The following is a 576,716-nucleotide window of genomic DNA, read 5'->3' as shown; positions in this document are numbered from 1 at the left end:
TCATATTGTCACCTGTGATCATAAGATGTTTACAATCAAGTAAAATACAGAACCAATTGCATTTGTCCTTTTTATGAGGAAAGTGAAAGTTTTTCTTTTTTTCCCAGAATACACCTATAAGTATTATCTTAACTCTCATTGGACAGAACCTTGAAACGTGACATACTTAGCTGCAAGAATACATGAGAAATCTAATATGGGGCAGACATAGTGTTTTCAGGATTGGTATAATATAATGGATAAATTAGGTTATGCTGAATTAGCATACAACCCCAAACTCTCAATGGCTTGATATAACATAAGTTTATTTGTTGCTTACACAAAATTTGTGGGTCCATATGATTACTCAGTGTAGCTCTCTTCCATGTGGTGACTTCATAATCCAGGTTGGTCTGATTTTATGGCTAATGGCCAGAGGGTAACGCTCTAGTGTGCTTATGCTCTCCTGCTCTCCGTAGCTGCTTCGTGTGCTCACCAAAGTCAGTGTGTTTGTATGCAAATCTGTTTACATCACTTATATTTTATGTATCTGGTAATTTAGTTAAAATTCTATGTAAAATAATAATATTTTTAAGAAGGGTTGTTTACTGAAACTTGATTGAATGCTTTTGGAAGAAGTGATAAGGGGGAATCACTAAAAATTACTCTAAGTTAGGTATAAGAAACCAAAGAAATCTAGAAGGATTCTGAACTCAGATTGTTTCACAAGTGTCTTTACTTTGTTGCTCCACTTTAAAGAACTGAAATTTGAAATTATAGATAATATATTGTGGGAGTAAACTACTCAAGAAAGACACATCAACATGGATCTCCAATCAGAGAAATTAAGCTTAAGGAAATGCTGTGGGCTTATATCTAAAGACAAGAGGACCTCTATTTTATTTGTCAAATATTCATCACAATTCAATTCATGCTTTTTAACCTTTCTAATGGAATATTTTCTCTGTTTTTCAGTCTTTGCATTGATTTTGGTTGGTTTCATAATGGAGTGGAATAGAAATAGTTTTTCCCCACCACTTTTAACTGGATCTCTTGCTGCATTTTAAAGGGATTAAAAAAAAAAAAACAGAAGTCAAACTGACTCTGATACCTGACTTGCTTTCCTCTGAGAGGCAGAAAATTAGAAAGAGAATTGAGGTTGAAATCAATTATTGCAGAAATTGGTTATAAAGAAAATATTATAAAGAAAATTATAATATATAAATTGTGGCTGCCATTTTCTAATATTGTGATTTTTTTCCTTTTTAGCTCTTTGTTCACTTTATTCAATATGTTATCTGAATATTCCAGGCCTTGACTTTTTACCTACAGTCTTAAATTCTTCTGGTCTCTTGGCTATTCTATGACATTTTCAGAATCATTTTGAATTCTATGTATGATCCTCTGAATGTCTATTTCAAGAAAGCTTGCCTTAGGGAATACATAATCAAAACATTGAGATAGATATTAACTGTAAGAATAAACACTTCAAGCTCCTTAATTATTGCATAGAATACCTTTCTAGGTCAAATACTGTATAGTTGTTTTCTCTCTGCCTGTTTTGTTCACAAATGTGTGCTGTGTTTCTTTGATACCTGCCCTATGCTGCAAGTTCATATTTCTTCATATTTCTCAGCTTTCGATGAGATTGCTTTCTTCAGATATCTCTCACACTAACATTTATCCTTGTTCTATCAAAATTCAATTTGTCAAGTTTTTTTTCAAATGCTCTTGTTTTCCTATAATCAGACCTCTATTGACTCATTCATTCATTCCTATAGATATCTCAGTGTTCCATGTGAGATCAGGGGATGCTTTAAGACTGGCTTTGAGATAGATGTTTATGGTTCATATCATATACATTTTTTTCCAGCTTGCAAACACTCTCACATAAACATTTCATTTACTCTTCACAAGGGGTATTATTATTCCTGGTTTTTTTTTCCCCATGGGAAACTGAAGACAAGAAAGTAGCAGTCATTTACTCAATGACATGAAGAGTAAGCAGCAGAATTGGTACTATAAGCTATTCTCCTGGCACCTCCACATTGTCACACCCAAACACCAGACTAACAAGTCTCTAAAGCCCTGAAGATATTGGGGATGGGGGCACTCATGCACAAGAGGGATAAAGCAAAACTCATCCCAGTGATGCAATTTGGGTCCTCATGGCCAACTGCTTGGCCCACTATATGTTGGATACTCTACTTTTTTTCCCTTAGGGACCACTCCCTCTTATTAAAAGACTCTCCCCTCTTGGTTAATATAGCACAATTTCTCTTGCATCTCTTTCTATATTTTTGTTTTCTATTTTCACTTATTTCCTTCTCTGGCCATTCTTTCCAAGGTTTACCCTTGGTATTATTTTAGGACTTTGCTCACTCTATGCATTTACCTTGGGGAATTGCAAGCTTTCGTATATTAATCAATCTTCAAACCCAGATAACAGAAACACTCTAATTTCTTCAGGTGGAAAGAAATGTATTCCAGGGAATTCATTGCTTACAAAATCATTGGATGGTCTGGAGCTGTGCTGTCCAACATGGTAACCATTAACTGCACGTGGCTATTTAAGTTTAAATTTAAATTAACTATAATTAAATAAAAGCAGTAATTTAGATACTTAGTTGCACTAACCATATTTCAGGTGATCACTAGTCACCTGTGACTAGGGGCTACCATGTTTGACAACACAGATTTATAGAACAGTTTCCTCATGACAGAATATTCTATTGGTCTAGATGGTCAAGTTATAGGTTGAACTTGTAGGAATGACTCTCAGAACAGCATGACAGAACTGGTCCATCAAGGGTTACTACATTTGCCAAGATTAGCAAGCAAGGAAAACAGGAAACCAGTACTACAGATGGTGACTACAGAGTCACGTGGTCTCTGCATAATCTTTGCCAGTGTAATGGATGTCCCATGCCCTAACTCTTGACACACATTAAGCTAAGGACTAGAAACTGGGACTTCTGCTATAATTGCAACGCAAAAACCAAATATACCCCAAATTGGGCTTGCCAAGAAACAGCAAAAGTGTATCTTCCCCTCATAAGGCTGAATTCTGCTTCCAGACCTTTTGAGGATGCATTTGTTCAGCAGAATCTAGGTCATGTGTTGAAACTAAGCTGCAAAGGGATCCATGAAATGTCTTCAGATTTCTAGCCTCTAGCTTAAGGTACACTGCAAGGGTGGTGAATTTAAATTGAATGAGCCAATATTGATCATCTGCTACAATTTCCAGGTCCTCTTATTTGCTGATACAGAATTTTTATTTTTAGCCCTTTTCTCTCTTATTGACAATAGACACATGTATTTAACTGCCACCTTTATGTCTTCCCCAGGAGATACTACAGGCACCTCATACTCACATGACTCCTCTCTGTCATATGCTATATCTCAGTGAATGATCAAGTATTCAAGCCTGATCCTGGGTTTCAACTTTCCTTTTGCCCTGTCCCTTTCCTTCATACTCCTCGTCTAGTCAGTCAACAGGTCCTGTTGACTCTATCTCCCGAGTCCCAGTAGATCCTTCCACATATATTCATCATCATTGCCCCTGCTCCTGCTGATTCATCATCTCCAGTCTCCTCTATTGATTACCTATAATGCACTTGGAATCATTTTAGGTTCTCATAATACACTTCGCCATTTATTCTTCATTGACAGATCAGTGTTCTTATTCCCCTTTTCAAATGGGGAGTCTGACACTTAAAGAGAATAATAAATTGTTGTAGGTGACACTACTCAATTGTAAAACAGAATTTAAGCCTTAATCTCATTGGTTTCTAGTCCTATGCTTTAGGTGATGGTTCACAGGTGAGAGAAGTGGGTCAATCCCTGCTGATATGCTCCCTGAATCATCCGGAGCATTTAAAAATACAGATTCATAGGTTCCACCACAGACACTCTGAATCAGAATGTCTGGTGTTCCTTTCCCAGGGATTAATCTCAACAGGAGATCCATTGTGTAGAGTCCATACTCAGCCTAGTGGTAATAGAGCTGGTGAAGAAGAGCTGGAGAATCAAAGAATGTTTAGAACAGTGAACAACCAAAGGCTATTGAAAAGGGTATCAATATGTTCTCATCTATAAGACAAGAAGGTGAGTGGCAGGGAACTAAAACCACAAAACTATAAGGAAGCTCTGGCCAAAGGCAGGGTAGAAAAGATATTTTGAAGTGATATCTTAATAGAACTTGGAAACCTATTTTATTAACAAAATAATTGGGCCAGAATTAAAATTCTGCAAATCTATATATCTGCAATTCTGTTACCCAATTTTCTGTGTTCTGTGATTCAGATTTCACAATCAGAAGATTGTACTCTCTCATAAACTTATTCCTTCTGTAGCTTCAGTAAATTCTTGATGAAATTTGAATATTAAGTTAATGAAAACCTTACAAAATACATACAACTAAAAATCATCTAGGTCTCTAGCAATGGATATTAAAAATTTCTGATTAGGTTTTGTATATGAAGTAGAAAGTTTGTAGAGTTATGTCAAAACCTCCCAGGCACAACTTTGGAAACTGAAACTGACTTATGTAAGCAGATCATATTAACTGATGATTCAAACCAGACAATTCCCTTGGAATATAAAAATTCACATAATGAAGAGAAGTGCTCTGGCCATACTTGGCAATAAGTTTCTCATTTTCAATATTTTTTTGTTAGTTGACTTAAGAAGCAAAGTGAATTCCTCTGGGAATTGTAGTAAGATTTCCTGATTAAGGACTCTTGTTGGTCTTCTCAACATTTCCAGATTGAGAATCTTTCAAGATTCACTTCCCATACTATTCTATAACTGAAGAAGTTGCTGAAGGTGTGATCAGTTTAGAGCTCCCATTTACTTACAGGCACCCTGAATAAATGGGATTGGAAAGAGAGCAACAGTTATTTGTGGGGAAAAGAAGGGGGGCTCTCAGTAGTTTCTTGTTAATGTTGTGTTCAAAAATGGTTTTTGGTCTTTTTAAAAAAATCTAGTCTACGGCAATCCATTTCTTCTAGTATTTCAGGCCAATTAGGCCCTACTCTTTCCCTCTTACGTCGAATTCCTCAGCAAATCCTGTAGGCTCAACCTCCAAAACATCCAGAATCTGACCATTTCTCACCACTTCCACTGCTACCACCTTGGCCACCATCAAATCTCGTATGTATCATTGCAATAGCCTCTTCTGTGGCAGGCTGCCCCTTCTGCCTATTCCTAGCTCAGCAGGCAGAGTGTAAAATACGAGTCAAACCATGTCCTCGTCCAGTCTTTTAATGGCTTATAAGGTTTACAGGTGCTGGCCTATGCTCTCAGTTTATCTTCTGTCATTCTCCCCTTCCTCATTCCATTCAAGCCTCATTGGCCTAGCTGTTCCCTCTTTGAGATACTTACACGCACCCAGAGCACCTTTTCCATACCTCTGCGCTTGGCTGGCTCCCTCATCTCCTGCAGTTCTCAGATGTAGCCATCTCAACGAGGCTTTCCTTGACCATTCAATTCAGAACTGCAATCCCTTCCCCAGCACTCTCTTTGCTTTTACTTTCTCCATAGTACTTATCAGCATCTAACATAATGCAGATTTTCTGTGGATATTTATTTATTGGTTTACTGTCTGTTTTCACAACTAGAATGTAAGCTGTGAGAGTAAGAGTTTTTTCACTTTCATGGTTTTGTTTACTCTTTTATGCCCCAGAACTTACACCAGTTCCTGTAGAATAGTGAGCACCCAAAACAAACTGAAAAAGACAAAAGCTTTGCTGAATACATTCAAGAAATATAAAAATATAATAAAGATATACTTATTTAGTGGCATTATGGAATATTTTAAGTGAATGAAAAAATATTAAAAGCAAACACACATATAGGAATGAAATATCTTCTATTATCTTCCTTCCTCCCTTCCTTCCTTCATCTACCACCTACCTACGTGAGGCCCATGGTATAACTGGAAGTAGATGGTACTGAAGATACAAACCAGATCCTGTACTCCTTTGACACTCTGAATCACCAGGCCATGAACAGTGATGATAATTCAGCTTGGCAGAGTATTGATTTTTTAAAAAATGTGCCCTGCCCTTAACTGTGACTGTAAAGAGGTGGCTGAGTGTCTTTCTTTGGGCTGCGACTTACTAGACATTTTATGAATGTTAGGGCATCTGGTAGATTAGTCAAGTTCTTAACCTATGATCTGATTAATCTATTGATACTATGACCCTTATATGTATTTTATACTTTATTAAACTTTGGATATATAATCTTTGCTACCATTTTCATTGAATATTAAAATTGAATATTAAAACATACATACTAATGATATGATTTCCCATAGCTTTACCATTTCCCATAGCTTTCCCATTCTAATTATATGATTTCCCATAGCTTTACCATGTACCGTGAAACATACATACTAATGATATGATTTCCCATAGCTTTCCCATAGCTTGTTTGTATAGAGTTTGTTTCCATTAAAATCTGTGTTCTAAGTAGTTAGTAGTAAATACTGTAACTGTAAATATAGTTAGGGGTTATTTTTGTCTTGTCTACAAAATATAGTAGGAAAAAAGTGAATCTCCATTTCTAAGGGGTATCTGACTACTGTCTGTTCTTATTCATGTTACTTGTATCTTTGAAGTCACCAGAAGTTTATGCATTTGTAACTTTGTTCCTTTGACCTTACAGTACTCATAATTCGCTTGTAAACTTATTAGTAAGTTTTCAATACCATATAATTTTTATCCTAAACTTCTCTGGAACTCAATCTGATAGGAAAGATGTTCTAAATTTTCCTGTATTTTTTATTGCTATTGATTTATCTCTTAGGTCTATGAATGTACTCTCTATATCTATCTGAACTTATTTTAGAACAGTTTTTGATTTACAAAAAATTGTGAAGAGAGTACAGAATTCCCATATACCCCACACCCATTTTCCTCTATTATTAACATCTTACATTAATTTCACCATTTTAAATTTGTTACTTTGTCTTATGTCCTGTTTATAGTCAATTTTTAGAAAAGTTCCTTTTATAGTTGAAAAGAATGTATATTCTTCAGCTCTTGATGAAATTATATGTATACATATAATGTTAATAAATCATATTTCAAAAATCTTGTTATTAAAGCCTATTCTAACAACTGTCAATAACTGAAAAGGGTTTGTTAAAATCTCCCCAGTTTAATTATAGATTTATTTATTTCTCCTTGCATTCTGTGATTCTGATTTTTTGTCAGTTTTTATAAAATTTTCCACGACTTATTTAGAATAAGTTTGATTAGATGCATACAAATTTAAAATAGTTAAATATTCGTGGTCTATAAAATGATTTATCTGTATTAACCATCTTTATCTCTAGTAATACCTTTTGCCTTCAAGACTATTTTGTTTGATATTAATAGAAAATACTAGCATTCTCTCAGACAATATTTGCTTGATTAATCATTTTTCTTTTTTCAAATTTTCTGTTCTGTTTTAGATGTTTCTTATTAATAGCATACAGTTTTAACAAATCCAATTTAACAATTTTAACTTTTAATTTGAGTACATATAATTTACATTTATTGTAATTATTGATACATTGGGATTTCAATATAGTTTCAAATTTTGTTTTTTCTTATCCTAACTTTTCTATTTCTTCTTCATCTCCTTTATACATATTACTGTTTATCAATTTTTTTCACTACTATTTTGGACATTATGCACTCTTTCTATTTGTTACAGGCTAACCTAGAAATTCTAAAGTAAATCCTTTACTTGTCAAAAATCTAATATTAATACTTTTACTCTATTAAAGAATGAAGGAATCATAGCATATTTAATTCCATTTATTCCTCTACTGACTTGCATAATTATTTTTGACTTGTATTTTATTTCAGTGTATTTTATAAACCTCCAAATATGTTATCATTATTATTGTTTACAGTCGGTGTCCTTTGAAATTAGCCACATATACCACCATGTTGGATGCTTTTTATTACTTCCTGCATCTCAGACTTTCCAGTTGGCATTTTTTTCTCTTGCTTGTAGAACCCTCTAGAAGTTACTCTAGACTGTGTTTGCTGGTGGAAATCCAAATTTTGTTAGAAAAAGTCTTTATTTTACTTAACTATTAAAGGATTTTTTTTTTTTTAGCTATGCATATAATTCTAGGTTGGTAGTTATTTTGTTGCAGCAAATTTGGTGATATAATTTCACTGTTTTCTGGTTTCTTTTGTTATTGTTGGAAAGTCGATTGCAATCTGTCACATTTTTAAAATTAACTTTTCCTTTATCTTTGCAGCTTTTTCTTTTTCTTCATCTTTTGTTTTCTGTAGTTTCACTGTGATGTTTCTATGTTTAAATTTCTTGTTATTTATGTTGTGAGTTCTAGAATCCTGTATTGACATCTTTCATCATTCTAAAAAATTCTCAAAATTGCTATCTCCAAATATGTTCTATTTTCTTTCTTCTTTTTTTTTCTAGCATTCAAACTAAAGCATTATAGACCTTCAATTTAATTTTATGTCTCTTACACAGTTTTCTGCATTTTATTTTCTATTTTTCTAGTTCTTAATTTCAGGTTCACTAACCCTTTTCAGTTGTCAAGCCTTGCATTGAGTAATTAATTTCAATCATATTTCTCAGTCCTACAATTTATATTATTTTTCTTAATATTTGTCACTTTAAAAAAAATTGAAGTATAGTTGATTTACAATATTGTGTTCGTTTCAGCTGTAAAGCTAAGTGATTCAGTTATATATATTTTTTCAGATTATTTTCCATTATAGGTAATTACAAGATATTGAATACAGTTCCCTGTGCTATACAGTAAATCCTTGCAGCTTATCTAGTTTATCTACAGTAGCTTTTATCTGTTGATACCATATTCCTAATTTATCCCTCCTCACCTCCCTTTTCCCTTTGGTAACCGTAAATTTGTTTTCTATGTCTGTGTGTCTGTTTCTGTTTTGTAAATAAGTTCATTTGTATCATTTTTTAGATTCTACATGTAATGATATATAATATTTGTCTTTCTCTGACATATTTCACTTAGTATGATATTCTCTAGGTCCATCCATGTTGCTGCAAATGGCAATATTTCACTGTTTTTATTGGCTGATAATATTCCATTTTGTGTGTATATATGTGTGTGTGTGTATACACATTTTCTTTATCCATTCATCTGTTGATGGACACTTAGGTTGCTTCTATGTCTTGGCTATTATAAAATAATGCTGCTATAAACACTGGGATGCATGTATCTTTTTGAATTATTGTTTTCACTTTTTCTAGACCCAGGAGTGGAATTGCTGGATCATATGGTAGTTCTATTTTTAGGTTTTTAAGGAACCTCCATACTGTTTTCCATAGTGACTGTACCAATTTACATTCCCACCAACAGTGTATGAGGGTTCCCTTTTCTCCACATCCTCTCCAGCATTTATTATTCTCACAGGTGTGAGGTGGTATCTCATTGTAATTTTGATTTGCATTTCTCTAATAATTAGTGATGTTGGAGTATCTTTTCTTGTGCCTATTGGGCATCTGTATGTCTTCTTTGGAGAAATGTCAATTTAGGTCTTCTGCCCATTTTTTGATTGGGTTCTTTGTTTTTGAGATTGAGTTGTTTGTTTTTGAGATTGAGTTGCATGAGCTGTTTGTACATTAACTGCTTGTCAGTTGCATCATTTGCAAATATTTTCTCTCATTCTGTACATTCTTTTTTCATTTTGTTGATGGTTTCCTTTGCTGTGCAAAAGCTTTTAAGCTTGATTAGGTCCCATTTGTTTATTTTTGCTATTCTTTTGCCTTGGAAGTCTGAGTAAGAATATAATGCTATAATTTATGTCCAAGAATGTTTTGCCTTTGTTCTCTTGTAGGAGTTTTATGGTGTCATGTGTTATATTTAGGCCTTTAAACCATCTTGAGTTTATTTTTGTATACGGTGTGAGGGAGTACTCTAATTTCATTGATTTACATGTTGCTGTCCAGCTTTTCCAACACCACTTGCTGAAGAGACTGTCTTTTCTCCATTGCATATTCTTGCTTCCTTTGTTGAAGATTAATTGACCATAGGTGTTTGGGTTTATTTCTGGGCTCTCTATTCTGTTCCATTGATCAGTATGTCTGTTTCTATACTAGTACCACTAATTCTCTTCAGTTGTTAAAACTTGCATTGAGTAATTAATTTAATCACTGTAGTCCTCAGTCCTATAATTTGTATTATTTTTCTTAATATTTATGTCATTTTTTATATTTTCTAATTTCCTGCTGAACTTTTATATCTCTGGTTTCTTTTCTGATGTCTATGCTTTTATTTTCTTATCATGTCATGTTTCCTTGCATTCCAATACGTCTCTGTGTGTTAAACCTTATATTTTTTGAAAAAATGTAAAAATAATTTAAAGCCTAGGATTTTTAATTGGCTATTGACAGGTACTGGAGATGCTATATATCCATAGCCACCATATCTACTTTAAATAACATTGTAGGCTTGAGGTTCCTTGGACCACTTAATCATTACAAGTGGGCTGAAAGTCCTTTAGAGGCTGTTTTACTTTCAGTTCATCATCACCCTCTGGGATTCAGAGTCCTGGCTAAAATGGCTGGTGGTTTATCAAAATTTCCTCTTTAAGTTGACACTGGACTTTGATGGATTCCCTGATCCTTCACAAAAATGTAGCTCAGTTTCTTCTGTATATGCAAATGAAGCTTCGAGCCATGTTTACCTCTCTGAATATATTTTCTCCTAGATTTTAGCCTGTTAATTGTTTACAATCTTCTTAACAATTGGAGAGGAAGCATTTCTTATACCATTCAGCAGAAAAGGAGTCTAAATTATCTGGTCTTTAATTCATAGAGGCAGAAACTCCTATTATTTTCTCTTTATCTCTGTTCTAACAGCTCTAGTTATGTGTCCTATCTCAATTGAAATATTTTTTCTTGATCAGTTTTTCTAAATGTTTGCCAATTTTATTAATGTTTTAATTTTTTTGTGTGTTTATTGAATATCTTCACTGCATCTTTGTTTTCTGTTGCAACAATTTCTGCTCTTATCCATAGTTTCTTTATTCATGTATTTTAGAGATTTATTTTCAAATTATTTTGCTTTCCTTTTCTAATTTATGAATAAAAAGTAATAATTTGTTCCTTAGGTGCTTTCAGCCATCCTATTAATTTATAAATGATGTATTCTTATCATTCAGTTCTAAAAATTTGTAGTTCTCTTAAGATTTATTTAGTGGTATTATCTTTCCAACATGCATGAAATAGAAGAATAGTATAATGAATCTCCATGGACCGTCTCTCAGATTCAATAATTATCAACTTTGTCAATGACATTTCAAATACCACTACTCATTATTTCCCTTCCACTCGATTATTTTGAAGCAAATCTAAGATTTCAAATTATTTCACTCTTAAATATTTAAGTATGAAGTTCAAAAGATAGACTTTTAAAATAACGTAATCACAATATCATTATCATAGCTAAAAGTTTAACCGAAGTACCTTAATATTATCAAATAGTCAGTGCTCAAATCTTTCCTATTGTCTCACATTTTTCCTTATCAAGTGCCTTGCTTGAATCAAGCTTGAATCAATATTCAAACATAGTTCACATGTTGATGTGACACATATCTCTTAACCTATACGTTCCCTCCCCTTTTTCTTCCTTTCAACTTATTTGTAATGAAGAAACTAGTCATTTGTCCAGTGTAATTTCCCATGTTATGGATTTTGCTGATTGCATGTTGCTCTGTGTCTGGTATTTCCTGTAAACTGATAATTAGATCTTGAGGCTTTATAAGGTTTGATTTTCTTCAGAGTATATCAACTATGGTGGTGTGTATTTCATATTTCATCATATCAGGAGGTGTATAATGTATGATTATCTTTTTTTAAAATGTTAAAATTGATCAGAGAATTCAGGTATTTTCAGTGTGATCTGTTATTATAAAGTCTGCTCTTCTGTGTTTTTAGCACCCACTAACCATCATTACGTAGGTCCTCTATTTTGTTAGACCTTACAAAGTGATAATACTCTAATTCTAGCAATTCTTTTAGCACTTTCTAGCACTTCTAGCACTTCTTTTTCTAGCCTTCTAGCACTTTTAATATTCTAATTCTATAGCTTCTTATTAGCTGGGATATTTCTATGAAGATGAACTTTCTGTCATTAACTATTTGGTTATGGTATACTTTGTGTAGGAAAGGCAGCATAAATGCTTAATATTTTCCTTTTATATATCAGTTTCAGAATAATAATTTGATTCTTTAGCATCCTTAAATGTGAACAATAAACTTAAAAATAAGTTTCATTATGAATTTTTGAATTTTAACATATCTGATATGCTACAATTCACTGCAGTTATTCTGTTTTTTTCCTAGTTGATTTTGGTGAAAGTGCTGCTCTGTTGCTAGCTATTTCAAGTCACCTAGTAGTGAAAGTTATGATTCTTTTCTAATGTCAATTTTACATTGAAAAATAACATATGTATATAAGTCTACAAATTATCAGTACACAATTCAGTAACTTCAAGCAGTACCTCTTACATTCAGTAGTGTTCCAAGGGCAACCAGTACTTATTTCTCCATAGCTTACTGTTGGCCATTTTAATAAAAGTGGCTTCATATTGTATGTACTCTTTTGTACTTGTTTTCCTTCATTACACATTAATTTTGTGAAGTTCATCTCTGTTGCTCCATGTGGCAAGTTTGTTCATTCTCATTTCTGTATAATATTCCATGTACGGATATGCCACTCTTTATCCATTCTATGTTGATGAGTATTGGGTCATCCTCAGGTTTAGGCTGTAAGAATAGTGCTGCTATGGACATTCTTGTACATGTCTTTGGATGAACATATGTACTCATTGGAGACATACCTAGGAGTGGAATTTATGAGTTATAGGGTATATATAGTGTAGTATAGTGGATATATATATGTGTGTATATACATATATGTGTGTGTATATTTATATTTCAGTCATACTACATATTGCTAAACAGTTTTCCAAAGTATTCATACCAGTATTATTCTTTTTGATATTTAAATTGCCTCATCTTTGGCCAAGAGAATCTCCTCTCTTGGAACACATACACAAACACACACATGCACACAAAATATTTTCAGATTAACAGTACAAGTATTGTTTTTAACAATATGATTATCAAACACAACTTAAGATTTTCTTGCAGATCTCCTCGTCCTCAAGGTATGTCACACTGGAGATATACAGTTTTAAACTAACTTGAGATATTTTTCTCTGTGATTATGCTACCAACTAGATACACAGGTCCATTTGTTTCATTTTTCTTCCAAATTCACTTTTTAAATTTTGATTTAAATTTATTTTATATTTTATAAGAATATTTTCAAAATTTCTGCATCTATGGCTTTTAAAGTCATTGTTTTGTTCGTGATTTTTAAAATAAATTGCAGTTGAGCAGAAAATGAGTTGTATGTAACATTTAAAAACTTGGCCATTTAGAAAACATTTCCTGTGTTTTTAAAAATACTACATATAGTCTGATTCTTTGGAGTAGTGTTTTACAGATGTTCATTAGACCAAACTTATAAATGGTATTAGTCAAATTTTCCAAGACTGATTTCCTTCAGCTAGCCTACTGGAGGAGGATTATACCTCCTGCAAGGTTCCTCATAAACCAAATAAAGCCAGCTGCTTAAGGCAACAGATCCTAGCTAACCACAAAACATGGGCCCCAGCTCCCTGATAGTGCCAAGAGGAAGGAGGCTCATGCATACCTGGCCGTGAACACCAGTGTGGTGAATCCTGCAACTTGTTTCCATCACGTGTGGCAGTATCGCTAGTCTTGGATGCTAGCCTCTGATCACACCAGAGGTGGGTTGATTATCCTTCCAACCTCTTATGTGGGGATGTCAGGAGGAAGAGCTGGATCCACATTCTCTCACATTGTATTGCTGTTGTATCACAACCCATGATAATACCAGAGGAATGATTACAACTTTTTTAATGAGCCAGCTTGAAGCCCCATGGCCCAATCATCAGGTTCTCTCTGATGTCTGGCCCTGCCAGATTGCTCTGGGCTGCCATCTTGTGACAGGCAATGGGGGCCATGCAAGCCTGCTACTGATCCTGTCTTTTTGAGTTTCCCCCAATGAATGCCAGTCTAGTAAGCCTTACGTACCTGCCATCTGGTCATTTGCCCTTGTTTGTGTGACATTACTAATTTATTGCTTCTTGAGCAATCAATCAACTAAAAATATTAAATAAAATATCCTACTAGGATATTGATTAGTAAGCTCCCCTTTATAAGATACAACCAGGCCAAATAATCATTGCTTAGAGTTCTGGCTTTGTGGGAATTTGGGGCTCTGACAGATGTATGAGACAGCAGGTGATTTGGCTTAGTTCCTAGAAGGGAGATTGTTGTCTGCCTATCTAGCCCCAGCTAGTAGGCACAGAGATTTGCAGAGATTTTTCAGTCTTCTTTGACATGTCTTGGGGCTTGCTAGCTCCAGCTTCAAGCAGTGATCTTGCCTTGGGGCCACCATTTCCTACTGTAAAACTTTGGTCCCCTTTACCCTCTAAGAGACAAATTCCTACTGCCTGCTTCTGTACTAACACTCTAGTAAACCCACAGATGAACTCCTGCCAAGCTATGTTGCTATGGTTTTCTTTTTTATCTCATTTAGCCAACATTGTTTTCTGTTTGGAACAGGTTTTTGAAGCAAAACCCCAATATTCCACATTGATCTCTGCAAATTTTAGGCATAGGTATTTTAAAGTCCTTCTTGTTTTCTATTACTTTAAATTTGTCAGCACCGATTGTTTTTTTGCCTTGACATCGGATTTCTTTACATGATTTAGAATTGTAGTTTGGTCTTGAGTGGGAGGTTGTCTGCTTGTCTATTTGACTTTATGTTCACCCTTCCCTGTCTGGCAGTTCTGTGGCTGTTTTCACAAGGCCTCTGAGGCTCCAGTCTAGACACAGGTCTTACATAAGTGGCTCAGCACTTCCATTCCAGTTATTTTCTAGATCCAGCAAGTGAGTCAGCTGGCATTTATGCCCAGTTCTGATTGAAGTTATCTTTGTTTCCTCCTGGCAGATGATATACAATTCAGCCCTGAGTAGGTATCAAACATTTTCCACTTATTACATGAGTCAGGAAATTCTGCCACAACCCTTACATTCATGGAGTGACACTTAATTTGACCTCTGTGATAGTCTCATATTATACAAACTCACATCTGCCTCTACTGGTTTTATGGTCTAGGTCTATCAAGGCTTTGACATCAGCCTCAATTGATTGGTCTGTATTTCTAGTCCAAAGAGGTGTTTAGCTTGATTTGAATGTAGTGATTTTTCAAAAAAAATTACACATATCTGTCATTGTTATGTATTTGGAATATTTTGTGCCACAAAATAAACAAGTGCTCAAAAACCAGGGACTTTTAAATAGGACAGAGGAGGCAGCTTGAAGAGGCTCACACTGGCCAAAGCTAGGACAATTTAAGCTTTGAAATAAAGAAATGCTAGTAATGGATTAAAATCCATTGAATAAATAAAAAAAGTCATGAGTTTATACTTATATCAATCAATAAATGAACAAATAAAGGAATGATGGAATGTGAAAATTACCATAATGGAAAGACAGAATGAAAGTAAATACAGTAAATGTTAACAACTGTGGAATTTGGGTGATGTTCTTTGTATTATCCTTGAACATTGTGTTTATTTCAAAATGAGAGTATAAAAACAGCAACATATTGAAATTGAAAATGTTGATTCAAGGAATGAAAAAAGTTCAAAATTAGGAAACATAAGAAAATACCTATAAATCAAAGAAATATATTTAAAGGAGAAAAAATATATTTAAACATCTCAATAGATCCTTTTAAGAATGTTAGGCAACATTCAACATCCATTTGTTTAAAAAAACCTTAGTTATGTGGAATAGAAGTGACATACTTTATTTATATGATAAAAGTACCATCTCAAAGCAAAATTTAGCCTTATGAATATATTAAAATAAAAAAAGATCTTCCCATTAAAGTTAATAAAAAGACTTGAGTGTCTGCTTTCATCATAAGTTTTTATACTTTGGAAATATTGTCTCTTCAATATTACAAGAAAAATAATTTCACAGCATATGATTATCTAGAGAAGCAAATATAGGCAAATAGGGAAACTATTCAAGTTTTTAAGGTAGTCATTTGTTAAGTACCTATATAAAAATCAGTGCTATTCTATATATCCATGTAATCATTTTGAAAACACATTGAAAAATAACCCACGTTAAAAATGGGATTAAATCCTTTGAGTTACGGAAGGATTTTTTTTTTTTTTTAAAAGAAATTCACGGTCTTTTATTTATTTATTTATTTATTTATGACTGTGTTGAGTCCTCGTTTCTGTGCGAGGGCCTTCCCCAGCCGCGGCAAGTGGGGACCACTCCTCATCGCGGTGCGCGGGCCTCTCACCATTGCGGCCTCTCTTGTTGCGGAGCACAGGCTCCAGACGCGCAGGCTCAGCAATTGTGGCTCACGGGCCCAGTTGCTCCGTGGCATGTGGGATCTTCCCAGACCAGGGCTCGAACCCATGTCCCCTGCATTGGCAGGCAGACTCTCAACCACTGCGCCACCAGGGAAGCCCTACGGAAGGATTTTAGCCAATTTATGAAAGGTGGAAAATATGAATATTCCACAAATTAGATAGACTGAGTTGAGGAAGCCACAGATATGAATACATATAGAAGTACAATGGAATTTGTCTTCAGTCTGCCTGAAAGAACCTTTGAGACCGACAGCTCAGAGTGGGTAGAAAGGAAGTGAGAAAGAGTGCTAAAATTGCAGGGATTAGGGGAAGATGTTACAGTGAGCTCTCCTCCTGGAGAGGAGGTCTTTATCATGGAGAAGGCTCAGGGTGTATTTAAAAATGATTACCTTTCTTCTCCCCTTGCCAGACACATAAGATTATCTTGTCTATTCACTGTGAGAACCTGGTGGGATTTCTGAAGGTAAAAACCATCAAAATATGTCCCTCTCCCAAGATTGTGGAAGGCAGAGTTTTTCATTTGCATGCTAATCCACACTCTGCATGCATCTAACTATTAATTAACATTACCACTTAAGTGTTCCTATGTTATGGCTCCAGTGGCTTCTGTTCTAGATAAGCTGATCTCACCTGTGAACTTCTGACTTCCCCTTTCTATATTCTGGGGTGGCAGTTGCTAAGCACCTTCAACTTTGTGACAGGTCCAAGAAAAGTTGTTGTTGTTCAGTATTGTTGTAAAGACAAGAATGACAACTTTTAACTCTTAACCTGTCAAAGCTGAAAACTGAAGTCCAGTGAATTGATTTAAAAAACTTATTAAAGATAATTTTTTAGAGCAGTTTTAGGCTTAGAATGTAATGGAGAGGAAGGGACAGAGATTTCTAATGTACCCCCAACCACCTCATATGCTTAGCCTCCCCCATAATCAACATCACTTACCAGAATGGTACACTCGTTACCAAGGCTAAATCTACACTGACACATCATAATCACCCAAAGTTCATAGTATGTCTTAGGGTTCACTCTTGGTGTTGTACATTCTATGGGTTTGGACAAATGTATAATGACATGTATCTATTATGATAATATAAAACAGAGTGTTCTCACAGCCTTAAAATTCCTCTGTGTTCTTCCTATTCGTGCTTCCCACCCACTCCCACACCTGGCAAACACTGATCTTTTTATTGTCTCCATAGTTTTACCATTTTCAGAATTTCATAGAGTTGGAACCATTCAGTGTATGGTCTTTTCAGACTGGCTTCTTTCACTCAGTAATATGCACTTAAGGTACCTCCATGTCTTTTCATAACTGGATAGCTCCTTTCTTCAGCACTGAATAACATTCTGTTGTCTGAATGTACCACAGCTTATTTATCCATTCACCTACTGATGGATATTCTTGTTACCTGCAAGTTTTGGCAATTATGAATAAATCTGCTATAAATATTCATGTTCAGGGTTTTGAGTGTATATAAGTTTTCAACTCCTTGAGTAATACTTAGGAGTGTGATTGTTGGATTATATGGTGAGAATATGTTTAGTTTTGTAAGAAACCACCAAACTGTCAGAGTGGCTGTGCCATTGTTGCATTTTCCCCAGCAATGAATGAGAGTTCCTGTTGCTCCACATCCTTGTTAGCATTTGGTGTTATCAATGTTCTGAATTTCAGCCATTCTAGTAAGTGTATAGTGGTATCTCATTGGTGTATTAATTTACATTTCCCTGATCACATGTTATGTGGACCATATCTTCTTTGGAGAGTTGTCCTTAAGGTTTTTGACTCTTTAAAAAAAATTTGGATTCTTTTTTCTTCTTATTGTTGTGTTTTAAGAGTTCTTTGTATATTTTGTGTAACAGTCCTTTATTAGATATATCTTTTGCAAATATTATCTCCCAGTATGTGGCTTGTCTTCTCATTGTCTTGACATTGTCTTTCACAGAGTAGAAATTTTAGATTTTAATGAAGTCTAGCTTACCAATTATTTCTTTCATGGATTGTGTCTTTGGTGTTGTATCTAAAAAGCATCACCATACCCACATTTTACCCTCATAAGCAGATCACTTAAAGTAGGCAACACTCAGTCAAATAAGACATAAAATTTTTTTCTGGTTAAATTAAAGCATAGATGGTCACTTTACCCTACTCCCCAACAATCCACTCTAAACTACCAAAATTTATGCCTTGAAAATCTCGCAAATCAAAGTCAGTGCAAAATGAGCAAGCAAGAAAAAATATCTCCAGTATTTTATGTTCACCATTTTTCATATTGCCAAATGATGAGTTGAAAATGCAGAATTTAGGTCGGGTCTTTCAAATACCTGACATTTGGCATCATGAGTTTAGAATATCAAACTGTTAACTAAAATTTTCAGTTTGACTCTCTCATTTAGCATTCTCTTATAGTTTCACAAAAATAAAATTTATTTATTATGTTACGTATTATACTTTTTTAAAGTTGTTTTGGTGTGGACCATTTTTAAAGTCTTTATTTAATTTGTTACAATATTGCTTCTGTTTTATGTTTTGGTTTTTTGGCTGCAAGGCATGTGGGGTCTTAGCTTCCCAACCAGGGATCGAACCTGCACTCCCTGGATTGGAAGGTGAAGTCTTAACCACTGGACCACCAGGGAAGTCCCTTACATATTGTATTAATCAAGGTTCTTTATCCAACAGAATTAAATAAATTTAAAAGTTAACACCCACACACACCTCCACACACTGTAAGGAATTGGCTCATGCAATTACAGAGGCTGAGAAGGTCCAAGATCTGCAGTTGGCCAACTGGAGACCCAGGAGATTCAATATGTAGTTCCAGTCTGAATCCTAAGGCCCGAGAATCAAGAGAACCAATGGTTTAAGTTCCAATAAAAAACCTGCAGACTCAAATACCAAGAAAAGCCAATATCTCACTCTGGGACTAATAGCTGGAAAAGAGCAATGTCCCAGCTCAACCAATCAGGGAGGAGTTCCCTCTTACTCAACCTTTTTGTTCTATTTAAGTCTTGAATCGATTGGATGATAAAAAGTACCATCTGTTTTACTGAGTCTAATAATTCAAATGTTAATCTCAACCTGAATCACCCTTACAGATATATCCAGAATAATGTTTGGCCAAATATCTGGGCACCTTGTGGTCCAGTCAAATTGACACATAAAATTAACCATTCCTTCTATCCATATTTTGTAACAGTAAGATTATCCCTTAATAACACTATAATACAGGTCTATCTTTTACCTCAGTTTTTGTGACCCTTCCCCCAGACTTCAAGTACATTCTCCTTGCTTATTACAATCCTGTCATTTAGCAAAATCTCATTCTTTGGAAATAACACTTGAGTGTAAGGAAAAAGGGGAAGTTTAATGTTTTACCATTCTGCTAAGACAATATTTGCTTTGAGACAAGGCATGAGAAACAGATGTTTTAAGCTACAATATTGATCCTAAGAATCTACTGAGGTTTTTGCAGGAACCAAGATGGCGGAGTAGAAGGACGTGCTGTCACTCCCTCTTGCGAGAACACCAGAATCACAACTAGCTGCTGGACAATCATCAACAGGAAGACACTGGAACTCACCAAAAAAGATACCCCACATCCAAAGACAAAGGAGAAACCACAATGAGACAGTAGGAAGGGTGCAATCAGAGTAAAATCAAATCCCATAACTGCTGAGTGGGTGACTCACAAACTGGAGAACACTTATACCACAGAAGTCCACCCACTGGACTGAAGGTTCTGAGCCCCACGTCAGGCTTCCCAACCTGGGGGTCCGGCAACAGGAGGAGGAATTCATAGAGAATCAGACTTTGAAGCCTAGTGGGAGAATTGATTGCAGGACTTTGACAGGACTCGGGAAACAGAGACCCCACTCTTGGAGGGCGCACACAAAATAGTGTGTGCATCGGGACCCAGGGGAAGGAGCAGTGACCCTGGGGGAGACTGAACCAGACCTACCTGCTAGTGTTGGAAGGTCTCCTGCAGAGGCAGGGGGTGGCTCTGTTTCACCGTGGGGGCAAGGACACTGGCAGCAGAAGTTCTGGGAAGTGCTCCTTGGCATGAGCCCTCCCAGAGTCTGTCATTAGCCCCACCAGAGAGCCCAGGTAGGCTCCAGTGTTGGGTTGCCTCAGGCAAAACAACCAACAGGGAAGGAACCCAGCCCCACCCATCAACTATCAAGTGGATTAAAGTTTTACTGAGCTCTGCCCACCACAGCAACAGTCAGCTCTACCCACCACCAGAGCCTCCCATCAAACCTCTTAGATAGCCTCAACCACCGGCAGCAAGAAAAACTACAATCCTGCAGCCTGTGGAAGAAAAACAACATTCACAGAAAGACAGACAAGATGAAAAGGCAGAGGGCTATGTACCAGATGAAGGAACAAGATAGAGCCCCAGAAAAACAACTAAATGAAGTGGAGATAAGCAACCTTCCAGAAAAAGAATTCAGAATAATGATAGTGAAGATGATCCAGGACCTCGGAATAAGAATGGAGGCACAGATCGAGAAGATGCAAGAAATGTTTAACAAAGACCTAGAAGAATTAAAGAACAAACAAACAGAGATGAACAATACAACAACTGAAATGAAAACTACACTAGAAGGAATCATTAGCAGAATAACTGAGGCAGAAGAACGGATAAGTGACCTGGAAGACAGAATGGTGGAATTCACGGCTGCAGAACAGACTAAAGAAAACAGAATGAAAAGAAATGAAGACAGCCTAAGAGACCTCTGGGACAACATTAAACCCAACAACATTCGCATTATAGGGGTCTCAGAAGGAGAAGAGAGAGAGAAAGGACCAGAGAAAATATTTGAAGAAATTATAGTCGAAAACTTCACTAACATGGGAAAGGAAATACCCACCCAAGTCCAGGAAGCGCAGTGAGTCCCATACAGGATAAACCCAAGGAGAAATACGGCGAGACACATAGTAATCAAATTGGCAAAAATTAAAGACAAAGAAAAATTATTGAAAGCAGCAAGGGAAAAACAAGAAATAACATACAAGGGAACTCCCATAAGGTTAACAGCTGATTTCTCAGCAGAAACTCTACAAGCCAGAAGGGAGTGGCATGATATACTTAAAGTGATGAAAGTGAAGAACCTACAACCAAGATTACTCTACCCAGCAAGGATCTCATTTAGATTTGATGGAGAAATCAAAAGCTTTACAGACAAGCAAAAGCTAAGAGAATTCAGCACCACCAAACCAGCTCTACAACAAATGCTAAAGGAACTTCTCTAAGTGGGAAACACAAGAGAAGAAAAGGACCTACAAAAACAAACCGAAAACAATTAAGAAAATGGTCATAGGAACATACATATCAATAATTACCTTAAACGTGAATGGATTAAATGTTCCAACCAAAAGACACAGGCTTGCTGAATGGATACAAAGACAAGACCCATATATATGCTGTCTACAAGAGACCCACTTCAGACCTAGGGACACATACAGACTGAAAGTGAGGGGATGGAAAAAGATATTCCATGCAAATGGAAATCAAAAGAAAACTGGAGTAGCTATACTCATATCAGATAAAATAGACTTTAAAATAAAGAATGTTACAGAGACAAGGCAGGACACTACATAACAATCAAGGGATCAATCCAAGGAGAAGATATAACAATTATAAATAGATATGCACCCAACATAGGAGCACCTCAATACATAAGGCAACTGCTAAGAGCTATAAAAGAGGAAATTGATAAGCCATTAGCCAGACTCATCAAGAAAAAGAGGGAGAGGACTCAAATCAATAAAATTAGAAATGAAAAAGGAGAAGTTACAACAGACACCACAGAAATACAAAGCATCCTGAGACTACTACAAGCAACTCTATGCCAATAAACTGGACAGCCTGGAAGAAAAAGAAAATATGAACAGACCAATCACAAGTAATGAAATTGAAACTGTGATTAAAAATCTTCCAACAGGGGCTTCCCTGGTGGCTCGGTGGTTGAGAGTCTGCCTGCCCATGCAGGGGACACGGGTTCGAGCCCTGGTCTGGGAGGATCCCATATGCCGCGGAGCAACTAGGCCTGTGAGCCACAGCTACTGAGCCTGCGCGTCTGGAGCCTGTGCTCCGCAATGAGAGGCCGCGATAGTGAGAGGCCCACGCACCGCGATGAAGAGTGGCCCCGACTCGCCACAACTAGAGAAAGCCCTCGCACAGAGGCGAGGACCCAACACAGCCATAAATAAATAAATAAATAATTAAAAAAAAAAAATCTTCCAAGAAACAAAAGTCCAGGACCAGAGGGCTTCACAGGTGAATTCTATCAAACATTTAGAGAAGAGCTAACACCCATCCTTCTCAAACTCTTCCAAAAAATTGCAGAGGAAGGAACACTCCCAAACTCATTCTATGTGGCCACCATCACCATGATACCAAAACCAGACAAAGATACTACAAAAAAAAGAAAATTACAGACCAATATCACTGATGAATATAGATGCAGAAATCCTTAACGAAATACTAGCAAACAGAACCCAACAACACATTAAAAGGATCATACACCATGATCAAGTGGGATTTAGCTCTGAGAAGCAAGGATTCTTCAATATACACAAATCAATCCATGTGATACACCATATTAAATTGAAGAATAAAAACCATATGATCATGTCAATAGATGCAGAAAAAGCTTTTGACAAAATTCAACACCCATTTATGATAAAAACTCTCCAGAAAGTGGGCATAGAGGGAACCTACCTCAACATAATAAAGGCCATATATGACAAACCCACAGCAACCATCATTCTCAATGGTGAAAAACTGAAAGCATTTCCTCTAAGATCAGGAACGAGACAAGGATGTCCACTCTCACCACTATTATTCAACATAGTTTTGGAAGTCCTAGCCATGGCAATCAGAGAAGAAAACGAAATAAAAGGAATACAAATTGGAAAAGAAGAAGTAAAACTGTCACTGTTTGCAGATGACATGATACTATACATAGAGAATCCTAAAACTGCCACCAGAAAACTGCTAGAGCTAATTAATGAATTTGGTAAAGTTGCAGGACACAAAATTAATGCACAGAAATCTCTTGCATTCCTATACACTAATGATGAAACATCTGAAAGAGAAATTATGGAAACACTCCCATTTACCATTGCAACAAAAAGAATAAAATACCTAGGAATAAACCTACCTAGGGAGACAAAAGACCAGTATGCAGAAAACTCTAAGACACTGATGAAAGGAATTAAAGATGATACCAACAGATGGAGAGATATACCATGTTCTTGGATTGGAAGAATCAATATTGTGAAAATGACTATACTACCCAAAGCAATCTACAGATTCAATGCAATCCCTATCAAGTTACCAATGGCATTTTTTTATGGAACAAGAACAAAAAATCTTAAAATTTGTATGGAGACACAAAAGACCCCGAATAGCCAAAGCAGTCTTGAGGGAAAAAAACAGAGCTGGAGGAATCAGACTCCCTGACTTCAGACTATACTACAAAGCTACAGTAATCAAGACAGTATAGTACTGGCACAAAAACAGAAACATAGATGAATGGAACAAGATAGAAAGCCCAGAGATAAACCCACGCACCTATGGTCAACTAATCTATGACAAAGGAGGCAAAGATATACAATGGAGAAAAGACAGTCTCTTCAATAAGTGGTGCTGGGAAAACTGGACAGCTACATGTACAAGAATGAAATTAGAATACTCTCTAACACCATACACAAAAATAAACTCAAAATGGATTTGAGACCTAAATGTAAGACTGGACAGTATAAAACTCTTAGAGGAAAACATAGGAAGAACACTCTTTGACATAAATCACAGCAAGATTTTTTTGATCCACCTCCTAGAGTAATGGAAATAAAAACAAACAAATGGGACCTAATGAAACTTCAAAGCTTTTGCACAGCAAAGGAAACCCTAAAGAAGACGAAAAGACAACCCTCAGAATGGGAGGAAATATTTGCAAACAAATCAACGGACAAAGGATTAATCTTTAAAATATATAAACAGCTCATTCAGCTCAATATTAAAGAAACAAACAACCCAATCCAAAAATGGGCAGAAGACCTAAATAGACATTTCTCCAAAGAAGACGTACAGATGGCCAAGAAGCACATGAAAATATGCTCAACATCACTAATTATTAGAGAAATGCAAATCAAAACTACAATGAGGTATCACCTCACACCAGTTAGAATGGGCATCATCAGAAAATCTACAAACAACAAATGCTGGAAAGGGTGTGGAGAAAAGGGAACCCTCTTGCACTCTTGGTGGGAATGTAAATTGATACAGCTACTATGGAAAACAGTATGGAGGTTCCTTAAAGAACTAAAAACAGAATTACCATACAACCCAGCAATCCCACTACTGGGCATATACCCAGAGAAAACTGTAATTCAAAAAGACACATGCACCCCAATGTTCACTGCAGCAGTATTTACAATAGCCAGGTCATGGAAGCAACCTAAATGCCCATCGACAGACGAATGGATAAAGAAGATGTGGTACATATATACAATGGAATATTACTCAGCCATAAAAAGGAACAAAATTGAATCATTTGTTGAGACGTGGATGGATCTAGAGACTGTCATACAGAGTGAAGTAAGTCAGAAAGAGAAAAACAAATATCGTATATTAACGCCTGTATGTGGAACCTAGAAAAATGGTACAGATGAACTAGTTTGCAGGGCAGAAGTTGAGACACAGATGTAGAGAACAAACGTATGGACATGAAGGGGGGAAAACCGCAGTGGGGTGGGGATGGTGGTGTGCTGAATTGGGTATTGGGATTGACATGTATACACTGATGTGTATAAAATTGATGACTGATTAAAAAAAAATAAAGAATCTACTGAGGAATGAAGGGAACTGTTGATATATGTGATATTGACTGTTTCTGGTTTTGGCAGTATAATAATTGTGGAAAGGGCACTAGACAAGGGGTCAAAGCTTTTAGTTGGGTTACTAAATTAGAAAAATTTAGATTTGCCAAATTAGAAAAATCACTGGAACTACTTTGGGATTTTGTTCATTCATTTATACTTTATATTAGTAGAGTTATCGCATAAAATTTTGTCTAGTTATTAGCCCCTGAAGGAATGCTTCACATCTTCCCTGTTAAGTACTTACCAAGTCAAAACCAGAAAACCTCATAACATTGAAAAGTAAAGCGTGATTAGGTTGTTGATATTTAGATGACCTTTCAAAGAAATTTTTCTTTCATATAAATATTTAATGATCTAATGACATTGCAGTTTCTTAGCGCTGCATTTAACCTTCACTCCATTTTGATCCACTTAAATTTCAGGAGCTGATATTTTGTTGACTTACATATCCATTTGAATTAGGTTGCTTTCTTAAAAAGTCTAGTGAATATATATATATCTTAAAAAGGTGTATATGTATGATTTTAGGCATTTACATGTCCTTTAAGCCTGTGGATATTATCAGGTACGTTATCTAAATAACAGGATATACTCAACTTTCAATAACAAAATGATATGTGTGTCCCAATTTATCCTAATGTTTATCTAATTCTAGGCTTATGGATAAGAAATGTTTTAGAGTTTCTTTGCATTATCCTCTGAAGCAAAGCAACCAAAGTTAGACTTAATAAATGGGAATTTTACTCTGTACTGTAACTTGAGTGCATTTAGACATAAGTGATTCTGAGGAAACATTAAATATTAATACATTATTAAAAGTTCACTGGATTTCTCTTTCCAACCAAGTAAAATAACTGGAATGGAAATTATTCTCCCATGTAAAAAAACTAAAAACCTGGACAAAATACATGAAACAATTATTTCCAGATATTGGCCATCAAGTAGTGCAAGACTATAATCACTGAAAGAAGGGGAATGAAGGAGATGAGTTTTATACTTACTGGCTAAAGGCAATTTCTGGTCTGTAGCAGAGGGAATAAGGAAGGTGCTGCAGCTAGAGAATAACTATACTCTCCACAGAAAGTGCTATCCTGAAAATAGATGTTAGTGGACACCTCCATGACTACCACAGTCCCTATCTTGCACAGCATAATTCCACTTTTCCACATGGAGCAGCTCTTCATGGGCCTTTCTTCTTGAGGGAAAACTTTTAGAAGAGAGGGCTTAGTGATCTAACTGTGGATACTGTCATTGATGTTATATTGGGGCCTGATACCAGTATTTCTTCCACTAGCATCTGATTCGAAATCTTCTTCATCCTTAGCTTTTATCTCTGCAGGTCTTGTTAGATTACCTAGTGGTGTAACCTAAACTGTCATTCCTGAAGAGTCTGAGCCCTTGGAAACCATACATTTTTTAGGCATGTGTTTATTTGCAGTTATAATTGGGACAGGGAATACTAAGAGAACCCTAACTGTATCACCTGATTTTTACATATTCTCCCACTTTGATAAAAGCAACCCCGTGTCCTTTAAGTGATCAGGGTAAATTATCCCTGCCTAGATATTGACTCCTCACTTGCTGGTTTCCAGACAGCCATACTTTATATAGTTCCAAAAGACCTTCACTATGTCTTGTGGCAAGGGTGCACCCCATGTTGGGGATTAGAACCTCTATTCCTATAGAACCTAGAGTTTCAGGGATGAGAAGCACAAATTTCCCTAGTGAGTCACTGGGAATGATGGGCATTGGGACTACTTACCTATGGAAAATTCCCAACCATGTGACTATAGATAGGAGCAAAGTGCAGGACCCTGGTGAAACTCTAGGGGGCAAAACAGAGTCTGTGCTGTCTGCTCCTGCAGTTCGCTCCTCTACTGCTGCTTAAAGTCAATCTCAGATGTACACTTGACCTTTAAACAACACGGTTTGAACTGCACAGGTCCACTTACGTACAGATTTTCAATAAATATACTATCTGTCCTCCTTATTCATGGGTTTTGCATTAAGTGACCCTGAATTTTGGTAAACATGGGAGCTCTTGGAACCAACTCCCCATGGTTGGCATTGTAGGAGTCCCAAAAGTAGAAAACTAACCTGAGAAAAGAAACAGACATCCAAGTTCAGGAAGCACAGAGAGTCCCAAACAGGATTAACCCAAAGAGGACTACACCAAGATACACCATAATTAAAATGGCAAAAAATAAACATAAAGAGAGAATATTGAAAGCGTCAAGGGAAGAGCAACAAGTTACATACAAGGGAACTTCCACAGGGCAGTCAGCTGACTTTGCAGCAGAAACTCTGCAAGCCAGAAGGGAGTGGCATTTTAAAGTGATGACAGGGAAAAACCTACAGCCAAGAATACCTGGCAAGTCTTTCATTCACATTTGATGGAGAGATCAAAAGTATTACAGACAAGCAAAAGCTAAAAGAGTTAAGCACCACAATGTCAGCTTTACAAGAAATGTTAAAGGGACTTCTCCAAGTGGAAAAGTGAAGGCCACAACTAGAAACATGAAAATTACAGAAGGAAAAATCTCATTGGTAAAGGCAAATATACAGTAAATGTAGTAAACCATGTACAAAGGTTAAAAGAAAAAAGTAGTAAAATCATCTATATCTGCAATAAGCAGTTAAGGGATACACAAAACAAAGTGATGTAAGGTACATCAAAAATGGTAGAAAACAATAGAAAAGATCAATGTAACTAAGAGCAGATTCTTTGAAAAGATAAACAAAAGTGAAAAGGAGGGCCCAAATCAATAAATCAGAGATGAAAAAGGAGAAATTACAACTGACACCACAGAAATACAAAGGATCATAAGAGATTACTCTGAAAAACTATATGCCAACAAGATGGACAACCTAGAAGAAATGGACACATTCCTAGAAATGGACAATCTCTCAAGACTAAACTAGGAAGAAAAGAAAATATGAAGAGACCAATTACCAGTAATGAAATTGAATCAGTAAACAAACGAACAAAAACTCCCAACAAAGTGCAGAACCAGGTGGCTTCACAGGTGAATTCTACCAAACATCTAGAGTAGAGTTAACACCTATCCTTCTCAAACTATTGCAAAATATTTCAGAGGTAGGAGCACTTACAAACTGATTCTACAAGGCCAGCATCACCTTGATACCAAAACCAGACAAAGACATCACACACACACACACACACACACACACACACACAAAATTACAGGACAATGTCACAGATGAACATAAATGTGAAAATCCTCAACAAACATTAGCAAACCAAATCCAATAATACATTAAAAGGATCATACTCAATGGTCATGTGGGATTTGTCCCAGGGATACAAGGATAGTTCAATATATGCAAATCAATCAATGTGATACACTACATTAAAAAATTGAAGAATAAAAATTACATGATCATTTCAATAGATGGAGAAAAAGCCTTTGACAAATTCAACATCCATTTCTGATAAAAATTATCCACAAAGTGAGCACAGAGGGAACATACCTTAACATAATAAAGGCCACATATATGATAAGCCCACAGCTAACATCATACTCAATGGTGAAAAGCTGAAAGCATTTCCTCTAAGATCAGGAACAAGACAAGGATGCCCACTCTTGCCACTTCTATTTAATATAGTATTGGAAGTCCTAGCCACAGTAAAGACAAGAAAAAGAAATGAAAGGAATCCAAATTGGAAAGGAAGAAGTTGTCATTGTTTACAAATGGCATGATACTATACATAGAAAATCCTAAAGATACCAGCAAAAAACTACTAGAGCTATCAATGAATTTGGTGAAGTTGCAGGATACAAAATTAACATACAGAAATCTGTTGTGTCTCTATATACTAACAACAAACTATCAGAAAGAAATTAAGGAAACAATCCCATTTACAATTGCATAAAAAAATACCTAGGAATAAATATAGCTAATCAGGTAAAAGACCTGTACTTGGAAAGCTATGAGACACTGATGAAATAAATTGAAGACACAAACAGTTGGAAAGATATACTGTGTTCATGACTGGAAGAATTGATATTGTTAAAATGACCTTACTACCCAAGGCAATCTACAGATTCAATGAAATCCTTTTAAAAAGACCAAGTGCACTTTTCACAGAACTAGAACAAATTTAAAATTTGTATGGAAACACAAAAGACCCTGAATAGGCAAAACAATCTTGAGAAAGGAGAACAGAGCAGGAGGAATCATGCTCCCTGACTTCAGACTGTACTACAAAGCTACAGTAATCAAAACAGTATGGTATTGGCACAAAAACAGACACATAGATCAATGGTATAGAATAGAGAGCCCAGAAATAAACCCACACATTTATGGTCAATTAATCTATGACAAAGGAGGCAAGTATATAAAACAGAGAAAAGACAGTTTCTTCAATAAGTAATGCTGGGAAAACTGGACAGCTACATGTAAAAAATGAGATTAGAACATTTCCTCACACCATAAACAAAAATGAACTCGAACTGGATTAAAGACCTAAATGTAAGACCAGAAACTATAAAACTCCTGGAAGAAAACATAAGTAGAACATGTTTTGACATAAATCGTAGCCACATTTTTTTGGATCTGATTCCTAAGGCAAAGGAAACAAAAGCAAAAATAAACAAATGGGATCTAATTAAACTTAAAAACTTTTGCACAGCAAAGGAGTCCATCAAAAAAACAAAAAGACAACCTACTAAATGAGAGAAAATGTTTGCAAATTATATGACTGATAAGGGGTTAATATCCAGAATATACAAGCAGCTTATACAATTCATTATAAAAACAAAACAATTGGATAACTAATGAGAACCTGCTGTATAAAAAATAATAATAAAATTCAAAAATTCAAAAAAAAAAAACCAAAACCAAACCAAATCAAAACTAAAAACGATTAAAGAATGGGCAGAAGATCTAAATAGGCATTTTTCCAAAGAAGACATACAGGTGGCCAATAGACACATGAAAAGATGCTCAACATTGCTAACCATTAGAGAAATGCAAATCAAAACCACAATGAGCTATCACCTCACACCTGTCAGAATGGCTATCGTCAAAAAGACCACAAATAACAAATGTTGGCAAGGATGTGGAGAAAAGGGAACGCTTATATAATATTGGTGGGAATGTAAATTGGTGCAGCCACTGTGGAGAACACTATGGAGTTTCCTCAAAAAATAAACATAGAACTACCACATGACCCAGCCATACCAAAATTCCTGGGTATATATTCAAAGAAAACAAAAACACTAAACAAGTATTGAAAAGATATTTGCACCCCAATGTTCATAGCAGCATTATTTACAATAGCCAAGATGGAAGCAACCTAAGTGACCATCAACAGATGAATGAATAAAGAAGTAGTGGTATATATACACAATGGAATACTACTTGGCCATTAAAAAAGAATAAAATTTTGCTATTTGCAAGATCATGGATGGACCATGGAGGGTATTATACTTAGTGAAATCAGCCAGACAGAGAAAGGCAAATACTGTATGGTATCACTTATATGTGGAATCTAAAAAGTAAAATGAATGAATATAAGAAAACAGAAATAGACTCACAGAGAACAAACTAGCGGTAACCAGTGGAGAGTGTGAAGGGGGAGGGGTAATATAATGGTAAGGGATTAAACTTAGATGTTTACATAGAGGTACAAACTACTATGTATAAAATAAATAGACTATAAGGATGTATTGTACAGCACAGGGAATATAGCCAATATTTCATAATAACTTTAAATAAAAAATTTTGCATCACTATGTTGTACACCTGAAACTAATTTAATATTGTAAGCTATACCTCAATTTAAAAAAAACCCAATTGACCATAAACATGTATGCCTATTTCTGTACTCTATTCTGTCCCATTGTCACCTTGGCTATCTTTCTGCCAATGTCACACTATCTTAAAATTTAAAGTTTTATAATTTTTCACGAAGAAAACTTCAGGCCCATATTCTACCAAACTCTTAAGAAAGAGAGAATACCAGTCTCACACAAATACTTAAAAAATAAAAAAGAAAGAGTATGTTCTAACTCATTTTATAAAATGGCATAATTCTATTATTAAAACCTTACAGAGGCATTACAAAAAAATTAAAAATTAAATTACAGACAATATCCCACATGAACAAACATGTAAAACAAATAAAATTTAAATTAAAACAAATTAAATTAAATTCACCAATATAATCTAGGTTAACTATTTTGGTTTTTGCTTTTCTTTTGTTTTTAGCACTTAAAAATGCCATTTTATGGTCTTCAAGCTCAGCAGTCCCCGACTCTTTTGGCACCAGGGACTAGTTTCATGGAAGACAGTTTTTCCATGGTGGGGGGTGTGGTTCAGGTGGTAATGCGAGCGATGGGGAGCGGCAGATGAAGCTTCACTCACTCGCCCACTGCTCACCTCCTGCTATGCAGCTGGTTCCTAACAGGCTGTGGACCAGTACCTTTCCATGGCCCAGGGGTTGGGGACCCCTGGTCTTGCTTATATTGTTTCTGATGAGAAGTCTGCAAGCATTCTTTTGTTTTTTTCTGTAAGTAATGATTCTTTTACTAAGATTTTTATCCTGGTTGTTGCCTAATCATGGTTTTAATCAGTTTGATTTTGATGTGATTTGGTCGTGTCTTCTCTGTGTTTATGTAGCTTAGGGTTCATTAAACTTTTTAAACCTGTGAGTTTATAGTTTTCATCAAATTTAGAAATTTTGGGCCACAATTTCTTCAAATATTTTCATGCCCCTTTGTCACTTTTTAATCTAGAATGTTCACTAAAGGTATATTAGACTACTTGATTTTACCTGACAGGTCAATGAGGTTTCATTCTTTTTTTTTCTACTTTTTTTGTTTTGGTCTTCTCTATGCTTTAATTAGGACAGATTTTATTATCAGGTGCTCAAGTTCACTGGTAATTTTTTTCTATATTTTCTCATTCATTGTTACTTCCATCTGAGTGTGTTTCTCATTTCCAATATTGTATTTTTCACCTCTAGAATTTCCATTTGGGTCTATTAGACATCTTTTTTATATCTTCCATTTCTTACCTCATTATGTTCAAATTTTCTTTTAAATTCTTGAGCATATGCATGATACTGGTTTTAAAGTCCTTGTCCATTAATTCTATTATGCCTCTTGTTTCTGTCTTTCTACTGAATAATGTTGCTTTGGGTTATATATATCACATTTTGCTGTCACTCTTATGTCTTATAACTTTTGATTAGATATCAGACATTATAAATGTGACCTTTGCAAATGTTGGATTTTTTTTCTGTCGTCTTTTTAAGAGTCTTGAAGTTTGAAAAGGAGTTTATTTTTTTGTCTCTTTGAGGCTTTTTTAAGGGCTTGTTATGATAATTCTAACATAGCCTTTACTTTCAGACTAGTTTAACCTTATTACAGAGGCATTTTAGGTTTCAGTATTGAATTTCTGTGTGTTCAGCGAGGTCCCTCTGATGTGGAATTTTAATGGCTCCCAGCAATGTGTGAGGTCAGAATTTTTCAGATTATAGTTATCTTGAAATTTTTCTCTGCTTGGTATAGAGTTTACCCCTAATCAGATTTGTGTCAAGTCAAAGACTTATTGGGACCCCTATTCAGATTTTTGGCAAACTTACTTTAAAGTTTCCTCCTTTCTGGTACTTTGTCCACAAATTTCATATGTCTTGCCCTCCACAACTCTAATCTCTGTCTCTTAAGTAAGTCAGATGTCCACATTGTTCATGGCATTCCCCTCTCTGCACCAGGATTCAGAAAGTACCTTCAGGCAGAAAGCCAGGGTAAATGAAGGACTCACCTTTTCTGTTTGCTTTCTCTAATGTATGTCTTACAATCCCTGTTATCCAATGTTAAAAAACAGTTGTTATATTTATTTTTCTGTTTTCTAACTGTAAGTAGTTAGAGAGTAAGTCAGGTCTCAGATATTCCATTTTGGCCTGAAGTGGGATGGCTTTTGCACTCAGTTCTGAAGTGTTCTCTGTGGGATTTGGTTCAGCCACCAAAAACAGAAGGGCTGGAGTTGCTTGATAAGATTATAGATTACCAGGGTTTATCCAACACCTGAATAAACCACAATGTTGCAATTTTAATAAGTTTATCAGCTGATTCTTGCACATTAAAGGTGGAAAACCTACATATCCCTGAAACAGTCTATCTGAATCATTACTATACTTCAGAATGTCTCAGGGAGCATTTAAGTTCATTCATACCTGGACCCCTCTTTGGAATACAGCAAGCATTTTAAAATATCACATGAATAAAATAATTAATGTATGAATGATTATACCCATAAGAGTAAGGAATTTCAATTATTTTTTAATTAACTCTCAACAAATATAGTCAGATTTCATGAGTCAAATTTTTAGAGAATATAGATTAAATATTTGCTGGATATTATTATTATATTTTTCTATAATAATACTTTTAAATAAAGAAAATATATATATATAATTTGAAAATTCTAAATTCTGTCAGCTCACTTCCATTGTTGTAGCCTAGTACATGAGTTGACCTGTTGTACTTGAATTCCTAAATTCACTTGTTTTCAATTATAGTGATGCTCTGCTCAAGAGTACGTTTATGCTTTTGTTTACTCTATATTTTCTCCTAGAATTCTCTCTTCTCTAGTTTTGTCCAAATAACGATTAATGATGCTCTTTAATACTCTTTGTTAATACTTCCCAAGTGCTCAGCAGAGTAGGTACTCAATAAACTCTTGTCAAATAACTGTTTCTTAAAACTGCATTCAGAAGTCTGTTAACCATTTTCTGGATGTCTCTTTTTTTAGGAGTAGTTTTTTCCCCCTGGAATATCTGGGAAATTAGAAAAGCTATTTCTCCAGCTGTAGTATAAGCCCACTTATTACTGTGGAAGGTAAAAATGTTTTCATTTTGTATAGATATAATGATGGGTATCATGTGGTACCATTCTTTCAAAATAACAATTTCAGTAGAGTATTATTGAGTTTAATTAATGTATAAATTATCTGGTCTTCTCAGAAGCACATTTGAGATAATCATTATCCTAAGCTTGAAAAATACCTACTCTATTTTAAGATGACAGTGTTCATGTATTTGGTTGCACTCTAATGGTTCCCTAGGGCTGAGAACATATTGAACATTTAAAAACATTTTACCTTTCTAACCTGTAAACAAATAAAAAATGTTCAGTTCCCTAGGGAGACATTTTGTTTGTGATGTTTCATGAACCTCTGTTTTCTCCTCAACGCCAACAGCATTTAAGTGGCTAGTGTTCTGTAATATATAATGTGGGGAAATTACTAGATAAGGAGATTCAAAGTAATTATTCGCCCAATCATTACACACACACACACACACCCAGAAAGTTTCAACACTCTGCCTGGTATTGAAAGTACATACATCGACCTTGCTTTCTGGGAGCTTACAATTTGTAACAGATGAGAGACATTTCATTAATAAGATCAAAACTAGGGATTTAAATCACATATGACTGATACAAAAATTCCATGGTCATATAGAGCTGTGATTATTTCTAGCTTAATTTATCACTGAAGGTTTAATGAAAGAGGTGGCTGGCTCTTGGGAACTGGATAAAATGTCCATAAGTGTAGTGAAAAAGAAAACTCCTCCCAGAGCTTGAACTGCAGCAAGAAAGGCATGGCATGGTAAAGAGGCACTTTAATGATATGTAACTAGTAACAGATTGTAGTAGCAGACACAACTGTTGTGACAAATAAAGAGAGAGAGCAGCAGCAATAGAAATAGAAATGAGGGACTGAGTTAGAGTCTACAGTTAGAATTTACAATTTAACAGATATGACTGTTGACAGGCAGGTAGAGTTACAGCAACAGATTGAATCTTGAGTACCTGGGAGTGTGGTTATACTATCAGCAGAAAACATAATCAGGGAACATAGACTGGGAAATAAGATGAATCCAAATATACCAAATTTCTGCAGGGAGAACATCTCAGAGACAGGAGTAAAGGAGAAGTGAAGATTCTGACAGTTCTGAGGTAAACAGGAGGGAATGGGGTGGAGTTTAGATCAGATGAATTCGGTCTTGTTGGTAAGATTATAGCAAGATCATCTGAGAGTGCGTGGAGACATAAAGGTTAAACCCAGGATCAGTATTACTGATTTTTCCATTTGCCCCAGGTTCCAACATAGCTTGACATGGCACTTATACTGATCCTGTCTGTATTTAAATGTTGATACTTTGTTCCTCATGGATTTTTATTTTTAAAAAGATAATGCATTAAAATATTATTTATCTTGACTATTGAGTTTTTTGTCACCTCCTTAAAATTGCGTTTGAGGTACTCCCCTTACCATAGTCCCAGGCTGGATAAAAAGCATAATTTCAGTGTTGGAAAACTGCACAGAAACTCATGCTAATAGACCAGTATTTTATAATGAACACAAGTTCCAAATGAACTAAAAATATAACAGTGAGTAAAATTTACCATCTTAACCATTTATAAGTGTCCAGTTCAGAAGTGTTGAGTGTATTCACATTGTTGTACAACAGATCTCCAGAGCTTTTCTCTCTCATCTTGCAAAACTGTAACTCTATACCCATTAAACAATGATTCCCCATTTCCCTCCTCTTGGTCCCTGGTGACTACCACTCTACTTTTTGTTTCTATGAATTTGAGTACTTTAGATACCTCATATAAGTGGAATCATACAGTATTTCTTTTTGTCACTGACTTATTTCACTTAGCATAATGCCCTCAAGTTCATGTATGTTGTAGCATATGGAAAGGTTTTAATTTCTTTTAAGACTAAACAATATTCCACAGTAGGTATATACTAAATTCTTTTATCCATTCATTTTGCAATGAACATTTGGGTTGCTTGCACTTCTTGGCTATTGTGAATAATGCTGCTGTGAACATGGTGTGCAAATATCTGAGACTCTGCTTTCAATTCTTTTGGATATATGTGTAGAAGTGGGACTGCTGGATCATATGGCAGTTCTACTTTTAATTTTTTGAGGAACTTCTATACTGTTTTCCATAGAACTTTCACCATTTTACAAACCCACTAAAAGTTCACAAAGGTTCCAATTTCTCCACATCCTCACCAGCACTGGTGACATTTCATTGTTGTTTTTATTGGAGTATAGTTGCTTTACAATGTTGTGTTAGTTTCTGCTGTACAGCAAAGTGAATCAGCTATATGTATACATCTATCCCTTTTAGGATTTCTTTCCCATTTAGGTCACCACAGAGCACTGAGTAGAGCTCCCTGTGCTACACAGTAGGTTCTCATTAGTTATCTTTTTTATACATAGTAGTGTATATATGTCAATCCTCATCTCCCATTTCACCCCCTCCTCACCCCCCACCCGGTATCCATACACCTGTTCTCTACGTCTGTGTCTCTATTTTTGCTTTGCAAATAAGTTCATCTCTATCATTTTTCTAGATTCCATATATAAGTGATATTATATGATTTTTTTTTTCTCTGACTTGCTTCACTCTGTATGACAGTCTCTAGGTCCATCCACGTCTCTGCAAATTGCACAGTTTCATTCCTTTTTATGGCTGAGTAATATTTCATTGTATATATGTACCACATCTTCTTTATCCATTCTTCTGTTGATGGATATTTAGGTTGCTTCCTGTGTAATTCTGACATTTTAAACAATACTAAGTCTTCCAATCCATGATCATGGGATGACTTTACATTTATTTGTGTCTTAACTTCTTTCGTCAGTGAGTGTACAAATCTTTCACCTTCTTGGTTAAGTTTATTCCTAAGTATTTGATTCTTTTTAATGTTACACTAAATGGCATTGTTTTCTTAATTTTCTTTTTGGTTTGTTTATTACTAGTGTATAGAAACTCAACTAATCTTTATGTTGATTTTTTTAAAGTTTAACTTTGCTGAATTCATTTATTAGTGTAACAGGGTTTTTAAAAGTTAATATTTTGGCTCAGAGAACGATGAGAATAGTCCTATTGAACTCTTCACTGGTCAGAATACATATGAAGAATTACATCCAGTTACGTTTGCAATTTAAGAGGGACTCTGAGAAACTAAATCATGTCCTGGAATACTAGGATTAGATTATTTGCTTTTATAAAAAGGCAGATTGTTTTGTGATAGTCAAAGCAGATTTAACATCTGTTACTGTAGATGACGGGGACAAGCCACTAAGTGGATGTTTACCAGAAGCAGTTTCTACTTAAGGAATTTTATCATTATAAGAATTGTCAGAGAATGCAATGACCTGAGTGGAAAAACTAGCAAGCATTTCATTCCTATAAGCTTTCAAACAGAGATCATAAAACCATATAATATTAGAATGTCACCGAGCCATTGAAATATTTTTTTATCAATAATAATGGATATAAGCATATCAGTAAAACTTAAATTAGATATCTGTTTAGCATATATTAGATAAATTCATGTTTATTTTGGATCCCAAAGTAATTCTCTAAGGGGTTCATTCCTAAAATGAATATGAATACAAATTTATATGTACATATGAAATAGAATATTAAAAAACAGCTATCTGGGGGAACCAAGATGGCGGAGTAGAAGGACGTGCTCTCACTCCCTCTTGCGAGAACACCAGAATCACAACTACCTGCTGGACAATCATCGACCAGAAGACATTGGAACTCACCAAAAAAGATACCCCACATCCAAAGACAAAGGAGAAACCACAATGAGAAGGTAAAAGGGGCACAATCACAGTAAAATCAAACCCCATAACTGCTGTGTGGGTGACTCACAGACTGGAGAACACTTATACCATAGAAATCCACCCACTGGAGTGAAGGTTCTGAACCCAATGTCAGGCTTCTCAACCTGGGGGTCTGGCAACAGGAGGAGGAATTCCTAGAGAATCAGACTTTGAAGCCTAGTGGGAATTGATTGCAGGACTTCAACAGGACTGGGGGAAGCAGAGACTCCACTCTTGGAGGGCACACACAAAGTAGTGTGTGCATCAGGACACAGGGGAAGGAGCAGTGACCCCATAGGAGACTGAACCAGACCTACCTGCTAGTGTTGGAGGGTCTCCTGCAGAGGTGGGGGGTGGCTCTGTCTCACCATGAGGACAAGGACACTGGCAGCAGAAGTTCTGGAAAGTACTCCTTGGCATGAGCCCTCCCAAAGTCTGTCATTAGCCCCACCAAAGAGCCCAGGTAGGCTCCAGTGTTGGGTTACCTCAGGCAAAACAACAAACACGGAGGGAACCCAGCCCCACCCATCAACAGTCAAGCGGATTAAAGTTTTACTGAGCTCTGCCCACCAGAGCAACAGTCAGCTCTACCCACCACCAGTCCCTCCCATCAGGAAACTTACAGAAGCCTCTTAGATAGCCTCATCCACCAGAGGGCAGACAGCAGAAGCAATAAGATCTACAATCCTGCAGCCTGTGGAACAAAAATCACATTCACAGAAAGATAGACAAGACGAAAAGGCAGAGGGCTATGTACCAGATGAAGGAACAAGATAAAACCCCAGAAAAACAACTACATGAAGTGGAGATAGGCACCCTTCCAGAAAAAGAATTCAGAATAATGATAGTGAAAATGATCCAGGACCTCGGAAAAATAATGAAGGCAAAGATCGAGAAGATGGAAGAAATGTTTAACAAAGACTTAGAAGAATTAAAGAACAAACAAAGAGATGAACAATACAATAACTGAAATGAAAACTACACTAGAAGGAATCAATAGCAGAATAACTGAGGCAGAAGAACGGATAAGTGACCTGGAAGACAGAATGGTGGAATTCATGGCTGCGGAACAGAATAAAGAAAAAAGAATGAAAAATGAAGACAGCCTAAGAGACCTCAGGGACAACATTAAATGCAACAACATTCGCATTATAGGGGTCCCAGAAGGAGAAGAGAGAGAGAAAGGACCAGAGAAAATATTTGAAGAGATTATAGTCGAAAACTTCCCTAACATGGGAAAGGAAATAGCCACCCAAGTCCAGGAAGCGCAGCAATCCCATACAGGATAAACCCAAGGAGAAACACGGCGAGACACATAGTAATCAAATTGGCAAAAATTAAAGGCAAGGGAAAAACGACAAATAACATACAAGGGAACTCCCATAAGGTTAACAGCTGCTTTCTCAGCAGAAACTCTACAAGCCAGAAGGGAGTGGCATGACATACTTAAAGTGACGAAAGGGAAGAGACTACAACCAAGATTACTCTACCCAGGAAGGATCTCATTCAGATTCAATGGAGAAGTCAAAAGCTTTACAGACAAGCAAAAGCTAAAAGAATTCAGCACCACCAAACCAGCTCTACAACAAATGTTAAAGGAACTTCTCTAAGTGGGAAACACAAAAGAAGAAAAGGATCTACAAAAACAAACCCAAAACAATTAAGAAAATGGTCATAGGAACATACATATCAATAATTACCTTAAACGTGAATGGATTAAATGCTCCAACCAAAAGACACAGGCTTGCTGAATGGATACAAAAACAAGACCCATATATAGGCTGTCTACAAGAGACCCACTTCAGACCTAGGGACACATACAGACTGAAAGTGAGGGGATGGAAAAAGGTATTACATGCAAATGGAAATCAAAAGAAAGCTGGAGTAGCTATACTCATATCAGATAAAATAGACTTTAAAATAAAGAATGTTACAAGAGACAAGGAAGGACACTACATAATGATCAAGGGATCAATCCAAGAAGAAGATATAACAATTATAAATATATATGCACCCAACATAGGAGCACATCAATACATAAGGCAACTGCTAACAGCTATAAAAGAGGAAATTCACAGTAACACAATAATAGTGGGGGACTTTAACACCTCACTTACACCAATGGACAGATCATCCAAAAAGAAAATAAATAAGGAAACAGAAGCTTTAAATGACCCAATAGACCAGATAGATTTAATTGATATTTATAGGACATTCCATCCAAAAACAGCAGATTACACTTTCTTCTCAAGTGCACACAGGACATTCTCCAGGAAAGTTCACATCTTGGGTCACAAACCAAGCCTCAGTAAATTTAAGAAAATTGAAATCATATCAAGCATCTTTTCCGACCACAATGTTATGAGATTAGAAATCAATTACAGGGAAAAAAATGTAAAAAACACAAACACATGGAGGCTAAACAATACGTTACTAAATAACCAAGAGATCACTGAAGAAATCAAAGAGGAAATCAAAAAATACCTAGAGACAAATGACAATGAAAACACAACGATCCAAAACCTATGGGATGCAGCAAAAGCAGTTCTAAGAGGGAAGTTTATAGCTATACAAGCCTACCTCAAGAAACAAGAAAAATCTCAAGTAAACAATCTAACCTTACAGCTGAAGGAACTAGAGAAAGAAGAACAAACAAAACCCAAAGTTAGCAGAAGGAAAGAAATCATAAAGATCAGAGCAGAAATAAATGAAATAGAAACAAAGAAAACAATAGCAAAGATCAATAAAACTAAAAGCTGGTTCTTTGAGAAGATAAACAAAATTGATAAAGAATTAGCCAGACTCATCAAGAAAAAGAGGGAGAGGACTCAAATCAATAAAATTAGAAATGAAAAAGGAGAAGTTACAACAGACACCACAGAAATACAAAGCATCCTAAGAGACTACTACAAGCAACTCTATGCCAATAGAATGGACAACCTGGAAGAAATGGACAAATTCTTAGAAAGGTATAACCTTCCAAGACTGAACCAGGAAGAAACAGAAAATATGAACAGACCAATCACAAGTAATGAAATTGAAACTGTGATTAAAAATCTTCCAATAAACAAAAGTCCAGGACCAGATGGCTTCACAGGTGTATTCTATCAAATGTTTAGAGAAGGGCTAACACCCATCCTTCTCAAACTCTTCCAAAAAGTTGCAGAGGAAGGAACACTCCCAAACTCATTCTATGTGGCCACCATCACCCTGATACCAAAACCAGGCAAAGATACTACAAGAAAAGAAAATTACAGACCAATATCACTGATGAATATAGATGCAAAAGTCCTCAACAAAATACTAGCAAACAGAACCCAACAACACATTAAAAGGATCATACACCATGATCAAGTGGGGTTTATCCCTGGGATGCAAGGATCCTTCAATATATGCAAATCAATGTGATACACCATATTAACAAATTGAAGAATAAAAACCATATGATCATGTCAATAGATGCAGAAAAAGCTTTTGACAAAATTCAACACCCATTTATGATAAAAACTCTCCAGAAAGTGGGCATAGAGGGAACCTACCTCAACATAATAAAGGCCATATATGACAAACCCACAGCAAACATCATTCTCAATGGTGAAAAACTGAAAGCATTTCCTCTAAGATCAGGAACAAGACAAGGATGTCCACTCTCACCACTATTATTCAACATAGTTCTGGAAGTCCTAGCCACAGAAATCAGAGAAGAAAAAGAAATAAAAGGAATACAAATTGGAAAAGAAGAAGTAAAACTGTCACTGTTTGCAGATGACATGATACTATACATAGAGAATCCTAAAAATGCCACCAGAAAACTACTAGAGCTAATCAATGAATTTGGTAAAGTTGCAGGATACAAAATTAATGCACAGAAATCTCTTGCATTCCTATACACTAATGATGAAACATCTGAAAGAGAAATTATGGAAACACTCCCATTTACCATTGCAACAAAAAGAATAAAATACCTAGGAATAAACCTACCTAGGGAGACAAAAGACCAGTATGCAGAAAACTCTAAGACACTGATGAAAGGAATTAAAGATGATACCAACAGATGGAGAGATATACCATGTTCTTGGATTGGAAGAATCAATATTGTGAAAATGACTATACTACCCAAAGCAATCTACAGATTCAATGCAATCCCTATCAAGTTACCAATGGCATTTTTTTATGGAACAAGAACAAAAAATCTTAAAATTTGTATGCAGACACAAAAGACCCCGAATAGCCAAAGCAGTCTTGAGGGAAAAAAACAGAGCTGGAGGAATCAGACTCCCTGACTTCAGACTATACTACAAAGCTACAGTAATCAAGACAGTATAGTACTGGCACAAAAACAGAAACATAGATGAATGGAACAAGATAGAAAGCCCAGAGATAAACCCACGCACCTATGGTCAACTAATCTATGACAAAGATGGCAAAAATATACAGTGGAGAAAAGACAGTCTCTTTAATAAGTGGTGCTGGGAAAACTGGACAGGCACATGTAAAAGAATGAAATTAGAACACTCCCTAACACCATACACAAAAATAAACTCAAAATGGATTTGAGACCTAAATGTAAGACTGGACAGTATAAAACTCTTAGAGGAAAACATAGGAAGAACACTCTTTGACATAAATCACAGTGAGATCTTTTTTGATCCACCTCTTAGAGTAATGGAAATAAAAACAAAAATAAACAAATGGGACTTAATGAAACTTCAAAGCTTTTGCACAGCAAAGGAAACCATAAACAAGATGAAAAGACAACCCTCAGAATGGGAGGAAATATTTGCAAATGAATCAACGGAAAAAGGATTGATCTCCAAGATATATAAACAGCTCATGCAGCTCAATATTAAAGAAACAAACAACCCAATCCCAAAATGGGCAGAAGACCTAAATAGACATTTCTCCAAAGAAGACATACAGATGGCCAAGAAGCACATGCAAAGCTGCTCAACATCACTAATTATTAGAGAAATGCAAATCAAAACTACAACGAGGTATCACCTCACACCAGTTAGAATGGGCATCATCAGAAAATCTCAAACAACAAATGCTGGAGAGGGTGTGGAGAAAAGGGAACCCTCTTGCACTGTTGGTGGGAATGTAAATTGATACAGCCACTATGGAGAACAGTATGGAAGTTCCTTAAAAAAGTAAAAATAGAATTACCATATGACCCAGCAATCCCACTACCGGGCATATACCCAGAGAAAACCACAATTCAAAAAGACACATGCACCCCAATGTTCACTGCAGCACTATTTACAATAGCCAGGTCATGGAAGCAACCTAAATGCCCATCGACAGACGAATGGATAAAGAAGATGTGGTACATATATAGAATGGAATATTACTCAGCCATAAAAAGGAACGAAATTGAGTCATTTGTTGAGACGTTTTTGGACCTAGAGACTGTCATACAGAGTGAAGTAAGTCAGAAAGAGAAAAACAAATATCACATATTAACGCATGTATGTGGAACCTAGAAATATGGTACAGATGAACCGGTTTGCAGGGCAGAAGTTGAGACACAGATGTAGAGAACAAACGTATGGACACCAAGGGGGGAAAACTGCGATGGGGTGGGGATGGTGGTGTGCTGAATTGGGCGATTGGGATTGACATTTATACAGTGATGTGTATAAAATTGATGACTAATAAGAACCTGCAGTATAAAAAAACAAAGGAAAAAAAAAACAGCTATCTGCAAATTGTGCTTAAATAAGAAAATGAAGGTTCCTAATCTCTTAATAGCCAAAACCTATAATAAGTTTTATTTATTTTCAGACTGGTTAGAAAACAATCAGATTTTATTTGTTTTTGGCATTACATAAATTTTCAAAAGACTTTCAAATTATCAACTAAAAGTTATATATTCATTTGGGTAGTAATCTGTTCTGAAAATGAAAAAGCCACACATTTAAAAGTAAAAGATAAAGGGAGACAGCTCATGTGGCAATTGCTGTGTGCTATCACTATGACAACAGACTATGGATTTATCACAATCACAGTTTGGAGTTATTTAGCTTGCAAAATGTAGGTGTTCCCTTCTGCATGGCAGATGAGTAATGATGTATAATGAAATCCTGAGCCACTACAACGTTTTCATTCCTTCCACTATTTCTGGTTAAAATAATATGTTATGGCTTACTGAGTCTGCCTGTAGAGCGTTTACTTTCCTTCTAACTGTATTTTCTGTTCCTTGGCATCATGACAACAACTATGTTGCATTTTTAGTTGGTGATTTTAAGTATGTGCTAATGAGAACTTATAAATGAGACATTCCCTGTTCAACCTTGGCAGATATCTAGGCTCTGTGCCTAGTGAATTTATACTCAATGTAGGGACATAGCTCATCAAGAAGCTAAGTTTGTATTACAAATTTAACAGTTCCAGAGGAAAAAAACATCTGCATACTCCTTTCTTTCAAAGAATAGCATCTGCTTTATTGACGTTTAGACATTCAATTGCGGCTGCCCCAGTCACCAGATCTTATTTGAAACGCCTTTTTTCCTGTTGCTTTTCCACTTCCCCATTGAGTTCCAAGCTTCTGGCAGCCTGCTGTGATGCTGAGAGTGGGCTCCACTGGTCACAGAGTCTGCACTGTCTTTGTGAGCATTTTGTGTCCCCCGACACAGTGGCACAATGGGATCCTCTTGCTGCATAATAGCTTACCTGTGAAAACCGCTCCCTTGAGAAGACATCCTCTCCAATCCCATATTTCTCCAAACTGGAGATCTTCCCAAACCTCACCTGAATCCTGAACTACAGCTCCATTGAAGAGTCTGGGGACCAATAACTCTGCCATTTTGTTCTCACAACACTGTTTCTGGATGCTTTTATACTCCAGGTCTTGAGCTGCATTTCTTTGTGATACACATTTTCTGCACTGGTTTACTCAAGTTTTTTTATTTGTTTCCTTCTGCTGTTTCCCCATCACTTGTGAGAAGGCCCAGTTGAGTTCTTAATACTTTGACATGCTTCTTAATTTGGTCTCTTTCTTTTTCTAATACTACTAGAGATGGATATTTGTGTCTTTTTCAAGTTTTGGGCTATTAGCGATGCTATGGATATTCTTACACATTTTTTTGTACACATTTTTTGTTGGTTACACACCTAGGAGTGGAACTGCTAGGTCGAAGATATTTTATGTTTTGTAGATATTGGTAAAACATTTAATGAATTTGTTTCACAAACTTACACTTCCTCCTACATATGTATGAGAGTTACAGTAGTAGTTGGAGGGTTTTGAGCAAACGATGTTCTGCTTTGAAAGTTACACTCTGGCTAATCTACTGAGGATGAATAATGTGGATGTAAAGGTGGAAACAGGGAGAGGAGTGAGGGAACAACAACTGTAGTCATCTAAGCTATAACCAGAATGGCCACAGTGGAGGTGGAAGCAGTTAGATTCCAGACACATTTCTAAGGGCATAGTCAATAGGTCCCGCTGACAGACTGGACATGGGGTGTAAAAGAAAGAGCTAAGTCTGAATCTCATGAGTTTGCCTCATCAACTACAGCAATGAAGACTGAGGATAGGATCATAGGTGTGGGTATGATCAGATGTTCTGTTTAGGACTTGTTAAATTTGGGGGTGCCTATTTGACATCAAGGGGAAATGTAAGCAGTTCATTTAATATGAATCCAGATTTCAAGGAAGAGATCCAGAGTAAACATATAAATTCTACTTACAATGACTGAATTACCTTGAAAACTTATCTAATAATATTTTGAGAATGTTATGCTGGTATTCTTTGTCTTCCCCTAACAAATTTGCCTGATGTTTTGTAACCACTTGTTGTAACTGCCTCAGTTCTTGAAGGGTGGTTTCCCCACGAAAAATTTGCTATGAGCTCTACTTGTTACTTCAAGAGGGCACTTTCCATTCCAGTTCTTGATTTTAACTGTAGCTGGGAGAGATGTTCCAGGCTGCTGCTCTTAGAGATTTTGTTTCTTTTCTTCTGTTAGATTTATTTAGTCCTCAAATTCATTACTGATCAAGAACTAGGAAGAAATATTCTCCTTTTCTAAAAGCTTCTTCTTCTTCTTTTTTTTTTTATACAGCAGGTTCTTATTAGTTATCCATTTTATACTTATTAGTGTATACATGTCAATCCCAATCTCCCAATTCATCACACCATCACCCCGCCCCCCCCCCCAGCCACTTTCCCCCCTTGGTGTCCATACATTTGTTCTCTACGTGTGTGTCTCTATTTCTGCCCTGCAAACCGGTTCATCTGTACCATTTTTCTAGGTTCCACATATATGCGTTAATATACGATATTTGTTTTTCTCTTTCTGACTTACTTCACTCTGTAAAAAAGCTTCTTTAACACCAGTTTTTTCTAGTGCATTTCCTCTTCCCTGTTACATTTTCCTGTCAGGTCTCTCCTGGCATTCCACAATCTCATTGCCATTGGTCTTATTTGTTCCCTAAGATTTCTACCTTTCTCCTAAAGATTTTCTTCCTCCTTTATTTTTTTTCAATTTTCTTATCCTATTGTTCTGATCGTAAAACAAAAGCATATTTTTAAAAACCATCAAAGAGAAGGCATTTTAAGCAGAAGTTTTATAAACTGCCCTCTTATCCTCTCTATTTACAACAAGGAAATGACATTTTCAAAACAAGTGACTTCATTCTCAGAATCCTAGAGTCATGTTCAGAGATTTTATAATTAATAAATCAAGAGCCAATCTGAAGTCATATAGATTCCAGTGATTTAATACCCCTTAAATCTCCACTGGAATCTATATGGTTAGACATTCTACTGTCTCCTCCTTCAGACCAGAATATAGTTTCGAAATATTTACAAAGAGATAGAATTTTAGCAGGCTGTCTGCACCTCCTGCCGAGCTATGGCCGTCATAGTCCGCATACTAAGGCTCATATTTACTGAAGTTTCAGCAGACCTGCTATTTTTCAAAGACTAGCATGTTCAGTTATGACTCTAGGAAAACAGTTGTTGGTGGGCTATTTAAAGCTTCCTGATCAGGAGACAACAGATAAAAGCCAGGGCCACACCTGTGAAAAACAGGCACCAGAAACAATACAAGCCTCTGCAAACAGCTGAAGTGAAAATGTCCCTCTTGTTAAACCACTACAAAAACATCAGGGCCCTTCCGGGAATCCCAATCTGTTATTTTTCTCCAATGCCATTCCTCGCTTATCTCTTAATTTTACTGATCAAGACAGCAGATGTTGGGGCTTGAAGGGGCCCAATAAAGAGCCAAACTTATCCCACAGGAACTCTGAACTAACTGAGATATAGGACATGGAATAAGATAGATCAAAAGTGAAATATCCCCTTTATTACTGAATGGCTAGATTGGCATATGGTGCTTAGGTATGCAGACAGACATGCTTCCCTGTTCAGAATCTCAAAATTGGATGTACAGACCTAAGGCAGTGCTAGAAAATCAGTCTTCCTAGAGGGCAGGAATGGAGGAGCAGATCATCAGGGATGTATTTGATAGGAACCTGACCCTCAAGAGGACTAGAAGGGAAACATCTGAGCCACAATGGGCAGTTATTCTTCCAAAGTCACCAATGAAATGAACTCTATCCATTTTGGGGTAAGTGAGTACCACAGTATAGCCCATGAGCTCAAGGATGACTTGGAATAATTCTTCTATTGATACATGGCAACCAGAGGAGTAATAAATAAATCTTTCTTCCACTGAAGTGCCCCCATGAAATGGCATGGCCTGCACAGGATTCAAATTTTAGAGTGACCACTCTGAGTATAGCATGAAGAATCTGCTAGAGGCAGAGAAACCAGTTAGGAGGCTGTTTCCATGATCCAGATAAAAGGTGATGGTGGTTTCCCCACATCTTGGGTATGTAGAGAAGAGGAACTAGCAACAAGTATGTCGTATCTAGGAGAAAGAATCCACAGGATCAGATTGGATGTTGGTGGTAAGAGAATGAATTAGAGGCCTCCCGCAGGTTGCTGGCTTATACAACAGGAAATAGTAAAGTCCTTCATTCAGGAAATAAAGAAGGAATTGCTGTTCCTGGATGAGACTAATAAGCTCAAATTTGTACATACCACGCTTGAGATTCTATGGGACACCCAAAGAATCACGAGGCTGCTAGAAATAACAATAATATGGTACATTAGGAGAAAAGGTGATATACCCTGAAAATACATCCTTGAGATTCAATATAATTAAGATGGACATTGAAGCTTTGGGGGTTATGAAATCATTCAGGAGGCTGTGCATATTGACCAGAGGGCAGAAAAGAGATCACTGAGGAACAGGTAAATGAGAGTGGCAAGCAGGGGAAAAGAAGTCCAGGAAGTAGCCTGAGAGGTGGAGTGAAAGTCAAGGGTATTGAGGGTGCCAAGGAAAAAGGGTCTTTCAAGAAGAGGAATGCTTTTGATATATCAAATGAAATAAAGCTGGTAATATAAACTGGCTGTAGTGACAGGACACGAGAGTCCTCATGACCTTCTCAGGAACCACGTCCATGTTACACAGAAGAGATGGTGAAACAGAGATGGACAAGGTTGAGAGTGATTAGTGAGAAAAAAAGACTTCTCTTTAAGAAGTGATGACATAAAAGAGAAATATTGTGGCTAGAATTTTTTTATATCCACAAATTCTTTATTGATGAATTCAAATAATTCAAATAATAATAATAATTGAATACATTAAAAAAAATACAGGTCTACTAATGAGAAGAGTTAAATTCTTTTTTTGTGTGTGGGGGGATAACATTTTGTTCAGTTAGGATTCAAAGTTATAACCAGAATAGGCAAGTTCACAGAGACAAAAAGTAGATTAGTGATTGAGAGGGGCTGGTAGGAAGGGGGAATAGAGAGTAACTGCTTAATGGGTATGAGGTTTCCACTAGGGTGATGAAAAAGCTCTGGAACTAGATAGCGGTGATAGTTGTAAAACACTGTGAATATATACTCAGTGCCACTGAACTGCATACTTTAAAATGATAAAACTGTAAACTTTGTTATGTATATGTATTTTAGTACACACACCAAAAAACCCTCTATCTGCATCCTTTCCCCCTACCTCCTCTATGGAACAAAAAGCCTCAATCTGTGTCTTTCCCAATTTTGGGCTTACTTTAAAAAAGAGTCTTATTGTACTATTTATATGTGTAATTACTGTCATTTAATACCTACCAAAAACTCAACTGAGAAATAATATTTATGGTTAAATGTCAAAAACAAAAACAAAAAAACATAAAAACAAAGTTAGTACTCCCTTTCATCAAAATCAATTGCAAATATTTACCTGTTAGTGCTGATCTATAATGAGATTTTACATGTTTCATCTTTGAAAATGCCTTTTCACACAGATAGATATTACCAAATAATGATCTTAGTCTGTGAGCACGTAATTTTAATCGAAAATATGCATCGTTCGGAAAGGAGCATTTAAGAATTCTATTGCTTCTTCTCTGTACATTTGCCTTTTAATATATTATTACAAAGCAGACCAATCACTGCCAATTAAGGTTAGGTGAAAGCTCTTTGATTGTACAGTTAAATGGATTTTAAAAAACATTTATTTTACGCTTAATTTTATAGTAGTTTTAGTTTTACAGCAAAACTGAGTGGGAAGAACAGAGTTCTATAAACTTCCTGTTCCCCCACATACACCACCCTGCCCACCCGCCACTGTCAACATCCTACATCAGAGCACTACATTTGTTATCATCTGTAAACCTACACTGACACATTGTTGTTACACAAAGTCCATAGTTCACATTAGGGCTCTATCTTAGTATTGTATATTCTATGGGTTTGGACAAACGTATAATGACATGTATCCATCATTATAGTTACATACGGAATAATTTCACTGCCCTAAAAATCCTCTATGCCTGGCCAATTCTTCCTCCCTCCCCACTAATGCCTGGAAACCACTGATCTTTTTAGTGCCTCCATGGTTTTGCCTTTTCCAGAATGTTATGTAGTTAGAATCATGTAGTATATAGCCTTTTCATATTGGCTTCTTTCACTTAATAATATGCATGTAAGGTTCCTTCGTGACCTGATAGCTCATTTCTTTTTAGTGCTTAATAACATCCCATTGTCTGGATATACTACAGTTTATTTATCCATTCGTCTACTGAAGGACATCTTGATTGCTTCCAAGTTTTGGCAATTATGAATAAAGCCGCTATAAACATCCCTGTGCAGGTTTTTGTGTAAATATAAGTTTTTAACTCCTTTGGGTAAAAACCAAGGAGCATGATTGCTGGTTCATATGCTAAGAGTATGTTTAGTTTTGTAAGAAAGTACCAAGCTATCTTCCAAAATGGCTGTATCATTTTGCCATTCCACTAGCAATGAATAGAGTTCCTATTGCTCTACATCCTCACCAGTATTTTGTGTCAGCGTTTTGGATTTTGGCCATTCTAATAGGTGTGCAATGGTATCTAATTCTTGTTTTAATTTGCAATTCCCTAATGATATATGACATGGAGCATCTTTTTATATGCTGATTTGCCATCTGTATATCTTCTTTGGTGGGTTATCCTTAAGGTTTTTGACCCTTTTTAAAAAAATTGGGTTGTTTGTTTTCTTGCTAAGTTTTAAGCATTCTTCATATATTTTGGTTAAGTCTTTTATCAAATAGGTCTTTTGCAAATATTTTCCCCCAGTATGTGTGTTATCTTATTATTCTCTTGACATTGTCTTTTGCAGAGCAACATGTTTTTAATTTTAATAAAGTACAGCTTATCAATTATTTCTTTCACAATTGTGCCTTTGATATTGTGTCTATAAAGTCATCACCATACCTAAGCTCTTCTAGATGTTTTCTTATGTTACTTTCTAGAAGATTTATAGTTTTGCATTTTACATTTAGGTCTGTGATCTATTTTGAGTTAATTTTTGTGAAGGCTTTAACATCTGTGTCTAGATTCGTTTTTTCTTTTTTGCATGCAGATGTCCAGTTGTTCCAGCACCACTTGTTGAATGGACTCTATTTTCCTCATTGTCTTGCCTTTCCTCCTTTGTCAAGGATGAGTGGACTGTATTTATGTGGGTCTGTTTCCGGGTTCTCTATTCTGTCCCATTGATGTATTTGTCTATTCTTCACCAACACTCTGTTTTGATTACTGTAGCTTTGGAGTAAATCTTGAAGTTGGGTAGTGTCAGTCTTCCAACTTTGTTCTTCTTCAATATTGCGTTGGGAAAGAGTTTTTAGACATGGGAAAAGACTAGAGCATTCCTATATGATGAGGAGAACTTATCAATATACAAGTTAAGTTGAGCAGAGGAGGAAAAACTTTAAATCATCTTTTTGTCAAAAGAAAATAGGCTCCAGTATACATTTCCAGATAATATCCCTCTCACCATTAATATTAGACCTAATTGAGTTTTGTATTAGAAATTTAATATTTTAATGTTGATTTTAAGAAATTTTTAATAATAGAGATACTTAATATATGTTAAAATATATGTTTAAAGTATGAAATCTCTAATTGCTTTACCCAAATTTAATGGGAAATAAAACTAAAAATTGTTATCAAAAATAAATTCCATTCTTGGTCATATTCTCATTATAATTCATAGCCTTGTTGCTCCCTTCCTGTTATTACAAAAGCCAACTCAATGGTCAAATTTTTCATGACTTGATTTATTATATGTGGGGAGAAGTGATAAAGAGGTGACCCAGCAATACTTTCTGCCTCCATTTCCAGGAGGAGTTGGAGAGAATGCAAGAGACAACAGTTAGCTTATAGTCTCACAAATAAAGAATATAAAATATCTATAGCTTTTTCCTTTCCTTCCTGCAGAAAGAGTAAGAATCATTTGCAGTGTTTTAAAAAATATGATAAAAGGAAACTCCACTTATGTAGGCTATATAAAACAAGTATAAGTATATATTTTTTTATTTAGATATTAAATTTCACTGGTATATAGAGTGAGATTTATTATAGTAGCAATGTATACCTATTTAAAAATGAGGTTCCAGGAAATCCAAATTGTATAATTCTGATTATGAAGCATTTTGGTGCATTCTACCATGAACCTGAGCACACAGACACACACACACACGCACATGAGGTATATGATGACTACTATATTCTGTGAGGTTGACTAAATTGAAATTTTTATAAGTACTATCATAAGCATAAGAGCCAGGAATAGAAAAATACAATATCATAACAAAATTATAAATGAATTCAGTGACATAGCACAATTTGAGGCAAAAAGAATCATTAATAATCATCTCCTTCTACCTCTTCTCCCCAAAGATAATACATTTTCTTAAAATGTAAGTAATATTAAGCAATAATTAGCAATCATTTGCTAAGGGAATTTTTTCTTTTATTAAAAAAGTAAAAGGAAAAATTCAATTATTATGCTTTTGGCTATTCTCATGAGTAATATTAGTTTAAGATGCTCTGCATTGCTAGTCAGAAATTTTGCTAAATTCTACTGCTATTACTATGTCCTGCTACAGTCATCAAAACCACTGTTGCGGGCTTCCCTGGTGGCGCAGTGGTTGAGAATCTGCCTGCCAATGCAGGGGACACGGGTTCGAGCCCTGGTCTGGGAAGATCACACATGCCGCGGAGCAACTGGGCCCGTGAGCCACAACTACTGAGCCTGCGAGTCTGGAGCCTGTGCTCCGCAACAAGAGAGGCCGCGATAGTGAGAGGCCCGCGCACCGCGATGAAGAGTGGCCCCCGCTTGCCGCAACTAGAGAAAGCCCTCACACAGAGACGAAGACCCAACACGCCAAAAATAAATAAATAAATTTATAAAAAAAAAAAAAACACTGTTGCTATGAAGTTATTACTGAGTTCCAAATCCAGGCAAGTTGCTAATATCACAGCATGAAAGTAGAAAAAAATAAATATTTGTGAAGAAATATGAGTGAGTACATGAACTTTTAGTGGGTGTTTACTATGAGGCAAGCACCATGCTGAATGCTCTTACGTGCCACCAAGCTACCTCATTGAATTCTTATACATTGTCTTTAACCTTATCATAATTTACCCCATTTTACAGATGAGTAAACTGAGATACAGATAATTTAACTATCAATGCCATTCACCAGACATTTGAACCCAACTCTTCTGATTTAAAAACATAATCAACATACTCTTCATTCCACTGTGGCTAATTTAAGCATGTTAATTATTTTGTCACAAATAACCCGTTTACCTTTACACAGTAAAGGCAGTGGAAAAATTAATAGCGAGTTGATCATTTTCTTCTTGAAGTCATTGTACTGACAGTAATTCAATTTCTATAAACAGTTTAGAGTTTTTTTGGAAGTAGAAAATTTTACATCATTTTTTACCCAAGTAAAGATGTTGGCTTTGTGCAGCTTTTAGAAAAGGATTGATTGTGCTTAGGTCTGAAATACACTTAGGTTTTCCACGGTGCTTAATCTCCCCTGAAGTAGTATCAGGTTATGTTGCTGCTAAAGTAAACAAATTTCCTGCTGCGAGCAGAATTTTTTTTTTTTTAAGATTTCCATACCTGACATTTTTCTCCTGAACCAGCAACAGGAAAAGAAGAAAGAGAAGATATTCACTGTGGTAAGAACTCAAAGGCAACTTCCAGACACAAAATATCTTTAAAGTTGTTACACTTCTTTTTTATACAGTTAGAGATTTAGAGAGTTAAGAGGAAAAATAGGCATGGCATTTACTGTATTCATTAAATTAATTAATCAGAGCCTTTTAAGGCCAATTTAAGTCAATTGTAATTCAAGTGGATGCTCGTGATATGTATTTCTTCTTCTTTTCCCCTAAATGTCTCTAAAATAGTGATTATTGGGATACTCTTGATAGACAATAAGCTGAGAAGAAAGTCTTAGGAACAAAAGGAATTAGACAGTTCTCAGAGTTAGTGAAATACACAATATCATCTCAAATATTTCCTGGCAAGTTAGGACTGGGGTGTAACCTCATTGACAGTACCATCATATCTGGATAAAAGACAAAGTAAGAAGAAGGTTTGGTCAGTGATGAAAGCATTAGAAAATGGAGGAACAAGAACTATATTTCTGTTGATGCAGAAGAAGGGTGTGTCTGCTGCTTATCAACTCACCATGTCATTATGAGGCTTCCCACGTAGTATGTGTCGGCTGTGAAACAGTTCCATCTGCCTGAAAATTCAGCTTCTCCCTGCAATGGGATAAGTTTTGTTTTGTTTTTTTTTTAATGTCTGAAACATTTATATTAACATATTTCCATACAAATAACCCAAAGACAGTTTAGTATTAGTTGTTTTTGTTTGTTTGTTTGTTTGTATTGCAGGTTCTTATCAGTCATCACTTTTATACACATCAGTGTATACATGTCAATCCCAATTGCCCAATTCAGCACACCACCATCCCCACCCCACCGCGGTTGTTTCTGGACCCACCTCCTCGAGTAATGAAAATAAAAACAAAAATAAAAAAATGGGACCTAATAAAACTTAAAAGCTTTTGCCCAGCAAAGGAAACCATAAACAAAATGAAAAGACAAGCCACAGAATGGGAGAAAATATTTGCAAACAAAGTGACCGACAAAGGATTAATCTACAAAATATACAAACAGCTCAACCAGCTCAATGTCAAAAAAACAAACAACCCAATAAAAAATGGCCAGAAGATCTAAATAGACATTTCCTCAAAGAGGACATACAGATGGCCAAAATCACATGAAAAGATGCTCAACATTGCTAATTATTAGAGAAATGCAAATCCAAACTACAATGAGGTATCACCTCACACTGGTCAGAATGGCCATCATCAAAAAATCTGCAAACAATAAACGCTGGAGAGGGTGTGGAGAAAAGGGAACCCTCCTACACTGCTGGTAGGAATGTACATTGATACAACCACTATGGAGAACAGTATGGAGGTTCCTTTAAAAACTCAAAATAGAGCCACCATATGAACCAGCAATCCCATTCCTGGGCATACATCTGGAGAAAACCATAATTCGAAGAAATACATGCACCCCAATGTTCCCTGCAGCACTATTTACAATAGCCAAGACATGCAGGAAACCTAAGTGTCCACTGACAGAAGAATTGGTAAAGAAGATGTGGTATGTATATGCAATGGAATATTACTCAGCCATAAAAAGAATGAAATAATGCCATTTGCAGCAACATGATGGGCCTAGAGATTATCATACTAAGTGAATAAGTCAGATAGAGAAAGACAAGTAACATATGATATCACTTATATGTGGAATATAAAAAATGATACAAATGAACTTATTTACAAAACAGACACAGACACAGAAAACAAACTTATGGTTACCAAAGGGGAAAGGTGGTGGGAAGGATAAATTAGGAGTTTGGAATTAACATATACACACTACTATATATAAAATAATCAACAAGGACCTACTGTATAACACAGGGAACTCTATTAGATATTCTGTAATAATCTATATGGGAAAAGAATCTGAAAAAGAATCGATACACGTATAACTGAATCATACTCCTGAAATGAACACAACATTGTAAATCAACTATACTCTAATATAAAATAAAAATTTATTTATACTCTAACATAAAATAAAAATCAAATTAAAAAAGATTAAAATTTTAATATGTAATTAAGACTACTAAAGATAAGGGGAACCTTTATGGAAATACATTTTGTTAAGTGGAAAGAATGATTTTATCCTAGAGCTGTTTATTTCTGGATGGGAAAATAAGGGACAAACTAATATGAATACAGAACGTTGTGGAAGGTTTGTAAAAAGCAAAACCTGAAAAAGAATTTTGTACATGGTCAGGCTTGAATTATATAGATTAAATTTAACTAGGTAAATGGATTTTTTAAAAATTAAAAGTAGGCTGGTGCAAGACTGGATGTGGTTCTTCTCTCTGTTAAGAGAAGAAAGTATTCTTGAAATACTGCTTGTGACAATAGATTGTGTGAATTTCTTTGCCTTTAAGTGATCAATAACTGTTTTTGAAATCTTCTATGACTTTGGTTAAGTGAATAAGTGTTTCACAGTGACCTATGATCCTATTTGACCAAGTGTTTTGAAATTTTTTTGATATTTTTGACAAACTTCCCAAATGTCAAATTCTAACTTAAGTTCTTTTGACCTGCAGCTAACTCTGGGGTGTTTCAAAGAAATCCCTAGAGATCTCAGAGAGGAGATTAGGCTTATTTGGTATGTAAAATTACTTGAGAAGCATTGTCAAGTGATTGAAGATAAATCTTAGGTTATATTGTATGGGTAAATTTCATTAATATATATTCCAAAGTTTATGTGGAATTCCTAAAAATCTGGTATGCCCTGGTATAAATGTTAGTCATAATTCCAGGTATTCTTAAAATGTTGTATGTCACAGAAATATCAAGTTTCTTGTCAATTGCATTTTTTTGAAATTTATTTTTTATACAGCAGGTTCTTATTAGTTATCTATTTTATACATATTCGTGTATATATGTCAATCCCAATCTCCCAATTCATCCCACCACCACCTCCCCACCGCCCCCCCCCCCCGTCAGTTGCATTGTAATCAGATTTTTAACCATACAATTTTAAGTCTTGTCATTTATAGATAATCATTGTTTTATTCTGATGTTTTTATGAAATGCAGGTCTTCAAGAAGATTCATAAAAAGGACTTTTTGGCAAATTAAGTTTCTGATAACTTTTAGATCATACCACTGAACTGGGTAAGAAAGTACAGAACTCTAATGAAAAGCCTGATGACCACATTCAGATTAACAAGAATTAATTACATTGGACTGAATGAACTGATAAATATAACTTTATGACTTTAAAAGCCAGTATATATATTAAAAAAATTTTGTTTTCCAGAAAAACCCTTCCTCTTATGCTATGACCTACAACAAGTTGATAAAGTGTACCTTTGTAAACAAAGATGAAATATTTATCTTTTTCTCTCTATCTGATCCTTCCAGAATTTGGCTTCTCTAGCTGGCTCCGCTGTGGACTTAATGGCTTATTGCAACCAGATTACAACTATTTATATTAGTGATTGTTGTAATTTGTTCTCTTTGTTTTCAAGTTATTTATGCTTTGTGTCTCTCTCTGCTGTACCATGACCTTATTAATGTTACTAGCTATATTACTTATCCTATTTTATAAGATTGTCTCTTGCATTAACCAGTGTGTAACCAGGCCTCCGACAAAATTAATGACGGCTAAAATCTTGAAGCAGTTGATCATATATATATAACTCTACATAGAATAATTAGTGCAACTCTAGATATGGGAAGAAGCAACAAGGGAAAACATTTCCTGGATCATAATATACTAGTATGACAGGTGACCCAGAGAATTTTAGATTATCAACAGGGCCTAATCCAAAAATTAACACATTTAGTGACCTATCAACAGAATCTTTGATCAGAATCCTGATCTAGGAGTGAGTCTTCTTTTCACCGTGGGACAAAATTGGTCATGAAATCCCTCCCAAACATTGGTTAAATTTATGACCAAGAGGAGGCACAGTGGAGGAAGAAAGTCACTTGCCGTATCAGTAAACAAAGGATGTTGCAGCCCTCAAGCCAACAGCCCCTGCAGCCACCTCTGACTGTGCACCCTGAGGGGATTCAGGATGGAAAAAAGCAGGATACTGGCTCTAGATAGATAAGGGGTATATCAATGAGCCCAGACTCTTGCATCTTCCCATACATAGAAAAGTGCTAAATTCATTAACTTGAGATGCTTGGTTTTTCTGTAATTAACAGTAATCTTTTGATGTCCTGAGTACCTGGAATTTTGCTGCAAATAGTCCTACTACATCCTGGCTCCTCCCTTCCCTCTTCAGAACAGTCCCTCAGAGCTACTGAGAGCCTGTCTCCTGGGCTGTAATCCTCAGCAAGTCTGCCAAATAAAATATAATTCTCAACTTTTAGATTGTGCAGGGGTTTTTTTTAGTTTACAATATTGAATTTCAAACATGGGATATCATGCATTTTTATATGTTCTACATTTTGACTTTTAAATATTATTTCAGTAGGTTCTCAAAACAAATTAGAATGTTAAGAGAATAATTTTCAGTCTTCCAGCTGCTATGTTATAATAGATTTTCTTAACGTTAATTTTCACACACAATTGCCTCTGTCATTTCAAAACAATATTTTAAAGATGAAAAATAAAATAAATGCCAAAGCAAAGATGTTGTCTTTGAGTAAGCACTATAGTTAAAAGAAAACATCTTTTTTTTTAAGAAAAGATGTATTATTGGCAGTATAACACTTTGAGGGTATATATTCAGTTCCTCACTATTACCTAAAATGAGGAAATAAATAAAAGGAATCTATGCACAGATAAGCTAGAAAACATGCATACATAGAGAAGTCACTCATCATGCCAATGTTAGAAAGAAAAACTGCCCCTGACAGCCAGTAGCTGGCCTGGTACTCAGCTAGTTCTTGGTGTTCTTTTGTTGGACATGCACCATTTCCCAGAGAGCTGACAGCAGACATGGCAAAAACAAGATTGTTGTGTAATCATGTCTAAAAACAGACAAAAACATAACTATTGTACAAACTATAAGAAATACCAAATATCCCCATATTCCAGTAAATATGAGTGACTGCTGCTTCTTTATTAAAGTCTTTAGCTTCATTTCATTCTTCCTACCTTCTAGATAAGGTTTATTAAGATATCCAATCATAGAATTTTTCTCCACTTCCTGACAGCATCCAAGCCAGAGCAAAACCCTGCATTTATAAACCCCCCCCCCCAAAGCACCTAACACAAAGCCCAGATCCTAAAATAAGTCTTTCTCACACCCTCTTACTAAGCTGCCCCAGGGTTTGCCATGGGTGGGTCCTCCCTCACAGCAACAGCAATAAAATTGAGATTTGTTTCCCTGGTGGTGTTTGGCTGGAGGGCGCTGACAAATGTCACTGGTTCTTTGAATGGGCAAATTTGTCTCATTATTGTAATTATACTCAATTCTTTCTGCAAAACATTTTTTCTATGACTTATCTGAGTACATGGATTTAGTCTCTCCAATATCTAAACTGCCTAATTTCTGTTGTATAAGTCAACATTTTTTAAAAATGAACTTCTACTTCAATGTTATAACAATATGCTTTAAGTCCACTATCTTTACCCTTTGCCATATTATTTTAAATTATTTCAATTTCTTTAATGTTTATACAAATTATGTACACAAATTTCAGTTTCTACACTTCCCTTTCATGTTTCAGGATGTAACAATAAACAGAATACTACAGAAAAGAGTAAAACATCTAAATTTAGGGAGGGTAAGTTTGAGCTTGGCTCCTAGTCTACATGGTTGACTATTTTTCCTGTAGCACTGTGATTTTTTAATACATTCCTTCAGCTGCTTAGTCTATAAACATATGAGTTATCCTTAGTTCCTTTCTTTCTCTTACTACTGATCACTTTCTTCTTCCACTTCCCTCTCCCCTAGGCTGCACTACAGCCCAATTCCAATTTAACAGTAAATCCTTTACAGTATATGATGACCTGATAATTTATCTTCATCTCCATGTGCACTACCCCAGGTCAAATAATGTCCGTCTCTAACCTGCACTCTCACAGATGCCTCCTAATTTATTTTTCTGTTTCCAGAATTTCTGCTTCCCCAATGCACATTTTCTACCCAGTAGCTGGGATGAACTTTTATTTATTTATTTATTTTTGGCCATGATGTACGGCTTCTGGGATCTTAGTTTCCTGACCAGGGATTGAAGTTGGGCCCCGGCAGAGGACGCGCCGAGCCCTAACCACTGCACTGCCAGGGAATTCCCTGGGATGAACTTTTGAAAACATAAATCACATCATGTCACTTCTCTTTTTAAAACTTTCCAATGGTCTTTCAGTAAACTTTAAATTCAAACTCCTTATAATGGTGTACATGGTCTAGCCCTGTCTGTCTCCTCTGACTCATTTCCTAATCTTTTCATTTTGTCACTACTGGCTCCTCTTTAGAGCCCTGTTAATACATCTCCTCTTCAAAAAACTCTTTCCTACCCCTTACCTAAAAGTCTGTCTCCTCCTAATCACTTTCAAATCTCTTATACTATTTTTTTTCATACCTTCTGTCACTAACTGATATTACACCATTTATTTCTTTACTTGGCTAGTTCATCTTCCCAACCCATCAAATCTGAGGATAATGGAAAGAAACACTAAAAGACAAAAAACCTAGGCACAGAGGTGACCAGAGTTATTAATGCTAAAACTATGAATTCCCAACAGTGCAAACTCCAAGGCAATTCTGTTAAATAGAACACAATTTATAAGAAATATTAGGAAACACTGGGAACCAACTCCTACTCCTTTTCCTAAGCAGTCAATCTGCTGTTGCAGAAAGTGATGGACATTCTAATACATTTCACCAAGATCCTTTCATGTAGATGGACAAAGACAGAGGCATGGGAGAATGACCTAGGGGGATTTGCCACCAAAAATTGAGGTGATTCTCCTCTCTTCACCACAGCCAAAATAACAAGTTATTTAAAAATAAAATAGTAATAAACTCAGAATCAGTATGCTTTTTCAGTCAAATCCCTTTATTTTCTAAGTAATAATTAGATATTACCTGCACTATTTCCTTTATGGTGAGGTCTGTCTCCTTAATGGTGACACTCTTTCAAATTTCTAGCAGAGATCTGAGACCTTCTCTAAACTACTCACCCCATCCTAGTTTTATGAGGGGCAGAGAAAAAGATGCTACTGCATTTAAAGTGTCCTGGTCTAATCACTACTTCTCCCTCTACAGATACCCTGCTTTCCTCTTTTTATAAGGTCATTCATCACCATGGATTCCAAATTCAAATTGTCCTTTCTCATTTTGAGCATAGAGAGGCCAAGATTCATCTATTCTCTAACAGAGCTCTTACAAAATGATAAGATGAAAAAGAATTATCACAACGTAAGCCATAAAACCAAAGAACATAGTATGCTTTTACTCCTTGCCCTTGTCAAAACTTATCTAAATTAATCTAGAGGGACCAGAATAACATGGCCTTGCTGATTCATGCTGTTCAAGTAGCCAGTCCATCAGGTTCATATGTTCCTCAAAAAATACACATTATCACCCAGAAATTGGCCGAAGAGCCCAACTAGTTTGCTAAGGTAGGATTATCTAAGGTTCTTCGGCAAAGTGGATATTGGAAGTGAAGAGAATTGAAACATACTTAGAGTCCCTTTCCCTGAACAACCTGGGGTTGTGAAAGGAAAATGTTAATTTTCCATTGTTTACCAACAAGGTCTGTGGTAAAATAGGCTTGCTGTGAGTGAAATAGGCTCACTTCCATGAGGGGGAACCACCCTTACACTGAAGGGAAAGTCTGGAGGCCACCCAAGCCAAAAGAAGCCATGGGGACTGATGCACTTGAAGGCAATTTACAAATACTGACCAATAGTCAAAGGGCAAGTGGATGTTAGTGTGCAACACACATAAACACTCAAACAGAAAGCCATAGGCATGAGGACACTGCTCTAATTCAGCTCCTCCGTTCCATTCCAAAGCAGAGCACCTGGAGTACAACCTGTTAATGGAAGAGTTTAACTCATCCACAAGGCAGATGGAAAACAAGGGTAGAAAGATATGGTGTATTGTATACTTGAAGAACAGCTGAGCAGAGAGAGAGAGTTGATTACAGGGCAGCACTCTAACATGTATGGAGAAAAAGTCAAAAATGCCTAAAATGACCTATCTCTCTTCATACCTTCAGGCTCAATGGATGACTGCCAGGGTAATGAAAACATTATTAATCAGGCCTTCATCCTAAATTCTAAAGATGACATTTTATTTCTTATTTTTTAATACATATTTAGTGGAGAATGATTGCTTTACAATGTTGTGTTAGTTTCTGTGTACAACAAAGTGAATCAGCTATATGAATACATATATCCCCGTATCTCCTCCATCTTGAGCCTCCCTCCCATCCTCTGTATCCCACCCCTCTAGGTCAACACAAAGCATCGAGCTGGTCTCCCTGTGCTATGAGGCTGCTTCCAACTAGCCATCCATTTCCCATTTGGTAGTGTATATATGTCAATGCTACTCTCTCACTTCATCCCAGCTTCCCTCCACCCCCCCACCCCCGTGTCCTCAAGTCCATTCTCTACATCTGCATCTTTATTCCTGCCCTGCCACTAGGTTCATCAGCACCGTTTTTTAGATTCCATATATGTGCATTAGCATACGGTATTTGTTTTTCCCTTTCTGACTTACTTCACTCTGTATGACAGATTCTAAATCCACCCACCTCATTACAAATAACTCAATTTCGTTCCTTTTTATGGCTGAGTAATATTTAAGGATGACATTTTAACCTTGTTCAGTAAACTTGAATTTACCCTTGGACCATCCACCCTGAATACGTTAAGACAAATAGCAGTACTAGATAAACGTAATCACATTAAAGGTCAAAGGGAGAGAGAAAGCAAGGGAGGAAGGAAGGAAGAAATGAAAAAATAAAGAACATGCACCTTTTGTACCTATGCAAAATTTCTGCAAAAGGAAAAAAAAGGATTAGCTTAACTTTCAAAAGATTATTTTAAAGAGCATTCCTTGGCAGAAAACCCCACATTCTTATTATTAAAATAACTAGTTATAAAAGCTAGTATTAAAAGAAGAATGTTTGGAATGAAGTAACATCACCAAAAATTTCAAAGATTCACTAGGTTTTGATGAAGAGAAATTAACAGTGATTCACATAGCTATTTAAGTTGCTTAATGAATAGATTCAGAATTAAAATTGGATTAGTTAAGTTCCATTAAATATCATCTATTTCTATTCTAACAGAAGTTGGAGCTCATTGCTTAGATGTTTATCAAAATATTAAAAGTAAAAATTCTAGGTCACTGGGTAATACAGAATTTTCCATCCCTTTGATTTTATTATCTGTGCCTTAGGTGCAAACAGGACTATTTATTATCAAGGTGGGAAATCTCACAGGGTGATCAAATTGAAGACTTTCCCTAAAGTATTGTTTACATTATATCATCTAGATGTATCTCTTCCAACCTTAGTTTTTTGATTACTTCTGTTCTTCTAAATTTGACTCATTTACTACTGTATTCACATATTTTCCAATTTTTACAATTTTTTTACTCTGCCTTAAGGGAATAGAGTTCTTTCCACTTTTAAGCTCATTTCTAAACAATAGCTATTGATTTTATGCAAAAATTAAAAGCAAACTAAATATTCCTAATCAATAGTTTCAAGCTATTTTGGTAGGCATTTCTTTCTTTCATTTATTAATAAATTTTGTCTTTCGAGCAGTTGTAGGTTCACAGCAATGTTGAACTGAAAGTAGAGTTCCAATATACTCCTTTTGCTCACACACACAGCCGCCTCCCCTATCAACATCCTGCCCCAGAACGGTACATTTGTTACATTCAGTGAACCTACACTGCCACAACATTATTACTGTATAATATTTTTAACTGAAATTTTTCTAAGAATTTCAGTGTTAATCTGTTTCTTCAGGCAGTTTAAATGGTGCTGTTTGAGAGAGAATAGATATGGTTTTAGAAGCTCTGAAAATACCTCTGATTCAGTGAGGCACAGTTTGCAAACCAGGGTTTTAAATACTACCAGCTGGAAGTTTTAAAGCACTACTTATTGTATCAATTGGTCATCAGATAGTAAGAACTCAACAAGACAATTTCGTGGACTATTTTTTCTTTATGCATTCCATTTTTAAATTTTTTAAAGAATTCTTAAGAAATTAAGTTTGACAGATGAAAAGATGCTCAACATTGCTAAATTATCAGAGAAATGAAAATCAAAGCTACAATGAGGTATCACCTCACACCAGTCAGAATGGCCATCATCAAAAAGTCTACAGATAATAAATGCTAGAGACGGTGTGGAGAAGAAGGGACCCTCCTACACTGTCAGTGGGAAAGTAAATTGGTACAGTCACTATGGAGGGCAGTATGGAGGGTCCCTAAAAAAATAAAAATAGAGCTACCAGATGATCCAGCAATCCCATTGCTGGGCATATATCCGGAGAAAAATCTAATTTGAAAAAATGCATGCACCCCAACGTCCACTGCAGCACTATTTACAATGGCCAAGACATGGAAGCAACCTAAGTGTCCATCAACAGATGAACTGATAAAGAATGTGTGGTGTTTATATATATATGTGTGTGTGTGTGTGTATATACACACACACGTACATACACACACAATGGAATACTCAGCCATAAAAAAGGATGAAATAATGCCATTTGCAGCAACATGGATGGACCGAGAGATTATCATACTAAGTGAAGTAAGGCAGAGAAAGACAAATGGCCTATGATATCACTTATATGTGCAATCTAAAAAAAAAAAAATAAAGATACAAATGAACATATTTCCAAAATAGAAAGAGACTCACAGACATAGAAAACAAACTTATGGTTACCAAAGAGTAAAGGGGGGTGGGGGGAGATAAATTAGGAGTTTGGGATTAACATATACACACTGCTATATATAAAATAGACAACCAACAAGGACTTACTATATAGCACAGGGAACTATACTTAATATTTTGTTATAACCTATAGGGGAAAAGAATCTGAAAAAGAAGATATATACAACTGAATCACTGTGCTATACACCTGAAACTAACACAATATTGTAAGTCAACTATACTTCAATAAAAAAATTAAAAATTTAAGAAAAGTTTGAATTATTGCCATACAGTGCACACTTAATAAATTACACCTCTATATCTGTATAAGTGGTGTTTCTGTCTTGTATTTGCATAGTACTCTTGTTTTCAAAGCACAATGTTACTTCATCTGTTAAGCATGAGTACATTTATTGCACTGTAAAATGACCTTCATTATCACAGCCCTGAAACTCCTTGGCATCCTAAATAATCAAAGAAAGCCCAATTATAATTGGTCTACTATACCTTCAAGTCTAGAGGAGTGTAGATTTTTTTACGGATCATGTAATGGTTTGAAAAAAACAATGCTGGCAGCAGCAACAACAAAATAACCACATGTCCTGGTTGTTATTATTTATGCAGACACTGCAATTACATTAAAATTTTTCATATGCCCGTTAAACTAATATTTTACTGTTCAAAATGTACTACTTTATTATAGAATTCTCCATTTATTCTTTATATCTTTTAAATTTCTGTTTGCAAAATCATAATACGTAGCTTAGAGATTAAAGGCTTCAAGATATAGAGCAAAAATTAATTATTGACTAGGTTGGGGGACTAAGGATTAACCTAAAGCCTTTGGCAACAATATAACTCTTTAACACTCCCTAAATATGAAGTGGTTGCAACTATAACTTCACCTTAGTAATTCCATTAATAAAGGCTTTATATTAGTGCATGGGTTTTAGATAAATACAGAGAGACTGAGAACACACTGTAATTAATATAAATACCCAAATCCAAGGAAGGAACCCTGCCCAATAAAGATGACATAGAACACAGGACAATGGATCAGGAAACTTTGAACAGTGCAAAGATGACATTCCTTAACCTCATCTGGTAGCGTCTAGATACTAACTAGTCAGGAAAGATGGGAGGTTATCACCAGACAACTTTGGTTTGTACACTATTTTACCTTATTGTCTCTATGTTCATGGTTATGTTACTATCGTAGTAGTCAGGTGATATTTTAGCCAAGTATCTCTACATAACAAGACCTTAGGCTAGAATGAAAGTGCTATGCCTTATTTTGGACTCCACAGACCCAAGGCAGCAAAATGGGAAAAAGTGAAAATGAGACAAAGAAAAATGAGAAGCATTAGGAAGTGATACTTGACCATGCTGGCTGCTATTTCATCATGAGCCACGAAGAGACACAACATATTTCTGGAGAGTACATGTGCTTGGCCTAGGAGACTTTTCTCAATGGCTGCAAGGAAAAACCACGCATCAGAGCATGAGCTGCCTAGCGCCCTCCTGTCTCCTATGCCCCATTGGTCAATCACCTTCAACTTCTGGGTTTCATTTCATCATTTGGTCCCGTCTTTGGTTGTCTGGAAACAACCTTGAGAGGAGAAATGACTTTGATCAAAGGACACAGGCAGCCTGAGGCAACCCCACAGAGAGACAGAAACAGGGAAATAAACTGAACTCATCATCTTCTCTCTGTGGACTTTCTTGCTGGGACTCCCCATGAGCTGGATCCAAGCAGAACCACACCAGGGACCCTCGGATGCAGCCCCTACAAGTCATCTTCCCCTTCCTGGGGCACAGAGCAGGGTGGGAAAGGGTGGAGATTGGATAGAAAGGATAAATAAAAGCTACCCAGCACACCTTTTTAGTAAATAGAACTTGTTATTTTGTAATGTGGAATTTATTAAAATGAAATTTCAATTTTTCTTAAAAAAGAAATTCCCAAGGAAGGCTTTCTTCTGTTTTTTTTTTTTTTTTTTTATACTTCACCCTATCTCCTGCTTTTAAACTAGCCTTACCTGCTAGCTCAGTGGTTCTCAAATTTTTGTGAGCATCAGAACCACCTGGAGGGCTTGTTACAACACAGACCACTGGGTCCCGCTACCGGAGGCCCAGTTTCTGATTGAGTAGGCCTGAGGTGGGCCCGAGAATTCACGTGTCTGACAAGTCCCAGGTGAGCCCATTGCTGGTGGCGTGGGGACGCACTTGGAGAACCACTCCACTGGCCGTGAAAAGGCAAGTCTCCAATACACACGTTGTCTGAGGCATTACTCAGACTCCTCTTTTCCCTTCACCATTTGGTGCCCAACCATCTGCTGCCCACCATACCTGCTGCTCTGTCCACCTCTTCCCCACACCCCCCAACACACACAGAGTTTTGACCCTTTATTTATTTTTGCTTGAGATGGCTGTGAACTCATGGCTTTAATGAACTGACTTTAATCCTTGCCTCCTGCTCTTTCTGGACTAGCCATTGGCCACTGACCAGCCTCTTGACCATTTCCCTTCCTTTGGATTATCACCCCTCTATCCCGTTTCTGGTTTAGCCCCTGCAAGGCTCTGCATCTCCTGTTCTTTCAGTTACTAACCCCTTGCTCCTGGTTCTCAGGTGGATTCCAGTTCCCAGACTTTCAGAACCCCGTTCTTGCTCATTCCCTTCCACAGTGTCCACCCAGGGCTCCTTTTCCCACCTCTGGGACAGGTAGTTATGGATAACTGAACAGTTTGGGCCCTAACCCCAATCAATAAACACAATCACAATCCTAGTTTCCAGAATAAGAAGATAAAAATTTAACATATGCTCCATATGATACAGATTGAAAGGATTTTTTTTTCTCCTCTAAGTCTGGGTGCTTTACACAGTAGGTAGTTTTTGTTTGCTTGCTTTTTTAGGTAGATTAAGCTGGAATCAGTGTGTGAGATGGATGGGAAAACTGAAGAGACCAAAGGCTCTTTAGAGGTTTAGAAAAAAAGAAATATCTTCCAGCTAGAACATTTACTATAACTTTAGTTTGTGTGATGACATAACTCATTGGAATTGGGGGAACACAGGGAGGAAAATTCATGACTTTGTGTCCTAAGAAGATTAAGTTTTCTATTGGACAGAGCTTTCAGGCTACATATCAATCTTACAAATGGCTAATATTGGAGAGACGAAGGTCTCATCAACAGTGAGCAGTTTTAAGACATCTGTCCTGCTTTCCTTCTCACAGCTCTGCTACTGTGTGTACCCTTCCTCTTAATCTTACCCACGCAAGTTTGGTCATTGCTGTCCTGGTAAAGTGCATTTATTTTCTTATGCACACCATTCTGCTTAAATCATGTTGTTAAACTTGCATATTTCAAAGTAATGATGACCTCCCTGGTGATGCTGGGATTCGTTCTGAAAACGGAGTCTGGGAGTCAGCATGTTTTCCTCACTGCCATAATTACAGTCTCCTGGGTAAGAAAACATACCCTAAAATTTGTGTTTCACCTCATGGATATCTAACATAATAATCTCTAAATATCTGATATATTAATATATAATTATATATAATATATAGTCTTTGAATATATAAATGTATATATTTATGTATATAATATATTAAGTGTATATACACAAACACAATACAGACAGTGCCATTCAACTCCCTTTTAGATTGAAAGGCTGCCTATTTTTGAATACTTTAAACCTGTAATTTGGTTATCAGTGTTGATTTTGTTTTTCTTTACCTTCCATTTTCTTGGGCATAAGGAGTTCCTACTATTGAGAGAATGCCAACTAAGGGCTTCCAAAAAAGAATTCTGGAAAGGTAATGATGCCATCATACACTGCAGGATGGAAGTTCTTCTTCCCAGTGTCTTGTCTTGGTTTAGATATGGCAGATCACAACATGCCTTAGTCTCTCAACTGGAAGCCTGAGCTAGAGAATCCATGGATGGTAGTGAAATTTCCTCAATCTCAGTGAAAGTTTAAAATTTGGCAAAACTGGAATACCTGATACCTTTATTTTACACAAGCCTCAAAGAAACATTATGCATAGTGTTTTTCCTGAAGTGTCCCACCCATTGAAACCACTGACATACTCCCTTTTGCAATTCTGCTTAATCCCAGACACTCAATATGTTTGGCCATACTGGAAAATTCATAATATTCAACTGGTCTCTGACTCACTAAGAGTTCCTCTACTTTTCTCTATTTCAATGAAATAGCAAAAAATAAAGTTTTTTCAAAACTTTTCTTTCAAGATGTTCACAAATCTTTTGACATTATCTTCCACAATGAGATGACATGGCTCTTTTGAGTAAAACTAATTTGAAACTAATTAGAAAGTTTCACAGTTGACTCAAGAAGATATAGTGTTTGGAGTAAAACTGCTTGTGAGGACAAATGCTAATTCTGAATAATAAGAGAGAAAACATATTACATTTTTACAGAATAAGAGTAAGAAGTGAGAAAGGAGGGAGCAAAAATGACAGCAATTACGAAACACTAAAGTCCCCTAGAAGCAAATAAATACGGTTTTTTCCTCCTCACATAGAGCAGAAGAAACAAAGATTATGGATTTTTTAAATAGTCTTCTCATTTTCAGTATAACATATAAAGATGTGATTAAAAGAAAGATTGTAGCATTTGTTAGAGGCCTCTTTGCTCTCGTTTTTGCCCTTCTCCTCCTCTGTTCTCGATCTCAAATAACCACATTCCTCTGGCTTCCATGTCCTCCTGGCTTCTAGTTGGTTAGGTCATTGAGAGTCACTGGCAGAAGACTAGAAAGTGGAAGGAGAGAAGCAGCAGAAAATGTCTTCTCTTTTCTTTCTGTCACTGGTGGCCTTTTCTGTACCATCTGCACCCCTTCACAGCTCTAGCTGTCCACTAGACCATCCCTCCCTCTGTGGTCCCAGCTCCCCCTGGACAGGCTCCCTGTTGCTCCAGCTTCTTTGGGATGAAGAAGGCTCCTGAGTCTGCTAATGCCACCCCTTGCCTCTCCAGCACTTGGAGTGGCAGCAGCTTCCAGCTCTTTTCTATTGGGTTTCTTAGCTTTTCCATCACTTGTGTAACCAGTTCTTGATATTAAATTTTTCTATTTGAAATACATCTCAAGAAGTTTCAGTTATCTTGATTTCTATAGTGAGTGATTTCTCTCTACTGATTTTTTTTTTTAATGATTTTTTTTAAAATTTATTTATTTCTATTTATGGCTGTGTTGGGTCTTCGTTTCTCTGCGAGGGCTTTCTCTAGTTGTGGCAAGCGGGGGCCACTCTTCATCACGGTGCGCGGGCCTCTCACTATCGCGGCATCTCTTGTTGCGGAGCACAGGCTCCAGACGCGCAGGCTCAGCAGTTGTGGCTCACGGGCCCAGTTGCTCCGCGGCATGTGGGAATCCTCCCAGACCAGGGCTTGAACCCGTGTCCCCTGCATTGGCAGGCAGATTCTCAACCACTGCGCCACCAGGGAAGCCCATCTCTACTGATTTTTAAAATAAATTTTATCTTTTAGAACAGTTACAGATTTACAGAAAATTTGTGAAGATAGGTCAGAGAGTTCTCATATACTCTGCACCCAGTTTTCCCTATTATTAACATCTTACATTATTAGGTACATTTGTAACAATTAATGAACATATTAGAATTGACAAAAGTCTATACTTCATTCAGATTTCCTTAGTTTTTACTGGATATCTTTTCCTGCTCCAGGCTCCCATCCAGGATACATTATATTCACTTATCTTCTGAGACGCCTCTTGGCTATGAAAAGTTTCTTAAACTTTGCTTGCTTTGGATAACCTTGACAGTTTTGAGAAGTACTGGTCAGGTATTTTGTAGAATTGTACTTCTATCGGAATTTAACTGATGTTTTTCTCATGATCTGACTGAGTTTGGGGGAGGAAGACTGGAAAGGTAAAATGTCATTTTCATCATCTCATATCAAGGGTACATACTATCAGCATGATTGATCTCTATTGCTGTTGATCTTAGTCACCTGGTAGAGGTGTTGTCAGATTTCTCCATTGTAAATTTCCTCTCCCCCCCCCCCCTCTTCTTTTCACATTGTATTCTTTGGAAGGAATTCACTATGTGCAGCTCACATTTAAGTAGTTTGGGTATTCTATTGATTTTTAAGCTTATATCTTGTAATTTTGTAGGATTAAAGGTAGTGCTACTTTATTGTGCAACAGAATGGCTGGCCCCAGTCTAATCTAAAGAATTATTTGTGCCCATCTTGGCTGTGAGTGATTTTTCTTACTTAATATAAATAAATTATAGTATGTCTGTGGCTTATACCAAAATACCTTTGCACTAAAAGGCATTACTTCTTTCTCTAATTCAAATTAAAAATCTTAAATCAGTCAAAGCTCTTTTATCTTATTCCTGCAAATTAGAAATAGGCATCATACTCCACAGCTTGAAGTGGGATATCAGAGCCATGCAATGTTTAAAACTTCAAAGATTTCCCTTCCCTGGAAGGGAACTAAAAGAACAATTAGGTATTCATTTGGTAGAATTGTCCCATTATCCTCAAATACCTAGGTGATAAAAAGAAAACAAACTGAGTAGCACCAGAATAAGAGGCTCAGATGAAACAGTTGTGTCAGATCCATTGATCACACAATTAGCAATAAGGGCTAAGTTCTTAGCTGTTTTTACTGTTAAAAAAAAAAAAAAAAAAAAAAATAGTGGAACTACAGCCTAAGATTACACCATCTAGTCTTCTATAATTAGAGAGAGTGGTGACATGGTCTTTAGCTTCTTTCAACAAGACTGTCAGTTAAAGCAAGTATAGTATAGTTCTGCCACATTGAGCTTACTACTCCTCATTTATCCCTAATGAGTAACAAACATTTCACAGGTTGGCACTTGTCCACGGACCACACAGACTATAGTGGCACTGATCTAGGGGACAATACATAATGGCTTAGTAGCTGTCCACACTTTAGTGTTGCCCTTGGAATATAACTGCAACAGAGCTGTATGACTTCAATTATTCTAAAAATCTGCTTAGAGCACTTCCTTGCTATTATTCTAGGCATATTTTTTTTTAATCTAAAATCAAGAAGAAGTGTAATCTCAGAGATGAGAAAAGGACAGAATCATTCAGGAATCATGCAACGGATTAGATTGTGAAGTCAGGAAATCACATCCACATAACATTGTAAAGTCTAGAAAAATGGAAGAAAGGACTTCATTGGGAATGCAGAACATTTTTTTTTTAAGGAGACATCAAATTTATGTGAATTCATCTCTTTTCCTCATCTCTGATAGGCATTATATTCAATCCCCTAAATTGTTCTTTAATCTGTTCTGGCCTCTCCATTCCCATTGCCTCTGCTAAGTACAAGATTCTTATTTTTCCTGTACAATCAGTCATAGCCTCATTCTTTTTTGTTCACGTTTTGGGTACCCTGCTTTATTTCCTTGAACACTTGTAACACATATTTTATATTGAGTTGCCAATAATTTCAATATCAGAAGTACTGAAGTATCGAATTATTTGACAGTTGAATTTGTATGTATATGGATAGATTGATGGATAGATTTAAGTGGATATTGCTGCAATAGTCCATTGAAATACAACATTAAGATACAGATTATTGTCTGGTCTAGCAGACTCTTTTGCTGTCCCCAAAAGAAAGTGATATTTTTTTTTTATGAGACAGGCCTCATGACTGGACAACTGCCTGTTTTTTTGTTTTTGGTAATGATAATATTTATAATCATCCAATATTAGAAACATCCATCTGAAAAGTCTAGTACTTTGAGATGTGCTCAATGGGTCCTTTTTCTATTTTTTAAAAAAAAAATTTTTTTTTCTTTTGGCCACACTGTGCAGCATGCAGGATCTTAGTTCCCCGACCAGGGATCGAACCCGCCGCCCCCTGCAGTGGAAGTGGGGAGTCTTAACCACTGGACTGCCAGGGAAGTTCCCATGGATCTCTTTTTTAGACAGAAGTATTTAAACTTTGTTTCTTCTCCAAATTAAGAATATTTACAAATACCTAATTTCTTAGAACTTTTGAGAATTGATTTGTTATTGAGAATAAAAGAGTATAAATAGATTTGTCAACTAATCTTCTATTTTCCTGTTTATGTAGTCAAGATGGGTCAGTATGTTATTTTTCAATAATTAGTACTTATATTTCACTAAAAATGTCAAAATAATGAGTACATCCAATAAGTGATAAAACGTTCAACTCTAAGATACAGAGTAGAATATTTTTTTATTTAAAAGGCAATAATGGATAATTTGGAGTGGGGTCAATATTTTAATAGAACATCTTGATTTATTACTGCATCGGGCTGGATTTTACTAAATGAATTTGTTGTCAGGAGGCGCCCTCTACAGAATCATATGTTAAGTTGGTTATGAAAAAAATCACTTCTCTAAAGAACATATTAAAACCTTAAGCTGATTATAATTACATTAAAATTTCTTAACTTTCTATTCTTTTTTTTTTAATTAATTAATTAATTTATTTATTTATTTATTTATGGCTGTGTTGGGTCTTTGTTTCTGTGCTAGGGCTTTTTTTTTCTAGTTGCGGCAAGTGGGGGCCACTCTTCATCGCGGTGCGCGGGCCTCTTATTATCGCAGCCTCTCTTGTTGCAGAGCACAGGCTCCAGACGCGCAGGCTCAGTAATTGTGGCTCACGGGCCTAGTTGCTCCGCGGCATGTGGGATCCTCCCAGACCAGGGCTCGAACCCGTGTTCCCTGCATTGGCAGGCAGATTCTCAACCACTGCGCCACGAGGGAAGCCCTAACTTTCTATTCTTATAGTCCACATCCATTGTTAGAAACATGCAAAAAAAGAGAAATATTAGCTACTTTTTTTAAAGTCTTTTTAAATGTCTAATTTCTTCATTTGCATACTATTGGGAAATCTTCATAGGTATGACAAGTAACACTAAACATAAATCCCATCTTCTTTAATTATAAAAAAATTAACATAACACATGTAATCAATGTCTTTTAAAAACGGTATAGGGGCTTCCCTGGTGGCACAGTGGTTGAGAATCTGCCTGCCAATGCAGGGGACACGGGTTCGAGCCCTGGTCTGGGAAGATCCCACATGCCGCGGAGCAACTAGGCCCGTGAGCCACAACTACTGAGCCTGCGCGTCTGGAGCCTGTGCTCCGCAACAAGAGAGGCCGCGATACTGAGAGGCCCGCGCACCGCGATAAAGAGTGGCCCCCGCTCGCCACAACTAGAGAGAGCCCTCGCGCAGAAACGAAGACCCAACACAGCCAAAAAATAAATTAATTAATTAATTAATTTTAAAAAAAAGCAACTGAGTTGCCACGCCCTCTAGAGGAATAAATTGTTTTAAAAAATGGTATAAACCTTATTTAAGTCTGCCGATAAATTTGATCTTTGGTGATTAGTAGGAAAATACTTTGAGAAAGCAAGAATTCAAAAAACACTTTGAAAGAAACCCAGATCTGTTCACTACCTTGTGTTTTTTATTGTGTAGTTGATTCAAGTATCTCTCGCTTCAATACATTTTAAAATGAGGGATCCCTAAATATAGGGATATATTTATCAGCCAGCTGTCTGGTAGGCTACTATGAAGACTAAATAGATGCTGTTTATACTGTAATGACAACCATTTCATCTAAATGAAAGCCTAAATTCTACTTCCCTCGGAGCTGGGTGGTGAAGAACATTACTCATTGTTAAGCGTAGAACTTTTTTTTTCTCTCTTAGATCCTAAGAAAAGGGAGACTTAATCTTGCGGGAGAGAGAGAGAGAAAGTGAAACTTGTGACTAATATCTACCACATGACTAAAATCCATCATGATCAATCAGGAAATTAGTAGCTAATGTTTAAATTCTCTAATGCATGAGACACTGTTGTACTTTATACAACCTAACTTATTTAATGGTTACAAATATCTTATGAGTAGATAATACTATTATTCCCATTTTATAGGTAAGAAAACCAAATAACAGAGAGGTTAAGTAATATGTCCAACATCCACAAAGCTAACAGTTATGGAACTAAGATTCAAATCCAGGTAGTCTTGCCCCAGATTCATGCCCTTAACTATGATGCTCAATTGTTTTTATAACAAATATTATTTTTATCAAAGTAACTGTGTACTGATGTCTTTACAACCATCTCTCTAGTCCTGACTTCCTAAAGCATTTATTAGCTCAACAAACATGCTCAGCACCTGCTATAGGACAATAATAATTCTAAGTGCTAGGTATTCAAAATTGATTAAATCAGGACCCACTTACTCGGGGCTTTACATTTAATGAAGGAGGCAGACATAATAACAATGAGATGTGATGAATTTTAATAGATGGATGCTTGAAGTACTAAAAGGGCACAAGAGGGGGGCCTTCTCTCTAAGGGAAGTCCAAGAAGATAGAGCAGCATATGCAAATACTCAGTCTTTAAAGAGCAAGGCTTGTTTAGAGAAGCACAAGGATAGAGCTCAGAATGGCTGGAGCATAAAGGTCAAAGGCAGACTGATGAGAAATAGAAATGGAAAAGAGGTAGGGGATAAATCAGAAAGCATATTGTATCCAATTGTCTATGTGATATTTTTCACTTTAAAAACGGCATGCTTTAAACAGAACTCATTTGAACAAACTAGTGGTTACCAGTAGGAAGGGGGTTGGGAGGAGGGGAAAGACAGGGGTAGGGGATTAAGAGGTACAAACTACTATGTATAAAATAAGTAAGATACAAGGGTATATTGTACAGCACAGAGAATATAGCCAATATCTTTTAGTAACTTAATTTTTTAATTGGAGTATAGTTGCTTTACAATGTTGTGTTAGTTTCTGCTGTACAGCAAAGTGAATCAGCTATACGTATACATATATCCCCTCTTTTTTGGATTTCCTTCCCATTTAGGTCACTGCAGAGCAATGAGTAGAGTTCCCTGTGCTATACAGTAGGTTCTCATTAGTTATTTTCTACATAGTAGTGTATATATGTCAATCCCTATCTCCCAATTCATCCCACTCCCCCCGCCCCCTTGGTATCCATACATTTGCTCTGTACATCTGTGTCTCTATTTCTGCTTTGCAAATAAGATCATCTATACCATTTTTTAAGATTCCACATATATGTGTTAGTACACAATATTTGTTTTTCTCTTTCTGACTTACTTCACTCTGTATGACAGTGTCTAGATCCATCCACGTCTCTACAAATGACCCAGTTTCATTCCTTTTAATGGCTGAGTAATATTCCATTGTATATATGTACCACATATTCTTTATCCATTCCTCTGTTGATGGACATTTAGGTTGCTTCCATGTCCTGGCTATATAATAACTTTAAATGGAGTATAATCTACAAAAACATTGAATCACTATGTTGTACACTTGAAAGTAATGTAATATTATAAATCAACTATACTGTAATAATAATAATAACAGAGCTTAATTTCTTCTGGTGACATGTGGTCCTTTTGTGGAGTTTCTCATTTGGGTCAACAGCACCCCAAACTACCCAATTAACCAAAGCGGAAATATCTGAGGCATCTTCAAAGCTTCTTATTTACACATACTTTACATCTAATGAGTCTCCAAGTTCTACTGATTCTCTCCCCATATATCCCAAATCTCCATAGTCTTCCATTCATCTCTCAATCTAGGCTGCTACCTCTTTACTTCAGTTCTTATTCTGTTTGTCAGCATGTTTTGAGGCAATCTCCTATGTTTCTTCTCTCCAATGTACTCCACGTGTTATAGGAAGCAATCATTCTAAAATACAAATCCAATCATGTCACTATTCTGCTTAAATCTTCAGTGGCTCCCTATTACCCTCAGGAAAAAAAATCTCCAGATCCTTAGAACACTCAGCTCTTTACCATCTGCCCTAATCTATCTTTCCAGTAGCTTCTTCTGTACTACTTAATGTACACATACTGGAATTCAGCTATGCTGAACTACTTATCATTATTCTAATGCAAATGTAGAATAGCTTAGTGGTTAAGCATGTGGCCTACCTGCTCAATCTGACTAGATTTCAAATCCCATCAATCCAATTGTTATCTGTGTGGTTTTAAGAAAGTGATTCAAATTCTCTGAGACTGAATATTCTCAGTTACAAAAGAAAGAATACAGAGAATTGTTGGTTGTGAGGAGCAAATGAGACAATGCACTTTGCAAAATGCCTGGCCTTTATTTACATTTAATAAATACTAACTTTGTGTCTTTTAAAAAAAATTCTCTGTACCTGCAAATTTGCTATTCTGTCCTCTTGGAATATTCTCTTTCTACACAAGTGTTTGTCTGACAACTTCTTATTCACACTTCAGTATTATTTGATGTGGTAAATACTCTAATAGCAAATAGCCAAAATGTCATCTCTCCCAGGGCGTCTTGCCTGGACTCCTAAAGGAAGATTTAGAGAATCTTGTTAAATCCTCCAATAGTGCATCTATTATAGTAGCTATCACAGGAATATAATTATTCATTTTCCTGCACCTGAGGGACACTCTTTGTGCTTGCTGTGCTCTGAAATATGGCAAATGCACAATAAATACTTATTGAATGAATGATATTGACCAGTTCAAGAAGATGGTTTGTTGTCTTGACTGTTATCACCTTACCGATTTCTGTTATCTTCTCAAGAAAATTTTAAGACTAGTAAAAATCAGATGTCTTTGCACCCTTACTTATTTGTTAAATATTCATTGGGATTCTATGCTATGACATTTTGGTAGATTCAGGGGAAAAAGCAACAACAATATCAAAACAGATACTTAGTACACACGATTGATATTTAAAACCAAGATTTGATGTGCTCATAACCCCTTTTCTTCAAATAATGCTATGATCATCAGTTAAAATAACAAGCCACCTGGTTAAGAATGAATTGATCAACCTTTTAAAAATATATTAATCTGCAAATCCCTGCACAATCACTCTTCTTTATTCTCACATACACATTCTTGAAATACACACAGTATTACTGATATAGAGACTGAGTTTACTGAGATAACACAGTAAATATCTTTTGCATGGCTTTGTATATCAGATCAGCCTAAGCTTAGCAGATAACTTCTGAAACTGGAAATACTTGATAAGTCTACACACGCATCCACAGGTTGGAGTGGGGACATCCCAGGTATAGTTATACAGATGTACACATACAGGTGAGATTCTTAGCCTTAGGTCATAGGATATTGATTTTGAGTAAAACACTTAAATGCTTTCTCCCTTACTCTTCTCACTTGGAAAAAGAGAAAACTGATGATTTGATCACTTCAATCTCTTCACGATTCTCCACAATCTATGTTTGCCTCAGTTCATCCAGCTCTGACCCACAGCTCCATGTCCCTGCGCCCTACCCCTTGTCACCTAAGTCTTCTAGTGGCCTTGTCTCTGTGCTCTTTCTCTTGACTTCTCCAGGCACTGATGTTAGTATGTCCTTTTTGAAACTTCTCCTGCTTTAATTTTCATGAAACACTTCACATTCTTTTCATACCTCTCTAATTTATCCTCATTTATTGTCCAGGACTGTCTTCCTTTTCTTACCTTCTAGGCATCCCTTAAAGCTCTTTACACAAGTTTCTTCACTTTCCAGTTTTTCACTTACTGAGTCATCTCATACCTACAGCTTCAACTATCACTTTTATGTGGATGGCTCCCCAAATCTAAGTTGGAAATGTAATCTCTCTGGCACACTCCAATTCCATATTTCAGCTGCTTCCGTGGTATCACCATTTGGCTCTCCTGAATTCACTTGAAATTCAACATGTCTAAAACTTAGTTGGTACTGTCTCCAGGGTGCATGTCTTTCTTTGGACTTTGTTGTTTTACCCTGATGGTATTAGCATCCTCGAGTCACTGAAATTCTAAATCTAGTACCGTCTTCAGTTGCCATCTTGGCCTCAATGGCCAGTTCCTGCAATATGTACCTATATCAGGTATCCTACCCCACCCCTTCTTTTCCATTTTCACTGCCTCTTCTTTAATACGGTTCTCTCACCAAGGCTACAGAAATTTCCTTGCCCACCCTTTTTTCCCCAGTCGATCCTGCTTACTGCTACTCTCAACTTTGCTTTTCTCCTTAGGCTTTGGTGTACTGTAAGTTTAGGTAAATCTCCTTCTCCTCAGTTAGTTTAGACCATAGGGACCCATACATGCCCACTCTACCTACCCTTCACCCCAGGTTCCCAGCCATGGTCCTCAAACCATGGGAGGAAAGACGACACAGATCATCTCAAGTAATAGATAACCCAATGTGTGTTATACATCATAGAGATGCCAGGAGTAATTAATAGGTTATTCAAGATACAGTCCATTTGTAGAGGTTAATTTTTTTTCTATTCATTTTAGCACTTCAAGAAATTTCTCAAATCAACTGCAATCAAATCAAATACATACAAATAACATATTGATTATTGATAGCACCATTGATTACATTATCTTTTCCTCTTCCCTATGTATATAGGTTTCTACTTTAGGAAGTGTGTCAAAGTAATAGCTTAGTTTAGGCAGCTCAAAATGTTAAGGGGGAAAGCCTTAGATCTGGGGTCAGAAAATGTATTCTATTTTCCTTTCCAAATCGTGGTTAGCTGTGTGAACTTGGTCAACTTTTTGAGTGTCTCTGTGATCCCGTTCTTTCACATTCATAAAATATGCAAATAATGCCTGTCCTTATTACCTCCAGAGTCACTGGAAGGACAGATGTAAAAAGATCTTCAGATGTTCCCAAACCTCTGAGAATTTGGCTAATCATCCAAATCACCGGAGAGAATTTCTAAGTCCCTGTCCCCAGTAATCTCATTTTTAAAGGCTCTCCAGGTGATCTGTCATTTGGAAACTACATTTTACAAATTTTAAAGTGAGAGTTATCATTGTAACACTGACTATTAGAATCTAACATTTGCCCTTCTAGGTCATTGGTCATCCTCATTTCTGAGTTTAATAGCATTTAGATTGCCTTTGGACTGCTTTTAGTTCTAGACTTTATATAAGTAATCATCCTAAGAAAAAAACTGAAAAACTTCTGATAACAAGTTTTGGCCTTTACCCTAAAGGAAACCTTGCCTTCTTGCAGAAGGCTGATAAATGGATTTAGTCAGTTTAGATGATTAGAGCATTTTATAGTCTAAATTGACAATGTAAATCCACTCTTACATGCAATGCATTAAGCTAAATTCTCAAAAGTTATGGGTACTTCAGAAAACCCAGAAACAGGTATTTTAGAGGTAACAAAATGTACTGAATGAAAAAATACTTCTCACTCTAATCCTTTTTTATAGTTCTGAATATCATCTTTCCAAGGACTCTAAGGTTTTGACTTCCTAAGCATTCACCATAACATCATGCTATGTTTTTCCAGAAGCAGTGGATTTAATTTTATCTGTCACATAACTGTTACTGGAGTTTTGGTAAACTATGATTTTTTTTTTTAAGGCAGTAAGCTTAGGTGTAAGAATGAGCTGCTGAAATAGAAACCAAGCATGCAATTAGAAATTATTTTGTAATTCTTTTCTAAGATTCAGTACACCACAAAAGAGAGATTAAGCAGGAAAGAAGTGTAATGAGATCATTCTTTGATTTATTAACATCATTTCATAGTATTCAGCAAAGCATTCATCGCATTGTGGTGACATACAAAAAAGGTCAAATAGATCTTATTTAGAAATTGCCTTGATTGACACTGTCTACCTTTCCTTTGTAAAAGAAAAGAAACTAGAGTGTTTAAGCCCCAATTTGCTGCAGGTGCTTAAGCTCCACATTGCTTTGACACGTTCCAACTCTAAGCACACCCAGGCATTCATGATCATACTATCCATCAAACGCCGCGCCCACCCCACCCCCGTGTTTTCACTATGTGAATGAATTTCAGTTTTCCTTATGTAGGTTAGCACAGCATAATGGATAATCACAAAAGCTTGGGGCTCAGGCAGATTTGCGGTCCAACACTGTTTCTATCGCGTATTAGGTGTGTAACATTAGTGAACTACTAATTGCTGTTAAGATCTTGCTACTCAAACTGTGGTCTGTGGACCAGCAGCATCTGCATCGCCTGGGAGCTTTTAAAAATGCAGATCTGGGCTTCCCTGGTGGCGCAGTGGTTGAGAGTCTGCCTGCCAATGCAGGGGACATGGGTTCGAGCCCTGGTCTGGGAAGATCCCACATGCCGCGGAGCGACTAGGCCCGTGAGCCACAATTGCTGAGCCTGCGCGTCTGGAGCCTGTGCTCCGCAACAAGAGAGGCCGCGATAGTGAGAGGCCCGCGCACCGCGATGAAGAGTGGCCCCCGCTTGCCGCAACTGGAGAAAGCCCTCGCACAGAAACGAAGACCCAACACAGCCAAAAATAAATAAATAAATAAGTAAATAAAGGAGTTCCTTTAAAAAAAAAAAAAAATGCAGATCTGCAGCCCCACCTCAGAACTACGGAGTCAGAATCTACACTTAAATTCTCCATTAAAATTGCCAGTGAGGTTGGGGGGAGGGGTGGAGAATCAAGACAACAGTTTTCACAGTGTGTTGTTTTATGAGATACAGCGAGTGACTTATAGTTTAATGATTATTACATGAGTTTTATATGTCTTTTAATTTGTAATAGAATTCTTGCAAGATAGACATTACCTTACTGTCTCATCAAAAGCTTTGCTATTATTCCTAATTCACTTTGATGATCTATTTTTCAGGGGGTAAGTGGGATTACATAGGGTGATGGTTCACAATTTTTTTTTGACACTTTAAGAATTTCAGATTAGATATAGAACGCCTTTCTCTTCTTAGCTTTATTTCCCTGAACTTTTTCTTCCAAGCCCTGCCTCCTATTAGTACCTGTTTATCTGTTTAATGTCCTTTTTTCCCTCTAAGGCTTTCTATGCCTTTGGGTGTGTTGATAAACTTCACAAGAGTGTGACCAGTATCTCTACCCTGAACTTGGTAAAGCTTTGGGTAAGATAGTCCTTTCTGGATCCTCAACATAGATATAATCCAGGTTTAAACACACACATGTATGAATCTACAACCTTAATCCAAGGCCAAAGAATTCTATCTTAAAAGATTTCTCCAAGCAGCTTTTTCTTGTATCCCACAATTTGCAGTGATTTAGGCAGAGATATGTAATAATAGTGAGAGAACTGAATTCAGCTTCTGGAGCCCACTTTGTCATTTAAAAGCTACCTCTGTGATATTGGACAAGCCACTGAATTTAGCGCCTTGGTGTGGACTGGAAATAATTGTACACTGTAGATTAACAAGTCTACCATGGTTTACCATAGCTCCTCCTGTTGTGAGGGTCAGACCTGATAACTTATGCAAAGGCCCTTCACAGGCTTTACCTACCTCTGATCCCCCATCCCTGTTACTCTCTTAAAGCACCATTATCCCTTTCTCATAATTGTATAAACCTCTAAGTTAATGTATAAACCTCTAAGTCAATGTATAAACGTCTAAATTAATTACATTTTAGGCATGATTTCTCTATTAGCGACTTCAACAAAGCACATTTTCTTGTTAGAATCACTGAGCTTTTCCTTCCGGTTCCCTCTTTCCCCCTTCTAATTACGATGTGAATTCACATTTCTAGAATTCCCGAAAGGATTTCTTGCAAGCTAAAAGGCCTTTGCAAGAACTCACAGATCACCGTCTCTTTGGAGAAGGGGAGGGTTGCCACAGTCTGCAGCCTGCAATGAACTCTTTATTCCTAAGAGAACGTTAAAACGATAACGTTTATTGAATGCTTAATATGTACCAGGCACCATCCCAGGCGTTTTGCACATACACACTCATTTAATCCTCAGATTACCCAGTGACTATTATCAACATCATCTGTAGTTTGCAAACAAGGAAACCCGAGGCACAGTGAAGCTAAATCCCTCGCCCAAGGTGTGGAAGCCAGGCAACCAATGACCCGATAACCAGTCACAGTGATGCTTTCTTTTCTTTGCTGCACACGGATTACTGAATTTCACAAGCAGGTATCCGGCTGTCCCTCGGCGGGATGTGAATAGCTTCTTTGGAAACCCAGCAGCTGGCTGCTGCCCCCTGAGGGTGACGTTACATCGGAGGGGAACGCGGAGGCAGAGAGCGAGCGCAGAGCCCCGAGCGCCCAGCCCGCGGGCAGGCGCCGGCCGATCCGAGCCGCCAGGCGGTGGCAGGTGGAGCCCGGGCAGGATCGGAACTTGTTGCTGAAGCCCAGCCGGGACGCTTCTGGTTCCCGACGCCTCGGGGGGCTCTGCCCTGGCGTGGTGTGCAGGTAGGGGAGCGGGTCAGGCCGGGCTGGGGTCCCCAGCGCCCGCCGCTGGCTTGGATGATTCGTGTTAGCGATTGGGGAGTGTTACCTTGGATTTTGCGACTTCACTCTTTCGACCTTTCCCAAATCCCTTCCTAGTTCCACAGGGCACCCTCTATGGAGTCACAGTCCGGGAAGGCGACGCTTTGGTCCCCAGCCTGACTTTTGGGGGCTTCTCTGCCCGGCCTCTTCGGACCACAGATGCACGTTCTCAGGCTCGCAGCGCTGGGATGGGGACAGCGACCGCGGAAAGTTGGGGTGGTGGCCTCTTTCTTAACCTTAAAATCCTCCAAAAACCCTCTCCAGAGCCGTATTGCTATAACTTTTGTGTCGAGTCTCCTTGAAGAGCATGCTTGATACTAGAGAGTTTTCTAAACTGCTCTCTTCATCCGTGATGATTTTGAGCCATGATCATTGCGTATCTGAGACTGCATCTTGTGTGTTTTTATTTGCCAGAAAGGCTAAAATGTGGTTTCTTATCCGGGTCCAGGACACCACAGAGCCCACAGTGAAGGCACTTGGAGAGATTTTTAGCTTTTTCTGGGGGTGAGATAGGGTTTCCAGACAATGCCAAGTTTAGCCTCTTTTTTGCCAAACCCCCAGGCATTTTCCGGAGGTTCAGCCCTTGGCCAAAGATAGGGCCTGGTGTGGGAAAACAGGAAAATTCTCTGCTCTGCACTGTGGTTTTTGTTAAAGACAGAACTTTAAACTAAGAAAAAAAGATACATTTGTTTACCCCTTCTTTTACCCTCAGCTAGACTGTAGAGTTTAAAAAGATTTATTTATTTTAAAGTCTTAAATATAAGATGACATAAGCTGTAAGAATATGATGGATTTTTTTTTCTGACCAAAGTATTAAGTTATTTTAACCATGTGTCTAAATTTCTCTTTCCATTATACATGCAAATCATTTTCAGTTGATAACAACTAATGAGGGGGAAGACAGGCAAATTGTGGTTTGTAACGTGTGGACACATTTCTGTTTCCTGCTTCAACCCTAATTACGTAAAACAAAATAGCTTGTGTAAAATCATCTTAATATTTTAAGTTATGATTGAATCTGCAAAATTGCTATGAAATGCTCAAAAACAGAACCATTATCAAGAGCAGAGAGTTGAGCGGCAACTGTATGCAGAGTTGGTTAGAGTCTTTCATCTGTTAAAAGCTGCTGTCACTTAAGAGAACAGGTCTTTACTATATACTGCATTATCTTTAAAGGTGTATATTAACGTTATTAAAAAGCAGATATTGTAATAACCTAAAACATACTTTCACTATTACTTATAATGCAATAACATGTTACTCATATGTTATTATCTTCTGCTTTTTTTTTTAAATCAACATAAATGTTTTTCTAAAATCCATATCATCAAAAAAGATCTTCCTAACAGCCATTTTTTCTTGATGTCTATAGGTATCTTCAGGAGAGTTTGAACCTCAAACTTATTTTTTTCTTAGCCTATCATCTATCTATCTACTTTATCTGACATTTTTATTCCTGAGAATTTTGTGAATACATTACGAAGTATTTAAAAGTATGTATTAGAAATGTGTTGTTTTATTTTTATGATGCTTTTACCTCAGAGCTCCTGTTAATCACGCTGCTCACTATAATTCTCTTTTACAGATGTCAAAGGCTGTAGAAGGTATAGAGATAAATTTACTATTAATCAGTGAATGATTTGCTCCTGCAAAATTGTTTATTTATTGTTCTTGGCTTTTATGTGTGTATGATTTTTGATTAAAAAAAACTCCTTGCAAATGCCTCTCTGATAAATATTCATGAATGTTTTCACTGTGGTGCACTGAAATGGATTTCCAGCTGTAATACAAACATAAAAGAGGAATAACTTTGTTCCTCAAAGCTTCATATATTTAAAAATAATCATTTTCTAAAATACTACCCTCCTGATTGTGGAGAGAGGGAGTCGATTTTAGGTGGACACTTGAAAACTGTCATACCTAGTAAAAGAAAGAGATAAATATAACCTCACTTATCCTAAGGTATATCTATCTAGTCTTTTAATAATCTTACCAAATAGTTCTCTTAAACACATGAATTTTACGCGTGCAATGAGTCTGCTGTTGACAGCTGATTTTTCTTTCCTTCCTAATTACCTTTAGTTTTAAGTTCTAGCTCTGGGGGATAAACTGGCTCTTAAATGAATTTTCCAATTGCCTTGAAACTGAACATTCGGGGTCTAGAGGGTCCCTTACTCTATCCAACCAAAGGCAGATGGAAAGATACTGCCCCAGCAGTGAGTTACAATGACACACAGACAGACAGCTGTTTTGAATGGGTCTCATGTCCTTCAAGTACCTCGTGGAATTTTGAGATAGAAGCCATAAAAGTGGAGAGATCAAGTTCTCTTCCTAGTCAGGCTTCTGACTGGCTCTGTGCCTGAGGCAAATCATTTAACTTCTCTAAGATTTCTCAAATATAAAAGGATGAGTTAGAATATGCTTTCTAAAATCTTTTCGCCCCTCTGGGGTTCCCTGTTCCTATGGTAGGAGGGCAGACCATCCAGGGTGAGAAGGCGCAGATATCCTTGATTGGCTACTTGAAAGCAGCCACCTTTAGGCAAGGCCCTGAAAATTCTATGAAATCAGTATCTCCTGTGTCAACTGGACTATTAGAAGGAATGAACGGGGTGTACGGGTGACTGTTCCGGATGTGGCCTCTGGCACATGGAAGATGCACAGTGGTGTTCTTTCAGCCACCCATCTCTGACAAATCTAAAGTTTTTTCTGTCTCCAGCAGGGGAGATGAGCAAAGTGCAGATAAGTTCCCTCTGCCTGTTCAGGTGGCCATTACCAGTAGTATAGCTCCTCCAGTATGGCACAGGGATCAGGAGACGGGAGGACCAGAGCCTCAAGCCTATGATGAATGCCTCTTTGATATCTCATCCACCCTCCCATCACACACGAAAAGATCAAAGTCGGGACAGCACAAAAATTAAATTTATCTCCACGCCACACAAGACTGAGAAGACAAGCCCTATTCCAGTTCCCTGTCAAGCTAGGTGCAACTCTGTTACAGCTAAACACACCAGACATTAATTACATCGGGGGAAGCAGAACAGTGGCATATCCCAAATCACACCAGGGCAGTAATTTAAAGAAAGAGAGAAGAAAACTACAAGCAAAATAACACCTGAAATGCCAAGAAATTGATTCTCTCTTAACTTTTTTGCCTCTGAAAATGTAACATTTCTAAATATTACCAAAGTTTATTTCTTACTTTATTTTCTTTTTGGGCAGTTGAGGGGTCTCATTTAAGTGCCTACATAAAATCTGGGTTCCATTGTGTCAATTGCAGACTAAGGCATCTTCTACTAGAACTAATGCATCTTTTTCTAGTCCCTCACAGAAATCTCAGTTGACCTTCGTTTTCAAAACTCTGGAGGGTCTACCAAGCATATGAGAATATTACAGTTCTGGTTGCTTTGGAAAACAGTTTCCCAAAGCCAAATGAGATGGTGCTGGCTAATCTTTAGTGAGCTCTCACTTCATGTGTATTATCTCACTTACTCCTCGTGATTTCAGAAATTGAGTACAACCACAATCCCTGTTTTGTTGATAAGGAAACTGAGGCTTGGAAATAATTTGCCCAAAGTAAACGTGTTTGCTAGACTGAAGAATTGGGATAATGAACTCATGCAGCCTTCAAGTCCATGTGCTTAAATTCTGTACTGCAGGACCCCCAAGTATGTAGTACTTAGTACTATGTACATAGCTTACGATCAAAGTACTGATTTCTGCATATGCCAAACCTTTCTGAACAAACAAAAAAGCTGCATTCTTAAGAAGAAATAAATATGATGAAGTTTGATGAAGTTTCTTATAAGCCGAAATAGGAAACAGCCATTACTTGTGAAGCTTTTTCAAATGCCTGTACCTGAGTCCCACCACTGGACACCAGTGGGTCTGGAGTTGGGTCTGGGTATATGTATTTTTATGATTCTGAGTGAAAAGAATCCACATGATTACTCTCAGTGGAAATAATTGGTCCCATCCCACATTGCTATTTGCAGCCATAGACAGAAGAAATGTAAGTATTATCTGGGAAAAGGGATATTTAGAGAAAACAGAACAAGAGGATAAACATTTTGTGAATCCAGTCTCCCCAGAACTCCAGCTAAATCAAATAGTTATCTGTATTAGAGTTTACTGCCTGCGAACATAAAACTCAATAAGGGAAAATTTCAGATCAAGAAGTTGCCCACGGCCTTAGAATTCTTGTATTCTTTAGGGAAGGAGGACAGCAGGGATCTGTCAGTTTTGCAAACTGCTTCCTCTTTCACAGAGTGTCATCTCAAACATCCTGCCTCCTTGTAAAACTGAGACATTTAGAGAGGTGTCACCTGTAATACCTAGAGTTTCTCTGAACTCTCCTACTTTCCTTTAAAGTAGGGGATCTCATTTAATGGCTTTACCTAAAGACGAATTAATTGAATTGAAAGTACCTATTTAAAGTTTCTAAATTTTCCTTTTCCATTACACCCCTGTCCCTGCAATCTTGGCACACTGGTACTAAAGTGAAGGTGGGCTCTCTAAGGACACAGCTTCCAACCCTTATAAGCAGGGTAACAGGCAACCTCTAGCAGAGTTTATAGCCTTACACCTCCCTTGGCCCCCTACTCACAATCTCCTGGTCTTCTCTCTGGAATTCCCCATCCTCAACAGGTTTACAAGGTCTTTTTTCCTTAGGTGGCCATTTATATCACAATGCTCCTTCAGGCTTGAAAGTCTTTGGCTAGAATCCTGCCACTTTGAAGACATTCCCTTTGTCTCCACTTCTTTCAGCTGGAAAAGCTACCTCAACTGATTTTTGACCCATAGCATGGGTTATGCTTCTTCCAAAACTAGCAGCCCTGGGGGCTCGCTGAAGACCGAGCGGAGCTTTCCTAAGTACCCTTATCCTGAGCATGCTTTTCGTGATATTTTGATTATCCAGGTTTTAGTAACTTCTAATTCAAGTTTTCCTACAGAAGTAGGCCCTTGAAGTGTCTGCAGTTTGCAAGCCTGGCAAATTCTCTCCAAGTTCATGCTTAGCTCTCACTCCTCTTGTCCTCATGTGGTCCCTCCAGCCTCAAACATTTCAAGCTTAGTCCTACTTCAAGCTTTTGCACGTACTCTTCTCCCTGCCTGGGTATCTAGCCCGTCAGAGTTGCACAAGCAGAGATTCTTTTTGCCATTTAAGTCTCAGGTCGGTGTGCCTCTCCACGCCACTTGTAATCACAGTATCATTTGATCTGTGCATGAACCCACTTGCTACTTGAGACCACCTCCATTTCCGTGTTTTCTTGTTTATGATCTTACTCTCCAGAAGGAGAACCTAAGCTCCATAAGAGATAAACTTAATGCTTTTGTATTAACTCCTGGCCTCAGTGCCTAGAACCAATGTGGCACATAGTAGAAACTCAGCAAATATTTGCTCAGTGAAAATTTCATTTCCATTACCCTATTAGTTTCTCCTGCCTCCTTTTGCAGGTCCAGTCAAGTTGCTAAAACTTTAACCTTAGGTCCCATTCTTCTTTTGTGCTTTTTTTTCTCCTTTCCACTGATCCTACCTTAACAAAAAGGCCAATCTCTACGTATTTTTTCATTTCATGTGGGAGAAAAAATTTTGAAAAAGCCACTTATTTACCATTGACTGCACTATTCTAAAATACATGCAGGTTCCATGGTATCTGTTCCATGGATACCACATATCCATGGTATATGTGGAGTTTTAAGAATAATCTGGGTCTGAGCACTAAGAAAGACTAAAATATGGTACAAAATGGTACATTTACTGTTTGGTAAAGTTAAATCCACCCATTCTGCTATTTTCATTGGCATGATAATTTTTCATCTTTAAAATATTTTATTTTTAAAATATATGCATATGTAATTTTATATAAGTGCCCGAATTATATCATTCTGTTGTGCTTAAATTCTTAATTCTTCAATTTCCTTTCTTAATTGCCTCTGCCCACTCTTTTCCTCCTGTTTCCAAACCACAAGTAACCCATGTTAGCAACTGAGTTCTATTATTGTAGATTTTCCTATGCTTTTATAACATGTATAAAAGCATGTATACGTATGCAAACATGCTTGTGTATACACATATGCACATCAATCTTTTTGTCACATTTTCAAAAATGTATATCTTGTTTTTCTTATTCATTAATACCTTGTGAAAAACCCTCCATTGCAACTATAATAGATAAAAATTAAAAATTTAAATGTCTGTATATTACATGATATGAATAATAAACAATGAATTTGACCGATCCCCCCCCCCTTTTAAACATTTACTCTGTTTCCAGTGGGTTTTAGTTATCCAGTTTTATGACAAAATGAGGCTATCATAAAAATAGTTTATGTTTTTATTTCTAAGTTCAAGAGGTAAAAATATTTTCCAATTTTAATGTATATTGTCATATTGCTTCTAAAGTGTTACAAATACATTTTCACCAGAAAATTATGAAACTACTCTTTACTCGTCCCCACAGCCATAGATGTTGTAACTCTTTAATTTTTAATTGTTACATTAACTTGAATTTCTTAACAACTTGTGAAATTGAATATCTTTTCATGTTTTTCAGATATTTGGACTTTCTCTTATGTAAATTGTTTAATCCATATCCTTGTTGATTTTTCTGCTGGGTTATTTGTCTTTTTCTCATGAATTTATAAGCGTTCCTTGAAAACTGTCAATATTAACTCGTATAATATTTTCCGTATTTTCTGTCTTAATACATAACTTATACTCTGCACATTTATTTTTATAATCAAAGTATTTAATTTTTATTATGTGAATTTTAAGATTTTGGTATTGAATAATATGACTTTCCCTATTCCTAGGTTAGGCATGTAGTCTTCTCGATTTTATTGAAAGATTCTCATTTTTTAATGTTAACATTTGTACTTAATTCAAGTGAATTTTTAAAATTCACTTAAAAACCCAGTATACTATAAGATAGTGGGCAAACTTTTCCTTCTTCTAAGTGGATTATTGAATGTTTCATTCTTCCCCACCAAACTGAAATATCACTTTCGTCGTATATTAAAATTTCATACATGTATTTCTATATTCCCAGAATATTTCTGTATTCTGTTTCACTGCTCGATTTTTCCACTTCTATGGCAATTCCAAATTGCTTTGTTTATGTTTGCCATGGAGTGTTTTTCTGATGTTTTAAAAAGCATGTCTTCTCACTATTCTTCCTCATAATTTTCCTGGTCTTCTAGGGCATTTATTCTTCCCTCTGAGCTTTTTATCATATTCCAAAACAAATTCTGGGATCTGCTTTGCAAATATTTTCTGCAAATGAACTTTTGTCTATACATGTTTTAAATGCAATTATATTCAAGCTATATATTAACTTGGGGACACTTGACATTTATTTAAATGATTAAAATTTTCCTTCCACAAATATGGTGTTTTACTCAATTTGTCAGATTAAAAAATCTTTTAGTAGGATTTTATTTTTTATGTAATTTATGTTTTATAGTCTATCTTTCCTGTTAAATGTATTTCTACATACTCTATATTTTGGTTACTGCTGTAAATTGGATTTTTTTTCATTTTAATTTCCAGGTGCTTATTGCTAATACTAAAGAAGGCTACTTTCTTTTTTAGTATAATATGTTTTGAGCCACCAGTTAACTAATTTCTTCAATTAATTATAGTAGCTATTTACTAGAGAGTATTGGGGGGGTTTTTTTGGAATAAAATAGTGTTATCAGCAACAAGGAGATGGTTTTGTCTCTTTTCAATGTTTTTACCTGATATACAATATTATTGTCATTGTACACTTATTATAATCCCCTGAAACAAAGTTGAACAATGATCAAAAATAATAATGTTATCAGGCATGATAATCAAATTTTTGCTTAAAATGAGAGTCTTACAACACTGTAGTTTAAAATAGTTTGCTTGGTTTGGGGTGCGTAGTTTTTTTTAGTACTTATTTTACTTCTATTCCTTTTGCATGTATTTTTTATTAGTAATGCTAAGTTTTAAAAAATTATCTATTAATATAATCACATAATTTATATTTCTTAATTTGTTGATGTAATAAATTATGTTGATGGATTTCCTGACATTTAATCATCCTTGTATCTCTAGAGTAAGTCCTTGCTGATTATTCTTTTTTCTTATTCAATCTGAGATTTATCTAGAAATGAGCTTGTTAGAAGTGTCTACAAGCATCTTTTAGTATATTACTATATTCTATTTGATAAGCTTTTCAAAATCTGCCTTTATAGTCTCTGAATCCATATAAATGAGATTGACGACGTGTTGGTAGTATAGTGATTAGCATAGCTGCCTTCCCTATAAATTACAGTAATATATTTATATTACTATCTATGTTATCAAGTTTTGGTATTATATTCATGCTTACTAATATGTATAAAATAGATAACTCATGAGAACCTGCTGTATAGCACAGGGAACTCTTAGTGCTCTGTGGTGACCTAAATGGGAAGGAAATCCAAAAAAGAGGGGATATATGTATACATATGGCTGATTCACTTCACTGTACAGTAGAAACTAATACAACATTGTAAAACAACTATACCCCAATAAAAAATAAAATAAAGGTGTGTGTACTACAAAAAGTAATTTGAGGAATTCTCTGTATTTTTCTATGGTCTAGATTTTAAATAATTTTGGAATTGTCTGTTCTTTAAAGGTTTAATAGAGTTCTTCTCTGAACCTTGTTATTTTACCATTTAATTATTTTTACATTTACTTCTGCTAGTCTAGTCAAGTTGATTATTTCTTTTTGGGAAAAATTTGGTTAAATTAAAGTGTTAAGAAATCATCCATCTAGGTATTTGCAATTGTTGCCATAGGTACAAATATTCTCCTATAAATTATTTTTCTGTAGTATAATATTTTTATTACATAAAATTTTTTATCTTGTTATTTTGTTCTTTTGCCTTTGTCTTTAATAAGGCTCAAGAGAAGTTTATATAATTTTGTTGAGTTTTTCAAAGATTCAGCTTTTTAAAATGTATTTTTTCTGTTTGACAAATTGTTTTTATTCATTCTATCTTCCTTATTGCTTTCCCTATTATTATTGATAATTGGTAATTTTGATAATTTTAACTGATATTATTGGTAACTTTTCTAATTTCTTCAGATAAATATTTCAAGTTTTTTTATTTTTGTAATTTCTACTAAAGTTAAGGCAATATATTATTTTAAAAACTATTTTTCATTGCTTTCTAGAGTTTTTTTCTATTTTTTAATATGTTATTTGAACTGAGCTTTATCTAGAAGTGTTTTTGTTAGTTTCCAAATGGTTAGGATGTGTTACTGACCTTTTAATTATTTATATCTAATTTTATTATAGCCAAAGAATATGGCAAGTATACATAGGTAACTCTGAAAATCAATACAGAGACCACAACCCAATAAAAAATAAGCAAGGAAAATGAATAGGTGAATGATACATGAACATGTAAAAGAAGGAGATGCTCCAACTCCCTAGTAATCAGAGCATTCAAATTAAAACAAGATAGAGTGACATTAGCACAATGGATGAATAAGACATCCCTTGCATATACGCTCCACTCAACAACAACAATTTGGCATTCATCTGTGGACAAAAGTTCCTTTGTGGTAACTGTGGGATCCAGCTAGCAGACTTGTAAACCCCAGTGCAGTCCAAGAAGGAAGAGAGTTGTTCTGAGAAGACAGGGACAGGCCTGTACTCAGGCATCTGCCTTGTGAACCCTGGTCCTGGCTGCATACCCAGAAACGACTTTGTACCCCTGAATGTCCAGCTACAGCCCTGTCTGGCTTTTGTTTGGTCAACACCATATACCAAGGGACCTGGGAGGAGTCTCACCCACTCGTGCATCAAGTTATAGACATACAGACCTCGGTGCCATCTCTGGATGCTGTGAACCTGGACGTGGCCTGTGAACTGGCTCCAGCCCCTCTGGGCCCTGAACCAGGAACATCTGAAGAACACTGATTCAGCCAATCACCCACATGTGAGAGATCCTTAAGGGAACTCCAGGAGTCCAGTGGTTCTAGCACACCATCGGGAAAATACCAGGTATTAGACACATTGAAGACAGTAAGAGGAACAGGTTGACTTTACGCATACCACCCTTCCCCTAGGAGGCACAGCTTAGTCCCAAGAGAGCCCTTCTTGGCCCATGTTTTCTGCTGTGGGGGAAAGTGAGAGCATGGGAGTGAGTGCCTGGCTTCCCCAGCTGCATGGGATGCTGCCAAAAAGGCTCATTCGTCCCTTGCCCCGTTCAGAGTACTGAGTCATGAACTGCATGACTCGAGGGCAATGAGCAGCTAGGAGAACTGCAGCCAGGCCTCAAAACAGTTGGGGATCCTACTTCCCACATCACAGACTCCATTGGGAGGCCTGCCTATAAACCACTGGGGAAGCTTCGCCTGTGGATCTCCCTAACTGTCCCACTGGCACCCCCAGTACTCCACATGCCTCACCCACACACACACACACACCACCCACCACATGGCCAGCTCCCTGTGTGAGTTCCAGGGACTGGAGAGAGATTTGCATAAGGTTAGTGGGCACATACAATAAGCTGGCCCAAACATGTAGACCTTGGAGAGACCATAAACTTGAGCACTTAGCACTGCCCTTGGGAAAACAAAAGGGAGACTGTCAGCACTCAGCCTGGCTTGGCAGGATCACAAGGTATATAAGCTGAAGGATTCTGCCACAAAAGGGAGCAAGAAGTGTGGAGAAAGTATATCCACAGAGGGCATGCAAAAGCCTCAAACCCTAGCAGGGCTGATGGAAGGTTGCATACTGAAGTGAGTCAACAAACACTGGAGATGACTGCTACTTCAAATGTGAAGATATCAACACAAGACTTTAAGGAACATGAAAAATTAAGGAAACATAACACCACCAAAGGAACACAATAATTTTCCAGTAACTGACCCAAAAGACATGGAGATCTGTGATTTACCCAATAAAGAATTCAAAATAGCTGTTTCAAAGAAATTCAATGAGCTACAAGAAAACACAGAAAGAGAATTCAATGAATTCAGGAAAATAATCATGTATAAAATGAGAAGTTTAACAAAGACAGAAATCATAAAAAAAGGAACTGAACAGAAACTCTGGAGCTGAAGAATACCTGAAATGAAGAGTGTAGTAGAGGGTTGCAGTAACAAAATTGATCAAGCAGAAGAGAAAATCTGTGAAGTAGAGGACAGGACTTCTGAAAGTATCCAGTCAGAAGAGAACAAAGAAAAATGTGTGAAAAGAGTGAAGAAAGCCTATGAGATATCACCTCACCTGTTAGAATGGAGAATCAAAAAGACAAGAGATGTGTTGGTGCGGATGTGGAGAAAAGGGAACTCTGTGCACTACTGTTGGAAATATAAATGGGTGCAGCCACTATGGAAAACAGTATGACGGTTCCTCAAAAAATTAAAATGAGACCTACCATATGATCCAGTAGTCCCATGTCTGTGTATATATTCTAAGGAAATTAAATCACTACCTCAAAGAGATATCTGCATCCCCATGCTCAATGCAGCATTATTCATAATGACCAACATATTGAAACAACTTAAGTGTCCATCCAAAGATGAATGGATCAAGAAGATATGGCAAATATATACATTGGAATGTTATTCAGCCATGAGAAAGAAGGAAATCCTGACATTTGCAACCACATGGATGGACCTTAAGGGCGTTATGTTCAGTGTAATAAGCCAGACAGAGAAAGACAAATATTGTATGATTTCACTTATATGTGCAATCTGAAAAAGCTGAACTCATAGTAAAAGAGAGTAGAATGGTGATTGCCAGTGGCTGGGGGTCGGGGAAAATGGGGAGATTTTGGTCAAAGCATACGAACTTCCAGTTGTAAGACTGATAAGTTGTGGGGATCTAATGTTCAGCATGGTGACTATAGTTAACAATATTGCTTTATATACTTAAAAGTTGTTAAGAAAGCAAATCTTATATGTTATATGTTCTCACCACCAAGAAAAAGGGTAACTATGTGAGGTGATGCAGGTGTTAACTAACCCTACTGTGGTAATCATTTTGCAATATATATGTACATCGAGTTATCAAGTTGTACACATTAAACTTACACAATGCTATATGTGAATTATCTTAATAAAGCCAGAAAAAAATAAATAAATAAATAAAATCAATGTAGAGACATTTGAACCCACCCTTAAAGAGGGACTGAGCTATATGGAATATTACACAGCTGATCCCCCCTTGAGCTCTCTGGCTTATATTTCTTTAAAATGTTATTTTGGATTTTAAAGGAAAAATGTATTTGTTCTTGAGTACCCAGGGAGACCCAATGCCATGTTTATATGTAACCGGAACCAGGATTAAGTGGAGGCCAAATCTGGGTGATTAGTAAAATTATAAAAATTTTAAATGAAGCTAGAAAAAAATTAAAACAAGGTATCTTTTTACAACCATCAGATTGAAAAATTTTAGAAAGTCTATCAAAGCCAAGTACTGATGAGGATCTGGAGCAATGGAGACTTATTTAGTTTGATCACTTTGGAAAGTGATCAGATTTGGTAAAATTAAAAATATACATGCTTGATGTATGTGTATAAGGAGACATGTATAAGTCTCACTGTCATACAATGTTAATTACAGTATTATCTGTAATTGAAAATGGAAACAACTTAAGTCAGTAGAAAATGGGTAAATATTCATATGATGAATACTACAACTAGGCCAAAGAGCAGCTGCCATGCCTTGGTTAATGGAGAGATTCTGGAAGGATTTGAGTCCTGCTCTGTCATAACTTTAGAGAGCTATTTGTCCTTTCTCTGTTGCAGCTCTGTAAAACACGGATAATAATACCTACCTCAAGAGTTAAGTATAGAACAAGTTAATCCATGTAAAGTATTTAGAACAGTGGCTGTTACACAGAAAGAATTCATTTAATGTTCATTATTATTATTATTCAGAGAGTAAAAAGAATGAACTAGATCTATCTATATGCACATGGAATAATCTTGAAAACACTATACTGAGTTCAAAAGAAAGAAGTTGCAGAATTAAATATACACTATGATAACTGGAAATCAGTAAGAAACCAAATCCCCACAAATCAATACATTTTAATGCTTGCAAATGTTTGTAGGGAGAATGTAAAAAACAAAATGAAATCATACATAATAAGAGCATCATAATGATTGCCTGAAACCAAAAGGACAAAGCACTAGGAGGCTTTACTTCATATTATGTTTCATTCATAAAATAACAGTCTTGCAACAAATAAGACAGATGTTAATACTTGTCAATACGTAAGTCTTACCTGTAATATTATGACCTTTATATTTAAAATGTTTCAAAACAATAAAAAGATAAAAATGTGGTAAAAATTTAAAGCTGAGAAACTTAAAATTGAAAAGCCAGACATATGTGGGAAAAGTTTTATAGAAATGTAAAAAGGATTAAATTATTATTTAATAAAGATCTCATGTAAATCAGTAAGAAAAACACTAAGATCTCATGTATTAATGGACAAGTTTCATGAAAAAGCAATTACAAAAGAGAAAATGTAAATGGCTTAAAATACATAAAAAGATTCTGCCATTTCACTAATAATTTTTAAAATGTTTGTTGAAGCAAAAATATACAATTTTATTGCTCTCATATAACCAAATTAAAAAAAAATTGTATTAGTGAAACAGTCACTGTATATGTTGCAGGTGTAGCACTGTAAATTTTTAGATAATATCAAAATAATTTAGTATAGATATAAAATAGTATTTAGTCACTGGGAAAAATTTTGATGTACAATTTAAATTTATACTTATTTCATTGCTAGTAAATCAAAAATGCTGAATAAAAAACTCCATAAACAATAACGTTTGGTTATGTCAGTATATATTTAACATCCATTGCCCTTAGGGTACCATCCAAGTTTTTATTACAGCCTAAAATATGCTTTTTGATTTGGTCCAAACCTATATATTATATAGAGCTTTCCTTGCACTATGCTACCTCTCCATCTCTAGGCTTTAGCCACAGTGAACTTCTGCCAGACTCTATTTCCTCTCGGTTTTGGTGAATATTGATTTCTGCAGTTCTTACTGACCTCCTCCCACCTGCCCATCCCCTGCCTAAATTTAATGACTCATCCTTCAGGTCTTGACTTAGTCTTTTTCCCACAGGAGACCTGTCAAGTCCAGGTTAGACAGATTTCTCTGATATGCTTGCCCTAGCGCTCAGGGTCCCCACTCATACAACTCATCACCCTTGTAGTTAATTTGTGTTTGTCTTTTATGCAGGACAATTAGCTTTATGTAGGCTGGTAAGTCTAAGTATTGTGTTTAGTTAATAGGAGAACATACTGAATGAATGCATGAATTAATGTATGAATGAATGAATAAAAATCATAGAAAAATGCTGACATGTTAATAGTGTGGGTTCTGTAAGGTTTTAAAATTAATAACTTCCTTTCTGCCCACCTGAGTTTGGAGCTATTTAGAGATACATGCAGAAGTAAGGTAAAGAGACATCAAAATATTAGCTTTTTACCCGCCTACACTGTTGGTGGGAATGTAAATTGGTGCAGCCACTATAGAAAACAGTATGGAGGTTCCTTAAAAAACTAAAAATAGAGCTACCATATAATCCAGCAATCCCACTACTGGGCATATATCCTGAAAAGATGAAAACTCTAATTCGAAAAGATACATGCACCCCCATGTTCACTGCAGCACTATTTACAACAGCCAAGACATGGAAGCAACCTAAATGTTCATCAACAGGTAAATGGATAAAGAAGATGTGGTACATATGTACAATGGACTATTACTCAGCCATAAAAAAGAAAGAATGTCATATGCAGCAACATGGATGGATCTAGAGATTATCATACTAAGTGAAGTAAGCCAGACAGTGAAAGACAAATATTATATGATACTACTTATATGTGGAATCTAAAAAATAATACAAATGAACATACTTACAAAATAGAAATAGAGTCCCAGACATAGAAAACAAAATTATAGTTACCAAAGGGGAAAGGGTAGGGGGAGGGATAAATGAGGAGCTTTTAATTAACAGATACATACTACTATACAGAAAACAGATAAACAATAAGGACCTACACTATAGCACAGGGAACTATATTCAACAACTTGTAATAACCTATAATGGAAAAGAATCTGAAAAACAATATCCCTATCTATCTATCTATCTATCTACCTACCTACCTATCTATCTATCTATCGGATTGGCCAAAAGTTTCATTCGGTTTTTTCCGTAAGATGTCTCTAGTAGCACTTAGTTGTCTTTAAGTTCATTAGAAACAATTTTGTTAGATTGCATGTGACAGCTGTCATATCATCGTGAATTTTTAAAAAGACATTAAAATTGGTGAATTTTTGTGTAACCATTTTAATATTGAAGAAGGAAGAAAAAAGCAACATTTTTGGCATATCATGCTTTATTATTTCAAGAAAGCTAAAAACACAACTAAAATGCAAAACAGATTTGTGCAGTGTATGGAGAAGGTGCTGTGACTGCTCGAATGTGTCAAAAGTGGTTTATGAAGTTTTGTGCTGGAGATTTCTCTCTGGACGATGCTCCACGGTTGCGTAGACCAGTTGAAGTTGATAGCGATCAAATTGAGACATTAACTGAGAACGATCAACGTTATACCACGCAGGAGATAGCTGACATACTCAAAATATCCAGATTAAGTGTTGAAAATCATTTGCACCAACTTGGTTACGTTAATCGCTTTGATGTTTGGGTTCCACATAAGCTAAAAAACCCTTCCTGACCGTATTTCCACATGCTATTCTCTACTGAAATGTAATGAAAATGTTCCATTTTTAAAACAGATTGTGACAGGCGATGAAAAGTGGATACTGTATAATAATGTGGAATGGAAGAGATTGTGGGGCAAGCGAAATGAACCACCACCAACCACAACAAAGGCCGGTCTTCATCCAAAGACAGTGATGTGTATATGGTGGGATTGGAAGGGAGTCCTCTATTATGAGCGCTTTCTGGAAAACCAAAAATTAATTCCAACAAGAACTGCTCCCAATTAGACCAACTGAAAGCAGCACTCGACAAAGAGCATCTGGAATTAGTCCAAAAAAATACATAATCTTCCGCCAGAATAACTCAAGACCACATGTTTCTTTGATAACCAGGCAAAAACTGTTACAACTTGGCTGGGAAGTTCTGATTCATCTGCCGTATTCACCAGACATTGCACTTTCAGATTTCCATTTATTTCAGTCTTTACAAAATTCTCTTAATGGAAAAAATTTCCATCCCCTGGAAGACTGTAAAAGGCACCTGGAACAGTTCTTTGCTCAAAAAGATAAAAAGTTTTGGGAAGATGGAATTATGAAGTTGCTGAAAAATGGCAGAATGTAGTGGAACAAAAGGGTGAATACATTGTTCAATAAAGTTCTTGGTGAAAATGAAAAATGTGTCTTTTATTTTTTACTTAAAAACTGAAGGTACTTTTTGGCCAACCCAGTATCTATCTATCTGGATCACTTTGCTGTACACCTGAAACTAACACAGTATTGTAAATCAACTATACTTCTATAAAAAGAATAGCTTCATTACTGATGAAACTGCTGATTGAGAATGTGGTGAGGCTGTGGGCAAGGGGATTTGCTGTAAAAGTTATTCCTAAATTAGACAGTTTTCCACTTAATTCCTCAAACACAGGGAGACAACCTAATTCATAAAATTTTTATGAACACAGAGCATATGATCCTTTATAGGCAGCAAGTTCCAAAAGAGAGTAATAAAAAGGCCAGAGATTCTTAAGTTCATTTTTTTCTCTCAAACTCTGAGTCTTATCAGAGGAGTGAGTGAAGACTTAGAAGGTTCATCTGAGAAAAGCTCTCTCCATGTGGAAACATCAGATGGAAGGAATGTTATCTCTAGCAATAGTAATTTGGGTTTTCCTTTTTTGTTTATATTTTCGGTATTTTCTAATTATCATGCATTCTTTTTAATTGGAAGAAATAACTCTTAAAACATAAGTTGCAACAGTTAATTTTTGTTTGCTACTTATTTTCTCACAAGTGTTAGTTGAACCAACCTGCAATATATCTATACCCATATAAAATTGTAGCTGTCATGTGCGAGAATGAAACAAGCACCTAATGGAAAAATAAACAAATTTCTTGGGAATATCTAAAAGAAAAATATCCATATTAATGATTTACAACTGCACAGGGATAGCCTTTTGTGTGAGAAAATTACGTTTTAAATGAAGTGATTGTTGCTTAGAGATATGAGTACTCTTTCTTTACAGTACTTTGGTAATGTGACCAAAATTTTTTTCCCTTATCTCCTTTTCCAATATTTTCACACTGTTTTTCCACTAGCAATCAGCAATCATGCATTTTATTGGCGCTAACGTGAACTTTATAGCTAGAAAGAACATTAGACATAATTTTGATTTTTCTTAATTTTATAGATTATCAAACTAAAATATATAAATATTAAGTCATATAATTTAAGGACAGCCAAGATGAGGAGTCAAATTTCTTATCCTCCACCTTGATGTCTTTTCTGCTTTAGAATACTGCCATCTACCGCAGTTCACAACTTTTGAGGATCTTAAAGGAAGAAATGCAGGGAAGTCCACAGCAATAAAGCTTTCAATAAAGAAAAGGAAGAAAGTTCCCATTCCCCTGAAAACTCTATGAGTAAAGCATTATGGGTAGTACTACTAGGTCAACTGACCTGTTCTCTGTGGAACATGTTATTCAAATTGAAAGTACTTATCTCTTATATTCAAATATTTTTAAAACCTACCTTTTAACCTTGTGTTTTATGGTTTTAGTGCTCTGTTGCACAGCATAATTGGGTATTTTTCTACACAAGTGAGTAATAAGGATAACACTTCAAAAATAAAACTAAACTTAGAGCACCTCCTCTTAAAATTGCTGTTTGGAAACAAGAGCCGTACTTTATTAGATAGAATCTGATAACACTCAGTTTCAAGGCTGGGTTGTTTTTTTGGTTAGCCTTTTGTTAGACCTAGAGAGCAGTTTTCAACTTTGTGTCCTCATAAAAGTTATCTGTGTGTTCCAATGCATTCAGTATGAACAAAATTTTAATTTAGCTTGCCAGCGAATAGTGCAATAATATTTTTGAGGGTGGTTATTTTGGTAAATATGGGCAAAAGGGCCTAGGAAATTATCTTTTAGCTAAAGCTACAGAAAACAGACTGCCATCGATCTTTAGAGTATGTTGTTTGGTGTTTATTTTAAACAGCTGGGAAATGTTTGGTGGGAGAATTTTTTAAATCTGTTGCAATTGTAGCCTTGAACATGATAGGGTTTGATAACTAAGAGATTAATCTTACAAAGCTGTGTGCCACAAGCTGTATTCTCTTGGGTATTATAAATTCATGTTTATATCAAGAATTCCAGATATCAATTATTAGATATTGCAGATCTTATATTAGACAAAGACAGATGCTAGCCTTTCAGGTGAAGTAGATACAGCTCAATATAGAATAAAACAATAGTCACACATTACTTAGTGGGCTTTATCTAAATAGAATACCAAAAAGTTGGGGGGAAAAGTCTTCAGCATTTTTGGTTTATTTTCAAGAGAACAATTATTTTATAGACGTATAATTAAAATTGTTCTCACATTAGCATCTCCTTAGCTGGAAAACCAATACCATAGTGATTTTTCTTTGTCCATCTATGCAAGACACTAATATATGCATAGAAGAGAAAACTGTTAAAATTTTCCTTTTTTTATATTACCATTATCAGTAAAGGTTGACCAAGTGTGAATGCAGTAATTGTAGAAGAAAAATTTGATATTATTAGTGATAAGTCTCATGACCATAAGTCAAGTTATAAGAGAAGGGACTTAATAGAGCACTAGTTTCAATTAAAATGCGTTATTCACTTGCACTGGAGTTATTTAAAAGATGATAACAAGTTTTTTTCTTCTTCCCACAACTATCCCATCTAGTGTGTTATTTCTGCACATCAATTATGAAGTTTAACCCTAGGTTAAAGCACATTTTTCCCTTTAGGAAGGCTGGTTTTTTTTAAAACAATATGTAGGCTATATCCAGGGTAGTCTGGTTAAGGGTTCTGTGTAAAAGTCTGAGTCTCCAAACTTTACAGACCAACAAGAACAAATAATATCACGTAGTATACCATTGCCATTAGCCAGAAGACAGAGACTGCTACAAACAAAATTATCTTTAAGCAGAAAACAACAGACACCGATTTCCAGTAGAGATGTTTCTCAAGGTTCCCCCCTCAACCCTTTGTGGAGAGCAAAGTGGATCTGGGGGAGGGGGGAAACAGCATGGAAAAGAGAACTGGAGAACAGGGAGCCTAAGATTGTACTAAAATTATCTCCAGAAAGAGAAATTTTGTCCTAGGAGTAAAAATACTTAAAATATCAATAGTACTAGTAATATTTATAAGAAAAGTATTCTTTAATATCAGTAAAAGTTTTACAGTTTTAAGTGTATGAGTTTTACACATCTTTTCTTATATTTATTCCTATATATTTTATTTTTTGATTCATTGAAAATCAAGCAGTTTTTTAAATTTTACTTTCTAGTTGTCCATTACCAATATATAGAAATAAGTTGATATTTGTACAATTGACCTTATATTCTAAGACTTGCTAAATTAGTTTTTTAGCTAAATTATTATTTATGGTGGATTTTCATAGATATGGGATTTCTCTCTCTTTTCACATGAAGAGATGTTCACAATCCTGAATCTTCATGAAAAAAGCAAGCTAAAAACTATAGACACCTCTATACCATGCACTCTCAATGGGGGCACTATCATCTCCAAGGGGGTAAAAAATTAGTCTTTGGGGGAGGTAAAAAAATATTTCTCTTTTTATGTATAAAACACAAATATACATACATAGATGTAAATCAAAGATATACACAGTACAAAACAGATGGTATTAAAATTTTATGGTGGGTGATTATGAAAATAACGTCTAAGATGGCTCTGGGTGGCGGGGTGGAATGACAAAAATGGTTGAGAAATACTGCTCTACTCCAATGTTCCAGTAAATGGAATTAAAAAGACTGACCAATAGTGTTGATGAGGATGTGTAGGAACTGGAACTCTCATGCATTACTGGTAGGAATGCACAATGGATCGGTCACTTGCAGAAACAGTTTGATATTATCTCGTTAAAATTAAACACACTTAGACTGTGACTCAACATTCCCATTCCTAGATATTTATGCAAGAGAAATGTAAATATATGAACACGCAAAGACTTGTTCACAAATGTTCATAGAAACATCATTCATAATAGCTAAAAAGTGGAAACAATTCAAATGTCCTTCAATTGGTGAATGTATAAACAAATCTGGTATATACATACTTTGGAATGCTAGTCATTAATAAGGAGTAACGGACTCTTGATACATGCAAAGCATCAATGAATCTCTAAAACATTATGCTAAGTGAAAAAAAGTCAAATCTTAAAACACATACTTTTTGATTTTATGTGAAATTTAAAAAAAAAAAAAAACTATAGTGGTAAATATCAGATCAGTAGTTTCTTGGCGCCAGGGTTTGGGAGAAGAGATTTACTGGAAAGAAGCACTAAAGAACTTTTTAGAATGACAAAAAAATATTCTATAACTTTACTATGGTGATAATTACATGACTATAAGAAATTGCCCAGTGCATTAAACTACACACTTAAAATGGGTGGATTTTATTGTATATAAATTATACCTAAATAATACTGTAAAAAAACCCACATTATAACTCATTGAATAATAGAAGAATCTGTAAGTGCATACAGAAATAAAAGTTCTTCCTTATAATAGATTGCTAATAAATATAGAAGAAATTGTGGAATTAAAAACACACCATTTGGGGCTTCCCTGGTGGTGCAGTGCCTGCCAATGCAGGGGACACAAGTTCGAGCCCTGGTCTGGGAAGATCCCACGTGCCGCGGAGCAACTGGGCCCGTGAGCCACAACTACTGAGCCTGCGCGTCTGGAGCCTGTGCTCCGCAACAAGAGAGGCCGCGATGGTGAGAGGTCCGCGCACCACGATGAAGAGTGGCCCCACTTGCCGCAACTGGAGAAAGCCCTCACACAGAAACGAAGACCCAACACAGCCATAAATAAATAAATAAAAATTAAAAAAAAAAACCAAAAACACACCATTTGGCAACCACCGTCATAATAACTGACTCAGACAGGAATCATCAATGAAGGTTAACACTAGTGGGTGAAGGTTTACTAACCGTATCAGTTTCCTAGTGCTGTTGTTAACATATTACCATGAATTTGGAAACTTAAAACAACAGAAATTGATTCTCTCACAGTTCGGGAGCCCTGAAGTCTGAAATCAAGGAGCAGGCAGGACCATGCTCCCTCTGAAAGTTCTAGGAGAGAACCCTTCCTTGTTTCTCTCAGTTTCCGGTGGCCCAAGCACTCTTGGCCTGTTGCGGCATAACTCCAATCTCTCTCTGGGTCTTCCCGTGGCCACCTTCTCTGTGTGCCTGAGTCTTCATCTGCCTTTCTCTTACGAGGCTGCCTGTCATTGGATTTAGGACCCATCCTAAATGTGGGATGATCTCATCTGTAGCTCCTTAACTTAATCAAAAGCTCTTTTTCCAAATAAGGTCACACTTACAGGTTCAATGAATCTTTGGGGAGCCACAATTCAACCCACTACAGCGAAAAATTGGATATTTACATTATCTCACAGTATCCCCCTCAATATATGTATTTTTTAACATCTTTATTGGAGTATAATTGCTTTACAATGTTGTGTTAGTTTCTGCTGTATAACAAGGTGAATCAGCTATATGTAGACATATATCCCCATATCCCCTCCCTCTTGCGTCTCCCTCCCACCCTCCCTATCCCACCCCTCTAGGTGGTCACAAAGCACCGAGCTGATCTCCCTGTGCTATGCAGCAGCTTCCCACTAGCTATCTATTTTACATTTGGTAGTGTATATATAAGTCCATGCCACTCTCTCACTTCATCCCAGCTTACCCTTCCCCCTCCCCGTGTCCTCAAGTCCATTCTCTAAGTCTGCATCTTTATTCCTGTCCTGCCCCTAGGTTCATCAGAACCATTTTTTTTTTAGATTCCATATATATCCCCACAATGTATTTTTAAGTGCAAAGAGAAAAAAGAAACCCCACAATGGAGAATCCTGGTAAATGAAGGTCAAAATCATCTGTAATAGTACAAATCTATAGTGTGTGCCTCCTTATGTGAGGCCCTAGGGAGAGTACAAGGTCAGTTCTGAGGTACTTATGCAAAAAATGCAGAATGTGAATCTAATCCTGAGGAAACATTAGACAATGGAGTGACATTCTGCAATATTTTTCAGAAAGTCAAGGTTATGAAAGATAGGAAGGGAGGATGGAAAGACACAGCCAGAGAAAAATTTCTTTAGCTCTAAAGGACAGTGTTGGGAGGTGGTACTATCTGAGTAAGACTTATAAGATATAGTGTTTTATCAGTGATAATTTCCTGATTTTATTGTTTTGTGGTTGTGTAGTAGAGTGAAGTATTTGGGGCATAGGGGCCTTATATCGATATCTTACTGCCAAAGAGTTCAGAAAATACTATGTATATATAGAAAGATAATGATAGAATAAATATGGCAAAACGTTAGTATTTGGGGAATCTGAGTGAAAACTATATGGAAGTTATTTTTATTATTGTTGTAACTTTTCTGTAAGTCTGGAATCACTTAAAAATAAAAAGTTAAAAAATTTAAAACTTTGAAAATATATTTCTATACTTGAGAGGAGTCTGGTCCCAGAATGTCAGTCTGGCTGGAACACTGATGTTATATATGCCCTGTTTTATGCTGGAACACTGATGTTATATATGCCCTGTTTTATGCATACTGGCCTTTGGCAACAGATCTAGCAACCTGACTGGTTTTCTAAAGTATCAGTTGTTAGTTAGAGAATAATCACTGTACTTCCTCGTCAACCTGTGAACAGGCTTAGGAAAAATAAAATTTCCAGACTGTTAATGATTTACTTTGAATTATTTCACGGAGTTTTCTATTTAGAGTTTCATCTGTTTTTGATAAAGACTAACTCTGCTGTGGAATTAAACCAAATCAGAGTTCAAGGACCAGTTCATCAGAACATGCCATTTGTTTTCCTGCAACATGCGTCAAAGAGTGCTGCCATCAGGGCTTCCCTGGTGGCGCAGTTGTTGAGAGTCTGCCTGCCGATGCAGGGGACACGGGTTCGAGCCCTGGTCCGGGAAGATCCCACATGCCGCGGAGCAACTGGGCCCGTGAGACACAACTACTGAGCCTGCGCGTCTGGAGCCTGTGCTCCGCAACAAGAGAGGCCCGCGCACCGCGATGAAGAGGGGCCCCCGCTTGCCGCAACTAGAGAAAGCCCTCGCACAGAAACGAAGACCCGACACAGCCAAAAAAAAATTAAAAAAAAAAAAAAAAAAAAAAAAGAGTGCTGCCATCATGTCCTGGTGTCCCAATATTAGATTGTGTCTTTATCTAGACATGTGGGTTTTCTTGTATCATCTTAATTGCTGTTAAAGAAAATTTGTGTGATAGTGGTGTTATGTGCACTTAATGATTAGAAAAAGAGATGATGGCTAGGTTGCTGACTGGTGAAAGAACTTTGTTACAGTTGGATATGTGTTTCTATGTTCCTTGTTATTTTATGGCAGTGAGCGGTGTCATAAACAGCTAGTATTCTGGCATGATCTAAGGTTTTCATAAGTATGCTTTGGTTAGAATGCAGTTGCCAGATTAAATTAGGGAAAATGTTGAGTGGAACTTCTGGGAAAGGAAAGCTGAACTTGTATATGATAAAACTAAGAGAACTAATAAAGTCTTGGCAGTAGGAGGTATTAGTATTAGTTGCTTACTAAAAGGCACTAAGGTTCTGGAAGAGAGACGGGATGCTTTAAGGGCTCAAAATCTGTTTTTCCTATTTGTCGTAGCCCTCATACATTTTAGAACAATAAGTTAAGTTTTCAAATCAGTTTAAAAATGTGCTGTCACAAAGCTGATCCATTTGTTTAATTTTTTAAAATTCTATTTTTTCTTCCCACTGCTGGTACATTCTGCAGGTAATGATAAAGTTGTTGCACAACAAAATTTACCGATTTATTTTCTTCTTAACCAGTGAAAGACTTCTCTTTGTCATTGACAATGTTAAAAGGTCAACCTAATATGGGAAGGAAGGCTATCATTTTTTTTAAACTGTAATTGAATCAGTTCTTCTGCAAAGACAGTCATCCATTCTTTCACATAATGAATGTACAACTACCAAACAATAATTACAGCCACTTACCAGGAAGTAGAACAAAATGAATTTTTTGGGTTTAAGAAAGGAACGAAGGGATTAGTCTCACTGCCACAATTGATGAAAAGGTTTGCCTATGTTATAAGCTTGACATGATGTGAAGTAATAGCCCTAATATTTTTTGGTAAAATTAGAATAAGGCAATATTTCTTAGCCTGAATTATCCTCCCTCCTTTTCTCATATGAGATATAAGATATAAAAGTAAGACAGGGAAGAATATTTAGAGCCTATCAGATGATTCCTCAGGTTATTGGCATATAAAAAAAAACTTGTCTTTCTCCAATCCTTTTTTTCTGGGGCTGGATCTTGCAAAGTGGACATATTCTAAAGGACTTATTCCTTTTTTAATTAAAAATGCATTTAGTTGAAGGGAAGAAACAAAGTACGAAAGGTTGCTACCTAAATTTCAAAAAAAAGATCATGTGATTTCTTTCCACACTACATTAGTATTTTTATTTTTAGTCTCAATATCTGGAATGAATTATACTGCAATGGGTCTAAATATCTGGAATTACATATACTGTATACGGGTTCCTCTTACTATAAGCAAACAATATCTTATTACAAAAGAGAAAAAAATGCTTACGTTGTCTCAAAAAGAATGCTAGCAAATAGCAAAGCATAGAAGACTATTAGATCAACTGTTACCTTAGATGGAATTTACACAATTACTAGACAACAACAATGCAAAGGACACAACAGACTAATACAAAACTCTGAATTTTTTGTTTTCATGGTCACTATTGTCATAAGTAGCTTTTGTTTTTAACTTAAAAAACACTTACACAGAAATATCGGCTGTTTAAAATAATATTAGTTCAACTTTTGTGGATCACTTCAAGATTTGAGAAAATTAAGCCAAATTAACATCAAAAAGCAACAGAGACTTTACAATATGACTCAAAAATTTAAAAGAAATAATTTTTGTAGGTCAACATTTTCAGGATTCCACAAGCAACAATTTTGAAATATACTAGAATATTTTAATTTACCCTTTTTTGTTGTTATTGCAGTTTTAAAATGTGTGAAGATATATCTTTTTTTCTATTTTTGTTTAATCCCTAGAAATTTTATAGTTAAGTTTGAACTACATAAATTATCCCCACAAATATCCAAACTTTCATATGAATTAAAATATGCCATTTATCTTTCTGTAGCAACTGAATGATCAATATGGAAGAGAAATATAACTGATTTTGAGGAAGGTTACTTAGTAGAAAAGCTTATATTGAAGAAGCAGTGTCGCCTATGGGTATTGTGTCGGTAAGGTTCCAGTTAGAAAACCAGAGACCTATTTTAGCAAGAAGAAATTTGATACAGATTATTAGGTGCTTGCAAAATTGTTGGGAGAACTGGAGGAATGAAAGTCGAGGAAAACTGCTGCTAGATCTCAGGTTGACTCCAAGCTTTCAGAGCATCAGGACACATGAGAAACTGCCACCAGTGATCGCAGCTCCCTGTCACAGAAGGTGCCCGACTTGCAAGAATGCCCTGAGTCTGCCAAAGTCCATGCTACTTCTTTTTGCTGCCAGAGGAGTAATAGTATCACTTTTATGTCTCTTCTGCCTTCCAAACATCATCTGAGTAGCTCTTGTCAGGGTCTAATGTGGAACTCTGCTGGCAGGGTTAGATACAAAGAAGTGCTCTGAAGGGTTTGGAAACGCTGTTGAGTTGGGAACAGCCATATGGGATAGTCTTCCCTTTGGCTATTCAGCGTTCTTACACATCTTTCTATGCATATTGGACTTCCAAATTACAAGATTAACAATGTAAGTCTTCTGTCTAAAATAGTGAGAATCTCTCTCATGGAAATGAAGATGTGCTTACCCCCTCCCGAAATATAGGAAACCTGTCAATCACTACATCCATTACTGTGTGTCGCTCATTCCTCTTTGAATTGCCACAATTTCCCTTTGATATCCAGTAATCTGAAGACTAATTCTAAATTTAACCACTACCACCACACATTACATAATATTACTTGTGCAAAAGGGAGAAGGTTAAAATAGTATATGTATATAAACAAACATATACGTACACACACACACAAATATATTTCCTAAAAAAGCAAGAAGAAAGTATTCATAGTTAATACAGCCTTCATTTATGCACCTGGTCATTAGACCAGAAATGGTATTTATAACTTTGTTCACTACTTATTCACTGTTGGTTTGATCTCAGTAGGGATGTTTACAGGCTGTGTTCTTTACCAAGCTGACTGACACAAACCTTCATTCTTGGTGTCCTTGTTGTGTAGGTTCCACTCAGTTTTACCACTGAACATGGAAGTATTAAGAAAATCCTCTAGGATCTAGACATACTTTCATTGTATAACAACAACCCTACTCCCCCCTTGATAATCTGATAAACTACTTAAACTGGTACAGTAATCTCCTTCTTTGCCTCTTGGTTCAGTGACACTCTGATCCCAAAGTAGTTAAGTGGGATCTCAACCACCTGTTCATGGGAGCCATTTCTGTGTCCCCTGGTAGTGGCACTTTTCTTTAAGAACCAAAAAGTTAAACCAAAAGAGCCTAAAGATGGAGGGCTGGAATGGAAAATTTTGCAATTGGATTATTATGAGTATTAAAGAAAAGAGTCACTGCTACTTTTACCCTCTGGTATAAGAGCTTGTGTATTCTGTTGTGGGAAAAAACAGCATCTAATGGTTGTGTTTCAGAGAAAATAGACTAATCTGTAGGACTGGCATCATTCTGAAAGTTGTTATTTCTCAAGGAGACAGTCTACTTTTTAATAAAGCCCATTATTTCTGAATGATAGATTCCATGGAAAGACCAGTGAAGCCATCAGGCACCATATGATTGCTTTCCTCCTTCTCCTATATTTCTGGAGCAGAAGTGTAATGGGTAACGTACTATGAAAATGAATAATATATCCAGTATTTAGATAATAGTGCTGACAAAAGTATTTCAACAAGAAAAGGCAAATCCATATCCATAGTAAGAGTCTATTTTTGTAAGAAAGGAAACTTACTGCAATGGTGTTAGCCAGATTAGTCTCAAAGAAGGGAGATTTATGCTATTGAACCCAGACATAATATCCATGGATACTTTGATGATAAACCAATTAACTAACCACAGGGTAGCTTGGGAAAGAGGCTGAGTGACTAACTGGAATAGGTCATATTATATACCTGAGTACTGAGAGCCTCCTTTTGGTGGGCACCTGCGTGAGATATAACCTTACAATCTGTGCTCATTTAAATTGCTTGATCTGTATACTTCTTCCCCAGACCCAGTACAGTCCTCCAATATTGGTCCATAAACCATTGACAATTAATCATTATGTATCCATATCTTTGGTAATCTCTCAAGACAGACAAACTACACAACGTGATGCACTAATCAATTTGCTACCACTGGGAAGATTTCCTTCTCCTGATGCCCCTCAGAGCCACTCCTGTCTTCTTTTGGTTGGTGTCATCACATCCCATGGAACTATTTAGCTTGTCATGAGGAATTGTTCAAAAGGCCTTAGGTGTGGCTAGAGGGAGAGGTGGTGAGACAGCAAGAACAGATGTGATAGGAGATGAACTTTATTTGTATAACTTACGTATAATTTCAGGACCTAGTCAAGTCTGATCATATATATACCAATTTCACTATAAAGTTTGGTGGATCAGATAATACCTAGAGCACAACAGACAAATCAGGTCACGTGGTCATTTATTTTTCCACTGTCAGCAATTCTGTCTCAACCTAAGCACAGTAGTGAGCTAGAAACTGTTTTTGAAAAGGCAGCTTGCCATTTTCATAAGAGAATATGGATTTTCTGTAAAACTCTTAGGTGTGGCTCTGTTTTTCTCACCCTAGAGTTGAGAGGACTTCCATTCGTTATCCGTCTGTCACAAATCTTTTAAGCACAATTGGATCTATACAATCTTAAGAGCCAGGTGGCAGGGTAGCTCGGGACCCACAGCCTGAATCTGTTGTAAAACCTCTTGCTCTGGGCTCCTCTAAAATTTAGCAATATTAAGGGTTATTTAGCAAATACATCAGTTATCTATTAGTAAATATTGTTTGTGAAAGTCACATGAGCCCATCAAGTGCTATGCTTCTCAGTTGTTGAACGTACAAGATACAGCAACTGGTTTTCCCTTCTGAGTGAATAACCATTCATGCCTTGGACCATTATTCTCCCAGAAACTTCATTAAGATGGCAGGTTCCTGAATTTTCATGGGGATTATCTCCTACCCTCTCGTACTCCTGTGTCTTATCAAGGCATCTACTGTATTAGCCAATTTCTGCTCTCCAGGTCTGATTAATATGATTTTATCATTTTAGTAAACCACTAACAGGAATGTGAACATACATAGTTCTAGTTCTAGTTTACATAGTTCCATGTAAACTAGATTATAAAACAGAGCTGAAGAATTGACATAGGTTGACATGGCCCTGAGGTATGTCATGAGTGAATATATGCTACTGTCTCGGCACATAAAAGCAAACTATTTCTTGTAGTCTTTGACGGTTTACATGGAAAAAGATATTTTTTAGACAAAGAGCTGCAGCCCAGGTTCCAAGGGCTCTGCTGATTTATTTCTGCAGAAGAAGTACTTCTGGAATAGCAGAGGCAATGGAATCAATATCTGATTTAAATTTACAAAAAGACCTTGCCATTCTCCAAAATCTGTCATTTTTTTTCCCACTTAAAAATTTTTTTAATTTGTATTTTAACAGCTTTATTGATTTATGTGTAACTGATATTCAGAGAACTGCACATATTCAATGTGTACAATTTAGTGAGTGTGGACACATGTAAACACCTGTGATGCCATCACCACAATCAAGGTAATAGATAAATCCAACACTTCCCAGTTTCCTTCTGTCTCTTTGTTTTTGTTTTATTTTGTTTTTAGTAATAACACAACATGAGATCTACCCTCTTAACACATTTTGAAGTGCACAATACCATAAGGTTAACTGTAGGCACTATGTTGCACAGCAGATCTCTAGAATTTATTCATCTAGCATAACTGAAACTTTATAACCATTAAATAACAACCCCCCATTTCCCCCACTCCCTAGTCCTTGGCAACCGATATTGCATTCTCTGCCTCTAAGAGTCTGACTATTTTAGATACTTCATAGAAGTGGAATCATGCAGTATTTATTTTTCTATAACTGGCTTATTTCACTTAGCTTAATATCCTCTAGGTCCATGCATGTTGTCACAAATGATAGGATTTCCTTCCTTTTTTAAGGCTGAGTAATATTCCATCATGTGTGTGTGTGTGTGTGTGTGTGTTTGTGTAAGCTAGAGGCTAGTGAAAGACTTTATATCTGCTGAAGCCCATATATCTGCCCATCTGCCCACCACAGCTGGAGGAGTACAGTACGATTCCTAGCTCTCCTCCACCTTCCAAATCTCATGTATTGAATAACTGCCTTTCACTGCTGATCTAACCCAGAGCAAAATAAGTTTTTCGATTTCCAGCCTTTGTGATCAGGGAGCATATAGACAAGGGTGAGAATGGTGCTAATCTATTACCAGGTAATCTGACATAGTGGGTAAGAGTATGAGCCATACTACTTGGGTTCAGATTCTGGCTCCACCACCTCCACCTGCCAGTTGTGTGATGTTTAGCAGGCCACCTAACTTCTCTGTGACTCGGCTGTGCTAGCTATGAAATGTAGATAATCTCCCTACCTCAAAGAAATTGAGAATTAATGCACATAGACTGTGTATAACATGCCTGGCATAGAGTAAAGCTCAATGAGTTAAGGAATTATTATTATTAAAGTCTAAATGTAGAATATGGTTTTGCCAAAATCCAAATAAAATGATCTGACATCAAATAATCTATTTGTAACTGTGTGGTACCTGAGTTCTTTTTTTTTTTAGGTATTCCTTCCCACATGAGTCATAATAATTTAACATCTCCCGGTGCATCGATACTTTATGTTTAAGGCAACATATTCTAGCAGCTAGTTTAGGTCTAATTAGCATTGTTCTTGGGTAAGGGAGGCATTGCTATCTGAAGACTCAGGCTAATACACTTTAATCATTATTTATTATTTTTTCATGAAGGCCAAGGAAATTTTTTTAATGTTTTTAGCACTTAGCTCTTTCCTTATCTAGGTAGGATCACAAATGTGTTTTTTAAAAATGTCCATTTTAGGAATCTTTAAATAATAAAAATATCTCCAAAGGTTTACTTATTACCCATAAAGTAATAAAACCAAAACTTATGATCTTACAATTTAAATTTCTCTAGAATGTTTCTCCAGAAACATTGATTGCAATGTAATCAATTAAATATTTCACAAGCTGAGTTTATAGTTTCTTTATATTTTAAATTCTTTCAAAAGTAAATATATGGTAACAGATTGATTACAAAAAAATGGTTGCAATTCTTCATCCCTCCTTGTATCTATACCCTTCCAATGTGAACTTGTAGATTCTCTCATGAAAAGATGGAGACTTTCTCTACCCCTTGAATCTAGGCTGTGCTCGTGACTTTTTGCCAACAGGAGGTGATGGTATTCAGGACTTGAGCCTTTGTGACTTTGACTCTCTCTTGCTCCTCTGTCTTTATCACAACAACATGCCCATGCCACAGCTAGCCTACTGGAGGATGAGACTTGTAGAGACAACTGAGGCAGAGCTGACTCAGCCTAGTTGTCCCAATCAGAGCCTCAGACACCTGAGAAAGCCCAGTCAATAAGAGCAAAGCCAACCTATAGTTGTTCAAAGGTGTGTGGGTGAACCCCACTGTGCCCAGTTCAGATTAACATAATTTCCAATAGCCTTTAGAAGGAAAACAAAATTATAGGCCTCTAAGTTTGTATGGTTGTTTGTTACACAGCATTTTTATAGCAATAGATAAGTATGCATGACACAAATTAGCCGTATGTATACTTAAATTCAAAAAGTATTTTTGTTTAGCAAAGTCAGAAAAGCAGCATTCCCCTGCCTTTGATTTTTTTTCTAAATATGTAAAGATTTCAAAAACACAATTCAGGGAAAATTTGGAATATTTGCTTTCATAACCAAAAGCAGGCTTGTATTTCTTATTCTCAAAGAATCTGTAGGCAATACATACAAGTCAGAGGAACTTACTCGTTCTTAACATTTTATATTCTACATATACTTGCTGCCTATGTTGAAATAAACAAGGCAATTTGAAGAAATGAATGGTTTCTCTTTAGTATTGCTGGGCAGCAGGGAAGTCAGCCTCTGAAGAAATAGCTTTGAAGCAACTAAGGTGGAAAAAAACTTTTGTAAGTATTTTGGGGGTGTGGAGATGATCTGAAGAAAAGTAAGAGAAAAATATAGTGTTATAGTGTTAAGCAATACAGTTTCAAACATTCAACATGAAAGTTTTCAAAACAAAATATTAGTTGGCATAAATAAAAATAAAATCATCTACAGTATTGCTTGAGAAGACAAGAGTGGTTATTTCTCAGTAACTCCACTTTAACTCTGGACCAAGTGAAGTTTTCCAGCTGGGGGGAAATAGGACATGGAAAAAACTATGAGAAGAGGGGGTTCAAGTTAGTGCAGGAAAATCCAGTCTTTCACCTATAATGTGCCAGTCACCCTACTAGGTGCTGAGGATACAGTTTTGGCCAAAGGAAATATCTGTTAATCCATATGAAAAGCAGAATAAAAGCATATATAAGATATGAGTCATAAAATTTGCCTACATGATCAGAGAATGAATCACAGAGGATGAAGTCAGTGACTGGGTCTCAATTTATGTTTATAGTTGACCAGTTAGAGAAAAAAAAAAGGGGTGACAGAAGTAAAAAGAAATTGTGTATACAAAGGCATGGAGATGTGTATAAGTGACTCAAAATGGGAAAACTCCATCTACCAGGAGCATAGGTGCTCTGGGACAGAAGAGGATGGAGATAAAATATGATAACAATGATGGTATGTTAGTTACCTACTGCAGAAGACAAATTATCTCAAAACTTAGTTGCTTAAAACAACAACATTTATCTTACAGTTTCTGTGGGTCAGGAACCAACCGGGTATGGTTCAGCTGTGTCCTCTGACTCCCAATCTCTCACAAAACTGCAGTAAAGATAAACACCTGAGTTGTGGCTTCATCTGGTGGCACAGCAGGGGAAGGGTCTGCTTCTAACCTCACTCACATGGTAGTTAGAAAGATCCAGTTTCTTGTGGGCTATTGGCCTGAGGTCCCCCTCAATTCCTTGCTGCTCCCTCTAAGCAGCTTATAACTTGTCAGTTGCTTCATCAGAATAAGCAAGAAGAGCCAGAGAAAGAGTGTAAGCAAGATGGAAGTCACAGTCCTTTGTAACCTAACCTCAGAAGTGACTTGCATGACTTCTGTCATATTCTACCCATTAAAAGCAAGTCCCTAGGTCCAGCACCCATTCAAGGAAGAGAGCACGGAGGTTACACAAGGGCACAGATAACAGGAGGCAGAGATCATTGCAGCTATTTTAGAAACAGCCTCCAAATACGGTAAAAGCAATTTCAGCCATCAGGAGTACTGGTACTCTGGAAGAGATGGATGATGAGGAAAAATGAAATTGATGATGTATGCAAGAGACAAATTGTGGAGGACACTTTAGCAGCCCAGTGGAATGACAGGCAAGTTTGCATAGGAGGGATATATTGATCCCTGTGCTTGAGACTAAGAAATACTAATGCTTATCACCAGAGAGATCTAGGAGCAAAAGAATTTCAAGTGCCTCAGCAAAGGCTTACAGCTTACAGATGAGCACAGCACTAGCCCACAGTGCTGGGGATTCTTGTTCCCTACTCCTACCCCACAGGTGTGCTGCTGCAGCAGAGATGCTCACAGCCTCACCTGTTTGCCAAACATGAGCAGGGACATGAGTAGGCAAATGTCAATTCATCTAAGGGGCCCAGTGGTCAGCGAGAGAAATCTGAAACAAAACACCTACACAGGCAGCTCGGAGAAAAACAAAAGTACTGAACATGCCAGAGATAGTTTGCACAAAAACGGTATCAATAACATTTAAAAAAATTAACACAGAGCATTAAAAGACTGAAAATAAAAACCATTATTTTGGAATCCAATCATTCTGTAGGCAAGTGGAAAGAGATAATGTTAATAACTGAGAATTGAATCAGTGACCTGGAATATCAAGTTAAAGAAATTGCTCTTTGAAAAAAATTGAAGCGATAAAACACAATGATATGGAAATAATGGATACCTAAAATGCAAATAATATTAATTCTAGAAGGAGAAAACGGAATGGAGAAATAATAAGCAAATATGGAATAAATGAGAGAAAAGTCCTTGGTCTGAAGAAAACTTTCTTTCTCAAGAAATTGAAAGAGAAATAAGATCCAATATTAAAGGTCAGAGGGGTGATCATACCCACTCCCCTTAATAATAGCTGACATTTATCAAGCACTGATTACATACTAAGCACTTTTCTCATGCTCCACTTATTCTTCATAACAAGTATATGACTTAGGTACTATTATATTATTATTATCATTCCCATTTTACACCTGGTTAATCTGAGGAACATGGAGTTTTAGTAATTTGCTCAAAGCCACAGAGTTAAAAAGTTGCAAAGCTAGAATTTGAACCCAAACAGCCTGGCTCCAGAGATTGTGGCTTTAACCACTATGCCAAACTTCCTCATTGCTGTCAGCAGTATAGGTAAAGGGCCCTTCTATTACTCATTGAAATGGGAATTATAGACTCTTTAGAGAGTAAGCACACACTACCTATTGAGATGAAAATGATACGTATTCTTTGACTTTCTTCTCAAGATCTTATGGAACATTCTCCAGTACAGATCACATCTTGGGTCACAAATCAAGCCTTGGTAAATTTAAGAAAACTGAAATCATATCAAGTATTTTTTCTGACCATAACGCTATGAGACTATATATCAATTACAAGAAAAAAATCTGTAAAAAAATACAAACACATGGAGGCTAAACAGTACACTACTAAATAACAAAGAGATCAATGAAGAAATCAAACAGGAAATAAAAACATACCTACAAACAAATGGCAATGAAAACACAATAACCCAAAACCTATGGGATGCAGCAAAAGCAGTTCTAAGAGGGAAGTTTATAGCAATACAATCCTACCTCAAGGAAAAAGAAACATCTCAAATAAACAACTTAACCTTACAACTAAAGCAATTAGAGAAAGAACGACAAAAAAACCCCAAAGTTAGCAACAGGAAAGAAATCATAAAGATCAGATCAGAAATAAATGAAAAAGAAATGAAGGAAACAATAGCAAAGATCAATAAAACTAAAAGCTGGTTCTTTGAGAAGATAAACAAAATTGATAAACCATTAGCCAGGCTCATCAAGAAAAAAGGGAGAAGACTCAAATCAACAGAATTAGAAATGAAAAAGAAGTAACAACTGACATAGCAGAAGTACAAAGGATCATGAGAGATTACTACAAGCAACTATATGCCAATAAAATGGACAACCTGGAAGAAATGGACAAATTCTTAGAAAAGAGCAATCTTCCCAGACTGAACCAGGAAGAAATAGAAAATATGAACAGACCAATCACAAGCACTAAATTGAAACTGTGATTAAAAATCTTCCAACAAACAAAAGCCCAGGACCAGATGGCTTCACAGGCAAATTCTATCAAATGTTTACAGAAGAGCAACACCTATCTTTCTCATACTCTTCCAAAATATAGCAGAGGGAGGAACACTCCCAAACTCATTCTATGAGGCCACCATCACCCTGATACCAAAACCAAAGATGTCACAAAAAAGACAACTACAGGCCAATATCACTGATGAACATAGATGCAAAAATCCTCAACAAAATACTAGCAAACAGAATCCAACAGCACATTGAAAGGACCATGAACCGTGATCAAGTGGGGTTTATCCCAGGCATGCAAGGATTCTTCAATATATGCAAATTAATCAATGTGGTACACCATATTAACAAACTGAAGCATAAAAACCATATGATAATCTCAATAGATGCAGAAAAATCTTGACAAAATTCAACACCCAGTTATGAAGAACACTCTCCAGAAAGTTGGTATAGAGGGAACCTACCTCAACATAATATAGGCCATATATGACAAACCCACAGCCAACATTGTTCTCAGTAGTGAAAAACTGAAACCACTTCCTCTAAGGATCAGGAACAAGACAAGGTTTCCCACTCTCACTGCTATTATTCAACATAGTTTTGGAAGTTTTAGCCACAACAATCAGAGAAGAAAAATAAAAGGTATCCAAATCGGAAAAGTAAAACTGTCACTGTTTGCAGATGACATGATACTATACATAGAGAATCCTAAAGATGCTACCAGAAAACTACTAGAGCTAATCAATGAATTTGGTAAAGTAGCAGGATACAAAATTAATCCACAGGAATCACTTGCATTCCTATACACTAATGACAAAATATCTGAAAGAAAAATTAAGGAAACACTCCCATTTACCACTGCAAAAAAAAGAATAAAATACCTAGGAATAAACCTACCTAAGGAGACAAAATACCTGTATGCAGAAAACTATAAGACATTGATGAAAGAAACTAAAGATGATACAAACAGATGGAGAGATATACCATGTTCTTGGATTGGAAGAATCAACACTGTGAAAATGACTATAATACCCAAAGCAATCTACAGATTCAATGCAATCCTACTGAGCTACCAATGACATTTCTCACAGAACTAGAAAAAAAAATTTCACAATTTGTGTGGAAACACAAAAGACCCCAAATAGCCAAAGCAATCTTGAGAAAGAAAAATGGAGCTGGAGGAATCAGGCTCCATCTTCAGACTATACTACAAAGCTAGAGTAATCAAGACAGCATGGTACTGGCACAAAAACAGAAATATAGATCAATGGAACAGGATAGAAAGCCCAGAGATAAACCCACACACATATGGTCACCTAATTTTTGATAAAGGAGGCAAAAATATACAATGGAGAAAAGACAGCCTCTTCAATAAGTGGTGCTGGGAAAACTGGACAGCTACATGTAAAAGAATGAAGTTAGAACACTTCTAACACCATACACAAAAATAAACTCAAAATGGATTAAAGACCTACATGTAAGGTCAGACACTATCAAACTCTTAGAGGAAAACATAGGCAGAACACTCTATGACATAAATCACAGCAAGATCCTTTTTGACCCACCTCCTAGAGAAATGGAAAGAAAAACAAAAATAAACAAATGGGACCTAATGAAACTTAAAAGCTTTTGCACAGCAAAGGAAACCACAAACAAGACAAAAAGACAACCCTCAGAATGGGAAAAAACATTTCAAATGAAGCAACTGACAAAGGATTAGTCTCCAAAATATATAAGCAGCTCATGCAGCTCAATATCAAAAAAACAAACAACCCAATCCAAAAATGGGCAGAATACCTAGACATTTCTCCAAAGAAGATATACAGATTGGCAACAAACACATGAAAGGATTTTCAACATCACTAATCATTATAGAAATGCAAATCAAAAAACGACAATGAGGTATCACCTCACACTGGTCAGAATGGCCATCATCAAAAAATCTGCAAACAATAAATGCTGGAGAGCAGGTGGAGAAAAGGGAGGGAACCCTCTCGCACTCTTGCGGGGAATGTAAATTGATATAGCCACTATGGAGAACAGTATAGAGGTTCCTTAAAAAACTAAAAATAGAACTACCATATGACCCAGCAATCCCACTACTGGGCATATACCCTGAGAAAACCATAATTCAAAAAGAGCCATGCACCTCAGTGTTCACTGCAGCACTATTTACAATAGCCAGGACATGGAAGCAACCTAAGTGTCCATCAACAGATGAGTGGTAAAGAAGATGTGGCACATATATACAATGGAATATTACTGAGCCATAAAAAGAAACAAAACTGAGTTATTTGTAGCGAGGTGGGTGGACCTAGAGTCTGTCATACAGAGCAAAGCAAGTCAGAAAGAGAAAAAAAATACCATATGCCAACACATATATATGAAATCTAAAAATAAACAAACAAAAATGGTTCTGATGTACCTAGGGGCAGGACAGGAATAAAGATGCAGATGTAGAGAATGGACTTGTGGACACGGGGAAGGGAAAGGGTAAGCTGGGACAAAGTGAGAGAGTGGCATGGACATATATACACTACCAAATGTAAAATAGCTAGCTAGTGGGAAGCAGCTGCATAACACAGGGTGATCAGCTTGGTGCTTTGTGATCACCTAGAGGGGTGGGATAGGGAGGGTGGCAGGGAGACTCAAGGGGGAGGGGATATGGGGATATATGTATACATATAGCTGATTCACTTTGTTATGCTGTAGAAGCTAACACAACATTGTAAAGCAATTATACTCCAATAAAGATGTTAAAAAAAAATGATGTATTCTTTGGCTCCACATTTCACTCCAAGGAATCCATTCCCTAGGGAAAAACAGCACAGGAATGTAAGGATAGTTGTATGAGACTGTGGATTACAACATGGAGTACTAAGAAATAGAGGTAAAGTGGATGCGTAACAGTAGAATAATGATTGAAAAACCTGTTGCGTACTTGTAATGGACCTTGTAATTGCTTCCTTAATATCCATTTCCTTTTTCTTAGAAACAACCTTATTTTTATTTGGCAGTTTTTCCTATATACACCCCTTTTAACCCATGCCAACAGTCCATGCTGTCTGAAAGATGGTGACAGCTAACTGTATCCTCGTTTTAAGCTTGAGATATATAAATGAGGCCATATTAGTGTTATGAAATAGAACTTTCTGCATTGATGGAAACGTGCAATATAGTAGCCAGAAGCCAGTAAGCTACTGAGTACTCAAAATGTGGCAGTGTGACTATGAAAATTAAATTATTTAACTGTAATTTAAATTTAAATAGTAACACGTAGCTAGTGTTTACCATATAAGTGCAACCTCAGCTAATCAGCTAATCAGCTAATCAACCTCAATATCATCACCTGACCACAATAATTAGTTCAAGGATGGTGATACTGCTTCAAATCAATGAGACTAATTGAGTTTTCCTGGGGTCTTCTGAGAAAGAAGTTTTCTGCCTCTTTTTAGAAGATGCTTCTGACAAATTCTTTCTTCCTGGATGCGGATGAGGATTATGTGGTCTCGGGAGTAACTGAGAACCACGCTGGAAACATGAAAGGTAGTCATCTTTAGAATAAGTAAACATGATGGAAGACAAGTGTAGACAGACAGAAACAAACCAGTTTCATCTTGATGCTAAACTACTGAATAAAACTAACTCTGTAGTTGATCCTACATTTTCTAGTTACATATGCCATAGATCACTCATTATTAAGCACATCTCAGGGGGATCTCCTCTTGAATTGGAGTATATCTGTAACATGAAAGAGGTTGTATCAAAATACAATTTAGAACTAATTTCAGTTCAACCGAAATAGTTTTAAGAAATATTTTAAAGGCAAAAAAAGCTAGCTGCAAAAAAAGATTACGATGTTACATTTAAATGAATGATTCAAAAATACTTAGAAGTAAGAGATTACAGAGAAACAAGGGGAGAAGGCTGCAATGTTGCATATGGTAATGGATTAGAGCCGGAGATACCAGTATGAACTCACATTTACGTTAATATAGATAAACACGGTTACATATGGAAATATTCGTAGATGTGTGTGTATATACAGGAGTTAGTGTACATATCTATATTTCCTTGCTCTGTCAGCTAAGAGAGCTCAGAAGCAATGATCTGTTCTTTCTCTTTCCCCAATAGCAATGAACACACCTGGACCTAGATCTTAGTTTCTAAAACCATTCTCCAATGACCAGGGCTCCTTAGAGAAAAGGCTGATCATGGGATTGGGGCAAGGAATTCACAAGGTGAAACTGAAGCATCTCATGGTGGCAGAAAGTAAGTAAATGTCCTCTCCCCCCACCCCAGGAAAAAAGGTCAGGGTGTATGTTAAAGGAAACAACTTCAAGAGCTCCCAATAACCAAAGCTGAAACAATCTGAGCAACAAAATAAACGAGCAAGTACTGAATGATAACCCAAAGTATAAGATAGATATTCATGAGTCCATCTTGATATAAACAAACAACTGAATAAAGAAATGGTAAAGAAGAGACAACACTCTCACGAAGAATTCCAAATAATTTATATAGCTGGCTACTTTATCTTCAAGGAGCTGGAGCCCTATTATGCATAGTGTGGGCTATGCACAGTAACTTCCTTCCAAAGAATACGATACGGAATAGTGGGGGGAAAATAACTCTATGGTGGAGAAACCTGACAAACACCTCAGTCAGGAGATTAAAGTCAATGTCAAAACTGATAGTCATACTAATAATAGATACCCTTGATTGGATGTGAATGACACTTTGTTTCTGTGGTCCCTCCATGTAATCATGAGAAAAACATGAGATAAATGTCATTTTGAGGGACATTCTACAAAATACATGACCAATACTCTTCAAAACTGTCAAGGTTATAAAAAACGAGAGTGTGAAAAACTGTCACATCCAAGAGGAGTCTAAGGACGTGTGACAGCTAAATGTATTGTGGTAATGAGAATGGGATTCTGGAACAGAAAAGGACACTAGGTAAAAACTAAGGAAATGTGAATTAGTTAATAATAATGCATTAGTATTGGTTCAGTAATTTTAACAAATGTACCATACTAATATAAAATATTAATACTAGGGAAAACTGAGTTTGGAGTATAAGGGAACTCTCTGTACTATCCTCTAAATTTTTTCTGTAAATCTAAAACTATTCTAAAATATTTATTTTAAAAAAATACATATGTTACGACAGAATCGAAGATGGAGAATGGTGTGGAATGAGGCATAGTAGTCTTATATCGATACATCATGTAATAATGATTGAGGGAGTGAGAAATGGGAAGGGCGAATTAAAGGAGAAAAGACTGTAGCAACATGGAAAATATCCAAGTCATAAATCAATCAGAGCATGGTATATAAAACATATCAGTGATATCGTAAACATATAATAATTAAATATGCTTGTGAACAAAAATTAAAATATTTCAGGAATAAATGAGAATACTGATGAATCTTAGGGTGCATCGGAAAGGTCTTCTTCCTTTATTTCTGTTATTTTATGCAGTACCTATAGTAAAATATCAGAAGCAAATAATGTTGAAACTCAATGAGGGGAAAACAATTCTGAACATCATCCACAGAAATTATGATTCAATAGACCTGAGGTTACTCTTCTAATAATTTGTATTTTTTTCAGCAACTCACCCCCTCAGGCCCTGGTGTTTCTCATACACTAACATGTTTAAGAAACAAACTTGAATGCAATGAATGTCAACACTGTTTGGTAATCTCACCCAGCAGAGGCTACAAGTTCATGGAGAAGAGTATAATTAACTGTAAAAATCAGAAGGACATGCAGGAACTGACATTTCATTGAATTTTGACAATTAAGTAGGATTTTGGGCTGTAAGAAAAAGAGTGTGGCCTGAAAAAGCAGATAGCACAGCCAAGGCAGGGAGGAATGAAGTACTTTATGTGTTTGGGAAAGAGCAAAAGGGTCACTGAGGCCAGAGGGCATAAGTGCTGGGCAGTAAGTCTAGAAAGATAGGTAAATGCCGAATGCAACAAGTCATCAAATGCTACTCTGCGGAGCCTTTTTCTTATAGTTTATCACTAATCCATTTTTGTGTTAAAGAATGAAATAACCTAATTTGGTCTATGTCATAGGAAAAAGTACTCTGAAAGGATTCATTGCAAGAGGAAAGAGAGTTGGGTGAGATATCATATTTTGTATTTTTGATATTTGGGAAAAGCTCATTATTTTCTTTCTTATAACTAAATTGTTATAGTCTAAAAAAATTGATTTTATGCATTCATTTATATCTCATCTTAAAAACCTGCATGCAAACTACTCCCCTAACAAACATGTACCCCCAAAATGAATATTAACCATCCAATGTGTTAGAATAGACAAGAGGTCAAGATTCAGACTGAAAGAAGGCATTGGCTTTGACCGTTAGGAGGTGACCTTAGCAAGTACAGTTTCATTGTAGAGTGGAGGTAGGCGCCACTATGGACTAAAGACAGTATTATTCTTCTTCAGGAAGAATGATGAGTGAGTGCTAGATAGATAGGCAGGCTTGTGAGTCATTTTGGCACAAATACAGCCTAATGTATCCAAGTAAGAGGGAGAGTCCATGAGAAAATCATCCCGAGAGAAAGATCACTCATCACTCACTTTTGCTGCACTCCTAGACCATAGATCTATAATGTAATCATAAAAGGTAACTGAAGAAGCAGTATGCACGGTCAACAAAACATATTTTAAATGCTTATTCAATGATGCTGCCTATAGCAAACAGAATTTCTAAGAAAGAGTAAAATATTGCCCTTTCAATTGCAAAGTAATAAATGATCTAAATGTAATCTTATATTTTCTTCAAAATGAGAAAATGTTCTCCCCACCCCCAAGTATCTAGTAATGACTTGCCCAGCTATGTAAAATAAAATGCTTTATTAAAATAATATCTTCTGTATATGTGCTAGGTTTCCATCTTCTACCCCTACATTTATCCTCATATTCAAGCTATTTAAAAATACTCCTTTCCTAAATCAACTATACTCCAGTAAAAATTTTTAAATAAAATAAAATAAAAATACTCCTTTCCTGAGTTCCTTTCTTCCAGGCTTTCACCACTGTAACCCATGTATGTGACATGATACATTTATTACATTTTTCTGTTTGCGGGCATAAACTACATTAGAAAAAAATTTTGTCCCTATACAACATATTGTGGGAATGCTTTGAGCGCTCCTACTACCTCTTCCAGGGGCTGTGATAGACCAGGCAAATGGAAAAGTAACTGCTAACGGTAATAAAATGTAGAATTAAATATAAAGAGAAGGAACGTTCAACCACTCTCCTACTCACCACGCTCACATAACTGAGGTCCCTTGCTTCTCTCTTTCCAGATTAATGAGGGGAACACAAAATTTATATTCCATCCAGGATTTTAGTCCTGGGGTAAATGAAGTTCTTTTAAAAAGAGGTAGAATATTAATTAGCATCCCTAAATGTTGTGCATTTTACCAGTTTTTAACACTAAAAATGCAAGTGTTACAGAGCTTACCAGACAGCCACTTAAAACCCTCACCTTAAGGAACTCACGGCTCAGATAAGAGCTTCATCTGGAACCATCAAATCTCTTAGCACAGATGTGTCTGATTTCTACGGCAAACCTTCCCTGAGGCTTTAATTTTCACTTCATTCCATTTGCCTGTTTGGCTATGACAGTTCTTTCACACAGTTTAGCTCTTAGGGAGCCAGTATTAACTGACGTATTCTTACAAAAAATAGATTTGCCGCAGAGGATATCTCACTCAGATGAAGTGGGTGTAAATTAGGTTTAGTTTTCCATCTCCATATAGAGATTTTAAAGGTCATTTATATTGTTTGTATGTGTGTTGGGGTGGTATCTTGGTGACATTTTCTCTTTTCTTTGATAGAACCATTCTTATATTAAAAATAAAAAGCACATATAAATTAGGAAAATAATGGTATCTGGTTCCTTATAATGTATAGTTGATGTGTTACCTCTTAATGTTTGTTCCATAAGACATGTCATAGTTTATCAGGCATAAATTATCATGTCTTAAATGTTTTGGAGTTCTTCAGTAATAGACTGTCTTATCCATGACTAAAATATAATTTTAAAAATCATGCTTTTTATTTCTTCATTGCAGCTAATTTGTAATGAAAGTTAATTATGTTGACTATCTGGCTACATGTTTTATTTTAGAGTGAGGATTTGCATGCATAATACCACTAACATTTTTAAAAGACTATCATCCAAACAGCAGTATTTGAAAGCATACAATATATTTTTTTCACTAGGATCTAAAGAAACAAAGGTAAGACCAAATCATTTCTCCTCCATCCTCTTTTTTTAAACATTTTAGTTTGAGATAACTGCAGATTCACATACAGTTGTAAGAAATAATACAGAGAGATCCCATGTACTATTGACCAAGTTTCCCAACATGGTAACATCTTACGTAACTATAGTATACTACTACAGCCAGGAGTTTGACATTGATACAATTCATCGACCTTACTCGGATTTTGCCAGTCTTATATACTCTTATGTGTGTTCGTCTTTAGTTCTGGGCAATTTTATACCATGTGCAGATTTGTTTGACCACCATGACAATCAAAATACAGAAGAGTTCCAGCCCAAGGATCCCTCGTGCTACCCTTTTATAGCAATAACCACCTCCTCTCTCCAACTTCCTTAAAGCCCTGGCAACCACTGATCTGTTCGCCATTTCTAGAATTTTGTGATCTCTATAATGTTACACAAATGAAATCATATAGTATAAAAAACTTCGAGATTGATCATTTCCACTCAGCATTATTGATTTGCTTTTGCACATTTGGCAAAAACAGTTGGGTATGTTTGTGTGGGTTTGCTTCTGGGTTCTCTATTTTGTTCCATTGATCTACATGTCTATCCCCAAATTGATCTATACATTTGCCTAATTTCTATTAAAATCCACACAAGATTTTTTTTGTGGACATAGGCAAGGTTATTCTAAACTTTATACAGAAAGGCACAGGGCCTTGAATGGCTAAAACAACTTTGAAAAGAAGAAAGTGGAAGGAATCACTCTACTTGATGCTAAGGCTTTCTATTGATATATAGCTACATTCATAAAGGCAATGTGGCATTGGTACAAAAATTAACTCAAGGGGGCTTCCCTGGTGGTGCAGTGGTTGAGAGTCTGTCTGCCAATGCAGGGGACGCGGGTTCGAGCCCTGGTCTGGGAAGATCCCACATGCCACGGAGCAACTGGGCCCGTGAGCCACAATTACTGAGCCTGCGCATCTGGAGCCTGTGCTCCGCAACAAGAGAGGCCGCGACAGTGAGAGGCCAGCGCACCGCGATGAAGAGTGGCCCCCGCTCGCCGCAACTAGAGAAAGCCCTCGCACAGAAACGAAGACCCAACACAGCCATAAATAAATAAATAAAATTTTAAAAAATAATAATAATAATAACTCAAAATGGATCAGAGGCCTAAATGTAAAACTTCAACAGTATAAAAACATCTAGAAGAAAACAGGAGGAAATATTTGTGATCTTGGTTAGGAAAAGATAAAATTCATAAACTGGACTTCATAAAAGCTAAGAACCTCAACTCTTCAAAAGCCTGACTGAACCTTTACTGATATACCACCTGACCAGGACATATAAAGGAGAAGGCTAATAATTGATTTAGTAATTGTTAGTTGACCTCCCACTACCCGCCTCTGAAAAAATTTAGAGAGGCCAAAAGTGCAGTGAACACTTGGAGAGGGTATTTTATTGGAGAAAATTGGTGAAGGACAGATTAGGAGAAAATATTTGCAAACCACACATCTGATAAATGACTTGTATATAGAATATATAAAACTCTCTCAAAATTCAATGTTAAGAAAACAAATAAACCCAGTGAAAGCTTGGCAAAAGATTTAAGCAAACACTCACTGACGATATACCAGACACAGGGAAATATGCTCACCACCATTACCATTAGGGAAATGGAAATTAAAACCACACTGATGTAGATAAGGCCAAAAGACAGCGGAGTAGAAAGACCCTCACAAGCACACCAAGATCACAACTATCTGCAGAACCACCATCTATGAAAAAGACCAAAATCTACCAGAAAACATCTACCACTAAACACAAAAGGAAGGAACCACAACGAGCCAGGCAGACTCGCAATACAATCAAGTCCCACACTCCCTGGTGGGGGACGCACAAACTGGAGAATAATTATATTGCAGAGGTTCTTCCGCAGGAGCGAGAGTTCTGAGCCCCAAGCTGGGCTCCCCAGCCCAGGGGTCCTACACCAGGAAGCCAAGCCCCCAGAGCGTTTGGCTTTGAAGGCCAGCGGGGCTTAATTTCAGGAGCCCCACAGGACCAGGGGAAAAAGAGACTCCACTCTTAAAGGATGCACGCGAAACCTCACACGCACCTCACCAGGACTAAAGCACTAATTTGATAGGAGCCTTGGCCAGACCTACCTGCTGGTCTTGGAGTCTCCTGGAGAGGCTGGGGGTGGCTGTAGCTCACGCTGGGGACACAGACTCGAGCCTCCTTCTACCCTGTGGAAGCCGGAAGACGCTGCTTTAAGGCGCCTGGTGAGATCCGCCCTCTGGCTCATTAGCACTAACACCTGGTCCCACCCAACAGCCTGCAGGTGTCAGTGCTGGGACGCCTCAGGCCAAATAACTGACTAGGCAAGGACACAGCCCCATCCATCAGCAGACTGGCTGCCTAAAGACTTTCTGAGCCCACAGAATTCTCTAGACAAGCCTCTACACAAGGCCCTGCACACCAGAGTGCCAAGACACAGCTCCACCCACCAGTGGGCAGGCACCCATCCTGCCCTCCCGGAGGCCTGCAAGAGCCTCTTAACCAGCTTCACCCACCAGGAGGCAGACACCAGGCCCAAGAAAAACACAATCCTGCAGTCTCTGGACCTAGCCTGCCCACAGCAGGCCAGACCCTACCCTAGGACCACCTGGGACCCAGCCATGCCCACTAGCAGGCCAACAGAAGCCTCAGGACACCCCGGACCCCAAACCCAATTGTGTCAGGAACTACCCCACCCCCCAGCCCTAGCAATGTGACACCAGATCTGGGATCCCTGGGCCCTGCAGCCAGACTCCAGGACTCGGCTCTACCTACCAGTAGTCTGGCACTAACCCCAGGATCTGGCTTCACCCACTAGTGGTGGTGGCGGGCAACAGCCCCAGAGTCTTCTGGACCCTGACTCTGCCCACCAGCGAGCCAGCACTAGCCCTGGGGCCCACTGGGGTTCTGTAGTCAGCTGCTTCATGACCAGGCCCCGCTAATAAGAAGCCAGCATCTGTACAAGGCAGGACCTGGCAACCAACCAGGCTAGGGACCAACCAAGCCGTCCAGGCTGCCCACATAGTCGGACGGCCATGACAGAAGGACCCAAGAAGCCCTCTTAGGGGGAACCCCTAGAGCATATAGTTTGGGTGACGAGAGGGGAGTACAGTGCTGGGATGCATAAAACGCCTCCTACAGAAGGCCACTTCTCCAAGGTCGAGAAATGTAACTAACCTACCACACACATAAAAATACCAATAGCGACTTAGACAAAATGATGCAGCAGAGGAACATGTTCCAGACGAAGGAACAAGATAACACCCTAGAAGAAGAACTAAGTGAAGTGGAGATAGGCAATCTACCTGAGAAAGAGTTCAGAGTAAAATGATCGTAAAGATGATGAAAGAACTCAGGAGAATGGATGCACAGAGCAGAAGTTTTAAACAAAGAGTTAGAAAATATAAAGAGCAACCGGAGATGAAGAATACAATAATTGAAATGAAAAATACACTAGAAGGAGTCAAGAGCAGACAGCAGGGATGGGCAAACTACAGCTCCACTGCCTGTTTGTTTTTTTAAAAAAGATAAAGTTCTATTAGAACATAGCTATGCTTATTTGTTAATGTATCGCGTACAGCTGTTTTGTACTATACAACGGAGTTGAGTAGTTTATTACAGAGAACTTTTGGCACACAAAGCCAAAAATATTTACTCTCTGGTTTTTTACAAAAAGTTAGTTGACCTCTGGTGTAAAGTATAATTCCTATAATAATCCCATGTCCCATATGGTTCTTCCTTCCTGGATGAACCCTTACTGATATACCACCTCACTAAGACATACAAAGGAGAAGGCTAATAATTGATTTAGTAATTCTTAGCTGACTTCCCACTACCCACCTCTGAAAAAATTTAGAGAGGCCAAGAGTTCTGTGAACACTTGGAGAGGGTATTTTGTTGGAGAAAATTAGAGAAGGACTATAGCACTTTCCCTTGCCTAAGTTTTCCCCAGACTACTACTATAACATACACACTTCATAAGCAGGAGGCAGGGATACTCCTACCAACATCCAGCCTAGTCAGGGAGTGGGATGGAGGTAAGAGGGAATTTAAGAAGTCCACCATGAGTTGGAGACTAAAGACGCAGACTTAGTGGGTGAGAGACTGGCTGACACTGTCTATGGTAGCAAATGGGTGGTTGTTTTCGGAAAAGAACTGTACTCCCAATACTACTTCAATAGGCTGGCCCTCAGCCAAACATAGAATTATTATTATTGTCTGCTCCCAGCTTTATTTATGTCATTGGTATCTCAAACTTCCAGGAAACTAAATAATCTTCAACTATGAAAGAGGAGGAAAGAAAGTCTATTGGGACAAAGGATCAATAACTTGGATTTTTGCTTTTTCATATTTTGCATTTCAAGATTTAGCCGTGAGGTTGTTTGGGTTTTTTTCCCAGCATTTTTTTTTTACTCTCCTCCCTTTCCCTTACATGCCCTAATCTATTTTTTTTTCTTTTGTTCAACTAAATATATGTCATGTTGAGATTATCACAGAATAAAATACGTTTCAATTTTAGATTTGTTTCTGCATATTTGCCTGGGCAAATGATGTTCTATTACATTTTTTCACTTTTTATTGACATAATTACTGATTAAGAAGAGCAACTGAATTATGTCAGGTTCAGTGAATTAGATCTGGGAGACAATTTAGATGTAAAGAGTTGTTAATTGCTATCTAATTAAAAATGAAAGCCTCTGAACCGCCCTACAATGACTACCCTTCCACCCCTCTCCATAGTACATGATGTCTTAGTAGAGAAAACTAAAATTTTGAAATGACATGAATGGGCAAAAATCAAATGACATTTTGGTAATTCCTGAGACTACCAGTTAAGACATATATGCATATTGTCATAGCAAGCCAAAATCTAAGAGAGGAAAGAATGGGGTAGAAGGATGGATTTCCTCATCTTATAAACAGGAAGAGGGCAGGAGCTGTGCCTGTCTTGCCTGATACGTACTAAGAAGATGCTCAATAATGACTGCTGGTCATCAGTGTGCCCCACAGGGTCCTTGTGAACATTCTTTTTCTTTTTTTAATAAATTTATTTATTTTTGGCTGAGTTGGGTCTTTGCTGCTGCGTGTGGGCCCTCCCCAGGTGCGGTGAGTGGGGGCCACTCCTCGCTGCAGTGCGTGGGCCCCTCATCACGGTGGCCTCTCCCCTTGCGGAGCACGGGCTCCAGGCGCTCCGGATCTAGAGCCCAGACTCAGCAGCTGTGGCGCTCAGGCTTAGCCGCTCCGTGGCACCCGGGATCCTCCCGGACCAGGGCTCGAACCTGCGTCCCCGCATTGGCAGGTGGACCCTCAACCACTGTGCCACGAGGGAAGCCCCCTTGTGAACATTCTTTATGTGAAATAATGCATAGAGAATTACTGAGTACCAAGACATAGTAAGTGTAAAATAAATGTCTTTTCCTTGGTATCACCTGTTACATGCTTAGTGATCAAAGTATCAATCATTGCTCTCTGCTGAAGGCTAAAAGTATTTTTTAAAATAGTCCATGAACTAGCTTAGACAGGATACAAAGATTTAGACCCCTTTTGTTTTGCAGTATGGAAAACGTTTCAGCTTTTTGAAGCCCTCAAAGTCTTCTAAGTAAATAGTTCTGATGGTTTGGAACACAGATGTCATTAACAGCTCTATTTCTGTCAGTCTGACTGTAGGCAGGCTACATTATTTTAAGCTATTCTTGCCACCTGTAATGTTCTACTGAGGCCTCTTAGCATGTGAGCTGATAAACTGACCATTAAAAAATAGATCTTAATTAGGTAAGGGTATTCTGGAAATTCAGATACAGAGAAGTAATCTACATATATCTACATGGGTTTTGTTCTGATTTTTTTCCTGATTATAAGAAAATAATCTTATGTCTATTTATTTGAACATTTTATTTTTTTTCATAGCTGAGATATATTTAATCTATTTTTTTATATATCTTTATTGGATACTTGAACATTTTTAACTATATAAAAGAAAAAATTTAAATTGATGGATTGTATTAGTTCTGTTTAGTATTCAAAATACTTTACAATCACATTACTCATACTGTATGCAATTCTTCAAAAATGGATCCTCTTAAAGAAAAACATTTTGAAAGAGTATTAACAATTTATTGCTAATGCAGAATAAAAAGCAAAATGATTATTGGTAGAGATTGAGTTGAATATAAACAGTGTAAGATGACACAGGACTTCAAAAAGTTATGTATCCTGTGGGAACAAAAAAATATATATTTTAAATGACTAAACTGTTGATGAACTTTGATATTCATATTTAAAGACAAGAATATTAGTAAATATTTTACAAGTCTATAATTTCCTTATAAACATTCTTAGAAATATTGGGAGAAAAAAGGAAACAAAACTTTTTTAAAAACAATGTAGCATTGATACAATGTTAGACTCCATCAGAAACACCTACTGCAGTTGAGAGGCTATTTCATGCTAATATTTCAGTGATGTACATGAGTATTTTGATGTGTGGGGTGTGCCCTGAAGATACATGACAGCTGGTAGTTCAATTTTTAACACTAACCTCTGAGCATTGAAAAATATGAGTTGTGGTCCACACAGCAGCTTGCTAGAAATATGTTTAAGACCCACTAGAGATTCTGTGAATTGCTTTACTAAAAGCCTTATTGTTTGCTGCTGTTGCTAATGCACTGGAAAGAAAAATTGAAACAAAATAACATTCAAAAAAATTTCCATGGCCCTTGGTGTTTCTCCTGGAAAGACAGCTAATATGATTTTCTACTACTTTCTACTTATAGAGATTGTTGCAGGAGCAGACAGACTTGGCTAAAAATATAATCTAGGAAAAGCAAACCAAAACTTGAAATTTTGCTGGTTATTTAGGTTGCTTGGATTTAAGCATTAGTAAATTATTCTCTTATTTAGGTAATCTTTATTCAGTTGTGACAGGTGAAACCCCTCTAAAGGATCTAGAAAAGTCAGAGAAATAAATTAACTTTCTGAATAACAAAAATTAACAAAAATTTGAGATTTTTCCCTAGGCTGAGGGTAAAAGGGCATTTGTTTGCTTTCTGGAAGCAGATGGCTAGGATTCCTGGAAGAAAGAAAATTGAAGGGAATGAATGGGGAGGGTAAGAGAAGTTCCCACCAGCTGAGGTTAAAATAAATTTCCCCAGCAAAACCTTTTATTATGGTAGGTATGGCTGGGGAATTTAATGAAAATGCTATCTAACATTCAATTTAAGGTTGTTTCCATTTCTGGCTCTGCTGCAATTCTCCAACATCATCCCAGATCAAATAGTCTAACATAAGTGTACTTTGAAAACTTAGAGGGGAGAGGCCAAGAAGGCAAAAAGGAACAGATAATTTAACGAGAGCCAGAATCTGGGATAAGAAGGAACCAGATGCCCCATTTCACCATTTCACTCCACATACCTGCACATGTAAATAAATGTTAGTAGTCCTAACACGGACCTAATGTCTGAATTTCCTTCAGAAATTCTGAAATATTTTGATCCCTAAAAATAATTTTAGGTTTTTTATGTTTAAATTCTAATTTCATACTTGATATTGTCAACCTTTGTTACAAAAAGGTAAGTAGTTTAGCCAGCAAAATCGAGTTTATTCAGGAATAGTAGAGGAATTGTAATTTGGGACAAACTCTGGCTAACCATAGGCCAGTCTGGAGCACAAAACGGGAGAGCGTTCTTTTGTAGAGGGAAGGAGGAAGTTGGGAGGGGTAGTTTGAATGAAAGTTCACTGGAGAAGAGCAAGAATTCGGGGTTGTGGCGGCTTCTCATTGGTTGAGTTGCAGCAGTTTCTCATTGGCTGGGTTGTTGCTAAGCCTCGAGAAACTCTTCCTTCTTGCTTCTGGGGTATATAAAGTAAGATTCTTCCTGCTGGGGTATGTAAAGTATGCTGCCACAGGTGGTACGAGTGGTGCATGTGTGGTACATGTGTGAGCACTCTTCCTTCAGGGCTTTCCTATTCCATTTTTTTTTTTCTTTTTTTTTTTCTTTTTTTCTTCCGATTCCATTTTGAATGGGGCTTTCCTTTATTCATTTCCACAGTACATAAATTTGATATCTAACTTAATATTTGATAATTCTACTGCTGCTCAGATAATGTATTTTCAATATTCAATATTCTGTGCTTCAAAAATTAATAGTTTCTCATTATCCATAAAATATTCACATTTTACAAGTGAGGAAATTGGTTACTTCACACTAAGATGAATCAGTAACTCAAGAACTGAGTTCATAACTTAAGAATTGATAATAAAACTGTATAGACTTTGCATTCAAACTTGAATTCAAATTTTGGCTTTGTTGCTTATTTTCTGTATGGTGATGAATAAGTTACTTAATCTTTTGAATTTTCAGTCTTTTCGTTTATGAAATAGGGATAATATACATGAATTTCAGAGTTGCTGGGACGATTAACTGAAATAATGAATGTAAAGCAGCTAATATGTGACTCAATAAAATTCTAGCTATTAGTAGAAAATTCCTGTCTCTATAATAATGATAATGATAACAATGATAATAGTAATGTTACAAAACCAATAATAATAGTAATAGTATCATTTTTTCCCCAATTCCTTTGTCATCTTTAAGCTCAGATAGGATAGGAAGGTTTGCTTGTTTTTTTTTTTTCCTTTGCATATCATTATTAGGATATTGACTTGTGGAAAGGAGGTTTCCTATTAATATAATTTCTTGAATTTGTTTGACAAGTGTAATAAAATATGGCATCTGAACAAAAAGGTAGGTATGCTGTAACTGAACACATCAAAGAGCAAAGAATGGGACGTGATGTAGACTTCAGAAATTTCCTAAGTGTTGTTAGAAAACTACTGGCAAGAAGATGGTTTACTTTAGGGCTGTTATTTTCACCAGTGTAGGCAGAACTCAGAGGTCTGAGAAGTATCTTTCTACGCATTCTATGCATTTTCCCTTTTCATAGCTTCATATTGAGATAAATGATTCCATTTTCTTGTCAATGACAGTATCCAGTTGCTAAAATATAATTATTTGAAAACAGTTTTTAAGAACTAGTTTTCTTTAGCGGAAAAAGAAATATCTGTTCTATTTCCACTTATCTATACATTAAATAATAAAGTTCCATTAAGAAAAATTAAATAAATACTTTGTCACAAAAATCTCTTTGTTCTGCACATTCCTTCATTTTAACAAATTTATTGAGATAATTCACATACCATGCAATTCACTGACTTCTGTACTTTAATTCTTGATAAAGATATACTTAGTCCCATGAAATCTAAGATTCCAAAGATAAAGTCAAAATAAACATATTTATGTTAAATACGCAATCTGTAAAAAGGACTAGAGGAGAATAGAGTAGGTCCTCAGGGGAGACAGATATTTATAATACATTTTTCCCTCAAGGCAATAACATTAAAATTAGAGGAATTGGATATAGGTACATAAGTAAGATATTTAAACAAGGCTATATATAAGTAAGATATTTAAACAACTTATATACAATATGATAGAAGAGATAGCATGATAGTCAAGGACTTACAATAATCAAATACATGGCATAAAATTAAAGTGATTTAGGGATTTGGGGGAAGAATATATATTTCACACTAGGTTAGTCAATGAAAATTTCCTAGATGAGATAAGATTTATGCTGTGAGTTTAAAGAAGACAGAGCAAAAGGGACATGTCCCTGGGTAAAGATTAAAAAATGGGTAAAAACATGTACAAAGGCAAAGATGTGGAAAACCCTAAGACACCCTCAAGGAACAATGTGTGGATAAAAAGTTAGCTGGAGTGGAATGTTCCTCTTGAGGAGAACTGCACATATATTCTCCAACTGGGATATTCATGAGTAAGGCTGTTAGCCAGGTGTTCCACAAAGCCACAAGACATGCAGCATACTTTCCTGAAATATTACATTTTTACAGGAGTAATTAATTGAAAGTATGATGTTTGTTTTTGAAAAATTCAGATATATTGTGAAGTGAAAACTTTTAAGTCATTTTTTAAGTGTTTAAGCTACTCCCACAAATTTAATGGGTATGGGTTCATTCTCCTTAGCTATTTGAGTCCGTTAGTTCCACTAGTGGAATAACCTGAGTATTGAGAATTGAAGATAAGGGTGATGAGATCCATTGGGCTTAGTTTGTGAAGAAACTTGAATGTCAGATTAATGAGTTTGGACTTCACTTGGTAGGAGTGAGAAGACTTTGAAGAATGCTAAAGAGTAGGAAAACACAAAAAATATACTATTTTAGGAAATTACTAAACTATATAATTACAACTTAATATACAGGATGGATGAACGAGGAGAGATTATAAGCTGAGACCAACATAGAAGATGCAAACACAAAGGATTTGTTAAGAGTTGCCTTGTTTTGAGAGCCAGTTCTATAATGTGATTCATAAAAACTGTTTAGGGAGACTTCTCGACTATTTTGAAAATTAAAAAGACCATTTCATTGAGCCCCTCAATTACTAATTTAAAATCTAAGAATTGTTTATAGTGAAAGAGAAATCTTATGAAGCCTTGACTTGAAGGAAATACAGAGACACTAAGTTATAGTGCCATGCCATTTCTAAACTGTACTAATAGAAAATATTACCCATTATTAATTTGTGTTGATTTGTCTTCATCAGAAAAAAATAAACTTTCCAAATGAATCTTATCAGAAGTCATTCAAGAAACACATCTCATTTAATATGAGAAATTAAAGCAGATCCAATCAAAAGCTACCCTAAATAGCAAATGTTGATGTGATCATGTGTTCTAAGAAAAATAGCAGTAATCTCAAAAGGTGATAATGTTTTTGAGGATTGGCATTGTTGGTGGAATATTTAATGAACAGTTTAACTGTGGCTCCCTGGCAACGAAGAGGTCTCGGAATGGTTAAAAACTATGATGGAGTAAATAGCAAAGTCTCGTTTCTGCTCAGCGGGATCTCTGCTTCAGCCACCTGAGCCTTCAGCTGCGTTTAATTCTCTCCATTTCTGTGGATGGTAAAACATTCCTACACAGGAAGTAGACAAGCTACCGGAAGAACAGAAGCTCTTAGTGCGCCCCATCAGTCCTAGGGTCCTCTTGATGATAAGTCTGTTATTTTTGGCTTTTTTTTCCCATTTTTTTCAGGCATGGGACCCTGTTTCATAATAAGTAGGAGGATCTCAATTTCTTGAAGCTTCCAGGATACCCATAGTACAGCTATCTCTTTTTCATAAAGGCTTACAAGGCTGTTTTTTTTTTATGGCTTTTACGTTTATTAACTGGGTCAACAGTACAAGTCTTTGAGTACATTTACTTAGTTTCAGGTTCTACATGGTTCCAGATGTAAAATGATATACGGTGAAATCCCTGGTTGAAAATGTAAAATGTTTTAATACATTTCTGAAGAGTGGTAAACTACCTAGTTTAAATACTCCTGTGCTCACTTTCCACTCAAATCATCCAAGATGGAAACCTCATAAACCCCAAAGCATATATAGCTGGGAGTGGAATAAAGTGGGCTGGGGATGCCTAGGGCCAATTGGAATTTCCATGTTAAGGTATGACTCCAAACTAGTTTCTCCCCTTCGTGCTTTAATTGTGCTTGTCTTTATTTGGTACTTCCAGAAGATATGGGTATCATTAACTCTTGGAAATCAGTTCTTTCTTCAAAATGATTGCAGGCATAAAACCAGAAGTGTGCTACTAACATCAAGGGGATATTCAAGATAAAGAAGGTTTTATATGCAATGAATACATTCATAGGGTATTGTTAGGTGCCACAAGAAATTGGGAAATCTGTTATCTTTTGTTGTTGTTATTGTTGCTCTAGTGTGTGTATGTTTGTTTCTATTTTATAAGTTCTGTTGTTACGGTTTGTTCTCTCCTCCTTCTTACTTATATTTTATTACATTTAAAAAAATTTTTATTGGAGTATAGTTGATTTACAATGTTGTGTTAGTTTCAGGTGTACAAGATAGTGATTCAGTGATACACATACATATAATCATTCTTTTTCATATTCTTGGGAAATCTGTTATCTTTCTGTAGTCTACATATTTAAGGATAAATGATTAGGAACATAGAATTTTAAACAATTGTAGTACAATGGCAAATTTTATGTTAGATTTTAGAAGTGTATGAAGTACTGACAATATATGTGGTATGATTTATATTTAATATTTTTAAGGGATGTATAATTGACATATCTGAAAAACTTTCACTTAATTTTCAACACAATATATATACTTTGACAAGTAAATTTAGGTGTTCAGAAAGTAAATAAAAAGCAGCCAGATTTCTGTGGGATACAATTGAGCACATGCATTTGAGTAATGCTAAGTCATAATATGAAGGAAATTTAGTTAAAACTCAGATGTGAGATAATACCATTTTCATTTTAAATGGATTTTTTAAATGAATAATATAGATGGAATATATAATTAAAATTATAAAGCATAAAAACTACTTTAAATAGTATAAAATATATGTGAATACATACATGTTTACAGAAAAAATTATTTTAGACAAAATACAAAGAAAAAATATGATCTATTACTACATAAACATATGTATTTTTATTTTTAACCTAAAAGCACTGTAAAAATTAAATTGCAAATTGCTAACTGGAAATAATATGTGAAACATATTTAACAAAGGATAAAATTCCTAGTAACAAAGATCTTATGAACCAAAAAATGAACACTTCAATATGAAAAAAGACAAAAGAAATAAACAATCACTTAAAAAAATAAAAATTCCAAATTCTGAAACAAAGTTCAACTTCATTAGTACTTAAAGTACTTAAATGTATATTTAAATAAGAAATTAACCATTTTAAAAAATGGTAACTTGGCAAAGATTAAAAAGAAGTGGTGGGAATTTTAGTGCCTACTACTGGTAAGATAGAACAAACAAGCATTTTTAAACACAGCCGGAATAAATGTGAATTAAGACCAACTTTCTAGTAGACAGTTATCAAAATCTATCAAGCAGAAAAATGATCATACCTTTTGATGTGTTAATTCCCATTCTAGGAGTATTCTAGAAAATGCTAATGAATAGAAGCAAAGATAAAATATCAAAATATTGCTTAAACACCAAAAAAGTTAGAAATTGTCTAATTGTCCAACACTAGGTGATAGGTTAAATAAATTTTAGTACATCTTGCAAAGATCCATAGTCATCAATGAAAAATCATGCTTGGAAAGAGTATTTCTTGACAGGAACAAATACAGTGTATCCTTTTATCCCCCTAGTTTTATTGGAAAATTATTGACATATATCACCATATAAGGCTTAGAGTGTACAAAATGATGGTTTGATTTACATATCTTGTGAAATAATTCCCATAGTAGATTTAACCTCCATCATCTCATAAAGATACAACAAAAAGAAAGAAAAAACTTCTTATAATGAGAACTCAGGATTTATTCTTTTAACTTTCCTATATATCAAAAAGAATACAAATATATCCTTTTAATACAATTCCAATTTTGAAACTTTTAAGTAACATGAGTGCCACTTGCTAGGATATTTGCAAATCCTCAGGCCTTTGGGGTTTATCCTTCTGATAATTACGTAACAGAATGTTAAAATGGAACTGTTCTGGTTTTAGTTTCAGCCAAAAATCCCAAAATGATTATATGGGAACCCCATGCAGACTTGTAAAGGAGGATCAGGAGGAACATTTATTCTCAGGTTGAGGAGATAAACGGGCCCAGAATTTGATATCAGAAGAGGATAGGGAGAGAGGTTTGTTGGGGTGTGTTGGGTCATCTACTTGCAGGATGGAGGAGTGGGGTTGCTTGCCCCTCAGTTCGTGCTTAGAAAAGGGACTAAAGGAGACACACAGAGAATTTAACAGATGCACCTAATGTTTCAGAGAAGACAGCGGACTTGAGTCTGCCTTACACCGGAGACTAGATCCAAAGTGCCAGGACCTGGCTGGCTGGTTGTTTTACTGATGGTGGAATGACAGAGTTGGTGGCATTGGCCAACTTCCACTTCTAGAGTCTTTCTGGACAAAAGATGCATGAGTGTTAACTGTGGGCTGAGGTGATTGACACACCTGAACCATGGTTCACTCTGATGCTCTACAGCAGGGTGAACTGTAGGATTTCTCAAGGCTGAGAAAAGAGCCAGCAGCCGCCAGAGATGAATTTCCTCACATGAAGAGAACTATCGATGAGAGATCCATGGCAATAGTTTGTGTCTCTGAAGAGCCCAAGAAAGTGCCCACAGAAGTAAGGGTCAGCTTTAAAACTTGGTCCAGTCCAAGGAACACCTCATGGCAACCCTAGATAGAAAAGTGAGACTTTTCCGGCTCCTTTCCATCTCCCTAAACTTGTCCACCTACAACTCTCAAGGATGGAAACTGAGATTGACAAGATGGAGGTGGAGATATGCTAGAGAAGGTCAGCAAAAAGAGCAGACAAGGAGGCATCCTTGGTGGAAATTTAAAAGTTTATTATACTTGTCTGGCTATATTAAGAACTATGCTGCTTTTTATCATCAGAAAATGATTAGAAAGTATTAAGACTTCTTCCAAATTTTACCCAGGGGCAATGGGGAAATTAGCCTCAAATAATAAAATTAAGGGGTCAGCAGAATACAAATACAGTTGCTTTTACATTGCATCTCACAAGTTATGCTTGTTCAATGTAGCTGTTATATTCAAATAAAATTGTCTCCATCCCATGTGCTTTGGAGATGCAGAATCCACCTGTATCCCCCTCCCAGTATCTCCAGGATTTCTCTGGATATATATGAAGCAATCCTGTTCCTATCTTTTCCTTTATAGCTGCTCTTTTCTCTCTGCCCTACACTAACCCAAACATTAGAACATTTCCCTCGATAATTGAAAAATATCTCCCGCAAAGGCAGTTATACTTAATAGACTCACTGACAATTTGGGGTTGTAGGCAGGGAGTAGTACAAAAGTTAGTTTAAAATTAAATATTAGACATGATAGATTCTAGAAGTTCCTTGGTCATATTCATCTCACTGAACTTTATTCTGGTCAGTTTCCAACTCTCAGGTGGCCCAACCCCTCAGCTATGTTGCTGACCCTCTACTTTTAGGAGACTCTCTCTATATGTTTCCCAACTTTCCCAGTTATTAGCTGTGGAACCTGGGTCAGGTTACTTAACATTTTCCTGTCTTACTCTCCTTATATATTAAATTGAGATATAGTTAGTAGCTACCTCATACTGGGAAGATTAAATGACACACATAAAGCAATTAGCATAGTTCCCAGCACAGAGGTGATATTAAAATACTCAAAGGTAATAAAGTACTTAAGGTAATAAAAAATGTAAGGATAATAAAGTACTTAACTCTATCTTGGGGTATTCTACTCAATGTCATTATGACCTAGAGGGTAAGGTTTTATTGGGACAGTCGCCTTCTCACACGAAGAGAACTCCTCCAAGTATTTTTCTAAGTGAAACAGTTCTCACCCCAGTAGAAGGTGTTACTGCCTTAAAAATAATATTATCATTCTCCCCAGGACATTTATGTAAAAATAGTATAAATGCCGGTAGGAGATAGACTGAAATATTAGATTGCACATTTCTAGATATAAGGCCCTGTAAGGTTATTCAATTCTCTGTGCATATTGTATTTTATAGCTAAAACCTGAATTACTTTTCTTGAAATCAGAGATCTTACTCATTTTCATGACTTACTAATAATTTCAAAGATATAAAACAATTAAAGGGACTAATCAAAGAAGGTCTGGGACACTGAAGGTGGCTCCTTAGGACCCCTCTTCCTGCATTAGATGCTCATTCTCTGGCCCAGAGTAAAAGATGAGGTCTCTAAGTTAGGTTTTGTGGTATCACCTATCACAGCAGAGTGCGTATTCAGTCCATGAAATATCTCCATTTTATATCTCAGCTTACATGACATTTTCTAGGGAGTCATACCTCTTCAAAGGCCATCATCTTAGAAGATAGCATTACTCTACCTGGAGGTCCAATTATTTCGTCCAGAAGAACATGAGTCTGAATCATCAGCCTTCTTTTCTTTCTCTGGGAGCTTTCTCCCAATGTTTTGGGAGAAAGTGGATTAACCAGCCAGCTTCTTCAACACCTTCAATCAGTTCACTCCCTGACCTCAGTTGCTATTTCTTTGCCGCAAAATTCTAAAGTTATTATTTGTCTGACTACATTTTTTAATAGTTTAAACAAAGAATAATGTTTCTAATACCTCGATGACCACCAAGATTTGAAATACCCAATGAGGAGTAGGAGTAAAGCATGTTCACAGTGACCATAACTCTTTCAAGCTCTTTTGATATCCTTTTGCCATCTCAGTTACTGATACCTTCAACTGTGCACAGTTATTTGAACCTTCTTATATGATCTAATGGAGACAGTTAATTGAATGTGCAATGTTTCTAAAGTCAAATTCACTTCCTCCTCTGGAAAATCCAGTTTAACACGTTTTATATCAATCAGAGGTTTCAACTCAGCTTCTTAAAGCATTTCTTTACCTCGGGGAGCATCATTTACATACATCTGATTTTCATTTAATTATATCCCTGAACTTACAAACTATTACACCATTTAGCTGTGACAGAGGTTTATGTAACATTTGACACACCGTACATTAGTGAAACTTACAGTATCACTCAGGGCAATGTGTCTTTTCTTTTTTAACAATACGGATTAATGAGAATCCAATCTTCTTTCTCCAGAGAAAAGAAGTTCAAGGGTTCTCTCCCAATATTGGCTATTAATCAGCACCAGATGGGAGGGTGACGCTGGCAAAGCTCCTCTCACCCTCTCTGATGCTTCCAAACTCTTTCTGATCCAAAGGAGTGCTGGAATCTCTCCTCAGCCTGGACTTCTACAAAAGCTCTCCCTTCTGTGGTGTCTTCCCATATCATCAGTCTGCACGTTTTCCCAGAGTGCGGCTGAGAAGAGCTGGAGCCGGTTCATGGGCTCCTGCTGCTTCCAAAGCCCCATATGAAGTCTGTCTGCCTATTAAGCAATGCACAGGGGGGCGAGACTTCTCCGGAATCCCTTGGCATTTGGTGCTGGATCCCACAGCTCCCACAGAGGCACTTTCGTTCATGAATGGATGCCAAATTTTAGTTGTTAAAAGGGGGTGGAAAAGGAGGGACATTTTATGCTTCCATGATGCTGGTGTCCTAGGGTGATATATTTGAAAGTGCTTTGAAAATTTAAAGATTAGGTGGTATTACTATATGTCTTGTAGTTATTGCCATTGATTCACCCCTAGTTTGAGCATGTGTGTTTACAACATTTTTGTTCTTGCTATTTTCTCTGTCTCTCCTCTTCGTTATTTTAGCAATCTAAATTGTCATAACTGCTTGCATTTAATTTACTCGGTTCAGAATTTAAATTAGTTACTTAATAACTGTAATACCTTTTAATGATAATCATCAGAGTTTAGATTAGATAACCCAACATAGATAGAAGTAAATACTGCCACCTTCCTGTCCTTAAATCCTTCCTTGTATAAATACATGGAAATTAAAAGGAAAACATGAAGAATACAGTAAATAATAATAGAGGCAATAGGAGAAAGCCCAAAGAGAGAAGGATGGCAAAAATGGAGAGTGCTAGCCATAGTTGGCTTTGGGGTGTCTGACAGTCTAAGTAGCCAATGCTTGATGACAATTGCCAACTTGGTCCCTTTAATGAGTCTTTGATACAAGAATAAAGAATATAGACTGTTCTTTCAGATGACCGATTCTTTCTATGATATGTGTAAGACAATATATTACAGTATATTTAAACCTAATAAATTAGAGTCTTTATGGATTCTTTCCTAATTGAAATTTGGAAGACATAACTATTTAGGGTAAAATAATATCATTTCTAGCCAGTATATGACCTATTACTATTGTGAACTTATAAGAAGAGCTTAAGCTATGTCATCTGGTTTTATTCTGTATAGTTGTATTCAGACAATAATATGGAAGCATTTTTTCCAGATTATAAAAAAAAAATCTGGAAACAGGAAAAAAGTTGAGAAATATATAAGCAAAAAAAAAAAAATGATAATATCCAACCATTCCATCTCCCAGAGTAATCTACTGTTAGTGTTTTGGCAAGTACAATTACCGGAAGAAAAAAATTTTGAATAACTTCTTCCCCTGACTTCTCTTCCTGAAGTCCTAGACTCTCTTCCTATAGATAGGAGTCTGAATAAGTTGTGGTAACTTGGGGTTCTAAATGGAGCTCATGAAGTTTGTCCTATTATATCTGTTTTCTCTCCAGAGTTGAAGATGAATGAATGGTAAAGAAATCTCACAAACAAGTATTTTATTTATCACATATTTTCCCATGTAGAAATAAAGAATATAAAACTAATTCATGGTAAAATGGCTTATGTTTACAATTTACTTACTTAACATGTAAATACTAACTTGTAAAATTCAGACTTTCTGTTATTAAAAGGACATCACACATTTTCAATGAAATATTCCAAAACTACTGAATCATCAGTATGGGTAGAGTGTAAATTTGCCTTCCTAAAACTGGTATACTCAATTTTCTTATTCCTTATATTATTTCATCTAGGAATGAATATGATTCACAGAGTACACTTTAAATAATTTTGGTTTTAAAGGTGTTCAACCAGGGGCACATTTTATTTAAAACTTTTTTTTTTTTTTTAAGGCAAACTTAAAGGACTGTCTTCTATTCTATATTGAACATCTGTGTCTTCTTTTTTTTTTAATTTTTATTTATTTATTTATTTATTTATTTATGGCTGTGTTGGGTCTTCATTTCTGTGCGAGGGCTTTCTCTAGTTGTGGCAAGCCGGGGCCACTCTTCATCGCGGTGCGCGGGCCTCTCACTATCGCGGCCTCTCTTTTTGTGGAGCACAGGCTCCAGACGCACAAGCTAAGTAATTGTGGCTCTCGGGCCCAGCCACTCCGCAGCATGTGGGATCTTCCCAGACCAGGGCTCGAACCCGTGTCCCCTGCATCGGCAGGCAGATTGTCAACCACTGCGCCACCAGGGAAGCCCTATATAAAACTTTTTAATCAACTGTATGGAACTTCTAAGTGCCCAGTGAGAAAGATGCCAGATGTATGAACAGCAAAGAGCAGTTGTCTTTGATGCATTACACTGAGATAAGTGAGTTTCCCTAGGATCAATCAGGACCTGACTTTTCTCTGCCTCACTATAGTAATACTATGGGTGATGATGTTGTCCCCAAAGTCACATTATTATAGGTCAATCTAATGGCCAACACTATGACCTCATGTACAAAAGTTTTATAATTGCATGTCAGGAGGAAATAACACTTAAATACGACAGATTCTTTGTTTGACTCTCTGTATTGCATTTTGCATACTGTCTTGCCAAATATAGTTAGCAAGCCAGTAATGGGAATAGTGAAACCCATGTTGGTCCCCGAAACAAAATACGATTTTAGATTCTCAAAAATCTATTGGAAGAAAAGAGACACTTCTCTTTCAAATGGCTGACATGGAGTTTAATTTAATACACCAGAAGATTCCATCTTAACCCTCCTAACGCTCTTATTGCAACAGATATACCATGGATGCATATCTGCTTTGGACACACATGGTTGCTTTCAGCCAGGTATAAGAAAAAAGAATGTGCAAATATAAAGCATTACGTCTTATGATATATTCTACCCATATGCTTGCCAGCTCTAATTGAATCCACAGATAGATGGTTTTTATTAGTAACTCAGCTACCTACATTTTTCTCATGCCTTTCTCATTTGTATTTAAAGTGCTTCCTTGTCTTAGGTACAAATATCTTTAAATATTTGTGTGAATGCTTCTCTTTTAGAGACTTTGACTGAAATGATTTTTCTCAAACTGGTAGGTATTCTCAGTGTGTCTCTAGACCCCAAAGACATTCTCATCTTGACTTTGTATAGCAGCCTACATCTGGTTCTACTCAAATTCCTTTCTTTTTCTCTTCTCCAAGCCCTCACCTCATCCCTTGCTCACTTTGCTTTTCACTTCTTGTTTTTATTTGGCCTTAGGAATATGAAATACAGAAAAACAAAGATGAATTTTAAAAATTTGAGGAAAGGGAAGAAATTAAATGGCAAAATAATGGGAACTGCTGGAGAATAATGATCCTCTTTGAGTTATTTTATATTAGTAACAAACTTGTTTACTCCACTGTCAAATTGATTTTCATTTAAGGACACATATAACCAACCTTCTGTCCAATTTACAGGGCATGCAAAAAAGAGTTAACAGGTAGGCCTGAGACTGCTGTCTTTAGAAAGGCCTGCTTGCAATTTGGGCCCTGGGTTAGAGTCTGGGAACTTAAATCCTAAACAGTTCCCTATATTGATATAAAGTTTCCTTACATGGTAGAGTGGCTCACTGTGCCTAGTTTGTTTGTACGACCACATAGTTCATGCTGCACGCTTACTTTCCATCTGGGAATCTGGAATTTTGATATATACTAAAAAGAAGTTGCCTATATGATCACTCTCTAATCAAAAACCTTGGGCATTGAGTAATGAGCTCCCCTCCTAGACAACATTTCATACATGTTGTCAAACTCAAACTTGTTGCTGGAGGAATTAAGCATGTCCACTGAGAGAGGACTCATGGAAGCCTGTGCCTGGTTTCCTGCAGATTTTACTCCATGTGCCTTTTTTTTTTTTTTTTTTTTTTAACTTTGGGTTTATTTATTTATTTCTTTTTATGGTTGTGTTGGGTCTTCGTTTCTGTGCGAGGGCTTTCTCTAGTTGCAGCAAGTGGGGGCCACTCTTCATCGCGGTGCGCGGGCCTCTCACTATCGCGGCCTCTCTTGTTGTGGAGCACAGGCTCCAGACGCGCAGGCTCAGTAGTTGTGGCTCACGGGCCCAGTTGCTCCGCGGCATGTGGGATCTTCCCAGACCAGGGCTCGAACCCATATCCTCTGCATTGGCAGGCGGATTCTCAACCACTGCGCCACCAGGGAAGCCCTCCATGTGCCTTTTTATTTGCTGATTTTGCTTTGGATCCCTTTGCTATAATAAATATTAGCAGTGAATATACTACATGCTGAGTCCTGTGAGTCCTTCTAATAAACCACCAAACCTGGGAGTGTTCTTGGGGACCTCTGACACACATTGATTGAAATGTCTTTCTTAAGATTTATAGATTTTAAATAAATATTTATTGAATACATATTATGTGAATTGAGTGATGCTATGTGAAACCAAGATAAGTAACCCAGACCTATTTTAAGAACTTCACAGTTTTGTGGCTATGTCAACATACAGAAGTGTATAAAAAGAATATCCAATTAACTGAGTCAAAGCAGAACAAGGAAAATACAAGAAGCTTATTTCAATGGAAATTCTGAAGATGTAGATACTTCATCTCGTTCAAATATCAGGAAAGCTCATGGCATGTGAGTTAGCATGTTAGTTAGCAGAACAAGTAGGTTTTGACAGGTTATGATATCTGAAGGCAGGAGGAGGAGGAGTTTTGGAGTGTTTCCCTTGAAACTTCACAAGTGGATAGAAGGTATAGTAAAGAAGTGAATAATATAGAGTATATCAAGGAAATACAATATAATAATAATTGTTACTTGTGGCACAAAGTGGAATTTTCAAATGCTCTTGATTAAAATCCTAATAATTTGAATGCCTTATTTATAACTCATTTTTATGCAAAATGTATGATTATAGAAGGCCCATCAATATATATACATATCGCTGATACACTTCATTGTACAGCAGAAACTAACACAACATTGTAAAGCAAGTATACTCCAATAAAAAAAATTCTGTAGCATTTTAAAAGCATCTCTCTTAAACTTAAGTTCTCCTGGTTTCTAATCATGTTTTTCTTTTCTGCCTCTTCTTTGTTCAGGTCCATCATGAGTGAAAACTGGGACTCAAACTCTTCAGAAAACTGGCATCACATTTGGAGTGTCAGTGACACAAAGCATGATCTGTATGCAGATAGCAATATCACCTATGTGAACTACTATCTTCACCAGCCTCAAGTGGCAGTGATTTTCATTATTTCCTACTTTCTGATCTTCTTCCTATGCATGGTGGGAAATACAGTGGTTTGCTTTATTGTAATGAGGAACAAACACATGCACACACTCACTAATCTCTTCATCTTGAACCTGGCCATAAGTGATTTACTAGTTGGCATATTCTGTATGCCTATCACGCTGCTGGACAATATTATAGCAGGTATGTTGATTTGCATGCAGCTCAAACATATTATGAGAAAATATTTGTCCCATATCCATGGCCATGGCAGCCTCATCCATTCATTCACAAATATTTATTGAGTTCTAAGAACTGCTCCAAGTAGCTGTCCTCATGGGGTCTACATGCTAAAGGAGAATAAAAACAACAAACAAATAGCTATATAAGTAATCAGAGAATAAAAAGAATTATGGAGAAAAATAGAACAAGTGACAGAGATGAAGTGTGGAAGCTGTTATTTTTATAGAGTGTTCACTGAAGGTCATCAGTGAATGGTGACACTTCTTACTGAAGACTTTGAATTTGCTTGACAGTTCAGGGCACATATAATATAGTAGAAATATTAAGAATATTATAGACTGTAAAGTTCAAAGAACGTGTGGTTTCAATTGATGCAATGTCTTCCATCTAATATAAATAGATATTTAAGCCCTCTTGTGGTTGGCTGAGAGATTTCCAACAGTTTTTGATGGAAGATGGAGTAACAGTACCAGTAATTTCTCACAAAGCAGTAGTTTCATTCATATAGTGGTAATTTACATGTGCAACATAAGTAATGGTTTGGGTATTACCCTAGAGTACTTCTGAGCCCATATTACCACTTCTTTAGCACCACGTTATACACTCCAGAAGTACAGGAACAGTGTATCTATACCTCCTCTACCTGCTTAATAAATATCTATTGTATTAACTAATGAACAGCACTCAATATATACATATTCCAAATCTGTATGAGAAAAAAATGAAACCAAAGCAGCATATCAAAAAATATTTAGATCAACATGAGCCATATCGTAGTTCTTTTCCTTTTGTGGCATTCAACATCGGTTTACTGAAGAATAAGAGGTTCTCTTTAGAACTTATTTCTGTTTCTTTCCTTTCTCTGGAGTGGGAGTCAGGGAGAGTTTAGATTGCCTATTCTATCATCAAGTACTACATAGATTCTGTGTTTTTGTGATGCTTGTAATTAAAAAACAATATTTATTAAGGATGTACATTTTCAAGATATTGTGCTAGACAAAAAGAGAGTGAAAGAATTGATAAAAATTTTTGTTGCTCTCAAGAAACTTACTTTACCAATAAGAAATGCTCTCAATATGTCCCCCCCTAAATATCTATAATTAAATTATTATTTAAGAGTTTTTCATATACAGTGCCCTTCCTTAGCCCTGATTCCCATTCCCAGGAGGCGGCCACATCCAGCATTTTTTGCCTTTATTTTTGGTAATTACTACCACATTTCTAAATAACATGTTTTCATTCTAATATATTATCAGACTGCAGAAAATGTAATTTAGTTCTCATTATCCTCTTCTACCCCAAGGGGTGGTTTCCCTCACCAAACTCCACTGAACTGACAGCACTAGGACAAAAGAACATAAATCCGTAGAAACTGAGTATCTGAACGTGAAATTGGAAAAACAACATGATTGGCTGAAACTTGGTACAAATGCAAGCAGATACATTTATGCAGAACCACAAATATACATTCACAGTCTTTACCTCCCTCATTCTCTCAATATGAGTATATCATAGTTTTTTGTTAAATCAATATTTAGAGTATACATTCCTATTATTATATGTATCTTACCCCCTGCTGAGCCATATAGAGTACTATGATACCAACTTTTTCTCTTATAAAATGTTTTTTTTGTTTTCCTGGCTTTAATAGGGGCATCATATTTTGATTTGCTTAGTGTTTTTGGAGTATACCTATCAATAATGTATGTTCAGATTCTCTTCCAGGAGAGTTAAATTTCTTGTCAATACCTTCAAACATATGGAAAACACATCCAAAAAAATGTAAATGGCATCTTTTTCCTGGAGATACCCCTCCAGGTACTCTCTATCCTCTTGTTCCTATCCAGACACATTGCTCTCCAGGTATGGAGCTCAGCTATTGCTCTGGGATGTTCCTTCACTGAGAAGCTAACAATTCTCTTCACCTCTCTTCATGCTCAGTCCCCTGTGCTCTGGATGCCATTTCTTTTTTCTTGGTTTATTCCCCTATTAACTTCTTGTGAAAGGGTGCACTGAGATAAAAAATGTTTGAGATGTTGTAGTGCAAATATCTTTATTCTGCCTTCACACTTCATTATAATTACCTGGATAAAGTATTCTAGGCTGGACTTTTTTTTTCCCTAAAAATATTTAAAGAGATTGCTCTGTTGTTAATGTTGAGAAATTTGGTGTTGCTGCTGATGCTATCTGACCCTTGCTTCTTTTATTTATGACTTGTATTTTGCTTTTCTTCCTAAAAGCTTTTAGAACTTCTCTTTACCTCAAGTGTTCTGAATTTCAGGCATTTAAGCCTTGATGTAAGTCTTTTTATTTTCCATTTTTTTTTGTGCTAGACACAAACGAGGTCTTTTCAATCAAAAAATGAATGCTTTCAGTCCCGGGAAATTTCCTTGCAGAGTTCTACATTTTCCATTCTTCAGCTCGTATTAATCAGATATTGGAGGTGCTGTGTTGCCATTCTTTAAAACTTTTTTTTCTTCCATTTTCTTCTCCTCATTATTCTACTTGCAAAGATCTTCTCAACTTCCTCTTCCAAACTTTTTGTTGACATAAAGTCAACAGCCATTTCTGTTATCATATTTTAAATTCTTTGAGCTATTTTTATATTCTTTGTGTTCCTTGTACTATCATGCACATATTTTTCATGGACAAAATGTATTTTATCTCTGAGGTTATGAGTAGTAATTTTCTTTGTTTTTTAATTTTTTGTCTACCTGTTCAGATTAGTTTTCTCCTGTTTCATTCTTCCTATTTGTTTTAGTTTCTTTCTTTTATGGTTGAGGTTTCCCTAATAGTCAACTACTATTTAGCTGCTTGTATTTCAGAGTGAGGTACTATGTGGCTGCCTTGAACCTCTGCAAAACTGGGGTTTGAGGTTAGGCCCACTCTCGGCTTCACTAGTCTGGGTCATTCCTTGGGAAATCCACAGCTATCAGAATCTGCCAGTGAAAATATGTCAGTGTTCCTGGAAGGATCACTTGCCCCAGAAGGAAATTCTCTTATCTACTGCCATAGGGATTATAAGTCTGGCAGCTGCATTCTGGAGCTGAGTGGGTCTCTGGACCAGCAGTAGGAGTACGTGCAGAGTGTATATGTACTTTTACTCTATCCTCCTGCATCATTGTGGCATAAAGCCATTCAAGCACCAATTTTAAGATGGTCTGGATAGATGACAAAATGTTCTTTTAAGTATGCTTGGTTTATTTAGGTTATTGGGAATATTTTTAATTAGATAAGAGTATTTTTAAAATAAGCTATAGGATATTTATTAAAAGATAAATTTAAAAAAATCTGAGCAATATGTAACATTCATCTCTTGGGAAACTAGAATATTTGCTAATGGAAGAATAGTGTTTCTTTCCTGTAATAGCAGAGCTGCGTATAGAATATCAAACTCTAAATTTGATTTGATTGATATTAAATATCAAATATAATAATCTTACCAATTTCTTTTATAAACATTCTAGTAACGAGTTCAGTTAGGAAGTTATTCAAACAGACTACTTTTGTTCGTATAAAGAACAAAGTGCTTTTTATTCTCCAAGTATGTCTTAGTCAGTTTAGGCTGTTATAACAAAATACCATAGACTGGGTGGCTTAAACAACAGACATTTAATTTCACAGTTCTGGAGGCTAGGAGTCCGAGATGAGGGTGCCAGCATGGTCGGGTTCTTGGTGAGGGTCCTTTTTCTGATTGGTAGATTGCTGTGTGTTCACATGGCCTTTACTCAGTGCTTGCACATGGGGAGAGGTCTCACGCTCTCTTCTTCTTCTTATAAGGGCACTAATCCCATCATGTGGCACAATCCCTATGGCCTCATCTACATCTAGTTACTTCCCAAAGGTCCCATCTTCAAATACCATCACATTGGGGGTTAAGGCTTCAATATATGAATTTGGGAGGGAACACATTCACTCCATAACAAAGTACCTCTGAAGTAAATCATGTCATTAGATTATATATAATTAAATATTAACTTTATTTGTTATACATGTGACTCCTGATTCCTCATAATTTATGGAATACATTTCCAAATTAGAGAAACAATATTCTTCCTGTTTTATTCATTTAAAGGGCATTATTGCATAAGGGTTAATGGCTTGGACTCTGGAACCATACTGCTGGGGTTTAAATTCTCAATATGCTTCTAACTAGCTGTGTGGCAAGGTATGTGATATCTGTGTGTTTGTTACATATTCTATATCATGAGGAGAATAATAAGGTCTTCAAAAGCCTGTTGTGGGGATTAGATATGTTAATAGATGCAAAACATGTATTACAGTGTATGGAATGTTGAAACTACTGTGTAAGTTTTGACCTTATTAGTATACTGAAAAACAGAGATCTGAATGTATTAATGAAAATAATGGGAAACACTGATTGTTCCCTGGATATCATTTAGGAAACAGTTGCACCTGTCTAATTTCATGTCTTTCTCTTCATAATTTCAGTGAAATTAAAAAATATATATATGATCTTTCCAAAGACTAACTGTCCCATTTCCCTTTCAGGATGGCCTTTTGGAAGTACAATGTGCAAGATCAGTGCCTTGGTCCAGGGAGTATCCGTTGCATCTTCAGTCTTTACTTTAGTTGCAATAGCAGTAGATAGGTAGGTCAGCACCAAACTCTGAATCCAGAAAATTGGGCATATCTTCAACTAATCCACCTAACCAGTGAAAAATGTATAATCTACTAAATTTGGGTATATCTGCTTAAAATTGTATCCATAATATGTACCCCTTTAAGAGCAAGGCTTATATATATATATATATATATATATATATATTTTATACACACACACTAAGGGTTCAGTAATAAAATAAAACTACTGAAGTTTACATATTTTAAGATTAAATAATTAGGGATGATGCATGTCTTAGTTTGGGCTGCTATTAACAAGATATCATAGACTATTTGTTGAATGAATAAATGAAAAAATAAAATTTGAAGTTTCAATAGCTGGTTTACAAAAAGAGCAAAATACCTAGAATTGCACCTTTGAAGTTACCCATAATTTAAGGGTGAGTAAATGGGAGAATTCACTGATTAGAAGACTAGATGAAAACTTGGAGTTTAAGACAGAAGAGCTTACACCTTCAGTGAAGGACAATGGAGCAGTCAAAGCTCAAGATAACTAGTCGTTATGTAAAGATAAGATAAATTTGTTTGGAGTTGCTGATGGGCCACTTAAAAGCTCTAAGTTTCCTTACCTGCAGATCTGGAAAGTAATAATTTTCAATTTTATAGAGTCATCACAAAAATTAAAGAAGATTCAATAGATGATAGTACTTTGAAAAATATAAAATGTTATACAGTTGCATAATAGTATGATTATCTTATAATGAACATAATGAATATCAATAATAACAAAATTAAGAATCACAATAACAAAACAGCAGTAAAATGAATCAGGCTTACTCTACATACTGATAACTGTCATGCTCAACAGAGGACACAGAACACTGGGAAGGTGCATAAACAGAACTCATCATGGAAACTCTCAGACTCATAGCTGTGAAACAAACCACCAAAACACTTAGTGGCTTAAAACAGTAATGCTTTAATATTTGTCACAACTGTGTGGATTGGCTGGGTGCCTCTGTGTCGTCCTCCTACTCTGTGTCTTGTAGCTGAAATCACTCACGCTTCTGCTTATGCCATGCTTGCTAATGTTCAACTAACTGGCCAAAGCAAGTTGCATGGCCAAGCACACAGATTATGTGTGAGGGGAGCACAGAAGGGCAAGAAGGGACATTTAAGAATATGGGCTCTGGAGCCAAAATACATGTGTAAAAATCATGTGTAATTATGGGCAAGATTTTTTACCTTTTCTAAGCCTTTTCCCCATCTTTTAAATAAGAAAGCTTACAGAGGCAATCCATGCAAACCAATGGAAAGGAGCCTGGGACAGAATATTAAATGCTCATGCTCAATGTTGACTAGTTACAATAGTACTTTGATTATTAATAGTGTCTGATATACTCCACTCATTAATTTTTTGAGTTGAAATTTATCTCATCTATTAATTACAGAAACTGGTAATGCATGCCTCCCTACTAATGGTAACTTTCTATATTTGAAGGGGAATATGTATGGAAGACTATAATTACTGAAATAAATTTAATTAATGACTTGGTCAGAAGTTATGAGGCAGTCCTTCACTGATATTTGCCTTTAATTACAGGTTCCGGTGTGTCGCCTACCCTTTTAAACCAAAGCTCACTATCAAGACAGCGTTTGTCATCATTATGATCATCTGGGTCCTGGCCATCACCATTATATCCCCATCTGCAATAGTGTTACATGTACAGGAAGAAAAATATTACCGAGTGAGACTCAATTCCCAGAATAAAACCAGCCCAGTCTACTGGTGCCGGGAAGACTGGCCAAATCGGGAAATGAGGAAGATCTATACCACTGTGCTGTTTGCTAACATCTACCTTGCTCCCCTGTCCCTCATTGTCATCACGTATGGAAGGATTGGAATTGCACTCTCCAAGACAACAGTGCCCCACTCAGGCAAACAGAACCAGGAACAGTGGCACGTGGTGTCCAAGAAGAAACAGAAGGTCCTTAAGATGCTCCTGACTGTGGCCCTGCTTTTCATTCTCTCCTGGCTGCCCCTGTGGCCTCTGATGATGCTCTCAGACTATGTTGACCTGTCTCTGAATGAACTGAGGGTCATCAACATCTACATCTACCCTTCTGCACACTGGCTGGCCTTTGGCAACAGCAGCGTCAACCCCATCATTTATGGTTTCTTCAATGAGAATTTTCGCCGTGGTTTCCAAGATGCTTTTCGCCTCCATCTCTGCCGAAAAAGAGAAAAGCCCAAGGAAGCCCACACCCTAAGAGCTAAAAACAATGTGGTCATCAACATATCTCATCTGTCAGCTCAGGAATCTACAATTAAAAACCCACATGAGGGCTTCCCTGGTGGCGCAGTGGTTAAGAATCCGCCTGCCAAGGCAGGGGACACGGGTTCGAGTCCTGGTCCGGGAAGATCCCACATGTCGCAGAGCAACTAAGCCCATGTGCCACAACTACTGAGCCTGTGCTCTAGAGCCCACGAGCCACAACTACTGAAGCCTGCGCGCCTAGAGCCCATGTTCTGCAGCAAGAGAAGTCACCGCAACGAGAAGCCCGCACACAGCGACGAAGATTAGCCTCCACTCAACACAACTAGAGAAAAGCCTGCACACAGCAACGAAGAATCAACGCAGCCAAAAATAAATAAATAAAATAAATAAATTTATTTAAAAAAAAAAACAAACACATGAGGATATTGTGCTTTGTAGGAAAAGTGCTGAAAAACCCATACAGGAATTAATGATCAAGAATTAGAACTTACCGATAGCAATGAGATGTAAAAGGAGCTGGTGTGATGATTTTAACTCTACTGTGTGTTATATAGTGAAATACTGTTGCTTTTTATGGCTTTGTACTTCAGTTCTTCTTAAGAATGTTAGAAGCTCTCTCTGGAGAGATTCAAATCTAAAAATCTCGGTAATGTTAATGGAAATAGAACTTTGTGTCTTCCCCAAATAGTTTTCATAGAAATCTGAGGATTACATCTTATTTAATGGAGCCAGGTACATATCCTTCTTGTGATAGGGATTTTGTCTCGGGAGATAAAACATATTGACAGCCCAAGCTACAGCTTCATTCCCACCCCTGGATATTGATACTATCCCTTTACAAACCACAGGACCTTAAGATGTATGCCCTCCACCACACAAACACCAAAAAAATTGTGACATTACAACTAGAAAACTGGAAATGAAGGCTCGTGCTGAGTAGGCACAAGTAATAAATGCACTTGACACATAGCGTTCACGTGTGTAACTTCATACTCAGTCTTTCTAGGATTATACTCCTTCAGTGGTAATGAAGATGGTAAATAATAATTTACCACGTAAAAATAGTACTTTGGGGTCTTATAGGCATTTGTCCACACATCATTCAGTATTCTTCCTGACCACTAAAGCAATGAGGATAAACTCAGAAGTCAGTTAATATTTTTAAGGGAAATATGAATGTGATTTTTCACATTTCCAGCAGTAATGATAGTGCTGACGCGTCTTCTGCCTTATGTAATGCCAGCAGACCTATGTACATGGGCCTACTTCCCTCTTTCCAGAGGATACTTATTTTGGGGGAGGAATTATTAGAAATTTTGGAAGAATGCTGACTAGAATGACAGTGACAAAAATCTAAATTGATAACCGATGGGCAAAGCAATCCAAACTGAAATGCTTTTGACTTTTCAGAGGGAGAAATTCTTTAGCAAACTATGCAGAATTCCTGTTGCCATTCCAAAGATTCCAACCCAACCAGTTTAGATAGTCTGAATCCCAGTAGGTAGTATATTTGAAGCAATTAATAAACTGTATTAGTTGAATTTTAGTCCGACGATGGTACTTAGGAAATACTATTCTGTGAGGGCTATTATCCAGTTAGAAAGAGTATTTTTTTATATGCTTGATAATGTATAACAGAAGACAGAAATTTCAAAGGATGCCACGTTGTTAATGTTGTTAGAAAATCTGAAAGGCCAGCCTGAGATAATGATAGTCACCTTGTATTAAGATCTTACTATGTGACAAGTACTTTACATTCACTACTGCATTTAATCCTCACTATGACTGCAAAGTATATACTACCCACATTTCACATGAAAAAATGAAGCCCAGAGAGGCCAAATAAGGTTACTCAACAAATAATTTTGAAACCAGTATTTAAATTCAGGAGTGTCAAATGTCAAAACCCATAAAAATAATCAATTTGTTTAAAAAACCCTTTTATGAATTCTTGTTTGCAGGTAAATATTAAGTAAAAATAGCACTGCTCATTCAAGGCACTTTGATGTAGATAAATAGCACAGACTGGAGTTTGAGGCATTGGAATTTTAACTCTGCAATTTGCTAACTACATAACTAGCAAGGAAATTTACTAAGGTATTCTAAGACTCACTTTCCTTATTGATGAAATAACGTATTTATCACATTATTTATAGGGAGTAATGCAGTATCAGGTACATATGGAAAAATGGCAAATAATTTCAGTGTAAATAGCAAATAATTTCAAGATATTTGATATCGTATGTGCATAAGACTGTAACAACTCATTATTTAAGCCCAGGGACCAGAGACAATAGTGCAAAGATAATCCATCAAGTTTATCAATATTTAAAAGTCTTAGGTAGACTTACTGGAACATAAGTAAATGTTTTTCAGTCTTAAGTACTTAAAATCAGTCATGTTCATCATCTCCTTCTTGTAACGTTCAAAGAAATGTTACATCTTTCTATTTATGAGATTTCAGTTCTTTAAAGGAAATGATGCTTTGTACGTTCAGATGAGTTGGACTGAGTGTATTGCATTCCATTGTCATGGTGTAGTTCATGAGCTATAGGAAGTAGGTAGTATATGTCATTAGATAAATATTCCAATGCACTCTTTATGAAGACAATTTTGAGGAAGGCTGGACAATTACAAGTCATCTCCATGAAGTTTTGTTGCTCTAGAAAACACACTGTTGTAAAAGCATTTTAAAATAAATTTTAAGTTATGGAAATAAAATGACATCAAACCATACAGAAATAAAATACACATAAATTATTCTAATTTTGTGATTTAAAATACTAAAAAACAAATACCTAGTCTGTCTAGGAGAAAAAATTGCATGGCCTAAGAAAATCTTTTCTAATTGTAAGGACATGCAATTTTTTCCTTCAAAGAGTCACAGAATATAGGAATCTACAGGAAGCACAGAGAGCAAGTATGTCCTTATAACTTCAAAAAAAATTTGACTTAGTGTCAAAAACATCCAAGGCTGCTGTAAAATAGTTTACAAACCTGAATCTGAGCTAATGCACCTATAACCTTTAGGGAAAAATAGTTTTTATTTTGAAGGAGAGTAAAGCAATGACAGAAAAAGATAAATTCTATAGATGAGGGAAGACAGGAAGAGGAAGAGGATGGTAGAAGCATTCCTTTAAGGAGAAATTTTAGAAAACTAAGGATTTCCTTGACCATAATTAAGGCTTTGCGGAGAGAGCACCTGCTCCCATAGTTAAAGAGTAACTCGCAAAGCAGATAGTCTTCAGCTGCACACTGGGCGGTCAATTCATCAGCACTGCATCTTCATTATTTCTGCATCTTTACCTTCTAGTCGCCCCTTTTATGGGGATAGAGCACTTCCTCAACTATGAGTTGTCTAGTCTGTAATGTTCTTACTAAAGCACTGCCCTGCCTTGAGGCTCACTGCCTGGAGGAAGTCTTCAGTGCTGGGAAAGACAGCAGGAGAACGGCTCGGTGCCATTGTCTAATTCTGGGCTGGAAATCCCACTCTCTTCTTTATTCCTATTGCTGAGAGCCCTTTTAAAAAATAATAAATAAATGGAGGTTGGTACTTAACGATATATACCAACACTGTGATTTCTTCCTTATCCTGTCATTAGTCAGCTGCCTAATGACCATGTTAATTACCTAAGTAAACACCTCAGATCATCTAATATGTGTGAGGAACTTACCAGATCCTGGGGATAAAAATAAATGACTCAGAGCTATCTCCAAGCAACTCAGAGTTTAGTGGAGGAGATAAACGTGCCAACAAATAGCTGTGGTGCAGTGGGGGAAGATGCATCTACAGTGAAGTAGACAAAGAATAACAACTCAGAGAGGGCAGAGTCCAGAATGTCCAACTCAGCCTGAAGGAGATACAGACATTTTCACGGAAAAGGTGACATTTAACTCAGATGCTAACGGCGGAACTGGCAGAGGCATAATCAGGTTGAAGGAGAAGCCATTCCAGGCTAAACAAGGAATTGGATGCAGGACTGCTGGAAAGGAACCTGGTACGTTTAGGCAAGAGAGAGAAAGACACTGTGGCAGGAACATGACAGGAAGAGGGAGAAATTTGTATGACAAAAGAAGTTGGAACCAGATTTGGATGGTCTTCTATAACATGCTAAGACATATAGGTCTTCCTACTATAGTCTTATGATTCTGTTCATTTTTCTTCTTATTTTCATACATAGCATCTTTGTTTCTCCTCTAACCTTCTTTCCTTTTCTTCTTGAAATCTTCTCAGAGAAAAGCACGGCTACATTTAATCACAGTATTTTGTTTGCTTTGACCCTTCTTACAGAATGGATTTGATTAAATAAAAGTAAAATTGCTGCCTTGGCATGGCCATTAGAGGTAAACCCCTTCTCAGCTGGAGTTTGTGATGTGTTTAGCTATATAGCTAATCACCATGGTCTGTACCAATTGACAACAGTTAAACAAAAACGAATACGTTTAATCAATGAGCTGGGCTCAAATTAAAGAAATCTTGTTTGTTTTCTCGTTGCCCTCCAGACTCGAATCTGTGGATCCATTCTCCTCTCGGCTCTGAGAGTGTCTCTAATAGGTCCCCCAGCCTTTCTGGTTATTCTCAGTTAATAAGTAATCTATTTTTCTGGGTATTAAAATTTTAGTCTAATCAAGTATAATTTTAAAACCATCTTAAATTAAACTGTTCCCCTTCCAGCTTACGTACACTCAAGGCAGAGAAACACAGGGGGCAGAGAAGCGTGATCAGCCTCTTAATTTCTCCTTTCATCTTCTTCACCCGCCGTTTGTGGCTCCTGCAGGGTCAGGCGTGGGGAAATTGACACATTAGGGATGGAGAGGAGGTGGGGAAGCAGGAAATTTCTTACTTGATGTGTGAAAAGTTCTTACTGTATTCTGGCTTCATGGGCCTTCTGTGTGACAGATGTGCAGTTAGAGGCTAACTCATTCTTACATGGAATATAGATGACGATTCCCTGGCTAAAATCTGGGCGCTTTTACTCTCAGTTTCTGCATTTGATCCTGCACACATAGCCTCTTTTATTCTGAGGTTGCCTTGCTACTGGGAGAAAGTCCTCTTGGCATGATGCCATTCAGTAGACAGTCGTTGAATCAGAATGAGACACATCGTTTGCTGTTATAAACCTATGTTTATGGACTAAAAGGATAAAAATATCCAGACTCTTGCCTTTGCCTTGGTCCCTTGCCTTTTAAGGAGAATTCTCTCAGTTACAGGTCTTACCTGGGAGATATCAAAACTGAATTCTATGTTTCATTACAACTATCCTAACCAGGGACTTCCCTGGTGGCACAGTGGTTAAGAATACGCCTGCCAATGCAGGGGACACAGGTTGGATCCCTGGTCTGGGAAAATCCCACATGCCGCAGAGCAACTAAGCCCGTGCACCACAACTACTGAGCCTGTGCTCTAGAGCTCACAAGCTACAACTACTGAGCCTGCGAGCCACAACTACTGAGGCCCATGCGCCTAGAGCCTGTGCTCCGCAACATGAGAAGCCACCACAATGAGAAGCCCGCACACCGCAAAGAGGAGTAGCCCACGCTCACCGCAACTAGAGAAAGCCCACGCGCAGCGGCAAAGACCCAATGCAGCCAAAAATCAATCAATCAATTAATTACAAAATAAAGTAGAGTAATAACATTTATTAAAACAAAAACCAAAAAACAAAAACCTATCCTAATCAACTAAAGTTACTAAAGAACTAGGACCTTGAGGGATCTTGGTATGTCGGCACCTTACTCGCCCTAATTAAATACTCCTTCCCCAAACAGTAATCTGGGGACCAATTTCCTCCTCTCCAAAGTGTTAGTTTTCAATCATTTATTGGCACATCAATCACGACAGTCCTGCAGCAGTGCCAGGATAATGAGCACTTGATACATATGAATAAATAAATAAACAATGTAAACCAAGTTCTCCTTCTACAAACAAATGTTAAATGTTTTTATGACAGGTTTAATTCACAGAACAAACTGGGAAAGAAATAATTTTGCTTTTAAAATCAATTGTAAAGCGTGTTTACATGTTTTTGACAGATTTTGTGGTGATGTATATATTCTCTCTGTGATACGCTTGTCATACAATAAACCAAAATCATTCAGTGTTGAAGATTTCAAAGGAATAGTACAAGAAACTGACTTTACTATTCTGTACATTTGGATGAAACGGAAAGGTACAAATTTGTGCTAAAACACTAAAAGAGAACTTTGTTTTAAAATATTGTGCCTAGCAGAGAATCTGTAACAGAACAAGCTGAGTTAATTATATCAATTTCATTGAACCCAGTTGATTCAAAATTACACACAGAGTGTTGTGTGTGTGTGTGTTTGTATTTGCATGCATTTTGTTGTTGTTGCTGTTGTTTGTAAAAATCCCAAATATTTACTGGTATCTTTGCTAGAAGAAAACATTTAGAACAAAATGGATTTATCACATCTTCCCAGGGAGAAAAAAAAAATCCATTGATTTTCACAATGTGAAAAGGCTTCAATGTGAGATTATCAAAGACAGTAAATCTGATTTGCTTTCTGATTTCCTTCCAAGCATCTTCTACAAATCCCTTTTGAAGACATATTTAATCAGGCTATTCCCCTGCTTAATGATTAATGATAATTCCCCATAATCTGCATAATGAAGCCCTAGTTCCGCACACATTCAAATGTAAAGGCAACTCTCATTCCATCACTGACCTACTTTCCAAAGATCACCTCTTGCTGTTTTCTGCCGTGTACCAGATTAGTCCTCCCCCAAAGTCTATAAACTTTTCTCTGAACAATCTTTCTTTTTTAAAAAAATTTTAATTTAATTTAATTTTTTTTATACAGCAGGTTCTTATTAGTTATCTATTTTATACATATTAGTGTATACATGTCAATCCCAATCTCCCAATTCATCACACCACCACCCCACCACTTCCCCCCTTGGTGTCCATACGTTTGTTCTCTACATCTGTGTCTCTATTTCTGCCTTGCAAACCAGTTCACCTGTACCATTTTTCTAGGTTCCACATATATGCATTAATATACGATAGTTGTTTTTCTCTTTCTGACTTACTTCACGCTGTATGACAGTCTCTAGATCCAACCACATCTCTACAAATAACCCAATTTCATTCCTTTTATTGGTTGAGTAATATTCCATTGTATATATTCTCTGAAAAGTCTTGAGCCCTTTCTCATCCCTGTATTTTTGCTCATGATGTGATTGCTGTTAACAAACAAGCAAACAGACAAGCAAGCAAAAAATGTTTAAGAAAAATAATAAAGTGGGTTTTTTAAAATATTAGAATACTTGAAGACTAGTAATTCTGCTACTAATCTTGCTTTTCATTTTACAGGCAAAATTGAGAGGGTGAGAAAATATCTTCCATTTGCAATAACCACAGAATTTACCAATTTTACTGCCATTTAGTGCTCCCCTATCTAAAGGCAAACTTCCCACTTGTGCACTGGTTGTCAGCCTTCTCATTTATTCAAGGGCTTTCCTCCCATGATTATGCATCATAAATTCCCTGCCTTATTCTTTACTGGATCATGTCTTGAGAATCAAAAATACTCTAGTATCTACAATCCTAAAAACAAACACAAAAACTTTCTCCTGAGCTCTCACCTCTTTCCAAATCCTTCTGCTTCACTTTACAGAAAAATTCTCAAGAGGTTTTTTAAAGTCAATGTCTCTATTTCCTTTAGTCAATCTCCATGGAGACCACTTCAATCAATCTCTTATCCCTCCCACTCCACCAAAAGTGCTCTGGTCAAGGTCACCATTGACCACCATGTTGCTATCCAATGGCTATGATCAGGCCTTATTTTACCAGACCTCTCAACAGTATCTTTGCCAACTGATCATTCATTCCTTCCTTCTGAAAACTTTCTTCACTTAGCTTTTGGATTATTACTCCCAAGGAGTTCATCTCCTACCTTACTTACAACATGTTCTCATTGTCCTTTCTGGGACCTTTCTCCTGTTACAGATCAGAAACTCAGATATTTCTGCTGAGACTAAAATTTCAGATGCCAAATGAAAGAAAATTTATTTGGTAGTTAACAGAGTGATATGGTAGACTCTGGAGATGATGTGATTAGAAGATGAAGATTATTTCAAGTTTATGTGAAAGTAACAGTAACGGACAAATGCTCAAGCCAGGAAAAAAAAAGGCATTCTAAATTGTTTTTGTGGGGACTGTTATTAAAATGGAGAAAGAAATAGTTGAAAGCTGACAGAAAAATCCATAATATTTGGAAATTGAAAGGCAGTGGGAGGAAAAAGAGAAAACAATTTGAAATATTTAAATTGTTATTTTGATAAACTAATCTGAGTATCTTTGCATGATTGGAATATTTTTAGAAAATGCTTTATTATGTTAAATACATAAAACAATGATCAGGGCAAATAATTTGTAAGAGAAAATCTCTTGGTCAAACAGGATCAAAGTAACAAATGCGCCTTGGCCTATTGTGGTTTGTGGAAGAAACGGATTGAAATATTTTTTGTGGAAGACACTGTTAATAAATTGGATTAAAAAGGAAAGATACATACTTTCATAGAAGCCCACATTGCCTTTTTAGGAAAACAGGTGCATTTGGTATTGCTACTACCACTGTCATTTTGTAAGCAGCTTTTGGCAGGAAAGAGTTCTCTGCAGGAGGCACCCTTTTGCCTTGTCACTAACCTTAACCCAGGACCCCCATGCTCTACTCATCTCCAGCCCTAGCACACCTGTCAAATCTTTTGATCACACAATACCTTGCCTAATCTGTTGGTTCTTTCTGTAGATCAAAGAAATAGAAGTGAAGAATAAGTAATTAACAGATGCCTAGATCTTTTCTCTAGCTTCCCCTTCTGTAATCTCCTGAACAGTGTGAACAAGATAGCATCTACAGAAAAATCACAAGAAGTCAACAAGCCTGCCCACAGTGAGGGATGGCCATGACTCTGACCCCCTATCTCAATGATTAACTGAGATTACTTACCTGTGTCTCTTTAAAAGCTTTCATGGCCGAGCCGAATCCTCAGAGGTCGTTTCTTGGGGACACTGCGTCCACCATCTCCCCAGACTGCCGGCATTCTGATTAAAAGCAGCTTTCCTTTCTACAAACATCTCTCTCTCTCTCACACTGATTTTCAGTTGGTGAGCACCTGAACCTGATTCAGTAAAAATTTTAAGCCTACAGTGAGTCCTGCAGGCGGTAAATGTACTCACTTTGTTATCTTGGTTATCTCCGACACTTTACAGAGCTTTAGGACAAGATGATAAAGAGCCTTAGCTGTTCTTTTATGTTTTCTGCAGGGAATTAATTAGGAGCTGTCTTGCACCAGTTCTCAATTTGAGGTGAATTGTGAAAGAGGTCATTCTGACAGAAAGTACTGTGCCATTGGCAAAAAAGAGAAAAATTTTGAAGGGCATTGTAAAAGTGGTAGTGTAGGCTTTCCATACAGAGTGAAAGTCAGGTTTGAGTTTTGAAGTACCATCTAATGTGACTACTGAGGGATTTTCTAAAATCACTACTCATTTATTTTACTGCACTTACAAAGCATGTTAAGCCTGACATCTATTGACGTCTCTGTTTCCAAGTTAGAGAATGCAGAAACAGGGCTGCCTTTTAACTGTTCCCTGTTGTTACCCAAGACAGCAGGTTTCCCAACACTATCCCTCCTTCATGTATCTATTATCTATTAGATTTCTGGTTCAGTCCTTAGTTCACTGTCCCTTTGCTTTCCTTCAAGCTTTGGTCCATGCAATGCCAGGCCACATATAGTAGCTCAGTTTAAATTGCGTATACACTGGCACATGTGTTTTAGATTCATGCTGACCCTTCTCAAGGCAGCCAAATCATATACTCCCCCTCAACACCCAGTTCAATATCAAGTCTTTCCTGGGAAACCCAAAGACAAACGATCCTTCCATTTTATGCATTCTTACAGCATGTATTGTATCAGATATATTAGAATCTAATCATATGCTCTCCTAAATTGTTTCCTAACCGTTCTATGAGTTTTTCTTCTTTTCCTTAGAGAAATTGTAAGCTTGTTGATTTAATGCTTATGGCATATACAGTTTGTGCAGCCCTATTCCTCCATCCCATGACCAGTATATAGCATGGAATCAAGATGCGCTGAATTGAATTATGCCTAACAGCTAATTTCAGAACTGAATCTGCAAAAATCAGAGAAATGCAAACTTCTCTGTGCATATCCTCTCTGGGGTGTTTTCAATGTAATAATATCCATTGTTGTGAAAGATGGAGAATGAGAATTAGGTTTCCTATGGAATGAAATTTTTAATTTTTCTAAGGTTAGGTTTAAATAAATGTCATAAAACCACAGGAGTTTATCAGGAGTCTGATTTCACATAAGGAAAACATTTGATGCATATGAAGAGCCTGGAAATTATGTGCTCAAGGTGGTCAAGTCAAAGTTGCTCAGGCTGGCAGGTCTAAGACAAGGCTGTAAGTAGCACTCAGTGTGAGGCATAAACAAGTAAAATGGGGCAATTAACGAGAGAGTTTGCCTGGGGCTTTCTGATCAAGGTCAGCGATTTAGAAACTACACCCCAAGAAAGATTATAGATGAGGAGTGAGATAATTGGGCTGCCTCTTGATCAGACCCAATGCTCAAAATGAAGAGTAATATATGTAAGCTGCTACTTGCTGGACTACTATTCATCCTCCAGAACTTTTTTTGTCCTTGAGAATCTAATAAACTACACGAACAGTAATGTCTTAAAGTTTTATGTCCTTCTGTCCTTATGACTTATGTCTACAGCATTTCCCCATTCATTTCAAGGGAGTAAAAACCTGAGTTTAAACTCTAAATAATTTTGTGATTAGTTTGCTGTTGTTTAATGCTCATGCTTGGGAAGCTGATGTAACATGTGACAAGAAACAAGGATGTGTAATACATTTTTTAAAAATTGAAAATATGTTAAGTGTTTAAAGTATTTGAAGGAACAAATCTGATTATTTCCCTTGTATCTCATATAACATTGAAATTTTAATACAAAACATGCAAAAAGCAATAAGTACATAACATTGCTGAGGACAGGAAGTGGTAATTAGCATATAAGGTATTTTTGCAAATATATAGAAGATGGGAAGTAGATAGAATCACATTGATGGATGAACCACAAAAGAATACAGAACATACATAGAGGAAGACTGAAGAGAAGTGAGAAATGTTTTTCCTGAAGAAGCAAGGTTTACAGGTCCTGCCAACCCACCCATCATATTTCGTATCCTCTCCTACCTCGAAATCCAGAAGCATTTGCCTATAAGCTAAACTCTAATTGCATTATGCTTTAGTTTTAAATGTGTTGAAATAAGATAATTTAAGATTAATGCCTTATAAATTCAAACATAAAATCTGATTTTTACAAGAAACATAAAATTGATGGAATTCCATAGCATGTGAAATGATAACATGGACCACAGAAGGTAGACACACCTGTGCCCACTCTGCCCTGGATTTGCTACTCCCTAGAAAGTCACGCATACATCTTCTGAAACCATGGTTCAAAATGAATTGTTCTAGGTGTCAGCAGATGGCGCTTGCTTCCCCTTTTCTCCAAACATGAATACGAGCAAAGCCTATGACCAGCATCAAGGAGGAGCATATACCAAATCTTCCCCTGCTAATACTGTGGTAGGTTTCCTTTGCTTATGGTATTTACTCAAGTATGGCATTTCTGGGTCCTGCCCAATGGCCATGCTGCATGATGCGCTCCACCACTACAGGGGGTAACTACAGAAAGATGACGACAAAGCCATCTCTTTGCCCCTACTGTGCAGTTCTATGTCTTATTTTTTTCCTCCCCTCCAAAAAGAAGAGAAAATCAAGGTTAATTATAAGTTTAAGAAAAATACCGTATACAGTAACATCTGATTACTATACAAGTAAGTTCTTAGAACAGCTGGGAGAAATAATGGGAAGGGAATGACAATATGTGCTCTGTTTTGTGCTCATTAGCTGAGCTGTTGGGTATTTGTAGATGATTTAGTCCTTTCATTCCCTGGTTTATTGCATTATCTGCTTTATGCCTGGAGCCATGCAAGTATTATTGTGAATTTATTCCATTGTATATTTGATGACTCACCTATGCATAAACACCAATGTGACATGCAATATTAATAGACATGAAAAGCAAAATTACCATTTATCCCATTTCACACTGTAAAGTTAACAGGTGCTATAACTTAGTGTTGCAAGTGATTTTTTTCATTCTCAGAAACTTCATGAATTTGTTATTGAATATTTAATGAACTTAAATACATAACTTACCATCTGTGCCTCAGGTTTTTCATCTTTGAAATGACAAAGTGAGTGGTTTTCCTTCTATTTTTTCAACTGAAATAACACATTGAAGATAAAACAAATCAAAAATAGTGGAATTTCCTCATTCAAATGGATACAAGACTTTCAGCCTCCTCTGCACCCACCCCCTTTCCCTCCACACTTCCCAAGTGTGTCTATCAGGCCTCCCAGCTCTGGAAGCATTTCTGAAACTACCAGACTAGATCTTCTCTAAGGTTCTTTTTGGCTCTAACATTCAGATGGAACAAAAACAGGAAGCCCAAAGTCGCAGCTCACAAGGGATTGCTGCTGTTTAACACGGAAGAGAGAAAAAAATATTGTCCATAACATTTGCACTTGATTAATACTGATTAATAAAGAAAAGACAGGTTCCAACGTGAGGTTAAAACCATTAAGAGGAAACCAAGAACTTCACCTTGCAGTTCAAAGTGTGGTCCCCAGAGCTGCACCAGCAGGAAATACAGGATCTCAGGCCCTGCCCCAAACATACTGAATCAGAATCTGAATTTTAACAAGAGGTACAGATGACCCATTTTATCTTAGTGTTTGAGGAGGACTCTGCTGAAGCAATGACTTTCAACTCTGGCTGCCCATTAGAATCGTCAGGAAAGTTTTAAAGAAACACTGATACTTGATCACCATCCCCATTCTCTTTTAATTGGCCTGTAGTGGGACATTGTTAGTTTTATAGCTTCCAGGTGATTTAAATATGCAGCTAGGGGTGAAAAACATCATTCTAAGTAAATAGTAGAACCCTACTCAAGAAACTAGGAAAATCTCCCAGGCATAACCAAACAGAAGACATGTTTCAATCCAGCCCCCAGGGGAAGAGCCACGCATTGCGATTAATGACTGAGACACTCCGCTGAAAAGGGTACATGTCACTTATCAGTGATCTGACAACCCTCAAAGGTATGTGTGCTGGCATTCCGAAGCAAGTATCTGAAGATGACAAACCTCACCTGACAAATGGATGGCTGAGTCTTGTGGAGACAGAGATATAAAAACATTAACTATGGAAAATGAAGATATAGATGGCTTATTAAGACAGTTTCAAAGGATTTTAATTTTTAGATCATAGATTATGAAAACAAATGTACTCACTGTTAGCCATAGATAAGTGCATAGATAAGTGCATAGTAAGTGCATAGTAAGTGAATAAATAGCACAGAGAATCCAGGGTGAAAAAGCAAATACTTCTAGACATTCTAAAATTGCAGCCTTAGACATTTAAGATAGTTTTCAGATATTATTGATCTTTACAGCTATGATCAGCTATTTAGGTTAGAGATTTTGACTAAATCAAGGACATGGTCCTTTCCTTGACTAAAATCAAATTCACAAGGACAGTAGAGGACCAAGGAGCTCATTTTATGGGGGCTAAAAAAACCGGAGTTAGTTTTATGGGAACAATAAAATTGTGATAATAGAAAGATCTGGGTTGGGATTTTGTGGGTTAGGAGTATAAAAAGTTGGGGAAGGACTCAAAGATATGAAAGAGTACCCAAGTTACTTTGCACTTATCATTCCTTCCTCCTGGAATGTTCTTTCCCAGAATTCTCTCACGTCCTTCAAGTCTTTCCTCTACTGTCACCTTCTAATGAGCTCTACAACCACCATCTTATTTCACTCCACAATATGCTCTTTTTTATCACCTTTTAACATATTATATAGCAAACCAATGTATTATGATTATTGTTTATTTTCTGTTTCCTCTGCTACAAAGTAAGCTCCCGTTAAAGGGCAGGGATTTTTACCAGTTTGCACACGACTGTATTCTAAGAACCTAGAGCAATGTCTGGCACACAATCAGAGCTCAATAGAAATTTGTTGCACCTGTAACCTTTGGGAAAGCTCTTTCTGTCACGTGCTTGGGCCAGAAGACAGGCTGCAGTGAATTCCACAGTGAATGCTGGTGAGCGATGGGAAGAGAAGAGGCAGTGAAGCTAAGCTACGCTCTTGAGAAGTTTGGTGGTGAAAAGAGAAAAGAGCAGACACTGGCTAATAAGGCAGAAACAGAGTCAAGCAGAAGTTTGAGCCTTCCTTGTATGATGAGGAAAACCTGAGCCTGCTTGTAGGCTTAGGGAGTCTGGAGAAGTAGGAGAACTGGATAAGATTCCAATTTAGAAGGGTGAATATGGAGGGAAGAAAACTACAGAACTGACTATGTAGTTAAAGAAACTGTTTGTCCAGACCATCCACATCACTCAAAAGCATTTCCAACAACCACGAAAATCCAAAGCAAAGGCGAAGTGAATCAGAGTGGCTATTTCTTCTGACAACTTGAGTTTCACGTTGAGAACATTATAAATATTAAAGCATTCAGCTAGAGGCTATGTTGCCGTCTCCAAGCAGCAGGCAACATCTGAGATGCGAAAATAAGAGTTGAGAAATCCAACAGAGTACGTCTCATCATGTAGATAGACCTTCTGGAAATTAGGCTAGAAAAATGTGACTCATGTCAGCAGCCAATATAGGCAAATGAAGATGTCCCACGCATATAGCTGGACGCATTCCTGTGTAGTCTAGAGGGTTGCAACGGGCTTATTTGCAAGTGTAATATACTTCACTAATAAGCCTTCAGATTTTCTCTCTCAAAATGCACACTTCTACTCACTTGTTTAGGTTGAGCACATAGACCCTTGCTTATCCAGAGTTAATGGCCTTCCTTTACACTGGAGCCCCTAATTTCTACAAGATAGAAGCATGATGACCAGGGAAGAAGGCAGTTGCAATACTAATTCCAATTCTAATCCCAGTTCTACTAAACTCGGAAGTGAGATCATGGAAAATTCACCTTTGGGCCTTAATGTTATCCTTGCAAAATGAAGAGTACTGGACTAGATCTAAAGGTCCTTTCCAGATCAACGTTAGCTAGTTCCCGATCCTGACAAATATGATAACAGAGAAAGGAAAAGGCTGAGAACAGAAGGGACACTATAGTCATAACACTAGGAAATCTGTGTTCTGCAGTAGAACCTTACAGACTGGAGCGTGTATTTAGGAAGTTTGTACAATGGCCAAAGCAGAGCGCTAGGTACTAATGAAGAATGCAAAAGAAATAGAAAATTTTGTTTGTTAATTGTAATTAAAGGTCATATGGAAAGGTCATATGGTCCTTATTAGTTATCTATTTTATATATAGTAGTGTGTATATGTCAATCCCCATCTTCTGATTTATCCCTCCCCTAGCCTTTTACTTTTTAATTTTCTTTATTTAGTATTTTTAAAAACAAGTAATGTCCTTTCTGGCTTATCTATGTTTTCATCATTTTTAATTGATTTTTTTCTCTTACATCTTATATTTAAGTGGGTTCATGGTAGGTACAGAGGAATGACTTGATATTTCTGCAAAGTGTATTAATGTAAGTACATGAGAAACGTTTTATTTGCTAATAATTTGGGGGCATTACTGAACCATTGACCATCTTTGCAGAAATACATAATTATCCTTTAGTCTCACTGTTTATTGTTTGCAAAGGTAGAGTGGGTATATTCTGCTAAAATTCTTCAAAATCAATGACTGGAGATCATTTGTAGTGAGTCTGTCCTTCCTATTAATTTTTAAAGCTAAATTGTTTGTCTTTAGATCCTGAAACTATGTTCTTTACCGCCATTAATGAGATATAGTGATCATGAGTCAAACTAGCTGTAGACCCTAAAGGAAAGCTGTGGTTTTGTTACATAATGAAGGTGATGAGGAGGAGGCTTGGGAAATTACAAGGACAAAGATGATACTTAATATTTTAGTGAATAACTATGTGTGAAGCCCTGCCCTAACAGCTTTACTTATCTCATTTCTCACAGCAGTCACACAATGATGTTTGACAGTTCTGCCTCCTATTTTACAGATGAGGAAACTGAAATCCAGTGAGATAACCCACGATCATTCTGGTATGAGGTGGTAGGTGGAGTTCAAACCTGAATCAGTCTGTCTTTGCAGTTTAGACTGGGAACTGTGGCAAGACAGTGTCTCCCTGTTACAGAAAGAAACACCCTCTTCTGGGATGTCCTGTTCTTCCCACACTCCTGAGTCGTGGGGTGATGTGCTCGCACCAATCCTCAGGGTTCAAACCTGAGGGTTGCTTTTCTAAAAACCACTCTGGGATGACACATTTTAAAAACAGAAGTGCCCCTTTTCCTTCTCATACCCCTAGCATTATTGCCACTTTCTGTCTCTTCAAGTTCTGTGGGATGGACTTAGGCAAAAAGCCACTCCCATAACCTCTTATTTTCTTTTTTAAAAATGTTATTTAAAAAATATTATGATACAACCTGATGTGAGAAGAGGAGACACAGTCACTTAGTTTGAGCCTCTTTAGAGAAAGTCCAAGTAGCAAATGAACTTGATACTATTTCACTTTGTAGGAGGAAATAACATGTTTCCATTACTCAGTGATGAATCTAATGATAAAATCTCCATTGAGCCAGGTCTATATTTTGTTAACATTTTTATTGCTACGTGCTCCCAATACAACAAACAGCATCAGTAGTGTACACTTTGATAAAAAGGAATTTTTAGCTTAGTAGAAAAGGAAGCTCAAAGATCAGGAGTATAATGAATATATACATCTTTATGGGAGGTGTATGTGTGTGACCAGCTTTCTCTGTGTTCCCCTGTGGACCAGATGCATGCACACGCAAGCAAACTAGAGGAGAATTTCATGCTGGGGAAATTTTTAGGGGAAAAAAATGACTTCTATTTGAGGTTCAGGGATTGTTTTACAATCTGGAATTCACCTAATTCATTTGACTTTCAAAAGTCTTGCACCAAGTAGCAGCGATTCTTTAGAGGTATAGAGTCAATAGGTGAAGCTGTTATTTTTACCATGGTTAAAATGCAAACATTCTTGCACATTCTGTGCTTTGAGAAGTTAACATATCTATATTTTAGTTTGCAGAATGTATTTTTGGACAGTTCAGGAACTGACCTCAAAATCATTATGCTGTCAACACTTCTCTTTCTTTTTTCTTTTAAGTGTAATTCATGAAGTATTTATCTCCTTCACATACTTCTTTTTTGGTGTTTCTAATTCCCTATTTCATTAAACAGCTAGCTATCTGAGCCCATACTACTTTATGTTTCATTGAAGGGGGAAAAGTTACCAACTTTGCATCAACTACTCTAAAAATGCAAAATTTGCATAACATCAATTTTGTTCAATTTTAGCTCTTTGATTTGGCTGCTGTAGTTTGCTTAAATTTCTCCTCTATGTACAGAACAAAGCATGCATCTCTAATTATGTCTCTCTAGTTTACCAAAATATGTCATTGATATTAGCGTAAATATTTAGTACATAAAAATACTATCAAGAAAAAAAATCAACTTTTAATAAATATCTTCAGTTCTGAATTCTATATACAAGTACTTTACATCTACTCCCTGGAGAGAGCATTTCTGGCTTCACTGTGAGTAAGGTGATCACTGACATAAATTACTAGCACATTATTGCAGTCAGATGCATTGTGGTTGTGAACATTTGGATATGAACCATGCGGAAAATAAATATTGCAACCATTGACAAATGCTTTCTTGAAGCTGCTTCCAGAGCCCTAAAGCCCTGCTATACTTGATTGTTATTTCTAGTTCAACGATGCTTTTCTCAGCTACTGACATACAAACAAATGATCTCAGTACATTTTTCCTTTGTTAGTAATTAATTACAGTACATTGAGTATACTTGTTTGTATATGTCAACAATGGGACAATTAAAAACAACACAGGAAAGCAGGACAATTCAATGGTGTCTATTGAGGCCCTGGTAAAAGGGTTTCCATTTTGTGCTGCACAGGCTCATTTACTGGTCTCTGTTCCCTGTGACTACAAGTATACTAAGACACCAAACTTATTCTTTTTTATTTAAAGGATGGAAGGTAATAGGTAAGCTGAAATCTCTATATCTGCAGCTTATCTGTTTTTTTCTCTTTTTCTGTAATTTAGGCGTCACATTGTTGATCAAACAAAGCCACACAACAAAACCCCTTGTATTGTCAGTAACGGTGTTTCTAACTTCTTTGTAATATTCTGCTTTGAAAATCAACTCATAGAACGTCAAATAAGGCAATACTCAATGACAGGCACCTAGAATATCCAGAAATGTAATATAGTAAACAATCATTTGAGAACACATCTCTTAAAATAATACTGATTTCTGCAATATACAGTATTTACACAACAGCTGCAAATTTGCTCATACAATATTTCTAATATAGATAAATAGGAATACAAGTCTAAGAATTCTTTGCTCCATTTTCAAAACCTTTTGTTAAAATGTAAACCATTGGCACCTCTTTTTTATTTTTACTGTAACTTTTTTAAAACAACAACCAGAAAATCAGCTGGTATGCACAATTGATTCCAGTCCCTTTTCTGCTTTAGAAAATGACCAACACACTTAGCAACTTACTTTCCTTCGGTTAATAATCTTTGGTGCTTTCTTCCAATGAATTCTGGTAAATGAGTCAATGCAGAACAAAAGGAGGATGAAAGCAACTAGAAAGTGAACCAGCACTTTTTTGTTCTTCCACGTACAGATAAAATGAGTTGATGATTTATGGAGATTTCCACTTTAAACAAGCTGTATGCACCACGGGGAGAGGGAGCTTGTCCAGATTTTCCATTGATGTCTAGCCTTTTGGCTTCACTTTCTCATCTTTCCAATGTGGATGACCTTAGCGGACGTCTCTTGTCAATAATCTTTTCATCTTTCTTTGAGGTTCTTGCCTGAGAAGAAGCACCTGTGGAATCACTGGCTGCAAGGAAGGGGGCAGCAGCCATTTGTGGAGATGAACTGAGGTGGCCACTCTTGGTGGGTGGGGAGGCCAGTCTCAGAGTCTTATTTTCTGCTGGCTGAGCTCTCCTCTGGGGTAGGTTAGCACCACTGGATTTACTGTTTGGCCTGAAAGCAGCATGTGCATTTGGACCTCCTACAGAAGAGATCTTGCTCAAAGATTTCTTCTTCTCAGCAGGAGTCTCTGAATAGTAAGGAACCAAAGATGTAGGCATCATTAGCGATTCGGGGAGGTCACTGGAGTTAAAGATAGCATCATCGTGAGTTTCAGCAGCTTCTGGAAGGTACGGCGGTGGCAGGGTGCTGCTGCGCTTGCTACATGACTCACAACATAACTTGTTATAACCTGGTATGGAGCAGTATCGCGCCAGCACCTCCATTTGACAGAATATGGATTTATCTCCCAAACATGGCTCATCTGCAAAGATTAAAAGACAACAAAATGAGACATACATCCAAACATGAAAGGAGGGCAACATGGATGGAGCTAGAGGGCATTAAGCTAAGTGAAATAAGTCAGACAGAGAAAGATAAATATTGTATGATCTCACTTATATGTGGAATCTAAAAAACAAAACAAACAAAACAAAAAACAGAATCATAGATTCTGAACAGAGAACAAATGGGCGATTGCTGAGGGAGGGGCAAAACAGGTGAAGGGGATTAAGAGGTACAAACCTCCAGTTGTGAAATAAATAAGCCATAGGGATGTGACATACAGCATAAGGAATATGGCCAGTCACGTGGTAATAACTTTCTATGGGGACAGACTTATCGTGGTGATCATTTCATAATGTATGCAAATACATTATGCATAGTGTATGCAAAATCACTAGGTAGTACATCTGAAACTAACATAATACTGTATTTCAACTACATTTCATTTTAACTATAAAAATAAATATAACTAAAAATGAATAAAAGGAGGGAAGAAATTTAAATCGTGTATGAATATAAAAAATTTTAAGTAAAATCTAACATTTATGGGAGTTGTCCACATGAGGCTTTGCATTAAAAATATGAATATTAGGATGAATTTACTAAAATAAGTATTCTCTATGTGCAAAGCACTTGAATTGACCAGTACTTTCACATCTCCATCAAGAGTCTTCAGATCAAGGGTAATTTTTTCTTCCTAGTAGAAATACATATCTGATTTTAGAATGAGAAAATAGAATTAGTTTTACCATATTTTTAAGATATAGAGGGCACTGTTTTTTTAAATTTTATGATGGTTCTGTCTTTATAATAGAGTGGCCTCTCTATTAAATTTAAATTTAAAATCAAAATAAATACTAAAGACCTGTTGGAACATATTAAATCTTAAAACTATATGACCAAAAGAAAAATCAAGATACTATTTTGATTTGGAGACCACTCTCCAGAGTGAAGGCAACAGTTTCATGTTTACCATTGAATGTTCTCAGGTTATTTGTTATTTGAAAGCACAAATCTGGGTAAAGGGTACCAACTTTCTTTTGAATAATTCGTGGTTCTTTAATTTCATTGAACTGATAGTACTTTAAAGAGTACTAAAGTAACGCTCACAAAACACTTGGTAGGTGTGTGTGTACAGACTATTTCTATTATTTTTTAATTTTATTGATCATAGGTTATAAGAATTAGATTTCAAAAAATCCAAACATTGAGCTCATGAAAATGTTAGTTTGTACTTCTTTTCAGCCATTCCAGAGCATATCCTATGCAGAGCCTATGCACACAGTCTAACACAGAATACTAATCCCATATCCAATTAATAAATGCAAAGAATTGTAAATTGTGGCATTTATGTAATATAATCACTTAAAATTACAATGTAATATTGGGTGATTCTACATTGCTAGGTAAGAAACCCGCTATATAACTTGCCAAAGAAATTAAATCCCTTTTCTAAAGTTCGAGGGGAAAAAAAGAGGGTCAGTTGTCAGGGCCAAAACAGGCTAAACTTACCACCTTTGTTAGTGTTATAATTCCATGCCCACTTCCCAAGTTGTGGAATGACTTGTATTTCCCTGACATTTACACATCTATGATACAGTATGATGTGTTTGAATATTTCATATTAGCTAAGATAATCATCTAATTAGGTTGTAAATGCCTGAGAATCACATTAATGGGTTTCACCTCAAGTATCAATCCCTTTTCCTATCTGAATTATTTTTTCTATGCCTATAGCTTTCTATGCCTATAACATTTTCTTTTGGCTTAAGGAAAAGTATCAAGCAAATTCTTGCTGACAGTTGGGCATATTTGCAGAAATATATACCTCTACCAGTTATTAAGATCAATAAAGCTTACTCAAAAAGTGTTTAACCTCCTGACAGTAATGTCTATGTAAGAGTAAAATACTATGGTGACGGGAAATGTTATAGCTTCTAAGTAGGTAAATTCGTTCTTTTGGCTTTGACTTGTGTTTTGAAGTTTCAAATATACTTTCCAGAGAAAAAATGATTAAATATGTAAGTCCTTTGTCTCCCCCTCATGGTCATACTTGTTCATGCCACCCCACATTTCAAAGGAAAATGTACAAAGAAATATTTTATAAGGTTTCTTTGGAAGAGTAGACAGGCAGTGGGAGGACAGGAAGAGAGAGAGGGAGAGAGAGACAGGCACAGAGAACCAGAGGGGAAGGGACACGGGGGCTGGGAAAGAGAGAAGGCAGGGAAGGCAAGAGACACGGGGAGATGGAGAGACAGACGCAGAGTGGCAGAGACAGGGAGGTGGGCAGGGAGGGTGAGGAAGGACAGAGAAAAGTGGAGGAGAAAGGGAGACACTGACAGACACATGTGCCAGAAAAGGGGGAAGGAGGAGTGTTAGAAAAAGAGGGAAACAGAGAAGAAGGAGAGAGTCAGGAAGAGATGAGAAGAGGAAAGGGAGAGAGCAGGAGAAAGAGAGAAAAGAGGTAGAGGTAGGGAGACTAGGAGGGAGAGAGAGAGAGAGAGAGAGAATGAGAAGAAAGAGTGAGGTGGAAAAAGCACGAGTGATATACACAGAAAGTGAGCAACATACAGACAGCAAGTGACAGCAAGTCAGAGACAGAGTGCGAAACCCACAGAGGAAAAGAGAGGAGAGAAAAGTGGAGATACAAAATGAGACACAAAGGACACAGACAGATGCAGAGAGAGACAGAAAAGGAGGAAGAAGGAGACAGTGATAGAAACTGAAACCATCCAATATATGCTATTTGTTTTACAATAGCAAATTGAAATTATACAGATGTCCCCTGACTTATGACGGTTCTACTTACGATTTTTGGACTTTATGATGGTGTGAAAGCCATATGCATTCAGTAGAAACCGTACTTTGAATCTGGGTCTTTTCTGAGCTAGTGATACATGGAATGATACTCTTTTGTGATGCTGGGCAGGGCAGCAGCTGCAGCTCCCGGTGAGCCAGGCGATCACGAGGGCAAATGACGGACACACTTATCACCATTCTGTACCCAGACAACCATTCTGTCTTTTACCTTCAGTATAGTATTCAATAAGTTATATGAGGTATTCAACACTTTATTACCAAATAGGCTTTGTGTTAGGTGATTTTGCCCAACTGTAGGCAAACGTAAGTGTTTGGAGCATGTTTAACGCTAGGCTATGGTGTTCAGTAGGTTAGGTGTTTTAAATGCATTTTCGACTGACAGTATTTTCAACTTAGGATGAGTTTATCAGGATGTAACTCCATTGTAAATTGAGGAAGATCTGTACTTTAAAGAAAAGAGACTGCTTTTGCAATATGGCAAGAGTAAGTTAGGCAAACTTTAGCATATGCACAAGGTATCTATTCTGAAAGCACGCTGTTCAAGCCTATGGAAATGGATGGGCAGGTATTGGAAGTGGCTTTGTGAAAGACATTTATCATCCACATGCCTAAATTGAATGATTTTAGTAAAGTATTGCCAAACCTTCTGCATTATTATGCCTTTGACAATGATGTGAAGTTATAAAGAAAATCAAAGAGAGAAAACAAGTAGCTCCTTCTAGAAACACAAACTGACAGAAGCTACATATACACGACACGGTCCTCACCCCAGCATTACTGCCTACTGGGAACCACAGAGGCCGCAGCGGTTATGATAACGAACTGGAGGGGACATTGTCGCAGACATCCACCTTAAAGAACTCTATTAAGCTAATATTTCAAGGGTGTTTTCCTTTAGTCATTTTTCAGTAAGCAAATGGAAATTCCAGAGCTTGCCCAGAAAGGAAGTTCTGCTTTTTGAGTCTCAAAAACCATGATCAGAACAGTGAAATCAATCAGTGTCACACCTACCATTACAGGGAGGCAGCTGACAGGCTCGGACAGACTCAGGCTTTTCACCGTCGCAGTGGTCACCCGCCCTGCAGAGGACCTGCCTCACCTCTGTCCCTTCGCCGCAGGTTACTGAACACTACAGAAACAAAGGCTGTGATTATAGACGTTTATTCCACCAGGACTGTCTTTCTTCCTTTCCCCATGTGCACACTCAGACACACACATGCACACACGAGCACACACGCATACACAGCTCTGGAGTTCTTTCTCTACGGCCCAGTGTTACAGTGACTTGGGAGACAAGAGAATCCTAGCTTTATACCCTAGGAGCATTGTTCTTTCTCTGAAAGCTTCACAGAATTGCTGTAGGACTAAATGAAGGCAAAGGAGACAATGTATATAAAACAGTTATGCTTGGCATGTAGTAAGCATTTGATGCCAAACAAATCATTGTTATAATGTAACACCTTCTGTAGTTCCTAAAAGCAGTAGTGGAGCCCGTTTTCAGAGAGCCGATCACGGATCGAGCTTCCCATTCTCTCACCTTCCTTACAAATGGTGAATTTACTGCCATGCTATGTTGGTTAATTAAACCTCTTTGGAACTACTATTACTCTATTCCCACAAATTCATTTCTTTAAGGAATGGGCTAACTGCTCTGAAACTAAGCCCAGAAGCAGCCGTGCTATTGCTCTAGGTAGGAGCTGTAGAGGAGGGATGCTTGTTCCAGGACTCTGAGGAGAATGAGACATGAGTTATCCTTAAGGTCCTGGGCAGGTCACTTTCATTTGCCTGTTCCTTCCCTCCTGGGCCTGCTCTCCACTTCCTCCTTTGTCCTCTGTCTACTTTTTGCTGCCCTTTCCTCCAATCCACTCTACTATCACCCTGTGATTCTTCATTTGGAGTGTTTAGATATATCAAAGATCTGCGGTTAATACGGGCAATGAGACACTGATTCAGCCAGTCACCAAGCAGACGTCATTTGGACAGGCACCGACTGGGCGCTGGGGAAGCAAAGCACCTGTTTTTTTGAGAAATGCATGGACTAATGGTGAGCACAGGCTCAAAGACAGGAGTTCCGATACACTGCTGTGATCAGCAAGCCACTGACAGGCCTCTTTGCCTTTGGAGTGCAGGGGAAGGACTGCCGGCAAGGGCACCCCTGCAAAGTGGTATTTTGGACCATGGAGCTGAGCCTTGGTGGATGAGGGGGAGATGGTCACATAGGAGGAGGGGGAAGGGCAAGCCAGCCAAAAGGGAGGAGGCTCAGACCAGCGTGGTCTTCGAAACAGTCAACAGTTTACTCAGACTGGGACAAAGAGTTAGAATGAAGGAAGACGAACTAAGAAGAGTTATCATGGGATTTACTGTGGTTATCATTTTGCAATGTATACAAATATCCAATCATTAAGTTGTACACCTGACTCTAAGGTAACGTTACATCAACTATACTTCAACAAAAAGAAAAAAAAGAAGCATTCGTGTGGTGTCAAATGGGGCAGGGCCCTGCATTCAAGGTCAGGGATTTGGAATGCATCCAGGAGGAAAGGAGCAGTCCTGAAAAACTACGGGACAGAAGGTCAGTCACCTTTCAGAGGCCTCTGTGTCACAAGACATCCAAACGTGGTTTGCCCCCATCAACTCATCTTTCATGCAAACACTGTTTTAACCTGTGAGTTTTTCCTAATACCGACAGATGCGTAATGCTTCCAAAATACGTGACAGTTTCTCACTTCACACAAAGCCTACCTGATACGGAAGCCAAATTAAAATACAACTCACGTGCTTACCCCTCCCCCCCCCCCCCGCCCCCCAGCCAATGCACACAGAATTCGCACACCCACCTCGTTCCAGGGCCCCGTTTTCCACTGGGCCGGGCAGGGCACTCTGTTACAAGGCCGGCGGCTCTCCGGACGGCCACCCACGCAGTACTTGCTGTGCACCGAGCGGTTGGTGCCATTGTGGGACGGCTGGAGGCAGCGCACGGCGCGGAGCTGATAGCCGGAACTGCCGCAGGTTTTGGTGCAGTGCTCCCATTCTTCTGCCGCCCAGCTGAGGATGGGGGTTAACACTGAACTTGGCGACCCGGTTGCGTGGTGTGCCCCTCCCTGCACCGCAAGCCTAGCTCTTTCTGTCCTCTGAATGACGTGCCTGCCCCCCCCCCCCCACAACCCCGCCGCGGGGCAGGTTCAGAAAGAGGGGCGCATCAAACAAAAAGTCTTAAAACTTTCTAACAGTCCTAGGCGGGGCACATCTATTTGTTATGCCCTAGTATCCTGCCTCCCAGTGACTCTGAAACAAGCTTCTCTTTTCCAAAAGGATCATCCACAGAGGGTTTCTGAAACTCATCTTAAAGTTGTCGCCTTAGATTCAGGCAAGATGGTAGTTTCCCAAAATAGCACCAACTCATAAAGAAGATGTGGCACATATATCCAATGGAATATTACTCAGCCGTAAAAAACGAAATAATGCCATTTACAGCAGCACGAATGGACCTAGAGATTATCATACTAAGTGAAGGAAGTCAGAGAAAGACAAGTATCATGATATCACTTATATGTGGAATCTAAAACTATGCTAAAAATGAACTTATTTACAAAACAGAAATAGAGTCACAGACATAGAAAACAAACTTATGGTTACCAAAGGGGAAAGGGGGTGGAGGAGTGATAAATTAAGAGTTTGGGATTAGCAGATACAAACTGCTATATATAAAAGAGATAATCAGCAAGAACCCACTATATAGCACAGGGACCTCTACTCAATATTTTGTAATAACCTATAAGGGAAAAGAATCTGAAAAAGAACATATACATATATATATACATATGTATAACTGAATCATTTTGCTGTCTACCTGAAACTAACACAACATTGTAAATCAACTATGCTTCAATAAAAATAAAATAAAATAGAAACCAACTCATTATAATAAATAATTATGAAATTATAAAAACCAACTCATTAAAATAAATAAAACCAACTCATTCTCAGCCATATTGCCTCACGGTGTTAAATACCTGAAAGGAAATTTAAAAAGGCTCCATCTGATGCCTGCTATGACAAGGTGATTTGGTTGCTGCTGCTTTTTCATTACCTCATGAGTTTACTCATGTTTGAATATTCTAAATGAGATTACAGTTCCATCTCTATGATTGTTGCTGTGAAGGCTACCTGACATATCCATCTTGTTTGGAAAATTCAGTTCTTCATATAGGCCCTTATTGGACCTGATGAAAAGGTAAAGGTTGTATGCATCTGGGCCTGAGCAGAAACTGCTTCCATGAATGTACCTGATAGAAGTATTTCCAAGGAATTTATTTTCAAAAAGATTTCCTATGGGACATTCCCAAATTCTATGTCCAAATTCAATGTCAGTGCCCCAGCCCTCTCCAAATTAGCTATGGATACAATATGACAGACAGTTCGTCATTGCATATGTCCCAAAGGGTTGTCACCATTGATTCCAACTAGGTAATCAAACTGTTAGTATGTAATGGAGTCATACTATTTATCCTTTCCAAATTTACTTTCCCTGTGCAATTTTTTTTCTTTTCGTATGTATGGAGCACCAAAATATAAACAGGTTAAAACCTTGGCAGTCTTTGCTATTCAGAGTTTAAGACTGCCATAGGTTTTCAACTGGCAGTAGAATGAATTGTGGCAACTAAGAAATTTTACTCAATTTTGAAGGCTTCCACTGTGACTCTCATTTAAAGACAGGTGTTAACATGAGAAGTATATACTTCATAGTCATAGATACTTTTTGTTACCTTTATTCTCTCCTGAAATTCCCAGAATGACAATAAAAAAATACATAAAATGGCATACACTCATAAAGTGTTCAGCATGATGGTTTGATTTACATATATTGTGAGGTGACTACCACAACAGGTTTAGTTACATCCATCATCTCATATAGATGCAAAGAAAGAAAAGAAAAAAGAATTCTCCTTGTGAAGAGAACTCTCAGGATCTCCTGTCTCCATAACATTCCTATGTATCATACAGCAGTTTATTAATGCTGCAGTCTATACACATGTGAACAGCCAATGTTCACCAGACATAGAAAGTCTCTAACACAAATGCTGAACGAAGGGCAAAAAGAAATAGAAGAAGTAATGCACAAAAAAGCAAATCATCTTTAAGAGCCTAAAAAAGGTAAACGAATATATTACATCTTTGAAATAAGAATCAAATGTCTGGAAAACAGAACATTTGATAAACAAAACAGCACTTGGATGTTAAAACTCTCTTGGATGTTAATGACATAGTAGCAAAAATGGAAAAATTCAGCAGGAAGAACAGTAAATACCAGGAGAGAAAAGAAAAGAAAAGAATTAGATCTGTCTAGAAACCCTAACTACAAATTTCCTGGAAAGAATACTGAAAATCATAGGGGAAGCTTTTCAAAGAAAAAATACAAGAAAATTTCCCAGAGGTAAAAGATATTAGTTTTGTGTTTTAAAAATTCTACAAGTATACAGCACAAGAGATGAGAAAAAATGAGCACGAAGGCAGTTTATCACTATGAAATTTCAAGACACTAGGAACAAAATGATCCTACAAACTTTGAAAGACAGAAAAAAAAGAGAGGTCACATAGAAATAATTGAGAATAAGAGTAGCAAATGACTTTTCAAGAGCATCACTGGAGTCTAGAAAATAATGGAGCAAGTTTATAAATTCTGAGAAAAATATATTATAGGTTGGAATGGTATACATATGTGTGTGTCCAGATGATCAAGAGTAAGAGCAGAAGAAAGACTTCTTATATACCCTTATACTTTAACCTCTTATATACTTTTCTTAGGTGTATAGAAGCTTAATTCTTATATAAAATTTTTCCTTTGTATATAGTTTTTTTCATGAAACGACTGAAAGATATGACCTACCAGAATGAATGAATACTCTAAAAGATAAGAAAAAGAATGCAGAAAACAGGAGATCCAATACAAGAGACATGCAGTAGGAATCCCTCGGAGGATGGTAAAAAGAAGCCCCAGGACGGAAGCTGTGTAGGAGCTCAGGCAGGAGCTAGAACACAGAGAACTCTCTGGGACATGTCTCTAAGAAGACACAAGGACAGGATACTTGAGTGTGTAGCATTTAGAGGAGAAGAGTTTGGGGATGACTTAGTGAAAAGTAGTAGAAAATGAGACATAAAAATCAAGACATTCACTAACTCTAGGAGAAACAAAGTTTAATAAGAAAAGAAACATAAGTAGAGCATGCTAAGTGATGCATAATCTTCCCGTCCCTCTCAACTGTCAAGAGAGACACATGTTGTGAGAATAATATGAACTCTGAATATCAATATCAGTATTGATACACACACACACACACACACACACACACACACACACACACACAAATGAATCTATATATAAAACAGAAAGAGACTCACAGACATAGAAAACAAACTCAAACTTATGGTTATCAAAGGGGAAAGGGAGGGGAGGATGGATAAATTAAGAGTATGGGATTAACAGATACAAACTACTATACATAAAATAGAAAAGCAACAAAGATTTACTGTATAGCACAGGGAACTATTGATATATTCAATATCTTGTAATAACCTATAACGTAAGATAATCTGAAAAAAAATACATAACTGAATCACTTTGCTGTACACCTGAAACTAACACAATATTGTAAGTCAACTAAACTTCAATAAAAAAAAGAGAAGAATAAATAAAAGCAGTTATTTTTGAGAAGCAGAGATATGGGGAAAAAACCCACAGGACTACAGCTTTATATAATTCCTGTGAAATGATCTGACCATTGTAACCAGGTATATGTATTAGCTTTGACTAAAAATTAAGTTAAAACTAAAAAGAGCTAAAGACATTTAAATCCTTTTTATTTTGTCCTCAGTATATGATAGTTAAAATAAACACTTACAGTGGATGTGTACACTCTTGAATATTGCACATTCTTCTAATAGGTTTTGGCTTTTTGTTGGCCTCACAGAAGCTACGGTGAACCATTTTATTATCACTTTTCCTACGGCATCCATATTTAGTGTACTGGAAACCTGGGAAGGGAAATATATTTCTTTGGATTTAATCACTTATTCATTCCATCATACATTTGATCATTCATTCATCCATTCATCAAATATTTATTGAGTCATAAGTCAGGCACTGTTCTAGGTGCTGAAGTTTCAGAAGCAAATTAAATAGTTCAATAAAAATTAAATAAACAAAAATCCTTTATCTTTAATAAATATTACAAAGTATTAAATAGCAACTGCACGCTTGTTAATAAACTAGACCCTGATAAATAGTCTCCTGTGAGAGTCAGATATGAAAACTATGGCGACAATACCCAGTGACATAGGCTTCTACAGGAAAGACATATAGAAAATTGTAGGTCTCTTTGAACGGCTGAAGTACCATATGTGAAGGGGGTGGGAGATGGGAAAGGATCTGTTCTTAAAAGCCTTGAATGCCAGACAAATGTTTGGACTTTATCCAGGGAGTTATTGAAGGTCTCCACAAGCACTGACTTAGACGTTTAAAAAAATATATGTGTATATATTTTTTAATTTTGAAAAATTTCAAATCTACAAAAAAGGTGTAAGGAAAGCACAATGAACATGTTACATGCCTTGCATCTAGATTAACCTTGTGTTACCGTGTCACCATATTTGATATATATTTATATATATATTAATTATAATATATAATACACATACTATATATACATTTATATATAAAATGTTGCTGAACCATTTGAGAGTAAGTTGCTGACATCCTGATTCTTCACTTCTAAATACCTCAGCTCATAACAAGCACATTCTCTTACATAACCACAATATAATCTTAAAATCAGAATATTTAACACAAATATAATACTATTATCTAGTATAAAGACGATATTCAAAATTTATCATTTGTCCCTAGAATGTTCTTTATAGCAATGTTTTTCCAATCAATGATCATGCACTGCATTTAGTTTCCACAGAATTAGTTTGGAATAGTTTCTGAGCCTCTTTTTGTCTTTTAGTATTTTTGAAATGTATAAGCCAGCTGTTTTGTAAAATGTCCCACAATTTGGGTTTATTTGTCAACTAATGATTAGATTCATTCAGGTTTTCACTTTGGGCCAGAATATTACATAAATTATGTTGTGTCAAATATCATATATTAACGCATATATGTGGAATCTAGAAAACGGTACAGATGAACCGGTTTGCAAGGCAGAAAGACAGACACAGACGTAGAGAACAAACATACGGACACCAAGGGGGGAAAGGGGGGGTGGGATGAATTGGGAGATTGGGACTAACATGTATACACTAACATGTATAAAATAGATAACTAATGAGAACCTGCTGTATAGCACAGGGAACTCCACTTCGCTGTACAGTAGAAACTAATACAACATTGTAAAACAACTATACCCCTGTAAAAAAAAGAATTATGTTGTGTCTTTAGGGTAACACATTAGGAGACTGAAGGATCTGAATCAGGGAAATAATATAATTCTACTCAAATTCATTCATTCATTCATTCATTCATCCATTCAAGAAAGATTACCCTGGAAATAAGCAAAGAGAAGAAAATCAAATTTAGTTGGCTAGTTAAGAGACCTTTGCAATAATCTTCCCTTCCAAAGTTGTGAAGGAAACCTGGTGAGGGAGGAATAGATCTGGTAGATATCAAAAAAGGGTATCTGATAAGTCTTGTGACCAAGTAGATGTTGACAATACAATAGAAGGGAGGATCCAAATTAAATAAGCATCTTGTGATGAATAAAGTGTCATTTAAAATAATTATCTAAAAACATTTTATGCCCCCTCTGGAGAAAAAAAAAACTTTAAAAATACATCCTTGAGCTTAAAATTATGAAATATTTACCCAGGCATTCCCTATACAAACAACAAAATAATTTCTTGTTCTCAATTATTCAGTATCATTGTGAGAGAATTCTGTCTAGGCCAGTTCCATTCTGGAGCATTTGTTGTTCTGAACTAGAGGAATGGATGATGGCAGAGATTGAGAAACCCTGAGAACAGCTTAATGGATCTACTCTAGAGAGAGCAGAGAGGCAGCAGAATGCAGTACGAACATGTATGAAGAAGCCAGACTACCTCCCTGGGTTTGTATCTCATGGCCCCGGGCAAATTACTGATCTCCCCTGTGCTTCAGTTTCCCTATCAGTACGATAGAGGTAATAATAGTACTGACCTCATAGAGCCATTGTGAGCATTCATCATTAATATGTAAAATGGTATCTGGTACATAGTGCAACTAAGAGCTCGTTCATGATTAACACTGAAAAGAAATGCATAGGTATGGAAAGTAAAAGTGGAAAAGAAGAAAGGCAAGAACCAGAGGACACTGAATTTGGGAGAGTCTGGAAAGAGTAAAGTGACTAAGGGTACCATTACATGGATATGAGACAAGGAGGAAAGGCAAGGGGATTTTAAGAAGGTCTACCACTGTTATGAATGGATTCCTATCCTTTGTAGATCCTGAGATTTCAGTCAAAATGCTTTGTATTATTCAGTTTTGGTTATAGTTGGTGTTTCTCAGATTGTGGCCTCAATTAGAGACAATCCTTAAGGCAGAAGGAAGAAGATTGGCTTCTATATGAATTACATTTTAATATAATAAATGTGTTCAATTGTTACCTCCACCACAGGGTTTGGAACACTGAGACCAGCTCTTCAATGCCCACTCAAAAGTATCTAATTCTTCCTGGATGACATTGTTGTTGTTGATTGTAGGTGCAGAGTCCTCATGGATGATGTACTTATATGTCAGGCTAGAGCGCGTATCATTCTCTTGAGGTATAATCTAACATACACATGAAATAGATATGTAAATCACCTGAGAGAGTTTTAAATTTGAATGAAAAAATTACAAATATTTCAGAATGTGTATCTTATTAAAATTGGAAGACTTTCATGTAGCTTCTAAAAATAGAATGTTTTTCTATCACTTGCCCTGTTTAAGAAAAAAAAAAAGCAAATATATAAAATATCTTGACATTAAAAAGTAAAAAAAAATCCACCGAAGAGTAAGAAAAAAATTTGTATTATAAAAATAATAACCTTACAATAAAATTCACCACAAATTTCCTCAAGTTATATATCTCCTGAGTGTACTTAAAAATTATTGTTTAAAAGACTGTTTTGTTATGATAATAAAGATAATAATGTTCCATCCAGAAAATATAGATATCATGGAAAAATATAAAGAGAATAAAAATCATCCATAATCCAGTAAACCAGAGAAAACTAAAGTCACTTTTATTATTTTGGGATATAGCCTCAAGATATTTGCATATTATCTGTGTGTGTGTGTGTGTGTGTGTGTGTGTGTGTGTACACATACATACTTTTCTGGTCTTGCTTATTTCACTTAATGTGTCACACACATTTCCCAAGACAGTAAATATTCTTCGAAGACATACTTTTAAATGTCAGCATAGTGTTTAATCCTAGTGTGTGTTATTTAATCATATAAATGAATATTTATATTTTTATTAAAATTTATCCCCTGTTTTGTGATGATTTCTGATTCTCTTTAGTGTGCTAAAGGGTACAAACACTTTTTTATAGCTCTCGTAATAGACTAGTGAATGGCCCTTCAGAATAGTTAGAACAATTATTACTTTCATAATGAAAGTATATGACAATGCCCCCATTCAGCACTGCATATTATATCATTTTCCTCTTTGTTAACCGAATGGGCAAAAGATTGTTGTTTTAATTGCTATTTATTTGATAAATAGTAAAGTTTAATTTTCCTAAGTTTATTGGTCACTTGCATTTTGTCCACTATGTGTTGCATGTTCATGTTAGGTCCTCTTATTTTTATTGCTATACATACCTTTTTTTCCTAAATAATCTATGCAATAGGAATATTAATCCTTTTTATTAATCCTTTTTCTTAATCCTATAAGAAAATTTGCAAACATATTCTCAGTTTTTTATTTGATTTTTAGTTCATTAGCAAAGCACTCTTTTTTAAAAAAATAGTTTTTACTGACTTTCATGTAGCTTTTATAGGATTATATCCATTACATAAAAGGAGAAACATGTGTAGTTCATTAGTATTTTAAACTAAACTTTTAGAAACAGCTTTTATTTGATACTAAACCCACTAGGATGAAGGATTTGGTTATCTGGGTTCTCTTTTTTCCCCCTTAGTCTTTGTTTTTAAAACAGTATTAAAAATTGAGCATCAGTCCCTATATTGGCCCTTAGAGGTGGCCAGATGTCTAAGCTTTCAACCCCAGATGGCCTAGCTGCCATGCTCTGGGGCTCCGAACCTGGGGTTCCAGTCTTTCAGAGAGGAAAAGAAAGGCCATGATGACAGAGCACTGCTTGTCCATAACCCCTGCCTTAGCTACGCATCTCCTTCTTATATCGCCAGCCCACATGGCTCCTTGGGGTCACACTAATATCACTGGCAAAGACTTAAGGCAGGGCTCTGAGGCCAGACACCTGTGCTCCTGGCAAAGAACGCTCTGTAATTACATATGAGTAAAACAGAGCTTCTGATCTCCAATCATTCAAACTTAAAATAATCTAAATAAGAGTCTGATTAATGTATATTTTCTTATAAAATTATCTAACCTAAGGAAGAGAATGAGAGTCCAGAAATAAGCCCACTTAAATCTGGACAATTAATTTTTGACATAGATGAAAAGGCAATTTAATGGAGAAAGGACAGTTTTTTCAACAAATGGTGCTGGACATTGTGGTGGCTTAAAAACTGTGTCCACAAGTCTTTTGACACTTTCCTTCTCAGTAAATGGAGCTTAATTCTCCTCCCCTTCAGTGGGGGGCTGGACTCAGTCACTTGCTTCTAGTAAATAGCAGCAGACATGAAAGGATGTCACTTCTAAGATTACGGTTAAGACTGACTTCTGTCTTGGTTGCACTCTCTCACTTTCTCAGTCACTTGAATCACTCACTGTTGGAAGCCAGCTGTCATGTGATAAGGACACTTAAGCAGCCAGTGGGCTCATGTAGTAAGGAACAGAGGCCTGCCAACCACCATGTGAAGAAGCTTGGGAGAAATCTTCCAAGGCCTTTCAACTACCATGTGACTGAGCCGGGAACTGAAAAGATTCTCCGCGTTGGAGGCTTGAGGCGACTGCTGCCACAGCTGAGCGCATCCTCGTGAGATACCCTGAGCCAGAACTAGCCAGGTAAGCTACTACCAGATACCTGACCCAGAGGAACTATGAGATAATAATGCTGCTTGTGTTCAGCTACCAAGTTTGGGGTAATCTGTTATGCAGCAATAGATAATATGGACATCCACATGCAAAACTAAGAACCTAACCTAGACAAAATGTATACAAAAATTAGCTTAAATGGTTCATAAATTTAAATGATTAAAATGCAAAATGTAAAACTATAAAACTTACCAAAAAAAGAAAATATTTTGACCTTGGATTAGGCAAAAAAAAAAAATCTTATACAATAAGAAAGTCTGGATCCGTAAAAGGAAAAATTGATAAATTGGACTTCAATAAAGTTAAAATATTTTCTTCGTGAAAGACACTACTAAGAGAAGGAAAAGAAACTACAGACTAGAAGAAAATATTTGAAAGCCACATTTCACAGAAGACATATATTGAGTGTATATAAAGAACTCTGAAAACTTAAAAAGAAAAAAGCAACCTACTTTAACAATGGGCAAAAGATTTGAACAGACACTTTAACAATGAGACATAATTTTCAAATTTAAAAAAAGACTTGGAACTGAGTGGGAAGATTTGATTTTAGATTAGTATAATATTTTTATAGGGAATCCAAAAAATATTGGTATACAGAATCTAATAATACTCAGATCAAGTTGATGGCTTCTGCTTTTGTCCATGAGGAGGTAACAGAGTTGCCTTCCTGATATTAAAAACAATAAAACTGGATATGAGGGAATTTTTTCTGCAATGAATAACATGGCAAAGGACAATGATCCCTGTGAGAACAGTAACATGCCAGGCAGGTCCCGGCTTCCTGACAGGGCCAGGTCTGGACCCTGGTACTGGCAGCAGGAGCCCAAGCCAAAACAGCAGTCTTACTGAACTGAGCAGGAGGGTGGAGTTTTGGAACTTTCAGGGCAGGGCACTAAAGAAAAGGGGGCTTCGTGGAGGGGGGTCCAGAAAGCTGCATGCGTCTGAGACTGAGGGCTGGTCCATGCACGCCCAGGCCAAGACACCATGCCGTCTGTGGATGAGTGGTTGCTGCAGGGCTGAGAGCAGGACAGAGATACCTGAGGACAGGCAGAGCTGAGGGCTCTAGGTGCTCTTATGGCCTCCCTAACACTTCAGGTATTCAGTTAAGGCACCAGAAAGCCATGCCATAAAAATAAGAACAAAATTGAAATAGACCAGCCCTAAGAAAGGATAAACCAAGCCTCAAAGGATTGGTGGGAAGGGACAATAAATTAACTACCAGACAGAATAAAACCTAGTGCTTTTAAGGAAGGCAACATAAACCAAATGCCCTACAACTTGTCATCTATACTGCTCAGTGTACAATAAAAAAGTGTAAGAAGTATGAAAATGTGAACCATAATCAAGAAAAAAAAAAGAGCAGCCTATAGAAACAGACAGTATGAAGCCTCAGGACTTAGAGGAAAAGTTGGACATAATGAGTGAAAATACATGGACATCTCAGCAGAGAAATGAAAATTATAAAAAAAGAAAAAAGCATCGAATGGAAATTCTAGAAAACAAAAGTACACCATCTGACATGTAAACTTTACTGGATGGGCTCAATGACAGATTGGAGACCTCATAAGACAGTCAGTGAACTTGAACACAGTTCAACAGAAATTATCCAATTTGAAGAACAGAGGAAAGACAAAGATTACAAAAGGATGAACAAAGTCTAAGACACTTGTGGAACAATTTCAACTGGTTTAACACACATGTAAATGAGTCTCAGGAATAGAAAAGAAAGAGATGGGGAAAAAACATAAACTTGAAGACATAATGGAAAATTTACCTCAATTTGGTGAAAAACATCAATCTACAGAGCCAAGATGCTTGGTGAACCCCAAGCCAGATACATACAAAGAACATCACAAACTAAGCATGTCGCAGACAAACTATGAAACAAACAAACCAAAACAAAACAAAAAGATAAGGAGAAAATTGTAAAATGCAGCCAGAGAAAACTGACACATTAAATGCACAGCAGCAACGTAAATGAGGTTGACTTCTCATCATAAATAACAGCTTCAAGAAGACAAATGCTACATAAATGAGTCAAAGACAGCTCCTGTATATTGGCGACCCCTAGGTCGCTTATTTATTCACAGCAAGTTGAGACCCACCCATTAGCTCTAAAGCCAGCTGGCACCAAACTCAGATTTTCACATATCCAGTTGTTTTAAATGTGGCCCAAAAAAGTACATTTCTAGCCATCTGGAGCCTGCTTGCTTTGCACCCCAAATCCACTAATTATAAATAAGACTTTGTGGCTATCAGGACCCCAAGCTGCTGCTGCTACCTTTTGGAGTTCTCAGACCCAGAGTCTCCCTGCTGTGCTGCTGAGTGACATTACCTAGACACATAAACCCCTTCTCGAGTTCCCCTTCCCTCACGAGTTACCTTGCCCTTGTCTCCCTCCTGATGGTGGCCCCATAAGCAAACCTGCTAAGGCATCACCCAAACAATATGTGTGGGTGCTACTGCCACCTCATGGTCATATCTATTTCCTAGATCAGCCCCCAAATTCCTGGAACTCCCTACAACAACAGAAAAACATCTTTAAAGTGCTGAGAGAGAAAAAAAAACAAAACAAAAACTAGCCACCCCCAATTTTATATCTAGTGAAGATATCCTTTAAGAATGAGGGTGAAATAAAGATGTTTTCAGAGAATTGAAAGCTGAGAGAATAATTTGCTAGCATGCATACCCGCACCACGAGAAATGCTAAGGGAAGTTCTTTATATTGAAGGTAAATGATACTAGATGGAAAATCAGATTTACAGAGAAAAATGAAGAGCATCAGAGATGGTAAATATGTGGCTAAATATAGAAATCTATTTTTTCTCTTCTTGTCTTTAAAACATAACTGATTACTAAAATCAAAAATCATAATACTGTATTATTTGGTTTATAACATATATATAATAAAATATATGACAAGTTTGCCCAAAGAATAAAGAGGGGAGGATAAGTGGAATTATAAAAAACAAGCAAGGTAAACATGTTTTGAGATAAATTAATTATAAAAATATAAACTAAACCAACTACATAGCGAGCCTGTAATGCCACATACCAAGACAATAACAGGATCATGTAAAGGTCCATCGGTGTGAAGAGTTTCAATGTCATCTTCAATGTTATAATCCCATTCCACGCCAAGATCTATGAAGGTCTTCGACTTGGCTTCCTCCCCTTTGCCATTTAAAATATAGTGGCCTGTAGCCTGATTCTTAATTGCTGAAGGACGAAAAATGAGTAACCGGCATACATTTTATTTTATCATACTACAGCTTTGAAGCTCCATATTAAGTCTATCCCCTTGCATAAATGAAAGACCGTGTTTATGAGCATCAAAGCAATCAAAATGAGTGTTACTTCTGATAGGACTCCTACTTCATTCATTAGGCATTCAAAATTCTCAAGAAGCATTCCTAACCAGTCAAAAACAGTGGCAAGATGGTTAAGTAAGAAATAAAAATTAACAAATATTCCCATTTGAAAACATTGTCGAAGAGGTTAACAGTTTCTAACCCATTCATCATATACATTTCCTCAGGAAGGTGGAAATATTTTAAAAATAATGGCTATTTCCACAACAATTAATACAAATGATTTATGCTAGGACAGAATATAACATAATGTCTTTTTTACTGTGTATCTCTTTCAAGTTAAGTCAGAATATTATAGGTACTCAAAATAGTTGAACTAATTTTTAGGCCAACAAACAATTAGTCCTTATGACTATAAAATTCTAAGGTCACATTACCTACTTATATGACCAGGAAAAGCTCTTTACTCGTGATAGAATTTGTAATATACTGTAGATTTACTATACATTATAAAATAAAATGCTTTCTCTAATGGATAAAAAATAACAAACGGGATTTTAAAGTTTGGAGGTACATTGGTGTTTAATGATGTTAGGAAATAAAATTTCAAAAGTTGTTACCATTACCGAAAATGTGCAGAAAACATGAGTAATTTTAGTTAAATGCATTTATTCCCCTTGAAATTTTCAAAGTAGTCTAATTTTTCCAAGGAGAATAATCTGAATTCTAGAATGAAAAGTAGGGAATTTCAGTTACTGGAGAAAGAAATACAGCTAGACAGCAGAGACTATTTTGGAATCTAGTAGTGAATATACTTTAAATACCAAAAAGAATAAATTCTATGAAACACCATAAAACAATCCATCTTTTAAGTTACATAAGTTTAGAAAAGTAATTTACTATACATTTTCATAGGTTTGACAGATGTGTCAGTTTCAGAAATCTTCTTAGTGCTTTTATAGCTCAAGGAATATGTGAAAGCTATGTTTACATTTGTACATTCACTTTGAATACAAACCCCTTTAGAGTGACATTTCTACATGATCCTCTCATAAAGGAGGAAAAGAATCTTCTTTTGGAAATTATAAACAGGATAATTTGCAGATAATAAACAGAAAACATGCAGAAAATGAATCTGCATGTGCCAGTCAGAAACTGGACACATAACAGATATCAGGAAAATTTTTATTGGACTAGTAAAATCCACATGTGGTTGCTTTTCAGTCAAAGAACTTAAAATGCACTGAAAGAAGAGGCATGCAGTATGGCACCAACCAAAATATCAGAACTAATTTGTCAACATAAACGTGGCAAATTTTTCTGATATTATTCTTAATTTAGTGCATTTTATTAACATTTATTTTTCTCATCTCCTAATACAGAGCAAAAATGCATAACAACTTCAAACTTGTGAAATTATTTTTTTCCCTCATGTCATGATGAACCAACCCAGGTTTCACCAAAAATTGAAACTCTAGTTTTGAATATTTCTTATTTTAGAGAAAGAATAGTTGGGAGAAATGACCAACAAAAACCACGTAATAATGCATTTACATATAATTTTGAATTTTATGTGTATATATAGATATAGATATATACATATGTATCTATATCTATATATTATTTCTTTGACATTTCTATGTTTCAGTGCATGTTAAAGCAGAGCCAGCAGACAGAAACACTTACCAAGAATATGAGGAGAAGCCTCGTCTTCTTGGATTAACACATGTCTAGCACCAGGGGGTATATCAAACATCTTAAGGTACCCTTTGCATGTGTAGTAAATATTGGAGGGAGCAAAGAAGAAAACAAAAGCAACAACCATGGTTAGTCAGGCATTACATTCTTACTGCTCCTGTGTGCAGAAGAGGGCATCCATAAACCGAAAGAAGCAGTTTCAGAAATTAATTTCAAAGCATTGGTAGCTTTCGTGACATCTGGCATAAGATCAGAGGAATCTTTTTTTTAATTAAGCTGAGGAAAAAAATTAATCTAGTTTCTAACCCATTAGTCACTTATTTTGTGCTGACCTACAAATTGTGTCAACAATAACTCAGGCAAATACTATACTCCCCTGTGTCCCTCGATGTGATTTTAGTTTTCTAAACTATCCTTTGAATAGGGGTCCATTTTTAGTGCAATTAGTTGGTGAACTTCTTGAGATATTTTATCTGTCTGTATACTATTTTAAAAGCCTAAGTGGCAAGTATAAACAGCTAAACTTCTAATTAATGAAATAACTTCAGATTTAAACACCTGCCTTATTCTAAAGAAATTACAAAAGAAAAATCAATGAGTAGTTTTCATTTATATTGTGATCAGCAATTAATTTGAAAGCTTTAAACAAGTTTTAAAGGGGAATGTTTTAAAATATATGCTGTAGATTTGGTTGGAATATGTCTGCAGGTTATGTCGTGCATTGCCTCTACACGTACCCTAAGTTCAATCTTCTAACTGAGAAATCACAAAACCAATATGCTGAATAAGTTGTCTTGGGTTTTAAAATCACATATCAATCATATTGCAGTCATTGTCTTATATAACAAACTTTCTTAGTATTATCACGTGTCCTAAAAATTATCTTAAGATCATTTAGAATTAAGATCCTAACCATAAGTCAACAATAATCAGGGCAAATAGAGAAACCAAGATGTTTTACCTTGCTTGTAAGAAAAAAATGAATATAGGAAGATTATGCAACTTACACACCTTCATTACATCATGAAACCTATAATTCATATATTACGTATTGACAGAAATTCAGTTATAAATACAAAATTGCTTATGGAATCAGAAAGAAATCTGTTTTCCTGTCATTTCCTATATGGATAATCATTACCTTGGTGTAGATTTACCTAACTCTTTTACAATATTTATTAGTGTCTTAACTAAATGGAGTGGTCATTTTGGGGTCAGGGTTTTCAGCACCTGAGCCTGGGTGATACTCAGTACATGAAATGTACCATGTTTGCCTGAGTACCAATAGCTGGAAGTAACATGCTTAAGATGCCAAGTGTAGCAAAACAGCTTGATGCCATTTATGGATGCCCATCTTTCTGCAGTTTGCTACAACTTACCCAGTACATTTTTAGCTTCCCTTGTTTCAGCAAGAGAAATATTACGAGCTCCTTTGGGTAAAGTGAAGGCGCCTCTCATCTTCCCTTAAATAGAATGTCTTTAATTAGTGGAGGGTTCATGTTTATGAAAGTCTTGTTGTTTCATTGACTATACTATAAGCTATATATATTTTATTAGGTAATATATAAAATATGTTCTGTAATTTTATATGTTGAAATCAAAATGCATTTATAAGTTAGCTAATGCCAGTAAACTGTTAATAGTCAATGAAAGTAAGACTAAGCATGAATGAGAAATGATATAGTTGATTTGAAGTTGAATACTTGCAGATTTCATTTTCCAGCAACTTGAATTCTTTATGGCACCTCTTGCTTAAATTTTTCCCTGTTGGAAAAGGTTAATTAGTCTATTGAATAACTACGATGATAACATTAGTTCAAAGAAATGGATGTTAGATTATCTTCAAACAGTTTGAATCTGTAAGACTGATTAAAGCTTTCTTCTCTTCTTCAGAACTTGATTCACAGGTTTAGCATAATTTTTGAGGTATCTGAAAAAAAGTATCACTGCCTTTTATTACACATAATATAGAATGGATAATAATGGTAAAAACCATTTTCTTTACATTCATTCACTCTGGAAATAAAACAAATTAATTATTTTACACCTAAACGAACAACACATAACTGCAATAAAGAAAGCACGGCAAATTATTTCACATTAAGATGGAGAAAATCACATTACTCCACCAAAACCATTGTATATGTATATAATTCTAATCCTGTTTGCTTTATTAAAATAATACAATCAGCCAGAAATGGCAATATTTGATTTTTAACAATTTTCAAAGTACAAAGCATAGTAAATTATCACACAGGAATAGCAAAGATATCAGTAACTAGAGTTAGGGAATGCTTAAGAAAAACACATTAGAATATAGTCACCTACCTCTGCCTAGCTCTAAATATATCAAAGAGCAAAGCTGATATGTGTGGAAATGGCTTGAGCTGGGTACCTGGGGTATAATGGGAGTAAAAAGAACTAAGAGAATTACTCTATTTGGATAAAGAACAGTTTTTTATACTTTCTTATTTTTCTAAAAGGAAGAATTAGCGCTATGACAATGTGCTCAAAGTAAACCAAACCTTTGTTTTTGTTTTGTTTTATCTTGTTTTCTGTTATTCTATAAGAGACTATATCTTGGATGGAAGAGAAGCTTTTCAAGGGAAGCCTCACATTAAATTTATCTTTAAATGCTGAATTCTCAAAGACATTTGTCCAATAAATTTGTGGAATAACTGAATAATATTTGTTACAAATTTAAAGAAATTATTCAGTAATCAATGTTTATATCTAAGTCTTAGGAAAATTCCAATGAATTATTATGAAAATACTAATAATTTTGCATATTATTTGCTTTTATTTCCATCTGGCGAACCTTCACCACATGCCTAAGTCCAGGTCATTGACTGTGTAACAAGCAGAGAAATTCAAACACATAAGCAATTATACCTCGGGTTATTTTTTGGTTGTATGTACCTCAAACTTGTTTAATATAAAGTTGTAAATATTATGTGAAATATAGACCCTAGATTTATAGATTTATAAATAGGATAAACTTGTTCACTTTTAAAAGAAGCAAAATGAATGTAATATTTTTAAAGTTGTATTTCAAGTTTTATAATATTTTTAACTTCTGATCAACAATTTATGTGCAACAGGAAATTCAAAATAAGCATTAATTCTAATAATTGGTTTAATGCATTTTATTAAGGACACAGAATTAAACAAAACACAGATTTTAACTACTATAATTAATATTGGTTTTATTTGTTCCTTATCTACATTTAGTAGATTTATTTTTTATCATGGACACTATGGAGTATGAATTGTCAAAGTTGTTTAAATAATTCCTTAAAAGGTAATCTGAATAAAAATAAATCAGCAGCTAATTTTTTTATGTTTATAGAGAAAGCGCGGCATTCCTAAAAGAAGTCTCAAACAAATGCAAATCATGGAAAAGGATACTGAATTCATGAGAGACCTCATCTTACCAAGCTTCCTGGGTGTTCTGGTAAACGTCCCCTTTACGGTTCGACAATGGGAATTATCTCCTCCACAGACCCCACACTTATCCTCAACCTTGTTAGAACCGATTTCTTTATCACAGCCCACTTTCTGGGGAGAGAAGATATTAAATGTAGCTAATTTTAACGTGTCAAGTAAAGGTCAGCATCCTGGAGAATGATACACCATTTGTTTCATCATGGGCCCACAGACAGGAACCAAACCTCCTCTCTAGCTCTGATTATTAATCGCTCAGTCTTTTAAAGAACTACTATAAAATAAAATGACTTGTACTCTGGGCAGTAAAGGATAAATTTCCCTCGGTCTAATGAAGTGTTTCCCCCGTCATACATAGGCAATCATCAAACATTTATGGAACACAGAAGTTGCAGTTGACGCTGAGGAGACAAAATTAAGAGGTGTTTTTTCCCTTGTTGCCTTCATATTTATAAAGATGAATACTAAAATAGTGAGTTGTCTATTAGTACAGACTTTACAAGTTGGTAAGGGATGTGAGACAAAACATCACAGATGTAGTGGAGATTTTCATAGTGCCCTGAAGGAACAGACGGTGTGGAAAGGCAATTCAAGAATAAAAAGGGATTAAAACAGAGCCATAGAAGTCATCAAAAGTGGGTTCAGATAATAATATTTGAACCATACCTAAACTAATGGAAAGTTAGTGTTGTATGGTGGTGAAGAATAGTGAAAGATCTGCAAATCACAGGCTGTGGAAGGCCTTGAATATCAGGAAGAGTTTATATTTTCACATTAATTTAACAGGGAACTACTGAAAAGTTTTCTGAACTGGGGTAGGTCCTTAATATAAATCAGTGTTGGATAATGATAATGACACTGCACTCGTAAGTTTGGGACGAGAGTGAGCAGAGAAAATAACGACAACATATACATTTAATGCACCAGATACTGTGGGAGGTGAAAGATGAACAAAACACAGATTCTACTTCAGGGAAATTTTAGTTCAGCTATGAGGCATCTACGAATTTGAGATTCTTTTATATAACACTTTAGTTGTGCTGAAGTGAAAACGAATCAAACAGGAGCAATGTGTTCGGTTACTAAGGATAATTTCTTATCACTTTAACCTGTGAACATGAACAAAAAGTAAACTGCATTAAAAAAAAGATTAAATGGGCAAAAGACAGTTTTTGCATCTTCACTAGTACTTTTGTTCTGATGTGGAATTCAATGTTTAAACTTAGAATTAATTGGAAGGTGAGACAGGGAGAAAGAAGTTTCTATCATCTTTTAAACAAACGATAAAACACATTTAGCATTGAATTTTTAAAAAAGACTTGTGTTTAAAAAACACATTTAGCATTGAATTTTTAAAAAAGACATTGAATTTTTAAAAAAGATTTTTTAAAAAGCTGCCAGCACAAAACACATTTAGCATTGAATTTTTAAAAAAGACTTGGTACTGTATTAGTGGATGGCTACTATAACATACTCAAAGCCAAGGCATGGTTCCCAAGTTGTATTCCCAGCCTTGAGGTATCAGAGGAAGCCTCCAAAAATGCATTTGGCTGGAAATTAGGAAAACTAATTAAATCTTGATTTTGCCAGTGACCAAAGTTTGATTTGATTAATTGCAATTTCTTCCAAATTTAGCTTAGCTACTGAACTATTCATAGATTCTCATTGTAATGTGATCTCAGATAAGAAAGAGTTAAAATATTTTTGAAAATATGCAGATGAATGAAAGGAAAAGTAGAATTGCACACTACTGTACGAAGCTTTGGGGGAAGCAATCTGAACTCACCACACACTCTCCGCGCACACATATGCTGTATGGGTCTTTGTAAGAGCAGAGCGTTCCGTCGTGCACCAGCTGTTTCATATAAGCAACATCTCCAGCCTCTTTGGATTGACAGTAAAGGTGGCATCTTTTCTTGGCTGCATAAGATGGAGGATTAAGTCGACTATTTATGTAAAATGGTATATTTGAACAGTATAGTTTATTTTGTTTGTAAAATATACAGTTTCAATGTGGTTTCCTGAAAACAAATTGTATAAATAAATAAAGAGTAGGGGAAAAGTATGCATACTTGGCATATTTGTTTGAACCAGGGTGACCCTACGCTTTGACATCTAAACTGGGATAATTTTGACAGTGAAAAGGGGTTCTATTAATAATATACACAGGGACAATAGGTATAAACTGGGACTGTCCCAGGCAACGCAGGTCGTATGGCTGGCTACCCTAGATTTAACCACAGCTGTTCAATAAATTTCATTCAGAATCAATTTAGTTTTAGTGACACTTAGAGCACTGAAAGGGTTTCTCTTTTGTTTGACTCAAAGGCCTAGTATAGTTTTTGCTTCTTGTAGGATCTCATTAATTAAATCTAAGTTATGTGACTCACTTCCCCAAAATAAATCAAAGTAATGCATTGCAATTTTGAATTCCTACCCATATGCATCTTTCCTTTAAAACAGCTTTTAAACTGAACTCAGCAGTGTATTATATCACACAATAATTCTGTAACTACTTTTTATTCACCCAAGTAAGAAATATGTCAAGAAGTTCCCAATTGAACAGATTTAACCGAAAATTCAGGGGTAAGAAGTGAAACATGACAAGGGAATTTCCAAGTGTATTTCTTGATAACCAGTGTACGGTACAAAAGTAAAAGGTTATGAAGTGCCTTTTGTTATTAAATAATGGTCTTTGTCTTATTCCTGACTTGACTGTAAAATAACTATATTTTTCTCTAGTTATTCAGAAAGGAAGGATCACAATATTCCAGAAGCATTTCCTAGAAGAGGGATTTCAGTTGCATGAGGAGACTCAACATCTCTCCCAGGCATTGCTTTCCACTTGTCTTTCCAGTAGCGATGGTGGCAGGGCTGCTTCCCAGGAGCTATTCCATAATTCTCACCTCTCTAGAGAAAGGCATGTGTTAGCCTTATTCTTGGAAACCCAGGAGGACCTACCCCTATAAGCACCAAGTTTTCTAAGTTACCAAGTAGAGATCAAGAGTCCAAGGGATTGGGTGTTGACAAAGCTTAAGCTCTAAGTAACCATCCACACAGCAGGAAAAGCAAGGGCGTCTACTCACAGTCGGGATGTTCATATGGCAACCAGTGGTGTTTGGTATTCTGGTATTCAAAGTGGGAGTTACGCTGCTGGCATTGCTGGGCTCTGAAGTCCTCAAAGTGTTTTTGGCATTCTTCTGTATTACAAAGCTGGTACTCAAAATTAACACCAGGACAATCCTGACCACCATTGATGGGCCTAAAGAAAAGACAACATTTAAAAAGGACCTTTGGCTCTGGTCCAGCAGTTGAAGCTTGCAGACACAGTGCTGGAGGACAGAAAGCCAAGGCTTCTGAGCTGCCAGCACAAAGTGAATGAACTCATACTTCCTAATTTCAATCCCTTTCCAAAAGCACTATCCTCTCCCTGCTGAGGTTTGGTGGTGGGAATTCCCCAACTCAACTTAAATCAGTATATTTTAAAGCAGTGTATTTTTCAAACAGTGTATTTTAAATGCACAGCAAAAGTATATATAAAGAAACAAAAAACAGGTATATGGTCTCAGGAAAATTATAGTTTATATCATGTATAAAACATGTAGAAGCAACCCAAAGAAACATCGATCACAGCTCTATGCCTCTGTTTCCTAATATGTAAAAAGAAAATAATAATCCAATCTTCCTTAGGGAAACATTGTGAGGATTAAATGAGTTAGCATGTTTAAAACACTTAGAACGAGTGTGGCTCATGGTGAACCCTCGCTGTTCTGACTACTATAAGGATAACTTTTCCCCCAACAGTTCGCTGGTCTTCTTTCACCATCTTCCCGTCGCCCAGCTCTGAAGCATCCTTCTCCTAACTTGGAAGTGAGGGAGCCTCTGCTTGGTGCTACTCCTGCCAACAGGCCTGTCCTTCCTCCAGCGGGTCTCACAGCCTCGGTGCCCAGGTCCTAAGAGCACAGCGATCTGCTTTCCCCGCTCAGCTCCTTAATCCTCCTAAACAGCAATTTCTTTAACAATCTCCAATCTTAACCATGGACTACTCTTTACAAGATTGATAAATGGGGATTTACCCAAAATAGAAACTTAAACCGTTAATTTTCATGTTCTGTGTTTTACAGGTACTTCAAGAAACAGAGCATTAGTGACATGATACTGAAGCATTTTCTGGTCTATCCCAATAACCAGAATGACAGGAGTTATACTCACATTGGATTATTGCACTGGCGTGTTCTAAAGCGAACACCAGTTCCACAGGTCCGGGAACAGGAGCCAAATTTGGTCCATGATCCCCAGTTGCCATCTTGTTTCTGCTGATTAGCATTCTTCCACATGCAATGACCTTTATAGCACCACTTAGGGAAATGACACAAAGCAATCATGAGAATCGTGCATATGCTAAAGCTGAAGTTGTTACACAAGGATCACCAAGTGAAGGACCTCATTTCTTTTTTTTTTTCCTTTTTCAGGCAAAAATACACTTAAAATTATCTCAAAGCAGTGCCCTGTACACTGGGTAATTTTGACTTGCATTTTTAAGTATAAAATTAAAATTAAAAAAATAACATTCACTCAGACAAGGTTTTAAATGACACATTTACCAGTGAGTATCAAACATCATAATCAATAAGGATGATCTGAGCACCCAACTTGCCCAGTAGGTGCTATTCTACCCTTCATCCCTCATTATCTATATTACTGGAGTTTTTTAAGGGCAATCTGCTCCCCTTTAAAATAATGACAGGAAACCATATGTCTTAATTTAGAAAATAATTAACATAACATATCTAAAACATATATAACTTTCAAAACACTTGTACATAATTGTTAAAATTTTCCTTCACAATGATTCTGAGAGATATATGATCTTTACCTTTCTGATGAGGAAAATTGGGACCCGGAAAGGACCATGAGTAGTGTAAGATTCTCTGACCAGAAAAACTAAGTGGGGAGTACTAAAACATGGATACTGTAGAGGCCTAGAGCTTACAGTACCCAGCACACAGCAGATGCTCAAAAGGTGTTAGTTCTTTTCCCTTCCAACCTTCTGACTCACTTTTTTATCCTACATACAATGAAAGTGTTTCTTAAAACTCAACTCTGGGAAATTGAAACATAACACAAATATATTTAGGGAAGTTGGATGTTCAGAGCCACAGGTTGGTTTACAGAATATCTTTTTCATAAAGCAAAAATGAATCAACTCATTGTTGCTTCTGTTTTTTCAGTCAGAAGTCTGTAATACTGAATTTTCCCAAAGCAACACGCTGTACAAGTTTAGCAGAGTGCCTAAGAGTTTAAACGTGAATAATGGCAGATTTTATTATTATTATTATCATGCCTGTAATTCTCATAGCAAGTACAGTTTATACACATTCGAAATAGAGCTTTAAAGGGCTTCAGAAGACCTAAAAGCTATATAAATTTTCTTTGCCAGGTTTTGGTCCTATCTACAATATCTTATTTCCAAACTAGTCAAAGCTCTTCAACTTGAGTTCTTAACATCCCTTTGTTTTGGGTTTCATGATCTTTCCCCTCCTGAGTAGCGTAGCTTGGCAATGGGCCAGTTTCTGAGCATTTGATCCACACTACGCAACTTGAGATTGAAACTTCTGGGCATCTTTCCCCAAAGAGCAAGGCCAAATCTTCTGTACAAGTTCACATGACTTTATTTCTGGACAACTTTCACAAGAAATGGGATGCCAGCAAGTAAATCAAATCCCATTAGGGCCCAGATACTCGGCTGAGCTGCCGCTTCCTATTCTATCAGTAGGGGGCTGTATAGTGGCCTCAAAGATGTCAGGTCCTAATCCTTAAAAGCTGTAAATGTTACCTTATTTGGAAAAGAGTTTTTGCAGATGTAATTAAGTAAGAATTTTTAGATGGGGAGATTATCCTGGATTATCCAGGTGGACCCTAAATGCCATCACATGTATCCTTGTAAGAGAGGGGCAGAGGGAAATTTATACACAGAAGAGAAGGGGGAAGTGTGGCCACAAAGGCAGAGACTGGAGTGGTGCAGCCACAAGTCAAGGAATTCAGTCAATCACCAGAAGCTGGAAGAGCTAAGGACAGATTCTTCACTAGAGCCTCCGGAGAGAGTATCGTTCTGCCCACACATTGATTTCAGCTCAGTGAAACTGATTTTGTTCTTCCAGCCTCCAGAACTGAGAGAATAGTTTTCTGTTGATTTAAGCCACTAAATCCGTGGTAATTTGTTATAGCAGCTATAGGAAACTCGTACACAGTGTTCATGCATTACCACAATGAAACTTTATGTACTATGGTTTTCTTAAAAATGACAATACATGTTATTTAAAGATGATTATTATGCAACCTATCTTAAATCTTTATTGTATAAATAGATTATACTCACTTTTCCAGCAGCACATTCGGTCCCATCAAGTGGGGGTCCTTTTTTAGTCTTACAAAAGTAGGGATTATCAGGATGGCTACACCAAAGCTGTTTACACGGGTCAAAGGTTCGGAACTAGAAGAGAAAAAAACCAAACTCTCAGCGACATAGAGATGGAATGACTTGTACCAACAATACCTTCTACACAGTTTCTTCATGTCATGTTTCTTGGATATTTTAATTTCAAGTTAATAGTCAAAGTTGTGGCATGTTAAGAAAACAAACAAACACTGCCTAAGAATTCCAAGTAAAGAATACTTTCATTCCACTTTTCTAAAATAACACTGATAAACAATGATTTGTCTGGGATTCTTCTGTTGACTTTTACTATTCTTTATGCCATTTCTGTCTTATGGTTTTCAAATAGACAATATTGGGATTTTAAAAAGAATGAGTAATTATTATGAATATTTTAAATATGAAAACATTATAGTGGTTTTGGAGCTCTCAAGCCATCAAAATGGCTTCTCTTTATCCCTGAATGTATGAACCAGTCAGAAATAAATAATAAAAATGCCCACCATAATGAGCCAACTAAAAGCAGAAAATATTTGTCAAACTTTCTGTGTAAGATAATGTATGCCAGGTATAACAAAATATATAATACATTCATATAGTTTATAAAGTACTTTCCATATATTTGATCTTCATAACAATCCATGGCTGAGAAATATGGGTTATAAGGTAAGACTATAGTTATGGATACAAATAAGACAGTAACAGAGACAGACCAGAATCTTAGTTTTCTCACTCTTAAGAATGTCTTTTATTTTCCTAAAACACTACATTATAATATCCAAATGTATATGTAAGCACACATATTTGTGTGTACTGTTTCCTCATCCGCTCTCTAACAGTAAATATCTTATCATTCTTTAGATAAATTAAAAAATATATACATATATATATCAAACACCAGTTTACCCACATCTTCATTGCCTACACCACTAATTATCCACATACAGACTCGTGGTCATAGCTTTTTTTTTTTTTTTTAATTAGTACTCATTTTGGATCTGGGTTTTTTGTTCTAATTCCTATTACCTAATGCAGAAACTGTAATTTACAGTTACAATCTACACTAGTGAGCCAAAGCTTTAGAATTCTCAGGTCAGGACATTATCACAGGTCATTAGGAGCTGACCGTGTATACCTTACAAACAAACCAAATATCTGTATATATCTGCATATGGAGGAATTCAAACAGCAGATCAACTTCTTTTGATGAAATACTTTTTTTTCTTGCTCTAACAAATAAAGCTTTCTCCAACATATAAAAAGCCCTTATTTACCAGATGTGTGACTTAAGCAAGTTGCTTAATCTCTGTTAAGTCTTGGCTTGTTCATCTGTGAAATAAAAGTATACCAACTCCCTTCTAGCCTGTCACAAGGATTAAATAAGATAGTATATTTAAAGCACTTAGCTTTAGCATGTACTGACATAGCAAACACAAAATCGTTGGTTCATATTCTTGCACCAGTGAGTCTGTAAATGTCACCAAACAGGAGCTAAGCAAGTAGATTTCAATATGCAAAATCTTAATTGACTGTGAGTAACATACCGCAGTGCACATTTTATAACCAACCCCAAAGTCAAAACGACATTGCTCATCCATAGAATAATTGATTCCAGGAAGTTCTGGGAGTTTGGGCCAGTCATGTTCAAAAGGGTCATCAAGGAGACAGTCATAGGAACTGTAGGAAGGAAAATACTGCATGTAGTTAAATGTTCATTTTTTTATCATGTTCCAATGAAAAAGTATTCTTAGGTTACATACTCTGGAATTTCATCAGATCATAAAGCAAGGTTACAAAAGCATACCTTTTAAGGTTTTTGGTTTCAGTTCCATTTAGAAAAAGACCATTCATCTTTATTCATCCCAGGAAAATAAGCCAACCATACTTAGAAACACAGTAGAACCATGACAACCTTGCTCGTGTCCCTAGCTGAACCCGCACATGGTGTGGCAGGGCAGATCCTGACCCCTATGCTACGGGGTATAGGTGGTACCCTGTGCAGGCATTGCATGACCATCCCCTCCTCAAATCAACTTTGACCATTAGTCAAAGATTCCATAAAGAATTTACTAAAAGGAAATCATAGTAAAAAAATTCACTTAAATTCTAGGCTCACGGCTTAAAATATTGCAATTACATTGTCGAATTGTGCCAAAAGCTGAGTCACAAGAAAATGTTTATCATGAACAAAAGTTTTCATTCCCTGGGAGTTTGGTCCTGATCAAGGTCCTAAGAGCCAGTTTCACGTCTGTATTTCTACTATAACGTTCTCATGACACGCAGAAGGAGACATACTGAATGTATCTTTTCAGTTCTTGGCCGCTGCAGCGGGACCAGTGGTAACGATGAAACGCTGCTTGCACCAAAGGAGCCATGACACTTCCCATGGCAGTCTCATCACCGCACCTGTTGCCTTGTCCATCATGCTCCATTCCCAGCCTAGAACACAAAGCGACACCTTCCTGGTAAGAATCATCATAGGGGCCATAGCTTTGGCGTAATTTCTGTTTTGAAAGTAAGTACAGGAAAATAGGTGTTTTTTAAGTTAATGTGGCTTTTGTGGAGAAGTCACAGACACTGTGAAACTGAGAGCAATCTGTCACAAATGCCTTTTTTATTCTATAGCTACGAAAAGCCCAGGAGTGTCTCCGCAAGCCAGAGTCACTCATTTAGTTTCAGTGCATGACCTCTTCACTGTTTTCAGCTCCTCAGACTTGGCAAGGGATGAGAGTTGCATGCTGGCATGCACTCTGCCCAAAGTATGAACAATACTGAGAGAAGCAGACAGAAAAGACCTTGTTTTGTTTTTTGGTTTTCTTTTTGCTTTATAGCTGTCAGCGGTGACTTACACATGGCCAGTTTCATGGGCTACTACAAAAGCAGATGAAAAACCATCCTCATGATTCAGGGTACAACTTCTCACTGGATGACACATGCCTGTGACTGGAGCATATCCTGTAGAGAATAACAATTACTTTCATTTTCATTTTATGAGAAAACCCATTAAGAACTACTACTGGACCTTTGCCTAGGGGGAAAAAAAAAGCTTTTCAGGAAACAGAGGCAGTATTATTTCTCTGCTAGCATTGCACCACATTCTCTTGGGAAAGCCACAGGTAACGGGCTCTAAAAAGATTCATTGGGTCTGCATTTTCTCCTCTCCTAAGGGAAGGAACTGCCTGGGGTTACCATTCTGTTCTGCCCACCAACTAAGCTCTTGTCTTTCTGCTGTAGTGAATGGTCCTTCATATCACGGTACTGATGAAGGGAGCCAGAAATTCCACCAACGTTGAAAAGAAAACAGTCAGTCTAATTTTTTCCGAAGTCTACATCAGAATTTATTAGATAAATGTAAGCTGACTTTGGAAGAAAGCTCTTTGGCAGCAGACATTTCCCATGGCATCTCCCTTCCCATTCCAAACAGTTAGTGGAAATCACACCACATTTTACAGCATCCCCTCTGTACCCCAGATGCACACTCATTATTGTAAAGGGGAGTGTAATTAATCATAGTATTTAGGTGGCATTTAGCATTGCAAATGCCACAGAAGTCACTGGAAGCAACAGAAAGAAAATGTATGCTTGGCTGATGCATGGAGGAAAGTGATGGTGGAGATCTGAACATTTGGACAGTCTCCCTGATTTAGGATTGCTTTTGAAAAGTCATGCCCTTAAGTTTTTCTTCTACATATTAATGGAAATACCTTGCATTCCAGCAGGTCCAAAGTCTTGCCTGGTTAAGAAAATTGCATGATCGTGGTGTTCAGAATGGTTGGGATCAGATTTTTGTTGTTGGCAAGCCCAGCGACACACGTTCTCCAAGCTCCTGGATGGGTTTCCCCTTTCTATGAGGCTGATGGACTAGGAGGAAACAATATGTTAAAGACATACATAGCATTTTCCCAAAGGCTTCCTTTAATAACATTCTCTGAAATTAACATTTGAGATTACAGTAATTAAATAATGTACAATACTATTATAGGGGGCTTATTTGGAAATAAATACTTATTTGGAAATAAATATTTCCAAATACTCTCATTTGGAAATTCTACATGCCCATGAGGGATACCTTTATGATCAATATTACCTGTGTGAACGGTGGCTGACACCATTAATGGAAATACGTGACGCTGAGATGTTTTTGCTATTGTGAAGCAACTCGATATTCATCAGTTGGGTAAAAATTCTAGTAAGAATTCCTGATTTAGCTTAGATCTTAGGTTTCATAAATATTAACAACAAAAATAGAGGATAGATGGAAAGATTCGGGTACGAGACTTTTTTTCCCAGAGATGTTAAAGTGAAAGATCTTCAGTTTCAATTTTTTTTTTTTTTTGGTCCAAAATTAATCAACATACTGGAAGAATATAAGTTCTTCAGTGAGCTGGCAAAGCTGGTGGAATCTTCGATTTGAGGAACAGTCAAATTATATAAACCTCACACTGAAAAAAAAAAACTACCCTTTTTTTTTAACCTCACAGCAATGAAGAGGGGTGTACTCATATCCTGCAATTCCAAGAGATGGATTGACATTCCTTGGAATGCTGCTACTATCACATTATTGTCAGGAGTTAAAAGTTCAGAGTGAAAGGCCCCATCCTTCAAGAACTCAGGAGCCACACTTCCCCGAGTAGTTCTGCTGGAATGAGAAATTGAACTTGGAACCCAAAATTAGTCCCTACTTGGCAGACCGGCTGAGAGCTTTGTTACATTTCAGCAAATGTTTTTATCAGTGTTTACATTCTTAAGAAAAAAATTTGGTTTATTATAGTTGAACACATACTTCTCCAAACAAATGATTTAATAACCAACTGAAGGCTGTTAACATCTCCATCTGGATCTGACTTACATTCAGTGTTGGAGACACAAAGTAGGTCAGGTTTGTGGGATAAACTAAAGATCAATGACACCCTCTCACTAGGAATGATAAGTTTTCATACATAATAAAATGCAAACACATGGATTTTTTTCCTGTTTGCTAAATGCATAATTTCATTAGTATTCCATAATAAGGAGGATTAATTATGGGAGGGGGGACATGTAATTTTAAACATCAGGAAAGCTGGCAAGTTAGTCACTTCCCCTATGTTTTCTCCTCAAAGGGAGAGACCACTTCCTCCACTCCATTATTTCCAAGGACAGGGACACATCTAGTGTCATTTTAAAGCCAGCTAAAGTTACATTACATAAAAATGCCTATTGTATGTATTTTGACCCAACATTTTGCTTTCAAAAAGATTAATGCCCTTTTAAATAAAAAATATATTCACCGTGTGCTTCACTTTTCTTAATTGAAAAGACTCATATTTCACATATTGTTTTCAAGAAATCATGAGAGGGTAAGGATCTCTGTTATTTTGCTTCACAGATATATTTGAAGCACCTAGAAAGCATCTGACACATAGTAGGCACTCAATATAGATGTTTTGGAATAATAAATGAATCATAAATTTGATGACGATGATAGATTAAGGAAATTCTCTTTTTTTTATAATGGTATCCATTCATTTTCATTCATACAGTCATGCCAAAATCAGGATAATTATCTCCAACTCCATAAGACAGAGGTAAACACAGCAAACAGTACCAGCACAAAAATCATTCATTATCTACTCAAATTTAGAGATCTCCATTCATTGGGGCAGTTTTCTCCTCTCAGTTCAGAGCAACTGGGGTCTACGTGAGACATGTCTACGTTGAATGTTAGCTATGGCTTCAGCAATCTAATCTGTTTGCTAATCCAGTCCTTGATGTTCACAGTTGACATATAGTAAGACATTTTACCTTTGCATAGCCCAGCATTATCATGCGCACCAGGACCACATTTATATGCACTCCCAGGGACTCATCATGGTAAATTTCATTCACCTAGAAGCAAAGTAGATAATTACCTGAAGAAAGGCAACACAAAGGATTTCATGAGATGCACATTTAGGGTATGGTTGTGTAATCCCAAATATAGGCGTCAAGTCCCTTTTTTTTTAGTTTAGTTTAAACTGATATCTGAAATGAAATCATTTACTTTCAACTATGGAATAATTCTTGGCTATGTGAATTACTGATTTTGTAAACCCCACAGTACCACGAACATAGAGAATATGCTTTAAAAGGGCTTCATTAAACTACTGTAGTGTTAAAAGTCCACGTGTGCTATGATCCACACATAACATTCATCACAAGACGGTGACTCTGGTGAAGCACCGGCCAGCTGTGAGTGGCTGCAACCATGTGGCGGAAAAGAGCAAGCATGTCCTCCAGGTGCCCCTGTTGCCGTCAGGGGTGCTACATCTGGTTGGGGAAGCCCGTGTGCAGGAGCTGTGGTGGTCTATCTGTGGGCCAGTTACTGGGTGGCCCTCCCAATGCTTCCCCACCCCAGGAGTGGGGCAGCTGAGGCAACGATTATTTAGAAGTCCTACAGTAAAGAAATCCTTCCATATCTGAATTACTAAGATGACTGTACAAGTACATATAATACCAGTCCTGGGTATAGCTCAGAAAGGCAAAGTTGAGTCACTGCTTTTTATTTAATTTTAAATGTTAAATTAAAATTTCTACAGGTAATTTGGTATACTTTAAAATCACAGATATTAGAACTTAAGCAACCTCAGAGGCCATAGTCCATCACAGATTTATATAGATGAGGAAGATGAAGACCGTAGAGATTAGCTAACATGCAAAAACACTCAGTAAATTATTGGCAGTCTAAAGTAGACATAGCCTCTGGTTATACTAGTGCAAAATTGGTGTGAATAAAGATTGCTTAGTAAGTTGGCAAATGCTAGCAGAAATGGGAAAGGGGGAGTTATCTGGCTACATTTCAAAGTTCTTAGCTGTTCTCAGGAACAGGGAACCAACATTTGTCACAATAACTAAAAGAGGGATGGAAAACCAACCTCAATTCAACTTAAGATCCAGGAGGTTTGGACAGAAGGCACAGCAAATTTAAAGCCTACAGAGGAAAGACAGACCTTAAAAATAAATATAACTCAAGGATAACAGAATGCTCTAAGAAAAGAAATTCATGAATTTCTTGCCACACTGACCAAGAAACAGACCAAGAAATCTCAAATGAAATGTTTCAGGAATCTAATGGGACTACACAGAACACCTTAAAGTATCAAGGTCTTAAATGTAGATTAAACGTATACTTACTGAATTTTTAGATGGAACTAAAAAGGGAAGAACAGCTATGATGGAGGTAAAAGATCTAGGGAAGCTAGTATATACTAAAGATGACAAAGTGTAGTTTAACAAGAAAAGATTTAGGCTCCTTTTAAAGTGGAAAAATACATTTATTTATACATTTATACATTTACAAACTCACACACACCCATATAATGGTGAGACCAATTTAATACCTATTCAAGATAAGCCAAGGGGTGAAAAAAATCTGCAATTCTCTCTTGCATTGCACAGGTGTGCAGGCTGGTACTCATGCCCAAGCTGTCCCGCTATAGGCAGGCCACTGTACACCTGAAGTATTGAGTTCATTTTGTCTGTTCTGTCTTACAAAAGAGATGTATACAAACAGGAATGTATCCAGACTCCTCTCTAAGCAAAGAGCAAGGAGCCTAGAAAATGTGTCACATAAAAAATGGTGGTAGGATACAGTGGCTAAAGCCTGACACAAGCCACTAGTAGTCTCAGTTGATGTCTTGGTTCAAGACCTTCATTGCTTGTGTGGTCTTCATCTTTCTGAACCTCAATCAAATGGACATAATAAGAATACTACCTCATGGAGTTGGGGTAAGAATTAAAAGATTTAATTCATGCACACAATTGCTCAAAAATTTTGTGAGTGAGAAGGACAGAAGGACATTAAAGCACATTAGAGTGTGGGAAGTAGAAAAGAAAACTTAATAGCCACCGTGTGGAAAAGGGGTTCAATTTATTCTGCATATCTACAGCAAATAAAACTAAAAACTATGGGTTCACACTATTAAAGGGGAAGATTTCAGGTCATTATAAGGAAAACTGAATGCTGGCCAAAAAGCTATGATTTCTTATGATCCTTTTGGCCATGGACAGATTCTCTTATCTTACTCCATGCCTCATACTGCCTAATTGAAGATTTAATCCCCCTCTTCTTCTGGATTAATTATCTGATAAGAAATTTCTAGCATCATAGTTCCAATACAAGTAAAAGTCCAAAGCCGGGTCTGTCACTAATACAATCATCCAGAGAGACTCATGGACATTCCAAGAGACTTCTCATTAGGCAGCTGTTCTCAGTTAGCAACATGGCTTCACACACAAAGTTCTAACATGTACGTAATGTAACTGAAATGTAAGTGCATTTAATATTAAAAAAATGTTCAAATCAATGTTAGTAAGGGCACAAAGTAGGGGAACAATAACATTTTAAACTAAAGAAAAATAGATAAAACGAAGTGAATTAATTACTTGAGGAGAGGTGACGGAGGGAAGGAAGGCCCTTACAGCCATGGCAATATAGCAGTGACAGCAACACGTCTAAATGTTATGGGAGACAACTATATCAGAAAACTATTAGAATCATAAAGTGAGAGCTGGCCGTCATAACAAGTAGCTTGTGATATCTGAGCTAGTATAATGTACATATAATCACCCCCAAATCGGTACATTCATCTTTATTTGGTAAATTTTAAAATCACTACAGCGCCGAGAAAGTATCACGCACAAAATTCATGTTCTCAATGGCAGTATTACATTATAAAATGATGAAATAAAAAGACACTTTTTAAAAAGTCAAATTTACCATTCACCAAAAGAAAAGTATTATTTAACAAAAATCCCCATTATACCAGGCTACTTAGATAACAGAGCACTCCAGGAGAAACCAAAATCAGTTATGGAATGTTCTGAGCTGGCACCTATTTGTGAAACTGTCTCAGAGTATACTAAATTATTGGGGGTAGAAATAATCAACTATAAGGCAATAATATTTATATGTAGGAGAAAATATTCTCCCAATGTGGTAAATCAACAAATAGGTGTCTGTATTGTGCAAAGCACGGGATATCATTTATTATTTTGTTTTTCAAGGTTTAAAAAAGTTGCTTCCTGTACATTATTCACTTTTAAAATGTACTTAATAAATTGGCTGCTTGTCATCTTGCTGGACCTTATCAATAACAGGATGCAATGTTTTTATGCTCTGAGACACATAGGATATGATAAGAGTTGGAGAAATAATCAGCACCTCAGGATTAGATATATTCAAAGACCTGGATTCTGGTCCCAACTATGCCACCGATAAACTGAGTGACCTTGGGTTGGTCACTTAACCTCTCTGAGCCTCTGTTTTCTCACTGGCAAATTATAATCGTACTTGCTCTGCCTGCTTCACACAGCTGCTATTCAAATCAAACAAAATGCCACACAACTGCCCTCAGCAAAATACAGAACACATTAGAACACTTCTACCTATCTATATAAAAAGTTTTAAAGGTTTGTGAATGTATTTTCCAATCTATCTGAAAAAAACAAAAACAAACAAAAAATTAAGCAAACAAAAAACACAACTGCCTCCATCTTGGTTTTCATTGAAAAGGATTCAAAAACTCTTATACTGTAAATTTATTTACTCTCAATAGAATTAAAGATATAGTTTAAATTATCAAAAAAATTTATGGGAAAAATTGTTCAACAATTTTTTTCAAAAATACTCTCCAAATGCTGTACAAAAGCTCTTTCCAGCAGATGGCAGTATGCACATTTTAGAGACAGGTGAAGGAGTAGCTGCTTTACACACCTGAATGTACTTACCTACCAGATGGTATGTCTGCCTTTTTGGATATTACACATAAATAAAATAACTTCTTTAAAATTAAATAGGAATTTAAAAATATTCTAACCCGAGGGAAACACTGAGTCATTGGACTCTTAAAAACAAAGAAAAATATTGAAGACATCTTTATTTAAATTGTTTTTCAGTGTCATCTGATCAAGACATTACATAAGAGGCATAAAGAAGCTTATGATCTGGCTCTAAATTAATCACGAATTTTAACAATCAATAAATGATATACAAAAAGAACTAAAAGCATATCATACTGAATTAATCTTTTCAATCTGTCAAGATGAATGAAAATAATATTTGTTAAGAAAGCATTTTTACAACACTTAGTGACAAGGAAAGCAACTTTTTCCTAAGTTACAGCAGAATCAAGAACAAAGAAAACAGCATTACATAGATCTTTCCAGGTTCCAGACACTGTTCTAAATACTTTACCTATATTAATTCAAGTAATCCTTGTGACAACATTAAAGATATTATTATCTCCATTTTACATCTAATGAAATTGGGGCCCAGAGAAGTTAAGTACCTTGTCCAAGGTCACACAGTTAGCACACAGAGCAAAGGATTAACACCTAGGCAGTATGGCTCCAGAGTCAGTAGTTTTTACCAACTTGCTACACTTCCACACACCTGCAGACCACAGCACTATCACTATGCAAAACAGATCTAATTTTAGAATAATCAAGAGTGATTCATTACCCCTGAGTTTAAGAACCTGATGTGGAAGCATACTGATAAAGATAACTTAAAAACTTCACTTCCTTTTCATAATTTTCCTTCGTGTAAATGTTAAGAAAATGAGGAATTAGACTCTGCTTACTCCAAATAAAGATTTCTTGATGGTCAATATAATCTAAAAACACACTGGGAAAAATTAAAGAGGAGCTAGAGCAGATCACTGGAAAAACCGAATAAGAAAAGATAGGGCTGAAACTTATAACCAGTGTTTCGGGTTGTAAGCAAAGCATTAATCATAAACATTCTAAGAAGTCATATATTAGACACTATATAATGCAAATCAGAGTTTATCTATGCAAAACTGAATATCCTTTCACTACGTCAGCCAATCTGTGGAGCATGGGTAACTTTTCTATGAGGTGTTCAGGGTTGAGCCCAGAGTATTTATTAAATTACCTGAAAAAAAGGAGTAAACAGAACATTAATTCAATTTTCAGATGATCTTAAATTGCAAGGGGTTGCCAAAGTGAGGGGGGGAGAAAAGGTAATGATTTTAGGAATATTTGATTTGATTGATCAAGTATTCCTTTCCTTGAAAGGAAAATTCCTTCCAGGTTCGTTCCCTGACAGGACAATTTCTCCCAGGACATTTCCCTGGCAGGACAATCTGACCTGCTTTGTCTGGCTAGCTGATAAACAGCTTTGTCTGGCTTCAACAAAGCAACATTAATTTTTCTTTCAGATGGGTGGATGAGGTCTTGAGAGGCAGTATAGCTCAGTGGTTAAGAGCATGGGCTTCACAGCCAAACTGCTTGGGTCTGCTGTTAGCTATGTGACCTTGGGCATATTATTTGTCTCTGTGCCTCAGTTTTCTCATCTGCAAAATGGGATAATTATACCGCTGTCCTTATAGGATTGCTGAGAGGAATAAATGAGCTCATATATGTACCGTGGTTAATGGTGCCTGGGCCTTGCAAATATAAAAACGAAAATTGTTAGCTATCATTAGTAATATTATTCACACAGAAGCAAATAAATGGTATGCATGTATAATTTTTTTAAAGAGACTTTTGGTTAACTAAAGGCAAAGAAGTAATGACAAGATAGCCTGGGTGATTTTGGCTGGACATAAAAGAATCCTGTAATGGACTGGGAAACTATATAACTCTATCTACAACCATCCCTTGTAGAGCTAAAATTTCCAAACACATACCTGCTTGGATCTGCAGTCCTGTCCTCTATGTTCTTTTTACTCAGAGGAGATAGCTGTCTCCTAACCTGTCAACTCCTCTTCTCTCACCTCCAATTTCAGACTAATAATAACAACTTTAAAAAAATTGAAATATACTTGATTTACAATGTTGTGTTAGTTTCAGGTGTACAGCAAAGTGACTCAGTTATACTCTTTCTTCAGATTCTTTTCCATTATGGGTTATTACACGATATTGAATATAGTTCTCTGTGCTATATAGTAGGCCCTTGTTGGTTATCTATTTTATATATAATAGTGTGTTAATTTCAAACTCCTAATTTATCCTTCCCCTAATAACTACTGTTTATGAATAGTCTTATCTAATATTTACTGAACTGAATTGTGCCTAATGTTCCTAGAGGTGGGGAACTGAATAATAAATGAGTTTGAACCTCTGTTCTTATCATGAATATATTCAAATAGGTAAAATAAACTCTAAGCATGGAAAAAATAAACACAAAAAGACATGCAGATAAGGTCATTTCTGATGGGGATGGGTGCTATGAAAAAAATAAATTTGAGTGATGAGATAGAGGATGAGAGGGAGAGGAAGAAGCTACCTGATACTGGGGGTTGGGGGTGGGTCACAGCCGGGAGACACATGTGGGCAAGAAGGAAAAAGGCATGTGTGTCTCTGGGGAACAAGTGATCCAGGCAAAGGGAAGAGCTGGTACAAAAGCTCAACCTCTATTATCATGAAAGCTCAAACCCTACAAAGGAGACATCTTCATCACTTTAAAAAGAGACTGAGACCCAGAGAAGTTATACAATTTTCCCCCCAAATGATTAGCACAGCCAAAATTCCAATAAGTCTATGTGATGCCAGTGTCTATTCTCTGTTCACAACCACCTTGCCTGTCTTTTTCTTTCTGTCAGAGAGGATGTGCTAAATCTCTTATTCTTTAGGCTCTTTCCCACTTCCTTAAAGACATTTGCTACAAAAAATCGACTCCATTTCCCGTATTCAATCGCTCCCCTTCTTGGGGTTCCTTTTCCTCATTTACTAACGTTCTCAATTTTCCTTCATCATGAAAAAATAAGCCACTTACAATATTTTGTAGCATTTAGTATTGTTTACAACTATGTTCATCAATGATACTATTCAATTTCTTTAGCAATATTAGCTCCTTTTTTTGCTGCCTAGCCCACACACGTCAGCGTGTCTCAATGTTTTGTTTTCAATCCTCTTCTCGCATACTTTCGCAGCAATATTTCATCCACTGCTGTTTCTTCAACCAATATCTATAGCCTGATGAATTCCACATATCTCATACTGATTCACCTCCCTCATGCTTCACAGCCATCTGTTCAACTCTGGTAACAGATCTATCTATTTGGAAGTATACCTATATATCACAAAGTATACTCACCCTCTCCAGAAAACCTGTTCTTCTCTCAATATTCTATCACACTTAAAGATGAAACCATCTTGATTCCTTCTTCTTCTTCAAGTATTACAGTCAATCTGTCACCAAGTCCTGTGGGCATCTCTCACATTTGTCTCTTCCTCCCACCTCCACATCCGGCAGCTCAGTACGTGTCCTAACTCAGTTGGACTGCTACGACAACCTCTTAAAACTTTTGCAAATGTTTTCATTTGGGTAATTTGGGCCCATTTTGGTAGTTCTCCAGATTATCAGGGTCAGATGGTTGTTTTCCAGAAGCGTGAGGCTCTCCTTTTATTTTAATTTTGCTTTTACTTCCCTTAAGCATCAAAGGAGCTTTGGGAGGAGCAAGAATAGGCAATTCAGCTATAAGACCTTACAAACTCTTCCAGCCTTTGGAACAGTGGAAACATACCAAAAGCTCAGGTAGAACTGACTTCTTTCTTCAAGAATGAGAAAGACGATTCGCTTAGTAAGCTAAAAAGCTTTTCTGTGTTTTAGGACTCTTGGAAAAATAAAGGTTGGAATAAACCAGGGGAAAAACGTTTTTATTGATTTTTCAGTTAAAATCAAAGGGACTGGAGAGCTTCAAGATGGCGGAAGAGTAAGATGCAGAGATCACTTTCCTCCCCACAAATACATCAGAAATACATCTACATGTGGAACAACTCCTACAGAACACCTACTGAATGCTGCCAGAAGACCTCAGACCTCCCAAAAGGCAAGAAACTCCCCACGTACCTGGGTAGGGCAAAAAAAAAAAAGAAAAACAGAGACAAAAGAATAGGGACGGGACCTGCACCAGTGGGAGGGAGCTGTGAAGGAGGAAAGGTTTCCACACACTAGGAAGCCCCTTCACGGGTGGAGACTGTGGGTGGCGGAGGGGGGAAGCTTCGGAGCCACGGAGGAGAGCGCAGCCACAGGGGTGCGGAGGGCAAAGCGGAGAGATTCCCGCACAGAGGCTCGGCGCCGAGCAGCACTCACCAGCCCGAGAGGCTTGTCTGCTCACCTGCCGGGGCGGGCGGGGCTGGGAGCTGAGGCTCGGGTTTCGGAGGTCGGATCGCAGGGAGAGGACTGGGGTTGGCGGCGTGAACACAGCCTGAAGGGGCTAGTGCACCCCAGCTAGCCGGGAGGGAGTCCGGGAAAAGGTCTGCAGCTGCCGAAGAGGCAAGAGACTTTTTCTTGCCTCTTTGTTTCCTGGTGCGCGAGGAGAGGGGATTCGGAACGCCGCTTAAAGGAGCTCCAGAGTCAGGCGCAAGCCGCAGCTATCAGCGCGGACCCCAGAGACGGGCATGAGACGCTAAGGCTGCTGCCGCCACCAAGAAGCCTGTGTGCGAGCACAGGTCACTCTCCACACCGCCCCTCCCGGGAGCCGGTGCAGCCCGCCATGGCCAGGGTCCCGTGATCCGGGGACAACTTCCCCGGGAGAACGCACGGTGCGCCTCAGGCTGCTGCAACGTCACGCCGGCCTGTGCCGCCGCAGGCTCGCCCCGCCTCCTCCGTACCCCTCCCTCCCCCCGGCCTGAGTGAGCCAGAGCCCCCGAAGCAGCTGCTCCTTTAACCCCGTCCTGTGTGAGCGAAGAACAGACGCCCTCAGGCGACCTACACGCAGAGGCGGGGCCAAATCCAAAGCTGAACCCCGGGAACTGTGCGAACAAAGAAGAGAAAGGGAAATCTCTCCCAGCAGCTTCAGGAGCAGCGGATTAAATCTCCACAATCAACTTGATGTACCCTGCACCTCTGGAATACCTGAATAGACAACGAATCATCCCAAATTGAGGAGGTGGACTTTGGGAGCAACGACATATATATTTTTTCCCCTTTTTCTCTTTTTGTGAGTGTGTATGTGTGTGCTTCTGTGTGTGATTTTGCCTGTATAGCTTCGCTTTTACCATTACTCCTAGGGTTCTGTCTGTCCTTTTTTTTTTTTATTACTTAAAATTTTTTTTCTTAATAATTATTTTTTATTTTAATAACTTTATTTTATTTTACTTTATTTTATCTTATCTTCTTTCTTTCTTTCCTTTTTTTTTCTCCCTTTTATTCTGAGCCGTGTGGAGGACAAGCCCTTGGTGCTGCAGCCAGGCGTCAGGGCTGTGCCTCTAAGGTGGGAGAGTCAACTTCAGGACACTGGTCCACAAGAGACCTCCCAGCTCCACGTAATATCAAATGGCAAAAATCTCCCAGAGATCTCGATCTCAACACCAAGACCCAGCTCCACTCAACCACCAGCAAGCTACAGTGCTGAACACCCTATGCCAAACAACTAGCAAGACAGGAACAAAACCCCATCCATTAGCACAGAGGCTGCCTAAAATCATAATAAGGCCACAGACACCCCAAAACACCCCACCAGACGTGGACCTGCCAAACACAAAGACAAGATCCAGCCTCATCCACCAGAACACAGGCACTAGTCCCCTCCACCAGGAAGCCTACACAACCCACTGAACCAACCTTAGCCACTGGGGACAGACACCAAAAACAACGGGAACTACGAACCTGCAGCCTGCGAAAAGGAGACCCCCAAACACAGTAAGTTAAGCAAAATGAAAAGAAAGAGAAACACACAGCAGATGAAGGAGAAAAGTAAAAACCCATCAGACCTAACAAATGAAGAGGAAATAGGCAGTCTACTTGAAAAAGAATTCAGAATAATGATAGTAAAGATGATCCAAAATCTTCGAAATAGAATGGAGAAAATACAAGAAACGTTTAAGAAGGACCTAGAAGAACTAAAGAGCAAACAAACAGTGATGAACAACACAATAAATGAAATTGAAAATTCTGTAGAAGGGATCAATAGCAGAATAACTGAGGCAGAAGAACGGATAAGTGACCTGGAAGATAAAAGATTGGAAATAACTACTGCAGAGCAGAATAAAGAAAAAAGAATGAAAAGAATTGAGGACAGTCTCAGAGACCTCTGGGACAACATTAAACACACCAACATTCGAGTTATAGGGGTCCCAGAAGAAGAAGAGAAAAAGAAAGGGACTGAAAATATTTGAAGAGATTATAGTTGAAAACTTCCCTAATATGGGAAAGGAAATAGTTAATCAAGTGCAGGAAGCACAGAGAGTCCCATACAGGATAAATCCAAGGAGAAACGTGCCAAGACACATATTAATCAAACTATCAAAAATTAAATACAAAGAAAAAATATTAAAAGCAGCAAGGGAAAAACAACAAATAACACATAAGGGAATCCCCATAAGGTTAACAGCTGATCTTTCAGCAGGAACTCTGCAAGCCTGAAGGGAGTGGCAGGACATATTTAAAATGATGAAGGAGAAAAACCTACAACCAAGATTACTCTAACCAGCAAGGATCTCATTCAGATTCGATGGAGAAATTAAAACCTTTACAGACAAGCAAAAGCTAAGAGAATTCAGCACCACCAAACCAGCTTTACAACAAATGCTAAAGGAACTTCTCTAGGCAGGAAACACAAGAGAAGGAAAAGACCTACAATAATAAACCCAAAACAATTAAGAAAATGGTAATAGGAACATACCTATTGATAATTACCTTAAATGTAAATGGATTAAATGCTCCAACCAAAAGACACAGCCTGGCTGAATGGACAAAGAAACAAGACCCGTATATATGTGCTGTCTACAAGAGACCCACTTCAGACCTAGGGACATATACAGACTGAAAATGAGGGGATGGAAAAAGATATTCGATGCAAATGGAAATCAAAAGAAAGCTGGAGTAGCAATTCTCATATCAGACAAAATAGACTTTAAAATAAAGATTATTACAGGAGACAAAGCAGGACACTACATAATGATCAAGGGATCAATCCAGGAAGAAGAGATAACAATTGTAAATATTTATGCACCCAACATAGGAACACCTCAATACATAAGGCAAATGATAACAGCCATAAAAGGTGAAATCGACAGTAACACAATCATAGTAGGGGACTTTAACATCCTACTTTCACCAATGGACAGATCATCCAAAATGAAAATAAATAAGGAAACACAAGCTTTAAATTACACATTAAACAAGATGGACTTAATTGATATTTATAGGATATTCCAACCAAAAACAACAAAATACACTTTCTTCTCAAGTGCTCATAGAACATTCTCCAGGATAGATCATATCTTGGGTCACAAATCAAGCCTTGGTAAAATTAAGAAAATTGAAATCGTATCAAGTATCTTTTCTGACCACAATGCTATGAGACTAGGTATCAATTACAGGAAAAAATCTGTAAAAAATACAAAAACATGGAGGTTAAACAATACACTACTAAATAAACAAGAGATCACTGAAGAAATCAAAGAGGAAATCAAAAAATACCTAGAAAAAAATGACAGTGAAAACACGATGACCCAAAACCTATGGGATGCAGCAAAAGCAGTTCTAAGAGGGAAGTTTATAGCAATATAATCCTACCTCAAGAAAAAAGAAACATCTCAAATAAATAACCTAACCTTACACCTAAAGCAATTAGCGGAAGAAGAACAAAAAAAACCCAAAGTTAGCAGAAGGAAAGGAATCATAAAGATCAGATCAGAAATAAATGAAAAAGAAATGAAGGAAACAAGAGCAAAGATCAATAAAACTAAAAGGTAGTTCTCTGAGAAGATAAACAAAATTGATAAACCATTAGCCAGACTCATCAAGAAAAAGAGGGAGAAGACTCAAATCAACAGAATTAGAAATGAAAAAGGAGAAGTAACAACTGACACTGCAGAAATACAAAGGATCATGAGACATTACTACAAGCAACTCTATGCCAATAAAATGGACAACCTGGAAGAAATGGACAGATTCTTAGAAATGCACAACCTGCCGAGACTGAATCAGGAAGAAATAGAAAATATGGACAGACCAATCACAAGCACTGAAATTGAGACTGTGATTAAAAATCTTCCAACAAACAAAAGCCCAGGACCAGATGGCTTCACAGGCGAATTCTATCAAACATTTAGAGAAGAGCTAACACCTATCCTTTTCAAACTCTTCCAAAATATAGCAGAGGGAGGAACACTCCCAAACTCATTCTACAAGGCCACCATCACTCTGATACCAAAAACAGACAAAGATGCCACAAAGAAAGAAAACTACAGGCCAATATCACTGATGAACATAGATGCAAAAAATCCTCAACAAAATACTAGCAAACAGAATCCAACAGCACATTAAAAGGATCAAACACCATGATCAAGTGGGTTTTATCCCAGGAATGCAAGGATTCTTCAATATATGCAAATCAATCAACGTGATACACCATTTAACAAATTGAAGGAGAAAAACCATATGATTATCTCAATAGATGCAGAGAAAGCTTTTGACAAAATTCAACACCCATTTGTGATAAAAAACTTCCAGAAAGTAGGCACAGAGGGAACTTTCCTCAACATAATAAAGGCCATATATGACAAACCCACAGCCAAAATCGTCCTCAATGGTGAAAAACTGAAACCATTTCCACTAAGATCAGTTACAAGACAAGGTTGTCCACTCCCACCACTATTATTCAACATAGTTTTGCAAGTTTGAGCCACAGCAATCAGAGAAGAAAAAGAAATAAAAAGAATCCAAATTGGAAAAGAAGTAAAGCTGTCACTGTTTGCAGATGACATGATACTATACATAGAGAAACCTAAAGATGCTACCAGAAAACTCCTAGAGCTAATCAATGAATTTGGTAAAGTAGCAGGATACAAAATTAATGCACAGAAATCTTTTGCATTCCTAAACACTAATGAAGAAAAATATGAAAGTGAAATTAAGAAAACACTCCCATTTACCACTGCAACAAAAAGAATAAAATATCTAGGAATTAACCTAGCTAAGGAGACAAAAGACCTGTATGCAGAAAATTATAAGACACTGATGAAAGAAATTAAAGATGATACAAATAGATGGAGAGATAGATATACCATGTTTTTGGATTGGAAGAATCAACGTTGTGAAAATGACTGTACTACCCAAAGCGATGTACAGATTCAATGCAATCCCTATCAAACTACCAGTGGAATTTTTCACAGAACTAGAACAAAAAATTTCACAATTTGTATGGAAACACAAAAGACCCCGAATAGCAAAAACAATCTTGAGAAAGAAAAACGGAGCTGGAGGAATCAGGCTCCCCAACTTCAGACTATACTACAAAGCTACAGTCATCACGACTGTATGGTACTGGCACAAAAACAGAAATATAGATCAATGGAACAGGATAGAAAACCCAGAGGTAAACCCACGCACATATGGTCACCTTATGTTTGATAAAGGAGGCAAGAATATACAGTGGAGAAATGACAGCCTCTTCAATAAGTGGTGCTGGGAAAACTGGACAGCTACGTGTAAAAGAATGAAATTAGAACACTCCCTAACACCATACACAAAAATAAACTCAAAATGGATTAAAGACCTAAATGTAAGACCAAACACCATCAAACTCTCGGAGGAAAACATAGGCAGAACACTCTATGACATACATCACAGGAAGATCCTTTTTGACCCACCTCCTAGAGAAATGGAAATAAAAACGAAAATAAAGAAATGTGACCTAATGAAACTTAAAAGCTTTTGCGCAGCAAAGGAAACCATAAACAAGACGAAAAGACAACCCTCAGAATGGGAGAAAATGTTTGCAAATGAAGCAACTGACAAAGGATTAATCTCCAAAATTTACAAGCAGCTCATGCAGCTCAAGATTAAAAAAACAAAAAACCCAATCCAAAAGTGGGCAGAAGACCTAAATAGACATTTCTCCAAAGAAGATATACAGATTGCCAACACACACATGAAAGAATGCTCAACATCATTAATCATTAGAGAAATGCAAATCAAAACTACAATGAGATATCATCTCTCACTGGTCAGAATGGCCATCATCAAACAATCTGCAAACAATAAATGCTGGAGAGGATGTGGAGAAAAGGGAACCCTCTTGCACTGCTGGTGGGAATGTAAATTGATACAGCCAGTATGGAGAACAGTATAGACGTTCCTTAAAAAACTAAAAATAGAACTACCATACAACCCAGCAATCCCACTACTGGGCATATACCCTGAGAAAACCATAATTCAAAAAGAGTCATGTACCAAAATGTTCATTGTAGCTCTATTTACAATAACCAGGACATGGAAGCAACTGAAGTGTCCATCAACAGATGAATGGATAAAGAAGATGTGGCACATATATACAATGGAATATTACTCAGCCATAAAAAGGAAAAAAAAACTGAGTTATTTTTATTGAGATGGATGGACCTAGAGACTGTCATACAGAGTGAAGTAAGTCAGAAAGAGAAAAACAAATACTGTATGCTAACACATATATACAGAATCAAAAAAGAAAAAAAGAAAAAATGGAGAACTTAGGGGCAAGATGGGAATAAAGATGCAGACCTACTAGAGAATGGACTTGAGGATACGGGGAGGGGGAAGGGTAAGCTGGGACAAAGTGAGAGAGTGGCATGGACATATATACACTACCAAATGTAAAATAGATAGCTAGTGGGAAGCAGCCACATAGCATAGGGAGATCAGCTCGGTGCTTTGTGACCACCTAGAGGGGTGGGATAGGGAGGGTGCGAGGGAGGGAGATGCAAGAGGGAAGAGATATGGGGACATATGTATATGTATAACTGATTCACTTTGTTATAAAGCAGAAACTAACACACCATTGTAAAGCAATTATACTCCAATAAAGATGTTAAAAAAAAAAGATTTAGATAAATAAAATAAATAAATCTAAAAAAAAAAAAATCAAAGGGACCTCTGAAGCAGCAACACTGTGTGGATATTATGTCATGTTAATTTAACCTGTGATGAAGGGACTGTGTTCCAGAATGACAGGTACAGGATATTCCAGGGAAGGCGTACATGTTTATGTAAGGGGCAGCTGAACTGATGTGTGCTTACTCCAAAGTTTCTCTGTGACCTGGTGTGTTCCGTCCACATTGGAGACATTAAGACAGTTTGTTGAGGCAGGGAGGGGTAGTATAATCCATAAGGAGTTTGCAGGCAGATGAACTATGGTTTGTCCCCTAATTCTGGCACTTAGATACTATGTGTCTATGTTTATAGCACAGTGTCTAACAGAGTCTCTTCCTCCAAATCATTCGGATTCATCCCGAATTCTCTTTTTCAAACACAGACTAATCTTCTTTAAAACCGTTTTCATAAACCCTCATCATTAGCAAGGTGAAATTCAAACTCCTTAGGATGGCACCTACATTTTTCTAAAGGTAGCCCCAGATGCTCTACCCAGCCTCATCTGCCATCTCCCCTAAATACTCTTCAGTTTCACCTACAGACACACCTCCAGTGGCTCCAAAGACATTATAGCTACCACTTTTAGAATCCTTTTAAAATCTGTTTCCCATCTTCCAAAACCCATATTCTCTTTTTCTAGCTGGGAAATGCCAATTCAGTCTTTAAAGTCCAACTCAGGTGGCACATCCTCTCTGAAGATTTCATTTGCCAATGGCATTATTTGCCAAACCACATCTCCTTCTTTTCAATTAATGTTTACACAGTACTTTGTGGCTGAATCTTTTGAAGAAACTATCACTTTTAATTATTATTTCTTGATTTGTTTATTTCACTGCTAGAATTAGCTTCTTGTGAAAAGGAGCTAAATTTTATTAATTTTTGCCTCCCTAGAATCTAATAGGACTTGGCCTATGGGAAGGTATGTATGCTAGGTGAATAAATGTCTAGAGGACTGATGTGAATTCAATTGTAAAAAATGGGTTAAAGATAATTAAATAACCCAAAATAGAAAACTGCTGCATGATTTGCTCAAGTTGCCTGAACATGTATATTCCCCAGATAAATCTGCCTTGCACTCACATTCAGCATTTTCAGAAACACTAGTTAAGAAATTAAAAGCAGTTTAGAGACTGAATCATCACTAAGTAACCAATAACCACATTTATTTGCTAAGCCTTGAATAAGTCCATTAATGCTCTGTTAGGACTAGAGTACTTCCACGGAGCATAAATTTTCTTGTAAGAGTATTAAGTAGGGAAGTTTGCCATGTCCAGAAAACACATCTGTGAGTTACTAGTTCATTGTCCATCACAGATGGCCAATTTCAGTATATGAAAAAATTGAATTCTCTTTTAATTATCAATGAGTACTTGTAATTACAAGATTTTTTTTTCATACTGGGAGCCATCCTTTTAAATGAATTGTTTTCTTTTCTTTTGGTAAATCCTGAGATTAAGGCATTGACTCAATTCTCTGCAGGGCACAACAAACCCAGATCACTTCATAGATCTTAGCAAATGACAAGGATACCTGCCACAGCAAAGTGTTGGTGACAGGGAATATCTGGCACATGGAAAGAAAACAACCCACACCCTTAACTGCAGAATCTGCTTTATCACCCTGTTAGGGAGAAACTTAAACTAGATTGCCAGCTGATTCAATTCAACCAGACAAGTAACTGAATTCTCAACTTCAATGACTTGAATGGTATTCTAACAAGACACAGGAATGAGTAAAGGAAAGACATCAGAGTTTTATTTGGCAATGGATATACAAAATGCCTCGATTTTGTAACAAGAGGCAGTGAATCTTAGGGAGGAAGAGCATTGGATTCTGAAGACAGAAAGATCTGTCCTGGCTCAAGTCTTGGCTGTGCCACCTATTAGCTGTCTGACTCTGGAAAGGTCACCTAAACTCTCTAAATCTCAATCTCTTAATTTACAAACTAGGACTGAAAATGAACATATTTCATAGTTGAAGAATTTTCTATAATTCTTGTGGAGTATTTAGCACAGGACCAGGCACAGAGCAAAGGCTAAAATTTAGTTGGTAGTAGTATAAGTCTCCATCCTTAACAACATTAAATAATTCTTTTGAATCTAGACCTGAAACTACATAATTTCAAACATCTTCAAAGATTTCATCATTAACTTTGATTCCACACAATCTATTTTTTTTTTCATAGACTACCCCATCTACATGAATGGCATCATCATCCAGCAGTATTCAAACCAGAAAAGTGTAAATCATGGTGGATTCCTCCCTTTCCTTCAGCCCCCTATTTGATCCACTGACAAATTCTATTGATTCTACTGTCAATACTCCCTTATTATTGCAATCACCATTGTCCAGTAAACCATCTTCTCTTGCCTAGACATCTACAGTTGATTTCTAATTGATCTGTCTGCATTGTCCCTAGATCACTGCCATCTATTCTTTACAACACAGAAAGAGGCTTTCAATGGCTTTCCATGAATTTGCTTAAAATTGAATTCAATCTCCTCCCATGACCTGAAAGGTGCTTGCCCTCTTCTTCAAGCTGCACCTGACTCCTTGTACACTGGACTCAAGCCACAGTGGCTTTCTTTTCGTAACTAAAACACTTGTCCTTGTTCAATGACTGGCTCTTTCTTTCATTTTAAATCTCAATTTAACCATCATTTCTTGGGAGAAGGCTTTCTTGACCATCTTGTCTATGTATAATCCCTATCACCCGTTAGCCCTGTTATTCCCTTTCCAAGCAAACTGTTCCTTCCCTGCATAGCTCTTATCACAATCTTTGATGTGTTTATTTGATTTCCCCACCAATCTGTAATATGAATATGTGTTCTGTCTTTTGTGTTCCCAACTAAATGCTTGGTATACAGCATTAAAATATTTGTTAAAATACTAAACCAGTTAAAATTTTATTGGATGTGGCAATGTGGCAGACAGCGTTGTAGACGTTGTAAATATGAAGCTTAATAATGTGTAGTAACTGCACCCAAGGAGCAAACAACCTATCAGAGAACTGCTGCCAGGGAATTCACACATTTTATAATAAGGAGGGGATGATTTGTTTAAGGTTCACAGGAGTTGATAGTTGATCCTGATCTTGATAAATGAAATATTACCAGAAAAGAAAAATGGGGATCCGGGGGAGGAAGAAACAATGGGAAGAAGTTATTTTGGAGAGACGAAAGAACAAAGGCATGAAGGTGGATTTTAATTGCCAGGATATCTATTACCCATTGCCTTGGTTCTGAACACAAAAGAAATTGTGAAAAGATGAGGTTTTCCGAAGCCAACATATCTTATTTCTTCTGACGAACAATAACCGCTGTAACCGAAACAGTATAGAATACGTGTGCTGTTATTTCATCATCTATAAAGTGAAGGGATTATAATAATATGCTTTTTATGGTTCTTCCAAATGGGAAATCCCATGATTCTTGGTTTTTCTTTTATATTATAAGCTTCTTGAGGGCAGGGATCATTGTACTGATGGTTCAATAAATGTTTAGTGAATAGATTCACTTTTACACAAATTATATTCATGTGATATTTTGCCCAGTAGTCCCAAGATATGTGGATTTCAAATTCTGATGCCAATTTATTAACAACTGTGAAAATCAACACAGGATCTACTTTTTGGATTGCTTTTGGAAGCAAGTTAGGTGGGTTAAATTTTAGTCAATCTTGGAATCTTAATACTTCTCTAACCTTTCCTTTATCCTATCATAAATGGATATATTAAAAAGGAAAGCATTGCAAGAGACAAAGAAAGGATAACAATAAGATAGTGATGCCTTCAACCTTCATCACCAAAATGTGTAAAAGTGAATATGTAAAGAAAGAAAAGTGCCAATGATTCCCAGAGTCAAGACAAATGATGGTAAATACTAGTTAGGTGTTGTAGTGGCTGAGAGAAATTCTAGCTTCCAAAAGGATTAGAGTAGATGGAACATATGTCTTTTATGTCCTTTTAATTGACTTTCACTCAATAATTTGGTAAAAAACTAACCAGTTCCAGCAACAACAACAGTAAAATGGCATGATCCTCTAGCACCAGCTTGTATTTCCTTCAAATCAAACTAACATTTAGAAGAGCAGTCTTCATTTCATCACCTTTACCAAACTCTGTGCTTCATGGTCTTAACCTGCCAAGAATTTCTTTATATTCTCCAAATGTCTTAAACATAGTAAATATCCACCTACTATTGGCTCAATAACTAGTTTTTAAACAGAACTAAACAAAGAGGAGAAACCTCTCTGTGAAGTTCTATAATTGCTATCTATCTCACTTCATTTTCTTATTTTGCATTAATTTCCTTCATGCAACCTATATGTAGCCAAATTCAAGTATATACTATGCATCTTTTTGGAGCTTTGAATATTCAACTGTCTTCTCTGTCTGGAATTCTCTCTCATTCATCTTCAAAGACCTAACTTCTAACTAACATTCAAGGCCTAGTTCAAGCATACTTCTTCCTCATATCCTTCCTCATTCCTGTACTTCAAAGACATCTCTAATATTCTTCCTCCATTGCACAGAATCTATACTTGCTTTCAATCAATTAGCACTTTCTAGATTGCTTTATACATACTAATTTACAAACCTAATTTCCCCTAGTAAAGTGCATCCCCAAGGGGGAAAAGCATCTCTATCATATTAGGTTTCTGGTTTGAATAACTGGGTGCCTAAGAGAGTCATTTACCGAGAAAAGGAAGGAAAGACAGTCAAGACTCAATTTGTTTGCTCTCAACTCTGAAGGTATCTGGAAGAAAACTATGCTGAAACAAAAAAATATAATTTTTAATAAAACTTCATCAAACTGGTACACTTAAAATATATATTGTATGTCACTTATGCTTTAATGAAAGTTGATGTTTAAGAGTAATGGTTTTCAATATTTCAATATTGATTTTATTTACTATTATATCACATATTCAGTGCATATTTTCTCATGTTGTGGTTAGCAAAAATACACAAATCACTCTCTCTGACAACCTATCTCTACCCATAATTGAAGTCTCCCAAAAATATCATTTTATATTATGAACTTTAAGAGTTAAAAACACAGTAAATGAAACAAGGGAAAAATCAAATAAGGGGTTCTTTTAATGCATTTAATTTTATCTTTAATTTCATTCTGAAATAATTTCAGACTTACAAAAAAGGGTGAAAATAGAGAACAAAGAATTTCCACATACCCTTCACCCAGGTTCTTCAAATGCTAACGTTTATCAAAATCACAGTATACAGTACAAATCTAGAAAATTAATATTAATATGATACAATTAACTAATCTAACGACCCACTTAAAATTTTCTCAATAGTCCCACTAATATCCTTTATTTGGTCCATGATCCAATCTATGACATTCGGTTGCCATATCTTCTTAGTCTTCCTGAATCTGGGACAGTTCCTCAGTTTTTCTTTCATGGTCCTGAGAGTTTTGAAGAGTACTGGTCAGTTATTTTGTAGAATGCCCCTCAATTTGAGTTATTCTGATGGCTCCTCATGATTAAATTCAGTTATGAGCTATAATAGCACAGAAGTGATATTGTGCCCTCTAGAGCACAGGATGTTAATGTGACTCATTAGGGGTAAGATTAACTTTGACCCTGTGGTTAAGATGCTGTCTGCCAGGTTTCACAAATGTAAAGTTACTCCTTTTCCCTTTGTGATTAATAAGTCCTTTGTGAGGAGATACTTTGAGACTATGTATATATCCGATTTCTCATTATATTTTCATCCACTAATTTTGTCATTCGTTGATGGTACTTTCCTGCAAAAATTATTACTGTAATGTTTGGCAATTAGCAATTTTTAAAATTTCTATCATTTCTGCTACATTTATTAGCTGGAATTCTACTATAGGGAAGAAATGTCCCCCATTTACTTAGTCAATTATTATATTATATTATATTAGGCAATAATTTACATAGTCATTTATTTACATCAGTATTAACTCACAAGAATTTCTTGTGTGTATATGCCCAGCAGTGGGATTGCTGGCTCATATGGTAGTTCTATTTTTAGTTTTTTAAGGAACCCCCATACTGTTCCCCATAGTAGCTGTATCAATTTACATCCCCACCAACAGTGCAAGAGGGTTCCCTTTTCTCCACACCCTCTCCGCATTTACTGTTTGCAGATTTTGTGATGATGGCCATTCTGACTGGTGTTAAGGTGATACCTCCTTATAGTTTTGATTTGCATTTCTCTAATAATGAGTGATGTTGAGCATTTTTTCTTGTGTCTGTTGGCCATCTGTATGTCTTCTTTAGAGAAATGTCTATTTAGGGCTTCTGCCCATTTTTGGATTGGGTTGTTTGTTTTTTTGATATTGAGCTACATGAGCTGTTTGTATACTTTGGAGATTAATCCTTTGTCCATTGCTTCATTTGCAAATATTTTCTCCCATTATGAGGGCTGTCTTTTCATCTTCTTTATGGTTTCCTTTGCTGTGCAAAAGCTTTTAAGTTTAATTAGGTTCCATTTGTTTATTTTTGTTTTTATTCTCATTACTCTAGGAGGTGTGTCAAAAAAGATCTTGCTGTGATTTATGTCAAAGAGTGTTCTGCCTATGTTTTCCTCTAAGAATTTTATAGTGTCTGGCCTTACATTTAGAGAAAACCATAATTCAAAAAGACACATGCACCCAATGTTCATTGCAGCACTGTTTACAATAGCCAGGACATGGAAACAACCTAAATGTCCATCAACAGAGGAATGGATAAAAGAAGATGTGGTACATATATACAATGGAATATTACTCAGCCATAAAAAGTAATGAAATTGGGTCATTTGTAGAGACGTGGATGGACCTAGAGTCTGTCATACAGAGTGAAGTAAGTCAGAAAGAGAAAAAGAAATATCGTATATTAATGCATATATGTGGAATCTGAAAAAATTGGTATAGACGATCTTATTTACAAAGCAGAAAGAGAGACACGAACATAGAGAACAAATGTATGGATACCAAGGGGGAAAGGGGTGGTGGTGGGATGAATTGGGAGATTGGGATTGACATATATACACTACTGATACTATGTGTAAAATAGATAACTAATGATAACCTACTGTATAGCACAGGGAATTCTACTCAATGCTCTGTGGTGACCTAAATGGGAAAGAAATCCAAAAATGAGGGGATATATGTATACATATAGCTGATTCACTTTGCTGTACAATAGGAACTAATGCAACATTGTAAAGTAACTATACCACAATAAAAATTTAAAATATAGAGACTCTTTTGTTGTATGTATTATAATTCATTATTATCATTTTTTTTTTTTTTTTGCTCATATTATCTCAGATTTGGCAATTGGAAGCTACTTTAGTTTGGGTCTACAACAGGGTTCTTAACCTAGATGAGTTTCAGGTGGGCTTTGTTTTTCTTAAATGCTAAGTGCTATTTTCCCCTTAAGTACGATTTTCATGGTTTGCCTCAAATTCATAAATAAATCCAAGACTCTAAAAAAATTCAAAACCATTGTTCTTAGCTACTAATACATACATTATGACTGCTGTATTATTTTGATTAGTTGGAGTTTTGAGGTTTGAGGTGATGATTATGGACCAGGTCAGAAAATTAAGAAAAGAGTAAAAGTCAGCAGTATTTTCTTCATTCCTGCAAGTCACTATGATGTTACACAGTAGTTACCATTATAGCCTACTTTTTTGAGTGGCCCATCTGAAGCATTAATGAGTATATATGTCTTCAATTCTCATCACAAAGTGTCCTTCGAATATATTTTTGAAAACTGTGTACTAATGACTATTAACATAAATGTTGAAGTGACGTGGAATTAAAATGGGAGCCAGAGACAAAACCAGTCTGGCCCTGCAACTAGGTACTTGACACTAGGTAAGTAACCTAACAATTATCCTCAATCTCCATGATCTTCAAAAAGGAAATGTTAGAGAGGATCACCTCTATTGTTTCCTCCTGAATTCTAAAGTGTGATTCTATGCTAGGACATATCAATGGTAACTTTTACCTAAAGGACCTCTGGCAGAGAGAACAAATGGCTGAAAAGACAAACACATTAGAAAACAGACTTTTATTATAGTAAATCACACTAAACTGATTTCTTAGAAGGAGCTTCATGAATCTTGCTTGAGTTATAGGACATTAGACTTCAGCGATGAAAAATTTATATGATAGAATTAGTCTTTGAAATTCTACTTTCTTTTGTTCTTGATCATTAAATAGCCTTCCACCTCGCCTTTTATGATTGTAAGTCAAGACCATTTTAAAACTTCTTAGGGCATTTCCTCCTTTTACCTTCAGAATATTGCCAGGAACCATTCTTTTCCATCATATACTAAGAAAGAAGACATGGTACCTATTCCTTTCATTTCACTGGTTTTCCTCTCAGCAAGGTTTATGTTTTCCCCTGCAGCAGTTAAGACATATCCCATAGAAAAGAAATAGTATAAGGGCATAAAGCCCTTGAGTTAGTAATTAACAAGTCAAAAGACTTTAAAAAGAAAACTATATTCAGCTTGAGAAAAAGTTCTTACCAGCCTAGAATACTCAGAGTTCAGTAAGCTGAGCTTCACGGTAGCTCAGATAACAAATTTCTGCCAACAGTATTTGGCTATCAAGATAAAAAGAAAAACAAAATTTGGGGGAAATTTCCAGGATAGTCTAATTACTTACATTTTTCATTCTAAGGAATTTCATTTCTATTTCTTTATTGTCAAAGATTTCCCCCCCATTCTCTCCTCTCAGTTCTTGTCGTTTATTGTCCTACTGTGATTTTTAACTAGGGGTCTTCATCAAAATTACCCATTATGCTTGAAAAACAATTACTCTTAAGTCTGTATCCCAAACACTCCTGATTTGGTAGCTTTTTCTTGATTCTGCAGCTTTTTTCTTACAGTTCATGATTCATCAGACCGGACAACTGTTTCTCCAGTTTTTTGCCTGGTTCTCTTCCTCACAGAATGCCTATATCTCTGCCTACATGATATGTCAGAGATGCTTTCCCTAACTTCCTATTCAAAATAGTCCCTCCTTCTCTCTCCTCAACAATATCCCTTTACTCTTATCTATATTTCTTCTTGGCAGTTATTACTACCAAATATTACACATTTATTTCTTCTTTTGACTATTACTTGTCTCCTAGTCCAAGCACCAAGAGGGCAGAGAATTTCTATTGTGTTCATGGGGATATTTATACCCTACGTCTAAGGTAGGCCTTGCCCATAGTAGGCAATGGATCAACATTTGTAGAAGGAGATATGCTCCACAGCTGAGAACCACTTTCCCAGCAAGTCAGCAATGTTACAAAATAGTAAAACGAAAATCTCTCAGTATAACAAGATATGACACGAGTTCCTAAAAAAGACTTACTATATATCACATATCTTTTATTTGAAATATAAAATGCTTCTCAAGAGTCTAAGAATGGGCGTTAGTCATGCTCTTTTAAAATATATTCATATCTGTTTACTTTTTCTTTATAGATGAGTCTGGGAGAAATTTCGAGATCTACAAAAAGGAAGAGTTAAAAATAAAAGGAGATGCAAGGCAACGGACAATTCTCGCCTTCACTGATTCATTCACAAAGGAGCTGCGGGATGGGTGGAGGGCATCTCTCCGCTCTTAAGGAGTCACATCAAAATCATCTGGGGCCTGTTCAGACTTGTTCACTTGACCCTTGAGCCCCCAGAGAAAAGTGCTAATTTAGTGAGCTGTCTTTCCAGTGTCCAAATCCCCAGATTCGCACAACAAATCACCTATGGAACTTTACCACATTCATACGCGCAGTCACCACTATCACTAGGCAATATGGCCCTAAAACAAAACATATTTGTGTCAAAGAGGTGGCAAGTAGTATGGCTGATCTAAAACAGCAGATAAACCAAAGCTATTTAATATTACTCGTGGCATATAATATATTGTGTTTTAAGTGCTTTCCTTGGTTACGCTTAAACTATGATTAATCTGAGTTAAAATTAAATATAACGAATTTTCTAAACAAGTTTCACCTCCCAATAACCCTACCTCCTCCTCCTTCTACCTTGTTAAAGCAGAGGCAATCATTTATTCTCTCACAGTTTCCATGGGTCAGGAATTTGGAAGCAAAACTTGGCTGGGTGATTCTAGCTTGGTTTTTCTCATGAAGTCAAAGTCAGATATCAGCTGGGGCTGTTCAACTGAAGGCTTGACTGGGGTCAAAAGATATAAGGATTCCACTTTTGTTTTTCATTTTATTATCTTTTAAAGCCACTTTACTGAGGTATGATTGACATGTAAAAACTGTACATATTTAATGTATATAACTCAATGAGTTTGGGAATAAATACACACCCACGAAACGAACATCACCATCAAGACCGTAGACATATCCATCACCTCCCAAAGTTTCCTCCTGCTCCTTTATTATTAATTAATTTTTTTGTGGTAAGAACACCTAACATAGTATCTACCCTCCTAGAAAATTATAAGTATACAATACAGTATTGTAAGCTATAGGCACTATGCTACATAGTAGATCTCCAGAACTTGTTTTGTGTAATTGAAACTTTGTACTCTGTGACCATCTCCTCCTCATTTTCCTACTCCCTCTGCTCCCTGGCAATTATCATTCTAGTCTCTGCTTCTATAAGTTTGAATATTTTAGATTCCACATATAACTGAGATTATGCAGTATTTGTCTTTTTGTGTCTGGCTTATTTCATTTAGCATAATGGCCTCCAATTCCATCCATGTTGTTGACAGTAGCAGGATTTTCTTCTCTTTAAGGCGGAATAATATTCCATTTTGTGTATAAACCTCATTTTCTTTATTCATTCATCCATGGATTGACAATTAGGTTGTTTTCATATCTTGGATTTCACCTTTAAGGTGGCTTACCTGTACAGATGGCAAAGTGATGCTGGCTATTGGCCAGAGGTATCAGTTTTTCTTCACATGAGCCTCTCCACAGAGATGCTTGAGTGTTCTCACAGCATGGCAGCTGCTTCCCCCCAAGACCTATTTCCGCCCTAAACACTGGGGTAGAGTTTTTTTCTTCTACCCTTCCCCTAGACGCAACGGGTCTTTGTCTATTCCCTGGACACAACAGGCTTTGTTGCACCTCCTCCAGCAGTGTAAGACTCTTACTTTTTGGAGAAAATGGTCCCAGGAAGGGAGCAAGGCTTTGTGCCTGCCCCCCTCTCCAGGTTATTCTTGACAATGAAACCAGCTCAGTGAGGTCTGCATCCCTTTCTCTCCAGATTCTGATCCAGGCTCATCAGTGGCAAAAGGGAACAGGGTTCATGAGATTGGGGGCTGAGATGGGGCTCCATCCCAGGCTCCATACATCACCCTGAGCAAATCCCTTGGTGTTTTCTGCTCTGAGAGTCTGGGAAAATCAGGGGCATCAAATGGGGGTGGGAGGCTGTGCTCCTTGTTTAGATCTCCCACAACAGTTGAGAAAATGTCAACTGGCCATCTGCTAAGCACCTTCTCAGTTCTAGACATGCTATGTTCACACTCTCCTTTCTTCTTTTGAACTCTCCTGTGAGCACAGGACTGCTATCCCCATCTCACTGGTGAGGAAACCGAGGCATTGAGATGTTGCTACTTGTACCTACAAGGCCTCTCACCTTGCGCAGGCTTAGACCCAAGATTGTCTTGCCTTTCCTCTATAGTCTGCCGCCTCCTACACATTTACAGGTGTTTAAAATAAAGGATGCAGCTCAGGAACAGCCAAATGGAAGAGATGCATAAGGCAAGGTCTTGGGGGAGGGGTACGGAGCTTCCATGCTCTTTCCAGGCTTTCACCCTCCCAGCACTGTGATGTGTTCACCAACACAGAAGCTCCACCCTGTCTTCTTCTGATGGTTACCATCGCCACATTATCATTATCTGAGACTCTTTTACAAACTTCAAATAATTTTAAAAATTTACCTCAATTTTATTGACATTTTAAAGCCTCTGTTTCCTCTAGAAAAAAAAGGTAATAATAATTCCCATCTTGCAATATACTTGAAAAAAATATAGACACCCAATAAATGCTAATTTACTTCCTAAACACTGCTTTCATTATATTGTTAGGCTGATTAAAGCCTTCATTTGTCATTTATATCCTCTTATTTCAAGTCCAAAGTTTCTGCCTCTCAAGATTGTTCACAATCTACTTCTATGTTATTTACACTCATTTGTTCATTTATCCATTCTTTCACTAAACATATGTTTAACATTTAATAATTTAAGAACGCTTTTCAAGATAAGAAAGTATGAAATAAAATACGAGCATCCCTTTGAAAAGGAGTTCAGTTTAAATTAAAGAGACAACCATGAAGCAAATCACTGGGACCTCAAAGTACTCCCTTGGTTCAGGAACTATGTGGCAAATATCACCTGGGTTTTGATATGGAGACTATAGCTGACTAACCAGCTAAACTAAAAGAAGAGCGTATTTGCTGACTAGTTAACTAAGGTAAAGGTACCAAAGGAGACTAATGGAAACTGTGCTTTTCCTCTACCATGGGGACACGTTTCTCCCCATATCAATGCAAGGAAATGCACTTTTTGTTGTCAATTTTCATCTACAGTTTCTGTCTGAACCTATGTGGCATGTAAAGAAAGCCTCTGTGTTTGTGTAGGGCTTGAGTTTGGTGAGCCGTTATTTTAGATAACCATGGGAAGTCATAAAATGGCTAGCATAGGAGTTAATAATTACTCCAACATCGTTAGGGAAAAGACCCAATTTTCTTGGCTTCAAATTTCCATGAGGTAGTTTCATTAGAATATCATTATTGGTCTTCTTCATGCCTCCAACTCTTATTTAATTGATCAATTTGAGATAGGGCATGCTCATCTCAGTGTTGTAGATCTAACAGTCTACAATAGGGCAATGGCGGGGGGGGGGGGCGGGGAGGAAAGAAAGAGATTCAGTCTTCTATCTGTCATGCTTAAAGCTCTCTACCTGTCCTATAAAGGAAACCTGAAATTATCCAGTCAGATAGAGACGGGGGGGTTGTGAGTAAGACTATCTAATTTAGAACAAGGTTTCTAAACCTTAGCACTGTTGACGTTTTAGACTGGATAATTCATGTTCCTTTATTGTGTCGGGCTGCCCTTGTGTCGTACATGGTTTAGCAGCATCCCTGGCGTCTCCTACCAGTGGCAGGAGCATCCCTTCCCAGTTATGACAACCAAAAGTGTCTCCAAACATTGTCTAATATCCCTGATGGAAGGGGCTGGGACAAAGTGCTCTCCGCTGAGAATCACTGATTTAGAATAAGAAAAATCTTTGTGGCTATAAATTTAAGTCATGTGCAATTCAGCTCTTATAAATAATAAAACTATTTATTCTCCATCTGTCTGTTCACCATGTCTACCTTTCAGTTGGCTCTAAACTTGGGAAGGGAAGGGGGGACTGTTATTATTATCTCCTCAAGGCCTCTACCTACATTAATTACTTCAGATGCAATGAACTTATTAAGTTTGAAAAATTATTTTCGCTTTTCCAGTTCCATTCTCTGATGCTCAATTAGCTTTAGAATAATTTCTAGTATTTGAGCCAGAGACTCAGCCTATTACTTAACCTATTTAATGGTATTAAAAACAAAAGTCCTTTTTCGATGGTTATAAAACCAAAACCTCAGCACTTTGGTTATTCCTTGACACCTAAGCTTACTGTCTGGTGAATATGCTATATTCATTTCTACTTTCTTGTCAATGGAGTCTACCTAGAAAACCTTTACAATTCCATGTGCCCTTTAAAAAACTAAAGAAAACAAATGAAAAAAACCCCGAAAACAAAGCCCTAAAGACCCAATTTAACCTCCAGCTTCCTGATGAATTAGAGAATTAGTGAACATCTTGTACAGTCTTTCAATTTAATGAATACAGAAACTAAATCCCAGGAAGGGACATGACTATCTAAGGTCACGAAGTCAACCAGGAACAGAGCTAGAGGTAACGCCTCTGCCTCCTGTAAGTCCCAATTTAATACTCTAAACACTTCACAACTCGATGACTGTTGCTCCCTCTAAAGTCTTGAAGAATTTATAATGCAGTGCCTCCCGATATATCTTAACAATAGCATGCCTTTTATCGCTCAACCTTTGCATTTTTTTGCACCTTTTTTTATCCTTGACTAAATTATAAGTACTGTGAGGCCAAGGACCATATTGAGTCTCTGCTGCATTACTCCAAGAGCCTCCTGTAGGTCTGAGCACCCCTTAGGGTCTAGATCTATCCTGACTGACTGCCTCTCTAGTGGTAGGAGAAAGCAGCCCAGGGGCACAATGCATAATGCAAGTAAAAACAGCATCTCTACAGGAATTTGTTTTCTGCGTGATAATCAGTCTTCATAATGGGAATTAGTGCCAATGAACAAATAAAAATGTGTCTGAGTTTCTATACTCATTTTCCATTTCACAGAGACATGGTATATGTAGAATTTTACACATTGGCAACTCAATGAACAAAATATATTTTTAATATATTGGCTTCAGTATTAGGATGAATAAACTCATGATAAATAAAACTAATAATTTTTCTTCTCCAGTATAATTGTTGGAAATCTAACTGTAAGCATGGAAAAAAAGAAGGCAAAATACCCAAAGAATTACATTAAAAGTCAAAAGCTGAAAGAGAGAATAGGCTTAGGTACTAAATTTGCCAGATCAATATAATATGTATTTTACAATTTTAGAAAATAAAACATATAAAATAGAGTATACTACAATCTCAATTATCTTTTAGAAGTAGATGATTTATATATTATTTCTCCTCAACTGCTCTCTGCCAGTTCACAAGGAAAAAAAGAACACCAGTTTGAGGATACTGACTAAATTTCTTCTGGACAAGAGTAAGGCTAATAAAGAAGACGTAAAGAACAAATTTAAAAAGAGTCCTTTATAACTTCCAGGGCAGCACTGTGTCAAGAGCTGACTGTGCTTTGTACATATATTACCTTCAATTGTAATGTTGAAAAACATTACTCTATTCAAAAGCTCTAACAACAAGCATCCACACAGAGTTAGCAGGCCTAAATAATTCCTCATCACCCTGGGATGCAAAATGATGCTGGAAAGAACTATCTTGTATGTTAAATATGTAGATCAATATTTGAATTGAATGCAGTTACGGACACATTTTGGATGTGAGGCGCAGTCATGGGAGACCTCACAGAGGTTTCCAAAAGACTCTAGCAAAACAGGGGAAGTGAATTAAAAGATCAAAAAAACCTCAAAAAGGAGTCACTACTCACAATGTTCATCAGGGTGAGGAGGTAGTTTTGGACGTGCTCTTTGCCATGGAAACGGACCACAGAGTCATCCACTCCCAGCAGCACCTCGATGTTGTAATCGTTTTCTCCCGCGTGTCTGCGTCGTCTCATGGCTTCATTCAGCTGCTGGTCAATGCTGCTGTAAACAGTACCTAGATCATCAAGGCCTTCCAGATCCGATTCTATTAAGAAACAAAAGGAACCCAGGCATTTCAGTTTCCCCAATGGGCCTTCTAGTAACTTCTTACAAAAAAAGATCTTCTTGGGGGCCTATGATTATCATCCATAGTCACCAGGATGTAGCTTTTCAGTTTATTCCTTAAATAATGTGCACATGCATGTGTTCAGATAGACCTCCTATAAATTCAACACAGAACAGCAACACGGAGGGCAAAATAATATTACTGCATAGAAAGCAGTGCCACCAGCCAGACCGACTGTTCCAGGAGGAACAGAGTATTTAGTCTTCCTCCAGCTGTATCCTCAGGGCAGAGCCAAAGTGTGCAGAACATACGCGGGCTAAGTAGCTATTAAATAAACGGAGACTATAAATTTAAAGTTCACAGATTGATAAGTTTACAGTGGTTAAGTTACTTTAATTATGGAGTGTGGAATTTTTATCACATAAATCTAAATTGCTTCTTTTTCAAGTAGCCTTAACTTAAAAATCAAATTATAGCATGGCAACACAACAAATAGCATTTAGTGGTATGATTATCAGTGACCATATATTACTTTATTTCTTATGAGTGTGGTTTTCTAGTGAATGCCGCTAGGCAGACAGTATAGGTCTTCCACATTTGTACTGGCCATCTTCTGGATAGCAGGCCATTTCAATAGCTGTATATCTGAATCCGTGAGATACCAAAGTAAAAAATCAGTCAGAAAATTACCTATAACAGAAGAATATAAAAGTATAAGCTATTTTATGCTGTGGAAGGAATTTAATTATTTTTACTTTCCAAGCGGATATACATATACATAGATACAGAGAGATATACAGATATCTATGTACATACATATCTCTAGATCATCTATCTATCTATCTATCTATCTATCTATCTATCTATCTACCTGCTTGCTATCTATCTATCTACCTGCTATCTATCTATCTATCTATCTATCTATCTATCTATCTATCTATCTATCTACCTGCTTGCTATCTATCTATCTACCTGCTATCTATCTATCTATCTATCTGCTATTTATCTATCTACCTATCTATCTACCTATCTGTCTATCTATCTACCTGGAGAGAAAGAGAGTGAGAGGCATTCTCAGGTTCTAGTTATCTAGATTTTCTAATTACCTAGATTCAGATTACCATAGTTTTCGTGAAGAAAATGCTTTGGTGAATTAAAAAATAAAATATGTTATTTGAATACTAAAATAAAAGATATTAATCAAAACTGCCAGTACAGAACTGAAAGAATATGCATTCCCATTTCAAATATATGAAACCTGGAAAGGATTTTATTTTACATACTGTCTTGATGACTAAAACAATCACATATCTAAAAACAAGTTTGACAGAACCAATTTTGACTCATGCTTTATATGGAGGCTTATTTAATGTTGTACTGAGGCCTGTAAGCCATTTGAAGCAGTGTCTGGCATTAATGAATAGGCATTTTCCTCTCCATCTTTGTGGTGTTAGTAAAGTTGCAGGGGAAAAAGCAGTGTCTCTTGGTCAAGAAGATTGATGACCAAGCCCTAGCCACATAGGACTAGAAGTAACAGAAGTACAGATCTCACTCATACCCTTTCCACTTTTAAAAAATATAGAGAAACACCAGCACCCTCCCCTACAAGTATGGGCACAGCCTCTGAATATGACTACTCAGGTTTGAAAGCTATACTGTAATTTACTTTGAGCCAAGCCCAAATGCTAGATCATTAACTGGGATTTTTCTGCTCATCAGGGAATCACATTGGCTCTACAATACGTAAATAACTCTCACCACCATCCACATCAAACAGAAAGCTTTCCTCAAAAGTTGTTTTTAAGAGCTGTAAACCCACACTGAGGGCAAGAGACTACACCTGCAAACAGCTTTACTATTCAACCTCAGTCCCTTCACACACTTGAGAATGTGAAAGGTTGTGATAGCTAGCGTACAAATAGGAAATTCATACATGAGCTCCCAGTTCTAAAAATGGCTCTTTTTGGCAGAACTGTCAGTGGCAGTATCCAATGGAAATATACTAGAAATGTCATCATGTCATTAAGTCTGATGCATGAATGAAGAAGGCTGAATACTTATTTCAGAAGGACAGTTCATCTTGCTCTAAGATACCTTTGGTTTGGCCTTTGCATCCCTCCTTAAATAGGTGGTTTTTTGGTAAGAGAATCTATTTTTTCATTGCATGAGGAACCTGAGAAGGAAGAAGGACGTCTTTTTCTTTCAACCATTGCTTTTATTCAATCAAGAATACTTCTTACATTTAGGTCTTTAATCTATTTTGAGTTTATTTTTGTGTATGGTGTTAGGGGGTGTTCTAAGTTCATTATTTTACATGTAGCTGTCCAGTTTTCCCAGCACCACTTATTGAAGAGGCTGTCTTTTATCCACTGTATATTCTTGCCTCCTTTACCAAAAATAAGGTGACCATACGTGCATGGGTTTATCTCTGGACTTTCTATCCTGTTCCATTGATCTATATTTCTGTTTCTGTGCCAGTGTCATACTGTCTTGATTACTGTAGCTTTGTAGTATAGTCTGAAGTCAGGGAGCCTGATTCCTCCAGCTCCGTTTTTCTTTCTCAAAATTGCTTTGGATATTTGGGGTCTTTTGTGTTTCCATACAAATTGTGAAATTTTTTGTTCTAGTTCTGTGAAAAATGCCATTGGTAGTTCGATAGGGATTACACTGAATCTGTAGATTGCTTTGGGTAGTATAATCATTTTCACAATGTTGATTCTTCCAATCCAAGAACATAGTATATCTCTCCAAAGAAGATATACAGATTGCCAAAAAACACATGAAAGGATGCTCAACATCACTAATCATTAGAGAAATGCAAATCAAAACTACAATGAGTTATCACCTCACACCAGTCAGAATGGTCATCATCAAAAAAATCTACAAACAATAAATGCTGGAGAGGGTGTGAATAAAAGGGAACCCTCTTGCACTGTTGGTGGGAATGTAAATTGATATGCAGAACAGTGGAGAACTATCACTATGGAGAACAGTATGGAGATTCCTTAAAAAACTAAAAATAGAACTACCAGATGACCCAGCAATCCCACTACTGGGTATATACTCTGAGAAAACCATAATTCAAAAAGAGTCATGTACCACAATGCTCATTGCAGCTCTATTTACAATAGCCAGGACATGGAAGCAACCTAAGCATCCATTGACAGATGAATGGATAAAGAAGATGTGGCACATATATACAATGGAATATTACTCAGCCATAAAAAGAAATGAAATTGAGTTATTTGTTGTGAGGTGGATGGACCTAGAGTCTGTCATACAGAGTGAAGTAAGTCAGAAAGAGAAAAACAAATACCGTGTGCTAACACATATATATGGAATATAAAAAAAAAAATTCTGAAGAACCTAGGGGCAGGACAGGAATAAAGATGTAGACGTAGAGAATGGACTTGAGGACACGGAGAGTGGGAAGGGTAAGCTGGCACGAAGGTAGAGAGTGGCACTGACATATATACACTACCAAATGTAAAATAGCTAGCTAGCAGGAAGCAGCCGCATAGCACAGGGAGATCAGCTCGGTGCTTTGTGACCACCTAGAGGGGTGGGATAGGGAGGGTGGGAGGGAGACGCAAGAGGGAGGAGATATGGGGATATATGTATATGTATAGCTGATTCACTTTGTTATACAGCAGAAACTAACACAACATTGTAAAGCAATTATACTCCAATAAAGATGTTTAAAAAAAAAAAAAAGAATACTTCTGTCCCTATTTCCTCCTGTGCCATACAGTGTTCTTTTCTGTGATTCCTAAAGTGGGCAATGTCAAACTTTTCAAAAAAAGACAGTGGTTGAATAACTTCTGGCACTTTTTATTTATATACATTCCTATTAATTACAAATAGTTCTGAGGCTGTGAAATATCTTCATTCATAATGAATTTTTCCCAGTATACATACTTTACGATATAATGATCACAAGCTTTGTAATCAGATATACCTGGCTTCAAATCCTGGCAGTGTCGCATCCTAGAAGTGTGATTTTACTTAAGATGCCTAACCTCTCTGAGTCTCAGTTTTCTCATCTGTAAAATGGGATAATAATACCTACTTTGCAGAGTTGTTGTGATTATATAATTAATGTTAGTAAAAACACTGTATACAGTGCTTAGATATAAGTGCTCAACAAATTGTATTTACTGCTATTACTACTACTATGATGATGATTATGATGCTGCTGCTGATTTCCCACTAAGAGAAGTTTTCTACACCTTTTAAAGCTTCCTACATTTTATTTTATATGTCACATGTCAAATGGTTATAGTTCTTTTAAAATAGAGGTGAAAAAAAATCTGGAATTAATAAAGGAAAATCTGAATTGCTGATAATTTTAGAAAGAATGAGGGTAACAATGTCTCATGCAGAGCACAAAGTAGATAAAGCAGAGAAGAATCTGGGATGTTGCTTTCAGTTAAAATTAGGATTAAATCCAATGAGACAAACTTGCTTAGTAGATTAAAAATCTAACATCAAATTGGAAAGAGCTTATAGATGGCACTGATCTTCACTCAGTGCATATTTATTGAGTACCCACTCAATAAATGGTAGATCCTGAGAAGATTAAGAACTCTTTAGTTGTTAACTCTGGGAACCACATGGTTGCACCAGATTTACATTCAGAACGAACCTGAATTTGTATCATGTAGTCACAATTATATTGGCTTAAATCACTTCCACAAGTTCTACTTTAAACAGACCTAATCAGGGCATTAGAACATGCCTTTTAGTAATAGTTCACACCTTTATAAAGCTTCAGAGTTGAAAAGCAGGCACACACTTTGACAAAATGTGTGTAATTCTAATTCTGTGTCTAATTCTACCATTCTCTCTGCGCCCCCATTAGTATAGGAATAAGAACACTTTAAGGTGAATATCATGTTAATCATGTCCAAACACTCCCTATCAGATCTGTTTTCTGCTTTAAGGACTGAGGAATCACAGCGAAGTCAATAGGCAAGTTCAAGAAGTGAAAGCAGAGTGACATTTTGTGTTGGGTGTTGCAAACTATGGATCTCTGTGACACACTGTTGGCATGCTGCTAAGTAAGTGCATTCAAGGTGATTTGAAAGGCTGTGGCTGAGTTGGACAGCAGAGATTGATTGATGTGATAACAGAATTAGCAGGAAAACTGAGCATCTTAAAATATATCAATCAGGGCTTCCCTGGTGGCGCAGTGGTTGAGAATCTGCCTGCCAATGCAGGGGGCACGGGTTCGAGCCCTGGTCTGGGAGGATCCCACATGCCGCGGAGCAGCTGGGCCCGTGAGCCACAATTACTGAGCCTGCGCGTCTGGAGCCTGTGCTCCGCAACAAGAGAGGCCGCCATAGTGAGAGGCCCGCGCACCGCGATGAAGAGTGGCCCCCGCTTGCCACAACTAGAGAAAGTCCTCGCACAGAAACGAAGACCCAACACAGCCATAAATAAATAAATTATTTAATGAATTAAACAAAAACAAAAACAAAAACAAAAAGATAGGATATAGTGTTAAATCAGAATTTTGAACTTACCAAATAGATAAAGTAGAATATAATTTGTTTTGCTAATTATAACACTTGGGCCTAAGACATTTTCAGGATGGAATATGGCATGTTTACATGCTTAATTACATTTACAGGAAATCTAAGTGTAGATTGGTGAAATCACTTCCTACCCCAGAAAAAATTCCTATGGTTAAAAAATGACAGGAGACAAACTTAAAACTGGAAAGGTACAAGTTCTGATCAAATTCTGAAACTGATACAAATACATTTGGGGTTGGAATACAATCTTAAGCATACTGTGATAGGGAATGTGATAGAAGCATCTACCCTACATCCATTCTTTTACGCCTAAGGAATAGATTGTCAATTCTATGTGAGGTAGAAATAAACCCAGTTAAAAGTCATTCGCAGACTCCCTTGTGACTAAGGACCACACATCTTGGTAGGTGAGCTCCTTTAGTCCTTCACTTAGTATTCCTTCTAGCTGCCTGGACCTTGGGCATGATATCAAGAGTTCTTTGAGGTAAGCCTGGATTCAAGGCATGTGCTTAGTTTGGTAGAATAGCTATAAAGAAGAGATCTGACCCCAAGGTGACTATGGAGCTGGCATCCCAGCCCTGGAACCGACTTTGTTACACAAAGTGCTATGGAGGATAGCACTTCCATCATGTTTAGGCCATGTTTGGGTTTTCTTTTATATGTCACTGAATCTAGTCTTAATAGATATGACATTGACAATATTTAATTTTATTGTGTAGATTCCCCCTGCTCTCCTACTCCCTTTGGGAATGCAAATTAATTTCATGTTAATAAGAGAATGATAAAGTAAGATTCACTTTACCAAAATGTCCCACAGCAGCTTTCTCTGTAGTGCATCTACTTCAGAAAATGAGGAAAAAAATGTTTTGCAGTAACAATAAACACAGAATGAATCTATATGTAGAAATTTGGCATTCTTCATGAACAGACTCCTGCCGTGAAAATGAAGTGACTGGAATGCCACAGCTGGATTTTCCAATGGTAGGTGGAGATCCTAAGATCAGAGCTAAAAATAGGCATAAAATGCAACACATGTCATCTGTTAAAGTCAGAAACAGAGAGGAGTTAACTTAAGTAGTTGTTTTGACCTGTTTGTATCATTGAACAGTGATTTTTCCATGGATATAATTTAAATAAATTTATATTGTTGTGATTCCAAAAAGATACAGTAACAGCATCTCCACACATATGGGGGCACCATTCTACCAAGATTAATAAAATGTTTCTTTGAAAAGCAGCTGAATCCTTCACCAACTGGGAAATTCCATAGTGACAGTTCAAAGAACTATATTCAGGCCAATTTATGATGCCAATTTTGAAGTTTCATTAAGTAACTGTTGCTCTTTTTAAAAAAAGACATTACCATTGAATGAATATTAGTCTCCGTGATTTCTTTTCCCCAATAGTTCTAATTCTAAAGTACACGCTTGCTTTTGTTTTCACTGACTACTTTAAGGGGTAGCATATGGCATTTTTAAATGGAAAACTTCTCACTTTTTAAGTAAAAAAAACAATGTTTTCATGCTTTGAGTTTGTGATCATTAGCAAATGAACAAAATAGAAAGGTCACTTCAATGTCCAATATATAGAAAATCCTGACTTTTATAACAATCTCCTATATGTCAGTTAGAACGTTTTTAGCTGCAAATAAAGAAAACTTTATTTAAAGTGTCTTAAACAATCAGGAAATATATTAATTTGCACTACAAGAGGTCCAGAGGTAGGGTGATTCCTGGGCTAATCAGTTCATCAATAGATCAGGTACACACTTCTTTCCATCTTTTCATATCCTGCTTTGTCTTCCGATTCGCTTCTTTGATTATTTCAGAATGGCTGCACCAATTCCAGCATCAGAGCCAGGTACCACAAATTGTATCTTTTTTGCATGTCTTTTTTAAAAGTAGTCAAAAATCTTTCCTAGAAGCCCTCTGGTACATTTAACTACGTGTTTCAGTGGCCTGAACTGAATCACAAGGCCATGTAAAAATCATTCAAAGATAAGAACTGAACTCACACATGCCTTATTCCAATCAGAAATCAACTTCTGTAACTGAAGCCAGCCTCCTCTGAAGTACATGTTTAGGAAAAGTGTGGGTTCATGAATAGTACGGAGACCTTATTTAAAAAGATGAAGGGGGAAGGCCTTGAAATAAAAGAGGAGGGGGAAATGGAAGCTGCACAGGCAACTCACATTGTTGAATCCTCCTTTATAAGTCCTCCTCTTCCCACATTCCCTAGTAACAGTCTTCCATGGGCCTCTTTTACTCTATCTTAGTTTGCATTCATGCATTTTATGTTTCATTTCTCTTATTGTAATCTGCTTGCCTACAGATCACTTCTGCATTCTTTTGGCCCGGTAATGGCTGTTGACATTCAGTCCTTCGTTCCTATAGTAGTGGATTCATCACTGCTGCTTGCTCAGCCCCATTCCAACCGTTTCTTGAATAAATCACTGAAATGTCTGGGTGTGGGCAGGGTTGTCAGACAAAGTACAGTATTCTCTATTCAATTTAAATGTCAGATAAACAACAATTTTTTTTGGTATAAGTATGTCCTGAATATTATCATGGGACCTACCTAATACTAAAAACTTCTTCCATGTTTATCTGAACTTCAAATTTAAAGGAGAATCCTGCATTCTTAGTTGCTAAATCTGGCAAATCTAGGTGTGGGGCTTCTGTCTTTCTCCAGGCAGTTCATGTAAGTACAACGATCTACACCCTCCTGCCTTCATTTCCCCACTCCACCCCTGGACACTCAGCTCTAGCAGTGGGCATTGACCCAGGCAGGGCCAAGTACTGTATTCCATTTCCTTGACTCTAGTAATTGGATGGGTGGATGGCCTAACGCATGCCAATGAAACTATGACCTAGGACCGTTTTATTTGGAACTACTAGGGAAGAGAAGTTCTCTCTACTGAGCTTGAAACTGGCAGAATATAACAGTGAAGGTGCTTGGGGAAAGCTCGGGAGAGTTGTTGGTCTAAGGTTAATGCAAGAAGAGGAAAGTGAAGATTATTAATGGAAAGAATAGTTCTGTTCCAGTGATGACTCCAAGCCTCTGAATTCAACCATTCTTTAAACCTTGATTTTTTCGGTTTTGTGAGTCAATAAACAATATTACCACGTGATTTTCTTCTCTTACTGCTTTCGAAAAAAATTCTTGCCGAAGACAGTTTGATGTTAGTTCCTAACAACTGAAAATAAAAGAACCCTGATGAATAAACCCATCTATATCCTTCCTGCTATGGTCATCAATTTTCCTTCCCACTCTTTAATAAACTATTCTTGGGCTGTACAGCCCCTTGAAAAGGATGATATATTCTGTTTATATTAAAAATCTCCCAAATTAATTGTTTTATTCTCTTTATATCATTTTAAATTTAAGGGCTTTTCTACTAGTGACCTACTTTCTAGTTTGTTTCTTCCATTGCTCTTATTCAGGTAAAAACATAGTTTAATTCTGGAAGATAGTACAGTTTTTAATTTTCAAATTTTACTCTCTCTACATTTAATAGCATTCTAATGAACGTTTCTCCTCCTCTTGAGTAAATTATATTCTTTCTTATTTATGGCTTTTGTAGTTCAGCTCTACTAAATCAGAGTAGAGAAAGTGGTCCCTATACCCAATTTACTAGATTACATCCTACTAATCTGACACTGCTAGAAGTTAAAGTTTTCTAAGTAAACTCTACTGCATAAAGGACAAATAGAATTCCATTTCATAGCTGCCAGTTTCAAAGCTCAAGTTACTTCTATCAGTTGCCTCCTATATGCTACTTTATTAAGGGTAAAGGGATTTCTTTACCCAAATTTCCCCAGAAACTCTACTTTAGCATACTAAATTTTTCTCCAAGGGTATATGGAATGATTTAATAAAAATTTAAACAAGTCCTTACAGCCAAACTATGAATATTAACATTAAGTATTTATTATTTCTGATAAATAATTAAAGAACAGGGCTACTTGACCTGGCACTGTTCTAAGCACTTGGGAGTACAGCAGTGGACAAATCAAATGTGGAGCTTGCCCGTATAGAACTTACGTTCCAGTGATAAGAATGATGAAGTAGTGTAAGAAGAATAAAACAAGATGAGGGGAATAAGAGTGAAAAGGTGAAGTGTGCACAATTTTTAGTTAAGATGTTCAAAAGAAGGCAGAAAATGGACAGAGATCTTGTAAAGTAATGGAACAAGCCACATGAATATCAAAGTTATATTTGTGTGAGATACATGTAAAATTTTTATACATATATGTAAATCTTTAATTTATATGTATATTGTAGATCTTTCATAATGAGGTTGTAGAGTATAACACAAAGAAAGTCAGAATAGATTCAGAGTGTGGTAGGCAGACTTTCTAAAATGGCCCCACAAAGATCCCCAGAACTTGTGAATTTGATGAGATATGATTACGTTATATGCACAGTTGACCGTGAGACAAAGGTATTATTCAGTTGGCCCTGATCTGACCTCCTGAGCCATTAAAAGCAGAGAGCTTTTGCTGAGAGAAAGGGGGAGGAGAGAAGTTCTGGAATGTGAACCATGAGAATGACATGACTTGCCGTTTCTGGTTTTGAAGACAGACGCAGCCTGTGCAAGGACCAGAGAGAGGTCTTCAGTTGCTGACATTGAACCCTAGTCAGCAGGGAGATGGGGACCTCAGTCCTACAACAGCAAGGACCTAAACTCTGCCAACAACCTGAATGAGACTGGAAGTGGATTCCTTCTTTCCCAGAGCCTCCAGAGCAGAGTTCAAACTGCCTAGAACCTTGATTTTGGCCTTGTGATACCCTAAGCTTAGAACCCAGTCCAGTGACCTTGGTTTCTGATCTATAAGAACTTTGAGCTAATAAATGAGGGTTGTTTTAAGCCACTAAGTTCTTGGTGTTTGTTATAAGGCAACAAAACAAATACAAAGAAAACAGAGGTCTAGGCCCAGCTTTGCTATGATCCACCTGTATGATTTTGAGAAAGATGTCAAACTTATCTGCACCTCAGTTTCCTTACCTATAAAATAAATAGGCAGTGCTAGAGGATCTTCTTCCTGGCTAAATTTCCATAATTAATAATTGGGCCATAATTTCACTATTTTAGATTATTAAAGTTGCTTATTGTTGTTATGGTTTTTTTGATCATATATGATTGATCATATGTATAACTGATCTGTTGCTAAGTCCTTGATCAAGGGTACAATTCACAATTTAAATATATTTGTACATGGAAAAAGGTACTACACTATAAGAGATCCTACATTACGATATAAAATATTTCATGACAATGTAGAAGTCTAGTAATTTATCACAATAAGAAAAAAATCTTCTCATTCACCTTTAAAGAGGAACCAAGTGTCCATAAAGTCTGGAGGCACAAACAAATATACAGAACATTGTCAAGGACATCTTCAGTCTCTGCTCTGAAAGATAAAATATTATCTATGTTTCCAGATTTTATAGACAACCTATAAAAGGTTGAGTAAAGGTGACATTTAGATTATTTAGCTATTTATACATCCATAACACAGACCAGAATTTTATACTAAGTGATTAAAAATTCACTTTATGCCTTTTTGTTGTGATGCAGCAAAATTTTACTATGCTACCTCCAATAAATTTTCTTTTAAAATTTAGTTATAAAAATATAAAGTTAAAAATGTGTATTATCATAACATTAAATATTGAAGAAATAGTCATTCAACATGTTTTTATCTAAAGTGCTATGTTCATTTGAATAATACTGATCAAATAGTTTTGGCCTATGTTTAGATGGAAGGTCACTTTTCATAATTATATCTTATGTAGTCAGTATGTTTGAGCCATAATCATTACTGCATATTTAAGGCAAATTTACAATAGAACCATATTTGTTACCAAATACTATGAATGGAATAGTACAGCTCTAACCCACAAAAGACATTATCCAAGTTAAATTTAATAACATACCATTTTTGGCATTCGAATAAGATTTTTGATTCATTCCTAGAGTGAATTTCCACTAAAGTCACTTATTTGCTAAAAATAAAACTATTCTTAGTGTTAGGAATAAAATTTGCTGGAGAAAAGAAACTCTGTTATATTTACATTTTTAAAAATATATGCCCATAATCCATCCTTCCAGATAGTATTGATCATGTGGAAGAAAAAAATTGGGGGTATTTTTCTATCTTCTATTTTTTTAACTTATGGAATATAGTTTTAATAGCTATTTAATACTTTGAATTCTAACATTTCTGTCAGTTTTGACTGACTGATTTTTTCTCATCCTTCTGGGTTGCAATTTCCTGTATCTTTGCATACTTGGTAATTTTGATCAGATGTCTGACATAGTGAATTTTACCTTCTTGGCTGCTGAATATCTTTGTATTCCTATAAATTTCATGAGCTTTGTTCTTGGATGTGGCTAAGTTACTTAAAAACAGTTTGGTCCTTTCAGGTCTCGTTTTTAAGATGTATTAAGCAGGATCAGAGCGGTGCCCATCTAGAGCTACTCACCACTACTGAGGCAAGACCCCTCTGCACGCTCCATCCAGTGATGGGTGAACCATGAGATACTCCAGTCTGCCTCATGGGAACAGGCACTAAGCCCAGCCCTATGGAAGTGTGGGCACTGTTCCCCTAATCCTCTTGCGTGGTTTTTTTTCCAAGCTCTGCAGTTTCTTCACCTGTATGTGCTGATCAAGACTCGACTAAATACTAGAGGGGAACCTCTTCAGATCTTCAGACTTTTACCTCTGTGTAGCTCTCTCTTCCTCCAGACTCAGCCTGTGAACTCTGTCCACCTTCATCTCCCAGACTCAGCTCTGGCTTCTCAACTCTGTCAGGCTCAGCCGGGGTTCTCCTTCCCTGAGATTCAGACTAGAAATCCTCCAGGCAGTAAACTGGGGTAATGCTGAGTCTCACTGCATTTGTTTCTCATCTCTTGGGGATCACTATCCTTCATTGCCAGATAGCCAGTGTCTTGCAAACTATTGTTTCATATATTTTGTTCATTTCTGGTTGTTTAAAGCAGGAGGGTAAATCCAGTCTCTGTTATTCCACCTTGGCCAAGAGTAGAAGTTCACTTAATTTGGTTTTGCTAAGAACATATGGTGGGGTTTAGAAACTTGGATTTATAGGCATGTTACTCTGCAACATGACTTAGAATTTTCTATAGCCATTGAGCTTTCTTTAGTTGACTTTCTATACACATTTAATTGGACTTATGGAAGTTGGGTAGTAGTGAAATGTTCAGTGTAAACACCCTGATAACACTCTTTTAATACAAAAATCATACTTTTATGAGATATTAAATCTCCTGGAATATGTCCTTGCAGCACACAGGGAGAGAAGGGAGAGAAAGCTGAGCAGTATTCAGTAAATCTCAAAAAAAAATTCTATTCACCTTTCTCATAAAACAATATGAGTTTCTTTGTTCATTACAAGCTGGCTGAGCCAAGAGGCATTCACCGTAAATAAGTTTACAGAAAGAAACTGTCTTCCAAGGGTAGCACCCACCCAAATCTGCTTATTACTTAACACAAACATGGAGCAAGTTCAAAAAATTAAAACCTTAGCAAACATAGGTATCGCCTTACAGTCCAAAGAACATGATGTTTGACATAGTCATTGAAAATGTTTTGCAGGCTTCCCTGGTGGCGCAGTGGTTCAGAATCTGCCTGTCAATGCAGGGGGCCCGGGTTTGAGCCCTGGTCCAGGAAGATCCCACATGCCACAGAGCAACTAAGCCCGTGCGCCACTACTACTGAGCCTGCACTCTAGAGCCCGCGAGCCACAACTACTGAGCCCACGTGCCTAGAGCCTGTGCTCTGCAACAAGAGAAGCCACTGCAATGAGAAGCCCGTGCACCACAACGAAGATCCGCAACTAGAGAGAGCCACGTGCAGCAACAAAGACCCAATGCAGCATAAGTAATAAATAAATAAATACATTTATATTAAAAAAAAAGAATGAAAAAAGAAAATGTTTTGCACTGAATTTTTTAGAGATTTACAAACTAGGTTTTAAAAAAACCACATTTAGATGATAGAAAATTGGGGGTGAACTTTAGGAAGTCATGTTACAGAAGTGAAGGCAAGAAATAAATTCTGTAAATCAGGTTCATTGTGGGCCATCCCTTACAATCAACAACAAGGGCCACAACAAGCGGGATGAAACCACTCACTCAAAAAAGGAATCATCTTGTGATAAGTGAAAGAAAAGGGAAACAAGGACGATTCATTGGTGTACTAGGGTCTGATTGTATCTAAATTCATCTTTCTAGATTTTAAAGATCTTTTGGCAATTTGAGTGCAAGAAATCTAAACATTTATATGTTCAACTCAAAGTGAGGAATGACATATTTGATAGATTAACATGATGGAGTGAAACCATTAACCACTGAAGTGTCATCAAGGTCAATAAATGCTGAATTTCTTCAAATATCAGATGGGAAATCCAGACTACAGGCAGCAATTCTATTTCTAAGTGAGTGTGCATGGATTTCATCTTGACTTATTCAGTACTTTTAAAGATCTAATAGATTGGTAATATAAGGAGAATTCTCACAAAGGAAAACGTTAGAGTTTCTAGAAAAGGCTCATTACCTCCTTTCCTCGTGCTCCCCCTTCTCTTCCTTCCCCCCCTCTTTCTTTCAGTTCCTTGCTCCTTTCATTCCCTTGTTGCTTTATTTCTTTCCATCTCTTCCTTAATTCCTTCCATCCATCTATTTCCAAACATTTCTTGAGCACTTTTTCAGCATAGAATTTGATCTGGTTTCTAGGAATAAAGCCCAGTTCCTGTCACTGAGGTGGTTACAGCTTAATAGGAAAGAAATATAAATAGATATTTTCATACAACGTAAGTATGTAACTGAAGAAGAACCAGCTTCCTACCTGGAAGAATCTGGGAGCATTTCAACAGAGGAGGTGACAGCTGCACTGGATTTTGAAAGACACTCAGAAGTTAGACACGTGGAGAAATAGAGAGGGCCGTTCTAGGCAAGGACATAGTGTGTGCAGAAGACCTGAACAGTACTGATATCCTGGGAGAACAGACTTTAAAGAGGATGGAGCAAAAAGTAAAGTGAAGATTTGTGCTGACAGATGTGGTCACTAAGGGAGACTGAAGCAAGATCATGAAGAATCTTACCTATTTTACAGACAGGCTTGGAGCCAGTTTTCTGGGGGCCTGTATGATCTCTGTATCATGCCTGTTATCCTGGCATAAATACTAGTAATGTTTTTCTCTCCATTTTCAAATGGGCCCAGTTTGAACAAATTAAGTTGTTGCCCTACTTAGAGGTCTCTCAGTATGGAGTGTGATTTCTAGAAGGAGAGCTGAACCTACATAATTCTCTTGTTATGTGTGCACTTAGGTTCGATGATAACAGTGAGACTGCAAGAACAGGCCTCCCATGTTCTCGTTGCAGTGATGTGCTTTCCTAGTTGTGGATGCAGGTGTGTGAATCCAGTGATTTGGCAGTCGACATCCATTCCAACTTCCTTGCGTCCTGTACTGCTGCAGAAGCTGAAACTGTGAGCCCCAATGTGCTTGCAGCTAGGCTCCCAGGTGAGCATGGGGTTAAGCCGATTAGAAGCACTCGGGTGAGATTTGAACTCAGAAGTGGCAAATGTGGTTGGAGATGCACTGTGGGGACCGGGGTTTTTTATATTAACGTCCTAGGTCTGGTCGCCAGCTGCGTGGATGCTGAGAGGAAAGTGTGGTAGCAGTAGTGCCAATTTGTTATCCTCAGAGAGCATCTTCGGTGGCAAGTTCTTGGAGTCAACAGGTCCAGCAGCGGCAGCTTGCTCCTCTTCCCCCTCACAGCAATAGCAGCTGCCCGGGTGGGCCAATCAGCTGCATCATTCTGGGAACTAGTACTGGAGCCCAAGCCTAAGGGCCACTCCTCCAATCCTTCCAACAATTTAAATGTGCAATTAATTCTTTATACTAAATCCTTTCATGCTTAGAATAGCTGGTGTGGTTTCAATTTCCTGGAACTGAACCTTGACACATATATAGTAAGTTATTTAGCAAAACTGGACCTCAAATCCACAGCCATGTAATAAGAGGGTTGAGCTATTCAGTGACCTGCAAGATCCCTCCTACCTCTAGAATTTTGCTTCTGTGATTCTATACTTTTGTGGAGTTTGACGAATACCTCTATTTTTCTCTCCCGTATCCCTCAGAAACTGCTTCCAATATGGCCTCCAGCTTACATTTCCATATACAGTAAGTTCCCTACATACAAACCTTCAAGTTGTGAACTTTCAAAGATGTGAACGTGCCCCTGTATGCCAGCTGTTGTACTGTACTACTGTATTTTTCAAGGTACTGTACTGTAAGATTAAAAATGTTTTATTTTTTGTGTTTTTTTAGTGTATTATTTGTGTGAAAAGTATTATAAACCTATTACAGTACAGTACTATATAGCCGATTGTGTTAGTTGGGTACCTAGGCTAGCTCTGTTGGGCTTATGAACAAATTGGACTTATGAGTGCACTCTTGGAACAGAACTTGTTTGTATGTAGGGGACTTACTATAACTGTTTCACTAGTATCACTATTATTACATTTTTAGTATTCAGAAAATGCACCAAAAGCCATTGAATGTGTTCAAGACAGGGATGAGAGAGGACTCATTCATTTAACAAACATCTAGTGAGTACCTATTATGTGACAGGTGTTCTTAAGTAATATTTTATAAACGCCTTGACCTAGTCCAGGCATTTGTTTACACAAAATATTCCTGGAAGTACATTTTATCTTTGTGTGGTTTGCAATGTAATAATAAAGTTCACTTCCCAACCTGTAGATAGCCCTCCTTACCCCTTTCCACTCCAGGCTACAGTCACTACAGCTGCTTCTTTACAGAAGCTGACCTGAGTCAAATCAGGATTTCTTTTCCTTTGTCTGTAACCACTGTCTCCAGTTCTAGCCCATTTTGCTTTCTTCAGTTGAGTGAATCATCCCACATTCTCTTCACTGATGCAGTCTTCCAACTCGACATTTCATTCCTCTCTATTCTTAGTTTTCCATATGCCTCTTTAGGTGGTCCTTTGCTGGATCCTGTCCTTGTCTCCAATTGGCTGAGAATCACCCAAGCAAGGCTCTTTTCTTTTTACACATGTTCCCTTGGATAAATCATTCAGTCATAGAGTTTTAATACATTTTAAACCCTTGAGCTACAGATCCTGAGTTATAGGACATTTCTACATTGCTGGTCCAATGGCTTCTCATCATTATTATTCTCAAAACATTAACTTATCTCAACATAATACATCCTTCAACAATCTTCTTGTACTTCCTTTCCAGGCAATCAAAACTCTGAAGTCATTTTTACTTTGCCTGCCCCATCAAGCCATCGCCAACTTCTGATAATACTTGCTACACAATATTCTTAGATTTGCCATTTCTATCGGCACTTTTGCATCCAATGTCATATTCCACGTTCTATATATTGTACTGTGTCTTCTCTTTTGTTGTTTTCTGTCCACAACCATCCTATGTTCAGTCACTTAAATTATCTTCTTTAAATGTTACTCCAAGAGCATTTGGTAGTGCAAATTTCCTTTCCTCATTAAATCTAAACCTTTTATCATTGGCCAAACATTTCACTACCTAAAGTACACATCTCTTTTTGTATCCTAGTTTTATTTTTTTCTCCAGAAGAGTTAACCTAATTATTGGTCATTACACAGTCTACTCATTTTTGCCATTTTTCTTATTTCATCAGCCTAGAATGTTGTCTACCTGAATAAAAGAATATCTCAAAAAATCCTTTAAGGAATTGATCAAAGCCTTCCCTGTTCGAGGATCATCTCCTCTGACTCTAATCAATATATTTAGCAGTCCCAGATAACTTTCCACTAACATTTGTCAAGCCAAAAATTCAAAAAAGAAAAAAAAATTGTTCAAGGGTAAATTCATGTGCTATATTTTTCCTCTTGTTTGATAAAAGTCAGAATAAGTTCTTGGTAAAGCAAAGACTGGTCACAGGTGATAAAACTCACCATAGCACATAACTTTATAAAACAAAAAGGCTGAAAGCTAGGTATATACTACATAATGTTTGTTAATAATAACTGTTGTACTCTTATAAGAAGCATATGATATATGAGTTAGTGCACCTTTATCCAATTTGCTTTGGAATGCTTCATTATATTGATTCCATCATAATGTAGACAGAGGGACATAAATAAATGTTCTTGAATGCAGAATACTTTTGTGAGTAAAAAAAAATCTGATAATTAACGATTGCATCCATTTTTTTAAAGTGGTGAAATGTGCTAAAAAGTAGTCCAATGAGCCTGAAACACATTAAGAGATCAATAAATGTTCGTTAAACAAATAAATGAGTCAACAAACAAGCAGGTAAGTGGTTTGAGTTTAGAGAAAATGAGGATTTAAATGGATCATAATGTATCAATGCACAAAAAGTGGAAGAATGGAAAATGAAAGCATAACAACTAATTGTTGCTGAAGTTTGTAGTGGTACTAGAAGTGATAATATCAAAGAAAAACTGGAGACAAGTCATACATCTGAGAGTAGGTGTATAATTAAATAAATTATATCTCATCATAATACATACAAAGGCACACACTATAACACTGTATGGAATTATATTATAGTTCATGTATATGTATACATTTATTTACATATATATACATATAAAATACAGTCAATCTCCAATATTTGTTGATTTTGTATTTGTGAATTTGCTTACTCACTAAAATGTATTTGTAACCCCCAAAAGTCAATACTCTCAGTGCTTTCTCAGTCATCTGCAGACAAGAACAGAGTGGCAAAAAAATTCAATAAAGCAAGAAAATAAAATAGAAAGGAATTATGATTTATAAGGGAGAAATAAATATGTCATTATTTCTATATGACATGATTGTTTTTATAGAAATCCAAAAGAATCTACAGAATTTATAAATGAATTAAGCAAGTCACTGAATACAAAGCCAAAATAGAAAAAAATTACTTGAATTTTATATATTAACAGCAAACAAAAAACAAATGAAATTTATCAGCAATTAGGAAAAAAATCCCATTTAAAAGAGTATAAAAACTCAAATTCTTAGGAAAAAAATCTAACAAAGATGTGGTAGACCTCTACACTGAAACTATAAACATTAATACTTAAAGACATTGAGCCACAGAGTTGGAGAAAATATTTGCAAAACATATCTAACAAAGTATTCATATCCAGAATATAAAAATACACCTACAAAACAATAAGAAGAAGACAGCATCCAATTTTAAAATGTGTCCTTAAATGTGCACTTCACAAGTATAACAATCTAATAGTCTATGGATATATACAAATGTTCTCAACATTGTTAGACATCAGGAAAAACAAAATAAAGTCACGTAAAACATACCTACTATAATCGCTAAAACTGGAAAATAAAACTTGACAATATCAAGCATTGGGTAAGATATGGATCAACTGGAACTCTCATACACTCCAGGTGGGAATATACGTTGGTATACTACCTTGTAAACCACTTAGCATTATCTACTAGAGTTGAATATATGCATATCCTATGACAGCAATTCTACTATGCAAACACTAAGCAGAAATGAGCACATATGTACACCCACCACAATACACAAACAAGAATATTCATAGCTATTTATAATAGCCATAACTGAAAAAATAGATAGGATGACTAAATCATGCTAAATTGTACAAGGGAATAGTACAAAGCAATTAAAAAGAACGAACTGAAAAGGGAACCCTCCTACAATGTTGGGGGAATGTAAATTGGTACAGCCACTATGGAAAACAGAATGAACGGTCCTTAAAAAACTAAAAATAGAGTTGCCATATGATCTAGCAATCTGACTTCTGGGCATATATCTGGAGAAAACTATAATTCAAAAAGATACATACACCCCAATGTTCATAGCAGCACTATTTACAATAGCCATGACATGGAAGCAACTTAAACACCCATCAACAGATGAATAAAGAAGATGTGGTACGTATATACATATGTGGTACATACATACAATGTGGTACATATATACATATGTGGTACATATATACAATGGAATATTACTCAGCCATAAAAAAGAATGAAATAATGCCATTTGTAGCAACACAGATGGACCTAGAGATTATCATACTAAGTGAAGTAAGTCAGAGAAAGACAAATATCATATGATATCATTTATATGTAGAATCTAAAATATGATACAAATGAACTTATTTACAAAACAGAAACAGACTCACAGACATAGGAAACAAATTTATGGTTACCAAAGGGGTAATATTAATATTACAAAGGAAGTAGGATAAATTAGGAGTTTGGGATTAACAGATAGTTACAAACTACTATATATATGAAACAGATAAACAACAAGGTCCTACTGTATAGCACAGGGAACTAAATTCAATATCTTGTAATAAACAATAATGAAAAAGAATATATATATATATATATATATATATAGAGAGAGAGAGAGAGAGAGAGAGAGAGAACATTTACTTATATATAAAAAACGGAATCACTTTGCTGTATAACAGAAACTAACACAACATTGTAAATCAACTAGATTTCAAAACAAACAAACAAATGAACAAACAAACAAAGGGGTAAGAAGGAACTTTTGCAGGTGACGGGTATGTTCACTATCTTGATTGTAGTGGTGGTTTCATGAGTGTATTCATACGTCTAAATTTATAAAATTGAACACTTTAAATGTAAAATGTGTTCAGCAACTTATCAATTATATCTGAATAAAACTGCTTTATAAATGGAAAAAAAAGAACAAACTGCTACTGCACACAGCAACATGGACTAACCTCACAGATATAATGTTAAGTTAAAGAAACCAGATAAGAAAGAACAAATGCTGTATGATTCAATTTATACTATATATATTAACTTCACGAAAGGCCAAAACTATACTATGTTGATAGAATTCAGAATGGTGATTACCTTTGGTGGGTTACTGACTAGGAGATGGTACAAGGTAAGCTTTGGAGATGCTGGAATTATTCTATAACTTTATATGCATGATGATTACATTTGTAAAAATTCATTGAGCTGAAAACTTAAGACTTGTGAACTTTACTGCATATATACTATAGACTGAGAAAAAATTACAAAAAAAGACCAAAAAGATTTAAATGTAAATTGAGTCTCTCATATACCAATACCTGTTTGACACATGAGTATGGAAATATGAAACTTTGGAAAACATCATGAAGGGTGTAATATAGAAATCTAAATTGATGCAAAATAATTTAGGTAAGAGTGGCAAAAGGCCCCCCACAAAGACTGACTTCTCTCCTCCCCAAAAAAGTGACTTGATAACAAAAATACTTTAAATCAAGCCACAAAATTTACTTCCTAGGGGGTAGAATGTCAGGTTAATGTAAGCCCAGCTAGAGTATAGAGGACATTTGCCAGATTTTTGCCAAAGAATGCCTATGAGATCATTCTTCAAAAGGCCTCGCCTTCATACTCCTGACATGATATAAACTACTTTGATATTTATGTATGCTGGATACTCCTTTAATAAACTTTATAGGTCTTTAAATAAAACCATCTGTCATTCTAGCTAACCTTAAGAAAAAAAAGAAACACGATTGTTCTATAGCATGCTTTTGTATGTAAGAATTACCTAATTCTTAGGGTCTCTACCCAGACATTTTACTGCACTAAGTCTACAATGGGCCCTAGAATCTACTTTTCAAGAAGTACTCCGGCAGATCCTGAATCAGGTGGTTTGGGTGCACATTTATGGTACACTGCTCTATATACTACAGTATGAACTAATCATTTTCTGTTGATCTGCTTATATTAAAAATGTAATGGCTTTTCTCTATGTGATCATAATTAGCTTGGATGATAGAACCTAATACAGTAAACAATAAACTACATATGTTCTTCTATTTCAAAAACTTATAAGTGTTTTATCTGCTATTTAGATTTCATTTGTGTCAGTCCTAGCAGTGTAACAATATTAACCTATGAAATAGTCCAAGAAGGAAAGTAACTAAAGCAAAGCCTTTCCATATTAGTTAAGAATTATTATATGCATAAAATGATTTCTCGCCATGTAAAATATTAATTTTTTTTATTAATAAGAGAGGTACCTCAGACTTGGACTGGAGCCACCTAAGTCTGCTAACATATACACTCAGGATTAATTGAGTTTAACAATTGTAAAAGCCAATGTGTATTACTAAAATACAGGGGAGAGATTATAAAGTGAATTTACCTAGGCTGAATGAAAGGCAGAGAGGTGCGAGGCCTTCCAAAAGAAACAAACAAAAAAAAGAGAGAAAAGAAAATAGGTAAAAAAAAATCTAAGAAAGACTGAAGAGACCAGAGAGGAATAAATAACCTGCATTTTAAAACTGGCTACTGACTAGATGAAAATCAGAACATTCAGGTTGTTGTAAGTGAAAGAGCAAGACTTCCTAAAAACACATGCAGAGGACTAGGAAGTAGAAAATATAACATTCAATAAAATTAATTTTTACTACTGGAAAAATAATTTCTTAAATAAGAAACAAAACAAAACAAAGCAAAAAACCAAAACAGTGAAAAAGGTTAATATAGTTGCTTATATTATCAGCCTTGGGAAGTGCCCTTGATTTTTTTGCTTCTATAACAATATAAAATGGAGCTGTTACCCATGAGACTTAACCTAGATCTCGAGGTATTACCATGCAAATAATGAATTAAGATTAGTGAACTGTTTTGAGTTACTCAAAATATAGTATACAGTTATCCAGATTATTATGCTTTTGATTTATACTAATTAATTAAATTATATGAGTTAACATTTTACTAACATTTATTATCATGAGCATGAAAAATCAAGCAAATGCCATAGTGGAAATATATTACAGAGAAAAGGCCATGTTGAAAAAATATATGTAATTGCTAAATCTTTCACTGAAAGAACACAGTTATTTCCCCTCCTCCTTCCAGATATTGGGCACCATTTGAATTTGAAGGTGCTAGAAATACTAAGACCTTGTTCGGTTTAATAATAACATTATTGAGGATATGCCAGCAATGCTGATGAGATCTACCTACCAAGCACTTAAAATGCTAACTGAATGACTAAACTCTATTAGCAATTATATCAATCTGAATGCACATTACTACTTTAATATGACAAAAACATTGTCAGTGAATTATCATCAAGGGTAAAATTAAATAGTCTTATCTTTAAGAAGCTGGCAAAACTGGTAAACTACACTGAATGATTAAGTATTACATCATTAGGATTATTTTGTATATAATTAATGAACACTTTTTATTACAGAACTGTAGGAAGAATTATTCTAAGGGAGGAGGACAGAATGACTGAGCAAATCATTATTCCAGTTTCCAATGTGGAAAAGGCAATTGTGGCTTGCTGATCTCACAAGGTTACTGACTTTGGATGGGACAGTTCTAATTTTTCCAATCCTTTTTTAATTGGGGTAAGGCCACACAGTTATGGAATCACTCTGACTGCCCAGATGGCATTTGCTTTTACTTATCCCTGTATAGTTCATGTGTGTGTTACAATCTTAGGTCAACGCCTTTTACACAATAAATAGATTATTTTTTCCCTTGAATTTCCTACTTTCTTGCAGTGACCAATATTGCAATCATGATGAAGTTTAAATCAAGCAATGTTGCAGTAAGCTGAAAGGAATACAGACCCTTGACTTGAAATATCATGTTCTCATAAGATTCTACAGGAGCTAACAATTGTCAAATAGAAATTTCTTTTTAGAGAATTGTGTTTTCCAAATTTTTGACTGTGTGACATAGCAAAACAGCTTGTACAAATACACTTACTTGCTTACATTTCTACATGTAAGTAAAAAGATCTTCTGTGAGAGACTGAGCAACAAATATTATTTGTTGAAATTTACAGTTTTACACAAATGAACATACATTACCAAAGAGAAGAATGAATGCCAGTGTTTTTCTGTATGATGGAAATTCACACACACACACACACACACACAAAACAGATTAAAAGACACTACAAAATATTTTGCTGATTAGCACCACGTAGACTTTCACACTTAAGATATTTTCTTCTGTCATTTTTAATATTAATATTTAAGATTGTATAATAAAATTTTACCAATTGAACTATTCTTTTAAAATATACTTTAAATACAAATACTAATAAATATCTCTATTTTGCCTCTTTGGTATGAAACAGCATATACTATACTTACTGCAATAAAAGATTTTTCTTTAAGATCTTCTTTTATTTTTTCTTATTTAACATATATCTCATTAACAACAAAATTAATACTTACTATATCCTAGGCACCATTATAAGCGTTTTAATATATTAATTTAATTAATCCAAAGACAATGGGAAAACTGTAGAATCAACCACAGAGAAAAAGAAACGTTATTTTCAAGGAAACAACAATATGACTGGCAATTTGACTTCTCAATAGAAATGATGAAAAGCATAAGGCAGTGGAATCATATTTTTAAAGTGCTCAAAGAAAATAGTCCACTAAAATAACCTTCAAAAATAAGGCAAAATAAACATATTTTCATATAAGCAGAACGAAAATAGACAAACAAATAATCAAAACCTTTGTTAGCAGACCCACAGGAAAAGTTATACTAAAGGTAGTTCTTCAAAACAAAAGTGCTATCTGATGAAAACTTGTATAGAAAGGAATGAAGAGCACCAGGAAAAACAGAAAAATGAAAATGAATCTTTACCATTTTTGGGAATTGAAAAATATTTGTAAGATTAAAACACATCACAATAACAATTCAAATGTTGGTAGGGAACGGTAAATGGGATTAATTGGTCTAACATTCTAGTATTTCCCTAGGAAGTGTCAAAAATTATATTAAATGATAATAAGGTATGAATAATTTGTATAATTTTGGGGTAAACACTAAAAATATAAAAGAATATTTATGTAAACAGCTAATCAAAGGTGGAAATGGAATAATAAATACTTGAGCCATTCAAAAGAAAGCAAGAAAATGGAGAAAGAGGAAGACAAATTGGGACAAGACAAATAGGAAAAGAGTAAGATGGTAGATATAATCCTACATATATCATTACTATTGCTGTGGCTGAATTGTGTCCCCCCAAAAGATGTATTTAAGTCCTAAGCCTTGGTACCTATGAGCATAGCCTTACTTGGAAGTATACATCTTCCACTACTTACAACGAGGTTATGTCCTGATAAACCCATCCTAAGTTGAAAATATCATTAAGTCAAAAAGGAAACTAACACAATATTGTAAATCAACTATGCTTCAATTAAAAAAAAAAATGCATTTAATAACACCTAACCTACTGAACATTATAGCTTAGCCTAGCTTACTGTACATTAGCCTACAGTTGGGCAAAATCATCTAACACAGAGCCTATTTTATAATAAAGTGTTAAATATCTTATGTAATTTATTGAATACTGTACTGAAAGTGAAAAACAGGATGGTTGTATGGTTACAGGATGGTTGTAAATGTCATCCGTTGTTTAGTCTTGTGATCGCGTGGCTGACTGGGAGCTGCCCAGCTTCACAAGAGAGTAATGTATGCATATCACTAGGCTGCAAAAAGAGCAAAATTCAAAATTCAAAGTACAGTTTCTACTGAATGCATATCACTTTCACACCATTGTAAAATCGAAAATCTTAAGTCAAACCATGGTTAAGTTGGGGACCATCTGTAACATAATTGCAAATGTAATCAAGTTGAGATGAGGTCATACTGAATTAGGGTGCACCCTAATTCACTGACTGGTGTCCTTATAAGAAGAGGGAAATTTGGACACAGACACACAGGGAGAACATCACGTGAAGACAGAAGCAGAGATTGGAATGATGTGTCTACATGCAAAAGAATGCTAGGGATTGCCTGCAACACCAGAAGCTGGGAGAGAGGAATAAAACAGATTTTCCTGCAGAACCTCCAGAAGGAACCAATCCTACTGACACCTGGATTTCAGACATCCAGTCTACAGATTGAGGAAGAATAAATTTCTGTTTGTAGGCCCCCAGATGGTGATACTATGTTACGGCAGCTCTAGGAAACTAATTACATTAAGTGAAAATTAAATATATATTTGAATTAAAAAATAAAGATTGTCATGTGCCAAAATAAAAAAAAACCAGTAATATATTGCTTATGAGACAGATCTTAAATACCAAGATGCAGAAAGATTAAAAACGAAAGTTTGGAAAACGGTGCACTAAGCAAACACTAAAGAAAATAAAGCAGATGTAGCTATACTAATATCAGATAAGCTAGACTTTAAAGCAAGGAACATTATTAAAATAAAGAAAACATTTATAAGATTTTTAAAACTCAAACCACTAAGTAGATATAGCAATTTTAAATTCACATGCAACTAACTGTATAGCTTTACAATATATAAAGCATAAATTGACTGAATTAAAATGAGAAAAAATACCTTTAATCATGGTGGGTAGTTTTAAACAACCAACACTAACTAAAGAACAAACAGATTTAGAAAAACAGTACATTTCTAGATGATATGAACAAGACAGTCAACAAACATGACTGGTAACAAACAGCTCTGTATCCAACAATGACAGAATTCATATTCTTTTCCAAGTGATCATGGAACATTTGTCTATTGTTGGACCACAACATTTTATGCTGGGCCATAAAACAAGTCTAATCAAATTTCAGAAAACTGAATTCAGTGTTTTTCCACTATAATGGAATTGAGCAAGAAATCAAAAGCAAAAACAATTAGAAAATCTTCAAACATGTAAATAAAGGAATACACTCATAAACCATGTGTTAAAGAAGACATCACAGCAGAAATCAGAAAATATTTTAACTGAATAATAGCATATTAGAACTTCTGTGATGGACATAAGGCTGTACTTAGAGGGAAAATTTATAGCCTTGCATGCCTAAATTAGGAAAAGCAGAAAGGGTGAATATCAGCTTCCTAATATTCATCTCAAAAAGTTAGAAAAGGAAAAAAAAATAAAAGTCATTAAACTAGATGAAATAATAAAGAGAAAAGTGGAAATAAAATAGAAACAAATATAAATTTAAAAAATCAACACAGCTAAAAATTAAATCTGTGGAAAGATGATGTAATATTGGAAGACTTCTACAAAGATCAGAGAGAGACAAGTACAAATTACAAATATATGAAAAAGGGAATATCATTAAAGATCCTTTAAAAACTTTATACAACTTTATGCCAATAATTTTAAAATTTATAAGCAATAAACAAGTTCCTTGAAAAACAGCTTACTAAAAATGATGCAAGAAGAAAGTGAAAATACAAATTGTACTACACTTACTAAGGAAATTAAATTTGTAATTAAAAACCATCCAGAAACTCAAAGGACTCCGTGGACAAACTATGAGAATTAATAACTGAATTTAGCAAGGAAGATGGACATAAAGTCATTATAAAAATTATGTTTCTATATTCCAGAAACACACAAAATTTTATTTAAAGATAGAATTCATAACAGCATCAAAAAACATCAGATAACTAGGACTATATCTAATAGAAGATATGCAATACTTACACAATGAAAAGAATAAAATGTTATTGAGAGAAAATAAGAAAAACCTAATTAAGTAAAAGGATAAACCATTCATAGTTTGCAATATTCATTATTATAAAGATATCAATTGTCCCCCAAATTGATTTATAGATTTAGCACAATCCCAATTGAAACCTCAGTAAGTTTTTTTTTTTTTTTGTGGATGCTAGAAGGGAAATTTTTAAAAAAATTACATGGAAATTCAAAGGGCCAAAGGCAGCCATGGTGATCTTTAAAAGTAGCACAGATTTGAACAACTTACATTCTCATATATCAAAATCTATTAGAAAGCTAAACTGGTTAAAAAAAAGTGCAGGGCTTCCCTGGTGGCGCAGTGGTTGAGAATCTGCCTGCCAATGCAGGGGACACGGGTTCGAGCTCTGGTCCGGGAAGATCCCACATGCCGTGGAGCAACTAGGCCCATGAGCCACAACTACTGAGCCTGCGCGTCTGGAGCCTGTGCTCCCAACAAGAGAGGCTGCGATAGTGAGAGGCCTGCGCACCGCAATGAAGAGTGGCTCCCGCTTGCCGCAACTAGAGAAAGCCCTTGCACAGAAACGAAGACCCAACACAGCCAAAAATAAATAAATAAATGTTAAAAAACAAAAAAAATACAGAACTCATTTAAAAAAAAAAAAAGTGCAATGTTGATGCAAAGACTTACAAAGAGGCCAATGGAAGAGAACAGAGAGTCTAGAACAGCTCTATACACATATGATTACCTAAAATACAAGGCAACACTACCATGACATGGGAAAGAATGGCCTTTACATTAATGATGCTAGGTCAACTGGATATTCACATGGAGGAAAAAATGAATCTTGAGTCATACCTCACATCAAACACAAAAATTGAAAGTAGATGGTTTGTAGACCTAAATATGAAAGAAAAAACAGGAGAGCACTTAAATGAAAACATAGACTATCTTCATGAATTTGGAATAGGCAAAGATTAAGAGACCATGAAAAGTGTTAACTACAGGAAAATTTTGCTAAATTCAGTCTTAACATCTTTTCACCAAAATATCCCAAGAAAGTGAAAAGTAAGCCACAGTGTGAGAAAAGGTACATACACACACACACACACACACACACAATTATATATATTAAAAAGTACTCAAACGTGCATGAAGAATTCCTCTTCTACAAATCAATAACAAAAGCAGAAAAAGGGATGAGACTGAGACAGGCAATTACGTAAAGTTGATAACCAAAAGGTCAATAAACATATGATAAGATGCTCAATCCTACTAGTTATCAAGAAAATGCTAATAAAAACCAGAATGAGATATCACTACATATCTCAAGACTGGCTAAAATAATAACAACAACAACAATAAGACAAAGTGCTGATGAGGATGTGGAACAACTAGAATTTTCATACACTTTCTGTTAACAGCATATATTGATAAAGCTACTCTGAAAACTGGAAATATCTACTAAAGCTGAATATATGACGCAGAAATTTCACTCCTAGGTGTAAACCTACCAGAAATGTATATGTATGTGCAACAAATAATATGTACAAGAATGTTCATAGCAGCCCTGATTATAACACCCAAAAATGGAAACAACCAGGTCCATTAACAATAAAATGGATAAAGAAACTGGTGCAGAGGGAGACCTTCAAGATGGCGGAGGAGTAAGATGTGGAGATCACCTTCCTCCCCACAAATACATCAGAAATACATCTACATGTGGAACACCTCCTACAGAACACCTACTGAACGCTGGCAGAAGACCTCAGACCTCCCAAAAGGCAAGAAACTCCCCACGTACCTGGGTAGGGCAAAAGAAAAAAGAAAAAACAGAGACAAAAGAATAGGGACGGGACCTGCACCAGTGGGAGGGAGCCATGAAGGAGGAAAGGTTTCCACACACTAGGAAGGCCCTTCGTGGGCAGAGACGGTGGGTGGCGGAGGGGGGGAGCTTCGGAGCCACGGAGGAGAGCACAGCCACAGGGGTGCGGAGGGCAAAGCGGAGAGATTCCCGCACGGAGGCTCGGTGCCGAGCAGCACTCACCAGCCGGAGAGGCTTGTCTGCTCAGCCGCCGGGGCGGGCGGGGGCTGGGAGCTGCGGCTCGGGCTTCGGAGGTCGGATCCGCAGGGAGAGGACTGGGGTTGGCGGCGTGAACACAGCCTGAAGGGGATAGTGCGCCACAGCTAGCCGGGAGGGAGTCCAGGAAAAAGTCTGCAGCTGCCGAAGAGGCAAGAGACCATTGTAATGGGTGCATGAGGAGAGGGGATTCAGAGCATCTCCTAAATGAGCTCCAGAGATGGGCACAAGCCGGGGCTATCAGCATGGACACCAGAGACTGGCATGAAACGCTAAGGCTGCTGCTGCAGCCTCCCAGAAGCCTGTGTGCAAGCACAGGTCACTCTCCACACCTCCCCTGCCGGGAGCCTGTGCAGCCCGCCACTGCCAGGGTGCTGTGATCCAGGGACAACTTCCCTGGGAGAACATATGGTGGCCTCAGGCTGTTGCAACATCACACTGGCCTCTGATGCCGCAGGCTCGTCCCGCATTCCATACCCCTCCCTCCCGCAGCCTGAGTGTGCTAGAGCTCCCTAATCAGCTGCTCCTTTAAGCCCTCCCTGTCTGGGCGGGGAACAGATGCCCTCAGGTGACCTACCGCAGAGACAGGACCAAATCCAAAGCTGAACACTGGGAGCTGTGCGAACAAAGAAGAGAAAGGGAAATCTCTCCCAGCAGCCTCAGGAGCAGAGGATTAAATCTCCACAATCAACTTGATGTACCTGCATCTGTGGAAAACCTGAATAGACAACGAATCATCCCAAAGTTGAGTAGGTGGACTTCGGAAGCAACTGTTGACTTGGGGTTTGAATTCTGCATCTAATTTTTTTCTGGTTTTAAGTGTACCTTAGCTTAGTATTTAGAGCTTATTATCATTGCTAGATTTGTTTATTGATTTGGTTGCTCTCTTCCTTTATATATATATATATTTTTTTTCCTTTTTCTCTTTTTATGAGTGTGTATGTGTATGATTCTTTGTGTGATTTTGTCTGTATAGCTTTGCTTTTACCATTTGTCCTAGGGTTTTGTCTGTCAGTTTTTTTGGGTATTTTTGTTTACCTTTTTAGTATAGTTTTTAGTGCTTGTTATCATTGGTGGATTTGTTTCTTGGTTTGGTGCTCTCTTCTTTCTTTCTTTCTTTTTTTAATTACTTTTTCATTTTTTAAAATAACTTTATTTTATTTTATTTTATTTTTTTCTTTCTTTCTTTTTTTCTCCCTTTTCTTCTGAGCCGTGTGGCTGACAGGGTCTTGGTGCTCCGGCAGGGTGTCAGGCCTATGCCTCTGAGGTGGGAGAACCGAGTTCAGGACACTGGTCCACCAGAGACCTCCCAGCTCCATGTAATATCAAACGGCGAAAGCTCTCCCAGAGATCTACATCTCAACGCAAAGACCCAGCTCCATTCAACGACCAGCAAGCTACAGTGCTGGACACCCTTTGCCAAACAACTAGCAAGACAGGAACACAACCCCAACCATTAGCAGAGAGGCTGCCTAAAATCATAATAAGGCCACAGACACCCCAAAACACACCACCAGACGTGGACCTGCCCACCAGAAAGACAAGATCCAGCCTCACCCACCAGAACAAAGGCACGAGTCCCCTCCACCAAGAAGCCTACACAACCAACTGAACCAACCTTAGCCACTGGGGGCAGACACCAAAACAACAGGAACTACAAACCTGCAGCCTGTGAAAAGGAGACCCCAAACACAGTAAGTTAAGCAAAATGAGAAGACACAGAAACACACAGCAGATGAAGGAGCAAGGTAAAAACCCAACAGCGCAAACAAATCAAGAGGAAATAGGCAGTTTACCTGAAAAATAATTCAGAGTAATGATAATAAAGATGATCCAAAGTCTTGGAAATAGAATGGAGAAAATACAAGAAGCGTTTAACAAGGACCTAGAAGAACTAAAGAGAAAACAAACAATGATGAACAACACAATAAATGAAATTAAAAATTATCTAGAAGGAATCAATAGCAGAAAAACTGAGCCAGAAGAACAGATAAATGATCTGGAAGATAAAATAGTGGAAATAACTACCACAGAGCAGAATAAAGAAAACAGAATGAAAAGAATTGAGGACAGTCTTAGAGACCTCTGGGACAACATTAAACACACCAACATTCGAATTATAGAGGTCCCAGAAGAAGAATAGAAAAAGAAAGGGACTGAGAAAATATTTGAAGAGATTATAGTTGAAAACTTCCCTAACATGGGAAAGGAAATAGTCAATCAAGTCCAGGAAGTGCAGAGAGTTCCATAAAGGATAAATCCAAGGAGACACACACCAAGACACATATTAATCAAACTATCAAAAATTAAATACAAAGAAAAAATACTAAGAGCAGCAAGGGAAAAACAAATAACATACAAGGGAATCCGCATAAGTTTAACAGCTGATCTTTCAGCAGAAACTCTGCAAGCCATAAGGGAGTGGCAGGACATATTTAAAGTGATGAAAGGGAAAAACCTGCAACCAAGATTACTCTACCCAGCAAGGATCTCATTCAGATTTGATGGAGAAATTAAAACCTTTACAGACAAGCCAAAGCTAAGAGAATTCAGCACCACCAAACCAGCTTTACAACAAATGCTAAAGGAACTTCTCTAGGCAGGAAACACAAGAGAAGGAAAAGACCTACAATAACAAACCCAAAACAATTAAGAATGGTAATAGGAACATACATATCTATCATTACCTTAAATGTAAATGGATTAAATGCTCCAACCAAAAGACACAGCCTGGCTGAATGGACAAAGAAACAAGACCCGTATATATGTGCTGCCTGCAAGAGACCCACTTCAGACCTAGGGACACATACAGACTGAAAGTGAGGGCATGGAAAAAGATATTCCATGAAAATGGAAATCAAAAGAAAGATGGAGTAGTAATTCTCATATCAGACAAAATAGATTTTAAAATAAAGATTATTACAGGAGACAAAGAAGGACACCACATAATGATCAAGGGATCAATCCAGGAAGAAGAGATAACAATTGTAAATATTTATGCACCCAACATAGGAACACCTCAATACATAAGGCAAATACTAACAGCCATAAAAGGGGAAATCGACAGTAACACAATCATAGTAGGGGACTTTAACATCCTACTTTCACCAATGGACAGATCATCCAAAATGAAAATAAATAAGGAAACACAAGCTTTAAATTACACATTAAACAAGATGGACTTAATTGAATTTATAGGATATTCCATCCAAAACCAACAGAATACACTTTCTTCTCAAGTGCTCATAGAACATTCTCCAGGATAGATCATATCTTGGGTCACAAATCAAGCCTTGGTAAAATTAAGAAAATTGAAATCGTATCAAGTATCTTTTCTGACCACAATGCTATGAGACTAGGTATCAATTACAGGAAAAAATCTGTAAAAAATACAAACACATGGAGGTTAAACAATACACTACTTAATAAACAAGAGATCACTGAAGAAATCAAAGAGGAAATCAAAAAATACCTACAAAAAAATGACAGTGAAAACACGATGACCCAAAACCTATGGGATGCAGCAAAAGCAGTTCTAAGAAGGAAGTATATAGCAATATAATCCTACCTCAAGAAATAAGAAACATCTCAAATAAATAACCTAACCTTACACCTAAAGCAATTAGAGAAAGAAGAACAAAAAAACCCCAAAGTTAGCAGAAGGAAAGGAATCATAAAGATCAGATCAGAAATAAATGAAAAAGAAATGAAGGAAACAAGAACAAAGATCAATAAAACTAAAAACTGGTTCTTTGAGAAGATAAAACAAAATTGATAAACCATTAGCCAGACTCATCAAGAGAAAGAGGGAGAAGACTCAAATCAACAGAATTAGAAATGAAAAAGGAGAAGTAACAACTGACACTGCAGAAATACAAAGGATCATGAGAGATTACTACAAGCAACTATATGCCAATAAAATAGATAGGCTGGAAGAAATGGACAAATTCTTAGAAATGCACAACCTTCTGAGACTGAACCAGGGAGAAATAGAAAATATAAGCAGACCAATCACTGAAGACCAATCACCAAGCACTGAAATTGATACTGTGATTAAAAATCTTCCAACAAACAAAAGCCTAGGAACAGATGGCTTCACAGCCGAATTCTATCAAACATTTAGAGAAGAGTTAACACCTATCCTTTTCAAACCCCTCCAAAATATAGCAGAGGGAGGAACACTCCCCAACTTGTTCTACGAGGCCACCATCACCCTGTTACCAAAACCAGACAAAGATGTCACAAAGAAAGAAAACTACAGGCCAATATCACTGGTGAACATAGATGTAAAAATCCTCAACAAGATACTAGCAAACAGAATCCAACAGCACATTAAAAGGATCATACACCATGATCAAGGGGGTTTTATCCCAGGAATGCAAGGATTCTTCAATATACGCAAATCAATCAATGCGATAAACCTTAATAACAAATTGAAGGAGAAAAATCATATGGTCATTTTAATAGATGCAGAAAAAGCTTTCAAGAAAATTCAACACCCATTTATGATAACAACACTTCAGAAAGTAGGCATAGAGGGAACTTACCTCAACATAATAAAGGCCATATATGACAAACCCACAGCCAACATCATTCTCAATGGTGAAAAACTGAAACCATTTCCTCTAAGACCAGGAACAAGACAAGGTTGTCCACTCTCACCACAATTATTCAACATAGTTTTGGAAGTTTTAGCCCCAGCAATCAGAGAATAAGAAGAAATAAAAGGAATCCAAATTGGAAAAGACGAAGTAAAGCTGTCACTGTTTGCACATGACATGATACTATACACAGAGAATCCTAAAGATTATGTTACCAGAAAACTACTAGAGCTAATGAATGAATTTGGTAAAGTAGCAGGATACAAAATTAATGCACAGAAGTCTCTTGCATTCCTATACACTAATGATGAAAAATGTGAAAGAGAAATTAAGGAAACATTCCCATTTACCACTGCAACAAAAGAATAAAATATCAAGGAATAAACCTACCTAAGGAGACAAAGACCTGTATGCAGAAAACTATAAGACACTGATGATAGAAATTAAAGATGATACAAACAGATGGAGAGATATACCATGTTCTTGGATTGGAAGAATCAATAATGTGAAAATGACTCTACTACCCAAAGCAATCTACAGATTCAATGCAATCCTTATCAAACTACCAACGGCTTTTTCCACAGAATTAGAACAAAAATTTCACAGTTTGTATGGAAACACAAAAGACCCCAAATAGCCAAAGCAATATTGAGAAAGAGAAACGGAGCTGGAGGAATCAGGTTCCCGGACTTCAGACTATGCTACAAAGCTGCTGTAATCAAGACAGTATGGTACTGGCACAAAAACAGAAATATATAGATCAATGGAACAGGATAGAAAGCCCAGAGATAAATCCATGCACATATGGTCCTTATTTTTGATAAAGGAGGCAAGAATATACAGCGGAGAAAAGACAGTCTCTTCAATAAGTGCTGCTGGAAAACTGGACAGCTACATGTAAAGGAATGAAATTAGAACCATACACAAAAATAACTCAAAATGGATTAAAGACCTAAATGTAAGGCCAGATACTATCAAACTCTTAGAGGAAAGCATAGGCAGAACACTCTATGACATAAATCACAGCAAGATCCTTTTGACCCACCTCCTAGAAAAATGGAAATAAAAACAAAAATAAACAAATGGGACCTAATGAAACTTAAAATCTTTTGCACAGCAAAGGAAACCATAAACAAGACGAAAAGCCAATCCTCACAAAGGGAGAAAATATTTGCAAATGAAGCAACTGACGAGGGATTAATCTTCAAAATTTACAAGCAGCTCATGCAGCTCAATATCAAAAAAAACCAACACAATCCAAAACTGGGCAGAAGACCTAAATAGACATTTCTCCAAAGAAGATACACAGATTGCCAACAAACACATGAAAGGATGCTCAACATCAGTAATCATTAGAGAAATGCAAATCAAAACTACAATGAGGTATCACCTCACACCAGTCAGAATGGCCATCATCAAAAAATCTACAAACAATAAATGCTGGAGAGGGGGTGGAGAAAACGGAACCCTCTTGCACTGTTGGTGGGAACGTAAACTGATACAGCCACTATGGAGAACAGTATGGAGCTTCCTCAAAAACCTAAAAATGGAACTACCATAAGACCCAGTAATCCGACTACTGGGCATATATCCTGAGAAAACCATAATTCAAAAAGAGTCTCGTACCACAATGTTCATTGCAGCTCTATTTACAATGGCCAGGACATGGAAGCAACCTAAGTGTCCATCAACAGATGAATGGATAAAGAAGATGTGGCACATATATACAATGGAATATTACTCAGCCATAAAAAGAAACGAAATTGAGTTTTTTTTTTTTTGTTTTGTTTTTTAACATCTTTATTGAAGTATAATTGCCTTACAATAGTGTGTTAGCTTCTGCTTTATAACAAAGTGAATCAGTTATACATATACAATATGTTCCCATTTCTCTTCCCTCTTGCATCTCCCTCCCTCCCACCCTCCCCATCCCACCCCTCTAGGTGGTCACAAAGCACCGAGCTGATCTCCCTGTGCTATGCGGCTGCTTCCCACTAGCTATCTATTTTACATTTGGTAGTGTATATATGTCCATGACACTCTCTCACCCTGTCACATCTCACCCCACCCCCTCCCCATATCCTCAAGTCCATTCTCTAGTAGGTCTGTGTCTTTATTCCCGTCTTGCCACTAGGTTCTTCATGGCCTTTTTTTTTTTTTTTTTTTTCCTTAGATTCCGTATATATGTGTTAGCATACTGTATTTGTTTTTCTCTTTCTGACTTACTTCACTCTGTATGACAGACTCTAACTCCATCCACCTCATTACAAATACCTCCATTTCATTTCTTTTTACGGCTGAGTAATATTCCATTGTATATATGTGCCACATCTTCTTTATCCATTCATCTGTCGATGGACATTTAGGTTGCTTCCATGTCCTGGCTACGAAATTGAGTTTTTTGTAGTGAGGTGGATAGACCTAGAGTCTGTCATACAGAGTGAAGTAAGTCAGAAAGAGAAAAACAAATACCATATGCTAACACACATATATGGAATCTAAAAAAAAAAAATGGTTCTGAAGAATCTAGGGGCAGGACAGGAATAAAGATGCAGACATAGAGAATGGACTTGAGGACATGGAGAGGGGGGAGGGTAAGCTGGGATGAAGTGAGAGAGTGGCATGGACATATATACACTACCAAATGTAAAATAGATAGCTAGTGGGAAGCAGCCGCATAGCACAGGGAGATCAGCTCGGTGCTTTGTGACCACCTAGAGGGGTGGGATAGGGAGGATGGGAGGGAGACGCAAGAGGGAGGAGATATGGGGATATATGTATATGTATAGCTGATTCACTTTGTTGTAAAGCAGAAACTAACACACCATTGTAAAGCAATTATACGCCAATAAAAATGTTAAAAAAAAATAAGGAAACTGTGGTGCAGCCATAGAATGGAAAACTATACAGCAATAAGGATGAATGAAACATAGCTACACAGAAAAAGATGGACTTTACAAAAATAAATTTAAGTGAAAGAAACTAGATACAAAAACTACCTGCTGCATGATTTTGTTCATTTAAAGTTCAAAATCAGGGAAAACTAACTTATAGTACTTGAAGTTAAAATAGTGAAGGGAAGTGTCTGAACGCTGACAATGTTCTAGGTCTTGATCTAGACGGGGGCATTCTTGAAAAATATACAGTGCTGTGGGACATTCATGCGAAGACTAATGATTCTCTCCACAGCTTAATGAAGAATATGCTAGAATAAGCATATTGCCTATTTCTTCACTTCCCAATACAGAACGTGGTACAATGGATCCAAAAAACCAAATGGTTTCAAAGCTTATGACTATGTTAGCAATATGAAGAAAAAGTGCACACTTTGCAATTGTCATTCTATATTTTTTTTATTGTGACAAAATTAAAAAGATGTATTTATTTAATTAAAAATCTGGGTGCAGCCTATTCTACTGCATATTTGGGAATAGTTCTCCTTTTTCTCGTATAGAATTTTTATTATTATTTTCTTTCTATGCTTTGAATCATCCAAGCTAAGAGTTGTTTTTAGCATTAAGCAGCTAACCCAGAAGCAAAGAAACCCAGTCACAAGGGATTATATCCTTCAGGACTGCACTAGAATTATTATACATATGAATTATTTAAATTGGATAATTTTATGTGGCAGAAGGAAGAAGAAAGTTATAAATAGAAAGTAAAAGATGTCACTAATTATTAACTAGGCAATATGAAATCAACATTTCTATAAATAGATTTTTATATTTTTTCCTTACACTAAATTTTCTTCCACTTCTGTTTCTTCCATCTTGTCCACATTGGTGGATTATTTATTGCTCTTTCAGTTATATATTTCAAGAGAATGAGGTGACTGATTATATTTTTGCATAGTTGCTTGGTTTAAAATGCTGTGAAAGGAATTTATTTTTAAATTTGGAAGCTGTTACTATGACATCAAAAAAATGACAACAGAATAGGCTCGCAAAGTAATGCTCTCAACAGCACCCTTAATTCTAATGATTATAATCTTTTAAACCTCTTTCCCTTGATATAAGCAATTACTACCTCTAAATGAAAGGAGGTATTTCTAAGAAATCCCAAAAGCCACTACTTAAGCTTTATTGTTCTGATTCTTCACTATTGTCTTAAGAAATGCTTCCCAGATCCCACAGGTTACTGCATGAAAGAAGATTGTTTTTATAGTCATGGTTCTGAGCTGCTAGCCCTGAAATGTTTCCTCCCACTATATTTCTTATTGATGTAGACCTTCCTGGCTATCTATTTTTATCACCAATGCTTCCATTTCTTCTATTTCTAGCATTATCTCACCCTTCAGACTTTGTGCTAGGTGCTGTCTCTCTGTCCCACAACTGTGACTCACTGGTCTCTGGAGACCCTGAGTAAATACTCTATTTCATCCCTCTGTGTTAGCAAATTGGTCCAGCACAAGGTCCTTGACTTTAGCACAAGGAATTGCTCCCAAACAGCCAATGTATTTCTGGGAGTTCAGTCTATTCAATACCACAAATATTTCCTGGGTATCTATTATGTGCCCAGCACTCTGCCAGGTGCTAAAAAGAAAATAAGTAAAACAGAGATTCCTGGCCCTTCAAAAGTTTTGATGGACAAGACAGGGCTTAAACAAGTAGGTACATAGATATATGACTGTAATGATTACTGGGAAAAGAAAGTACTTGGTACTCTGGGGACATATGATGGTTGACCTGACCCAATCTTCAGGGTCAGGAAAGGCTTAAAAGTAACATTCAGCCAAGATCTAAAGAATGATAATTAGGCAGTGAGTCACAGCAGGCAGGAACTTGCATGGCAGGATAAGGATTTGTGTCCATGAAAAGGGACTTACTTTCTATTGGAAAATTATAAAAAAATTAACCAAAGATAGGGAATGGGGAAAAACTTTGAAAACTTGACAGGGGGAACTAAATTAAAAATATATTCCAGTGCAAGAATGGTTTCACTTCAAAGAAAAAAGTAATCATTCATCATGAATTTTGCCAAAAGTCTCTCTGTGTCTCCAAAAAAACAATTTGAAAAAGGACCCCCCAGAGATATGATAAGGACATTATGTGGCATAAAATTCTATAAGAGAAAATACAGGTGACAAAGGGGAAAGTTGCAAAGCTAGATATCAATTTACGTGGTGAAGAAGAAAAGGGGCAAAATGCCATGCACCAGAGATATGGCAGCCATATAAATATAGGAGAGGCAAATTTAAGATGAACATTAAAAGAGGACCCATGGGCTTCCCTGGTGGCGCAGTGGTTGAGAATCTGCCTGCCAATGCAGGGAACACGGGTTCGAGCCCTGGTCTGGGAAGATCCCACATGCCACGGAGCAACTGGGCCTGTGAGCCACAACTACTGAGCCTGCACGTCTGGAGCCTGTGCTCCGCAACAGGAGAGGCCGCGATAGTGAGAGGCCCGCGCACCGCGATGAAGAGTGGCCCCCGCTCGCCGCAACTAGAGAAAGCCCTCGCACAGAAACGAAGACCCAACATAGCAATCAATCAATAAATCAATAAATAAATCTTTAAAAAAGAAAAAAAGAGGACCCATTAGGAAACACCTCCTGAGCATTGCAGACCCACAAGGGCAACTAAAAGGGAAATGCCTGGCCCAGCAAGGGACTGTCACCACCTTGCCTCAGCACCCGTGCCAGTGTCTGTTCTGATTGGTGTGTGCTCATGCCACATTAGTAGTTAAATGCTTTAAATATCACCCTTAGAAAGGAGAGAGGATGGTATGATTACTATCTCTTTGCAGACATCTTTTCAAGTCATCAGTGCAAATCCTGTATTTACAACCACAGTTGGTTCTTTCTCTGCAACTTTATTCCATGTGAATTCATATAAGAAGTTCCAGGAGAATAGAGAAAAGAAAATATCAAAAGGGGAAGAGGATTTAGGATTACATATCATTGCAGAACAATTCCCCTTGAGTACTGTTAAAACCTGCTCAGAAACGTCAATTTACAAAGGCCTACCTAGATTGCTAAAGAGAAAGGACACAGCAGTCACCAAGTGTGACTGGTGTACCTCTGCTTCTCTGTTCCAGGATTTTCCAAAGCTATGTAAACCTTCCTTCCACGTATGCTAGAAGTGTTCCATGCTGCCATCTGATGTGACATAGTTCCATCGCCAGCAGCTCTGCCACTTTGAGCCACTTAGGTCTACAGCCTCTATATCCTGAGTGGCCATTTACTTTGCCAAATACTGGAAAGAAATAAAGAATTCCTACTTAGAGGTCAGTCTTCTCTCTACTTATGTTCAAAGAAAGGGCATTTTCTCCATTATTTCAGCTGCCATTTCTTAGCTCAAATACTGGGATTAACAAACCAACAATGGAAAACCTAGGAAAATCTGGAAATAACGGTGAATGAGCACTCTGAATTTCTTCAAGTATTTATCCCTGAATAAACTACACTTGACCTTTGAACAACATGGGTTTGAACTGCACAGGCCCACTTATATGTGGATTTTTTTCAACAGTAGATACTGCAGTGCTACAGGATGCAAGGTTGGTTGGTTCTCGGATGCAGAATTGCAGATACAAAGGAATCACGTAAAGGGAAGACTGACTATAAGTTATACATGAATTTCTGACTGCTGGGGGGTTATTTGTTTAACCCCTGCGTTGTTCAAGGGTCAACTGTATTTCAACCTGAACTGACTCTTTCTGCATATTCTGAGTAATGATCAAGTGATCACGCTTAGAGTAATAAGAAAACACCCTTCCAGGAAATGTTTTCTGGAAAAATTCTCTTCCATAGGTGGAATTGAAATGGATAATGTATGAATGATCTGATCTCAGCTTATAAAAATCTCACCCATATTAAAAGACTGTTGTTTCTTACTAAAGTTCCTTCATTGGTTTCCATATAAAATGGTGGCATTCATTGCATCTACCTTAACAGCAGGTACAAAACACTGGGCACAATAAATGAACCATTTAGTGAATCATAATGCACTTTAAATAGGATATTTTCAATTCAGTATTAAGAATTAAAATGGCTATTTACCTCTTTGTAATCATTAGAGAATGTGGCAGGAGCACTTGTGGATTCTCTGTGTTTGAGGTAGTACAGTTACTTCTAAAGGTTGATCAATTAGTTCAGAGCAAAAGGCACAGGTGAGTGTTACATTATGAAGAAATGCTCTTCTTAAATATATATGGAAATTGAAAAAATAATATACTTTAAAAAATATTTGAGGAAAGCCATAAAGCACAGTAACAGGCTGTATATACTGAAAGTTATGGAGTAAAGAAACACTTTCCCAGTCTAAACTGGGTAAAAGTGTCGGTCACTATTTAGCTGTTCTCTTGGGGGCACTGCTTGAAATCCACACTCTCATTTTATTGACATAATCTAATTTTAACTTTTTAAAACCTTCAGAAGATTTCAGTGGCAATGGAAAACAAAAAACTGCATTGCAAAGACAGTAATCATGCATAAATGGTAGAGTAAAATAATAAGATGCTGAATATAGCATGTCAGAAATACGGCATATCTAGTGTGGGAGAGACAGAGGAAGAGGGAACAAGAGGGCAAAAGTGGGGCAACAGCAAATAAGGCACACATATCGAAAATCTGCATAAGTATGCTTTTAATCAGTGTTTGTTGAACATCTTTTGCTCTTAAAATGACTGTTTTTAGGATCTTCAGAGAAGAGTGAGGGAGAAAGAGCAGATACTAATGTTTTGGGAACAAAGAAGGCTCTCAGTATGACTTAACAAGCTTTTCAACCTAATCAAACAAAGGAAGCCCTTTTTTAAAAAAAGAGGCAATTCAACAAAGCAGGTGGATAATGAGAGGACGGGTGAAGGCATAGGGGTGAATATATGGCTGTTCTTTTACTTTTATCTGGAAAGAAGTTTTAGATTTCCAGAAAACACATACACTTAATGGAATTGAGCCTAGAACCAGCTGCATTTACTGGAATCACAAATATTTCTCTTTTATAAATAAAGCTCCAAGTATTTTTAAATTGATTGATTACAATGAAGTATGTCAGGTTTTTTTGGAAGGTGTATACTTGCAGTTATAGATTTTTATGACCAGGATTTCTTATTAAAAGCTCTTGAGTTGAAAAATGGCATCCAAAATAATTTCACTTAAATGGGAGGCTGTGTGTAATACAGAACAAATGTAATATATTAGGAACTGGACAAAAGGGTTATTATTGCTGGCTCTCCCACTTTCTAGCTGAGTCAATAATTTATTTAATCTCACTGAACCTGAGATGGCTCAGTAAAATGAGTATAATAATATCTATTTCATACATATTATTCCTTCATTTATCTTTTAATTCACTGGACTGTAAGATTTATGAGGGCAAAAATCAAGACTGTTTGGTTCATCATTCTAAACTTAGTTCTTAGTATATAACAGACACTCTATTATATTTTTTTGAAAAATAAATTTAAGAAAATACTTATAAAGCACCATACATGTCAGGCACTATGCTGAATGCTTGGAATTTACAGAGAATAAGACAAAAATGGGACTTATCCTCAGGAGAAAAAAATAAAGCACTTTACCTGTATAAAATAAATATAGGTAAAGTGTTTATCCTAGTGCCCTGCACATGGTAAACTTAAAATGAGTTTCTAGATGTCAATTGAGTTCTGCTTCCCCATATCTAAGAGGCTTGTGGGAGTCCAAAGCCCTCTCCATGATTTCAGCAAATTCCCAAAAGCTGACTATTTTATGGCTCCCCTCACTCCGTGTCTTTATAGAATGCCTCCTTTACATCTAATGCTAACTCTAACACCAAGTCCTTTCTTTCTCTGACTCCAAAGAAAGATCCTCTTTCAACAAATATTTGATGGGTTTACTTCCTTGAGGTTCTTCAGGGAAGGGTGACCTAACCCACTATCTCCTACCATTTCAGGGTACCCAACCCCCTTATAGTTCCTCCCTCTCTTCCTTTTCTGGTACCCCAAGCAAATCCATCCTCTGTTCTCAAATAGGAAAGTTCTGCTCCCACTCAACTCCATTATGATCACATTTTCTGACCCAAACAGACGTTTTATTTTTTTTTTTGCTACAAAATATTTCTTTTTTTTTTTAACATTTATTGGAGTATAATTGCTTTACAGTGTTGTGTTAGTTTCTGCTGTATAACAAAGTGAATCAGCTATACATATACATATATCCCCATATCTCCTCCCTCTTGCATCTCCCTCCCACCCTCCCTGTCCCACCCTTCTAGGTGGTCACAAAGCACCGAGCTGATCTCCCTGTGCTATGCGGCTGCTTCCCACTAGCTATCTATGTTACATTTGGTAGTGTATATATGTCAATGCCACTCTCTCACTTAGTCCCAGCTTCCCCTACCCCTTCCCTGCGTCCTCAAGTCCATTCTCTATGTCTGTGTCTTTATTCCTGTCCTGCCCCTAGGTTCTTCAGAACATTTTTTTTTTTCAGATTCTATATATATGTGTTTGCATACGGTATTTGTTTTTTTGTTTTTTTTTAAAATATAAATTTATTTATTTATTTATTTTTGGCTGCGTTGGGTCTTCGTTGCTGCACACAGGCTTTGTCTAGTTGTGGCGAGCGGGGGCTACTCTTCATTGCGGTGCGTGGACTTATTGTAATGGCTTTTCTTGTTGTGGAGCACAGGCTGTAGGTGCGCGGGCTTCAGTAGTTGTGGCACATGGGCTCAGTAGTTGTGGCTTGCGGGCTCTAGAGCACAGGCTCAGTAGTTGTGGCACACAGGCTTAGCTGCTCCGCGGCATGTGGGATCCTCCTGGACCAGGGCTCGAACCCGTGCCCCCTGCATTGGCAGGCAGACTCCCAACCACTGTGCCACCAGGGAAGTCCCCGGTATTTGTTTTTATCTTTCTGACTTACTTCACTCTAGGTCCATCCACCTCACTACAAATAACTAAATTTCATTTCTTTTTATGGCTGAGTAATATTCCATTGTATATATGTGCCACATCTTCTTTATCCATTCATCTGTCGATGGACACTTCGGTTGCTTCCATGTCCTGGCTATTGTAAATAGAGCCGCAATGAACATCGCAGTACATGACTCTTTTTGAATTATGGTTTTCTCAGGGTATATGCCCAGTAGTGGGATTGCTGGGCCGTATGGTAGTTCTATTTTTAGTTTTTTAAGGAACTTCCATACTGTTCTCCATAGTGGCTGTATCAGTTTACATTCCCACCAACAGTGCAAGAGGGTTCCCTTTTCTCCACATCCTCTCCAGCATTTATTTTGTGTGGATTTTTTGATGATGGCCATGACCAGTGTGAGGTGATACCTCACTGTACTTTTGATTTGCATTTCTCTAATGATTAGTGATATTGAGCATCCTTTCATGTGCCAAACTGACTTTTTATTTTTATTGTTTTGCTAACATAGGCTGGTTCCTTTTTAAGGAGAATTCTCAAATTATTGATATATAATAAATATAATAAAAGAATAACACTTTCTCTGCCTATTTATAATACCTACTACTTTCATAACTATATTATTATTGTTGTTGTTGTTATCAGAATCTGCCATTTGTATTTCTGAATAGAACCACATGAAACCATCTTAGATGGGCCATTAATAGTAAGCGAGTGATCCTATGCAAGAGGAAGTTTTCCTTATACACTGATGAAATATAAGTGCTTCCTTTCATATAACTCTATATGATGTCTCCAAACCACCATCAACATGACTTAGAATATTTATCTGCAGTCACATAACTTATAATTGCTATATGACAACTGTCTTAGCTTTCTATTTGCTGCATAACAAATCGCCACAAACTTAGAAGCTTAAATCAACACTCATGTGTTAATTCACAGTCTTACAGGTCAGAGTCTGGGCAGGGCAGAAGTGGTCTTGTAGGTCAGCATTTGAACAGGACTCAACTGGTTTTTTTTTTTTTTTTTTTTTTTTTGGTTTGCACAAACCTGAAATCAAGATGTCAGCCATGCTGTGATTCTCATCTAAACTTTGGGGTCCTCTTCCAAAGTCTGAGTTGTTGGCGTACTTCATTTCCTTGGAGCTCTATGACTGAGGTCCAAGTTTTCCTGCCAACTGTAAGGCAAGGCTTTAGCTCCTACAGGATTCCCTTAGTTTTTCGTCACAAAGCCCCACAGGCAGTTCACCACACGGCTTCTTATTTTCTCCCAGGCCAGCAAGAGCACATCTCTCTAATACTTCATTTTCTTTTCATCAGGCCCTCTAATGAGGTCAAATTCATCCAGAATAATCTCCCTTTAGGTATCTTCTCATACTCATAGGTTCTGCCCACACTCAGGGGTAGGGGACTATACAGGGAATGTACCCCAAGGGGTGGAAATCCTGGGGCGATCTTAGTATCCTTCTTATCACACTAACTATCCAACCAGTGATCCTGAATGAACCTCTTCCCCAGCGGCCACAGGGGCAAGGCAAGCAAGTGGCTGAGACTCTCAAATGACACAGCTCACTTCCATCTACTTCACATACTGGACTTCCTGGCAGGTAATTTCTCTTTTAACAAGTAGTTATCTAGGTAAATTAAAAGGCTTATAAACCTCTGGACCAGATAAATCACTTAGAGAGATCACCCAGTCTTTAAAACCTCTTCCCTTACTCACATTCCATGATTTTATAGGAAACAAGTTCAAATCAATCATAGAACCTATAGTCTAGAACTTATGATAGAGTGAAAAGAGCATTTAATTTTTAATCAAAAATATGGGATTCAAGTTCTGCATATACCAATTATTCATTCTGAAATTCTGAGAATTTATAGTATCATTATTCACTTCAGTTTTACAATAAAAATGGTGATAATCATTGTGATAATAATGAAAATCTTCATAAGATTATTGCAAAGATCAAAGGAGAATGCATATTATAAATATAGTAAAAAGTGGTATACACGTATAATTGTTATTTATATTATTGGCATTATTATTAGCACCAATCCCCAACCAGGTTTGGCAGAGTCTAGGCAGGACAGAACTGCTCTTGTAGGTCAGAGTTTGAACGGGACTCAACTGTTTTATTGTTTTGTGTTTTTTTTCCAGGTTTGTACAAACTATTGTTTTTAATCTGCCCAACTCCTTTTCCTCTTTGTCCCTTCTCACTCATCATATATATTTTGTATCAGTGGGGATGGAAAAAACAACAACAATGGAACAGAAATAATTGAGGAGAACACAGAATGCTTCTGTGTCTACCAAAGAGTATGTAATTCTACATACTCATGAACATGTATTACCATAGGGCCGGTGGATGCTCAAGCATTTTCTATAGATATTTACCATCTTCTTAAGGATATATTGAAAGAAACTGTCAGAATATTCAGACTCCCAAATGAATTCCCTGACTGTGGTACAAGAGCTATTATGATAGAAAAGACCAGTGGAAGCCATTGAGGCAGTGACTCCTTAAAAACAATAGCAATTTTTTTTTAATTACTGTATTCCTGTTGAGCCATTCAGAGAAAATTACTAAACTCAAAGACCTAAAGGATTCAGGAATGGTGATTCCTGTCACTTCTCCATTTAACTCTCCACTTTGGGTAAGTGCAGAAGGTAGAGGGGTTTCAAATAATGATAGTGGGTTTTTATAAAAGTAATCAAGTTGTGATGATAATTAAAGCTGCTGTTTCAGATATTGTTTGCTGACCTGATGAAATTAACAAAGCCTGCTTCACCTAATGCAGCTTTCATTTGATAAGTGATACTTTTTTTCCCCCCTCTATTCTGTTAAGACAAGAACACTACTAGTAAACTGTGTTTACCTGGCAGGGCCAGCAGCCTACCACATACAATAAATCCCTCTCACACAATCCCACAGCACACCATTCTAGTCTACAATACTGCATTCATATCACTGACAGGTTCTAGAGAGTAAGAAGCAGCCGTTACCCCAGATGACTCTACGAAACAAATGTGTGGCAGAAACTGAGAAAAAAATCTCATCAAATACATGACTTTGCTACCTCAGGAGTTTTTAAGGATCCATTGGTTTAGAGCATGTCAGCTTATTTCTTTCATAACGAAGGACAAGTTGCTACATCTTGTATACTCAACCACTGAGGAGTGAGAACATCCAGTTAGCCATTCTGACTTTTGGAAGTGAGCTTTATCACTGACGCATTCACCATATTATTTTTAAAAGCTGCCAGTTTTGAGGGGCCCCAGGCAAAAAAAAGGGGTTTCTCCTGCTTGCCCAAGATACAGTGCAAGTTGCTCTATTTTTATTCATTATGGTCAGACAGTTCAACGGAATGTGAAGAATCTGCATGGATTGGGGTGCTATATAAATACTGTGATAAGTTTTAATAAGAGAATCACAGCACAGCCTTTGTGTATGCTTATGGTATAGTAATAAGGCCAAGTACATGTATGCAAAAAACTTTCTTTTTTAAGAAAATAGCTCAGTTCCTACTCATCTCTGGGGACACTGAATGTCCAATCATGAGATGCCAGATAACCAAGCAATTTGATCATTCTGAATTGAGTGTTATCTAATTAATTTTGCTATTATGACAGGAATATCCAACAGCAGTCCATCTCCATCATGAAATAAAACCGATCATTATATGGGATCAGGTCCTGAAGGCACAAATTGTTTTTTTTTTTTCTTTTTTTTTTTCCCACTAATTGTTGATCATTTTGCTTACATGACCCAGTAAGTGTGCCTGCTCCTAATACTTCTCTGCTTCTCCCCTGATTCACACCTATATGCTCCTGGGAGTTCCTCTTTACTAATTAACTAGAGATGAAAAACCTCTAGTCTGTCTTATTGATACTTGCACAAGATATACAGAGACTATGCTGAAGTAGACTGTGAAAATGTTACAGGTCCATTTAAAGGTGGAGCGAAAAAAACAATGAAAAGTGATAGTTCACAGTTCGCTGAATTTAAGCACTATGCATCATCTGCTACTTTGTATGGGAGGAGAAACAGCCCAAGGTTAGGATCCACACGTCGATTCCTAGGTTGTCTGGTCAAATAATCAGAGTCATGGAAAAAAATGAAATTGGAATTTTGGTGACCAAAAAGTTCAAAGGAAAAGTTGGGATAGAATTTTTGGAATGTAATCATAATCTGAGGATACCTGTATCCCATATGAATCATCACCAGAAGTCTCCTCCAGAACAGGTTCTTAATCAGATGGACAGGATAACTCCTTCTGTACATGTCAGTTAGTCTCCTTGCCCAACCAGCTTAGCAGTGAATAAGGCTGTGCATGGGATCGACAACATGAACTTAACCTCTTCAGGTCTAGTCTGGATCTCTCCACTGCTGATAGTCCAATTTGCCAAGTACAGGATCCATCTGCACTATGATGCCATACCATGGAGGAAGATACCTACGTAACCTATTTCACATCATGGCACACATAGTTAATGATAAAATCTGTTCGGCACACTAGAACAAACAGACAAGGATACTTAGTGCCAAAGGTAAGGGGGTCATTATAACACACCAATAACCCAATTTTGGTACATGAAAGTACTACGGCAAATCAACTGGAAAACATCATATTAAGAGTACCAGACAGAATGACTACTCTGTCTAATTTCACTGTGGAAGATTTAGCAATTGTCCTCACTGAAACAGAAACTTGTTTGGGACTTAGATTTACTTTTATTGCTTAACATGAGTGTCCCAACATTACCATCTGAATTCCTTACACCACCATTATGTGTCTCACATAATGATGTCTCCAATGCACGAGTTCAATTCAAGCAAAAGAATAAGGCTATAGGTTAACATTTAAGGTTCATACTCCATTTTATGCACCCAAAAGAATGATTTTTTGATAGCACAATTTGGGAAATAAAAATTTGTGAGATTGAGTTACACTCTTGTATATTTTATGCTATGAACCAGTGACTGACATATGGGGCTGTTTCAACAAATGCCAAAATAGAAGGGTCATGAACCAAGGAGCTGAATCTTTAAAAATTAACCCAATGACTAATATCAATTTTCCCCCTAACTCTGTGATTCTGAGTACTACTGATTTTGATATTTTAGTAACAAAGGGAAGAATATTTTGGCAGGGAACACAACAATAGTTTCATTGTATGGGAAGCTGAAATTGAATGCCCAAGTTGTTTTAGTCTCCTCATTGGCTAAGATGCTTGGTGAAAGCAAGGAGAATATAGAATGAATAAAAGAAGCTATAAATATAAGTTATGACCCAGAAGCCACTTGAAGAAGAAACCTTGCAATAATACACATATATACTTCTGTAATTTTTTTCTCGCCTCTTTACTTCCCCTATTACGATATATATGGTGAGTAAGGGGGTGTCTATATTTACCATTTGGTCTACATGTTACAGAATATTTAGATGATAATATAACAAAATGAGGAAAAATAGCTATCATCTAGACCTAAAAAACAGTGACTTTTTGACAAGTATGATTTTAGGATATCTTCCATTGGGGTATAAGGACACCTGGATCTATCTATAGTCAGGGAATTCCACATTTATATTAGGTAGGGAAATTGTCAGAATTGTATATATGGTGGAAAGAGGGTCCTTGAGAGTCAAAAGGCAGAATTTATTGCTGATCTCTTTATTTTCTTCTGCTTAGTATCTCTGAAGGCAGCTCTGACAAACTGCCAACCATAAGACCTTTGCTAAACCCATCAGATTCCATTTTTACAAGTTAATCTTTAGAAGATACCTAAAGGAATTGAAGGCTGATGGAACTGAGTGATCCAACAACAGCACTCAGAGAGCACCTCCATGACTCTGCAAGTGAAGAGCTCAAAGTTGCCTCATTCTTCTAAGTCTAGCACTTACTTATTTGTTCAGCTCTTTCATTCTTTGAACTACACAGGATCTTTTCAATTAATTCCTTGTTTTCTTTGTTTAAGTTATTACAGCCATATTCTGTTGTTTGCAGGCAAATAACCCTAAGATTACATGCCTGGGAAGTCAAAGACCTAACTTATAAAACCACTCAGAAGTTCCCCTCCTCCTTAAATTCTCATTCGCAGTTATCCTGGGGAGCCCTAAATCTGAGTTGGGATTAAATGATATACCAGTCATTCTTGAGCCTAGCTGTGGAGCAAGAATTACCCATACAATGTTTTAACAACACATATGCTTAGGCAACATCCTAAACTTATTAAATTACAATATCTGGGGATGGAACCCAGGATTTTGTATTTTGGACAAATGCTGTGGACTAGTATGTTGCACTTTAGGGATTGAAAGCTGCTTGATTAGACTTGCAGACTGAAATTTGGAGGCCATTGGACAATTCGGCTGACGTCATATTAAAATATATTCAATATGTTTTTGTATCTTCAACCACCAATTTTTAAATTATAACTTTTAAACTTTTAAATTCCAGGAGAGACATTCAACAATAACTGCTTCTTAAAATCTAATTTTAGTTGCTAAAAAAATACTAAAGCGTGATATTCTTCTTTAGAAGATTACTTCCACAGAATCGTCAAGTTCGTGCCAAATAATTTTATAAAGACCTGGCAAAAGCGAAAATAAGAGTAAAACGATTACTCTGAATACAACTAAAATGATCTTGTAGATTAAAGAAAGCGAAAGTAATGTAAAATATAAACTAATGTCAAACTCATCAGCACTTTCATGATTCCATTTTCATTAATTTTATTTGTGTACTACATCTTTTATGCACGTGTGCACACACTATCTTGCTTTCTTGCTCTCTTGTTCTCACTGTCTCTTGCTCTCTCCTGTTACCACCTGTGCGAGTGCCCGTGCTCGAGCACACACACACACGATACACTTCTCAACCATGTAGAGAAATCCCATTAATGAGCCCACCTTGCAAGAACTTTACATCACTATGTCATATGTATAAATCACTGTAGCTCATGTAAGAGATTTTGCTCTCTGCCTCAGCCTCTACTCCTTTCCCCTTCATACGTAATAGTGTATTCCTCTCTACAATTCTGTCTTTTACCTTTTCCTGATTTGTCCTTTTTAAGCTTCTTTCAGACATCACCCAAATATGACTTTAAGACTTTTCATTTTCATAATTGGTATCCACTTTTGCATATTCCTATTCTTCCCTCCTACCTTCATTAACCCCAATTCCAAATAGGTAAGGTTTAAAAAAATTATAACACCTAGTTTGGCAAACGCCAAAAAATACTGTGTAATTTATAAGTTTGAATATAAAGAAATGTCCAAAGAAGATCTATTATCAAGTAACATACTTCTTTGTAGGCAGTTATTTTAAAATACCCCTGGGGTTTGCAGTAGAATTTAGTATGGTTTAAATTTTATTTAAATTATCTCCTGCTGGACAAATAGTTCTTTCCCTGAAGCAAAGTTTATTGCCTATAGTATATCCAGTGAATAGAAACGTTCTTCTATTTCAAGAAGAAATGTTTTCCTCACTATTTCTAATTTATGTTTGGTGCAACTTCCATATAAGTGCTTCTAAATAAATGACAACAGTTCACTGCTGGTATGGTTGAGTAGAACCTATTCAACTAACTCTCTTATAATTAACTGTAAACATTAGGAAAAGTAGAAAAAACAGCTTCCTGAAGTTACCTGACTTAGGTATATGTATATATATATATATGCATATATATGTAAACATTGAAAATAAAATGATATAGCTAAAAAGATAACAAATAAAAATTAAATTACATAAAATATTCAATTACCCCAAGAGAAGGCAAGAAAGGAGGTACACAGAGACAAAGAGCAGGTAAGAAAAACAGACAAAGAGAAACAAACAGTAAAACTTAATAAGACCTACCTCCAACCATATCAATAATTAAATAAAATAATTAAATGAAATGTTCCAAACAAAAGGTAGAGATTATAAAAATGGATAAAGAATAATAATAAGAAGAAGTTAGACCAAATTATATGCTAAGACAGTTTGAAAGTAAAAATATCAAAAAAGAGACAGCATATATAAAGTGAGCATAAGACAGCTGAGTGCAATATTAATATCAGATAAAGTAGATTTCAAGAAAAACAGTGAAATTTGGAAATTTCATAATTATAAAAAAATTTAATTATAAAGTTATTTTAAAAGTTGGACTTCCCCACACAGATGTAGAGAACGGACATATGGATACCAAGGTGGGGTGGGGTGGGATGAATTGGGAGAATGGGATTGACATATATACATTACTATGTATAAAGTAGATAACTAATGAGAACCTACTGTATAGCACAAGGAACTCTATTCAATACTCTGTGGTGACCTAAATGGGAAGGAAATCAAAAAAAGAGGGGATATATGTATATGTATAGCTGATTCACTTTGCTGTACAGCAGAAACTAACACAACATTGTAAAGCAACTATACGCCAATAAAAATTAAAATAAATAAATAAAAGTTGGATTTCCTCAATTTATCAGAAAGACATAAAAATCAATTGCTTTTAATTATACTCAAACCTCATTCAGTTAAGTAATCTCCATGTATTTTTTTCATGTTTGTTAAGTATTCTGTAACATAGTAGAGAAAATGTCCCTGCATTAGTTATCTACTTTCACGGTGATCATGTTTTATATTACCATTTCTGATTTTCAGCCATTATCTATATGGGTACATACTTGCTATGAGGTTTTATCAAAAAGCCAATTAATTTCTATATTGGTATTTCTTCAAAAAGTCTCCATACTCACTCAAGAGATGCCACTCTTGGTAATCTCCCTAAAACACATCATTTGCCAACCAAACTACTTCTTATCATCAGTAACCAAAATAGAGCTGCTTTTTTCTTTCACATCTCTCTTTCCATCAAAATTGTGTTTGTGTATTTGGATGTATATATATGGGCATATGTTTACACATATACATACATTCTTATTTTTAAGTGCACATTTCATCCATATGTGTCCCTCTAGCCATACTGAAATTAAAATTCTTACTCAAAAATATTGACAAAGAACATTTTGCAAAGACAAATTAAGCAACAGAAAGCAAGAATCTTGTGCTCCTTTAGTTCTCTAATTAAAAAAAAATTAACCGTATGATTAGTGCAATAACAGAGAGGGATAATATGACTTATTTTTCAAATCTGTTTTCAAATGTTGAAGTAAGGAGAAGAGAGGAGAGGAGAGGAGAAAAAAGAGAGAGAGAGGCAACCGGATATATACCCAGGGCAGCATTACAACGTTTCACAAATCAAATCATAACTAACTTTTCCAACATCTATTAAGTGTGAACCTAGGATTCAAATGCAGGCAGTCTGACTGGGGAGCCGCCCTTTTAAGCCCACTGTTCCATTTCATGAAAAATAACCAGGGTATAAAAACACTGTGAGGTTTTTAAGGGTTCATAATGAAGCAGATCTTCAGCAAAGTGAACTAGCCTGTCTTTTACAAAATCTTATCCATGGGCATACCTATTTTAAAAATAAGGTGAATGATAGAAATACAGTATGTAGTTGACACATCAGAGTTCATTTAGAGAAAAAAAAACTCTTATTAATAGCTAATGCTATGTAGAATCTCATAAACCTCTTCTTCATGTCTGGCTATTAAAGGAGGTTTAGAGTAAGAAAGCTATCTAATTTTTCAATGTTTAATAGATATTATCAAGTTATAAATTACCAATTAGAATTTCTTTTGAAATTCTGAGTACATTCCCCGTAGAGGACTAAATCTAATACCTGATATAAAGTATCAGAGAACTAAAATTCACAAGATATTTACAGGTTAAAAGATGCTTTTCATATGAACATTTTATATAATCCTCAAAACAAGTATGTGAGGCAGGCATCCTGTGTTATTAGACCTATTTTATAGACCATGAAACAGAGGTCCACAGAATGTTAGCCATGCTCCCAAGTTATATGACTGATAACTGTAAGAATTAGCATTGTTCTTAAGCTTGTGATCTGAACCCCATACTCAGTCAGCTATACTTGCTACCTCTTTTATTTACCATAAATAATTACAAAAATAGAAACTACCTTCCATAAATAATGGCATCACAAACCAGGCACTATTCCACCGTCAACTTTTGTTTGAATCACCTAAGTAAAACTAGGGTGTCAAGTCACCTGCAGGTTGACACTTGGAGGAAGGGAGTCAGGCTTGGAGGTGTATGCTAGGGTTGTCATGGGTGAGTCTCATCTCACTCTAGCTGAAATGCACAAGGGTAATTAGCAAGAAGAGGCACTTACAGTTTGGGGGTGAACTTGTTATGGTGACCACAGTACTATCAAAATTTCCCACAGAAATTAACTTGAATTTGGTGCCTAGGGCAACTTAAGTGGTATTGGTCAAAACATAAAGGGGTCAGTCTCCTTCTAACTGATTAAAGAGCTCAGCCTCAAAAATGCTATTTATTGCTGTCCCACAGTACATAACTAACAAAAGAGGAAAAAAGCGGCTTTTTTGCAAGTTCCTAAATAATGTTATTTAGCAACATCAGACACTAACGAAGTAATTTTCTAACATCAAAGTATAAAAGCATAAATCCAGGTAATTACCAAATAATCGCTAGCAGCCAATCTCTGTCTCATTTGTTAGTGAGATAGAAGATAACTGAAAACATATTATTCATTACTGAAGAAAAAAATTATTCATCATATATAAAGAAAATATTAATATCCACCTTTGAATAGATATGTACCCATTTTGAGATGTATCTTTCATTTTGCAGCAGAAATTATGGTTCTACTCTGCCCAAACCCTATTGCCCTGTTCCTATTTCTCTGGGGCAAATGAAAATAATAATAAGTCCAACAGGGAAGATGGTCTTATTTGCAGTTGGCATTAAGCAACTCCAAATATCATTTTAAATGGAAGAAGTAAAGGAGAGGAGGAAGGGACAGAGGGACTGAGGGGCTGAGGGATTGAGGGAGAGAGGAAAGGAAGGGAGACACGTTACTCTTAAATAAAAGCAACTAGGATATTTTGTTGAATCATAAATTTATACCATATAAGACAGATACAATACTAAAAGCATCTTCTCTACTGAAGAATAACAACATTTTCCTTAGTGACCTTCCTCCATGTGAATTTATAACTGTTTCTGGAAGGGAGCAGTATATCAAAAAGAAAGACTTGCAGTGTTTATATCTGGATAAATTGTAGAAACAGTTCCTCCTAAACTTATTTATGGTCTATCAATGACCAACTCATTTTCAACTCCTTAGACAACAAAGCCAAAAAACAGAATTCTAGGGCTGGTCAATAGGCATCACTGTAAGAAAGAAGTTGGAAGACAGGGAGGAGTAGAAAAAGAGGGAAGGAAGGAAGGGAAGAAGGAAGGAGGGAAGGAAAAAAGGAAGGCAAACGAAGAACCTTACCAAGAAAATACATAGTGGACAGAGTCAGCCCACTCATGAGCTGATCAATTAGTCAATTTTTTCCTATAAATTAGTCAATGGACAGAGTATTCAATTATGTAATTGGCCAATCTTTTTTTTTTAAACATCTTCATTGGAGTATAATTGCTTTACAATGGTGTGTTAGCTTCTGCTTTATAACAAAGTGAATCAGCTATACATATACATATATCCCCATATCTCCTCCCTCCCATGTCTCCCTCCCATCCTCCCTATCCCACCCCTCTAGATGGGCACAAAGCACCGAACTGATCTCCCTGTGCTATGCAGCTGCTTCCCACTAGCTATCTATTTGTAATTGGCCAATCTTGCTTTTTAAAACAACAAAGTCCTGAATGTCATTTCAGTATGAATCTTTACCCCAAAAGCACTAGTTATAAGCAAACAATAAAGGGATATTATGAACTTGAAAAAAACCATCATGAAATAATACCTAGAGATGTTACATGAAATATAACCAACATCCTTTTAAATGAAAACCTGGCCTTGCAATAAAGACGATATCGCCAGGACCAGAAAAAAAGAAGGAACCGAAAACCTCTGAAGTGTAAGCCTCATTAAGCAGTCAGGTGAGGAAGCATGTTAGGGCAAGGTGAGAGGGTTTGGGGGGAGCAGGAGATAGCGACCACCTCAGTTAAATAGGAGCATAGATTTTAATACCCACAAAAGGACAGGAGAAAAGGACTAGAGCACAGAGGCTCTTGAATAGTCAGATCACTGAAAGACTGATCAATTTGTAAACGGGATAATATTAAAAGTTTTTCCATTAGCGTAGGGAGAAATAGAGACTCTTCTCTACAATGAATGCTGCTGTGACAATTCTGTTGTCAGCTTCCCATGTCACAGCTGTACCTGCAACGGGGAGGCTTACACCCCAGCCCGCTGATCATGTCAGGAAAGGCTGGTGCTCCCCCAACCTCCAAACCTCACCTGGTAATACAAGCCTGGAGCCAAAGTTCTGCCGGCTCACACTGTTATTGTACTTGACTGAGGATCATGCTAGAAGAAGAACTGGCACTTCCCCAATCACACAGCTTGAAAGCACCAAAGCCCAAATACTGAGATCCCTCTCCTGAAATCTGTCATCAAGACCTGTTAGAGTTATGTGTGCTGCCCTCGAATGTGATGGGCAACAGAGGCTCTGTGTCCCTGCCCCCAGTACTGCTTTCCCCATAAAATTTCCCCAATGTGCACTGCTCTAGTAACTTATATGTGTGCTGATTGGCCATTGGCCCTTGTCAGCCTTGTGGTCTTTCAACTTCTAAATTGTTACACTAGAAAAAAATATTTGAATTTCTTTCTTGTTCAAGGCACTGCATTCTAAGGTCTCTTGTTGCAGGAGCTTAGCCTACATGCCAACCAATACAAAGGCTACATTCTGTCCGGGGTCCGCAAGACAACCCACAGGTTTGTGATTCCTTAGGAGGACTCACAGGACTCAGCATATCATCATGCTCATGGATAAAATTTATTACAATGAAAGCATACAAAGAAAAATCAGCAAAGGGGAAAAAGCACAGGGGTGAAGTCCAAAGGAAACCAGGCACAAGCTTCCAGAGTCCTCTCCAAGTGAAGCCACACAGGATGTGCTTAATTCCTCCATCAATGAGTCATAACAACACATGTGAAATTCTGTCTACCAGAGGAGCTCCTTAGAGACTCAGCATCCAAGATTTTTACTGGGGACTAGTCATATAGAAAACATCTGCCTGGCACATACTAAATTCCAGATTCCCAGAAAGAAAGCAGGTGTTCAGCACAACCACACTGTTTGTACAGTTTAGGCACAGTGAACCCAGTACTGGGAATGGTAGGAACTTCCTGAAATCCAAGTTCTCAGTTGCCAGCCAAGGGCCAAACTTGCAGACAGGTCTTTCTAAGGAAATCAGTCTCAGGATTGCTATGTTAACTCTCTTCTGTATGTATGCTCTAATATTGCATACAGATCTAGTAAAAATATAAGACATTCACAAGAATAATTCATATCAAATTTGTTAATGAATACCCCTCAGGTAGGAAGGAGTAGAAAGGGATGAATAGTGGGGCTTTAAAAAAATAGAAAGATCCAAAGCAAATATGGGAAAAATATTGATAGCTGTTTATGATACATACATAAGTAATTTTATTTGTGTTCATTTTTGTAACTTTAAAATGTTTCATTTAAATTAAGAGATGAAAGTGAAAAATGGCCAAAAAATTTAAATCATACAAAAAGGAAACTATTTCTTATCAGAGTATATCATTAATAGCATCTAGGAAGGACTATGCAGTGGAGAAACAGCTTTGAATCAACCCAAATGGCCCAAGGTTAAGAAAAAAAGTTGTAAGGTCCATAAGAGTATGTCACAAATGAAGTAATTTTTTAAATATTCTGAAAAATATTTTGGAACGATAAAGATAATGGGTACCCAAAAGAGAGTGTGAGTTTAGATCAATATTTAAACTATCGTCAGTCAATCAATGCCCCACACATACCATTCTGCGTATTCTAAGCCACAAAAGTTCTTTGCATATTCTAGAAATATTAACTACACATTAACAAGGGGTGAAATTCTCTAGAACTCTGATGTACAATAGTTATTTAGCTCACCATTTACTTATACTGTATTGGCCAAAAAGTTCCTTCGTGTTTTGAGTAAAAATAAAAGACACATTTTTCATTTTCATCAAGACCTTTATTGAACAACATATTTACCCTTTTGTTCCACTACTTTCTGCCATTTTTCAGGCAACTTCATAATTCCGTCTCACCAAAACTTTTTATCTTTTTGAGCAAAGAACTGTTCCAGGTCTTTTAAAGTCTTCCAGGGAATTGAAACTTCTTCCATTAAGAGAATTCTGTAAAGACCGAAATAAATGGAAATCTGAAGATGCAATGTCTGGTGAATACAGTGGATGAATCAGAAATTTCCAGCCAAGCTGTAACAGTTTTTTCCTGGACATCAAAGAAGTATGCAGTCTTGCGGTATCCTGATGGAAGATTATGTGTTTTCTGTTGACTAATTCTGGACGCTTTTCGTCGAGTGCTGCTTTGTTTCAGTTGGTCTAACTGGGAGCAATACTTGTTGGAATTAATTGTTTGGTTTTCCAGAAGGAGCTCATAATAGAGGACTCCCTTCCAATCCCACCATATACACAACATCACTGTCTTTGGATGAAGTCGGCCTTTGGTGTGGTTGGTGGTGGTTCATTTCGCTTGCCCCACGATCGCTTCCATTCCACATTATTGTACAGTATCTACTTTTCATCACCCGTCACAATCCGTTTTAAAAATAGAACGTTTTCATTACGTTTCAGTAGAGAATCGCATGCAGAAACATGGTCAAGAAGGGTTTTTTTTCACTTAACTTATGTGGAACCCAAACATCAAAGCGATTAACATAACCAAGCTGGTGCAAATGATTTTCAACACTTGATTTGGATATTTTGAGTACATTGGCTATCTCCTGCATGGTATAACATTGATTGTTCTCAATGTCTCAATTTGATCGCTATCAACTTCAACTGGTCTACCTGACTGTGGAGCATAACTCTGTGAGAAATCTCCGGCACGAAACTTCACAAACCATTTTTGACACGTTCGATCAGTAACAGCTCCTTCTCCGTACACTGCACAAATCTTTTTTGTGTGTGTTTCAGTTGTGCTTTTACCTTTCTTGAAATAATAAAGCATAATATGCCGAAAATGTTGTTTTTTTTCTTCCATCTTCAATATTAAAATGGCTACACAAAAATTCACCAGTTTTGATAAGCTTTTTTAAAAATGCATGCTGATATGACAGCTGTCACAATACAATCTAACAAAATTGTTTTGAATGAAGTTAAAGACAACTAAGCACTACTAGAGCCATCTTATGGGGAAACCGAATGAACTTTGTGGCCAAGCCAATATTTTTCCTAGTGAAGGTGAGAGAAAGGAAGAGAAAGACTGGATGCCTGCACACATGTATGTATGTGTATGCCTGCAAGAATGACAGAGAGAGAGAAAGAAAGGGAAAGATAGATGGGAAAAGGAGAGAGGAAGAAGAACTGAGGAGAAAAAGAACGAATACAAATGAGAGAAAATATGTCTGGCCTCTACCACTAATCCAGATACTTCCAAATTTAAAATGTACTAGAGGTGCAAATGTCCTATGTTTTCAAATAATACTTTTTCAAGATGTCTGACAAAGTTCAGCTTATATAAAGAATGTAAAATAACAATTAAAATCATATTTAATTTCAGTAATTTACATGTAGCTGTCCAGCTTTCCCAACACCACTGGTTGAAGAGACTGTCTTTTCTCCATTATATATATTCTTGCCTCTTTTGTCGTAGATTAATTGGCCATAAGTTTGTGGGTTTATTTCTGAGCTTTCCATCCTATTCCATTGATCCAGATGTCTGTTTTTGTGCCAATACCATGCTGTTTTGATTACTGTAGCTTTGTAGCATTGTCTGAAGTCTGGAAGGGTTATGCTTCCAGTTTTCTTCTTTTTCCTCAGGATTGCTTTGGCAGTTCTGGATCTTTTGTGGTTACATATAAATTTTAGGATTATTTGTTCCAGTTCTGTGAAAAATGTCATGGGTATTTTGGAAGGGATTACATTAAATCTGTAGATTCCTTTAGGTAGTATGGCCATTTTAACAATATTTATCCTTCCAGTCCAAGAGCATGGGATATCTTTCCATATCTTTGAATCATTATCAATTTCCTTTATCAGTGTTTTATAGTTTTCAGCATATACTTCTTTCGTCTCCTTGGTTAAGTTATTCCTAGGTTTTTTTTTGGACACGATTTTAAACATGATTTTTTTTTTTTACTTACTCTTTCTGATATTTCATTGTTAGTGTAAAGAAATGCAACAGATCTCTGTATGTTAATCTTGCATCTTGCTACCTTGTTGAATTCATCTATTAGTTCTAATAGTTTTTGTGTGGAAACATTAGGGTTCTTTACATAGAGTATCATGTCATCTGCAAATAGTGACAGTCTTACATCTTCCCTTCCAATTTAGATATATTTTATTTCTTTTTCTTGTCTGCTTGCCGTGGCTAGGATTTCCAGTACCATGTTGAATAGAAGTGGTGAGAGTGGGCATCCTTATCTTGACCCTGAATTTAGCAGGAAGGCTTTCAGCTTTTCACTGTTGAGTATTATGTTGGCTGTGAGTTTATTTAAATTAGTAAAGATATGGAAACAAGTCAAGTGCCCATCAACAGATGACTGGCTTAAGAAAATGTGATATATATATATTTTTTTTAAATTTATATATACAATGGAATATTACTCAGCCACAAAAAAGAATGAAATATTGCCATTTGCAATAACATGGATGGACCTAGAGAATATTATACTTAGTGAAGTAAATAATAAAAAGAAAGACAAATATTACTTGATATTACTTATATGGGGAATCTAAAAAATAATACAAATGAATCTTATGGTTACCAAAGGAAAGGGAGTGGGGAGGGATAAATTAGGAGTAAAGGATTAACAGATACAAACTACTATACATAAAATAGATAAGTAACAGGATTTACTGTATAGCACAGGGAATTATATTCGTTATCTTGTAACAACCTATGATGAAAAAGAATCTGAAAAAATATATATCTATAACTGAATCACTTTGTTGTATGCCTGAAACTAACACAATATTATAAACCAACTACGCTTCTATAAAAAAACAAAAGAAAGAAAGCTAAGTGAGAAAGCATATGAAAGAAAAAAAAACATATTTATATAAGCAGGAAGCACTGGAAGATTTTATAGAGTGATCACAGCCCTGCAGTATTTGTTCGAGAAGTTCTACATAAGAATTACATCATGAAATACTAACCAACTCTTTTAAAGCCCCTGGGATTCTGCATGACCACTTATATTTAAAATAATAACAAGTACATTTATTTTATGATGATGTTGTTGATGATGCGCCAGCCGCTGTTCTAAGCACTTTATCTCATTTAATTCTCGAAAGAACCCAACGAGGAAGACACTGTTTTCCCCATTTCATGTGCTGAAACTGAGGACTAGAACTAAGTAAACTGTCTAAAGTGGAGCCCAGATTCACCCAGGCAGCCTAGATCCAAAGCCTGTATTTTTAACTTATTTTGCCCACTTCATTTCCTATTATCTCATTCTTTATGAAAACGTAATATTTAACCAAAAATAACTACATTTCCTATACTGATTACTCATAATTTTGGCAAAGCTAATGTTATTATACAGGAAGGAGCAAAAGAGTATGTTTCTCCTGTGAATTAAAAGAAAGCTTCAGTAGCATTTCTCCCTGACCAACAACCAAAGCATAACAAAAACACCTGTCTAGGAAAGCACTTCATTTCCTAAGCTGTTCTATGAATACCTGAAAGCTATTTTAAAAATAAATAAATAAAATAAACTGTTCCTGAAAATTGTCATGACTTCCTAACTTCCCAATGATGACCTCTTTTTCCTGAGCTCCTAGAAAAAAGAAATTCTGGCCAAACATTTTTAAAAATTTATTTATTTATTTATTTTATTTTTGGTTGCGTTGGGTCTTTGCTGCTGCGTGCGGGCTTTCTCTAGTTGCGGCAAGCAGGGGCTACTCTTTGTTGCAGTGCACGGGCTTGTCATTGTGGTGGCTTCTCTTGTTGTGGAGCACGGGCTCTAGGCACATGGGCTTCAGTAGTTGTGGCACGTGGGCTCAGTAGTTGTGGTGCATGGGCTTAGTTGCTCCACGGCATGTGGGATCTTCCCATACCAAGGGTCGAACCCGAGTTCCCTGCATTGGCAGGCGGATTCTTAACCACTGCGCCACCAGGGAAGCCCCAGTCAAACATTTTTTTAAGCTCCTTTTATGTCTGGGGCAATGGAAAATCGCTATGAGCTCACAGGGATGACTGGCTGCCTTAGAAAATCATATGATAGAATTATAGGGCCCCAAACAAGGGTGCTCATCTTTGCCCCACTGCAGCCTCTGCTCATCAGACCACATCTGTTGTACTGTGTTCAGTTTGGGTACCACCATTTAAATGTGACATTAGAAATGCAGAGTCAGGGGTAGTTACGGGGAAGAAAATCCTTCTCTCAATAGCACTTTTCACTTCTAAAATACGAAATAGTTCATGTTTCTTTATTATATGTATACTGTCTTTCTCCATTGCTAAAATGGGTGTTGGTCAAGCTAGGCTACAGGTTTGAGAGGTGGAGGAGAAGGGAAGGAAAAGGAGAGTATTTCTGGCATAAGACATGACATTCCCAAAGGCCTACACTGAAGAGAAAGCTTAGCAGTCCAGGAACTGAAATTTCTATGCAGCTGGAGTGTAGACAGTGAAAGAGATTGGTAATAGAATAGGCCAGCCAGGAAAGAGAAGGTCAGATCATCGAAGCCCTTGTGAGTCAGGACAAGAAGGGGCTGAGGGGAGAATGATGCGGGTGGGTGGAGAGGCCAGGGAGTAATGAGAAACCATTGAAATGTTTAAAGAAGGGACCAAGTGTCTGTGACTACAGTTTGGAAAATGAACTTTGGTCGTATCAATTGAAATTGTCAAAACTGTCAATATTCAACTGTTTTGGACCCACACAGATGGCAATTCCCTATGGTTCAATCTCATTAAAACCTTCCTAAAAGGAAGGATAACTAGAGACCAGGAAACTGTTAAATAGTGCAGGTAAAAAGATGAGGAAACACCACACAGTGATAGTGAGGCTATGGTTACTGAAGCCGAGAAGCTGGATGATAACTTGTCAAGGCTATTACGGATGGGATGCTTTTGTAGGAAAAACAATTAACTAGATGACCTAAAATCTGGATTCAAGAGCCTGAAGGAACCTTAGGAAACATGACAACCAACTCTAACCACCCAACCCCACCCTATTTTTACAATCAGAAAAGTGATGTATTTTCACTCTTTCACTCAAAAAATTTATTATGAGTATATTCTGGGTGCCGGTCTGAGCACCATGAGTATAAGGATGCTTCAAGGAGCTTAAAACTTAGTATGTCCATCGGGAGGGTGGCTACAAGCACAACAGAGAAGCAAGCTCCTTAGATCTCACTGCTAGCGGCAAATGAGGACCGAAACTCATATTTTTTTCCTGACTCCTAGAGACACAGGTCCTTTGCACTGTACTATGCTGCTCAGGATTCCTAAGCTTCACCTGAGATAGGCAGCTATAGCTAGGTCTCTTAGCCTCACCGTGCCATCTAGGAACCAGAGAAGCAGCACAGGTAGGATAGGAGTTATTGGCAAGCAGTTCCAACTAACCCCAGCACTGTTCCCTCGGTAGCCCTCTTACTGTGGTGGTCTCTGTGCTCCATGAGCGCAGGGCTTTCATGTTTATAAATCTGGTTTCCCCAATATTGCCTGATCTATCACTACCCTACCCCACCAATTTCTTCTTGCCTTCCTACATATGAAAAAATTCCACCTCCTTCATCCAAAGTAGTGGGGAAATCATATGATTCTACCATAACATTGTAATTGAAAATTCACTTTATCTGAATATCCAAATTACCCTTATAATTTTGTCTCTGCATGCCCCAAAATTAAACACTGGTGTAAGGTGATAGTTAAGTTTAAGGCAGTCACCATTTTTTTCCAAGAACTGTTCTAGAGGGGGAAAAGTGAGAAAGAGAGGTCAAGGGGGGGGGGGGTAAAGGAATCCAAATTCTTTCATTGACTTCTTTGCCTAAACCCAATTTATTTCTTCTTCCACTTTTTTTTTTTTTACTCTATGTTTTTTCAAAGATAACTGGAGGCAGCTAACTTTATTTTATTTCTATTTTATTTCTAACAGTTAGAAACTAGAAAGGAAATTTTGATGCACTCTGTCTTCAAAAAATTGTGCCTAAAAAACATTCTACTTCTAACCCTCAGATATTTTGCAATAGAAATATTATTCCTTATTTCCTTCTTATTCTTTCCTATTCTATTCCTTATTCTATTCTTTCCTTATTCTTTCCTATTTCTTCTTCCTAATGACCTAGAGATTTGAGATTGGAATTGGAGTCTGCTATAAGATACAATCTTTATAAACTAGGAACCAGAATAAGCAGGAGAACCTGAACTAAAATGGTCACTACTTCCCTTAGGTTAATAAATTTTCTTCTTTGTTGTTTTAATTTTTTTCAAATATGTAATTTATACATGAATGCATGATTGCATTTAGAAATTGAGCAGTTAAAAACATGCAAAAGTCTTCTCTCACCATCCCATCTTCCAATTACTATCCTATTCCTAAAGGAAGTATTGTTATTTGTGTTAGCACTGTCACCAGTTTTGTCATGAAAAGTCAAGAGATAAATCTTGTTACCCTCATATATAATATTTTGACATATAATGACAAAATACACAATCAATCCTTTCCATATACATAATACCTAAGTAAACTCAGAACCAAGGAAATAAAAAAGATGTAAAGATCATTTATTTCAAAACAATAAAATAGTATATACTTAAGTTAAGAAATATGTAATAACAGCTGGATTAATGAAATGATAATCCAGGGTAAGAAACAGAGTTAAGAATTAATAACATCAACTCATCAGTTTTCATATATGACTAATTAAAATTATCATGAACAGCATAATCCATGAATTAATTTTTGGAACTTTTTTTTCTTTATTAAAGAACTGAAGTTGAAAACAAGCTATTTTCATGCAAAGAATAGTACTAAATTAAAAGTAAACAGTCTAAACAGTCTATATCTGGATGTAAATACTAGCTTACTCTTTTTTTTCATACTGATTTTCCCACAGGAAGGAACAGATTAAAGGGTGGATTACTTCAAGCACTATAAAGGTCTCTAGACTGACCCCACTCTTCAAGGGAACTCTTTCAGAGGAATAATGCTATAAAGAACAGTGAATGCCCAAGAAAACCCACAACTGAGCCCTTCAGAGGGCCTTCATTCACCCGTCCCCATTGACTGCCCTGGCCTCTCTGAGGGAATTCAAAATAATTCACTGCCCACCATAATACTGAATTCACAACAGAGAGGAAAAAAGGTGATGGAGCTGCTTTGCATCTGTTTAATTTTTACAGAAATGTTAAGGGGGTTAATCTTCTACAAGTCCAGTCATGTGCTTTCACAAAGGGCCAAGAAAGGAGTCGCAAAGCCTGCCATGACTCAAAGGGAGGCTCTTTGTGTCTTCTTTTCTGCACTATGTCTGACAAAGAAGCTGCCTAAGTTCTTAGGCATTGGGATCTTGCCTGAATTCTGAAGTCAGTGAAGCAACAATGATGTCATTCCTTCTGAAGAACACTGTTGGCTGAGATAATGAAGATCTCTTCACCCAAAGCATTATCATTTCTGTGGCACACATTTCCTAAACTTTCAAATACAGAAGTATCTTACATGTTGGGAGGGGTGTCATATTTTTCTTTATCTTTTGCATTATTGAAAAGAAAGCATACTGAGACAAGTTTCTCTCTTGCCAAAACATATCTTTTTATGCTTAGCTAGTAGATACTATTGGACTAGAGTAGTTTACTCATACATTTAAAAGAGAAAAAAGATTATGCTTTTCACTGAGGGATAGGTATATGATTCAATTAATATTCTGATAGTAAAAGTCCAATGGTTGTTAGGCCACTTAATCATTATATAAGTAAGATCCATTTCTCACACTTTTAGTTCTCAATATATGTATACAAATGGCTTGGAAAAGCAAATCGACTTACCCAAAGAATATAAAAACACTTTGAAGACAGTTGTTTCCCCCCAAATTTTAAAATAATGGACCCCTTTGAAAATCCTTTACAAGATATGAAACCTCTCTGGGAGAGAAGGGACCACACAAATATGCACATAAATATAAAATTAAATTCAAGGAGTTTTTAGACCTCTTGATGCCCTTGCAGACTAAGAAACTCTGCTTTACAGAGTACAATTATGTAGAAAAAAAATTTTGTCCAGCTCTTTTTGGAAGTATTTCTGTAGAACAATGACTTTCTTAAGAGACTGAGCATTTTCTCAAAGCATTTTCTACTTCCCTCTGATCTGTCTTAATGGTAAGCTCTTCTTCAACCATATACAATGCTAGTTACGAAAAAAGTAGATCTCCCTTAAATTATTATAAATAAGAAACTTGAAGGAAGATAAAATTGTAGTCTTTATTCTCAAAAGAGATTGTTGGATGAGGTTAGATGAAAATAAGAGATGGATATGAATTAAAATAGGCCAACCATGTGTGCTAGAGGTTGAAGTTAATTATCTCCTTTAGTCCTCAGATATGAGACAAATATTATTATCCACCTTTCAGATCCTACAAAATCAAGGCAGACATTTACTCTCTTCTCAAAAAGATGGTCTAGTGTTTACCAGGTAAAGCTTAATATAAAGACACATTCCATCATTCTAAAAGAAAGAGATATGCAGTCTCCCATATATAAGGACAAACAAGAAGGCAAAGTTGGAGAAGATGTGTATTTATGGAATTTAGAGTTCGGTAAAGTTCAAAGTAAAGAGTGTTAGTGGGGAGTGGGAATCACTGATGAACAGCAAGAGAGAGAAAATAGATAAATAGGTTCCAGGTGCCTGAGGACAATGCTACAATGTTTATATTTTATCTAGTAAGGAATGGGGAATGACTTACAAGTTTTAGACTACATAATGATTTCTAAGCATTTCAGTTCACAAAGGTCACTAAATTTTCAACCAAAAGCAGCAATCTCCAAAGCAAGATATCAGGACACTTACATTACAGAGATATGTAAAAATAGTTATTGGAATATGGAGAAAAAAATAGAACTTCTACCAAAGTTATCTTTGTTATATTTTTTATAATTTCTATCTCTGTGAATGTCCTATAATACGATACATATGTTCTATAATGTATAAACTATAGTGATACGTGTGTGTGCGCGCACACACACACACACACACACACGGTGGTGTGGGCACGTAATTCACAAAGTTTGGTAACATTGTGTCTCTAAATGGACTAGAGGGAGTTCAGAAATAGAATAGTTAGGGGACAGCTGCAGTATTCAAAACAAAACATTAGGTTCTGAACAAAAGTAGAAACAAAGGAGACTGAAGGGGCTATCTTGAGAGCTTTCTGGATGTATAATTTGTGGGTCTTTCCTGCCAACTAGATAAAGGATACGAAAGTCAGAGGGTTAACTGGGTGGATGCCAGAACCATTGACTAAGACTAACATCTAACAGGAGAATCAAGGAGCAGTTTAGGAATTGGTTGATGGTTAGAGACAAGTTCAATGTTGGCCATGGTGAGTTAGAGGTCTTTGTGGGATATCCAAGTGCAGGTGGCTAAAAAGTGGTTGAATATACAGTCTTGGAGTTCAAGAAAAATGTGGACGATATACACCACCGTGTAATTCTCCCACAGATCACCAATGGTACAAAACGCGAGAAAAGAAGAGGACAAAAACCTTAAGGAAGACTTGCATGAAAAGGATGGAAAGAAGAAAAATGATCAAGGAAGGAGGCTAAGAAATAAATCCAAGACTCCAGTCATGAAAGCCAAGGGTGAGTCTAATGTCACAGAGAGGTAAGGTGAGTAAAAAGCAAAATGTAGCAGCATAGTTTATCATTAAAGAGTTTTGTTATTTATTCGGAAAATAAATGAAATAGCAGGAGCTGAAAACCAGATTCTAATAAATTAAGGAAATAATACATATCATAAGATGGTATATGGCAAAGTGTAAAAATGAACTTTTAAGAACTATGGAATTTCAGGGAAAAAAGAAAAAATCACTTTCATTGAAAAATGACCCTTGAGCTGGATAATGAACACTAAATAGAGGTGACAAGAAGATACTCAAGAAACAGAAAAGAGTATGAGTTTACAGAAATAATAACAAACAAGGGATGCAGTAAGGTAGTCTATCTAACTACATTAGATGTCTCTCTCCAATCTATATCTAACCAGGCACAAAAATCTCTTTTTTTGCTTCTTACAAAGATGAACACGTGACATTACTTTTGAAGCACACTGTGTGGGAATATTTATAATTATTTCATGGTTAAAATTTTAAGATTTTTTTTGTATATTAATTAAAAACTAAGTAATGCATATAACAGAGAACCTTGATCTCTGCCCCATCCCTGAATACTCTGCTCAGACATTGAGTGGGGGTCAGGGATGGCATAAGGCATTCTGCTGTGCATGTTACTTAAAAATTTTTTAAGTTAAAAAACATAATGACTATAATGGTCACAAATAGCCTCACATGAAAGTGGCCCTATAAAAATGTTTTGCTCTGCTTCTTAAAATGCATTCTACTCCATCCACTCTTCCCTTTTCATGTTGGAGTAGACATATTGGATGCCCTCATCACCTGGATTTCTCTGGTAACTGCCAAGCTGCCTCCATCCTGTCACCCCTCTATTCTATACTCCATGTGGATGGAAGACACATCTTCTAAAATACATATCACAAGACTATATCACTTCTGTGAGTACACTGGGGATTTGTTGTTGTTGTTGTTTTAATTTGTAAAATAAGGGCTTTGTAATCTGGCATTAACTGACCTTTCCTGAAACAAATATGAGAAAAGGATACCAACTATTGTTTTGGCAGTGGTAAGAAAGGACAGGGAAAGGTGTGAGAGAGATTATGAGTCGATTGCCCTTCTTATGTAGGGCAGTACATCACCAACAGCATCTTAAGGTGGTCGAAATTTTCATGATGAAATAATGGTATCTGGAGAAGTTGTCCAAAGTCCCTAAGGTCAAAGAGCTCATCGGCAGCAGAGCTACTGTCTGAACCCAGGTTTGTCAGGCTCCAAAACCCATACCAGAAAGATTTACGGATATTTGGTAAAGATGATACTGGACGCCATAAAAAAGAGTATCTCTTTTGAAACCATGTAGGATAAAACTGAATAGAGGGGAAATGCACTACTAAATAATCAGAAAAGAAAAGATACCCAAATAACTGATCAGAGATAGGAAGGGATAGGAAGGCTACAGTGAGTGTGACAGAAGCCAAGAGAACAGAAAACCTCAAGAAACAACATGCTACCAAACGTCATGAGAGGCCCAAGAGAATGAGCTCTAAGAAAAAAAAATCTGTTGAAATGTTTAAGTGTCTTTCAGTATCTGGGAAAAACTATTTATGTAAAGTGCTGAGGTTGAGAGCCAAGCTGAGGGGGAGCTGGATAAGAGACTAAGTGATAAGAAGGGAGTTAAAGAAGATACATTCTTCACAGAAATTTGGCAACGATGGTGATGGAAAAAAATATCTACAAAGGGGCAAAAGGGCCCAAATTCCAGCCAAGTATTTATGAAGACAGAGGAGACCTATACCGTCCAACTGTACACTCTTTGCATCTGCCGCTTAAAACCCATAAGCATCTTTATGGAAATTCATAAAGAAGAAAAATGCCTTTAGAATGAGAAATGAAATGTGTGGCAGTTGCCATGGTGACTTAGTAAGCAAGCTCTACATCATAAATCTGGAGCACCCCACAATCTCTTCTGCGCTGTGCGTCTCCTTCCTGATTCCCATTCAACAACCACCCTCAGACACTCAGACTATGTAAGGAAGTCCCCTCAGACCATCAACAGGGGACTGCATCACACAGTCTGGGTTTGATAAACAGACATCTGAGGTGATAAGTGCTCTTTCTGGATTATCTTCCTTGGAATTTTCTCCTGTGAATTCCAGAGAAATTTTGACACTGCGGGTCTTATAGAGAATTTCATTTTTGACCTTCCTGACAAATGTCAGTTGAAAGCTCGTTTTGTTCAGTTTAAAAAGTACCTGCAAAACCTGCACTTTTTCATCAAATTAAGAGTGTGGAAAAACATTTTTAATAATTTTCCTTGGGCAAGGTACTTAACATTTCTGAGTATCAGAATCAATCACTTATTCATTCAATCAATATTTATTGAAGATCTGCTCTGTGCTGGTCCTTGTGCTAGACCTTGAATAAGCAATGTTGAGCAAACAAGAAAAATTGGGGTAATCCCACCTATTCTATGTCACATAATTCTTGGGAGAATCAAATGAAATAAGGCACATGAAAGAATTTTGAAAACTATCAAGAAGATATATACCATGGTGCAAATCCTTGGCTTGGCTCTTTACATTTAAATTAATTTAAAATTAAGTAAAACAAAAAATTCAGTTCTTTAGTCGCACTAGTCACATCTCAATTGCTACATATGCCTAGTGGTTACCGTATTGGATAGCACTGCGGTAGAACATTTCCATCATCCAGAAAACTCTATAGGAGAGCAATTTCCTAGAAGCTGAAAGTAGAACACAAGAGTGAGAATTTGCATGACACCAAAGGGAGAAAAACAAAAGTGATGCTGTGATGAAAGCATATAACAAACCACATGTTCAAAGAAAGACAGCTGGTGGTTCTTATAAGATTATAAAAGTACCACAAAGGGAAAGTGTAGTTATGATAAAAGAGTAGTAAGAGGTAACTTTCATTGAGTGTTTAGTACATGCCAGGAACTAAAATCAAGTGCTTTACAGATAAATCCAAAGACAACCCTTTGAAGTAAGTACTATTATTTTCTCTGCCTTGTTGATGGATGAGGAAACGGAGTCTCTGATAGGTTAAGTAACTTGATATAGGTCACAAAGGTACTCAATGGTAAGCCTCTGGGCTAAAACTATACTAAAGAAAAAAAAGAAATTTACCAAGGGGGGAAAGTGGGGTGGAGGGGGGCGGGTGGGATGAACTGGGAGATTGGGATTGACATGTATACACTAATATGTATAAAATAGATAACTAATAAGAACCTGCTGTATAAAATAAATAAATAAACTTCAAAAAGAAAAAAGAAAAAAAAATTTACCACATCAATAGCAGCTAGGACATTGACTCAATCAGCTTAAATTAGTCATTATGTAAAAAACAAACAAACAAAAATCCCTTGAGGTAACATGATTTATATTTGTGCCTTTTCTACTTTTAGTTATTAATAGTTATTAATAATAATATCATCATCATAGTATCACCACTATGTCTCTACCTGAATTTTTGTCTTGCTTCCTTAGGAATGTCTTCCTTTCTTCCCAGTCATTGCATCCAGTCATCCTTCACTATCTACCTGAAGTCCCTCAAACACTCCAGCCTTCACTGATATTTCTAAAGTCACATAACATGCTTTCTAGATCAGTCATTATAAGACTAATTGTGTAACGGTTTAGTTTAGTTGTTATGTTTCTTTATCAATCTTTATGGAAGTACACTATACTCTATGGGAGAGCATATGTTAAGTACCCAATAAACAAATAAAAATAATATATTTATATCAATAATACACTAGATTTTTGCCTAAAACTCATCATTAATAATTACACATTATGTCTTCATACTTTGTGAAGGCATAAGCTGTAGACACATTCCATCTCTGATAAATGTTTTAGTTTTCTTATGAACTAGCTGAAAAATGTGAGCTTTTTTCCTTCTCTGTGAGATAGGAAATAGTAAAGATTGTTTAAAAGATACATGTTAGTCTTGTAACAACAACACAAAAAGTCACTGCTTAGATTTTTGGATTTCTTTAGTGTTCTAAAGACCCAGTTTGAAGATCTAATTTTAAAACTGGCTCAAGAGATCATATTCAAATGCTTGAGCCTGTTTTTACAGGATATCCTTGGCTAACTTTACTCTAAGAAATTTAACACAGTTGGACTGTATCCCTTTGGCTTTGAAATACCTTTCACAGGAATGGCCATTAAGGTGGGGTTAGAGTATGTATGCAAAGGGGGTGGAACAGAGAATGTGTGTGATCCTATCTTAATGCAATATGTTCTTATATCAATCAATATATGTTTTCTGAAATAATCACTTATATTTTCTCTCCATACCTAGAAATATAAGGGGTATTCTCAATAGATTAAACACTGAGCACCTAGTTTCCCATTCCCATTAGTTTTTCTAATGTCTATCGCATTTAAGTTGTTCTTTTTAAGCTTTAGTTACTGGAACGGGGGACCTAAGGTAAGGGACTGCCTTCATGACTGGTCTTATTAATTTTTCCTTTGTTATTGCCAAGAATTGAAGAAGACTAAAACAGATGACCTCCCTATTTGTACCGAAGGAGGATTGGACATGGTACCTCTTTCACTTTCAATACCATTATTCTATCTCTGGACCAAAAGTTAGAAAAATCTGCAAAAGTAAGTAAATGGGCTCCTGAGGACTATATTAATACTACTATTCTCTGATTTGCATAAAAATCATTTATTGTTTTAACCATATCATAAATAAAATATCAAGATTCTATATTCGCAAAGAGAATAAATTTGATTTCTTCTTTTAATCACAAGTAAAATACTGTAAAATTTGGGATAAAATTCCATATTTGCAGATATTAATTGGAAAAAGAAAACAACAGTCAAGTAGGATTAAGACTCCAAATTTAGATATAATAGACATTGGAAAACTGAAAATTCCCAGGTTCTTCTAGAGACTCAGGATGTCAAAACCATATCTGTGATTTGTTTTAGATAACAAATCATGAGGTAAGGTATACTTAAGTTATAAAGATAAAATTTATTTTTTCTGACATTAATTCCATTTTAACCCTGTTTTTTTGCTATTTTGCACTTGACACCTTATCATTCTTCACCCCAAATTACATGTATACAATAAGAGGGGATACAATTCTAACAAGAGCCCTTTCAACAACCCCTTGATATATATGGTTTCTGCAACTACAACAATATGGAACTACAACAGTGTGAATCCCAGAAATAGGTTGATTTGTGAAATGGGGATGATATTTCGAAAATATAATTATCTTCTCGGCCTTTGTGCATAAATGACTTGCTAACTATCCCCAAACTCTAGCTGGGAGGTTGGGAAGGGAAAGGAAAGAGGCTGTTGGACACTAGGATTGTTGCATCAAGAATATAAAGAAACTCAATGTTCAACTTCTGGAGTTCAAATAAGATTTTTCAAAATAACAGAGATCTGTAGGCTAAAAGAGAAAGGATTTTCTAGATCCTCATAGCTCTCACATAACATATCAACGCTAGGCCTGGAGACCAGAATACAGAGGTTTTTTATTTGTTCTTTATTTGTGTTTTCCTCCTATGAGAAAAAGTCCTGACCATTGTCAGTCTTTTTTTTTTTTTTTTTTTTTTTATTTATTTATTTATTTTTGTCTGTGTTGGGTCCTCGTTTCTGTGTGAGGGCTTTCCCTAGTTGCGGCAAGCGGGGGCCACTCTTCATCGCGGCACGCGGGCCTCTCACTATCGTGGCCTCTCCTGCTGCGGAGCACAGGCTCCAGACGCGCAGGCTCAGTAATTGTGGCTCACGGGCCCAGTTGCTCCGCGGCACGTGGGATCCTCCCAGACCAGGGCCCGAACCCGTGACCCCCGCATTGGCCGGCAGACTCTCAACCACTGCGCCACCAGGGAAGCCCCATTGTCAGTCTTAATCATGAGGCTGGAGGAGTGAGGAAAAATCATTTAATTAGAGGAAGAAAAAGGCAGGCTTGGCCCTTTTGATCTTGGACTGCTTTTGGGATGAGGAGACAGTGATTTCGGATTTCTTCCCAGTTCCCCTTCGAGGCAGAGTCTCAAGAGAAGGGACAAGGTGCTAAAACATACAGATCTCTGAGGACCTCCAAGGGCCAAAGCCTGTTTTCCTGCTCTATTCTGGGGACTCTGGAAGGAGAACACTGCATTTGCTAGCCCATCGATCCAGTTGCAGCCAAGGAAGCCATGAGTCCCCTTGGTTCCGGTGCTGTAAGAACAGCAGTATCTGAGCTTCCTGGGGAACCTGTCTAAGAGGGTTGCTGAACCAGCATCAATGATGTCCCACAACAGAAGCTGCAGGCAGATCACGTGGGCTGGGGAAATAGGAGCCCTAGCCAGAACTCAGGGTGGGCTGCTGCACCATGAGAGCAGACTGGAGTCAAGCTGAGAAGGCCCAGCAGGGATGCCAGTGGAGCTAGCAGCCAGGCCAACAAGGACTACCAGCCCAGTGAGGCCCACTCAGCCAGCCAAAGAAGCCCACATACCGGCTAACATACAAAACCTCTGTACAAAATAAAATGTGATGCGTTTCACATTTAGGATATCTGGGCTTTTTTTTTCTTCTGTTTTTTTTTTTTTTTCTGTGAATATTTGTAAAGAATTAACATGTGCTACAAAGTCACCATTTCTATTAATAAAAGGAAGGTCCAGTTTCATAATTCCTACTACTGAAAGTAAATTCTTGGCTTCCCATTTCCTTAATTTGTATTCAGGATGCAAAACTTGAATAACTCAGATTATTTGAGTTGCTTTATCAAAGTTGTCATAAGGTCACAAAAGGAAGAAACGGAGACGAGTGACATGCTTGTGGATACTGTGAGTTGAAGTCTGAGTCTCATTATAACCGGGGCCATATAACTAAGAAAGATGAAAAGTCCAAAAAGGTTGGGATTTTACTTAAGGATAAAAATCTGGGTGATTAATGTAATAGTGATTTTGTCCAACATCAAAGCTTATAGATCTCAACTCTATAAAAATAATCCCAATGTATACCATAAATGTTCATTAATAATTTGTAGAAGCCTGAGGTAACAGGATGTTAGAATACGTCTTCCATAAATTTAAGAGGAAGAGAACTAGTGAGTGATAGTGTCTTTAAGATGCCCAGTGGAACTCAGATGATAGCAACACTATAACAACCCTATAACAACAAATGCTTCCACTGACTTTTCAAATGTTGGGTCATCACAGATGACAGAAGGATGTTGAAGAGAAAAAAACAACATATCTAACCTGATTAAATTAATTGTATCTCTTTTAAACATAAATAGGGAGGTGCTTCTACTACACCTAGCAGTGATTTCCTTAGGACTTCCCACTAGACTTGAAAGTCAAGCCCAGCATCACAGAAGGAGGAAGGACAACGTTTATTTGCATCAAATTGCTATATTGACTTTATCTACAAATGTCATCCGAAACTGGGAATGTAGAAACTTAAAAGCTGTTCTAATATTTTAATTTCTTGTTACTAAAAGGCTGTTCAGTGACATTTTATTAGTACGGAGCACAGGACATAAAAAGAATCTGCTTTTATCACTCATTTGTCTCACCAAAAGGGGCTTAGACATTGCTCTTATCCCCTTAGTACGTGGGGTAAGTCCTGATAAAATGGAAAATGTGAAAACAAAACCTGCCAATGTGCTGAAACAGAGGACTGAATTTAGAATGCAAAACATTTTAGTACCACGCAGACTTTATTCTTAACATTTAAAGAGCACACAGAAATCTATAAAGCACACTGAAGAGAAATAAGCCTTGAGCATTGGCTTATACTCAGGTATTGCCTAAAAAATACTTAAAAACTGTCCTTTGGACAAGAATATACACAAAATCTTAGGATGCTTGGTATTACTAACCAGAGCTCTGAAATAATGAACAAAGATCTCAGCACAGAATCAAAGAACCAGTTAATGTGGAACGGCATATAAGTGGTTAAAATAGTTGTGAACGATGAGCAGAAAACAAAAAAATGGAAAAACAATTTGAATCAATGCCTCTTGTCAAAGATTTTTTTCCAGATATTTAGTAAGGTACTGTAAAGTGATCTAAGAATATGCTGTATATAACTACATATCGGCAGTAAACCTTATAGTATATATATTATATATTAAACTTAGGGAAATGGCTCCAATCATTCCTAAAATAAATCTTTCCATCATATACAAAGTCCCAAGTTCAAGAACTTCCATTAATGATTTTTAAATTTACATATTTAAACCAGATGAATCACAGCTGAAAACTGGAATAAAATTTCTGGTGTCTAGAAAGAACAAAACCAAGTATTCAGCTCCCCTGGCAGAATCATGCATTAAAGGAGCATTTATTTTGGTCTGAGTGTAGCCCTCACATTTTAATTCATAGTCCCCATAATCTAATCTCAAGCAATTTTCAAATAAAAATATTATTTCTGTGCTACACTTATTTCTTCCCATTGTCCCATTTCTCTATGTCATCTACCGGAAAGATTCCCCACATCGAGACAGGGAGAAAAAGATCCTATAAAGAAAGAGAGGATTGAGAATAACACACCTGAATCCTCTGCAGGGATGCAAGGGGTCCCTGCACACATAAACAAAAACTGTTTGCAGAATACCAAATGAAGATGATCAGAAGCAAATAGCATTGATCCTCATAAATAAATTTTATATTTGAAGTTAATGACTCATGATTTAGCAGGAAAAAGAAAACAATGACAAATATAAATAAAATCTACTTTATAGAATATTATCTTTGAAAATATCACTCATATTAGTCAGAAACAGAAATGATGAAGCAAAAGATTACTTCACCTCCAGAAATATTCTTACACAAATAATCCTTACACAAATGCTTCCTACCCATTTACTGATGTGAAAGTTTATAAATTGTACATGTAAAGAAAATAAGTACAGGCTTTAAAATGGGTCTAAACAGGAATACCTGGCATGTGCAGAGTCAAAACATACTTAATATTTTACTAAAAATAGAGTCTATCCCTCATAAGCAAATGCAGTTGAAATGAATAAAACCAAACATTAAAAGTATATTTTGAGGGCTTCCCTGGTGGCTCAGTGGTAAAGAATCCACCTGCCAGTTCAGGGAATGTGGGTTCGAGCCCTGGTCCGGGAAGATCCCACATGGCCGCGGAGCAACTAAGCCCGTGCACCACAACTACCTAGCCTGCGCTCTAGAGCCCGTGCTCCACAACAAGAGAAGCCACCGCAATGAGAAACCCGTGCACCACAAGGAAGAGTCGCCCCCGCTCACCGCAACTAGAGAAAGCCCGTGCGCAACAACCCAACGCAGCCAAAAAAAAAAAGCATATTTTGATAATAGGATATATTTTATATTCAGAAAGAGCAAATACATTTTAAATACTAACAGATTTTTCTTGGTATGAACTGCTCTTTCATAAGTCAATAATTGATATAGTTACTTCTGAGAGGCAATCATTTAATTTAAAAATCAATATTTGGCCTATGTTACCTGAATTAGCTTCATACCCTAAGATAAATTAACTGCTTTCAATTTCACTCCAATCACACAGACACTATATCTGAAACCTTACAATTCTCTTTCTCCATTAATGCCACATCAATAACTAAATAGTAATCCAGCAACTCTGAATTCTCAATACTATTTGTGTATTTCCATATTCAATACCTTATTAGAAAAAATACGGAGTTACATTTTGTAACACTTTAATCCTGGTCTGTATAAACGCTCCTTTCATTGTACCTATTCATGAAGAAATAGAATAGGCCCAGGAAGACATGTTAATAAGGGGAATATTATCTTTCATGTTTCACATCTGAAAGCTCCTTTAATCTTCACTCTGCTTCCTGATTACTTAATATAATAATTCAATCTTCAACTGCCTTCTTTTGTCAATAATTATTATAAATACCTAGATGATAAAACATACAAAACCAACCTGAAAAGGAATTCCGTAAATACGATTAGTATTTCCGCGTGAATCCAATGGGAGTAGCCTTGACAAATAGCTGAACTTTAGATTATATTATAAACTAATCTGTGCTTCTGTGAAAAATTTATCATTTAACATCTACCTAAAAGAATGTTTGCTATTGACAGACCTTAATGATTTAGTAATATTATGTGTCTTGCTTCATTTAATAAGAAAACATCTGCTAAAATTAATTTTTCGCGTTTGATTTTTTTTTTTTCTTTTGGTGGGTTACAATGTCCACCAATGTTTCTCTTTGATTAGGGTATAAGTCATGAGAACTTCCAAATACAAAGGACTATAGCACCTACTCATGTGCCTACAGATCAAGGAAGGGCTCTGTGCCTAGGAAGTTCCTAGTGTCACTAAAATAAGGAATAGTCTTCCCATTATTCTAGTTCTTGTTTCATAGTTTCATTCCCTGGCAACCAGGAGCAACTCTCAAATCATTTCTGACTTGTACATGTTTCCCACCTGGGACAAAGACACTCCTTCACAGCGCCATGACAACCACACCAGCAACACAAGCACTTGGGTTCATGCAGGAAAATGAAAATCCTGAAAGGAAGCCAGGAGATAAAGGCTTACTATTCCTTGTTTCCCACTGGTAGGAAGTAATTACAAAAATTACTTTAACACAAAGCTTCTGGTGAATGAATAGTTTGTAATTTGCGGGGAGAAGCCTAAGGGCCCAGGGATTAAGAAAAAAATATGAAAAGCTGAATGATGTCATACAAGTACCGTCCCCCTCCCCCCCCAGAAAATAGACTGCCTAAAGCAAACTTCTTATTGATGACAATGGAGACATTCTTAAGAGATGATCAGAAGTACATTTTGTTTTTTATCTGAGTTTAGACCGATGACTGCTTTAAACAGTGGAGGTGAACTTTATGACCCTTTGATAGTTTATTAGCCATGTCGTTACCAAATAAAATTTCAAATCAGTAAAATATAAAATAATTTTGTACAAACTGAAGATGCCAAAAATGAATGTGATCTCCATACTCCCAAAGCAGAAATCAGAAAAAGAAGTAAATTCAACTCTCCCCTAAGATGAAGTAGACAAATTTCTTTATCATAAGCATGCCAGGTTTATATTTGTTGTTAATGAAAAGGATGGTATTCTTTGCCAGAACCTGGCTGCGCTATGTGTTGTGAATACCTGCCAGTTCTGCACTGGAAGAGATTATTTATATTGCCAAATGTAAAACTGCTTTACGTGTTATTCTTAAAAGAGTAATTCTAGAGCAGAGTGCTCTATTTATGATTTTACAAGTTCAATATATTTTTAAACAGTATTCATATTTTTCCTCATTTCAAAAACAATATAAATTCCTTAAGGGTCAAGGAAAGAAAATCTGTGCCATATTTGGGAATGGTTGAGGGTTTTTGCTGTTGTTGTTGTTGAATTGTACCATATAATGTATTGTCTCAACAGGTTCAAAGCTGTGACTTTTATTGGAAAACTAGATAAATATTCTTAAAGATAAGGAATCAAAATACAGGTTTGCATTTAGTCAAGTGGAATAACTTAGGGCTCTTGAGTATGGTAGAAGCATAATTTTTGTCTTATTTTTACTTTGTTGTTTTTTTAAGGACATAATGTCTTCTCTCCTATAGTGATAGGTAGCAAACATCTTTCATGGGCTCCCAAACCTGTGCAGTGTTCATTTTCTGATTCTCACTGATATAGATTTTGGAATGAGAGAGTTGAAGGCAAGCAGAGACATTCTAAGCATCCATGAGCCAATATCTGCCACCTGACTCCCAAGATAACCTCTACCCATCCCTACTACAACAGGTATATAAAGACACTCATGCAATGACTCTGGGACATGATTATGAAAATACACTATGAGTTTTTTTAGTTCACTTACTATCCCAATGGATCCTTGAACGTAATATATCCAAAAGTATAGCCACTTGTCATCCTTCATCAAGCCTATTTCTACTTCTCATTTGAAATACCTGAATTCTGGAAAGAGAATTCTCTAGTCTTCCAGATTAGGATTCTGAGTCATCCTTGATCTCTCTCTCTCTCTCCCCCCCATCTACTCTATCGAATAACCCCATCAGTTTTACTTCAGTCTCAGCCCAATTTGGCTCCTTCTCTCCTTCTCACTACTACTCACCTAGTTCAGGTAATAATTTGTTTTAATTTAGAACACTTGCAACAAATTACAGACCTCAAATGAATGGCAGTTCTGAGTTGATAAAATGACAAAACAAGAAATGTGGCCAGGCAATCAGTGTGACAACTAGCAAAACATTGGGTTGGCCAAAAAGTTCATTTGGGTTTTTCTGTAAGATATTATAACAGCAGAGTATTTACTTACAGGGACCCTACTGATAGAAGTGCCTTGCTTATGATTAAAACTCCTCCTGACTTTCTGTTAGAGAAATTTATGAAGCCCATGGCCCTCAAATACATCTCTTTCTAACAAAGTCTTATGTATTTTATTCCTCTTCTTATAACTCATTCAAGAGAGACCTCATGTCTCCTAAAATAACATCCTATACTGATCCAGAAAAGCACTATTTTATATGGTACTACAGTTTTCATTTATAAATCAATATACCTTTCTAATCCTGGAATCTGTTTAATTTTACATTTTAGAATGATGGAAAAAATTATAAAAATAAATTCTTAATTTTCACTTGGAAACTATTTAGGCCATGAAAAAGCTTGGCTCTCAGTCCTATAACCACGAAGTTAAAAGAAGAATTTAAACTTTATAGTATGGTACTTCGAGTTCTAAATTTGAATCTCTATTTAAGGTAGGAGGATATTTACACTTTTAAAATATATAGTTACATTTTAAGACTCTCAAAAGGAGGTAAATTGATATCACCAGCAACTCAGTTCAATCAGAACTATATAAATAAGAAAATTAAAATTGTTAAGCTCATACTAAGGTTTATCACAGAATATTCTAAGAGAACTGAATGGTTCCATTTTGGTTCCAGTTTTAAGATAACTGAGAGTTAACAAAGGAACCCCTTTTGCTTTGACCCGTGACTGTTGAAAACCTTTCCAATATATATTACTCTAGGTTGTGACCTACTTCTACCATAAAGTAATCTTCTATTTGCAACTGAAAAACTCAAACAGTCTTCAGAGTCTGCATTCTTAAAATTTCCTCATATAATCTGAGTATATTGATACTGATGCTACTGGAATTTATATTTTTAATAATTTCCTAAAATAATGTCCCAAAATATCTTAATTACATCCAATTCTTTTAAACTTATATACCTTGACTCCTAACTTATTTCTCCTAATCTAGCATCTAAAAATGCAATAGGTATTAAACATAATATTTCTTGCAGTTTTCTGATTTCAAGAAAAAAAATAATCTCTCCTCCTCTATAAATATCAGACTATTGGAAAGTACCATGGGCTGATATTTATAGATACAGATATCTTCAGGGACTGAAATGGAGCAATAGGGTACAGTTTGGTGAAACTGTAGTGTGACAGATGGAGCAAACAGGATAAGAGTCATAGACACTAATCTGGTTTCCAGTCCTCCAAGACTATTCCATACATGTGGGCTATGGTTTTCTAAAATATGTTTGACCGTTGCCTCAAGAGATATTAGATATTGTTAATATATAACAACCAAGACTACAGAAAAAGTACTGTATCCTACTATCTATCCTTTGACATACCCAGTATTCTGATTTAGAATAACATTTTTAAAACATGAAAATACTTATAAATGAGAATTAATGGTAATGTATTCACAACACGAGGGAAAGCAATGTCTAACTATTCAACTTTAACAAAACTCAACATGTAAATCTTTTGCAGAAGGTAATTAATATCAATAATTAATAACAACAGCTAACATTGATTAGGCAACTATTATTGCTGAGGGCTACATTCAGCAATCTGCATATATTAGTTCTAATACTTATTACAATTGCGCTATATTTTTTTTTAATTTATTTTTTTGCATGATATATTTTTGTTTTCTATTCACAGATAAAGAAACTGAGGTTTAAAAATGTTAACTACTAATCTAACAACTTGATATTGTAGAGCTATTGCTCACACATGTCTATCTAACTGCAAAGTGTATCCTCTTTCTATTACACCACAGTGACCCTCTGGGATAGGCACACATTTCATAGTACTGCATCTATTAATACAGACCTGTTGTTTCAAACCAGAAATTTCTCAAAACACTGTCAGACCATGTTAATTTTAAATGTACTTTAGATTGTACTATTCCAATTAATATAACATATTAAGGGAAGCCGGTGGCTTCCCTTAAATCAGACTAATAACTAGGTAACAACTCTCAAAAGACATCATTAATCTAGAAGACAGATGGCTGCTAAATTAAGAAGATTATCTGTATCCCTGACATTTCCCTAGGGGAAATTTCCATTGCCTTCAATTCAGAAAGTTGGCCTGGCAAAAGAAAATACAGTTGACCCTTGAACCACAGGGGTCTGAACTGCCTTGGTCCACTTATATGTGGATTTTTTCTAAAGTAAATACTACAGTACTACATGATCCGCTGATTCTCGGTTAGCTGAATCCAGCATTGGTTGACTCTGCGGAGGTGGAAACTCTGATGCTGAGGACACGCATATACGGCGGGCAGACTATAAATAATACACGGATTTTCCAGGGCAAGGAGGATTGACACCCCAACCCCAACGTTGTTCAAGGGTCAACTGTACAGACTTTTTGAGATCTGGTTAAAAAAACATGGATTCCCATAGTTCCTTTCTTCTCCATAAAGGGAACTTCTATACCCAACTTATAAAAACATCTCTTTAATACAAAGTTACTTTCAGATCTCATTAAAACCAAAATAGAAAACCTTCATGTGCCATAATTCACTTGACTTTAGTGGTTCAGCCTACCTTAAAATAAAATTCAACAGAATCATTCAACTCATTGTCTCTTCCATATTGTAAAAAGTTTTGCAAAATAGACAAAGTCAGATAGCATTCTTATGTTCAAATGTATCTATCAGCTGGACTTAAAACAAAATATAATTCTTTGCCATGTCAATATATCTCATTTTAAAAGTTTTAAAGTAATATTAATAATGCATAATTTAGATACTTCTGGAAGACACAAATATTTTCAAATTTTAACACAAGCTAGAGAAAAGATCATTTTAATGTGAAAATTTAAAAGAAGTCATAAATAACAAATTGGGGGATACAATAATGCCCTGAAAAAAAATAATACCTGTAACATATATTCCTCTTATGCATTTAAAAACAGGCAAGCCATATTTCATGATTTATAAACATAAACTTATTTTGCTACCTCCACATTTTATATAAGAGCACATGACAGTCACATTCTCTTAATTGATGGGAGAGTTGATTTCAATATATCTTAGGATCACAGTTAATTATTATCAAAGATGCCTACCTCTGTAGTGGAAATCTTGGGACATATCTATGGGAGCCCGTTCTACTGCTGATCTCTTGTAGACAACATGAATCCTTCCCTTTTCTTCCTCCATCTGCTTACCTCTTTCCAAGGGTTCAATGAAATACTCATCATTATCACCTTTTATCATTCCAGCCTAGAGAAAACATAACACATGTTAATGTTAAAAGGAATATCCATCATCTTTAGCTCACAAGTAGGTTTTTAAATGGCAAGAATACAACTTTTGAAAACTAATGGGTTTTCTTTCCACTTTTGGTTATAAATGTAAAATGGTTAAGCTATGATAAATATCAGTTATTCATATAAGACAGAAATTCATCTATGGTAGGAATAAAAAATTCATACAAGGTAGAATAAGAGCTTTATATAGGGTAAGAATAAGGAAATCATACCATCTATATATTTTATCAGACTAAAAGAAGTACATTTATATATTCTACTCAGTATCTTATCTCTAAAAAAATCTTATGGGCACATAAATTCAAGAAACATCTCTGATTTCCCATAATAACCCATTGTGCAGCTTCTGTCCATGCATGTCAAGTATCTACATCTTCTGTAACTCATTTACATCTTCCTGCCATATCACTATGGTATGAGAGGAATGAGTTCCATGGGGCACTCACTACATCAAGTTATTTCTGTCCTTAGTTAGCCTAAGTTTCATTGGAAACCCCACATATCTAATATTTATTAATTTGAAGAACTAGCTCATATTTGTCCCATGTTAATCTAATTTCATGATTTTACATAATTTTTTCCTTCTCAAGTTTCATCCTTTTGCATGAAAAGGTTATCTTACATTCAATCACTTCCTTCCACCTCTCTAGTGTTTCTTTCTGACACGGTTTCATCTTTGGTTTATTTAAAAAACATCAGGACTATACTATTCAATACTATAGCTGAAGAGAAATGATGGTTTTGTCTGAAATTTATTCTTCCTTAAGTATCGAGTCCACATGACAGTCAAATAGTTATAGTTCCTATTCCTATTGTAAAGGTCATACACTAATATGGAGTATTAATTTGAACAGCAGTACATTTATTTGAAAACAAAGTTGAAGAAATAATGTGGTAGTGTGGAATTGTAATTATTTTGAAAATATTTATCAGATCTAAGTCGTATTTTTCTTCTGAGGCCCTTATTCTATATTTTCAAGTATGAGGTCACTGGCTCTTATGGATTATAGGCAAGGCTGGGGGGAATGGTTCCCATCCCTTCTACCCGTTGGTCTAATGGCTCCACCCCTCCATGTCAAGTAGCACAGACATGAAAGGTAGGTAAAACCTTGTCAAATAGCATTCGTTTTCAGCAAATATGCCTATGACCATGGCTTTTCTGTTGTAGTCAAATCTGTCACCCCTTTCCAATTCTGTTTTCTCCCACTAGATATGCTCTATCCCCTCCTTTGCCTGTGTAAGCCTCATAGAGAATTCTTAGAAGCTATGGTGTCTCCATATGCCATTTCTACGTCCACCTAGATGTTGTGCTCATACAAACAGCCTTTGTATTTACACCTTGTCTTACAAGGAAAGATCACTACAGCTCTTTCACAGGGTTTAGTTTTTACCCTCTTGAACAAACTTCTAGCCTTCATTACAAAGAACATTGAGCTAGTGGGCATTCAGTAGTAATGCTGATCTTCCAGACACAACTCCAACATTTGGAGTTATTTTCTCATCTGATCAATTACTTTTCCCCTACTCTTGTACTGCACAATGCAGTGTTTTCACAAGTGGCCTGATTAGATCTTTACCCTTCAGAGTTGTTCCTCCTGTCAATGGATTCATCTCCTCTACAATACAACTTCCAACATCTTTCTCATGCTTTTCAATTGTCATTTAAATCTCTTTAGCATTAGTGTCATATTCTTAAATCTCGTTTTACCAGTAATTTCAACATCACTTTTTTGCCTTGCTCAGGCATGGATGGGTTAATAATGTTCATAAAACAGATTCAAGCTAAGCACAAACACAGTAAACATATAACAAGTTAACTGTACCACACCTAAGGCTGAAATGTCCAGCCTCATTACTAACGCCATCTGTTGGTGGGAGGCAGTGTTAACTGGCTTTGTCATGGAGACACAGGTCTGTTGATGTATACCTAAGTTTACAGATTGAAGTTTATCAGTATTCATCTTCATTGCAGTCTTTTCTTTGCCCCAGATCCATTCAGTCACAGTGTTCTGTAAAGTCTCTTACATTCTTTTCCCATCTTTCTATTTCCACTGCCACATCCTTAGTTACAGACCTCATCATTGCTTATTTGGATTACAGAAATTGCCTCCTACTGTGAGACTTTCCATAGATCATAATGATTCTCCCAGATGAGTGCCTAACCCTGGGTGGAAACAGGGTCACTGAAGCAGCCAGCAACCTCTGAACAATGGGCAATGGTTACTGGGGACACTTGAAAGTCATGGGGAAAAGCAGTAAGGATTAACCCACATACCATTAAAAAACATTTCTACATACCTTCCATTGCAGACACTCAAATCTCAGGCCCCATGATGTTACTTCTCCACTAGATCACAGGTAAAATTTAACACAGCTAACCCTCCCCCTTAGAAGGCAATTGAAAGTCTAAACCAGGTGGGGGCAATATCAATGGAAAGGCAAAAGCTGGGTCACATGACCACCAATAATTCCATGGACAGGAAATCTGAGAGCCTACCCTTTTATTCATCAATTTAAGCAAAGTTTAATGAAAAAAAAATACCTTATCTAAAGCACTGTACTAGATACCATAGTAAAATTAAAAATTCTCAAAGACATGGTTCATTTACCCTCCAGTTGAGGGCAATCTAGTCAAATAAATAAAATATATGCCTAAAGGTATTCAGTGAGGTATGTTATGAAAAGTCTAGAAAGTAAGTGAGATGGCAGTTGAAAGTCAAATCAAGTGAGATTCTTTTCCCAAAGGCCTGCTGCACAAGCAAACTGTCAATAGGAGCTGTTGATTCTCCATCTGAAATTATCTAAAATCTATTTCAACTGAAATCTCCCTAGTGCCCATGGGAATTTCACTTTGGCCACTGCTGTTGTTCACACTGTCTCACATTTTCACATAGCATAGCAGCCAAAATTGCTTTTTCAAATTATCCTATTATTTTAGGCAAACTAGAATGTGGTGACAAATGGACTGACTATGTAATGGCTCAAAACATCAGGTGCTCCTTTCTTTTTTTTTTTTTTTTTTTATTTTTAATACAGTTTTATAGCTACTTTATTTATTTATTTATTTATTCTTCGCTGTGTTGGGTCTTCGGTTCGTGCGAGGGCTTTCTCTAGTTACGGCAAGTGGGGGCCACTCTTCATCGCGGTGCGGGGACCGCTCCTCATCGCGGTGCGCGGGCCTTTCACTATCGCGGCCCCTCCCGTTGCGGGGCACAGGCTCCAGACGCGCAGGCTCAGCAGTTGTGGCTCACGGGCCCAGCCGCTCCGCGGCATGTGGGATCTTCCCAGACCAGGGCTCGAACCCGTGTCCCCTGCATTAGCAGGCAGATTCTCAACCACTGCGCCACCAGGGAAGCCCAGGTGCTCCTTTCTTGCTCACATAAAAGCTCAGAACAGTTCTAGGTCAGCCGGGAGGGGGCTCTGCTCCACACAGCCTTGCAGGGGTCGAGGCAGATGGTGGCTCAACCATTTCGATACAAGCTGCCCAGTCAGAAAGGGAAACAGCAGGAGGAAGCACCCATGGGAGATTTTTATGAGCTGGCCCTGGTACTCACCACTACCACTTACTTCCACGGGTAGTATACAGTCCCATGGCTGGCTCACAGCCAGCTGCAAAGGGTGTCAGGAAATGGAATCTGGCTGTGTGCCCAGGGAGAAAAGACAAACGTTTTTTGATGAGTAGATTGGCAGTCTCAACCTCAAATAAGATCATGTCACTCCTTTGCTGGAAACACTTCAGTTGTTTCTCATTGCACCTAAAACCATACTCCCCACCATGGCTTTCAAGGCCTGCATCATCCAGCCCTGCCTAGGAACCCCAAGCACTGCCACTCTCCCATACTGACTCTGCCCCAGCCTTTGGGGCCTTTGTTCAGTGTTGTTTTTCTTTTGATATTCCCAAGCTCTTTATAGCCTCAGGCTTTTGAAATGCTGTTGGTTCTACGTAGAAGGCTCCTCTCCTACCATTCCACACTTCCCTTAGCTGGCTATTTTTTATTCACCAGGTCTCAGCTTAAATGTTGCTTCCTTAGAAATGATTTTCTGACTTCCTCACCCCCATGTAGATTAAGTACCCCTGTCTAAATTAGGATCCATCTTAGCCATTCATTCTGACTCAGAGCAATGTGTTTTCTCTCACGGCCCTTAACACAAATGCCAGGTTGTTTTACCTAAATGTTAACTTTATGATCCTCTGTCTCCCCTGTGGCAGTGTCAGCTCCTGGGGCAGACTTGTAACTCTTAATTCACCTTTGTCTCCTTCAGCACCAGCACAATGGCTGCACAAAATATGTCTTCAATACATTTTTTGATGAAAAATGACATAAATGAATGGTAAAAGGGAGGGGATGAAGAATTTTTAGAAACTTATGGTGGTCTTCAAAAGGTGGAAGGATTGCCATACTGGCGATGTGAGAGGAGGCATTAGAAGTGAGACAGCTCAGGCTTGAGCAAAGGTTGTGAAGTGCGAAAGCCCAAGACATGCTTGAGGGCAGTGGGTAACCCGTTCATTCAGAGCACAGTCTGTGCAGGGCAGTTCTGGGAAACAAGGTTATGGAGGCCTTGTGTCACCTCGTGTCTGAATTTTAATTTGTAGAATGGAGAACAACAACTAAGGTTGATCAGATGGACTAAAATGAAGTGGTGTTTAAAGATTTATCTGACAATTAAGTTCCAGATGGAAGAAAGAACTAGGAAACAAGCAAGCATGGGGCTAAAATCAAAGTTCAGGTGGCAGAAGTGGCAATGTCAACAGAAAAGGGGAAAGAGGAAGGAAAAAGGAATGAATTCAAGAGTGAGAACAGGAAAAAATAAATACTTGGTCGCCTGTTAAAATGTAAGCTCCTCTGCACAAAACCTTCCAAGGGCACCCCTTCCACACAGATTAATAATCAAAGTTCTTAGGATGGCCACTCTCAACACCACCACCTCCTGGGCCTCATCTCTTTACTCTTGCCCTTGCTGGTTCCACTTTAGCCACAGTGGGCTCCTTGGTGATCCCTGACACCCCAGGCACGTGCCCTCATTAAGACCTTTGCACTGGAAAGGCACTTTCCACTTGCACTTTCCTTTCCTGGAATCTCCTTCCCCCAGAATTCCACATGCCTAACTCTTTCACCTCCTTTAGTCCTTGACTAAGTGAAGCACACCCTGATCACCCACCTGCTTCCCCCACCCAGCACCCCAAGCCCTCTTACCCTGCTCATCTGTTCCATTACACTCACTGCTTCTAACATACTAAATAACCTAATCATTTATCATGTTCATTGTTCATTCTCAATCTCCCACCACTATCCTGCTGGTCAGGAATTATTTTCAGTCTGTTCTGTTCACTCTGCATCCCAAGTGCCTAGAACAGTGCCTGGCACAAACTAGATGCTCAATAAATATTTGTGGAATGACAAAATGAGAAGAAAAGGAAGAGAAGAAGATGCAATCCAAGATGACTCCTAGATTTTGAAGTTGAGTGACTAGGAAATTAAGGCTTTTGTTCACAGAAACAGAAAGCTACAAGGGAAAGCTAATTGGAAAGGCAGGAAGAAGATCAGCTTATTAAGCATGTTCACTTGGGGTAGGGGTGAAAATGCCCAGCATGTAATGGAGAGACGCAGAATTGTTATTCAGAAAAACTGCCATAGCCACAAATATATTGGAGACGGGATGCATATTCTCAGAGGCAATAGCTAAACTGTTGGGGGAAAAAAATGAATAAGAAAAGTTCATAAAGAGATTTGAGGGAGGGCCAATAGCAAATCTTGGGAAATGCTCACAGAACCTTAGAATATTACTGTATAGGAAACTCCTAAGATCTGAACTCGGAACCATGGCCTACCAGGCCCTACAAGGCCTGACACTGCTTATTTTTCTGGCTTCTCCTAAAGCTTTACACCTGGCTGTTTCTGCTCTAGCCACATGGTCCTCAGCCTCACCGGCACTATCCCCACCTACATAAATTAGCTTCCCCTCCCCTCTCTATCCTAGACTTTTTTTTTTCAAGGCATTACCTACATGATTGTCTGTCACCCTTTCGGAACATAAACTTTATCAAGCACAGACTTTATCAAATTCACTACTGTATCCCAGGGCCCAGAACAGTGCCTGGCTCAAAGCAGGTGCCTAATATTTGAGGGAGGGTGGGAGAGGAAATTAATGTAAGAAATGGCCAAGTTGAAATAAAACATCTTAGAAGGAAACTGAAAAAGAATGGCAAGACATATGGGAGGAAAACAGAGTAGAGTGTTATAGGCATCAAAATAGGAGAGAGTTTCATCAAAGTAAAAGTAACTACAGTGAAGATGACACAAAGAATGAAGACTGTGAGAAGAAAACTAGACAAACAAAAGTGTCTAATTAGAGTACAGTGGGGGCTGAAGAGATATTACAGTGAATTATGGAAAGAGCAGGTGATAAAGCCACACATCAATATATTTCAGATCCTAGACTCTTCAGAGACATTATAGGTAGATTCTTCCACTGCTCTTCCCACCCCACCATATTGATTTTTCTCCCTCTGTAGCTACCAAAAATGGAGTGACTATTTAAAAAGTACTCTCGTGTTTATTTTACAACCTAAATGCCCATCAACAGATGACTGGCTTAAAAGGATGGGCTGTGTAGGTATGTATATGTGTGTGTGTGTGTGTGTGTGTGTGTGTATGATGGAATATTACTCAGTCACAAAAAGGAATGAAACACTGGCATTTGCAGCAATGTGGATGGACCTAGAGAATACTACGCTTAGTGAAATAAGTCAGACAGGGAAAGACAAATGCTGTATGATATCACTTATATGTGGAATATAAAAAATAAGACAAATGAATCTATATACAAAACTCATAGACATAGAAAATAGACTTATGGTTACCAAAGGGGAGAAGGAGGAAATGAGGGGCAAATTAGGAGTATGGATACAAACAGAAACAAACTACTATATGAAAATAGATAAGCAACAAGGATTTACTGCATAGCACAGGGAATTATATTCAATATCTTGTAATAACCTATTCTGAAATATAATTTAAAAATAAATATATAACAGAATCACTTTGCTGTACACCTGAGACTAACACAATATTGTAAATCAGCTATGCTTCAATTAAAGGAAAAAAAAAGGTACTTGTGCTTTCAGACAAGACTGACTTGACCCATGCAAAAAATCATCAATACTAATAGTTAAGTAGTAAAGGCTCTTTTATCCACTAAGATATTCATTTAGGTAGTCATGCATTCAACAAACATTTTTGGAAGCTCAAAGACCATGCATTGTCATACCTTAATATTAAATAACTCACACTCCTGCTCTCAGGTCCTCACAATTTTATATCACAAGATACAATGGAGTGACTTAAAAGAATAAAACCCAGTATGTGTACAATAAAAAAGTCTCAGACTATGACATTCTAAGCATTGGTATTATTTACAATGCTGCCAGAAATTTACAACTTTTAACTTATAACAGAAATATTTAGAAATGTCACACACGAGATTATATATGGTCATAAAGGATTCTGTTTAAACAGATGCAGTCATTTCTTATCTATCTCTAATGGTATTTAATTGATGTATGGTACCAAGACAATATTTCATAAATTTCCCTTTATGACACAAAGTCCTCCACATTTACCATTCTGTGATATCATGTAACAATACAGGAAATATTTATGGTATTTCTCAAACTATTTTCCAAAATTTAAAGCAGATTAATTTTTAAAATATTTACTCTGTTTAGTACAGCATTAAGCACATTATATTAAACATATTTTATTATATTTTAATTAAATCTTCACACAATCCCTTTGACATCAATTTATAGGGGATATTTATAAAACTGTGATCTTTGCTAAAAAGCCAGCTGCGGGGCTTCCCTGGTGGCGCAGTGGTTGAGAATCTGCCTGCTAATGCAGGGGACACGGGTTCGAGCCCTGGTCTGGGAAGATCCCACATGCCACGGGGCGGCTGGGCCCGTGAGCCACAACTACTGAGCCTGCGCGTCTGGAGCCTGTGCCCCGCAACGGGAGGGGCCGCGATAGTGAGAGGCCCGCGCACCGCGATGAAGAGCGGTCCCCGCACCGCGATGAGGAGTGGCCCCCACTTGCCGTAACTAGAGAAAGCCCTCGCACGAACCGAGGACCCAACACAGCCAAAAATAAATAAATAAATAAATAATTAAAAAAAAAAAAAAAAAAATCCGCTCTTCGAAATAAGTGTGACTTAACCTTAAATAGTTAAAAAAAAAAAAAAAAAAAAAAAAAAAAAAAAAAAAAAGCCAGCTGCATAATTTCCCTCTCATCTGGTCAACTCTTCCAGCTACATCATTCAGCTCAAACACTGCCAAGAATCCAGAATTAAGCCAAATAGCTTCTGAGCATGGAAACAGCTATCAAAAAAAGGCCACCCTCCTTACTCACTAGGAGAGGTCCTTACAGCCATATTTGACATCCAATTCTACTAAACCAGGTTAGATGGTTTCCTAATCCTCATCAGAATGCAAATGGCAAACAGAGTAATGGGTGTGGGGTCCAAGGAGTTTCAGATGAGATAATGTCCATGAACACCCTTTGTAAACCATAAAGCCCTACCACAAATGTGAAACTCTAGTCTTTATATGTCGACAATAATAAACAGCATTCACTAAGAAAAGACTAAACTGTGTTCAATTTGGCTTAAAATGAAAATCAATATAAAAGACATTTCTTAAAGTTTCAAAAGATTTACTAAGGTTTTTTGAAAATTCTGGGCCAGATATTCTAAAAATCTTATGCTATGGAAACATTGTATTTTTAGTTGTGACACCTAAATGTTGTTTTACTGCAATGATCCTCAAATCTATTAAGGAAGGAGAGGAGAGCAAGGTAGCTTTTTTTCAGAATGCCAGGAAATATGTATCAAATAATGTGATACATAATTGAAGCTGAAGCTAACTGAATATCCATTATTTTGTGTTAAATTGGTTACAATCTTATACTAGGTCATAACATAGAAAAGTAGTAATAAGTTTTAAATGTCTAGTTTAAGTTTTAATTAAACTAATTTAATTGAACTTAGTTTAGTTTTAAATGTCTAGAGGAACACTGAGAAAATTTTATATTAATGTTGTGTATGCATGTGGGAGAGAATAAATGTAGATTAATATTCAAGAAAGACTATCATATACTGTAGTGGTACAACAACTCCATCTTAGCTCACTAAGGTCCATAAAAACACATTTTGAGAATCACCATTTCACTGCGTTACTTCCTCCAACATTTATTCTATCACTATGTCAGTAAAGCACATTGCCTAGTTCCAGTTTATCATTAGAATGGACAGATGTTATTATATTGAATATGAATATGATTTCCTCATCTTTCCTGAATTTCAGGGAGTATTTCAATGACATCCCCCAAATTTCTACAGAGAAGGCATTAGAGAAGGCAACATAGTTGAGAAAGGATGGAAAATAGAATGAGAAGTGACAGCCGTATTTGTTAACCAAAGGACTATTTATTTACATAAAGAAGCTTATTATTTGGGATGCACTTGGATAAAGTTTATGAAGATTAAGAAATAGCTAAAAAATCCCCCAAGCCATGTTACCAGTTTCCACAAAGCCTTCCCTTATTCCAAAGCCAAAAGTAATTTTTAGCCTTTTTGGACTCCCAGCATTTTATCCATATTTCTACGGTACTTATCACTGTCAATATTATATTATAATTATTTATGTCAACTGTGCTAGTGTCTGGAAAGTAAGAGATGTTAAGTAAGATGTCAGCTGAACTAAACTATAAATGTAATCAAATTCAATATTTATCTTGGGGTTTGACTGGCATTTCATTCAACAATGATCCCTCTGGATGACTTCTGAATCTCAGCAGCATTCACCATAATCCTCTGCTGATGAACTGATGACACTACATATATATTTGCAGAATCTTTTCCTTGAAAGGAGTGAAAGGCCCCCCACAAGGCAGGTGTTATAGTTGGAGTCCTAAATTTAAAAAAAAAAAAAAAAAAAAAGATATGCCATTTGACTCAACTAATCTTGACTCCGTTAATCTTGATTCAATTAATCGCTAAAGCAAATGGGTCTAACCTTAACCAGTGAACACTAGACATCACCATTTCAGTTCCTTAGTTATACAGCATAAACTCCAACCCTCGGCTGACTGACTCTTATGAAAATCTAGGTTGCAAGAAATAAAATTCTAGGAAGGTTTCCTGAAGGCGAAAGAATTTTCTATGTATCCAGTCTTATTGCTTTATTTTTTCTCCTCTCCATTACCAGCCCTGCCTCCATCCAGCCAGGTCGCTGTTATTTGGGCCCCTAATAAGACTGTTTTCATTCAACTATGTAAAGCACTAAAACATCACCCTATGATGAAGGAGATTACACAAAAGAGTCCTAGGAAGCTCATTATCTTTATAACAGTATGTTCATTGTTGAAGACCTCTCTCAATATCATACTCTGTTTGCTATGTGAGAATCCAGGGGGAAAAATCTCTCAGATTTTAGTAATAGGAACAGTTTTTCTTCTTTTGAAAAACTGGTTCAATTTTATTTTATAAGCACTTCATATTATGTAATTAACCGATATCTGTGAGAAAACTCAAAGTCAAATTTGTATTCTACCTTTAAGACAATCTTGTGTCATGAAACCGTGGATACTGAACTTTTCCTGGACATTAGTTTTCCTGCTCTTGTTTTCCCTTCTGTTTTCAATATTTTACTGTGTGAATGCATATAAACCGGCCCATATCTTTATAACATTGAAGGAGGTAGGTACTTGTTGAGTTAAAGTACAAGACTGTATACTGCAAGCTAAAACTAAGACTTTATGGTTTAATTTGAAACAAGAAAGTATATTTTTCTGAAAATGTGTAAATTATAGGATTAAATGTATTAACAGTGTTTACTTAGCATTATTCAATATTTCACAAATATCTGAGTTGTCCTAAAAAAGTTGAGGGTAAATTATTTTTATCATTTTTAGCAAAGTGTAACAGTTCATAACTCTAAATCTTGCAGTTCATAACGCTAATTTATTAATGATTTATGGTGTACAATATAAAATACAAATATTAAATTATTTCTAATTTGGATGTTGATTTTATGTAGCTAGGGATTCCATCTACATTAATAAATACTCACACCCAAGATATAACCTCAGTAATCTTGGCAGAGGACTTATGTGAACCAAAACAGCATGTCTTCTGCTACTTATTTCCTCTCATTGCTTTGTAAAACATAAAGCAAACCAAATAAACAACAATATCAACAAACAACAACAAAACTGAATCAAAGCAGCCAATAAGAGAAGAACAAAAGCAAAAAAGCAAAAAAAAGCAAAAAAAATTTTTTTAATGAAAACGAATGAAAGAAGAGAAGTTAGTCCAACCAAGCTTTAGGATCCAAATTCAGCAAAATGACAGAATGTACATGAGTGAGAGGCAGAGAGACAGAACAGAAACTTCTGAGGAGTCCTTGTGCCTTTCACTATACAGTAAAAATCCACTCCAGGCCCTTCTCCACCTCCAGTATAATATGTGCCTCATACAAATGTGCATCAACAGTCATGATAAATTTGTTGCTAAACATTTATAAAGGTAAAATGTCCCAAAATGTTAAGGTACAGAAAATAGTTGATATTTTCTTTTGTAGAGGGAAGCGGAAAATTGAAAAACTGAAATTATGCAACACTCTTAAGGACTTTTTGCAATTTAAAAGTCAGTTTAATGATTGAACAACCCAAAAAGAAATCATGTGTACTGTGGCTTACCCATAGCTACTGTGCTTGTATCAATACAATCACAGAGGGAAAGGATGGGATATAAAAGTGAAGAAGAGGAAGAGGGTGTGAAGGGGACTGAATCTGAAGATGGATGGGGCGAGAGGCTTCCCCTACCCTAATTTTCAGAAAGTCTTAAAAATCTCTAGTAAAATGATTTTCATAAGCGTTTGACATTTGTGGAATTTATGGCATATAAATACTTTATTCATTTAAAGAAAACTTTTGTTCTTTTTCATAAAGAGAATAATTCATCCCTAATGTATCTGATTTGGCTTTTCATATTGAGCTTTTCATGTAAAGCCATTTTATCTAGTAATTTCCCCAAGTCAGGATGAGGTTTACAGGGACATACAAAAAAAATCACTAAGAAAAAACTTCAATTAGATGACTAATAGGATCAAAGACTGTGAACCTTCATTTTATTAACACGATCAGTTTAGAAAACCAGTAGATCCTTTCTGACTAAATGTACGGGACTTCCTTTATGATCTTGTCATTAACATACCTAACTGCCAGGCTTAAGGATAAGGTGACCCTAGCTTACAGAGCACAAAGGAGGAATCTTGCTCAATTCACACAAGATGTTGGTTCTGATCAGAGCTTTGCTACTAACTACTATGACTTTTGAAAAGTCATTTAAGTTCTTTGGCGCTCAGTTTCATAATCTGAAAAATTACAAGAGTTTTACTAGATTAATCACTAAAATGACTTCCAATTAAATTATCGTCCAATAGTAGAGCTCCCAGGAAAGATGTATTTGAAAAGCTATTCCCTGCCAATATCCCAAGACCCGCTTAGTCCCATGATAAATAACTTGAAATATGATTTTAAGATTAATATAAAGTAGGTCTCACACTTTAGTGTGACAAAGAAATTAGGTCCCAACCTCAGAGATTTTTCCATGTTTCAACTCCAGAGAGTCTGATTCAAAAGGACCGGAATGGAGATCAGAAATCTGCAATATTAACAAGCACTTCTTTTTAAATGCTGCAAATAGTGGTAGTCTGGAAATTACAGTTTGAGAAAAACTGCTTAGAAAATAATGTGCCAATCAAAATGAATTTGGGTATATTTACTCCCTTATGCTAAAACAAATTTTCAGAAGATGACTATTTAAATAAAACATGAGTAAATGGAATCTATGAATCGAACTCTAAATAATAGTCATCTACTAAAGATATAATAAAATATGTATACATTTCTCAGGTTTTTAAGAGTTTGCAGAATGAGTCAGGCTGTCTTAACAGTTATAAGAAAAATAAAAATCATATTCTTTCATTTAGTAGAAAATAGATATCTACTAACAGTCAGCTTTCACAGGAAAGAAAAAGCTTTATAAATTCCAACAATTAAAAAATAGTTTAAGGGGAATGTAAAATCCAAAAGAACCTAATGTTTTGATCTTAGGAATTATTCAAAATAACATTATAATACATACCAAAATACATATACATTCCAAAACCTCTTGAGTCAAGGAGATTAATGATTAATAATTATTATAGCTAGGAGTGTGCATTATACTACATTTTAAGGATACATATTGAAGATATATTTACTGTTCCTAAAAAGATAAGCCAGATCACAATTAACAATAATAGAATTAAAATTAGTAATGACAGGTACAATTTAAAGTACAGAAATTCTGCTTGCAAATAGGAATTCAATCTAGATCAATTCAACTATTCTTTCAGCACTTGCTATTTTTCTGCCATCAGGTGGATATTGGCAAGCCGGCGTCATGTTCAATGTCTCGAAGGCCAGTGTTTCTCAAAATGAATCACCTGGAGATCTTGTCAATACAGATTCTGACTCAGTGGTCTGAGATTCTATATTTCAAAAAATCTCCCAGGTGATGTGGATGCTTCTGGCCCTTGGATGACACTTTGAGTAACAAGGCCTCTGGGCATTTCAACCGCATTGAGTTAAACAGAGGAAATCCCATGAATTAGATACAGGTCAATTGTGGTAGATTTTATTTCCTAAAGGTGGCCTATAACACAGTCTCTCATTCCACATTGCTTTCCTCAGTATGACTTTGACACTCTCCCATCAAGAGGAAGAGTTTAATTGTCCCACCACCACCTTGAACCCAGGCCAGCTGGGTTCACTTGTGATTCACTCGTAATGAAAAAAATGTGGTGGAGGTGTCATTGCATGATTTCTGAGCCTAGTTTGGAAGAAATCTTGAAACTTCTGCCTCAGTCTCATGGAGCACTCTCTTTCTAGATGCTTCCTCTTGGATCCAGCTGCCACACTGTGAGTGACCCAAGCCACATGAAGAGGCCATGCGTCAGCACCCTAGTAACAGTCCAAGCCTTTGAATCACTCAGCCTAGTCACCAGACATGTGAATGAAGAAATCTCAGTATAGTCCCAGCACTCAGCCATTCAAATCACTCCCATTCTTTTGAGCATTCCCAGATGAGGATCCAGACATTCTGCAGCAAAGGCAAATCATTCATACTTGTCCTCTCTGAATTCCTGCCACACAAAAATCCAAGAACATAATAAAATAGCTGTTGTTTTACACCCAAGTTTGGGTGGTTTGTTACATAACAATGGAAAACAAAGAATGGAATTAGAGTTAAGGTAGAAGAAGCATGTAGTGAATGAAAGCAAATATTTGATCCTTACATATTATTTTTAATTGTTTAGACTAAGTCATATAGCTAAGAGAGGGAAGGTTTGGTGACAGCCAAAACTGTTAAAAGAATGCAAGGGAAAGTCTGGCTGGAACAGAAGGTGAGTCCTGAGATGAGGCAAGAGATTATAACAGAAATTGAATGGGGACAATAGCAAAGGAACTTGGGAGGCATCATCAACAAATTAGATGGAAACCTGAGAACATATAAAGGAATTCAAAAATGGAACGTGAACTGTTAAGACTGTAGGATGGTTTCTGGTTCAATCAATGAAGCTTCTTTCACTAGACTAACTAGAATACCCATAAAGCAAAACCTAAATCAAACCAGAGAGAACAAAGGAAAAGTTGTAAGGAGAGAAACGAAAGCAAGGCAAAAGAACACCCAGCGGGCATAAATAAGCGTGCGAAGAAAGGACTATGGCACAATGGCTAAAATGGCTCATTCACAGTTCCAGGAACTGGGATATAGGGAGGAATATGACAAAGTCCTACCCAATAAAGCTTAAAATACTAGTGAAGACAATAAACAAGTAAGTAAATGATGTACTTTCATACAGTGGTAAGCATTAAAAAGAAAATAAAGCAGGCTAAAAGGACAGAGATATTTGGGGAAGGAGAAATGGGAGAGATCTGTAAGATCTGTATATACTGAATATTAACCAAGAAAGAGTCTATGAAGAGCAAGTCGTAATGAGAGAAAAAGGAAGGAGGAATTATGGATAAATTATCAACAAATGAGAAGAAAGCCCAAGATAGCTTCTTAACCATAATCTGCCAGTTCTGGTCAGAAAGTACTAGCCAATGGAATGTAGGTGGAAGTGATATATGCCACTTCTTAGACTGGTCCATAAAATCCTCCATGTCAGTAGATGAGTGAAGAGAAAGGTTAGGTGTTTGTCTCTATTTCCCCTCCGTACCACACCATATATCTGAGAATGGTGGTGTCTAGTCCCTTTAAATACCCCCTTTCGTGGCCCCAGCTTTAATACCATTTCCCTGCCTTGCCCTTTGAGATCTTGGGACAAAACAACATTCAATGCTTGATGGGCTCTGGGCGCCCCACCATCCCATGTTAGTTCCCTTGTCCCCATCCCATTAAATAGTCCCTTTATGAAATTCTTCTAGTTAAATCTTTTTAAAGAATGTCACCTCTCCCTACCAGGACCCTGACAGATATACTACTCTACATCATTAAAAATTTGAATAAAGAGCATAATACTTAGGTCTTTAAAAGAACTAGTAAAAATGATAGCACTTTAGAACTGAGAGTGATCTTGGAAATCACCTTGAGTCCATTCACCTTATTTTACACTGACGGTACCAATAGCCAATGAATGATGCATTTTCCTTTTACATTTTCTACATAATCGTTATATTTAGCTCACACCAAAAGAAAGTATATACCAAGCTTTTTATGTATTTCAGAATATTTATTTATAATATTTACCATATTTTCAGGGGAAAAGTAACAAGAAGCAATTCTCAAAATTAATGCCCAGAAACTAGTTCTACATTGGAACAGCATCCACCTCAGCTGGAAAGCAAAGAACATATATTTCTCAGTCCTCATTCTTTCAATGAAACCCTGCTCCATTTATAGAGCTGCAAAATGGCTGAAACAGCCCAAAACAGTTTACAGTATTGAAATATACTGACTTTTTTCCCTGGTGATCTTATGATGATGAAAAAAAACAAGCTTTAACCACAGCTGCCCCTGATCATTAATGTCCGCTCCTGATCAAAAGCCACACCCTGCCTGCAAGTCACATTAAAATGCTAAACCATCTCTCTAGCTAGAAGTTCAGTAGCAGCAAATGTCCATTATCAAGCTCTGTGGATAATGACATTTTCTAGTTCCCTCTATTTCCCCCTAAATTTACCCTTGCTCTGCAGCACTCATCTCATATCTTGGGTTTCTTCTAATGTTCTTGTTCTGAGGTGCAACATTAGCTAATGTGCACTATTCCAAGAAAAGCAGGCATATCTGTCAAAAAAGCTATACCTTGTTACAAACCTAGCCTTGACCTCAGTCATAACAAATATGAGGCTAAAGCATTTGTTATTTTAAATAGCTACATTTGTTGATCTAATGTGTATCTGCACAGTCTAGTGTTTCACACATTTTATTAAATCCTCATGAATCTTTCCTCCTGCACCTTTGGTCTATGAAATACAGTGTCACACGAACATGGTCTCGCCCCATAACAAAATTTATTAAAGTTATATGCTGTTGCTAAAATATATCTCAATGTTGTAACCTTGGTTAAATAGTACACATATATATAAAATCACTGATTAATGCTTTTGTTCTTTTCAAACTGTATGTGTATATCAAAGGGATGTGAGTTGGGATTAGAAAAAAAATTGTTTCTTTCAACAACAAAGCCATAATTTATTTAGAATGGTTGGCCTCTCTTGCTTCCTATTACTACTGTCCAGCACGTCAATCAACTGGACAAGTGAGGTAGGTAAAATCCCAGTAAAAGAGTAGCTAGCTGACATTTGGCCATATATACTATCAAATACAAATGGCAAGCCTCCGGCTTCAAACCTACACATGTCCTGATCTTCAAATGGCCCTTGAGACAGAGTAAAGAGACTGATGTTGGTCTGCTTCCTGAGATTCATATGCTGCAAACAAAATGGAGCCTCTGTCCCCCAGGAGAAGGTAGTTATGCACCTAAATTTTTGAGGCCTAATCCTAATTACATAATATTATAACAGATAACAATGTCAATTTACACTTATATAGCCCATTCCACATTTATCTGCTCATTCAGCTTTTTTTTTTTTTTTTTTTTTCATTCAGTCTTTAAAGCCACCTTGTGCTATTTAAAAACCAGGACTCAGGGAAGTGAAAATGACATGTCCGACGTCATATAGTGAGTGGCAAAACTAGGACTTGAACCCGTATCTTTCAACTCCTAACCTGATGTTCTTTCCACTGATCTTGGACCTATAAGAAATGAAAATCCCGGAGTTCCACTGTAGACTGACTAAATCAAATACTCTGAGGTTGGGTCCTATGGTAGGCAGAATTCTAAGGTGGCCACCATTAATGTCCTCATGACTGTCAAAGATTTGAAAGAAAGATAATCCCCAGGTCTTCAAAGTTACGGAGAAACAAACATTCGTAAATATTACTATGGAATTATGAATTATTACAGCCTTTCTGGGGATAAATTAACATTGTAAATCAAAATTCTCAAAAAGGCATATATCCGTTGACTCAGCATTTCCACTTCTAGGAGTTCAAATTTACACATGCCAAGTGGAAAAAATAAATAGGAATTAAGTAAATCAGTTATGGCACAGCCACATTAAAATTAGGTTCTTGATGCATTTTTACTGCCATGGAAAAATGCTGAGCTCTAATAGTTAGCAAACAGCAAAATGCCATGGATAGTCCACACCACTAGAACCATCTGACATCAAGGATTTGTCAACCAACTTCCTAAAATATTCTCAAAGTAATTAAATGTTTATAAAAGAAAGCTCTGTACAAAGTCATTGTAACACAAAGATGATCAGATCAGTAATTTTTTACCCGTGGTTCTGTATCCCCCTTAGTTGATATTTTATGGTGATGATCATAATCCAATTTCTATCACAATGTAGCACTCTCAAATAAGTGTTTAGGTTGAAAAGTGTTTAGGTTGACACAGAATATACTCTGCTGGGGTTATGTGATCAGTAACATTCACCAGTTCCAACACTCGCAGCCAGGTCTGCACATTTGTCCACTATGAACCAGTCCTCCAGGGGGTCATAACAACAGAAGCAATACTAGGATGAGCTCTCCTAGAGTCACATGACTTTCATTATTTCAGTACTAATAATTCAGACCCATAAAGTGAACGAAACAAGAATCCTTTCTGCATAAAAAACAAACTTACGGTTACCAAAAGGGGAAGGGCAGGGGGATAAACTAGGAGTTTGGGATTAACATATACACAGTACTATATATAAAATAGATAACAAATAAGGACCTACTGTATAGCACAGGGAACTATGTTCAATATTTTGTAATAACTTGTATGGGGAAAGAATCTAAAAAAGATACATATATATCTGAATCACTTTGCTGTATGCCTGAAACTAATAATCCTTTCTGGTCTTACAACTGCTAGGTGGAGTCATGTGGTATATCTATATTCATAAATATCAATAATAGGTCATACACTAATAGCAGTAATGGCAAGACACAGGCAGTTTTGGAGAAACAGAAGTGCCCTTACTATTTATAAGATTCTTTCCATTAAATAGGATGGGTGTTTAGTCTGATGGAACTGTTTCGTAGTTTTGAGTTCCCACAACTGTTGTTGTTGTTGTTTTTTCTCCTTCCTGTTGAGTTTTAGCTATTGTGATTTACAGTGAGATGAAGCCCGAGTAAACTGACAGCACCTTCCTTTACTCTACATGTAAAGGGCACAGGGAAGAAGCATGACTACACGGAGAGGTAACAGGAATAAGACAAGAATTCGTGGTCCCATAAACGAAGCCTGCTGAAAACCTCAATGTATGATACTGTTCAGAAATAAACGTTCCTTCTTTAATGTAGAAAAATTCTAAATCAGTATTTCTCAAACTTTCTGGTACCAGGACCCTTTTATACTCTTTAAAGTTATTGAGGATTCCCAAAGAGCCTTCATTTATGTAATTTATGTTTCTTCATATTTATTATATTAGAAATTAAAGCAAAAATTTATCAAATATTAATTCATTTAAAAGTAAAATAATCCGTTACATGGTAATATAAATAATACATTTTATGAAAAATAACTATGATTTTCAAAACAAAGAAAATTTAGTGAGAAGAATTTTACATTTTTGCAAATCTCTTTAGGTCTGACTTAAAGACAGTTGGATTCTCCTACCCGCTTTTTTTTTTTTTTTTTGGAAAAAGAATTTATTTTTTATTTATTTTTTTAAATTTAATTTTATTTATTTTTTTATACAGCAGGTTCTTATTAGTCATCCATTTTATACACATCAGTGTATACATGTCAATCCCAATCACCCAATTCATCACACCACCACCACCACCACCCCCTGCTGTTTTCCCCCCTTGGTGTCCATACGTTTGTTCTCTACATCTGTGTCTCAATTTCTGCCCTGCAAACCAGTTCATCTGTACCATTTTCTAGGTTCCACATATATGCGTTAATATATGATATTTGTTTTTATCTTTCTGACTTACTTCACTCTGTATGACAGTCTCTAGATCCATCCACGTCTCTACAAATGAGCCAATTTCGTTCCTTTTTATGGCTGAGTAATATTCCATTGTATAAGTACCACATCTTCTTTATCCATTCATCTGTCGATGGGCAAGCTTCCATGACCTGGCTATTGTAAACAGTGCTGCAATGAACATTGGGGTACATGTGTCTTTTTGAATTATGGTTTTCTCAGAGAATATGCCCAGTAGTGGGATTGCTGGGTCATATGGTAATTCTATTTTTAGTTTTTTAAGGAACCTTCACATTCTTCTCTATAGTGGCTGTATCAATTTACATTTCCACCAACAGTGCAAGAGGGTTCCCTTTTCTCCACACCCTCTCCCTGCTTTTGAATTCAATCTGTTGTAATATACGTTTTGTAGCCTCTGGAAAACCCCACTGTACACTTGAGTAAGAATGAGAGTGAAAGAAGTGAATAATGTATTAGTATTATTACAAAAATAAGTTTGAACTCACAAAACCCCTAAAAAGATCTTAAAGACACAGAGACACTAACCTTTCTGGTTTGCATGGGACTATCCCAGGTTTAGCACCAAAAGTCCCATGTCCTGGGGAAACTCCTTAGTCTGGGCAAACAAGGCTGATGTTTGCCTCTCTGTACTACACTCTAAGAACAGCAGTGCTAAAACAAAATAAAAAAGAGGGACTTGCTTAAGATCACAACATCCGCTAACTACTGCTATACCTTCAAAATCACGAGTCTACCTAATTCCTGGCTACACAGAGTTATTGTTAGTTTTATACAGTTTTAATAATAACATACTAATTTGAAATCATCAGAATCTGCCAAGTAGCATACTCTTAAGCATATACAAAGTAAAGGTTTGATATGTTATATTAGGAAAATCAAAATTAAGCTCTATTTAATTTTTTGTGGTTTGGGACCTTGGGATTGAACCAATGTAACTGAATAAATGTCCCTTAAAATATATTATTTTTTGAAAGAAAAGTACTACATGCCATTCCACTAGATATTTATTCAAAAAATGCAATGAGAATTCTTACTATTTACAGTAACTAATTACCTTGAGCAACCACAAAAGTATTTAGCATCCTGAGAATTATTTCATTTTTCAGAAAGCTTTACTGAATAAAGTATATTAAATTTGCTTTATGACGTTCAAGTGCCAAACCACACGTTTTCCCTCCATCACCTTTAGTTCCTTTTAAATGAAACTGTGTATGAGTAAGTCTTTAGTCAAATAATGCAGTCATCTTTTTTCCATCATTTTTCTTTTTTTTAGATGAAGTATTTCTAAAATGTTATGTATATAACAACTAACAGTGACCAGTATAATCTTTTAACGATTCCTAAGGTTCTTTTTTATAAAACATGATGACAAAATCATATTATTTAGATTAAAATGTTATAAGAGATCACCATCGTAACCAGGTTTTCCTTCATATGAGATATTTTACATTATTGAATTGGCAAGAGACATTCATTTCAAGCTCAAGACATTTTTCTTGCCATTTTTTTCACAAAATTAAATGTGTACCTACAGTTGCTATGTTACTGGTATAAGCCTTACCTTGGCATAGCAATTTTGTTTAAATAAATCATTTTCTAAAAAGGTGTTTGCTGAAACTTTAAAATATATTTCCAACAGCAATAATCCCCTAAGAGAAAAAAATGTGACTTCCTTCTCCAACTTTATTTGAGTTTTTTTTACTCTTAAATTGTCTACAAGTTCATTAAGAAGGATATTATGATTTTTTAAGAAAAAATTGTCATAATGTCAATGCAAAATTTCAGAAGATATAAAGGACATTAGTTAACAGCTTTTCTACTTCAAATAGAAAAAAAGCAAAATATTTTACAATGAAATACCACTAATATTTCGAATTTCACAAAAAGGTCACTTGTAATTGCCTAAAAGAATAATAATTATATAATACTAATAATGTAAAAAAACATCAAATAGGCAAGTGAAAGATGAGCTTCACAGTATTTTTCAAACATATTTCAAAAGAGACAAAGGTCTGATTCCCTTTTTATAATTATTCATCAAAATCTGTTAAAATATTATAATTTAAAAGGTATTTTTATTGAACATTAACTGCTCTCTAGCAGAAACATCACACTCACACACTAAGATCCCTGTCATCAGTTTCTCTAAATTTTAGCTTACTCTCCACAAGGCCAGTCAACTTTTTGAGAGGGGTGAGGGGAATCGCTTCCCTGATTAAAAACTTCCATGAATATCAGTTTCCTAGAAAAGTCTGAACTTCTTTTCTTAGCATAGTATAAGATGCTCATTCAGGACCCCAAACACTGCATCTTTCGCCAATTCATTCCTCCAGCAAGTAGACCTTAAGTGCCTTTCAGCACCTGGCCCACAGTGATGCTCAGTCACACCTTCTGCATCAGTCACACCTTCTGCATCAGTCACACCTTCTGCATCAGTCACAGCAACCTCCTTACAAGCTTATGCCCATGTGTCCATAGACACACTCTTCCTTCTTCCTGTTAAGATATAGCACAGTGCAGTTGAGAATTTTACACAAGACGAACAATTCAGGAAAATTAAGAGTGTTCACTTTGTCAATTTTGCCCATCCATAAATAAATTAAAATAATTCCATTAAGTCCCATAGAGGGAAAATATATCTATTCCATTTGGATTTCTACTCTTTTACTAGAATTCTGATGAGAAAAAATTATCACTTTTGTGTGTGTCATTTTTTTATTGAAGTAAAACTGACATACAATAAAAACATATATCGTAAGTGTTCAATATAATGAGTCTTCACGACTGCAAATGCAACCAACACTAAAAACAAAATACAGGATGTAGCTGTCAGAATAAAAACGCTCTCTCATGCCCCTTTCCAGACAATTTTTCGCTCCCATCCCCAGGCAACCACTTTCTGATTTTATCATCGTAGATTTTAAAAAATCTATTCTCAGATTTCATATAAATAGAAACATAGTGTATGTAGATTTTTGAATCTGGCTTCTTTCACTCAGTATAATATTTTTGAGATTCATCCATGTTGTTGCATGGATCAGTAGTTTCTTATTATTATTGCTGAGTAGTATTCTTTCTATGTGAATATACCCTATATTTTTCATGTATTTATTGACGCTTTGTATATCTTCTTTTATGAGATGTCTGTTCAACTCTTTTGTCCAGTTTTTAAAAATTAGATTGTTCTTTTCATTACCAATTTTAGGATTTCTTTAAATATTCAGTGTATTCACATATTGTTTTTCAGATATATATCTTGTGAATACTTTTTCCCAATCTGTGGTTTGCCCATTATTTTAATGGAGTCTTATAATGAGCAGAATTTTTAATTTTGATGAATTCCAACTTATCAATAGTTTTTATGGTTGCTGATTTTTGTGTCCTGTTCAAGAAATCATTGTCTACCCCAAAACTTTCTATTAGAAGCTTTTGGGTTCTATATATACATATAGGTCTATGATGCATCACAAATTAATTTTGTACATGGAGTAAGATAGAGGTTGAGGACTCATGAATGGTTATTTGAACTGTCTCAGTGTTTGGGAGAGACAGCATTCAGCCCTGTGTGGATGAAGTGGGGCAAAAAGCACTCCACTTCTCCTCTTTGGAAAGAGGATGAGTGGCCACCTCCACCAGGTTTGGACCCTGGGGTTAAGGCAGAGGAACGGATAACACCTTGGTCTCTATGCATTCCAAAGGAGTTGATTTAGAAATTGCATGGTTTCCAACTCTTGTGTATGCCCACAGGTTACACAAATGACTTTAAGTATTCTCTGGAGTCTTTGTTATCAAAAATTGCAGTGCCATTATTCACAGTAGTCCATTATTCGATGTGCCAACAATCCTCTCTAGATTCGGAGCATCCTTCTTCTGTTATAATGGTTCTCTCATCAGAGATTGCATCTTTCTCATGAGAAAAAAGCTAAACACAGAGCTGGTCTTGGTTTATCAGTCAATTCAATACTGTAGCTACCAACGTAAATATCCCTAGTATTTTTCTACACAGAACCATTTTCTGGTGTTCCCCAAAACACATTATAATGAAATGGAAGCCTTAACAAGAAGTCCTCAGTGAGTGACTACATTTGTTGATTCTGCAACTTAATAATGTTGAGGCCGACATCTGAGCAATTCTCATGTCTTTTTCCACATGGTCACCAGATGACTGCTGCAGCTCCAGCCATCATGTTTTCTTTGGGTTCTGTGAGTCAAGATTTCAGACAGGGCACAATAAGGATGGCTGGTCTTTGCTTCACAATGTCTGTGGACTGGATCGGAAGATTTAAAGGACTGGAAGGGACTCAAATGCCTGAGGTCTAGAATCATCTGAAGAACTGAAGAATCTTCATTTATACATCTGGTACCCTAACTGCCATATCTCAAAGACTGGGTTCTGAGAGAGATACCAGAGGGGGGCATATAAGAAGAATCACCTAGATGGGAAGTACTTCAGAGGGACTGCTCAGAGTGGCAGGAAAGGCAGCATTACATGAAAAAAACTTACTGGTGCATTTTAACTAGTATCAAGAAAGAGGCAGTTTTCTGTGTGTGTGTGTGTGTGTGTGTGTGTGTTTTATCTTGAAATAGATCTCTGGCTGCTACTTAGGAAGATACTTGCCACTCATGTAGAAAAGGGTAACAGATATCCTTGAGTTCAAAAACTAGACCAATCACTGGAAGTTCTTTGACCTTGGGGTAGTCACCTAATATCTCCAAACTTTCGTTTTTCCCTTTGTATAATATTAATACTATAATAATAAGAGGATTATTATAGTATATATTAATATGTTATAATATGATACTGCAATAATAATACTATCTTGATCAATTACTATGAGTGTTAAGTAACTTACCCATCATGATGTCTGCAACATAAGAAATAATTTTCAGAGTTAATTCCCTGCTCTTATCTGCCTGGCGAAATCCTGTTCAGTCACCACAACCCAGTTAGAAGACATGTATACCTAAAACTCCCTCTCTCACAGGGGCAAAGTCAGTTCCTTCCATGTTCCTCACACTTCTATTACAGCACTTTAATCCAATGTTATAATTATGCATTCATTCATTCAACAAATATTGAGATTTCTTGAGTGTCTACCACATGTCAAGGACTATGTTTGGGAATTGATGTGCATTGTTCAGTAAAAACAGTTTGAGTTCCTATCATCACAAAGCTTACTCTCTAGTGTTAAAATGTCTTTATCTGCACCTAGAGAATGATCTGGGTGAGAGTCGCCACTATATCTTATTCAACACACTCTCTGGCCATTGATAGAGTCTCACAAATGTTTGTTGAATTAATTTTCTGCAAAAGATAGGATAGCTTAAGACTTGCTCACAGCGAGTTCATTGTTAGGCAATCCAGCACAATCCATATTAAAATAAATTAATACAATTTTAACAGGCAATGTTTCCATTTAGAGGAATCTGCGATCCCAGAGATAATAGAATAAAAAGATTAATTAATTAATTAATTAATTAAAAATAGATCCAGGAAACCTCATTCACATTCCCAGTTCAAAAATCTTGTTCCACGTTTATACTATTATTAGGTCAACTATTCCTCAAAATCCTGACAATGTAAAAGAATGATAACTGGTTATTTGGTGATCCTCTGTGGTCAATTAACTGTGATCTATAGGTCACCAGTTCCAACCAACACAAGCCTAATGGGCTGCAGAACAGTTATCCAAGGGACACACAGTCACATATTCATGGAATTGAAATACATAGGTAAGTAGTCACCCTAATGAGTACTCCTTGCATGTATCACCACATCCTGAAGGAAACTTAAAAAGCAGCTCTGTTATTGGCTACAATGGCAGCAGGCAAGAGGACATATGCTGCATAGCTACTGCTGTGCATGTCTGAGTATAAGTGGGTCTGATGCTGACTTCCTTTCTGAAGAAAAACTATAAACACATAAATGCACAGACAAATTTGGTAAAGTAGCAGGACACAAAATTAATGTGCACAAATCTCTTGCACTCCTATACACTAATGATGAAAAATCTGATAGAGAAATTAAGGAAACACTTCCATTTACCACTGTAACAAAAACAGTAAAATACCTAGGAATAAACCTACTTAAGGAGATAAAAGACCTGTATGCAGAAAACTATAAGACACTGATGAAAGAAATTAAAGATGATACAAACAGATGGAGGATATACCATGTTCTTGGATTGGAAGAATCAACATTGTGAAAATGACTCTACTACCCAAAGCAATCTACAGATTCAATGCAACCCCTATCAAACTACCACTGGCATTTTTCACAGAACTAGAACAAAAAATTTCACAATTTGTATGGAAACACAAAAGACCCCGAATAGCAAAAGCAATCTTGAGAAAGAAAAATGGAGCTGGAGGAATCAGGCTCCCGGACATCAGACTATACTACAAAGCTACAGTAATCAAGACAGCATGGTACTGGCACAAAAACAGAACAATAGATCAATGGAACAGGATAGAAAGCCCAGAGATAAACCCATGCACATATGGTCACCTTACCTTTGATAAAGGAGGCAAGAATATACAATGGAGAAAAGACAGCCTCTTCAATAAGTGGTGCTGCGAAAACTGGACAGCTACATGAAAAAGAATGAAATTAGCACACTCCCTAACACCATACACAAAAATAAACTCAAAATGGATTAAAGACCTAAATGTAAGGCCAGACACTATCAAACCGTTAGAGGAAAACATAGGCAGAACACTCTATGACATAAATCACAGCAAGATCCTTTTTGACCCACATCCTAGAGAAATGGAAATAAAAACAAAAATAAATAAATGGGACCTAATGAAACTTAAAAGCTTTTGCACAGCAAAGGAAACCATAAACAAGACGAAAAGACAACCCTCAGAATGGGAGAAAATATTTGCAAATGAAGCAACTGATAAAGGATTAATCAGCAAAATTTACAAGCAGCTCATGTAGTTCAATATCAAAAAAACAAACAACCCAATCCAAAAATGGGCAGAAGACCTAAATAGACATCTCTCCAAAGAAGATATACACATTTCCAACAAACACATGAAAGGATGCTCAACATCACTAATCATTAGAGAAATACAAATCAAAACTAAAATGAGGTATCACCTCACACCAGTCAGAATGGTCATCATCAAAAAATCTACAAACAATAAATGCTGGAGAGGGTGTGGAGAAAAGAGAACCCTTCTGCACTGTTGGTGGGAATGTAAATTGACACAGCCACTATGGAGAACAGTATGGAGGTTCCTTAAAAAACTAAAAATAGAACTACCATACGACCCAGCAATACCACTACTGGGCATATATCCTGAGAAAACCATAATTCAAAAAGAGTCATGTACCACAATGTTCACTGCAGCTCTGTTTATAATAGCCAGGACCTGGAAACAACCTAAGTGTCCACTGCCAGATGAATGGATAAAGAAGATGTGGCAAATATATATGATGGAATATTACTCAGGCATAAAAAGAAACGAAATTGAGTTATTTGTAGTGAGGTGGATGGACCTAGAGACTGTCATACAGAGTGAAATCAGTCAGAAAGAAAAAAATAAATACCATATGCTAACACATACATATGGAATCTAAAAAAGATTAAAAAATGGTTCTGAAGAACCTAGGGCCAGGACAGGAATAAAGATGCAGATAAAGAGAATGGACTTGAGGACACGGGGAGGGGGAAGGGTAAGCTGAGACGAAGTGAAAGAGTAGCATGTATATATATATACACTACCAAATGTAAAATAGATAGCTAGTGGGAAGCAGCTGGATAGCACAGGGAGATCAGCTCGGTGCTTTGTGACCACCTAGAGAGGTGGGATACAGAGGGTGGGAGGGAGGGAGACGCAAGAGGGAGGAGATATGGGGATATATGTATATATCTAGCTGATTCACTTTGTTATAAAGCAGAAATTAGCACACCATTGTAAAGCAATTATAGTCCAATAAAGATGTTAAAAAAAAATGCACAGACAGTTCCTTCTCTTGTTGCTAGAAAAGCAAATAAGGAAAGAATTCCCTGCTACTCTCAGCAAAGTCTAAATTCGGAGGTAAAAGATGTACGCAAATCTCAGCGTATGACGCATGATAAAAATTTATTCCTGTTGTGTCTTTCCAAGATCGTAAAAAATAAGTTGGTAGCTGTCATAATGGTCTTATCCTGGACGTTAAAAGATAAACATTAAACACCTCGGGATATTTTTTTCCAATTTAAATCTAAACCCAGGTTTACAATTACCGTCTGTGTTAAAAGTAGTATGTTCAAATGTGAATTTCTCTAACTTTTTAAATCCAGGGATTTAAGTGTATGAGCATTTGCGTTTGGATGTGTGTTGAGTTTTCTTTCTTTATTCTTCTTGTTTTGTGTGAAACTATAAACATGTTTTAAGGAATTAAGTGGTCAGTTAGTCTCACACACAGAAATGGCATTTGAAGGCTGCATATAACAGAGGAAAATAGGATAACTGACTTTTTTATTTTTTATCTGTTTCACTATTCAAGTTGGGATGCAAACTGGAGGAAATAAAGAATAAATTCAGATCATAGTACTAGGTAATTCATAATAGCCAAGAAGTGGAAATGAGCCAAATGTCCCTCAACTGAAGAATGGATAAATAAAGTGTGGTAGAGCCATACAATAGAAAACTATTCTGCAATAAAAAGTAATGAAGAGGGGAGACCTTCAAGATGGCGGAAGACCTCAGACCTCCCAAAAGGCAAGAAACTCCCCACGTACCTGGGTAGGGCAAAAAAAAAAAGAAAAACAGAGACAAAAGAATAGGGACGGGACCTGCACCAGTGGGAGGGAGCTGTGAAGGAGGAAAGGTTTCCACGCACTAGGAAGCTCCTTCACGGGCAGAGACTGCGGGTGGCGGAGGGGAGGAGCTTCAGAGCCACGGAGGAGAGCACAGCCACAGGGGTGCGGAGGGCAAAGCGGAGAGATTCCCGCACAGAGGATCGGGGCCGAGCAGCACTCACCAGCCCGAGAGGCTTGTCTGCTCCCCTGCCGGGGCGGGCGGGGCTGGGAGCTGAGGCTCGGGCTTCGGTCGGATCGCAGGGAGAGGACTGGGGTTGGTGGCGTGAACACAGCCTAAAGGGGTTAGCGCACCACGGCTAGCCGGGAGGGAGTCCGGGAAAAAGTCTGCAGCTGCCGAAGAGGCAAGAGACTTTTTCTTACCTCTTTGTTTCCTGGTGCGCGAGGAGAGGGGATTCAGAGCGTCGCTTAAAGGAGCTCCAGAGACGGGCGCGAGCTGCGGCCATCAGCGCGGACCCCAGAGACGGGCATTTGACGCTAAGGCTGCTGCTGCCGCCATCAAGAAGCCTGTGTGCAAGCACAGGTCACTCTCCACACCTCCCCTCCCGGGAGCCTGTGCAGCCCGCCATGGCCAGGGTCCTATGATCCAGGGACAACTTACCCAGGAGAACGCACGGCGCGCCTCACGCTGGCCTCTGCCGCCGCAGGCTCGCCCCGCCTCCTCCGTGCCCCTCCCTCCCCCGCGGCCTGAGTGAGCCAGAGCCCCCGAAGCAGCTGCTCCTTTAACCCCGTCCTGTCTGAGCGAAGAACAGATGCCCTCAGGCGACCTACACACAGAGGCGGGTCCAAATCCAAAGCTGAACCCCGGGAGCTGTGCGAACAAGGAAGAGAAAGGGAAATCTCTCCCAGCAGCCTCAGGAGCAGCGGATTAATGCTCCACAGTCAACTTGATGCACCCTGCATCTGTGGAATACCTGAATAGAATAGACAACGAATCATCCCCAAATTGAGGTGGTGGACTTTGGGAGCAAATGTAGACTTGTGGTTTACTGTATGTGACTGACTGGTTTCTGGTTTTATGTTTATCTTAGTTTAGTATTCAGAGTTTATTATCATTGGTAGATTTCCTAATTGATTTGGTTGCTCTCTTCCTTTTTTTTTAATATATAGATATATATATATTTTGTTCCTTTTTCTATTTTTGTGAGTGTGTATGTGTATGCTTCTCTGTGCAATTTTGTCTGTACAGCTTTTACCATTTGTCCTAGGGTTCTGTCTGCCCATTTTTGTTTGTTTGTTTTTTTAATATGCTTTTTAGTGCTTGTTATCATTGGTTCTTGGTTTGGTTGCTCTCCCTTTCTTTCTTTATTCTTTTTTTTAAATTACTTTTTAATTTTTTTAATTTTTATTAATTTTAAAATATTTTTTAAATTTAATAACTTTATTTATTTTTATTTTTTTCTTTCTTTTTTTCTCCCTTTTCTTATGAGCCGTGTGGCTGACAGGGTCTTGGTGCTCCGGCCGGGTGTCAGGCCTGTGCCTCTGAGGTGGGAGAGCCGAGTTCAGGACATTGCTCCACAAAAGACCTCCCAGCTCCACGTAATATCAAATGGTGAAAGCTCTTCCACAGATCTCCATCTCAATGCTAAGACCCAGTTCCACTCAACAACCAGCAAGCTACAGTGATGGACACCCTTTGCCAAACAACTAGCAAGACAGGAACACAACCCCACCCATTAGCAGCGAGGCTGCCTAAAATCATAGTAAGGTCACAGACACCCCAAAACACACCACTGGACGCGGTCCTGCCCACCAGAAAGACAAGATCCAGCCTCATCCACCAGAACACAGGCACTAGTCCCCTCCACCAGGAAGGCTACACAACCCACCAAAACAACCTTAGCCACTGCGGGCAGACACCAAAGACAACGGGAATTACGAATCTGCAGCCTGCGAAAAGGAGACCCCAAACACAGTAAGCTAAGAAAAATGAGAAGGCAGAGAAACACACAGCAGATGAAGGAGCAAGGTAAAAACCCACCAGACCAAACAAATGAAGAGGAAATAGGCAGTCTACCTGAAAAAGACTTCAGAGTAATGATAGTAAAGATGATTCAAAATCCTGGAAATGGAATGCAGAAAATACAAGAAACGTTTAACAAGGACCTAGAAGAACTAAAGAGCAAACAAACAATGATGAACAACACAATAAATGAAATTAAAAATTCTCTAGAAGGAACCAATAGCAGAAAAACTGAGCCAGAAGAACAGATAAATGATCTGGAAGATAAAATAGTGGAAATAACTACTTCAGAGCAGAATAAAGAAAAAAGAATGAAACGAATTGAGGACAGTCTTAGAGACCTCTGGGACAACATTAAACACACCAACATTCAAATTATAGGGGCCCCAGAAGAATAGAAAAAGAAAGGTACTGAGAAAATATTTGAAAATATTATAGTTGAAAACTTCCTTAATATGGGAAAGGAAATAGTCAATCAAGTCCAGGAAGCACAGAGAGTCCCATACAGGATAAAACCAAGGAGAAACACGCCAACACACATATTAATCAAACTCTCAAAAATTAAATACAAAAAAGAATATTAAAAGCAGCAAGGGGAAAACAACAAATAACGTACAAGGGAATCCGCATAAGGTTAAGAGCTGATCTTTCAGCAGAAACTCCGCAAGCCAGAAGGGAGTGGCAGGATATATTTAAAGTGAAGAAAGGGAAAAACCTACAACCAAGATTACTCTACCCAGCAAGGATCTCATTCAGATTCGATGGAGAAATTAAAACCTTTACAGACAAGTAAAAGCTAACAGAATTCAGCACCACCAAACCAGCTCTACAACAAATGCTAAAGGAACTTCTCTAGGCAGGAAACACAAGAGAAGGAAAAGACCTACAATAACAAACCCAAAACAATTAAGAAAATGGTAATAGGAACATACATATTGATAATTACCTTAAATGTAAATGGATTAAATGCTGCCATCAAAAGACACAGACTGGCTGAATGGATACAAAAACAAGACCTGTATATATGCTGTCTACAAGAAACCCACTTCAGACCTAGGGACACATACAGACTGAAAGTCAGAGGATGGAAAAAGATATTCCATGCAAATGGAAATCAAAAGAAAGCTGGAGTAGCAATTCTCATATCAGACAATATAGACTTTAAAATAAAGACTATTACAAGAGTCAAAGAAGGACACTACATAATGATCGAGGGATCCATCCAGGAAGAAGATATAACAACTGTAAATATTTACGCACCAAACATAGGAGCACCTCAATACATAAGGCAAATGCTAACAGCCATAAAAGGAGAAATCGACAGTAACACAATCATAGTAGGGGACTTTAACACCCCACTTTCACCAACGGACAGGTCAACCAAAATGAAAATAAATAAGGAAACACAAGCTTTAAATGAACATTAAACAAGAAGGACTTAACTGATATTTACAGGACATTCCATCCAAAATCAACAGAATAAACTTTCTTCTCAAGTGCTCATGGAACATTCTTCAGGACAGGTCTGTAAAAAATACAAACACATGGAGGCTAAACTATGCACTACTAAATAACCAAGAGATCACTGAAGAAATCAAAGAGGAAATCAAAAAATACCTAGAAACAAATGACAACGAAAACATGACAACACAAAACCAGCAGCAAAGAGGGAAGTTTAAGCAATACAACTGTACCTCAAGAAACAAGAAACATCTCAGATAAACAATTTAACCTTACACTTAGGGCAATTAGAGAAAGAAGAACAAAAAACCCCCAAAGTTAGCAGAAGCAGAGAAATCATAAAGATCAGATCAGAAATAAATTAAAAAGAAATGAAGGAAACAATAGCAAAGGTCAATAAAACTAAAAGCTGGTTCTTTGAGAAGATAAACAAAATTGATAAACCATTAGCCAGACTCATCAAGAAAAAAAGGGAGAAGACTCAAATCAACAGAATTAGAAATGAAAAAGGAGAAGTAACAACTGACACTGCAGAAATACAAAGGATCATGAGAGATTACTACAAGCAACTATATGCCAATAAAATGGACAACCTGGAGGAAATGGACACATTCTTAGAAATGCACAACCTTCCGAGCCTGAACCAGGAAGAAATAGAAAATATAAAAAGACCAATCACAAGCACTGAAATTGAAACTGTGATTAAAAATCTTCCAACAAACAAAAGCCCAGGACCAGATGCCTTCACAGGCGAATTCTATCAAACAGTTAGAGAAGAGATAACATCTATCCTTTTCAAACTCCTCCAAAATATAGCAGAGGGAAGAACACTCCCCAACTCATTCTAAAAGGCCACCATCACCCTGATACCAAAACCAGACAAAGATGTCACAATGAAATAAAACTAGAGGCCAATATCACTGATGAACATAGATGCAAAAATCCTCAACAAAATACTAGCAAACAGAATCCAACAGCACATTAAAAGGATCATATACCATGATCAAGTGGGGTTTATCCCAGGAACGCAAGGATTCTTCAATATAGGCAAATCCATCAATGTGATACACCATATTAACAAATTGAAGGAGAAAAACCATATGTTCATCTCAACAGGTGCAGAAAAAACTTTCAACAAAATTCAACACCCATTTATGATAATAACCCTCCAGAAAGTCGGCATAGAGGGAACTTACCTCAACATAATAAAGGCCATATATGACAAACCCACAGCCAACATTGTCCTCAATGGTGAAAAACTGAAACCATTTCCTCTAAAATCAGGAACCAGACAAGGTTGTCCACTCCCACCACTATTTTTCAACACAGTTTTGGAAGTTTTAGCCACAGCAATCAGAGAAAAAAAAGAAATAAAAGGAATGCAAATCAGAAAAGAAGAAATAAAGCTGTCACTGTTTGCACATGACATGATACTATACATAGAGAATCCTAATGATGCTACCAGAACACTACTACAGCTAATCAATGTATCTGGTAAAGTAGCAGGATACAAAATTAATGCACAGAAATCTCTTCCATTCCTATACACCAATGCTGAAACATCTGAAAGAGAAATTAAGGAAGCACTCCCATTTACCACTGCAACAAAAAGAATAAAATACCTAGGAATAAACCTACCTAAGGAGACAAAAGACCTGTACTCAGAAAACTATACGGCACTGATGAAAGAAATTAAAGATGATACAAACAGATGGAGAGCTATACCATGTTCTTGGATTGGAAGAATCAACATTGTGAAAATGACTCTACTACCCAAAGCAATCTACAGATTCAATGCAATCCCTATCAAACTACCAATGGCATTTTTCATAGAACTAAAACAAAAACATCCACAATTTGTATGGAAACACAAAAGACCCCGAATATCCAAAGCAATCTTGAGAAACAAATACGGAGCTGGAGGAATCAGGCTCCTGGACTTCAGACTATACTACAAAGCCACAGTCATCAAGATAGCATTGTACTGACACAAAAACAGAACAATAGATCAATGGAATAGGATAGAAAGCCCAGAGATAAACCCACGAACATATGGTCACCTTATGTTTGATAAAGGAGGCAAGAATATACAATGGAGAAAAGACAGCCTCTTATTGAAGAGGGTGTCTTCAGCACCATTCAATAAGTGGTGCTGCAAAAATTGGACAGCTACATGTAAAAGAATGAAGTTAGAACACTCCCTAACACCATACACAAAAATAAACTCAAAATGGATTAAAGACCGAAATGTAAGACCGGACACTATAAAACTCTTAGAGGAAAACATAGGCAGAACACTCTATGACATAAATCATAGCAAGATCCTTTTTGACCCTCCTCCTAGAGAAATGGAAATAAGAACAAAAATAAACAAATGGGACCTAATGAAACTTAAAAGCTTTTGCACAGCAAAGGAAACCATAAACAAGACAAAAAGATAACCCTCAGAATGGGAGAAAATATTTGCAAATGAAGCAACTGACAAAGGATTAATCTCCAAAATTTACAAGCAGCTCATGTAGCTCAATATCAACAAAACAAACAACCCAGTCCAAAAATGGGCAGAAGACCTAAATAGACATTTCTCCAAAGAAAATATACAGATTGCCAACAAACACACGAAAGGATGCTCAACATCACTAACCATTAGAGAAATACAAATAAAAACTACAATGAGGTATCACCTCACACCAGTCAGAATGGCCATCATCAAAAAATCTACAAACAATAAATGCTGGAGAGAGTGTGGAGAAAAGGGAACCCTCTTGCACTGTTGGTGGGATGTAAATTGATACTGCCACTATGGAGAACAGTATGGAGGTTCCTTAAAAAACTAAAAATAGAACTACCATACGACCCAGCTATCCCACTACTGAGCATATACCCTGAGAAAACCATAATTCAAAAAGAGTCATGTACCACAATGTTCATTGCAGCTCTATTTACAATAGCCAGGACATGGAAGCAACCTAAGTTTCCATCGACAGATGAATGGATAAAGAAGGTGTGGCACATATATACAATGGAATGTTACTCAGCCATAAAAAGAAATGAAATTGAGTTATTTGTAGTGAGGTGGATGGACCTAGAGACTGTCATGCAGAGTTAAGTAAGTCAGAAAGAGAAAAATAAATACCATATGCTAACACATATATATGGCATCTAAAAAAAAAATGTTCTGAAGAAACTAGGGCCAGGACAGGAATAAAAACGCAGATGTAGAGAATGGACTTGAGGACACAGGGAGCGGGAAGGGTAAGCCAGGATGAAGTGAGAGAGTGGCATGGACTTAAACATACTACCAAATATAAAATAGATAGCTAGTGGGAAGCAGCTGCATAGCACAGGGAGATCAGCTCAGTGCTTTGTGACCACCCAGAGGGGTGGGACAGGGAGGGTGGGAGGGATGGAGATGCAAGAGGGAAGAGATATGGGAACATATGTACATGTATAGCTGATTCACTTTGTTATGAAGCAGAAACACACCATTGTAAAGCAATTATACTCCAATAAAGATGTTTAAAAAAAAAAAGTAATGAAGAACTGATGTGTACAACATGGATGAACCTTTAAAACATGCTACGTTAAAGAAGCCAGTCACAAGGAACACATACTGTATGATTCAATTTATGCACAACGCCTAGACTAGTCAAATCCACAGAGACAGGAAACAGATTAGCGGTTGCCTAGAACTGAGGGGGTAGGGAAAGGAATGGGAGGAAATAGAGAGTGACTGCTAACAGGTACAGGGTTTCCTGTTGGGGTGATAAAAATGTTCTAAAATTAATTGTCGTGATGGTTACACAATTCTGTGAATATAGTAGAAACCATTAAATTTTAAATAGGTGAATTGTATAATATGTGAATTATATCTCGATAGAGCCAGCTGAAAAATAGATAGCACTTTGTAGCAGTAAATGACATAGGTAACTACTTTGTGTAGAAAAAGAGAACGAAATAAATACTTATCCATATTACTAAGCATAAATCTGGGAGGATAGAGAGGGAGGCAAAGCTAGGAGAAAGACCTCTTCTGAGTCTAATGCCACAAACTGAAAATATTGTATCTCATCCAATTAGTGCAGTTAGCAAATGTTCTAATAATCTGTGACAACATCTCTCAACGTGCTTCAAAGCCTCAGTTACATACATAGTCCTCAATAATTTGAATACTAGGGGGAAAGCAGTTCTATAATAGTAAAAGAGAAAGATTTTTTAATGCATTTATTTTGAAAGGTTGAACACGAAAACAGAGCTGACAACAAAATATCAAAATGTTACTTTTATCAGGAAGACCTAGTTATAAAAAACAGACTAGCTAAACCAAGGTAATATACATAGGGTGGAGGGTGGAGGATCTTCCTTAAAGTGTTAAACCAGTGTTTAACCAGTGTTAAACCCACTGCAGAAAAACACAGCTAAGTGCTGCCGCTTTAACTATGGGATAAAACTTTAGAAGACAATTTGATTTGCATATCGACCATGTCCTGTGCCTTTGCCTATATTTATGAATCTTTAAAGAAAGATTTCAGTTAAATACAAAAATTCCGTGGGTAAGATATGACAAACAATGCTAAGCGTATCACAGATGGGCAGAAGCTTCAGGTAAATTAAATTAGTACAAGGGATTGAGTATCTATCAGTTAGGATGCTTAGAGAAGCAAGTAACAGAGAGAAAACTATATGAAATGGAAACAGGAAAGGATTAATCGTCTCATATACATGAAGTTGTATGAAAGGAGTGCTTAGCTGCTCAACTGACCTCAAGGATCCCAGAACTTTTAATCCTTCTACCTTGTATCCCTATTCTCCAGTGACGTCTCTCCTAATGTTTCCAAGCTAACTGAAGCAGTTCTGGGTGTCTGCTACTGACAATTCCACACCCAAAGGGAGGAAGGAAGGGAGGAAGAAAGGAAGGGAGGGAGGGAGGAAGGGAGGGAAGAAAGGAGGGAAAAAAGCAATAAGACATTTACTTGATGTATCCCTTATTTGGGAAAAGGTCTTTTCAGAGGTCCCCTGGTTGACTCCCTCTCAGGTCCCAGAGCCAGAATCAGGTCACATGACCATGCTTAAACCAACCCCTGGCAAAGGGAATGAGACCACAGTGCCTGGCTCATTCTAATCATGATTTGCCCCTGGAGCTGGAGAGTGCAGTCATCACCTAAAGTCCACTGGGAGGGAAGAACAATGAACAAAGGCAGAGCGCTTCCAGGAAGAAAGGTGAGCAACAACTACAAAACAAAGGTGATCAAAATGATACGTGGAAAAAAAAAAAAAATGATACGTGATCCAAACACCATCTCACACACGGAACAAATAAACAGGCTGTGATCTACAGAGGGGAAAGCTATGATGAAGTCTTCAAATTCGTAAAGGACCACAGGAGACAGAAGATCCCTGATTAATTTAATTTCAGGCCTTACAAACTATAGCTCTCCACCAATACATGCAGGGCAGACTCCTGAGAGGCAGTAATTAGACCATTCATGTAAAGGCTGACTCACCATCAATTGAGAATATAGTCTTTGGATAGGAGGTTGAACTGGCTAATCTAAGATTCCTTGTACCCCCTTCTCTAGTTTGGCTGAATCAAGCATGTAGGAAATTTGCCCACAACTTCCTCCCTCATCCTCTTCACAAATCTGCCAATTCAAATTTAAAACCTAAAACTGATATTCTTAAGTGGCAAGAAAAGAAACAACAAAATGACTTTTCATAGGTCGAACAGCCTTTTCTTGTATCAGACAATAAAGAAAATTCAAAGGGGTCTAAAGCAATTCTAAACATCAGTACCATTTGTCATTTCTCTCATTTTCTTCAATCACAGCTCCATTCCTATCACAGGCATGTTCTTATGGTTGGTCTAAGTAGAAGAACAGATTGCTGATCACACAAGGGCTCTGGCTTCAGCCAGAAGTTACTAAATAAATACCAATATCTGAGAATTCCTTATGCCTTTCTTTGTTGTTATTCTAACTGCCAACATGAACAAGCAAAGGAGCAATGAAAGAATCTGCCGCTGAGACCATGGGGGGAGCCCGTTACTTCCAATCACGCCCCTCTTCTCTATCAAGTCCTACCTTCCAATTTCCATTCTGACCTATTTTCATGCAGTTAATATTGATGGTTATTTAGACAAATAATATGATCTCAAACTTATTTGACATTAAGAACAGAACTTCAGTCGACTGCAAGCAAAGTTATTAAGTTTATATTCAGTACTGCAAAATTTGAGTCAGGACATTCTCCCTGACACCACATTTGAAAATAAATCTAACAAAATGTAGATGTGAAATCTACTTAGGTTTTTCTTGTGTTCAAAATCAGCTCAGATTTTGAGATGTGAGGAGAAAAGGACCTAAATTTAATTGAGAAAGGTCTTTGATTGCTCCACACTCCCCTTCACCTCAATCATTTACATTTTTATTTACACATTTGATAGCAGATATTAACCATAAAGAGCACAAGTGACTCTAAAGGGCAAAACTCCTCACCCTAATGCAGCAAGTGTCAGCCAAAGTTTGTCTTTTCCTTTGTTTTGGAGAGGAAAATAGGAAGCCACCCCATGCAGCTCATATCTAAAAATGTAACCACTTATCTCTGCTGGCCCACAGATTTCACCAGTGTATTATTTGCCAGGCACATCATATTGCTACTTACACAGAACTTTTCACCAAAACCTAGACCTATTTTTTTAATCCTAAACAGTTAATTTTTGAGTATAAATCCAATGGGGGAAACTCTCTGTCTTTATCTCACCTGATCTTTTGCCTGTCATGTATGCACTTCACCTTATTACCCTCTCCTCTCAGAGGAAGCTATAGAAGTTTAAGGTTCAGACCCCTTATTTGCACAGGCATTTCCATGATGCACTGCAAAAATAAGACATTTTAACCTCAACTGTTTAGACCACTGTCTTTTTCACTTTGACTTCCCCTCTATCACCCTTGCCCTTATGTTGGGAGGCATTGGTGAGCATTTGGGGGATCTGTATAGATAGAAATTGAGCTGGGAGTATATTCAGTTTGGGTTCAGTGGGATATATTTCTGTGGTTCACAGTAACTTTCTCGCACAGTTCAGTTATTGCTAGCTGTCGCCAGGGTAGAAATGCCTTCCTGGGTTACAAAAACATGAGTAACAAACTAGTTTATGAGTGTTGTCAATTCAAAGATTACTTATGATTAGTCACTGTGTGTGCAATCTTGAAATGCCATGAAATCTTAAAGCTCATATATGAAAGAAATTTGATAGATGCGTCCCACATTTTGGCAATAATCCTAAACATTTACATGACATTATCAGTAATAGGCTGTGATACTTACAAGAACTTCTCTAAATTTTTCAACAATAAAAATATAATTTTAAACAGCCATGATAAATACTGAGTTAATTATTCTTCTACCTCTGTAGAAAATATTACAAAATTGTTGTAATATGAAGAAGCAATATCAGAGTAAGCGCACCTCCCAAAAAAGTAGAAGAAAAAATGTTGTATACGTGCAACAGCTGTTTCAATTAAGAAAATTATGTTTTCACTGAATTTTGTGATACTTGTGGCATCTTTTAAGCTCTTTACTTTGTAATTTTTCATGGTTTCTTTCTCATTCTAAGTAATCACATTACTACCTAATTTGTATTAATGATTCTGCATTAGTCATCTTTAAAGGGACCCCCACATTGATTAAGTTTCAGATCCCATAAACCCTAAAGCGACATTTGACTCATGGCTGAAAATGCTATCTTTCCTTGGCCTAGGAGAAATCATACTCTTCGCATTTTCCTCCCCTGTACTGACTACTCCTTCTCTGTCTCATTTCCATTTCCTAGACCCTTCTCTAACCCATTAAAAAAAAAGCATACTTCATGGGGGGAGGCATGAGGACTCTGCTCTGGACCTGCGACTCTTTTCTGACAATTTACTTCCCTTAGGTGATCCCATCCAATCTCAGGGCTCTAAAGAGTATCTTCCAACTGTGGATGTCACCTAACTTCTCTGTGAGGCTCCAGTCTTGGTTACACAACTGCCTACTCGACATTTCCAAAGGAACATCTCAAACTCCACAGCCCAAAGAGGACTCATGAGTTTGCTGTCTAAACCCGCTGTTCCCCTAGTGGTCCCCATTTTAGGAGATGGCCCATCAGTACTTTTCCTCACATCTAAAGTCTGAGAGTTACCACTGTTGCCTCTCTTTCTCTCACTCCACACGTCACATTTGTCAGCAAGTCTTGTCAAGCTACCCTCAAAACATATCCCAAATCCATTACTCCTTTCCATCTCCCTTCCTGCTGCTATTATAGTCCAAGCCACCATCATGCCTCACCTCAAAGACAAGTCTCTGCCTTAGACTCTCGCCCCTCCCCCATTACATTCTCTACATAGCAAGGTGATCTTTTTTTAAAAAGTAAATTGTACCACATCATCCCTCTGCTTAAAATCCTCCATGGCACCTAAAATTAAACATTTTACTCTGGCTTAGAAAGCCATACAAGATCTGGCTTTTTCCCATCTCATTTACTTTGTCTTCTAACCCAAAGCTCACCTTCTTAGCAGTTCCTCTCTGTCTGATATGTTTTGCCCCCCGATCCTCCTGATTTTCCTCAAATCTCACACTTTTTCTTTCAGCTGTCAACCTAAATATCATCTCTTCCTGAGCACCTGAAATGTGTCAGTCACTTCTTGTCACATCACTCTCTTTCATTTCTCTGTGTCACACTTAGACCTTTGATAATCTGAGAGTTTTCTTATATGTTTATCGGTTTACTATCCGTCTCTCCCTAGAAATCTTGTCTGTTATTTTCACCATGGTGTCCCCAACAGCTAGAACAGTGCTGCACATACCTTCTTACAATTGTTCTGAAAATTGAACCCTCAATACATTGTTCTGGAAAATGACATGATAATCTTGGTGTTGATGACTCCAAGCCTGTCTCAAAGATTAAATTATATTGTTTGGTTTGAAAAAGGGGTAGACAAAGCTGTTACCACATCTTTCTTCACATGACCACAGCTTGGAACTATTCAATATATTTTTCCACTTCAAAGAGGCACTGAACAATATAATCAGTTTTGTGGTCATAAATATGCTCCAGGAGCCACATGACCAGGCTTTGGCACTATGGAAGAGCAGGTAAGGCACTCCTGCACTAGAAAAAGACATCCCATTTAGTTTTTCAGGTGAGACTTGCTTATTGTGTCTGTGAAAGAGGCATCAAAACTACAAAAACCTACATTTAATCCTTTATATGACTATTCTCAAATTGCTGTTCTTAGCAGAATTCTTTTACAACATGCTGTTCTACCACGCTTGTGTAGAGGTAGCAACTAGTTTGTCTTAGAGAATTTATTCCTAGGCTTTCAATAGTGCCAATGTCATGAATACACATAAGGCCTGGCATGATTATGCCATTTAAGAATGTCTAGGATGAACTATAATCTGTGGAATATATTCTACTACTGCGAAAATGTAGACTCCATGAAGCTTTTGTCAATCAGCATTATCGGTCCAATCCATCTGGTGGCTGGTACCATCACCACCATCTCTCTCACCTGCCTTGCTGGAGATACTTTCATAAGGGTGCCAGCAAGAGGGACCAGATAGACAAAACAGATGAATGTTTCCATCCATCACTACCCTCAGAAAAAGAAGAAATAGGAGGAATAGGAGGAGTGTTGAAGGGATGGGGAGAGAGAAATAAAAAGAGGAAGGAAGGAAAAGGGAAGGGAGAGAGGAAGTGAACAGAGAGAAAGAGAAAGGAAGGAAGGAAGGAAGGAAGAGGGACTTCCCCAGTGGCACAGTGGATAAGAATCCACCTGCCAGTGCAGGGGACACAGGTTCGATCCCTGGTCCAGGAAGATCCCGCATGCCACGGAGCAACTAAGCCCGTGCACCACAACTACTGAGTCCGCGAGCCACAACTACTGAAGCCCGTGCACCTAGAGCCCGTGCTCTGCAACAAGGGAAGCCACTGCAATGAGAAGACTGTGCACTGCAACAAAGAGTAGCCCCCCTCACCACAGCTAGAGAAAGCCTGTGTGCAGCAACGAAGACCCAACACAGCCAAAAATAAATGAAATTAAATCTTTAAAAAAAAAAAAATTAAGAAGGAGATGGGGAGGGAGAAAGGGAGGGAAGGAGGGAGGAGGGGTGGGGGGAGGGAGGGAGGAGGGGTGGGGGGAGGGAGGGAGGAAGACAGGCAGAAAGAAAGAAACTTCCATCAGATAAGATGTTCCAAAGGAAAATAGCACTAACACACAATTTCCATTATTTCCACTGAAGAGACAGACTGCAGACAAGTGAAAGGACAGCATACCTTTTCATAAAGTCATCTACAGACCTTTAAGAGTGTCAGAGCCTAATTCTGGCCAGAGAAGTTGGCCAGATATCTAAAACTGGAGAGGATCAAGTCTGACCCAATCCTGGCTGGATCTACGAATTCCTGAAGGTCAAGTAGCATTTAGCATAAAGTGACTGCCTGTCTAAAGTGAATCTGAGCTACTCGGAACAGATGTCAGGCGAAAAAAAAAAAAAAAGCAAAACAAAAAACAGAACAGTTGATAATGGGAAAAGAATGGCACAGATTTCTCAATAATATCTGAGGTCATTTTTGCTGACAGATTCCAAAATGGTAGCAAATCATAAGTATAGTAGATTGGCAATCAAAAGAAACTATATGAAACCAAACATTTAAAAGATAGGTGTGGACACACTAGTGGAAAAGCTAGCCCTATCCTAATGCCAGTATATTTAGAAATAAGGCCAGCGCTATTTTATGACATAAATTGAACATTTTTCAGACCTAGAAATTTGTAGCTACAGATACAAAAATAGAATGATACTGGGGGAAGAAAGTCTGTTACACTAACTGGCTCCAAATATTTTCCAAAATTTCAAAGTAATGAAACCCAAACCCAAACCCAATATATTTCTGAAAATATTTTTCATAAATAAATTATGCATGTTGAAGGCAATATATGCCACCCATTATGTTCATATGTAATGGGGCATTATTGGAAGTTTTAAAGAGAAACAATACTTTTAAAGTTTAAGGGTTGTTTCCTTTTATTCAAGGAATCATATTTATAAAAACAGAAACTGACTACAAAAATAAAAGCATGTGCTTTGAAATCTTAAAAAGTATTGGCCAGCAATAAACCTTATCATCTGCAAAGTATCATCTATAACAATAGAGTCATGTTATAATATATGCATTCATAATATATTTTCTGTATTAATATAATTAATAGAATATAATGTAATACAACATAACATAATTAAGTAAATATAGTCATAGTATGTATACCAGTCAATGAACATATTTGGGATATTATTATTTCGATAAAACTGATCTTTCTTTCTCCTTCTCGTAAACAAAATTGTCCCGATTACCTTGAGGAAGTACAAGCTAGAACTCAGGTATTTTACATTTCAAATTGCTTCCAAATGAAACTGTTTGCTTGAGCTGCCATATCTGGCCAGAAAACAGCACGTTAGCACAGGAGTTCACCAGGCCTTCCTGTTCAAACTGCCTCAGCAAACAGCCTCCACCTTTCAACTAAATTTCTTAATAAGTCAAATTCAGTACTGGTCTGGGGGCCTACAGTTCTCATAATACGTATGTAGGCTTGAGCCAATTTTATGCATCAGAGCCGATGGGGTCTTTGCAGCATAGTTGGTCTTAGACACACACTCCTACCCAATGAGACAGGTTCCCTTGCTTCGCATCACCACCTTCTTCAGAGCCTCTCCCACAACCTGAAACCACTATTTTGGTTGCGACTGCTTGCCCATATCAAATTGCCAGATACTGTTCTACCAGGTTTCAAGCTGATGATCTCCTAAGGAGTGTAACAGATTTTATCTCAAAGAACACTAAACATGAAGAATGGTCTTGGAAGAAGGTCGGAGAGGGGCCTGGGGAGTGAGAAATGCCCCTGAATCCATTGCTGTGTACTTTGACTCTACTTAGAAATTTGCTATTACATTTGTATATCAAAAGATCTGAAGAGTCCTACTGTAAAAGAAACCTGGGTGCTCAACCAAATGCTCCCTAAACATATTTGACTACAAACCTTTGCTCTGCTTTATTACATTTCCTCATTTCATTTTTACTACCTATTAACATTCTAAAGAAAACAGGCAGAGAATGTCAGATACCACAGTATGATCTCACTTATATATGAAATCTAAAAAAAAAAAAGAAAAATAGCTCATAGAGAACAGATTGGTGGCTGCCAGAGGCCGGGGGGTGGGAGGTGGACGAATGGGTGAAGGGGGTCAAAAGATACAAACTCCCAGCTATACAGTAAATGAGTCATGGGGATGTGATGTACAGCACGGTGACTATAGATAATAATACTGTATTGCATATTTGAAAGCTGCTAAGACAGTAGATCTTAGAAGTTCTCATCACAAGAAAAAAAAAATTGTGACTATGTATAGCAACACACCGTTTTGCAAGATACACAAATATGGAAACTTGTACACCTGAAACTAATATAATATGTTAATTATACCTCCAAAAATGCAGAAATAATGACATCATCCCTCTGAGGAGAATCTGCATTTATTAGGAAGTTCCTGAAGAATCTTTGATAATATCATTGCAGATCCCATGGCTGTTGGTAGTAGAAATAGTTGTAGTCAGAGAACCATTCCTAACACATCTTGAATTATTCCACCTAGTAGCTACAGAGTCTGCCTGCTGTTAAAAATAGCAGCTAAGATTTATTGAGAGTTTAGTGTGTAATGTTCAGGGTTCCAAGTATTTACATATATTTACAAATGCAAGTCGCCTAACAATCCAATAGATAAGCACTATTTGTTATCCATGTCAGACAGGTGAGGAAACTGAGGCACAAAAATGTTAAATCACTTAAAGGTAAACACAGCTAGTGTGTGGTGGAAGTTGGATTCAAATCCAAGCATCTGGCTCCAGAATCCCTGCATATTAATATCTTTAATAAACATTTAAAATGAGATAAGGCCATAATTGCCCTTTGGAGAACAACCAAGTAATACAAACACAAAGTGGTATGGTCCCAGTATATAGTCTTTAAGACTGGTACTTGTTGATTTTCTTCCACTTTGCTAGTGAAAAAAGTGTTTTAAAACAAGGACCAGAGAGCAAACTCATTAAGAATGGTTGTCATGATAGTTAAGTTTAAGTAAAGTACCAACTGAGCTTCAGGAGTTAAAAGAGAGACTCCCTTCCTCCAAAAACAGCAAACTTCTCATTCAACAGTGAGAAAAGGAAGAACTGGATAGATTTTTACTTTAAGGTTGTATTAACTTTGCCAATTTGCTTGGCAAAGGTGGGAATACGTGTAGACACACACACTTCTGAACTTTTACAACAAAGATGAGGAAAATTAATATTTTACACTCATTCACAATGACTAAAAGCATTTTGAATTAAAATATTGATGAAATAAGTAAATTCTATATCTCAACTCATAAGGACTGGCCATCTTATTTTGTGGTACTAATTTTTTGAATTAAGTGTTGGATCTTTTATTACAAAGTAATATATTATTGCATAGAATTCTGAAATATTAAATTTTATCCTAATAATTCACTTTGACCTGAACATTTTTGGTTTTACAGATAATTTGTTATAAAATGATTTGTTGTCGAAAGGGCTAGAACTACTAAATTAAGAAAACCCAAGGGTATGGGGAATTGTGATTAGAAAATATATAGTATGAATTAGTGTAATTATATTATTAATATTTTATTAATATACTCATATTAATGGAAATGTAAGGTCATGTTTTGGATTCAAACCACCCCATCACAAGCGTAAACTGCTGAAAAGGTTTGTAATGGTTTGGAACGCAAGCTTTGGAGTCTGACAGACCTGAGTAGAAATTCCAGCAGGTTCAGTGTTCTTGTCTGTAAAATTAGGATCAGTATAGCAATCAGCCTAGAGAGTTGCTTCAGGAATTGCTGGCTCAGTGCCTCAGCACAAGCTTGACACGGAGCACTTCACACTCCTTAGCTGCTATTACTGTTGTTATTAGTCAGTAGGCTTTGTCCTAGATAATATCACTTTAGTTTAAAAATTAGGTTAATAAAATATAGATTGAGGAAGACCAGAAGAGGGATGTTAATAGCACTAGGAGGATGAAACAAAGATAGAAACAGTAAACAGTGCTTGGCCTGGATACGTAGGAATAGTGGAGGAGAAACAGGGTTTGAAATGCATGAAGACAGAATCTGGACTGCAGAAAATTCTCCCAACCCTCAGATGGGTAAAATTTTAACTGAAGGAATGGATTTTCATCAGTGCCTGCTCAAGATGGAAATTCACCCGTCAGAAATATACTTCCTAAGTCAACATATATAATTATGAACACTACGTACTGATTTTTTCTTTTATGATGAGAAATGTATGAGATTGAATTCCTTTGTAAGGCACAACCCAATGGCAGTACTACAAACAGTAAAGATGACTGTATGCACATGTTGTATGCTTCTCAGTTATCATTAATCAAATACTAATTCTGATCAACCGTGCTAAAAGAAAATCTGACAACCTTCCATATTCTCTACAAAAATGATATTGCAGAATCATTGATAAATAAAGAAGCAATTAAAGTTTGGGAGCTAAAAAGTGGAGAAAAAAACATAGAAATATGTCAAACAGTCACAATAAGAACACTGTGCTTCTTCTGGATTTTGAAATGTTAGTAATATTTGTCAGCTTTATCAAGTTTGTAATTTTTATGATTCTTTTTCTCGTGCCAAATAAATAGCCAGTATTGTACCTAATTTCATACAAGCTTCGGACCCCACAAAACCTGAATCCACCCCTGACTTTAATATATCCTCTACAAAGCAATGTCCATAGTGCGTTGCTTAAAGATCCACTATATCCTACAGCTAAAGAGAAAAACCTTTTAAATCATTTCTAAATGATTTTTAGAAGTAGCTAGATCTGCTGAAAAATGCTGATAATTCACTTACAAAGGCACTCACTTATCCCTACCAGCATTCATGTCCTCATGACCTCTATTTTCCCTGCTACACCACCCCTTGGAGAGAAACTGTGGAGAAGATGTGCATTTTCTGCATACATGGTGCTTAGAATGGTAGGCTCCTCTTGTCTGGTTGGTTCATTATTTATACTTGCATATTTGCTTCTTCACTTGTTCTGCTTGTAAACAGGGCACGCCTGTGTAGTGCTCTAAGCCAACACCAGGAGGAAGTTCAAAGGAGCAAGACAGAAGAAAGTCCTTGAGACACTTACTCAAGTGAACGGATTCAAAATGCCATGTATTGTAAGATAACCGTCTTAAACGGTAGAAATAACCATGGCAGGAAATTACCCAAAATGTAAATAGTAGAGATCTTTGAGTTGTAGGGGTGTGTGCATTTTTTCTCCTTCTACAATATGTGTAAAGTTTTTTTAGCACTTCTAAATGCAAAATGAAATCAAGATGTGCTACATTTATACCGAATGACAAAAATTAATAAATGAAGAATGCTTTTTCCAGTAACCCGAAATGTCCTACATTAGTGAATGAACTTTACCAGGCTCTGCTTGGTCATTGTCGACAGGCATTACTTACAAGAAACTGGCAGAACATAGCAAAGATTAGAGATAAATCATTTAATTTCACAGGCTGAAAATCATTAAACACATACACAACAGTAATAACACTCTAATTCATTTGTAATATAAGGGAACAAAACCAATTTTATTTTTAACAGGTTTGGAATGCTCAGTGATCTGGGATCTAGGCCGGCAGAGAGGAACGAGAGCTACTCCAAATTAGATATTACATGCTTCTGGAATTAGTTAATATAGATTGTTGGATGTTTTACTCTCAATAGAAGTGGTTGTTTTGCTTTAAATGGAATGCAGTAGTTCCTAGATAAGTCACTAAAGCTAGGAGACATCAAAAGATGCCTCCATGTCACCAAAAAACAAACAAATATTTATTGAGGATTTACTACATGCTAACTATGTTGCCTGCTCTATCGCCAGCCTGGAGACACACTACTATTACATTTTACCCTGAGTTGTAAAGATGACACAGCTAAGCGGTGGCAGGTCTAAGATCAACAGATCCTACATCCTGACTGTTCATTACTATACAGCACTGTCTTCTTTCAGAATCATGAAAGACTGATTCAAAACCAACATTTATCCTTAAAACATACAGCACACTTCATGTCCCTCTTTCATACTCTCTCTCTGCTTCTTTGTTCATGAAATACTCATTATCTCAACAGACAATTACAGAAAGACGGTGATTCATCTTTGGGAGAGAGGACACAAAGTGAAGAGGAAGAACCACAAATGACAGGGAGTCCCTGTCACTGACTGACTGTGTCAGTGACTAAAGTCTATCCCAGATTGACAAGAGAGCAGAGCTTTAATGAGTGAGTCCAAGGCTGGTAATATTTGGAGGTGGAGGTAGTGGCCTTCATGGTGATGAGGAACGAAATGGATAAATTCATTTTCTTACTGTCAGGAGGGAAGAGGGAATCCTAGGGCTGTATTTAAGATTATTAGAACGTACATCACTGAAAAAACAGGTTTCAAATATCCAAGGTCACATCAGCCAACCATCCCAGAGGCCTCCATTCTCCAAATTATAGTCGGTCAGTCTCTCTTTCTCGCCACTTGTTCTGCTTGTAAACAGGGCACGCCTGTGTAGTGCTCTAAGCCAACAAAAGGAGGAAGTTCAAAGTTCATCCCACGCCTCTCTCTCCCTCTCTCTTTTTCTCTCTCTCTCCCTCTCTCCGAAATACGGCCACTTATGCAACTAGAGACAAACTGATCATGATGTTAATTAAAAACAAGCATAGGCCAAATGTCCATGCCCTCCTTGCCTTAAAAACAAAAACAGCAGCAATCAAAAGAATGCTTAAAGTTAAGCATAAGAAATTGACAAAAGAATACGAACAGAAAAATGGTCAAAATAGGTTCTAAAAGGTCTGATACTAAGGTGTAAGTGGTTAAATAAATGCAGATGGGGTTTTGAGATTATGAATGTTTTATAAGTTTCTTTCGATCTAGTTTTCTTTTGTGGAATTTGAGTGGATGACGATTCAATGAATAACTGAATGAATGATGAAAACTATGAACTCTTTTTGAAATCATCCTATGACACTTTTTTTTCACACTCCAGGCTTTTCTAAGATACCCTGAAGCCCTCTCCATGGTCCCCAGGTTAATAACTTCTAAAGTAAATAATGATAGTGATTACAAATAGGTGATTACAAATAGGTGCTTTAGTGACTAACTCCAGATACCAGAAAGGGTTTCTGCTTATATGTGCCATACCATTTTCAGTAAGAGTAGGGCTGAATGTAACAAGGACCTTGAAAGAACACTTAAATATCCTATTGGAAACTGGTGACCACAAATGACGCAATGTTATCAAGCTCAGTTTCTTTACTGCCCATAGGGCATCAATTGCCAAAAACTGGCAAAACATAGGAAATATTAAAGAAAAATGCTAGTGAAACACAGCTTTGTATACAAAAAGTCCTTTTAACTTTTCAGAGGTGTTTTACACATTGTAAACCATTAAACATCAAAACTACTATTAGATAATGAATGTATTACAAATGCTCAGGACCAGAATCCACTTTAATTTGATTAAGTTTGGAGTTTGATGAAGGACGAAGACCCTGTTGAAGAAAGAAGCCTAGGATTAGAGAACAGATTGAAACCAGGGGGTAAAGCTTAGGAAGAACTAGTAACTGTGCAGATATTGGAAGATGGCTTTCCCAGTGTATATCAATACCTGGTCATCAAGAACATTTTGGATAAAAAATTTTAAATCTATTTACTTAATATTTCAACTCTGAGATGGTCATACAAATCCACACCATCAGAAATATTTTTGAAAAGAATACTTAGGGATAAATGCAAATGATCAAAACCAATGTATATAGCAGAGCATCAAGATTAAGAAAATGGAGTTTTAAAGCTGGACAGACCCAAGTCTGACAGGTGGACACTGCATCCACCTCTAGAAAAAGTTTCAGTTAGTTTCTCAAAGCTTCAGTTTCATCATCTGCGAGAAGAAGATAATAATAGGATTAAATGAGAAAATGTAAAAGAAATCCAGTGCCCTGCACATATAAAAATCTCAAATTATACTTATTACTAACAGCTATCATCCTAATGTCAATAATAGCACTATTATCATAAAGTTATATTATCAGGGGAAGATTTTAGTATTCCCAATTTTTAAACAGAGCCAAAAAACAAAAAGTTAAGTATCAAGAGTATCTCCTTATTTATTTATTTATTTATTTTTACTGGTCATTAGCTAATTTGTAAACAGATATGGTCATCTAAAATAGTAACAGATTTTTTTTCTCTTGTTTATTGGAGCTGCTCAGGATGGATTTTCTAGTTTATCTTGCTCCTCTACAGAGTAACTGAGCTGTGTAAGGAATGATAATTATGTACCATATATCATATGAATATGTGTGTGTGTTAACAATTTGAAACAACTTCAAAAGCCACCAGAATTTCAAAAAACTGAGGGAGAGAAGAAAAAGAGCTTTAGGAATGCCGAAGTTTTAGAGACCTCACATGAAGAAAGATTTTTAAAAATTAAGTTAGCAACAATAATTAGCTAATGAGTGTCCAAGCTCAAAGATCTATCAATTCCTTGAAAAACTGAGACACGTAATTTATAACAAAATAATATATTAATAAAAGCCATATAAAAAACAGGCTTAGAATTAAAAAGAAGGTTAAAATAAGTTGTTACCTATACCTAAATTTGGAGAATACTTTTAGCTATATTGTGTCAGAAAGAAGAAATTGCCACTACTCATGCTAGATAAGGTAAAAAATACCCTTGCTTATTTTATAAGATCAAAGGAATATTCAAACCTGGAAAGTACCATTACAAAATGATGTCACCCATTCACAATCAAGAGATATAAAAATGTTCACAAACTTTGAGAAATCTCTCTGTGGAATTTATTGTAAGACCATGAGTCAAAAGAAGTATTAAGCCATAGGCATTCAGATAGTCACTGCATCATTACATATGAAACCAATAACCAGAAAGAAGCTAGATGTCCTGTCATAAAGCAAAGGCTAAATAAATTTGGAATATTCAATTAAAATCAACAGTCACAAATTGAACATGTTCTACATGCCAGGCACATCGTTAACTAACACAGAGAGCCTTGCTCTCAATACAGTCTCACTCTAACATATCAATTTGATGAAATACAATACAACCATTAGGAAGACAGTAAAACAAAACAGACAAACCTTCATGGTAAAAAGTTAATATATAAAAATATGAAATAGAAAATATGAAATACAGTGATCTAAATCATATAAAAAGTGGACCTAGAGTAGAAGTTAATTATAGGGTGCTAATTCATTATCACCAATCTTAATTTGACAAGCTACTTCTCATGCCATCTGTTATTCATCAAACATCCCCTTTAAACACTTTTCTTTAGTGGACAGGAGAGATTTTCTTCTGTCAATTCCATCTGTTTGTGGCAACATGTGCTATAGCAGCACATAAATGCTACTATACTCAGAGAATGAGTATAAGCAACTCATAGACATTCTGAAATTGACAAACCTACCCCCTTTAAAAGAGAGGGTCTCGTAGGCAAGTTAATTTTAAAGGTACTCTTATAACCAATGGTAAAAGTTCCAAATTCATACACTTTTTTTTTTTTTTTGGCTGCGTTGGGTCTTCATTGCTGCGCGCGGGCTTTTCTCCAGTTGCAGCGAGCAGGGGCTGCTCTTCGTTGCAGTGCGCGGGCTTCTCATTGTGGTGGCTTCTCTTGTTGAGGAGCATGGGCTCTAGGTGCGCGGGCTTCAGTAATTGTGGCATGCAGGCTCAGTAGTTGTGGCTCACAGGCTCTAGAGCACAGGCTCAGTTGTGGCACACAGGCTTAGTTGCTCCGTGGAATGTGGAATCTTCCCGGACCAGGACTCGAACCTGTGTCCCCTGCATTAGCAGGTGGATTCTTAACCACTGTGCCACCAGGGAAGTCCCCAAGCTCATACTCTTTTAACACCTTTATTCAAACAAATCTAATTTCTCTGCTCAATCCTTCAGTTCAACCATGCGATGAAATGTTTTCATATTCCCTGATCTTTGGCTGATTTAATAACTTCATTTACTTGGGCTAAATGATATGTTTGCTACATGCAATCCAGTTTTCACTCAAAGTTTTATTAAAAGTACTAATAAACATTTCACATGTGCAAGATTGGTAGACTGGCCTGTCCTGGTTCAAGTAGTGACATGTTGAATGATATTATCTGGGAAACAGTCCTTATTTCCTTTCTCTAGTTCATCCTTTATTGTTCCTTTCCCTTTCTTATTTATTCAGTCATTCAGCACACATTTATCATGTGCTTACTATATCCTGTATTCTCTTCTGAGCACTGAGGGTTAAGCAGCGAATAAGAAAATAATCCCTGTCCTCACAGAACTCGCGTTGCAGTTGAGGAGATATAAATTTAAACAAAACAAATATAATTTCAGATCATGATAACTGCTATGAAAAAATAAAGCAAGGAAATGGTTAAAGAGTGGCTGGGGTGAGGGGTCTGCTGTTTTGACTCTTCTGAGGGGTAGAAGGTTTAAGCAAAAGCCTGAATAGAGTGAGGGGTTGATAAAGTCACCAACCTCAGGGGACTATCAACACCTGTAACAACTTAAGCAATATTACTAATCCCTCTTGAGAAATGTAAACCAGAGAGATGATTTATACTTGTTTCCTTTCTGTGCTGTTGGTTCTAAAAATTCTAGTCATGGCCCATGGCTTCTGGAACAATGAATAGTCATGAAGACTAAGGGCAGCCTAATCCCAAGCACACCAAACAAACATGACTGCATTTTACACAGGTACAGTTGGTCCGTAGCTCTGAAATGCCCAAACTCTCAAAAAGCCAAACCCCCTTCATATTTTTGTCAGGTTATCTATGCTTGAATATTTATACCAAGTAGCATCATACATTGCAATCAATTAAACAAAAACATCCTAACTAGACCAAAGAAAAAGTAAGACAAAAGCCATCCTGAAGAGCAGGGTTAATTATTCTAATGAAGCATCTTCCCACAGGTCCCCAAATCTCTAACTACAAGAGTATCCATTCTCCATAGCCTCTGTCTAAAAATAGTGGTGGGATTTAGGTGATTTTTTTTTCTTTCTTTTTCAGTGTTTTTAAATCTATTTTGGATATTAAAACAGACAAACAAACAAACAAACAAAAATGAAGTATCTGATGAGACTTTTTGAAAAGAAAAATTTCCTCTTCCACATCTCTGCATCTATTTTTTTTTTTGAACTTGGCCAGTTACAGGTGGCTAGCAGCAAAGAGCTCTACCCTGCCGTTAACCACATAGAAGCCTCACTGAAAAGGATCAAGAGCTCTGTGTTTCATCAATTTAACATCCCAGCATTAGCACCAGCCAAGCAGACACAGCCGGGCTGCCAAGACAAACAAATGGGGCTTGGCAGAAGGGGGGCAAGTTTCTGGAGACAACCCTCCAGTCTAAACTTCTTAAGGAGTCAGTATCAATGTGCTTTTATTGAAAAGGTGCTGCTCCATCGAAAAAGCACAGATTCAGTTCAAACACTGCCACCTTTCACTGGTTATGTTGGCTTAAGGTGTGTGCAGCTCAGTGACTGTGCAAAACCTGCGTCACAGCTACCTGCTCCTCGCTTTTTTTAATCCCCAAACCAAAACTTTTGGAGCCACACTGAACACTGGCTGTTTTATCAGAAAGAAAATAAGAGTAAAGAGGATGCTGGGCCACAGAGCCTTTCCCTGCCTCCACCCCGACCTCATCCGAATAGGGAGTTTACAGTCAGTGAATATATGATTATAGGTCCCCTCTGTTTCTCTTGTATGGTGGACAGAATTTAAATTTAGTATGGGATAGCACTCCTTCATTCCTCTTCTACAGTTTGTCAGCAACCAAACATTTCTTAAAGGTTAAGCTTCTTAGAGATGGTGGGGGGAGGCTCAGTTCTGAAACCTAAAAAACACTGGAAATATTTTACAGGAAATTCTAAATTTTTAAATGTAAATCTTAAAAGTTACCATTGATAAACATTTATCGAACATCTACATCTGCTCTGTGCTGAACTCTGGGTAAGATGCTAGAGATACAAAAGAGAATGTGGTACTCAGTCTCCTTGAAGAACTAGCCATCTAATTCAGTCAAGTACTTCTGGCAACAACTAAAAATAAAATTACAACATTCTGACAGTTTGAGAGATTTGGGTTCCCAAGAATTTGCAAAAAAAGAATCTCTATAAAGTAATGTACCGGAATTCCATGAGCCAGTTTGAAAGGTAGTCTCATTACTGAATGTTCAAACTGCATAAACTTCATCCTAGAAGTTTTAGGTGTTTATTTAAACTGTGTGTCACCAAAAGAGGATTCAAGTACTCACAGCAACAGTAAGCCACCTTCACAGGAGTGGCAGAAGTATTTCATTCATTTATCCTCTAAGTATTGGGCTTCTAAGAGGATCCAAGCACTCCCTTGTAGGTGCTGGGAATATGATGGCAAATAAGACAGAAAAAGCCCCCATCCTCATGAAGTTTACAATCCGGCTTGAGAGAGAGAATATTAATCAGCAAATAAACGAGCAATATTGCTGAGTCAGTGACAATGAAAGTGATCAAAATCAGTCGAGTCTTGGGAAGAGTTGGGGTGGAGGCACAAGCACTGGGAGGGCTGTTTTAAGAGAGGGTAATTCTAGGGAGGCTATTTTGCAGAAGCAGTACTTGAGCAAAGATCTGAAAGATCCAAAGGAGCCAACCATGTAGAAGGAACAGCCAGCAGAGGGAGCAGCAAGAGGAAGAAATGAGCTTAGCAAGTTCCAGGAAGAACAAGAAGGCCAATGTGGATGGAATGTAGTCAACCAGGAAGATGTGGCAAGACTAGGGGTCAGTCTCAGCCAAAGTCCAGACCATGGAAGGCCTGGAGACCATGGGAAGAAGTTTGGATTTTATTCTGACAGTAATGGGAGACTACTGGGGTGGGAGGGTTAAATGGGGGGGTATGGAGGGAGGATGATCTGATTTACTTGATTTACTTCATTTACTTGATGATCTGACTTACTTGATTTACTTGTTACAGCCAGTCTCGCTGCATTCATTCATCCAAGTATTTGTTGAGTATTTATTATATTCTAGATCTTGGGGATATAAGAGTGAACTAATAAAGGCAAAATCTCTACCTTCATGAAGTTTGGGCATGAGTGGAGATTCTAGGGGCAGTTAACACAAAGCAAATAAACAAGTTTAGTACATCCAGTGATGAAAACTCTTATGAAGAAAAAGGCATCGAAGAAGTGGAATATGATAATGGAAGGTGCTATTTCAGACAGGTTGGTTGGGGAAATTCTCTCTCATAGAGGGACAGAGATCTGCCAGGGAAGTGTTTCAGGCAGGCAATCAATGGAAAGGTCCAGAAAGAGAGCATACTTGGCTTGTGGCTGGAATGTGGCCTGGGGGAGGATGTAGAAGAAGGAATTAGAGAGGTAGCATGTGGCAGAGTCTTGGCTGCCTTGTGAACAGCGGTAGTTTGGATTATATTCTGATTGACAAGGAAGACCACAGGATGGTTCTGAGCAGAGGAGTGACAACCTGATCTACATTTTAAAAGGACTGGTATGACTGCTGGGTAGAGAAAAGATGGTAAGGGAACAGGGACAGATGCAGGAAATCCTGTTAGAACATAGGAAATTTGAGCGGCTTGGACAGGAGGACATGGTCAGATTCTGGATATAGTCTGAAGGCAGAGCCAGCAGAATTTGCTGGTGGACAGGATAGGGGGTGAGAGAGAATGAAAGCCTTGAATGATGATTCTAATGACTTTATCTTGAATGCAATGCTTTTTCTAGTTACCCTCCCACCTCTCTGGCTGCATCTTTTATATATCCCTGGTGGGTTCCATTTAGTCTAATTTACCTGCCCAAGTTCTATCCTTGGCCATCGTTTCTTCTCTGTCTACATACTCTTCCAGAACATTTCCGTGTATACCCATCGCTTCAATTATAGCTGTCTGTGATGATTCCCAAAGTAACCGAATGGGAAAAGGTAATACTTTAAGATCAGATAGATCTAGACTCAATTCCAAATTCCAGCACTTCCAGCTTTGTGATCTGAGGTTGGCTATGTGACCTCTCTGAACCTGCTTCACCATTTGTCAATTACAGATGGTAATACCTCCAGGGGATACTGAGAGAATTAAATACATTAAACACATTACTGTATCCCTGGTACATTAAAAGTACTCAAACATCATTTCAAAGTTGTGTTTTATTCTGTTTTCATCTTTATCCCCAGCTCAAGGCCCCTCAAAAAAGCTTGCTCTTCTCCTCTCTTTTCCATACAGTCACCCACCTTCAGCCTCTTCAGGTCCAATTTCCAATTGCCCGGTCAGCAGATTCAAACTCCTACAGACCTCTGGATTTCACTCCTTCCTGTTAATCCTATACCTAGTTACCCCTGGATTCTGCTGACCACCATCTCAAGTGTTACTACCACAACCTTATCTCAGGCCACATTACTTCGCACTGAATCTATTTCTGACTTCTCCCAAATGCTGTGCCAGTGATTCTCCCAAAACACAAGATCATATCACTCCTTACACAAAAGCAATGAATGGCTTCCTATTATTGAAATAAGTTCCAAACTTACTCATATATAGTCAAGGATACACTGGTGTCGGGCCAATTGTAGATCTCCAGCTTACTCTCCTGAGTTATCCTATCTTAACTCTATACTCTTACAACTGAAAAGAGTCACACTATCCTCTTCCACCATGACTTGCTCCATGCTATTTCCTCTGCTTAAAATTTTCCCTTCCTTCCAGCTCTCTAAATTCTATACCTACTTGTCCTTTAAGTTCAAGCCTTACCTCCTCTGAAGCATCTTCACGGCATGTGTCCCAGACGAAGATGGGATCCTTTTAGGTGATGCCATAGTAGCAAGTTTGCATCACTTCATTACTGCCCTCACCACATCTCATTATAATTGCTTGCTTACTTGTACAGCGCTCCCCACTGGACTATCATCCTTGAAGAAACAACTAGTGACTCATCTTTGCATCCTTGGCGGCTACCACCCCACAGCAACCCTGCAGTCCAATTACATCCGAATGTTCCAGGAGATGTAACTCTATCCCAACATCGCATGGCCTATATTATCAGAACAAAGAAGATTATGATCCCTGGACCATTTTGCTCCAACAGCCATACCTTCTCAAAATCAGAATCACGTAAAGATATATTATTTCATTAATCCTTCAGAGATTTTCAGAGTTTGGAAAAAAAGCTCCTTATGTAGAGCTCAAGAAAAGTCTTCATTGTATCTAAAAATAGTCAAATGATAAACGATTTTAGACTGTCTCATTTACAAACTCTAACTCAATGAAAAAATATACACAGTATACAGATAAGAATCTGGTTGGCAAAGCTTCACAATTAACATGGTTATGATGCTCACAAAATTTCTAATTTTTTTCACAGTAATCATCATCCAAAGTTTATAGGAGTCTTAAGGAACAATAATCAGGACAATAGCCAAAATTGATTTTCAAATATGAATACTTTAATAGCAAATATTATATAATTACTTCACAGTTTTCATTTTTTTAAAAAAGTACTTCATAGTTTTACTATAAATTACCCACATGGCAATTATATAAGTGAGGAGCTAGATATATCGCCTATGTTAAGGAACTCTCCATATCTAGCCATATTTAAATGACAGATCTGGAGTAAGAAATAATGATTAATAAAAGCATTGTCCAAATACAAAAAGGCATGTAATACTTTCCTTTAAGGCTTAAATGATGACTTAGGAAAGTTGTATCATTCCTTTCAGACACCACTGATTAAACGGAACATAAGAAAGTTAAACTAATAATGTTAAAATTTGCATGTATTCAAACAAACAAACGAACTTGAGACTAGAACTTGAATCTTCCTGACTTGGATTACTGCTAATTTTGCCAGCCCACATCACCTGATCCCTCCCTTCAACTGCCAGTCACACTTTTAGGTTAAAGTATACATCATCTATTTTTCATACTTGGAGGGGTGAAGGGCAGGGGAAGCAGTCTCCTGGGTTTCAATAAGAAGATAGCACAGCATCTTTCTTACCAGGAATAACCATCAGATAACTGTTCAGAATTTTCCATATGCGATATCCTACAGTATATACATAATTATAAATCATTCTACAATCACATAATTTAAACCCCACTCATCAATCATTACGTACATAACAAGTTAGCACTCTTGCCCCCCCTAGTGGATGAATAAATACAAAATTGTGTTTGTTTTTTCCAGAAAGGTAAAAATTATGTCTGAAGTGTATGCATGTACAGTCATCCCTTGGTATCTGAGGAGGACTGATTCCAGGACCCCCGTGTGGATACCAAAATCTGAGGATGTTCAAGTCCCTTATATAAAATGTAGTCTACATATAACCTACACATATCCTCCCATACAGGGATGAATAATTATCTCTAAACTACTTATAATACCTACTACACTGTAAATGCTATGTAAATAGTTGTAAATTCAATGTAAATGCTATGTCAATAATTGTCAGCACATGGCAAATTCAAATTTTGCTTTTTGGAAGCTTCCAGAATTTTTTAGAATATTTTCTATCCACAGTTGGTTGGATCTGCAGATGCAGAGCTTATGGATATAGAAGGCTGACTGTATATTCAGAAATACGCTTAGAAAACAGATATAGTAACTATTAACCAGTTAACAGTGTAGTCCAAGAGCCTCATGGAGACTGAGGTGAAAGATTCCATATTATAGTGAAATGAGACGGTTTGAATTCTAACTCCAACCCATAGAAGCAATGTCATCTCAGGCCAGCTGGTTAACATCTGAGGCTCCACGTCATCATCTCTAAAATGAGTCTGATGATAGTGACTTCACAGGTTTGTCGTGAGGTAACATAAAGTGCCTTGCACAGTACGTGGCACACATTAGAACACTAATAAAATCAGCTTCCCTTCCTCCTTCCTGCTGTCACCCTTCACATCTCAATGGTTGGCATACACAAATTTCTCAGGCCCACCCTTTCCAAATATTCCCAGTGTGCCATATTTTTTGAGATCATCTTTCTTAGGGAAGACTTAAAATCTGTGCACAAGATGAGAAGAGCAAGTTGGTTTCCACTCACGTTCAGTATCACTTTAGTCCAGGCAGATACTGGCTCTCCTGGTGGTTTCATTCTGAATCAGGATTCCAGCTCTTTCAGCATATCCTCTGACTTTGTGCCTGGCCACAGGCAAAATGGCTTAGCTACACTGACTGGATTTCGCCACCTCTCAGACAGATACCCTAACTGCCTCCTATTGTATTTCTCAGGGGTACGGTGAGGATTACCAGGACTATTTTTTGGAAATTCCTTTAAATTTCAAAGAAAAAAAAGAAAAAAATTATATAACAGTAAGCATTTTAAAAAATTATTTGCATTATCCTATACATCCATGACTTAGAGCAGTGGTTCTCGAAGTTCGTTCTGTGTATCCCTGGGGGTCCTGAGACCCATTCTCTTAAAGGAGTGTGCAAGGTCAAAACTATTCTCATCTTAATATGCAGATGTTTTTGCCTTTTTACTGTGTTGATATTTGCACTGATGGTGCAGAAGCTACCGTGAGTGAAACTTCTGGCACCTTAGCATGACTCTAGGCATTGGGACCGAACTGTCCTAGTAGTCATGATATTCTTTATCTCTGTACACTTATAATAATAATAATAATTTTTAAAAAGCCAGTTGAACTTAACAGTGTCCTGATAAAGCAGTAACAATTTTATTAAATCTTTAGCCTTAAGAACAAAATTTTAAATATTCTGTAACATAATGGGAAGTATACAACCATAATCACACTTCTATTGCATACCAAAATATAAGGGAGATTGCAAGGAAGATCACTTATGTGATTGTTTGAGATGTGACTTGAACTAACCACTTTTTTTCACAGAACATCATTTTCACTTGAAATAACAATGAACATAAATTTTGGTTATTCAAACTTGGCTATCTGGCAAACATCTTGAAAATGAATAAAGTGAGTCTGCCTCTTCAAGGAAAACAACTGACAGGATTTGTAGCCAATGATAAAATTCAAGCTTTCTAGTGAAAATTAGAATTTTGGAGTACTTGTATCTTCCACAGTAAGCCTGACAGCCTCCCAACACTGAAAGACTTTTCTGATTCTATCTGTGAATATCTTAACAAATGTTGATATTGTAATATCTCATAACTCAGGGAACCAATATTTTCCAAATGACCAATGCATGAAATTACAAGATCATACATAGCTAAATGATCCACTGAAAGTACAACATGGATTTTGATGTAACAGAGTACAAAAATACTTGATATGGTTTCACATTCCACATTGCAACTAACCTTTAAAATGTTACTAGTTGTTGAGTTTTAGGACAGAATAAAAGAATATTCTCGGGCTTCCCTGGTGGCGCCATGGGCTTCCCTGGTGGCGCAGTGGTTGAGAGTCTGCCTGCCGATGCGGGGGACACGGGCTCGAGCCCTGGTCTGGGAGGATCCCACATGCCGCGGAGCAACTAGGCCCGTGAGCCACAATTACTGAGCCTGCGCGTCTGGAGCCTGTGCTCCGCAACAGGAGAGGCCGCGACAGTGAGAGGCCCGCGCACCGCGATGAAGAGTGGCCCCCACTTGCCGCAACTAGAGAAAGCCCTCGCGCAGAAACGAAGACCCAACACAGCCATGGATAAATAAATAAATAAATAAATAATTTTTAAAAAGAATATTCTCAATTATTTGAAAAGGCTATTAAAATACTTTATTTTCCAACTGCATATGTTCATAAAACCAAGTTTTCTTCATATACTTCAACTAAAACCAACACATTAAAATACAAAGGCAGATATGGAAACCTAGCAGTCTTTCATTAAGCCAGATATTAAAGAGGTTTGCAAAAATGAAAACCAATGCCAACCTTCTCTCTAATATTTTTTTGAAAATATGGCTATTTTTCGTAAAAAGTTTATGTTAGCAATATAATGGGCTTCTTATTGTTAATTTAAATAAACTAATAAATCAACATTTTAACATTTCCTCAGCTTTAATTTCTGATATGGTAATGTAGACAGACATAACCTGTATAAACAAAATCTCTTTGAGGTTTTCAATAGTTTTTCAGAGTATAAGAGTTCCAAGGTCAAAAAGTTTGAGAACCGCTGCCTTAGAGAAACCAACATCCCCCACTGAAGAAGGCTGTCAATAGAGATCACTTCTCCCTCAGTTTGAAGCTGGAATGTCAAAAATTATGCAAAATAAAGCAGATACTTTAAATTCCTAAGATAAATACAAAGAAGACCTAGAAATGAGAATTGAGTTTCTGAAAGTGATATTACTTCACATCTGGAAATCCTGGTCCAGGAAAAAATGAGACAGGACTTGACAGTATAAATGACAAATAGAAAAAGTAATAATGTTTTTATAAATATTCTGATATTCATACATTCGCAATTCCACTACGTCCTTTGTTTTTGCCAAAGCCAAAATTTCATGCCCCATAGGAGAAAAGAAGCCTATAAAAAACAAACTACATACTGATCATTTTTCTTCTGAAAATAAAATGTTATCCTCTGTTACTGCAGAATACATGCCAAATACAGAAAGATCCTGGTGAAATATCTTTTAACAGCATACAAAGCAATTCATTGTAGGTTTATACAGTATATTAAAGACACATAAACAGTGTTTTTGAACAAAAAAGTTGCTCATAAGTTTTTGCTTCCATGAAAAGCAGATTGTTTTCTTACTGTTTTCACCAAAATAAGCTAATTAACCTACTAGATCAGGTAATAAATTTCTTTGAAGTTAAGAATCTAACAATGTCATCTTGTCCATTCCCCAATATTTATTTGAAAAGAAGGTATAAAAATGGAATTCCATTCAAGGGAAGTATTGCTTCTTTCATTTTGCAGTTCTAGTGAATCCCCAATCTCTATAACAGAAAAATCGGAGATATGCTAGTGAGTGCTCTCATGGTGATAATTACCATATATGCCACACAAAAGACAGTCAAGATGAAGGGTAAAAGTATTTCTTTATTCATAAATAGCTCATGTTGACAGCTGTAGGATGACTTAAGTGACTCAGGAAACTTTGGCTGATGATTTGTTTCATGTTAAGACGTTGGTCAATCTGAGTTGTCTCAAACTTAATTGTAATATTTTATGATCATGAATATGAGTGAGGGAGAAATTCATCTCAAAATTAGCATAAAGTACAGCAAAACAAAATCGAAAATTTGCAACAGGGTAACTTGGTACTCCATTTCCAAACTCCAAAAATGAATGTCAGTATTAACAAAAACAATGATAATTAATGTATTTAGAGCCTTGCTATTCAACATGTGTACCCAAAGCTACAGATCCCAGAGATCCTGTTTAAAACGCAGGTTATGGACTTCCATATCTAGGAAAACAGGGTAGACCTACTTCTATTCCACCTAGGGATTCTTTCCACTAAGTACAGCTGAATACCCTGGACATTATATATACAACAAATATATGACTCTAAACATGGAGAGAAGAGAGAATGGTTAGAGATCTGTGGTGAGATGCTGGCTTTTCTTTTTGCCTCATGTACTCCAGACTTGGAGAGGAAAAAGCTGGCAAGTCAGAAATAACAACAGGCACAGAAAAAAACAAAAGCTCCAACAAAAGACTGCTCTCTTTAGCCAAAGAACCAGGAAAGGGCCAGCCCCAGAAGATAGAAAATTTTAGACAATAACAGCTCTACTCCAGCCAAACACCACAGAAAAATCTATGGCCCCATCCACACCCACACCAGCACCAGCCAAGTGAAGAGCCTAGACTTTCACTCTGTCAATGCTGTTATGAGTCACCCCAACACTCCAGCTGACGTGTGAGGGAAAGCCAAGTGGGAAGCTGGAACTTTCACCCCCACAAGTCAGTAACCAGCTCTTTCCCAGTCCTTTGTGTTATCAGTGGAGATCACATGGGAAGCCAAAACTCCCACTCCTACCCAGAAGTAATGAAGCATCCTTCCCTCTCCCCATGATCAAACTATATGCTGACCATAAGCAATCAACAAACTCACTTCAAATATAAAAGTATAAGCAAGATGAAAGTAAAAGAACAAAAAAAGATACGTCATGTAAACATCAATCAAAGGAAATCAAGTGGCTACATTAATATCAGATAAAACAGACTTCAGAACAAAGAAAATTACCAGACACAGAAAGAGATACTATACAATGATAAAATCATCAATCCACCAAGAAGACATAGCAATCTTATGTGTATGGAGCAAATAACAGAGCTGCAAAATATGTTACACAAAAAACTGACAGAACTAAAAGGAGAAATAAACAAACCCACAATTATATTTGGTGTCTTCAACATGCCTCTTGCAAGAACTGATAGAACCACTAGACAGAAAACAGCAAAGATATGGAAGAACTGAACAACACAATCAACCAACAAGATCTAATCAATATTTATACAACATTCCACCCAAGAACAGCAAAATACACATACTTTCAAGAGCCCACAAAAAACAGACTATATCATGGTCCATAAAAAATCCCCCCAAATTTAATATAATTGAAATCAGACTGAGTGTATTCTCTGACTACAATGGAATCAAACTAAATATAATAGGAATAACCCCCAAACACTTAGAAATTAAACAACTACTTTAAATAACCCCTGAATCAAAGAGGAATTTTCTAGGGAAATTTTTTTAAAAATTTAATGAATATACAACACATCAAAATTTGTGGGACTCAGCTAAAGCAGTATAGAGTGGGAAATTTATTGTATGAAATGAATACATTAGAAAAGAGGAAAAGTTTAAGTTTCCACTTGAAGAACCTAGGGGGGAAAAAAGAGTAAAATAAACTCAAAGCAAGTAGAAAGAAGGAAAAAATAAAGAGAAGAAATCAATGAATCGAAAAGAGAAAAATAATAGAGAAAATCAATGAAACGAAGAACTGGTCATTTGAAAACTTTAATAAAATTGACAAGTCTGTAGAAAGACTGAAAACAAATAAAAGAGAAGACACAACTTACTAACATCAGGAATGAAACAGGAGATTCATTCAAGACCCTACAGACATCAAAAGGAGAATAAGGGAATACAATGAACTCCATAAAAATAAACTTGACAACTTAGACAAAATAAACTGCATTTTTAAAAAACATAAACTACCACAACTAATCCAATATCAAATAGATACTTTGAATTGTCCAATAGCTATTAAGGCAAACAAATTCATAACTTTGAAAATCTCTCTACCCCCAAAAAAGGAACCTAAAGGCCCAAATTGCTTCACTGGAGAATTCCACCAAATGGTTAAAGAAGAATTAATACGAATTGCATACAATCTCTTCCAGCAAGTAGAAGACGAAGGAACACTTACCAATTCATTTTATGAAGCTAATATTACCCTGATACCGAAACCAGACAAAGACAATAAAAAGAAAAAACAAACTCCACATAAATATCCTTTATAAATATTGATGCAAAAATCCTTAATAAAATATGAACAAGCAGGATTCAACAGTATAAAGAATTATACAACATGACCTAATGAGGTTTATTCCAGGGATGCAAGACTGGTTCAATATTTCAAAATCAATCAATCAATGCAATTCACCACACTAACAGGATAAAAAAAGAAAGAAAACTCACATGATCATATTAATTGATGCATAAAAATCATTTAACAAAATTCAACACCCATTTATGATAAAAATGCTCAGAAAAATAGGAATAGAAGGGAACTTCCTCAACTTGATCAAAAGCATTTTCAAAAAACCTATAGATAATATTATACTTAATGTAAGATTCAAGAGTTTCCTTTTAAGATTGGGAACAAGGCAAAAATGTCTACTCCATGCACGGACTACAGAGCCAATTAGTCTGGGGTGGAGGAGCGCTAACAAGAGGGACTGGAGTTTCTAAGCAAACCTGAAGCACCTGGAGCCAACTTGAGCCTCCACAACTTCAAAGAATGCATATAAACTCCTAGGCCGAAGGATGAAATCAATTCTGTGGGTGTCAAACTACTAGTGCATCTGAAAACTCTTTGAAAACGATGAGGATCTAAGCAAACTCAAGACACAGTAACAATTAATGAAATCAATTAACATGCAATGATATGGATGAATCTTGGAAATACAATATTAAGTGAAAAGAACATTTCACAAAAGAATTGCATATAGTGTGATGCTCTTTTAAAACATACATACACAGTTTAAAAAATAAAGGAGTGGGAGACCTTCAAGATGGCAGAGGAGTAAGACGTAGAGATCATCTTCCTCCCCACAAATACATCAGAAATACATCTACATGTGGAACAGCTCCTACAGAACACCTACTGAATGCTGGCAGAAGACCTCAGACTTCCCAAAAGCCATGTGGCTGATAGGGTCTTGGAGCTCTGGCTGGGTGTCAGGCCTGTGCCTCTGAGGTGGGAGAGCCAAGTTCAGGACATTGGTCCACCAGAGACCTCCCGACTCCATGTAATATCAAATGGCGAAAGCTCTCCCAGAGATCTCCATCTCAACGTTAAGACCCAGCTCCATTCAACGACCAGCAAGCTACAGTGCTGGACACCCTATGTAAAAGAACTAGCAAGACAGGAACACAACCCCTCCCATTAGCAGCAAGGCTGCCTAAAATCATAATAAGATCACAGACACCCCAAAACACACCACTGGACGTGGTCCTGCCCACCAGAAAGACAAGATCCAGCCTCATCCACCAGAACACAGGCACTAGTCCCCTCCACCAGGAAGCCTACACAACCCACCAAAACAACCTTAGCCACTGGGGGCAGATACCAAAAACAACGGGAACTACGAACCTGCAGCCTGCGAAAAGGAGATCCCAAACACAGTAAGTTAAGAAATATGAGAAGACAGAGAAACACACAGCAGATGAAGGAGCAAGGTAAAAGCCCACCAGACCAAACAAATGAAGAGGAAATAGGCAGTCTACCTGAAAAAGAATTCAGAGTAATGATAGTAAAGATGATCCAAAATCTTGGAAATAGAATGGAGAAAATACAAAAGGCATTTAACAAGGACCTAGAAGAACTAAAGAGCAAACAAACAATGATGAACAACACAATAAATGAAATTAAAAATTCTCTAGAAGGAATCAATAGCAGAATAACTGAGGTAGAAGAACGGATAAGTGACCTGGAAAATAAAATAGTGGAAGTAACTACTTCAGAGCAGAATAAAGAAAAAAGAATGAAAAAAACTGAGCACAGTCTCAGACACTTCTGGGACAACATTAAACACACGAACATTCAAATTATAGGGGTTCCAGAATAAGAAGAGAAAAAGAAAGCGACTGAGAAAATATTTGAAGAGATTATAGTTGAAAACTTCCCTAATATGGGAAATGAAATAGTCAATCAAGTCCAGGAAGTGCAGAGCCCCATACAGGATAAATCCAAGGAGACACACACCAAGACACATATTAATCAAACTATCAAAAATTAAATACAAATAAAAAATATTAAAAGCAGCAAGGGAAAAACAACAAATAACATACAAGAGAATCCCCATAAGGTTAACAGCTGATCTTTCAGTAGAAACTCTGCAAGCCAAAAAGGAGTGGAAGGACATATTTAAAGTGATGAAAGGGAAAAACCTACAACCAAGATTACTCTACCCAGCAAGGATCTCATTCAGATTTGACAGAGAAATTAAACCTTTACAGACAAATCAAAGCTAAGAGAATTCAGCACCACAAAACCAGCTTTACAACAAATGCTAAAGGAACTTCTCTAGGCAGGAAACGCAAGAGAAGGAAAAGAACTACAATAACACACCCAAAACAATTAAGAAAATGGTAATCGGAACATACATATTAATAACTACCATAAATGTAAATGGATTAAATGCTCCCACCAAAAGACAGAGACTGGCTGAATGGATACAAAAACACGACCATATATATGCTGCCTATAAGAGACCCACTTCAGATTGAGGGACACATACAGACTGAAAGTGAGGGTATGGAAAAAGATATTCCATGCAAATGGAAATCAAAAGAAAGCTGGAGTAGCAATTCTCATATCAGACAAAATAGACTTTAAAATAAAGATTTTTACAGGAGACAAAGAAGGACACTACATAATGATCAAGGGATCAATCCAGGAAGAAGATATAACAATTGTAAATACTTATGCACCCAACATAGGAGCACCTCAATACATAAGGCAAATGCTAAGAGCCATAAAAGGGGAAATTGACAGTAGACAATCATAGTAGGGGACTTTAACACCCCAGTTTCACCAATTAACAGAGTATCAAAAATGAAAATAAATAAGGAAACACAAGCTTTAAATGACATATTAAACAGGATGGACTTAATTGATATTTATAGGACATTCCATCCAAAAACAACAGAATACACTTTCTTCTCAAGTGCTCATGGAACATTCTCCAGGAAAGATCATATCTTGGGTCACAAATCAAGCCTTGGTAAATTTAAGAAAATTGAAATCGTATCAAGTATCTTTTCCGACCACAGCACTATGAGACTAGATATCAATTACAGGAAAAAAATCTGTAAAAAATACAAACATATGGAGGCTAAACAATACACTACTAAATAAACAAGAGATCACTGAAGAAATCAAAGATGAAATCCAAAAATACCTAGAAACAAATGACAAGGAAAACATGACAACCCAAAACCTATGGGATGCAGCAAAAGCAGTTCTAAGAGGGAAGTTTATAGCAATATAATCCTACCTCAAGAAACAAGAAATATCTCAAATAAAAAACCTAATCTTACACCTAAAGCAATTAGAGAAAGAAGAACAAAAAAAAAACCCCCAAAGTTAGCAGAAGAAAAGAAATCATAAAGATCAGATCATAAATAAATGAGAAAGAAATGAAGGAAACAATAACAAAGATCAATAAAACTAACAGCTGGGTCTTTGAAAAGAAAAACAAAATTGATAAAACATTAGCCAGACTCGTCAAGAACAAAAGGGAGAAGACTCAAATCAATAGAATTAGAAATGAAAAAGGAGAAGTATCAACTGACACTGCAGAGGTACAAAGGATCATGAGAGATTACTACAAGCAGCTCTATGCCAATAAAATGGACAACCTGGAAGAAATGGACAAATTCTTAGAAAAGCACAGCCTTCCGAGACTGAACCAGGAAGAAATAGAAAATATAAACAGACAAATCACAAGCACTGAAATTGAGACTGTGATTAAAAATCTTCCAACAAACAAAAGCCCAGGAGCAGATGGCTTAACAGGTGAATTCTATCAACATTTAGAGAAGAGCTAACACCTGTCCTTCTCAAACTCTTCCAAAATATAGCAGAGGGAGGAAGACTCCAAACTCATTCTATGAGGCCACTGTCTCCCTGATACCAAAACCAGACAAAGATGTCACAAAGAAAGACAACTACAGGCCAATATCACTGATGAACACAGATGCAAAAATATTCAACAAAATACTAGCAAACAGAATCCAACAGCACATTAAAAGGATCATACACCATGACCAAGTGGGGTTTATCCCAGGAATGCAAGGATTCTGCAATATAGGCAAATCCATCAATGTGATAAACCATATTAACAAATTGAAGGAGAAAAACCACATGATCATCTCAATAGATGCAGAAAAAGCTTTCAACAAAATTCAACACCAATTTATGATAAAAACAGTCCAGAAAGTAAGCATAGAGGGAACTTACCTCAACATAATAAAGGCCATATATGACAAACCCACAGCCAACATTGTTCTCAATGGTGAAAAACTGAAACCATTTCCACTAAGATCAGGAACAAGACAAGGATGTCCACTCTCACCACTATTATTCAACATAGCTTTGGAAGTTTTAGCCACAGCAATCAGAGAAGAAAAAGAAATAAAAGGAATACAAATCGGAAAAGAAGAAGTAAAGCTGTCACTGTTTGCACATGACATGATACTATACATAGAGAATCCTAAAGATGCTACCAGAAAACTACTAGAGCTAATCAATGAATTTGGTAAAGTAGCAGGATACAAAATTAATGCACAGAAATCCCTTGCATTCCTATACACTAATGATGAAAAATCTGATAGAGAAATTAAGGAAACACTCCCATTTACCATTGCAACAAAAAGAATAAAATGTCTAGGAATAAACCTACCTAAGGAGACAAAAGGCCTGTATGCAAAAACTATAAGACACTGATGAAAGAAATTAAAGATGATACAAACATACGGAGAGATATACCATGTTCTTGGATTGGAAGAATCAACATTGTGAAAATGACTATACTACCCAATGTAATCTACAGATTCAGTGCAATCCCTATCAAACTACCAATGGCATTTTTCACAGAACTAGAACAAAAAATTTCACATTTTGTATGGAAATACAAAAGACCCCGAATAGCAAAAGCAATCTTGAGAAAGAAAAACGGAGCTGGAGGAATCAGGCTCCCTGACTTCAGACTATACTACAAAGCTACAGTAATCAAGACAGTATGGTACTGGCAGAAAAACAGAAGTATAGATCAATGGAACAGGGTAGAAAGCCCAGAGATAAACCCACGCACATATGGTTATCTTATTTTTATAAAGGAGGCAAGAATATACAATGGAGAATAGACATCCTCTTCAATAAGTGTTGCTGGGAAAAGTAGACAGCTACATGTAAAAGAATGAAATTAGAACACTCCCTAACACCATACACAAAAATAAACTCAAAATGGATTAAAGACCAAAATGTAAGGCCAGACACTATCAAACTCTTAGAGGAAAACATAGGCAGAACACTCTATGACATAAATCACAGAAAGATCCTTTTTGACCCACCTCCTAGAGAAATGGAAATTAAAAACAAAAATAAACAAATGGAACCTAATGAAGCTTAAAAGCTTTTGCACAGCAAAGGAAACCATATACAAGACAAAAAGACAACCCTCAGAATGGGAGAAAATATTTGCAAATGAAGCAACTGACAAAGGATTAATCTCCAAAATTTACAAGCAGCTCATGCAGCTCAATATCAAAAAAACAAACAACCCAATCCAAAAATGGGTAGAAGACCTAAATAGACATTTCTCCAAAGAAGTTATACAGATTGCCAACAAACACATGAAAGGATGCACAACATCACTACTCATTAGAGAAATGCAATTCAGAACTACAATGACGTATCACCTCACACCAGTCAGAATGGCCATCATCAAAAAATCTACAAACAATAAATGCTGGAGAGGGGGTGGAGAAAAGGGAGGGAACCCTCTCGCACTCTTGCTGGGAATGTAAATTGATATAGCCACTATGGAGAACAGTATGGAGGTTCCTTAAAAGACTAAAAATAAAACTACCATATGACCCAGAAATCCCACTACTGGGCATATACCCTGAGAAAACCATAATTCAAAAACAGTCATGTACCACAATATTCATTGCAGCTCTATTTACAATAGCCAGGACATGGAAGCAAGCTAATGTCCATTGACAGATGAATGGATAAAGAAGTTGTGGCACATATATACAATGGAATATTACTCAGCCATAAAAAGAAATGAAATTTAGTTATTTATAGTGAGGTGGATGGACCTAGAGTCTGTCATATAGAGTGAAGTAAGTCAGAAAGAGAAAGACAAATACCATATGTTAACACATATATATGGAATCTAAAAAAAAAAAAAGGTTCTGAAGAACTTAGGGGCAGGACAGGAATAAAGATGCAGAAGTAGAGGATGGACTTGAGGACAGAGGGAGGGGGAAGGGTAAGCTGGGATGAAGTGAGAGAGTAACATGGACATATATACCCTACCAAATATAAAATAGATAGCTAGTGGGAAGCAGCCTCATAGCACAGGGAGATCAGCTTGGTGCTTTGTGACCACCTAGAGGGGTGGGATAGGGAGGATGGGAGGCAGCCTCAAGAGGGAGGGTATATGGGGATATATGTATACGTATAGCTGATTCACTTTTTTATAAAGCAGAAACTAACACACCATTGTAAAGCACTTATACTCCAATAAAGATGCTAAAAAAAAAAGTCTGTTCTCAGCACTCTTATTTAAGACAGTGCAAGAAGAGGACATAAAAACATTCAGATTAAAAAGGAAGAAATAAAACTGTCCTTAATGCCAGATGATATGGTTGTCTATGTAGGAAATTCCAAAGAATCTACTCCCCCCAAAAATCATAGATCTAATAAATTGAGCAGGGTAGCCATACAAGGTACACATGCAAAAATCAGGTATATTTTTATATAAGCAATGAACACGTGGGCGCTAAAATTTAAAAACAACACCATTTACAACCATTCAGGGAAAGAAAGATGAAGTAGTAGGTATAAATCTAAGAAAACATGTACAGGATATATATGCTGAAGACTACACAATGCTGATGAAAGAAATCAAAGAAGATCTAAATAAATATACTGGATATACTGTGATCATGGATTGAAGATTGAACATAGCAAAGATGTCAATTCTCCCCAAATTTTTATACAAGTGTAATACAATTCCTCTCAAAATCCAAGCAAGATTTTTCATAGATATAAACAAGATATAAACATAGATATAAACAAGATTACTCTGAAATTTATACAGAAAGGCAAAGGAACTAGGATTGCTAAAGCAATTCTTAAAAAGAATAAAGTGGAAGTAATCTGTCTAAATAGATTAGACTAAATATACAGACTAAAACTACAGAATTTCTAGGAAACAAAGCATTTTGAGTTTGTCAAGGATTTCTTAAATGGGACACAAAGATAATAAAAGAAAAGAAAACATCAAAAAGTTAGACTGCAAAAATTTTTTTTAAATTGTGCTCTAAAAAAAAAACTTTAAAAAGGCTAGTCACAGGGCTTCCCTGGTGGCGCAGTGGTTAAGAATCTGCCTGTCAATGCAGGGGACACGGGTTCGAGCCCTGGTCTGGGAAGATCCCACATGCCGCGGAGCAACTAAGCCCGTGAGCCACAACTACTGAGCCTGCGTGTCTGGAGCCTGTGCTCCGCAACAAGAGAGGCCACGACAGTGAGAGGCCCGCGCACCGCGATGAAGAGTGGCCCCCGCTCTCCACAACGGGAGAAAGCCCTCGCACAGAAACGAAGACCCAACACAGCCAAAAATAAATAAATAAATTAATTAATTTAAAAAAAAAAAAGGCTAGTCACAGATAGAAGAAAATAAAATATTATTATCCAAAATAGAAAAAGAATTCTTAACTTCAAGAAGACAATCCATTTTTTTAAAATCAGCAAAAGATCTGCACATCTCAAAAGGAAGGTATGTGAAGGACAAATACACACAGAAAAAATACTCAACATCACCAATCATTACAGCAATGAAAATAATCAAACCTTGTATGAGATATCCTTACACACACATAAGAACAGCTAAAATTAAGAAGACTGACATTACCTAATGCTGGCAAGGATGCGGAGGAACTGGAACTCTCTTACTTTGCTGTGAGCAATGAAAAGTGGTAAGGCCAGTTCATAAAATAGTTTGGCAGTTTGTTATAAAGTTAAACATATACTTATTATATGATCCAGCAATTCCACTCCTAAATATTTATTTAAACAAAGTGAAAACCTGTCCACACAAAGACTTCTACTCTAATGTTCATAGCAGCTTTATTGTAATAACCAAAAAACTAGATGAATCTAAAGGTCTTTTTTGACGAATAAACAAATTTTGATGCATCCATACAGCGGAATAGTAAGCATTCTGCAATAAAAATACACAAATTACGGATTCAGCAAGAACATGGCTGAATCTCAAAACCATTATGATAATTGAAAGAAGGCAACATACACACACACATGCACACAAAATACCTATTATATGATTTCATTTGTATAAAATTCTAGAAGAGGCAAAATTATAGTGAAAGAAAGCAGATCAGTGGTTGCTGGAAGTGTAGGAAGGGAACTGACGGCAAAGGCTCACGAGGGAACTTTTTAAAAGCCATGATGTGGTGATGGCTCCATGACTGTATACAATAGTTAAAACTTATCCAACAAATTTTGCCTAAAATTGGTGAATTTCACTGTATCTGAGTTATACCTCAACAAAGCTTAGTTTTTAAATTCTATAGCTAAACTAAATCTTCTAGTCTTGGTTAGGCAATATGAGTGATTAATCTTATAATAAATGTTTTAGCTTTATTTCTATTTCTGGCAAGCCCTTCCCTCTTTTATTTCTCTTCTTCCCAGAAGAATAACAATCCCTCAACAACTAATTCCAAGAAACACACCTGGTCTACCCTGGTGTCAAGTGGAAAACAAATCTGTTGCTAACAGTGGTTCTCAGAGAGGTTCTCTCTCACTGCCCCTACTGTGCATCCTCACTGCAAAAGAATATACTGATTTGGATAAAAGTGCAGGTGGGACAAGGAGTACCCAAATCTCATTAAGATAGCATTTATTTGCCACATTCCTATTCTAATATCCTTTGCTCCTTCTCCCTTCCCCATACAATCTACCCCAATTCCATTCTCTCTTAAACACATCAGAAGTACTGTAATGTGTAAAAAAGGAAAGCAAAAGAATAATAAATCCTTAAAAACCTAACAATAAATTATAGAACATGTTGCATATAAAGGTACTATCCTAGTTTCTCTCATATGTGAAATTCTTCAAGTGATGTCCTGAGAGCTACTGGCCTCCTTGTTTCTTTTAAATATTTAATTTTTTCAATATCACTCATTAAACGAACATATACCTTTACCTTTTCCAATCTTAGAAGGCTGACCCTCTACATCTTACTAGAATATTCCTGAGTAGAGCAGGCTTAAAGCAGAAGAACAAAAGACCAAGAGACAGATGAGTGTACCTGAATCTCATTAAGGCACAGATGGAGTTACATTTGAGTCACTGCATCTGCTCTACATTCCTACACCAGGCTAGAGACGAGGTCAGGAAAATTCAACTCCCTCGAATTTCTATACTCACCTTAGCAGAAATGGGGTGGACCTCCCAAGCTACTCACAGCAAATCTGCTGTGCCCACAAGTTTCATATAGGAAAAACCAGGAATTTCCCCAGTTGGTGAAGATAGGTATCATGGCAGGACGTGTGTGAAGAGTGATGATAAGGGTTATTACTGTTGTTATGATTATATCCTAGATTTAAGGTGGACACCTGAAAGATACTCAAGTAACAAAGCTGTCAAATGGTAGCTATAGACCATTCTTGGGAATAGATTTCTAAAAGCATAAGCCCGAACAATTCTCTTCAGTTTGAAAAATGCTGGATTATTTCTCCTTTTATCTATTTCCCACATTACAAAATTTTTTAAAAACCAAGCATCTGCATGGGATTGGTATGCTCAGGACTCTTGAAAATAACTGTGTGAAATGTTAAGTTAGATGAAATGGATTAAAAAGAGAAATGCAGCCTGTTAAACTTCTGATTATTTCTGCAGCCAACCACGTTTTCATTAAGCCTTGGGCATGTGGGTTTGTGATTATTTTCATGATAACAAACACTAAAACAGGAGAATAAGATCTGCAGTTTAAAGAACGCAATCCTCCAAAAGTTCTCCACATAGTCCAATATACTGCTCTTGCATATCTTCCAACTCTGTTATTCCCTTTCTTGAACCTCTACAGATGTGCTAATCACAGCCATTCATTCACAAAAGGCTTAAGCTAAAACTTTTTATAGTTTAGGCTAAAATTCAGTTATCAGGTAGTGATTTCAGATCTGGTATAAATTTTAAAAATTTGAGCAGATCATGAAAAATAGACAATAAATCAAACTTATGTGTATTCCAGTACAAAATGTTAGTAAGTTTGCCTGCGTCATCTTCAAGCCCTAATTATTTGCATTATAGTTTAAACGGGTTATCGACTTTTTTAAAGATCAATGAGAAAATATGTTCACAATAAAATCATTCAAAGAGTATCTTTCTACCAGTTCTCTTGTTTCCCAACTTTCCATTTTTTAAGTTTCGTTAATTTCCAACCCCTGATTTCTTTTCTTTTCTCTCCTGAGATGTACTTCCTGATCCTAACCATGTTTACATTTTTAATATCTTCTAAATTTCTAACAGAAATAACAACCATGTATCTAACTTCAGGAAAGCATTGTGTGCAGATTTACACATTATCTTAGTTTAAGTCAGACCAAAAAACCTCTATAATAAATACGATTCCTGCTTTATAAATGAGGAAACTAGGACCTACAGAAATCAATTAATCTTGTCCAATGTAACAAAGTTTCTAGATGGCAGAGCCAGGCTTTATCTAGTTCTAATTTACTTCAAAACCCAGTACTTGGGCTTCCCTGGTGGCGCAGTGGTTGGGAATCTGCCTGCCAATGCAGGGGACACGGGTTCGAGCCCTGGTCTGGGAAGATCCCACATGCCGTGGAGCAACTGGGCCCGTGAGCCACAACTACTGAGCCTGAGCGTCTGGAGCCTCTGCTCCGCAACAAGAGAGGCCGCGATAGTGAGAGGCCCGCGCGCCGCGATGAGGAGTGGCCCCCACTCGCCGCAACTGGAGAAAGCCCTCACACAGAAACGAATACCCAACACAGCCAAAAATAAAAATAACAAATAAATAATAAATTTTTAAAAATTAAAAAAAAACAAAACAAAAAACCCAGTACTTAACTTCGTCATCATGGTCAGTATAGACCAACCTAGTTAAGCTAACATAGTTTGATATTCATACACTTTACCTATATCCCTGCTTATTAGTCCAGTACAGAGAGGCCTGACTTCCATTTGCAAATACAAGTTTTTGAACTAGAGGTTCTATGTGTTTCACAAAGACAACTGACAATCTAGCTCTCTATTGCATCTCTGAAGCAAGAGCCCTCCAATGTTAATAAATTCAGGGCTTTGGGTATGTATTTTTTAGAGTGCATCAAGAGGACCAAAAGCTAGTAAAATCAAACTTTCAAATAGGCAGATTTCTGATATCAAAAAGTTGAATCAAAAGTAGGAGAAAAAATGTATCTTCTCCAAAACAGCTGAATTACCAGATGGAAGAAAGAGTTTAAGAAAAAGAGTGTCAAGTTCATAATCTGAGGGAAGAATCTAGGCTTTCGACAGTCAATGCACTCATTAGAACAGCTGGTATGACAGCTTGAATGGGATATTTCACCCCTACTCTCTGATGCTTTTCACTTCTCATCTGCTCTATCACTTCCTAATTCCTCCTCTCATGTCGTTAGTTTAAAAACGTGGTAGGGCAAAATACAGTCTTGCAAATAATAAATGTTCAATAAACTATCATTGTTGACTGGATTTAATGAAAACTGTGCTCATTCACCACTTTCATTTTATGGATGAGAATTTTTAAAAAAAAGATACTGAGAGGTTGAATTTTTCACGAAGTCACAAGAGGAGAAGCAGCATGCCTACTCTATGTCAGATGTTGGTCTAGAGGTTTTAAATTCTTTATAAAAGGTATGTTGACTCTTAGATCATCATCTTTTTCACAGAAAACATGACTCATTATAAATACATACATTAGCAAATTATATTGACTAAATGTTCAGAAAAATAAACAGAAGACAATAAAGGAAGAAAAAGCTAACAGATTTTCTTTTCTCTGGAGAAGGAAAAAAGGATGCCTGTGCTTAAAATAGGTCCTTAAAATTTTGCAGGAAGTAATTTCACTCCATTGCAAGAATCAATGACCTTCTTAAGAGGTGGCCTGAAGCCAAAAACAATCCACTAGATGAGAGTAAAGGGGAGAGTCACAGGGCCAACCAGCAAAGCAAAATTTTAATAGCAAATACTAAGAGAGACAGAAGCCCCAGGCAACATACAAAGATAATCAGTTACATCATTCTGTAACTATCACCTTTGTTTCCAGATTTCCGAGGAGTGCACAGTCCATGGGGCAGTGACTCATTAACAATACCTTTCCCTCCATATTCAGTGTTTTATTTTCTCCCTTTACATATAAACCAGAGCATATCACTGTAAAGTCAGGTTTTATATGCTGACTAGCACAGAACCAAACAAACCTGGTATATATTAATTAGTAAAGAGCTCTATTCTGCTAAAAAGAGTTTAATAATCTAAATAAGCACTACATCAATAAGAACTCTGATGCGTTCATAAAGCTTGATTTGTAAAAACTTTGGCCCTTTCCTTATCTATCTTCTTGGCCACATTTGAAGTAGAGAAAAAAAATATAAAGAACTGTCCAAATCTTATGCACTTTGTGTTTGAGTCCAAAAATTTCTATACATGTTACTAGAGCCAGAAAAGTTACACAATTCAGTTTCTTATTACTCAAATTGAAAAGGCTATGTTTACACTGTTAAGAAACTTACACTTTCTATACTATTACCTTTGTGTTTAGAAAGAATGCAGGTGACATTCACTACCTCTTTGTACAAAAGGGAAAAATATGAGAAGGGAAATTCTGTCATACCACTTCAAAACTCTGTCTTGTAGAAATACACAGTTGAGGCAACAACACATGTAATAACAATTCCAAAATAAATAGCTAGAAAATAATCTAGTCACACCTACTCGTTTCAGTTCAATTATTTCTTAATTACCTGCAGCAAACCCCACCCCCAACTTTCCCACAGTAACCCATATCCACTAGGTGTGCTGTCAACTCAGATCCTGAGAACTTTACAATTTAGGGAAAAGACTTTCTTGGAATATATATGTCAGCATGGTAGAAAGGAAAAAGCATAAACCAGACCTACTAAGCAGCAAGAATTTTGCATGGAGACAAATTAACACATTATTTCCTAGTTCAATTCAGTACTGTGTCTGTTCTACTTCTTCCCATATAAGCAATCTTGTTCACCACAAACATACCATGTGCCCACTATGTGCCCGTCATTATGCTAAGTGCTAGGGATAGAAGATGACTATGATGGGAAAGCTTTTTCCTCATTTCTTCCATTTAACCTTTTGACATGAGTTGTAAGTTTGTAAACAGAAATTCATTAGACTCTTCCCAAGATCCAGTTCTATTTCCTATAAACATAATATAAGAAAGGAGCATATGTGATCCTACAGAGGAAATTTTCAACCTACAGGCTTGGCAAAATGAGTTGATAAAATCCGGAATGATTAAGGGATCATCAAAGCAGTAGTTTTTAATGTGGCTTTCTAGCCACATCTTTGAATGTAATAAACCAAGTGTTCCTATTTTGTGCTTTATCTTGCTGAAAGCAGCATTGTTCATGCAAGTGTTCATTTCGGAAACATTTTACCAGAGTAAAATAACTCCATCTTGTGGATTGTCACAACCATGGCATTCCGATCTCATCTTTCTTCAAGCTTGTAGCAACAGGACTATCATCAGCTTGCTACCATACAGCCTTCACAATCTGTAGAACGCTTGTTTCCTGTTGGATATTAACCCTCACAAGCACCACTCCAGTACCGCTGAGGTGTGTAAAAGTGCCTGCCACTCCCAGCATCACCACTGCTACCACCACGACTGAGCTTAGCTGTTCCAGACCACCAGGACCAGTATTGCTTAGTATCAGAGGTAGTTGGTTTTCCTGTGAGTAGTACACCAGCCCTATTCATTTTTAAATCCATTGAAATTCCTAAGAGAACAGATATTAAAGAGTGAGGAGGGTTCTTTAAAGCTGAGATATGGGAGAGGGGGCCCAATGGCTTCGCCACTGTATGTGGTCTTCTGTCCTTTTGCACACTCTTCTCCCATTTATTTTCTGAAGATGATAATTATGATTCTATATACTTCAACTCAAATACACCTAGGAAATAACACACTTATGATAACAATAAACACTCAGCCACACATCAGTAAAACTCTTCCATTTTGATGCCATATTTTGAAAGCTCAAAACCTAAAGGGACTTGTCTCCTCCCATCCTCACCCCTCACTTTGCACAGTAACACTTTCTAATATCCAGTATTTCCTCCTGGCGTCATTCCAGTTCCCACCTTGGGTGGCTGTCAGAGCCTTGACACTTTGCTTGTCCAAAGGGAAGTTATTAGATATTAAATGCATGAACCAAATAACTGAAGGTCTCTTCCCTATGTTATCCACAAGTTTAAAATGGAAGGGAAGCAAAGCTTTCAGAAATGTTTTATCCTAAAGACAAATGTAAATGTATTTTATCCTATCACTTAAAGCTACAGAAACTTCTACTCTGGAAATAGGTATACAGATACTACCACAAAATCCGGACCATGTTGCGTACCATGATGAAAAAAGTAGGAATAGTAAGGCCTTGGCATGTAGCAGAATTAGCACCTTTTTTTTCTATTTTGATAAGTTATTCCTTCTGTTCTATAGAATGTACCTTTAAACACACTCTTTCGGAGAACTTGCAAAACACTTTCCTGTCGTTCTCTTACATTATGGAAATGACATGACTGAAGACACATCAATGAGAATCTTTTACTTACTATACATCATTTAATATTATATTAAACATTAAAATATTTTATCAGAAGATAGCTCAAAAATTATTAACCCAGAAGAATATCATAAAGTACCAGCTAAGTTTTATTTAAGGAAAGTATATTTTCACACTCTTAAATATGATATCATAGGATTACAAACATTCAAGGGTTCTGCAACTAGAGCACAAGTATTGAAAATTTGACAGTCTCCTCCAACAAAATCTCAACTTTTCTTGTTATAGGTTAACAATCATTGTTAGAAAAATAATGTCTGTTTGCATTAAAATTGACCAGCTAATCTCAACATTATCCAGAAGTTTGTCTAAATAAGTTGAACAACAACAACAAAAAATTTAAATACATTGTTGAATTCACACTACTAAAGATAAGCCTTCATTTGTGCTTTGAGGATCTTTCAGCTCAGTTAAAAGATAAAAAAACCTACTAAATTTGCTTTTCCTACTCGAGACTTTCAAAAACTCTGGTAATTTAAAAATTTAGATATCAGCTGTGCCGCCTTTAGCTGTCTGGCCTCTGTATTTACACATAGGGATGCTTCCGCAGACGATTACAGCTATGTATGTTCAGACATAACTAAAAGGACTAATACGTAGCCCTTTTTTTTTTCCATATTACATGTAGTAAAATATGTCTTTTGCCTTCTGGAGCTAACCAGTATATGCTGAAGCTGGCAATATTTACAATTTTGCTCAGAAGCAAACACTCTGTTTCTGACTGCTGTGCTCCATCCTGGTCTAACTGCTCCTTATAACTTTTTATATGATCCACAGTGCCTTTGGCAATTGAAATCTGACTTCCTGGCATTCTTGCCATTGGATCACTGACAGTGTCAGCTCCACTCACGGTTAATTAAAAAAAAAAAAAAAAATGACATCACAACTCAAACCATCTTATGTTGCGAGAAATAGATGTGATAAAAAGGTTTTTTACTAGGAAAGCCTGGAAGAAAACCCACTTTGCTTTCAAAAGAAAAATATATTCATGAGAATACAATTGTCAAAGGAATATAGGATGAAACTACCGTCTTGGTGCACCTACTATACTATATTTATCAGAGAATACTGACTTGTCATTGACAAGGAGAAAAGAATGTTCTAACTCACCCTGGAATACTCTCATATACAAAAAAAATGTGTTATTAATAAATGAGATGCATCTAGAACTAAAATGTTACTTAAGAATGTAGAATTCACTCACAGACTTTCCTCTCTCATTAACTTCCATATAAAGATACCTAATACTTTCAGTAAGAACAGAATTCTTGGTCACTTAAGTAGAAAGGTGGTTCAAAAGTAAATGATCTGAATGATCAGTGTTACAATAATTCAACTCCAAACCTCTGAACTAATTACACGTAGTTCTTACTTTTTTGACACTATTCACAAGCTAATACAAAATCCTTTAAAGCAGGGTGTTCCAGAGTGTGGTGCACAGACATCACAATCATCTGGAATCTTAAGACCCCACCAGACCTACCAAACCCAAAGCTCTGGAAGGCAACCCAGACATCTGTATCTTTAGCAATCACCCCGGCTGAGACTCATGCCAAATGAAGTTGGAGAACCACTGATCTACAATCTGAAAGGTCTGAAAATGACTTCAGAAGATATTTTTTATTCTTTTGTCTACAGTGTGTGAACTACAATGAGAAATTTCTTCCCATTATTAAAGTATAATGAGAATCTATCTAAAATGATCAATTCATAATGTAAGTAGCAAGCTTTCGATTTTTGCTGACAGCACGGTACTTGTTTTTAACTATAGTAAATCAAGTTCTGGATCAGAAGCCAAACAGCACACCAGAAGGAAAAGCTTATTTCAACAGGAGGATCTACGCCTACTGATATATAAGAATAGTCATAAAAGTCAATATAAATTGTACTCAGACCAAATGATGTGAGAACACACTTCTTAGCCTAAAGAAATAAACTGCCTTCATTAACAACCAAAAAATGACTTTCCATATTAAGCTGACCTCAGCACCTGTTATTTGTTATACTCTATAAAAATGTATCTTTGGGGGCCTCTTGTATTTCTTCAAATTTTCTCTTTGAGGGAAGAAAAGCAGTAGTAACATACTATAGTATGTTACTCAGTATGTCAACCACAAGAGTAGTGAATGAAGGAAAAAAAGTGGCAGAGATCATCCAAAAGCAGTATATAAAGTACGCATGTGTGGGTATGTATATCTGCATATGTGAGTGTGTATAAATCTTGATTTAGTTTCAGAGACCTCTTAAGTCCATTTTTTCACTTTTTTTAAAGAACTGCAAAGCGCCATCACTGTCTATGGCAGGCTTCTTGTGTTTGCCTGTCCAGCATCTCTTTTCCCTTGTAGGGGAAGTACATCTCATGGTAACCACACCTCATGCCTCTTTTGGAGAGCAATGGCTCTGTGGTCCATTTGGCTCCAGTAGACCATCAATTATAATGCCATATTTCAAAGGGTGACCCAATCCAAGATGACCTAATTAGAATCTCACTCCTGGGAATTTGAATCTAGAGAAAAGCCATACACGATGATAATGGCTGAAACCCAACCATTCCAATCTCCCCAAAAATAGATTTTGACAGAGAGTTCTTGAGCTGTCCTGGGTCCTGCCCTCTTGAAACTTGGCTCTTTGGCTTTTCCTTCAAGTTCTGTAAGTTACCTAATATACTTCCAGTATTTTCTATCATTCCCTGTTAATCAATACTATTTCTCTTGCCAACAACAACAAAAAGCCAACTGATAAGGATGGAATATATTGAGAACACACCTTGTTTTGGTCCACTATTTGTAGGGCACTGTTTCTCAATGAGCATTTAAACCACTACAAAATCCCAACACTTTCTCCATGAAATCCTTTCAGAATGATGAAAAATCAGAAGCCACCCTTGCATTTATCCTACTAGCCCAACATGAAACTCTCTATAGGCACTTTGTTTACTTTCTACCTAAGGACTTGAAGTCCCTTGTTTTTAATGTCCAATACAGAGTTAAATGCCCTTATCTTTTTTGACTTGCATGTTAAATACTTTATTGCCCATCCACATGGGTAATATAAATAAATGCCCATGTATTTATGCTTATCTTTTAAGTCATTTATGCCCCTATTCACATCAAGCATGTAATTTTTAGCTTAGAGTATACACAAATAACACAATAACTTGGAAATGCACACTATCATTCACTATGCAGAATAATATGCATAGTTATATGCCCAATTCGAAAAGTACATCAACTAACTGCAATAAACAAACACATGCACATTATAAAATACACATAAGTCTTTAAAGTACAATATGAAAGTCCCCCTATGTAGACACACTTCACTCACCCTCCAGATTTCCTCTCTGCTACTACTGCTAAGAATTGGGGTGTTAGCTTCCATTCTGTACCTCAACAATGACTCATCCATAGTAATGGTTCTGAAGAAGTCTAGAGGCAGACTGAATGTGAGAGTTAAAATAGATTAAAATTTTTAAATTGTTAAAATTTCCCACCAATAACTCTTGGACTGAAAAACAGTTATTTTTATTTTACTTTTCTAAGATATTTTTCAAGGCAACTGTAGAAAACAATGAGCATGGTCCTATTTAACAAGGGGAAATCAGTCAAAAAGGATTTAAATGATTTTCTGATACCTGAGAAAAATAAGAGTTGGGGAAAATATTTTATGTTTTTAAGACAGAAACTTTGAAATATCTAGTTGATTCAACCATGAATATATTTCATTATATCAATAGTTAAGTCACAATCACTTGTAGCTATTTACTAGTAGATTCTATAAGACTTTCTTCTCAGGAATGCTATTTTGGCATTATTTGAGTTAACAAGAGCAATTTTATTTTTTACCAATTTAAACTTGTCCCTAAATTATATCATTTGGTTTCTATAAGCATTCTGTTCTTGGAGTTTGTTTCCTTTGCTCAGCCATTTCTGTCTCTTCCTCTGGCCCCTACTCTTCTTGCTCTAGAAACATAGGTATTCTCTGTATATGTGGAGTCAGAGTGTACTTGGGGAATCTCTGTACCTTCTGCTCAATTTTGCTGTAAAACTAAAACTGCTTTTTGAAAAAGTCTATTTAAAAAAATCGGTATTCTCCAAAGCTCTATACTTCAGCTCTCCTATCTGGACATCCTCAACTCTATCCACTGTCCCAGCTTCAGTTACCTCCTTTATGCCCTTGTCTTCCAAATTCCTCCCTGGCCATGGTACTCTCTCCAGAGTTGTACCCCCAACTTCCAAACGTCAACTAAACATCACATCTTCACATCCTGTTGGCACTTCACATTCAGTGTGTCTTAGGGAGAATTTATCAAATGTTTTTCTTCTCCTGTTCTTCTATTTTCCAGATTTCCTAATCATGCCAACTCAAAACTTTCAGCTCGTCTTTGATCCCCCTACACACACTCTCCTCTTCCTCTCCATCCACATTAGTTGCCAAATTGTAGAAATTCCACTCAGTAATGTTATTCAACCTTTCCCTTTTCACTCTGTCCATGGGTACTTCTCTAGTTACTAATCATACTACCTATTATTGTACTGTATTGTGTCATTGTACTGTAGCTACTGCACTAGCCTTTGAACTGTTCTCTACCATTTCCCTTCTACTTCTATTTCACTCCACACCATGTAACCTATGTAATTAATCTTCCTGAATACAATTCTGATCAGGACACTCTTGTTTATAGCCACTCCAAACCTCTTTACAATGTTCTATGATGAAGCCAACTAAAGTTTTCATTATCCTCCTTCCTTCCCCATACTTGTCCTGTCCAAGTCTGTATTTCAATATTTTCCTCCCTATGAACTGACACTCCCTCTCTTTCCTATTTCTCTATGCTTCAAAATTAAATATTCTTTAAGACTCACCTCCCTGAAGTCTTCCTTGACTGCTAGAATGGGAGATGGGAGTAAATATTCTTGTCATTCTGTCCGCTGAATGACCATTTGCCCATCTCTCCACACCTAGATAGATAAATAGATAGATGGATAGATAGATAGATAGATATCCATTTCATTTTCATTGGTATGACAGTTATTTCTATAACCCCTATGTTATCAGGCCTTGCCCATCTGTGGGCACAGTCAGATGAGTCTTAATAGTAATAAATTAAATGTCACCAACTCTTGTACCCACTAATATGGGATTTCTAGGCCCATACAAGTCACAAGTATTTCTGGAAGACTCCAAGAGATGTTTCCCATATACTTGTGAACAATTCTCTCACTGAAGTTTTTATTTAAATATCCTTTTATATTTCCATGGAACTCAGACATAAATCTATCAAGAGGTACAGCAGAAAAAATATGAAGAACAATCATTATTCTATGCTCAGAATTGTTACATCCCTCAATGCCCAAGACCAAGTCAAACTCAGAATAGCTGGATTCTTCTTCCCTGAGGTAAGCTCTCTCTCAGGAGGCTCATAAGATGTTCATGCAGTAGGTTTCTCCTAGGTTTACCTAACCAGTCTACCAGCTGTGCTCCACACCTGTCTATATTTCTTCCCAGACTCAAACTGTAGTCCCCATTCCTCATTGTACTGTAAACTCTCAAAGACCATGTTTAAATAATCTATATCCATCCTCACCAAAACATTTCACATACTTTCATATACACAATCAGCCCTTAATTGCAAAATAAATTAAAATAAAATAAACAAGAAGTCTAAATAATGATAATTTAGCAATATTTAAAAATCAATCCAAATATTTATAACCTTTATGTCAGATAATCCAAACCCTAAGTATTTAACCCTAATTCTACACAGTCAGTGGTCAACCTCCCTTACCTATTTCTCCAATGCTTACACTCCCTTAAAATAACAAACGTCTTCTGAAATCATTTTCAAAAGGGTGAGAATGAGAACCTGGTATATAGTCTACAGGACTGTTATTAAACATAATACATATAAAGTACTTAGCAGAGTGTCTGGCATGTAATCAGCACTCAAAAAAATCTTTGTTTATATTATTCTCATTGTAAAAGCTAGATTTGCTTATAACTGTTCCAAGACAAAATTCTACAAACACCCTCATTCAGATTCGATGGAGAAATCAAAAGCTTTATAGACAAGCAAAAGCTAAGAGAATTCAGCACCACCAAACCAGCTCTACAACAAATGCTAAAGGAACTTCTCTAAGTGGGAAACACAAGAGAAGAAAAGAACCTACAAAAACAAACCCAAAACAATTAAGAAAATGGTCATAGGAACATACATATCGATAATTACCTTAAACGTGAAAGGATTAAATGCTCCAAACAAAAGACACAGGCTAACTGAATGGATACAAAAACAAGACCCATGTATATGTTGTCTACAAGAGACCCACTTCAGACCTAGGGACACATACAGACTGAAAGTGAGGGGATGGAAAAAGATATTCCATGCAAATGGAAATCAAAAGAAAGCTGGAGTAACAATACTCATATCAGATAAAATAGACTCTAAAATAAAGAATGTTACAAGAGACAAGGAAGGACACTATGTAATGATCAAGAGATCAATCCAAGAAGAAGATATAACAATTATAAATATATATGCACCCAACATAGGAGCACCTCAATACATAAGGCAACTGTTAACAGCTCTAAAACAGGAAATCTACAGTAACACAGTAATATTGGGGGACTTTAACACCTCACTTACACCAATGGACAGATCATCCAAACAGAAAATTAATAAGGAAACACAAGCTTGAAACGACACAATAGACCAAATAGATTTAATTGATATTTATAGGACATTCCATCCAAAAACAGCAGATTACACTTTCTTCTCAAGTGCGCATGGAGCATTGTCCAGGATAGATCACATACTGGGTCACAAGTCAAGCGTCAGTAAATTTAAGAGAATTGAAATCATATCAAGCACCTTTTCTGATCACAACGCTATGAGATTAGAAATCAATTACAGGGAAAAAAACGTAAAAAACACAAACACATGGAGGTTAAAAAATACATTACTAAATAACCAAGAGATCACTGAAGAAATCAAAGAGGAAATCAAAAAAATACCTAGAGACAAATGACAATGAAAACACGACGATACAAAATCTATGGGATGAAGCAAAAGCAGTTCTAAGGGGAAGTTTATAGCAATACAAGCCTACTTCAAGAAACAAGAAAAAATCTCAAATAAACAATCTAACCTTACACCTAAAGGAACTAGAGAAAGAAGAACAAACAAAACCGAAAGTTAACAGAGGGAAAGAAATCATAAAGATCAGAGCAGAAATAAATGAAATAGAAACAAAGAAAACAACAGCAAAGATCAATAAAACTAAAAGCTGGTTCTTTGAGAAGATAAACAAAATTGATAAACCATTAGCCAGACTCATCAAGAAAAGGAGGGAGAGGACTCAAATCAATAATATTAGAAATGAAAAAGGAGAAGTTACAACAGACACTGCAGAAATACAAAGTATCTTAAGAGACTATGACAAGCAACTCTATGCCAATAAAATGGACAATCTGGAAGAAATGGACAAATTCTTAGAAAGGTATAAAGTTCCAAGACTGAACCAGGAAGAAACAGAAAATATGAACAGACCAATCACAATTAATGAAACTGATTAAAAATCTTCCAACAAACAAATGTCCAGGACCAGATGGCTTCACAGGTGAATTCTATCAAACATTTAGAGAAGAGCTAACACCCATCCTTCTCAAACTCTTCCAAAAAATTGCAGAGGAAGGAACACTCCCAAATTCATTCTATGAGGCCACCATCACCCTGATACCAAAACCAGACAAAGATACTACAAAAAAAGGAAATTACAGACCAATATCACTGATGAATATAGATGCAAAAATCCTCAACAAAATACTAGCAAACAGAATCCAACAACACATTAAAAGGATCATACACCATGATCAAGTGGAATTTATCCCAGGGATGCAAAGATTCTTCAATATATGTAAATCAATCAATGTGATACACCATATTAACAAACTGAAGAATAAAAACCATATCTCAGTAGATGCAGAAAAAGCTTTTGACAAAATTCAACACCCATTTATGATAAAAGCTCTCCAGAAAGTGGGCATAGAGGGAACCTACCTCAACATAATAAAGGCCATATACAACAAACCCACAGCAAACATCATTCTCAATGGTGAAAAACTGAAAGCATTTCCTCTAAGATCAGGAACAAGACAAGGATGTCCACTAACACCATTATTATTCAACATAGTTTTGGAAATCCTAGCCACGGCAATCAGAGAAGAAAAAGAAATAAAAGGAATACAAATTGGAAAAGAAGTAAAACTATCACTGTTTGCAGATGACATGATACTATACATACAGAATCCTAAAGATGCCACCAGAAAACTACTAGAGTTAATCAATGAATTTGGTAAAGTTGCAGGATACGAAATTAATGCACAGAAATCTCTTGCATTCCTATACACTAATGATGAAAAATCTGAAAGAGAAATTAAAGAAACACTCCCATTTACCACTGCAACAAAAAGAACAAAATATCTAGGAATAAACCTACCTAAAGAGGTAAAAGACCTGTACTCAGAAAACTATAAGACACTGATGAAAGAAATTAAAGATGATACAAACAGATGGAGAGATATACCATGTTCTTGGATTGGAAGAATCAATATTGTGAAAATGACTATACTACCCAAAGCAATCTACAGATTCAATGAAATCCCTATCAAATTACCAATTGCATTTTTTACAGAACTAGAACAAAAAAATCTTAAAATTTGTATGGAGACACAAAAGACCCCGAATAGCCAAAGCAGTCTTGAGGGAAAAAAATGGAGCTGGAGGAATCAGGCTCCCTGACTTCAGACTATACTACAAAGCTACAGTAATCAAGACAATATGGTACTAGCACAAAAACAGAAATATAGATCAATGGAACAGGATAGAAAGCCCAGAGATAAACCCACGCACCTATGGTCAAGTAATCTATGACAAAGGAGGCAAGGATATACAATGGAGAAAAGACAGCCTCTTCAATAAGTGGTGCTGGTAAAACTGGACAGCTACATGTACAAGAATGAAATTAGAATACTCTCTAACACCATACACAAAAATAAACTCAAAATGGATTAAGAACCTAAATGTAAGTCCAGACAGTGTAAAACTCTTAGAGGAAAACATAGGCAGAACACTCTATGACATAATTCACAGCAAGATCCTTTTTGACCGACCTCCTAGAGAAATGGAAATAAAAACAAAAATAAACAAATGGGACCTAATGAAACTTAAAACTTTTGCAAAGCAAAGGAAACTACAAACAGGATGAAAAGACAACCCTCAGAATGGGAGAAAATATTTGCAAACGAATCAACGGACAAAGGATTAATCTCCAAAATATATAAACAGCTCATGCAGCTCAATATTAAAAAAACAAACAACCCAATCCTAAAAGATCTAAACAGACATTTCTCCAAAGAAGACATACAGATGGCCACGAAGCACACGAAAATCTGCTCAACATCACTAAGTGTAGAGAAATGCAAATCAAAACTACAATGAGGTATCACCTCACACCAGTTAGAATGGGCATCATCAGAAAATCTACAAACAACAAATGCTGGAGAGGGTGTGGAGAAAAGGGAACCCTCTTGCACTGTTGGTGGGAATGTAAATTGGTACAGCCACTATGGAGAACAATATGGAGGTTCCTTAAAAAACTAAAAATAGAATTACCATATGATCCAGCAATCCCACTACTGGGCATATACCCAGAGAAAACCATAATTCAAAAAGACACATGCACCCCAATGTTCATTGCAGCACTATTTACAATAGCCAGGTTATGCAAGCAACCTAAATGCCCATCGACAGATGAATGGATAAAGAAGACGTGGTACATATATACAATGGAATATTACTCAGCCATAAAAAGGAATGAAATTGGGTCATTTGTAGAGACGTGGATGGATCTAGAGACTGTCATACAGAGTGAAGTAAGTCAGAAAGAGAAAAACAAATATCATATATTAACGCATATATGTGGAACCTAGAAAAATGGTACAGATGAAATGGTTTGCAGGGCAGAAATTGAGACACAGATGTAGAGAACAAACGTATGGACACCAAAGAGGGAAAGCAGCGGCGGGGTGTGTGTGATGAATTGGGAGATTGGGATTGACATGTATACACTAATATGTATAAAATGGATGACTAATAAGAACCTGCTGTATAAAAAAATAAATAAGATTCAAAAATTCAAAAAAAAACCCTCAAAATTGACTATTTGTTAAATTACACATAAAAGTATACTGTACATTGCCAAATACTGTACATTGCCTACAGCTTATATTAAAGTCTAACTTTGTCAATAATCTCCTCTATTAAAATTGAAGTTATTTATAGTTTTTAATTATCTACCTCCATTACTATAATAAAGAGCAGTTTCCAGAATAATCAAGCCATAGTAACCGCATACAAATGAATGCTTTCAGTGAGCAAACAAAATTATTTCAACAGGTTTCCAGGCTATTTAACTATAGCACTGGTCTACCTAGATCTCTGAAATAATGTCAAAATATCTAGATGTTTATTTGAGATGGCCCCAAAACTTACCATGAAAAACAGAGCTTTAAATGTCCCTTTAACCAAACAAGGAAGGAGAACTCAAGAATTTCAAGTGAAAACATGAAAACATGGGAGACTTCTACAGAAATTTAGCTTATGTGAGATGGCAGGTTAAATTGCTGGAACCAATACAATAAAAGAAGGCTCCAAAGGAGGGACATTTCACAGTCAAATAGGAAATGGAACATCCTTTCTTCTACACACAAATCCGTGATTGGAAAAGAAGACTGGAAACCTTTCCTCCCACCATTGACCTTCTGAGTAGGTGTGGTGGGCCAAACTTCATCCTCAACATTCACCACAGATTCTGATCTGTTTAACATCTTGTCCAGCCTGCATGGTCACTGAATGCAATTTAATCCAGTTAGTTTCTCTCCATTCAACTTACATTTCACCTCCATGAAATTTCCTCTCTCTCAGAACAGATGAAGCAGCACCTCCTACGTTGTCCTGGTTATAATCCTCTTGAGATGACAGCACCCTTCATGTTGAGGGCACTTCACAGAACACTTAAGGTTACTTGATTATCAGGGAACAGAAAATGAAAGGGGAATGAAGTGACCTACAAAGTTGGTGATTCATATCAGGTACTGCAATGAGAAAACAGTGATCCTCTGCAATCAGACTGTTCCCATTACTAACTTTAGAATAAATACAGATGATTATACTTATCAGATTGAACCTTCAAGTCTCCCCCAACACAGGTTCTATTCTATTCAATCACTACACCTTATGTAACAGCTTTTTTGGAGACTGGTATAGAAATGAATCATAACCAAAGAAAAAAAAAAAACAGTCTTCATTTCTAACAATGTTAAAATGTTAAGACATTTTTTAAAGGTTAAAACCATTATAAAAGTTAAAAAGTTAATGTCAGACAAAAGTTAATAAAAGGAAGAAAGACATATCTAAGGCTAAGTGAATATCAAAGTGAGCTAATTTCCTAACACTAGCAACTGTTTAACAGAACTCTTTTAAGTCTCAAAAATATAAAATCCCCCCCCAAAAAAAAAAAAAATCCCAACTGTAACTGCACCAGATAGAAAATAATATTTACTTACTTTATTTTCAGACAGGGGCTCTTCTATCAAAATGAATGGGAGAGGATAATGATGCCTGAATTTAATATCTTAATTTTTAATCTTACAGGATTTTGGGGCATTTTCAATAACTTCTCATATAGCAAAGAGTAAAGGCTTGACTATTCTAAAAGTTGAATATGAGAGGAAAAAAATGTATGCAGAGTATTTATTCAGTCTACATTTGACACATGCATTAAAAGGAAAAAAACTTTCTATTTCCAATGAATTTTGAGGCAGTTTCTTTACAATTTCATAAAGATAACACAGGCCAAGAGTAATAAGTTCTGTTTTTCCTAAAAAGCACAGTTTCTAGAGTTCTTATCTGTTTACACAATTAACATTAAAAAAAAAAAAAACCTGAGGACAATGTTTTCCCATATATTTTATAAGCATTTTGTTTTTCAATATTGTGAAAACAAATTAAACCAAACTAAAATTTTATGCAACTGTCGCTCTCAAATTAAAATGAAATATACAAGAAAACTTATTGCCTACATTGTGTAAGGTAATATGTGAAGCAATTCTACACTTTGCACTAAATTTTAAGATTAAATATGAAGAATCTGTATTGAAAACTTTTAAACAGTTTTTAAAATAATTGCAGGACTCATCCCTATTGCCTTTGCTAATTTAAAAAATTTAGAAAATATTCAAAATGCAGCCCACTCAAAAGTGACTCATTTGACATTGAATTACTTCCATGCCTAATCTGAATGATATCTTTAACATATAACCTGATTACAATTGTTATACAATTGTATAACTGTCTACAAATGTTATAACTTGAGTTTAGCCCTATTGGGAAAAAAAAATTATTTGTCTCCGAAGGTTTAATGTATCTTGTTTTCTATTGTCAAGAAATGAGAACTGTGTGACCTAATGTATTTCCTTTTAAGCGTTAACTGCCAAAAACTTTAGAGCAACCTTTATTTCCCAAGTGTTTAATCTTGTTCAGTTCATATACTTGAAAATATTCCTTTTAGCTTCCTTCACATGGTCTTTGTTTTGATCTTTCCTTAAATGCTTAGCTGGCACTGTCCTAACATGTAATCTCCTTGAGTCCTTTCAAAGTAAGTAGAAGTAGAGACTTCAACAAAAGTAGAAAGGGAGGAGGGATGGGGAGGGAGAAGGACAGACAGGAGGAAGGCAGGAAGGTATGCGGGCACCTACACACACACCTATACACACCTGATCCTCAGAATTGCCGCAGATCTGCTGCTCTGTTTGAGAAAACAACAATAGACTCTTTCTAAATAAGTACATGTTGACAATGTTCTATGATTTTTAAAGCTGAGCAATGATGATCTGTATCAGCAAGAAACAATAAAAACTGAGCACATTTAAAAGAATAATAATAGTTAACTTGATTTACTATTTATTATGTCCCAGGCACAGTACTAAGTGCTAACATGGATTATTTATTGCTCACAATAACCCATGAAACAGGTTTTATTATTATTATTAAATTATTATTATTACCATTTTGCTAATGAGAAAATGAGATTTAGAATGGTTTTATGCCTAGTATGTGCTGAAGCCAGGACTCACACTGCTAACTCCAGAGTCTGTGCCCTTAGCCAGTATGCTCTCTTCATTGTTATTAAATAAACTGCCTGTTGTTCATCTGGTATATAGTTTCTGAAGTACAGAAATGGCATGATGCTTCATGAGAAGTAGGCATAGGGCAGCCAGCTCAAATAAATACTGGAATGGACAATAATTTTATATTGTCAAACCAAGTATTCATGTAAGCTGAAGAGAAGGAAAAATTAGAACTGGACACAATAGGAAGCTGCCCTAAGACCTCTCAGAAGTACTCTGGATTCCTAACCAAGTGCTAGACAGGGAAAACGGTGGAGACAGGAATGGTGAGACCTGGTTCCAGTTCTTTCCCTGCTGCTTATTAAAAATGTGTGATGCTGACCTCACCACTCCACTTCCCTGGGCTTCAGTTTCCTCATCTCTAAAACCATGGGAATGGCTCTATAACTGCAGCTGTCTGACTAAATCCCGGGAGGACATGCAGGCCTTTATTATATTCCCCTGTTAGGTGTGCTTACAGCTCCAGGGTGGTCCACGCTGGGAAAAGCATCTGCTCCGCATCATTGACAGTCAAACAGACAGAGTCTTAGGACCCCACTCCTATTTAGTCAGAGTAAATGCTTCTCCTTTGAGAGATGCCACTTCACTGAGGAAGAATACTCCAAGCTAGACAAGCCCTGGAAAAGCACATAGATCAGATAAAGGACCCAGAAGCAAGCTGTGACCAAATGTCCCTTCCACTCAGAAGTGCTCCACCACCCAGACATAACTTAGGAAAAAAAAAACAAAACTCAAATTTCTCCCTGAAACCTCATCAATTATTAGAGGAGCATCTGAAATTAAAAAATAAAATAAAAACAAAAAAATAAAACAAAACAATCACTAAGGTAATTAGGATAACTCAGAAAACAAGCCAGTTATCGGCCACATTTAGTGTGGAATAGTTCATCACCCTGATAGAAGTGACACTTAAAAGAACTTATAGGAATAAATCTGCTGATTTTCTTTTGGCTATAAGCGCCAAAGAAAGAGAAATGGGCAGTCAAGATCGGACTTAAGTAAAACAGTGAAGAATGGAAAATGTGTGGTCCTTTTCTTTTGTTCATCTCTCCCTGATGGTCTATTTTCCCAGGCATTGCCCAGTTCTCCCCACCTTCCCTGACCTATGCTTCATGTTCAGTCTCCCTCACCTGTCCTTTCTCCTAACCCTTCAGTGCCCTGCAGGAGCAAGTTTGCTCAATTGATAATGCAATTTAATCTAAGTTAGAAACTCCTAACTAGAGAATATGACATTTGCATTTTCTAATCGTGAAAATTCCAGGCAAGATGACTATGAGTGGGGGTGGGGTGGGGGGTAGGATCCCCTTAAATCATCCCCTGGGTACCTGTGAATAGCACAAATCAAATTCCCCCCAAGAGAAACGCAGGGGTGTGTGAGGGGCGCAGTGAGGTATCACAAAAGAATTGAAGAGTCGGGGATTTGCCAGCACCAGCCTTCTAGGGCTTCTCCCTAAGCAGGAAATTGCTGCACCGCTCCACGACTTCCCTGCACCGGTGCCCAGGCAGCGGGCCAGTTCGCTAACCCTTTCCCTGGCCTCACACAGACAGCATCATCCGTGCAACCCTGGCCCCGCCATAACCCTGGCTGGCTTGAGAAGAGCTGGCAGAGAGAGTCCAGGCTGTGCTATTTAAAGCTATAAGCAGCTACTGTGGATGGAGATGAACTGCTTTAGCGGCAGAGGATAAGGCCAGACGCAGAAGATTTTCACTTGCCATGATGAAATTCACACACATCCTGGGGGTAGGCACCCAAATTTGATAGAAAACAGCTCAGTTCCATTTATTAATAACTAGTACTCATCTATCTATCCCCACCAGCAATTTTTTTCAAGGTTAAACTGCTTGATTTCAAATTCTCAGATTCAATTTTCAGCCTCAAAATATACTGATGAAATATATATACATCCCCCAGAAACTCACAAGGTTATATTTTACATAAACATATACACATACACTGTTGTATACAATAGGTATATGGATAGGAAGTACATATGTAACGAGAGATCCAGATATGTGTCTATGCTGGAATTCAAGCTGCCCAAGCTTTCTGAAGTATTAGGAATACCCTCTGAGAACTAGGATAATATAAGTCAAAAGTACAGGTTCTGAATGCAGGTATCCGGGTCTTCTGTGAGACACGGCACAAGACACTCATTTCCCTGGGCTCTTAATCCATAAGTGGGAACTGCTGTCAGGATTAAGATAATTCCTGTAAAGGACAGATCTGTGTCTGGCACACAATTATCAACGCCCATAAATTTTTAACTAGTATGAGAAATAAGATAAAATACCTATGAACAAAATAGTGCCCATTTGCAGAGACGTGGATGGACCTAGAGACTGTCATATAGAGTGAAGTAAGTCAGAAAGAGAAAAACAAATATCGTATAATATCGCTTATATGTAGAATCTAGAAAAATGGTAGAGATGAACTTATTCGCAAAGCAGAAATAGAAACACAGATGTAGAGAACAAACTTATGGATACCAAGAGGCGAAGCGGGGGTGGGATGAATTGGGAGATTGGGACTGACATATATACACTACTATGTATAAAATAGATAACTAATGAGAACCTACTGTATAGCACAGTGAACTCTACTCAATGCTCTGTGTTGACCTAAATGGAAAGGAAATCTAAAAAAGAGGGGATATATGTAAACGTATAGCTGATTCACTTTGCTGTACTGTATAAACTAACACAACATTGTAAAGCAACTGTACTACAATAAAAAATTAATTTAAAAAATTAAAAAATAAAAAGCAATGTACATACCTAATTAAAAATACTTTATTGCTAAAAAATGTTAACCAGCAATAATAATAATAAATTCACAAATTAAGAAAAAAAAAAGATAAAACACCTATGGTAGCTCAGGAGAACCATGGTGACAGATTGGTTTTCTTCTGAAAGTCAAATTTTATCTCAGCCAACCCAGATAATCTGACCTTGTGGTCTCTTTGCCCCCTTACTTCCTAAAATGTGCTCAACAAGCACCTTATCTAGGGAACTCTTATTTATCCTTAAAAACTCAGCTCAAATACCATTTCCCCAGGGAAACTTTCCCCTATCCCTAGCTTAGGTCAGATGACTTTGTTACTTATTTCATAAAACAATGTCCCTTTTCCTTGATAGCATTTATGCCAGTTGATCTTTACTCAGGTGACTTTACAGAAAGTAAAGTCTGTATTTCCCACTTCATCTAAACTCCATGGGGGCAAATACGATGCCTGTTTTTGTTCATTGTTGCATTCCCAGCACTGAAAGTATATAGTAGATGTTGAATGAATGAAGGAATAAATGACTCAGCCAAGTTCTATCCAGATATTAATCAATCTATTTATCTCCTCCTAAGAAGCAGAAAGAGAAAATTCACTCACAGGAATATAAAGACTCCTAGGAGTTACCAAGAGACACAAAAGTTGGAAAAACCATTTATTGTCTAATAGAAGACAAACAATGCAAGAAACTGAAGAAGTGTGGCTTTCTGTACTTGGCTTGAGAATAATTCTTACCTTCCATCAAGGAGAAACCACAGAAAGAAATGAAAGGTTACAAGGCAGAGTTCCGGGTACCAAAGGGAAAGGATGGAGGGGAATTCTGCACAGAAGCATTTCAATTAGAAGTTCATAAAACCTGGAAGGTGATAGTGAGCAGATTATAGTATACTGACATGGAACTTATGTCCTGTGTCTTCATTTATTCAGTAACTCATCACATACTTATTGTGCACCTACTATTATCAGGCACGGTGCCTGGTTTTGAGGACATAAGAATAAGCATTACAGACACAACTCCAACTCTCATGGAGTTTACAGTTTAGCAGGGGGAAAAAGCATTAAACAATTTATGTGTGATCAGTGCTCAGAAAGAACCATAGGTTGCTGTAGTAAAAACCTTGACAAGAAAGTCAATATGTTTATTTTCTTCCAAGGAATTAGTCCAAAGTATAACATTTTTATAATGTCTTTTTTTTAATTCCATTTTTTTTTTTTTTTTTTTTGCAACACGTTGCCATGCTGACTTCTATCTGCTTCCTTTGCCTAACAGGAGTAAATTAAAGAGACACACTATACCTCTACTATGGTGTTGAACTCAAGTGTGGGCTTGCATCAAGATGATGTTGCCCCTTCACTATATTTCATATGCGAAAGAAGAGGAGATAGAAAACTAAAAGAAAAAAAAAACTTAGTTATGAAAACCACAGCATTAAAACGCTATTCAGAAGGATAGAACTGATTTATATGAAATCTTAGGAACCTTAAACTTTCAAGTTCATAGCACCCCCTTCAATTGCAAAAGTTATGCACTGGTAAATCTGAACACATCCAAGAAAGGTCTATAATTCATCTTGCAAAAGTGGTAATCAATTCCCTATTCTGATATTCACACCATTCAGTCTGTCAGCATTGATTTGTTGAGCACACACTGTGTGCCAAACACTGTTAAAGACCCATGGGAAAGAGTCCTTATCCTCAGTAGAGAGAGTCCCCCAAAAATAAATGTAAAAAATAAATTCAAGATAAATTTGAGATGCAAATAATGGCTACAAATAAGATTAAAATCACTAATATAGTGTAGAATGACTAAAGTTTCTGTTTTAGTTAGAATGGCCAAAAATTCTTTTTTGAGGAAACGGAATTTAAGTTAACACCCAAATGATGAGTAGGAATCTCTATTTAAAGATCTAGAAAAGAATGTTCTGGCTGAAGAAACAACATTTCCAAAAGGCCAGAGACAGAAAAAATTTGGATTTGAAAGACAAAAGGAAGACCAGAGGGGGTCGAATGTAGTAAACAAGGGAATGACATCAGAGAAGCATGCTAAGACCAGATCTTGTAAAACAGTGGTTTCCAAATGTAGGGTCACCTGGGAACTTGTTAGGAATGCAAATTTTCAGGCTCCTCTACAGACCCACTGAATCAGAAACCCCAAAGTGGCATCTAGAAATCTATGTTTTAACAAGCCCTCCATGGGATTCTCATGCCCACTAAGGTTAGAGGCCTCTTGGAGAGAACAATGATTCTCAACTCTAGCTGCATATTAGAATCATCTAGAGCGGCATTTAGTCTACTTATGCTGAGCCTTACCCCAGACCAAATGAATCTGTATCTCTGGGGTTGGGGTTTAGGCATCTATATTTTCTTTAAAAGTTCTTTAGGTGATTATGAGACAATGATTATTGGAACTACTGACATAAGGGTCTTAAAAGTCATGGTAAGATGTTTGAATTTTAATGGGAAGCAACTGAAGGCTTTTAAACAGAGAAAAGTTCGTCGAATTTAGAAATGTCACTTCAACGTCTATGTGAAGGATGAAGAGGGTCAAAAATGAAAAAAAAAAAAAAAAAAAGGAGGTCACTGTAGTATCCAAGGAAGAGATGATAGTGGTTTAGATCAAAGTTGTAGCATTGGAGATTTCATAAATAGATTCAGAACATATTTTATAAAACAACCTCAAGATTTATGGATGGATTTTATGAAAGAAATGAGGAAAAGAGGAGTCTAGCATAAGTCTAGGTTTTTGGCCTGAGAATTAGGGTCCAAACTTTTCTCTGTGGAGGAAGTCACGCAGGGGTAGCTGTCAAGGGATGATCTTCAGCCCTGTTAAATCTGAGATGTCTATCTGACATCCAAGTGGAGAAGTTGAATGGGCAGCAGAACACACGTACAAGTCTAGAGCTCAGAGGAGAGGTCAGGGCCAGACACATAGTGTCATTACTGCTTGATGGTATTTGAAGCCATAAAATCACATGACATCATCTAGGTTGAGAGTGTAGCTACAGCTCAGTGTAGCACTGAGCTGGTGTATGGACAGAGTACAGGGTTGACTCATGAGAGCCCACAAAGTGTGACGGCCCCAGACTGTTAAAGCACAGGACAACTGAAGATCTCAAGGTCTCCGTGTTGCCCCGTGGCACAGTCCCACCACCAGTTCTTTTTTTGTTTTAAATATATATATTTTTATAAATTTATTTATTTATTTATTTTTGGCTGCGTTGGGTCTTCATTGCTGTGCACAGGCTTTCTCTAGTTGCGGCGAGCGGGGGCTACTCTTTGTTGCAGTGCGTGGGCTGCGGTGGCTTCTCTTGTTGCGGAGCACGGGCTCTACGCATGCGGGCTTCCGTAGTTGTGGCTCGTGGGCTCAGTAGTTGTGGCTCACGGGCTTCAGTAGTTGTGGCACACGGGCTCTAAAGCACAGGCTCAGTAGTTGTGGCTCACGGGGTTAGTTGCTCCGTGGCATGTGGGATCTCCCCGGACCAGGGCTCGAACCCGTGTCCCCTGCACTGGCAGGCAGATTCTTAACCACTGCGCCACCAGGGAAGCCCCACCACCAGTCTTGAAAGCAAAGTGACTTTAGAAACTTGCAAGCACTTCGTAGTGACTATTGGCTACTGAATAAATTAAAATGAGGATACACTTCAAAGCTCTACCTACCACTGGGAAATCTTTATATGAATCAAAAGAGGAATCTCAGGATCAGACACAGTAAGTAGTTTGTCCAAGTTCACAGTTTCTGTGTTCTGCCAGAACTTGGCCTGGGGAGATGGTGCTCACCAGTGCTTCCAATGTACATGTAGCCTCCAGGCGAGGGGACCAAGAGAGGAAGTTGTGGTTGTACACAGTTAATCCAATCTGGGACCGATGGGTGCTGAGTCAGACCGGCTGCGATGATGACTGGGCAGGGGGGCAAGAGCCAAGACGGTATTACAAACCAAAGAAAAAAGTTCAAATTCCTTACCCGAGAAAGCAGGTCAGCTGGGAAAAGCCAGTATCCAGTATCATTGCACATAAACAAGAAACAGACAGTTGAGTTATGGTGTCTGGCACTAACTGAGAACGGGTTAGAAGTATAAATTTTCAGGTCCCTACGCAGACCAACTAAGTCAGAAACTCTGAGGTGACTCTGAGCAAGCTGTGTTTTAACAAGCCCTCAGGAGATCCTGATGTGCACTAAGGTTAGAGGCCCCTCGCGGAGAACAATGATTCGCAACTTCAGCCGCCTATTCCTCAAATGCAACCTCTGAGGAACTCTCCCAGGAAAATGGCTGCATCAATAGAGCTGGCACACATTCCTGTGTTGCGGTAACTCAGTACTCTCCCTACAGCATAGCCAAGTCACAGTCTCTTCTGCTCTTAATATGTTATAAAAATATGAATATATTTCTCTCTGTATATATATAGATATATACACACATATACACATATGTGTGTAGATAGAGAGATAGGTAAGTAGGTAGGTAGGTAGGTAGGTAGATAGATAGATTTCTCTCTACTCTGATTATTTCCACATTTCATTAGGAGTCAAGTTATAACATCTCCCAAAACTGTAATAGCAGTTAGGTTCTTTGGAGCTTTCTAGAACACAGGATTTATTCATAGTTAGTGGATTAAAAATAAATTTTAAAAAACAGAAAAAGCATTATTAGAAAGTAACCATATCTCAAAAATAACACTCATACATGCAATTTCCACTCCAGACCATGATTAATAAATAATGGTCAGTGTGACGTTTTGATTTCTTCCTTGGCCAGGAATGCACGGTCCCTAAGGATAAATAGAATACAAACTTAGTCATAGAGTCACAGAACATCAGTTCTAGAAGGAATCCCAGGAAGCTTATACTCAATAGTTTCCTAATTTTAGATCTCTGGGCTCTTAGGAACCAGTGGAGGCAATAACGGAGATCTGGGAATGACTGTCACTGTGTCATAAGGCTGAACAACATGGTACAGGTCTATGAGTGATTTGAGCTTTTCATTGGAAAAGATCATCAACCAGTATAGAGAGAGAATAATTTGTACTCACTGGGAATTTTGACCAGCAATTTTGTATATTTTTGATCATTAACAGATAGGTAAAATTGTTAATTACTTAATAAATATTCTAACTGGTTTACAAAGTATTTCAAAACATAAGATCCAACAGGCAGAACAAAAAGAATCACTGATCTAATTCAAACCCTTAATTTTTAAGTACGGGGAAGAGTACCAAGGTAGTTTCATGGGTACAGTTCAAATTTTATAACATCCTCATAGGTTAACATGTTTCTAAAATTTTTCCAAGCACAGCATATAAAAAAAGGCCTCTTCCTGAAAATTTTAGGTTAATGGCTAGGGCCAATAAATAGGCTCAGAGACTTCCCTCATCATTATGCTAAGTCTTGGTGTGGTACCACAGTTGAAGCCAAAGGTGACAATGACGTGCAGCTGACCAAACAGAAACAGAGATCTTACAGTGACTTAATTTTATCTGGACCCACATCACTATGCTTGGTCTGCCTTCTTGTCCTGGCAGCCGGTTAATACCATCCTCAGAGCCAGGTATGCAAAATAAAGGACTATAAGAAGCCAGGCAGGAAAGCATGAAATATTGGCACTCTATAAGCAAGATCAAATATCCTGTAAGCCCAACAGAAGTATTACTGCAAGATTCCAATCACTATGTTAAAAGCATCATGTTTCACAGATAATGCTAAATAAAACGTTTCCCACTGTGTTTGGGTTGCTAATGTTTGCAGAATCTCTCACTAAGTGCTGTTCTTCCTTTTCTCTTGGGCTTACATGCTCAGACTGGGTCCCTCTATGTTCATATGACACCCAAGTATCTAATAGCAAAGTCCTCTCACTCTAAAGATCTTCCACTTTTAGGGACATCACCGGCAGAAGAAGGCCTTCCAGAAATCTCTTATGTTTTAAATTGGGGTTGGAAAGTCCTATCAGCTAATCAAAAAACTCACGAAGACCTCAAAAGTCTACTTTGATAATGCCATTTAAGTTCAAAAATGCATTTTCTGGTAGTTGGAGCTAGGGACCCACCATGCCACTTTTATCTCCATCCCCCCCCCCCCAATTGCCTCCATTGACTTATAGCCTTTTTTTTTTCTCATGGAAGACTCTAGACTGGAAACAAAAACAGATATAAGATAGCATATTAACTACTATCACCAAATAAAAGAAATATGAAAACAAGACTCTGAACAACAGTATATACCACCTAATGCCACAGAACTCTTTATCGCTAACCCCAAAATGTCTCACTCTGAGGTTCATAATTTAAAATATCTGACCAAAATGAAAAGCCTAAGAAGTATGTTAAAATTATGACTAATGCCTCATTAATGCCATTCTAGCCAGGGTATGGGCTATATCACACCACTAAAGGGAAATGTTTCCTAAAGCAGAAGTAGTGTGCTGTGTAATGCACTGAATGATTAGTGGTCAATTGCATAAAACTGAAGTATTATAATAATAACAACAATAAGAGGTCAATCACAGTCACTATATCTTTGTCAGCTCTGAAGAATCTAATACATGGAACAAGATATTTTCACTTTATATTTCTAAGTAGAACCTAAGAAAGAACTTTCTCTATGGCAGAGCTATATATAAATAAGACGAAAAGTAGTGAGTTTCCCATCCTTAGAAGTCTTCAGGAGAACACAGATTAGAGTATCCCTCAGAGAAGATGATGCTAAAGGAGTCCTGAATCAAGTGGAGAAGGTCATCTGAAAATTACAGGATTTTCACCAAAGTATTCACTTCATAGAAGATTGTATTTTCCACAAGTTAGGTCACAGGCTGAGTTGGGTAACTGCAGCACGTTTTTTTACTTTGCAAACTAAATCAACATCATTATTATTAATCACAAAATATTAAGGACAAATAATTATAATAAATGGAAAAAGAAAGGAAGGGATTGTAGTAGCAATCATCGACTTCTCAGAGCCAGGCTGTGTGAAAGATGCATTAATATTCTGTAAGCCCTCAACATAACAAGCATTACTTTCTCCTCTTTACTGATGGAAAGAGACTTCCACAAGGTTAAACAACTTGTTTAAAGTCACAAGCTGGTAGGTAGTAGAACCAGAAGTGGAGTTCAGGTTTGTCTGATTCTAAACCAATACCATGCCCGCTCCCAACATGAATCATCTCCCTAAACCACTTTACAAAAGTTTTGACTTCTGTCATCAATGGCATTTTACCAAACTGAACTCTTCCAAAGTATCATAACTCTAAATAGCTTGGCCACTATTTCTCTTCATTGGTGTTTACTGATTATTCTCGCTACAAAACTCTACACTGGATATCTTCTAAACATTTTATAAAAGTAAGCTATAACAATCTAGATAATGCTTTTCAAAACCCTTCAGGCTATATAATATCCTTTCTTTTTTTTTTAATATTACTGACTCTGGAGTTAGACATTAAGTGCAATCATATATCTCTATTTCTTCAATCAATAAAATAGGATTTTTAGAAATTTGTTATAATTATGGAGTATTTGAACCTGTTTATCAAAAGACTGACAATTCAACTACAATAAGAGCAATGATCTCTTGATATGTTTAGTGTAGTCTAATACTGCTCAAAAATTAATCAACTCTTTTGAAAATAAATGTTTGAAAAAAATACCAAGTGTTTAAAATTTCTTATTTTAGAGATAGAGAATTCAAAGTCGGCCAACCTTAATAAAAAGTACAATTGAGTTTTTTATTCTAAATATTTTTTCAATTTCACTGTGATAGGCTGACAATCGTAAGATAAAATCTCCCTTTTCAATTGTGTTTCTAATTAATCTCTCTACATTTCTAACAGTATTAAAAACATACAAGTTAATTCATGTCATGCCTCCTTGTCAACCATCCATATTTTAAGGAGCATATTTAGGTAACTTTGGGTAACAGAACTGCTAGGTGCTTTGCTGTCAATCGACCTGAGTGCCATTCCAGCTTTGCCATCAACTCTAAAGACTTAACAACAAATATTGTCAATAGTCTTTGAATCAAAATATTTAATGAAACATTGATTTTTCTCGACCTTTTCTATGGTTTTTCATATATATGTGTGCATATGTGTATGCTTACGTGTGTGTGTGTATATAAACATATATGTATGCATATATGTATTTCCATACACACACGTACATATAGTAGATACGTTAAATGACATAAAATAAAATGGGATTTAATATCGAAATCAACTCATTCACTAACAGCGTATTTTGTGTGTCTTGTTTTTTGAGAGTTAAGTAAACTTGATCAAATTACACTTTATGCTGTAAGCAAAAATCACTAAAACAACATTAGAAATACTCCTTAGAGAATAGGAAGAAGTAGGGGATAGAAACATACAGTAAACACAGTAAGAAAGGAGAACATTTCAGATGGAAGAATTACAGCTATAGAAGGAGGTTTACTAAATAAGGCACCAAATTCACCAAACTTGAAAGGTTGAAGGACCTAGATGATAGGAGAAGAAGTCAGATTTTTCAAAATCAACTTCCAAACCCTCTCAGATAAAATTTTGGGAACAAATTCTAGAAAAAAGTTACTGAGAAAAATACCTCCCTAAACTCCAGAGGAAAAGCCCATGACTTCAGCAAAATCTTTCTATGAAGAAAAGCAACATAATCAAGGAATACGAATCCTTGCCCTTCTCTCATCGTGAATGCCCATGCAAGCCTGTCAAGACCAACTACACGGTCACTGAATTTGGTCTTAATAAACATCACTAGGTTTTATCCTCCTTTTTCTTTTCTCTCTCTCCCTTTTGTATTATATTTGCTCCTATATACAGCTAAATACTGACCAAGACTACCTTGACTCTCCCATGTATTCATTACATATATTATAAAGTTCATGAAATCAACTTACCGCACCCTCTCTTCATTTTTATGGCCATCACAAATATCTCCTACCTTCCTCAGAGGCTCCTCTTCCTACCCACCCCATCCTCTACCATCATCGGTGATCACTTTAACATACATGGTTATCTTTTCAATTGTCTGGTATCACAAATATTGCTTTCTCCAGGAAGCCTTCTACTATCCTTCCAAGCATAAATATTCTTTCCACCATTCAGACTCTCACATGTCCTCGATCCTAGTCTTAGAGCATTTAAAACATTCGGCCTTGTACTTTGGTTCTACGTTTGCATATCTTATTTCCAGTACTCTTGGAAGACAAGGATAATGCCTGGCTTACCTCAGTATTCCCCACAGCAATCAGTCTAGCACTTTGCATATCCTAGCACTTCAGAAAGCTTTATTAACTTGATCAGTATTCCTAGAAGCAAAGGTTGTCACACGAGTAACAGTTTTTGCAGTTGAGGACCTTGAGGCTGGGTTTACTTTGCAAGAACTCTATGACCTCAAAGCCTGATTATGCACAAAGGCATCATATCAACATCTCGCTGTGCTTGTGTTCTTGTTTTAATGATAATTTACCGAGAAGACGATATTAAAGATGTGGTCAGCACTATTTTCAAAGTTCTTAAAGCATTTTTTGAGTATCTTTAAAAATCTGTATTAGAGTTATAATGAAGTCATAGTTGCCACTGCATGGAGAAGAATGGAAGCATTACTTCCCAGGCCAACTTCCCCTCCCCTTTTATTTTCTGTTTTTCCATTCCTACACAGAGAAAGATGTATAATATCATATTTACCTTTTTCCCAATTTTTAGCTCATCTTTAAACTTAATTTAAAAATTTACTATAACAAAGATAGAGAAGATAATGGGAAATAAATCATAATCAAATTGATGTAAATCAAATCGTAAGCTGAACAAGTAGTACTCATAAATAAACATGAATAGTTTAAATTAATTACAAAATAACTATTAAAAAGAAATATTTTCAAAATCACACAAGAGAAATATAGCCAAAAACTTTGGAAAAGGCTTGACATATGTATGATTTTGGCTTTATGCAAATTAGATGCCAAATGTGAAAATGATCAAAGACTTTGCCAAACCTTCCTTCTTCACCCCAGATAAGCACAAACTGGCTGCCTATCTATTTGAGAAAGGAGGCATGGTGGGAAATGTAACCAATAGCCCAGATCCAGCAAGATTCAGCACAGGCAGGTACCACTCACAACTAGGATTAATACTGTCAGCTCCCATGGGCCATGGCTTGACCAAATCTCAGGAGAAGCAATGAGGCCTGTTATGGTACTGTTTCTCCCAAAGTAGTTAAGCTAGTGGACTGGTACCCACTTTTTCCTTCTACTAATGGAAATTAAAGAATATAGGAGCTTTGAGAATCTTCTAATCCTGCACGGCTAAAACAGCCTGGTGTAGGTGCCTAGAAGTAAAACAAGGTTCCAGTCCTTTGTTCCCCAGACCTACTAAGATCTCTTAAATCAGCATGTAAACCGTGAAGACACAAATCTCCTTCTGTCTCATCAATAAAACACGACACCTTCCATAGACACGTTTCATGGGAGAAAAAGGTGGGAGGCACCTGGCCTTTAGAGATCAGGTTCTCCTCATAAAAGCAGATGTTCAGGGGGCTTCCCTGGTGGCGCAGTGGTTGAGAGTCTGCCTGCCAATGCAGGGGACATGGGTTCGAGCCCTGGTCTGGGAAGATCCTACATGCCGCAGAGCAGCTAGACTTGTGAGCCACAATTACTGAGCCTGCGCATCTGGAGCCTGTGCTCCGCAACAAGAGAGGCCGCGATAGTGAGAGGCCCGCACACCGCGATGAAGAGTGGCCCCCACTTGCCGCAACTAGAGAAAGCCCTCGCACAGAAACGAAGACCCAACACAGCCATAAATAAATAAATAAATAAGTAAACAGAGCAGCCCTAAACTTTGGGGAAAAAAAGCAGATGTTCAAATGTCAACATCTAAAGATCAGTCCTTGAAAACCCTAAGTCCACTATAAATAGCTACAGATTTGTATCTATTTTTAGTATCACTATTTTTCATAATTACTAGGCAAATGTTCTCAAACCCAGGCACACTGGCTCATAATACTTTTTAAAATAGTCTTTTTACAAAGTGCTTCTGCAGCTGGACTTACTAAAATAGGCATAGCGAGGACATGTTTCTGAAGGGACCAAATCCCAAAGTAAAAGTCTTGAGGCAGGGAAGTCTTAAGGCTGTTTTCTTTATAAGTTTGCAGTTGTCCACAAAGACTTCATTTGGCCATGCACACTCCAAATCTAAATAGGGTAAGTTACCTCCAATACTAACCAGATGTGACTATCAGATATTTTAGAAAAAGGTTCTGCTTATGGTTCCCAAGTTGTTAACTTCAAGCTTCCAAGATCCCCTGTCGTAACAGTGAAGAGTTCCCATTAGATGCCTCAGGAGGCCTAAGAGTGGTCTTGAGTGAGAACAAGGCAGGAGGAAGAGAAACGAGGAGGACGAGCATCTCCCCTGTGTTTTTACCAGGCCTTTCCTGAGTTTATCCATTTTACATATTATTTTATTAGATAACCCCTAGTGATTTCATTTGGAGGAAGAATTCCAAATGTTAAAAAATATTGAAAACTTCTGGCCTAGATAAACTCCCTTGATCATAAAATCAGCCCACAAGGAAATCACTGAGCTGGATAACCCAAAAAAGCCATCATCACTCAGTTCTTCCACTCCCAACCAGTTTCCTCTGATGCAATCCAGGGGAATTAACAAAGCAATATTGTTCTAGCAAGTCTAGAAAAATCCAGTTTCATTATGTTATGAATACATGACATAAAGCCTACTAACCAAATAACCCTTTATTTTGGCAAATTTGAAGACCACAAAGTATGATTGTGAGCCACGACTACACACAGGGGAGATTTAATGGTGTTACAGGGCAAATGCCAGGGCTCTATGGAATAAAGAAATTTATTTTCAGCTGGGATTCTCAGCCAGAAGTGTCTTCCCACTCAGAAGGGTGTGAAACGCCTGCCATCACCATGACTCCTGACCACTGGACTCTCACCTCAGAGACATAGAAGCAGAGAGGCAAAGCACGTCAACGGCCTCCAGCCACAGACCACTGGGAGCACATCTGCAGTTGACAAGCTGGGTTTATTACATGTTGCACGGAGCCAGAACGCACACCAAAGGGACCCGTGAGCAAGTCAGTCAGAGAGCTTTAGAAAGAACCTATTAACAGGATTAGGCTTTGGTTGGGTAATTTGGAGGAGGGCCTAGAGAAGCAGGCTTTTTAAAAATTGGATGCTGTCAGAAAACAAGAACAACACCAAGTTTGAATATTGTAACAATTCTCACCTATAAGTGGGTAGACTACAGCAGGCATAAAGCTGCAACTGGTAAAGAATTAGCTGTCACTCCTAAAACGTAATCTTGTGATTCACTTTGTTATAAAGCAGAAACTAACACAGCATTGTAAAGCAATTATACTCCAATAGAGATGTTAAAAAAAAAACCAAACACGTAATCTTGGCAAAGAATCAGAAAAGGTCATGCTAGACTGGAACAGATATTGTTCTTTGCCACACTGGGTGAAAATCATTGTCAATTCGTTCATGCAGAACACTTTGATGTTGATTTCAGAAACCCACAGAATAATATTTTCGTTATTACGCATATCTATGTCTAGATCACATTCTAGACCTCGGCTCTGGGTATATCACTCAAGGCATTTTTCTGTCCTCCTCAATAATGCCCATGTTAAAGGACCTTTCCTGCGATCATTTCATAGAGTTACCTGGAATAAGTAGACTCTACTGACTCTTTCAGTCAAGTTTCTAATGTCTAGAGAGATAAAAACAGCTAAGCATTACTGCTTGCTTTTTAAACTATCTGGGGTGAATAAACAGTTTCTTTTCTCCCCAGTTGGTCTTGGACTGATAATTTTGTAAAATACAAGGAAAACTAATTAGTAGAAAAATAAAATGAAAAAACAAGACACAAAACACCAGCCCCAACTTTTTTTTTATTATTATTAGGCCCAACGTAAATATAATAACTCTGTCAAACTGTCAAAAAAGTTTCTTTATATAGTCTCGCCTTCCGTATTTATCTTGTCACAAATCTGAGTCTATGGACACATTTTGAGTAGTACCGCTTTTTTAAATTAAATTAAAGCATTCTGTTTAATACAAATTAATTCTGTCTCAGAGCACTGCCCATTTCAAACATACATAGTATGCCACAAGGCAGTATTAGCGAAAAAGAGGTAATAAGGAGTTTCACTCAGGGAGAAGGCCACGCTAAGAACTTTCCAACCTCAGTGAAAAATAAATACCTGTGGCTGCTCCCTATGAGCAAGAGATCAAAGGACGCATGTAGAAAATCAGATCACTGGACTCCCATCTACACTAGTCTAAAATGCACCCATCCAGGTAGGGCTTCACTGGCATTCTTTTCCATAGCAGGGGACTTAACTTCATGGTTGCTGGGCAGAGATGTTCCCATTGGTATTTTTAGGGCAGGAGTGGCTGTGCTTTCTACTGGGACAACTTGGATTTGATTATAATCCCGGAGCTTCCCAGGGCAATGGCTTTATAGCCCATCTGGTTAATCCTCAGGAATCTATGTTATCTCAGTATCCCTGCTTCCCTTCCTAAGGTCAAGAAGGTCAAACCTAAATCCCTACACAGCAAGCTAAAGGAACAAAAAAGGTTTAGGAATCAGCTAATCAGCCAAATTTATTTACATTCCCATCAATTTTACTTCCTACTTCATCTCTGCTAAGAAGCTTATCCTCTCCAATGCAATTGTGCAATTTTAAGAACTTGTCCCCAGCTTAATGAAGTAGCCACTGGTGTTATCACTCTAACGTATTGATCTGCTCTCTATAACCGTGCTTCTCTTCCTGCCGTCATCTTTACTCTTCCTCCAGAGCTGCTATGAGCTGGAAACTCTAGAAGAGGCTTCTGTTTCTGTACACCCACAAAGGCAGCACTGCCTGCTGTAGGCTAGACACCACGCTCTTCCTGCATCAAGTGCAAGGCCTGAGCCACTCATGTCTGGTTCGAAATTCTGTCCCCATTCATAAAATCTCTCCAGAAGATACTTCCTTATACCACAATTTTTTAAGTTAAACATGATTCTAATATGTATGTCTAATATAAACACACACGTACATGTATACCAGATATTTTGACACTTAAAATCTATGGCAAATTTAACAAATTTGAGCTCCATGAGGATGGTAATCGGGATCATTCCTTTCACCATTTCACAATGCTTGGAATAGTGCTTGACCCATAACTGGCTTCCCAGAAATATCTTTTAATTAACTAATTAATTAATGGATCAACGAATGGAACAAATGAATACTTGTGGTTTACACTGGTAGAGATGTGCACACGTGCACGCGCACACACACACGCTATATCAACATACACATGATGCCAACAGTTAACACCGTATCTTAAAAATGAGAAATTAATCCTAATAATTAATGTTCGTTCAAACTTCATATCTATTTTCCTCTTCCTTATAACAACTTGCTATTGCCCCAGATTTCTGTATCTACGACTAGATAATTTGACATGTACAGTCAGAAAATTACTGATTGCTAAGTCGGGTTTAAAAATCACTATGATAACCCATTAAAATAATTTCCTTGCCTTTTGCCTTCCTTAAACTGATTTTCAAGCTTCAAATCTTCTACCTCAAGCTTCAATCTTAACCAAGGAGATAAAAAATACGTAATCTTTTTATGCTATAAAACTTAAAAATAACACTAAATTAAGTTTTATACTCAGTATATTTTACTTAGAAGTATTATAAAACAGTACCTTTTTTTATAATTTATTTCTTTTTATATCCTGGTAGTGTTGAATCAACCTCTCTTAGTGAATACTTTAAACTTAGTCTTTTTAGAAAGCACTATCTATTGTTTTATTCAATGACTTAGTTAATTCAGATCTATTCAACGTTTGTGTGGAATGAGAGGAACTTGAGAGATTCCTTGTGTCTTCAAACCCCAGAGCATGGTCCAACACCAAATGTGACAGTATGGTCCTAAACTGACAGAGTCCAACTTGGAGATTTGGACCTGCCACACATGCTCTATTCAGTTTTCCATCCTGACTTCTAAAACCCTACAGAACATCAAGAGGCAGTACAAGACCCCAAAATAAAGCCTACAACCATTAATCCACCAGCCTTGGGTAAAAACATATGGTATCATAACTCCTTTGGGTTGTGCTTATGCATAGAGAGGACAGTGGCAGAAGATTCAAGGTATTGTTGGGGGACCAGCCAAGGTAGAAGGAATGCAAGGAATATTTTGAGAACTCCCAGAAGAGAGACAAAACAAAGACAATAGCTCTGAACTCCCAAGAAACAGCAGCCTGGCAACCATAGAAAGAAAAATGGTTGCTCTTTCTGAACAAAGACTTGGAGTCAACTGTGAATGGAAGAGACATAAACATTGACACACTTTTCAAATAACATCTGGAGATACAAAACAAATAAAAATACTTCACATCTTCACAGCATGTGAAGAAGGATCAGTTACTATTGGCCTCATCCACAAAACTAAAGAGCCATATACGGGTATTCTATTCAAAAATAAAGAAAAAAATGAATCAAAGCCACAATACAGAGAGAACTACATCTCATGTCCATAGAGTAATGCTATTTGAACAAATTCTAACAGAGGAGCTTCTCATTTCCCATTTTAGCATTCTTTGGGAAGCGAAAGAATGCTTTCAAATACTTTCTTTAAGAGGATATCCAACGTTTCCACATAAGAAGGGAAATACTATCATTTTGAAGGAATCTATGCTTCTTTAGAAAGTTGTCAGAATGATTTTAAATAAATAAGGAAATAAAATCCCCAGTGTTACACAAGTGAACATATAAGCCAAGAATGCTAAAATAGTTGTCTTTGGTTTCTTAGACTAATGTTGTCTTCATGTCAAATTAAGCCAAAGCACACATCTTTGTCAGTAAAATGCTTTCTAATGCTTCTTCCTGAACTTAAAATATAATAGTGAGGTTTTCTTTCCACCTCTACTTTCCAAACCATGCTGCACTCCCAAACACCTGCAAACACACAGACACAAAAGGCAATGAGTCTTACCAGACCATCACAGTTGCTAATGGCAACAGAGGTTCCCGGAATGTCCATGATGTCACCAACATAAGCACAGTTAGTCTGCAAAGGCTCTGTTTTCCAGATTCTTTCTGAAGCACTTCCTGGTTGATGATCATTAATGGGGTCAGTTATATTCCCAGGCACCAGAGATGCCTCATGCCATTCCACAACAGCGCCAGGAGCTACTAGCTGAGTGTTGGGCTTTAGTCGCAGATGAAAATCTCTTCCAAATGCTGTGATGTTAAAGAACAATTGCTCAGAGTTGGAAGACACGTCCCTCGTTGACCTCTTTTTATGATTGGCAGAAAGAATATGGGAGAGATAGTGTCCTTCAAAATTTGTGCTGACTGGAGTCACCAGCTCATACTCTCTCTGTCTCTTTACTGGTAAATCTGTGGGGTGAAAAATAGAATTGTAGAACCCTGTATAACAAGAGAACACAGGAGGACATAACGTAGGCATCAAGTGCCCACCTCACAAGACCGTACCTCGACTTGCATAATAAATATATTCTTGAACCATCTCATAAGTAGTAAATTTTGAGAATTCAAATCATTTCTCAAATGCATTTAGGTAACTCTGTGTTCAATGAATCATTTTTTTAATTTTTAAAAAAAGTTTACTGCAATGTGAATATTCATCTCATTTATATGTTTGAGAATATGAACAGAATAACTTTCCATAAACTGTACCTGGTGTGCTTATAATCAACACATACTCCCAGTTAATTTATCACTGGCATAACTGATAACTGCTACAAACTTTTAACAAAGTTGCTATTACGTAGAAAAAACTTTTTCTGATTGTTTTAATTTTTTCCTTGTAAGAATCCTAGAATTTATACTAATCACCATAGCTACTTTGTATTACATCTACCATTGGCTTGTAATTTATACACTGTAGTTTATGGTGTGGTAGTTTATACATATCTTTTCCATCATACCAACCCTAACAATCATACTTCACAGGTGAGGAAACTGAGATTCAGGAGGTGTGTGTCCAAGGTCAAATAACTGTGAAGCTCAGATACGTCTCCAAGTCATACTCCAAAGCCCATACACTCACTCTGCTACATCATGTTGTATCCCATAAATCACAGAACATTTTCAGCAAATGAGGAGAATGGAGTAAAAAAGAAGAAATAATCATCTATAAACTGAATACACTAGTACTGGTTAGTCAAGAGCAAATGGCATTGTCATTTTGCACCATATTCCTTACATGGGAAAGACACTCATTTGAATATGAATTCAATATTTGGGGTTCACTTTACAACACGCGTGGCCACTTACATGTTAAACTGAATTTCACAATTAGAACTTAATTCCCCAAGTTTAGCCAAATGAGAGTACTGTGTCTGCTGAAATGCAAACATCCTGGGGAAAGATAACACATTAAATCAACCATTTCTCCCTTAATAGAAATGATTTTGAAGACAGAAGTAAATGAGGAGGGCAACAAGGATGAAGAAAGAATGCATGGAAAGGAAAATCTGAGAACATGAAGTTAAAAGTTCCCCACCTTCATGGTTCTAGCCTAAGACTAGTCCTATAGTATAATAAAGTACCCTGAAAAAATTATATGATTCACAAATACTGCTCACCTATGGAAACTTCATGCATGTTATCTAACACATTAGCATATGAGGCCCATAAATGAACCTACAACCTATGGTCTTAAAGTATCCTTATAGAATCACTATGTTTTTGTTATTTTCCTGCTTTTTAAATAACTCAAAAAAAAAAAAAAATGTGTAAAGTACCAGAAGACAAATGAAGGTATTTTGCAACTTGGAAATTCCTTGAGTGCATGTTTGTTACCATTATGCCACTTATAATGACCGATGTATTTAAACAAAATATCCCCCTTTATTAAATGCACAGAGTAAGTAAACTGGTTGTACAGATTTACTAGGCAGAGAAGGCGTGAGGGTGGTCATATCACAGAGCAGAGTGAAGCCTGGCTTCCACACTGGGAGCAGCCGCAACACAATTCCTGCTTCACAGGAATTGACTCTATATCACAGTCAAAGACTTACACCAGGCATTGGGGTAAGCACAGGCACACAGATTCGGTCTCCCTTACAACCAAATCCTTGGTGAATACTTTTGTAAATTCTGGTTTAGAGAAAGAAGTTGAAATTTTAGGGAATGAACTCAAGAGTCACAGAAACAGACTGATGGAGGGGAAAGTTTCTACAGGGATGGATGAATTGGGCTCTTGGAGGTGGACAGACAAAGCCAACCCCAAAATAATTCCTTAAGGATAAGGAACTCCCCATTCAACTCGGTATTTCCAGTATCATCTAATATAAGATTTTGTACCTGCCAGGGTCCCTCATCAGTAGGATTTGTTTACATGTATAAGTTAGTAGTGCAGGCAACTGGAGAACATTTGCTTTGTCTATGGTGCTCCATGCGCTGACTTACTACCCAAGGCCCATGAGCATCTGGCTGCACCAATAATTCCAGCTGTAACTCCTTCTTTAACCATCGGTTTACTGTGTCAAGGGAAGGAAAAGTGATGCTTCATTTAACGTATGGATTTCTCATCTCCGATGAAGGGAATTCACACAACTGAAGTCTATAAACAATATACCGATGCCTGGATTAAGTGACTGGAGAACTAGAAAATTTAGGAAGAATGCAGGGAGTCTCCTCCACACCCAAGAGGATACCCAGAGTTTCATGCTTACAGTAAACAGTAGATTCTCTGGGATGAGTCCATTTTTCCACTGTCAGACAATATGTTCTGAACTTTTATTCAAAATAAAGATGGTGCATTTCTATAGAGCTTTGTCTTATCCAATGTTAAATAATAAGCCACTCCTAAAACGTACACATAAGAAACATTTTTGAAATTAAACTCTGAATGAGTCATTTTCCAGTTGGGAATTAATGGAAAAGATGCATGTAGCCCCACTGGATGGTAGTTAATGGAATGGACAAAGGAGCTACCCAGTCACCTGTCATTTACTGCAGAATAAATATCAGGCACTCTGCTTTGTGCTTGAGAATATACCTTCTCTAATTCTTACAACAATCACAGTTGGTAGGTATTACTACCCTTCGTTTATAAATGAGAAAGCAGACCTAGAAGGCCTGACACATAGCGAACAAGGAGCCAAAGGAAATTTTCAATTCTGATCATCTCGATGCTGAAGATCACGCTCTCACTCACTGTAGAACAGATGGAACATCTTGCTGTCAATTTCTAATTTAAGATCTGATTTTAAGGAAAACTACCACAAGAATGATGACGTCCTGCCTACCCGCAGCCAGCCAACCAATTTTTCCTCTATTGTAGCTTCAAAAATTATTGTAAAAGGCTCTTAAGTTCTTGGTCTTGGGGAGAACAATAAAGGGGTGGTGGATAAAGCTCAAAGCTATCAAAAGTATTTAATCTCAGGTTACAATCACATACGCAAACCAACATTAATTTACTGCTTTCAGAAATGACACATTTCACAGGCCCAAATACTTCCACCAAACAATACAGCCTATGGTCAAGGAAGAGACTACAGTGCCAGAAAGCAGAAAAGTCAACACCTGAACTTGAGCAAGTTCTTTATTTTTTCTTTAGGCTTAGTGTCCTCAATTGTTAACTAGAGGTTAGTAATAGTTCCAACTTCATAAGTTTGATGAGAGGTTTAAATGAGATTATCCAGAGGATTCAGTAAATTTTAACTATTTTAACTTAAATGTAAATTAGTCACTTATTAAAATAGTGCCCAGGCGCAATTTTAAAATATGAAACTATATAATTGTCAGCTGGGGTGGCTGAAGGGCCACAGCAATAGGCATGTAAAGGTTTGTGTGAGCCGTAAGTGCCACAAGCACAGAAAGCTGGGGCCACTGTAAAGCCACATTGTGGTCACTAATTACCCAAGCATAACTCAGAAGCAGTGAATTTTGCACAACCCACTGGCATCCGTGCCTGCCTGGTCCATTCCCACCTCCCCCCACCGACCCCGGTAGTATGGATGAACTGTCTGCGGTCTTACCTAAGAGCAAAGCCTCCGTTCGTGTACACATCCTAGACCCTCTGGCCTTTGCAAGACGGCTTCAGCAATTGTCATCAGTTTCTTTCCTCATCAATTTTCCCATCACTAGATCATTCCCACCAGTAAATAAATAAGCTGCCATATTTTCCATCTTTGACAAAAAACTTTCTTGATGCCACATCTGCCTCTAGCTAAGTCCCCATTATTTCACTGCCCTTTATAGCAAGACACTTTTAAAAAATTGAGTATATTAGATATCTCCAATTCCTCTCTTCCCATGCTTGTTCTTTCTTGAACCCACTCCAATCACGCTCTTGTCAAGGTCACTAGTAACCCCATGTTGCTGACACCAATGGTCAAGACTCCATCTTCTTACTTGCCCTATTAGCAGCATCTGACTCTATTTCTCTTTCCTTCTTAAAACACTTCCTTTCTTTAGCTTCCAGACACCATTCTCTTCTGGTTCTCCTCTTCTCCTCAGTGGTCTCCCCTTCCCATTCTCCCTCCTCATGTTCCTTTATTCTCATGACCTGAACACACTGCAGTGTTGCAGGACCTGGTCCCAGACTCTCCTCTTCTGCATCTACCCTCCCTAGCCTGGTGAACTCATCCTGTCTCCTGACTTTGAATACCTTCACCATCATATATCTCCAGCCCAGGCTTCCTCCATAAGATCTTCTCTCATCAATTCAATTGCCACTGGATCCTCTCCCTGTGGATATTCACTAGGTACCTCAACACTTCCCAAAGTAAACTTCCTACCTTCCTGCTCCCAAACCTGCACCTCCTTGCCCATGTCAGCAAATGGCAACGCTATCCTCCCAGTCACTCAGACCGAAAACTTGACTAAACCATCCTTAATTCTTCTCACACCACACACCAAATCTTTTAACGAATTCTACTGACTCTATCTTCAAAATATCTCCAGACTCTGACCACTGCTCACCACCTCCCCTGCTGCTACCCTAGTCCAAACCACCATCTTCCCCTTCACAGGTTATCCTCAAAACAGAGCCAATGACAGATCATGTCTTCTCCTCAAAACCCATCCCACTCAGAGAAAAATGCCTCACAAGGGCCAGCACTGGGAATTCTCACATCTCAAGGTCATTGTACTCACTATTTCCTCTGCCAAAGTGTCTTCCCCCCCTACAGCTGCATGGCTCACCCCTCCATTCCTTCAGGTCTTTGCTTAAACTTGACCCTCCCATTAAGGTCTTTCCTACCCCCAGTAACTGTCTCATTACTATCTCCCTTCTGCATTTTACTTCCACAAAACTTGTCACCATCTCACATACTCTAAATCTTATTTATATGTTTATTTGTTCATTGTTTCTTTATACCTACTAGCATATAAGCTTCACGAGGGCAGGGATTTTTATCTTTTCTCTTCACTATAGTTCTCCAGTGCCAGAAACTGACTCTGAAGTCACTCAGTAAATATATGTGAATGAATGAATGAGAGCAGTTTAGCCTGAGGGAGTATCTAAAATTAGAATGCATCTTCTTCTCCCCAAATAGTAATTTACCATCAAGCGATCGATGACAGCAAACCACACAAGTTGTCATACACCTCTATTGCCCGAATTTGCTTGCAAACGTTGGGTATATTTCTCACCGTTCCTGCTGGCCTATAAATCAAACATTTCATAATATCCCAAACTTACATTTTAAGCTACTAAGAACAACGACAAAAATGGATCTAACCATTAAAACAGACCTCCTGGAATGCAGACACAGGGCCCCTCGTGCTTCGGAACCAGAGGCAGGAGATTAGTCCCCACTCTGCATCCCTCTGGATAGTCACAGAACTATAACTCTACAGGTCAAAGATGAACAAGACCTTGAAAGATCATCTCTTCCTTGCCTCTTTCTTACAATTAAGGCATCTCAAGTAGAAGACGTCATGTTTTCTTTTTTTTTTTTTTTAATTAATTAATTAATTAATTAATTTATTTTTGGCTGTGTTGGGTTTTCGTTTCTGTGCGAGGACTTTCTCTAGTTGCGGCAAGTGGGGGCCACTCTTCCTTGAGGTGCGCGGGCCTCTCACTATCGTGGCCTCTCTTGTTGCAGACCATAGGCTCCAGACGCGCAGGCTTGTGGCTCACGGGCCTAGCTGCTCCGCGGCATGTGGGATCTTCCCAGACCAGGGCTCGAACCCGTGTTCCCTGCACTGGCAGGCAGATTCCCAACCACCGCGCCACCAGGGAAGCCCTCATGTTTTCTTAAGTTAGAGGTGCAGTACATTTCACCTACTCCCGCCTTCTGGGAGGAGAGATTTTTCTCTGAGTATTTAGGCCTCTCCGTCCCCCTTAACTCACCCTTCCCCCGTGAAGAAGCATGACGGATGTGATTAGCAAGTCTGGGAAAAATAAGCAGTTTGCGAAGCTCAGCACTCCCTCATCATCATTCCTGGCCTGGGAACGATGCTGATAAGGACGCTGTTCTCTTCCACCTCCTCCCCAGCAGCAGGCTCTGTCTCAGCCCAGTGGGCCTGACACACACTGGGTGGGGTGCCCTGTCCGCCAGCCCACTGCCTGCCCACGTGACAGCCTCGTGCTACTCCCCAGCCTCTTTCATAAGAGATATTTTCACTGTGTCTTTAGATTTGCTATTTCTCAACGTGTTCAGAACCCAGGCAGGTCAGAGGCATATGTTTAGTTGAGGACCTCCTCAAAAGCTTGAACTACCTATAAGAAAAAGTACTGTCACATCTTCGCTGTCAGTCTAATGATAACATTAACAATTCTCCCGGTCAGGGAGTTCTTTCATATCTAAATTCCTCATTCTAGAGTTTAACATAATGACTTCTCCCTTCTTGCACTGCATGAAAAAAAACCACCTTCTTGTGTATCTGTGCATGTGTGTATGTGTGCTATGTATGTACTTCTTTTCACACACACACACACAAATATTGCACACAACTGACATCAAAGGATGTAAGGACCAATGTTCTGCGCTTCCATATACTTAAAAGACCTTTGAGCTAGTCAGACTTTCTGTTTTAATGTCAGCCATGTTAGACTTTTCTAATAGTTTCCAAATTTTACTCATTCCTGAGGCTCTGGACCATTTACACGTGTCTGTGTTTTAGCATGATACTTACACATAACAGACCCTCAGTAAATACAGGTTAAAGAAAAAGAAAAGTTGCCTCAAACTGAAACCTGGATGGGTCAGTTTCACTGTGCTGAGAAGAAGGTGTCATACCCTCTCTTCACCCTTAAAATATCTACACCAAACTTCTCATTTTCACCTGAGTATTCATCTTGTCTTCCTGACTTCACTATTTCTGTTCATGATGTGCTGATTCTCCCAAACTCCCACGCTAAAAAAACTGACTTCATTTCAACTTTTTCCCCACTTTATATCATTCAAGTCCTACTGATCTCACCTTAAAATTTCTCTCAAATTAATCCCCTTTCTTCCAATCACCTTCAAGTTCTCATCACCTCACACTGAAAAGCTGCAAGTACCAAGTCCAAATGCCCCACATATAATTTCTCACTACCAAATGCCGTATACATTGTATCAGAATATTTTCTAAATTACTGCCAGAAAAATTGTTTTGAAGTCTTATATCTAATATGCCTAGGTTCTACCACTCACTACCTTTGTGATTCTGGTCACTTAAGACTTTTTATGTCAGTACTCACTTGAAAAAATTAGGGCAACAGTATTTAGTTCATAGGCTTGTTGTAAAAACTAAATGGCTTAATCCAAAGTGCTTAACACAGTATCCAGCATATAGTAAGTGCTCAATAAATGTTAGGTATTAATATTACCCTGTTATTCTTTATGAAGAGTTTCAACTGGCTCATCATTACTTCAGGATAAAATAAATTCAGAAAATTGATATCTGTATTTCCATGTCAGGCCTGAAAATTGCTTGAAAGACCATCTACTAATCAAATCCCCTCACTTCACACATAAGAAACTAAACTCAAAGTTAGGTAATTTAACCCAAATCAAAACTTAACTTTATCATTTAAGGCCCTCTGCATTCTGTCCCTAATTTCTTTTCAACATCATCTCCCATATAACCTAAAGAAACATTCTAATGGGCTCACTAGCTTAATCACTCCTGCCTTTAGAGCCCTACTCTATTGCATCAACCGGGGGAAAGGTCTGTTGCTTTCTCTCCATGTATGCAAATCTAACCCGGCCCTCACGGCCTTTCCCAAGCCCCATCTTTTCCATGAAACCTGCCCTGTTAAACTGCCTAAAGTACAGACCTCAGGGTCTAAACTTCCTAGCTCTGACTGTCGTGCACTGTCTGCATAACAGTTATAAAAATCCCTATGGGTGGAAAATTACATGTTTATGTCTTGTCCTTTCAGAGATTTTAAGCTCTTTGGGGCAGAGGTGTGATCTTACATGTGTTTAAATGTCCCCAGTGTACATCAGTCTTTGGGGAAAAGAGAAATTAATGGCTATTTTTGGAAGTGGGGACTCTTGGGAAAGAGTGCTCTCACAGCATCACCCTGTAGCCCAGGCTTTGGGACCATCTATACTCCTTCACGCATTCAGCCACATATGCTCACACCTGAGGACAGGCAGGCTGGTATCCTTCTAAGTATGTTGTAGAACACTACACAAATGTTTCCTAGAAGAGACTAGATGTCCCCAGCACATTACAAAGACCACACTCTAGAACGGCAAGAGAAGACAAGTCTTCAGTAGTACAATCAACATTGCTAGGACCTAAGATGGCTGCAGCACAAAGTCTCATATATCACGGCAATTTTTAGCTGATCTAATTAAGACCAAATCTACCCCAGGCACACAGAATATTGGAATACTTGTGATTGATGCAATGTGGCTCTAATTTCCAAGCAAAGAAGGGGGCGGGGTATGATGGTTGAATACTAAAGGTCTGGAGTCAAAACGCACTGCATTTGAATGCCGGTTTCAACCTCATGTGCTCTTTGGCACATGGGCTTGAAATTACGAAAATTAAGGCTCAGGCAGGTTACCTGTAAAATAGGAAGAAGAGATAAGGCACATAAAGGGCTTAGTCCATCTAATAACATTTCAATAAATGAAAAATTAGTTGGTGTTATTATCACCATCACCATCATCATCTAGCTAGAGCTGTACACGAAGGATGTCAATATCAGATTCCTTCCGTGTCCCAGCACCCCTCAAGCCTCTCCCCATTCCGGTCCCACACAAATCTAGTGTTTCTGGTGGTTAGAAGGGATCTTAAGCTCCATGTCAACAAACGGCCTGAAGTCTAGACTGGCTGTAACAACCCACGCTCCATTACCCAACCCAGGGACTGGGAATCTCTCCCGAGAACTGGCTGATTGCTCTACACTAGAGGCTGTCACACAGGCAATTTCCTTTATCAGGTATAAAGTCTCAGTATGCAACAATCTGGCCACAAGAATGAAATCAAATAAGCATTTTCAAGATCTGCTTAAAGAAGCAGCTCCAACAACAACATTTCCAAATCCTGAGCCAAGGGTAAGAGAATGACTTTCATCAGAAATGACAGGAGCCAGCTGCTCCAGGAAAGATGTGAGTGGGGTGAAGAGTGGACGTTAAAGAGGACATCACATGCCAAAGGGCTCACCAAAGCCGTAAACGCTGACGGGGAAGGGGACACATCTTCTCTCAAAGGCAATTAAAAATTAATTGTGACACATGCTGAAATTCTGAACACAGCCAAATTCCTTTTTCCTCACTTCATCTCCTCTAGGCTCCTATCACCACAAGGCAGAGAAACACTTTGATGTCTTTTATTTTAGTTGCAAACCTATTTTCATAGCTATTTGGGGGGGGAGGGGGGAGGTGCTTTGCTTTTACTCACTATTAAGAAAGAACAAATAGTTGTGAACTTTAAAATTCTTCTCATTTTTTTAATCTGGCTTTTTCATAAATATTTGTTGCAATTGCACAATGTTTATGTTCAAGAGAGTCATTTAGGAAAGAACAGCACATTCTTCAGCATTCCAGAACATGAAATCAGGTAAGAGGAGATCTTTTAAGAAAACTGTTTTCAAGAAAAATATCCAAGTATTTTCTTTGTTTGCTACATCTTAAAATGATCAAATAATCAATAACAGGATAACAAGTAGAGATTTATTTTTTTTAAGTGAGGCCCAAATGCCAAACACTTAACATTCCAATCTTAGTTTTTAAAGAAGCACTTCTACTGGTTATATTTATCATCATTGGAAATTTTACAGACTCAAGAGCAATATTAGACATTCTAAAAATTAATATTTCTCATATGTCTCACAATTTTTTGATGGATAATACTTTTGAAGACTAATATTGAGTCTAGAATTTAAAGCCAGGAAAATTAGCATCTGTCCCTAGGGCCAAAGGCTGGGGAAAATATGACAGATAAGAAATGCGGATAGTAGCTTTAAAGGTTTTCACTGAAACTTTACTTGTGGTAATTATATTTTCCAAATCTAAAATAGTCTGGCTTATGATTTGACAAAAAGTATGAGAAACTAGGACAGTCCACTAGGCTGCTGTTTTAGTATCCTATTGCTGCTGTAACAAATTGCCACAAACTTGGCGACCTAAAACAACATGAATACGTTATCCTACAGTTCTGGAGGTCAAAAGTCTGAAATAGGTTGCACAGGGCTAAAAGCAAGGTGTCAGTAGGCTGCATTTCTTTTGGAAGCACTAGGAATGATCTGTTTCCTTGCCTTTTTCAATTTCCAGAGGCTACCTGCGTTTGCTGGCTCAAGGTTCCCTCCTTCCATCTTCAAAGCCAGCAACATCAAACCAAGTCTCTTTCACCTCCCCCTTCCATCTATACGGACTTTCCAACAGGTAATCCAGGATAATCTCCCTATTTTAAGGTCAACTGATTAGTAACCTTAATTCCATCTGAAGACTTAATTCCGCTTTGCCATGTAACATATTTACAGGTTCCAGGGATTCAAACACAGACATCTTGGGGATCCATTCCTCTGCCTGCCACAGCCAACAGTTCCCATCGATGTGCCAGAAGTCCTGACAGCTGTGACGTTATTGCACATGTGTGCCATCCGGCATCCATCCCTCCTTGTTCTTTAACTGAACCTCAGTTTTCCCTCAGGTTAACCATCTCACACTCCACTCTCAGTCCCTGTCAGTCAAGAGTGAAACATCTCAATCCAGGCTATTCAGAGCACCGAATCACTGAGCACAGTTCGTGGTTTGAGAATAAGCTTATGACTTGAGCCAGGTAGCCAGTAAAAGCCCTACCAGGAGCTATTATCTGGAGCAGCCAGAACAGAAGTGTTCTGTCTAGTGGGGTAATGAGAGCCTAGAGTTGCTGGTGACAGGCTTTGCCACAACTTGGATAGTCACGATCTTATGCTACTAGAGAAATAGAGCCAACCCAGAGGAAAAATAAGAGAGAAACAAAGAGGGAAGGGAGAAAGGGAGGGAAGGAGGAAAGAAAGGTGGGAGGGAAAAGAGGAGGGAGGGACAGAGAGCGTAAGGAAAGAGGGAGAGAGAGACTGATTCCTGACATTATTTGAGCCCTAAATCCAGCTACACCTGACTTTGATTACCTGATCAATTTTGTCTTCCTTAACCACTGTCAACTAGGTTCCTGTTATTTGCATCCAAAGGAGTCATGATTAATACAGGAACATTCTCTCAATGAAATGGAAAGAAGGAATTTCAATAAATAAGGTGAAAAGAAAAGAAAGAATTATGTCCAGTATACACAAAATATAGTTGGTGTGGAATAACTTTCTGCACTATTCCTTACTCAACTCCTCCCTCTACTGCTATATTCCAATGAATTAAGCAGCACTACATTGAGATACCAACATGAAGATAATACATGAAAATAGAACTCTTAAAGAGCTGTCACATGGTGAGCTGAGTGGCTGGATAGTGTACAAGTCCATGACACACTAAATTAAGGTGCCTGGAAAGCCACAGTGGCAGGCAGACCTATCAGAAATGTATGGACTAGAATGAGGTAGCTCTCCTTCAGTAAAAGTGTTTTTTAAAAGCACAAGACTGGGCTTCCCTGGTGGCGCAGTGGTTAAGAATCTCCCTGCCAATGCAGGGGACACGGGTTCAAGCCCTGGTCCAGGAAGATCCCACATGCCGTGGAGCAACTAAGCCCGTGCGCTACAACTACTGAGCCTGCACTCTAGAGCCCGCGAGCCACAACTACTGAAGCCCGCGCGCCTAGAGCCCATAGTCCACAACAAGAGAAGCCACCACAATGAGAAGCCCACGCACCGCAATGAAGAGTAGCCTCCACTCGCCGCAACCAGAGAAAAGCCTGTGCGCACAGCAACGAAGACCCAATGCAGCCAGAAACAATAAATAAATTAAATAAAATAATAAAATAAATAAATTTTAAAAGCACAAGACTAAGACATACTACTAATAATACCTATTATTCTAGCTTGCTTACCATGTGCCAGCATTTTATGAATGCTTTAAAACTCTGTGAAGTAAGTAAGAGTAGTATGTCTATGTCACATACAAGACAATGAAGCTTTGAGAGGTTAAGGTCATCGACTAGAAAGTGTTGCAGTCAGGATTTTAAACCACACAGTAAACAGAGTCTGTGCCCCTGACCATTTGATGGAGGAGAGGCAATGAATATTAATAGTTCCTCTAATGCATACACTGGTTAGCTTTTAGATTAAGGAATGGACTCTACATGTAAAAAAGAGAGGTTTTTACACATAAAAGAAAGAGAACACAAATTCATATGAATAATTATTTCAATGATTCTGTTTGTGTGCATTAGTACATATAAAAATATATGTACTAAATATGAAGAAAAATTGTAGGAAATGTGATTTATTATCTAAGTATTTGAAGATTCATATGTTTAATCCTATTTTACTTTCTACAAGTTTCCTAAATACTATTTTTGTTTTATCAGTCACTTCAAGAACAAGACAGACTGTTTCACGCTGCTCACAATTTGTTCTAAATTCCATAAAGATTCATCATGCTGAATTTGTGGCACTCGTTTTTATAAACAAGAGACTGATATTTTACCACAAAATCTCTTCTAGGGATTCATAGTTAGTCAGCAAAGTCATGTAAATGCATTCGGAAAATTAGGATGGATGAATTACATGTGGGAACAGAGATTCCTAAGCTAGGAAACTTTTCCCACGCTTTACTATCCATTCTAAAGAATACACAACTCTCAAATTCTGTTCTATGAGGTGGACAAATATTCTTAGAGTACTGATAAAATTACAAAACATTTTTATAATACAATGGTTCATACTCTGAGGTACGTGGTAACTAGAAAAATGATTAATTCATTGCATCTTTCAGAGATTGCGTAACCAAATATTTAAAAATTATGTTCAAATGTCAAGAAGAGCAGAACCAAACCTAATTTAAAATTAAAATATTTTAAATCAACACTTTCCTATATATTGCTACTAGGAATTCAGGTCCTACAAACGTCTTCAAAAGTCATGCATTTGTCAAAATGTATCATGTTAATTTGGTTTTACACAGTAATCAACTTCTAGGGTGCTCTCCTAAAGGAGTCATTGGAAAAGTGGGCAATAATCTATATACAACACTGTGTGGCAATGTTCACCATCATGAGAAAATGGATACCATTAGGGAAATGATTACATAAAATAAGGTTTATTAGTATGATGGGATGAAAATGATGTTTATGAGGAGTTTGTAATGATATGGAAAATTACACTAAAATATTAAACCAAACAAAATCAGGTATCCAATAAAAACCCCATAATCTGTGTATTAAAAGAAGACTGAATAAGAATATGCTAAATTATAACAAAAGTTTGATATTTGGGATGATTGTCAAAAATCTGGGGGATAGGGCTTCCCTGGTGGTGCAGTGGTTGAGAATCTGCCTGCCAATGCAGGGGACACGGGTTCGAGCCCTGGTCTGGGAAGATCCCACGTGCCGCAGAGCGGCTGGGCCCGTGAGCCACAGTTGCTGAGCCTGCGCGTCTGGAGCCTGTGCTCCCCAACAAGAGAGGCTGCGATAGTGAGAGGCCCGCGCACCGTGATGAAGAGTGGACCCCGCTTGCCGCAACTAGAGAAAGCCCTCCCACAGAAACGAAGACCCAACACAGCCAAAAATAAATAAATATAAAAAAAAAAAATCACAACCCTAAGAGGTACAGAAAATTTAAAAAAAAAAAAAATCTGGGGGATACAGAAATAGAAGATAACTACAAAGGGCACATGTAAAGCATCTATAATCAGAACAAAAACTGATTAATTAAAAAAGACTAACTCAACAATTTATTATAGAAGTAGCACAGCTTAGAAGTAAAAGCTGATCTCTATTAGAGGAACTCTGAGGAAAGCGTTCCCAAAATTCTGGTAATAACAATCCTCTTTGAGGAAGCAGTAGGGTTCCATTTAAGTCTTCCCTGTCAATAGATCCAGTCCAAGCAGTATAATCAAACTCTTCATATTGAAACCACTCATGATTTTAGCAGGCAATTTGGAATTGTCCCTAATGGATTTCCAGGGTAATCTCAGTTGGCTACCCATAAGCAAAGAATGCTTAAAGATAATCGTCCTGGAAACAGAGATGACCTTGGAGATTTCTTAACATTTCTGAGCAATATTATGATTATTTGGTACAATGAAAAAAGAAAACAGTGAAAGTATGGGGAAGGAATAGTTCAGCTAAACAGCAGTAAGTTGCTGGTGATAGGTAACATGCTGCATTTAATAACATCTTCATCTAAGAAGCTTAAAGCATTTAACTTTAATCATTATGATGTTCTATGGAGAGGTGGGAGCTAAATCAGTAAAGTCAAGAGTATGATCTTTAGTGCCAGGGAAGAACAATGGCTTAGGTGGCTGAAATTCTAAATTTTACAAGGGATCCCTTTAAACTTGCTTTAGACCACATCTTTTAGTATTGCTGTTGGCAAACTGGATTGACAGATTTCAGTCTTAGCTTATTTTATTTCCACTGATGCCAGCAACATGGCAACTTATCCCAAATAGACTTTAGAGCAAAATTAGTGAACACTCCAAACCTGCACATAATTCTATTCAATTTGACAAATACTTATTGAGCACAAACACAAAAGCATAAAAAACTGATAAGCCTAAGTCCCTGGCTTTGTGGAGTGAAACAGGAAGTCACAAGGAGCCTTGATAACATTGAATAATTAATTGTATAGCCATTGTCACCATCCTCATTTTCCTGGGGACCAATTAAACCTGGACAGGGGCACAGAACAAGAGCATTTGAGGAACATCAGAACACAGGCAAATCCCAGTATGGTAATAACCTGCTTACTAGATCTATGCACTGAATAACAAATATTTGAGAGCCCACAAGGTACCAAGCTCTGTTTTATGTACAGGTGATACAGCAGTCATCAAGACAAAGTCTTTGCTCTCTCAAGGGCTACGCTAGTGGAAACACTTACTGTATACCAAGGAGAAGGTACAGTGACACACTACACCTTGAAAACCAAACGAGTACCTGAAAATGGTGAAAAATTATTTCTCAGGAAACCAGATATTTGAGAGGACAAATTAGCAACTTTATGTGGTTAAGAATAAAATGCAATGGAATTTGAAACTGGGAAACAGAAATAGGGCAGAGAAAGATGGATATGCCCCAATTCTAAGAGCGGGGGTGGGAGAGGGGAGACAGCTGAACATCAAAGTCTCACAATGGTTTTTCCTCTGATAACACTCAAGCAATCTCGAAGGCGTGGCTTATGAAACAAAAGGACTCAGAGGACTCTTTTTCAGATTCTCCAATTTCTACAGAACTATGATTATTTCCTAAGCCACATGTGTCACAGAGCAAACCTCCTTACCCAATCAGGCCAGCCAGCCAGCTACCCACAATTACCCTAGGCATCCTACCAAGGCCATATTCTGAGTCAGAAATGAAAGAGCTCCCTGATATGTCACAGAAGTACTCTACCAATCTCATGAAACACATTTACACATATATACACATTACATACACATTCACATATGCACCTATATGTATGTATGCGTGCATGTATACGTGTGCATATGTGTGGGTATATGTATGTATGTGTGGGTATATGTATGTATGGGTGTATATATATACTGTGTATGCATGTATGCATGGGTGTATGTATGTATATATGGGTGTAGATAGGTAGATAGCTCCTCTCTGATTGACAAGGGAGCAGAGAACTAGGTGACAGTTCAAAACCTATTTGCCCATTTTCCCAAGAGTCACACACCAAGAGGGCATTTTTCCAGTGGGTGGAGAAAAAAGCAAAGAAGTCACATCCTGTACTACACACTTCATGGGTGTCATATATATATATATATGTTCTAACCTGCCCCCATCACAGACTGCCCTCTACTCTAGGGGGTTGGAGCATATCAGATATATATTTTTTACTGGTTTCCTAAGCCAAATACTAAAAAAGTATGTATTGTTTTTCTGTTTATAAAAAGAATTAAAAACTGGCAAAATTAATTGATCCTGTTACAAGTCACCTTTTGTGTGGGAATCCTGCTAGGAAAGTGGCACAAGCACTAGTAATGTTCTTTTTTTTTTTTTAAGCCAAAAATCCCTTAAAGTACTCTTTTCATATCAGAACATTTTTTTAAACCCCACATTTGTTTATTTATTTATTTATGGCTGTGTTGGGTCTTTGTTTCTGTGCGAGGGCTTTCTCTAGTTGCGGCAAGCGGGGGCCACTCTTCATCGCGGTGCGCGGGCCTCTCACTATGGCGGCCTCTCTTGTTGCGGAGCACAGGCTCCAGACGCGCAGGCTCAGCAGTTGTGGCTCACGGGCCCAGTTGCTCTGCGGCATGTGGGATCTTCCCAGACCAGGGCACGAACCCGTGTCCCCTGCATTGGCAGGCACACTCTCAACCACTGCGCCACCAGGGAAGCCTCACTAGTAATGTTCTTATCGATCCGGGTTCTGGATACCCAGAAGTGTTCCTTTCGTGAAGAATCAGCAAGGTGTACACTTATATGCACCACCCTGCACGGATATTATATCTCAATAGAAAGGAGTTTTTAAATTTAGCTTCCTAACAATTTGTGTTTTGTTACTAAATTATATTTACCTCTTCTTGAGACATTAAATTATTCACAAATTATTCAGAAACATGGAATCTTCTCTAGCCAATTTGTAGATCAATAAATATAAATTCATTAATTCTACAAACCTTATTACTTTTTCTTAATTGTGTCATTGATCAAATAGCACCTCCAGGCAGTTATATAAAACTACTTTTGAATCAATTATTGGAAAAAAATTACTTAACTATATGTAGAAAAGTACATTTACCAAAACTCCAGGTTAGCAATCCCTTGATGCATGGGGACAGGGGAAAGGAATCTCATTACTGCACATCAAATTTTTAAAATATATTTTTAAATCCCTCTTAAGAACAACATAAATGGTTATAACCCAAAGCCAAATGGTACACTTCTGCTATCACAAGACTCGCGAGTCAAATCTATTTTCATCTTTATTTCTTCCCTTAACTCAATTCGGAAATGGTAAATGAAAATGATAATAATAAAATAAAGAAATCTCATAAAGCAGAGGAACTTGGGAGCAAATAAATCTTCAGCAACACAACCTAAGAGTGCCCTGCCCTCTTCTCTTCTGTGCTGTTACTCATCTCCCTCTTAACAAATTAAAGCAGACCTGTACTACTTTCTTCCCTGAGGACGAGAACTACCAAAGTAGTTTATATTAGCAAAAGGACTGGACCAAAGTCTAACCCAGGGCCTCTTACATATGAGCATGCTGAGTCTATCTGAAAATTTAATCAAAGCAATGTATTTTATTCCTTGTAGAATGAGTAATCTTAAAATAGTTTTTTAATTTACATATTGAAATGTTGGGATGTTTAAGTAATCAAATGTTTAAGAAATAAAAAGTAAGACAGCTTTCTTTTCCTACTTGTTTGAAGTCTGGTGAAAAAGAAAAATCCTTCTTTAAAAAGATAGATGTTGATGGCTGAATGCTATCAACTACAAATGACAAATGTCTCTTCATAGACATTGTATTTTCAATGCAGTTCTCACTTTCCTCCTGTCTGTCCTGCTCTTCCTGTGGAGGTCTAAGCTTGTGGAGGAGTTCCAACAATGCTAAGCACTGAGTAAGAAGGGAGCATTCTGACACACCATGTTATATGGCTACAAACAGATACTCTGGGCCTGGATCTTGGGGTCCCTCCATTAGTTTACAAGTATGGAATTCCCTGAGCTCTCCACTATGCACTACAGCAGGTTACTGTATAACCTCTCAAGCTTCATTTCCTTCAAATCTAAAATAGGCACAATGTGTCCCTACCCCCTAGTGCAGTTGTGAGAAATAGATGACATAAGGCACATAAAGCAATTAGCACTGTGCCTGGCACACAGCACACGGGCAACGATTTATAACTACTTCTGCAGTAACAAAATCTTTTCACCTAAACGATGACTTTACCATATCACCTGACAAATACACAATTTACAGAGACTAACACTCTGCCAAAAGGAAAATTATCTTTTAAAGTAACCCAAGTTAAATGTGTATGAAAAGACTGAATGGAGCCTGGCTTCTTGACAGACGACTTTCAGTTTCTGCATTCAGAACAAATACATTATTATAAACAGCTTCAAAAAAGACCATGGACTTTGGAGGACATGTTACAAGTCACACTCCCTGAGCCTCAGTGTCCTCACCCATAAAATGGGAATAATTCCCATACCGTCAGGCAATACCGAGGTTTTAGATGTTATCTGCAAAAGGCCTAACAGTATCTTACACATGAGTAGATAACGATTTCAAAGCAGATGGCATAAGAAAAGCCATCAGAGGGATTATGCAAAGCTGGAAAAATTTTAAGAGAAAACTTTCCATCATCTGTGCTTCATTTTTCTCTTCTTTGTAGCATTCTTACACTTTGTTTCTCTTCTAAACAGATTTGCTCCTCTTAATGCTACAAAAGTTGATTTAATTTATCTCCATATCTTCTTCCAGTCCCTCCATCACCCTCCCAGTACCTACCAGTGGCTTGTCCAAAGACAGTTAATAAATCGACGCCTGAAAAGTCCAACTGCAGGAGAATTTTTACATCACTACAACTCAGCCTGAGGAAAGTGACACCCTCCTCCGGAAAGAGGAAGAGAAGAATAGAACTGTTACTGGACTACCAATTGTTTCTTTAACCATCAATGGGAGAAATTTCAGAAACAATATTTTGCTTCGCTTACTTCATTCCCTACTTTCTACTAAGATAAGAGTGACATCTGAGAACAAGGCTTACCTATTTGCACCATTTCTTCATTACCAGCCTGGAAAGGAGGGGGAAAAGTAAGAAAAAGAAACAGTTACTGGGTTTCATCTTATCACCTCATGCGTTTTATTTCTACCATTAATGCTTTTCAGGAGCTGGCTAATCAGGAGATGCTGGAGACCGGGATTGGTGCCTAAAGGCTGCACCTCAGTTTGTAGGAGGTTCTGTGACAGGAGCATGAGCCAATTCAATAATAATTTGGGACAGGGTGTCGTTTGCTCGTTTTAATTTTAATTTAACATTTATGAAGCCAGCAAAAAATAAATACTGACACTCGATATTCTCTTCTGAAAACTCCGGGTACTGGGTCAGGAGTAGAAAAGAAAGTCTCTGAATTTACACGTGCAAAAAGAAGTCTAAATCCTGATGTATCAGATTTGAGGTCAGGAATCCACCAGACAATTCTCTACTTTTCACCCTATGGTCAGACCAGGCAGACCCGAGACGCTACAAAAACTCACAGAGAAATTCTGTACCCAAAGTCCCACCGGCCCTGTGCTGATGTGATTTACTACAAACGTCTCGGCTCATCCCGCTGAGCCTTGTCAAGGACTCTTCCGAGAGCATCGGGCTTCACCTTGAGTCTCCAAAGGGCGGGGGCTGGGTCGAAAAGAAACAGAGCTGCACTCAACTTCGCTTTAAAAGGAGGAGGAGTTGTGCAGAGGGGGAGGGGAGAAAAGCGGCCGGCGCCTCCAGCCTCTGCCCAGGAAAACGCAGGGCAGGAAACGTCCCCGGGCCCCCCTCCCCAACTGTCAAACCCCGGCCCTGCCGCGGTCCTCCCAGGACACGTGTCTACTGGATCGCTCCCTGTCCGGCCCAAGGACTTCCTGAAACCCCCGCCTCCGGCTGCCCGAAAAAGCTGTGAGTCAGTGAGCAGGAGAGAAAGTCCCGCGAACCCGACTCCGGCTGCTGCAACCAGAGCACTGGGATCCCGGACCCAGCGTCCAGAACTTCATTCAAGCGCCCAGACCGCCCTCCGGAAAGAGGAAACCCAGATGGCCCGGCGAGGATGCGAATTGGCTGCACTTTGTCACCAGGAATTGTTCCGAATGCCGCAAAAGTGAAGTCCTAGGTGTGACAAGCCTGGGCTCCCGAAGTGGGAGTCCTAACCTCCCGTGCCATTCAACCCCCCACCCCAGAAAGCCCCGCACGCTGCGCCCAGCCCTCGAAACACCGTCCGTGAATGTACCAGATAACAGGGAAGGGTGGGAGGGGGGAGGAGGAGAGAGAGGAGGGGAAAAGAGGGGAGGAACTTTTTCGGGAAAAGGTTGGGTTTGAGTTTTTTATTGTTATTATTTTCCACTTACTTGTCCATCAGCTGAAGTCCTAACCTCTACCAGAGCGGCTGCTATCAACCAAAGTGACAGGAGAACCATCACGAGTCGAGTTCACTTTTCAACTACTGGGCAAAGCAAATGCCCAGAGCAAACCCACCCCCCCTCAAAATAAGTTTCTTGAAAAAAGAAAAAGAAAAAAGAACAAAAAAATGCAGAATTAAAACAAAAACAAAAACAAACAAACAGAAAAAAACTGATCTTCCGTGCTTTGCTTCAATGAAAATGAAATCTGAGCTCTGAGACTGGCCCCCTCTGCTCTGCAGTTCTTTCCACTTCACCTTCTCACCCCGTCCTCCCAAACAGAGTGTGCAGGAGCGAGAAGGTGCTGCGAGCCGGGCATGGGCTGCGCCGGGAGAGGGGGAAGGGACGAGGGGCTTCCAACTATCTCTACCCGAAGCGGCTTTTTCTAGGCTTTTCGAGCACCATGGGTCCCTAAGGTTAGCGCTGAGAATGCTTGGGTCCCCTGGAGCACAGCAGGGGGAAGTATTAGCGAGAGAGACGAGCGAGCGGGAGCGGGAGAAAGAGGCAGGGAGAGGGCGATTCCGCCGCTCGCACAGAGGTGGGGGCGGGAGGAGCCGGAGGGGAGGAGGAGGAGGCAGGCGGAGGAGGTGGGAGGAGTGGGCCGCTCGCCGGCTCCTGTTGCTCGCGAAGCGGCCGTATGCTCGCTGCCGGCGACCCGCGGGGCGCTAATAAGGCGGCCGGAGCCCCCCGGGCGGCCCCTCCCGCCGCGGCGCCCACGTCACGCGGGGCCCGGTCCCGCGCCCCCCGCGCCAGCCGGGACGGCCGGGGCGGGCGCTGCCGGCGCGGGAGGAGCGGGGAGGAGTGGGGAGGACGACGACCGTGGTCGGCCCCAGGCAGGGTCAGGCTTTGAAGCCGCGCGAGGGGGCTCGAGTGGCCCGGGCTCGACACCCCCATCCCGGGATCTTCTCCTTCTCCGCGACGTGGGCGACGGGAGGTGGCGGTCCAGGGGAGCCACCGGCCTCGACTGGCGGGACCGGCTTTGAGTTAATTATAGGAAGGGGGAGGGTCTAAGGGTCGGTCCTGGGCTTTAGGAAATTCACCTCCTGCTCTACCTTCCCTGCTCTCCCCGCCGGGTCTCCCCGGAGGGAACCCCTGTAACCTCCAGGTCGTAGCGACGCGGTCATCCTCCTTCCGGACACCAGCCGCCTACCACGTTTCGTAGGGGTGGTTCCTACCCCCTTTCGGTTCTTGTTTATGCTTTATTAGTTTGTGTTAGTTTTAAACGATGCTATGTCTCTTCCTTGAGTCACCCGGATGATTCCGTTTATCACTAGAGTACACAGGCCTCAGCGTCTCTTCCTCTCCCCAAGATTAAGTTATCAAACGATTTCTGCCCTTTGTGGCCCAGAGCTTTCTGGGAGGAGATAGCACCAACCTGGGCTCCAGAGACTTGAGAAGGGTTTGCTGGAAGCCGAGCGCAGGCCCGCATCCCTGGGGTAGACGCTCGTGGGCGCTTTCCAGGGAGCAGAGGGGGTGGAAAAGGAAATATTTCCAACCTCCACTGACCAGTTTCTGACACTCCCGCCCCAGAACAGACCGTGAGAGAAGAGTGAATAGGCACAAATTTAGGTATAATTTTTCAAGACTTCAACTGGAAGGCGCCTTTCAGAGGCCTTCCTAAAATAAAATGTGTAGAAGCTTCTGTTTGTAGCTTCTGGATGATTCCATATGTCATAGCTCCTTTTCTTTTTTAAAAATGGTGTGCGTTTGGAGGGAATACTTTGGTTCATTATTTAAAGTCTGCATCTTTAGCTTACACATGGCAGGGTTTGTGTTCACTGATGTGTTATCCGCTAAGTCTTCTCAGAATCATATATACAGGACACTTACATGTTCAAGTGAGAAACCAAACAACTGAATGACCCCACCTAGTAACATGGGGTATGAGGTTAATTAATTAGTTATTAGCTGGAATAATAATTAGACCTCAGCACTGAAGTATCTCTATATTACTTTTTCCCTTCAATTAAAGCCTTCAGCATTTTTGTAACCTATCATTGACTTACTATCTGGGGGTGATTTGCTGAATTTTGTGCCTGGTTTTCTTATTTGTTAAAAAGAAATAATCCTCGTGTTCTATAAATAAAAATTATGTCAATTTATGCTGACAAGTAAAAGAATTATATAGTACAAATCAGAAACCCTGCGTTCTAGGCCCAGCTAACAGCTGTCTGACCTTGACAAATCACTAAAACTCTATTTTGGTTTTCCCTCTATGAGATATTTCAGCTCTAAAATTATCTGATTTTAAGTAATAACAAGTACTGTATTTAGCCATGTGATTACTGTGGTCCTTTTTGTGTTAATTTCATAAAATTCAGACATTTGTTATCATCATAACTCCTGCATAACAAGCAATTCATGTGACTTTCATAAAAGCAGTCTCTTTAGATGTTTTTGGCCATGACCATGGAAAGAAATGTATTTTACACTGTGACCCAGGAAAAATTTTCATGATTCACTACTTATTATATGCAATAACCCTGATATTTTCTATCTTATTTGTTTTGCTTTGTTTTGTTTTGTTTTGTTTCCCAAATACTGCTCAGGATCTACTTCATTGATTTCACAACCCAATGAGTTCATGACCCTCATTCTGACAAACATTAATTTGAGAGTATATAATAAGGTTTCTAAATAAGTTGAGTTCTTATTAATAAGCCTCTCCCAATATACAAAGTTTCCCAAAGTATGTCCCGAAAATTAAATGTTTCACCAAAAAAAAAAAAAAAAAAATTCTCTGACAGTTTGTGAAATGCTCATATGAACACAATGAAATGGGTTTCTTTATTTCATAACTTCACAGGGACTTTAATATCCTAAGTGCATTGTGAGTGTTCAAGAGAGAGATGTAGTGCACTCCAGTCCTCCTACAGATGTGACCACAGAGTGCTTTTTTCTCATGCTTTATCCTCTGAGGAACACACCTGGGAAAATGCCATTATGAAGACCAATTACTAAAGTAAAATGAACTTTGAGATGGGTAGGATTCACATACAGATTCCACCTCAGTTTTCTCAACTCTAAAATCGGTTTACTAACGATGCTTTTGCAAAATGTTCATGAAAATTAACATAATCTTGCTTGTAACCTGTTGAGCACGTTGTCTAGAACATAGTAAGGGCTTAAATGAAGATTTTCTTAGATGAATCTGTATGGCGTATGTATAGATAACCCACTGATAATGAAATATGGCAAGTTCTAAGAAAAGTAGGAAAATATAAACAACTAAAACATTATGAACTTTTCATTTTACCAGAGATAACAGTAGGAATAAAAGGCAGAGAAGTCACTGAGTTCCTTCCACAAGCTGACCCCTGCCTGCCTGCGGAGCATCAAATCCCCACCCTTCCCTGCAGGCTTCTTTGCCTTCAGCAGCAGTGGTTTGTTCCCACATCCCACGTCCACACATTTGCTCATATTGGCTTTCCAGTCATAAGACCCCTCCTCTTCCTGTCCCCAAGTCAAAGAAAGGCAAATTCCAGGAGATGCTAATAGGTGCTCCACAAAATACTAAAGCAATACTTTGAGTATGTTTTCTTCCAAAATATGTTTTAAGTAGAGAAATAATTTCAAAAGTAATCACATGTATGTAGTCTCCCTAATTGTGAAATCATCCCCTTTAAGACTTAAGTTTCATGAAGTCGATTGATATATGGGTATTTTAACCTGTGCATCCTTGTGTTGGCAGCAATTAACTAAGCGGAGAGGTATGTGTGTGTGTGTGTGTGTGTGTGTGTGTGTGTGTGTGTGTGTGTGTGTGTGTGTGTGTATTTTCTGTTTGATGCTGTCAAGTCAATGTTGTCTATCTTGTCATAACTTGACATTTTGATACCTAATGTTTATTGTCTACTAAACATAAAAATAAAAAAAACTTGTCATTTCTTACAGCAAAGAATTCATTTATAGGTTTGTTGTTGTTTTTGCTGTTTACCTTTCCCACACTTTTTTTTTTATTGAGACTTTTTTTTTAGAGCAGAATTGAGGTTCGCAGCAGAATCGAGGGGGGAAAATACAGAGATTTCCCACATCCTCCCTGTCCCCAAACATGCATAGCCTGCCCTACTGTCAACATCCCCCCAAAATGTAACAGAAGAGTGGTACATTTGTTAGAACTGATGAACCTACATTGACACATCATAATCACCCAAAGTCCACAGTTTACATGACGGTTCACTCTTATTTTTGTACATTGTATGGGTTTGGACAAATGTACAATGACATGTTCTATCATTATAGTATCATACAGAGTATTTTCACTGCCCAAAAAATTTTCTATGCTCCCCTACCCCTGGCAACCACTGATCTTTTTTATAGTCTCCTTAGGTTTGCCTTTTCCAGAATGTCATATAGGTGAGATCATGCAGTGTGTAGTTTTTTCAGATTGGCTTCTTTCACTTAGCAATATTAATTTTCCTCCACACCTTTTCATGGCTTGATAGCTCATTTCTTTTTAGCACTGAATAATATTCCATTGTCTGAATGTACTACCATAGTGTATTCAACTACTGAAGGACATCTTGGCTGCTTCCAAGTTTTGTCAATTATTAATAAAACTGCTAGAAACATCCTTGTACAGGTTTTCGTGTGGACATAAATTTGCAACTGCTTTGAGTAAATACCAAGGAGCGTGATTGCTGGATCATATGGTAAGGGTATTTTTAGTTTTATAAGAAACTGCCAAACTATCTTCCAAAGTGGCTGTACCATTTTGCATTCTCACCAGCAATGAATGAAAGTTCTTGTTGTTCTGCATCTTAGCCAGCATTTGTGCATCTGTGTTCCAGATTTTGGCCATTGTAATAGGTGTGCAGTGGTATCTCACTGTTGTTTTAATTTGCATTTCCCTGATGACATATGAGGGAGAATATCTTTTCATATGCTTATTTGCCATCTGTATGTCTTCTTTGGTCAGGTGTCTGTTAAAAGCTTTTGGCCCATTTTTTAATTGGGTTTTTTGTTTTCTTATTGCATTTTAAGAGTTCTTTGTATATTTTAGATAGCAGTCCTTTATTTTTTGCAAAAAATATTTTTCAAACATTTCCTCCCAGTCTGTGGCTTGTCATCCTTTTGACCTTGACTTTCAGGGAGCAGAAGTTTTTAATTTTAATGAAGTACTTTCCCACACTTTTAATATATCTAATGACCTTTGGACAATATTGATTAAATAGATTGTAATTTTTAATTTTTTCCCTATGGCCAAATAAATCTGAAAATTTCTCACCTTTGTTCCAAGTGTAAGTACAGAACTTTATTGCATCATAATTGACTAGATTTATGTCCACCTCCCTCTCTAAACTGCAGCTTCCTTGAGGGCACTGACCTCTGCTTTACTCACTTTCAATTACAAGTTTTTAGCACAATTTCCATCCCATAGAAGTTGCAGAGTACTTTAAATATTACACCCTGAGCACATCCAGGGAAAATTATGTCCTTTTTTCCCAACCTGGTGTTGAGCTTTGTTCCAGGTCCTAAGGATCTCAACATCTAGAACTAACACAGGGAAACTTTAGAGTAGGTACATGGGACTGACCATGATAGGACCATGAAAGCTAGACCTATCGACTATCATCTCCAACTCTTCACCCCCTATAGCCTCAAAAAACACAGCTACAAGACTTGCAAAATGAGGAAATGGGGCTGATAACAGCACACATAGAATTAATTTGTTGATCACTGAGGACAAGAATTTTCCTCTCACATGGAACCCTCCCCTGTTTTATGTAATTAATACTGATTTTTCATTTGTGGATCACAGAATCAAGTATGCTGTGTATACATTATTCTTAATATTATTATTTCTTTAACCAAGGCATTAGGTTGACTAGGAATTAGGATGCTAACATTTCATACTCATAGAATAGAGCCTGGCACATAGCAAGCACTCAAAGAATATTTGTTGAATGAATGAGGGAATGAATATTTACTGTCTCTACTTAACAGAGTGAAATGAGTAGGTTTTCTTTTCCCCCTACTATCAATGAATAAGCAATTTCCATCTTGGGCCTTTTTCACAAGAGTTTTTGGACGTCCCATTGAAAGAAAAAAATATTAAACAGGAAAATTTATGAATACAAGGATCAAGAAATTAGAAATGGAAAAGCCTTACTAGGTCATCTAGTTCATGCTTTGGCTAGTGGTTGAGGCAGTGTTGTTCCCACAGCCTTTTCCTTCAGAGGAAAACCAATATCTTACAAGGGTAAATTTGAACTTCAGGATTTTTTATTCAATCATTTGCTTTTAGAAGAATAATTCCACTATGGGACAAGACTTGAAGAAAAATTATTTCTCATTTTCCTTGATTTTCCTTTTTATTCTTGATTTAAGATTGTTCATTTCACCCTCATCTTTGACTAACACTCTAAATAGCCTTCTTTCTTTCCTTGATAAAGTTTGGCTTAACAATTAATATATTTAGCTGTTTATACCCAACTAACGTTAACAGATAATATTATCTACCTTCCATTGTTTTTACAATTTTTCTCTTTTTCCTCAAGTTTTTGGAATATTTGTGCTTGGAAACTCTGAATGATAATAGAAAATCAGAGTCTTCCTGGGGTTTAAACAGAAGTAAGGGAGCAATTAAAATTTAAAATTCTTCCAAATGTTCCTTGATATGATTCCAGAAGGGTTCCTGGACCCAATTCTAACTTGCATGTGTGTGGAGTCTTCCCCACACCAACAAGCAATTCCAGGGCACCAGCAAGGTGTCCAAGAATTCAACTCAGTTCTGACACTGTCTCCCCAGAGAGAGCATCAGATTCCACACGTGAAGGGCTCAGTCCTCAATACTGTCCTCCGCTTCAGATGCCAATCTCAAGCCCAGGTTGTCACCTGTGCTTCTAACTGATGGGCTATAAACTGGAGGTTCCTATGACCCCCTCCAACTCAGGATGCCAATACCAAGTACAGGTTATTACCTGCACTTCTGACCTACTTGCTATAAATCAGAGGTTCCCACCAACTTCTCAGGTTCCAATAATTTGCTAGAATGGCTCACAGAACTCAGGAAAACCTGTTTACTCACTAGATTACCATTTTATTATAAAAAAGGATATTAAAATATATGAATCAACAGTTGGATGAAGAGATACCTAGCACAAGGCATAGGAAAAGGTCACGGAGCCTCCAAGCCCTCCTCAGACCCACTCTCCAAACCCTGTACTTTGGGGGTTTTATGGAAACTTCATTACATAGCCATGGTTGATTAAATCATTGGCAGTTGGTGATTGATTCAACGTCCAGGCCTTCTCCCCCATCCCCAGGTGGAGTGGGGTGAACTGAAAGTTCCTCTCTAATCACATGGTTGGTTCTCCTGGCAACCAGCCCCCACCTTTGGGTGGGATCCAAAAGTCACCTTCCCCGAAGTGTTCTGAGGAACTAAGGATAAGAGACCAAATTTTATCCCATTGCCCCTTGTGCTCAGGAAATTCCAAGGTTTTTGGGAACTGTGAGCCAGGAACTATGGATGAAGACCAAATATCTATTCTCCCTATAAATTACAAAATGGCAATGACATAACCTAATAGTTATAGCTATTTTATTAGAGAAGCCTTTAGAATTATCATCAGATTACTTCGCATTGATGCCATGATTTTCCTATGTTCCTATGTTAGGAACCCTAACATAGTGGAACTCCAGATAAAATAGATGAGAATTTAAGATTATTGAATATAGTCGATGTATTCTCATGGAGAGGCAGGGGTTCAAAGTCAGACATGTGACATAGTGTTTTTCACATAGCAGACCATTCAATAAATATATGATAAATTTAATAAAATAGTTAACTGACTCCTACTAATTATACCAATGCTTGTATTTTGAAGTGCCATCAAATTGTTAACTTCAGAACTATGCGTTGTTTTTTACAACTGTCGATTCAATGCTACAAAACATTTGGGAGGTACCTCATGGTACCTTTTGTACTGTGAATTACCATTTAAAAAATATTAGAATAGGATTCCCAGGACTTCCCTGGTGGTACAGTAGTTAAGAATCTGCCTGCCAATGCAAGGGACACGGGTTTGAGCCCTGGTCTGGGAAGATCCCACATGCCGTGGAGCAACTAAGCCTGTGCACCACAACTACTGAAGCCCGCACACCTAGAGCCTGTGCTCTGCAACAAGAGAAGCCACTGCAGTGAGAAGCCCATGCACCGCAACAAAGAGTAGCCCCTGCTCACCACTTGAGAAAGCCCGTGAGCAGCAACGAAGACCCAACGCAGCCAAAAAATAAATAAAATTAATTAATTAATTTTAAAAAATAAACTAAACTTTAAAAAAAAGAATAGGATTCACCATTTTCAATGGAACTCAATAGGATTTTTTGAGGGAGAGATCCAGCAAATTAGCAGTTACTGTTCATAAACTGGATTCTCTTATAGGAGGAGAGTGTAGATTACCTTCAAGTCAGAAATTTAGTTAAGTGTTCTGAATTTACACTAGAGTCAAAACAAGATGGAAAGGGTTTCTATGGGGGAAAAAAACTATATTAAAATTAATTTGAGAGAATCTCTCCACTTAAGTAAGAATTGTTACTGTTAGTTAACAGAGCAATTTCCATAATAAAATTTAGTGTAGATTTTTGAGATTAGGATACTCCACTTTTTCCATGCTGTCTGAAAGCAGAGAAAGAAAGTCAGATGTCTTCTGGGTATTCAATCCAATGACTACACAGAAAACTACAGTTCTGCTATATGGTGAGGCACAATATATTTTGCACATCATTGCAGTTCAAACTAACAGAGAGAGTTTACATTTTATTACCAATTTTCTGAACCCTCATATTATATGTCCATTGACTGGGAGTCTTCCCAAAGTGTCTATAAGGGTTTTGTCTTTTTTTTTTAAGGGAAAAAACAAATTTTGCATTCCACTGAGTTGCCAAAAGTTATCCCCAATTTTACCTCATAAAAACTTTTCAATAAGATCAATTCTTTCATTCTCAGGGTAAACTATGCATTAATTAAAGTAGCAATTAATGTTCCAGACTAGAATTAGAAATAATTTACATAGAGAAAATGGGCAGAAGACAACAATCCACCAAAGCAAATGAAAAATTAGTTATGAAATCAACAACCAGTCCTAGGCTATCTTTCCTTAAAAAAAAACACTACTCACAATCTTAGACTATAGCTTTTTAGGGAGAAAAACAAAGACAAAACAAAACAAAAACTGAACTTTGATCTGGAAGTTTTGGGTTTTTATCAGAATAGATTCTTAGCCAGGTGAAAAACCAGATGTAATCAAGCGAGAAATTGTTACTGCTCTTATTTGGTTGCTATTATTACAAAAGTTCACTTTTTTTTAAGACGAAAAACCCCCACTAAGATTTATGCCTAGTGTTCTTGTTCTGTTATTGTCACACTAAACAAAGCAAGAACCCAGAAGCTACCACTATTCTGGCAAATTCCAATGATAAATGCTTACTAGAGGCAGTTCAAATGTGAAATTATAGAATAATTTTAATAGTCTTATGCCATCCCAGAAAGAACTTTTGCCACCAATGTAACAACACAGAATCAAATATTCTAATGATATTTTAATGCTTTGTACACATTAGGAAAAAGTTATCAAAAATATTTATTCCCTGATTTATTTTTATCAATGATGCAAATTAATTATTAATTTATAAAAAGTAACACAAATCTATAAACTCCAGTTAATCCTCAAATTTGTTGCCTTAGTTACAAAAAAAAAAAGTTCCACCATTTGAACTAAATACCTGTTTATGACAATTCATGCTGAAAGCATTTCCATTTACTATGTAGTTTTCTTCTATTAGAAGAAATGTTAGATACACATACGAAGTTGACCTGTGAGGTTTTTTAAAAAATGCACGTTGCGTGCAACTCCAGCTATTCTGATTCAGTAGATCTACTATGGAAATTTGTCATCCATGTTTTTCCAAAGTTTCACAAATAATTCAGTCTAAACTGTGTCTAAAACATGCTGCTTAAACTTTGATGTACCTAATAAATACAAATTCTGATTCAGTAAGTTTGGGCTGGGGCAGTTCTAATAAGTTCCCCAGTGATGGTGACATGGCTGATCATCAGAAAACACTAAGTTGCCATACCCTAGGACTCACAATTCATAGATAATTACAGAAAATAGAAGCCACTTGACATTAAAACCAGGCATGAGCTATTTAGAATAGCGTCTAATTTTGTCCCCTAGTCCTTACTAAACATCCAGTATACACAATCAACATATAATTCCCAACTGGGTAGAAATAAACCCAAGAAAGCGTCTCTGTGGCATTGATTAGGGAATTAAATGTCCTTTTACTAAAAAGTCATGTGCTTTCTTAACACAGTGACCACGTTAAATAAAACCAGTTTAAGGAAGGTTAATTATTAATTTTTAAAAAATAGATCAAGTCCACAGTCTACAATCCTGCTCAGGAATGTCTGGTTCCCACAGGTACTCGGGATCGACATTTCCTTTTGCGGCGATACACGTCTGAACTGCCCGCGCACCGAGGATGAAGCTGTGTCCACAGTGCACTCTCCATTAGCGCTTTACCCCAAACGAGTATTAGAATTTGAGGAACTGTCTGAGATCATTCATCTTTAGGAAAATGAAGATGGAGGACTTAGTTGATGCTCGTATTGATAGACTAACTGCAAGGCACTCTTTAGGTACTGTAGTTGAGGGACTTCGATTACTCTTACTCTTAGATTACTTGTAAGAGTCAGTCTTAAGTAATTCTAATATTCTAGCATATGTTTCAAGCCACACAGAATGTTTCTTAGATTCATAATGCCTGTTTATCTCATATCCATAGAACAGGGCCTCATTAAATCTGTTTCTGGGTATATAAATGTCTCATTAATCCCTTTGATCACTCTAGAAAATGCTGTTTTTTCATCTTCTGTGAGAATAGATGAAGTGTTCTCATTATTAACATGCAGACAGAGATAAGCCTTTTAATAAGTGCTTATCTGTAACAGAGATACAGAATGCATGCAGAGTGCATTCTGCAACAGATGTTAACCACCTACAAAGCAGCACATATTGTTTTATTTTGTTCTGTCACTATTCTTTTTTACTATATCCTCTCCATGCCCAACCCTGCCTACACACCAAGTTCTGTGTTCCTTTGCTTCAAGGAAAGGCTAAAAAGAGAAAGAAGTGTCCCACATACAGCTTTTCTTTTGTGCTTTTGTTTCCCCAAAGCTTAAAGGGCGAGAGGTGGGTGACTTCTCTTGATTGGTGTAAGAGACGGGATCAGGGATGTTGAGATATCTAGTTCTCATAAGGTCTGGGAAGTCAGGGCCCACAGAGTCAGCAAGGTTGTCACTGGGCCTCGGGAAGCTAAAACCCGAGCACTTGTGCAGCTCACCAAGCTGCAAAGTCTGGGGCACAGGGCATCTCAAAGGTAACCTGTGCCGCCCAAACCTAGAGAGGTCACTCTGTATTTTGGTGAGAGGGAAATTCCAGGAAGTGAGAGACCAAGTAACAGAGATTGAATTTCTTGCCAGCCCAGTTATCTGGGGATTAAAATATGTTTTAACTAAATTTAAATAAAATAAAAGTAACATTGCTTGAATACCCCCAATTGTTGCAAAATCATACCTGCTGAACTTAAATTTGTCCTTTATAATAAGGAAGTGGTGTCCACCCATATTTATAACAATAGTTAGGAAAGTTCTCTAAGTTGGGACTTTACAAAATTTAGAAAAAAAAAAATTGTTGAGAAAATCAAACCCCTACCATGGACAGAAAGGGGAAAAGTTCAGATGTACTTTACCTTATGGCTATATAAGTACAAACAACTACAGAGTATACAGTAGAACTCTAGTATCAACTGCACTTACTTTGCACTAAGGAATTGGTGAGAATCTGTGGAGTGGCTGAGAGATTGTTGCCTTAACATTTAATTGGGTCTGGATTTACTTCCTTGCATTTTTCAAGCTTGGCTGATTATTTGTGTGAATCAAGCTGATTTTGTTCCTTGTTCAAAGTGACCAGTGTTTTCCTCTATCAAGAGCCTCTTTACTGGAAGATGTTATGCTCTGCAACTGTAAATGTTCACAGCTACCTTTAAGATCATTACCAACTAATTTCTCTAGAGTTCCAGTGGTTTTCTCCTTCTCATCGACTTTAAAAATGCCAGCAGTCTACTGTTTTTATTCTGGGAAAGATGTCTAGTTACTTAGCCCTGGTGCATTCTAGCCTGGGGCCTCTTCATCCTGTTGTGGCTGAGGAAGGGACACTTTAAATTCCAGTTGGTGGAAAGAATCAGTTCCAGATCGGAATCCCAGGTACAAAATAATTCTTTTTCAGGAAGAACAGAACCTCCATAACAGGGGCTGTTCACATGTAATGATTTTCACTTCTAGCTATTATCACATGGACTACCAAGGTACTCCTCACTTTCCCACTGTTGTGTTTTTCTTTAAAGTCTGTATTGTAATGTGTGCATGAAGCTAAGCAAATACGTAAACAAAACTCCGTTTCCTATAAGCAAAAATAGGCTGAAAATATCACTGGCAGATAATCAACATTTAACCATGAAAAATCCACTTATCACTTCATAAAAATGCTTTTCATAGAATACCCCATCTAGACCCAATTCAATAACATATTCTAAACTCTTCAAGTATCATAGTTTGTTCTTTAAAAACACTATATATTTAAGTTATTACATCACATATACATCTATTGCCAATTATTTTCCCGTGTCAGTGACTTCAAAAGTGAAATCCTATTTTAACCAGAGAAAACACACTATTACAAAAAAACCATGCATGACTAATAAGCCATCTTAGGAAGTTTTCTGAAAAGCTATTGCATTAATATGAGTAAAACATTCTACATTGATATTCTAACAAATGTTCTGAGAATATAACTCCTTTATGCTCAGTCAGCTCAGGGAAAACAAAACAAAATAAAACAAAATTCTTATAACTATGCAAACTAGCGGCTGCTTAACTTGGTAAATGACAAAAATATCTGGGTACGCAGCATCCATTTATTTTAGTAATCAAAGCTCTCAGAAAAGCTGTGAAAACTGCTAAGATTTTATCTGAGCCAAACTCACTTTCTCCCAGTTCTTTTAGGACTGGATGGTAATTCTACCCACTACCCTGTCAGTCATGGAACTGTTTCCATTCTAACTCCCACCTTCAGGTGAGGTAGAACCTTGAAATAAAGTGGACTTTCAATTCATTTATCCATTTTACTGTGTGATATTTGTGTTATACTCTTACTTTTATATATTTATATATGTAACATAGTGTGTGTGTATATACGTGTATATATATGCACACACATAGTATCATATTAACATCGTATGTATATATCCTAAGATATTATAATGCTACCATAATTAAAATTAAATATCCAGATTATTTATACTTGCAATATTGTGACTTACAAGAAATATATATATTTGGTCATTCAGATGATCAAAATAATTTCTCATATATATTTGGTCTTCATCCACAGTTCCTGGCTCACAGCTCCCAAATCCTGTGGAAGTTCCTGAGCAATGGGAGTATCTTTTGTTATTGTATTTGGTCTCTTGTCCTCAGTTCCTGAAAGTTCTTCAGAGCCACAAAGGTGAAATGGGTGTCGTGTTATTCATGATAAGCCCCTTTCCACCACAACTGGGTTTCTGTTAATGAAGTTGACTTTTGGAAATCACCTAAGGATGGGGGCTGGTAGCCAGAAGAATCAATCAAGAACGGAGGGTTGGAACTTTTGGTTCCACCCCCTGATTTCCAGGGAGGAGAGAGCGGCTAGATTGATTGGCCAGTCAATCATCATTGGCTGATGATTTAATCAATCATGCCTAAGTAATGAGGCCTCCAAAAAAAGCCCAAAGTAGGGGTTTCGGAGAGCTTCCACGTTGGGGAACCAGAACACTTCCAGGGCCCCAAGATCCATGAGGAGGGAAGCTCTTTTGTTTGGGACCTCGCCCTATGTATCCCTTCATTTGGCTGTTCATCTGTGTATCCTTTAATATCCTTTGTAATAAATTGGTAAGATAGTGAGAAAATAGGATTCCTGAGCTCTGTGAACCATTCTAGCAAATTATTCAAACCCAAGAAATGGGTCATGGGAACCTCTGATTTATAACCAGTTGGTGAGAAATATAGGTAACAACCTGGACTTGTGATTGGCATCCTGAGTTGAAGGGGGTTGTTAGAACCTCCAATCTGAAGCTTGTTGGTCAGTAGCAGTTAATAACCCAGGCTTGCAATTGGTGTCTGAAGTAGAGGCAGTCTTGTGGGACTGAGCCCTTTACCTGTAGAATCTGATGCTATCCCTGGGTAGAACTGAGTTGAATTCTCATCCGAGAATTGCTTGTTGATGTGGGGAAGACTCCACACACACACATATTGGAATTGGGTCCAGGAAACCAAAAGAATACTTATATATCATATTAACATAATGACAATGTAACATCATATATATATGTAACAAATAACATTTTATATTCATGTACATATGCACACATAAAGTCTAGAAATTTTATTTTAATTATTGTAGCATTATAGTATCTTAAAATAATTCTCAGGGGTTTTTGCTTTTGTTTTTTGCCTAAAACTTAGCTATTCACAATTCAGAAAAGGAAACAATCAAACAAAAAAAAGAGCAAAGGAGAAAGGAAGAAGAGGTAAGAAAAGGAGAACAAAAGGGAAAGGAGAAAAATCACATTGGAATTGAAGTTGTAACTTACTTTGTGGAGAACTGTATCATTATAAAATTAAATCTTCTCTTCCCTACATATGATATGCCTTTCCATTTAGGTCTTTTCTAGGGCCTTCAGTGAATTTTCATAAATTTTCTTATCACTACTGATCATTACTTCTTACATTTATCCATAGCTAGTTTGTAATTTTGTTGCCATTGTGCATGAGATCTTTTATTTTCATTGTATTTTCAAGTGGTTACAGCTTACACAGTTGTAAAGCTGATACAGTTGGCCCTCCCTCAAGTTCTGCATTTGTAGATTCAACCAACTGCAGATGAAAAATATTCAAGAAAAAAAAATTCCAGAAATTTCCAAAAAGCAAAACTTTAATTTGCTTCACACCAGCAACTATTTACATAGTATTTACCTTGTATTTACAACTATTTACATGACATTTACAGTGTATTAGGTACTATAAGTAATTTAGAGATGATTTAAAGTATAGGGGAGAACGTGTGTAGGTTATATGCAAATACTACATGTTTATACAAGGGACTTGAGCATCAGCAGATTTTGGTATCCAAAGAGAGGGTGGTCCTGGAACCAATCTTTGGTGGATACAGAGTGATGACTATATTTTAATCTTCATTTGCTTGAGTCCTTTGTCTACATCTCAGTTGGTTCACCGTTCTAGGAGGAGTAGCAAGTAAGATAATAAAGTCGTTTATTGTCCTCTCCCCACATCAAAGACCAGCAAATATTTATGAAGGCTTTCTTCCTTGGCCGATGGTTGCTATGCACTGCTTTATTAATTTCCTGACCCTAAACCACTCTTACTCTCTGGTATAGTTCCTACTCAATCATGTTATGTTATTATATTAAAATCATGTTGTATTAAATCTGCTATATCTTTAGAATGTTTACATTGTTTGTGATAACTGAGAAACAACTGCAGCTTTTTACACTTTGTAAGATTTTGCTAGTAGGTTTATATTAGCTGAATTAGAAAATTTTCCTTCTTTTCCTAGGCTCGTCATATTTATTATTTTTTGAAAGTTTAGAAGAATTCACCTGTAAAACTATCAGGACAGGAGCCTTAAAAAAACCCCACAATTTTTACTTACTTCTCTGCTTATAGGTCTTTTGAGGTTTTCTAATTATTTTAGAATCTATTCTATTAATTTATATTTTCTATAAAATATATATCATTAAGATTTTTAACATTGTTAATATAGTTATATAGTAGCCAATTTAAAAAGATTTTAAAGATATATAATTTTAACATGCTAATTCTTTTTTTTGTTTAGATTTCCAGCATGTTATATATATATATTTAATGTTTTTAAAAGGTCCAGTCCCTAGCTTTTATGATTGTCTGTAGATTCTTAATTTGTAATTACTTATTTTACCTTTTGTATTAGTTTCTTTCTCCTGCTTTCCTTAAATTTGACTGCTCATTTTCAAATGTTGTGAGGTTTTTAAATAATTTCTTTTCATTCATTTGTATTTAATAATAGAAACATGGGTTGGCTATTATTTTCTAGAATGGCTTTCGTCCTTTACTGTAAGTTTTGATACACTGAATTTTCATTGTTCTTATTTGCTGTGTAGTTTCTAAACTATCTTGACTATCTGGAAATTTTCTCTTTTGTTCATGAGTTGCTTGGAAATAACTGAATTTATTTTCTTTAAACTTATTCTATTAATCTCTTTTTTCATTTATTTTGCCTTGTGTTCAGGGAACCCATTTTAGTTTCAGACTCAGACTTTCTTCAACTGATTAAAACTTCCCTTATATTTTCATTAGTACTTCTTCTCTTTGGCTTTCTTTCTCTTTTTGAGAAATATATCATATATATTTTGAATTTCTTCCTTCTGTCAACCCAAATAAAGAGATAAACTGAGGCAAGCTCAAACTACCAGACATCGAGTTTATTTGGGAATAGCAATTTGGGAAACACATGCTGTGACAAGCTACAGACAAGTCAGTTGGGGGTTTGGGGTGGGTTTTTGTTATGGGCAAGGAGTGCAAAGAGCAGGAAGTCCAACCAGAGACCAAGTAGTAAGTTCACTGGCTTGAGAATGGGGAGGGATTTTCAGCAGATGTTCATCACTCAAGAGATAATTCTCAGTCTTCAGTAAATTAGGCGTTTATGGGCTATCAGTCTCTCAGTTCTTAGTTCCATTCTTCTGAGGGTGCATGCATGAGATTCTCCATTTCATGGTCTCTGGTTCCATTTTAGATGGAAATTCTTTCACTTTTCTATACCTCATCTTTTCTTTCATCATTTTAATCTGTTTCTCTTTATTTGGACTCTTGGACAATTTATTGAATATGTCAAACTTTCAAAATTTACTTTGCTAAAATATGCAAACCTTTCTTCACTGCCTCTTTCATTGCTTTTAATTTGGCAACCATCTTTTTTTTTAATCTCCTTTAAATTATAGTTAAGTTGCCCTTAATTGGGTCTCTTTTTCATCACTGACCATATTGGTTACATAAATGTAGTGTTTTTTAGAATCTTACTGAGTAAACAAAGTTTCAAAATTTACTTCTGTTTCTTATAATAAGTTCTAATGCTTCAGAGCAGTCCCCTTCCTTTGTACTAAAAATAACTGATGTGTCTGATGATGTTTCTGTCTCCACAGACACACCTGAGGCAAAGAAAATTCACTTGTTTTCTGCAATTAGAAGCTGATAGGGAACTATCAAAGACCGTGTGGGTTTCTCTGTTCAAACCGTTCTAGCATAAAAACACATAAATATGAAAAGTTGAGATTTACTGTAATCATACTTTGCTAGTGTAGAGGTACAGTGGCCTGAGGAGAAATAGGAAGTATCTGAAGCCAAAGACAGCAAACAGTGGCCAGGAATCAGCTGGCAGAGGACCACCATTCTTTGCCTGGCACAGTTGCATTTGTTAGAAGCCAGCCAAAGAAGAGCCCCACTCCTTACCTAGAGGGCCAAATAGGCAGGGAGTAAATGCATTTTGGGCACCTCTGCTTGCCATGACCTCCTGGAACCAATTGTGTTTCTCAGAAGCAGTAATAGGATCCATATTATTCCACTGACTTTGGATGGGGGAAAAGGGAAAGGGCTGGTGGCTCACATGGATTTTGCTTTCAGTACTTCACCTATAGGGGATCATGTGTCCAATCAACCATTTCTTTATTTCAATCCTGTTTATTCAAGCAACCCAAAATTCCTCAAAGTTTCTCTAAGAGAAAAATCACTGCTTCCTGGGTTATCAGAATTAATAAAGTTATTCCTTACTTTTATATTCCATTGGTCATTTCAAGTCACATGATCATTAGTCTTATGTGCTTAATTAATAATCTTTGTTAATGTCGGGTTTTTTTGGTATTTTTTACATTAAAATGCCTTCTATTGACATTCCAGGATATAGTTTTATATTTTCTGTTTTCTTTCTTCCTCTGGTTATGAAGTCTCTGAAAGCAGTGCTTAACAACTGGGTCAGTTTGTCCTTTGACATCTGGGAAAATGCTAGACTTAACTTTGGTCCATGAATGGAAGAAAAGTCTATGCTGCTCTCTTAACATTTTCCCAGCTTCCAGCATCTTCTAAAACAGCTGCAAAGAGAGTTTTGTTCCAGTACTTCAGAGATCCCTTTAGCCTTTTTTTCAGAGAGAATATATTTCTCTCCATGGATTAACTATAATCTGTTCCATTAACATTGTACAGAAAAAAAGTTTTCATTTTAAATCTAAAGAGTAGACTACATTGGAGGTTCACTCTTTTTTCCCAGTTTTATTGAGATATAATTGAAGTACAGCACTGTATAAGTTTGATATACAACATAATGATTAGACTTACATACATCTTGAAATGATTACCACAGTAGGTTTAGTGAACATCCATCATTTCATATAGATACAATATTAAAGAAATAGAAAAAAATGTTTTTTCTTGTGATGGGAAATTGTAGGATTTACTCTCTTAAGAACTTTCTTATTTAAGGTAGAGCAGTGTTAATTATCTTATCATGTTGGACATTACACCCTTAATACTTACTTATCTTGTAACTGGAAGTTTGTACATTTTGACTACCTTCATCTAAATCCCCCTCCCTGTCGCCTCACCACTGGTAGCCACAAATATGGTCTCTTTTCCTATGAGTTTTTTGTTCATTTGTTATTGAAGTATAATTGACCTGTAACACTATGTTATTTCCTGGTGCACACAATAGTGATTTGATATTTCTATACATTTCAAAATGATCACCATGATAATTCTAGTTGTCATCTGCCACCATACAAAGATATTACATAATTGTTGACTATATTCCCCACACTGTACATTTCATACCTTTGACTCGTTTATTTCCTAACTGAAAGTTTGTACCTCTTAATCACCCTCACTTTTCTCCTTCCCCACCCACCTCCCCTCTGACAACCACCTGTTTCTTCTCTGTATCTATGATTCTGTTTCTGTTTGGTTATGTTCGTTCATTTGTTTTGTTTTTTAGATTCCACATATAAGTGAAATCATACAGTATTTGTCTTTCTCTGTCTAACTTATTTTACTTAGCATAATACCCTTTTTGATGCAACCGTGAATGGTATTGTTTTCTTAATTTCTCTTTTTGATAGTTTGTTGTTAGTGTATAGAAATGCAACAAATTTCTATATTTTAATTTTGTATCCTGTAACTTTACCAAATTCATTGATGAGCCCTAGTAGTTTTTTGGTTGTGTCTTTAGGACTTTCTATGTATAGTATCATATCATCTGCAAACAGTGACAGTTTTACTCCTTCTTTTCCAATTTGATTTCCTTTTATTTCTTTTTGTCATCTGATTCCTGTGGCTAAGACTTCTAATACTATATTAAATAAAAGTGGTGAGAGAGAGCATCCTTGTCTTGTTCCTGATCTTAGAGAATATGCTTTTAGCTTTTGACTATCGAGTATATTAGCTGTGGGATTGTCATTTATGGTCTTTACATGTAGGCTAAACAATATGTTACTAGACAACCAATGGGTCACTGAAGAAATGAAAGAAGAAATCAAAAAATATCTTGACACAAATGAAACCAAAATTCAAAATCTATAAGATGCAACAAAAGCAGTTCTAAGATGGATGTTTATAGCGATACAAGCCTACCTCAGGAAACAAGAAATATCTCAAACAATCCAACCGTGCTCCTAAAGGAACGAGAAAAAGCAAAACAAACCAAAGTTAGTAGAAGGAAAGAAATTATAAAGATTAGAGCAGAAATAAATGAAACAGAGACTTAAAAAAACAGTAGAAAAGATCAATTAAACTAAGAGCTGGTTCTTTGAAAAGATAAACAAAATTGATAAATCTTTAGCCAAACTCATCAAGAAAAAAAGAGAGGGCTCAACTCAATAAAATCAGAAATGAAAAAGAAGTTACAACTGACACCACAGAAATACAAACAATCATAAGAGATTACTGTGAACAGTTAAACACCCATAAAGTTGACAACCTAGAAGAAATGGACAAATTGCAAGAAATGTACAATCTCCCAAGACTGAACCAGGAAGAAATAGAAAACATGAACAGATCAATTACCAATAATAAAATTTGAATCATTAATAAGAAAACTCCCAACAAACAAAAGTCCAGGACCAGATGACTTCACAGGTAAATTCTACCAAACATTTAGAGAAGAGTTAACATTATCTTTCTCAAACTATTCCAAAAAATTGAAGAAGAAGGAAAACTTCTGAACTCATTCTGTGAGGCCAACAACTCCCTGATATTAAAGCCAAACAAAGATATCATAAAAAAAAGAAAATTGTAGGCTAATATCACTGATGAACATAGACGCAAAACTCCTCAAAAAAAATATTAGCAAAACAAATTCAACAATACATTAAAAGGATCATACATTATGATAAAGTGGAATTTATCCCAGGGATGCAAGGGTAGTTCAATATCTGCGAATCAATCAATGTGATATATCATCTTAACAAATTTAAGAATAAAAATCCTATGATTATCTCAATATCTGCAGAAAAAGCTTTTGACACGATTCAACATCCATTTATGATAAAAACTCTCAACAAAGTAGATATAGAGGGAACAAGCTCAACATAATAAAGGAGATTCGATCCTTATAACAAAGGGAACAATTTCAATTGTAGATTAATACCATTAAATAATATTACCATAAGAAATATATACTTTCTTGACAGTAAAAGCAATTAAAAATATGAAGAAATAAGTTGAATATTTTCAGATAAAATATAAAGAAAATTCAAGGAAAACATAAGATAAAATTCCTTTTAAGATAAATCATTAGAAATATATCTTTTAGTAGGGGCAAGATGGCGGAAGAGTAAGACGCGGAGATCACCTTCCTTCCCACAGATACAGTAGAAATACATCTACATGTGGAACTGCTCCTACAGAACACCCACTGAACGCTGGCAGAAGACGTCAGACCTCCCAAAAGGCAAGAAAATCCCCACGTACTTGGGTAGGGTAAAAGAAAAAAGAGATAACAGAGACAAAAGAATAGGGACGGGACCTGCGCCAGTGGGAGGGAGCCGCGAAGGAGGAAAGGTTTCCAGGCACTAGGAAGCCCCTTTGCGGGCAGAGACTGCGGGTGGCAGAGGGGGGAAGCTTCGGAGCCGCGGAGGAGAGTGCAGCCACAGGGGTGCGGAGGGCAAAGCGGAGAGACTCCCACACAGAGGCTCGGCGCCAACCAGCACTCACCAGCCCGAGAGGCTTGTCTGCTCACCCGCCGGGGCGGGTGGGGGCTGGGAGCTGAGGCTCGGGCTTTGGTGCTAGCCGGGAGGGAGTCCGGGAAAAAGTCTGCAGCTGCCGAAGAGGCAAGAGACTTTTTCTTGCCTCTTTGTTTCGCGGCGCGCAAGGAGAGGGGATTCAGAGCGCTGCCTAAACGAAATCCAGAGACGGGTGCGAGCCGCAGCTATCAGCACGGATCCCACAGCAACAGGGGCGCAGAGGGAAAAACGGAGAGATTCCCGCACAGAGGCTCAGCGCCGAGCAGCGCTCACCAGCCCGAGAGGCTTGTCTGCTCACCCGCTGGGGCAGGCGGGGCTGGGAGCTGAGGCGCGGGCTTCGGTCGGATTGCAGGGAGAGGACTGGGGTTGGCGGCGTGAACACAGCCTGAAGGGGTTGGCGTGCCGCAGCGAGCCGGGAGGGAGCCGGAGAGGAGGTCTGCAGCCACCGAAGAGGCAAGAGACTTTTTCTTGCCTCTTTGTTTCGCGGCGCGCAAGGAGAGGGGATTCAGAGCGCCGCCTAGACGAACTCCAGAGGCGGGCGCGAGCCGCAGCTAACAGCGTGGACCCCAGAGACGGGCGCGAGCCGCGGCATCAGCGCGGACCCCAGAGACTGGTAGGAAACGCTAAGGCTGCTGCTGCCGCCACCAAGAAGCCTGTGTGCGAGCACAGGTCACTCTCCACGCTGCCCCTCCTGGGAGCCGGTGCAGCTCGCCACTGCCAGGCTCCCATGATCCGGGGACAACTTCCCCGGGAGAACACAGGGCGCGCCTCAGGCTGCTGCAACGTCACGACGCCTCTGACGCCACAGGCTCGCCCCGCCTCCTCCGTACCGCTCCCTCCCCCGGCCTGAGTGAGCCAGAGCCCCCCAAGCAGCTGCTCCTTTAACCCCGTTCTGTCTGGGCGGGGAACGGACGCCCTCAGGCGACGTACATGCAGAGGCGGGTCCAAATCCAAAGCTGAACACTGGGAGCTGTACGAACAAAGAAGAGAAAGGGAAATCTCCCCCAGCAGCCTCAGAAGCAGCGGATTAAAGCTCCACAAACAACTTGATGTGCCTGCATCTGTTGAATACCTGAATAGACAACGAATCATCCCAAATTCAAAAGGTGGACTTTAAGAGCAGGATATATTAATTTCTCCTATTCCTTTTTTTGTGAGTGTATATGTGTATGCTTCTGGGTGAGATTTTGTCTGTATAGCTTTGCTTTCACCATCAGTCCTAGGGTTAGGTCCGTCCATTTTTTTTTTTTTTTTTTTTTACTTAAAAAAAATTTTTTTTCCTAATATATGTTTTCTTAATAATTTTTTCCGTATTTTCTATTTTTAGAAATTAAAAAAGTTTTTATAAGTTTTTTCATATTTTTTATTTTAAAAAATTAAAAATTTTTTTCTTAAAAATTTTTTTCTTATTTTTTACTATAAAAAATTAATAAATCTATTTTTAAAAATTAAAAAAAATTTTTTCTGAATACATTTACTCTTAATAATTTTTTTTCTTATTTTTTATTATAATAGCTTTATTTTATTTTATTTTATCCTCTTTTTTTCTTTCTATTTTTTTCTCCCTTATATTCTGAGCTGTGTGGATGAAAGGCTCTTGGTGCTCCAGCCAGGCATCAGGGCTGTGCCTCTGAGGTGGGAGAGACAACTTCAGGACACTGGTCCACAAGAGACCTACCAGCTCCACGTAATACCAAACGGCAAAAATCTCTCAGAGATCTCCATCTCAACATCAAGACCCAGCTTCACTCAACGACCAGCAAGCTACAGGGCTGGACACCCTATGCCAAACAACTAGCAAGACAGGAACACAGCCCCATCCATTAGCAGGGAGGCTGCCTAAAATCATAAGGCCACAGACACCCCAAAACACACCACCAGACGTGGACGTGCCCACCAGAAAGACAAGATTCAACCTCATCCACCAGAACACAGGCAATAGTCCCCTCCACCAGGAAGCCTACACAACCCACTGAACCAACCTTACCCACTGGGGACAGATACCAAAAACAACGGGAACTACGTACCTGCAGCCTGTGAAAAAGAGACCCCAAACACAGTAAGATAAGCAAAATGAGACGACAGAAAAACACACAGCAGATGAAGGAGCAGGGTCAAAACACACCAGACCTAACAAATGAAGAGGAAATAGGTAGTCTACCTGAAAAAGAATTCAGAATAATGATAGTAAGGATGATCCAAAATCTTGGAAATAGAATAGACAAAATGCAAGAAACATTTAACAAGGACGTAGAAGAACTAAAGAGGAACCAAGCAACGATGAAAAACACAATAAATGAAATTAAAAATACTCTAGATGGGATCAATAGCAGAATAACTGAGGCAGAAGAAAGGATAAGTGACCTGGAAGATAAAATGGTGGAAATAACTACTGCAGAGCAGGATAAAGAAAAAAGAATGAAAAGAACTGAGGACAGTCTCAGAGACCTCTGGGACAACATTAAATGCACCAACATTCGAATTATAGGGGTCCCAGAAGAAGAAGAGAAAAAGAAAGGGACTGAGAAAATATTTGAAGAGATTATAGTTGAAAACTTCCCTAATATGGGAAAGGAAATAGTTAATCAAGTCCAGGAAGCACAGAGAGTCCCATACAGGATAAACCCAAGGAGAAACACGCCAAGACACATATTAATCAAACTGTCAAAAATTAAATATAAGGAAAACATATTAAAGGCAGCAAGGGAAAAAAAACAAATAACACACAAGGGAATCCCCATAAGGTTAACATCTGATCTTTCAGCAGAAACTCTGCAAGCCAGAAGGGAGTGGCAGGATATACTTAAAGTGATGAAGGAGAAGAACCTACAACCAAGATTACTCTACCCAGCAAGGATCTCATTCAAATGTGATGGAGAAATTAAAACCTTTACAGACAAGCAAAAGCTGAGAGAGTTCAGCACTACCAAACCAGCTTTACAACAAATGCTAAAGGAACTTCTCTAGGCAAGAAACACAAGAGAAGGAAAACACCTACAATAACAAACCCAAAACATTTAAGAAAATGGGAATAGGAACATACATATCGATAATTACCTTGAATGTAAATGGATTAAATGCTCCCACCAAAAGACACAGGCTGGCTGAATGGATACAAAAACAAGACCCATATATATGCTGTCTACAAGAGACCCACTTCAGACCTAGAGACACATACAGACTGAAAGTGAGGGGATGGAAAAAGATATTCCATGCAAATGGAAATCAAAAGAAAGCTGGAGTAGCAATTCTCATATCAGACAAAATAGACTTTAAAATAAAGACTATTACAAGAGACAAAGAAGGACACTATATAATGATCAAGGGATCTATCCAAGAGGAAGGTATAACAATTGTAAATATTTATGCACCCAACATAGGAGCACCTCAATACATAAGGCAAGTACTAACAGCCATAAAAGGGGAAATCGACAGCAACACAATCATAGTAGGGGACTTTAACACCCCACTTTCACCAATGGACAGATCATCCAAAATGAAAATAAATAAGGAAACACAAGCTTTAAATGATACATTAAACAAGATGGACTTAATTGATATTTATAGGACATTCCACCCAAAAACAACAGAATACACATTTTTCTCAAGTGCTCATGGAACATTCTCCAGGATAGATCATATCTTGGGTCACAAATCAAACCTTGGTAAATTTAAGAAAATTGAAATCGTATCAAGTATCTTTTCCGACCACAACGCTATGAGACTAGATATCAATTACAGGAAAAGATCTGTAAAAAATACAAACACATGGAGGCTACACAATACATTACTTAATAATGAAGTGATTACTGAAGAAATCAAAGGGGAAATCAAAAAATACCTAGAAATAAATGACAATGGAGATACGACGACCCAAAACCTATGGGACGCAGCAAAAGCAGTGCTAAGAGGGAAGTTTATAGCAATACAAGCCTACCTCAAGAAACAGGAAACATCTCGAATAAACAACCTAACCTTGCACCTAAAGCAATTAGAGAAAGAAGAACAAAAAAACCCCAAAGCCAGCAGAAGGAAAGAAATTATAAAGATCAGGTCAGAAATAAATGAAAAAGAAATGAAGGAAACAATAGCAAAAATCAATGAAACTAAAAGCTGGTTCTTTGAGAAGATAAACAAAATTGATAAACCATTAGCCAGACTCATCAAGAGAAAAAGGGAGAAGACTCAAATCAATAGAATTAGAAATGAAAAAGGAGAAGTAACCACTGACACTGCAGAAATACAAAAGATCATGAGAGATTACTACAAGCAACTCTACGCCAATAAAATGGACAACCTGGAAGAAATGGACAGATTCTTAGAAATGCACAAACTGCTGAGACTGAACCAGGAAGAAATAGAAAATATGAACAGACCAATCACAAGCACTGAAATTGAAACTGTGATTAAAAACCTTCCAACAAACAAAAGCCCAGGACCAGATGGCTTCACAGGTGAATTCTATCAAACATTTAGAGAAGGGCTAACACCTATCCTTCTCAAACTCTTCCAAAATATTGCAGAGGGAGGAACACTCCCAAACTCATTCTACGAGGCCACCATCACCCTGATACCAAAACCAGACAAAGATGTCACAAAGAAAGAAAACTACAGGCCAATATCACTGATGAACAGTGATGCAAAAATCCTCAACAAAATACTAGCAAACAGAATCCAACAGCACATTAAAAGGATCATACACCATGATCAAGTGGGGTTTATCCCAGGAATGCAAGGATTCTTCAATATACGTAAATCAATCAATGTGATACACCATATTAACAAATTGAAGGAGAAAAACCATATGATCATCTCAATAGGTGCAGAGAAAGCTTTCGACAAAATTCAACACCCATTTATGATAAAAGCCCTGCAGAAAGTAGGCATAGAGGGAACTTTCCTCAACATAATAAAGGCCATATATGACAAACCCACAGCCAACATTGTCCTCAATGGTGAAAAACTGAAACCATTTCCACTAAGATCAGGAACAAGACAAGGTTGCCCACTCTCACCACTATTATTCAACATAGTTTTGGAAGTGTTAGCCACAGCAATCAGAGAAGACAAAGAAATAAAAGGAATCCAAATCGGAAAAGAAGAAGTAAAGCTGTCACTGTTTGCACATGACGTGATACTATACATAGAGAATCCTAAAGATGCTACCAGAAAACTCCTAGAGCTAATCAATGAATTTGGTAAAGTAGCAGGATACAAAATTAATGCACAGAAATCTCTTGCATTTCTATACACTAATGACGAAAAATCTGAAAGTGAAATTAAGAAAACACTCCCGTTTACCATTGCAACAAAAAGAATAAAATATCTAGGAATAAACCTACCTAAGGAGACAAAAGACCTGTATGCAGAAAATTATAAGACACTGATGAAAGAAATTAAAGATGATACAAATAGATGGAAAGATATACCATGTTCCTGGATTGGAAGAATCAACATTGTGAAAATGACTCTACTACCCAAAGCAATCTACAGATTCAATGCAATCCCTATCAAACTACCACTGGCATTTTTCACAGAACTAGAACAAAAAATTTCACAATTTGTATGGAAACACAAAAGACCCCGAATAGCCAAAGCAATCTTGAGAACGAAAAATGGAGCTGGGGGAATCAGGCTCCCTGACTTCAGACTATATTACAAAGCTACAGTAATCAAGACAGTTTGGTACTGGCACAAAAACAGAAATATTGATCAATGGAACAGGATAGAAAGCCCAGAGATAAACCCACGCACATATGGTCACCTTATCTTTGATAAAGGAGGCAAGCATATACAGTGGAGAAAAGACAGCCTCTTCAATAAGTGGTGCTGGGAAAATTGGACAGATATATGTAAAAGTATGAAATTAGAACACTCCCTGACACCATGCACAAAAATAAACTCAAAATGGATTAAAGACCTAAGTGTAAGACCAGACACTATCAAACTCTTAGAGGAAAACATAGGCAGAACACTCTATGACATATATCACAGCAAGATTCTTTTTGACCCAGCTCCCAGAGAAATGGAAATAAGAACACAAATAAATAAATGGGACCTAATGAAACTTAAAAGCTTTTGCACAGCAAAGGAAACCATAAACAAGACCAAAAGACAACCATCAGAATGGGAGAAAATATTTGCAAATGAAGCAACTGACAAAGGATTAATCTCCAAGATTTACAAGCAGCTCATGCAGCTCAATAACAAAAAAACGAACAACCCAATCCAAAAATGGGCAGAAGACCTAAATAGACATTTCTCCAAAGAAGATATACAGATGGCCTACAGACACATGAAAGAATGCTCAACATCATTAATCATTAGAGAAATGCAAATCAAAACTACAATGAGATATCATCTCACACCGGTCAGAATGGCCATAATCAAAAAATCTAGAAACAATAAATGCTGGAGAGGGTGTGGAGGAAAGGGAACTCTCTTGCACTGTTGGTGGGAATGTAAATTGATACAGCCACTATGGAGAACAGTATGGAGGTTCCTTAAAAAACTACAAATAGAACTACCATACGACCCAGCAATCCCACTACTGGGCATATACCCTGAGAAAACCATAGTTCAAAAAGAGTCATGTACCAAAATGTTCATTGCAGCTCTATTTACAATAGCCAGGACATGGAAGCAACCTAAATGTCCATCGACAGATGAATGGATAAAGAAGATGTGGCACATATATACAATGGAATATTACTCAGCCATAAAAAGAAATGAAATGGAGGTATTTGTAATGAGGTGGATGGAGTTAGAGTCTGTCATACAGAGTGAAGTAAGTCAGAAAGAGGAAAACAAATACAGTATGCTAACACATATATACCCAATCTAAGGAAAAAAAAAAAAAAAAAAAGGCCATGAAGAACCTAGTGGCAAGAGGGGAATAAAGACACAGACCTACTAGAGAATGGACTTGAGGATATGGGGAGGGGGTGGGGTGAGATGTGACAGGGTGAGAGAGCGTCATGGACATATATACACTACCAAATGTAAAATAGATAGCTAGTGGGAAGCAGCCGCATAGCACAGGGAGATCAGCTCGGTGCTTTGTGACCACCTAGAGGGGTGTGATGGGGAGGGTGGGAGGGAGGGAGATGCAAGAGGGAAGAGATATGGGAACATATTGTATATGTATAACTGATTAACTTTGTTATAAAGCAGAAGCTAACACACCAAAAAAAAAAAAAAAAAAAAAAAAGAGATAATCCATGTGAAGCAGTTAGCATAGTGCCTAAAAAAAAAAAAAAAAAGAAATATATCTTTTTATATAATCTATTTCCTTCCAAAGCAAATGTCTTTTGAATTAAACTTGTCATATCCGATTCCTTACAAACATCTTAAGTACCACCAAATTGTACCCGAAGACGGCTATGCAGTTAAAAAAGGGGAGGTGCTCAGGAAAAAAAAAAAAGTTGGCCCTCCTATGAGTATAACAATACCACAAACACTACTCACTTTCGCATTTAAGTCTGAGGTACAGAACAGTGATTCACTCACAAAAATTTTATAAATCGACTCACTACGTTCTGCTATAACACTTCCAGAAAAGAATCTCCATCTTTGTGCTCCTGCAGTCTGATTTGGTTTTGTTTTGTTACCGTTTGTTCGTTTTACATTACATTAACTCTTTAGCCAGAGAACAGAAGTCATCGGGTGTGGCGAATTTCCCTCATTTCTACATTTCATACGCATTATCTTAAATCAATATTTAACAGCCCATAATGTTCTAAGAAAATGCATTTGCCATGAATCCTTTTCAAGGCTCACTGGGTACTGGAGGACAGACCTAGCGAAAACAAGGAAACACAGGCAGAGATGGCACAGTCTACTGTCCCTTGACAGATCAGCTTCTCCTAAATCAAGAAGGAAAATTGGGTGTATAAAAGCTAGATTACCAGGATATTGAGAGGATATTTCTCTATTAGCCATCCCACTGACTGCCTGATTATAAGCTGATGTGATTCGCTAAATCAATACTCCCTTCCTCCTTCACTCTTGATGGGAAGTTTTCCCTAAAGTGGCAGGATCAGTTTAGGGAACTGTATCAGTAAGGAATACTTTTGACTTCATAGACTAGAAATCCTACTAAGAGTGATGCTATTTTCCTCAGATAACCAGAAGTCTGGGAGTAATCTATCCAGGCTAGCATAGCTACTCAAAAATATTATTAAGCACATGGCTGTCCATTCAGCTCTCTTTACTGTGTGAGCCCCATCTTCATGATTACGACCTCACAGTCACAGAATTATTGCTGCACTCTAGGTATAGAGTTGATGTTACAGGGAAAGGAAAAACAAACAGTGAAGATAACATTCTGCACATTCTGTGTAATCCTAATTGGCCACAACTGTGTCCCATGGCCACCTCGAGTTTCCAGGATGTCTGGGATATTGAATTATTTTAGGTGGGTCCATTGCCGCCCTTAACAAAACCGAGGAACTTTCAATAACAGAAATAAAAAATAGACATGGAATAGACAAAGAACATTATCTGCTAAACGGCCTTCCCTGACAGAAGCATCTTCTTTGATATAAATAGTATACTGTTAGAGACTCGGTTCTGCAACAGCTAATTCCTGCTGGTTACATGAGTTGCATGTATTGGCTCTCTAAATATCTGAACATGAATGTTATGCTTATTTTAAATAATCACAAAGTAAATTTTGTTTCATGAACATTTAAATACATTAAATACATTCTTCTTCACATGCACAATTTAAAAAAATGTATACAGTGTACTGATATTAACCCTAAAATCTCTATTGAGTTTACTACTTCAACTATTTTATATCATTTTCAAGAACATAATTTCTTCCAAATCTTTCATATTTCAGAATATCCCATTTGATACCTACTTTATTGAGAATATTGAAACCATCCCTTCTCCTGTAAGTTCATCTCTCCACCTCCAAAGCCCTACTTCGCCTAGCCTTTTGTCTACGAGAAGGGAAAAAAAAGATCAGATCTCTATTTTAAGAGTAATTATTCAAATTACTGTTTTTTTAAAAAAATGAACATTTTATTTTAGAATAGTTTATGATTTACAGAAAATTTGCAAAAAGATAGTACAGAGAATTCCCATAAACCCCATTCAGTTTCTCCCATTATTAACATCTTACATTAGTATAATACATTTGTCACAATTAATGAGCCAATACTGATACTTTACTAACTTGTTTCTTTTTTTTATTTTGTCCACACTGCGCGGTTTGCAGAATCTTAGTTTCCCGACCAGGGATCGAACCCGGGCCCCGGCAGTGAAAGCGCTGAGTTCTAACCACTGGTCTGCCAGGGAATTCCTGATACTTTATTAACTAAAGTCCATACTTTATTCATACATTTGTTTTTACCTAATGCCCTTTTTCTATTCTAGAATCTCATTCAAGATTCCACATTACAATGAGTTGTCATGTCTGCTTAGATACCTCTTGTAATTTTGTAAAATATCCCTAAAATGGGATTTGTCTGATGTTTTTCTAACGCGCACACAAGGGTTATAAGTTTTGGGGAGGAATACCACAGGGGTAAATTGTTTTTCATCACATTGTATCAAGGTTACATGCTGTCACCATGACTTTATTGTTGATGTTAGCCTTGATCCCTGACTGAGGTAGTGTCTTCAGGTTTCTCTCCTGTAAAGTTATCTTTTTTCTATGTTGTTCTCTTTGGACAGAAGTTGTTAGACATATCCCACACTTAAGAAGTAGTGAGTTAGTCTCCTCCTTCTTGGGGGGAGAGTAGCTACATAAAATATTTGGAATTCTTCTGCTTGGGAGATTTGTCTATTCTCCCCAAATTATATATTTTATATATATATATTCAATCATTTGTTTATATCATTATGGACTCACAGGTATTTATTTTATACTTCGGATTATATCCAAATACTACATTATGTCATTGTTCAAACTGTTCCAATTTCGGCCATTTGAAACTCTTCAGTTGAATTCGGTGTCCCTCTGACATACTCCCATCATTGGTGTCTGTGCTTTTGTTTGTTTGGTTTGTTTTTTCAGCACTTCCGTACTTTCTGGCACTATAAGATGTTCCAGGATCATCTTGTATATCCCCTACCCCAGGCATGGAATCAGCTATTTCTCCAAAAAGCCTTGGTTCCTTTTACTAGAGAACGGTATTAGAAAACAAGACCTGATTTACATATAATTTCACAATATATATAAATCAAAATCAAACCATCATGATGTACACCTTTAACTTACACAGTGATGTACATCAATTATTTCTCAATAAAACTGGAAAAAAGTACACGATCTATCCTCGCCTCCAAAAAAAGAGAAAGAAACCAAGACCTGGGTGATAGGTGCAAATTTACTTTTAAGTGCCAACTGTGATATAGTGTGGGAAGTACACTTGAATTGGATTCAAACTTGGAATGAGGAAAAAACAGATTCAAATCTTGGTTCTATGATTTTCTAACTGTGTAATTTTGACAATGTTATTAACTTCCATGACCCTTCATCTCCTCCTGTGTGTGTGGTATTAATAATAGCTAATGTCTGTAAAACAGGATTTCTCCACCTTGGAACTACTGACATATGTGCCAGATAATTCTTTGTTGTGAGATCCTGTTCTGTGCATTGTAGCGTGTTTAGCAGCATCTCTGGCCTCTACCCACCAGATGCCAGTAGCATGCACCAGTAAAAATGACTCCATACATTGCTAAATATCCCCTAGGGGACAAAAGTGCCCCAGCTGAAAACTACTGCAGCAGAATATTCAAGTGCTTCAAATACATTATTTCTTTAATGCTTACAAAAAATCTCATGAGATTGAAATTATTTTACAGATGAAGAAAGGGTAAAAGAAAAAGTAAGAAACTTTCCCAAGTGTTCCTAGACAAATAGGTATGCTGAGGTTACAGCCTAGAAAGTCTAACGTCAAAACTCATGGTCTTAACAACAATACCACAGATAAAGATATAAAGATATAAAGATATAAAAGATATAAAGAATAATTCTGCCCTTACAGAGCTATAATGAGAATTAAATGTGATGCCATCTATAAGAACATGTCACATGGTACTTAGTGTAGAGGAGGCATTCAGTAAATGCTGGGGGAATCTCTATCTGAATAACCTCCTGCCTCCACAGCAAGCTTTCTCTAATTCTTCTTCTTCTTCTAGTACTTACCTTTAGTTCTTCCTTCTACAAGTTTCTTACCTTCTGCTACAAATGTACTTAGATCTTTCCCAAAGGAAGTAAGAATTTTCCCTTGATTGGTTTTCTCTTTCAAGTTATTATATTTTAACACCATATTCATATTTATTTCCCCTTCCTTACCATTCATTCATTTCATAATGCTTTAAAATCTTGATCCCATTTCTGTCTGTGAACTCCTACTGACCTAATCAGGGTGATAGCATTAGCAGGAGCTTGAGGGACATATACGTCCACCACCTCTTTGCACAGATGAGAAAGTTGAAGCAAGAAATGCTTCATGATTTGCCAAGGACACATAACTAGTTTTTTCTATAAAAGCCCTTCATGTCCTCATCCCTATGGGTCTCTGCTTCATATGAAGTTACTAAACACTCCTTAAAACTTCCCGTTTTGATTTCTGTGACATCTATTTTCTGCTATGTTTTCTACTATGTATCCAACCTTTCCTTTTCCACATTCTTAACTAGTTTCTTTTCTTCTCTAACTCTTATATATAAACATTCAGCAAGCTGATACCCTTAACTATGCTTCAACTCTTTCCATTAATTGTTTTATCTCCCATGACCTCAGCAGTCATATATATTTCTCTCAGATATACACCTTTTACCTACTCCATATCCTGAGCCACAGACTCACAGCTTTAACTGCCTAATGAAAATTCTTACTTAGATGTCCTACAACTACTTTGAACAACATCTACGAAGGGGAAGTCATTATTTTTACTACTAAAGTATTCCTTTTAACATCTGAATTTTTCTTCATAGAAAACTTAAATTATTATTTATTTTTATCTTCTTTTTAATCTCTATCACCCTCATATCAAATATCTGTCAAGTTCTATATACTTTCACCTCTGAAGTCTTTAATATATCTCTATTTCACTGTAATTTCTATTACTCTAGTTTAAGTTTTTTTTAACTATCGCCTGGAACATTCACATAATTCAATGAACAGCCTTCTACTTCAGTCTTTCCTTCCATAAATAATCTTGAAAATCACGACACATTAAATTTGTTGAAACACAGCCCACATAATGGATAGGCTGCTCAAAAACCATCAGTGGCTCCCCATTACCAAGACCAGTGCAGTTCAGTACAGTAGCCACTAACCACCTGTGGCTATTGAGCCTGAAGTGTGGTTATTAAAAAGTGAGATGGTGCAACTAGAGATTATCATACTAAGTGAAGTCAGAAAGTGAAAGACAAATACCATATGATACCATTTATATGTGGAATCTAAAATATGACACAAATGAACTTATCTGTGAAACAGAAACAGAATCATGGACACAGAGAACAGACTGGCGTTTGCCAAGGCAGGTGGCGGGGGGGAGGTGGGAAAGGGATGGATGGGGAGTTTGGGATTAGCAGATGCAAACTGGTATATACAGAATGGATAAACAACAAGGTCCTACTGTACAGCACAGGGAACTATATTCAATATCCTGTGATAAACGATAATGGAAAAGAAAATGAGAAAGAATGTATGTATATGCATAACTGAGTCGCTTTGCTGTACAGCAGTCATTAACACAACATTGTAAATCAACTAAAATTCAATTAAAAAAAACTGAGATGAGCTGGAAGTGTAAAATACATGCTGAGTTTTAAGGATAGTACCCCCAAATGTAAAATATCTTCATAATTTTTATATATATTACATGCTGAGATGGTAATATTATGGATGTGTTGTGTTGAGCACATTATTAAAATTAATTTCACCTTTTTTAACTGAGTAATAGAAATTTCAAATTGCATATGTGGTTCACAATATATTTCTATTAGACAGCGATGGCCCAGACAACTAAGCATACACTGCTCAGATTTTCATGCAAAATCCACTAGAATTTCCTGGCAGTTTAGGGGACTGCTATTCCCTAACCATGTCCCCACTCTTTACCACCTTCACGTCTCTGCTCATTCTGTTTGCTCCTCATATAGCTCCCTGCCCCCCATTCCTGCCCATTAGGACTCTTTTATTGTTGAATACCTAAAACTTAATTCAAGAAAGTATAAGCAAAAAGACATTTTACTGGCTGTGTAGCTGAAAAGTCAAGATATTAATATGAGAAACAGTTGGACATGGAGGCTTGGATAATGTTATCAAGATGTGAGGTTAATTCTTATCCTCTCTGTCTCTTTCTTTTTTGCTCTCTCTCTGCCCCCCTTCATTTCTTTCTCTTTTCATCTCTCACCTCTTCTTTCCTTTGTGTTGGTTTCAATTTACTTTCAAGCTCTCTCCATGTAGTAAACTTTGTAGCTCCAAGTTCAGCAGCCTTAAAATTAAAAACTGCCTTTCCACTGTATTGGGTCATATATCTTCAAGGTAATAGTCAGGTTTGGGCCACATGCAAGTCATGAAGGATGGGGTCAACCTCACCCAACCACACAGCCTGAAAAGATGGAAGATTGGTTATCCCTGGATGAAAATCAAGGTAAAGATACCAGAAGACAAGGAAATGCTTTCTGAGCAGATGAAACTAACAGATGTAACTGACATCTTTTTCAAAGTTTATCTCAAATAGATTCCCATCATGGGACTGTTTCACCTCCCAAATTGGCTGTGACTTCTCCCTTCCCTAAATCCGCAATCCATATTTTTTGTTCCTCTCCTGTGGCAACTGCCATATTCTATATTGTATTATATTTATTTCTGTGATCATGTTAGATCCCTTTCCTCCAACTCTCATTTTATTACAGTTTTCTAATGAGGCCCTCACAGGCCACTGAATGCATAATAGAAATCACATATTTATTGAATTGAGTTGTTGTTTAGCCCTGAATATTTTTCAGGTGGGAGGTTTATAACACAAAAAATTAATTTAGAGCCATCAGTAATTAAAAGTAACTTAATATAGTTAAGGTTTTCATGAGAGAAGAAAAGTAATACTTAATTTCTATATTCACACAGTATGTGCAGAAAATTCAAATTTGTAATAACAGATTAAAATATTTTAAAATAACCTTGATTTTTATATATGACTATATTTAGAGTTATAGGAGAAAAAAAGTGTTAGAAAAGAGAAAATCAGAAAGGGTAAGAAAACAGGCAAAAAGTAGGGAAAATCAGGCAGAGTAGGAGGAGGAAAGGCTGAGTGTCACAGAGAGGAGACCTGCAAAAAGCAGCAGAGTGAGAGACTAAGATCAGAAATCCATTTTCTAACTCCTATGCATTAAAGACAAAGGAAAAGAAAAACAGGGAAGAAAAATTTGATCATATGTGGTAAAAATAATCTTAGACTAAAATTAAAAGGCAAATAGCAATTTGGGGAAAAATTGTTAACAAGGATTACAGATTAAGAACAGTGCCTGACATAGTAGATTTGTTGAATGAATGAATAAAGCCTTGGATTTCTAATATATAACATAAGGAGCTCCTACAAATAAGTAAAGCTATAGTAGAACAACTGTCAAAGGACATGATCAAAAGGAGAAATATAAATGATTAAAAAGCATGTGAAATTTTAATGAATTCAAAATGCAAAATCAAAAAAAAAAAAAAAAGCAAACAAAATGCAAAATCAAACCATGAGCTACTTTTACCTCATATAATGCTATGGGAATGTGAATTTATATTTTTCTGGAAAACAATTTGATATTGTATTGTTTAGCTATTGCTGCATAGCAAACACCTTTAAGATTTCAGTGGCTTTCTAAAATAAGCATTTATTTCCCACTTACAGGTTTCTGGGGCAGCAGGGATGGCTCTGCTCCCTACTGAAATTCCGGCTGGTGTGGTCACCTCTAATATGTATCTCATTCTTCTCCTGAAACCAGTGGGCTGGCCAGAGCAAGTTTTTCTCATGGTAAAGGCAGAGGTACAGGAGAGCAAGTGGAAATGTGCTAGACTCCTTAGGACTCAGGCTCAGACTCAACACAGACCATAAGCCAAAGGGCATCCTAAGACCAAACTGTGAGTCAAAGAGCAGGGACATATGCTCCATCCAAATGAAACCACCATAGGGTTATGGATTCAGTGGAGGAGGAAGAATTGGGGCAAGCATTTGCTCTCCTACAGATACTTTTCTGGAAAATGTTAATAAATATCCAGAAGTCTCAAACTGGCAACCCAAATGTGCAAGCCTGTCCCTGTCTATTGTTGTTGTTGTTTTGGTGGTTGTGGTTTGAACGCCCTTCCACAGGGCATGCATTCTCCAGTGTCTACCACAGACCCCACCACTCCATATTATCCCACGCTTAACAGATTTGTAGGGACTCGATTTGACCCGGCAGGCATTTGAGCTTGACTTCCTTCGTTTAGAGTGACAGCATTCCACCACTACTGCTAATTGTGAAAAAACTGAAAATTCTTCAAAGGTCCAAATATAAGAAAATAGATAAATTAATGTTCAGATATAATATACATATTATATAGACAAATATTATTTTTGTAAATTATATTTAATAATACCTGGAAGTCTTTCCAATGTAGTAATGAAAAAAGTATCAGGATTTATAGTTATATATAATTATGTTTTAAGTTTTATAAGTGAAATAATGTATATATACATTAAATACATTTATTAAAGAGGACTGATAGAAAATATATCAGATATATGTACCCATCTCTGAATGTTAAAATTACCAATAATTGTTGTTTTCTTCTTTGTATCATTCTGTATCATTGCAATTCCCTACAATGAATATTATTACTTTTTAATCCAAAAATAAATAAATAAATAATAAAATGCTCCTTGACCACAAATCTAGATAGGACATTTAAACATTAATCATACCACTGGGACTTAAAAGTAATTTCACATAGTACCATCCCTTTCAGTTTGCAACTTGGAATCTGAATATAGTGGTTCCATACTTGGTTAACACAGGCATACCTCGGAGATATTGTGAGTTCGGTTCCAGACGACAGCAACAAAAAACAAGCATTGCAATAAAGCGGGTCACATGAATTTTTTGGTTTCCCAGTGCATATAAAAGTTATGTTTACACTATAGTGTAGTCTAGTAAGTGTGCAATAGCGTTATGTCTAAAAAAATGTACATACCTTAATTAAAAAATACTTTATTGCTAAAAATGCTAACCATCATCTGACAATGCAGGGTTGCCACAATCCTTCACTTTGCAAAAACCGCAATATTTGTGAAGCACAATAAAACAAGGCATGCCTGTATGCACCATTCATCCCTCCCTCTGTATGGTATAGTCCCTTATATTATTTATCAATGTGTTTTCTTCCCCAAATAAATTACACATGACCTTCGGGGCGGTGATAGCTTTATTACATTTCTCAGGTCACCCAGTACAATGCCTTACATACAATAATAATGATAATAATAACACGCTAAATACATTATTTCATTTAATCTTCACCACAGTCTTACAAGTTATATAATGTCATTCCTATTTGGTCCTCATTTTACAGATGAGGAAGATGAAACTTTGAGAGATTAAGTAATTTACCCAAGATTACACACAGAATTAGTGGCAAAGCCAGGATCTGAGTCCAAGCAGTTTGCTTCCACAGTCATCTCTGAGCAAAGAAAAGTCATTAAATGTACTACTCTTGGGTCCGTGTCCATAAGATTCATTTCTTCTCTTTGTCTGCTCTCCTCTACATCCTAAGGGGGTCCGAGTCCTGCAGCCTGTGTTTCTCAAACTCCCTTGTCAACTCATTTGCTTGGGTTTGGCTAGTGAAAGGCACTAGTGGGATACTAGCGGACGGGAGGAAGGAAGAAAGCAGGAGACTTACTCCCTCCTCTTGCTGAGAGCAGCCTCTTCAGTCTGGTCTCCAGCGCTCACTAGGCTCAGCTGGCATGGTTCCAGCTTCTGCTATGTGGCCCTGGCTCCCCTGACCTTCTCCTTTTCCCCTCCAGCCAGGGCTTCCACACCTTGTTGTTGTTAATCTCTGACTCAGTGACCTGTTCGGCTTCTCGGCCCCTCCCTAATCTGTTTAACCAATTCCATGGATTAAATTCCCTGTTTCGAATATAGACATTTTCCACAAAACATCTTCTCACTTAAAATTGTCCCAGAAGAATGCCTACAGGTCTTCACATCCAAACTTCATAGAGTATATGTATTTCTCAATACAATGTTTTTTTGATTGATATTTATAAAGGAAATGTTGATATTTAGATCCCAAAACTCTACAGACCATTTTAAACAAAATAAAGTCCCCCAGTATGAGGGGAAAGCCTTGTGCTACATTCCAAATACAAATGGTAGCACATTAGAATCACCTACAGACATTTTAAAAAGTGTGCCAACACCAGTCAAGGACTATTACTATGTCACTCTTGGAGCCCTGACCTCACATGTTTGTTTGAAATCGACTTCCACCAACCTATGAGGGCAGGCAATTTCTTTGTTTACTGCTAGAGTTCCATCTTTTAGAATGATATCTGGCATATATTAGGTGTTCATTAAATAGTTTTTTAAAATTAACCACCTAGTAGGTGCTTTAGTTATTTCATATGTAAATTTCAGAGGATTTCCACCACAGTACTTTTGACTGAATTGCAAATGAATCAAGTGACCACTTTTTGATACTTTTTTAAATTAATAGTTAAAACTATAGAATATCCTCTGATTGAAGAGGGAAAACCATAGAGACCTATGGAAGAATTCATCTTTGGCCAGCAATGATCAGGGCTTGTATTACTTTAGAGTTGTCCTGAAAACCAAAGATCTTCAGAGGTCCAGAGAAGGAGAGAAGGAACCTTCTAAAACCACTACAAAAATAAAAATAAAAAAGCAGAGGATGGAATGGAGTCACTGAGAGTCAGAATTTCCCCCCTACCCACTCTAGCACAAGAATCAGGAGACTTTTTTGAGAAACAATGTAGTTTTGGGAAAGATAGAATGTGGCTTTGGATAGTGCCTTAAGCTCCACTTTATCACGTGTAATATGTGGATAACAATATCTACCCTAACCTATATCACAGGAATTGGAGAAGATAAAATCATCTAGAAATAATCTGCGTAAAAGATAGCATTTTATGAACTGCCAGGTTCCATACCATTATCAGGGTGGAAGAAGCTATGAGATCAAAATATTTTAAAAAGAAGAAAACTCAATATATTGTGCACACCTAATTTATAAACACTCAAATGACCTTGGACGACAGCATGGCCTACTGTAGTGAAATATATTCAAGTATTTCAAGCCAAAAGCCCTATCTAAAAACCAATATACTGATTAAAAACTGAAAATTTCTACCAGTCCATATTCTTTCAAATTGTGATTTACGTGTAAAGACTAGAAATTTTAAAAATACATTTTCATTTATATCTGTTTTGTATTTCACACTAGAAATTAATACAAAGACTGGATGGTTACAGACCATCAGTGGGAAGCAGGAACTGAGGAAACCCTGAGTTGTAAGCTCTGTGATATTTAAACAGCCAGCAGAAAAAGAAAAAAAAGAAAAAAGACTATCTAAAAAAACCCTGAAAGCCAAAATCTGAGGTCGGGAAGGCTCCTACAATCCAGGCACAGACTGCAAGCAATCTACCCCCAAACACGTGAGCTGCAAAACCTTTGTTGCCTCTCTTAACCAGGCATCATTCTTTCCCTGTGCCAGAGGGCTGCTTGGAGAAAATACTCCTTAATTGGTTTCATCTGTGCTTATTATGAGTGATTTTTAAAAGCGCATCTCTAAATGATCTTTTCTTTTCCTCACTGCTGATTTGATATGGTTTTTTAATCCTAGCCGTGAGCTTATTCCAGGCGAGGCTGTGCCTTCCTAACAGTCTGGGACTCAGGTAGTAACACTGTGGCGTTCTAGCTGTGAGGTCTATGGGAAGTACTTCTGTACTGAGAAGTATAGACCCTGGATACTCCAAGAAAAGGTCGGCATTGTCACTTCAGAGTTCTCTTTTCTCACGGTAGCCTGGCAACCAAACTGCGTCTCTTTGATGGAGGGCGTTCCTACTAGAAAACAGCTTTATGAAAAGTGTCAGGGTCATCTTTAGAAACCCAAAGAAAACAAAACAAAACCCCCCCAAAAAAAGCCTACCACCAAGAAGGCAAAGAAAAAAAAAAAACCTCCACACAACTCAATTATTCAGCTACACACAACTGCGCCTGTCAGGTCTTGGTAACAACACTCACTTGAATTTAATTAAGTTTGTCCGCGTAGCCTGTGAACTGCTCTGCCAGACCTGCCGGATTGGGATGAAAAGCCTGAAGGCAGACCCCGTGAGGCCATTGTTGATAAGGAGGGGCATTGCATTCTGCACTTAGGTAAATTCCCATCCCCTTGCACAGAAAATGCCCCGGGGGAGAACCTTTTGAAGGGAGCATTGGAAGTTGGGTGGCCTGAGAGCAAACACAGATGAGAACTTTTCCCACCAGGGACATGTCCACCTCTTCTGGTGCTGAGAGTAAAATGCCTGGCTTTTGGAACTTGGAAAACAATTAGAAAGTCAAACAGTTAGATTCAAATGCCAGCTCTGCCACTGACTAGCTCTGTTGCTTTGGGAAAGTCAGCTAATCTCTGTGAGTCTCAGTTCCTTCATTTTGTGTTCTAGGAAAGATCACGATTAGTGAAGTAATATTGGTAAAATGCCTCACACTATTGGCTCTCAATGACTCTACTCCTTATTTCTCGGCTTAAATCCTCTAGAATGTATTCTCGGCTTAAATTCTCTAGAATGTATTCTCATTTATTACAAAATAATTTCCAAACTTGATAACATGATAGGGAACCTTCAAATATAACTAGCCGCACATGCCTGTTGCCTCCAAATGCCTCATAGAACTACCTGCCTTCTCCATTCACCTTTCTCCCTGCTGCACCAGGGCACAAGCTTGTCCTCTGGATGGAAATATCCTTTCCAGTGATTCTTCAAGATCCCATTCTAGTATCCCCAAACCCTCCTGTTTTACCTCTCCCAGGAAGTTAGCCATTCCAGCCTTTGGGTTTTCAGAGCACTTTGTACTTTTCTCAATTAAGGAACTGTACCCATTAAGTTGAGTGTTTCTCCCCAAACGAATCATAATCTTCTCATGGGCATGATTGGGTACCATTGGTTTTTATATTATTCTAATATTTCACAAAGTGTTCAGTAAATATTTAATTGATGAAGGGATAACTTCCAGAACATCTTTATTTTCATCACTTCAAAATTTACATTTAAAAGATTCTAAGAGTAAACTCGTATTATTTTTTTGGCACCTCCCTACATTACCACAGAGCATCTATATAGAGATCAATAAGCCTAAAGTTTGAATCATGGTGAAGAGTACTGGAATAAGAATAAAAGAAAAAGTGAATGGATACTAATTTCCAAATCTATAGACAGCCTGACCAGAGTATGCTGGAAACCCTTTCCTAGTAAGATAACAAATCCAGTGCAAAGACAAGATAAGGTAAATATTAGAAATTTTTGCTATTCAAATATTTTCTAGCAGTTTCATTCCACTAAAATCAAATTATTATTTTGATTTTAATTTTATTTTGATTAATTTGATTTAATCAATCAACAAAGTGGTTTACACTTTTATTTTAAAATAATCAATATTATTTTTATTTATTTGATTTTTTAATTTAGCAAGCCCTTTTCTTTCTGAAAAGTTTATTCTACTGTTGAAAAAAGACACAACTGGAATCAGAGATTTATAAAATTTTAGAATTCAGAAGTACCTGAGATATTAGCTAGTCTTTCATCGTGTTTTTTATAAGTGAGAAAACTAGGACCTGGAAATGTTAAGAAACTTGCCCAAGCCTTGCTACTAGTCAGACTAAAATTGACTTATCTGGTCTCCCCATTTTTTTCAGCATGCCACTGAAAAGAAGAACCACCTGGTGCTATGGAAATGGTGGGAACCCTGGAAGAATGTGGACATTTTGCCATTGTGGACATTTTTTATAGTGAACTCATCGTGCTCAGAGCTAAGTTTCTGGGAAGTTTAGGATAAAGAGAAGCCCATTTTCTTCACAGCTCACTGGAAAACCAAATCTTCATTATTAGCATTCTTCATATTATTAATTTACTATCTGGCTAGCACTTAAATCTTGACTTCTTATCATGGCCATTTTGACCTCTACCTTTCTCTGACTAGAACAGTTCTCCACTTATGCAGCGTGTGGTGCCTGTACCAACACCCACCTGCAAAGAAACTTGTATAGCCTTTGACATTCCACATTCACAGGTATGATTGGTGGGCAAAGCTAACTGAACAGGGTGTATTAATTGCCTATATGCACACTTTCAGTGAATGTGTAACCATTTTCATAATTCTTTTTTCTGTTATGCTTGTTCTGATATCACTTAATGAAATATACTTTTATGCTGCTGAAGCTAATTTAGAAATATGGACTTGTATTTTGTATATGCCTTTCTTCATTTCATTTTTATGGTAATTTATATTGTATTTTATCGCAAATAAAACTATCGCAAATTAAAAAAACTTGCACTTCACTACAGATAGTTTGAGAAACACTGTTCTAGAAATCTGCTCCTCCTTCATGCTCCAGCCCTACTGTTGGTGTCCTACTCCCACCCCTCTGCTCTCCCAACTTTCCCAGCAAGCCAAGCTCTCTCTGCCTTTACACTTAGCACTCCTCCTGTCTTGAATGCCCTGCCCACAGGTCTCCGCGTGGCCAGCTCCTTCTTTCACTGAGCCTCATTGTTACCACCCCAGGGCGACCCTGGTGACACTCCTTCATCCTCTACTCTAAACAGCATGCTCCCATCTACTGGCCCTTCATGTTCACCCAGTTTCTTGCCTAGCTATCACCATTATTTAAACTCCCCTTGCTTCGTTGTGTCTTGACTTGTTTATTACCTACACGGACCTTGTCTGCTTCACTGTTATCTCCCTGGTACCTAGGACTACACCCACCACATCTTGTCACTGCACCAATATTTGTAGGATGTTGCAGAAGGAAGCCCCACGTATTGTTTCAGGCCCATTACAAAAATTACATTATTCTCATCTTTGCCACAGGCCTATAAGGTAGTTATTATTATCCCTATTAACAGTTGAGGAATCTGACATTCAGAGAAATTCAGGAACTTGTCCAAGATCACACTGTCACAGTGGCCTTTATGATTCCTAAGCTTTCCACTGTGATAGGTAAGAAACTCTTTCAAACCTTGACATCGGTAGTCAATTATCAACATTAGAGCCAACAAGAGGTATTATTCAAGTATTCTGGAATATTTTTTGCCTCTGATATTGGCAGAAAAGGTGTGACTCATTTTAAACTGAAAACACAAGAATGGTTGCTACTATACATGAGTGCTCTTCAAAGTATCTCATTAGGGTTGCCAGATACAGCAAACAAAAATACAGGATTGCCAGTCATATCTGAATTGTGGATAAACGATAAATAATTTTTTTGTATATGAGACATACTTGTACTTAAAAAAGTATTCATTATTTATCTGAAATTCAGATTTAACTGGGAATCTTTTATTTTGTCTGGCAACCCTAATTCAGGAGTAAAAACAATAATGTTAGTCACAAAAATCAGTGGCCATTTCACAAATGGACTGAAGTTTAAATACAGCTAAGGAAGTGTTTCAGGAATATGTAAATTTCTTCCAAAAAGGTTTATAGAAAGTTTCTGACACAATTACATTCCTAACAGGGTTTTACCACCAGGCAGACATGGGTAGGATTATTTGCCAGAAATGAAACCAGTGTTTGCTTCAATGTGACAGATTTAAACGGAACTAGGATAATTCATCATTTAAAAAGAAACAACTAAGGAATGATTTGCTAACAGTAAACAAATATGTGAGAATGATTATATAATAGTTATCAGCTGCTTTGAATTTCCACTGAGGTCAGAACAAGAAATACATGACTGAAGCTAGAGCATGAGGCATTTAATTTGTTTTGGATGTAGTATTTAAGGACTTCCTGAGAGTTAAGTTTCTAAAAGCTTGTGTGTGGCATTCTTTGATAAAAAAAACACTCAATCTGGCTTCAGTCAGTTCCTTTGACAAGCCAGGACTGGTTTCAGCTGTAGGCCAAAGGCGCTGTGTCAGGGGTGTAAAATGAAGAAAGACTGATTTGAATCTCAGAGATGTCAAGGAATAAAAATGTCACCATAATCAAGATCAGGCCGCTATCGTTTACTGTAGACTTTCCTAAACCAGGCATGAACAGTGGTGTATCAAGTTGTTAACTAGGGCTCATAATGAACTACTCTGGGGAAATGTCGCATGACATAACACACTCCAAGAGTCACAACTCACATAAACATACTACGGAGTGTAAAAATCCTGCTTGTTTTTATCCTGAGTGTCTCTACTTGACAAAACCAAGGAAAAACCTCCCCTCCTCTGACCTGTTTTTTTCCAAGAAATACCTATTAACAGGTCTCAGAGAGTGGTATTTTGCATGAGAACATTTTGCAAATTCTGTGTGTCTGAATTCTGTCTGAAGGCTTAAACGTGGCCCCTGCTTCAAGCTCTGAAGAAGAAACTGACAGCAACATCCGCCAAAAGTCAATCCTACTGAATGCTCCCGTCACACGGAGTCTCTGCACTACCAGCATGCTGTGGAGTACGGATGCTCCAGAACCTTAACTATTAACATGCGGCTCAGCGGCCACAGCCACTGAGCTGCCTTAACCATCAAAGTCCACATGGCTATCCTCTAGGAGTTTAACCTAATAACACAGATGAGCTGTGGTGCATCTAGAAACAACCATCACCTCAAATGATGGCTGAGCCCCGTTTAGATGGTTTCTGGATCTGAAATAACAGGGAATTCCAGCTCATCATTAATGACTTTCTTAAATGTGTTTACCTTATTTCCCAACAATCTTTTAAGAGCTGTTTGGTTTTCTTGCTAAGTTTGCCTCTTCTCAAAAGCACTTGGCAGGTAGTAAGTAAAACTTTATTTATGAATAAAGACCCACTATCCCTCTAAGTACCTAACCTCCCATAAGGGATGAGGAGACAATGGGGAAGATGTGTTCAACTATTGTGTAACTCCATTATGGAAAAGTGTAGGTCTTTTCTGTGTGAATTTTCACTTATTCTCTAGGTTAGGTTGTAGCGCTCTAGATATCTGGTCTCTCAAAACTCCTTGTACTATTTTTTTTTTTTAATTAATGCTTTTGTTTTCTTTTAGACTGTAAATTCTGTGTGGACACAGATTGTATTTCTCATTCACTGCTATCTCCTCAGTACTTAGCTCAGAGTGTGATACATAATAGGCACTCAATAAATATTTCAAACTTAATTCAATTTCTTCCTATTATCTCCAGCTTGGTGCTTGATTAGGTAGAATTGATAAATATACTATACCCTTACTAGAAAAAAGAAAAAACAATCAATGTTAATCAAATACTTTGAAAATTTGGGAAAACACACAAATAAGTGGGAAAAAACAGCCCATTATTCACACTCACAAATTGGGGTTGTATGGCCAATCAATATTACTAAGTGAAATTGTTAAGAACCTTCATGACAAGCCAGTGATAAAGCACTGCTCTTGGGCCTGGAGTTCAGGAATGCATAATCCTGCCTCAGTAAACTCATCCAACCTCATTTCTTACTGCTGACAAATAAGAACTTTGTGATCAAGACAGGGTGACAGCCCCAGCCTCCACGCATGCACGTCTCACACACACACACACAAACACACACACAGCTATTCCTATTTCTGTACCTTAATTCAAGTGCTTCCTTGTCTAGAATTCCCTCCTTCTCTAGCCCATATATTCATAGAGCACCTATCCTTCCAGGGCCTGCTCAAGGCTTTCTTTAAAAGCCCCAGGCCTTGATGAGCTCTAGTAATTTTCTGATGACTTCTTTAGGATTTTCTATGTATAGTATCATGTCATCTGCAAACAGTGACAGTTTTACTTCTTCTTTTCCAATTTGGGTTCCTTTTATTTCTTTTTCTTCTCTGATTGCTGTGGCTAGGACTTCCAATACTATGTTGAATAATAGTGGCAAGAGTGGGCACCCTTGTCTTGTTCCGGATCTTAGAGGAAATGCTTTCAGTTTTTCGCCATTGAGAATAATGTTTGCTGTGGGTTTGTCATATATGGCCTTCGTTATGTTGAGGTAGGTTCCCTCTATGCCCACTTTCTGGAGAGTTTTTACCATAAATGTGTGTTGAATTTTGTCGAAAGCCTTTTCTGTGTCTATTGAGATGATCATATGGTTTTTATCCTTCAATTTGTTAATATCATGTATCACATTGACTGATTTGCGTATACTGAAGATTCCTTGCATCCCTGTAATAAATCCCACTTGATCATGGTGTATGATCCTTTTAATGTGTTGCTGGATTCTGTTTGCTAGTATTTTGTTGAGGATTTTTGCATCTATGTTCATCAGTGATATTGGCCTGTAATTTTCTTTTCTTGTGATATCTTTGGTTTTGGTATGAGGGAGTGAATTTAGTAAAGTCACAGAATACAAAATTAATAAACAGAAATCTCCTGCATTCCTATATACTAACAAAGAAAAATCAGAAAGTGAAATTAAGGGAACAATCCCATTTACCACTGCAACAAAAAGAATAAAATACCCAGGAATAAACCTACCTAAGGAGGCAAAAGAACTGTATGCAGAAAATTATAAGACACTGATGAAAGAAATCAAAGACGACACAGCAGATGGAGAGATATACCATGTTCTTGGATTGGAAGAATCAACATTGTGAAAATGACTCTACTACCCAAAGCAATCTAGAGTCAATGCAATCCCTATCAAACTACCAATGGCATTTTTCACAGAACTAGAACAAAAAATTTCACAATTTGTATGGAAACACAAAAGACCCCGAATAGCCAGAGCAATCTTGAGAAATAAAAACGGAGCTGGAAGAATCATGCTCCATGACTTCAGACTATACTACAAAGCTACAGTAATCAAGACAGTATGGTACTGGCACAAAAACGGAAATATAGATCAATGGAACAGGATAGAAAGCCCAGAGATAAACCCATGCACATATGGTCACCTTATCTTTGACAAAGGAGGCAAGAATATACAATGGAGAAAAGACAGCCTCTTCAATTAGTGGTGCTGGGAAAACTGGACAGCTACATGTAAAAGAATGAAATTACAACACTTCCTAACACCATACACAAAAATAAATTCAAAATAGATTAAAGACCTACATGTAAGGCCAGACACTGTAAAACTCTTAGAAGAAAGCAGGCAGAATGCTCTTTGACATAAACTGCAGCAAGATCCTTTTTGAGCCAACTCCTAGAGAAATGGAAATAAAAACAAAAATAAATAAATGGGGCCTAATGAAACTTAAAAGCTTTTGCACAGCAAAGGAAACCATAAACAAGATCAAAAGACAACCCTCAGAATGGGAGAAAATATTTGCAAATGAAGCAACTGACAAAGGATTAATCTCCAAAATATACAAGCAGCTCATGCAGCTCAATATCAAAAAAACAAACATCCCAATCAAAAAATGGGCCAAAGACCAAGACAGACATTTCTCCAAAGAAGACATACAGATTGCCAACAAACACATGAAAAGCTGCTCAACATCACTAATTATTAGAGAAATGCAAAACAAAACCACAATGAGGTATTAGCTCACAATCATCAGAATGGCCATCATCAAAAAATCTGCAAACAATAAATGCTGGAGAGGGTGTGGAGAAAAGAGAACCCTCTTTCACTGTTGGTGGGAATGTAAACTGATACAGCCACTTTGGAGAACAGTATGTAGATTCCTTAAGAAACTAAAAATAGAACTACCATACGACCCAGCAATCCCACTACTGGGCATATACCCTGAGAAAACCCTAATTCAAAAAGAGACCACACTGTTCACTGCAGCACTATTTACAATAGCCGGGACATGGAAGCAACCTAAATGTCCATCGACAGATGAATGGATAAAGAAGATGTGGTACATATATACAATGGAATATTACTCAGTCATAAAAAGGAATGAAATTGGGACATTTGTAGTGATGTGGATGAACCTAGAGTCTGTCAAACAGAGTGAAGCAAGTCAGAAAGAGAAAAACAAATATCGTATATTAACGCATATATATGGAATCTAGAAAAATGGTACTGATGAACCTATTTGCGGGGCAGGAAAAGAGACGCAGACTTAGAGAACAGACTTGTGGACACGGGTGGAAAGGGGAGGGTGGGACAAATTGAGAGAGTAGCATAGACACATATAGACTACCATGTGTAAAATAGACAGCTAGTGGGAAGCTGCTGTATAGCACAGGGAGCTGAGCTCCGTGCTCTGTGATGACCTAGGGGGTGGGAGGGAGGCTCAAGAGTGGGGGGATATATATATACATATAGCTGATTCACTTTGTTCTACAGCAGAAACTAACACAACACTGTAAAGCAATTATATTCCAATTAAAAAAAACAAAAAACAATAAAAACAAAACAAAACCCAGCCCTCAGTGGTCTTTATTTCCTTAAATTTCTTTTTAATGCTTGCAGAAAAATTAGCACCTTGTATACCATCTTGGTCTCTTATTGGCCACATATAACTCAACACCTCACTACGTCAATATAATTTTATATAATGTCATCTCACTGCAAAATTGTTTATATATGTATCACTTATTTTAATGTATTGAAATATTATTCAGCATCTCGTAGTTCTTTTATAACCTGCAGTATCTATTATGAAATTGCTTTGGTTTCCTGGTAATGAGTATATTACACAAAAATTGCCATTTGAGGCCCACTTGACTTTTTTGGAGATTAACATCCATAGCGCATGGGATTTCTAAATACTTTATCATCAGGAGATTGAGTGAAGGAAATGGAAAATAATGTATTATATAAGAGGCACTCTGAGTAATACTTTACTTGTATTTTCAAATTCAATTCTTAAAATACACTATGAAGTATATTATCATACTTGCTTTCATGGATGTGAAATTTGAGACTTAGACACATTAAGTAACTTATTCAGGGATATATGTATTGGTGAGTTGTTGAGCGATAGAGAAAGAGAGAGGGGGGAAAGATTGATTATGAGCAATACAGAGAGAGACAGAGACAAAATGAAACACAGAGAGAGACAAAGAAAACAGAGAGACAGAGCAAGAGGCAGAAAGAATTTGAACTGATACCTGTTTGGCTTTTTTGAAATCTATGACAAATATGAATTTATCTATTTTTTTAAGTCTATTGTGACTTAAACCTATTGTTTTCACAGACTTTGTCTGAGAATGAGGAATATTTTTTAAAAAGACATCAGAGTCCTATTTTTCAGCAGCACCCTAAATGTTATCTATTCTGCTTATGCTTTTATACTTGGAATAACTACTCATACACTGGATCACCATTAAAATTATTAGCTGTTAATAAATAAGTTTTATAGCAAAAGAGATAAATTTTGGTTAAAGCTTTCTTAAATATGGATAATTATAACATCTAACTTATTGGGTTTTTGTGGGAATAAATAAGCTAATATATGTAAAATGCATGCCATATCATAGGAAGCACTAAACAAATATCAGCTGTTCTTACTATTATTATATTGTTATTATTACTGTCAATCTATTACCAACAAAACTGATACTTTATTCAGCAATCAGTTGTATTGATTCTCGATACATACACCAGTCAGATACTAGAAACAATTCTTTTTTGCCGGTTGGCTGATTTTTCTGATGAATTTGACGACATATAGCTTAATGTAATATATGAGGGGAAAAAGTACAATACTTGGAAGGCAAACTCCAACTTATGACCCATTTTCCTCACTGCTGCTCTGCTTGGGAAAGCTCTAAGGGAGACAAGCAGAGACCACTTCAGACACTGAAAACATCAGGCAGAGCTGACGGGGCACAACATGGAGCAGAACCAAGGTTCCACCAATCTCCTTTCTAGTATTTTATTCCACTTAAAAACTTTACATTTTTGGAAACAAATCTAAATTTTTATTCTTCTTTCTCTGCTGCTGCTGCTAATGATGCAGGCACTTGCTTTCTATGGTGTCATTTTTTCTGAGAAGGAAATATATACTGTGAGAAAGCCCATCATCGTTAAAATACTTTCTGAATTTCAGCATAGGACTTGAGGGATAAATAAGCAAGTATTATACCTTAACACATAAAAAGTATAAAATATCAGCAAACTGTTCAACTCAAACAACAAAGATTTAATATTCAAATTTGAGCTCTCACTCATAGTATTATGTCTAAAGTACATATGCCTCTCGTTCATAGTAATATGCCTAAAGAAATTTTCTCTTTCAAAAAATAGTTTTCAGTTTCAATAAACTGGTTTTGACATATCCACAGAGATAGTCTGGCAAAAGGTCTTCAGTGAGAGATCCAGGAAACAGGACCAATGAGTTTCATTGAACAAATCCAAAATAGAATTGCAGAGAAATCCTGAAGACAAGATGTTAAGAGCATCTCCTCCACAAAAGGCTTCTGTAATATATTTGCTACTGTTATAATGAATCATAACTTTCATGATCCCTGGTAGAGAGCGGTGCAGCAAATATATGACAGCTCAAGATTGGAGAGATCTAATTGTCCAGTAACTTTTCTAATACTAAACATTTTAGGGTGATCAGAAAGGCAGAAAAAACATTTATTAGTGGTTTGGAATTTGTCATTCCTGTGTTACTCTATGTATTTATGTATGTATGTATTTAATTATTTTTTAATTTATTTTTATGTTTTATTTTTTGGCTGCGCCGTGTGGCATGTGGCAGTGAAAGCGCAGAGTCCCAACCACCGGACCGCCAGGGAATTCCCTGTATGTATGTTTTTAACTAATTCCTATAGCTGATACTCTACATTTAACTTCCTAGATCCAAGTGAATAACTAAATATTTGTTTTATGATTTTAGGAAAAACCCACACAAGCTATGAGAATGATCAATTCTGGTACAAAAGCCTATTGAATTGTAGATTTATTAAATATAATGAAATTAAATTTTGAGTAAACAGAAAAATCAAGGCTTAAAGTCCACTGGATCATCTTTTTTTCTCTTCCCAATTAAGCTGCGTGGCTGCAGCTGTGTCAAGGCTCTCTGAGGCTATTGTCCTCTAATCTCTCATGGTTCCCAGCACATATTGCCATGTTTCTCAGAGGGTGAGCTCTGGCCCCAAATGCCTAAGCACTGTAGCGAAATCTCCAAGATACGTGCTTGTGGCCACTGGAGAGCAGAAGACAGGCTCAGGAAAGCCCTGGGGTAGTTGTATTTTTCCTTTTCACTCTGCAGTAAATTCACCAGAAATCTTTAATAAAGAAAACAGTCCTTGGATCATCTTGTTCATGTTTAGTTTTTTATGGGGGTCTCATCCCTTCTACAGTAGGTTGACACCTTAAGCCACTAGATTTAGTATCTCAGGCCACTCTGATTTTCTCAGTGTCTGCTGAGCTTTTCTAGCGAATCATCACCCTAGGCTTGATCTTGAACAATAAAGGCCTGAGATAGGAATGACTCCATGTGCTGTTAATCTATTCCCTTTTAGAGAACAAACTCCTTCATAAATATGTAAGATATTTTACTATTGTCCTGACAGTGGCCAAATATAACTTACTTTGAGACACTTATTCAATGTATGTTCTATACCACTCTTACAGTAAATTACTCACTTTATAGAACGAGGTCAAACTTTTTCTGAAAATCAAATTATGATCCTTTTAGTTTAACACTCGATAAACTATGGATATGAATTCAAGAAAACACAAGAGTATGCTATTAAAGTGATAAAGTTGTATTAAACAAAAGGTAAATAAACCTGATTACAAAGAGCAAATATGTAGCTAAATCTTATAAATTACACTCATTAATTGCATTTTATGTAAAATTTGGACACTTAAACATAACGTTATTATAAGTGAGACATTATTGAAATAAAACAAATCATTGGATAATTAAAGAAAATCACAATAAAATAGATCTAAGTAGCATGACTAGAAGGAAACTCAATGGGAAATGCTGATGCCTGTAGTCTCGATAGTATGATGCAAAAAGAGAAAAGAAAAAGGAAAAGAAGTACTGATAGTGAATTGAAAAAGTAAAATGTAGGGTTGCACAGCCAAAGGAGTTATTTAAATATCTCTAAGAGGGTTATCAAATGTCAAAATTATAATTTATAACTTCAATACTAAGAACATAATAAAATAAAAATGTTCAAGTCAGAAAGGACCCAGAGCATGAAACAAATTCACCTAGGTCTGGAACTAATCAGTATGTAGGTAAATTATAATTTTAAATCCAATCCAATTCAATTCAGTTCAATACGTTGCCGGTCTTCTGATACCTCCTAAAGTTGAAAGCACTGTGACAGATACACGTAAAAGAGAAGGAAAAGATTTTAGAATGTTTTGTTGAATCAATGTACTACAAGGTTGCTTAGATTATGATCTTCAGTCCTTGTGTGTTACATTCACCTAGGGTGCTTATTAAAAATGCAAAAAATAGGGGCTTCCCTGGTGGCGCAGTGGTTAAGAATCTGCCTGCCAATGCAGGGGACACGGGTTCGAGCCCCGGTCCGGGAGGATCCCACATGCCGTGGAGCAGCTAAGCCCGTGCGCCACAACTACTGAGCCCATGCGCCACAACTACTAAAGCCCATGTGCCTAGAGCCCGTGCTCTGCAATGGGAGAAGCCACCGCAGTGAGAAGCCCGTGTACCGCAGCGAAGAGTGGCCCCCGCTCGCTGCAACCAGAGAAAAGCCCGCGCGCAGCAACGAAGACCCAACGCAGCCAAAAATAAAACTAAATAAATAAATTTTTAAAAAATAAATAAATAAATTTTAAAAATATAGTCTTATCCACCTTATAGAAGCAGAATAAATATATAGGTAGAGAGTAAACAATCTTACCAAGCACACCAAAATACTATGTACACTAAAGTTTGGGTATCTTCTAGGACTTTATTTAATTGTGAAGGTAGAAGCAGCTCTGCAGTGTAGAAGACAGAAAAAGATCAAAGATAAAAAGTTCTTTACAGACCAATTCCCATCATAATTCAAGATATAACAAAGTTTTCCTGGCAGTTGGTAAAAATAGTTATTCTAATTTTCATATTTATAAGGTAGAGATTAGATGTTATAAGCACAAGAAGAAAAGTTGTGACAGAATAAATTTATATCATTATTAAAATTTATAAGAAAACATTTTAGGTTGTTTCTAATAAAACATTTTAACTACTGATGGTAGCAAACCAATTTTCCATCTATTCCTGCCTCCATACTAAAGGATTAATCATGAAAAATATTGCTAAAAGATGTTCACCCTATTTGAAGAAATGAACAAATGAAAAGTCTTTGTCATGTGATAAACTTACTGGAACATGAAAGACATAGACCAGCTGAGGGAAAAGCTTAGAAATCCAAGATGACTATTCATGGTGGATAGAAAGAAGTGTTCTACTTAATTTTCAGGGGAAAGCCAAGGCTAGATTAAGAGTGATGATTAAAGACAGTTTAAAACTGTTTACTGCCACATCAACAATATGGCTATGCCCTAAAATATCCCACTACGTAAAACATGAAGATACTAGGTAAATAATGACAAAAATAACATTAAATAATTCTGAATCACCAGAAAGTAAAAGAAAAACAAAATCACCAAAGATCAAACAAAACTGAACGGAGCAAACAACCAAGAAAACAAATGAATGAATCATAAGCTGAAACCAGGATAGCAAGCAAAAATGGAAAACAAGGCTAGCCTGGGATAAATGACAACACCAGCGACATATATCATTGGGACCCAATGGCTGCACATGGAGGAACAGTAAACAGAACCTAGGGTCTACCCCAAATAGGGTAACTGAACTGAAACCCCTGCAGAAAGCTAGCACAACCAAACAGGCTATTCATTCTGTGAAAATGTTCACTGAGAAGAATTGGCATAACAGGTCAGGTAACTAAGAGGAAATTTATTTGTCTCTGGAACTCTGGGTGCAAAAAATAACAGTAATAATACACTCTCCTCTCAGAATTAAAAAGTACAAAACTTCTCTCTCATATACAAATCTAGGGTTCAAATTTACATTACTCCATGTGTTCATGGAATATCCAAACTGAGTAATTAAATTTATCTGGTCTCAGATTGAAAGAAACCCCCTGGTAATGTCTGAAAAGAAAATGCCTGGGAATTTCCAGAATTACTGAAAAATATAAATCCGTTTATAAGAAACATAAGGATAAGCTGCACACAAAAAATTAAACCAGATCCATACCTAAACCATCATAGTGAAACTGCAGAACACCAAAGACAAAGAAAGGTTCTTGAGACCAGCTAGAGAGAAAAGTCAAAATACCTACAAAGATATGGCTGACACATCCTAAAACGTGACCCCTGATGTTTTACACGTTTGTAAAAGTATAATTTCCTCCCCTTGTGTTCTATTGTTCATAGCCAATAAAATATGACAGAGGTGATGGGATAGTTATTCTCTTGATTAGGTTTCATTACATAAGATTCTGTCTCCAGAAAGGAATGCAGCCCAGTAGACACCTTGATAACAGGCTTAAGAGACCCTAAACAGACAACCCAGCTCAGCCATGCCTGAACTTCTGACCCACAGAAACTGTGAGATAACAAATGTAATATTGTTTTAAGCCACTAGTTGGTGCTAACTTGTTAGGTAGTAGTAGAAATCTAATACATATTTGGGTACCAGGAATAGAGTTCAAATCCACACAGACATAGGTTCGGAGTCTGTGGGACACAGCTAAAGCAGTCCTCCAGAGAAATTCATAGCATTTAGCACACATAGCAATAAAATTAAAACAAATCAATAAAACATTCAATTCAAAAAGAATAGAAAAAGACCAACAAGGTAAAGCAAAATAAACAGAAGAAATTCCTAAAGGTAAACATTGAGTTAGAAAACAGAACAAAAAGTTGATTCTTGAAAAATACAAGATAGACAAATTACTAGCTGAGAAAGGGAGATATCTCAGAGAGAATGACAAATACTCAAAATAAGAAATGAAAAAGGGGCAATATCCAAAACACAAATATTAAAAAACTTCTTTGAGATTCTATTGCATAACTATATACACATTAATTTTTTAAAACTAGTTGAAATATATAGCCTGTTAGGAAGATATAATTTATAAAATAAGCTTCAATAGATGTAGAAATTTTAAACAGTCCAATTTTCATAGATGAAATAAAAGAAGTTGTCAAAGAGCCTCCCCATCCCACAAAAGTCATCAGAACAAATGGTATGAAAGGGGAAATCTACAAAACCATAAAGACCAAATGATCTTAATGATTTAAACTATGCCAGGGCATTGATAAAGAAGTATAGCTCCTCAGTTCTTTTCATTATGTGAGTTTAACATTGATATAAAAACTACACACACACACACACACACACACACATACACAACTACACACACTATATTTCTAAATATAAATGTGAAATCTTAAATGAAATATTAGTAAATAGAATCCAATAGCACTTCAAGATCAAGTGGGTATTTCAATATTAGGAAATCCATTAATAAAATTCATCCTACTACAGATGTAAAAAAAAATTATATGATCATGTCCATATATGCCAGAGAGGCATTTCACATAGGTCAACCTCAATTTTTTTTAAAAAAATTGATAAAATAGAAATTGATGAGTCATTTCTTACTGTGATAGATTATATATATATTCATTGATGCAAAAGCCACCATCTTTCTTAATGGAGAAACACTAGATGAATTCCTACTAAGGTAAGGAACGATATAAGGATGCCCATTAGCTTTCTTATTATTTCACATTATATTGAAAATTTGAGCCAATGTAATTCAACTGGAGAAAGCAAATCACTGAAGCAGAGCTTCCTATATAGTAGGAGCCAGGTATGTCAAATGTTGTTCCCCTTAGCTCTTGGAATGTCTGAGAGGGTCAAGGCAATTGCCTTTGACCAGAGCAGCCCAATCGACTTGTTCCAGTGAATCACAGTTTGAATGTTAATTCTTAACGTGTGATGTCCTGTCAAAAAGATTGGGAAGCACAGCTTTAGAAAAAATCTTGTATTTGTGCTCTAGGAGGCATGTACAAGAATGTTCATAAGAGCATAAATGTTAGCAAAAAAACTGAAAACAAGTAAATGTCCTCTTGTGAAATGTCCATTGAAAGTCAACTGGATTAATGTATTGTGATACATTAATGCAATATAACACTGAATAGCTGTGACATGGATGAATCTCAAAAAGGAATGTTGAGGGAAAAAAGAAAGTTACAGCAGAATATGTACTGTATAATCCCATATTTTAAGTGCACAAATGTATAATATTTAATTATCACTGTACAGGGATATATACACTTATACATGCAAATACACATAGTGTGTATGTATATTAGTATAAGTATAAAAAAGCAAGGAAATGATACACACAGCTCAGCATAGTGGCCATTCTTCTATGGGGTATGGGGTCAAGGGTAAGGACACCTCAAAGGGGTCTGTAGGGTTCAATTCCTTTTTTTTATTGAGATATAATTGAAATATAACATTATATTAATTTTAGCTGTACAACATGATTTGATATACCTACCTATGGCAAAATGATCACCACAATAAGTTTACTTAACATCCATCACCAAACGTAGTTAAATATATTTTTTTTCCTTGTGATGAGAACTTTTAAGATTTCCTAGCAAATTTCAAATATGCAATACATAAATTTTTTTTGAATTGAAATAAGTTTATGATGATTATAAGTTATCAAAATTAAATATTAGAATATAAACAGAATGAAAATAAAGAATGGAAACATTTATGTTTCATATAAACATTAAAAAAAAGATTGTTTAGCTATATTAACAAGGGAGAAATGTCAAGGCAAAAAATTACATGAGAACAGATGTTAAAAAAAAATTGTAAGTCAATCATACTTCAGTAAAAAAAGAAAAAGTGTTAAAATTTACCACAAAGATATAATTCTAAATTTGTACAATCCAATAACATAGCTTTAAAAAAGGTTTAAAGCAAATATGATAAAAGCCAAAAGGAGAAATAGACAAATCTACAATCACTGTGGGGGGTTTTTTATGCAACTCTCAATAACAGATAAGAACGTGTAGACCAGGCTTTGTGGAAATTCAGATGACCAAGAATGTTTGACTATCTCGGGGAAGCGGCGGCATTTGCAGTTCCATATGAATTTGAGGACTGGCTTTTCCGTTTCTGCCAAAAAGGCCACTGGAATTTTGTTAAGGATTGCATTGAATCTTAATTGCTTTGGGTTGTCTTTACAATACATAATTATTAATTATAGTCAACATGCTGTTATGATCATTGCATCCCCAGGCTTATTTATCTTATAACTGGAATTTTGTACCTTTTGACCCCCTTCACTTCTTTCGACCCCACTCCTACAAGTTCTATTTCTTAAACTGCACGGTGGACTCTTGGGAGTTTGCTATATTATTATTGGTGGCGGGTGGTATGTGTAAATATTTTCATATTTTAAGAACAGAGGGAAAAGGCATAGATATAAATTATCCTCCACAGCTAATATTTCTTTTAATTTTATTTAATAACAATAATTAATAATAATTAATTAAATTGATATTTAGTTATCAATTAAATTAATTAAATAGTAGGTTTAGTGGATTTAAAATTAATTTAATTTAATATTAATTTAATATTAATTAACAAGAATTAATATTTCATTTATTTATTTATTTTTATTCTAATTGTGTCATCTTAACAAGTAAATATAATTATTGATATTGTACAAACAATGGCACCCACATTTTATTTTTCATAGACGCACTATGAAGAGGAAAACCATTCTGGCATTCTTTTCAGACAGCTAAACATTTCTGTAGGTTGTTTGGGTCATGATGTTATAACCAAGGTATCATTACCTTCCTGCTGCAATCTAGAATAAAATAGCTTCTTTAGGGTTGCTGTGAATTTAACCTCATTAAATATAAGAAAGAATTTGGGAACACCTAAAATGTTTATTTTGGGATAGGGAAATTTGGTTGTTCCCTGGGAAATGACTGAAGTAAGATAACTTTCTTTGCTACTACAGAAACAGCACATTCTAGAATTCTGTGATTGGAAAGCAAAAATCCGCCACTTTTCCAATGCTTCATTGTTTCTCAGTAATAAAAATGTCAATGGTCCATGTTTTATATGTGACTGATGACAAACAAATGCAAACAAATTCAAATATTTGTATTATTTAGATTTAATTATAGTATGATCAATTCATTGAATGATGTGGTATCTGCCAGATATTGGGGCGTATCTGCTCTGTCACAATCATATTGATCAGACAACATCTGATAATTAGTCAGATTGCCTTAGCAACTGATTTCTATATCCCTATCTTTTGTGACTTTGGCTGCTGTCCCTCAGTGAGTCTTTATGGACTTGCTCAAGCAAAGCTCTGATGTGTCCCATTCTCTAACAATATCCCCGTGAATCCCAGGGCCTCAACCTTGACAGACAGAACATGATGCGTTGCTCAGATCACAGATTGAATCATGTTCACCTTTGCTTCTGAACAACTGACCAAGTTGGCCACAGGCTTTAACACCACCTGGGTTCCCATATACACTCGTGCAGGCTGTGCACTAGGTAGGTCCAGGGAGCTATTCCTTGGACTGCAGTATGAATGGCATCCACCCCTGAGGCTGTGCAAGGCTCTTCATCACATCTGATAGGGCTTATTTCCCCAAACCAGAGCTCTGGTAATAAAGAAGCTGCTTATCCCTTGTCTATCCTGTAAATGGAAAAATCTCACCTCTAGAAGGGGAACTGTGCCCTACAGGCATAAATAATGCCTTCACAGTTACTGTGGGTGTCTTCCTGTTTTTGCACCTGTGAAAATTCTGTGTGTTTCAAGGATTAATAACAAGGTCTGTAATTCAGCTGAGCACTTGCATGAAAGATGTCAGAGCTACATATGCTGTCCAGGTCACAACCCTTATTTATCACTATCTCTTAGAGAAGACATAGAGCTGGACAATCTCAGCAGAGAGCATTTGTGGGAAAAGCAAATCTTTTACTGAAAGGCCATGTTTGTTCCATTATAAGGCAGAGGTCCAGAACCTAGTAAAACAGAAAAATTCAGACATTGACACAAGTTGTGCTCTTTGCTTGATTCAAAATCTAGTTCACTTTTATCCCCCATAGGAAAACTCACCCGGTTTTAGAACCTTGAGCAGTCCTCCTCAGCCCTCTGCCTGTTTGAATCTCATTTTATTAGCAGCTGGTCCATTTGCCCATGCCATCTCATAAACGTCTGCCATCCTAGACTTACACCTGGAGGAGGCCTCCATTAGTGAAGCCTGGTAATACATTTGTTTCCACTACCAGGGCACATGCATTCATGCATTCAATTGCACCCTTATGCGAATCCTCATGAGAATGGGCTGGGTTGCATGAAATTGTCCATTCAATATAGCAGAACTGCTGGTGGCTCAGTATTTACCTCTCCCTAAGATTTCTAAGGTAGAATAAGGAGGCTTCTGCTCATGTTGCAAATTTATATCTGTCTAGAGAATTATTTTTCTATTTATTCAAGTCTAGTTGACTTACAATATTATATTGGTTTCAGGCATACAACATAGCGATTCAATAAATATTCTTATAGATTATACACAATTCAAAGTTATTATAAAATATTGAGTTTATTCCCTGTGGTATGCATTATATCCCTGTAACTTATTTATTTTATAACTGGTAGTTTGTACCTTTTAATCCCTTTCACCCATTTCACCCCTCCCCCCACCCTATTCCCTCTGGTAACTAATAGTTTGTTCTCTTTATTATGCTAAGTGAAGTAATTCAGACAGAGAAAGACAAATACTGTATGTTTTCACTTATAGGTGGAATCTAAAAAACAAAATAAAGAAACAAATATAACTAAACAGAAACAGACTCTAGGGAATTGTTTTGATGGGCTTTACGATGAACTAGGGCCATGGCACCATCCTTTTCATTGTAGATGTGCTCATACACACCAAAAGGAACAATCTTTCCTCTGCATGAACTCGTCCCCCTGCCCTTCACCATGTTCAACATGGCTACCCTTTTAAGAAAAAAATATCTGGAGATCCCCAATCCAAGGTCAGGTAATCCTGAACTGTGGGCCTCTGCTCATTTTTCCCTTTGAAAAGGCTCAGGGTCGGTATTAGTTTTCCCTTGTTGCATAACAAATTTCCACGAACTTAGAAACTGAAGTCAATATTCAATTATTAGTTCACTGCTTCTGTAGGTCAAACGTCTGGGTCCTCTGCTTAGGGCTTCACAAGGCTGAAATCAAGGTGCCAGACAGACTGCCTTCTCATCTGCAGGCTCTACTAAGAATGGAGCAGCACCCAAGCTCCGTCAGGCTGTTGACAGGATTTAGCTCCTTGAGGCTATAGAGTGCATTGCAGTTTGCTTCCTAAAAACCCGAAACAGGGAGAAAAAGAATCTCTGCTGCTTGGAGTTTCTGCCTTTGGGGAAGGCCTAGGCCCTGGTTTTTTGGGTTTTTTTTTTTTTTTTTTTCAACATCACTAATCATTAGGCCCTGGTTTTTAAAGGCTCACCTGATTAGTTCAGGCCAACAGAGGACACTCACTCTTTTGATTAACTTAACTATCAACTGACTAAGGATCTAAATTATATCCGAAAAACCCCTTCATCTCGGCCATATTCTGTGGGTTAGAAGGAGACCACAGACTCTACCCACACTCAAGGAGATGGCATTACACAAGGGTGTGACTCAGTGGGGGTCACCCTAGGCTGTATCTGCCACAATATCCTCAAATGAAGATGCACTTGTCTTCTGCTATTATCCATAGTCCAAAGAAGAGGACAAATAGAAAATGTATATGTTGGATCAACACCTACGGGGCCACACATATCAACGTTATCCCTGCCATCCTTCTTCCTCCCTGTGCAGTTATACCATAGTATTGAAAATTGTACCTTCACCGAGAACACCTAAGCTACGGCCACTGGGCATTTCCATTTTGGACCATATTGCCCAGATTTGTTGGCTCAGCAAATGTCATAGATAACAGAGAAGCAGAACTCTGAGCAGACCAGCTGCTAAAGTGAAATATTTTCTTGCCCGAACACAAGCAATACATTTTACTCTTCCAACATGTTCATATTATATAAAAATTAAATTAAAACATTCTTTCTGCATGGAATGATTGAACTGATCCTTTCCTCTATTTTGTTTTATTTTGCTTCTTTTTTTTGTATTAAATTCTCTTCTTTTTTTATGCAAGTATTTTTAAGTTTCTTTTGGGCATGCATTCTTCACTTTAAGAAAGTTTTAGGGGCGAAAACTATAGGGAGTATGATTTAAGACCCCATTGCTTATTTGGCTAGTGATATAAAAGATTTTTTTTTTTTTAAAAAAAGCAAGTTAAAAACAATATCATACCTCCACAGCAACCTGGGAAATGCGATACAGCAAAGAGGTCAGCAAAAGGCTGACGAATGCATGCTTCTCCTTGAGAGGTATGTCTTTTCATTTTCTGCAGTTTCCTCCACAACCACTATGCCCACTAACTGGCCTGAAGAAGACAAGTGGTTCAGAGGTGCCCCCCACAGTCTGCCATTTACATTGCTTCACCTTCTACTCCCTTTCTTGGCTTTGAAGAGTCTGGATTTTTTGGCAAGAGTAAATAAAAGACTAAAAGTTTAGCTGTTTAAAATAATGATTGTGAGGGACTTCCCTGGTGGCACAGTGGTTAAGAATTCACCTGCCAATACAGGAGACATGGGTTCGAGCCCTGGTCCGGGAAGATCCCACATGCCACGGAGCAACTAGGCCCGTGTGCCAAAACTACTGAGTCTGTGCTCTAGAGCCCGCGAGCCACAACTACTGAGCCCACGTGCCACAACTACTGAGCCCACGTGCCACAACTACTGAAGCCCATACACCTAGAACCCGTGCTCCACAACAAGAGAAGCCACCGCAATGAGAAGCCCACGCACCACGACGAAGAGTAGACCCCGCCCGCTGCAACTAGAGAAAGCCTGTGCATAGCAACGAAGACCCAACGCAACCATAAATAAATAAATAAATAAATAAAATTGTAAAATATATATATTGATTGTGAGAATTATTGTCCTGAGCATCATCCGTTTTAGGGTAAAATAAAACAGCTCTGAGTCAACGAAAAAGGAGAAGGCACTTCTCACACATTCTCAAACCACAAGTTCAAGACCATATACCTCCCACTGCAAGGATGATAATCACAGACATTAAGACACCACAGGACCCCTCAGAGTAGTGAACCATATCTAGTAATCCTGCTGGCATATCCCTTTACCTGGCCATTTAAAAGCTACATTAATCTCCATGATCCTCCCTGAGTTCTGAGATTTTAATACCAAGGGCTTCTTTCTATGACTTTCTCCAGGTTTGAGGCAAACACACTGTCCTTCAGGCTCCTTATCTCCACACTCCACCTGAAATCTCACTCCTCTTGCTTCCAAAGCATTAGACTAGAAACATGAATATATTTTCCAGGCTCTGTCAGGCACTCTTCAGTGCCGAGGTGGTGGCTGGGGGACATGGATGAGCACCCGTCTAAGAAACGGACCAGAAAGACTGCTGCACACCATTATGACAACTCGGACGCCCATGTTCCTCAGTTTCCATACAAAAATCCCGTATTATAAGGAGCAGAAGATTAGATTGGGGTTGTGTGGTATCAGGTGTAGAAAATTACCTTGAAGACACTACGCAGTGAGCTCATGCTTGGAGCATTAAATGAGGCATTATCATGCTAAAGGGACACTTTCCAGAAGCAACGGAGATAACCCTAAGAATGGCTTCTTGTATTCCTGTCTCCTGTTACCTCTGCTGCTTTCTCTTACTAATCCTTGGCTTGTTCTCTTGGCTACTCCTCTGGCACCCACCCAGCTCAGCTTCTGGCAAGGTTCCAGTTCTTGGCTTTGGCTGCCTCTTTGCTTATGGATTAAATCTGATGCCTGCTCTCGTTTTCCTGGACTAACCCGGCAAGTCCTGTAATTTTGACCCTGTGTAGCCCCATGTCGCCATCTTGTTTGAACGTCCTTTTCAAGAGTAGCTTTTAAAAACAGTGATAGAACTCTTCAGTGCTTCTTCAGAGTCTCCAGTCACTTTTTTCTTTTTTAAGCATTGTGTCTTCTTATTCCTGGCCATATTTTGGAATATATATATCCCAATTTTAAATTTAATAAATTTCTCTTCAAATAAAGACGGGGAAGCATCTTTTTAATGAATAAAATTCAATGCATTTTAATGAATAAATTCAATTTTAAATTTTAATAAGTGAATTACAGGAAGGTATGAAATATATTCCACCTGACATAGCAAAAATGAGAAATTTATTAATTCATATTGTACACCATCTAATTTTTTTAAAGGACATGGGCATCAAAATCTGTATAGGAAATATCTTAAGTGAGGGACAGTTTTACTGTGGTAGAATAAGCATTGAAAATGTATCAGAACACTTGGATTTATGTCCCAATTCTACCTTTCACTAGGTGAAGTAGCTTTTCTAAGCTTCGGTTTTTATTAACTGTAATATAAGGATAAGAATATTTAAAACTACACAATATTTTATTTATAATGAATACGGTTGATATTATGAGAATTAAATATAACCTCTATTTCTTTGGCTCCTTCCTTGGAAAGATTCCTTCCCTATATTCTGAGACTCACCAAGGAAGTCTCAAATGTGCTCACCAACTATGCAGTAACCCATGTCATCACACATTCAGAACACACTTCTGCCTCTGCTGGTACTGCTGCTAACATCAACACTTCTGGGTACCATCACCCCTTATGCTGGGTACTGCCAAGATCTACTCAATACTAGATCTACCAAGTATCACTTCTCAGAAAGAAAACCAGAGCCAGACAGAAGTCAAAGTAACGAAAGTAGCTCTTACTCTGGAACTATTGCAATGGGGAAAAGGAGACCTCACTACAGAACTGGGCTGAATTTCGAGTACAACGTGGGCAAGTGGGGATATAGCCAAGGGGCAGAAAGGGGATCAGTGGATGAAAAATTACTAAGAGGAAACATCAGGGGTAAGTAAGGAGGGATTCTCAGGCTAAACCAACTTGACAAGATTATTACTGAAGGCAGGCCAGTGTGATCAGATGCCAAGGAAGGAAGATGAAGATTTGATCAGACATCTATAGGGCGATCAGATATTGAGGGTGGAGATTCTTGCAAAACTGACTTAACAAGATTCTTGCTACAATTGGATGTTGCAAGCCCTACAAGGAAAGATGCCAAAGTTCAGGCCTGGAGGGCTCAGAGGAGGCTGACTAAAGCTTAATCAAGGAGATTACTGCCTCTTCTCACACTGAGAATTGCTCCACTGACCTGTTGTTTCCTCTGTATGTGTCTGTGTCTGCCAGCCACTCCTGCTGCTGCTTTCCACAGCTATTCCTCCTTCACCCATTAGTTTCTGTCGCCAGACTCCAATGCCATCTTCCACAAAGCACCACAATCTCCCAGTGGACACTATGGTGAATGTTCTGAAATCCTTGAAGGGCCAAGGTAGGGGGATCTAACGTTTCTTAGGAGAGAACTAAAGCAATGTTGCTTTTCCCTACGCACAAGTTTCAATAAAGTAACCCTTTTTTTTTCTGGTTTTACTTCCACTTCTCCCCAGATGACTTAGACATACGTCCACAGAGACAGAACCAATGACTAACACAAGTGACAAAATGATTATACCCAGAGTCACTCCTCCCCTCCAACTCCGTGGTTTTATTTTGGGGCCAAGCTTGTGAGTGACTCTGTCCTCCTCAGGAGTCTTCCTAGTCACTCAACTGAGCAAACTCTTGGCAGGATGCCCTCTGGTTCATTGCACATGCCTAGGTGTATCTAAATCCCAGCCTACGCTCACATCAGATCGCCTTAGTATACACAGAAAACGTTGTTATAATAACAAAGATTAAAAGAAAGGTCACAAACCATTTAAGAGGAGAGACGGTGCTGTAGCTGGATTTCCCTTCCTGGTAGCTTCTAATGATTTTAGGAGTTCTGGGTGAGATTATTATTATAATTAAGCAATACTTTCCGCTCTAAGCTTTCTGGCTGTCAAGATGAACATAATGCAATCAATGTGTCCCCCCACTTCACCAGCTTGTAGTGCAAAATAAGGTTACATTTCTTTTAATATCCAAATCGATGTCAGGAAGTCCACTTGTGTACTGTGTTCCTCTTCCCAAGTGATTTCTGGGAATCGGGAATCGCTGAGGAATTCTCACATGTTCTACACATCCATCCTGGTCTTCCAACCTCTATTCCAGAGCTCTTGCAGATCACATCACATTATCTCATAACTTGATTCTGTGTTCTCGCTCCCCAGCCCAATTTTCTCCAAGCAAGGGACACAGGCCCCTTGGTTAATTTTCCAAACGTGTCTAGATCCTTACTGCAGTGTTCTGTAAAATTTCATTGAATGTTAAAGGGACAATAGAAGCACAAGTTTCAGTGTCTCACGTGGCTAATTTCTGACTTTTATAGGAATTAAACACACCTTAAGATCCCAAGCTGCTTTTACATGGCAGTTACCAGATTAACCTCCACCAGATTTAGCCTCCATGGTGCTTGTTTTTTGGACATTTCCATGTCTCCAAGTCTGATCTTGCAACTCTTAATCTTACAGAATGGAAGGTCCTCTCCTGCTCACTTTAAAACTTTCTCATCCCACACCCAGGGAAAACCATAGGTTGGAATATCCTTTTCCTCAAAAAGTCACAACCCTTCTCAACTCATGGAGTGTGATCTAGAGCCTAGATACGACAATAAGAGTAGTTAACAGAGTATTTCCTGAACCTTACATTATTTAATCTTAAGCAGCACCATATGAGGCATGTCTATAGTTCAATCAAAATCTATGTTTTATGTAATGATTACTCTGATTTTTCAAAGGTATAATGCAGAAACAAACACAGCTTTTGCTAGTGAACAAACACAAAACACCTCAATTTGCAGCATCTACATTCAAGTTTAAGATGACCTCACACTACCACCCACTGCGTTGGTACTTAGTGGGGTAACTCAAGAGTCTTACTGGTGATATTCTTAAAATAAAATGTATCTGTTTTAAAAATTTGCTTCTACACTGCCTAAAACCCCAAAACTCCAGAAACTCACAAAGAGCAATTATTTCTTTTCAAATATTAAAGTTCTGGCTTTATCAGGTACTCTAGTGAATTACTAGGACTACCTCTACTAGACTTATTTATAGAAGTACTATTTTATAAAATATGTGAGCTTCCATTATGTCTCAAGCACTGTGCTTGGTGCTGATGCTGTAGCATGAACAGGACAGAATAGGTCCTGGCATCCAGGAAATCGGTAGCTTAACCATTAATGTGTCAGTCACTGTTGTAATTACATGGTCTCCTTGAATAGTTTATTATCTCAACAGCTTATTGAGAGTTAGGGTTTTACTTTCATTCTATAAATGAAGAAACTGAGGCTTAGAGAGTTTAAATAACCTATCCAATTCCTGAAAACAAACATGTAGTAGAACTAGTAGTTGAATCAAAATCCTGTATTAACCACAAAACTATGTTTATTGAGAACCCATAGAAGGTAAATGTTACTCTGGGACCTACACATCTTCTGAGAACAATTGTTTAGTTGCAGACAGAGAATGACTCTGCTTTGGTCAAATTTAGATCAACTAGATTGATGGCATCAGATGTAAACTGGTGGTTGCCCATGACCCAAAACATCATAATTATGCACCAAGAGAGAGGGCCAACCTGTGTGTGAGGTGCGTTAAGTAACTCTCAGGCTTACAAAAACCCCACAACTTTTTTAATAGCATTAGTCATTAACTATTTTTGCACAGACTGTGCCTCCTAGCACTGGCATCCAATTTCTTACATTTCATATACCTTGCATAGCTTTTAAAATTAAAAGATATATATACATATATATCCAACTATTTAGAGTTTAATAACAGGGTTTCTAAAATTAAAGTTTGAAATATCTTCTTTTTTTAAGGTTTTTTTTTTGATGTGGACCATTTTTGAAAGTTTTTATTGAATTTGTTACAATATTGCTTCTGTTTTATGTTTTTTGGTTTTCTGGCCACAAGGCATGTGGGATCTTAGCTCCCCAACCAGGGATCGAACCTGCACCCCCTGCATTGGAAGACAAAGTCTTAACCACCAGACTGCCAGGGAAGTCCCTTGAAATATCTTCTTAGGTAGGGTTGCCAGACTTAACAAATAAAAAATAAAAATAGAGAACACCTAGTTAAATTTGAATTTCAAATAAATAACAAACGCTTTAGTATAAATATGTCCTATACAATATTTGGGAAATATTTATACTAAAAGAAGTTCATTGCTTCTCTGAAATTCAAACGTAACTGGGTGCCTTGTATTTTATCTTGCACCCTTATTCTACAGACACAGGCTTAAATCTCTAAGGTGTTACCTTAACTTGTCTACTGGTTATTTCAGGGTACTTCATGAGAAATGAACACTTGTTCCAATCTATTTGGAAGTTCTGCTGTGGACCACTTAAATTGCTAAATGGCTTAGTAGGTCCCTGATAGTTACTTGCCATTACAGAGATTTACAGCATATGTGGACCTTGATCTGAACTATAGTCAACTCAAAAAACTGTCTGTGATACTCTGTTATTTTCTGCTGTTCAGAAGCCAAGGTAATTATGGATCTCTCTGGAGGAAAACACATCCATTGATTTTAAGTTGTTTTGGGGAATGTTAATTTAATGTAAGTTTCCTTCTGCCGTGACTGCGACTTTCCTATATTGTACACAACAGTTGGGTAGAACACAAAATGCCTTTTGTTAAGAAGTCTGGAGTTTTGCCGTTTTTGTTTGTTTAGCTTTAAGGAGGCAATCTGGGGAGAGGGGTTGGTGAAAGGCAGAGGAAGTTAGTGGAGACTTGAAGCAAAGTTCTTTCACCTTAGGTCACTGAACTTCTGAGGTGCAGGTTACATTTTGGTTTGGAGAGTTTTATTTGCCTCAAGTAGCCATCTCAGCAGTCCACCACAGACTAGACAGAAACATGAACGCCCTTCTATCATTCCGCTGATGTTGGCTCTCAGGACCTCATGGATCCAGCTCCACAGGAAAGCCTAATATTTGAACTTTTCACTCTTGGTTCATTTTATTAGACAGCAGTGAAAGTTAACCTCGTACTAAATGCTGAAGAGAAAATGTAAAACACCCTTATTAATTAGCCTTTGCTTTTCTCCTCTCTTTGAAGAGATTTTTAAAGGAGTTATTTCCCCTTAATTCGCTTGTCTGATACTGAAACATATTTGAAAATATAGGTGATAAGAAGAAGAAAAATAAAAAAGATGAGTTACAGGGAGACCACCCAAGAAAAATGTTTTTATATGCTATTAAATACTTTCCAGTCTTTTAAACTCATTTTTACTTCTGACCTGAACAGACTAGAACTGAATTTCTAAAATATTAAAAAAAAAAGAGGAAAATAACATAGTCTGTGTCCAAATTCTTCACAGAACTTGTGGAAGAATCTATAATGTGTTATAACATTTTAGTTATATCCAAAAAGTTCCTAAATAAATAAATATCTTTTAAAAAATAAGAGTTTATTTTAAGATGGAAAACTGTAATTGAATCCTCATTTTTTTCTTTCTTGATGCTATATAGTCAGAGTGTTATCCAAATGCCAGAAAACCTCAACACAGAGCAACCCTAGCTAGGGACTTTTTAACCCAAAAATCAAAAAAGGGAAATTGTGCTGGAATAAAGAGTCAGAAGTGACTTTATCCAAATATTATATTTAATTTTTAGATCTTCTGTCGTAGTATAGAATTATATGTGTATATACACACATAAATAATCTCTAAGGTTACTCTTATGAAACATACTTTGCTTATCATCTTAATACAACACAGCCAAAAGTTCTACATGACCTACATTTAAAAATAACTCTCACATAAAGATCATTGGCTATAAGGTTACAAACTGACCACTGTCAAAATGAGCTGATCCTTGACTACTTCTACAGAGACAATCTAATAACATTCTCTCTCCAGAGAGAGGAAATGCTGCATTGTTATAGGGGGTGATGATTCATTTAGGATCAAACAATCAAAAAGATAAACAAAGAGACATTTCAAGCATGTACTATTAGATTTTAGAAGACTCCATTTTCAAATGAAGGACCAAAGATGTCAAAATAAGTATTTGGGAGGCAATGTGGCTTTACGGTTTGTGTATGGAAAACAGTAGGTTCTAATCCCAAGGAGGGCACTGGTTCACTACATGACTGCCAACAATCATAGAATTACTCTGAGTTGGCTTGCCTGTAATACAGAGAATCAGGCTACCTCCTGTCCCAAGAATACTGGGATTGCCCAAGGGCATACATATTAGGTGGTTTTAAAATTTAAGAAGCCATATATAGAACTAAATAAAAAGGAGAAAATTACTTTGATGAGAACATTGAAAACAAAAAAAAAAGATTGTCTGTCTTATAGATTGCTAAGTGTGATGTATAGTCACTGGAGTGGATGGGCTTTAGGAGGTCCTGGGCGTCTGTAACCCCACACAACTAGGCAGGTTACAAAGCTGTGAAGCAGCCCCACCAGGCACATCCCAGAAGAAATGCAGCTGCACCCTCACAAAGGGTACTCAGCTTTACTTTTCTCTACTCACTTCACCACAGAATTTTTTATTCAAGAAACATTTATCGATCACCTACATGGGCATGATGCTGTTTGCTCTATTCCAGGGTTTCAGCACCACTGACATTCTAGGCTGGATAATTTTTTGTGCTGGGGATTGTCCTGTGCATTGCAGGATGTTGAGGAGTCTTCCTGGCTTCTACCCTCTAGACCCCAGTAACACTGACCCACTCTGTCCCACCTGTGGTGAGCAAAAATGTTTCCAGATGTTGCCAAATGTCCCCTTAGGGGTAAAATTACTTCCAGTTAAGAACCACTGCTCTATGCTAAGACAGAGATTCTCAAACTTTGGTGAACACAAGACTCACTTAAGATACTGATTTAAAAGTAAGGCCCCATCCTCCAAAGATTGTATTCAACAATGCTGAGTTGGGTACCAGTAATCAAGACCTTTAATGGACTCCCCTATTGATTCTGATGCAAGAGAGGTATGGAGAAAACCTTGAAAACCACTCTGCTTGGAGAAGAAAAAGCTTTAAGAAAGCTTGGTTTCTACTCTGAAGGAGTTTATCTTACAGTAAGGACCCCAGACACATGGCTTGTGAGCTTATACACTGCAAGATAAGGCAAAAAGTAGGTTCTATGTGAAAAATATAAAATACTTACTACAGAGTTTAAGAGAACAAAGACGAATTCTATCAAAATGGGGAAAGTTAGAAAAATGTTCAAGTATATAACAAATTGTGAGTTGTGGAACATTAATGGCATTTTCACAGATGGTTTTGAGAGTAAAAGGGGTTCTAAACAGAGGAAATGGCATAAGCCAAAGCAGAGAGGCTGGAAAATCTGTAACTAGAATCTAAGATCTATGCCCTCAAAATATATTTTGAGACAAATATGAAATATACCTAGTGCTGTGCCTGGCTCATAGCAAGCAATGACTAAATGGTGGCTCCTTCATGATTATAATTGTCCCAATCATCCGTTCCCTAAAGATACTACAATAACTCCCTTCCCAGAGAAGTTACCTAGAATACCCATTTTGATCAGGAGTCTGGCCATTCTTCTCTGTCCCATTTTGGTGGGATCAATGAAGAAGGTATTTTTTTTCATGGTTCAGTTTTATGAAATTTAGCATAGAGCTGGAATCAAGATGATGTAATTTAATGAGAGAGCAGAATAGATAATAAATTAATCCTTATAATTTAAAAATGGCCCTGACTTTCCTTCTTCTATATCTTATTAATTTTTCTTAAGGAAGGTAGTTTCACTAAAGTATTTAATAAGAGATCTTATCCTTTGTGAGGTGATGGTCCAGGTGAGGTATACTGTAGATTTTATTCTCTGCTGCAATTCTGTTTTTCCAGGATTAGAACTCACTGCTGACTGCAAGGTCTCTGATGAGCCTTGGATCTAGAGCTGAGCTTGCATCAGGCCAAAGTTCCCCTGGCCATTAGGATTAAACGACTCCTGTCTATATGGAACTAAGTGAATAAACACCTTTTCTTTCCCCTTGAAATACCTAGAGTGAATTTGGGGAGATGAAGGAAAATTTTGTCAAGAAACCTTGCAGCACCTATTTCTGTCCACCCCACCATGGTACCTATAAGGCCTTAAGAGTCAGTCATAACCCACTTCTCTTTTACAAATTATTGGTTCAAAACCATGCTGACCTCCTTGAGGGCAAATAACCTCTGCGCCTAGCAGAGTGCTTGTTGTATACAGGTGTTGGATAAAAGCTATTTTTTTAGTGAATTATTCAAATGGATTATTCATCAGTTTTTGTCACTATTGGTTCCAGAGTGTTTGACTTCTAAGCTGTTGTTTTAAACTAGGTTATTCATGTGGCCTTGCTGGTAGAGATAATCTTCATCTGAAACTATTCAGAGTTGTGTAAAGTCTTTTAGCCAGAGTAGAAGAACAATCTTTCCTTTATCCAAGCTCATGACCCCATTTTGGACACCCACTAGTGCCCTGCTTCCTGTCTGAGATTCTTCAGCCCAAAGCCCATCCATGGAGATGACTGATGTCCCGAGAAGCTTTTGGTCACGAACCCTAACCACTTTCCGAATGTCTCTGTTATTGAAGGATCGTGTAGATATTCCCAAGGGAAGGGTGGAGTTCCCACTGTTTCTTTAATAATATTCATATAAAACATTATCTATTAAACATTGATATTATGCAACCATAATTCTCAGTCAGAAGGCTGTTTGTCCCCAAACTCACAATATTTACTTCTGCTGGAAGAATATCTATTTTCCTCTTATTTATTTTCATTGAAAATTGATACCAGCTAGACGGTCTTGTTTCCTATAAAAGTCTACAATATGTTTTTAGAGAAATAATTCTAAATTTAGAAGTTTCTTCCCTAAACTTTATTATCTTTACAACATATTTCAGCTATCAGACTCAAAACTAAACAAAAAATTCCAATGAAAGCCAAATTATGGCTACAGTCAGGGGAATAATAGTCAATTTTTATATTGAAAATAATGGTTATTGGTTATAAAAATGCAATATATGTTCAGACTAGAAAATATAAATCATAATGCCTAAATGATATGCTTGTATTAATGTTTCTTGCCATTATACTATGACCTTTTTCCATCTCAATCACAGAATACATTTGTTTTCCATAAAGTCATTTCCAATTTTTCTTTATATGAGTAGAGCTGTCTTTTATTCTGGTACCAATAGTCTCACATGTTAGATGGGTAAAATATTAATCATATTTTACCATAAAATATGTAATTGTATTAATAAACAACAGATGGTGAGTTGATGCCCCCCTAAGAAATCTATGCTACAGGAGTGTCTTAGTCTGTTTGGGCTGCTGTAACAAAATCCCGCGGACTGCTGGCTTATAAACAACAGAAACTTATTTCCCACAGTTCTGGGCCTTACTACTTCCCAAGGGTTCCACCTCTTACAACCATCCCTTTGGGGGTTAAGATTTCAACCTATGAATTTTGAGGGGACACAAACATTCAGACCATAGCAAGGAGTAATTAAGAACATGGTTTCTGAACTTTAACAGCATAGGCTTAAACATCATTTACCAGCTGTGTGACTTTGGACAAGTTTCTTAATCCCAGTATATCTCAGTTTCCTTCTCTACACAATGAGAATAATGTTAGTATCTATCTCACAAGGTGGCTGAAGAAATTAAATAAAATCATGTATCAAATGTTTATGAAAGCATGCTTGTAATAAAATAAACAGTAACTTAATTGTTAGCTCTTACTATTTATCTTATTTTTTAAATCATTTCTCTGATTTTGGGATAAAATAAGTTAGCTAAACTTTTTTACCATTTATTTACTTTGTCTGTGAGAAAAATAATTCAGTTCTATTCTATCCAATTCATTTTTAAAGCAGTTATTTTGAAGTCACTCTATAAAGCTGCTGAACACTGGAGGTTACAAAAGTGGAACCACAAATGATCCTTGCCTTCGTTGCACATAAAATTAATTTGGGGGACAACACTCACATGTAAAGTGGTTAAATAACCAGGTAAGGCAGTCTGTAATTTAGTGCTACAGTTAGGAGTTCAGACATAAATTTGGAAAGGCAATCTAAAAACTTAGAGGGCTTCCCTGGTGGCACAGTGGTTGGGAGTCCGCCTACCAATGCAGGGGACACGGGTTCGAGCCCTGGTCCGGGAAGATCCCACACACCGTGGAGCAACTAGGCCCGTGTGCCACAACTACTGAGCTTGTGCTCTAGGGCCTGTGAGCCACAACTACTGAGCCCACGTGCCACAACTACTGAAGTTCGTGTGCCTAGAGCCCCTGCTCTGCAACAAGAGAAGCCACCACAATGAGAAGGCTGCGCACCGCAACAAAGAGCAGCCCCCGCTCGCCGCAACTAGAGAAAGCCCGCACGCAGCAACGAAGACCCAACACAGCCAAAAATTAAACAAACAAACAAATAAATAAATAAATAAAATGTAGAAACCATGAGAACTGGAGTAACGATGGAAAAGTTGAGATTTAGGCTGATAAAGAGGAAGGTTAGAGGAAAGAGCTTATTAATCAAAAGATGAGATCGGGTAAAAAAATCTCAGAAAACATGAAATAGCCAGAAAAATGTGAATAGTGTGGCATAGTGCAGGATGTGTGTTGATGGATACTGGAATGGAGGAGTACCTTGAATGCCCAGCTGTATAGCAGGCAATGAGGAACCATGAGCTGGTATGAACAGATGAGTAAGAGAGCAAGAGTAGTACTTTAAGAATGCTAGTTTGGAAAGGCTGCAGGTTGGATAGAGGAAAAAAGGAGGTAGTTTGCAGATTGGATAGGAGAAAGAGGAGACTGGAGGAAGGAAAATCAGTTAGGAAACTATTACACTCATCCAGGAAGAAGGCAATGAAGTCCTGGAGTAAGCTGGTGACAGAAAGGGGCAGACGGTATAGTTTTGTCGAAGATGAATTGATAGGACTGGGCAAATTCATTGGATGTATGGGGTGAAGTAAAAGGATGAGAAACTGGCTCCAATCCTAATCATAAAAATCCAAGGACAGATGTGTCCTCCTGCAGTCATCTAAATCCTTTCCACCTACGTTGTCCTCACAAAACTTACACGACCATGTTTGAGAATCTATGTTGTTTTTTAGATTCCCAGGGATACAGTACCTAAAACCTATATTCAACAACAACACTGGCAATATAAATTTTGAAAAGCAAAGTTTAAAATCTGTATAATCAGAATATTTTACAGATAATAGTCTATCTACTTAACGTTTTTCACCACACGCCTCTATTTATTCACAGTGCCGTTAAAAATGTTCAGCGTTCATTTCTGAAATGAACCCTGGACTTCTGGATCCAACAATAGAGTCAATTATATGATTGCTTAAACATCAAAGCTTTTCTTCACTAATGTCCTTACCAGGGGACATAAATAGGCAGGTCTTTTCTCTCTGGTTGAGGCAAACGCCTATGTAGTTCAAACCAGCATACTGTACATTCCTGTGTGATTTTATGTGTTTGATTGTTGGCAGATGGAATATCTGCTTTTCCCGTTGCTATCAACTGAATGTGTGCAGTGCACACCCTGCTCAAAGCAGACCTGTTTTGTCGGGCAGAAGTCAGGGCTCACTGCCCTGGGACAGCCCATTTCTTGGAAATGCTCATAGGATCTTCAGTTTCCCTTTTTGAGGTGTACAAGGAAAATATTACTCTGGGGAAATATCAAAGGATTTCCTGACATCAGCCAAAGAAACAGGTGCATGTATATTTGATTTGATAAAAAATGGGGGACACGAGTACAGTGGCCAGAGTCCAAGCATATCATTCGTCCTGTTAACAATTTCAATGGTCCACTCAGAAAACTTCCATCCTCAGTATCACTGTCTCCATAATAATTTGAATGCCTTAGTTTGGAATTCAAGTTCCTTCACAATCTGGCCCCAACTGACCTTTCCAGCCATATTATGCACTACACCCATTCAAGGTCCTGCCAGACTAAGCTACTTTCTGTTCCCTGATCCTCAACCCAAGCTCGGTTCTTGTTTATGCACTTTCTTCAGCTTAAAATTATCTTCCCCTACAGTCCAAATTCTCAGCATCCTAAAAGTCCCATTCATTCACCAATCGGTAAATACTTTTCCCCTCACCCAGGGAGAAATCAGCTTTCACTCCTTTATCCTCCCATTGCAAGTTACTCATATTTCTCTGATGGTACATCCAATTTCTACCTTGAATAATGGTCAATTATTATGTGGACTGTATACTTCTTGGACAGTTTATGACTGATTCATCTTTGAGTTCTCCACCATAAGGTCTTGCATCTATGACATAATGGAAAGAATACCTGGACTGAGAAGATTTAGATTCAAGTCTGCCTCTTTCTGCTGTGTCACCATGGTCAAGACCCTTAACTTCTCTATCAGTTCCTAAATTTCAATATATTTTTTAGAGGGATTAGATGTGATAATGGCATGAAAGCCATTAATTAAACCATAAAAGTTAAGATAATTGAATATATTTTATGATATCAAATTAATATTAATATATCATGTATAAGAAAATTGATGGTGAAAAATATTATATTTCTTGACATTGCTGGAAAGATTATTTATTCTTCTGTATAACCTCATATACCTGACCAATTCTTTTCACAATTGGGACACTCCCAAATTGGACCTGCTCATGAGAAGAGGACAAATTAAAATATGATCCTGCCACTAAAATTGCTGAGCCTTCCTCCCCCTGTCTGTTAATCATTGGTCTAGCATCTTGGCATTTTTATACTATAGCCAGGCTATGTTACAGTCATTCACGAAAGCTGCCAGTAAGGTGAAACTGAGGTAGTCAGTCACTGAAACCAAAAAGACCACTATTTATTCATTCACTCCACAAATATTTATTGAGTATACTTAAGGGTCAGGCACTCTTCTGGGTTCTAGGGTTAGAGAGGTGTGTAAGAAAAAAATCCTTCTTCCTCTTGAGATGTTTATAAACTAGTAGAGGAGAAATTTGAGCTCACATACAATTTCATTGCAGTACAGCATGGTATGTTAGGTTTTAGAGTGAGGTAGAAGTAGAGAGTGGTCAAGAAAGAGCTTACCTGATGAAACTAATTCTATGGTTTACTATATCCATTCGTCATCAAGCAAAATGTATTCCCCACTTCAATGTGCCTTTAAAGTGCGTTTAAGTTGAATCCATAGTGAAAAATGTGGATGGTGAGGATGCGATTTACACACCGGTTCCCCACACTCCGTGCTGGACTTGAATCTTGAAATTCCCTAGAGAAAGGTTTGCTTGAAACTCAAGAATTATACTAAGTTTGTCTCTCATTATCCCTAACAAAAGGCCAAGGCTGGAAAGTATTGAAATGGAGAGAGAAATTTCTTAAGAGTTCCATTGGCCAAGGGTGAAAGGGAAAGCTGAAACAGAGTAGGAGAGTTAGATGTTGGTTAGTGTTGGAAAGAGAGGGATCCATTCTGCCACGCTGGGCCAGAATGTGTGTGTGGTGGGAAGATGACTGAACACATAGAAGTTTGGTGATAAAGCCTAAGGCAAACTCTGCCCTCCCTTTCTGGGAGGGTCCTAGAAAAGGGAGCAAGATCCTTGGATACCTGTAAACATGGTGAGTGATATAGCAGGGAGGCTGACAAGGTATGTTTAGTCTCTGGGGGCTCAGAAAGGACCAAGAAAACATTCAAAATGTCACTATTCCCTAGAGAAGAGGAGAGCTTCTTTATAAAGTCTTTTTTATTGACAATGAATGACACCACTGAATGTTATTATAATCACTCTTAAGTTGTATAAGCTAAGCATAATTTCCAGACTTGATTTTATGTAATATCTATATGATCTAATTTGAGAAAAATCTAGAAGTTGTAAATGAAAAAAGAAAATCCTGGAAATCATTATTTTGTTTTAATTTTATCGAGGTTCATGTAAGTTGAAGTAACACAAAAAACTAGACTATCCATCTTATTTACATATTCTTGCTCACTTATTTGGCATTTTATTGAGACATTCTCTTAGTTACTAAATTTACCTAGATCTGTGACACATGTCATCTTTGAAGGCATGTTCTTGTTCTTGGAATTAATTTAGCAGTTTAAAGATCATTTAAAGTGGTTGGGTTTGCTCAGACAGTTTCAGGGTCACATACCTGGGAGTTCCTCTGTTTTGAGCATGTTTAGAAGACGATGAATCAGGGTAACCACAAAACACTACCAAATGTAAAATAGATAGCTAGTGGGAAGCAGCCGCATAGCACAGGGAGATCAGCTCGGTGCTTTGTGACCACCTAGAGGGGTGGGATGGGGAGGGTGGGAGGGAGGGAGATGCAAGAGGGAAGAGATATGGGAACATATGTATATGTATAACTGATTCACTTTGTTATAAAGCAGAAACTAACACACCATTGTAAAACAATTATACTTCAATAAAGATGTTTAAAAAAAGAAAACACTAGGCAATGACTCCCATCGCAGTTCAATTGAGGTCACATTTTAAAAATTCTTGCTTCATCTCAAATTATTGTCTCTTTTGTGGCTCAACATTTTGCGGTCTGCATTTCAATATTTCTAAAATCTTATATAATTTTCTGTTGCAGATTAACACATTTATTTACCAATACAGTATGGACATTTAATTAGATAAAAATAGATCCTTCGTCCATGCTATGAGTGTCTTTCTGAAGGCACTCACTGAAATATTAGAAAATATTTTATGGGTTTCTTAAGTGAGCCAACATCTGACTTTGTTAGTTAAACTGAAATATATTGACAACATTATTTCTAATTTTGTATCGATTTGGAATTGTACAGGTAATATAACACAGATACATATATATTGTATATATACACATATATTGCTCATATATACACTGATATATATATATAATTATACAGATAACATAGCTCACACCCACATATTTTTTTTATTGAGGTATAGTTGTTTAACAATGTTGTGTTAGTTTCTACTGTACAGCGAAGTGAAGCAGAGTTCCCTGTGTCACATATTATTTTTATAGCACATAAGAAAATTGTTTAGCATGTGCAACAGTAGTTTTAAAAATACTCATACTCCTTGACCCATTCATTCCTGTGGATCTGTTCTAAGGAAGTAATTATAAATACACAAGAAACATTAGCCACTAAAATACTTATTGCATCATTATTTGTGCTAGAGAGAAATCCAAAACTATTTACATTTACAGAATAGAAGAATGCTTAGGTAACTGCTTAGGTAACTGTATTTGATGGAATATGATGCAAACGACGCTTACAAAGATTTTATGACAATATGGAAAATGCTTATATTATAATGCTAATTGAAAAGGAATTTAGATACAAAATTGTACACGCGCAGACAGAAACTGGAAAGGAAATAGTGCTCTCAAATTACGCGTTCTTTAGACATTTTACTCACTACTTAATTCTATTTCCTTTACAGGGAGAAAAAGAAAAAAAGCCCTAAACCTATACGGAGATATTTGCTTGAACCCAAATATCTAGTTGTTTTAAAGGTTACAAATTTCAACCAAACAAGAATTAAGTCTCTTTAGTTACAATACAGCACTTGGCATAATCGCTATGTGTTTTTAAATAATTTGTTTAACTTCCCTGAGTCAATTTCGTTTATAAAGTAGTGATGATAATGACAGCATCTTCATGAGATTTTGTGAGAACTAAATTAGTCTGTCTGTTTTTGTGTTGCATCAACAATGGCAGAGTAGTAAACACACTTAGGTAGATATGCCAGAACTCTTCAAATCAATAGGAAACAGAAACTTGAAGGGAAGAAATAGGTAACTCACAGGAGGCAATTTTTTAAAAGGTCAGTTTTAAAAAACAAAAATTACATCTCCCATGGTCTAAACCATCCCTCCTAACATCATCATGAAACTCCGTCATAGTCCACACATGTGCAATTTGAAAATCAACCTACAGCTTGAGAAGCTTCTTAAGGATCTTGCCTTGGTTGTCACCCACCTCTTTCCCTTATTAATAGTTTTCCCAGGCTAAAAACTAGCCTGAGATGACATCAAAGAAACCAGAGGGTGATACTGGATTCATTCTCAGATCTCAGAGCCCCTGAATGATTCTCCCAATTTTCAAGCCAAAAATCTGCTGCGGGGTAAAGGGGTGTGTAGCTGAGATATTCTAGTCTGTCCAGCGTAATCCCATCAGAAGTCCAGGTTAGGTCAAATTCTCGACTGCCCCTTCCAATTGGCAAGGTGGAAAATCCTATGCCTCTGTGGTTTAGCTACCAATTGTTTTGAGTAATGACTTTTCTGATGCTACAGGCTGCTGAGTCAAAATAATATGGGGTCGTAAAAGAGGAATTCCTTTACCAAAAATTGTCTCCATACAGATTGCACTGGAGACTAGCAGAGGGGACATGAGAGCATCTACTTTCTTTTCGTTAACATCAAGGTTAGTAGTGGAGGCCAACCAGGAAAGCTGAAACCTTTTAAGTCCTTTTTAAGTGAAAAATCTCAAATCAGAACACGTACTCCTGGGAATCTCCAGAGTTTATAACATCTGACCCTGACACTAGACATACTTTGTGCTGCCATAGTTAAAATTGCAAACTAGTTCTCTCTTCAAATGGTATTTGCTTGCCTCATGACATGTGCTACAGTGACAGATTTGACAGAAGAGAGAAAGAAAATAAGAGTTCAGGTCTGGTGTCTCTTTTGTGACGTCTCTATGCTGGCACCTAGGTTTTTTCTTTGTGACATGGTACAAACTTGGCCTTCACTTTCATTCCCGCCTATGCACCCATGATATTTCCTGAGAAGTTAGACCACCATGAGCTGTATCTGGAGTACAGTGTAGTGCATAGGTTTTCGCATAGTTTCACACTTTATGATCACTCCCATGAGATTTTTTAGGCAGGAAGCTGCACTGTAACATCTTCAAACCTGGATGGACATTTGGCTGCACCTAAGTAGAATTTCCTTTTTTTTTTTTCCCTCAGATTCAAATATAACAGGAGCCAAGTGATGAGGACAGGGAGTACCCTCTATTCTTGGTATGAAAAAATTAAGAGAAAGGGCTTAGTGATGTCCTTAGTACGTAGTCGACACTTTCAGAACATTGAACTTAGTGAAATGGATTCTCCCCACCAATGAGAAAGGGAGACAGGCAGACAAGCACGCATGACAGTGTGCTGATCTGAGTTTATATAAGCTGGTGAGTGAGTGGGCCTAAGAGTACCAGGGCCCAGGCAGAAGCAGGTGGAAACGCATCAGGTGGAAATAAGTAGTGAGAACGGGAACGGGAGAGAGAAGAGAGGCCACTTAATAGACAGTCTGAAAATTAGGCTCATGATGTGAAATGTTAAATTTTGACAACTTAAACAATGTGAATATCATATCTTTGTATCTTAAATTTGGTATTAGGGAGGTGGGATGGGAAAAGAAAAGTATATAAGCATAGGTATGCATAAAGTTTATAACCACATCCTAAAATAAAGACTGTTCTCACAATCTTGTAAAAAGTTATTGTGCAATATTTAAGATACACACAGGTTTAAAGAATAACATACCCAGCTTACAAAACAAATATCATTATAATAAAATTGTCCATTTACCCCCCTCAGATTGATCACCCTCTCTCACACTTAAATTAACCAATATCCTGAATTGAGTGGCTATTATTTCTGTGCAATTTTTTATTTGTTACTATATAGGCGTTAAACAACTATTTTATGTAGTGCTATTTTATGTCTAACCTTTTCTTCACTGAATGCCATACTTTCAACACATCTACTCTACTTTGATGTTAACGAAAAAAATGTAGATGCTCTCATTTCTCCTCTACTAGTCTCCAAATGCCATTTGCATGAAGACAAGTTTCAGTGGAGGCATTCCCCCGCTAGCATTAGAATATTGAAGAGTGGCTCCATTTTCTCCACAGGACTGAATAGCTCATACTCAGTTTTACATAATTCTTTCAAAATTCCAGATGCCTAGGGTTATGTTAATTTAAGGTGTCCTATGATAGACAAGTAACATGAAGTTCACAATTGAAGTCCCAGCCCTGTTCAACACAGACTGAGTCCGGCAAGTCATTTTTCTTCCTAGAACTCATTTTGGTAAGTTATAAAATGGAGGAGGTGAACTACGTATAAATTATCTCCATTGCCCTTTCCAACTCTAATATTTCTCCTGTTATTTTGCTCTTTGTCCTCTGCATGGAGAAACGTACTCACCATCCCCTTTGCTAAATTTTCTTTCTTTAAAACTCTCTTTTGTCATTTTCTTTAAAAATTCACTGAACAATAGAGGTGAGAATGTTTCTACACATACTTCCCAAAGTATAAACTAAACCCATTTTCTAGAAGCATTTTTTGGTCAATTTGGTTCAAGTAACCTATCTTAGCCTGCTTAGGATTCGGTGGGATCTGCTGAGGAGTCACAAATATTGCTACTAATAATCTGAGCAATAGATACAACACCCTTCTCTACACAATGGAATTCAATAAGTTAAGCTTAATTTGAAACCCATCTAAGGCAATTACTAACCCAAGTATCTCAAAGCAGATATGTTTCTTCCTATATGAAGCCTCCCCAGGAAAGGATTTAAAGATAGCCTCATACAAAAACACCGGTGCAGTGAGGAGATGATTTCCATTCTCATAGTTTATGCATAGTTGGCTGTTTCTCCTGAAAAAAAAAATTACATTAAACTGAGGCATTCCATGTTTAATCCCTGCCCATTTTTTATTGAAAAGTGTGAGGAAAATCAATTGAAAAAATTTTAAGTTCCAAGAAAATGAAATAGACTTCCCTATTATACCATTATAAAATGATAAATTACCATTTTGTTTCAATGAATGTAAGAAGTCACGTCCAAGATTCTCTGCTTAGGGGCATTACTCATGAGTCAGCATCCATTCATTCATTTAAGTAATACTTCCCAAGTGCTAACTACTAATTTCAACTCAACAAACAATTATTGAATGCTGCCTGTGTGCCTGGCCCTGCTGAGGTGCTTGACACATCCATACGTAGAATATATACATGGATAGGAGTCACATGCCATAATGTATACCCAGGAGATACATGTCATAGAAAAGCCTCAAGTTTCTCCTTTAAAATAGGGAAGGTAAAGGAGTTGGGGGCATTTCTATTCACAACCTCTAAAGATATAAGCATTATACTTAAGAGTTTGTTAAAATGTTTTCCAGTCCGTTCACCTTTGCTCAGTCTAGAAGTAAACACTATAAAAATCTAGAACATATTACAGTACTTCTGTCCTGGTATCCAAGGGAACTTGAATCGAGTGGCACATTTTCCTTTATAATTAAAATCTTGACATCTTATTTTTTTCTTCCAGTTTTATTGAGTGTAATTGACTATAGTACTGTATAAGTTTAAGGTGCACAGCATAATGATTTGACTTACATGCATCATGAAATAATGACCACAGTAAGTTTAGTGAGCATCCATCCTCTCATACGGATGCAAATTAAAGAAATAGAAAAATTTCTTTTCTTGTGATAACTCTTAGGATTTATTTACTCTCAACAAGTTTCATATATAGCAGACAGCAGTGTTAATTATATGTATCAGGCTGTACGTTACATCCCTAGTACTTATTTATCTTATAACTGGAAGTTTGTACCTTTTGACTGCCTTCATCCAATTCCCCCTCCCTTCACTTCACCCCCTGTCTCTGGTAACTACAAACATGATCTCCTTTTCTGTGAGTTTTTGTTTGTTTGTTTTTGTATTATAACTGACCTATAACACTGTTAGTTCCTGTTACACAACACTGTGATTTGGTATTTCTATACATTTCAAAATGGTCACAATAAATTTAGTTATGACATGTCACCATCCAAAGATGTTACATAGTTATTTACTATATTCCACACACTGTAGATAGCAATCTATATATACATGATTATTTTAAGTGGCTGATCTCTTAACTTCAAACTCATTTTTAACAACTCTGCATTTTTTACTCCCCATGTTTACTGTTTTAACAACATATTCTACATCATTTTCTTTTCTGTATCCCTTAACTACTTATTGCAGATATAAATGATTTCATTACTTTTATCTTTTAACCTTCCTACTAGGTTGGTACATGGTTAATTTATTACCTTTACTGTATATTTGCCTTTACCAATGAGATTTTTCCTTTCATAATTTTCATATTTCTAGTTGTGGACTTTTCTTTTTCACTTAGTCACTTTAACATTTCTTGTAAAGCTGGTTTGATGATGCTGAACTCTTTTAGCTTTTGCTTGTCTGTAAAACTTTTGATCTCTCCATCAAATCTGAATGAAAGACTTGCTGGGTAGAGTATTCTCAGTGGTAGGTTTTTCACTTTCATCTCTTTAAATATATCATGCTGCTCCCTTCTGGCCTGCAGAGTTTCTGCTGAAAAGTCAGCTGATAGCCTTATGGGAGTTCCCTTGATGCTTTTAATATTCTCTCTTTATCTTTAATTTTTGCCGTTTTAATTACAATGTATCTTGGTGTGGTCCTCTTTGGGTTGATTTTCTTTGAGACTCTCTGTGCTTCCTGGACCTGGATGTCTGTTTTCTTTCCTGGATTAGGGAAGTTTTCAGCTATTATGTCTTCAAATATGTTCTCTACCCCTTTCTTTCTCTCTTCTCCTTCCAGGACCCCTATAATGCAAATGTTAGTACACTTGTCATCACAGAGGTCTCTTAAACTGCCCTCATTTCCTTTTATTCTTTTTTCTTTCTTCTGGTCAGCTTCAGTGATTTCCACTACTCTGTCTTCCAGCTCACTGATCCATTCCTCTGTAACATTTAATCTACTGTTGATTTCTTCTAGTGTATTTTTTATTTCAGTTATTGTATTTTTCATCTCTGGTTCTTCTTTATATTTTCTAAGTCCTTGTTAAAAACTTCTAACTTCTTACTTTATGCATCCATTCTTCTCCCAAGTTCTTTGAACACCTTTATGATCATTACCTTAAACTCTCTATAGGGTAGATTGCCTATTTCCACTTCACTTAGGTTTTATCCTATTTCTTCAGTTGGCAGATATTCCTTTGTCACCTCATTTTGCTAATTTACTGCTTTTATTTCTCAATTTGCTTTTATTTTATTTTATGTATCTGGTAGATTGGTTATGCTTTCTGACCTTGGAGAAGTGGCCTTTTGTAGAAGATGTCCTATGTGCCCCAAAAGTTCATTCCCCTCTGATCACCAGGAGCTACCTGCTCTAGGGGGTGCCCCTATTTGGGCTGCGTGAGTCCTTCTGCTGTGGCAGGCTGACTACTGTGAGCTGTCTTGCAGGTGTGGCTGGCCCCTGGTCTGGCTGTTTGTCAGGTCGTGCCCTGTGTAGAGGCTGCTAGCTACTGGTTGGCAGGGCCAGGTCAAGAGGCTGCTGGCTATGGGGCTCCAGGGGGTCCTGGGGGTAGTGCTGACCCACTAGTGGGTGGACCCAGGCTCTGGAGTGGGTGGTTGTGAGGCTGGGGGTCCCGGATCTAGTGTCAGCCTGCTGGTAGTTGGGTCCAGTTTCTGACATGCCTGGCTGAGGCGTCTGGGGTGTACCAAAGCTGGTGTTGGCCCACTGGTGAGTGGAGCTGGATCCTGCGGCAGCTGACTGGGCGGTCCAAGTTGCACTGGATTTGGCGCTGACCTGCTGGTGGGTGGGCTGGGTGTTTGTATGAGATGCTGCAGGGCTGTGGTGGTCCTGGGGCTGGTGTCCACCCACTAGTGGATGAGGCCAGGTCCTGGGGCTAATGTGGCCCACTGGTGTGTGGAACCAGGACCTGGGGTCTCTGGATGCAGGGCCCTGGGGGTCCCAGAGTTGGTGTTTCAAAACGGGGGGTCCTGGGTGGGCAAAACAGGGGGCCAGGGGTCCTGGGGCTGGTGGGTGAGGCTGGTCCTAGGGTCCTGATGTCAACCCACTGATGGGTGGCACCAGGTTGCAGGGCCTCTGGCTGCAGGGCCCTGGGGGTTCCAGGACTAGTGCCAACACACTGGTGTAGGGGGCCGGGTCTTGGGCCCTCTGATGGACAGGGTCAGGTCCTGGGGCAGCTTTGGGCTAAGGGGTCTTAAGGCAGCAGGCCTTCTGGTTGGTGGGGATGTCTCCCTGCCCAGTTAGTTACTTGGTCTGAGGTGTCCCAGTACTGGTGCAGAGAAGCTGGTGGGTGGGGCTAGGTCCCGGCACTAATGAGCTCGAGGAAGGAGTCCAAAACAGTGTTCAGCAGCGCCAGTGTCCATGTGAAAGAACAAGCTCCCAAAGGTGGCTGCCGCCAGGGTCTGTGTCTCCAGAGTGAGCTCCAGTTGCTCTTCTCTGGGAGACTTTCCACGATCAGAAGGTAGTTCTCACCCAGGCTTCTTTCAAATGACCGCTTCTGCCCTGGGTCCCGGAGCACATGAGATTCTGTGTGTGCCTTTTAAGAGTGGAGTCCCTATTTCCCACAGCCCTCTGGCTCTTCCAAAAGGAAACCTCACTGGCCTTCAAAGCCAGACTTTCTGGGAGCTTATCCTCTGGGTGCAGAAGCCCCAGGCTGGGGAGCCTGATGTGGGACTTAGATCACTTGCTCCTTGAGGAGATCCTCTGTAATTATAATTATCCTCCTGTTTGTGGGTTTCCCACCCTGGATCTTGACTATACCAAGTCTCTGCCCTCCTACCTGTCTTGTTGTGGTTTCTTCTTTATATCTTTAGTTATAGAACATCTTTTCTGCTAGGCTTTTGATTTTTCCACTGATAGTTGCTCTGTAAATAGTTGTAATTTTGGTGTGCCCATGGGAGGAGGTGAGCTCAGGGTCTTATTCTACTATCTTGGCCACTCCCCACCTTGGCATCTTATTTTGAATTAACATATTTATGAAGGAATTGTGTTTTCTCTCTCAACACCAGTTTACCTCTGGCAGATATTTACAATACCAAACTTTTTTAAAAGATATTTTTTCCATGAGTGCTAATAGAAATAGCAGTGGAAAGTGCTGCCTTTCCCTTATAAGTTGAAGTTATTAGAATAGTTACCAATATATGTGAAAAATGGCACATTGCTGGGCTAGTCGTTGAATTTGAGTAATCCACTTCTCAACAAGTGCACTATTTTCTTTCAAAATCATGAGACTATTCATATTTAGCTTCCAAAATCTCATTAGACTGTCTCCTTTTGGCAACCAAATTGCTTAACAATAAATAATTCATCAATCTCAAGAGGCTAAGAAAATTTTGAAAGGAGTTCTGGTTTAACAAAAGTGAAATGGTTTAGTTTATATAATGTACCAAGGAACTAATAATAGGTGAAAAGTTCAGATTTGTACTTCGGAAGGATTTTTGATGAGTAATACAACAGCATTTCAATTACATTATGTAAAATGTTTGTTAGATCACATCACCTTTTTTCCCCCCTAACTATTGCACATGACTTTTTTTGATATACGTACTGTCTAAAGTTAATCAGATTAGCTTCTCTTTAATACATTTATAATATCCCTAAAACTTGCTCTTGCAGAGTAAAGATTAGATTTTATAAAGATCTGTGGTCTTCATAACATCTCTGCTCAAATAGTTGCTACTCTCTGGAATATATTATTGGGAAAGATTATATGATACTCTTTCCTAGAGCTCTTTAAGAAGAGAATTTGTCTGCAGTCACTTAACAACAGCTATAAAAATAAGCACTAGCCTAAATTTCCCTTTCTCCCTCCTTCTCTCCCTCCATACCTTCCTTTTTAACTTCCCGTCTTCCTGCCTTCCTTCATTTCTTTCCTTTCCTTTCTTTGCCTTTTCCTATCTTTCCTCTTATTTTTCTCTCTTCTAATATATTGTGTACCTATTATTTGTAAGATATCGTGCTGGATGCTGGGACTAAAAAGATGAATAAGTCATGATCCCATAATATCTGCTGTGACACATTATAATAAATACAAAATAATCAATGACATAACAGATTGATAGATAAAGAACACACTATTGGCACATGCAGGACTGTACAACAGATGCTCTGGAGGCCTGGTGTTTAATTGTAACTTTCTGATTCCATTTGTCTGATTTCTGTGAGGATCCATTAACCCCAAACTGACTGGGAAATCTCATCAAGATTAACTGGTCCCTAGGGCTAGATGAGAAATCAATAGCTATAATGCTTCTAAAATTTCATTTTATAGATGTTTAACAGCCAAATCTCTCCATTCTCTTTCTCACATTACCTCCCACGTTCCCATGCATTCAGTCCCAAACCAGAAGCCACTGTCCTTCTCCTTTTCTTCTTTTATTCTTTCGGAGCTGCACAGCAGGCATGCAGAGGAGGAAGACAGGAAACAGAAAACTTTTCAATGTGAGCAGCAAGCTGTCAGCCTGTTTCTGCCATATCACTCTGATCCACTCCTCCCCCACTAACCCTACCACGACCACCGCTTATCTACCAAATGCCAGACAGGGAAAGAAAACCCACAATACAAGATGGTGTCTCCAACTAAAAACAAAACTCTTTAATGCCCGTACAACTCACTGAGAACACAAAGAAAAGTATTTGCAGGGCAACTTTCCAAGAGGCCCTCACTGCCTAGTCCCAGGAGAAGAAACAGGCATGCGAAGACAATAGGTCAGGGGCACTGAGTAGCTGTCTATGCCTAATATGCTTCACATACGTACATGTAGCTCACCTCAACCTACAAGGTAGCTACAGGATTACTCCCCATTTTACAGTTAAGAAAAATGAGGCCCAGAAAGATCATAGGTGCCAGAGCTAGAAAACCATCTCAAGCAGCACACATTCTTAAAACTTTAGGTGGCCCTGCAGGCCATTTTAACGTAATGTGGTAAAGGATGTTATAGATACAAATGTGCGCAGGGTGCTATTAAATCAAAAAGCTAGAATATACTTCATGAGTGCTACTTCAGAAAGCAACCCTTTTTATTCCCAGTCTAGAGAACATCCTGGAGTAGCACTATGAAACCTGCCCCACACCAAGTGCCTGCATGCCTCCTCTGGGTTAAAAACTACTTTTTATCTCAGTTATTTAATGACAACTGTGCCCTTGCACACATATCACATAATATCCCTTTATATGTAGGTGAGCCCAAATATTTGGAGTTATATTGCCACTTGGCAAAGTTATTTATCCCTATACCCGTAAGTCTTTGATAATTACTACAACTCCTAACTTCCTCACCTCCATCCACTGTTCACTCTACCACAGCACCTTCTCACTAACACTGACGGAGTGTGAAATCAGCTCCATCGCATCTGTCAGATGCTTTTTACAAATTTTTTAAATTTTCAGAAGGGAAAATTTTATAATAACCATTATAAGTATCTGCAAGATGCCAGAGGATCTTTTATAGAAGGTACGTAGGATAGGTTGCCCTTTTGTACACATACAAAAGGAGAAGGTATAATTTTGTCCCAAAAATTAAGCCAAAATTTTGCTAATTTTTGAGAAAAAAATGATAATGTAAAATAGTTATAAATGCCAGTTTTTGTAGCCCTCCAGCTCTCTGCAGTGACTGGATTTGGTCCATCCGAGAATAATTTCTACTGCTAAATCAACATGGAAATGGAGAGAGAAACTTGATAAAGCTATTCTCAGCCTGGTGATTTAGGAGTTAAACTGTAGAGCTGGCACTCCACCATTTGGTAAGCCTAGCACCACATACTTAGCTTTGGCTATAAAATCTGTGAAGCCTCCTTCCGGAAGTCAGGTTTTCTTGTAATACCATAATTGGTTAAGTATGTATTATGGTGTGTTTAGCAAATGAGCCCCTTGATTTTCAGAACAAATGGCACTCACATGCTTGCTATTAACATTCTGAATTGTGACTGACACACTAGGTTGTCATAAACCTGGGTGTTCAAATGATTCCCTCCATGTTTGAGAGGCTATCTACTCTGTAATGAAATGACAAGACAGAACTGTGTCGGAAAGAGAGCACCCATATATACACCCTAAATTGTGCAGACAAACATTTTGAAATTCAGTGGTAAACCAGGAAGGTGTCCTCTAATAGACTTCCTTTTTCTTACATAGGCAAAGCTAACTATTGTGTCCCAAAGCAAAACTGAGGCCTGCTGCAATTGTTCTTACAACTAGCTTATTGCAAGTTAACTGCTGCTGGTAAAATAAGGGTAACTTAGTTACATGTTGGAAAAAAAACTTTAGAATTCCCAACTAACTGTAGAAATAACTAACACATATAATCATATGGAAAGGGTTACATTGTATAAACTGCCAACACAGAAAATTCACTTGGCCGTACTACATCTTTATACACTAAACCTCCAAGTATGGCTTTAGACCATTCATGATAAAGTCAGAGTTCTATCCCATTTTCAGATAAATCGTCTTAAGTTCACCCAGAAGCCTGAAATCCAGTTAACAGTCGGAAGCAAAAACAAGTGACTTATTCACCTACTAAAATTAATTAACTTTGTATACTATAAATAAAATAAATGTAAAAGTACAATACTTTTAGTCAATGCAGTTGAGTTTGGTAGTTAACTGATTAACTGGAAAAGTAGTTAACTTAAACAACAAAAAATTGTAGGTATTATAAACATTTTATGTTAACTTAAATAAATACATACTCAAGTTCCAATCTTTTGATGTGAGGAGAAAGCCATTCTCTTGAGAATATATCCACTGATGGGAATTTCATCTGGCCTTTCTTGCATAAACCACACCCGTAACATTGACTAAGATTTCCAGTTTTAGTTTTTAAAAGGTACAGGAATCTAACTTCTTTAGTGAAGCAAAAAGCATGTTAAATCCTTTTAGATTTCCACGGTTTTATAATCTTTTCTAAATATCTTGCCAACACCTAATTTGACATAATTTTCAGCTGTTTCTCTTTATTGGGACATTCCAACGCATGTAATTTTCATACAAATATTTCTCTTCTATTTCCCATTCATATTTTATTGATTTACATAAATATTTAATTAAATTCTATCGTTAAAATAATAAATACAACTGGCATAAAATGTTTGGGAATAAACTAAACTATCCTTTAACAAGTGGGAGCTACAGTACATTTATAAAAACATACGAGAGTAGACTATAGGCCATAAGCACTCAGGAGGCTACAGGACTCAGACTTTTACCTTTTATAGGAAATGAAGAATGTTTGTTATTCTGTAAAATGTATTATATGAAAGCAAGTTAAGTGAAACCTAAGTTTTAGTAGCTGAAACAGTTGAGGGCGACAATATGTTATGAGAATGTACTAATATATGGCAATACATTTTATGGAAATTTATAAACATTTCAGTTACTTCTTTTTATATAATATAGATAGTTCAGAGAATAAATTTGTCCATGAGTTAAAAAAAAAATATTTCAACTAACAGAGGCAAACCCAGAAAGATATCTATTGTTTCAATTCAGCAAATCTATAACGTGAAGGCCCTGGACCAACAGTGCTAAGATTCTCTTAGCCTCCCCTCATGGTTATCAAACACTGTTGCAGCACCAGGTACTTGAGTTTAAAATTTTTCATTTATCGCCAGATTCATGTTATGCCCTTTTATTTCTGACATTTTAATCTGTTTTCTATTTCCACTAGTTTTTTTTTTAACATCTTTATTGGAGTATAATTGCTTTACAATGGTGTGTTAGTTTCTGCTTTATAACAAAGTAAATCAGCCTTACATATACATACATCGCCACATCTCCTCCCTCCTGCATCTCCCTCCCACCCTCCCTATCCCACCCCTCCAGGTGGTCACAAAGTACCGAGCTGATCTCCACTAGTATTTAACTCCCCTCTTCCTTTTGTCAAAAGATTATCTTCTCTACTCTATTGTTTACTAGATGGAAAATATTCAAAATTCTATTTTTATTCTCCTAGCATTTACAGTTAAAGTAAACAGAATTAAAATTCATAGTCAGATTTAATATTTTCTAACATTTAGAGTGTATTGATGTCTATGACCTCCCCCAGAACATGTCAGTAACTTGAGAAAGCTTTTACTTTCCTTATTTGTTCTTCATTTTTTTCACAGTCAACACTTGAGGAGAATGAATAATAAGTTTGTATAATTTCTTTGCTCACTATCGAGTCTCACATGCCATTACTTGTTCCTGGAGTCATTAAGCTTCTTTCTGGAGTACATTGTTGAGTCTTTTAATAGTTATGATTCATTTTATGCCTGAGATGTACCATTTTTTAGTTCTCAAAAACTTAAGTATACTCTAGAACCTAATATAATGTAGAAAATGCTTATTATATATTTGTCAAATGTGAGAATGAACAAATGAATGAATGCCAAGCTCTGTGCTAGGCATGTTATGTGTGTATGTCTAATTGTTACAAAAACTATGCAAGGTAGGCATTCTCTCCATTTATGAAGGAGGACACTGAGCTTCAGAGAGGTTAATAAAACTTGCCCAATGTTACATCACTAGTAAGTTTTAACATTTGCATTTAATTCTATGTGTATCCAACATCAAATTACATATTTTGACAAATTTTGGGGTTCTTGAACCCAGGAAATGAAGGATCTCACAACAGAAAAAGGAATATTGAGGTTAATGAAAATGGTACATTTATGGATAAAAAAATATGAGGAGGGACCTTTGTTTCTTTTCTTACTTTTGCCATTCCCCTGTTTGCTTTCTTTTTATTTTTCCCCTCCACTTTGGCTATCAGTACCATAGAATTGACAAACCTAGAACTCAAAGAGTATAATTAGTATAATTTGTAGTGGAAAAGACAATGGAGAGAAGAGAACAGGAATTGAACAGCAAACAAGAAAGGAAGATGCAGAGAATATAAACAAATTCATAGACATTATTATTGTCAAAAGAAGCATCTTAGATTCAATCACTGCCCTGTAGAAAGTTATCTAACAAATATGAAAGATAGTATCTTCAGATTTTTGCAGAAGGTTTCCTTAAAAGTATTTTATATTCAATATTTTTGTCTTTACAATTTCTTTTAAGATTGAATAATGATTAGATGAATGCACTAAAATAACCCTAGTTGAAATCAATATTATTTTCAGATTGCAAACTTATTAGAGATACTGTCCTTAGCTGGCCTTCTTGCTATGATTTATTGTACTAGGATCCAAACTTTAGAAGCTCTAGAAATGTTGGATTTATTATACACTATATTTAAGTTTCAAATACTTGGAAAATTAATTTCATTTATAATGGAGAAACTTTTCCAAGGGACTGTACTGCTTAAATTGCAGTGGGAATGAAAATAGGGCAAAAAATAGCAAACATGTAAATGAAATAGAATATCTTTCTGAGATGTTGATGTTGTGGTCACGTTGTGGAAAACATTTAAAAAAAAAAAAAGCTAAGAGCTTAGAACTTTTTTTCCTAGTTTCCACCAATATAACCTGTCTCAGTTACATTTGAAAGAGTCAGTTTAGTGTTCTCTAAGATAAAATGTAATTGATTTCCAAAAAAAATTATGTGTCTGATTTTTCCCAACATATAAATGAAAATAAATACTTTATCCATTCAACTTGAAAGATAGAAAGATAAAAAAAATTTTTTTGGAAATCAGGAAGAAGTAATTCATTAGTATAAAAGCAGAAGTTAAAGTTAATTGAAAAGAAAAAAACCAATCAAATTAAGTCATAGTTATTTCAAGGCGTATCTGTTCAGAGTCTATAAGAAATCTGCTCAAAGTCATGGGTTCTTTCTCCTGTTTGATGCCAGGTGTAAGAGAATATGTCTCTGTCCTGATATTTTACCTCTTTCCTCACTTGGGTGATATTTCAGTTTACCAATTACCTGCCACTTAAATAAGAGATTTGGTTCTTTTAACTAAATGCAACCTGTTGAAATAAGAATGACATAGGTACCTTTGATTTGGTATGTACCAATAAGGACTTCATTTCTCAGGAATCTTAAACTGTATCTGCGTTGGGGATGTCATTTGGCTGCATCAACAGAAACCGACTATACTGGTTTAATGAAATAGGACCTTGAGTTGGGTTCCCTAGAAATATATTCAGAGATGGAGAATTGCATCTGAAAGATAAATTGGGACGTACTCGCAGAACACAGAGCTATAAGAAAGTGAGGGAGGCAGGACTGGGCAGGGAAGAAGCACATCTATAATGTTCATACAACTGAGGCCTCAGCCAGTCCCACAGCAAGTTCTGGAGCTAAAATGATCTTTCAAAGTTGTCCCAAATTGAGGCAAAGAGCTTGGGCTTTTGTGTCCCCACATCAGATAGTCATTGACAGCAGGCCACACCCTTTGAAGTAACATAATCTTAGACACATCAATTCCTCCCAGTTAAGAGCTATTCCCAGTGAGTAGTTAGTAGCTGTACTTATCAGCAGATGATGATAGGTATGTCACACTGAAGAGGGGCTCTGGGCTGAATGCCACAGTATACACTGCAAGAGCGCCTTTCCTGCTCAGATCCGCTTGCTGTTATAGCAAGTATGCCCATCTGGGGACAAGATGCTGGTTGCTCTCATTTCCAGGGGAAACATAAAAAGAGAGATATCAAGGGTAAGAACTACATTTCAAGATTGTACATGATCTCCAACCAGTATTCAATGCTTATCATTCTCCTCTTCACCACTCAGTCTAGATCCCCTCACCTCCAGCTAGCACTTTTGCTGGTGGGGCAACCACAACCTCATCCTTGAGGTGTCTGAACTCCAGGTTACCATGCCTGTTTGCAGGCCATGGTTACTGTTCTTGACTGTTCACTGTTAAAACTGGGCATGGGAGCACCAAGAGATACCTCAGTGGATTAATTTAGCACCAAACATATTCTCCCCTGATCCCCAATTCATGCCTAGCCATGACTGGACTACATGGCCAACCTAGGTTGCAAGGTCTCACTCTCTGATGCTTGAGGTATGAGGGAAAGATTAAACTGTGGAGTTGGTCAGCTGTTACTAAGCACCACTGAGTCATCGAAGAGAGAGAATGAGAGATGCAGGGTGATAAATCAAAATTCAAGATAAAATGCAAACGCCAGTGGGTGTCCTGGTGGTATGTAATAAAACCCATACTCTCTCGCAGATGAGGAACAGAATTAGGAACAGGCTGAGGACAATTATAAGAGTAGCAGAGCTTCATGGAAGGCTGAATTCTCAACACTAACAGGCCTCCCATGTCAAGGTCAGTGTCCAAATCAGGTAGGAATAGGACACAGAGACTTGGGATGGAGATATCTGGGTAGATGCATTGAAAACCTTAACCTCCCAAATACCCATGAACATGCTGGGCCTGCATAAACAGTCAACTCCACCTTACACAAACATATTGCTTTAAGGCCCACTGCTTAAGATTGTGCACAGGACTCAAATAAGGCAGGAGCCTCCTAGATAATGCTTGTCCCCTCAAGATCTACCCTCATATCCTCTCCTGGAAACCAAGCCAATTACAAGGATAAAATACCAGTCTAGCCCAGTTTGAGATAAGAGAGTATCTGGCTAACACATCTTGTAAGAAGCTTGGGAAATTATGCAATGAACTGTCTCTTGAAGGTTCTAGATCAAGGGAGTGAAACATTAAGTTGGATAAGAGAGTCAGTTGAAATGAGATAATACTGTCATAATATAAAATTTAATACACAGGCAAAGACTCTGGGAATTAGAGTTATTACTTCACTAGCATGGCTCTTGGAAACTTGGAAAAAGCAATGGCTCACTATCAGTGAACGATAAGTGGCAGAACTATTGTGCTATATGGTAAAGAAATGGATAAAAATGCTCAGAAAAGTGGACATGATAGAGTAGATACACAACCAAAAGGCTAGAAAACCCACTGGCCAAATATGTTCTGTAGCAGGAGCAGAGAAAATTTCATTTACCAAAGGGGTAGGGAAAGCAGTGGTGAGAGGGGCACCAGCATTGCTGAGAAGTTCAGTGGTGGTATCCTCTGTAGGACAGGAGCAAGTGTAGGAGATGATACTATAGAACTAAGCTCCCACAATAATAGAGGCCAGGTGGTGGTACCTTAACCATGAGAAGCAAAGTGGGTGCCATCACTGCAATGAGACGCAAGGTCAAAGTACTAGTCAGGAGTGACCCAAATTATGGAGAACTATGGAGATAGTTGAAAACATATGTCTTCCTAGAGGCTTGATGGGTAGGCAGCCAACACACACACTGCTTAATTTACATAATGACAAGAAACTGAGGAAGAATGGTTAGGAAGTTGAAGGAAGCTACTCAATAAAAAAGTCACAATCCGTGGCTCATTACCCAGGTTTGAGTTAGTTTCCAGATTCAGAACCCACTGTGTCAAGGAGAAGACAGATCCCTATGAGGACAGATCCTGAGAGACCAGGGCCTATGACATTTACTTGGGTAACTACGACTTAGGGAAAGAATAATACCCAGTTGTTTCAAGGATTATTAGATATGTGGTCTCAATTGATATTGATATCCAGATATCCAAAGTGCTACTATACCCTGATCATTACCTGGAGTGCTAAATAATGGAGTGGCCCAGGTTCAGTTCAAAACAGGTCTGCTGGATCCACAAGCCCACTTGGTAGACAGTGCCTTGAACCAACCTGGTTCCTGTCAAAGCTGCTCTTCTAGGGGTCTACACCCAGAAAATTCTTTTTTATCAAGTCTCACCTCCTAAGGTTGTTGCCTAAGGGAGTTCTGTTCTACACATTCTCATGATTGATTAGGTATTTATTTTGGGTTTCTCATAGGATCCAAGAATGCTCCATGTTTAATTTTCCTCCATACTCCTATTGAAGCCTGATTTCTTTGGAAATTCTCAGTCCTAGCTTATCCTGATTTAGTGTCCATGACAGTCATCAGTTCCAGGGTATATATGTACTTTGTCAATGTGCACTGTTCCACACTGACTCTGACAGGAACCCTTTGGGCATCGGCAATTGCTACCATAGCCAAGAAAGAGCTGATTTCAAAATCATTGCCATCCACTGATGGGTCTATCTGTCACTGCTTTGGAAAGACCATACCCTGGTGTCTTATCAACCATGCTTATTGCTCTGCTCTCCGGGGTCACCAACTCCTTGACAAATATACACACACACACATACACAAAAGAATACAGGTATTTTGTGCATATGCTAAGTGCCGTAATTTTTACCTTGTTTGAAGTCAGTGATGAGACAAGCCCCCAAAAATCTCACATTTAATTTCACCTTCACTTAGAAAGGTTGCACAGATTCAGGAAGGGAAGTGATATACATATATAATTTTTTAATCTAGAGAGGCATTAAACTCCAAGTCATCATAGTCTTTTTGAGAGTAGACTAACTTCCTATATGAATATTAGCATTTATGAACATATTTGAGAGCAGGGGAAAATGGTGGCAAAAAGGGTAGCATAGAATTCCAGAAGACAGACCCTTTGGAGCAGAGCAGAATATAATACACTTGTATTCTTTCCTAACAAAGAGTGAATGTCTCAAAAATGAAAGCAACCTTCACAAGCAGAGCGCTTAGATGTCTCATTCCACTGCTCCCATAACTGCCCTATCTCTAGTGAACTTTATGAATCGCTGGGTAACTGTCCTCTAAAAAGACTTCCTCTGTTGTCTAATTCATAATGTTCGAGTTCCCAGGCTGCCTTTACACACGAGTCTTCCTTACGGTCACTTCCTTGAGGAATAAATTCAGCTTAATTTTAGTATCACACAGAGACAGTTGCACCTCTGTAAATAAGTTCTTTTAAAGCATCTTCTTCAATGAGGGAATTCTCTGTAGAACCTTACGGTTGCTAATTGCTTCCCAGCTGTAATCAACTTTGAAGGGAAACATCTGCCGTTGCCTTCAGGGTGAGTGCTTGGTTTTGTTTCTCTGTTCTCTCACAGCACTCATTTCCCTCTCATTTCTTTGGGATTGTGGTGGTAAGATATTTCCTGATACCTTTTCCTCTGCCTGAGGTAAAACTTACATTATTTAATCAATGAACTGTCAGCGTTGGTTCACTTCCCAGATTTCTATTTGCTTGCTGGTACTGGTTGTAATCATTTTGCTTATGTTGTTTTTTCTTCATTATTTTAAATAGAAATTTCAAGTTAATAGTAACAAAGTTATAGTCTGTCCCCTTGTTGTTCTAAAATCTGAGAAAAATAAACTTGCTACATCTGTGTAACTTCATTAACCATGGCAGCCAAATGATAGGATGTTGAAAACTTTGTGTGTACTATTGTCATAGAATGGCTAATGTGGATATAAACCAGGGTTATAAAATTCACGTTTTACTGGTAGTTTGCCAAACCAAATTAAAAGGCGGTAAGACTTATAATCACTGGTATTGATAGTTCAGGTATTTGTTGTAGTTAGAGACCAATGAATTTTAAAGTTACTTCATATAGAATATTTTATGTATACCAAACCCATTTCTTGAAATGCATTAAGGAAAAAAAGAGAAAACATTTTAAAAAGAGGCATATGATAGTACGCCATATATATACAATAGATAATATATGGCATACTATTGAGATGTATCTTCAAAATTAAGTCCTTTGTCTTGACTATTTCAACCTTATTTTAAGTAATGCTGCTTTTTTAAAAAAAAATTAACTCAGATGTACAGAGTTGAATTAATCATAATCTTTGGTTCATGACACACTCTTACCATTGGTCTCTATATGCCCCCCCTCTGGTACATATGTATGAGTGCATTTTTAATAAGGATAGGTCTGTATATCCCTACACCCATCATGAGAACTAGAATTTTAACAAAAAGTTATATCTCCCTGTGATTCTCCTTCATCCTGCCCCTCTTCAACTTTCACTCAAGGTAACTATTATCCTGAATCCCTTGCATATCATTCCCTTGCCTTTTTAAAAATAAAGTTACATTTTATAAATATTCCTAAATATATATGTACTACTCATTTTATTGCTTTTTAATTTTAAAAAAGTGTATTACATTGTATATAATGTTCTGGAACTTTCTTTTTTACTAAATATTATATTTTATATTATACGAACATCCACCCATATTATTGGTTATAGATGTAACTTTTCACTTCTGCACTTTATAACTATTTTAAACTTTTTTCTTACTTTTTTCTTTATCTTCCTATAGACAGTTTTCTAGATAAAATAAATGGATAGCATATATCAGTTTCACACATTCGTATAGCATTGACAATGTTAATATTAAATTCAAATGAAGCCAGCCCAGGGAACCCTCTTACACTGTTGGTGGGAATGTAAATTGATACAGCCACTACAGAGAATAGTATGGAGGTTCCTTAAAAAACTAAAAGTAGAACTACCATATGACCCAGCAATCCCACTACTGGGAATACACCCAGAGAAAACCATAATTCAAAAAGATACATGCACCCCAATGTTCACTGCAGCACTATTTACAGTAGCCAGGACATGGAAGCAACCTAAATGTCCATCAACAGAGGAATGGATAAAGAAGATGTGGTACATATATACAATGGAATATTATTCAGCCACAAAAAGGAATGAAACTGTGTCACTTGCAGAGACATGGATGCACCTAGAGACTGTCAAACAGAGTGAAGTAAGTCAGAAAGAGAAAAATAAATATTGTATACTAACATATATGTGGAATCTAGAAAAATTGTATAGATGATCTTATTTGCAAAGCAGAAATAGAGACACAGACGTAGAGAACAAACCTATGGATACCAGGGGGGAAGGAGGGTGGGATAAATTGGGAGATTGGGATTGACATATATACACTACTATGTATAAAATAGATAACTAATGAGAACCTACTGTATAGCACAGGGAACTCTACTCAGTGCTCTGTGGTGACCTAAATGGGAAGGAAATCTAAAAAAGAGGGGATATATGTATACATATAGCTGATTCACTTTGCTGTACAGCAGAAACTAACACAACATTGTAAAGAACTATACTCCAATAAAAATTAATATAAAAAAAACAAAAAAAAACAAATGAAGCCAGCCCAAGAGGAGAGTTAATATTATACTATCACTCTGAATGGAAAGAGCAAAAATCTTTGAGTGAGCAGTTTTGCTCCAAAATTAGAAATTAATGAGACTAAGTTTTTACAACTATTCAAAAATGTGAGATTAAGGTTTTTTAAATGTATCTGAAGGATTATATCATTACCAGTATAGTTTAGCTTTCTATTAAAATATTTTGATTAAAACACTGTAACCAAAACTTTTAAACATCATGAACTGAGGGCAAAAGTCAGATATAGGTGCCAAAAAAGCTAAGCTTCTTGCTGTGTCTATTCTAGGTCGGTAAGAACACCTGGGGCAGGTCCTGAGTGCAGGTGGTGAGAGGATCTCTGTTATGCAAACAGTAAGTGGTCAACTTCTCAAATGGCACCTGGGAGTTTGAATAATGCCACCTTCCTACACCCATGCCTTTGACAGTGCCCTCCCACAGTGATGCTGGGCTTGACCATGTGACGTACTTTGGCCAATGGGAAGTACAGGCTTGACTCAAACAGATACTTGAAAAGAGTACTTGCACATTTCCTTTTCCTTTCTTGGCACACTGTCTCTGCCATGAGAACATGCCAGGGCTATCCTAGTGGAGGGATGTGAGAGACACATGAGGAGTCATCCCAGCCAAGGCTCTCTCAGATCAACCAGGTCCAGCCAACCTAACAGCTAATTTCAGACTATGAGCAAGCCTACCTGGCATCAGTCAAGACCAGCCGAGATCATCAGAGCCCACCTGCTTACCAATAACCTAGTGAGAAAAAATAAATGGTTATTGTTGTTTATAATTTCTAACTAACATACCCTTCAAAGTGGTCTTCTTAGGTTCACCAACATGGCAGGTGCTGGGCAGTGGTCTCTCTCTCCCAACCTCCACTCCTGTTTCTTGGACAAATGTTCCAAGATAGTTTTCCAAACTTCTGGGCTGATGTCTTCTTCACTTGTTTTTCCTACCCACAGTTCTCTGTCTAGTTTTTGTTTCTGTTTTTGTTTTTGTTTTGTCACTACTTCCTAATCCTTCTATCCCTATCTCCTAGTCAATTAATTCTCCTTTTTGCTTTCTTAACAGATATTGATTGTACATCATAACCAGACACAAATGATTACCAAAAAAAACTGGTTTGTCTTTCCTTGAAGGCAAAGAGAGAGGCTTAATTTTCAAATGCTCTCAGAAGTGAAGATAGCACTTCAGTGTTGGGATGGGAATAATAGAACTGGGGAGAAAATTGAGGCTCTTTGAATGCTCAGATCTTTTTAACACACCAAAAAGAGTAAGAAAAACAAAAAGGATAACCAAATTCTATCCTTCTATACAAGTACTCTTTTCAGGTATGTGTAATCATGTTAACACCAGTAACTCATATTTTAAAGACTCCATCCCTCTATGAAGTTTCACATGTTTATGTTTACTAGTGCTCAGAGAGTATGTCACATATATCATAACCATTCTGTCAGTTGCATTAACTACCTGGAATCTGACCCATTCTTCCTGCTCCTCCTCACTCACTGATGTCCGCTGCCTGTGAAGTTATTCGAGGCAGTATAGTGGGAAGCCCAGAAAGAATTCTTGGCACAAGAATGATTGTGCCAAGACTATTACCTCCTGACTCTCTTGATATTATCGACCTCAGAGTGCTATATTTGAGTGGGGTTGAGAAGTGGAATATTCTTCTTCCTACTACTGTTTCATATCCAAATGCCTGTGTGCTGCCAACAAAGGCTCCTTGTCTCAAGGTCAGGATTTTGCTTGAAGTTTCTCTTTCCGTTAAGTCTTAGAAATAAGTCCATGACACTGTGTTGGGAGACTAATATTACATCAGATACCTTGCTGCCTTCTGTGTCTCCCATTTTATCCCACTTTCCTCTTTTTTGGCAGTCAATCTCTCCCATACTAATCAACTCATGCAAACAGGTATCTTCAGACCACCCACTATATTAGCTCATTAAATTTTCCTGTGTTTGCATGAGTCTCAGTGATAGATGCAACTTGGGCTCAAGGTGGGATGGGACCCCCCACCCTTTATATTGCCTTAGGAGAACTTTAATATGCTGTTACTATAGACATTACATTAATACTATTCTTTCGTCTTCATTCTCTCACCACATGATCAGATCACATAGAAAATGGATTGGTCTGAGTTGTTTCCAATATCTCATTAAACTTTTTAGTCATCATCTCTCTGGGCTTAAACTGTGAAGAGAGAAAGGAACTCAAATAACCTCCTACATCTCTGCTCCCAACAAACCTACCACACCTGCACAGTGTCTGGCAAATGGGAGGCATTTAGTATCTATCGGATGAATGAAGGAATGTGCAAACTCCTCCCTACCCATCCACAACTTCAGTTTCAAGGAACATGAAAGAAGAAGTGGAAAAAAAGAAAAAGAAAAAAATAGGCAGCAATGAGTAGTTCAAGTTGCGTGGTACCCAAACACTCAATGCAGGAGAGGGTGTGATAGTTGTTCCAGGCATCAGTAAGTACTGGTTGGAATTCTTCAGAATAAACATCAAGTTGAGATATAAAGTAAAGATAGAATGCAATGCCTTCTTTCAAATAATCCTCAACATTTGAAGGAATATGTTGATATGTTTATCCACATCTGCCTTACCTGACACCATGACCAAGAAACTAGGAAGTCTATTTGATTTCTAAAATACGGTATTTGGAAACGAATTTTTGTTGTTGTTAATGAAGATTAAATTTATTTTGCCAATGACCAAAATGAAAGTAACCGTATTTGTAGGGGCTAGAGTACAGTTGACTCTCAAACAACTTGGGGGTTAGGGGTGCCAACCCCCTATGCAGTCGAAAATCTGTCTGTACCTTACAGCCACCCTCCATATACCAGGATCCTCCTTATCCATGGATTCAGCCGACTAAGTATCATGTAGTACTGTAGTATTTACTACTGAAAAATTTCCAGGTATAAGAAGACCTGCGCAGTTCAAACCCACCTTGTTCAAGGGTCAACTGTACTCATTTTTAAAGGCCCAGTCTCCCAGTAGGTGGCGCTATAATGCTTTTAGAGTGGGACAAACCATCCTGACTCTTTCCTCTTTCTAAATCCTCGCACAGTAATTGGAACTGTTGAAGCTTAGACTAGAGTTTTCTTGCCCTGATATTTGTTTGGTACATTGGTTCTCAGCCTTCATTGTGCGTCAAAATCATTTATGTTGTTTTTTTAAAGTTGCAGACACTTAGGGATGTGCCTAGGAAATGGATATATTTTTTAAAGTACTCCAGTGATTCTGTTTTACAGCCAAGATTAATAACCACTGACCTCGTAGAGGAAAGGAGACACATTCAGAGGTAAGACTATAGCGAAGCAGTAATATCATAAAATAAAAGCCTTTTATTACAAGCTTTTGTGAATTTCATTTCCTACAATAACGCAAAACAATGAACTGCAAACACAATGTTTCTCATTTATAAAAACATGGTTCTTCTTTGCTTAATTTTTGGAAAATAATAAATTTTGTTTTTTAAAACATCTCTATCTCAGGCCTAAGATGTGTTGAATTTTTAAGGGGAACCATATATTACAGACAATATGTTAGTGTAGTCTTTTGTCTGTCACTGTTCCTTGCTTCTTCCAAGAAGTTGAAATTTGCCGAAGCAGCAAATGAATACAATGATTTCTGGAAGCTCTTCCCAGCTGTCCATTAACAAGCACTTCTCATTTTCTGCAGCAGCTAATAGACAGATCACTACCAGACAGATAAAGGTGATCTTATGGTAAATGCATAAGAAGAACAAGGCAAGGGTGGCAGCCACTTCAAAGTAGCCTAAATTTCCCCTTGATTTGTGGTTACCATGGTTGTATAGGAAACATTCAAAATGTCATTCCCACCATGACATCACCAGTAGAGGCTCGTTTACTGTGAAACTGATAGATAACCTTCTGGGCTCTCACTTGCACAGGCCATTCTAAGTCCCTATGAGGGACCCTAGAATTGTGGTTTTTTTTAAAAATTGCAAAATATAGGATATTTTTACTGCAATTGGCTAAGACCACTGATTCTTTCCACTCCAACTTCTCCTCTGTCATGCTTTCCCTTGTTTTGGGTGGTGTTGGAAGAGCCACAAGCATCTCGGGGATCCAGCTTAGGGAGATTTGAGGACAGTGTTAGTTTGGTTTAGTGGGATATAGGTATATGATGTACAGTCATTTCTGTGGATAGTTAAGTTATTGGTAGCAAGGTATCATATGCTAGTAAATGGCAGAGCTAGGACTTAGACCTTCCTTAGTCTGACCATATAATGCACTTAACACTTCCATTAGACTGCCCTTCATGTGCTTAGTGATCCATCAGCAGACCTTCTTATGATTGTCTATCTTCAAGCTCCTGTCAGGAAATGATAGTATGTCCCTACTCCTTTCTGGCTCCGAGAATTTTTTTTTTTTTTTTAACTTTTTGCTGCCTCGTGTCTTACCAATACAACATACTTTATCCAAACTGGACTGCTTACACTTGCTGGAATAGAAGTTTGCTCACTCTCTTCCCTTAGCTAATTATTATATTTTACTGATTCTTGTTGATTTCTTGTTGAGTTGACATAAAACACTGACAATGACAAAGATAATAGAAAAGTTGCATGTTACTACAATGAGGCCATCAATGACACATTAGTTAATGAGTATCAATTCAAAGCATAATTATAATTAATCATTATACACAAAAAAACCTTAAAATCTTATAGTTCATATATAAAAGAAATATGGAAGAGATTTTTCCCAAATTTGATAACAATCCTAAAAAATTAAATGACATTTCTAATAAGTTTTGAAGCTGAAAGAAAACTTTGTTAGTAATTAAAAATGAATTTCAATCAATCATTCTAGGAGAATCAAAACTACAAAGAGGTATCACCTCACACCAGTCAGAATGGGCATCATCAAAAAGGCTACAAATAATAAATGCTGGAGGGGATGTGGAGAAAAAGGAACCCTCCTACAGTGTTGGTGGGAATGTAAATTGGTACAGCCAATATGGAGAACAGTATGAAGGTTCCTTAAAAAACTAAAAACAGAGCTACCATATGATCCTGCAATCCCACTCCTGCGCATATATCTGGAGAAAACCATAATTTGAAAAGATACATGCACCCCAGTGTTCACAGCAGCACTATTTACAATAGCCAACACATGGAAGCAACCCAAGTGTTCATGGTCAGATGAATAAAGAAGATGTGGTACATATATACAATGGAATGATACTCAGCCATGAAAAAGAATCAAATAATGCCATTTGCAGCAACATGGGTGGACCTAGAGATTATCATACTAAATGAAGTAAGTCAGACAGAGAAAGACAAATATCATACGATATCGCTTATATATCATACGATATCGCTTATATGTGAAATCTAAAAAAATGATAAAAATAAACTTATTTACAAAACAGAGGTAGACCCACCAAACTTATGGTTACCAAAGTGGAAAGCAGGAGGAGGATAAATTAGGAGTTTGGGATTAAAATATACATAATACTATATATAAAATAGTTAACTGACAAGTATCTACTATATAGTACAAGGTAATATACCCAATATCTTGTAATAACCTATAATGGAAGAGAATGTAAAAAATTATATATCTATATCTCTCTCTCTCTATATATATATATATAACTGCATCACTTTGCTGTACACCTGAAACTAACACAACATTCATAAACCAACTATATTTCAATAAAATGATTTTTAAAAAATTTTAAAAATTCTGGAAGAAAAATTTATTGTTCTATCTTTTGTATAGATGATGTTTTTACAAAATTGTCTTCATATGAAAAGGTAGAATGAATTATCATGCTATTTTCTAGATGTTAGAATGTTTGTACTATGTGTCAACTTTGTAAAGTGTGTAATTTGTTGTAAACATCTGCGTCTTTATTCCTGTCCTGCCCCTAGGTTCTTCAGAACCATTTTTAGTTTTAGATTCCATACATATGTGTTAGCATACGGTATTTGTTTTTCTCTCTCTGACTTACTTCACTCTGTACGACAGACTCTAGGTCCATCCACCTCACTACAAATAACTCAATTTCATTTCTTTTTATGGCTGAGTAATATTCCATTGTATATATGTGCCACATCTTCTTTATCCATTTATCTGTCGATGGACACTTAGGTTGCTTCCATGTCCTAACTATTATAAATAGGGCTGCAATGAACATTGCGGTACATGACTCTTTTTGAGTTATGGTTTTCTGAGGGTATATGCCCAGTAGTGGAATTGCTGGGTCATATGGTAATTCTATTTTTAGTTTTTTAAGGAACCTCCATACTGTTCTCCATAGTGGCTGTATCAATTCACATTCCCAACAACAGTGTAGGAGGGTTCCCTTTTCTCCACACCCTCTCCAAAATTTTTTGTTTGTAGATTTTTTGATGGTAGCCATTCTCACCAGAGTGATGTGATACCTCATTGTAGTTTTGATTTGCATTTCTCTAATGGTTAGTGATGTTGAGCATCCTTTCATGTGTTTGTTGGCAATCTGTATATCTTCTTTGAAGAAATGTCTATTTAGGTCTTCTGTCATTTTTGGATTGGGTTGTTTGTTTCCTTGATATTGAGCTGCATAAGCTGCTTATATATTTTGGAGATTAATCCTTTGTCAGTTGCTTCATTTGAAAATATTTTCTCCCTTTCTGAGGGTCATCTTTTAGTCTTGTTTATGGTTTCCTTTGTTGTGCAAAAGCTTTTATGTTTCATTGGGTCCAATTTGTTTATTTTTGGCTTTATTTCCATTTTTCTAGGAGATGGGTCAAAAAGGATCTTGTTGTGATTTATGTCATAGAGTGTTCTGCCTATGTTTTCCTGTAAGAGTTTTATAGCGCCTCGCCTTGCATTTAAGTCTTTAATCCATTTTGAGTTTATTTTTGTATACAGTGTTAGGGAGTGTTCTAATTTCATTCTTTTACATGCAGCTGTCCAGTTTTCCCAGCACCACTTACTGAAGAGGCTGTCTTTTCTCCATTGTATATTCTTGCCTCCTTTATCAGAAATCAGGAGACCATAAGTGCGTGGGTTTATCTCTGGGCTCTCTATCCTGTTCCATTTGTCTATATTTCTGTTTTTGTGCCAGTACCATACTGTCTTGATTATTGTAGCTTTGTGGTATGGTCTGATGTCAGGGAGCCTGATTCCTCCAGCTCCATTTTTATTTCTCAAGACTGCTTTTGCTATTCGGGGTCTTTTGTGTTTCCATACAAATTGTAAAATGTTTTGTTCTAGTTCTGTGAAAAATGCCATTGGTAGTTTGATAGGGATTGCACTGAATCTGTAGATTGCTTTGGGTAGTATAGTCATTTTCAAAATGTTGATTATTCCAATCAAAGAACATGGTATATCTCTTCATCTGTTTGTATCATCTTTGATTTCTTTCATCAGTGTCCTATAGTTTTCTTCATACAGGTCTTTTGTCTCCTTAGGTAGGTTTATTCCTAGGTATTTTATTCTTTTCATTGCAATGGTATATGGGAGTGTTTCCTTAATTTCTCTTTCACATTTTTCATCATTAGTGTATAGGAATGCAAGAGATTTCTGTGCATTAATTTTGTATCCTGCTACTTTACCAAATTCATTGATTAGCTCTAGTAGTTTTCTGGTAGCATTTTTAGGATTCTCTATGTATAGTATCCTGTCATCTGCAAACAGTGACAGCTTTACTTCTTCTTTTCAATTTGGATTCCTTTTCTTTCTTTTTCCTCTTTGATTGCTGTGGCTAAAACTTCCAAAATTATGTTGAATAATAGTGGTGAGAGAGGGCAACCTTGTCTTGTTCCTGGTCTTAGTGGAAATGTTTTCAGTTTTTCACCATTGAGAATGATGTTGGCTGTGGGTTTGTCATATATGGTTTTTATTTTGTTGAGGTAAGTTCCCTCTATGCTTACTTTCTGGAGAGGTTTTATCATAAATGGGTGCTGAATTTTGTCAAAGCTTTTTCTGCATCTATTGAGATGATCATATGTTTTTTATCCTTCAATTTATTAATATGGTTTATCACACTGATTGATTTGGGTATATTGAAGAATCCTTGCATTCCTGGGATAAACCCCACTTGATCGTGGTGTATGACCCTTTTAATGTGCTGTTGGATTCTGTTTGCTAGTACTTTGTTGAGGATTTTTGCATCTACGTTCAACAGTGATATTGGCCTGTAGTTTTCTTTTTTTGTGACATCTTTGTCTGGTTTTGGTATAAGGGTGATGGTGGCCTCGTAGAATGAGTTTGAGAGTGTTCCTCCCTCTGCTATATTTTGGAAGAGTTTGAGAAGTATAGGTGTTAGCTCTCCTGTAAATGTTTGTTAGAATTCACCTGTGAAGCCATCTGGTCCTGGGCTTTTGTTTGTTGGAAGATTTTCAATCACAGTTTCAATTTCAGTGCTTGTGATTGGTCTGCTCATATTTTCTATTTCTTCCTGGTTCAGTCTCAGAAGGTTGTGCTTTTCTAAGAATTCGTCCATTTCTTCCAGGTTGTCCATTTTATTGGCATATAGTTGTTTATAGTACTCTCTCATGATCCTTTGTATTTCTGCAGTGTCAGTTGTTACTTCTCCTTTTTCATTTCTAATTCTGTTGATTTGAGTCTTCTCCTTTTTTTTCTTGATGAGTGTGGCTAATGGTTTATCAATTTTATTTATCTTCTCAAAGAACCAGCTTTTAGCTTTATTGATCTTTGCTATTGTCTCCTTCATTTCTTTTTCATTTATTTCTGATCTGATCATTATGTTTTCTTTCCTTCTGCTAACTTTGGGGGTTTTTTGTTCTTCTTTCTCTAATTGCTTTAGGTGCAAGGTTAGGTTGTTTATTTGAAATGTTTCTTTCAGGTAGGATTGTATTGTTATAAACTTCCCTCTTAGAACTGCTTTTGATGCATCCCATAGGTTTTGGGTCACCGTGTTTTCATTTTCATATGTTTCTAGGTAGTTTTTGAATTCCTCTTTGATTTCTTCAGTGATCTCTTGGTTATTTAGTAGTGTATTGTTCAGTCTCCATAGCGTTGTGGTCAGAATAGATACTTGATACGATTTCAATGTTCTTAAATTTACCAAGGCTTGATTTGTGACCCAAGATATGATCTATCCTGAAGAATGTTCCATGAACACTTCAGAATAAAGTGTATTGTGTTGTTTTTGGGTGGAATGTCCTATAAATATCAATTAAGTCCTTCCTTTTTAATGTATCATTTAAAGCTTGTGTTTCCTTATTATATTTTCATTTTTGATGATCTGTTCATTGGTGAAAGTGGGGTGTTAATGTCCCCTACTATTACTGTGTTACTGTCGATTTCCCCTTTTATGGCTGTTAGCATTTGCCTTATGTATTGACGTGCTCCTATGTTGGGTGAATAAATATTTACAATTGTTTTATCTTCATCTTGTATTGATCCCTTGATCATTATGTAGCGTCCTTCTTTGTCTCTTGTAATAGTCTTTATTTTAAAGTCTGTTTTGTCTGATATGAGAGTTGCTACTCCAGCTTTCTTTTGATTTCCATTTGTATAGAATATCTTTTTCCATCCCCTCACTTTCAGTCTGTATGTGTCCCTATTGGGTCTCTTGTAGACAGCATATATATGGGTCTTGTTTTTGTATCCATTCAGCACGTCTATGTCTTTTGGTTGGAGCATTTAATCCATTTACATTTAAGGTAGTTATCGATATGTTTGTTCCTATTACCATTGTCTTAATTGTTTTGGGTTTGTTATTGTAGGTCTTTTCCTTTTCTTGTGTTTCCAGCCTAGAGAAGTTCCTTTAGCATTTTTTGTAAAGCTGGTTTGGTGGTGCTGAATTCTCTTAACTTTTGCTTGTCTGTAAAGGTTTTATTTTCTCTGTCGAATCTGAATGAGATCCCTGCTGGGTAGAGTAATCTCAGTTGTAGGTTTTTCCCTTTCATCACTTTAAATATGCCCTGCCACTCCCTTCTGGCTTGCAGAGTTTTTTCTGAAAGATCAGCTGTTAACCTTATGGGAGTTCCCTTGTATGTTACTTGTTGCTTTTCCCTTGTTGCTTTCAGTATTTTTTTCTCTGTATTTAATTTTTGGTAGTTTGATTAATATGTGTCTTGGTGGGTTTCTCCTTGGATTTACCCTGTATGGGACTCTCCATGATTCCTTGACTTGATTGACTATTTCCTTCCCCATATTAGGGAAGTTTTCAATTATAATCTCTTGAAATATTTTCTCAGACTCTTTCTTTTTCTCTTCTTCTTCTGGGACCCCTATAATTCGAATGTTGGTGCATTTAATGTTGTCCCAGAGGTCTCTGAGACTGTCCTCAATTCTTTTCATTCTTTTTTCTTTATTCTGCTCTGGGGTAGTTATTTCCACTATTTTATCTTCCAGGTCACTTATCCGTTCTTCTGCCCCAGTTTTTCTGCTACTGATTCCTTCTAGAGAATTTTTTTTTTTTTGGTTAACTTTTGGGTTTATTTTATTTACTTATTTATTTATTTATGGCTGTGTTGGGTCTTCGTTTCTGTGCGAGGGCTTTCTCTAGCTGTGGCAAGTGGGGGCCACTCTTCATCGCGGTGCACGAGCCCCTCACTATCACGGCCTCTCTTGTTGCGGAGCACAGGCTCCAGATGCGCAGGCTCAGTAATTGTGGCTCCGCGGCATGTGGGATCCTCCCAGACCAGGGCTCGAACTGCTCCGCGGCATGTGGGATCCTCCCAGACCAGGGCTCGAACCTGTGTCCCCTGCACTGGCAGGCAGATTCTCAACCACTGCGCCACCAGGGAAGCCCCGAGAATTTTTAATTTCATTTATTGTGTTGTTCATCGTTTGTTTGCTCTTTAGTTCTTCTAGGTCCTTGTTAAACGTTTCTTGTATTTTCTCCATTCTATTTCCAAGATTTTGGATCATCTTTACTATCATTACTCTGAATTATTTTTCAGATAGACTGCCTATTTCCTCTTCATTTGTTTGGTCTCGTGGGTTTTTACCTTGCTCCTTCAACTGCTGCGTATTTCTCTGTCTTCTCATTTTGCTTAAATTACTGTGTTTGGGGTCTCCTTTTCACAGGCTGCACCCATTGTTTTTGGTATCTGCCTCCAGTGGGTAAGGTTGGTTCAGTGGGTTGTGTAGGCTTCCTGTTGGAGGGGAATTGTGCCTGTGTTCTGGTGCATGAGGCTGGATCTTGTCTTTCTGGTGGGCAGGACCATGTCTGGTGGTGTGTTTTCGGGTGTCTGTGAAGCTACTGATTTTAGGCAGCCTCTCTGCTAATGGGTGGGGTTGTGTTCCTGTCTTGCTAGTTGTTTGCCATGGGGTATCCCACACTAGAACTTGCTGGCCATTGGGTGGAGCTGGGTCTTAGCATTGAGACAGAGATCTCTGGGAGAGCTCTCGCTGATTGATATTACATGGGGCCGGGAGGTCTCTGGTGGTCCAATGTCCTGAACTTGGCTCTCTTGCCTCAGAGGCTCAGGTCTGACACCAGTCCGGAGCACCAAGACCCTCTCAGCCACACGGCTCAGAAGAAACAGGAGAATAAAAAGGAAAGAAAGAAAGAAAAGAAAAAAAAGAAAAGAGAAGAAATGAAAAGAAAAAAAAAGAATAGAAAAGAAATAAAGTTATTAAAATAAATTTTTTTAATATTATTAAAATTAAAAAAAATTTAAAGTAATTAAAAAAAAAAAAGAAGAGAGCAACCAAACCAATAAACAAATACACCAATGTTAACAAGCACTAAAAACTAATATAAACATAAAAATCAGAAACTGGTCAGTCGCATACAGCAAACCCCGTCTACAGTTGCTCCCAGTGTCCACTGGCTCAACTTTGGGATGATTCGTTGTCTATTCAGGTATTCCACAGATGCACGGTACATCAAGTGGATTGTGGAGGTTTAATCCGCTGCTCCTGAGGCTGCATGGAGAAGTTTCCCTTTCTCTTCTTTGTTAGCACACCTCCTGGTGTTCAGCTTTGGATTGGACTTGCCTCTGCATGTAGGTCACCCTCTGACGTCTGTTCCTTGCCCAGACAGGAGGGGGTTAAAGGAGCGGCTGATTAGGGGGTTCTGGCTCACTCAGGCTGGGCAGAGGGAGGGGTACGGAATGCAGGGTGCGTCTCCGGAGGCAGAGGCCGGCATGACGTTGCAACAGCCTGAGGCATGCCATGCATTCTCCCAGGGAAGTTGTCCCTGGATCACGGGATCCTGGCAGTGGCAGGCTGCACAGGCTCCCGGGAAGGGAGGTGTGGAGAGTGACCTGTGCTTGCACACAGCATTCTTGGTGGCTGCAGGAGCAGCCTTAGCATTTCATGCCCGTCTCTGGTGTCTGTGATGATAGCCATTGCTCTCGCCTCTCTCTGAAGCTCATTTAGGCAGTGCTCTGAATCTCCTCTCCTTGTGCACCCTGAAACAATGGTCTCTTGCCTCTTAGGCAGGTCCAGACTCTTCCCGAACTCCCTCCCGGCTAGCTCTGGGGCACTAGCCTCCTTCAGGCTGTGTTCACGCCGCCAACAACAGTCCTCTCCCTGGGATCCAACCTCCAAAGCCCGAGCCTCAGCTCCCAGCCCCCACCCGCCCTGGCGGGTAAGCAGACAAGCCTCTCAGGCTGGTGAGTGCTGGTCGGCACCAATCCTCTCTGCAGGAATCTCTCAACTTTGTCCTCTGCACCCCTGTTGCTGCGTTTTCTTCTGTGGCTCCCACGCTTCCCCCCCCCCACCTTACCCCCGTCTCCGCTAGTGAAGGGGCTTCCTAGTGTTTGCAAAGTTTTCCTCCTTCACAGCTCCCTCCCCGAGGTGTAGGCCCCATCCCTATGCTTTTGTCCCTGTTTTTTTCTTTTTTCTTTTACCCTACCCAGGTACGTAGGGAGCTTCTTGCCTTTTGGGAAGTCTGAGGTCTTCTGCCAGCGTTCAGTAGGTGTTCTGTAGGAGTTGTTCCACATGTAGATGTATTTTTGATGTATTTGTCGGGAGAAACGTGATCTCCACGTCTTACTCCTCTGTCATCTTGAAGGTCCTCTCCTCCCATATACTTTAGATTATCTCTAAATAATTTATAATACCTTAATACAATGTAAATGCTATGTAAATAGTTGCTGGAATTTGGCAAATTCAAGGTTTGCTTTTCTGGAATTTTCTGGAATTTTTTGGAATATCCTTGATCCACATTTGGTTGAATCCACATATGTGGAACCAGTGGATATGGAACCCACAGATAAGAGGCTGACTGTATATAGTATTTCTACCATACAGATACAACAGATGTAAATAACCTCGAGTATAGATAATAGTAAAAGGTAATGAAATAATTAGGTAATGATGAGTTTTAAGAATTTATTACTTTTATTTTTAATTTGATTTATTTAATGGCACATTTATATGATTTAATTTTTAATATCAACAAGTTTGCAAAATTCTTAAAAATTTAATCCTCAGCTCTCACAATACAGTATGAGCCAGCTGCAGTATACCACTGTGTTTATCACATAAAGAAATATTTGAAAAAACAAAAAAAATTTAATGTTAATGTATTTAATCAGTATATATTTTGGAAATCTGCCCCATTACAAACATTGGAATTATAGAGAGTCAGCTCTATTGTTTGCTATAAATAAAGTCACTGTATCATGTGAGTCACAGATACTTATGCAAGAAACTATGCCATATAATGAAAATTGTTAGAGTCCTGACATATAAAGAGTGTTATGGGAATCCCCTGGAGAAAACAAGCTGCAGGAAACTCTGTGGAGTAAGGCTGGTTACACCTAGTTGGAGAAGACCATAAAGTAAAAGAAATAACATGAGCCAAAATTACATGAAAAAGATATGAAAGACCATGACAAGTGTAGTGAGGTGAGGCTGGGCTAGTGAAGAATCTGTGGATGAAGTAGATTTCAAGTAAAATAAGTTAGAGAAAAAATATTTTAAAGTTAATATAGGTTACTGAAAATATGAAATAAATTTCCAATTTTGAGGTATTAGGAAGGAAAGTGGTCTAAGGAAAAGTATAATAGACCAGCAAGGATATTTGAGAAGAGGAATAGAAAACTCACACAAAGGCAAAGCTTCACGGCCACTGCAATAAATAGCTAATTAATTAAACACAGAACCCCAACAGATGTTGGATTTTGAGGAGAATTGGTTTTGATTATTAAAGGAAAAATAAATTTGGGGAGTAAAAAGATTTTATTAGAAGCATGAAAATATACTAAAACCTTCCTCCTTGCCTTCTCAGTCTACTGTATCTTGGAGACCTTCCTATTGGAACAAATATGATATAGTATCTCTAAAACAGATTCTTATGCCTTATCGTGAACATAAAAAAAGTAAGACTAGCTATAGAAAATAAAAATGTTAAGAACAGGTGTCAAAAAGAAAGAAACAAAGAAAGAAATAAAGAAAAAAGGAAAGAAACAAAGAGGGAGAGAGGGAGGAAAAGAAGAAAGAGAAAAGAAAAGAAAATTCTGTTTTAAGAACAGACTACCTTAAAAGATTATCAAGAATTGCTGAGTATTCCAAAACCCGAAAGTAAGCTCAGATTTTGTAAGTGGAATCTCTCAGTTCCAGAATATAAGGTCTTCATGAAGAGGAGCAGATCTGAGTTCTGGAAGCATCTGTTTGAGTTCAGTCTGAGGTTCTAGGCAGTCTGCTGTCCCTTTACTTAATGCAGACTTACAAGTGGCCAACTCACAGTTGACATCTGTCAGGTGGACCAAACTCATTCAAAACACTCTTTAGACATGATACATGCTCAAAGATGGGAACCAACTACTCATTTTAACTGTCTTGATTAGACACTATTTAACCATTTTGGTTGGCAACCTTCAACTCAATTCAGCTAAACAGAGTGCTCTGAAGTAAACATTTTGTTAAAACATGTCATCAGGATAATTCGTGTTTACTACTGACATATGCACTATTCTATGTCCTTCTCTCTCCAGGCTTTTTGGTTTCTTATAAATACCAAATTTACTCTTGGTTCAATGTCCTAATGGCAACCTAGGAACTTGGAAACATTAATGTAACTTCAAAAAACTACTCACTCCTATAAAGTAGCTTAGATCCACAGAAGATGGTACAATGTGCCTTCTGTATGATTTTTAGTGGCTGCATGAAGTTGTCTGTGTTTAAGAGTGTGTTTCTGTACCAAGGAACATTTAAAAGGTGCAAAAGTTATAGTAGCTATAGTGTTCCAGCTAAGGAATCATGAGACCCAAAAAAATCATTAAAAACTAAGGCCCAAAGTGACCACAAAGTCAACATGACAGAGTAAGGACTAGAATCTGAATAGAGATTACTTTTAGCTTGGCCTTCAGAGATCAGGGAGTCATTACATGGGATATAGGACCTGTTTTCCTTTGGAGAATAAGTTATACAGCCAAATTTTGTCCTAGATTTTCTAGTGATACTTGAAAAAGTTACTTTCATTTTCCTCCTAGCTTCACAACAATCTTTATTATTATTCCAACTTTGTGTATTTTGGTGTTTGCAATTTTTTGAACAAGATTGAGAAGCCCTAAATTAATGACCAGCAGCTTACTTCTAGAATGTCTAAAGGCAAGAAATACCTAAACATGTTGAGGATCCTTCATTACTTTCAAAGAGAAGATCAAGAAAAGTTATTACCAGCTAAATAGACATATTTCAGGAGGTCAGAAAGAGAGCTATTGTCAGATCCTGTCTGATGAAGCACCTTAAGAGGAGGATAGAACTAAGGTTAGGAGGAGCCAAGATACAACCTTCCTATAGTCCAAGTAGCCCTGGAAAGGAAGGTTCATCTTCAGGAAACCAGACAACAGGAAGGTCCAAACCAGGTGTAGATGACTTCTGGAGCCAATCCAGTTAATCCAAGTAAAGAGAAGGAGGTAACCCTTTCGTGTGTTAGACATTGAAAGAAACATGTTCCACAGGGCATGAGTGGTTAGAATGGAATCCCTGAATTAGATGAAGGAAGACAGATCTGGAAAGCCTTTTTATTCTTAGAGCCACCAAAATTTGTATTACATGTCAAAATTTCTTTCCTAGGCAGTAAGCGGACCTGGAACCCTAAAATCTGTGGTTCTGGATTCAGAACTTAGAAGTGACATCAAGGAAGCCTGAGAACAAAGGAAATGTTTCCAATTTCTCATTCTTCCCCTCAACCCCCTACTATCCCTTCTAAATTCCTGTTCCCTCTTTTGATTTTGGTATAAGTATGGTACAAATCAAAATGACAGATTGTTCAAACAACCTAACAATAATAAGGTAATATGCTTTTAAAAAGTATCCAGGTTCTGAACCAAAGGATTCTAGGCTATGAAAAAAAGGAGGAAATAAAGTAATTGGGTGATAGAATCTGGAGCAACTCCCCGAGCAAACTGGCTAGCTATCCCAGCTTTTATCATATTCCATTAAACTATGTGTCAGATGGTGTCCTAATGGCTTAAGGCTAACATCCTTGAGTGGACTATGAGTGACACCTGTATTAGCAAGCTTAATAGTACTTAACCCATTTTTTGCATCACGGACCTCTTTGAAAATATCATGAAAGCTTCTGACACTTAATCCACCATAATACACATATGCATTTACACGCAAAAAAGTGCATACATTCTCCTTAAAGTTCGAAGATCGCAGCTCATGAAGTACTACAAGCAATATTAGTGCAAAAAATTCTTTAAAAACCCATGAAACCAACAAAGAAACAACTTAATTGAAACTGGAGTTAAACTATTAATATCATAAAGAAAAAGCCATCGAGTGGTACCCTAGTTTCCCTCCCAGCTGCTGGTGAGGAAAGGTAGTCACGGCAACACTTGCACTTGTGTCTTTCAGCTCTTAGAAAAATGGTTTGATTTATTTATGCATAATTTCCTACAATATCTGATGATATGAAGGACAGAGTGCTGAGAGGAAGGACTTGTTGCTATTTCATGATTAGAACCAACATAGGATCTACTGTCAGCTTGCACACAGCAACTGGGTCCCTGGTGAGGGGCCCCAATAACAGTCATAAATACAGTGCCAAAGGAGAGGGCTGAATCCCAAAATTGAGCGTGAGCTCTGTGCAGAACTCCCTTCTGCCTTGTAGGACATGAAAGGGTGAAGGAAAGGAAGAAAATCTTCTGCCTTTAGGTCACCTCTGCTGGCAAGTCCAAAAGTCCCCATTACCTGAGAAGGAAAGCCAGTTGGCCAGGTCACACTCCTCTAGGTCACACTCCTCTGGACAGTGCCCTCACCGCCTCATCCAACTTTTCCACTTGTGGCCTCATTTTGGTTTAATCTGGAACACAAGATCAAGAATATTTTTGACCAAATGATAAAATGTAAGTGGGCAGTTTGGTTTAAAAATGTCATTTCACATGAAGATTTTACAGTTGTCTTTGTGAGTGGAGGAGAATTTTCCCTCAAATGACATAGGGATTATAGAGAAGTGGGCAGGAGAGATTGAAAAAGCATACACGGGAGTGCTCATTATTTCTTGTCTTCTCTCTCAGGACAAACATCAGAATAGACAACTCGTGTGCTGTGGGTGAAATGACTCCTAGACTTGGGGAAGTATCAGTAATTTTGGTAGTTGTTTTTTTTTTTTTTTTTTCCTGACAGAGAAAAAAGCATTTAAAATTACTTTCTGATTGAATTCTTCTTTTAATTCAGAAAAAAATCCAGAAATGTTTACATCCTTCCCTAATATCTCTGCAATAGTAAAGCATATTTAAGTCTGGTGTATTTTTTTACTACAGTGTCAAGCCATATTAGCTCAATATTTAAATGTAAGAGCAGACATAGTGGGTCACATTTGCTCAGATTTACTCTAACCTATATTCAGTAAAAATGGAAATTCCCTAGATATGTTAGGAATTACAATATTGGAAGTAAATTAGGAGGAATGTTTGTATGTACAGTACAAATTATCTTTCACTGGCAAAGACCTTGACTAGTTTTCAAGTTGTGTAATTGTACTTTCCATAGGAATAGCATTTTATCCTTTTTTTCAAAGTGCTTTAGCATACACAATATCCTTGCGATAAACTTATAAGCAGGTTAGGTGGTTATTATCCTATTTTTTCTGTGGGTAAATGGAAACCTGGGGAAGATCTAAGACTTCTACTTGTTCAAGATTATTTACAGACAACAGCAAGACATTAGCTATCCTGACTTACTGACTATCCAAGTGCTCTCTCTCTCTCTCACTCTTGCTCTCTCCCTCACTTTCTCTCTCACTCTGAATCTCTCTTTCTGCTTCTTACCACATTATATCTGAATAGTTCTTGAGACCTTTAAACATAGGACCAAAAAGACATTTGGTTTCTTCTCTCCATTCTCTGGCTTCTCCCTTTTATCCTTAAAAACTGTCATGAGAAGAGATTCTTCCTAATTTCAAGCTCTGTGTTCCCTGCCTCCAACGTGGAAAAAAAGATGACAGTTCTACTAGATCTGGCTGAGTATGTTATAGCAAGACTCATCGTAGCTACACTAAATCACAGGACTTTAATTAACACAGAAAAAATGAATGCCTTTGATTTCACTAAATATAAAATAATCAAGTTTATAAAAGAGATCAGAATTTACTATATTTACTGTGTTTTTTTTTTTAATAAACAAGGGAGTATCTCAGCCACCAACATCTTTCTCTTGAATCACTACTCCTGAACTGCTTTATATCATTTTTCTTCTACAATCCATTCTTCAGAGAGTGAAGATTCTTTAAAACTTAATTCATTTTGTGTCATTTCTTAACTTAAAACCAACCAGTGGTTTTCCATTACCTTTAGAGGAGTGTCCAACTTTTTAATAAAGCCCTTGAGATCCTAAATCATCAGGTCCCTGCATTGATTAGCTGTTGCAACAATAATGCTTTAAAAACAACCATGAGGGCTTCCCTGGTGGCGCAGTGGTTGAGAATCTGCCTGCCAATGCAGGGGACACGGGTTCGAGCCCTGGTCTGGGAAGATCCCACATGCCGCGGAGCAGCTGGGCCCGTGAGCCACAAGTACTGAGCCTGAGCGTCTGGAGCCTGTGCTCCGCAACAAGAGAGGCCGCGATAGTGAGAGGCCTGCGCACCGCGATGAAGACTGGCCCCCACTTGCCACAACTAGAGAAAGGCCTAGCACAGAAACGAAGACCCAACACAGCCATAAATAAATAAAATAAATAAAAATAATAAAATAAAAGCCTCTGTTTCAAAAAACAAAAAACAAAAAAAAACAACCGTGAAACTCAAGAATTTCAATCATTTATTCTCATAGATCTATTAGCTGGCTGAGTAGACCTCACAGCCATTCCTGGGCAGAACTGCTTCAGGCTGCAATAGTTTAGAAGCTTCCACATGCCTCTCTCATCCTTCTCCTGGGACCAGTGAATGAGCTGTGGCAGAAACAGACATGTGCCAGGCCTCTTAAATCCTCTGGTCAGAACTGGCATCCTGTCATCTCTGCTCACTTGCCATTAGCCAAAGAACATCATGTAGGATGATCCCAAGGTCAAACAGCAGGAGATACATTTTAACCTTGACGAGACAATAACAGGTAAAGAATTAGGGCCAATCATTTGATATACCACATACTTAACTTCATCTTCTAATACTTTATCCTGTTTCAATTCCTTTCCAGACTGGGATTTTTTGATGCTCCTCAAGTGTATAGGTTCATCCCAAACTCAGGGCACCAGCCCTTACTGTTCTCTCTCCCTGGCATAGGTTTCTCCCAGACATTCCATGAGAGAATGGGTTCATTCTCTCATTGTGTCTAGATACCTCTTAAATGCCAACTCCTTTGGAAGTCCTTCCCTGATTGCCATATCTAAAATAACTACCACTGCTACCACACGTATACATACTCCCATTATTTTCCATTCTGTTATCTTGCTTTAATTTTCTTTAGAGGAGTTATCCTAAGCATTATAAAAAGTTGTGTGTATTTATTTGTCTCCATCATTCTATTGCAAGTTCCTTGAGGGATCTCTTTTGTCTACCTTGTTCACCATTATTTTTCCAGCACCTAGGATTGTGTCTGGTACATAAGAAATTGTCTACAAGTATTAGTTGCATGGGCAAATGAAAACCATTCCTATTAGAGTTGGAAGAGGGCCGTTCAAAAGTAAGCCTATTCATCACTGGATCTGATCCTCAAGACGAGGGATCAGAAGTTCCTTCATAGATGTTTCTTTTCCAGAAAGGTGCAGATATATTCCAGACCCAAGAAGAATTCTATTTCCCATGGACCCCTTGTTACATATTTGGCCACAGAATGAGAGAACGTGCATTTTTAATTAAGGACCCATAAATGCTATGCCACAGAGCAACATCAAGATATTCTGCTAAATGGATGCAGCAAGCAGAAAAGCTCTCTCAGCCCTGCCAAGAAAGATGGCCCTTCACCTGACTGCTAATTCTCCAGGCAGGCTAGCACTATCTTATATTTCTTTTTAGCTGACAGAATCAAAAGAAAGAAACAAGATGTGAATTTTACCTGGACCCAGCAAATGTCTCAAACAGCAGAGTTCAGGGAATGACGCCAGCTCGAGTGAGGCATTTTTGGACTCTAGGAAACTATGTGGGCCTTCATGTCTCCAGTTCACACTAATAGGCCTCGCAAGACTGTGTTTGGCTTCAAGGAGGAAATTAATGAAGTTCAGATGAACCTGTGCAGTTTTAGCTTTAAAATGTTTCCTTAAAATTTTACAGGGAGCTTAGTTTTTATGAAATTTTCGGAAAGGGTAGCCAGGCTTTTGTTTGAAAACATAGTGAGATGCCTGCTTTAATAATAATGGTAATGGCCATAGTAATAGTAAGAGCAATTGCAAGGCAAAAAGATATGAAACTACAGGCCCCACCAGGTTCATTTGGATATTTATTTACAAAGTTTAAAGGCTGCTAAAACAAAATAATGATCAGCTCTCTTGGAATGTGCTGCATATTCTCTGGGGGATTTTTTTTTTCCCCTTGGGGATGGAAAGGAGGGGAAGGCAGAATGATGCTGAAACTTTCCATCACTTCTTTCTTCTTCTGATTCAGAACAGTTTTTACAAAAGCCCAAGTTCCAAAAAAATACTCATGCCAGTGTATTCTTCAAGGACAAAGAATGTCCTGCTCTGTCTTCATGATCACACTTTCATGTGGGTAGGACCCAGCAGAACACGAACATGCCAAAGCATTGGTGGAAAGAATTGCCCTTTCCTTCCTTCCCTACCTCTGGTTCTTCTGAAACATATTTCACCCATTGGGAGGGACAGGTATGCCATAGGACAATGAACATATATACCTTTGAAGACTTTCTGAATTTTTGGTTTTAAGCAAAACTTGAATATTTAGGGCTGTGTACGTATAGTAGGACTTCTTTGTTTGGATGTGGGGCTAATTTTGGGGTTAGGACAAAAAAGAATAAATACCAGAATCTCAGGAAAATTCTTGGGCTCTGAACCACTCTCATAAAATAATGTTGTGCTGAGTTATATGTAAATGAGTCAGAATTTAGAAATCAAGAGGGAAAATGTTCTGAATATGTTGTGTTTGGGGTTCTACAAACTCCAAAATATTTTTTAAGTATTTTGGAAAAAAATACTTTGCGGATGTGTTTCCTAAATCCAATACCTGGCCATAGTGTTGTTATTTCTGAGGGTTATCAGGAAGAGGAAAAAGTGAACTCTGTTTTTCAGATTGTGGGTGGCCTATAATGAAAGAACAAAACACTAACACTAGCATGGACAAAAAATAATCTTAATAATCCAAGGAGTTAAATTAGTTGTCTGAATCACAAAAAACAAAGCAATATAAATTTGTCCCTTTATGTCCACAAAATGAGCTATTTGAAAGAAGTGGCTCACTCATACTTGAATTCCCAGCATTCAGCACCTTCATGGAAAGAATGAATAGAATATTGAATGAATTAATGAACAAATGAA

General features: G+C 37.1%; 2 protein-coding genes across 2 annotated transcripts; one reads left to right on the top strand and one right to left on the bottom strand.

Annotated features, from left to right (window-relative positions):
• Positions 1–147,618: 147,618 nt before the first annotated feature.
• NPFFR2 (neuropeptide FF receptor 2) lies at positions 147,619–155,332 on the top strand. Its single transcript, XM_059924057.1, has 4 exons — positions 147,619–147,946; positions 152,498–152,597; positions 154,173–154,909; positions 155,265–155,332. The coding sequence occupies exons 1-4, from the start codon at positions 147,619–147,621 to the stop codon at positions 155,330–155,332; spliced, it is 1,233 nt and encodes a 410-aa protein (XP_059780040.1).
• An 18,112-nt stretch (positions 155,333–173,444) lies between these two features.
• On the bottom strand, positions 173,445–455,582 carry ADAMTS3 (ADAM metallopeptidase with thrombospondin type 1 motif 3). Its single transcript, XM_059924055.1, has 22 exons — positions 455,458–455,582; positions 454,121–454,148; positions 434,869–435,275; positions 323,361–323,517; positions 240,352–240,551; positions 210,078–210,161; positions 207,998–208,154; positions 207,143–207,248; positions 206,589–206,732; positions 205,838–205,970; positions 204,237–204,350; positions 202,070–202,215; positions 200,944–201,119; positions 199,644–199,777; positions 197,848–197,971; positions 194,402–194,482; positions 192,460–192,623; positions 186,841–187,006; positions 184,104–184,236; positions 180,042–180,249; positions 178,216–178,333; positions 173,445–174,364 (listed from the first exon to the last, which is right to left on the bottom strand). The coding sequence occupies exons 1-22, from the start codon at positions 455,524–455,526 to the stop codon at positions 173,805–173,807; spliced, it is 3,609 nt and encodes a 1,202-aa protein (XP_059780038.1). The 5' UTR covers positions 455,527–455,582; the 3' UTR covers positions 173,445–173,804.
• Positions 455,583–576,716: the final 121,134 nt, after the last annotated feature.

The sequence above is a fragment of the Balaenoptera ricei genome, chromosome 5 (genome assembly GCF_028023285.1).
Source record: "Balaenoptera ricei isolate mBalRic1 chromosome 5, mBalRic1.hap2, whole genome shotgun sequence".
Lineage (NCBI taxonomy): Eukaryota > Metazoa > Chordata > Mammalia > Artiodactyla > Balaenopteridae > Balaenoptera > Balaenoptera ricei.
Note: the sequence above shows the minus strand (reverse complement) of the source record. Positions and strands in the feature narration are given on the sequence as shown.

What these genes read in the sequence shown, in the direction of transcription:
- NPFFR2 (XM_059924057.1), top strand. Translation starts at nt 147,619, where the DNA reads ATGAGTGAAAACTGGGACTCAAACTCTTCAGAAAACTGGCATCACATT. An exon ending in GCTGGACAATATTATAGCAG is followed by an intron (nt 147,947 to 152,497) that starts GTATGTTGATTT and finishes TTTCCCTTTCAG; the next exon opens with GATGGCCTTTTGGAAGTACA. An exon ending in ATCTACAATTAAAAACCCAC is followed by an intron (nt 154,910 to 155,264) that starts ATGAGGGCTTCC and finishes AAAAACAAACAC; the next exon opens with ATGAGGATATTGTGCTTTGT.
- ADAMTS3 (XM_059924055.1), bottom strand. Translation starts at nt 455,526, where the DNA reads ATGGTTCTCCTGTCACTTTGGTTGATAGCAGCCGCTCTGGTAGAGGTT. An exon ending in CCGAATGTGCTGCTGGAAAA is followed by an intron (nt 202,216 to 204,236) that starts GTGAGTATAATC and finishes CATTTCCCTAAG; the next exon opens with TGGTGCTATAAAGGTCATTG. An exon ending in GTGTGCGCGGAGAGTGTGTG is followed by an intron (nt 197,972 to 199,643) that starts GTGAGTTCAGAT and finishes TTCTCTCCCCAG; the next exon opens with AAAGTGGGCTGTGATAAAGA.